This window comes from Microcaecilia unicolor, chromosome 13 (assembly GCF_901765095.1).
Source record: "Microcaecilia unicolor chromosome 13, aMicUni1.1, whole genome shotgun sequence".
NCBI lineage: Eukaryota > Metazoa > Chordata > Amphibia > Gymnophiona > Siphonopidae > Microcaecilia > Microcaecilia unicolor.
Window position 1 is genome coordinate 70,233,515 of NC_044043.1, and position 428,433 is coordinate 70,661,947.

The 428,433-nt window shown below is 44.0% G+C and overlaps 7 protein-coding genes across 12 annotated transcripts; 5 read left to right on the top strand and 2 right to left on the bottom strand.

Annotated features, from left to right (window-relative positions):
• Positions 1-888: 888 nt before the first annotated feature.
• Positions 889-51,229, top strand: SCNN1D (sodium channel epithelial 1 delta subunit). Its single transcript, XM_030222146.1, has 13 exons — positions 889-940; positions 14,415-14,743; positions 16,053-16,314; positions 22,128-22,318; positions 30,123-30,226; positions 32,677-32,840; positions 35,510-35,608; positions 36,104-36,221; positions 40,628-40,706; positions 41,466-41,523; positions 46,801-46,859; positions 49,351-49,426; positions 50,714-51,229. The coding sequence occupies exons 2-13, from the start codon at positions 14,430-14,432 to the stop codon at positions 51,227-51,229; spliced, it is 2,040 nt and encodes a 679-aa protein (XP_030078006.1). The 5' UTR covers positions 889-940; positions 14,415-14,429.
• A 22,883-nt stretch (positions 51,230-74,112) lies between these two features.
• Positions 74,113-81,380, top strand: LOC115456906 (phospholipase A2 homolog otoconin-22-like). Its single transcript, XM_030186293.1, has 4 exons — positions 74,113-74,152; positions 76,976-77,120; positions 77,478-77,584; positions 81,232-81,380. Exons 1-4 carry the CDS (start codon positions 74,113-74,115, stop codon positions 81,378-81,380), a joined length of 441 nt encoding a protein of 146 aa, XP_030042153.1.
• Positions 81,381-90,244: 8,864 nt separating this feature from the next.
• ACAP3 (ArfGAP with coiled-coil, ankyrin repeat and PH domains 3) lies at positions 90,245-258,730 on the bottom strand. Of its 3 annotated transcripts, XM_030222490.1 has the most exons (26): positions 258,406-258,730; positions 169,930-169,987; positions 162,777-162,896; positions 160,511-160,564; positions 154,845-154,903; positions 154,518-154,701; positions 147,722-147,766; positions 146,303-146,398; positions 146,067-146,141; positions 142,542-142,553; positions 126,659-126,771; positions 124,611-124,662; positions 123,420-123,520; positions 122,232-122,343; positions 121,106-121,314; positions 120,019-120,088; positions 118,141-118,235; positions 117,835-118,049; positions 117,596-117,694; positions 117,109-117,210; positions 115,128-115,220; positions 111,079-111,299; positions 108,424-108,533; positions 107,537-107,647; positions 103,833-103,894; positions 90,245-90,485 (listed from the first exon to the last, which is right to left on the bottom strand). In XM_030222490.1, exons 1-26 carry the CDS (start codon positions 258,450-258,452, stop codon positions 90,379-90,381), a joined length of 2,622 nt encoding a protein of 873 aa, XP_030078350.1. In that variant the 5' UTR covers positions 258,453-258,730; the 3' UTR covers positions 90,245-90,378. The 3 variants fall into 3 exon arrangements, with proteins under 3 accessions (XP_030078350.1, XP_030078353.1, XP_030078351.1); XM_030222493.1 differs by lacking the exon at positions 117,109-117,210; XM_030222491.1 differs by lacking the exon at positions 117,109-117,210 and having other exon boundaries at positions 115,128-115,229.
• Positions 258,731-261,110: 2,380 nt separating this feature from the next.
• PUSL1 (pseudouridine synthase like 1) lies at positions 261,111-352,704 on the top strand. 3 transcript variants are annotated; one of them, XM_030222640.1, is made up of 8 exons: positions 261,111-261,435; positions 270,075-270,132; positions 293,347-293,534; positions 313,924-314,073; positions 314,585-314,758; positions 341,060-341,114; positions 346,971-347,133; positions 352,521-352,704. In XM_030222640.1, exons 1-8 carry the CDS (start codon positions 261,377-261,379, stop codon positions 352,553-352,555), a joined length of 882 nt encoding a protein of 293 aa, XP_030078500.1. In that variant the 5' UTR covers positions 261,111-261,376; the 3' UTR covers positions 352,556-352,704. The 3 variants fall into 3 exon arrangements, with proteins under 3 accessions (XP_030078500.1, XP_030078498.1, XP_030078501.1); XM_030222638.1 differs by having other exon boundaries at positions 261,348-261,435; positions 269,896-270,132; XM_030222641.1 differs by lacking the exon at positions 313,924-314,073 and having other exon boundaries at positions 261,348-261,435; positions 269,896-270,132.
• Positions 352,705-362,857: 10,153 nt separating this feature from the next.
• Positions 362,858-372,289, top strand: LOC115456494 (lysophosphatidic acid receptor 6-like). The gene is made up of 2 exons (XM_030185612.1): positions 362,858-362,909; positions 369,055-372,289. The coding sequence occupies exon 2, from the start codon at positions 369,295-369,297 to the stop codon at positions 370,285-370,287; it is 993 nt and encodes a 330-aa protein (XP_030041472.1). The 5' UTR covers positions 362,858-362,909; positions 369,055-369,294; the 3' UTR covers positions 370,288-372,289.
• A 2,463-nt stretch (positions 372,290-374,752) lies between these two features.
• Positions 374,753-405,038, bottom strand: INTS11 (integrator complex subunit 11). The gene is made up of 18 exons (XM_030185697.1): positions 404,895-405,038; positions 403,835-404,027; positions 397,595-397,692; positions 397,254-397,327; positions 395,553-395,781; positions 395,023-395,121; positions 394,520-394,554; positions 391,110-391,248; positions 386,749-386,813; positions 385,642-385,831; positions 383,796-383,879; positions 382,334-382,423; positions 381,790-381,952; positions 380,728-380,835; positions 380,486-380,547; positions 378,927-379,069; positions 378,406-378,535; positions 374,753-376,326 (listed from the first exon to the last, which is right to left on the bottom strand). Exons 2-18 carry the CDS (start codon positions 403,860-403,862, stop codon positions 376,261-376,263), a joined length of 1,803 nt encoding a protein of 600 aa, XP_030041557.1. The 5' UTR covers positions 403,863-404,027; positions 404,895-405,038; the 3' UTR covers positions 374,753-376,260.
• Positions 405,039-405,259: 221 nt separating this feature from the next.
• Positions 405,260-411,132, top strand: CPTP (ceramide-1-phosphate transfer protein). Of its 2 annotated transcripts, none has more exons than XM_030222474.1 (3): positions 405,260-405,400; positions 407,268-407,401; positions 409,497-411,132. In XM_030222474.1, exons 2-3 carry the CDS (start codon positions 407,277-407,279, stop codon positions 410,017-410,019), a joined length of 648 nt encoding a protein of 215 aa, XP_030078334.1. In that variant the 5' UTR covers positions 405,260-405,400; positions 407,268-407,276; the 3' UTR covers positions 410,020-411,132. The 2 variants fall into 2 exon arrangements, with proteins under 2 accessions (XP_030078334.1, XP_030078333.1); XM_030222473.1 differs by having other exon boundaries at positions 407,271-407,401.
• The last annotated feature ends 17,301 nt before the right edge of the window (positions 411,133-428,433 follow it).

Consider the following 428,433-nt stretch of genomic DNA (forward strand, 5'->3'; position numbering starts at 1 on the left):
TCTACTGCCTGGATGACCTTGGAATTTGGGGGACATTTCTAAAATGGTCTACTTCCTACCTGAATGGCCTGTCCAGTCCTACCAGGTCCCCAATGGCTCTTCTCTCTCTATCTCCTATCTCCTGTGGTGTCCTACTGGGGTCCCTTCTGGCCCCTAATCTCTTTGATATTTTTCTTGCCCCTCTGGATCTACTTAAACCTGAAAGCACTCACTTATATATATATATATATATATATATATATATATATATATATATATATATATATATATATATATACACACACACACACACACACATAAACGTACATACACATACAAACTCACACACATGCATACTCACACACACACAGTCTTAGTGCTGGGAGCATATCAGCATATCATCTGGAAAGCGATCCTTCCAGCTGGGTAGTTTCCATCTGGAACCTGGTCAAATTTTTCTGAGTGTCACTGCTGTGCGTAAATGTGAGTGATAGGTTTCTGCCCTCTCAACATATCATCACCATCACAGTTATCTTTTGAACTGTTTCCAACTTCTGTTTCAATATAAAGGAAAATGTACCTTACGGTTCAGTTCTTTCCCTTCTGCAATCAGTCGCAACTCGCAAAGATGTGGCAACTGGATGCTTAGGAGTGTCACTGACTTTTCTGGTGCCTTTAGCCAAAGCAGTGCTATTACAGGTGTAAGGCAGTCTGCAGCATCCTGCCAGAGATCAAACGCCCACACCCAGATCAGAAGCTGGGGAGAGAGTGAGAAGTGCTGAATAAGAGAAATTCCAGGCTGAACAAGTGTTCAAAAAAAGCAAAGATCTGCTCCTAAGAATAGTGGAAGCAGATCATAAGGGAGGCTTTTCCAGAGGTCAGGTGCGAACAACAAGAGGGAAGAGAGCCCTGGAACTTCAGAGAAACCAAATATTGCAAAGGAACTGAAGCTTCTATCCAGGTAAGAATGTGTTCTCTGCATAAGGGTCCATGAGAAGAGCCTGAAGTGTGTCTCTTACTACGATTGTTGGGTGGAATTACGGCAAAACAGGAGTTGAATACATTCCAAACCTTTAAAAGCAAAGAGTCATGAACCTATGATGGCACTAAATTACATTTGACAAATCAAATAATTGATTTAACAAATCCATTCTTAGGTCGTATAACCTTGCAAAGTTGTGATAATGAGACTTTATAATTGGACCCAATACAGATGACGAATAGACTGGCTCGGTTCACTTATGCACCGGGTGGGGATTGAGCCCTTAGAACCTGAGATATGTACTGAGAGGGAGATGCTCAAAAGCTACTGCATGCTTGCAACATTTCATGTAGACTGATCTTAGCCAGTCTAAATGAAACATTATTGTGCAGCTAATGCACAGAGGCTTTTAGCCACTGCTTTACTGTGCACAGAAGCAATGACCAAATGTCCCACGCTAATGAGCTTGCTCATTAGCGATTCCTTGGAATGCACAGAGAAACAGCGCATGGAAAATCCCTGCCCTCTAGTGACTAAAATCTAGTGACAGCTCCGGCAGGGTGACTTTTACAGCCCTCTCTGACCAGGATTCTTGCTGGATGCTTTGTGCACCCAGTTGAGAACTAGTCTGCAAGGCAAACAGTACTCCGAAAGGTCTCATTGATTGCAGCAGTACTGGGCAGAGAGGGTCAGCACCATTTTCAAACTTACAGGCAGCTCCATAGAGCTATTGCGCACATTGTGAGCCCCTCCTCCCCTGCCACCTGTTCACTGGACATACTCGCAAGAGCTGTGCCTACCACTCAGCTTGTGGTTATGCCCGGGAACATTCCGGCCCCTTTCCAGTGCTGAAGTTCTGTGCATCTCCCCCTGATCGGTCGCTAATGAGTCTTTGTCCTTGGATGTGATGTACAAGTATAGTGCAAAGTCATGCAGCATACGGGGCACATGTGATGATACAGGCTCACACAAGAACAAGGATCTTTATAGTTTAGGTCTTTCTGTGTCTCAAAATTGTCACAAATGTGGATCCACAGAGTCAAACACTGACCCAACGTGATTAGTGCCGGTACTGAATGGTCATTGTGTCTGTGATTGAATCGGCCCCTAATGTCCCTTCAGACAAAGGAAGGAAGTGCTACATTTTAGTATCCTGTTTAGCTCCTACCAGTTGGATTCCACTGTAGTATCAAACATATAAACGGCAAGTGACCGACTCACCTGCAAATGCACAGTATAGACTTCCCTCTCTGTCCCGCCCTCGCGTCAAGACATCATGACGTCAGAGGGCGGAATAGAGAGGGAAACGGAGTCGGACTGTCAGACGCCGCCGCCGCTGCCTGGAAACGAACATCGCACGAACCAACCTCCATGGGGGGAGGGCAGGGGGGAGAGGGCATGGTTGCTGGACATGGGATGAGAGCAGGGCAGAGAGAAGGGTTGCTGGACATGGGGGGAGGGGGAGGTCAAGGGGGGGGAGGATCGGTGGACGGAGTGAGGCCAGGGGACAGAGGAGGGCTGCAATACTCGCCCGTTTTTACGGGCTTAACGGCTAATAAACTAATAAAGAGTCTGTAGGCGAGCAATTACTCTCCTATCTCACCCATATTCTGATTTTTTTAAATTTACTTTTACATATAGTTTACAGTGAACTTCTGTTTTCTTATATTCTGTTGAGCTTTTGTCAGCATTGTATGTGTATGCATATATGAGAAAATATTTGTGAGTGCATAAGTATATGTATTGTATATATGCTCCTTTATGGAGGTGTATGTGTGTTTGCATGTGCATATGGGTATATATGTTTCTGTGTATGTGTGTATGTTCAATAATAAAAAGAATGAAAGACTTGAATATGTCACTAATCCTCAAAATACTCTCCCATATAATAAGCCTAGAGTACTTTCCAAACTTCAAATACTACTCATGGAGTACAAAATAATCTCGAAAGGGAAAAGCCTCAGTACCCTCACCTCCACCCATTCCACAAGCTTATAGGGTGAAAAGGACTTTACCAGGGTAACCTCTCATCACAGGTATAAAGAACCCTTTCAAAACAATTATTAAAACTCCACTTGCATACAATTTCTGGATCAGTACTTAAACATGACAAAAAGCAAGAAAGAGTCTTAAGACATAGCTTTAAAAAAAAAACCAGAGTGTTTATCCACTTCTATAAATCACACCAACTATGGACAAAATTTCATTACAAAGCTGTCTCAAGGCATGACCAAACGTAGCATTTCTCAAGCACAACTGTTTTCCATGTCAAATATCAAACCAGACTGCAGTCATTACCAGATGAAATATAATCACAGACCACACATATGACAGTAAAGGAATTGTAAACAACAAAAAGAGAGGCTGGATTAAACAAAAAACATTATTAGAGGAAGAAAGTCAGAGACACAAGGGAGTTTCTGTAGATCCAAAGACCTGAGAAAAGAGTATTCTTTTGCTTCTTTTGGAGTAAAATGGTATGGTAGCCGTGTTAGTCCATTTTTAAAGGTCATAAATAGAAATAAATCAAAACATAGAAAAGAAAATTAGACGATACCTTTTTTACTGGACTAACAATTCATTTTTTGATTAGCTTTCAAAGGTATCCCTTCTTCTTCAGATCGGAAATAAGCAAATGCTGAGAAATATCAGAATATATAAGTGAAACACAAAAGCATTCCAATGACAGTCTCACAGGAAGAGGGAGGGGTAGGTTAGGTGAGAAACAAGGACAGCTGTATGGGTGAGACAGGGGGAGAGATGGATGGCTGATAAGCGAGTGACAAAGCAGTAGAATTTAATGGTTTATAGTGGGATAGAAAGCCCAGATCTTTGATAAGTCCTGTCTGGTGGGTGTCAAAATATTTAATCATTTTGACTTGAAAGGTCTTACGTGCCTGGGTTATCTTAAAATTTCCTTTTACTATTCTTACCATAAGATCATTGATGCAATGTTCTGGTTTTGTGAAGTGCTGTCCCACAGAGGTGGCATCCCAGTTGGCATTGTCTATGTAAATTGAGCCTGGTCTTTAGCATCTGGCTTGTTTCTCCAGTAGAGCACCCTTCTTCACACTTTTTGCATTAAATGATATATACCACATTTGAAGATGAGCATGTGAAGGACCCCCTTATGCTGAATTTTTTTCTCATGTGAGAGTGACTGTGGAATCTTGTGAGATGTGTTGGCACAGTTTGCAGTTAGGTATGTTGCAGGGACATGTGCCAGTCTCTTCTTTTTCATTTTATTTTTGTTACATTTGTACCCCACACTTTCCCACTCATTGCAGGCTCAATGTGGCTTACATGGGGCAATGGAGGGTTAAGTGACTTGCCCAGAGTCACAAGGAGCTGCCTGTGCCTGAAGTGGGAATCAAACTCAGTTCCTCAGTTCTCCAGGACCAATGTCCACCACCCTAACCACTAGGCCACTCCTCCACTGTTGCTTCTATTTGAGATTCTACATGGAATGTTGCTATTCCACTAGCAACATTCCATGTAGAAGTCAGCCCTTGCAGATCACCAATGTGGCCGCGCAGGCTTCTGCTTCTGTGAGTCTGACGTCCTGCAGGACGTCAGACTCACAGAAACAGAAGCCTGCGCTTTCCCACTCATGGCAGGCTCAATGCGGCTTACATGGGACAATGGAGGGTTAAGTGACTTGCCCAGAGTCACAAGGAGCTGCCTGTGCCTGAAGTGGGAATTGAACTCAGTTCCTCAGTTCCCCAGGACCAAAGTCCACCACCCTAACCACTAGGCCACTCCTCCACACCGTGTCGGAAGTTTGTTTTTTACTAATTTCTTTTTTTTTTTTTTTCAAATTAGGTGGCTGTTAGTAGGCCAGCATTGGTGGAGCTGGGAATATCTCTTTCAGTTATTCATCCTCCTGGAGTAGTGGCTGTAGATCTTTTACGATTCTTCTCAATTTTCTAGCTCTGGATTATATGTCACTCTCTGTGGCTTTCTTCTCTTTGTACTACAGTAGGTTTTCTCTAGTTTTTTTTAAAGAGAAGAAGCAATATTCTTGGGGGATTATTTTGGTGTTGTAGCCTTTTTGTTTGAAAGATTCAGTCAAGATTTTGAGGTGTTTATCTCTGTCTCTTGGGTCAGGGCAGATATGGTGGTATCTTTTTGGCTGTGTATAATGGATTTTTTTGTATGTGAAGGGTAGAAGCTAGAGTTATGGAGGTAGGTGCATCAGTCCGTAGGTTTCCTATATATCAATATTTGTATGTAGCCATTGCTGATGGAAACTGTGGTATCTGGGGAGTAGTCAATTTTGAATTTGAATAGTAGGATAGTATGCTTCTTTTTGAAAAAGTTAATATTTATTTATTGAGATTTTGCTCACACCTTTTTCACGAGTAGCACAAGGTGAGTTACATTCAGGTACTCTGGATATTTCTCTGTCCCAGGAGGGCTCACAATCTAAGTTTGTACCTGAGGCAATGGAGAGTTAAGTGACTTGCCTAAGATTGCAAGGAGCAGCAGTGGGATTTGAACTGACCACCTCTGGATTGCAAGACTGGTGCTCTAACCACCAGGCCACTCCTCCACACCCTAGCATGGTATCAGCAACCGAAAAGGTCTGGGAGTAGGTTTCATATACATGTGCTGTTTTGGAAAAGAAGACGTGAAATAGGTCTTTCCAGCAGCGTTCAATTAACATGATGGGAAGTGTTAAATTAGGGCATTTTGGAAATAACAGGGAACAATCTCCTTTAAGAATCTGTATACATGACTCACAACCTTGAATTTAATTCTCCAAGAAACTGGGAGCCAGTGAAGATGTCATTTGCTGAGGGTTCTCCTGTCATTCTGTCACACTTAAATAGCACCCAAATTTGGGCGTGCTACCGAGATAACGAGCTCTTAACCATCAACAATTGGACACTAACAACCAATTATTGATATTAATTGGCACTCATTTAAATTTACATTTGCATCAGGCTGTGTGCTTGTCAGAACTATATATAGAATTCCTCCCTTAGGGGTCCTTTAACTAAGCTGTGGGGAAAAGGGCCCTGCAGTAGCAATGGGGGACCATTTTTCCTGCATGCCAGGGCCCTTTTTACCGAAGCAGGTAAAAAGCTCCCCCAAAATGGCCAAATGGTATGATAACTCTTACTGTATGGCCATACAGCAGGGATCACTTACCACCACCCATTGAAGTAGCAGTAAGGGCTCCTGCAGTAACCTGACGGTAACCGGGCAGTGCGCAGCGATGTCCAATTACAGCCATGCTAGAAAAGTTTCTGAAGCATCGGAAATGGCACATGCTCAACACAGAATTACCGCTGGCAGCCCACTTTGTAAAAGACCCCCCCTCAGCACGTAACTGCAATGCGGCATACATGTGGGCGGAGCATGGGTGGTCCAAGGGTGTGTTACCGAATGTCACACGGAACTTATAGAACAGTGTTTCCCAAGCCCAGTCCTGGAGTATCCCCTTGCCAGTCAGGTTTTCCAGATACCAAAATATAGAACAGGAAAAGTTCTCTACGATGACGAATCACAGAAGGCAAAAGTAGAGACTAATAGACGATTCACCACTGGAGACGTGAGTCCAACAGTCTTTATTATATCAGAGATAACGACCCGACACAGGCCGTGTTTTGACGCTAAAAAGCGTCTGCATCAGGGGTCAATAAATACACTACAAATCAAAACATATAACATATAAATAATGCCAATAAAAACATATATACACATCCATATAGAGATATGAAAATTCAATAGACACTCATTTTCTGATCAGAGGTCAATATGCTCAAATATGCTTAATAACCATTAAAACAGCATACATATATTCAAAAGATTTAAAAAGTTTTTGGCTTCTGCTAATATAAATCAAAAAATATGAAAATATAAATATTATGTGTATTCCAGGTATATATATAATTTTGGACTTATATGCCAGCTAAAATATGATGTATAAATGGTTGTTAGAAAAAATGAAATAGGGTAATTAATATTAAATGCATGTGCACTTTTATATATTAGTATCATGCAATGACAATATACTAAAAACAAAACCTCATGCTTACCCAAGTAATGAATGCAAAACGAAGAGTCCTACTTGTATATGTGTTGTCAACTCACTGATCACGTAGCACTGCAAGCCACGAATGAGAACATGATGGGTTTAAAAACAAACATCTAATAACAAAGTATCCATGTAATACTTGAAGAGTTACAAGGGATTAATTGAACCAGCAGAGAAAGAGAAAATAAAACCAAACACTGACTGACTGTGTATCACCTAGCACTGCAAGACAGGAATGAGAACAGAATGGGTTTAAAAACAAACACCTGATAACAAAGTATCCATGTAACACTTAAAGAGTTAAGAGGGATTAATTAAACAAGCAGAGAAAGTGAAAATAAAACCAAACGCTGACTGAATGTGTATCACCTAGCACTACAAGCCAGGAATGAGAACATGATGGGTTTAAAAACAAACATCTGGTAACAAAGTATCCATGTAATACTTGAAGAGTTACAAGGGATTAATTGAACCAGCAGAGAAAGTGAAAATAAAACCAAACGCTGACTGAATGTGTATCACCTAGCACTACAAGCCCTGAATAAAGATATAATCTTAATAGGTTTAAAAACAAACCTTTGGCAACATGGTATCCATATGATACTAAAAAAGTAGATAGAACCGGCAGAGAAAGTAAAAGGGAACCAAACGTTGGCTGAAAATGTATCAACATAATGCTGGGCAGGGAGGAAAAGAGAAACTACATAAAAAAGGGGCATCTAAAAGTAAATACATAGCCAAATAAATTCAACAGTGCAAACAAAGGTTGGGACAAAAAATGCTGCCAAAACAAGCAAGTCAGAAAAATATAAATAATGAACTAAACTAAATGAGGATAATGGAGAGACATCACAATCAAGCACTGGGAGGAGAAGAAAAAAGTGCTTACCCAAACAGACAAGGTTGCCAGGTGGAAAATTTTTTTCCCACCCAATCCAGCCTAAAAACAGCCCAAAACCCGCCCAAACTCAAACCCCGCCCCTGACACCCCCACCCCCGCGTCATCACCCCCACCCCCGCGTCATCACACCCGCCCCCGCCGTCATTGGCCCCGCCTCCCCCATCATCGGCCCCGCCTCCCCCGTCATCGGCCCCGCCCAGAACGTCACTAACCCCGCCCAAAACATCACTAACCCCGCCCCCCGCGGCCGAAAAAACCGCCTGAAAACCGCCGAAAAGAAAAAAAAGAAGCCCAAAAAACCGCAACCCGCCGCGGGCAAAAATTTCCCGTGGCGGGTCGCGGAAAACCGCCCAATTGGGCGGTAAAACCGCCCACCTGGCAACACTGCAAACAGAATATGCTGGATACAAACTATCAGAGCAAATGGTGATGACGGCAAAGTAGTAAGAATATATAGCATGCTGGGAGGAAAAAGGGGGTGGTCTCATCCGACACATGCCGGAAGTATCCTATGTGGTGAAAGTCAATGTGAGCAGCTGCTGTGGTCTTAGAAAATGATGTCACAAAATGCGTTTAATGAAACAATACAGAAACAGATGGAAATACAAGGGTAAATTAAACCAGCGTAAAAAAACAAATATGACAAAAAGGAATTAAAAAAAATGAAAAGGGAGGTAAAAAAATCAATCAAGCTCCCGATTGGAACATTCCTATTTTTAAATGGAAACCAAAATAGAAGCAAAAAACTTTCATAAAAGTAATGTGAACAAATATACAGAATGGTGTGCATCTTTATACAGGTAAATAAATATATAATAATAAAAAGATTTATATGATCACAATTCTATCTCTACTCCAACATGGTCTTATAAAAAAGTAAAATGTTGTCAAATCATTAACATCTCTTTGATCTTAATTTTCTAATGTTTTGATAAAAAAAGATTAATATAAATGTGTGTTATAATAAGTTAATACAGAACATATACTTAAAAGAACTACTTGTAATTTATTTTCTCCACCTTTTGTTAAGATCGATGCACTACCTCTTTTAAAAAGGTCATTAAAACATTAGTTATAGTTTGTCCATAGATGAAATATTTTGGATATCATATAAAAAATATATATGTACCTAAAGAATAAATATCTATTTTAGATTGATTGCACACTTAAAAAAACTTATATAGACAAATATAATCAGAGGAAATGTACCCATTCTAAGGCCACATTTAGTCCATATGGACTGACTGAATTTAATTCAAAAATAGTCCTTTGTTCCTCTCTCAGTAAGTGATTATCAAAATCACCACCGCGCCATGATTTTCTTATGATTTTAAACACAAGAAATTTCAAGTCTGTAACTACATGATTTTTCTCCTTCCAATGTTGGACAAGAGGAGCGCTCATAACTTCTCTATTAATACAGCTTCTATGTTCTATAATACGTGTTTTGATTGCACGTTTAGTTTTGCCTACATATAGTAACTGGCACGGGCATACAATAATGTAAATTACTCCACTTGTGTTGCAATCTGAAGAATGGTGCAGTTTGTATTCTTTCTCATTGGTCAGATTTTGAAATATGATGGTAGTTATGGCATGTGGACATACACTGCAGCGACCACATTGTTTATGTCCAAGCGTAAGTGTGGGTAAACAATCCAAAGGATCTATAGGAAGTGCTGATGGAACTAATTTTTCTTTAATATTCCTATTTCTAGAATATGCCACCACTAGATCTTTGTTTTTGAAACACTCATGTCCTTCCAGGATATGCCAGTGTTTCCTAATTGTTCTTTGGATATCGCTCGCTAAGTGAGAGTATTTTAAAGTACAAACGACATCTGGTTTCTTTTTCACATGTTGTTTTTCCAATAAATCACTTCTTGTCTTCAGGCTCGCTTTTGTATATCCACTTTCTATATGTTTGTTCGGATACCCTCTTTTCTGGAATCTTTTTTTCATAATACTGGACTGTTCTTCATAATTATCAAATTCCGTGCATATCCTCTTTAGTCTCAAGAACTGACTGTAAGGTAAATTGCGTTTAAGGGATGCATTGTGAAAGCTAGTATACTATAAAAAGACATTTTTATCCGTGCTTTTCCTGTATAGAGTTGTTGCAAAACCATAGTCCTTTTTCTGTATTAATAAATCCAAAAAAACTAATTTGATTACTATCCATATTAATCTTGAATTTCAAATGAGAGTCTCTATTATTAAGCCAATCCAAAAAAAACGGAAGCATGTCTTGTTCACCACGCCAGAGAAGAAAAATGTCATCGATATATCTTCTATAAAAAATGACATTGTCTGAAAAAGGAAAATCCTGTAAGTAAGTATTCTCAAAATTTTCAACATAAAGATTTGCAAGATCAGGGGCCATTGCTGATCCCATTGCGGTGCCGCAAATTTGAAGGTAGAATTTCCCCCAAAAACAAAAATAATTCTTCATTAATGCAATTGTAGCTAGTGTGATAATGAGCCAATTTGGAATGCGTAAGTTCGATGTTCTTGTCTGTAGCGATTTTTCAATTACCTGTATTGCCTCGAGTTGTGGGATATTCGTATATAGAGATTCAATATCTAATGTGACTAATGTTATATTTGTTAAATCTCCATCAAAATTTTCTAATAGTTGTATCATATGACCAGAGTCCCTGACATATGATTTCATAGATGGAATGAAAGGATGCAAAAAGGAGTCCACAAAAACAGATAATGGTTCTAAGATCGAACCATTTGCCGACACGATTGGTCTGCCTGGGTGGTTAGTTAAAGATTTGTGAATTTTTGGCAAAGTATACAGTGTAGGTATAGTTGGACATTTGACAGTAAGGAAGTCTTTCTCTTTGTTAGTCAATATTCCTCTTGTAGATGCTAAAGTGATTACTTCCTCTATGTCTTTTTGAATACTGCTAGTTGGATCTGTATCTAACTGAACATAATATCTACTATCTTCTAGTTGTTTCATAATCTCTGCTATATAGTCTGTTCTATTTTGAATGACTATACCACCCCCTTTATCAGCAGGCTTGATTACGATGGTATTATTGGTGGATAATGACTGTATAGCTTCATTCTCCTTTTTAGATAAATTTAACACCCAACAGAAAGGACTTAACAAGGATCTGGGGTTCCTAGCCCATTATAAACCATAAAGCTGTATTTCTCTGTTGATCACCCTCTCCTCACCTACCCACACCCATCCTGTTAGAATATCAATGATATGCTTTGATGTCCCCATGCATACTTCCTACCCACCCCCCTCCTCCCACCCTGTCAGACTGTCATAGTAATGCTTGAATGTTTTCACTTATATACACTGTCAGCTAGCACATTTGCTTATTTCCGATCTGAGGAAGAAGGGCAACCTTCGAAAGCTAATCAAGAAATGTATTAAGTTATGTCCAATAAAAAAGGTATCATCTTATTTTCTTTTCCATGTTTTATTTTGTTTGATTTCTATAGATAAATTATAAAATCTCTGTTTCTTCTTTTTTTCAATCATAGCAACATCTCTTTTTACACAGTTCATATATGCGTGAATTAGTGGATCTGGCTGTCCCGGTGGCATCCACTTAGAGTTTCTCTTAACAATGGAAATATCTGTATTAGGTACATTGTTCTTAGAGAACATTTGAATAATTTGCAATTTTCTGGTAAATTTAAATAAATCTATCTGTGTCTGGAAAGCATTGTACTTCGCTGTTGGGACAAAAGAAAGGCCTTTCTTGAGGACCTGATACTCTACGTCTGAAATAGGATAATTGGATAAATTATAAACTGGAATATCTATCGCCAGCCGTTCTTCCGTTGTTGCGATTGGCTGTAATGTCTCATTGGGAATCTGGTCTGTGTTATTCTGGGATAGCCTCTCCCTCTCCCTCTGCCCCTGTTGAATTGTAGGTTCCAAGGAGGTGGCTGGTGACGCCATGTTGTATGCTGGTTCGATATGGTGCGGTAAGACTCCCATATTTGATCTAAAAAAGAGGGATTAGGTGCAGTCATGGTAGATGGATGCACTGGACTAGTGAAAGGTGAAGTAAAAGAATCACCCGATTCACTCCTAATTCTTTTTTTATTTCTTTCAGGTGTTTTTTGATTAGGAGGTCTTGTTTGATGTCTATCTGTAGAAATATGATTATATGGACGAATAGATCTACTAATGCTTCTCTTTCTCATGGGATAAATTCTAGCCTGACTGTACGGATAAATATTTCCTTTTTTATAATCTATTTCATCCCTCTTGTACTTACGTTCTTTAATCTCTCTTGTGTCATGTCTAAAATTATCCATACGTTTATTAGCCTCAATATTCACAGATTCATAATTAGGATCTTTATTTTTTAATATTTGTACTTTCTCTTCTAATATAGATTTCAATTCTTCACTTTTCTTTTTAGATGTTTCTGCTAATAAAATCATTAGGTCAAGTGAGCATTTGTTCAAAATGGCAGTCCACTGATCTAAAAATACTTGGTTATCTAAAAACATCGTTGGGGCTTTCTTGATTCTAAGTCCTCTTGGAATCATTTTTGCCCGACAATAATTAATTAATGCAACAAAATGTGAATCATTTTTAACAATGTCTTTCTGAGTCCGTATCACCTCAGACCATAGATTCACTATGGAATTAGTAGTATGTGTAAGAGTGTCTTCATCTTCAGGTAGTTGTGTATTAAGTAAACGTTGAAGACGTTCTGTTGGAAAACTCAACACGTTCTCCCATGGTTGAAAGGTCATGGTAAGCCTGGATACCAAAATCCAAAATATAGAACAGGAAAAGTTCTCTACGATGACAAATCACAGAAGGCAAAAGTAGAGACTAATAGACGATTCACCACTGGAGACGTGAGTCCAACAGTCTTTATTATATCAGAGATAACGACCCGACACAGGCCGTGTTTCGACACTAAAAAGCGTCTGCATCAGGGGTCAATAAATACACTACAAATCAAAACATATAACATATAAATAATGCCAATAAAAACATATATGCACATCCATATAGAGATATGAAAATTCAATAGACACTAATTTTCTGATCAGAGGTCAATATGCTCAAATATGCTTAATAACCATTAAAACAGCATACATATATTCAAAAGATTTAAAAAGTTTTTGGCTTCTGCTAATATAAATCAAAAAATATGAAAATATAAATATTATGTGTATTCCAGGTATATATATAATTTTGGACTTATATGCCAGCTAAAATATGATGTATAAATGGTTGTTAGAAAAAATGAAATAGGGTAATTAATATTAAATGCATGTGCACTTTTATATATTAGTATCATGCAATGACAATATACTAAAAACAAAACCTCATGCTTACCCAAGTAATGAATGCAAAACGAAGAGTCCTACTTGTATATGTGTTGTCAACTCACTGATCACGTAGCACTGCAAGCCACGAATGAGAACATGATGGGTTTAAAAACAAACATCTAATAACAAAGTATCCATGTAATACTTGAAGAGTTACAAGGGATTAATTGAACCAGCAGAGAAAGTGAAAATAAAACCAAACGCTGACTGAATGTGTATCACCTAGCACTACAAGCCAGGAATGAGAAAATGATGGGTTTAAAAACAAACATCTGGTAACAAAGTATCCATGCAATACTTGAATACTAGAATACTATCAGGTGCATGCATGGCACACTTCGATGCATCAGCTTACACCAACCTTTGACCTGTTGTAAGTATGCGTGCCTAAATTTTGGCATTAGTGTTCCTTAATGGTTTAGGCATGCCTAAGTGCTATTATAGAATTGGCACCAAGCCTGACCCTTTGTGGTACCTGGATCTTGCTGAAATGGCCAGTGTTGATTAGAATAAGGTCTCAGAAGTAAAACTTTTAAATGGGAAACCACTGAGGTCAGCTTGGCTTTGAGCCAGGGAGACAGGGAGAATTGGGCTGGTGGGGGAGGTGGAGAGACTGCTGGAGTTGGGGAGTGGAGAAGAGAGTTAAGGAGAGTTATTTTTTACTCATCATTTTTGATAGACAGTTCCATTAGATTTTCATAACAGTGGTGGAGAAGGGTCCTGAGAGGAGGGATTTGTCTTGAGAGCGGAGGTTACGGGTAGAAATGTAAGGGGAGATGAGGGTAGAGAGGTAAGGAGGGGCTGCAGATCGAGTGCATTTGTAGGTTAGTAGGAGAAGCTTGAACTGTATGCAGTACCTGATCGGAAGCCAGTGAAGTGACTTGAGGAGAGGGGTGATATGAGTATATCGGTCCAGGCGGAAGATAAGACGTGCAGCTGAGTTCTGAACGGACTGAAGGGGGGGATAGATGGTTAAGAGGGAGGCCAGTGAGGAGTAGGTTGCAGTAGTCAAGGCGAGAGGTAATGAGAGAGTGGACGAGAGTTCGGGTGGTGTGCTCAGAAAGGAAAGGGCGAATTTTGCTAATGTTATAGAGGAAGAAGCGACAGGTCTTGGCTATCTGCTGGATAGAGCTGCCAAACTTCACATCATAATGGGGATGTTTATTTATTCTGTGCAGCGGACGCAGTTTGAAATGACGACCAAAAATGAGCCTGATGAGAAGGAAGAAAGCCTGATTGAGTGGTATGACTCCTTCCAGGACATGTTCCAGTTCTTTTGTAACAACACTACCATCCATGGAACAATCCGTCTGGTTTGCTCCAGCAGGAACAAGATGAAAACTGTCTTCTGGGCTGTGCTCTTTCTTGTCAGCCTGGGAACATTGTATTGGCAGTTTGCATTCCTGACGGGCCAATACTGGAGCTACCCAGTTACCGTGAATATCATGGTGCAATCCAATCCCAAAATGTTCCCAGCCGTTACTGTCTGCAATATGGACCCCTACAGGTAACAGGATGTGTACAAAGCTTGCTTTAACAACATAGGTTCTACTGCTCTGTTTAGGCCCAAATCAGTTTCTCAGAAAAATCAGCTTGGTTGAATTCAGGTTTCTTTGTACCGCTTCACCATTTCTCAGTAGAAAATAAACTAAGCAGTTTCCCTCAGACATTATTCCTATTGCCCATTCCCACAAGATCCTGGAGGAGCGTGGCCTAGCAGGGGTCACCCAATCCCATTAAATTAAGTGAATTTCATTCTGAGTTCATTTTTTTTAACAGTAATTCTACTTGACTATAAATGAGCAATTGAGATATAGTGAGAAGAGTAATGCAGTTGCAAAGTGTGATATCCTAGTGTTTCTTGTTTGGGTGGAGATGAAGGGTTTGAATGACAATAGAAAGATTTAGAATAAATAAAAGAATACAAGCTATTGAACAGCCAAGCACCATTTCCTGAAAAGCAAACTGCACCCTTAGTGCTGTCACAAGTACAAGTATCAGAGCATGTCTTGTACTCCTGCAGTCCTCGACCTGTGCAGGCAGAGTGACATCACACTGACTGTAGAAGCCAATCAGATCCTTCCCTTTTGCCTGTGAGGTAATCTTATGCCTCTGTTCTGAACATGGTGGCTTCCAGGGGCAATGCAGAATAATGTGCCCAGGCATTGTGTTTACGTCTCCCTTTGTTCTCTTCTTAAATACTGTGCAGTATGAGAATGGTTAATTATGCACTGTTTTCAAAGAGATTAAGCTGAACATGGAGTTACTCAGCTAGAACCCCAGGCTGAAAACTATATCCCTTACCACACCTAAACCTAGCCACAGGAAATAGGGATGCCCCCAGGTAAAAGATCATGGATTAGATATACCGCCTTTCTGTGGTACAACCACAGTGATTTACATTTATTATATGCAGGTACTTTCTCTGTCCCTACTGTGCTCACAATCTAATTTTGTACCTGGAACAAGGGAGGATTAAGTGACTTGCTCAGAATCACAAGGAACTGCAGTGGGAATCAAACCCACTGCATTAGCCATTAAGCTATTCCTCCACTCCCTAGACTACATTAGCTGTAGAGATGGGGAAGAGAAAGGAAAATACAGTCATAGATATCATTTTCAGATCTATGTGCGCATTTTCCTGAATTTGCTTGACCACAGGGAGTTGGTAATTCTGTGCATCTATGTGTATGACCATACCATGAATGAATCTCATACAAACATAGGCAAGTGGTAATTGCTTCTTGAGGAATTCCATCCCTTTATGGGATCATATAGAATAACGTTTCCATCTCTTCTTGCTCTCCATTTGTTAGGTTTGATCTAGTGAAGGAGCACCTAAACCAACTGGACCAGCTTACACAGGAAACTCTGTCTTCCCTCTATGGATACAACTCCTCTAGCCATCTTTGGAATGGTAGTCGTATCACCCAACTGGAAGACCTGCTAGATAGTGGCCACGTGGATCTCAATGCCAGCTTCCATCTGGACACAAAGACCAAGCTAATGAGGCTGAAAGATGATAACTCAGGACCAGCCCTCCCTGGAATGAATAGCTCCAAAGTGGGCTTTCAGCTAGTAAGTAGAGGTGGGACCATATAACTATATATGAAAAGAGGGTTGTAGACTCTGTCCAGCCCACCTGAAGCTCACCTCACAGGGTGCGTGGTAACACAGACTGGAGAAGTATATCATATTGAGTCTTCTGGCCCTTTGCTGAATGCCTCTAAATATTTGGATTGTGGAGCCCTCCAGCGCCTTATCACCCATCCTGTGAGGAAGCCTTCCCTTTACTTGAAGTTAACTTTTTTCCTTAGTGTATGTTACTATGCACCACTTTATAACCCCTGCTATATATGTTGGTAGAAGAGAGGAGATACCAGGAGTTGTTTAGTCTTGGACCACTTACAGTTTTCTCTGTTAGAGTTCTGATATTTCTAACAGGATGTGATTAACCAGATGGTGAACCCCAGGCAAAAAAGCATTTGGGAGTTATCAGGAATTCTTTTGTTTTATAAGAACATAAGCGTTGCCATACTGGGACAGACAGAAGGTTCTACAAGCCCAGTAACCTGTTTCCAAAAGTGGCCAAACCAGGTCACATGTACCTGGCAAGATCCCAAAAGAGTAAAACAGATTTTATGCTGCCTATCCTAGAAGTAAGCAGTGGAATTGCCCCAAGTCCATCTTAATAATGGCTTATGGACTTTCCTTTTAGGAAATTAGCCAAAAATGTTTTGAGCCCTGCTAAGCTAACTGGAGTGGAGGAGTGGCCTAGTGGTTAGGGTGGTGGACTCCAGTCCTGGAGAACTGAGTTCAATTCCCACTTCAGGCACAGCTCATTGTGACTCTGGGCAAGTCACTTAACCCTCCATTGCCCCATGTAAACCGCATTGAGCCTGCCATGAGTGGGAAAGCACAGGGTACAAATGTAACTAAACAAAAAACTGCTTTTACCACATTCACTGGCAATGAATTCCAGAGTTGAAGTACATATTGAGGGGCTCCTTTTACAAAGTCGTGGTACTGATTTCCGATGCAGTAAATGCGATGAAACCAATTCCTATGGGCTTTGTCGCATTTGCTGAGCAGGAATCAATACCTTGACTTTGTAAAAGGAGCCCTGAGTAAAGAAATATTTTCTCTGATTTGTTCTAAATTTACTACTTAGTAGCTTCATTGCATGCCCCTTAGTCCTTGCATTTTTGGAAAGAGTAAACAAGCAATTCATACCTACCCATTCCACTCCCCTCAGTATTTTATGTTGTTGAATGGTGCCTGAAATTTAATAAAAAGCAAGTTTAAAACAGGGGCGTAGCCACGGGTGGGCCTGGATGGGCCCAGGCCCACCCACGTTTGCTACAGGCCCGCCCCGCCCGCGACAGCCCCCTGCACTGACCTGAAGCGCGTTCTCCCTCCAATCCAGCCCCGGCGATCATAGCCAGCCTTCTACCACGTCCAGCAGGAAGTTGCAGAGTAGGCGGGACGCGCCTGAGAAGAAGATCTGACGACACGCGCTGGACGTAGTAGAAGGCTGGCTATGATCGCCGGTGCTGGATTGGAGGGAGAACGCGCTTCAGGTCAGTGCAGGGGGCTGTCGTGGGTGGGGCAGTCGCGGGTGGACACAAAATGTGGTGGCGGCGGGCGGCAGTGGGCGGGGGGTGGACGGTGGAGAGGAAGGAGGTCTGTGCCCACCCAGTCCACCTCCAGGCCCACCCAAAAATTAATCGCTGGCTACGCTACTGGTTTAAAAAAAATAAAATGGCATAAATAGTGCCCCACATGATTCCCACTACAGAGAAAGAAGAGAGAAGTGCTGCTCGCTCATTCCTTCATTGGCACAGGGGACGGGGAGCTAGACCAACCTCTGGGGGGAGCAATAGCTCTAGTTCACCCTTCCCCCACTCAAGAGAGCCACTGAATTACCAGATTTGTCAGGGACCCTCCTAAATATTTGGGTCCTAGGCATGAGCCTAGCTTGCCTATGCCTTAATCCTGAGAGCCAGCAGGAACGATCTGGAGCCCACGCTGTATTTATGAAAGGATAATTACACAAAAGGTTATCTTTACCTGTGACTCTGGTCCCCTATGCCTGAGAATTTCAACATAGGTGATATTTGACTGGGCTGGCTATACTGAAACATTGCGTTTAAAGATTAGAATTTCTTAGTAACGGGATAAGCACCTTTTTTCTTACATTCCTATCAAGATGCTTTCCCTCAACCAGATACAACAGGTTCCACCTTGCTGCAGAAAGCTGTTCTACCCTCCTCTTTAACCTAAAACACCACTCCCAGGGCTTGATCATAGCAACTTGTGCAAACCTAGTCCAGAGCCAATATTTCAAGAGCAAAGTGTATCTCTTAAATATTTCTCCAATCATTAAAGTCAGTCTAGCTGCAGCAGGGTAACAAGGGGTAAACAGATGAAATCAGGCCCAGCCCTTGGCTTCTGAAGCTGCCTGCCTAGCTTTCGGGGTGAAAGGGGCTCATACAATGTGGAACTAGGGAAATTGTAAGCTCGAGGGAGCTGTGAACATGGTGCTCATTTTGGTGTTAATTGGCACAGGTCCTCCGTTTCAGAATTTGTGATTTATTCCATTATGTTTCCCTTCTGAAAAAGTGCACTCCTGCCCCTCTCCCACCCCACCTTAAGCAGTATGTCATAGTAACATAGTAGATGACGGCAGAAAAAGACCTGCACAGTCCATCCAGTCTGCCCAACAAGATAAACTCATATGTGCTACTTTTTGTGTATACCTTACCTTGATTTGTACCTGTCCTTTTCAGGGCAAAGACCGTATAAGTCTGCCCAGCACTATCCCCACCTCCCAACCACCAGCCCCGCCTCCCAACCACTGGCTCTGGCACAGACCGTATAAGTCTGTGATGGTTTGTTTTTTTCTACATGCTGCCTTCCTTTACTGAATCTGAATTCTACCTCACTACATTAGAGTGAGGAAAACTAACAGATAAAAACAAAAAATATATATAATGGGATCTCCTTTTCATTGGTTAGTGTCATACATTTCTTGGTTACCTGTCTGGAGCTAACAAACTTTTCCTTCCTCAGGTCAAAACAGCTCAAGATGTGATTACTAGAAAATATAAGTGAAGGATAAAAATCATTCCAGTGACAGCCTGAAGGGAAAAGGTGGGGGGGGGGGGGGGGGTAGGGGAGGAGAGGCGAGGTTGATGGGTGATCAGAAGGTGATACACTGTAGAATTTTATGGCTCATAATGAGTTAAAAACCCAGTCTCTGTTCAGTCTCTTCCAAAGTACTCTATTTGTTCATTTAATTTCAGTCTTATGTTTCTGGATTTCCTTTGAGTATGCAATGGTGTGGTCCTGAAAATTGCTGCCCCAAGTCCAAAAATCCGGACTGCTCAGGGATTGGGTCAATTCAGATTTTCTGGATTCTCAGGTAGTACTTTTAAAATTCAAATTTAAGGAAAAATAAAGAAGAGATGTACAGATAATGTTGATTTATTTATTAACAAATATAGAATACTTCATTTATTAAAATGGGTTTATTTACAGGAAAAACATATAAAGAACCTTAGATATTATGTCTCATGGAATTAGGGGGACTAAGAATCAAAAACCAAAGGAAGTTGGTACCCTATCAGGCTTATTTTTGAAAGACAAGGACGTCCATCTTTCGACACAAATCGGGAGATGGGCGTCCTTCTCCCAGGGTCGCCCAAATCGGCATAATCAAAAGCTGACTTTGGGCGTCCCCAACTGCTGTCTGTTGCGGGGAAGACCAAAGTTCCCGGAGGTGTGTCGGCAGCATAGCAAAGGCGGGACTTGGGCGTGCCTAAAACATGGGCGTCCTCGACTGATAATGGAAATAAAAAGGGCGTCCCTGATGAGCACTTGGGCGACTTTACTTGATCCTTTTTTTGTTACAACCAAGTCGTGAAAAGGTGCCCAAACTGACCAGATGACCACCGGAGGGAATCGGGGATGACCTCCCCTTACTCCCCCAGTGGTCACTAACCCCCTCCCACCCTCAAAAGAACTTTAAAAAATGTCATACCCAGCTCCATGACAGCAGTATGCAGGTCCCTGGAGCAGTTTTAGTGGGTACTGCAGTGCACTTCAGGCAGGCGGACCCAGGCCCATCCCCCCCTACCTGTTACACTTGTGGTGGTAAATGTGAGCCCTTCAAAACCCACCAGAAACCCACTGTACCCACATCTAGGTGCCCCCCTTCACCCATAAAGGCTATGGTAGCGGTGTACAGTTATGGGGAATGGGTTTTGGGGGGCTCAGCACACAAGGTAAGGGAGCTATGCACCTGGGAGCAATTTCTGAAGTCCACTGCAGTGCCCCCTAGGGTGCCCGGTTGGTGTCCTGGCATGTCAGGGGAACCAGTGTAGTACGAATGCTGGCTCCTCCCATGACCAAAGGGCTTACATTTGGTCATTTCTGAGATGGGCATCCTTAGTTTCCATTATCGCTGAAAATCAGAAACGACGAAGTCTAAGGACGACCATCTCTAGGGATGACCTAAATGTTAAGATTTGGGCGTCCCGATCGTATTATCAAAACGAAAGATGGACGCCCATCTTGTTTTGATAATACGCGTTTCCCCGCCCCTTCGCCGGGACGTCCTGCGAGGACGTCCTCAGGAAAACTTGGGCGCCCCTTTCGATTATGCCCCTCCACCACACAAACTTCCTGTGTCAGAGGGAGTGAAACTGGAAGATCTAAGAGTGATGCGCACAGGAAAATGGTCCCGTGCCTGCATCTTTACAGCTGTGTTTACCAGAAAAGGTTTGGGTTTCAAAGAGTCTGGTTTCTTGGGTGGTCCGGATTTCTGGCATCCGGATTTTTGGACTTGTACTCTATATCTTATAGCCTGATTCTTTATTTTTAACATCTGGCCTCTCTCACCAGTGTAACATTCTTCACGTTTTCTCAATTGAATAATATATGCTATATTATATTATTTACTGAGATTTATTAACTGCCTTTATAAAGAGGAGAAGTGTAAGTATTGTCCTCTTATGTTGAATGTTTTTCCGATGTGGATATCTATGGGGTCTTGTGATTATAGTAACACGGTAAATGATGGCAGATAAAGACCTGCACTGTCCATTCAGTTTGTCCATCAAGGCAGCCAGGTCCACGCCCGCCACTCTGTGCAGGTTGCGAGGGCAGATATGTTCTGGCACAGTTTGCAACTTGGTATGTTGCAGGGATGTGCACTGTTTTTTTTTTTTTTCTTTCTATGTGCTTCATAAGATTCATTTATATTTTGCTCATTTTGTTTTGCTCTGATGAAGCTAGTCAAGAAATGTATTAAATTCATCCAACAAAATAGTATCACCTTATATTTTTTGTTTGTGTTTTGTTAACCTTTAATTTTGTGCATTCGAATGTCCTCATATGGCAACCAAATGGCTTTACCATTGCATAAGTATCCGGATGACCGTGTTTCTCCTAAGAGGACAAAGCAAAGACCTATTTATTCTATCTTTAATCTCATTCATTCTGGAGTTTGCAGTCCTATTTTTTTTTTTTTAATTACATTTGTACCCCGCGCTTTCCCACTCATGGCAGGCTCAATGCGGCTTGCATATTTATTTATTTGCTGCATTTGTATCCCACATTTTCCCACCTATTTGCAGGCTCAATGTGGCTTACATTATGCCGCAATGGCGATCGCCAATAACGGAATGAGATTATATGCAGGTACTTATTTGTACTAAGAAAACCAAACCCATACATCCCTGAATCCAGTGAGATAGTCCTCTTCACTATGCCTTCCACATGGATGCGGTACGATCCTCTCTCCTGTGGCATCGCCCCAATGGTACAATCATGAGAAGACAACTCATTGATTTTTCTGTTCTAATGTGTTGTGCCCAATGTCCTTACAGTGCAATGCCACGGGTGCAGACTGCTTCTACAAGTCCTACTGGTTTGGGGTGGATGCCCTGAGTGATTGGTACATGTATCAATTTATGAACATTATGTCTCAGATACCTGTTATCAAGAACATCACCAACGATGAACACATGGAGAACTTTGTCTACTCTTGCAAGTACAAAGGGAAAGGCTGCCAAACGAGGTAAGCACAAACATGCTGATTAGCTGATTATAACCACAAGGCTCTGCCCTCTTCTCATCTCACCCTTGGGACCTATTGTACTTTGTACAAAGCCTTTTCCTCAGGCTTCTAAGGAGATTATGGATTGATGTGGTTAGACCTACCAAGTTTGGAGATTCCTGTCCAGGTATTTAGACTATGCTCGCGATGGACATAATGCATCGCTAAACCCCAAGCAGCAATCCCAGGCAGGTTGTGGGTAGATAGCAAGTTACAGTGCACTCTGAACACTCAAGCCACTCAGAAGGCCAGTGGCATAATGCAGGAGAGTTAGTGTAAAGTTATGTATGCGGGAGGAGAAATGATATTGACTTCTGAAACAATGTTCTCCCATACTCAGTTCAGTTTGCCCTTTTTGTAAGAGATGCAGCCAGAGGATTTCATTGTCTGCAACTTCTGGAAGAGAATGAAAGATTCCACAGCGTAACTTTCTGCAGGCAGTGGTGCCTGACATGTAATAATCAGGCAAAAGTCCTTCAGTCATGTTCTTTCAGGAGATATGACTTGATCAGTTTTTCCTGTGGAATTGTTTTCTTTCTGGAAATTACATGACAAGAACTCCTCGGCTAAAAGAAGTATAATTTCAAGGCTGTACAGTACTAGCAGAAAATCAGATTAAGGGTCCCTAAACAAAATGGGATCTGCTTCAGAAGATATGTGATCAGCCATAAGTGGGTCCCCTCCTTTCCTGGACCGCCTCTGCACCAAAGGGCTGATGGAGTAGAATTTATGCCACCGCAGTACAGACAAACTACTATTACTCCTTATTTCTACAGCACTACTAGACTGCACTGTAGGAGATTCATTTGCCTTTCAGGTAATCAGGGCCGGTCTTAGCAAGTGCGGGGTCCTGTGCAGACCAATTTGTTGGGGCCCCATCCTAGCCCCGCCCCACCCTAGCTCCGCCCCCACCCTAGCTCCACCCCATTGATAAGATTATTCCATTTTTAGACATTTTTTTTATTTATGAAATTTCAAATAAAGACAAATGAAGCTAAACTTGTACAAAAAAACTGATTGAAATAATAAGCACAATGCTATCATGATGAAACCTCCCCTCCCCAGAAATTATTCGGTTCAAGTCCACTACAATTAGTAGTTCCAACTCTCATAGCAAAGGAGAAAATAAGGAAAAATATTAAGAAAAGATCCAGCACAGTGCTACAGTGTACAAGGTATGCCAGGAATGCTTTATCTGCCTATGGTTGGAGAGAGGTTGAGTGACGATGCAGTCCCGGTCCGGGTCGGAGCGGAGGCACGAGGCAGAGTTGAGGCACGCTGAGCGGGGCTCCCTTAGGTGCGGGGCCCTATGCGGCCGCCTTGGTCGCCTCTGCCTAAGACCGGCCCTGCAGGCAATAAATAGAAGTAAAACAAAATGAAGCATGGAAAAGAAAATAAGATGATACCTTTTTTATTGGACATAATACATTTCTTGATTAGCTTTTGAAGGTTGCCCTTCTTCGTCAGATGACAGTATATATAAGTGAAACATCAAAGCATTTCAGTGACAGTCTAACAGGATGGGGGTGGATAGGTGAGAGACAGGAAGAGTCGGGTGGATGAGGGACAGGGAGATATGCATGGAGACATATATCTTCCTAATGAGATATTACACTCTCCAGTCACCCAGCTCTGAGCTACTTAGTTATTTATTTATTTATTTATTTATTTATATCATTATACCCCCACAATTTCCCACCGCTGGCAGGCTCAATGTGGCTTACAACATTTAGTTAATAAACAGGAAAGTACAATAAATTGAAAGTGATATGGGTGGCGGTAAGGTACAGGGTTAAGAGAAAGTAGTTAAGTCCACAAGATCTTTATATGAGTTGGAGTCCAGGAATCACAGAGGCAGGAGGGGATCTTTAGGGTAAGCTTGCCCAAATAAGTAGGTCTTGAGAGACTTCCTGAAAGTCAGATGATCTTGAACCGTTTTTACAGATTTAGGCAATGTATTCCACAAATGAGTGCCGATATAGGAAAAGGTGGAAGCGTATGTGGTTTTATACTTGAGTCCAGAACACGCAGGGTAGTGGAGGTTTAAGTATGAATGAGAAGATCTAAGTGAATTCCTTGGTGGCAAGTTGACAAGGGCATCCATATATGCTGGAGCTGCTCCACTTCTACCTGTTCAACTATTTTCTCACCTCTGCAGTAAAGCTGCCTCTCTTCAGATTTCTGCCTCCAACCACTGATACAGCTCTCAGAATTATGGAGTCTCTGTGCCCTGGGGCAACACTTCTGAACATCTGACTGTGAATAAATTATCTGTGTTTATTCAATAAAGGAAACTTCAGAAAATAAAGAGACTTCAGGTGTGTACTGAAGGTTATACTTCAAGATATTGAGACTTTACAGTTAACAAGTCTTAAGAGGCTTGACAGTAAAGACCTTTGAAGTCAGAATGATTAAATATTTTGACACCCACCAGACAGGACTTAACAAAGATCTGAGTTTTTTAGCCCATTATAAACCATAAAATTGTACTGCTTTGTCACCCTCCTGTCTCCATGCATATCTCCCTGTCCCTCATCCACCCGACTCTTCCTGTCTCTCACCTATCCACCCCCATCCTGTTAGACTGTCACTGAAATGCTTTGATGTTTCACTTATATATACTGTCATCTACCAACATTTGCTTATTTCCGATCTGATGAAGAAGGGCAACCTTCGAAAGCTAATCAAGAAATGTATTGTTATGTCCAATAAAAAAGGTATCATCTTATTTTCTTTTCCATGTTTTATTTTGTTTTATTTCTATTGATTACCTTTAAAAGTGGACTAACACAGCTACTTTTAAAAGTGGACTAACACGGCTACCACACCTCTCTACTCATTTCCCTTTCATAAACTGTGCAGAAGAAAATGAGCATACTTCTGCTGAAGGACACTGACTTTGTCAGGCCAGGGAAAGGAGTTTCAAGCCCTGATGCCTGAATGTTGCTTTGTTCTGCTTTAGAAGTGAAACCTGGCTTTGCTGACAGGAGAGCACCCCACTGCTAATGCACATTCCTACATACCTGCAGGTACCGATAGTACCATAGTAGATGACGGCAGATAAAGACTTCATAGTGCAGGCTTACACTACTGTTAACAACCGGCATTTATCATGCCGGCTCACAGAGGCCGATGCAGAAAGCCCTGCAGTACAGCCAACTCAGCATGCAGCTTCTACTGTCCAACAATGAAAAAATTCTGCCCTATGCAGTAAGCAATAACCATGCAAATTACTGCAATATTAAAATCGTAACAGTAATCTTCAGCTCACTGCAAAAAGTCTCATACACTGACAGGAACAGAGAACATTTTTTTAGTCTGCAAGAAAACACCCTGTCTAGCCCTCCCCTCCTCCCCAGCCTGACCTGACCCATCAATCTGACCCATCCTCTCCCCTCCTCAACAGCTTTTTGCATGGGCCCCCTGATATTTAATTCCCACCCCAAAACTCCAAAAGCTCTGGAGAAAACATCCTGTCTAGCCCTCCTCCCTCCCCCTGACCTGACCCAATACCCCATGAGAAGTAAAGTTTGCTTTCTTTCTGTTTAAACTCTGCTTTTTATGCTCCTGTGAAGAGGTGGTACTGTGAGCCTGTCTCCCAAATGGTTGTGGCAGAGGGTGATCCCAGGAACCGGTACATATGTCATTTGCTAGTGTCTATGGCTAAAATGTAAAAATCTCCTCCGCCAGTCTCTTCCCATGCATACAGGACAATGACAAAAAGTTTATGTAGGCCAGCTGTATATTCCCTGGGTGCTCCCTCGCCAAGCATGTTCAGTCCACACTGGAAAAGTAACTGAAGGACACTGATAAGCATTCATACAAAAATATCCTTTTACTGGGCCCTCCCCAGACTCACAAAAATATGCAAAAGTACAGCAAGAAAAACCCTAAAAAGCACAGAGTCCATAAAAATAAAGTAAGATGATAGCAAAAAGTATTCAACAAGCTCACAGTATTTACAGTTCGTGGGTGTGTTGTCAGTTCTGATCTCCTGCATTTTTCTGTATCCATTTTGCTTGAGGGGTTTTGCACCAACTCTAATCCTTGGTTTAGAGCCTTTCAATTGGAGAGGACATCTGGTAGTCCCTAACCACTTCCTTCTCCAATGTTCTCAGGCAGAGGCGTAGCTAGGCAGGGTGCAAAAGGAGCGTCCACTTCCCCAAACAGATTTTGAATAAAATGGCGCCTATGTGGATCAGCTCTGTTTTACAAAAGGTCTGCTCCCCCTGACCTCAAAACCTGGCTATGCTTCTGCTCTCAGGCTATCCAGATGTTAAAATGATAAGGCATGAGAAAATACCCTGGATACCTGTAACTGTTTTATCTGTCTGTATTATTTAGATTGTAAGTTCTTTTGATCAGGGACTGTCTCTTCGTATCAGGTGTTCAGCGCTGCATGCGTCTGGTAGCGCTATACAAATGCTAATAATAATAATAATAATAATCTTCACCTGTTGGGTGTCTCTACAAACTCAATCAAGGCCCTTCTTCCTTGTACTGGACTCTGCCTCGCCTTTCATTCACCACAGGCTCAGCCTCTCTGGACTAAGCAGGAAGGATTATACCTAGCACTTGGGTCCTACTTTCTATCCTGCAAATCTCTTGCACTTGCTGTTCCACAACTTCTGAACTCCAATCCTCTCTCCAATTTGGACAATAGAAATAGCAAAAGCTTTACTCTCCTCTCTTCTCCTGGAAATGGGATTTCCCCAGTGGTGTCTTATTTCTCCTTCTTAAAGGCACCTTGTATCTCAGGATTCAGCTATAGCTCAGGCTTAATTCCTCTCCTCTTCCATACATACATCTGGTTTTTTAGGAACAAGACCATTCCTGGCCCTTCTCTTTCCTTCCTCCTTTGGTCTCTGGACTAGAAGGCCAAAGTCCTGGTGGACCACTATTTGAGAGGATCCACTATCCCTCAATTACACGGCTATTGAACTTCCCAGTGGGAAGGAAGAAAGGAAGATTGTGGGCAACTCTCCACACCCAGTACTTTGCTTGCCTCTAAATAAAGGCCCACCTGCTATAGGGTTTTCCCAGAGTAGAACACCCCTCATTAGACTGACTGCTGCTACTCTCAAACTGGGATCCAGAACAGTCCTCCTATTACTACATAAAAAGGTACATTATGGTGTCCCACTACACCAGTAAGGCAATGTATAATGTTTTATGAAAGTGATTCATTCCAATCAGTTTCTATAAGTAAAGCCCATATGTCTGTTCTTATTGGAAAAGAAGTGCATTCAGCCCTCCTCTTCCCACTTTTGCCAAAATGCCTTTCACTCAGGAAAAGACTGGCCTGGCAGTCTGACCGAGGGGATCTACAATGCAGAAGATGTTCAGTGTCTGTTCTGTCCTCTGATAGCCTTGGACTGGTGTATAATGTGATCCTAAAATGTCTTTAATGCCTTTACTGTTATTCTCATTTCTCACTGCAAAGATACGTGAGCAATGCATTGTGTGTAATGTAGTTCAAAGGTAAATGCAGCCACACTTGCCTGTCTGTATAAGAACTGTTACCATTGGTTGAGCTGCTGCCTAGACCTCCTCTCTTTCTCAGCCAAGCTTGGCTCCTTTGTCTACCTGTTATCATTTCCTGGTCATTCTTACTATCTCTGTCCTGAGAGGTCAGCCAAGTATGACCTTTCCTTCCAATCAAGGGCTGTCCTCTTGGACCTCCCTTGCCACCTTATGGCAGGCTCTGTCCCATAGGCGTAGTTTGACTGTTTCATTTGGGGGGGCAAAAAAATGGGCGGAGCATATTAGCATATCATTTGCATATATACATATGCAAATGAATATGCTAATATGGAGGAAGGAAATGAAATTTACAGGCAAAATATCACAGATGCACATTTCAAAAAGCTGACACATTTCAATTAATAAATTATGAATAAAATAAACTTTTATTTACCTTTGTTGTCTGATCATGTAGTTTTTCTATTCGCTTTGATCCCAGTGTCTTCTGTTTTATGCAGTGTCTTCTTTCCAGTAGGCTTCCCTCTGCTCCCCACCCTCCCAGTCCCATCCATCTCTTGCTCCTTCCCTCTGCTCCCCACCCCTCCCAGTCCCATCCATCTTCTGTTCCTTCCCTCTGCTCACCATCCCTCCGTCCCATCCATCTCTTGCTCCTTCCCTCTGCTGTGCCTGACCTCTCCAAATCCCATCCATCTCCTGGTCCATCCCTCTGCTCCCCACCCCTCCCAGTCCCATCCATCTCTTGCTCCTTCCCTCTGCTCCCCACCCCTCCCAGTCCCAACCATCTCTTGCTCCTTCCCGCTGCTCCCCACCCCTCCCAGTCCCATCCATCTCCTGCTCCTTCCCTCTGCTCACCTCCTTTCCCAGTCCAATCCAATTCCTGGTCCTTCCCTCTGCTCCCCACCCACCCCTCCCAGTCCCATCCATCTCTTGCTCCTTCCCACCCCTCCCAGTCCCATCCATCTCCTGCTCCTTCCCACTGCTTCCCACTCTCCCAGTCCCATCCATCTCCTGCTCCTTCCCACTGCTTCCCACCCTCCCAGTCCCATCCATCTCCTGCTCCTTCCCACCCTCCCAGTCCCATCCATCTCCTGCTCCTTCCCACTGCTTCCCACCCTCCCAGTCCCATCCATCTCTTGCTCCTTCCCTCTGCTCCCCACCCCTCCCAGTACTATCCATCTTCCCTCTGCTCCCCACCCCTCCCCCCCGCGCGAGGTCCAAGATGGTGACTCCGTTTACCCCCTCTCTTCCTTCCTCCCTCCCTCCCTCCCTCCGGCGCAGGCAGCAGTCTTTTCCAGCGTTCCTGGCAGCTGTAGCGATATACACGCTGCCTTCGGTCTGCCCCGGAAGCCTTCTCTTCAAGTTCCTGTTCCCACCTATGCGGGAACAGGAACTTGAAGAGAAGGCTTCGGGGCAGAGCCAAAGGCAGCGTGTACAACGCTACTGCTGCCAGGAACGCTGGAAAAGACTGCTGCCTGCGCCGGAGGGAGGGAGGAAGAGAGAGGAGTAGACGGAGACGCTCCTCTCCGTCCGCTTGGCTTCCCTGCCCTCTCTGTCTGCGTCCCGCCGAAAGGAAATGACGTCAGAGGAAGGCGGGACGCAGATAGAGAGGGCAGGGAAGCCAATCGGACGGAGAGGAGCGCGTGCCTGCATGTTTTTTTTTTTTTTTTAACTTTTTTTTTTTTTTTAACTAATGGCGCGGCAGCGCCTCGCGTCGTTTGGGGGGGCACTGCCCCCCCTTGCCCCCCCCAGTCTACGCCTATGCTCTGTCCCAATTGGTCTTTGCCTCCTCCTCCCTGGGCTTGCGAGCCTTCTTGACCGGCCTGTCCCTCTGGCCATGAGGCATTCACCATCTTGCTTCAGACCAGCACTTGTCCTGCTTCCAACTCCCTGGAATGAACTTGGTTTTTTACCTTGAATATATCTTCTCAATGAGATATTGCACTTTCCAATCACCCAGCTCTGAGATACTTCTATCTGCTCAACTATTTCTCACCTCCAACCACTGAAACAGCTCTCAGAATTACGGAGTCTCTGTGCCCTGGGGCAGCACTTCTGAACATTTGACTGTGAGTAAATTATCTGTAATTTATTAAATAAAAGAGACTTCAGAAAAATAATAGAGACTTCAGGTGTGTCTGGTGTGCCAAGGTTATATTTTCAAGATATCAAGACTTTGTAGTCTAACAAGTCTTGAGAGGCTTCAACAGTATCATTGAAAAAGAGCTTTGCATTTCCTGAATTTTAATGAAGGAGATTTTCTCTATCTTCTTTGTGTTTCCAGTGAATATGTTCAGTTTCATCACTCAGTCTATGGAAGATGCTACACGTTTAATAGTGAGGGGAAAGGTACCTTCTGGACAGCAACAGCACCTGGGATGGAGTATGGTGAGTTCCAGAGACTGGAGCAGAAAATAGGTTAGGGTTTCTCAAATCTGTCCTGTGAATCCTACCATCAGAAAGGGTTTCAAGATATCCACAATGAATATGCTTAAGATCTATTTGTATGCACTGGACATAACAGTATACACAAATTGATCTCATACATATTCATTACCGGCTGTTGGGTCCCTAGGTCAGGTATGGGCAGCCCTGATATAGACTATAATGGCAGATAATGACCACCGCCTCCACCTACCCTCCTCTCCTCCTTCCTGTACACATTAATTGATTTGATTTGCTTACTTTATTTTTGTCTATTAGATTGTAAGCTCTTTGAGCAGGGACTGTCTTTCTTCTATGTTTGTGTAGCGCTGCGTACGCCTTGTAGCGCTATAAAAATGCTAAATAGTAGTAGTAGTAGTAGTAGTAGTAGGTCTTTCTTATCTGTCCAGTTTCCTTTCCTGTTGCAGTATAATAGACCAGGGGGTTCTCATGAATATGCATGAGATAAATTTGCATGCACTGCCTGTTTGTGTGCAAATCTATGTCTTTCATATTCTTTGTGGACATCTTGAAAACCAGACTGGTTTAGTGTGTCCCAAGGAAAAGTTTGAGAATATGGGCGTAGTTTGGAAGAGAGGGGGCATTGCCTCCCCCCCCCCCCCCCAAGTGCAGCTGGACCGGGTGCCTCCCTCATCTTCCCCTTCCCCAAGTGCCCCAGCATAAATCCTTCTTTTTCTCTCTCTCTTACCATCAGCACTATCCCTTCTGGCTCTCCCACCTCCCGCGTCCCACTTTTCTCACCCCCCCCCCCCCCCCACCCGCTTCAAACCTGCAGCTCCTTCCCACAGCGGTTCTGAGATCTAAAAGGAAAAAGAGCTGTCAGAACAGAGCCGCGTGCTGCAACACTCACAGCCAGGCTCTGCAGGAACCTCCCCCTGTGACAGCACTTCCTGCTGCTTTGGGATTTGGTCCCAGTTTTTCCCTTTAGAGGGGAAAATGTTAGATGCACTTTATAAAAAATATGCTAGGTCGTATTGTTGGTTGGACAACTGTGATGCTATCTGCTTCTTTAAAGTTTAAGCAGCAACTTGATAGTTGGATAGAACACTGTCGTACATTAGGTAAATTTTCATCTGAGTTAGGAGATATAATTATCACACTGATATTGAAGAGTACTAAGCAGGGGCGTAGCCAGACAGCAGATTTTGGGTGGGCCTAGTCAAGAAGTGGGTGGGTACCAAGTGTTCTCCTCCCCCCCCCCCCCCCCCCCAATGTGATGAGGCCAATATCAGCAGCTTAGGAAGCTTAGACTGCTGAAGTGGAGAGCAGTGTTTTTAGCACCATCAGGGGGAGGTCTTCAGCTGGCGAACTTGGGATCCCCATTAGCTAGCACTAAATATGTGCTGCTGTTGGGTGGGTCTGAGCCCTAAGTGGATGGGCCCCGGCCCACCCAAGCCCACCTGTGGCTACGCCACTGGTACTAAGGAATCGTTGGGGTTGGTATCAAATTATAGGCCAATTGCATCAATACCGTTGTTTGTGGAACTGATGGAAGGGATAGTTGCTGTTCAATTGTCTTACTTTTTGGAACAGCATAACATTCTCCACTTTTCCCAATCAGGGGTTCGATCTCATTTTAGCACTGAGACTGTAATGGGTGCTTTACCTGATACAGTTTGGCTATGCCCTGAAAATGACAAGGACAAATCAAGATCAGGTATACATATGAAGTATCACTACATATCTTATATAATGAATTTATCTTGTTGGGCAGACTGGATGGACTGTACAGGTCTTTATCTGCTGTCACCTACTATGTTACCAGATTGGGGGGAGGGGGGAGGGAAATGCTGAGTAAGGCGTCAGGAAGGGAGAAACAGTTGGGCTTTGGAAAAGGAGACAAGGTCAAGGTGGTAGTGTCAGGTTTAGGGAAGGGGGCCAGGGAAAATGTGCTCTCCCATTGTTAATTCATGTGAATGTGAAATGGAGCATAATGAGAGCTATGTCCCATTGTTGGCTAATTTTTGGTTTAAAAAAATGATCTATCTATATGTCTTCACTGTTTCAATATAGCAGCTTTCTATTCAATTTGTTTTTGTCTCTCTTTTTTTGGAATAACCATAATGAATATGTATGAGATGTATGTATGCAAATGAATATGCTAATGTGCCACACCCCACCCTTTGCCCCTCCCCCCCATGAAACAGTCAAACTACTCCCATGGTTGAGAACCCCTGCCATAGACTATCAGATCTTTGGCTTTACCCATGTATCTTTGCTGCCTAGGATCCTAATCCTCTCTGCTTATTTTAGACTTTCTTGAATTCCAGAGCTGGTTTTTTCTCTAGCACCTCCACTAGGAAGCTATTCTCTGAAGGGTTGGCTGGGTCTAGTCCTACTTTCCGTAGAGAGCAGGTGCCACTGCATATCTGAATACAGTTATTTCTTCACAGGCCTCTCCCTGATTGTGAAGGCAAAGGAGAAGAACCACTGGCCTCTGCTCCTAAGCACAGCAGGTGTCCGAGTGATGATCCACAACCGTAATCAGCCACTTTCTATGGAGCAGGAGGTGCTGGAGGTCAGGCCAGGGACACAGATGTCCATCGGTATCAGACAGGTGTGCATATGCTTAAAGAACACCTTTAGGTATCTCTCCATTTTACATGCATGCACTCTCTTTCTCTCTGTTGGGCCGATGCTCAAAACAAAACACGGGTGCAAGAGGCAATTAGTGCCGGACTAGTGCCTACATTAGTGAGCGCAGAATGCCTAGAAGCTGTAATGTGCAAATAGCACAAATAGCATACAGATGCAGCAGTGGCGTAGCTACGTGGGGCCATGGGGGCCTGGGGCCCCGTAGTTTTGGCCCTGGACTCCCCTGCCGACGACCCTCTCGACACCCCTCTCCCACCGCCAACCCGCTGTCGCCTACCTTTGCTGGCAGGGGACCCGAACCCCCACCAGACGAGGTCCTCTTCTTCCAGCGCAAGGCTTCGTTCTGTTTCTGAGTCTGACGTCAAAGCCATCCTTACCACTAAAAATAATGCCAGCGCAGAGCAGGCGTTAGGGTGTTTGAAGAAAGGATTTCTCACGATTCTTTCTTTAAAATCTGTTGGGTTTTCTTTTTAATTTTGAAGCAGAAGGAAGTCTGTGCAAGCCCCTAAGCACCAGTAGGGAGCAGGGGCATAGCTACGGGTGGGCCTGGCTGGGGGACACTGGAGAAAGAGGGGAGACTACTGGAAGGATGGGGTGAGAGAGGGGAGACTGGAAGGATGGGGAGAGAAAGAAGAGAGCTGCTGGATGGAAAAGGAGAGTAGTGAAAGACTGGAGAATAAGAGGAAGGGGCATGGGGAGAACAAGGGTGAGAAAAAGATGAAAAGCCATAAGTGGATGAAGGAAATTAAAGAATGGATAGTAAGAATGAATTAAATCAGGACAGAGAGAGAGGCAGAAAAATATTGAAGAAAGCAAAGAAAAAGGAGAGAAAAATGAGAAATGGCCAGGAAACTGTGGCAGAAGAGTTAAGCGAAAACAAAGGAAAGCAGAATCTAGAGACTGGGAGCGACACAATGAGAAAAAGTAAATGGCCATACAAGAAAGGTAAAGAAAATAATTTTATTTTTAATTTAGGATAAAGTAATATGGTACCTGTGTTAATGAAGTTTCAGAGACCAATACTTCCTTCCTTAGGTCAGGCGAGGATACCGTAACAGCATTATACTGACCTGAGGCAGGAGGTTTTGGCCTCTGAAAGCTCACTGAAAAGGGTGTTAAGGCTATTAAATAAATTTTCTGAAATCTGATGCACTGAAAAGCAGCACTTTACCCTGTGTGACAAATGCATCTGATTAGCGTGACTTAATTTTGCTGGGGGAGGGGGGTAAAGAGAAAATTTTGTGCCCACCCACTTTGGGTTCAGGCCCATCCAAAATTGGCAGTCTGGCTATGCCACTGGTAGGGAGAACCAAATAAGCACAAGTCCCAGCAAATCTGAAACTGAAAGCACACATTGGAGCCTATTTCCTGTGTTTAAATATAAGCCAAGTAAAAAAAATTCAAATGTTTATATTTAAAGGCGCAGAAAACAGATGCCAATGTGTGCTTCACTTTTCAGACTTGCCTGGTTGCAGGAGCTAAGCTTACTGTGAAACTCTTCTGTGCGTGTGCCAAGCACATTCTTCCCCTTGCTTTCACTTTACAGTGCACATATAATTTGAATACCATTTCCTTTGAGCATTGGCGAGGTAGGTTTCTGCATTTTGTCAGCTTACCGCAGGAGTTCTGAGCATCGGCCCATGAGCCTTCTGCTACCATTAAGCGGATGTATAGACATCTACAGCACACTATTTAATTCTGAGGGTCCAAAACTCAGCCCTCAGTGGTAAGCAGTTTGTAAGCCATTCACAGCCACAGGGAAGGGAAATGGGACTTGATATACCACCTTTCCGTGGTATTTTGCAATTACATTCAAAGCGGTTTACATACATACAGGTACTTATTTTGTACCTGGGGCAATGGAGGGTTAAGTGACTTGCCCAGAGTCAGAAGTGACAGAGCCCAGAGCTGCAGTGGACCCAATTCCCCAGGATCAAAGTTCGCTGCACTAACCACTAGGCTATTCAGGCTGAAGTAACCCAAGATACTCCAGGGGCGTAGCCAGAGCTCAACGGGAGAGGGGGCCAGGGCCCAAGGTGGGGGGGGGGGGGGAGCACCGCCACTTCTGCCTCCCCCAGTGGTCACTACCACTTCCCCGCTGCCACTCTCCTGCCGCCACTTCCCCCCCCCCCCCTCCCCACTGCCACTGTGAAGATACCTTGGCTGCCACGCGCTGCCCAGTTACTGCTGGGTTAATGCAGGAGCCCTTACCACCATTAGTATCATGCTAACATTGTATTATATCTCTGGTATTTGAATTCCAGTGCTGTTAGATGTGTATATTTTTGATACTGTTTCACGTAGTTCTATCATTAGGTTTCAATCTACTTTTTTCAAGTTTACCTCATCGTATTTATGTTTGTTCGTGGTTATTTTACTATTGTTATGCTGTTAACAAAATTGTAAGTTTTATGTTAAACTATACCTGCTGTGCACCGCCTTGGGTGAATCTCTTCATAAAGGTGATTAATAAATCCCAATCAATCAATCAATCAATAAATAAATGTGGCGCTATCAAAACAGCTGCAAGAACTAGAAACATTTTCAGCCCATAATACCAGACATTGTCTTTCTCATTTCGAGCCCACACATCTTGTTGGTATAGAACTAAGATTTTTCCTATTCTGTCAGGATGAAATCCACCGACTGGGAGGAGTCTATGGACAGTGTACAGCCGATGGGAATGATGTGGAAGTTAAACTCCTCTACAACACACCCTACTCCCGACAGGTGAGAACGGATCATTTTGTACAACAAGCTCCAAAACCTTTACCAGGAAAGGCCCTGAGTCTAGTGAGGGTCAGCTGGGGGATCTGTGTGTGTTTGGCAGAGCTATGCTAAGGAGGAAAGTTGCATTGACATTTCAGCAGTACTTTGGCTAAGTGTTGTCACTGTGTAGAATTACCAACAGTGTTATGGTAATTAAAGGACCCAGCAAAATACTGTAAATAAATCGTATTTTTCTCAGTTTGAAAACCCAGTTGTGAACCTGAGATGGTAGAGTATCAGCGCTGTGATTAATTGCCCAGCCAATAGTTGAGATGTCAGCTCTCTTTAGTCTGGGACAGCAACCCGTAAGTTTGTTTCCCATGGTACCTCCTCTGTGCATATTCCTGGTTGTTGGCTGGCTGATTGAATTCTAGTGCAGTAGAATGATTTACAGTTACCCAAACGTCAGGAGAAAACTAGCTGAAAATGTGACCTTTCTCTTGTTCTCTGTTCCAGGCCTGCTTACATTCCTGCTTCCAGGACAAAATGGTCCAGCAGTGTGGATGTGGCTACTATTTCTACCCTCTGCCTCCGGGTGCAGAATACTGCAATTACAACAGGCATCCCGGCTGGGGTAAGAGAGAAGAGGAACTATATAAATAGAGAGCACAGAAGAGAAATCACAGCCAATGAACCATTCCTTTATTCGTGGACTGCATTCTGCTCCTGCTGTGCAGTAATCAAGCTCAGCAGAACATCTACAAGAAAGATTTTGCTGAACAGGCTGGGGGAGGGGGCAGAGACAAGAGCAATGGGGTGGAGGCCTTAGGAAGGATGATTAGAGCAGGTCGCTGAGAACTAGGAAAGGCAGAATTCATATCCCGTTGCTGCTCCTTCTGACCTTTTGGCAAGTCACTTCACCCTCTACTGCCTCAGGTACAAAATCTTAGATTGTAAACCCTCTGAGGACAGAGGCACACCTGTCTGTACCTTACCTTGCGCTACCATAAAAAAAGCACGAGCTAAAACCAAATTTTAAAAAAAACAGGTCAATATTTAACCAGTCAGCAGTCAAAAAACATCCAGATAGTGTCCAGCGCTGAATATCCAGATAATATCAGCTTGATAGAGATATTCTTCTGCTATCTGGATAACTCAAGACAGTCTTTTTTCTGGCCTAAGCAGGCCCAGGTAACAGCAGACCAGGGTTGCCAGGTGGAAAATTTTTTTCTAGCCCAATCCAGCCCAAAAAACAGCCCAAAACCCGCCCAAACACAAACCCCGCCCCTGACACCCCCACCCCCGCGTCATCACCCCCGCCGTCACCGGCCCCGCCTCCCCCGTCATCGGCCCCGCCCCCGCCGTCACCGGCCCCGCCTCCCCCGTCACCGGCCCCGCCTCCCCGTCATCGGCCCCACCTCCCACGTCATCGGCCCCGCCTCCCACGTCATCGGCCCCGCCCAAAACGTCACTAACCCCGCCCAAAAACGTCACTAACCCCGCCCCCCGTGGCCGAAAAAGGCAAAAAGCCGCCCAAAAAACCGCCCTGAAGCCCAAAAAGCAGCCCAAAAAACCGCAACCCGCCGCGGGCAAAAATTTCCCGCGGCGGGTCGCGGAAAACCGCCCAATTGGGCGGTAAAACCGCCCACCTGGCAACACTACAGCAGACTGCAAATCTCCATTCTCCGGATAAGTTTCGGGGCTGCCCTGGCTCCACCCATGCTGCTACCCAGTCCAATCCAGATAGTGCAAAGCAATCTGTAAGGATGTGAGAGGCAGTGGATAGTGCCTTTCAGTATATGGTCAGCAGCATTTAGCATTTATCTGGATAGCAGGTGCTGCTAAATTTATTTATTATTTATTTATTTGTTGCATTTGTATCCCACATTATCCCACCTCTTTGCAGGCTCAATGTGGCTTACAATACATCATGAATAGCGGATACAAGAAGAGAGTAGACATTTGGTATCACAGAGGGTTTGGGGTTACATGATAATGATGAAGCATATTAGTAACAAAACAAGAAAACATTATAAGACAGTTTTGGATACATGTGGAGGATTTCACATGTGTTGATCTTTGTGATATGTCTTGTTGAAGAGATGCTTCAACAATGCTTCAACAATGCTTGCCTTTCAAATATTTTCTTAGAGAGCAGGCCACTGCAATGAGAAACACAGTTGAAGATGGCCACCACCTCCCTCCCAAACAGCAGGGATAGGCTATTTGCAGTGAGTGGAGGAATAGCCTAATGGATAGACAAGAGATGCCAAGTCACCCGGTTCCAGGCTGGAGATCTTGGGCAGACCTGGATTTCTGACCATCACATCCTAGTGCATTATGCGACTCACGGGACTGATTTCAATGGACAGGATCAGGTACTACAAACCTCACGCTGCTCTGGAATGTAAGTTCAAAATCAGTATTGTCCGAAAATCTCCAGCTTGGAACTGGGTATCTTGGCACCTCTGGTTAGAGCTGAGAACCGGGGAAGCCAAGTAAAATCCCACTGTGGTTCCTCATGACCTTGGGCAAGTCACTTAACCCTCTATTGCCTCAGGTGCAAAGTTAGATTGAGAGCTCTCCAGGGACAGGGAAATATGTACTATACCTGAGCTACAACTGAAAAAGACATGAGACAGATTTAAATAAATCAATGTGTTGTTCCTCAAGAACTTTGTGGCACAGATAAGGAATTCTTATTTCCCCCCACCAGAGGGCAATGCAGGATGACCAAACACTATGCAATCTCTTTTTCATAGGGAACGAATTTATGCCTAGGCAGTAACAGACCCTCACTAGCCTGGCAGTATTTTATGTTCCTGCTCTCTGTCCCCAGTTAGCTAGAAACTGAATTTCTCCATTTGTGGTTCAAGGTGCGTTCCAAAACTGAGACATTGATAACAGGCTTATAGTCCAATCCGCATGCTTGAGTTGATGGTATTGTTTTCAGAGCCATTTCATGCCACAGTACTAAAGTTGTGCTGATCCTCTTTCTGTCCTATCATGTCACATTCTAGAAACATAGAAAAATATAGGTAGATAAAGACCATATTGCCTATTCAGTCTGCCCATCCATGCCATCTATTCTCCCTACCACTCCCTTAGAGATCCTATGTGCTTGTCCCAAGCTCTTGAATTCAGATACTGTTTTTGTCTCCACCACTTCCATCGGGAGGCCATTCTATGAATTCACCACCCTTTCCAAGAAGAAGTATTTCCACAGGTTACTTCTTAGTCTATCCTGTTTCACCTTCATCGTATGCCTCCTCGTTCCAGAGCTTCCTTTCAATTGAAAGAGACTCACCCACTGTGCATTTATGCTTCATAAGTATGTACATGTCTCTATCTTATCTCACCTCTCCCACATACATGTTGAGATCTTTATGACTGTCCCCATTCTGTGCTGCTTCTGCTACTGGGGAGACACAAGCTCAGTAACTCGAGAAATTGCACAGGGATGGACGCAAGAAGATCAGCGCTGGATTATTTGATAGCGTGTCTACAACAGGAGTGAGTGGTCTAGAATCTCTTGGCGTGAAGAATGGTACATAGAGAAGTTCTTACCTCGGGGTCTGCCGGCAGCAGTAAAAGGCGAGCAGGCACGGCGCTTCAGCCTGCCTTCTGTCTCAGCTCTGCCTCTGGTCCCGCCCTCATTTCCTGTTTCCGGAAGGGCGGGACCAGAGGCAGAGCTGAGACAGAAGGGAAGGCAGGCTGAAGCGCTGTGCCTACTCGCCTTTTACTGCTACCAGCGGACCCCGAGGTAAGAACTTTTAAATTCAGGCCGGCACGCAGGAAGGCAAGGGGCAGGCGCAGGACTGGGAGAAGAGGGCGGGCAACGCAGGTCGGGCTGCCACTCGGAGGGAAGAGAGAGAGAGGGAGGGAGACACGGGGGTCTGGAACTCGGAGGAGAAGGGGGCATGGAACTCAGAGGGGAGGAGAGGGAGGGAGGGAGGGGGCGGGCCTGGAACTTGGAGGACGGGGGAGGGAGGGGGGGCGATTCTCCTGCGATTGAATCCTCATCTCCAACGTTCTGTGGCTGGCTGGTGCTGGTTTCCCTTCCCTCTCATTGATCCGCCTTCTGACGTCATCACATTCCATTGTGAGGGCGGACCAATGGGAATTGTGTTACGAACCTAGGCATCCAGACGTAGAACGTTGGCGGTGCAAATTATTATATAGGATAATTGCTACCTACATCTTATCCATGAGTATTAGAAGGTGTTTTGCTTTATCGATCTTCACCAAAATGGTGTAATCAAACTTCACCAGAACTCCTCATTGGTCCAAATGATTTCAATCCTTTTTGATATTTATTTTTAATGAAGTGAATATAAAAATTATTAATACATTAAAAATATATATCAAAAAGGATTGAAATCATTTGGACTATTGATGAGTTCTGATGACGTTTGATTACATCATTTTGGTGAAGATCATGAAGATCGATAAATCAGCATACCTTCAGATGGTCCTGGATAAGATAAGGTATCATATGTAGGTAGCAATTATTTACTATTTTATCATTGATTGCTGAGCTCCTATTTCATTGAGAAATTCTAAGACCACAGTTTGATGGCACCTAATTTATAGCAGTTGGATGCACAATTAATAGAATTCTCTAACATTGCGCCTAACTTATCGGCATGCCTCTGATTCGCCTATGCTCCCCTCATGACCACGCCCTTTGGAGTTGCACGCTATGAAATTTAGGTGCAGGTGATATAGAATAGTGCCTAGGGCAGATCCACACATAATTCCAAATTATTACCGATCAACATCAATTATTGACTGTTGACTTCTCATTAGCTAATTAATCTGCATGCGTATCTGCAATCGGTACCCAAATTTGCACATCCAACTATGGGCTACCTGTAAAGAATCTGGGAGTTAATGAGGGAGGGGGACCAAAGGTGAAGCTTGCCTAGAACACCTAATACCCTCACAAGAACCCTGAGACCAACAGGCAGCTAATGCTGGGCCCATGGCAGATCACATGCAAAAAAAAGTTGATTATATCCTGATTTACTCTTTCTTCAGGTCATTGCTACTACAGACTGCATCAGGACATGATGGATCAAAGACTCATCTGTATCCACAAGTGTCCAATGCCATGCCAGTAAGTACATCCTTACACCTGGGGCACTAGGTCTAGATGTACAGATCTGCTGTGAAATGCCCTAATCCAGTAGGATTCATTTCTGGTCCTTGAGGGCCACAAACAAATTCCATTTTCAGAATATTGCTAATGAACATGCAGGAGATAGACTTGCATGTAATAGAGGCAGTATGTATGCAAATCCTTCTCATGCACATTCATAAGGGATACCCATTTATGGCCCTCATCATTGACAACCACTGCCCTAATCACTGCAGTGCAGGTGTCACTCAGCTTCCAACAATCACAGAAATCCTGAATCACTATCTGTCAGCAGCACATCAAGGGTTCTCCTCTCTTATGTCACGGTCCCCCCTTATTATAGGATTTCAGTGCAGGTGCAATCAAGGTGTGATGTCTTTCATGTCCAAGAGGTAGTGGTTATGAGAAGAGGTTCACTGTTACTGAAGGCAGGTAAAGGAAGCTGCTCTTAAGAGTTGAGCTAAAGGGAAGCTTTTGACCAAGGATGGGCCTCACTGCACAGAGCAGCAAAAGACATCAGTGCCAGGAACAAGCCCCTCAAAGTGGCACTGTTCTTCAGAATATGTTTACTGCATGGCAGAGGACACAAACCACATGAGCTGACAGACTTCACCTTGCAGCTCTACTGCTAATGTATATTACATTACATTGCGGTGCGGTCATAGGTGGCATAAATAAAATAAATTGTTTTGCCTGAATGACTGCACTGATTGCAATAACCTTTTTTGTGTCATGCAGTGAACACTGGTGCAAGCTGTCTGTTGGGTCAACAAAATGGCCGTCCTCCAAGTCAGAGGTAAGACTTCAGAGACTGAAGCATATGGGAGAAGGTACAGCAGGGGCATCGCTTAAGGGAAAATGCAACATAAACAGAAGCCTATGTCTGCCCTTGCTCCTCCGCTGTGTATAACCATTTGCATTTATACAATATGGTGGTTATCTTAGAAGCTCTATTCATGTTTTGGATGTCTGAACACCAGCATTTAGACATCCATATTGTATGGATGTCCAAATCTTGATTTTATAAAGCCAGGTTATAGACGTCTAAAATTGCAGTATGTCCATATGGCAAGGGGGTGTGGTCTGGCCATGTTTTGGATGGGACTGGGGATGTCCCACCCAAATATGGATATCCAACTCTGATTGCAGAAGGTAAAGGGACTTCCATGTCCAAAAAGTTGAACGACCATATTTAGACCTGGTGCTTGGTATGTCCACGTTACAGAAAGGTGTACTGATTGAGCAATTCTCCATGAGATTGAGTAAGGGAAATCACATTATTTATTTATTGCTTGCTTGCTTGATTGATTCAAGGATAAATCAAACTTGGGTATACATATAAAGTATCACATACCATGTAAAATGAGTTTATCTTGTTGGGCAGCCCCGGAGACTTATCAGCCTCAATGGGATAACTTCTCTCTTTATGCTGCTATATATTTGTCCCAGAGTTGTATTCTCTTTTCCTGAACATTATCAGCTTCCTTGCACCTACTGTTACTCTATTTTCCACTCTGTATATATTCCCGGAGTTGGTACTCTCCTCTCTGGAACTTGTAAGCCACATTGAGCCTACTGCTATGCGGGAAAATGTGGGATACAAATGTAATAAATAAATAGATCATATTTAATCCCCGCTTTCAGCTAAATGAGTAATAGGAAGCATAAATATATAATCAACATAAATACAATAATATCAAACACTATATCAAAATAGCAAGCCCCTCTATCCATCTGTCTTCAAATAGATGCCAGGGCAAACAAATGCATTTTCAACCTCCTTTTAAATACAGCAAAAGATGACAGAAGGCATACATTGGCAGGCAGTTTATTCCAAGACAGCGATCTCACAATGGGCATCGCACCATTACTGGTGACCGAGTAGAGTACATGTAGCAAATGAGGTACCACTAGTTGTTTTTTTCACCAGTAGACCACAGTGGACGAGTGGGGTCCTAAAGTTGTAGAATCTGTTTGAAATAATCAAGAAACAGTCCATTCAATAGCTTGAAAGCAAGTGTCATCAATTTATATTGTGCTCTAAACTGTATCGGGAGCCAGTGTAATGTTTTCATTGAGCTAGTCACATGGTTAATTTGTGCCAGTCCCAAAATTAATCTCATGTTCTATCATCTCCAAGGCTCGCAAGCAGGAAGAGGACAATCTCATATACAAACTGTTACAGTAGTCAGAACAAGACTTTGTACAACCACACCAAAGTCAGCAGGAGGAATCATAGTTTTAATCTTTCTAAACACATGTAGTTGATCAGAAACATCCCTGTACAACTCTAGCAATGCGTGCATTAAAACTCAACAGTGAATCCCAAATCACTCCCAGACTAGTAATCTGTTCCTTGATAACAATGGTAAAATCATGAAACTGAACAGGATTCACTATTCCATCACTTTCCCGCCTCCCCCCCCCCCCCCCCCCCCCCCCCCCCCACACACACACACACACACATACACACTCCCTTTTCAACAATATCACCTCAGTCTTGGATAAATTCAAATAGAGACCATTTGTATTCAACCATTGAGGACATACCATCAAGACCATTTAACAGTTTTTCATGGTCAATAATAAAGTCATCATCAACAGGAAAAAAATTTTGCACATCATGGGGGAGATTCTATACATGTTGAAATCAATGTCGACTAAGTGTATTCTATAAACGGTGCCTAGGTTTAAGCACGGTATATAGAATACGCTTAGTTGACATCTCAGCACCTAAAACTACACGCATCCATCTACACCAATGAAAATGTGGTGTAAATCCCAGCACGTAGATTTAGGCACACCGGGCCATATTCTATAACTACGCATGTAAATTTTGGAACGCCAATTTCCCTGTCCATAACCTCGCCCCTTTGTGCCTGCGCGTGTTAGAAGTTAGGTGCACACTGCGTTACAGAATGCGTTTAGCGATTTCTGCACGTAAATTCTAATTATTGCCAATTAGTGCTCATTATTGCTTGTTAAGTGCTGTTATCAACACTGATTAGCTTGTTAAGCCAATTAAGTTACATGCATTGTTATAGAATCCTCTTGGATTTCGGCGTGGAACACTAGGCGAGCCATATAGATTCCGGGGGTATCTGCATAAATTCTAAAGTCCACATCCAACTTCCACATCACTGTACAAAGTGGCTGTGTGTACAAATTAAGTAACATTGCCGATGAGGCTGAGCCTTGGGGCACCCCTGCACTCAACCCAAAGCTGTCAGATGTATTACCAGTAGGTATTCTTGGACTCACAATTAAAAAGGAAAATATAAATACAAACAGCCACAGCAGGATTTGAACCTGCAATCTCTGGTTTTCTGCACTGCCTATTTTATTTTTATTTATTTTATTACATTTGTACCCCATGCTTTCCCACTCATGGCAGGCTCAATGTGGCTTACATATTGTATACAGGTACTTATTTGTACCTGGGGCAATGGAGGGTTAAGTGACTTGCCCAGAGTCACAAGGAGCTGCCTGTGCCTGAGGTGGGAATTGAACTCAGTTCCTCAGTTCCCCAGGACCAAAGTCCACCACCCTAACCACTAGGCCACTCCTCCACTGTTGCTACGATTTGAGATTCTACATGGATCACCAATGTGGCCGCGCAGGCTTCTGCTTCTGTGAGTCTGACGTCCTGGTGCAGACCAGTTTGGTGGAACCTCCACCCCCCTGGCCAGGACTTAGGATTTCAAACGAGATTACTATTGTAATCTTAGTGATTTTCATGCTTGGGATACCTTGAATCGAAAAGGCAATAAACTGGCACTATCCCTCTGAGAAGTTCAAAACCAAAGAGTGAGGGGGTAGGAAGAGGGAGGAGATGTAAGGGCTGGCCAATGGTGCGTTGAGTGAAGTATAGAGCATCAGTGCTGATGAGTGCGATTACCAAGGGGGAGGGAGAGAGAAGGACACAGAGAGGGAGATGGAAAAAGGAAAATAACCTTTAACTTTTGGTCAGCCACCAGTTGCAAAACTGACTTAGGTAAGCACAGGGCCCCTAGGAGTGCAGGGCCCTGTACAGCCACCCCTGTTGCCCCTGCTTAAGGCAGGCCCTGAGCCTGTAAATGCAAAGGTAGCATGCTCGTGAGCGGAGCATGGGCAGTCAATGGTCAAGGCTCTCACTTACATGTAACTTACAGAATGCTGGAAATTATGCATGTGGTGTTCCTGCCACCTTTACACAACTGCAGTTACACCAGGTCTATGGCTAGTGTAACTGTGACTCTGTAAATGCGAAGAGCACCAATATCAGATTACACCAGTATTCTACAACAAAATCTAGGTGCCAGATGCCATTATACAATAGACTTCCACCATGCACCATCGGAACAATTTGCCCCCTTTGTGCAACCATCATGCTAGGAAGTCCCGCCTTTGAAGGACATGTTTTAGGAAGTGATGTAGTAAGTGAAAGAGCATCTTCTTCCTCTCATTCCCATCTCTGTCCAGTGCTACTTGTATGAGTACTATTAAGATATTAAATTTAACTTGGTGCACATATTAGTAGGGTTACTATGGGGCTCATTTTCAAACAACTTAGACTTGCAAAGTTCCATAGGTTACTATGGAACTTTGTAAGTCTAAGTGCTTTGAAAATACACCTCCACACATCCTCTTTTAAGAGGACATGTTCTCCTTTTGGACTTCCTTCTTTTTTCTTTAATGTGCCTATGACCAACACACCTACCCACATAATGAGAGAAACCATCTCTGGCCTATTAGTCAGTCTGGACACATGGGGGTGCTAAAGAGAGAGAGAAAGGCATTGCTGATCTCCAGGGTTGCCAGATGGGCGGTTTTCCGCAACCCGCCGCAGGAAACTTTTGACCGCGGCGGGTTGCGGTTTTTTGGGCTCGTTTTCTTTTTTCTGTGCGGGTTTTGGGCGGGTTTTCGGCTGGCAGGGGGTGGGGCTAATGGCGACAGAGGCGGGGTTTGTGATGTTTTGGGCGGGGTTTGTTGACATATTGGGCGGGGCGATGATGGTGGGGGTGGGGCTGATGACGGCGGGGGTGGGGTTGATGACAGAAGGGGTGGGGTTGATGACAGCAGGGGTGGGGGTGATGACGTCGGGGGTGGGGTGTGCGGTTTTTGGGCGGGTTTTGAGCGGTTTTGTGTGGGATTTTTTTTTTTTTATATGGCAACCCTGCTGATCTCTCTGCTTCCCTGCTGGTTGAATCTGTCAAAGGAATTTTGTTCATGCAGCACAACTTTAAGCATATGTCATGCAAAGACTTTCACACATATCTCAGACGCCAGCCAAGGTTGTTGAGGGATATCCACTCTTCTGATAAATATGATTGGGCTCAGACTCAGTCAAACTCAAATCCAGAAGTTTTTGAAAAGTAGATTATTGTCTACTGCTGTACAGTGGTGTACCAAGGGGGGGGCGGTGGGGGCGGTTCGCCCCGGGTGCACGCCGCTGGGGGGTGCCGCGGCGCGTGCCTGTGGGCTCCAACTTCGTGAACTTCGCTCGTTCGCTGCAGCTCCCTCTGCCCCGGAACAGGTTACTTCCTGTTCCGGGGCAGAGGGAGCTGCAGCGAACGAGCGAAGTTCACAAAGTCGGAGCCCACAGGCGCGTGCCGCGGCACCCCCCCCCCCCCCAGCGGCGTGCACCTGGGGGGATGTCATTTCGCCGGGGAGGGGGAAGGTGACATTTCGCAGTCGGGGAGGGGGGCGCGCTGCACCCGGGGGGAGGGGGCGCATCAGCGATCCGCCCCGGGTGCCATCCACGCTAGGAACGCCACTGCTGCTGTACTATAAGTTAGTCACTGTTCAAGGTGTATTCGTTAACTAAAAAACATTTACACATTTGCTATGATTAAATATATCTTTAGCAAAAGATAGCAACTATTTTTATTTTTTTTGTGTCCACTTTTTTTGTCTCCACAACTATGGTAACCCTACTGCACCCCCAATATTGAACAAACTCTTTCACCGTGTCTAGGGAGAGGTAATTTCCATTGGGTTTAGCTCCTCCAATAATTTTGAAAAGTTGGCTCCTACTTATTAGTCCTGGGAAGGCTTTTGACAGAAAGTTTACGTTCTTTTTTTTCTGTTACAGTGGTGGGCTCGCCTGCCTCTGCTTAAGGCTGAAGGACGTAATGCAAGCAACAAAACCAGGTGAGCTGGAAGGAGGGGCAGAAACCTAAGCACACCAAGAGCTTAGAATGAAGAGTAACCCCAGGTTCGTGCAGGACACTTCGGACTTCATGAATCTGGAATTTTACTGGAGCCAGTATGTTAGATCAGTGCTTGCTGGGCCACATGTATGTGATATTTCTACATGGATACAGGGTCTGACATAGCTCATAACTCCTGGCCTAATGTCCTTGTATTTTATTTTTTATTAACCACCTTTATGAAGAGAGTCACCCAAAATGATGTACAACAAAGCATAGTGTGACATAAACAAATCACACTGTATTAACAGTGTAACAATATTAATATCTAGAACTACACACTCAGTGAATCACAACCATTAAATCATTTCGTGTCTATATATATTCTTTTTTATGAGAGGAAAAACCTCATACCAAAAAATTGTATAGTAGGCACAAAGTGAAAAAGTAATCATGGGTTAAAAAAAACAAACCCTCTCATTAATCTCTTTAGTTAATATTATGTGGTAATTCAAAATAATCAAGAAACCACTTACCACAGTGGAGAAAGTAAAAATTGAGTATACAACAAAGTTTGAGTCAATTGAAACAGATATGACAACGCTGAAAGCTGTTAATATGACTATAATAAAAGATAAAACGTTGATGATGAGGAAAATAGAGCAAATTGAAAATTATAATAAACGTTTACATTTAAGGATTTTGAATTTTCCAGTGGTAGATGGTATTGCTCCAATGGAACTATTTCGAAAATACTTAATTGATATTCTGCAATATTCCCCTTCACTTATACCTCCATTGAACAACATTTTTTATATTTCCTTGCAAAAGAAAAGTCAGGGGGAATTGAGGGAAGAAACTCAAGTTGAAGCTGGAAATAGTTTACAAGATTTAACAGCATTCTTGGAACAGTCTCTGTCAGTAATATCTCAGCGTCAAACACTTTTAATTTCTTTTGTCTTCGAGCAAGATAAGAATTCATTATTAAAACTATACTTTAAGAATTCTAAGAAGATTTTCTGTGGCTCTAGGCTTTGGATATTTCCGGATGTCACAAAGACTACACAGGATAAGAGAAAATTATTTCTATCACTGAGGGAAGAAACCAGGGCATTAGGAGCCACTTTTTTGTTGGCGTACCCATGTAAATGTTTAACCAAATATCTGAATGTTAAATACGTTTTTTTTTTAACCAGATCAGTTAAAGTTTTTCTTGGAACAGAAAAAGCTTTCCAATGTGAATCCAACATAGTTTGAACATACTGTTAACATGGGATAAGAGGGTAGAATATGAGTCAGGCCATTTTTCTTTATTATATATATCTTATGTTCTCCTGGTTAAAAGACTAACCCCCCACATGTAGTGGTCTAAGGAAGAGTAGAAATTAAGATGTATAACTGTTTGGTTTATGGAAGAGAATTCTTTATTTGAATTTTACTATCTCTGTTTTTCCTGATACAATGTGCATATTCTTGTAAATTGTTAAAATAAATAAATAAATAAATAAATAAATAAAAAGAAACCACTTATCTTAATGTAACTGTGCTTCGCTGCTCCAAGAGTGAGGTCCCGACGGACCCGTTTCGCAATCGCTTTCTCAAGGGTCCTCACACCATCTGACCTGAAACAGTAGGAAACACCATTAATACTTTAAAAGACTGAAAATGCGGTTGTGTGGTGCAAAATTTCTACCTGTGACCTGGGAGCTATAATTCCATGCAAAGCCGGACGGCAAAATGGCGTCTCTGCTTTTTGACGCTTCAGCAATCCTAAGGGGCGGGGCATGGTAGTTGTAGAACCAAGGTGCGTGAATCAGGATCTAATTTTGAAGTAACAATATTAATATGACAAAATGTAAACATAAAATACAATCAGGGGCCCTTTTACTAAGCTGCGGTAGGCTCTACATGCGTGCAGCGCGCGCCAAAATGAGACTACCGCCAGGCCAGTGGGCCCTCTTGGTGGTAAATTCAGATCCTGCATGCGTCCATAATGCCTGGATGAACTATTTATTTATTTCCTCCTATGTGCCCCGGTTCCGGCGGTAATCGGCACTTGGCGCGCACCAACCGGTCACCGTGTGTGTAGTATATGAGCCTTTACCGCTAGATCCATGAGAGGCGTTAAGGGCTCAGGCCGATTTTGGAGTGCGCTGGTTTCCTTTTTACTGCAGGCCCTTTTCCCGTCCCATTAAAAAAAGCCTTTTTCTGTAGATGCGGTGAAAACTGGGCCGGCGCACACCTAATACACACACCTACACTACCGCAGCCCACTTTTTACCGTGGTTTACTAAAATGACCCCTCAATAAGGTAAACTTGGAGACAGGCAAATTAAACCCTGATAACGGCAATGACCTGATACAGAAATATGCATATTACAACAGCACAGTAGAACACTCATTTTATGAAATGTGATACACCATAATAGACAGCATTGGAGAACATTCATAGAACAACCTCTGTCAATGCTCTGTCATTTTTCCCTTCTCAGGAAAGATATATCCAAGATCAATGTGTACTACCAGAAACTTAGCTATCAATCCATCCATGAAAGCCCTGCAATTTCAGTAAGTCCCTATACTTTTTAATGCAGAGTAATTATTACAGGTCCTGATATTCAATGGATTTATGCTCCTAACTCTGTGGCCCTTTTACTAAAATTTAGCGTGCATAAAATACCAAGAAGTCCATAGGCGTAAAATGGCCTTCTTTACATTTAGACCATGCTAAGCTTTAGTAAAAGGGCCCCTTTGAGAGTGATGCTCATAGATTGGCCTCTTTGAAAATTTACTAAGGCTGAGTGCATAAATATTTAGTCACAATTTCAGTAAACGCTTAAATTCAGGAGCATAAAAAGTGGGTGGTAACAGGGGCAGATTAAGGGCCAGGAAAAGCATTTAGGAGCTTAGCACTGATTTTCAACACTAGGGCAGGGCTGCCGAGAGACTGAGCCACCTAGGGCAGGGCTACCGAGAGACTGAGTCGCCTAGGGCAGGGCCGCCACTGCTGCTCCACCCCCCAGGATCGTCGTGCTCCCCAGAGGTTGGGCCTGAGAAATTTTGCCCCCTGTCGCCCCCTCTTGGCAGCCCTACGCTAGTGCTGAAAATCAGTGCTAAGCTCTGAGTACTAAGCGGTAAGACCGAATATTCAATGCCGGTCCATTTCTGGTGACCAGCTTTGAATATCCAGTTTATTTTTTGGCTAGTTTAAACCTAACCAACCAAGCCAATATTCAGCACTGGCCAGTTAAGTTTAAACCAGCCAAAGACAGGCCTGCTATTTCAGTGGCCCAATCTGGCCACCAAACGTGATGCACTGAATATTAGCAGATAGCTGGTTAAGCACTATTTAACCATTCAGAAGCCATTTCTGGCCAGCTAAATAGCACTGAATATCGAGGGTAAGTTCATAAATTAGGCTCATAAATCTAGGCGAACTAATGGCAGGCCTAAATTTATGAGCACAGCCTCATTGGATGGATGGATTTTCAGTTGAAAATTAAGCTTTTTTTGAATATCAGACCCTCAGTGTTTATTTGTCTTTTCTATGATACGTACTTGTAACACCAGACATCTAGGACTGCAATATAATTTGGCAGCATGTGGGTTATAAGAATGCAACAGGTTGAAGACAGTTATTAAGTATTAAGTTGTCATGTTCATTTTGCCACAGAGAGTAATGTAAGAACTTAGACTGAGGATGGCAAACTGGGGGCCTTAACTGGATGTTGCTGGTGTCCACTTATCAATCAGGTCATGCCTACGGAGTTCAGAATGCTTTCAGGTGATGTGTAAGGTATTGTGCTGCACAGACATAGATTATATTGACCAATTACTCATCTGTCCCTGATATAGGTCACTACAATGTTGTCCAATATGGGGAACAACTGGAGTTTCTGGTTTGGCTCCTCGGTGCTTTCTGTGGTTGAACTTGGGGAACTCCTCTTGGACAGCATTGCCTTGCTGCTTATCTTCCTCTACAGACGTTTCCAGGCACCAAAAGTGGACACAGAGCAGTCATACTCTCTTAGTTCAATAAGTTCAGGTCTAGAGGACTGTACAGCTGTCAGACTGAGAACCGTCCAGACTTGCATTGAGACAGTGTGTGTAAATGACCTGCCCGGGAGTAAGGTAACTTCAAGCCCTGCATCTGGCAGGATTGCGCTGGAGCCCACCCCGATGTGTCCTGAGGGAACATCATTTCACAGTGAGAGACAGAGAGAATCAACAGCTAATACAGCGCCTGCTGAGTGTCCTGGGATTGCACTTTGTCAGATTGTCTCAAGGACAGTTGAGAGACCCAGAAGCTGGAGCCAAGTGCATGAGACAAGTAGACTGAGGTGGAACCTCTGCAGTTTATCAAGTGACTAACATTGGAAGCAAGCCGCTGTCTCCTGCTTCTACCGTGATCAGTGAGAATGCTTCCTACAGTCTTCTTTCATATTAATAGCATGATGCAACCTCGGAAATATTACTGATATGAGGAGATTTGGTACTGGTACGACATTATGAGGATGAAGTTTGGGTATGGTGTTTTCTTAAGCACTAAGGGCCAGATTTAGTAAATGGTGCTGGGAAAAATTTGTACTTAGCGCTATTCTAAAAAGGGTGCGCCAGGCTGAACAGTATTTATAGAATAGCACTTATTGTGAACTCCAGCGCCCAACTTTGGGTTCGAGGACTTACACCAACTGAAACCTGGTGTAAATCCTGGTACACAACTTGGGCACGCAGCCCCCAAACTCTATAACACTGCGTGTAATTCTTTGAAATTCCCCTGACCCATGCCTCTCCCATAGCCACGTCCCTTCCTGGGTTGCACATGAGAAGATTTGGGCGCCAATCTTTATAGAATCGTATGCAGCCAGATCCACTTGCAAATCTAAATGAGAGCCAAGTAACGCCGGTAATTGATTGTTAACAGTTATGGAATGCATTGCCGCGCAATTTAAAATCAATCTACGAACTAACGAACTTTCGCAAACTACTAAAGACCCATCTCTATAACAAAGCATACCCCAAAGATCAATCAACGTAAATATACACAACTCCACATATATTCAGAACTATCCAACAATATCTACTGTCATACCACCATCATGTTTTTCATTAGCATGTTGCCCAAGATCCTTCTGTAATACTAAATATCTATTTTCTAATGTATTTCCACCATTCATGATGTATTGTAAGCCACATTCAGCCTGCAAAGAGGTGGGAAAATATGGGATACAAATGCAATAAATAAATAAATTAACAGACAATTATTGATTGTTAATGGCTCCTTAATTAATTTATTTACATGCAGATCTCAGGATCATGTGCCATTTTGGGCATCCAAATGTGGGTACCATTTATCGAATCCAGGGGAAAATGTGCCCTAACCTGTGCCAGGCCTCCTTTTACAGGAGAAGTCATAGTTCTCTTTCTGGTCCTTATTCTGCAGTTAGGCCCAGCTTTTCAGCTGCGCAAGTCCTGTGGTGAATCAGACCTCTCCAGTTCCCAGGGGTGCACAGTCATATTAGTTTGTTAAATTGCACTTAGCAGTGACAGTACTTCTTGAAGTACACCTGATACCTGACTGGACTTGATTGTTCTCCAGTGCCGCCAAAACTCTCAGGTGAACCAGAATGGGCTAGACACTGGTAGACTGGTCCATCAGCTTCTCGTGTTCTTTTACTGGAGTTAAAAAATTAACCATAACCTGATCAGAAATCCTGGGAGATACTGTATGTATGAGCAGATTTAATATCTACTAACATTGCACTATAGAGTTATGGAGGCTGGTATCTCCAAATACCAATAAAAAGACTCAGCCAGTCGTCGCACGTGCCCTGTCCTCCCAGAGTGAGCAGATGTCATGGGAACTAACCTATGGCCAGATAACCTCACGGCAAATTCTATTTTTATGGACCCTTTGAAAAGAGAATTCTCTAATCAGAGACACAACGTAGTAGACGGACTCATCCCTCAAGTTTGCTTCTGGAGATGTGGAGGGGCATAATTGAACGAAAACGCCTATCTCCATGGGCGTTTATCTCCAAGAACGGGTCCGTGAAGGGGCGGACCGAACTGTATTTTGGGAAAAAATAGACGCCCATGTTTTATTCAACAATGTGTGAGCTGGGCGTTTTTGTTTTTCAGCGATAATGGAAAATGAAAGCGACCAGCTCAAAAACGAATAAATCCAAGGCATTTGTTCGTGGGAGGGGCCAGGATTCGTAGTGCACTGGTCCCCCTCACATGCCAGGACACCAACCGGGCACCCTAGGGGGCACTTTTACAAAAACAAAAAAACAGGTAAAAGAGCTCCCAGGTGCATAGCACCCTTCCCTTGTGTGTTGAGCCCCCCAAATCCCCCTCAAAACCCACTGCCCACAAGTCTACACCATTACTATAGCCCTAAGGGGTGAAGGGGGGCACCTACATGTGGGTACAGTGGGTTTGGGGGGGTTGGACGACTAATAAGCATTAAGCAGCACAATTGTAACAGGTAGGGGGGATGGGCCTGGGTCCACCTGCCTGAAGTCCACTGCACCCCCTAACAACTCCTCCAGTGACCTGCATACTGCTGTCAGGGAGCTGGGTATGACATTTGAGGGTGAAAATAAAAAGTTGAGAAACTTCATTTTTTGTGCTGGGAGGGGGTTAGTGACCACTGGGGGAGTCAGGGGAGGTCATCCCCGATTCCCTCCAGTGGTCATCTGGTCATTTAGGGCACTTTTTGGGGCCTTATTCGTGAAAAAACAGGGTCCAGGAAAAGTGTCCTAAATTCTAGCTAAAAACGCATACTTTTTTCCCATTATCGGTGAAATGTGCCCATCTCTGTTCGGCAGATAACCACGCCCCAGTTCCGCCTTCGCCACACCTCTGACACGCCCCCATCAACTTTGTCCGCATCCGCGACGGATTGCAGTTGAAAACGTCCAAAAATTGGCTTTCGATTATACCGCTTTATTCGTTTTTGTGAGATAAACGTCCATCTCCCGATTTAGGTCGGAACTTGGGCGTTTTTCTCATTCGATTATAAGCAGGATAGTGTACGAGAAGATGTTTGATTAATCAACCCTGGCCCAAGTATCCCCTATAGAATTCAGAAGAACTTTAGTATCAATTTACTTAATAAGCACTTTATGTAATTAAACTCAGACTCTGAATTGTACTATGTGGAAGCTTTTTAAATGTCTTCTGATGTTGTCACTTTTGAATACTGTGTAATGAATACAAATAACTCTAGGTCAGAATGAGATTTTCAGTTCAGCCTGAGCTTTCTAGCTTTTTCTCCCCTCTTTACCCCTTTCCCCCAACCCACTCTTCACAATGGGTTCTGCTGTCTGTACTAGGCCATAGGATAGGATTCAGGGGGCAGTGACTGTGTGGCAAATACAAAACAGTCCAAAAATCCAAGTTCTGTGTTATCTCAGTTTGTGGTGCCAGATATGTTGGTCATATGTGAAAGGACACAGCATCTTTTCCCCCCACCCCCACCATTCCTATCCTCTCAATTTACAATTTGAAAACAAGCACTAATGTTGTAATGCAGCCCACAGTTTCATGACCGATAGGAGCATCACAGTCCTCAAAGGTTGGGCATTGAATTAGTCCAAGAAAATCTAGCTTGTTGGTCTTATTACCAAGCAGAAGAATATAACAATCTGAGATAATTTTCATATTAGAAAATGTGGAGGGGCATTTTCAAACGGGGATGCCCATATCTAAGTGTGCCCATCTCTGAGGAAATCCCTGCGAAGGGATGGGGCATCCCATATTATAGAAACAAGATGGGCGTCCATCTTTCGTTTTGATAATACTGTTGGGGACGCCCAAATCTCAACATTTAGGTTGACCTTAGAGATGGTCGACCTAAATGTTGAGATGGTCGACCTTAGAGATGGACGATCTTGGTTTTCGCCGATAATGGAAACCGAGGATGCCCATCTCAAAAACAACCAAATGCAAGCCCTTTGGTCGTGGGAGGAGCCAGCATTCATAGTGCACTGGTCCCCCTCACATACCAGGACACCAACCGGGCACCCTAGGGGGCACTGCAGTGGACTTCACAAATTGCTCCCAGGTGCATAGCTCCCTTACCTTTGGTGCTAAGCCCCCCAAACCCTCCCCCAACCCCCCCCCAAACCCACTCCCCACAACTGTTCACCACTATCATAGCCCTAAGGGGTGAAGGGGGCACCTACATTCCTCTATAATATTAGCAAAATTCGCCCATTCCTCTCTGAACAGACCACTCGAACCCTCGTCCAATCGCTCGTTACCTCTCGTCTTGACTATTGCAACCTTCTCCTCGCTGGCCTCCCGCTTAGCCACCTATCCCCCCTTCAATCTGTCCAAAACTCCGCCGCACGTCTTATCTACCGCGTGAACTGATACTCTCATATCACTCCTCTCCTCAAGTCGCTTCACTGGCTCCCGATCCGCTTCCGTATACAGTTCAAGCTTCTCCTATTGACCTTCAAGTGCACTCAATTTGCAGCCCCCCATTACCTCTCTACCCTCCTCTCCCCGTATGTTCCCACCCGTAACCTCCGCTCTCAGGACAAATCACTCTTTTCTGTACCCTTCTCCACCACCGCTAACTCCAGACTCCGCCCCTTCTGCCTCGCATCACCTTATGCCTGGAACAGACTTCCTGAGCCCATACGCCATGCGCCCTCCCTGCCCATTTTCAAGTCCTTACTCAAGGCCCACCTCTTCTCCCTTGCTTTTGGCGCCTAACCACCTTCCCATTCCTGATACCTACACTGACTACATAGTTTTTACCTTTAGATTGTAAGCTCTCTTGAGCAGGGACTGTCCTTCCCCATGTTTAAACTTGTACAGCGCTGCGTAACCCTGGCAGCGCTATAGAAATGCTAAGTAGTAGTAGTAGTAGTAGGTACAGTGGGTTTATGGTGGGTTTTGGAGGGCTCACATTTACCACCACAAGTGTAACAGGTAGGGGGGATGGGCCTGGGTCTGCCTGCCCTACATGTGGGTACAGTGGGTTTGTGGTGGGTTTTGGAGGGCTCACATTTACCACCACAAGTGTAACAGGTGGGGGGGGGATGGGCCTGGGTCTGCCTGCCTGAAGTGCACTGCACCCACTAAAAACTGCTCCAGGGACCTGCATACTGCTGTGATAGAACTGGGTATGACATTTGAGGCTGGCATAGAGGCTGGGAAAAATGTTTTTTATTTTTTTTGAGTGGGAGGGGGTTGGTGACCACTGGGGGAGTAAGGGGAGGTCATCCCCCATTCCCTCCGGTGGTCATCTGGTCAGTTCGGGCACCTTTTCGAGGCTTGGTTGTGAAAAAAAGGGACCAAGTAAAATCAGCCAAATGCTCATCGGGGACGCCCTTCTTTTTTCCATTATCGGCCAAGGACACCCATCTCTTAACCACACCCCCGTCTCGCCTTCGGTGCACTGCCGACATGCCCCAGTGAACTTTGGTCGTCCCCGCGACGGAAAGCAGTTGAGGATGCCCAAAATCGGCTTTCGATTATGCCAATTTGGGCGACCCTGAGAGAAGGACGCCCATCTCCCGATTTGTGTCAGAAGATGGGCGTCCTTCTCTTTCAATTATGCTGCTGACAGTGGGCCAGAAGTGCTGAGGAGGATTTTCTCACAGATGTGCTTAGGAGAATCTTCTGACAGATGTGCTAAGGAGGATCTTTCTTCTCACAGATATACTGAGGAGGATCCTCTCACAAATGTGCTGAGGGGAGTCAAGAGGGGGAAGTTCTATTCTGCATTTGTGGGAAGGAGCAATGTAGGTGGCCCCATGCGTAAAATGATTCTAGATAACCATTTACTGAATGTCAGTCTGAGGGGCTCTCCTTTAAGAAATTCTGAGGGTTTCTGTGCTTTCTGTCTTCCAAACCTGGGCAATCAAAATAAAGAAAAGGTATAAGTTAAAACCAGGGCTAGAACAAAAATGATCTCTCAGTGACCTGGTGCTATAGAGGGTTAGCAACCATGAGTCTTACTTCTCATCCTTTATTCATAGGAAATGTAGTCTAATGGTGAACATTTCACATGCACTGGGAATCCAGAGCAGAAGAGAGGCCATTTCTGAGAGGCAAAGTTCTTACTGAAATCTGATTGAACTAGTATTGTATTATTTTTGTACTTCATCATGCACTTCTGGAATGGTGATTATAAATGTAAAAGAAAAAATCCGCCAAATGGCGGAGAACTCAAGACACCCCATGGAAAACAACAATATATAATAAAATTGGGAGGACAACCAAGGATACCAAAGGCTGAGAAGATGTATAAAAATAGAGAAGTTTATTCTCCGAGGACAAGCAGGCTGCTTGTTCTCACGACTGGGTTGATGTCCACGGCAGCCCCCACCAACCGGAACAAAAACTTTGCGGGCGGTCCGCACGCAGGGCACGCCCACCGCGCATGTGCGGCCGTCTTCCCGCCCGTGCGTGACCGTTCCCGCTCAGTCTTTTCTTTTCCACGCTGAAGAGAGACGTGTTAACGTCTCTCTCTCTGTCAGCCCCGGAAACCGGATCGCGTTGTTCGCGAATCTTCATATTTTTTATTTCGTTGCGCGTTTTCTCTTTAGTTTTCTAAAAAAAAAAAAAAAAAAACACGCTGAACTTGTTTTCCCTCGTCTCTTAGCGGGGGCGTCGCGTTGCGGCCTTGTGGCCGCGCGGTCGATTTTTTTTTCGAGGTGTGATTTTACCGCCACCATCGACGACTTTGATTTCGCCGACGCGATTTTTCCGTCGATGTCCTCAAAGGTCCCGAGTGGATTTAAAAAGTGTGGTCGGTGCGGCCGGCCTATCTCGCAGACCAACACTCACGCTTGGTGCCTCCAGTGCCTCGGGCCGGAGCACGATACCAAGTCGTGTACTTTGTGTCTCGGTCTCCGGAAACGGACACAAGTAGCGAGGCAAGTTCTTCGGGACCGTCTTTTTGGAACTTGCGCCGGCCCCTCGATGTCGACTTCGACGGCATCGGTATCGACGGCCGGTTCTTCGGTACCGGTATCGATGTCCACGAAATCGGCACCGATGGCATCGACCCCAGGAGCACAGGTCCCGTCGGCCCGCCGGTCCTCCGGTGACGGCAGGGGTGAGAGGCCGCGTGGGCAATCGGCCCCGGTCACTCCCTCTACCCAGGGCCGTCGGGACCGAACCCTGTCGGACCCGGTCCCTCGAGGCCGAGGGGGATCGACCTCCTCCTCCTCCATTCCACCTAGCGCTGATGACGGGCATCGCAAGAAAACGAAGAAGCACCGTCATCAGTCGCCATCGTTGCATCCGGCTCCCGGCGCCGGAGAGGAGTCGACGCCGAGAAAGTGGCAGCGTCGAGAGGACAGGTCCCCCTCTGTAGTAGAGGTACCACCGCGTCAGGGTCCCAGCACTTCGGTGCAGTCTCCTGGACCCGAGCAGCTTCCAGCACCGACGCCTCTACCGGCCCCCTCGTCTTTCCCGACAGCGGGCCTTGACGAGTGCCTCCGAGCCATCCTTCCGGGGATCCTGGAAGGGCTGATGCACCAGACTGTGCCGGCGCCGGGGGTGCTTGCGCCCTCGGCGCTGTTGACTGTGGCGCCGGCGAGCTCTAGCCTGGTGCCGAGGCCTTCGACGCCGCTTGCGGCGCCGGTCTCGACCGCCACGCAGGTGGAGTCCCCGTTGATGGAGGGAGCTTCATCCCCGCCGGCGCGGGAGTCCACCGCTCGACGACACCACCGAGGCCTCGGTGCCTCGACGTCGAGCCGGGCCCGGTTGAGGACTCAGCTGCACGAGCTTATGTCCGACACCGAGGAAGAGGCCTCGTGGGGGGAGGAGGAGGACCCCAGATATTTCTCCTCAGAGGAGTCTGTGGGCCTTCCCTCCGACCCCACTCCTTCACCTGAGAGGAAGCTCTCGCCACCTGAGAGCCTCTCCTTTGCCTCCTTTGTCAGGGATATGTCTATTTGCATTCCCTTTCCCGTGGTCTCTGTGGATGAGCCGAGGGCTGAGATGCTCGAGGTTCTCGACTATCCATCACCACCTAGAGAGTCCTCCACGGTACCGTTGCACAATGTCCTCAAAGAGACACTGCTTCGGAACTGGTTGAGACCACTATCTAATCCCACCATCCCCAAGAAAGCAGAGTCCCAATACAGAATCCACTCGGACCCAGAGTTAATGCGGCCCCAATTGCCTCATGACTCGGCGGTCGTGGACTCTGCTCTCAAGAGGGCACGGAGTTCGAGGGATACCGCCTCGGCGCCCCCGGGGCGGGAGTCTCGCACTCTGGACTCGTTTGGGAGGAAGGCCTACCAATCTTCCATGCTCGTGACCCGCATTCAGTCTTACCAGCTCTACACGAGCATCCACATGCGGAATAATGTGAAGCAACTGGCGGACCTGGTTGACAAGCTCCCGCCGGAGCAGTCCAGGCCTTTTCAGGAGGTGGTCAGGCAGCTGAAGGCGTGCAGAAAGTTCCTGTCCAGGGGTATATATGACACCTGTGACGTGGCATCTCGTGCTGCGGCCCAAGGTATAGTGATGCGCAGGCTCTCATGGCTGCGTGCCTCTGACCTGGACAACCGCACCCAGCAGAGACTGGCCGACGTCCCTTGCCGGGGGGATAATATTTTTGGCGAGAAGGTCGAGCAGCTGGTGGACCAACTGCATCAGCGGGAAACCGCTCTCAACAAGCTCTCCCACCGGGCGCCTTCAGCATCCACCTCAGCAGGTGGACGTTTTTCCCGGGCCAGGCAGGCTGCGCCCTATGCTTTTATCAAGCGTAGGTACACCCAGCCGGCCCGAAGGCCTCGTCAGGCACAGGGACAGCCCCAGCGCGCTCGTTCTCGTTAACAGCGTGCGCCTAAGCAGCCCCCTGTGCCTCCACAGCAAAAGCTGGGGACGGGCTTTTGACTGGATCCATGGGAACATAGCCGCCCTCAAAGTGTCCGTACCAGACAATCTGCCGGTCGGAGGGAGGTTAAAATTTTTTCACCAAAGGTGGCCTCTCATAACCTCCGACCAGTGGGTTCTCCAAATAGTGCGGTGCGGATACGCCCTGAATTTGACCTCCCTGCCACCAAATTGTCCTCCGGGAGCTCAATCCTTCAGCTCCCATCACAAGCAGGTACTTGCAGAGGAACTCTCCGCCCTTCTCAGCGCCAATGCGGTCGAGCCCGTACCACCCGGGCAGGAAGGGCAGGGATTCTATTCCAGGTACTTCCTTGTGGAAAAGAAAACAGGGGGGATGCGTCCCATCCTAGACCTGAGAGGCCTGAACAAATTCCTGGTCAAAGAAAAGTTCAGGATGCTTTCCTTGGGCACCCTTCTGCCAATGATTCAGAAAAACGATTGGCTATGTTCCCTGGATTTAAAGGACGCATACACTCACATCCCGATACTGCCAGCTCACAGACAGTATCTCAGATTCCGTCTGGGCACACGGCACTTTCAGTATTGTGTGCTGCCCTTTGGGCTCGCCTCTGCCCCACGGGTGTTTACAAAGTGCCTCGTGGTGGTGGCGGCGTATCTACGCAAGCTGGGAGTGCACGTGTTCCCATATCTCGACGATTGGCTGGTCAAGAACACCTCGGAGGCGGGAGCTCTCCGGTCCATGCAGTGCACTATTCAACTTGAGCTGCTGGGGTTTGTGATAAATTACCCAAAGTCCCATCTCCAGCCAGCCCAGTCTCTGGAATTCATAGGAGCTCTGCTGAATACCCAGACGGCTCAGGCCTTCCTTCCCGAAGCGAGGGCCAACAACCTCCTGTCCCTGGCTTCATAGACCAGAGCGTCTCAGCAGATCACAGCTCGGCAGATGTTGAGACTTCTGGGTCATATGGCCTCTACAGTTCATGTGACTCCCATGGCTCGTCTTCACATGAGATCTGCTCAATGGACCCTAGCTTCCCAGTGGTTTCAAGCCACCGGGAATCTAGAAGATGTCATCCGCCTCTCCACCAGTTGCCGCACTTCGCTGCACTGGTGGACCATTCGGACCAATTTGACCCTGGGACGTCCATTCCAAATTCCACAGCCCACGAAGGTGCTGACGACGGATGCATCTCACCTGGGGTGGGGAGCTCATGTCGATGGGCTTCACACCCAGGGTCTGTGGTCCCTCCAGGAAAAGGATCTGCAGATCAACCTCCTGGAGCTCCGAGCGATCTGGAATGCACTGAAGGCTTTCAGAGATCGGCTGTCCTATCAAATTATTCAAATTCGGACAGACAATCAGGTTGCAATGTATTATGTCAACAAGCAGGGGGGCACTGGATCTCACCCCCTGTGTCAGGAAGCCGTCGGAATGTGGCGTTGGGCTTGCCAGTTCGGCATGCTCCTCCAAGCCACATACCTGGCAGGCGTAAACAACAGTCTGGCCGACAGACTGAGCAGAGTCATGCAACCGCACGAGTGGTCGCTCCATTCCAGAGTGGTACACAAGATCTTCCGAGAGTGAGGCACCCCCTCGGTGGACCTTTTCGCCTCTCAGACCAACCACAAGCTGCCTCTGTTCTGTTCCAGACTTCAGACACACGGCAGGCTAGCATCGGATGCCTTTCTCCTTCATTGGGGGACCGGCCTCCTGTATGCTTATCCTCCCATACCTTTGGTGGGGAAGACCTTACTGAAGCTCAAGCAAGACCGCGGCACCATGATTCTGATCGCGCCCTTTTGGCCCCGTCAGATCTGGTTCCCTCTTCTTCTGGAGTTGTCCTCCGAAGAACCGTGGAGATTGGAGTGTTTTCCGACTCTTATTTCGCAGAACGACGGAGCGTTGCTGCACCCCAACCTTCAGTCCCTGGCTCTCACGGCCTGGATGTTGAGGGCGTAGACTTCATTGCGTTGGGTCTGTCTGAGGGTGTCTCCCGTGTCTTGCTTGCCTCTAGGAAGGATTCCACTAAAAAGAGTTACTTTTTCAAGTGGAGGAGGTTTGTCGTTTGGTGTGAAAGTAAGGCCCTAGAACCTCGTTCTTGCCCTGCACAGAACCTGCTTGAATACCTTCTGCACTTATCAGAGTCTGGCCTCAAGACCAACTCAGTAAGGAATCACCTTAGTGCGATTAGTGCTTACCATTATCGTGTGGAAGGTAAAGCCATCTCTGGAGAGCCTTTGGTCGTTCGATTCATGAGAGGCTTGCTTTTGTCAAAGCCCCCTATCAAGCCTCCTGCAGTGCCATGGGATCTCAACGTCGTCCTCACCCAGCTGATGAAACCTCCTTTTGAGCCACTGAATACCTGCCATCTGAAGTACTTGACCTGGAAGGTAATTTTCTTGGTGGCAGTTACTTCAGCTCGTAGAGTCAGTGAGCTTCAAGCCCTGATAGCTCATGCTCCGTATACCAAATTTCATCACAACAGAGTAGTGCTCCGCAATCACCCAAAGTTCCTGCCGAAGGTGGTATCGGAGTTCCATCTTAACCAGTCAATTGTCTTGCCAACATTCTTTCCCAGGCCGCATACCCGCCCTGCTGAATGTCAGTTGCACACATTGGACTGCAAGAGAACATTGGCCTTCTACTTGGAGCGGACACAGCCCCACAGACAGTCCGCCCAATTGTTTGTTTCTTTCGACCCTAACAGGATAGGGGTCGCTGTCGAGAAACGCACCATCTCCAATTGGCTAGCAGATTGCATTTCCTTCACTTACGCCCAGGCTGGGCTGACTCTTGAGGGTCATGTCACGGCTCACAGTGTCAGAGCCATGGCAGCGTCGGTGGCTCACTTGAAGTCAGCCACTATTGAAGAGATTTGCAAGGCTGCGACGTGGTCTTCTGTCCACACATTCACATCACATTACTGCCTCCAGCAGGATACCCGACGCGACAGTCAGTTCGGGCAGTCGGTGCTGCAGAATCTGTTTGGGGTTTAAATCCAACTCCACCCTCCAGGACCCGAATTTATTCTGGTCAGGCTGCACTCTCAGTTAGTTGTTCTTCGTAGGTCAATTTCTGTTATACCCTCGCCGTTGCGAGGTTCAATTGACCTGGGTTCTTGTTTTGAGTGAGCCTGAGAGCTAGGGATACCCCAGTCGTGAGAACAAGCAGCCTGCTTGTCCTCGGAGAAAGTAAATGATACATACCTGTAGCAGGTGTTCTCTGAGGACAGCAGGCTGATTGTTCTCACCTACCCTCCCTCCTCCCCTTTGGAGTTGCGTTTCATAATTTTTGCTTGTCATTCAACTGAGCAGGAACGGTCACGCACGGGCGGGAAGACGGCCGCACATGCGCGGTGGGCGTGCCCTGTGTGCGGCCCGCCCGCAAAGTTTTTGTTCCGGTTGGTGGGGGCTGCCGTGGACATCAACCCAGTCGTGAGAACAATCAGCCTGCTGTCCTCGGAGAACACCTGCTACAGGTATGTATCATTTACTTTACGGTGTGAAGACTCGACACAACGTTGTTTTTCGGCCATTAGGCCTGCATCAGGAGTCTTGTTTTCAGATAACTTCTGAATGAACGACGAAGGAAAATCTTCAGGAAAAGATAGTCTTTAAAAAGACCGTTGTGAGAGCAAGCGTACTCGTTGGTCTCGTTGGACTACACGCTTACAGCGGAATGCTTCAATTGTAAAACAAACAAAAAGTAATTAATTGTGTCTGGGTACCTGCTGCTGGTAGAGACTCTGTCCTTCAAACATCTAGAGGAGGTCCAGAGAAGGGCTGTTAAAATGATGCAGAGTCTAACCAAAACAATATGAGCTGTGACTGAAGGCTCTAAAGAACTGTACCCTAGAAAAGAGAGGATTTAGAGGTGATATGATAGACACAAAGGTACAAATAACGCATAAGAGTCAAACCTTTTTCAGTGGCAAAGAAGGTCTACATGAAAAGGCTCCAAGGCCAATTATCAGAAAATATTTCTTCAAGGAAAAGACGGTGAATGCATGGAACGGGATCACAAGAGAGGTGGTGGAGACAGTAACAGTAACTGAGTTCAGGGCCTGCTTAAACATTAGACAAATAGGAGGTTACCCAAGGTGACACCTTCTGGGAAGCAGCAAAATGCAGCTGCGGTCAAGAGAAACTAGATTCTGTCAGCCACACAGAGACCTATCAGCCCGTGCTTTTAACTGTTTAATAGGGATGGGCTGCTCTTTGCAATGATATAGGACGTGTCAATGATATGTTTTGTGGCATTGCGTATCATTAACAAATGAAAATGAGTAGGAAAAAAATGCAGCATTTTATTTCATTTGCCAATATTTGTTCACACGTTTTGCAGAAAGGCCACACTATTATATAAATAGTGCACATTCCTTCCCGATAGTATGTGACATTGACTTCAAAACAAATATGAAGGTTAACCAAAACAAAAGAAAATGAGCAACGCTGCAAGCGACATAGGTAAACAAAATGAAACAAACATTGTTGGGCTGCCCATCAGTACTGCTTAGTATGGTGTAACTTAGTATATGGATCATTCTGGGAGGGATGACATTGGGGTAGTCGTGATGGTAGAGTCTAGGAGCCTGAAAGGTAATTGAGGGGACACAGGCTAGGATGCCTAATGCCCTTTCACTGACTGTGACTGAGTTCAAGGAAGCCTGGGGGAAGCATAGAGGATCCCTAGATCCAAAAAATAAAAATTAAAAAATGAAGGAAAGCCGTTGATCAACTGGGATTGAATGAAACAGGGCAGACTGGATGGTCAATACCCGCCAGATTCTGTATAGGTCACCGAAAGTTGAGTGTGCAAGTTTGGATGCAGATCCAGGTTCGGTGCATAAACTAATTAGCTAATTAGGTGATAATCAATTATTGCTGTTAATTAGCAGTAATTAGGAGTTATGTGTGGATGTACCCTGTGCCCTAATACAGTGCACAATTCCAAAGGGGTCATGGCCACAAGAGGGGCATGAACGGATGGGATGTTCTCAGAATTTAAGTGCAGTGTTATAAAATACTGACATTTATGCTCCTAACTGCCTTCAGTTGGGCACAAGTATTTACACCAGCCTTTGGCAGGCATAAGTGCTCGTACCCAGAGTTAGGCACAAACTGCCGGATTCTATATAGCGTGCCTAGAGATCCACATGGAAATCCAGACATGTTCTTTAAGTACGCGCATAGCTTAATTGGCTTAACAAGCTAATCAGCATTGATAACATCACTTAACAAGAAATAATTAGCATTAATTGGCAATAATTAGAATTTACGCACACAGCTCGCTAAGCGTATTCTGTAATGAACTGCATCTAAATTCTAATGCACGCAGTTCAAGGGGCGTAGCTATGGACAGGGAAATGGGCATTTCATGGGTGTTCCAAAATTTACACGTGTAGTTATAGAATATGTCCCAATGTGTGTAAATCTACACACAGGGATTTATGCCACATTTTCGTTGGTATAAATGGACGTGCGTAGTTTTAGGCACTGGATTATCAACTAAACATATTCTATAGGCCGTGCCTAAATCTAGGCACCGCTTATACAATACGCTTAGGCAGAAATATTTACTGTGTGGATTTTTTAGGCGCCATATGTAAAATCTTGCCCAAAATGCATGCTAAGCTACTAGTCTGCAAAGGTCCCTTTGGAGAATATGAGCTTAGCATAGATCATCCCTCAGACTAATTTTGGGCATCATTTACTGAATTCTCCCCATGGTCCTTATCTGCCATCATTTTCTCTCTTTCTACATCTCTGTCTCCTGTACATAAGTACATAAGTATTGCCATACTAGGACAGACCAAAGGTCCATCAAGCCCAGCATCCTGTTTCCAACAGTGGCCAATCCAGCTCATAAATACCTGGCAAGATCCCAAAAAAGCTCAATACATTTTATGCTGCTTATCTTAGAAATAAGCAGTGGATTTTCCCCAAGACCATTTTATTAATGGTCTATGGACTTTACTTTAGAAAGCCATCCAAACCTTTTTCAAACCCCACTAAGCTAACTGCTTTTACTACATCCTCTGACAACGAATTCCAGAGTTTATTTACACATTGAGGGAAGAAAAACTTTCTCTGATTCATTTTAAATTTACTACTTTGTAGCTTCATTGTGTGCCCCCCGAAGCCTAGTATTTTTGGAAAAGAGTAAACTAGCGATTCACATCTACCCATTCCATTCTTAGGTTGAAAGGTGTGATGTTGGAAGATAAATATTTGTTCTGGAAAATGGTTTAGTGTTTTATAGTTGTGATTTTATTTTATTTACCATTCTCCAATGCTGGCAGCACATAGTCTAAAAGCAGACGAACCAGCCACAGCAGAGGGCCTGCAGCCAATCAGATTTCTCCACTGGTTGAACATTCTGTGTCTTCTTATTTCACAAGATACTCTCCTGTAAAGGATCGATGATGCAATGACCTGGGAAGAAGTGTCTTTCCACCCAATGTTTTAAATTTTAAACAAGAAATAAAGTTAGGAGAAGGCGCTCTATCTTGAGAGAGGAAAGCTATAGGATGGGTGAAACTGAGGGAAAGCTCGTGTTTCTTAGTCACCATTACAGAAGAATAACATTTCACTTAGAATATTCTGCTAGAAAAGTAACTCAAAACTAACTAATGCACCTAAAAATGGTCAGATTTACTTCCCAAAACATTAATCTGTTACTTAAAATGGGCGATCAGATTACAGGTTCCTTGAACAACCTTGTGGGGTATGTACCAGATGAGTCCTTGGCTTGGTGAGGTGGGGGTCCAAGCATAATTTATGCACCAGGATTTAACACCTTGTTTCAGTTGGTGTAACTTCTCACACCCAAAGTTGAGCACAAATCCCGGCACTACGTGCTATCCTATAAAGGGCCCCAATCCCAGAATGCCCACAATAGAATACTGTTCAGCGCTGATTTTTTTTTTTTGGCTCCGAAGTTTGAGCACCATTTATAGAATTTTCTCCTGAATAGAGGGCAGTTTTTAGCCCTGGTAATCTAAGCAGGGAACTGCTTAGTTAACTAGACAAATTCCTGTAAAACCTGTCTCAGAGTAAAGCAACTATGGTTCTCTGCTGCTTTTTTTCATTTGCAAAGCAATACAACTCGTGTTTGTAGACACAGGCCCTGGACATCACCCTCTGAAAAATAGCACAGTCTCACTCTCTGAGATAGTCCATCGGTATTTCTACACCCAGACAGCTGCCATGTTTGTTCTTATACAGCAGTAATAGTGCACGGCCTTGACACTGCTGGGGCAGAATTGGCAGGGCTGGCTGAGGATTGCTCCTGCCTCTGAAGAGAGAGTAAAAGGTAGGAAGTGCTGGGGAGGACTGGGGGGGCAGGGGCCTAAGATGATTTTTGAGGGGTCTTGCTGTCTTTTTTTGGCAGCAGCAGATGCTCACTTTTTTCTTTTAGGGGAAAGGGGGTGGGACTTGATATACCGCCTTTCTGTGGTTACAATCAATGTGTGTGTGTGTGGGGGGGGGGGGGGTTTACATATTATATACAGGTACTTATTTTGTATCTGGGGCAATGAAGGGTTAAGTGATTGCTTTGCTTTTCACGACTTTATTTTGTTTTTGTTTTAAATAAACAAAACAAGGCAAGCAACAAATGAAACACACACAACAAATGAAAATGGCAGTGCACACCCCTATCTAATCCTGGGTGAAACTGGAGAAAATACAGCTATAGCAGAGCAACTGGTCTAGCTTGCCACCAGGTCAAAACTGCAATGTGACCTGAGACAACATAGCTAGCATTACATTTATTTATTTATTTGCTGCACTTGTATCCCACATTTTCCCACCTATTTGCAGGCTCAATGTGGCTTACAAAATGTTATAACAACATATACACATTATAGGATAAGAATTTCGAATATAGATACAAATGGGTACATAGAATATCATAGCAATCATATTAACAGGATAATAATAATAATAATAATAATAATAATAACATAAGTACATAAGTATTGCCACACTGGGACAGACCAAAGGTCCATCAAGCCCAGCATCCTATTTCCAACAGTGGCCAATCCAGGTCACAAATACCTGGCAAGATCCCAGAAAAGCTCAATACATTTTATGCTGCTTATCCCAGAAATAAGCAGTGGATTTTCCCAAGTCAGTTTAATAATGGTCTATGGACTTTTCCTTTAGGAAGCCGTCCAACTCCAGACCCTTTTTAAGCCCCGCTAAGCTTAACCGCCTTTACCACATTCTCTGGCAATGAATTCCAGAGTTTAATTGCACGTTGAGTGAAGAAACATTTTCTCTGATTTGTATTAAATCTACTACTTCGTAGCTTCATCGCATGCCCCCTAGTCCTAGTATTTTTGGAAAGAGTAAACAAACGATTCACGTCTACCCATTCCACTCCACTCATTATTTTATAGACCTGTATCATATCTCCCCTCAGCCATCTCTTATCCAAGCTGAAGAGCCCTAGATGCTTCAGCCTTTCCTCATAGGGAAGTCATCCCATCCCCTTTATCTTTTTCGTCGCCCTTCTCTGTATCTTTTCTAATTCCTCTATATCCTTTTGAGATGCGGTGACCAGAATTGAACACAATATTCAAGGTGAGGTCGCACCATGGACCCATACAAAGGCATTATAACATCCTCATCTTTGTTTTCTATTCCTTTCCTAATAATAGCTAACATTCTATTTGCTTTCTTAGCCGCCGCAACACACTGAGCAGAGCATTTCAACGTATCATCAACAACGACGCCGAGATCCCTATCAGGTTTCTCCTTGTCATTTTCTTTTTTTGTGGATTTTGTTATTTTATTTTATTGTTGCTATTATGATTCTATAGATCTTAAAGACCAAGATGGCAGATACCGTTGTACAGCATGATGCAAATAGTACGTGGAGTCCTGACAGAGTGCCTGGTGAAGCAGTACCAATATCTACTAAGGGGCCCTTTTATTAAGCTGTGCAAAAATTAGCACATGGCCATTATTGCAAAACTAGAAAAACTTGCCATTTACCAACAGTGCTAAAATTGACTTTAGCGTGCAGGAAAGACCTGTGTTGGGGCTAGTGCTGGCCACATTTTAGCATTCCTTAGTAAAGGGCCCCTAAGTGCTCCTGTGTTAACTCAGCGTTAGCCACTTAGCACGTGTGAATGCGAATGTGCTAGCTTGTTAAAGTTTCCATGCCCATTGTCTTCCCAAGTAAATAATGAACAATCTTTCAGGAGGTTCTCAATGATCCAATAAATTAGCTGCCTCCCATATATCTCTGGTATACCATAGACCTCAGTGGTGCCACTCACTGGATTTAGATGTTAAACCTGTAAGAATTATGGAACCCCCCCCCCCCCCCCTCCTCCTCATCGGTCCTTGGTGTAAATATTTTACTTTTCAATTCTTACTTGTTCAATTATTCATAGAATTTTATTGTGATGAAACTTCAAAATAATTATAAATACTCATCTCAAAGATGAATTCATTATCAGTCAGTCGGGGGTTTCATAATCCAACATATTACCCTGGAGCTGTTTCAAGGAACACCCCCGTACAATGACAAAGGTAGAGATTAATATATATCCCCACCTCATCATCATCACTACTAGTCATTATATATATACTAGTAAGAAATGCCCAGTTCGGAAACAAATGAAACGGGCGCTAGCAAGGTATTACCCCCCCACCTCCCGAGTTCCAGACCCCCCCTTCCATCCCTCCCTTCCGAGTTCCACACCCCTCTGTCCCTCTCTCCCTCACTTCTTTGCGAGTTTCAGCTGCCGTCCGCGTACCTGATGTGAAGGGGAGCGTGTGAAATGGGCGGTAGCAAGGTTTTCGTCGAGGGCGGCGGAATGGCGGGCGTATTTATGTACTCCTGCCCCTGCGAGGGTTTTGTTGAACTCGTGCCTCCCTTGTGCCTTCCCCCGGCCGCCCTCAACGTCATGGCGTTTTTGTCGCGAGGGCGGAGCTACACTGCAGGCCAGCCAAACCGGATATCTCTGGCGCCTCCAGTTTCTGGCTTGAGGCTTCATTGGAACGTTGGAGGTGCCTTTTATATAGAGAGATATGAAATTACACGAATTTATCTAGTTTAAATGGCACTGGCATTTCTCAGCCTCATACTCACACTGCTTCGAATATGGCAACACCATTTTTCGTTAACCTTTTACTTCCTCATAATGATCAGGTTGGGTGACTTGCCCAAGGCCACCAAGAGCCACTGTGGGAATTGAGCCTGGGCCTTGATGGTTCCCAGGCTACTCCTCTGCCCCTACTATTTTGGTAGAATTTTAATAATAAAGGAGAGTTAAGGACAGATTAAAGGGATTTGCTCTCCAGCTCTTGATGGGTCTAATATGGAGGGAGGTACCGAGAGCTCCTGGAGCCCAGACTTCCATTTAGTCAGATTATCTAAATAAGATTTAATTCAGGAAAAGAAGTCAAGCAAAGACATCCACTGTACCAGCATTGTTCCCAAGATGGAATGTAATTATAGGACCTCTCAAAACACTAGACGTGCAGTAATATAGACTTGTATTATATGCTGAATATTACATTTAATTAAATCTTGGTTGGCTCTTAGGTCCCTTCCTTGTATTTACTGATGAAAGTAAAAGTTCAGCTTTGACCTTGAATTCTGCCAAGACCTTTGTGGAGTAGCAACATACCATTATCCTGCAATTGCCCTTCCATGGATATTACTTTTGACAAAGATGTTTTCAAAATTTCACTGGATGAAAAAATCAAGGTAATGCACACATGGGTTCAAAAGGATGATGGCTTAGGAGCACAAGGCCCTGCTCTACCTGTGGATGACATCATGATCACATCATTGATGATGTCATAATCTGCTGCTTAAGGCATTCTCACAAATAATTCGTAAGATGAGATTCTGCGGGCTACAATAGTGATGTTGGTCACTACATAAGTAATGCCGCACTGGGAAAAGATCAAGGGTCCATCGAGCCCAGCATCCTGTCCACAACAACGGCCAATCTACGCCAAGGGCACCTGGCAAGCTTCCCAAACGTACAAACATTCTATACATGTTATTCCTGGAATTGTGGATTTTTCCCAAGTCCATTTAGTAGCGGTTTATGGACTTGTCCTTTAGGAAACCGTCTAACCCCTTTTTAAACTCTGCCAAGCTAACCGCCTTCACCACGTTCTCCGGCAACGAATTCCAGAGTTTAATTATACGTTGGGTGAAGAAAACGTTTCTCCGATTTGTTTTAACACCTTCATTGGATTAAAATAGTTCCACTAATAAAACATGAGTCTCATAGTTAATGTGACTATTCCTGGTGCCAGATCATTGTGGTATGAAAATGTAGGCTGCAGAACCACAAGTCCCAGAATGCACTGTGCTCTAAGTATGGCATGTTGCTGTTGTCCTTGTCTTTAATAAAGTCAACAGAAACAACAAGTTTCCCAGTTCCGGGCTGGAGGTTTTAGGACAGTCATGGATCTCTGACTTATGGGACTTGCACCACTGATTTCAATTGGCACAATCAGACACTAGAAATCCCACACTGCTTTGGGATTTAAGTTCAAAATCAGGACTGGTCAAAAAAATCTCCGGCCTAGAACTGGGTAACTTGTCATCTTTGAAATGTAAAAAGAAATAAAATCATATTCCCTGCTGCTCTCTGATTGGACCTCACTGCAGGGCAGAGAAGAGTTCTGCTGCCTGAGAAGGGATTAGCTCACCTGGTACAGTAACTCTCTAAAAATTTAAGGCTGCCAACTAAATCCAGATTTGCAGGACAGGTTTACCCCATTGCATGCAAGGACTTCTAGTTCTGATTTCCCCATTGCATTTCCTAAGAAAAAGCAAGACTACAGGTCCCAGCATGCACTGGGGTAAAACCAGGACTGGATCAACCCCATCCTGCAAATGTGGATTCAGTTGGCAGCCTTACCATAAATTCAGCACTTTAGTATTAACACTAAAAACAATGCCCACAGCCAGTGTCAGTGAACTAAAAGCCCGTCCGTCGAAAAGAACCATTCCATAGCTAAAGTCACTTGTAAGCATGAAGTCCACCACTGCCTCCCATCTGCTTCTTTTACTTTGGTCACTTGGACCTTCCTCTGCTGACATATCAAAGAACCAACAGAGCCGGTTCCAGGAAAGAGACTTTTTTGGTCAGTCCTGGTTTTGAACTTCCATCGCAAAGCAGTGTGGGATTTGTAGTCCCTGATCCTACCTATTGCGATTAGTGCTACAGGTCCCATAGTGCATCAGGATAGGGCTGTCAGAAATCCAGAAGAAGCCAGAAACTCCCTCCTGGAACTGGGTAACTTGGCAGTTCATCTCATTTTGCATCTGTGCAATAGTAGAAAACCCAGAGATCAAACTTTTAAAAAAGGGAGTAAACAGAAAGTGTCATGATGGTCTTTATTTATTTATTTATTACATTTGTATCCCGCGCTTTCCCACACATTGCAGGCTCAATGCGGCTTACATAGAAAATACAATTAATTACAATCACAAAGTCTTTAAGGAGAATATTGTAAGTTGAATTAAATGTGGTGAAAGAGGGGTTTTGAGGAAAGTGAGTTGAGCTAGTAGGGAAAACAAGGTAGGATAAACAAAAAGGAAAAGAGATTGGAAAGGGTAAGGAAAGGGAGGATAAAGAGGAAACAATAGAGGACATAGACTGGATAGGAAAAGGTAAGGGCATAAGCAGATTGGGAAATATCATCTGAGGTATAGTAGTCATGAGGATCAAAGATTGGGAAGAAGATTTTAAAGCTAAATAGGGTCATGTTAATCTGTCCTTGCCGTGATCGGGGCACAGACCGTAGAAGTTTGCCTTACTGGAATTGCCATCAAAGCCCCACTCCAGCTCATCCAGATCTGTCCAGCCATGTTAAGGGCACAGACTGTAGAAGCCTGCCTGGCACTGGGCTTTATTTCCCATTTACCAGAGTGGTATTTGTTGTCCCTGTGTTTACACACTGAAATCAACGCTGTTGGCCCCATAATGCATAAGGATATGGTTGCCAGACATCCAAGACGGGTCTAAAATGTCCCTAAAGGACCCGAGTAAATAGGCAGCTATCCAGTAGCATTCCTTGGCTGGAGCCCATGTACCAGGACTTCTTGTAGAGCCCTGTGATCATAGACCCTGAATCTGGTCACTAGTCCAGAAATTCTCTAAATAGCACCCAAAGTTAGGCACACAGTTTGTCATGGTGTCATAGAACTGGTTCATTGGCTTTATTGGTAATAACAATCATTAACTGGCACAAATGACTGGTCACGCATGTATCTGCTCTATGTCCCGTCCTATAACCTGCGTGCCTAATTCATCTCACGTGCAACTCCAAAGGGGGCCAAGGGAGAGGCATGGACGCGCCATGGCCATTCCTAGGATTTAAGTGCAGAGTTATAGAATACTTCCATTTCCATGCACACACAGTAGTTAGGCATGAAAATGACTTAAGATAGAATTCTATAAAGATGGTTCTGCGTGGAACTGCCTAACTCACATCATCCCGGTGCCTAACCTTGGGTGCCATTTGCTCAATCCAGGGGCATTGCCAGACATCCAATTTTGGGTGGGCCTGGGCTCAAGATGGGTGGGCAGAACTCCACCCTGTCCCACAAGTGATTCGGTTTCTCCCTCTCTCATCTGCATGCCATATGGTCTCTCAAACATGTCCCCTCCCTCACATTCCTTTTAAGCCTTCCCTCTGATGCAACTTCCTGTTTCCGCATAGGCAGGAATACATTATTATTATTATTAGCATTTGTATAGCACTACCAGACGCACGCAGTGCTGAACACCTGACACAAAGAGACAGTCCCTGCTCAAAAGAGCTTACAATCTAAATAATACGTCAAGAGAAGGCTGTGGGGCCAGTGCGAGCCATATGTATCAGTTGCTGCTCGCTGCCGGTGAAGATCTGCTATTTACAAGGTATGCAGGAGGGGCAGTTGTTGGAAGTTTTTGGCTGGTGGGGCTTGGGAATCCCTGCCAGCCACATCATAGGTGTGCTGCCACTGGGTGGGCCTGGGCCCACTTGGGCCCACCCTTGGCTACGCCACTGGTTGTATCTACCCCTAGATGTCGCCATTGTGTGGGATCGTGGCTTGGGGTGCAGGGGAGCTGAGCCTACATCCCCTCACATGGAGGTACATAGAATTGCTGAGCCACTAGACCAGCCCCCTCCTTCCCGATTATTCCTGTGTGAGTGCCGGACTGCTACCTGCCTCCTATACAATGTAAGATTAAACAACTGCCTTTTTTGTTTCTCTTTTTTAAATACTGTAATTATAGTCTTTGGCCTCAGTGTATAATTATCAAAGGTGAAGCACTGGAGCTCCCGTAAGACTGTATATAAAGAGAGGTAGAATATAGGGAGAGGGGCCACAGACATACCGAAAAGCAAGTAAACGTGCTGACTTCTCCCACTCTGCAATAAGCATGGCTAATCGCCTCTTCTTTGGGTTACTTCTAGCAGGTGGTAAGTGGTTCTCATTTTAATATTTGCCATAGCAGATTAAAATTAGAAGCTTTTGCTGGGCTAGAATCCCCAGCAAGGGAAGGAGGCAATCTGAGATTAAAAACTAAATGTGACTTTAAACAAATGGCTTTATAATAAATTTCTCCCAGAATAGGATTCACCAGACATTATAGCATTGTAACAAAATGATCTACAGTCCAAATATTATCCAGAAACGAACTGTGGACATAAGAAAGGCAGCCAAGTACATAATTAGCAAATATAACATTTCAGAATGATTGGGCACGCAAAACACAATACACATTACTCTTCCCTGGATACAAATGAAGGAGCTTGCTCGATATTGGGGGTACTACTGAGCAACCACTACACCCACAGATCTGGCTCCTATGTTTATGGAGCGGAGTAGTTTAGTAGTTAGAGCTCAGGGCTTGATATTCAGGAGTTGCCTGTTCGAATACCATTGCTGTTCCCGGTGACCTTGCCTCAAGTGTAAAACTAGATTGTGAGCCCTCAGCGACAGGGAAATAACTAGTATACCCGAATGTAACTCACCTTGAGCTACTACTGAAAAAGGTGTGAGCAAATTGCCAAATAATAATTATAGCACCCCACTATGTTCTATGACCTAATTACACACTAGAAACAGTCACACAGCATCACAGCATCACACGGCCCCTTCTGGAGTGTGTGACCTGGTAGCACATTTTAGCACCCAGAAGGATAAGGTTCGCCTTACTCTCCAGTTACAGCTGGACTTGTCTGTGAGCACAGTTGTTAGTAGGAGCAGAATTTTGAACATGTCTTTTAGCGTTCCTCTAACTAGGGGCTGGATGCACTAGATTACTCCCTGTCCTCTGGGGTTTGCTATCTCTGCTCTGAACCATGCAATAATAGAATGCGAGTGCCCCCAGAAGAAATAGTAAGGTACATGTGTATCCGCAGCATAAATGCAAGAGGATTAGGGGTCTGTGTCCAGCAGGATCATGTTCCAGCCTTCATTACAGCTGTCCAGACTTTGGGTCACATTTAGACCTGCTTAGTCAATTTCATTTCATTTATTTATGGTTTACGGTTTATTTAAAATTTTCTATACTACCCAACCTGAAAATCAGGTCAGTGTACAAATCCAAGTTAGAAAAGAACACCATATTAACTAGGGAAGGCAATCACACTAGGCCAGTCATTCAATTAAACGTAAGTATAGAAAGCCAAGTGTAGGTGGTTGGCCACAGGAATAGGAAGGAATCAGTTTTAAGTAGTGTCCAAAATTTTGTACAAGATAGCTCAGAGCGAAGAGGTAATGAAAGGTGATTCCGTAAGGAAGAACACACATTGACGGATGGTTTCATAATGTGCATTCTTTGGGCCTGGCATCATCAAACAGTGATTGTTTAATGAGCGAAGAAGATGGGGAGGTGCATAGGGAATGATTAGGTTTTGACAGAAGGTGGAGTTAAATGTGTTAATCGCCTAATAAAAAAAAGTTTAATGCAATGTATATAATAATAATACAACAGAATATAAACAATAAAACCAATCATGTATGTAAAATATGCAGTACAATCTATATATAAAACATAAGTGAAGTAACAATTATATACAATTGAAAGACAAAATCCAAAATGCAAAGAAAATCAGGGCAGTCATGTCCTAGCCCAGGCTTATACAAAAATCCAGAAAATACCAAATACAAGAATTGTTAAATTCCAGTAGGCAGGACTAAGGAAAAGCCTAAATGAGAAAAGGAGCCAATAAATCACAGTAATTGCTGTTTCTTGAGTTAAATATAGAAGGAAAGTCTGATCCTTATTTCCTTAAGGAAGGAAGGAGATAATATTTTCAACTTCAGGTAATGTCACGTTCTCAAAGCTGGAAACTGGGTTTGTGAGCCCTTGGGCCACTGCCGAGGAGCGGCAGTGGCAGGCAAAATGACCCCACGCTAGAGACAGGGCAGATCTCTGACAAACAGTTAGGCTTCACCTGCACCTGGCCACTTTTCACCAAGAGTTGAGCTCAAGGCTTCAGGTGGCCGGCAGGACTTACTGGACAGGGCAGGACTGGCTAACAGCTAGGCAGCACAGGGACAGCAAGGCAGGGAAAAGGTAGGCTAAAGGACAGGACTGCAAGCTGAAAACAGCCACTAAAACAGGGAGCAAACACAGCTAGACAGGAGACTGAACTAAAAGCTGCAAGCAGCCACTGAAGCAGGGAACAAACACAGATAAACCCAGAACTAGACAAAGACATACAAACAAGACTGGGAAACAAGCAATACAGAAAACAAGCAATACCCTAAACTAAACACAGACTAACTAGAACAGGCAAGAACTAGAGCAAGGAAACAAACTCAGGCTGAAGTGCAAAAGCACCAACATACCAGGGCCTTAGATGCAATGCAAAGGCAAAGGCAGAGAGTATCAAAATGGCTAATAAGCCCAGCAGCACCTAGAGCTCAGCTGCAACAATCACCAGGCAACTACAGGTGCTGTGTAGGTTCAATCCAAGCAAGCAAGTCTGGCAGCCCGGAAGATCCGGACCGGACTGACCTGAAATCTGGAACGGATGACGGTACACAGCAGCCACTGGTTCTGGCCACCAGAGGGTGAGGTGAGCACAGACGTAACAGGTAACTACTTACTATTTTTCCCTTTCAGTTATTTTTTCTGTCATAACTGTTCTCTTGCCTCTTTTTCATTATCTCCTGCCACTACTTCCTTTGTGTTTTACTATTCTGGCAAAACGAAGCTGAGTTGCAGGCCGACCTCCAAGAACTAAAGGTAGCCCAGTCATGGTACTCAATGGCCCTTCTTTCTGTTTCAGTGATTGCCTTTGTGGCCGGCACGACTGCACAGTTCGACGAGATGATTCGACTGACCACTTTCTCTTACAGCCTGGCTAACTTCACTAATTATGGCTGTCACTGCGGACCCAACACACAGGGCATGGTGCTGGATCCCGTAGACAGGTGCGGCTAATGAGCAACTTTTGACAGTGCTGGGGCTACGGATGAGTTGGAAGAAGGGATCCTAACAGTAGCTGGTAATATGCAGAATCTTCATGTCACTCACTAGCTAAGACTTCCACAGAGAGGGGAAGGAAGCGGTAAAGCAGCAGCAATGAACAAATCCAGGAACTGGAGAAGTGAGGCAGGCGGGAGAGAAGCAGGGACAATAAACATGAAAATGAATGTAATTTCTAATGTATGCTATCGAGGCTGCAGGATTTCCGGGTCATTATTTTACATCTCCATTAGGGGGAGCTCTCAGGCCATCTAGAGTTATCTTGTTTTCACCCCAGTTTGTGCTCTCTTCTGATTGGTCAGGTGCTGCCATGAGCATGATTGCTGCTATAATGAGGCAATAATGAGGGGCTGTAACCCCACCACCCAGATCTACCGATTCTATGCAACTGAGGAAAAGATCAAATGCAGTGAGTATCACAGTCCCAAATTATCCCCATTCCTTATCAGCTTTTGATCCCCATTTTCCTTCCCTGACTCTCATCATAACATAGTAACATAATAACATAGTAAATGATGGCACATAAAGATCCTCAACGGTCCATCCAGTCTGCCCAACAAGACAAACTCATTTTACATGGTATGTGATACTTTATATGTATACCTGAGCTTGATTTGTCCCTGCCTTTCTCAGGGCACAGATTGTAAAGGTCTGCCCAGCACTGTTCTTGTACTAAGTTCTGAAGATTCTGGAATCCTAAAGAGTTACAAGATTCTGGAATCCCAGTTAGTAGCAACATTCCATGTAGAACCCCAAAGAGTAACTTAGTAACATAGTAAATGACGTCAGATAAAGACCTGTACGGTCCATCCAGTCTGCCCAACAAGATAAACTCATTTTACATGGTATGTGATACTTTATACCCGAGTTTGATTTGTCCTTGCCTTTCTCAGGGCACAGACTGTAGAAGTCTGCCCAGCACTGTTCTTGTACAAAGTTCTGAAGATAACGTCAAAGCCCCTTAAAATTTACACTCCAGCCCATCCCTATCTATTCAGTCATGATCAGGAAGTAGACTGTAGAAGTCTGCCCAGCACTGGTTTTGCTTCCCACCTAATCTCTGCTAAGATTCCATTTTCTTACCAACCCCAGCTCCTTCCCTGTCACTCAACTCCCCCCCCCCCACACCCCAACTCCCAGCATCCAGGCCCTTTCTTCCTTCTCTTACCCTCTATCTAGCTTCCCATTCCTTTTCTTTCCCAGTCCCATTTCCATTCTCATTCCAGTGGTGTCTCTAGACAGAGATATTTTGGATGGCAACAGGGAGGCAAGCTAGGTATGGAGGGGGGCGGGGGGCAAACCAAAGCGACATTTTTGCACATCATGCTCAACGCCACATCACTCACTCCTCCCCCAACTCTCTTTTTAAAATTAGCAAAATAAGATAGCATGAACTTCCTTGCATAAAGAAACCAACTGGAAAAAATGAAATGTTCAGAAAACAAGAATACAAATTTATTTTTGATATTTAGAGAAAGATAATGCCAGCTTTGAAAATGTACATATCTTGTATTTTGTTCTGTATTGAAGGAAACACAGCTCTGTTTCTCTGGATTTCACTGCTCACAGTCAGATTTCTTTTGTTTTCATTTCCATTTTTTTGTCTACATTAAGTTTCTAGTTTGTAATCTTTTTTTTTTTTTTTTTTTTTTTGCTAAGTGATGGCCTGTGTTTTCCTTGGGTAACAGGGATGAGGGATTCAGTTGATTTTCTAGGTTCTGTATAGGAATCTGTAGTGGTCCATCTTCTCCAGCTAGACAAGAGCTCTTCACCCCCTGATCCCTGGAGGTGCACTGGTGTTCTAGAGCATTTGCCATGCTAACTTCTCGTAGGTAGGGTTTGTAACTTGGTGCTGGTATGGTATGGTTAGGTTCTGAAGGTCTATTTGCAAGATTTTGTCTTATATCACACAGTGTTTGGTAGGAGAGGGAGTTGGTGTTGCTATCACTGATCTGACACCAGAGTTTGTATGTTAAGTTGTAAAGTGAAACATTCTACTTCTGCTCTGTAGCTCTTGTTGGGAGAGTTTTATTGATTGATCTGAAAATACTCATATGAATGAATAATAATACCCATGTGAATGAACAATTACATGCAGTTGACTTCTCTGTTAGCATTTGTGCTCCTCACCCCAGGCCTCGGAGGTGCACAGCTCAGTCCGGGCGGCTGGCAGCACCAGAGGGCTCAACCCTAGAGGAATGAACTGGACATTTTTCTTTGTGTAGAGTTTGATTCCTTCATTAGGTTGGTTGACTTTGGTTTTATGTGCATATAGAGCTAGATTCTATATATGGTGCCTAAAAAATCAGCACCAAAAAAGTGCTATTCTATAAGCCGCGCCTAAAGTTCGGTGTGGTTTATGGAATAGCACATATGTTCGGGAGTTGTGCCTAACTTGTAGGCATGGCCAACTAAACCATGATGTAAATGTATGTGCCAAAGAAGCAAAAAAAAAGGAGGTAAACAAACCTCACAATGCCGTGAGATGTGGAACAAAAAAGTGAGGAGAACCAAGGAGGATACCAAAAAAACTTTATCGGGTATTTAAAAAAACGACCCGACACGGCAATACGTTATTTTAATAAGAGAGGAGACCTAAGAAGTTTTTTGATTTATCAACAAATCTTCATCAGTGTATAATATTACACTACAACATCTGAGATTGGTCAAGACCCCTGAGGCAGGCCTTAGGGACCGAAACACGGCCATGTTGGGTCATTTTTATAAATACCCAATAAAGTTTTTTTTTGTATCCTCCTTGGTTCTCCTCACTTTTTTGTTCCACATACCACACGTAAATGTATGTGTCTACATTAGGCACATGTCCCCATTATTCTATAACAATGTACATTAATTTTAGGAATGCCTCCATTATGCCCATGCCCCTCCCATTTTTGCACCCCTTTTTCAGATCACACGTAAATGCCAATTTAATTAGTGCCAATAATTGCTTGTTAAAAAGCCAATTATTGACACTAATTGGCTCATTATTCAATTAAAGTACATAAGAACATAAGAGTAGCCATACTGGGTCAGACCAATGGTCCATCTAGCCCAGTATCCTGTTTCCAACAGTGGCCAATCCAGGTCACAAGTACCTGGCAGAAACCAAAATCGTGGCAACACTCCATGCTACAAATCCCAGGGCAAGCAGTGGCTTCCCCATGTCTATCTCAATAGCAGACGATGGGCTTTTCCTCCAGGAACTTATCCAAAACTTTTGTAAACCTATCATACTCTAACCGCTGTTACCACATCTTCCAGCAATGAGTTCCAGAGCTTAACTATTCATTGAGTGAAAAAATATTTCCTCCTATTTGTTTTAAAAGTATCCATGTCATTTCCTTGAGTGTCCCTTAGTCTTTGTACTTTTGGAACAAGTAAAAAAATCAAATCACTTCTTCTCATTCTACATCACTCAGGATTTTGTAGACCTCAATCATATCTGCCCTTATCCCCCCCCCCCCCCACCCCCCACCCCCGTGCAAAGTGGCACCTCCTCTCATTTCCCTTTCAGTTTGTCATTGACAGTGTTAGCGATCACCAGCCAACCCTGGAAGCCTTGTCTCTGCCTTTTTCATCTCTATCTTTATATCAGCCTTCTCAGTTGCTCACTGCCGCGGTTGCCAGGTCTGCGGGTTTCCCGCCCAATTGGGCGGCTTTCCACGACCCGTTGCGGGCAATTTTTGCGGGCTGCGGGAAATTGGGCGGCTTTTAAAAAGCCGCGTTGCGGATTGGGCGGTTTTCTGGGGCTTCTATTGGTCCAAATTGGTCCACTAGAAGCCCCGCAGAGGCTGGGTCAACGATGTCAGGGGTGGGGTTAGTGACATCGGGGGCGGGATTAGTGACGGCGGCGGCTACGTCAGAGGCGGGGTTGATGACGTTGAGGGTACGTCGGGGGCGGGGTTGACGATGTCGAGGGTACGTCGGGGGCGGGGTTGATGATGTCGGGGGCAGGGTTTAACTTTGGGCGGGTTTTGGGCTCGTTTGGGTGGGGAAAAGTTTTTCAACCCGGCAACCCTGCTCACTGCCACTATCCTGTTTTCATCTTCACAGTTAAATCGAGGAACAGGTGTGAGAAACTGGTGTGTGAGTGTGACGAAGAGGCCGCCGACTGCTTCCGGAAGCGTATTGAGAACTACAATCTGCATTTCCTCAACTTCACAGCCACACCAGCCTGCAGGGGACCCAGGCCTTTCTGCTGAGGGGCCACATCAGCTGTTGAGCTGCTACTCATTCTAAGCACTTGCTTCTTATCAACTAGAAAAAAAAAAAGAGAAAGTCAGCTCACTCCCTAAATCTGTGTGTAATTATCTAATGCAAGTACCCCTAGAGAATGCTAATGAGATAGGACCCTCTCCCCCAGCTCTCCCTGAGAACTTGTGCTTTGGTGCATAAGTGAAACATCCCCATAAGGGGCTCTAAGAGAGAAGGACTTCCATGTTGAAAAGTGCATAAATAAACCACTCTGTCCAGCCACTTTAAGCCTTTTCTGGGTTTTTTTTTAATCACTCAAGTATTATTAAACAGGTAGCTCAAGGGACAAACTGATGAGGAGTGTGTGTAACTACATGTATGACAAAGGATTATCGTCCTGTACTGAGGGGGATCATAGAGTCACCCAAGTGCAGGGAAGTACAGGGCTGAAACTGTGTGTCTGGGGAGGGCATGATCCCCTGTGCAGGATCAAAGACAGAGCATGTCAATCAATGCCCCATCCCAACACAGCAGCAGCAGAAGACAATTTGGCTGGTGATAGGAATAGTTAGATCCAGCAGGAGATGCTGGTCATTGGCCAACACACAAAGGACCTTCTGATGAGAATCAATGGTCATCAGTGTCAGGGCAAACAGACAAGTAGGGAAGAAGGGAAGGGAGTTTCCGATTAAGCACAGACATTTTATCACATTTAGCTCAAGGTGAGTTACATTCATATTCAGTAGGTACTTCCCTACCCTTTGAGGGCTTATAATCTAAGGGGGAATCTCAGTAAAGTGGTATCTAAATGTAGATGTGACAAAGAAGCACATTTACCTCAAAAAGTCTATATATCGTGCCTTAATTTTCATGCAGAAATCATAGAGTCAGTGGCATTCCTAGATCGGCTGCCACCCGGGGCGGATCGCTTCTGTGCAACCCCCCCCCCCCCCCCCCCCCCCCGGGTGCAGTGGCATCCGTCCCCCCAGGGTGCAGCATGACACCACCCCCGGCACAATGGCACCCCCCTCCCCAGTGCATCAAGCCCCCCCCCCGGTGCAATGACACCCCCTCCAGGCGCATTAAGCCCCCCCCCCTGGTTGCATTCTTGGCTGCTGGAGGGTGCAGAGAGCAGCCGCGCGCCTGTCGGCTCCACTGGCTCCCTGCTCCCTTCTGCCCCGGAACAGGAAGTAACCTGTTCCGGGGCAGAGAGAGCAGGGAACCAGCAGAGCCGACAGGCGCGCGGCTGCTCTCTGAACCCTCCAGCAGCGTGCACCCAGGGCAGACCGCCCCCACCACCCCACCCTTGCTACGCCACTGCATAGCGTATTCTATAACAATGCACGTAACTTAATTGGTTAACTAGCTAATCAGTGCTGTTAATTGGATGCTAACAAGCAATTATCAGCACTAATTGGCATTAAGGTTTACGTGCACAACTCGCTAACTGTATTCTGTAACATGGTGCGTGTAAATTCTAAGTCGCATAGTTGAAAAGGGGACGTGGGCATGAGCGTTTATAAAATCTATGCACATTATTATAGAATACACCCGCTCTGCTCCTAATTTAGGCATCGGGATTTAGGCCAAGTAAAACATGACGTAAATGGATGCAACCAAATTCGGTCACGCAGAGAGGCACTTGGCGTATTCTATATACTGCATAGAAATTTAAGCCTACTCTATAAAATCAAGGCATACATTAGAGAATACGCCTAAGTGCCAAATATAGAATCTAGCCCTTAGTGCCAATTCTAAAGCGGCATTAAGGTGTGCCTAACCCATTATAGAATAGTAGTGCAAAGCCATGTTGGCATGCTGAAATTTAGGCATGAAAGAATACACCAGGTCAATGGCAGACATAAACTGGTGTGCTTAAGAGCGCCTTACAATGCACACATCTGGTACTCTTCTATAAGGTGCATGTGTTGCTAGACAGAATGCAGAGGACACAACCATGCCCCCGCCCACTGGCATAGCCCATTTGCTGTTCCCACCTGTCAGGTTCTCAGGTTCAGAGCCCGCGGGGCTGGGCTCTGGAGCAAACGTGAGCCCTTGGGCTGCTGACGAGGAGCGACAGCAGCAGGCAAAACCCACCAACCAACGCTGGGCAAGCACACCGACACCGGCAGGGACTGCAGGCACCGCCCAGCGAGCCGGAACACACGGACTGGAACACTGGACTGGAATTCCCCGGACTGGAGGACACAGGACTGGAACCCCCCGGACTGGAACACTGGACTGGAATCCCCCGGACTGGAGGACACAGGACTGGAACACCGGACTGGAGCACACCGGACTGGTCCACACAGCTTCACCTGCACTTAGCTACTAAGCCCCCCAGGAGTTGAGCTCCTGGGTTCGAGTAGCCGGCAGGACTTACTGGATACCGGATGACACAGGGACCAGGACTGGAAACAGAAGTGCTCCTAAACCTAAACTGATCTACATGCTCCCAAGCCCTAAACCCGCAGGAGTGTTCCTGACAGTAAACTGACAAAAGGACTTCCTAAGCCCTATACTAAACAGGAGCTCCTAAGCCCTGCTCAAGAAAGGGACTTCCTAAGCCCTAAACTAACAGAGCAGGGAACTAAACACAAAGCTAACACAGGTGCTACTAAGTACCAATCTACAAGCAGAGCTCTACACTAACAAGCTAAACACAAAACTAACAAGCTACCTAAGCACTGCTCTAGCAAGCTAGAAACAAAACTAACAAGGTGCTTCCTAAGCACTACTCTGGCAAGCAACCAGAAGAGCTCCTAGCACTAAAAGGGAAGACAGGGGAGCCACAAGGAAAAAGCAGGGAAGCTAACACATAAGCCAAAAGTGATTCTAAATCACCAAACACCAACAGCAAAGACTGCAATGCTCCCAATAGCACAAACACCAGAAGTACTTCTAACAGCAAACTCTGCAGTGTTCCTAACAACACCAAACCCTGAAGTACTTCTATCAGCAACAGAGCTTCCAAAGCCCTACACATAGCAATGCTTCCAAAACCAAGAGGGAAAAGCAGGGGAACCATAAGGGAAAAGCAGGAAAGCTAAACACACAGTCACCAGTGCACACTGCACTAACACTAACCTGGACCTTAGCAAAAGCAAGCAGGGAAACTAGACACAAAGTCAGAAGTGCACACAGCACCACCCTACCTAAAGCAAACACCACTGTTGCCAATGCTCTGAAGGAAACAACACCACCTCCTTATCAAGGCCCTCCCTGATGATGTCACACTCCCTAGACCTAGGCAAAAGCACACTGACCCAGAGAGGCCCAACCCACACCAATGCAACACCGTGAAGCACTTGAAGCCAGTACACCCAAAGAGAGGTAGAGCTAACTTAGGTCACACACACAGGTGCAGTATAGTGAAACAATTAGAGCCATGCTGGCTAGCATAGAGAGACAGAGCTAGCTCAGAAAGGACAGACACAGGAAACAGAAGCCAGCTAAGAAGCTGACCCCCAGGAAAAAGGTAAGTTTGAGAGGGGTTCTGACCCCAATCATAACAACACCATGCTATTAGTGCACCGATTTTGTAGAGCAGCGTGCTTGTTTACTCTTTGTAAAAATACTAGGACTAGAGGGCACACAATGAAGCTATAAAGTAGTAAATTTAAAATGAATCGGAGAAAATATTTCTTCACTCAGTGTGTAATTAAACACTGGAATTCGTTGCCAGAGAATGTAGTAAAAGCAGTTAGCTTAGTGGGGTTTTAAAAAGGTTTTGATATCTTCCTAAAAGAAAAGCCCATAAACTATTATTAAAACGGACTTAGGGACAATCCACTGCTTATTTCTAGGATAAGCAGCATAAAATATATTGTACTGTTTTGGGATCTTGCCAGGTACTTGTGACCTGGATTGGCCACTGTTTGAAATAGGATGCTGGGCTTGATGGGCCTTTGGTCTGTCCCAGTATAGCAATACTTATGTATTTATGTAGCACATACAAGCATACATGCCAATTTGTGATGTCAATTTTGCACATGAAGTGCACCTATTCTCTAAATTAGTGTACGCAATTGGTGACCATATTTAGGGGCCCTTCATAGCACTGCTCTTTAAGGTTGTACCTGAGGCAATATAGGGTTGAGTGGCTTTCTCAAAATCACAAGGAGTCACTCTGGGATTTAAGCCAGGCTTCCCAGTTTCTCAGTCTGTTGCTCTAACCATTAGGTTGCTCCTCTGTCAGGGTGCTGATCTCCAGTTCCTCCATTCAGACACAGGGTAATGGGCTCTCATTCCTTTAAGACAACTTGATTTTGCTGGATTCACAGCAAAGCTTCTTCTAAGATCCAGTATGCAGCTCATCCATCTGAAAGCCATTTCGTGGCACCATCATCTCTAGGACAGGGTGAGCCACGGTCTTGTGGGTTCTTGAATGAATCCTCAAAGGAATCTCCTGCTGCTGCCAGAGATATCTGTAAACTAGTATTATCTGACATCTTTCAACTCCATTGCAAAATTGTACCTTTATTTAAAATGAGTAGAGAAAGTGGCTGCTAATTTTATTTTTTTTTTATTTTATTTACTTTTTCCATAGCATACCTCACGGAAGAGGTCTGGCCAGTCAGTTTAATTCAAAAATACAATATATTCTGCCTCTGATATATTACTCAGAATGTGAATAAGATACGTATAATATCACTCAACAATACACTCTCATACACTGTGGTGACTATACCTGTATAGGCCACAAGTTAAAACCTTTATATATTTTATATTTGTGAAAGAAATTCTAATACAAAATATTTAAAAACAAAGACAAACACAGTATTGTCTTTCTTCAGCTGTACCGATGCAAAGAATTAAAAAAATACTGAAGCAACAGCCTTCAAAACAGAAGGCGGGGGTGTTGGGGGGGGGGGGGAGCAGGGCAAAGTGCCTTAATGCAGCACAAGATCTGGGATACAAGAATTCCCTGGCGCTTTAAACCAGGTCATCAATTGGTAGTAAACTTACTAAAGTAAAAAAAAAAAAAAAAAAAAATTTAAAACAAAATGTTGAAAAAGTGATGTTTGTAAATTCATGTCCATAAAAACTTTGGCCTGGCATTCCTCCTGTTAAAGGTGGCCAGGAGCGAACTGACCATTCGGGCAACCGGGCACTGTTCAAGGGCCCAGTGCAGTTGTCGAACATCTCTGTCCCCTCTGTCCCTGGGTCTGGCACTGCTCCTCTCCCCCCCCCCCCCCCCCCCCCCCCCGTTTACCTCAAAACTCCCTTTCTCTGTACAGGGCCCCAGCTGTTTGCTGCTGACCAGAACCTTCTCTCTGTCGTGAACTGCCCCTTTCTGATGTAACTTCCTGCTTCCACAAGGGTGAGCCACAGCAGAAAGGTTCCAGTCAGCGGCAGACAGCCAGGGTCCTGTATGGAGAAAGGGGCTTTTGAGGTAAACGTGGGGGGGGGGGAGATCCAGATCCAGGGACAAAGAGGAGAGAAGGAGATTTGGCCTCAGGAGGGGGGAAAGATGTTGGACCTGGAGAAGAGAGGGTGGGGGCAGAGATGGTGGAGCTGCGGAGGGGGGGGGGGGGAAGAGTGGTGCATCGAGGGGAGGGAGAAAGAATGTTGCACGGGGGGGAGAAAGATGTTGGATCTGAGGAGGGGGAAGAGATGTGGGACTCGGGGGTGGGGGGCCCAGAACCCTCTTATTGCCTGGGAGCCCAGATCCCTGTCAGTCTGCCCCTGAAGGTAGCAATTCTATAAACTGGTGCTCACTTTATATCTTTTACAAAAATTACTCCAGTCTATATATCAATAACTTTATTATGACATGTGCTTCAACATTATGCACATATCGTAATTAAAAACAACAACACAACACATTAACTTCACACTACTAATCTCTCATTCACTCATTCCCATTCTTTCAATGTACCTGTCCTCCCGTTTGTCATTATTAGTTTTGCTAATAAAGTTTATATAAACCAATACTCAAATGGTTTCTTGACTGAACTGTTAAATGTTTTTTACTCTAATACAGTTTCAAACTATCAATATTTGTTAAGATACATCTTAACCAAACACATGAGTATTTTTGTTCTTCATAACTTTACAGTATTTGCACGAAACTGTTTAAAAGCAGTCTCTAAGATAAACGTCCATGAAGGTAAAACACCCTTCAAAGTTTCCAGGTACTTGATGAACGGGGATTATCACCCACATATGATGACGCTTATCTAAGGAACAAGCTAACATCATATGTGGGTGATAATCCCCGTTCATCAAGTACCTGGAAACTTTGAAGGGTGTTTTACCTTCATGGACGTTTATCTTAGAGACTGCTTTTAAACAGTTTCGTGCACCATGCAACGAATGCAACTGGTAGTATTCTAGAAAAGTGCACATGCTGACTGACGACATGCCCATGCTATGTCCCTGTTCCACCCATGCATATGCCCCCTGACAGTTGCACACTAAGGGATCTTGGTGCACTATTTATAGAATAGCGCTTAGAACACACACGTATAACTGGCAATTATCGATACCAATCATGCTCATACGCGCTACTGCGCATTACTGGCACCTAAATTTAGGAGCCAACTTATAGAATTGACATTTAACCCCCAGATTGAATAAATGGCTATTCCAAGAGGTGCATGCACAACTAAATTGACTAACAAGCCAATTAGCACCAATAATTAGTTGCTAACAATCACTTATTGGTGTTAATTGACTATGGTTTGGATTTGAGCTCGCATCTTCCTAAGTGCTATTTTATAAAGATCCACATGGAAATTTTTTAGCGCACAATTGAAAAGGGGGCGTGGCCACAGGAGGGGCATGGGCGGGTCACGGGTGTTCACTAAAGATGCACGCGGTATTACTGAATACCGGGCATCCGTGTCTAACTTCTGTGACAGGATTTACACCGGGTTTCAATTGGCGCAAATCCGTGCTCCCAAAGTTTGGTGTGGGAATTGACTCTAAGTGCTATTCTATAAATGGCATTTGAGTATTGGTTTATATAAACTTTATTAGCAAAACTAATAATGACAAACGGGAGGACAGGTACATTGAAAGAATGGGAATGAGTGAATGAGAGATTAGTAGTGTGAAGTTAATGTGTTGTGTTGTTGTTTTTAATTACGATATGTGCATAATGTTGAAGCACATGTCATAATAAAGTTATTGATATATAGACTGGAGTAATTTTTGTAAGTGATAATCAGATAGACCCCAGCAGTTCTATTGTGTCCCTATTTGAGTAGCATTGTCGGCTCACTTTATATGCCACAAAGGGGAATGCTTACAGCCAATTCTATAATGGCTTAAAGGGGCTCCGAAGTGGTTATAGAGTACAATTGGTGCAGCATGCTAAAAGTTAGGGATGCCTACTTATGACAGGTCAATAACTGGTGCAAGTGGACAAGATTAAGTGCACCATGCAACGAATGCAACTGGTAGTATTCTAGAAAAGTGCACATGCTGACTGACGACATGCCCATGCTATGTCCCTGTTCCACCCATGCATATGCCCCCTGACAGTTGCACACTAAGGGATCTTGGTGCACTATTTATAGAATAGCGCTTAGAACACACACGTATAACTGGCAATTATCGATACCAATCATGCTCATACGCGCTACTGCGCATTACTGGCACCTAAATTTAGGAGCCAACTTATAGAATTGACATTTAACCCCCAGATTGAATAAATGGCTATTCCAAGAGGTGCATGCACAACTAAATTGACTAACAAGCCAATTAGCACCAATAATTAGTTGCTAACAATCACTTATTGGTGTTAATTGACTATGGTTTGGATTTGAGCTCGCATCTTCCTAAGTGCTATTTTATAAAGATCTACATGGAAATTTTTTAGCGCACAATTGAAAAGGGGGCGTGGCCACAGGAGGGGCATGGGCGGGTCACGGGTGTTCACTAAAGATGCACGCGGTATTACTGAATACCAGGCATCCGCGTCTAACTTCTGTGACAGGATTTACACCGGGTTTCAATTGGCGCAAATCCGCGCTCCCAAAGTTTGGTGTGGGAATTGACTCTAAGTGCTATTCTATAAATGGCATACAACTCAGGGCACCATTTATAGAATCGTGCCCCGCTTGGATTTTTTTTTGCGCCCAAATATGAATTCCACTTGCTGAATTTAGTCCTAAGTGTTTTCCATGCCGTTTAAAAGACCAGTTTTATGCACATATTGACCCGTCACAAAACAGTTCTACAGTATGAATATGGAATGTGAGATCAGCCGGAGCGCACAGATAAGGAGACCTGTACGTGTTTTGACATTTTCCATCTATTCAACATTGTAAACAAGCACAGTTGTTGGTAAAAGTCTAGCAGAGTGACTGTAAAAAAAAAAAAATTGTGAATTAGCAACCCTGGCTTTCAGCATTATACAGATATGCAGCAGAGGGAAAAGTTCAGTTCTCTCCAGCTTTCACAGAGCTTCTCCTGCTCAGAAACGTGATGCCCAGAGCCTAGATATTGGGGAGGCAAGGCACCTAGACTGGCCATGAGGAGTCAGACATGGTGAAAATTGAGCCACACAATCCCATAGTAAAGGTATTTTTGCAACAATCTCCATCATTGGGGGGGACGGGAGGATACAAAGAAATACTCTCTCTCTCTCTCTCTCTCTCTCTCTCTCTCTCTCTCTCTCTCTCTCTCTCTCTCTCTCTCTCTTTCTCTCTCTCTCTCTCCTGATGGAGCAATTCCCAGAAACAAAACTCCAGCACTGTACTTCTTTCAGAAAGTCTTAGAACATATGAATGTTCAGCAGCATTGGAGCCGACTCTGTGGGTGCTGTGGGTGCTTGAGCACCCCCAATATTGAGAAAATTCCTTTTATGTGTCCAGAGAGGGGTTATTTCCATTGGGCTTAGCACCCCAATAATTTTGAAAAGTTGGCTCCTATGTTCAGCAGGCTGCCCTTCCTCCCCCTCCCCAAGAGCCTGTCCATTCCAGTCTCACAGGACTCAAAAGCTGAATGCCAGGGAGGAGATACTGAATGTCCTGAAAGCAGCACCAGAGGTGGCTGCTACCTGCAGGGGTGGCTGAAGTGCAGGCTCCGTCTGTTCAACTTCTCTGGATTGTTGGACGCCATGTGGGAAAATTCACGGAAGATATCCAGATAGGTGGCATCACCTGCGAGACAAGGGATCAAAAGAGAGCCATGAGCTCACTTTACTCCAAGGGCATGAAGGCCTCTGAGTTGTGTTCATTCATCCTGAATGTGGCCTCTGAGCTCAGAGCTGGAGACAACGGGCATCTTATTTCTGTTTAAACCCACACTGACTGGGAGAACTAGCCTTGCTTTATCATCTCATCTGCTTTTCTTCTACCCCAAAGTTTAAATAAAGTTCTAGGTTCAAATGCCACAGGAAGAAATCAGACTGAACCCTCCTTGTTAATCTGATTCTTCTCAGTGATTGTCCTAATTTTCTTTAGAATTTATACTTGATAGTTAGCAACCTATCCAGTCTTTCCTGGGATCAGATTGCCAAGAAAAACAAATATTTTATAAAACTTGTCAGTGCTCCAAGAAAAAAAGCTATCACTTATATTACAGTTGTTTAATTAACAAGTAAATTTGATCTTCTAAGTGAACCAAGATACCAATCCTTTGCTGACAACCTGACTGAAACTCAGTGAATTGTCCACTGCAGCTCAGATCTCAGTAAGTGGAAGAAATTGTACAGTGTACAAATCCTAAAACTCTTTCCTGTACAGATGATCTCAGATTTCAATGAAATTAACACACAAAAGTGCCAGTCCTCAAGGCTTTAGCCCTGGCTACAGCCCTCACATGAGGGCAGTGAATGACATACTTACTTTTGAAAACTTCTTTTTCTTTTTTGAAGGCAATGAATTTCAATATTTATGAAGAGGAGTGTGGTAGCCTTGTTAGTCCACTCTTAAGGTTATCAATAGAAATAAAACATGGAAAGGAAAATAAGATGATACCTTTTTTATTGGACATAACTTAATACATTTCTTGATTAGCTTTCGAAGGTTGCCCTTCTTCCTCAGATCAGAAATAAGCAAATGTGCTAGCTGACAGTGTATATAAGTGAAAACATTCAAGCATTACTATGACAGTAAAATAGATACCATTGGAGATTCTACATGGAATGTTGCTACTATTGGAGATTCTACATGGAATGTTGCTATTCCACCTTTTTTATTGGACATAACTTAATACATTTCTTGATTAGCTTTCGAAGGTTGCCCTTCTTCCTCAGATCGGAAATAAGCAAATGTGCTAGCTGACAGTGTATATAAGTGAAAACATTCAAGCATTACTATGACAGTCTGACAGGGTGGGAGGATGGGGGTGGGTCAGAGGTATGCACTGTACCAGTGACTTCACAGTGAGAATCCTGAAAGGTAACTTTAAAACCATACAAGAACGTAAGACCTTTGAAGTCAGAATGATTGAATATTTTAACACCCAACAGAAAGGACTTAACAAGGATCTGGGGTTCCTAGCCCATTATAAACCATAAAGCTGTATTTCTCTGTTGATCACCCTCCCCTCACCTATCCACACCCACCCTGTTAGAATATCAATGATATGCTTTGATATCCCCATGCATACTTCCTACCACCCCCCTCCTCCCACCCTGTCAGACTGTCATAGTAATGCTTCAATGTTTTCACTTATATACACTGTCAGCTAGCACATTTGCTTATTTCCGATCTGAGGAAGAAGGGCAACCTTCGAAAGCTAATCAAGAAATGTATTAAGTTATGTCCAATAAAAAAGGTATCATCTTATTTTCTTGTCCATGTTTTATTTTGTTTGATTTCTATTGATAATATTTATGAAAGATGGGAAAATAGACAGTAACTAAGGTTTGTGTGACTACCTGTGAGAAAAACTAAGCTTAAGTATTTTCTATGAAACTAACTTTACTGGATCTTTGTAACGTGAGTTAACGTCCCCTGAGTAGAATGTTCTGAAGGTCATTTTAGAAAACATGTGTGGCATTTACACATTTAAATGACGTACACGTGTAAATATTGATTTTAGAAAGCCAAAAGTTTACAAAGTTTAGATCCTCAGTACGCACAGTTTGGAAGATGGAGTGTTGCAGATATGGTTTGGGCAGGCTAGCAAACCATGTGTGTGTTTCCACTTTTAATGATGGCAATGTACGAATGCTTTAAAAATATTCCTGAACCTCAGCAGTTAGACCTGTTCTGCTCTGAGACAGACGTATGTGTCAGTTTTACAGCCTATTTGGTGTCAAAACTACCTCAGAATTTCATTTTTTTTTAAAGAGTTCTTTTTGCTCAGTTTCTTCAGTGGTTTGTCCTGGATGTCCATTTTTATGAAATTTGTCACCTACATAGTGTAAGTGCTGGCATTAACACGTGCAGGACCCCCGTGTGATATCACTTTTTTTTTTTTATGTATTTCACTGTATATAGCTGCTCCCACTGTACATGCTGCCACACATACAAGTATCTCCCATTTGTCAAATGTGTTGCTAATTTTTAGCATCCTGATTTGACTGTCCTTTTTCCACCTAGATGCCCTATGAAAAATCAGGCTTCACATGTGGTACCTGTGGGGTCCTTTTACTAAGCCACAATAAAAAGTGGCCTGCAGTAGTGTGGCTGCGCAGGGCCGCCGAGAGACTAGGCCGGGCCTGGGGCAAGGCCGCCCCGCCTCTGCCCCCCCCCCTGCCGCTACAGTCCGCGCTCTCACCTGCCTGCCTCGACGGCTCTGGGCCCCCTTCATTCAAAGCGGCAGTCGCAGATCGCGTCTCTTCGACCTTCCCTCCCTCATGGAACAGGGAGGGAAGGCCAGAAGAGACGCGATCTGCGACTGCTGCTTTGAATGAAGGGGGCCCGGAGCTGAGGAGGCAGGCAGGTGAGACCGGGGACTGCAGCGCCGGCGGCCTCACCCCAGCGCCGGGCCCCCCTTGAAGTCCCGGGCCTGGGGAATTCCCCCCCCCTCGCCCCCCTCTCAGCGGCCCTGTGGCTGCATGGTTTTGGTGGACAGTGGGCCATTTTTTACCATGGTTGGGGAAAATGGCATTTTGCAATGAGGCAGTAAATGACCGTGTGCTAAAATCAAAAGTAGTGTGCGGCTATTTACTGCCTGAGCCCTTACCGCCACCCATTGACCTAGCAGTAAGGACTCACGTGCTACTCACGTGGTAATCATGCAGCGTGTACCAATGTGGCCGTGCTGCCAATTACCGCCGGGAACACTCCACGGTAGTGGAGGAGTGGCCTAGTGGTTAGGGTGGTGGACTTTGGACCTTGGGAACTGAGGAACTGAGTTTGATTCCCACTTCAGGCACAGGCAGCTCCTTGTGACTCTGGGCAAGTCACTTAACCCTCCATTGCCCCATGTAAGCCGCATTGAGCCTGCCATGAGTGGGAAAGCGCGGGGTACAAATGTAACAAAAAAAAAAATAGAATAATATTTTCTACCACAGGAAACAGAGTGTGCCAACTTCAAAACTACCACAGGGCGCCCACACTACCCCTGCAGTACTGCCAATTTGGCGCATACTTCCCGCGCACTAGCCCTACCGCCAGTGGCGTAGCCAAGGGTGGGCCCAGGTCCACCCACTTTGGGCTCAGGCCCACCCAGAAGCAGCACACCTATGATGTGGCTGGTAGGGATTCTTCCCAAGTCCCACTAGCCGAAAACTCCCAACAACTGTCTCTCCTGCATACCTTGTAAATAGCAGATCTTCGCCTGCAGCAAGCAGTGACTGATACATGCTGTGGGGCCAACATGAGCAGTGTGTATTAGTTGCTGCTCCATACCGGTGAAAATCTATTTAAAAGGTATGCGGGGGGGGGGGGGGGGGATCTTTGAGAGACCATATGGTATGCAGGCGAGAGAGGGAAAGACCAAATCACTTGTGGGACAAGGCAGAGTTCTTCTGCCCACCCATCTTGGGCCCAGGCCCACCCAAAATTGGGTGTCTGGCTAAGCCCCTGCCTACTGCTGCTTAGTAAAAGGACCCTTGTATGAATAGCACAGAAAGACCAGGTCAGTTTAGCACGTTTTTAAAGCACTTGCGGAGGCATTTCCTGTGTGCAGTGTGGATTCTTGGTTGGATTTGACTCACTCCTGACTCTTTAGCTGAAATTTTATTTCCATGTGCTCAAGTTGACCACTCGTTTGCCAAGGGGCCCTTTTACTATAACTTAGCACGCGTTAAATGCTAACAAGCCCATAGGTATAAAATGGGCTTTTTAGAATTTAGCGTGCATTAACAGAATTAGCATGTGGTAAGCTTTAGTAAAAAGACCCCTAAGCGAAGGACGGATCAGAGCATTATTTAAATGGATTTGTAATCCACCATCAAAATAACTGAGCAGATTATGAAATCCTTTTAAAACAAATAAAATAAATACTTCCACAACCAGCTGGGTTCCATCTCTGGGAAGGGCAGAGATGACCTTTCTCACTCCAGGGAGAAGATCGCAGAGATAGTGTCCACCATGAGGACAGGAGTTTAGATGGTACCCTCAACATCATATGGGTCCCCTAAGCTCCATGCTGGTAGGAGGCCCTATATTGGCCCACCAATGCAACTTTTAGTGTTGGGTTACGTTGTGTTACATGAAGATGGCCTTGCTAATTCTTGAAAATGGTATCGTCCAGTCAGATCTTTACACTCTACAGGCAGAGGCCTTTTGGAAGAAAGGCGGGAGAGGGGAGATATGTTCAACTACCTCTGTGGCATAAATGCACAGGAGGCGAGTCCCTTTCAACTGAAGGAAGCTCTGGAATGAGGGGGCATAAGATGAATGTAAAAGGGGACAAACTCAAGTAACCTGAGGAAATACTTCTTCATGGAAAGGGTGGTGAATTCATGGAACAGCCTCCTGATGAAGGTGGTGGAGACAAAAACTATCTGGGTTCAAGAAAGCTTGGAACAAGTACGTAAGATCTCTAGGGGAGAGGAACGGATGATAGATGGCATAGATTGGCAGACTGGATAGGCCACATGGTCTTTATCTGCCCTCATTTTCTCTGTTTCTATGGACATTCCTTTTCAATATGTTAAGACTTGATGAGTATCAGGTAGCTCTGTTCAAGGTAGAAGGCCTGATTATATGGAATGCTTTGCCTCAACAATTACGCTCAGTGCAGTCCTTACTTTCCAGAAACAGTTAAGAGCACTTTTTCCCAGCAAGCCTTTTATGCTTTTAAATATTTATATGTGATTTTGTATCTGGTGGTTTTTATGGTGTTTTATTACAGCTCTTCTGAATACTGTGTTTGGTTTTTGTAGTATCTGTTTTATTTTATTTATTTATTTAAAATATTTATAACTCTCTCTATCTTTCTATTCTAAGCAGGGTAGAAAATTTAAATGTACATAATATAAGCAACGCATTAAACAAAATCAAACAAAAACAATACATACTAAAAACAATGTAAACACATAAACAAATAAATGAGACTTGAGATATATTCACAGACTAATTTATGAAATTCGCGTACTGAGTTCTTGGATTATGTATGTTACTTTGTTAGCCACTCAGATTTGTGGATGAGCAGGATATAAGATTTTATAACTAAAAGAATTAGACTTCCAGTAGTACTGAATGTTCCTGAAAGCTCTCTTACCCAAGTACTACTCAGGCCCAACCCAGCTTAGTTTTTGAGATAGGGATAGGGCCCTCATCCTCCTCTACTCCAAGGCTACTTAGTTCCGGTCCTCAAGGTCCACAGGCAGGCCAGGATATCCACAATTAATATGCATGAGACAGATTTGCATGCACTGCCTCCTTGATATGCAAGTTTCTCTCATGCATATTTATTGTGTATACCCTGAAAACTTGGCCTGCCTGTGTGGACCCCAAGGACTGGAATTGAATAGCCCTGCTGTACTCTGTCTGACAAACTGCGTAATAATTAGGATGTAAATTTTTTTTAAAATGAGAAATACTTCTTAGCTAGACTGCAATAAACTATGTTACTCATTTAAAAGACCCAATTTTACCTGTGTTTGCATGTTAATTGTTGGTGGGGGTGCTAGTACTGGCAGGGGCGTAGCTGCTATGGGGCCACGGGGGCCTGGGCCCCCGTAGATTTGGGCCTGGACCCCCTGCTGGTGATCCTCTGAACCCCTCCTCCTGCCGCCTGCTACCTTTGCTGGCGGGGGACCAGGCCCCCATGGCGGGGGACGTACGTGCAGGACGTCAGAAACAGTCAGAAGAAACCAAACAAAGGAAGAAGACTTCAGCTGGCGGGGGTTGGGGTCCCCCGCCAGCAAAGGTAGGCAACGACAACGGTGGGTGGGGGGGGGGTCGAGAGGGTCATCGGTGGGGGGGGGGGTCAAAGTTGTTGGAGGTGTCAGCAATGGCAGGCAGGGGGGAGGTGTCAGCGCCGGGGGGGGGGCTAAAATGTGCTCCCTCACCTCGGCTCTGGACCCCCCTACCGTTGAAGTCTGACTACGCCCCTGATGAAGGGTCCGTAAACTAACAGAGTGGGAACACTCCCCACATTCCCTCCCCACCCCCATGCACACAACTGTTAATTCCGGAAACAGAAACAATCCACAACAACAGCCAAGCTGAAGAGATTAGGAGGTTTTGACAGACTTTATTACAGTATTGTAAAAGACAGACACAATGAGAGAAAGACAGAAGAAAACAAGGAGCAGATATAAAACGGCAAGAGATCATACAGAGATCCAGAAATACTGAAAATCCCATTTCAGTAAATAATACTGCATACAGAGTGTACAGACAAGAAGAGAGGACACAACCTATTGTACAGAGGCATACTGGCAAAGCAGGCAGGCAAAGAGTTAATATTTTTTAGCGTATGTACAGCAATTCAGGTGCTTAGCAAGTGGCCCTCTCCCTGCCATGGCTTTTAGGAAGTGAGATATTCCTATTCAAAGTAGCAGCTTGAAAGGACACCAGATTAGTGTCTCCCTGGGAGACACTAGTTGGTCTACTGGAAGTTCAGCTGGCCCAAAATGGCCTTCCCCTCAGGTGACACAAAGTCAATGGCAGCTATCATGTGGCCACCAGAGGTCATTGGGTTTTCAACTACATCAAATGTTAAGACTTAGCATTTAGAGAACAATGGCCCAAGAGGCAGTCATCTGGATACACAGCGATTTAGCCAGGTAAACTAGCCTGTCGGAAAAACTACCCTCCTCTGCCTGATTAAAAGTGTGCATGGACTTCCACAGCACAGTTTATTTTAGCAGGGTTAGAAGAAAGGTGTTCATAGATGGGGCAGATTATCAACATTGGGATGAAGTATGAACACTATCCTCCCTGTTTACTAAGCCGTGCTGGCGGCTGCCATGCATTAATGCCGACACAACCCATTCACTTTAAATGGGCTGTGTTGGCATTGCCGTGCGGCTTAGTAAACGGGGAGGGGGGGTGGTATATGAGCTGTATCTCCTGAGATAATAAATGCAGAGAAAATATTTCTTCACTCAACGTGTAATTACACTCTGGAATATGTTGCCAGAGAATGTGGTAAAAGTAGTTAGCTTAGCAGAGTTTTATAACGGTTTGGACAAGTTCCTAAAAGAAAAGTCCATAAACCATGAAGATGGACTTGGGAAAGTTCCCTGCTTATTCCTGGGATAAGCAGCATAACATCTGTTTTACTCTTTTGGGGTCTTGCCAGGTACTTGTGACCTGGATTGCCACTGCTGGAAACAGGATACTAGGCTTGATGGAGCTTCGGTCTGTCCCAGTATGGTGATGCTTACGTATATACTATATACAAGACTGAGATGAGAGGGAGGTGGGTGGGACAGGGTGTATGAGAGGTGCTGAGTGCTATAGGATTGGAAACCATGTAATCGTTTGGAGGGGGTTGGAAAGAATAGTTCATTGTAATGCAATGGGATGTAAGACATTTGGCGAAGCATGATAACATAGCAGGTCTAAGGGGAGGAATGGGGTGAAGGGACAGGGTGGGAGGAGCAAAGTTAAAGATGCTGCTGCGTCTCTGTTTGTAACGATTTTTGTATTGACTTTGATATTCAACCAATAAAAAAAAAACCTGAATTAGATTTTTTTTAAATGGTATTTGTGAGTGTGTTTAGATTAGGGGAGGAAAACAGCATTCAAACCCAGGATTTTTCAGATGTACATGTGCTATTTTACAGCTCTCAGCCGCCTACACAAATAACACATATGGGCAACTGGACACTTGTAGTATATGTGTGTTATGCTAACTACCTGGTATTTTCTCTCTGAAAATTATCTTGAATGTGCATGACAAAAACAAACACCGACAATAATTTGGAAACTGACTCCCACTTCCGTGATAAGTACTTCCTATGAAATCAGAACTCGAGACTTTTACTTTCCAGAATTCTTTCAACTGTTCTTCCCACTACCCCTAAAACATGTTTGTCATTGTTCAATATAATTGTAGTCATAGATGCATAAAAATTGCCGAACATGGCCATATCAACGGTGCCTCCAGCCCAGCACCCTCTATCTGAAAGTGGCAGGGAGTGGCTGCTCAGATGAAGAAACAGGACATGAAGAACGTGGTTCATCCCATGCCATACCCTTCTAGTTTTACAGCAGCCATGGTTTGGAGATCCACTAACCCTAGGGTGACATCACCCCCCCCCCCCCCCCCTCCAAATTTTCATCTTATCTTTGGCTGAAAGTAGCAAGGAGAGCGTGGGAGACAGAGGCAAGCCAGGCAAGAGTACCCTAGCAATGAGGGGTGAATTGTGAACCTCATTAAATGGTTAATTATTACAGAGGATAAAGTTGGAGAGGTCATTGCTTCCACTTGGTTCTTGTGGAAGAGGTAGGCCATTTCTTTTGCACATAATAAAAATGGATCTGAGCAGACATATCAGGCTGCCCTCACAGCTCAAGTCACTTCCCTGCTGCATTCAAGGGTCCCTCTCAGCTCGCTAACGTTTTATTTATTTTTTTGGGCTCATCCAGGCAGGGGGAGCCATCAGCAGAACAGGAAGCTTAGCCAGGACAGGGTGGGCCAGCAACAATTCATGTCTGAACACTTAACAGAAACATTTGCATATATCTAGTTAATTTTGCATATTTTGATTACACTTCGGCAGCCCATGCACACCATACATGCACACCGTATGAAGTGCACCTGCTGCACACATGTCTTTATTGAACCAGCACCTTGCACCTGCAGCAATCACTTCCTAGTGGTTCAGACAGAATAACAAAAAGAACAGTAGAAAATAAATGGTTTTATGTGCTACAGTGTTAATGCAGTGTTATTCCCGAGCACCGTCAAAGAGCAAATTGTAAGCAGCGAATGAAGAGGCACTGAATTAACACTGGACAAGGAGCTCCCCGCAGCAGCACTGGTTTGCTCCCGGAATGGCTCATAAAATGCAACAGCACCGTTAAACGAGACAGTTCCATTCATCAGACTAACGAAACTGACTGCCTCCGTATTCAGGTCACAGTACAGTATGATCCCACCCTCCCAGCAGAGCTCCAGGTGCCTAGTGGCATGTACTTCACGCCTCGTACAATGTAGAAAACACGACACGAGGGTAGATTTCTGGAGCATGTGGCCAGGCAGAAGGGCGTCCACTGATGCTTCCCAGACACAGGGAAGCATCCTACGCTCATGTGACTCTATGTTACCATCCCAAGGAAAATTTATAACCCCTTTCCCCCATTATTCAAACATAAAGGGAAAGAAAGCGCTGAAAGAAAGACCAAGAGAGAAAGAAATTTTGGTAGCAAACGTTTTAAGTAGGATTGTACAATACAGAAATACATCCAAACCTGGAAGGAAAATTACACCAATTTTATGTCTAAAACTTCCCTGGACAAAAATGTTAAGATTGTTTTGGTTTCCAGGGACAAATAAATTGATAATACATTCACCATTCAAAAATCAAAGTCCTGTACAACACGCTAAAAAGATTTGTTTTAAACAATAATCCTTTGATCCTAGAGAATACTTAGGGTTGTTTTCCCCTTCCCCCACCATGCTATTTTAAATAAGGTTCAAGGCATTGGATGCCCATCCTAGGTAGGAAAGCAAAAGGAGGCCTGAGAAGAGAAAAAGACACAGTTAAAAATTTCCTCCCCACCCCCACAATAATATAAAAAAACTCAATTCGCTGTAATGTACAGATACATTGCGAGGCAAAACAACTCATTGCACTTTCCCACGTAGCAGAGCAATAATAAATTAAATACTTAAAAACACATTCACTGTTTAAAAACAAAAGAACAGTTAAATATTCCCCAAAACATTGCATGGGAAAAGTGCTCAAAGTTACCTAAAGAGAGTACCAATACCACACACCAGACCACTTGTCCCATAAGCTGCCCAGCTTCAAGATGTATTGTTTCTGCCTTCCAATTGTAGTGTGACACAAAGTTATACAGTTAATAGGTGATGTCAGGTCCTTAGGGCCAAGCCTGGCTTCGCCCCATTGTATCCACTGACTTTTAGTTCCTGTCTTTCCATACAACTGGAACTAAAGGTCCATAGAGGCACCTAAACTACAGGTCCATAGACACAACCCCATTCAGAGATGCTCAGCTTGATGCCCTGCAGCCATCTTGTGGCCTTAAAGAGAGGTTCATGTGAAAGTCCAGTCAAAGCCTCCCATAGGCCCAGAGATTCCGGAGCACAACAAGACAGTAGATTAACAGCCCCCAGTCAAGGTGGAAGCTCCTCAAGAGACATAGACGGAAATCTTACAAACACAAAAAGAGCTAGGAATGAAATGTTTGGACCCTGCAGAAATGTCCGTGCCCAACTATCAATAGGAAATACCAATGGAGAACATTCCTCATCACAGACATGAATTGGGGATCAACCCATGCCAGGTATGTACACGAATGTATCCATGCTAACTTCTAACACATAGAGACAAGAAAAAACACATGCCAGATTTTTGTTACCATGCAGGGAAGTCTCCTAGCACCATAGGTTACCCTGGCAACTGCTCTTCTACAGTCACCCTGTTCATTAACTACTAGGCCCCAAGTTACCTGCTCTGTCCAGTCCTGTTTTACAACACAGGCCAAGCACAAAACATTATGAGACTGGGGCAGTGGGATTCCTCCCATCTAAACAAACCAATCTCCTCCCCTGCCCCCAGACTCCCTAAGTGCTAATGCTGTATGGGGCAAAAAAAAAAACCCCACAACTAGTTAGAGCATGGCCCTGAAATGGCCTAAGCCATTCTGCTGCCTATGGGGGTGGGAAGAGGGGATGGCACTCTGCTTTCTTCCTTTTAAGGCAAACAAAATACCTGCCATAGACCTCAGGGATGAAAGATGGACTGGGTTGCTATCTTCTGCTGGGAGCTAGGCATTGAGCATTCAGAGGTGACTAACTGGAAAGCTGCTGTGACACACAGTAGCGTGCGGCCCTGAAAAGAGGATGCATTTATGTGGGTTCAGATGGGTGGGAGATCTCGCCTTTTCACAGATACCCTCGCCACAAACACATGCCCCCAGATTCTATATAGCGCGCCTAGAGATCCGCACTGAAATCCAAGCAGATTCTATAACAACACGCATAACTTAACAAGCTAATGAGCGCAGATAACAGCACTTAGCAAGCAATAATGAGCACTAATTAGCATTTACGCTAAGTGTATTCTGTAATGAAGTGCGCCGAAGTTCTAACGCACGCAGGCAAAAATGGGCATGATTATGGGCGTTTCGTGGGCATTCTGAAATGTACACGTGTGGTTATAGAACATGGCCCAGTGCACGTACATCTACGCACTGGGATTTACGCCACATTTTCATTGGTGTAAATGGATGCGCGTAGTTTTAGGCGCTGAGATATCAACTAAGCGTATTCTATAAACTGCGCCTAAACCCAGGCGCCGCTTACAGAATATGCTTAGTTGGCACTGATTTCCACTCCAATTTGTTTAGGCACCATATATAGAATCTCCCCCATGGCATGATATTCAGCCACTGCGGTCAGTGGTTTCTTTTAAACACCGGCATCAGCAGTTAAATAAAATCTAGATACTCAGCGCTGGTATCCAAATTGCGGCCAGTGTCAAATATCTGGATAGAGGCGAGCGGCCACACTATCCGGATTGCAGAGCTATTTGAACCGCTTTCCGGATAACTAACCAGATAAAAGTTAGGACAGTAATTTTTCTTTCCTAATTTTATCTGAACACTTATCCAGGTCATGGTATAAACATTGCTGTTAACCAGATAACAGGACTGCCCTAGCTCCGCCCATACACCTCCCCAACACTATTCGGACAGTGCCAAGGTGACCTGTAATGATATTCAGTAGCTCTATCTGGATAGCGCCATCAAATATCCTCAGATAGCTGTGGCTAAGGGAAATATCTGGATGACTGCCACAGTTATTCTGCTATTTCCCTTTGTATACTGACTCAAAAGTACTTTAAATTCACATGACCTAGAACGCTCAACACAACTGTCTCAAAGGACACCAGAAGGGCAGCCAAGCCGAGGAGATTCCTGAAGAATGCTCCGAGTGAGTGGCATGTTAGCACCAACAGTGAAAATGAACCAGGGCAGTGAGCCAAGACTCAAAATTTGGCTGTAGCCTGGAGAAAGAGTCTGGCCTAGCCTAGGCACTGAAGGCCCAAGCCTGGCTCTAAATACAAAAAAGCAGCTGGGAGCTGCCTGGGTTGGGGAGGGGGCACAGCAGTTTTATGGCTTGGATAGGAGCTCTATAGTGGAATGCCACTGGACTAAACCAGACAACTCTGCTGCCTCATCAAGCTACGAGACCTGCCATGAAGCCAGTGACCATCTCAGACTGCTCACCAGGCCCTTCCCAGAGCATTCTGGGTAAATGGAATCCCACAGAACGAGTGCCTGCAACTGTCTGCACCACTTGGTGCACTGCAGGTTCTGCCCTCTAAGCATAGTACACTAAGACAATCTGATCACAAGTGGCATTGATTACTGGCTCCATTTTTCCCTATTGGCTGATGCAATCCTGGCTTTACACTACATTTATGAACTTGCTCTTCTAATATCCCCAAGAAAAGCTGAAACTACGTCTCCCTGCATGCAACAGGGTAAAACATTTAGGATAGGCTCAGCCTATTTTGGAAAACAAATTGGAGACATCTTCTAGTCTTAAGAGCATGCCCAGTCTCAAAGAAAGAGGGGAAGAGTGTGGGTAAGACTCCCTCAAAATCTGTTCTCTTTGGAAGGCTTCTCAGAACCCCCCCCCCTCCCCCATTCCCCAAACTTCCTCCCACACACACATTATTAACTCTGCACACAAACCAAACTGCCTGGTCCCGCTCCCGATTTCCTCTGAAGGCGGCTGGGAGAAATTACAGGAAGAGGATAAACACTGTCCCCCCCAACCCATACAAACAACACATATGCCAGCATTTGCACCAAGACACAAGGGCTGGGCTCAGCCAAACATTCTCCAGACAGCAGGAGAGGGGTTCTAGCACTCGTCTATGTTCAAGCTGATGAACTCCTGAATGCACTTCCTGTACTGCTGCTCGGTGGGGCTGGTGCTGGGATAGTGACCTGGTTGTCCCAAGGGGCCTTCGGCTTCCCTCATCTCTTCATTCATTCGGGCCAGACGCAGCCTGTAACAAGAAATTGAGATTCCATCAAGGGAGAATGACCTTCCTTCTCTCAAAGCGGGTAATGTGAGGCACGGGCAGGGCATCAGACCTTTAAGTTTAGGTTTGGGCTCAGCTTAACTAACATAGGGGCCCTTTTACAGAGCAGTGGTAAACCCAATGTGGGCTTACCGCATGCTAATCTGGCACTACCGCTGGTGCCAGCAGTAGTTCTAGCCCCGGTGTGTGCCATTTGCCGTGCTACGGAAAATAGCTTGCCATTTTCCAGCGCGGCTCTAACCCAATGGTAATTGGGCAGCGCCATGCGCTACCCAGTTACCTCTGGGTTAGCATGGGAACCCTTAACGCCACCTCAATGGCTGGCATTAAGTGCTCCCCCCGATTGGCAACGTATAAGTTTACTCGCTGTGGTAAAAAGGGCCTCAGCATGCAGCAAAAAGGGGCTATAATCTAAAGCAGAAAGCACAAAATTCAAAACAGTTTCATCTGAAAAGCTAAAAGATTAGCCAGTAGCTTGCCTTGAGCCTCTTTCTACCCTTTAAAAAGGGATAACTGACCCTCTCACTGAAACTGAAAAGACAAAATGATTAACCAGAGACAAGGGGCCTATCCCAAACACTTCCTTATAAGTCAAACAGAGAAATTTAAATAAGAATCTGGCATATATTAGAAGCAAGGGAACCTGCATATATATTGGAGAAATACTGTCAGAGTATTTTAATGAATAGATCAATCGTAAGGCCGCGTTTTCAATAGTCTGTAATTTTGTCAACAGCTGCTTGGAACAACCGAGATTAATCACAACAAACTTACAAACTTTACAGAGCTGCACGGCAATGCTGACATGGCCCATTCATTTTGAATTACCACACCAGCAGCCACTAGCGCGGCTTTGTAAAAGGGAGGGTTGGTGTCAGTGCTTGTACAATAAGACAAAATCGATTTTGTTCAAAATATTTACGTACGTTACATAGTTCATGCATGGTTTAAAAAAAAACGCTTGTTGGATTAATGTATTAATTTGTGTCTGTAATGTAAATTTAGAATCTAAATAAACTCCCAAAATTCTAACCGACATTGAAAACTGATAAGTAATATTTTTAATCACCAAACTTGTCTCAACTTAAAGTAAAAATTTTGTTTTATTGTTATTCGATTTTAATTTGAATTGTCATCCAACTTTCCAAAAAAGTAATAATCTCCTGAATTACCATAATTTCTGAAGATACAACTAAGTGAATAGGAATTAAAACTGTTATATCATCTGCATAGATATAAGTGCAAAACCCTTTTTGTTTTCCAGTTCAAAGTCGAGCGAGTGTAGATAAATATTGAAAAGTAATGGTGATAGCGGAGAGCCTTGAGGGATCCCTCATGGTTTGGTCCATTTGCCATTTTAACCTTGTAAGATGGCTGCTCCAAAAATCCCTGAAACCAGTTTAGAACATAAGTACATAAGTATTGCCATACTGGCAAAGACCAAAGGTCCATCGAGCCCAGTATCCTGTTTCCAACAGTGGCCAATCCAGGTCACAAATACTTGGCAAGATCCCAAAAATGTACAAAACATTTTATACTAAAGACCGATCTGTTCAAAAAGGCATACCTTACTGACCCAACTTAAGTGCCTGAATTCAGCAACACAACAAAACCAAAACTTGCAACGAACATCATATAACTCATTCTCTCTCATTCCTCTAATGTGTCTGTAACGCATATATCTCATTCTCTTTAAAATTACTCTGTATTTGTTTCATCACTGGAGGTGGTAATGCCTCATGGTACTATGTAAGCCACATTGAGCCTGGGAAAATGTGGGGTACAAATGCAACAAATAAATAAATACTGCTTATCCCAGAAATAGTGGATTTCCCCCAGTCCATTTAAAAACGGTCTATGGACTTTTCTAGGAAGCCGGCCAAACCTTTTTTAAACTCCGCTAAGCTAACCGCCTTTACCACATTCTCTGGCAACGAATTCCAGAGTTTAATTACACGTTGAGTGAAGAAAACTTTTCTCCAATTCGTTTTAAATTTACTACATTGTAGCTTCATCGCATGCCCCTTAGTCCTAGTATTTTTGGAAAGCGTGAACAGACGCTTCACATCCACAGATTCTGTAATACTCATATTTTCCATAATTTAGATGGCATGGTCCACTAAATCAAAGGCACTGCATAGATCAAAATGTAAAACCAGTGCCTTTTTACCAACAGATAATAGTTGTCCAAAAGGGAACTTGTTACAGTTTCTGTGCAAAATAAAGACCTAAATACAGACTGTGAGAAATGCAAAATATTATGCTTATCCAAATAACCTGATAATTGCATAGACATCAACCCCTCCATCAATGTAACAAAAAACAGGATGGAAACCACTGGTCGATAGTTAGTGACATAAACACCAATGGCTTCTTTGCAATCCTTCACAACTGAAGTAATAACAATATGCCCCAGCTCTGCTGGACAAATCCCCCTTGACAATAATGACTACAGTCAGAAAATTAATAGAGGTCCAAATTGCAAACTACCTGCTTTTAACACATAAGGGGGGGGGGGGGGGGTTAATGTCTAAAATACAAAATGAAGTTACATATTTTCTATAAAGAGAATTAACATTAGACTATTCTAATGGACCAAATTCTTTCTACTGGGATTGATAAGGAAATACTTGCCAAAGAATCCCAACTATAAACTCCATCATCAAACTCTTTTCTAATAGAATCTTTGAACTGAAATGATCAGCTAGTTGAGAAGCTGAAAGGTATTGATTCTGCCTCGCAACTGTTTGATCCTTAGTATTAGTGAAGTTAGTGAGAATTTTAAATAAGAACTTTACATCCGTCGAATTTCCCCCAATTAATTTCGAGTAATATTCCATTCTTTTACATTTTAAAGCATATTTATATTCTTTATTAGTCATCCTTCAAGCTAATTTATTATGAACTGGGATCAGTAGCATGAATCTTGCTACTATTTGTGACCTGAATTAGCCACTGCTGGAAGCAGGATACTGGGCTATTCATATGTTCTTATGTACCACCCCTGACCTGCCCACTTTCAACATGGGCAGTCAAAGATGAAATTCAGCGGCACTGCCTGGTTTAGTTCCACTGAATATTGGTGGTTGGGTGGCTCAAAGCAATTTAAGCAGGCTGGAGCCTCTCTGACTTGCTTACATTGCTCTGAATATCAGCCAAATTATTCTCCTGCTACCAAAATGAAGTCTTGTGATCGCAGCCATTTAATTCTACAGCTCTTATCACAAGACTTGACCCCAGGAGATTATGCACTTAAGTACTATTCTGGCTGCCAGGAATTAGATAATATATAATTGAATAAAGAAATGATGTCAGGAGGCAGGGTAGCAATATTGTCAAAGGTAAAAAGGCAATGGGTATTCTGGTGGGCGGACAGGCAGGCGGACATCCTATCCTCCCCTCCCCACCTTTACCTTAGTGTGGTGCCCTGGTGGTCTAGTGACCTCTTGGGGCAGGAAAGAGCTCCCTCTTTCCTGCCCGGCGCGTCTGCAGATTGTCTTTCTCCTGGCGCTGATTCAAAATGGCTAACTGGAATGTTCAGCAATGTCTAAGGTCTGAGCATAAATTGGTAGATACGTTTCTATGATTCCATGTATTACTACTTACAAAGTCACGATGTCTGCGTTGGCAGCCTGAACCGCAATGCTGAGGGGGTCCTGCCCATCCTCGTCACTTGCATGCTGATTGGCACCTCGTTTTAGAAATAAGCACACCTGGCTGTAAAGAGACAGATATACAAGTTCAGAAGTAGAAAGAGAGAAAGCCATCTTGCTCTGTGACCAAAGAATGATCCAATGACATGCAGAGCTCTCTTCTTTCCAATGATTTTTGTATGTTCATGCATGACGTCAATGAAGATAAAAAAAAATTTTCAATGATATTTCATCAGGAAAATGGTGGTATAGAAAACTCAATCGATAAATTAATAAATACAAGAGATATTCCTAGACATCCTAATCACCAGAATGATATTTCAGTGTCCACAAAGAAACCTCCCAGATCCCCTTATTACATGGCTGAGATCCCTTTCTCAACAGAAATATCTCTCAGATCTCACAATGCCAAACTGAGACCTCTGTGCCAATGAAGACACCTCACGGAATTCTTCATTGCCAAACTTTGATCTCTGCACACGTAGACACACCTCCCAGCCCCCCCCCCCCCCCCCATTATCAGGCTGAACTCCCTGACCTGTACCATGAAGACACCTCCCAGGTTTTCCTCATCAACAGGGTGAGATCCCTGGTATGTACCCATGAAGACACTTCATGGCTTCCCTCATCACTAGCCTAAGATGTTGTTCACCTCCATGGACTTCATTTGATAAGGGAATGACTCCCATTACTTCAGGCTTTGAATTTCCATTTCCCTTACTGACAGAATGGTAACCCTGCCACTTCTTGTCAACCAGTGACTCTGGAAGTGAACCTAGACCATACAATGCACACATTGTGAATGTGCATGAGGTGTATAAAGCAACCGAGCACTCTTACCCTGTATGCCCGAGATATGTAGCGTGGTAGAGAGGAGCACGACCTCGGCCATCAATCTGATTCACATCTGCACCATTCTGCAGTAAAAATTCACAAGCTATCAAGGAACCCTGAAAGGAAAACAGAGACAAAACACTCAGTGGCTGTGTTCCATCATACGGAATCCGATCTAACGTCATGTCCATCATTGGAGCCGACTCTGTGGGTGCTGTGGGTGCTTGAGCACCCCCAATATTGAGAAAATTCCTTGTATGTGTCCAGGGAGGGGTCATTTCCATTGGGCTTAGCACCCCCAATAATTTTGAAAAGTTGGCTCCTATGATGTTCATCCCATGAAAACCTAACTTTGAATGTCAGTGTTCCATCCCAGGGAGTACTGGCTGATCTCACAAATCAGATTCTATACAGCCACTCTTAGCACTGAGGTTCCCAGGAGCAGGGGAAGTCCTGGCACGAATTCTACAGAACTGAAGACCAAAACGAAGGGAGAAGGGAAGGGAGGAAGCCCTGGCTAACCATACACCTTCATTTTATTTATAAATGATCTCCTGTAAAACCCACATTTTGTGCTCCCCCTCTGCCCAGAGGACATACCAGGTGGCTGAAAGGACCTTCCCTGGCCTCAGTGCTAAAAGGATGCCTCCTCTGACATACACCCAGAGCACAGGTCATTGTCAGACAGAGGTCACTGCTGTAATGATGGTCATCATCCCTTCTTCCTGAGTCAGGAGTTCATCACTTCTACCAACTGTGACTTTTCTTAGCAGCATTTCCTTCCAGGGGAAGGACTACACTGAGGCTTGATATTCTAGGATAGTAAAACACATTCTTCTACAAGGAATGTATTTAGAGAATTTTAAAGGCTATTTACTTGGGTAAAAGTTTTTTTAAAAACCACCCACCCTTTTTGTGGAGATATTCCTGGAGCAGGACTACACTGGAAGATGTTACAACATGCACCATTTTGCATTTTTAAAACTGTGCATGTTGTTTTAATTGAAAATTATAATAAAGCAGGTGCAAAAATCAAAGAATGCTCTGACTTTCACTTTCAGGATAAATGTATCCGTGGTCTCTGCACAATAATGAGCTTATTTTGATATAGCATTTTCCGTAGGAAAAACATGTTTTATATGGGGAAAATGGCTCTAATAATATTGTACAGCCGAATACATGTTCGCAAGTATGTGTGCTGACCAGATCATAGATACCTAGATCATACTTCATGTAGGTGTACCTGGAGGCGGAGTCTGGGTAGAACTATGGCTGACTTGCAACGTACACACATACATAGGAGCCAAGTTTTCAAAATGATTGGGGGGTGCCAAACTCAATGGAAACTACCCTTCCCTGGACACAGTCAAAGAGTTTGCTCATTATTGGGGGGACTGCTGTAACCTGTTGGGTGCAAAAAAGACCTTATTCTATAACAACGCACCTAATTTCTTGGAACGCCCTGACCCACCCATGCCCCTCCCATCGCCACTCCCCCTTTTGAGTTGCATGCTATCAAATTTAGCTACGCATTTTACAGAATAGGGCGCAGGACAAATCTGTGCATAAACCCAAATGAGCGCCAATTAATGCCAAGTATTGATTATTAATGGCTCATTAACTAATGAGCTTGCGCTCGATCTGGAATCCGTGTCCAAATCTGGGCAATCTATACAGAATCCAGGGGTTAATATCCTTGCACTGGCTCTGCACATATTTCTTTACACTTTCTTTGCAGCAGGTGTAAATTTGTGTGAGAATTTGGGGGCTCTTTTACTAAGGCACAGTATGTTTTTAAACTCCGTGCTTTATCAGCGAATATTAACATACAGTAACTGCACAAGCTGTGCGGTAATTGTTGAAGACTGATGGTGAGAGTTTGGACAAGATGATAACACCAACAGCCCCTACCATTAGATCACTGTGACTGAGAAATCACAGGCTTCAGATAAAAGGAAAGGGGATGGGGATTTCATATACCGCCTTTCTATGGCTACATATTATATACAGGTACTTATTTTGTACCTGGGGCAATGGAGCTGCAGTGGGAATTGAACCCTGATTCTCAGGCAACTCCTCAAGGCACAATTTTATATGAAGGGCAATTCTCTACCAGGATGCCCACATTAATATGCCACTTCAGCATGTAAAATGTACAGAATATCAGCACTTTGACATTGAAGCGCACACATACACACAGAAGTGACAGCAGGGTAAGTGGAATAGCGCTAAAATGCAAGGGACGTTCGCATGGGCAAAGCATGAAGAGGGCATGGGTGGGGCTGCCACTTACGTGCACAACTGACATAATACTGTCAGTTACATGCACACCTTTACTCCAGGTCTATGACTGGTGTAACTGCAGACACCTAAATGTAAGGTGCACCTATACTAGGTCATGCAAGTATTGTATAACAGAATCTAGTCACCCAGGTGCCATTACAGAATGAGCTAAAGGAGATGCCCCCTCTTAAAATTACCCCCAATACGCCAAAATACAAGCAGCCAGTGTGAGGTACACAGGCTTGGAGTAATACGGAGCCTTAAGATCAAATGACCCTACATGAAAAGGAATATTTATTCGATACAGGGTCAAACAGTGTAATCCCTCCCACTCCTACCATAGCACCAGTGGGTGTGCTGTATATTGAAGGCACTCACCCCGATCACAGCCTGGATTAAAGGTGTCTTGCTTTCATCTTCCTCATTCATCCAGTTGACGTCGGCACCATGTGCCAAGGCCTGCGCCATCACGGGCAGGTTCCGTGCGCGTGAAGCCTTGTAAACCAGCAGCCCTGGGTGCAGCTCCCGCAGGTCTTCCGAATCAGAGGCCTCCTGTTCAATCTCTGCTTCTCCACTGGATTCCTCCGAGACTTCACATTCTGAAAGAGCAGTACAAATCCGGTGGAAATAAGGACGTTAGCAGGAGACGTGCCGGGCACAAAGACACTCGTGGTTCAATTTTCAAATCTGGTGGCAACTGTATTTCTTTAAACATCAGCCATGCTGTTTATAAAATCTGTAGGTTCAGCATTGCTATCGATAGAAGGCAGAGCAGAATAGAGACTGTAGAGCTTAAATGTATAAAAACATTTTCATGCGCACATGCCAGATACACACTTAAAAGGCCTTATAAAATTACCCTGCACATACAAAGTATGCATGATAACAAGAACATATGCATTTATAGGCAACTTTGGAGTAGGTGTGCTCACGGGAGGAGTTTGGATGGAACATGAGCAGCGTCACAATTCATAAGCAGACTTCATAAAATTTATGTGTTCAGGAGTACTCAGTGGCTTCATTCTAGGCCCAGTTTCTGCAGGTATTTTATTAAGACAGAGAGCAGCCTTTTTAAACAGGTGACCAATAGGTTCCGTCTTGCCCTTCACACAGAGGCAACTTTATATATATACTAGTAAAAAAGGCCCGTTTCTCTGAGCAATGAAACGGGCGCTAGCAAGGTTTACCTGTGGCAGAGTCGGGAGGGCGCAGGATGGCAGCGTCGGGAGAGTGCAGGTGGGTATTTTTTTTTTGGGAGGGCGGCAGCTTCAGGGTCCCGGCGGATCAGGTGTTCGGACGGCACTCCTCCCCATTCACAGCTCGGTGTTTGTCGCTGTGCGTCGGTGGGGGGTGGAGGCCCTGCGTAGGCCGCTGTTTCTCGCAGTGCATCGGGGGGGGGTAGCGTCGGAGGGCGGTGGAACTGGCGATTGGCTGAGTGTCATAGCCCCGCCCTCGACGTCATCACGTTGTGACGCGAGGGAGAGGCAGACACTCATGGGATCTTGCAACTACAAATTTACATTTAGAATGTTGGGATTGTGAATTATGTGTGGATGGGGCGTGGCTGAGGGCGGGTCTATGAGTGAGAGTGAGAGTGAGTGGTGCTGACAGCCTAGAAGACTACAGGGCTTCAGTGTTTCCCTGCCACACAGTGAGGTTCAGAACGTTGGAGGTCAGAACGTTGGAGGTGAGAATTATTTATATAGATATTTACCCTCATAGTACTATGGCAGTTGAGAGAGATTTTCAGCCTGAAAATTCATGGATAGGGGACTTATACACAGTGTCTGGAAAAATGATACCCCCTACATAGTTTCAAAATATCTTGCAATTGTTTAAATATTTAGTATGACCTTTGAAAATACATGAGTCCAACCTTTATTAGAAAACTCCCTTAGCAAACACTTTGTGCCGTGTGCCTTATTTTGTTGCAAAAATTAAATCACAGCTTTATCTTCTTTACTGACCTGACAAGTGCAAAGTGATGCATGTGGGTAAGAGGAACCCGAATTATAGCTACGTCTTGCAAGGTTCCGCGTTAGGAGTTACGGATCAAGAAAGGGATCTGGGTGTCGTCGTCGATGATACGCTGAAACCTTCTGCTCAGTGTGCTGCTGCGGCTAGGAAAGCGAATAGAATGTTGGGTGTTATTAGGAAGGGTATGGAGTCCAGGTGTGCGGATGTTATAATGCCGTTGTATCGCTCCATGGAGTATTGTGTTCAGTACTGGTCTCCGTATCTCAAAAAAGATATAGTAGAATTGGAAAAGGTACAGCGAAGGGCGACGAAAATGATAGTGGGGATGGGACGACTTTCCTATGAAGAGAGGCTGAGAAGGCTGGGGCTTTTCAGCTTGGAGAAGAGACGGCTGAGGGGAGATATGATAGAAGTGTATAAAATAATGAGTGGAATGGATCGGGTGGATGTGAAGCGACTGTTCACGCTATCCAAAAATACTAGGACTAGAGGGCATGAGTTGAAGCTACAGTGTGGTAAATTTAAAACGAATCGGAGAAAATTTTTCTTCACCCAACGTGTAATTAGACTCTGGAATTCGTTGCCGGAGAACGTGGTACGGGCGGTTAGCTTGACGGAGTTTAAAAAGGGGTTAGATAGATTCCTAAAGGACAAGTCCATAGACCGCTATTAAATGGACTTGGAAAAATTCCGCATTTTTAGGTATAACTTGTCTGGAATGTTTTTACGTTTGGGGAGCGTGCCAGGTGCCCTTGACCTGGATTGGCCACTGTCGGTGACAGGATGCTGGGCTAGATGGACCTTTGGTCTTTCCCAGTATGGCACTACTTATGTACTTATGTACTAAACATCATTTTGCTAAAATGGATCCTGAAGGATGTCATTTTGAAAACGGGACCATCCAGTTTTTACGGCACCTGTCAATACTAGTTGTGAGGGAGTAGATAGGATGCTACCTTTTCCCTTAAGTACACTCCCTCACAGGGCCACTCAGTGGCATTCCTAGGGGGGGGGGCGGTGGGTATGGTCCGCCCCGGGTGCACGCCGCTGGGGGGGGTGCCGCGCGCGCCTGTCCTTAGTTCGTTCCATGCTCCCTCTGCCCCGGAACAGGTTACTTCCTGTTCCGGGGCAGAGGGAGCATGGAACGAACGAAGGACAGGCATGCACGGCACCCCCCCCCCCCCCCAGTGGCGTGCACCCGGGAGGGAGGTTCTTTCGTGGGGAGAGGTGTCCTTTCGCCGGGGGGGGGGTTGCACTGCATTCGGGGGGGCACTGCACCCGGGGGGCAGGGCGCATCGGTGATCCGCCCCGGGTGTCAGTCCCCCTAGGAACGCCACTGGGGCCACTTTAAAACCCTAGTCCCGCCCAAATTATCACACAGAACTTAAAGTGCCATTTATAGAATTCGGGGGACAGTGTGTTAATGTTATCATGTGTGCCTGGAAAGAGGCATGCACTCACCTCTCTACACAGAGCTGTACGATGGTCTCAGTATTGGAATGACAGGGGGTGCCGCAGTGCAGCAATGAGGTGCTTTGGCAGGGTACATTGGTCTTCCGAAAAAGCAGCTAGATAGATTGCAACGTTTTCAGAATACAGCTGCTAAAATGACTTTCCAGTGTAGTAAATACGATAGTTACCCCGCTGATAGTGGATTGACACTGGTTACCAGTAAACGCCAGGATTATTTATAAAGTTTCCTGTCTGGTCTTTAAATCATTACATGATTTAGCTTCAGTCTTTTGTATGATTTACTTTATCGTTCTTCCTCACAGCTAATTTTAAAATTAAAGAACAACAATATTTTTCTTTTCCCTCCGATTTACCGTCTTGTATCTAAAAGAAACCATGAAAGATCTTATTCACATCAGGCTGCTTTTGATTGGAAACCTCTTCCAATTCTCTTATGCTTTATTTCATAAAAATATGTAAAACTGTTTTGTTTAATGATTATTTACTTGTTAATTTAGTTTAAAGGTTTATTGTTCGTTCAATTTATGCTTTCCTGAATTTTTTATATATATATATATTTCTATTTTCATTGTAAAGTGCTTTGGACCCTTTGAGGGAATTTAGTGGTCTAGAACTGTGTCAGATTAGATTAATTTAGCTGTGGATGCAGCTCTCAGGACTGGAATGGTGGAGGGAGGGGATGCAGAGAAGGAGTGAGGTGCTTTAGAGCTCCATGTTGGGGTGTAAGTAATGGTCAGTGCTGTGAGAGAGTTTTCAGCTTAGGCTGTTACGTCACTAACAGCAACATATGTAGGACAGTCTCTCTCTCTCTCTCTCTCTCTCTCTCTGGTTGTCCTGGAGTGAAACAGGTGGGTGACTCCCATCTCTCACACCTCTGGGCTCTCACTCTTTCCTTCATGAATCTACATACACCATAAGCCACAACTGTACCACTCACGGATCAGGCAGTCTCACACACGTATTAAAAAAACACTCACCTTCCTCTGTAACGCTGTCCACCACTGATCCGAACACCAGAATGTCCGTGCTGCCATCCGTACTCCCACCCAGCCCGCTGTCACTGCTCAAACCTGCGGGACCAAGAGCGGACAAACGAGGGGCATTTTAATACACGAGAAGCAGAGACTGGAGCTGGATAACCATTCACGACAAAGAATATTCAGCTACCCAGAGAGTGTCTTGTGCAGATAGGAAGCCTGGTTACCAGCACAGCAAAATAGGTGGCTAAAGGGGGGTATGAAGAAGGTGAGCCCCCAAACACCAGACATTTACAAGTCAATATTCAGATACAGTGATGAGCATTTTTTTTTTAAACACCGGCTATTGCACTAAATAAATATGGGATAAATATTCCACTGGATAGCTATGGATATTTAACATTTAGGAAATCTATTATGAATGAGAAATTGTACATGAAGCAAAGAGAAAGTTAATGGTAAATAGAGAAATAACCAATTCAGGTAATAATTAATTGTTGGAGATATGGTTGTTCTTTCTGAGGGTTCATTTGAATAGGAACGATTTAAGGATTTTGTGGAATCCTGAATGTTTCTTATTTTGGGTGGTAAGGAGTTCCACCATTTGGTTCCTAGGTAAGTGAAGTCTGCAGAGTGGACAGTTCTGTAGATCACTTTTTTGCAGTTTGGGAGGTGTAGTCTGAGATAGTTTCTGACCTCATATTTAGTGTTTCTTTAAGGTAAATTTATTAATGGTACCATATAGTCTGGAGCTGTGCCATTTATTTTTTAGTGCATGAGTAGCGAACGCACATCAGGATTTTACTACAGGACACCTCAGCGTGCCTTGCACTAAACCCTTTTAAGCCCCTATGCAAATTGTGCACTAAGATTATAGAATACCGCTTAACATCAAACTTACGTGCAAATACGTAACATTCACGGGTGTTAATTTCTAGTATTTTATAATCTGAGCATGCGAATGGCATATTTCTTTTTATTGGCGCAGGACAGAAGGGATCATTGCACATATCCACTACACAGGAGACTGGACTGTGGCAGAACAGCAGGAAAACGGTGTCCCCAGAAGTTTCAATGGGACCACAGCCAGCAGGAACAAGGAATTCTGGGACAGCACTCCTTAGGCTGGTGAGTTTAAAATGAGGCCTAGTAGTGCATGGTGGGCGGCTTCTGCAGGCTTTCCATCATTAATAAGTCAGACAGAGATGCCAAGGTAACCAGTTCCAGGATGCAGACACTGTGGCCTCTTCTGGTTTTGAACTTACACCCCAAAACAGTGTGGTATGTGCAATCCCCGATTCCACCAATTGACATTGCTGCTGCAGGTCCCATAATACAGAAGGATGGGGGTTTTCAGAAATTCATGATTTGCCTAAAATGTTTCTAGTGGAACTAGGTAACCTGGAGGCCCTGGACATGGCTTATTTAGCCAATGCCCTATGTATTAAGGGCAATCGCCGCACTATGGGCACGGCTTCAGGTCCTAGCATTGGCTCTAGAGTGGAAGAGAAACACCTCCATGCTGAGGACACACCTACACTGAGGACACCTCCATAACAAGGACACAAATGTCTTATTCTGGCATTTATATAAAACTGCACAGTTTTTTAAATCTTGGCTGCAGATTTATAACATAACTCTAGGCAGTGGGATAAGACAATGCACACACATTTATATATATGCACATTTATCATGCGAGAAGCATCAGCATTTTCCGGATTCTTGCACATTTTGAAACCTTGCATTAGAATACAGTAACAATTCTCCAGATACAGTCTCAGACCTAAGCTGTCCAGGTCCCCCCCCCCCTCCCCATCTGAAAAGGGGCTCATCGGTTGGTGCCATTTGCCCAAGGTTGATATGGGTTCTAGAATCCTTTATGTGGCTATTTACCACCCTCCCACCTCCCCCTCCCCCTTTGCTGTTGCCCTCATTTCCCCTCCCTTTTTCTGGCATTTCCGCTGTGGGAGGCCGACCTTACCTCCGGCCGGGAGGGACAGGAACTCGCTCCCTCCGAGGCCATTGCCACTGCCAGTCCACGGCCCCACTGGCGGGGGGCGCTGCGCCGGGCTCTGGCTGGCACCTAAGAGGAAGGTGGATGGTATGTGAGGGGCGAAAACTCGGCAGAAAAACAAGAACAAGTGTCAGCTGTCTGTCTGTCACAGCAGCTGAACCCTCGGCACAGCCAGACACTTACAAGGCCTTCCTGTGACACACAGAACAGCGAAAAGACAAAGAAATATGGAAAGCTACAGGCTGTGGAAATAGGAAAGGGACAGTCAGGCATAAAAACACCGCGAAGAATCAGGGAATGGGGTTTATGCAAACAATGCCTTCCCCCTCCCCATATGACTGCTTTTAAGCATGGCTACCCCCTAAAAGTTCAGCAGGCCGGGGACCAACATTCCTGGAAAGCAAAGAGCAGGGGTGAAGGAGCAGACACTGGAGGTTCAGCTGCTGTTACTTACTACGTGGTCCTGAGCCAGTGTCAAAATATGAGAAGAGTGAGTCCAGCTCATCCGGGCAGAAGAGGGAGTCCCTGCGAAACTTACGTTCCAGTGTGGCAGCTGTGAGTGGGATAGAGAAGTGAAATCATGAGTGGCAGAAAAGACAGTGTCCAGGTGAGCCCAGGTATTAAGTGCAGTGCGATAGCAACTGTGTGACTCCAGGTGTTATGTAGGGGTGTTTAGAATCAGGTGGCCCTTACCTGAAGATAGTGTGACTGGTGATGCACTTCCTGTTTCCTGCCTGTACTTCCTGCGAGCTGTCGGCACTTTGCTAGCACTGTTGTGTCGTTGACACTTCTTGACACTCCATCTCCGAGGTTTCCTCTCGGCCTCAGCCAGCACCTCAGCACCAGGAAGTTTCCGGAGGAATTTCTTCTCCACATACTTGGCTTTGATCCAAGACTCCTTGTCTTGCCTGGCAGAAGGTATAAAAAAGGTCACCATTTCTGGGGTTTAACTGAAGACCACCCCCTACCTTGGAGACACAGACAAGAGCAGCAGTCTACCTGGAGCTGCCAGAGGTTGGCTTCTTCACGCCAAGATCTTCATATCTTGCTTCATAAATCTGGTTCATGGTGCTGTTCCCAAGCTCGCACATTAACTGTAAGAGGCAAAATATTCAATTCTATTAGGGCTAAGAAAGAGGAACTACTCCTACAGTATAACAGTCACCCTCTTACACTTCCCATATCTCTGTCGCACCTTTTTTGAAAAGTCAAGCACCTACAAGAGGTGAGAACATCAGCAAATGAAATAAACGGCTTTTTTTGAAAGGCAAGAGACACATGTATTAATTTGTTCTACAGATCCAGCCAGTTTGATTTTCAGGGGCTCCCTAATGAATAGCCGTATTTATTTCACCTTAGTACTTGGATACAGTGGCGTTCCTAGGGGGGCTGGCACCCGGGGCGGATCGCCGATGCGCCCCGCCCCCCAGGTGCAGCGCCCCCCCATGCCAAGCGGACCCCCCCCGGCAAAAGGACACCCCCGTGAAGGAACCCCCTCCCTCCCGCCGGGTGCACGCCGCCGGGGGTGGGGGGGGGTGCCGCACGCGCCTGCCCTCCGTTGTTCGATGCTTCTTCTCTGCCCCGGAACAGGAAGTAACCGGAACAGAGAAGAATCATCGAACAACGGAGGGCAGGCGCGCGCGGCACCCCCCCCCCCCCCCCCCCCCCGGGCGGCGTGCACCCGGGGCGCACCGCCCCCACCGCCCCCCCCCTAGGAACGCCACTGCTTGGATACATGAATCAATGGATGCCTCCTCTGTACTCCCCGATATTTAAAAGCATTTAACTGGCCAGAGTCAGCACCTGGCTGGTTAAATTCCCCCTAACCGGCTATCCAGCAATATTCAGTGGGGGATAGCTGGCTATCTCTTGCTGAATATCGGCTAGCAGATAGACGGTTATATTGACTAACATAACCGGCTATCTGCTTATTTCAGCCCCATTTTAACAGCTATATTTGGCTGGTTAGAAGATAACCTGCTAAGTCTGAATATCAACATAGCCAGTTATTGTTAACCAGCCAAAAATAAACCGGTTATTCAATGCTGGTCACTGAAAACGGCCTGGCATTGAATATCTGGGTTTAGTAATGGCTGTGGAAGTTAGTTGCGCTAACTCCCACGGTCTGAATATCGGCCCCACTGTTTTTAGAGCGTTTTTTTTTTTACTTTTCAGTAGGTCCTATTTTGCATTATGCTGGATGAGATATTGTGAACCGTTTCATTGGCTTAGTCCAAAAGACGGTATATCAAGTGTCATAAATAAATTAGGTACATATGTATGCACTACATCCATTGTATGCAAATCTATCTCACGTGCATTCACTGTAGCTATCTTGAAAACCTGGCTGGCTGGGTGTGTCCCAAGGACTGGGTTGAGAACTTCTGAATTAGACAGAAAGGCATAGTAAGGCTGAGTAGTTAGGAATCCTCTCTACTCATGGACAGGATTTAGGCTAAGAGACAGAAGAGTGGAATATATGAGCCTGGGAACAGTTCCCCACCTCCCTGTGTCTCAGACCCCTCCTCTCTTGGCCAGGCTCACTCACCTTCCAGCTCCTCTCATCTCTGCCGCCTTCTCAAACCTCCCTGCTCCCATCATCTCTTCACACCTCACAGCTTCCCTCATCACTGTCACCTCCTCACACCTCCCAGCTCCCCTCAACTCTGTTACCTCTTCACATCTCCCAGCTCCTGACCTCTTCTCCCAAACAACCGCACACACTATGCATGTCCCCTCATTTCCATCAGCCCCTCAAACTTCCTGATTCCCTTCCTTTTAAGGCTCTCATCCTCTTTCCTACATAATTCATTCCTGGTTCCTGCCTTCTCCCCTGACTACTGACATCGCTCAGTTCCTTCGTGATTATTCAGGTACCTTTAGCAATTCCGGCTCCCAAGAATCCAGCGTCAGTGATCGGACTTTGGAGCACTGGACACCTAAACTCCTGAGCAAAGAGAATGAAGAAACAGAATGCTCAATGACAGCAGACAGAAACAGCACAACTGCAAATTGCACAGGTTCTGCACAGTTCTGCACTTTTCCATCTGGGATTTTCTCATGTTTTATGATTTTAATATAGTTCCTTTTTTAGAGTGATTTCATATGTTACATTGTATCAGACTAAGTGTGTAAGACTGTCTATGAATGTGTGAGCACATGAATGTGTGTGAGAGTATAGGTGTAAGTGTGTGAGTGTATAAAGGGGGGTGAACATATAAGACTGTGTGTGTGTGTGTGTGTGTGTGTGTGTGTGTGTGTGTGTGTGTGTGTGTGTGTGTGCGTGTATAGATATATAGGTATCGATACACAAGCGTACAAAAATATGTGTGTTTGAGACAAAGTGTATATGTGTGTGTATATGCATACACAAGAATTTGTGCGTGTATAAGTGTATTTGTGTGTGAATACATGCATAAGCATATAACACTTGAGAGAATCTGTATATGTGTGTCAGGAGTGTAGTCAGAAGTTGATTTGAAGGGGGCCTAGGGGTTGGACTGGGGGGGGGGGCAAGCATTTCCTCTCAGTCCCCCCAAAAGCCATGTATTGGATTCCACAGCGTTGGTGGACCTGAGCCGAAAGGTTGGGGGTGGGAGCTCAAGCCCCCGAGACCCCTCTGTGACTATGCCACTGGTGTGTGTATGTGTGTGTGTGTGTGTGTGAATACATACATAAGCATATAAGATTATGTGTTTGACAGAATCTGTATGTGTGTCAGGAGTGTAGCCAGAAGTTTATTTGAGGGGGCCTAGGGGTTGGACTGGAGGGGCAAGCATTTGCTCTCAGTCCCCCCACCAGCCATGTATTGGATGCCACAGTGTTTAAGTGGACATGAACCCAAAGGTGAGGGGGGGGGAGCTCAAGTCCCTGAGACCCCTCTGTGGCTATGCCACTGGTGTGTACATGTGTGTGTGTGTGTGCGTGCGTGTACATAAGTAAGTGTCTCTTTATATGGGATTACCTGTGAATCCCTGAGCACTCGATGCACAGGGTGATTCCCAGATTGATGCTGGCCCAGCGGGGGTCTGCCTGGCCACAGTCACAGCACTGGTCATTGCCAGCGATGCTCTGGATGCGTTGTAGAATGCTCTCCCCTTTCACACTGCGCTCCTTGGAGTCTGTGGCCGAATCAATACTGCTGGTGGAAGGAGAGGCAGTCCTGTCCAGCTTCTGCAAACAGAAAGATTTAATCTTCTCACTACCAGAATCCATCAGCAACTACCAGAATGCACTGGGATGGCCACTGTTTATCCTATGCAAGCGAAGCGGGCATTTGCTCTGGGACGGGGAGCTTTGTCTTACAATTACCCTAACTGTATTATAAGTTCAGCCACCAGAGGACAGCACAGCTCCATTCCGGCATTACAACCGTATCCTCAGCTGGTGGAGCTGCCACAGTTAGAAGGCATTCTGCAATATCTCCTGTTTTAACAAAATTCCAAAAAGCCTTCTTTAAAACATGTATTAACATTCTCATTTTTGTCTCCTTGAAAAAGACTCCACACTATCAAGTTAGTGCCTGCTAACCTGCTAAATGCCTTTCAATATCAGCCCCACTATAGCTAATAAACACCATTTAATGGTTGCTTTGTAACATTTTAAAGGGGAAGGGAAATGGGACTTGATATACCGCCTTTCTGAGGTTTTTGCAATTACATTCAAAGCGGTTTACGTATATTCAGGTACTTATTTTGTACCAGGGGCAATGGAGGGTTAAGTGAATTGCCCAGAGTCACAAGGAGCTACAGTGGGAATCAAATTCAGTTCTCCAGGATCAAAGTCCACTGCACTAACCACTAGACTACTCCTGCACTCCGAAGTGGCCATGAACCCAAAAGCAGTCAGGGTTTTATCAGGCTTGTGGGGTGCTAATGCTGGAGGGTCACTCACACTTCCTTGGTAAATTATGAGAAATCCGAGTGATATGAAATGCAGGCACTACTCATTTTAATTCAGCATCATGTTATTGGGGAATCTGTTTTTGAAACATACCGGATACAGAGATCATCTTGAAATTCCGGCAAACAGCCTGGGTTTGGGCTCAGATGCACTGGAAAGCTGCCACAGATTGAGAATTCCAGACGTACCTCTATATAATAATTGTCTGGCGTCTCTCGGTAGGCCGAGGCAATGCTTGCCTGCACAGCCTGGATCCAGGCCTGCCGCTGCTTCTCCGAGTCTGCCTGCAGCATACAGCTCCTGTGAGAGGAATGCATGGAGGACATGAGAGTAAGGAATGCAAGTAAGCCCCTCCCTTCATGTATTTACACCTCATGGATGATTAAGTGCTTTTCCATGAAAATGGTACTTTTACTAAATTCTTCTGCTGCTGGAGGCAGCATCATATGACCTGCTGCAAACCCGTGAGCAATGGCATCCTTCCTCATGAAGGCTGACCAGGCCCAGAAGTTCAATGTCCTTTGGTATCATGCTCACCTACATGGAGAATCCCTGGAAAAGTGCCAGGGAGCAAATGATCGATTTACAAAGGAACAAACTGACACACAGTAATATCACAGTTTGTCTGCAGCCAGCTGATAATGTTATCAGCCTGTGGCAGTTTCTTTTTTTTCCTGGTGAGAGGAAGGTAGAAGGGAACCCCCCCCCCTCCCCCGCTCACTCCTTCATTGCTACAGATCTCAGAGTCCTGGGGCATCTCATCAAATTTCAAAGTTGCCGTATTTTTCGGACTATAAGACGCACTTTTTCCCCCCAAATTTGGGAGGAAAATGGGGGGTGCGTCTTATAGTCCGAAGGTAGAGATTTCCCTCCCTCCCTCCCTCCGAGTTCGGGATCGCCCGCCCGCCCTCCCTCCCTCCGAGTTCGGGATCGCCCTCCCCCCGGCCCTGTCACCACTTCTCCCTACTCACGTCATGCGATCTTCCCTGGTGGTCTAGTGACGTCGGGGCAGGAAAGAGCCCCCTCTTTCCTGCCCAGCGCGCTGCTCTCCGTCCTCCTGTATGCAGCCTGACGGTCTCGGCGAGATTCAAAATGGCCGCATGATGTGAGTAGGGAGAAGTGGTGACAGGGCCGGGGGGAGGGCGATCCCAAACTCGGAGGGAGGGATTCGGACAAGACGCACCAGAGCACCTAGATTTTAGAGGAGGGAAAAAGGAAAATTTTTTTTTCCTATTTCCCTCCTCTAAAACCTAGGTGCGTCTTATGGTCCGGTGCGTCTTATAGTCCGAAAAATACGGTAGTTCTGGCAATCCTTTTTAGGATGAGTGGCAAGTTGCAGGGGGCTGTCTGCCTGGTACAGAGTCTGTGTGACTTACTTGGTGGGTGAGACAACCTCAAAGCAAAACCGTCGCTCAATATCCTCACAAGGCTTCACTGTGCACAGCCTCAGATCTTCGACCACCACAGTTAGAGCATCCTGCAACAAGGAATTGAGGCAGCTATTTAACAAGGCATTCAGAACCTCAGTATCAGTTCCAAGAGCATTTCTTTTTATCAGTTATACCCTAACCTTACCTAACCACAATTCCAAGCTCAATTCAAGCAAAATCCCTACCCTGAAATCTAGTACCACCTGTGGAGGAGTAGCCTAATAGTTAGAGCAGCAGGCTGAGAACTAGGGATGCCATAGTTCAAATCCAGCTTCTCCCACTGAAGCTTTTTGTGACTTTAGACAAAGTCACTTCTCACACCATTACCTCAGGTACACCTTAGAGCCATGGTGTTCTCTAATTTTTTAAGTCGGGGCCAAGTTGGATGCAAATGAGCTGAAAGAGAGCCACCAAAAATTGTCCCATGCGAGGCCACAACGCTGCTGAACAGTGTATGCCAATGACATCTTCCCTACTAGCCTGCCTTCAAACTTTTTATTGAGTGTATCCTCAAGAAAGTGGACATGTCCAAATGCATTTTCTTCATGTATTGAGGAATGTCTTGTCCTTCAAGCATGCGGCTCTTCTCTTCATCCACTTCCCCCTTTAGGTCATGAACGTGGGTAGAGAGACAGAGAGTAGTAGAAAAAAGGTCAGAATGATGATAAAGGCCATTCTAGAGGTCTCCAGAGGCCAACATTGGCCCCCGGGGCCTTGCACTGAAGAACACTGCCTTAGAGTATAAGCCCTCTGGAGACAGGAACTGCAACTGAGCTCCGATTTCGAAAAAGTGGTGAATAATAAATCCAAACCAAACGCCATGACCAAGCTAATCCAAAAAGTTATTAAGAGGAGCTTGCTTCTGCCTCTTTACCAAACCAAATGAGTAATAACTAAGGACATCAATATCTGACCTGCTCTACAAACTACTGCTTCACAGAGAACTTCAAACTACCCTTTGCTCTGAGCCAAAAAGCTGCAGGGATACCCCTCAACCACTGCATCAAACCAGCTACAGCCCTAGAGCTTGTCCTATCCTACCTTCCATCTATCCAGCAGAGCCTGGTCCATGCACACAGCATCCTTCCAGGTACTCCCACAGCTGTCTAAAGCAGAATCTAGCTGAAGTTCACTAACCTTTAGCTTCTTCTGGTACACCAGCTGGCTGTTCTGAATGGAGAACCACCTCCTACAGATGACAAAAAGCATTCATGTCAGCCTGACAAAATATATTCTCCACATAAAGTGACACTGTGGGGTTATGTGTTCAGGATTCCCAGGAAAGGGTGTGCTGAATGCTTCTGGGTTGGTGGAAATCATGCATCTGGTGGGGATGAAGGGCGCTGAGAAATTCTCTCTAGGGAAATCAATAGCCATGTCACAATTTCAAATGTGAAAAAAATTTATGCTCTGATCTCACCATGTGCCCTGGAAGCTTTAAGCTGTAATAAGATCCAACCAAACCCCTATATGATGCTGGAAATTGGATTAAGAAATGAACTCATGACCAAATTGGTCCACATAGAAGGTCCACATAAAAGGATACAAACCTCTGCAGGTTATATGGAACACGACAGGCAATGTAACTATTGTATATACTCAAATATAAATTGAGATCTTTTATTGGCTAAACAAAAGAATCAAAATTGAATCTTGGTTTATATTCGAGACCTACCTCCCTCCCACCCTTGTGATGTCTGGCATGCCTCCCATTCGCTCCCTCCCAACAGTGTCCCTCCTTTCCTCCTCTTCTGCTGCCCACCCAGGCAGGTAGAGCCTCTACTTACTTCCTCCCTGTGAACAGGCAGAGTTCCCAATTACATCTTCCCCATTCCCCCCAAACAAACAAACAAACCCTCCAAGACCCAAACGCAGGCCTCCAGGCCTACCATACCATCCTGGTGGTTTAGTGGCAAGTTGGGGCGGGAGCAATCCCCACTCGATCTTGCCCATAGCGTCTCCATAGTAACTTCCGTGACTTCCTGAGAGATTGCAGCAACTGTTTTGAGGTTGGGGCCAGCTAGAAATGCTGGAATATAAACCCTTGGATTATATTCTAGTTAACATTTTCCCCTAAAAAAAGGGAGGGGGAAACGTTATCTTGTTTTATATTTGAATGGGTTTATATTTGAGTATATATGGTAACAGCTTCTGGGATCATGATGTACACAGCATGACAGAACATTTAATAAGGATGTGAATTTGGATGTATTTGTTATACCACCTTTCCAGTACCAAAATCAAGGCGGTTTACAATAAAAAACGAGAAAAATTGTAAAACCAAATAAAAACAGGACAGAAGTTTTAAAAACACACTGACAGATGAAGGGTTCCCAAACTCAGTCCTCAAAAACACAACCCAGCTGGATGTTCAGGATTGCCACAATGAATATACAATGAGATATATTTGCATACGATGGAGGCGGTGTATGCAAATAGATCTTATACATATTTATTATAGAAATCCTGAAAACTCAACTACACTGCAACTCTTGAGCTCCACGTTTGGGGATATCTGACATAATGAAAGGATGACAAGTAGCACAAGAATAAGGGTTAGCGCACGCTAAATTTAGTGCATGCACTATCCAATCAATTAGCACCTAGAAAGTCAATTTTGGTGCATTAAAAAAATGTTAACATGAATGGGTGAAATGAACCCCAAAACAGTCCAGAAATCAGAGGAAAGGGTCAAATATCTGAAAGCAAATAACATTTTATCTTTGTGCACGTCCTTATTATATATATAATAATAAAGAAGGAGATAAAGGAACAGAGAACGAAGGGGAGAAAGATGAAAATACTTGTGTTATAAATAGCAATGAAATAAACAGCTCTTCCCTGGAATTCCAACCACATAGGTGTATTCATTTGTTCTATCTAAACCCAGTCCCCAGGACACACCCAGCCCATTTGATTTTCAGGAGATCCCCAATGAATAGGCACCAGGTAGATTTGCATGCACTGCCTCCACTGAATGCAAATCTATCTCACCTTCAGTGTGGATAGCCTGAAAACCTGACTGGCTGGGTGTGTCCAAAGGTTTAGAACTTCTAAATTAGACAGTAGGGCAGAATGAGACTAAATAGCTAGGAACCCTCCCTACTTATGGACAGGCTAAGAGACAGAAGAGGGGGAAGGCATAAAAAAAGAGAGCCTGTGAATAGCCCCCCCACCTCACATACCGGTTCCAAGTTTTAAAAGCATTGCTGGATCTCTTAAAGAGGTATCCTTCCATCACCACACCATTAGGAGCATCAACATTAAACTCCACCTTGGATTCATCATAGGAGAAATCCTAAAGGGGGAAACAGGGGGAATAAAATATGAAACAATGCTCAGAGCAGTTCTGTCACAGGGAATGTGAAGCATTACACGTAGTCACAGCATGTTAACATCACTAGGTGGGAGCTGGACTACGGGACACCCAAACCAGCCTTCCCTGGGACACTTAAATCTGCGTGGAGACCCTCATTAGTTGTGTCACTGAGAAGGGTCTTTGTGGTTTTCCCGAATAAGACAGAGCTTCATATAATTCAGAGTACACTGGATAAAAACATGGTCACTGTCATTGATTCAGGCCTTTGCATTTACCATCTCTGGCTCCGAATACTCTCTCTCTCTAGCACAAGTCACCAGCCACTGGACTTCCATACCCCCTCCCCCTCATCATCTCTTGCCTCCTGGGATGGGGCTATGGCACAGCACCACAGTCTCCATTTAACTTTCCCCACTAACATGTCTAAAACCAGTTGCAGCCTGTTTGACAGGAATTTCAGGATGATTCGAAGAAGCAGGTTTCACACTGATTTCAAAACTCATTTGTGAAAGAAAAGTGAAATGAAGACTGAATGAGAATTAGAGAAGTACACATCCCTGTATCAGCCCAAGTGGTGCATAAATCTCATCTCTCCATCAGCCCTCTTTCATTATGCTGCCTGGCCAACATAGACCAAAGCATCCCAGATCATGAGCTATCATTCCACTAGCACAGGGACTGGGATTTACAAAATTGAGACCATTATCCTAAGTGCCTGGAGCTGGAAGCAGAGAATGATGCAGCGTTGCTAGGCAACCTGTCTTCTTGGTGTAAATGATGGTTAGGTGTAGACATGGGGGAAAGGGTAGATGTCAACATAGCAGGGTAGCGCAGATAGTGTCATGAGACATACTCATCCCTCTGATAGGCAACACGGCACTGTTCTGGTGATGGGTTCTCCACCATCCCTATTTTTGGCCAACATAACCCCAAGAAAATCCTCACAGTAATCGGTATACTACATATACACTGTGATAGGAAATAACAGATTACCGAAAAGATGTGACAAGAACAGATGTGAAGCAGAGATGAGAATTAACACTAAGGCCTATGGATGGTTGGAGGTGCGGACACAGAACGGTGGTAAACAGACAAACCAAAAAGTTATACTGATCTTTTAAGTCAATTCCGCTGTCCACATCCTGGTGCGTCTGCTTTCAGTACCAATACCCAGCCCATCTTCCTTGGCTAAGTTATTCAGCTCTTCACCCTTGTAGGACCTTGACAGCTGTGAGAATCGGAATGAGACAGAAGCATCCAGGTTCTAACTCCCAGATGCCAGCATGGATCAACTCAATTTGGTGTGTGGTGTGAGGCATCATTTGAGATATCACTAGAGCTGAAGCCAGTCCTGTCCTGATGCATTCTGGTATCTGTAGTGCTGAGCTGCAACGGAAGCAGAACTACAAACCCCACAATGCACTGCAATAGAAGACTGCATAAAGGAGGAGCAACCAAGAGACTTTCTCCATACTGTCAGTTTGCAATTCTGCGTCTTGACCAGTATGGACCAATGAGATCCAGCATGTACCAGCTGCAATACAGTTGTCAACATGGTTGTCCTAGGAGACAACGATGAACCACAATATAAAACAATAAAGCAAATTATCATTTGCTCTGATCTGCTTGGAGTGTCACACTATGGACAAGAGGAGAGATTTTGGTAAGGGTTAGCGGCAGGAGTCTTGAGACCCCTGTTCTATTACCATACCCCTTCCTTACTCTCAGTGGCTTCAAAGCCTTATATGTGATGTCATCAGAGACTCCATGGCAACACATTTAATGCCACTGAAGCAGCAACAATGAGGTAACGAATTGCTTTGGAAACATCCATGGGAACAGAGCTAATTCACGCTGCCAGAAAAGGAAATCTATTAATGTGGAAAAAGAAAACCCCGAAATGCTTCTGAACAGATGGGTGCCTGGTTGAACAAGGAGTCCTTTAAAGCAGGCTTATGGCTGCTCTGCTCCTTTAAGGACTCTTCCTCAGCTTATTGTATCAACAAGTTTCTGTGGTGCCTTTTCGCACTGTGGAAGACAAAACTTCAGCATGGCTTCATGAAGATCCACCCAACACGGGAATCATATAATACAGCACTATCCTACCCTACAGCTTGTTCTTATAATTCAAAACTACTCCACTTCATTAACTCCATAACACTATGCTACCAGACTCCAGAAACCCATCGTGCATAAGACCATAAGAATAGTTTTACGGAGTCAGACCAATGGTCCATCTAGCCCGGTATCCTGCTTCCAATAGTGGCCAATCCAGGTCACAAGTACCTGGCAAAAACCTAACTTGTAGCAACATTCTATTTTACCAATCCCGGGGCAAGCAATGGCTTCCCCCATGTCTGTCTCGATAGCAGACTATGGACTTTTCCTCCAGGAACTTATACAAACCTTTTTTAAACCCAAATACGCTAACTGCTGTTACCACATCCTCCAGTGACTTCCAGAGCTTAACTATACTTTGAAAGAAAAAATATTCCCTCCTATTTGTATTTTCCTGTAATTTCATTGAGTGCCCCCTGGTCATTGAACCTTTTGAAAGAGTGAAAAATCAATTCACTTTTGCCCGTTCTACACCAACTCAGTGCCACTCCCAGTGCCAATCTTAATATACATTGCTACCCCCAACATTACTCCCATGATATAGTGGTATCCCCAGTTGCAACCCTATAATCCAGCTCTATAAGAAATAGCACATTTGGTTAAACCAGTGGTCCATCAAGGCCAGATCCTCTTTCCAATACTGGCCAAAACAGGCTCCTTGAAACACCTGGAAGATCCTTTCTCTGTTGTTCACTGTCAGAAGTAGAAGAGGGAGATGCCCACACTGTTCTGCATTCTACACCACCACCAAATTCATAATACTATTATCCCCCAAAGGATCCTACAATACAGCACTGTTCACCACACAGTCCCCAGAATACAGCACTACCCCACTCAGTAACAGTAAATCGCCACCTCTTACGTCAACCCTCTGAAACAACATTACACCAGTTACAGGGTGCCTACAGTACTATCCCCCACTCCAATGCTATCTCCCAATGTCAACCATATGACTCAGTACTATCTCAAGTGCCAGTCCTACAATACGGTGGTAGACACCCCACAAAATCTGTAATAAAGCACCACTCACTGTACAAACCTTACTATACAGTGTGAACACAAACTCTAAAGTAGCTAATGGTTCCCATGTGAGCCAACTCACCATCAAGTACTCTAACCCGCCAAAGATCTTCATCCTTATAGACGTCCAATGGCCGCAGCCTAGTATGGTAGGAGAATACGAAGAGCTGCTGCTTGCACTCTGTGTGCCTAAAGATCCGGTTATCTGAGGGGAGCGACTGCCACCTCTTCTCTTCTGGAGGTGGGTGCAAGCTGCTTTGACACAAGCGTTCTCCTTCTCTGTGTCTGAGAGGGACTGATGCCTTCTCTTCTCTCCCCACTCAGGTTCTATATAGACAGAAGTACACTGCAACACAGAAGCCACCTGCCCAATATCACCCCCCCCTCCCCTGCCCCTTCTCCCCCAACCACGTTCCTCCACAAGTAGTCTAAAGAAAGGGCTGATTAGCATACAGCTGGGAGAAGGCTTTCAAATCCACTGATGGAAGCAGAGACAGGGAGCCAAAGAAAGACAACACTTACTCCCAAAGGAAAAACTGTAAATATGACACCGGGTCTTAAAACACCAACACATTTCCTACTAGGAAAACAAAAAAAAAAGAAGCTTTAATGCTACAGATTCCTACACTAGAAGAATCCCTTGTGTCAGTCATATATACGGAGCACAGATCGACTGTCACCAAATTCAGAATAAAGGAGCACTAATTAGAAAAAGAAACGCGTGGACAAAAACTGAACTGGAAACCCCAAAGAGCAGGTCTTTGAATGCAATGGTATACTGGAGAACTAGAAACAAAAAAAATGCATTCCCTGCTGTGCCATGCAAAATACAAATAGAGAAAGTATGCATGAGAGAGAAAACGTATTTATATATTTATTGGGATTTATTAACTCCTTTATGAAGACATTCACCCAAGGCGGTGTACAGCAGGTACAGTTTAACATAAAACTTACAATTTTGTTAACAGCATAACAATAGCAAAATAACCAAGAATACACTAAATACAATAAGGGCCTCTTTTACTAAGGCGTGCTAGTGTTTTAAGCACGCGCTAAACGTCAGAGACCTCAATATATTCCTATGGGTGTCTCTAACATTTAGCGCATCCTAAATATTAGCACACACTAAAAACGCTAGCGTACCTTAGTAAAAGACCCCCCTAAATAAGGTAAACTATCCAGTAAATTGAAACCTGATAATAGAACTACCATGAAACGGTATCAAAAATATACACATTTAAAAGCACCGGAATTCAAATACCAAGACACATAATACAATGTTAGCATAATACTAACGATACACCTAATAGAACGTTCAACTAACACAGATATGATGCTAAAGAATTTCTACAATATCGCTTGCCATATAGCTGAGGGACCAAGAGCAGATGTATGATGGGAACAAGATGTGACTTTCCACAAATGAATGAGCAGGAAACACTTTTGGACTCATTTTCGAAAGAGAAGGACGCCCATCTTTCGACACAAATCGGAAGATGGGCATCCTTCTCACAGGGTCGTCCAAATATGTATAATCGAAAGCCAATTTTGGACATCCCCAACTGCTTTCCGTCGCAGGGACGGCCAAAGTTCAAGGGGGCGTGTCGGAGGCGTGCCTAACACATGGACGTCCTTGACCCATAATGGAAAAAAAAGGGCATCCCTGACGAGCACTTGGACAACTTTACCTGGTCGTGTTTTTCTTATGACCAAGGCACAAAAAGGTACCTGAAATGACCAGATGACCACAGGAGAGAATCGTGGATAACCTCCCCTTACTCCCCCAGTGGTCACTAACCCCCTCCCACCCTCAAAAAATATCTTTCAAAATATTTTCTGCCAGCCTCAGATGTCATACTCAGCTCCATCGCAGCAGTATACAGGTCCCTGGATCAGTTTTAATGGGTGCAGTGCACTTCAAACAGGCGGACCCAGGCCCATACCCCCCCTACCTGTTACGTTTGTGGAGGAAACAGCGAGACCTCCAAAACCCACCACACTGTACCCACATCTAGGTTCCCCCCTTCACCCGTAAGGGGCTATGGTAGTGGTGTACAGTTGTGGGTAGTGGGTTTTTTTGGGGGGTTGGGGGGCTCAGCACACAAGGTAAGGGAGCTATGTACTTGGGAGCAATTTATGAAGTCCACTGCAGTGCCCCCTATGGTGCCCGGTTGGTGTCCTAGCATGTCAGGGGGACCAGTGCACTACAAATGCTGGCTCCTCCTATGACCAAAAGGCTTGTATTTGGTCGTTTCTGAGATGGATGTCCTTGGTTTCCATTATCACCGAAAATCAGAAACGACCAAGTCTAGGGACGACCATCTCTAGGGACGACCTAAATTTCAAGATTTGGACGTCCCTGACCGTATTATCGAAACAAAACATGGATGTTCATCTTGTTTCAATAATACGGGTTTCCCCGCCCCTCCATTGGGACGTTTTGCAAGGACATCCTCTACAAAACTTGGATGTCCCTTTCGATTATGCCCCTCTTTATCTCCACAATATTTAAAAACCACAGCCAGCGCTGACTGAGGCGATTAAATTTATAGCCAGATATTCAGTATCAGGCCGAACCCAAATACCAGCACTGAATATCTGGGTATAACACCCAGAATGTATCTAGGCATTGCCAATATTCAGTGGCAGTACTGCGATAACCTTCAGAACAACTTCCGAAGCGACACAGCTGAATACTGGCAGTACCGTTTAACTTCCACCTCTGCCTCAGCTCCACCCCTGGACCGTCCTGGACCCCAAAAATCACACATTGGGCCCAGCGAGCTCTAATTATCTGGTAGCTGACAGACAGCTTTGAATATCGGACCCTATAACAGGAGAAACAGCAGCAAAATATGAGGGATCCTTACATAATCTTACCAGATACAGTCTGAACCGTGTTGCTTTATTTTATCATTACTAATATTACATATTTTTAATTTCATCTGTTCTTTAATCACTTTATTTGGCTTTGGTTTTATTGTACTGCTGATTTTTTGAATCTGCCTAAATCAGCATTAAGGGCTCTTCAATTACTACACAGTACTGTGGCCCAATTGATTACGAGATGACCATATTTTGGACAATGGGAGACAGGGCGAAGCAGACAGGTGCACATGTGGTGTCCTCATCATTCCTCCCTGTTCATGGTAAAGACCAAAACAGAGAAGCTTGCATCCTGGAGAAGAAAGTGTGGCTTCGTGGATGGTGTCATCGAGAGTTTTCAGTTTCCTGGGCCATGGGATAATTTTATGAGGCCTACTGAGCAGAGGTGGGGTCCATCTATCAAAGAGGGAACCAAGTGTCTTCCACAGCAGACTGGAAAATCTACTAAAGAGAGCCTTACTACTACTACTTATCATTTCTAAAGCGCTACTAGACATACGCAACGCTGTACACTTGAACATGAAGAGACAGTCCCTGCTCGACAGAGCTTACAATCTAATTAGGACAGACAAACAGGACAAACAAGAGATAAGGGAATATTAAAGTGAGGATGATAAAATAAGGGTTCTGAACAAGTGAATAAGGGTTAGGAGTTAAAAGCAGCATCAAAAAGGTGGGCTTTTAGCTTAGATTTGAAGACGGCCAGAGATGGAGCTTTACATACCGGCTCAGGAAGTCTATTCCAGGCATAAGGTGCAGCAAGATAAAAGGAACGGAGTCTGGAGTTAGCGGTGGAGGAGAAGGGTGCAGAAAAGAGAGATTTACCCAGTGAACGGAGTTCCCAGGGAGGAATGTAGGGAGAGATGAGAGTGGAGAGGTACTGAGGAGCTGCAGAGTGAATAAGAGGAGTTTGAACTGTATGCGTAAACAGATAGGAAGCCAGTGAAGTGACTTGAGGAGAGGGCTAATATGAGCATAACGACACTGGCGGAATATTAGTCGTGCAGCAGAATTTTGAACAGATTGAAGAGGAGAGAGATGGCTAAGTGGGAGACCTGTGAGAAGCAAGTTGCAATAGTCTAAGCGAGAGGTGATGAGAGTGTGGATGAAGGTTCTGGCAGTGCGCTCAGAAAGGGTGAATTTTGGTGATATTATAGAGAAAGAAACGACAGGTTTTAGCAGTCTGCTGAATATGTGCAAAGAAGGAGAGGGAGGAGCAGGGGCGTATCTGCGTGGGGCCTCAGGGGCCTGGGCCCCCGCAGATTTTGCCCTGGCCCCCCCTACCGCCATCAACCCTCCCCCGTGCCCGTTCTTACTTTTGCTGGCGGGGGACCCCAACCCCCGCCAGCCGAGGTCTGCTTCCACCTGCCGCTGCCTTCAAAACTTCTTCTTCAGCCGGCGGGGGACCCCAAACCCCCGCCAGCCGCCCCGCGCTGTTTAAAATTCATCTTCGGCCTCCGTGGCCGTGCTGCTGGGATAGGCGGCGCTGTTGAAATCCACTTCGGAGTCTGACGTCGTTGTACGTTGTACGTGCTGCGACGTCAGACTCCGAAGTGGATTTCAACAGCGCCGCCTATCCCAGCAGCACGGCCACGGAGGCCGAAGATGAATTTTAAACAGCGCGGGGCGGCTGGCGGGGGTTTGGGGTCCCCCGCCGGCTGAAGAAGAAGGTTTGAAGGCAGCGGCAGGTAGAAGCAGACCTCGGCTGGCGGGGGTTGGGGTCCCCCGCCAGCAAAAGTAAGAACGGCAGCGGGGGAGGGTTGGCGGCGGGAGGGGGGTGGAGAGACTAAGTCATTGGTGGCGGTGGGGGCTCGGCGGCGGGGGGGGGGGGGGGGGGGGGGGGGGGGCGCTAAAATGTGCCCCCTCCCTCTGGCTCTGGCCCCCCCTACCGCCGGAGTCCAGATACGCCCCTGGGGAGGAGTCGAAGATGACCCCAAGCCTTACACCAGAATCATTGGGGATGGGTGAGTAAAACACTCAGGTAAGTAAAAGCGAAATACTAACCACCTTTATAGAAATGGGGAAAAAAAGAGTGACATTTGGAAAGAAGTGTACACTAATGCCTGTAGTATATACCCAGTGTGCCTGAATGTAACTCACCTTGAGCTACTACTGAAAAAGGTGTGAGCCAAATCCAAATAAATAAATATAATTTTACATTAGAAGTTTTTCTGTTCTTATTTATCAAACTATTTCCTGGCCACTCGTAGTTTCTTTAATAGCACAGAAGTTTTGACAATTTTATTGACCAGCAGAGGTATCAGATTTATATTTCTCTATGTATTGTAGTGTCTGTGTAGGAATCCGCAAGTATCCAGCTTGTTCCAGTTTCCCAGTAGTGGTACTCAAGGGCTCAGTGCAATATTTATAGCACTGTCTTTTCATAGGTAGCATTGCTGCAATTTGAGTCCTGGGAGTTAGAGATATTATGGTGTGGTACATTTTCTATATAGATTCTCAACGTCTTTTTGCAGGGTTTTGTGTTATTTCAAGTTTAATCACGTTTCAGGTTTAATCAATTTTTGATATACTGCCCGTTGGAAATTCTTCTAAGCAATTTACATACATCCATAAAATAGATTAGAAAAAGGGGGAAGGAAGGCCAAAGAACAGCTGGCTTGGTTACAAAGTGAGCTGAAGGAAGATATTAGAGCTCAAAGAACATCCTTCAGAAAACGGAAGAAGGATCTGCCTGAAGATAATAGGAAACAGCATAAAGGAATGGCAAATCAAATGCAAAGCACTGATAAGGAAGGCAAAGAAAGACTTTGAAAAGAAAATTGCCTTGGAGGCAAAAACATATATTAAAAAACTATTTTAGGTATATTAGAAGCAAGAAGCCGGTAAAAGAATCAGTTGGACCGCTAGATGACCGAGGGGTAAAAAGGGCACTCAGGGAAGACAAGGCCATAGTGGAGAGATTAAATGAATTCTTTGCTTCAGTCTTCATTGAGGAAGATGTGGGGGAGGTTCCAGTGCCAGAAATGGTATTTAATGGTGATGAGTCCGAGGAACTGAAACAAATCTCTGTAAACCTGAAGATGTAATGGAGCAATTTGACAAAAAAAAAAAGAGTAGCAAATCACATGAACCGAATATAAACATCCCAGAGTACTGATAGAACTATAAAATAATGAGTGGAATGGAACAGGTAGACATGAATTGCTTGTTTACTCTTTCCAAAAATACTAGGACTAGGGGGCAAGCAATGAAACTACAAAGTAGTAAATTTAAAACAAATCAAAGAAAATATTTCTTCACTCAATGAGTAATTAAACTCTGAAATTTTTTGCCAGAGAATATGGTAAAAGCACTTAGCTTAGCAGTGTTTAAAAAAAAGGTTTGAATTGCTTCATAAAAGAAAAGTCCATAAGCCATTATTAAAATGGACTTGGGGAAAATCCACATCTTATTTCTAGGATAAGCAGCATAAAATGTATTGTACTGTTTTGGGATCTTGCTAGGTACTTGTAACCTGGATTGGTCACTGTTGGAAACAGGACGCTGGGCTTGATGGACCTTTGGTCTCTCCCAGTATGGCAACAATTATGTACTTATGTAAAAAATGAACTTGCAAAACTATTATTAGTAATATGTAATTTATCTACGGAAAGATATAAACAGGATGGAGTCGGTCCAGAGGGTGGCTACGAAATTAGTAAGCGGTTTTGAATGCAAAAATTATAGGGACAGGCTTATGAACCTCAACGTGTATACGCTGGAGGAGAGAGGAGACATGATAGAGACGTTTAACTATCTCAAGGGCATTTATGTACAGGAAGAGAGCCTTTTTCAAATGAAGGAGAGCTCTGGAATGAGGGGGCATATGACAAAGTTAAGAGGGAATAGGCTTAGGAGTAACCTAAGGAAGTATTATTTCACAGAAAGGGTGGTGCAGGCGTGGAATGGCCTCCCAGTGGAGGTGGTGGAGTCGAGGACTGTTCCAGAATTTAAAAAGGCATGAAATAAGCATGTGGGATTGCTTAGGAATAGGTAGAATTGGGGGTTACAGAGGATGGGCAGACTGGATGGGTCATGTGACCTATATCTGCCGTCATGTTTCTCTGTTTCTATCTTTAAAAGCTAGTGTGCTATTAGAGGATTGGAGGGTGGCCAACTTAACGCCAATTTTTTAAAAAGGTTTCCAGAGGTGACCTGGGACATTATATACCAGTGATCCTGACATCAGTGCTGGACAAAATGGTAGACTATTATAAAGAAATGAAATCACTGAACATATATATAAGCATTGATTAATGGGACAAAGCCAACATAGATTTAGCCAAGGGAAATCTTGCCTCACTGATCTGCTACATTTTTTTTTTTGTTACATTTGTACCCCGCGCTTTCCCACTCATGGCAGGCTCAATGCGGCTTACATGGGGCAATCGAGGGTTAAGTGACTTGCCCAGAGTCACAAGGAGCTGTCTGTGCCTGAAGTGGGAATAGAGGGCATGAGTTGAAGCTACAGTGTGGTAAATTTAAAACGAATCGGAGAAAATTTTTCTTCACCCAACGTGTAATTAGACTCTGGAATTCGTTGCCGGAGAACGTGGTACGGGCGGTTAGCTTGACGGAGTTTAAAAGGGGTTAGATAGATTCCTAAAGGACAAGTCCATAGACCGCTATTAAATGGACTTGGAAAAATTCCGCATTTTTAGGTATAACTTGTCTGGAATGTTTTTTACGTTTGGGGAGCGTGCCAGGTGCCCTTGACCTGGATTGGCCACTGTCGGTGACAGGATGCTGGGCTAGATGGACCTTTGGTCTTTCCCAGTATGGCACTACTTATGTACTTATGTACTTATGTAACTCAGTTTTTCAGTTCCCCAGGACCAAAGTCCACCAACCTAACCACTAGGCCACTCCTCCACTGTTGCTACTATTTGAGATTCTACATGGAATGTTGCTATTCCACTAGCAACATTCCATGTAGAAGTCGGCCCTTGCAGATCACCAATGTGGCTGCGCAGGCTTCTGCTTCTGTGAGTCTGTCAGACTCACAGAAACAGAAGCCTGCGCAGCCTTCTACATGGAATGTTGCTAGTGGAATAGCAACATTCCATGTAGAATCTCCAATAGTAGCAACATTCCATGTAGAATCTCCAATAGTATCTATTTTATTTTTGTTACATTTGTACCCCGCATTTTCCCACTCATGGCAGGCTCAATGCGGTTTACATGGGGCAATGGAGGGTTAAGTGACTTGCCCAGAGTCACAAGGAGCTGCCTGTGCCTGAAGTGGGAATCGAACTCAGTTCCCCAGGACCAAAGTCCACCACCCTAACCACTAGGCCACTCCTCCACTGTTGCTACTATTTGAGATTCTACATGGAATGTTGCTATTCCACTAGCAACATTCCATGTAGAAGTCGGCCCTTGCAGATCACCAATGTGGCCGCGCAGGCTTCTGCTTCTGTGAGTCTGACGTCCTGCACGTACGTGCAGGACGTCAGACTCACAGAAACAGAAGCCTGCGCAGCCTTCTACATGGAATGTTGCTAGTGGAATAGCAACATTCCCATGTAGAATCTCCAATAGTAGCAACATTCCATGTAGAATCTCCAATAGTATCTATTTTATTTTTGTTACATTTGTACCCTGCGCTTTCCCACTCTTGGCAGGCTCAATGCGGCTTACATGGGGCAATGGAGGGTTAAGTGACTTGCCCAGAGCCACAAGGAGCTGCCTGTGCCTGAAGTGGGAATTGAACTCAGTTCCTCAGTTCCCCAGGACCAAAGTCCACCACCCTAACCACTAGGCCACTCCTCCATTTCTTTGAAGGGGTGAATAAACATGTAGATAAAGGTGAGTTGGTTGATGTGGAGGGGCATTTTCGATATAACGTCTAAGTGTGATTTTGGACGTTGTATAAAAACGGCCCAAATCAGCAGGGTATAATGGAAAGATATTATGGACGTCTTTCTGTGTTCCAAAATATCAGCGATGAACGTATAAAATGGAAACTAATAACATGATCCACAAAAGACGTTTCCGGGAACAACAGACGTAGAACGTCCATCGCACAAATGTTCCCGCGCATATTAAACGTGCATGGTCTCGCTAGAAACGCCCTCTCCACGTGCTGAACCCCCATATAAGGCACCGCACGTGTAAGAACGTTCATTCAGAGAGCAAAATGGCACTCAGGAGACAGTCCGACTTCAGTGTGGCTGAGACAACTGCATCCTGTGCAACTCCACATAAGACACAAACGGTGCCTATTTAAATGGCACCACCACCTGCCCCCAAGGAATGTCTCCATAAGGGCCTGGACCCTAGTAAGAGACACCCTGGCTTTTTTGTTTTGGCGGGCTTTTCAATAGTGTCCGTTGCTACCACACTGCATTACTAAGATTTCACCCTTGGTTTTGTTCCATTCATCTTTTGCCTAGACGTGTTCTGACCCCTGAGGCAGACGGTAGAACTGTCGAAACACGGTCCCGTGTCAGGTCATATATATGTATTTGGTGCAATAAAGCTCTTCAATCAACCTGTGGCTGACGAGACGTCTCGGTCCACCCCTACCTTTTGGATTTGACTAAGGTAAGTGTTCAGCAATAGCAGCCCCCCCCCCCAGCATTGGACATGGGCTATCAGGTCCCCCTCCTGTTGCACCACATAGAAGAGCTCCCTCACCAATCCAAGAGTAATCAGGGATATGTGCACATCCACATCCATAAATATAATCAATGTCCTAGAAATGAAAGCCATTCCCACATCCCTGCAATACTGCACGTGCTGCACAGAAAGGGCACTCTGTATCCCCATGTCCACCTCAACTGCCATATCACCTGTGCCTATGTAATGTTCTCCCCCCCCCCCCCCCAATCAGTGTTATCTGTCTCTCCAATTTGGCTTCCAAAGGAATTTTGTCTGTGAAGGCAAGAAGGGCCATCTCCTGAATCCTTGTGTACAAACTTGTATCTTGCAGGCATTTTGGTATAAGAAGGGAGCTGGAATCCCTGAGGCACCGGTACCGGCGCATCCAGAGGGAAAACCCGGACATGATCCAGCGTCTGTGACAGCGCCTCACAGCTCGAGGTAAGTATTAAAAACAGAGCACCTGTATTTATTTGTTTATGTATTTATGTAATTATGACATTTTCTGGTACAATTTCACGTTCAATGTGACTATTAAGCTAAAAAGAAGTCATAACACCTCTGTCCCAGATCAAGGCCTGAGGTTACAGCTGCCCTCCCTAGAGTGTGGCTGCAAACTCCAATTAACCACCTATGACATGACATGAAAAGGGATGGGTCACGTTGCAACTGCTATGGCAGGGGACATCAAAACGTTGACCTTTTCTGGCATTACCCCTTCACAAATATCCCCAATTTTAGAGGATCAGGGTGCCTGACTTCTGTATCCCCCTTTCTGGGGTGGATAATGTTTCATGATATTCCTGCCTGAGGTCCTGCTATTAGTGGATGTGACAGCATGAATTTAAAGTAATTGAATTAAATAGTCTCCCACCCCCCCCCCCCACCCCAAAACCAAACACATCACCACAAATGGCCATACTGGAAATCCAACCATAGTCACAACCCAAATCTAAACATGCTGCTGTGTGCTCCTTGTCACACCAGCTTCCAGGGTTCCCTGTCATGTCATCTCATGCATCTCACACCACAGGCGTATACCCCAGGGATCACCACTGACCACACCTTTCCCCATCTCTGCCTCATGCCAGCTAGCTCCTGCACTATGCAAGCCATGTTGGATGTGCTGATCTCAAGGATAAACCTTTTACACACACAGGGCGGAAGGAGCAGCAGCAGGCCCTGGAGGAGGAGGAGGCCAGCACTGAAGATCGGCTTCGCAGGTTAAAGTCTGACTGGCCAATGTTAAACCACATATTCAATGCCAGTCAACGGAAACAGCCCAGCATTGAATATTGGTTCCAGCACCGACCACAGGAGTTAGCCAGTCCAACTCCTGCAGTCTGAAAATCAGCCTCACAGTGTATATCACAACCTTGCCCCTGTTCTGCCCAAATGATGCCCCTGGGAATACCTGCATGCCCTCTTCTTGGCACGAGTATTTATATGCGATTACACCTGGGCAACTTTTTAAGAGCCCTTTCCAAATGTCAAACAGACTTTATATGTAGAAAGAGCTTTTAAAAATTAACCCTTGCAAGTATAAGCAGAATGAAAATATAGTTCTGTGAAAAAAATGTGTGAACCCCCTTGGATTGTCCATATTTTAGTATGGTTTATACAGAAAACAAGAATAAATGGCAAAAGAGAGAAAGATAACCTCACTGAATAAACAAAGGGGATATAGCTTGATTTATTCAACAAAACCATTGAACAATGCGCATTCTTTTGTGGAAAAGTATGTGAACCCTTCATTCAATAACCGGTGGCAACTCCTTGACCAGCAATAACGTCTACAAAATGTTTTCTGTTAACTGTTGATCAGTTTCTCCCATTGCCTTTCAGAAATTTTGGGCCAGTCTTCCAAACACGACTGTTTCGAGTCTGTGACATTTGAGAGCTTCCTCGCATGTTCGTTTCAATAGGGTTTAGGTCAGGCCTTTCTCAGCCAGTCCAAAACACGAAATTTCTCCTTCAGCTATTCTGTGGTAGATTTACTTGAACATTTAGGGTCATTGATTTGCTGCACGACCCACTTTCAGCTTAGCTTTAGTCACAGTCTCCTCTAGAATTTTCTGATATACAGCAGAATTCATGGTTCCATCTACAATGGCGAACCATCCAGGTCCTGATGCAGCTCATCACGCTTGACAGTCAGAATGAGGATCTTACTCTGGAACGTAAAGTTTGGTTTTTGCCAAACAAAACATTTGTTATTGTGTCTGCAAAATTACATTTTTGACTCATCGGTCCACAGAACATTGTTTCAGAAATCTTGGGGGATGTACAGATACTATCTGCCAAACCTGAGTCAGGCAGAAATGTTCTTTTTAGAGAGCAGCAGTTTCTTCCTCACTATCTTCCCAGGAACGCCACTCCCGTTCAGTTTTACTTGATAGTTGTTGACACATGAACCCTCACATCAGCTGCAGCATGAGAGGCCTGCAGATCTTTAGATTTTGGTCTGGGGTTCATAGTGGTTTTGTGGATGATCCTCTGGTTTACTCTTAAGAGTGATCTTGGCTGGCCAACACTCCTAGACAAAAGTCACTGTAAATCTTCAGCTTTTCCCATTTCTAGACTCTGCCTGATGGAAGATGATGCAACTCCAAAATGTTTCGAAATGGTCTTGCAACCTTGTTCAGACAGATGAGCATCAAGGATGCTCTTCTGCAGGTTCTCTGAAATATATTTTGAAAGTGGCGTACTGGGTTCCCAATATCTTTTATGGCAAGGATCAAACTGGAAACCTTGCAACGCCTTTACATACTGTAGCACAGGATGCTCAAAAATCACTTGTGCAGATTTAGCCTGCAGAGTGGTTTACTTGATTCTCATTTATTTAAGCAGCTGATAAATTGTGCTAAAGAAACCAGGGGGTTCACCCATTATTTCACATTCTGCCTCTGAATTAGTCTTATTATTCATACTTTGTACATCTCTGTATGTCAATTACAGAATTGTTCAATTTTCACCCTTTTAATTGCACAACAAAAGGCTGGTTTCAGTTAAACAAGGGTACCATGGTAAGAACCTTTCATTCATACTATTACACTTGGGGTTCACAAATTTTTTCTAAGCAATGTAAATGAGACACAGAAAAAGACTCAGGCTGGACTTACCTGAAGTAAAGTCTGGCTCAGTGGTTAACGATGGTGTGAAGAAAACAAAAGCAAGGGGGAGGGAGAGAAAAAGAGAATTAGCAAAGTCCTATGTCAGATATAAAGAAAACTGCCCCAGCCAGTCAAATTATACCCCTGGTTACAATCCAGTCTTGATACTGAATCGCACTGTTCCTCAGGGGTTGCTAATGTCACAAACCTACGATAAATCCAGTTATTGGACAACAACAAAATTTCCAGGTGGGAGTAACAACGCATCTACAAACAACCCAACGCCCAAAACATTTGCTCCAAAAGCTACGACTCCTCAGCAGGCAACTTACTTCACATGAGCCTCAACTCGTGGCTCACCTATCCTTCTCACTGGGTCAAAATAATGCGTTTGGGTTAACTATTTATAACGTTAATTAACATTTTAATGAAAAATCAAAAAGCGCTTAGCTTTAATTGCAGACCAATCAAGTGAGTTGCCTGCTGAGGAGTCCTAGCTTTTGGATTAAATGTTTTGGGCATTGTGTTGATTATAAATGTCACAAACCTAAACACATGGTGGGGGGGGGGGGGGGGGAATTCTGTACAGGTCACCTAAAGTGTGTGTGCTAAGTGTAAATTCTATAACACAAATTAAGGGACCAATATTCAAAGCGATTTAACCAGCAAGAAATGGCTCCTACACGGTTAAGTCTCCTGTTCGTGGCTAACCACTAATTTTCAACAGCATTTAACTGGTTAATGCCACTAAAAATAACTAGTTAGCACTGAAATCAAATCCAGCTATTTTGGAGGCGCTCTGGGGACGGAGTTGGCACTTAGCTGGTTAAATGCCGATATTCAGCACTTAACTGTCCAGGTTAACCATATAAAGTCAGTCCTATCTTTATGCGGTGCCCATAGCTAATTAACTGCTGAATATCGACACTTAACCGGCTATGCGTTAACCGGCTCTGGAAACCCGGAAATTAAATGCTGGTGCTCGTACATGGCCTGGCACTGAATTTCTGGGTTTAACGCAGGTGGTGGTCAGCAAAACACTGACTGCTGCCAGGTAAATATGGACTAGATTCTATATATGGCGCCAACAAAATCGGTGTGGAAAACAATGCATTTAGCGCTATTCGATAAACATTAGGCGCAGTTTACACATATCACCCAGACCTGCGACTAAATTTAGGAGTGACCATTTATGCCAACTAAAACTTAGTGTAAATACCCGCATCTAACATAAGCACAGATTGGGCATATTCTATAACAGTGCACGCAATTTCTAGACATGCCCCGCGGCCCACCCATGCCCCCATGGCCACACCCCCTTTGAGATCCATACATTTCAAGAATATGCTTAGAAAGTTGCAGCGTAAATTCTAATTAGTGCCAATTAGTGCTGATAATTGCTTGTTATTGGCACCAATTGGTTTGTTAAACAATTAAGCTGTGCGCGCAGTTTGTCAGCACTGCCAAATTTATGTGTGCAACTTTAGTCGCCATATATAGAATCTGGAGGTATGAGCTTAATTGTCTTTATAAAATACTAGCATAAGTTCTCTCTCCTGCTCCTGTCAGGACCTGGGTGATTGTGTCAATGCGATAACCCGGTCCCGGCATATAAGAACAGGAGAGAGACAGACCCCGCCCCGGGCCCTCCTTGGAGGCCGGGGAGCAGCATACGCACTGATGCAGGAAGGTAGGAGGTTGGGGTGGTGGTGGCCCGAGTGCTGCAGTGGCAGCTGCGTCTCAAGTGGGGGGCGCAGTGGCTGTAGTGGCCCTGCCCCAGGCCTGGCTCTGTCTCTTGGCGGCCCTGGGAGGAGCTGCTTTTGCAAATCTGCACATTGAGCTGCTGTGTGCAAATTTGCAATGCATAAACTCATTAATGCACAATTTAAATAAACTGTGGCTTGTAGTGGATGATTTGCAAGTTTACTAAAAAAGATAACCCATTTGTGAAAAAAATTCTTCAAAAGAGGCTTCACGCATTAAAAACTACATAATTCCAGCAGTTTTATATTTCTGCACATTGTTAAGGTCTTTAACGTGCAAATCCTCTTTTGCAAAAAAAAAAAAATTCACACTTTTTTATCTGCCTCTATGATCCACAAATTCTCCTGAAAGAAAGTCGAGGAACATATTTAGTCCAGTGAAAAGGTTTCACCCATATATTTTGGGTTTTTTTTATTTGTTAACCTTTTATTTCTGTGCAGTCAAGTTAAGTAGGAACAGCAACTGCATGACTTTACCCCTATGAAAGAAAAAGAAGTTTAACCAAGTGGGGACAGAGGGACAAATGGCTGTGCGTCTGTCTCCTGCCTTCTGCTGTCTGAAGGAAGAGAGCAGCAGTGACCATCTGGTGCAGTGGGAGCACTGAGGCGTGTGCTTGGGAGGGAGGGAGGGAAGAGAGGCATTCAGCCAGATGTGCAAACAGCTGTAGGGCCCCTGCTGCAGAGTTGGCTGGAGTCTGAAACCTACTCGGGACCTTGGTCACCTCTCTGACTCTTGGGAGAACAAAATCATTCTTTCCTTGAACTCTTTATGTGTTACTTTGGCACTGCATGTACAAGCCGTCAGTTCAAGACAGGTTCTTGGCTCAAGAGAGAGAGAGAAAGAGAGAGCTAGAAGGTTTCCAAGGTACATGAAAAGGAGTATGAAAAAGAAGGGCAGACCTTGAGGATGATGAAAATGGAGAGAAAATTAAAGATAAAAGCAGGGAGAAGTTAGAAGAACCACAAAAGATTTGAGAGAGACAGAGATTGAAAATGCCACTTGATTCTGTGTATTCTTTTCCAGGAGGCTGACCCTGTATTTCAGTGGATTTCTCATCTCTGAAGAGTTTCCTGACGCTCCCTTGTAAAATGCTCTTCTGGATAGTCAGATGTCTCATTTCATTTTAAGAGACAGCGTCTATTAAGTCCAGCTCACTGGGAAGCAAGCTGGGCCTGAACTTAGAGTCAGTCAGCTCAGACAGAGCTGCAAAGTGCAACTAAAACTCTTCTGTTCCTGGGAACTCAGTTCGACTCCCCCCCCCCCCCCCCCACCCCCACCCCCACACACTTCCAGTAAAAAGGCAGGAATCTTATTTATTTGCACAGATATTGATATAAATGTATAATTTGCCCCCTCAGACTCATTAATTTGCCTTGCATTCAGGTTTTCCCTCACTATCAGCAGGCAGGACCTCATCTCTCTAGTCTAAGGGTTCTCCACCGAGTCCTTAAGACCCAGCCAGTCAGGTTTCCAAGATACTCACAATGAATATGCATGAAGTAAATCTGCATGCACTGCCTCCATTGTATGCAAATCTAGCGCCTGTCTACTCATTACAGGATATCCTGAAAACCTGACTGGCTAGGTGTGTCCCGAGGACTAGGTTAAGATTTATTGCTCTAGTCTAAGATCAGTTCAAGGGCCAGAAGCAACCTCTCTTCTGATGAAGCAATGACCACCAGACTGGTCTGCTACTGGGATGAAGAGACTGGATGTCATTCTTTCCCTGCCCATCCCCAAGAAGAAAATCTTAGAAAGCCTGGGACTCACCCGCTGCTGGATCACTGCATGTTTATGTTCCATCTCTCGCTTCTCCACTGCCGAGTCAATCACCAGCTGATCCAACTTTCATATGAAAACAAGAAAAAGGAACAGAGTCTAAGACATAAGCAGAGCTCACTGCCTATTCTTTCATCAGCTGGGTGCAAGGTGGCAGCTCTTGGGGTCCTTCCCCAGCTGGTACAGACACACAGCTGTATAGAGCAGTGAAAGGATCTCTGCCTTACCTCAGCTGCTAATTTCTTCATATATGGATCTAGCTCATGCAACAGGCTGTAGCCCTGCTGGAAGAAGGTGTACTGAGCGTGCATGAAGGACAGCATCTGTGGAGAGAAAACACAGGATCAGGGCAGGAGACCCGGACCTGGTTCGCTTGGACAGTACATGAGGTGTGAAGTGCTTAAGCCATTTCCATTCCATCTCTTCCACTAACGGGCAACTGTATAACAGGGATGACATGCCCTTAGGAGTCTGTTCTAGAACCTCCTTCCTTTCCTAGAGTATTAGTGAAACCAGGTATATACACACTTACTCCTGGATTATATAGTTGCGTGTGAAAATCAGCGTGCATAGCCAAGTTGTACGTGCAACTTAATTGCTTAACAAGATAATCAGCATCAGCCATTAACAAGGAATTATCGGCACTAATTATGTTTATGTCTACGTTTATTAAAACTTTACATGCACAATTTTCTGTTGTCTGTAAAGTAGTGCGCATAAATCCTAATGCATAGATTGCAAAAAGGGGTGTGGCCATGAGGAGGGCATGGTCGGGTCATGTGTGTTTCTAACAATTACATGCACTATTATAGAATACACCTGCTCTGCACCTAAATTAGGCATTTAGACCAGGTTTTAGTTGGTGTAAACAGTTGAGTCTAAATTTTAGTCACAGGGACAGGCACTTCGCATATTCTGTAAACCATGCCTAACTTTAGGTGAGGTTTATAGAATAGCACTGATTTTTTTAGGCACCATTTATAGAATCTAGTCCTTAATATCTAGGTGAGAGCCCTTACCCCAGCCACAGAGCTGGTGTAAGTTGAGTGCCTAAGCGTGGCAGATACTTGTGTAACAGCGTATTCAGTAAGTTATGCATGGAAGTGGGAGTCCCACCCATGCCCCGCCCCTGTGCACACCTTCCTCATAGTTCTTGCAAATATGTGCTATGTAAGTTAAGCAGGTATTTGCAGAACAGCACTTAGGTGACATGTTTGCAAATGTGATAGTATTCTAAACATTTATGAGCTTAATGTGCGTGTAAACGTCAGTGCCTCGTGTGCAGAATTGCTCCTTTATTGTGTAATCTGAGGGAGCCATTTCCCAACCTCATCTGCCCTCTGTGATCTTCTGCTTCTCTGTCTGCCTCCTCGTGGTGCCACAGTTGAATCAGAAATACAGTCATGACAGCTTTTCAGACTCAGTGAGCCTGAGTCTGTGATCCTAGCACAGTGCAAGGGACTGGCATCACTCATCTCTGCGCAAGGGACTGCATCGCCCATCACTTCAGCATACCACAGGGGACTGGCATCACCCATCACTCCAGCACAGTGTAATGGAACCATCCTTCACTGCGCAAGGGACCGACACCACCCAGAACAATGTAAGGAACCAACACCACCCTATCACCCCAGCACAGTGCTTACCGCGTCCAAGATTTCAAATTTCTTCTTGGCTTGTAGCACATTGATCTGGAAGAGATGCATTTAATGATTAGTTATTCAATATCACTGGAAAGCCACCTCCAAAGGGACCAGCAGGAGCAAAGGGACAGCACATCTCCTGCAGACATTAACAGAGAATCCTGGTACTCTTTGCGCCTTTTCAAGATAACATCCAGGGAATTCTATATAGGATTAAAACTGGTCTTGATTTAATGGAATCCTGGGCCTCTGAATTCAAGCTAAAATTGAATCTGGAGATGACTAAATTTTTGGTAATAACTAATCTGTTTGACCATGATCCCTGCCGCAGTTTTAGCATTGACTGTATTTCTTATCCTTTGGAGTCCAAGTTTAAAATTTTAGGGGTTGTTGTTGATCGGCACTTAACCTTTCAATCTCAGGTGTCCTTGGTGGTTACTACAATTAAGTTTCAGATTACTTGTCCAATCTCTTGTCTTGACCCAATTTGATTATTGTAATTCTATCTGTGCAGGGTGTAAAGAATGTGTCTTAAGGGAACTGCAAACTGCCCAGAATACTGCAGCTAGTCTTATCATGCATGCACTGTACTTTGAGATAGCGACTCCTTTGCTAATATAATTGCATTGGCTTCCCATTAGTGTGGGGATTGTTTTCAAACTCTGTGCTCTCAGATTTTGCATGGTGTTGCCCTTGACTATATGTTGCCCCTTGTTACTGTGCCTTCTCGTAATTCAATCTTTGGACTGCCCGCATCTTCTTTTTCCCACCTGTAAGAAAGTAGTTTATAAGTCTATCTACTCAGCTACTTTTCCACATCAAGTTACTAAGTGGTGGAATTCCTTGCAGAAAAATATAAGGTCCCAAAATGATTATTTGATTTTTTGTAAGTTTTTGAAATCTTTCCTTTTCAAAACATTTCTGTCAATCGATCTGGTGCCTAGTCTTCCCCTTCAATTCTCTCCAGTATGCTTTATTACCGAATTGTATATATTTACAGTTCATTCCTTATTGATAAGTGTGAGTTTCATAATTTTACTTCATATTTTATAATGACTTCTTTTTAACTTGGTAGCCGCACTGAACTAAATCCTTCTTATCTGTTCCCTTCTTATCTGTTCCCTTCTCCGCTACTGCCAACTCCAGACTTCGCTCCTTCTGTCTTGCTGCGCCCTATGCCTGGAATAGACTTCCTGAGCCCCTACGTCTTGCCCCATCCTTGACCATCTTTAAATCTAGATTGAAAGCCCACCTCTTTAACATTGCTTTTGACTCGTAACCACTTGTATCCATTCGCCTCCACCTACCCTCCTCTCCTCCTTCCTGTACACATTAATTGATTTGTTTGGCTTTGCTTGATAGCAAGAAAGTGCATCTTGCAAAAATGGGCCTCACAGGACAAGCCAGAATACTGGCATTGGCGAAACCAAGTACATCAGGTAATTACTTGGGAAGCACAAGAGGCTAGAGGTTCTTATAAACGTAAGCTCCGATTCCTTGGGATCTGGAACCCCTACTTGGCCAAGATAACACAACGGGGAAGAAGTCTAATCCTTAATAAATTATGATTAATATTATACTTAAGACTGGTGCACGGTGGGGAAAACATTGTATGGGTATATAGGGAGGGAGGAGGGGGTAGGGGAAGGGAGGGGGATATATGAGTTCAAATATAATACAAGTAACTTATGTTGTCAGGGTGATATACCAGCAGAATATACTGTGTATATGTGGTTTTGGTGTTAGTGGTTTTGTACTTTGCTGTTAATAGGTATATACTCTGTATCACCAGATGGCTTTTTGTTTCTTGGCGGAGTCAAGTCATCAATAACAATCGTTGAAATATAGAAAGTTAAACATAGAACACAGTTAGGGAGGGGGGGAAGGGGATAAAAGTTATAAATATTTGATGGCTGTACATAATGCAGTATTTTTGAAGTGTTGCTCCATTGAGTTCTGTTGAATTGCACTGAAGCCGCTATGTTACGGTGGATTTGTACTTTTCGATTTGTCATCAATAAAAACCATTGAAACATAATTGATTTGTTTGCTTTATTTTTTGTCTACTAGATTGTAAGCTCTTTGAGCAGGGACTGTCTTTCTTCTATGTTTGTGCAGCGCTGCGTACGGTTTGTAGCACTATAGAAATGCTAAATAGTAGTAGTAGTATCTTGAAATTGTGCAGGAAAATGTGGGGTATAAATGTCATAAATTAATAAATCTAGAGTGTTAGGAATCTACCTAGATGCAAAGTAAACTTTAGAGAACCAAATTAATGAACTAGTTAGAAAGATTTTTTTTTACCCTTCGACGCTTAATATCTATAAGATCATCATTGAACTCAACTAGTTTTAGAACAATTGCACAGGTTACTTTATTAGCTTATGTGTGGACTATTGTAATTTGCTTTATTGTTTTTTAAATATGAAGTCAAAAAAGAAGCTCCAATTGCAGGAGAACACATCAGCCAGACTGATATTTAAGCTGGGCAGATATAGTGGCCCTTTTACTATGCCGCATGGGTGCGTATGTGCATCCTACGCACATCAATTTCGAATTACCGCGAGGCCCAGGTGGTTGTTTCATTTTCTATGCGCGCCCACTATTCTGGCGCGTGGCACTAACCGTGCGGTAATCGTCATTGTATGCACACTGATGATTACCACCCGGTTAACACGTCAGACTTTACCGCTAGGTCAATGGGTGGCGGTAAGGTCTCAGGCCCAAAATGGATGCGCGCCAATTTTTATTTTGCTGTACTTCCATTTTCGGCTTTAAAAAAAGGCCTTTTTTGAGGGTGCGCTAAAAAATGGGTCCTGCGCACACCCAATACACACGTCTACACCAGCGCAGGGCATTTTTCAGCACATCTTAGTAAAAGGACCCCATAGTGAAGCTACTCTTCTGCTAAATGAGCTACATTGGCTCAAAGAAGAAAGTCGATTTTTTTTTTTTCAAACTTGCTTGCTTGATTTACAAAAGCCTTTATGGCTTATGCTCGGAGACAATAACCCAATTTTTAACATTACCTGGAAACGGATTTAATTCAAGGAGTAAGAAAAGGTTGTTTTTACATTTTCCTTCTATGAAGAATGTGAACTGTAAATTGCTCTGGGAACGTTTATTTTTCAATGCGTTAAAATTTGGAATAGTATTCCAATTTAGTTACGTCGTAATCCATCTTATATTTTATTCAGAAAAGATAATAAAACTTATCTGTGTTTTTTTTTTTGTTACATTTGTACCCCGCGCTTTCCCACTCATGGCAGGCTCAATGCGGCTTACATGGGGCGGTCGGATTAAATTTTAATGCAGAATGTAATTGTATTTTTAGTTTGTTAGATAGTGATGATATTATATTAGAAAGTGTCTAGTCTTTTGATTTGTAAATTTTCTTTTATGGGAAGCTCTTACTGATTGTAATCCTCCTAGAAGCTTCACGTTAAAGAGCAGAATATAAATCTGCTAATACAATACAATACTCTGGGATGAAAGATGCTATTAAATCAAAATTATTTTTACAGCTAACACTGATAGCAACCACTCTAGTGTACCTAGGCAGGGCGGTGGGGGTGGTCCGCCCTGGGTGCAAGCACAGAGAGGGTGCACAGAGCAGGCACATGCTGTCGGCTTTGCCGGTTCTCTGCCCAGGAACAGGAAGTTGACATCTGAGGGGGCAAGAGACCAGCAGAGCTGACAGCACGTCCTGCTTTGCACACCCCCTTGCTTGGATGAGGGGATGTGCGCTGCTGGGGGAGTACGTGTGCTCTGCCCGAGAAGGGGGAAATGCTCCTCCCTGGGTGCCATATAAGGTAGGTACACCGATGAGCAACCAGACTGATCAGACCAGGCTAGTCAATCATGGTCATGTTTCTGATGTGTTCTGAGGGAACAATTTTTAATACCTGTGTATAGTATCGCAGATCTCAAAGAGAAATGACTTCACACTGTGTTCCTTTGAAAATGAGTAGATGAAAAGTCTGCACACCTTGAAAGCATCTGAGCACTTTGCACTGTGTAGGCAGTTAAGCAGGGGTAATGCAGCACATACACTTCTGGAAATCCCATGTCCACACACTGTTTACCTCCCCCAACCTGAACACACCTACATGAATGCCTTTTCGCCACAGCTAAAATAGCAAGCCCTATGGGAGCCACAAGTATGTTTAGCCACATTTGAGGATGGTGATTTTCAGTCAGGACACTTCTCTAGGCAAATGCCTTTGAAAATCGCTCTCTACATGGTATAGCCAAGGGTTGAAACCTTGCTAATTAGTGCTGTTGATCTCTTGTTTCAAGCTTACGCTAATTCAGCCTTTTTGTGTGCGTGTTACCGCATGTTTGACACATGTGTGTTGTGTGTGCATTAGCATGTGTATGACACGTGTGTATTGTTTTCCCTGCAGGATTTTCTTTGCATAAGGGCGTCACCTTGTGGGAACAACAGGAACTGATCTTTAAAAGTTGCCTGCTGCACAACGTATCCTTCAGAGAAGATGTCTTGTGGGATGTTCCTCCTATCGTGTAGGAGTGTTACGTAGCGCAAATCTGAGAAAGTGAAGGGTCACTATGCTTGAGGATTACAGATCGTATCCGATTGCCAGATGCTGGACAATTCTCTCAGTGGAGTTATGGCCAACTTACTTTGCAATGTTCACGGCAAGTAGTACAAAGCTATGAACTATCCCCTATCCTTTTAGAGTGAAATTATTATTGGTTAAGTCCTGCATTTTATATTAGGGTTCAGTGGGTTCCACTTCTTGATAGGGGAACTGTCTCTATTCTGGCTGTATTCTTCCCTGTAACTTCACCTTTCAGAGGGAACAGATAGAGGAGGTTTTCATAAACGTTTGGTGACATCAGAAGTCATCGACTTCTGTAAACCAAAGATACCTCCCAAGGTAATGCAGACTTCTCTGTATGTCAGAGATCTCGCTCACTGGCACAGATTTCAGGCACTTAATAAGTCATAAAAACAGCAATAAAAATTCCACCCCTTTCTCTGTGAGCAGTTTTCCCAGTATGGGGGTGGGGGAGGGATTGGATATACCTTCTATCTGTGGTACAATCAACGAGGTTTACATATTATACACAGGTTCTTTTTCTGTCTCTAGTGGGCTTACAATCTAAGCTTTTTTTGCACCTGGGGCAATGGAGGGTTAAGTGACTTGCCAGGGTCACAAGTAGCTGCAGTGGGAACAATGGCGTACCGAGAGCGGGGCGGTGGGGGCAGTCTGCCCCGGATGCACGCTGGAGGAGGGGTGCAGAGAGCAGCCGCACGGCTGTCGGCTCCGCTGGTTCCCTGCTCCCTCTGCTGTTACTTCCTGTTCCGGGGCAGAGGGAGCAGGGAACCAGCGGAGCCAACAGCCGCACGGCTGCTCCCAGCACCCCAGCAGGTAAGAAGAACGCACCCGGGGAGGGGGCTTGGAGGTGATGCACCAGGGGGGGGACAGTGATGTGCTGTACCTGGGGGGGGGTGTCGTGCTGCACTTGGGGGGTGGGGGGAGCACAGCAGCGATCTGCCCCGGGTGGCAGCCGACCAAGGAACGCCACTGAGTGGGAATCAAACCCAGTTCCCCTAGTTCTCAGACCACTATTCATTCACATCTATCAGTCTAGAGCATAATCCTCTCTCCCCCAGACTGGGAAGGAGCATTAGTGAAGCAGACATTGGGTGGTTCATCTTGTGGCCTGTGGGTATGTAAGTGCGGCAGTTTTAATTGGGTGTAAGTGGAAGGAACTTGACATGGGGTTTTGGTCTCTTGGCTTCCTAACAGCATGCCACAAATCTGGGATTTCTGGAGTGACTTTCTATACACTTTCAGCTGAGCTACAATCACACAAACTAGATGTCAACAAGTTTCTAGTTACTTTCCCTGAAAGAGAGAGTCACAAGGGCTCATAAGAAAGAACAGGAGACTTCTACCAGGAACTGAATCACACACACGCCCTGCGGGGAAGAGAAAGAGAATGATTTGATTGTCTGTGTTGGCCACTGCAACTTTCTTCTGACTCCCAGTGCTGCAAGTGCAGGATGCACTGGACTCTGCCTTCAGACACCATTCACTTCTGAACCCTAAAGAAATGGCCGAGTGTATCATCGTTATATGATACACCACTAATCAAATGTATATCAAAGTGGTTTACAATATAAATCCAATACCTAATAATTTAGAGACTAGATATTATTTCAACCAACATGCAAATTCTGATATAAATGGTGCTCAGAACAGTGTAAGCCACCACAACACAATCACTGCGCCTCCTAAGGGCAATCATTTGATTAAAAATAAACATTAATTGTAAAGTTCACTTATCTGTAGTAATTATTCTGCTACTGTTTTGCTCGCACCACTTTGCATCTAATTTGGAACCTGTTTTTCTACTGTCAATTTGTAAGCCACATTGAAACTACCACTAGGTTGTAAAATGTGGGGTATAAATGCAATAAAAATAAAATTAAAAAAAATAAAAATAAGTTATCAACAGATTCGCCACTGGAGAAAAAAAAAATCCCATCACCCTTGCCGGTTTTCAATGCTTAAAATCAAGTGAGTTTGTGAGTAATGTTTTTGTCGCCAACTCCAAAAGCTTGGAGTGAAGCTTCAACTGTGTTCCGAATCTCGACATGGAGCCAACACACCACATATCTCTGTGCCTTGGCTTGTCATATGAACTTACATAATAATTAATTAAAGTGTTCAGCAATCCCTGCTTCCGAAATGTGCTGCTGTTCTCTCCACCCCTAAGGTGGCTGCATGCTTGTTGCTGGAAAATCTTAATGGCCGTTGTTGCTTACCTGTAATACATAATCCAAGGCCAAGTGCCGGAAATACTTTCTGGTGATGGTGAGGGTTCCCGATGCTTCCTCTACCTCGTGGGGTTTGTGTCGCGGGGCCTGTGCATTCTTTACCAGGGAGATCTCCATGTCTTCTCGCACCTTATCAAACTGCTTCTTGGTCTCCTTAAACTTCCGCACATCCCTGCAGTCCCCACAAGAAGAAAGATAGGGTAAGGATTTCTCGGCAACACTTAGCATCCTGTGCAGGAACCATAGCTGTTTCCCACTCATGTTCTGCTCTGTCCTTAATATTTCCACTGCCAAATATAATCCGGTGATACTTACTCTTTAACAAAAATATGCAGCTGCTGGCGGACGGATCTTTGAGCCTGGTCAAAGAGGATCTGGAAAACAATGAGACAAGGCACTGCTTAACCTATTGCTCTTCCAACCTTCCCTCCCCCAAACCCTGTCTCCCCTTCTACTTCAGCCAGATCTGAAGAAACACAACAATGAGACATGGTACTGCTTTACTTACTGCAGGGGAATAACACTCAGCTCATGCAACCTTCCATTCCCCAAACCCTGTCTCCCCTTCTACTTCAGCCAGATCTGAAGAAACACAACAATGAGACATGGTACTGCTTTACTTACTGCAGGGGAATAACACTCAGCTCATGCAACCTTCCATTCCCCAAACCCTGTCTCCCCTTCTACTTCAGCCAGATCTGAAGAAACACAACAATGAGACATGGTACTGCTTTACTTACTGCAGGGGAATAACACTCAGCTCATGCAACCTTCCATTCCCCAAACCCTATCTCCCCCTATAGTTCAGCCAGAAAACCAGCTCCCTGGATCTCCTGGTTCTATCTCTTCCTGTTCTCCATATCTCCAAATTCTCACCCCCTTCCCGACCCTAATATTCCAAAAGAGCCAGTGGTGGCCAATCTCCATCCATTTTTATCCGATTCAAACCAGGATGCAGGATTCATCAGCTCTGCTGGTGATCCCTTGGGAAGTCAGACACACTATTTAGTTTAGAGCAGTGATTCCCAAACTGAGTTCTGCAAGTTCTTTTCAGGGGTTCTCAAAAAAAGAAAGTTGGCAGGCAGTGTGCTTCAGCCACCAACACCAGCACTCCTGCATATGCTCATGCGCTCAGTTCAGTAGCATGAACTGAGCATGTGCGGGACTGCCAGTGTGGGTGTAGGTGGCTGAAGCATGCTGCTGACTTCCTCACTGCTCAGGTAGCACGGGCACTGTACCTCTTTGCCTGAACTAAAGCAAAGGTAGGCCCTTCTAAAGAAGTATGAGATAACTGGAGGGGAAGGGAAGATGCTACATCGAGGGTGCAGTGGGGAGGGGGTACATAAGTACATAAGCATCGCCATGCTGGGACAGACCAAGGGTCCATCGAGCCCAGCACCCTGTCACCGACGGCAGCCAAAAGAACAAGCAATTTGTCCCGCCCATCCTAGAAATACTATATTATTCTCTCATCCATTCAATAACATTCTATGGCTTGGGTCTGAGAGAGAAGTGGAGATGCTGAATCAAAGGTGGGTTAGTGGAAGGGAGAGAACAGAGAGAGAGAGAGACATTAGACCCAGAGGTGGAGGTGAGGACAGAGATACCAGAGATGCTAGACTAAAGGTGGAGGGAAGGAGGGAAGAGACATGGAACTCAGGGGGGGAGGGCAGGAGACGTTGGATGGGGGGGTTTCCTCGGTGTCTGAAAAAATATTTTAGGTGTTTACCATAGTAAAAATCTGAGAACCACTGAGTTAGATCATGAGAACTGAGAAAGGGATCTTCTGAGTTTCAAGCCCCACTTTATCACAAACATTCAGTGTGACTCTTGTCAAGTCACATTATCCCTCAGTGCCTTAGTTTAGCAAACTGTAGCTGAGAAACAGTAATGTAGTAATACGCTTGGTGATTCTGTTCTCTCCTGCACAATATAGCTTCACGGGCTGCTCCCTTAAATCCTGTTCCTTTTAAAAGGACTAAGTAGCACTTGATCATGATTAGCTTGGCTTAACTGTTTAAATATTTGTGTGTGTTTTTTTAAATGTTGATTATAATTATAGCAATAACACCCAACAGGTGTGTTATGTTATCCAACGATGTGAGAATGCGAGTACTAAATCCCCTGGCAATTCTCATGTGTTTTATTTATTTATTTGGATTTCTTAATCACTTTTATGAAGAGATTCACCCATGGCAGTATACAGCTTTATTGAAAGACCTTAAACAGTCTATAACATACCAGGGAAGGAAAGATAATGAACTGTGGCTCTAATCATTTCAATCCTTCTCCATAAGAACAAGGAGTAGCTTAGTGTTTAGTGAAGTGGGTTATGAACCAGGGAAGCCAATGTTCAAATCCCGCTTCTCCCATGGACACTCTCAGGCTTATTTTCAAAAGAGAAGGGCACCCATCTTCCGACTCAAATCAGGAGATGGGCGTCCTTCTCTCAGGGTCGCCCAAATCGGCATAATCGAAAGCCAATTTTGGGCGTCCTCAACTGCTTTCTGTCGTGGGGACGACCAAAGTTCACGGGGGCGTGTCAGCAGCGTAGCAAAGGCAGGACTGGGGCGTGCTTAAGAGATGGGCGTCCTCGGCCGATAATGGAAAAAAGTAGGGCGTCCCTGATGAGCACTTGGCCGACTTGGTCCATTTTTTCTTGCGACCAAGCCTCGAAAAGGTGCTCGAACTGACCAGATGACCACTGGAGGGAATCGGGGATGATCTCCCTTTACTCCCCCAGTGGTCACTAACCCCCTTCGACCTAAAACAAAAAATTAAAAAACATTTTTTTCCAGCCTCTATGCCAGCCTCAAATGTCATACCCAGCTCCATGACAGCAGTATGCAGGTCCCTGGAGCAGTTTTAGTGGGTGCAGTGCACTTCAGGCAGGTGGACCCAGGCCCATCCCCCCCTACCTGTTACACTTGTGGTGGTAAATGTGAGCCCTTCAAAACCCACCAGAAACCCACATCTAGGTGCCCTCCTTCACCCCTTAGAGCTATAGTAGTGGTGTACAGTTGTGGAGAGTGGGTTTTGTGGGGGATTTGGGGTGCTCAGCACACAAGGTAAGGGAGCTATGCACCTGGGAGCAATTTGTGAAGTCCAGTGCAGTGCCCCCTAGAGTGCCCAGTTGGTGTCCTGGCATGTGAGGGAGACCAGTGAACTACGAATGCTGGCTCCTCCCACGACCAAATGGCTTGGATTTGATAGTTTCTGTGATGGGCATCCTCGGTTTCCATTATCGCTGAAAACCGGGGACAACCATCTCTAAGGATGACCATCTCTAAGGTCAACCTAAATGCTGAGATTTGGGCATCCCCGACCGTATTATCGAAACAAAAGATGGGCGCCCATCTTGTTTCGATAATACGGGTTTCCCCGCCCCTTCACGGAGCCGTCCTGCGAGGACGGCCCCAGGAAAACTTGGGCGCCCCGTTCGATTATGCCCCTTGAGAAACTCACTTCACCCTCTATTGCCTCAAATACAGTTTAGACTGTGAGCCACTTAGGCAGGGATAATAACTCAAATACCTAAATTTAACTCACCTTGAACTCAAATTTGAAAAAGACAAATAATACATCTATAGTACAAATCTAAAGTGAAGTGCAACCAGTAGCCCTCAATGCATTTCCAGATGTCATGCTTTTGGGATGCAGAACCCCATGGCCCTGCCACTAGGCATCTGCCTAGGATAGCAGAGTTTGGAAAGGCAGCGGCACAGCTTCAGCGTGAGCACGAGCCTTTCCCCTCTTGCCCCTACCTCACCAGCCCTGAGATAAAGCAAAATGAGTGCTGAACAGGTCCTGTAAGTGCCGACGAGTCTCATCTCCCTTCAAGACAGATTTCATAGAAACAAAAACAGTAATACAATTCCAGAAAACCTGAAATTCACAGGACCCTTAGCACTGGAGAAATGAGGGTGAAACTAGAGAACAGGCAGGGTCTACAATGATGCAGTAGGAAGCAAAAAAAAATGGCCAGATCTGGATGGGCCTGCAAGTCTACAGCTTCTGTCAAATTTTTAGGTCAGATTTACATTTTGGCTAAAGCACTTATGGAATGACTGCCAGTGGGTTTGTTTTGGCCAAGGATATAATTTCCTACGACTTCAAAATGAGAAAACAAACTTCTATGGAAAAATCCTACAAGGAAAAACGCTCCACAGAAAGGATAGCGAGACTTCCAAGCGCTCGTTCCTGAAGAAGCGTATGCAGATTGCAGAATCATTTCTATGCATTTCTCTCTTCCAGAAGGTGAAGTAAATTAAGCACCTGAACAAAAATTGTATCATTTTAAAAATGCCGGCAGGCTGACTTGCAGGTTCTTGGTAATGTTTTAAAAGCTTAAATAAGTACATAAGTACATAAGCACCGCCACACTGGGAAAAGACCAAGGGTCCATCAAGCCCAGCATCCTGCCTCCAACAGCGGCCAATCCAGGCTTCAAGAACCCAGCAACCCCCCCCCACAAAAAAAAAATTAATAATGTTCAATGGATTTTTCCCTCAGGAATCTGTCCAAACCCCCTTTAAATTCCGTAAGGCTAGCTGCTGTCACTACATTCTCCGGCAACAAGTTCAGAAGTCTAACTACACACTGAGTAAAGAAAAACTTTCTCCTATTTGTTTTAAATCTACCATATTCTAGCTTCATCTTATGTCCCCTGGTTTTGTTGTTGTTTGAAAGTGTAAACAAATGCTTCACATCTGTCCGCTCTACTCCGCTCATTATCTTGTAGACTTCTATTATATCACCCCTCAGCTGCCTTTTCTCAAAGCTGAAGAGCCCTAACTTTCTCAGCCTTTCCTCATAGGGAAGTCGTTCCATTCCCTTTATCATTTTCGTCGCCCTTCTCTGCACCTTTTCTAATTCCTTTATATCTTTTTTGATAGGGCAGTACATTTCTGTGATACATTAGTTGTGCTCCAGGAAGATCTCATTAACTTCACATTTAATTATGTTTAAAAGAAGGGCTTTGGGAAATCAATAGTTTCTCCCATTTAGGGCTGCAAAGATGGTTTTCCTTGAGAGTCTAAAAGTCCATGAGTTGCAGTGAACTCTGAATTAAAAGCACTTCTGTCTTTTTTTTTTTTTGTCTCAGCTTCACCCTGGTATCTCCACCCTCGCAGCCTTTGCACCGATGTCCCTGAATGTGTCCCCATCCCACCCCAACAGAATGGTCTTGCCTTGTTTGGTGACTGCAAACCCAGACAGAGTTCTCTGAGGCCCCTTGAACTCACTGTATGTTGCACAGCAATGTAGCCTACTTCTCCCAGGGTCTGGCTGTCACCTCTACAGGACTTCCCTAGGAAAGACAGATCCAAAGCCACTTCTGAACCTGGATCTTCTACTTTAAAGCAGTCAGTCCCATCTCTGTATTATAGCTCCAGGTCACTGGGGATTAGGTCAGCATCTTTACAATAGGAGTAAAACCACGACTAGCACAGCCTGTCCCCAATGAGATGGTGGCTCCTTTTGTATTAAAGTTGACCTGAAATGAACATGGATTGGCTTATTTCCAGCTAAGTAATGAATTCTTAGCTCTTGGTGATGAGATATTGAGTGGCCAACATACTGCCAAAGCATCCATTCTCCCCCTCCCAACGAATACGTCAGAGTTTCTATAGCTGCTTTTGACCAGCAGTCCATTATGGGAAATTTCCATTCCAAACTACCAACTAATAACTTCACATTTGAATTTTCTTCATCAATGATGTCATCAATATGCGGCAGCTTGTATTGTGCCTAACAAGGAGGTTTGATAAGAAGAGACGGCATGAGTCTATCTAGCCCATTATGTGGGCTGAAGCCAGTAGGCGGAGCTTGTTGCCCTATCAGTTTAATTGTTTTGGGTGTACCAAGATGGCGGTAGATGCATTGGGTAGAATTAAAACCTCCTTGGGTGGAGTGTGTGGAGACCGGCTTCAGCCTTGTGACATCATGCCCTGTCCTGTCATCAAACTTCCATGGTGCCTTACCATGTGGTAGTTGATCATTTCTTGGAGGCTGTCACCAAATTTGTCCAGGCATTCCTGCAAAACAGAAGAGGGAAACTGAGGGTTCCTGGACACCATCTAGCCTTTAACGGAGCAGGGAGGTGATGTACTACCACTCCTAATTATGATTTCTACAGCACTACATGCCGTTAGATTTACTAATGTGCGTTAACATCTTGATATATGTTAATGTAATTTTACAAAAGCCTCATTCTTGTCAATGGGGCCTATTTACTGATAACTCTTATTAATCTCATTAATGTATATTAATGCAACGATGCCGGTTAGTAAATCTAATTCTTAGTTTGGTAAAGATGGGCTGTGACTCCTGAAATAAGGAATGCCAGAGACTAGTTTCCTTTTAGACAGTCCTATCAGCTCCTGTCACACTAGACCAATTCATCCTAAGACACCATACGGCTGTGGAGGAAAACTGTCTCCTCTGCCAGAGATCTGCAACAGACCACAGTAAATCTGTGCTAATACCACAGACTGAGCCAGAGAGGGCATAATCAGGAGAGTGTTTATTCCAGAAGTGTCATTACCAAGGGAAGCAGAATGTATGACAGACAGCACACCCCCACCCCCACTACATAAGAACATAAGTATTGCTATACTGGGACAGACCGAAGGTCCATCAAGCCCAGCATCCTGTTTCCAACAGTGGCCAATACAGGTTACAAGTACCCGGCAAGATCCCAAAACAGAACAATACATTTTATGCTGCTTATCCTAGAAATAAGCAGTGGATTTTCCCGAAGTCTATCTTAATAATGGCTTACAGACTTTTCTTTTAGGAAGTTAGCAAAACCTTTTTTAAACCCCGCTAAGCTAACTGCTTTCACCATATTCTCTGGAAACAAATTCCAGAGTTTAACTACACACTGATAATAAATCAGCACCATCCTTGCCCAGGAACTTGGACCTACCATCCCTGCTTTTTTACATGTTTTAGGACACACTGAAATAATACAAGACAGCAGTGCACAAGCTCTAATGAGCTGAAGGAATCTCCTTTATAATGTGAAAAGGACCTGACTGATCAATGACATGTTTTAGAACACATTCATGGGCCAATGCTCAGAACTCCTGCACTGTAAGGAGCAGCACACAAAAATAAAAACTTCCCAATGCTCAACAGTAATAGCATGCAAATTACATGCGTTCTACTAACATTGAGCATTGGGAAGTTAATGGGAAGGAACGTGCCTGGTGCATGCATACAAGAGCTGTGTGGCTAGCAGGGACCACATGCTCTAGGCAGGTTCCTTAAATTCATATTTTATTTATTTCCTAGAAAAATTGGCATTGCACGATACAATAGCTTGAAAGGAGGGGGAGGGAGAGGCGTCTCTGAAGTCAGGGCTAGAAAGTTGAAAGTGAACTGTGCCAGCTCCTCTCTTTCAGACCAGCCACCTCAGAGTTACGCTTGAGAGGAATATGCAAGGACACCGTAGCATGCTCCTTATTGCGGGACGGAAAAGAAAGCCCATGGCCAAACACCCTAACGCCAGCTCTGAGCTGGTGGTAAGTTTTCAGCGTTAGGGGTGCGCTGGTTCTCTGGGCATTGGGAGGTAATATCTAATGAGCTCTTTAATATACATTTGTGTATGTTTAAATTGAATTTGCGGTAATCTTTGGCAGGCAGGTTGTTTCTGGCGCTAAAGCCCTCTGAACATTGTGTGCAGTTTAAGCTAATCCATTCTAGCGCTGGGGATAGGTTCTGAGCATTGATCTGTGAAATAGCACTGCATTAGCACTTTACAAAGGAAGGGGCTGAAGGAGCCTCCCTTTAAAATGCAAAAAGGACCTGGTTTGCTCTCTGCACCAAGCAAATTATTAGGTCTCGAACTGTCTGTAGGTCCAAGGAAGGGCTCTATGCAACACTGCTTGTCTAGGAGACTTTCTGGATGAGCAGGACCCAGCAGTATTTGTCCCAGAGCAACAGACAGGAGGCTCCTCCATCCAACATCCTCTGGTACATTCTAATCTCTTTGCACACTATTTTTTATCTAGTCTGCTTCTCTTCTGATCTGGACATTGAAGGAGCCCAGTCTGGGGTGGGACGAGGGATGCATTTACTTACCTGCGGACTGCTCACCCTGTCATACAGAGAAGACTTTTTTTCTCCCTTTTTCAGGGACCTTAAACTACAAAGCCAAGACTTCACTTCCAGCTACTTTTAGCAAGATCTGTTTCACCTGCCAGAGAATCCTGCATCTCTCAACCTCCTGGAGATTCCACTTACCGAAATCATTTCATCTTTCTTACACTGCTGGGACAGGTCTCGGACGCCACTGACGAAGTGCTTGTTGGTTGTGAGGTAAGCCTTCCCAGCTTCCAGCATCCCACTGCACAGCTTTACAAGCTGCAAAGGTTGGAGAGAGAGAGAGGTACAATAAGAGAAAGAGAAAACAATGGTTACACAGTTTGAGAATGTACATAAAATCAGAGAGAAAAGAGTCAACCCGCACTGTCTAGATGACACTAACTCAGTATAGCTAGGACTAGCTTTCAGGAGATCTGCTCCCCTGCGTTCTATGTTGGCAAGCTTGAAGGATAAACAGACACTAGTGTACATGACTGTTTGAGGCCTCAGGGGTCTCTTCTGTCACCACAGCATCAGCACCCAAGCAGCAAGTATCTAAGTAAGCCAGCAGGGGGTGCTCCCCTCACCACTCCTGATGCAGATGATTTCCCTAAATACTGCTCTGACCCTCAGGAACACTTCACAGCAGATGGGCTTGTTTACCATAGGAGTCAGGTATGAAGGAGTATATTCCCCTCCTCCATTTGCATGCCTCAGGGGTAAGAGCAGGTGCAAGGCCCAGGGCTGCACAAATTTCAGTTCCTACACTTTATTTTTAGCAGCTCAGGACTCAAAGAGAGATAAATAGGGAGAGACAGGCAGATAGTGGCAGAGGGAAAGCCAGGTATAGCTAAGAGAAAGACAGGAGGAAAACAAAGCATAAGAGAAAGGATGGGAGCAGGAAAGATGGAAGAGATCACAGAGACAAGAGAGAGGAAGCAGCTGGTATCTGGTATCCACAATAAAGCAGCCATCCCTGAATACATGTTTCTGGGTTTTTTTGCATTTTATTTATTTAGATTTAGTTTTTTTACTTATTTTTTTATGTCCAAAGATTTGCTATATCACCTTTCAATTAAAGATATCAAAGCAATTTACAATATAATAATGAACAGGGTATGAAACAAACAAAAATACAGAACAAGGATCACAAATGAGGCAGGGAAGGTGAATCGCACAACAATTTAAAACCAATGAACACTGCAAAAAAAAAAAACAGAGGCACAGAAGGGAAATAAGTCATTCCTGGGAGCTCTAATTTATTTATTTTTTTAATGATTTTGATGATTGGTGTTTGTTTTAACTTTGTGTAAATTTTTACTGTAATCTGCTTTGGACCTAAGGGGAATACAAATGATTAAAATAAATAAATAAACAAGTCATATCATCAAAGGACTGTCTAAACAGCCATGTTTTTAGGGTCTTTTTGAACTTCTGTATTGAGACTTCCATTCTCAATTCCTGAAGAAAAGAGTTCCTTAATGTAGGGGTAACAGTTCTAAAAGCTGTTATGTTCAGGTACAGTAGGTATTTCCCTATCCCGGGGGGGGGGGGAGGGGGGAGTTATAATCTGTCGTGTTAAAGGATAAACTCCTCTTAGCTGATATCTGTGTATCAGTGTTGTAATGAGGAATTCTAGCTCCAAAGAAGCAGCAGAATTCATGCCTTCCAAATGTAACCATTACCATCCCCCCCCAAAAAAAAAAAACCTGGCACCCCCCCCCCCCCCCCCCCCCAATTCCATGCAACTCTCTCTTTCTCATATATATTTATGGTAGCTATAGCCTGATTGGATGTCCCACGACAGGTTTCAAAATTACTTTCTTTTTTTTAACTTTCATTTATTAGCTCAGCAGAAGTACATAACCAACAATCTGCTCAAATCAAACAAGATACAAGATACAAGAAACATATATGCAACCACAACAACATATACAAACTATTGCAGCCCTTGAAACTACTTTCTCTTGTTGTCTTCTTCTTCATCCCGCACTCTCAAGCCGATTCTCAAAACCTACCAGTTAGCACAGGAATAGTGCGCATAAAAATCTGTGCAGAGAGCTTTAGCGTAAGGAACAACGTGTCTGGCACAGATGAGCACAATTGTATTTAAATGTAGTCAAAATATGCTAATGATGTTGTTTGCTACGCCTTCCCAGTGCTCAGAGAACAGCGCACACATAAACCCTGCGCTTATCAGAGCTGGTGGGGAAAGGTTTGAAGAGAGGATTTCTTTTGATTTCCAGTTTAAAATCTGCGGGTAGGGTTTGCCTGGCACACGCGCACCAGAGCTGCGCTTACCCCCAAAGCTCTTCTGCGCGTGTGCTGAGCACGTTCTTCCCCCTGCTTTCACTTTTACAGTGTGCATGTAATCTGAATTTCATTTCCTTCGAGTATTGGAAAACTATTTTTCTGGGCTGTTTCAGAGGTACGGGATGTGCACTGTTTGCTGTACCGTAGGAGTTCTGAGAATCAGCCTGTCTGCTGTCAGCCAAGTCCCAGCCCTGGGATCCCAAAGAACTACCTCAACCTCTCCTCTCCTCTCCTTTCCTATTCCCCTCCTCCCCACCAATGAATGCTGCCTGTTGACAAAAGCGCATGCAGGAGGGGAAGGGGTGCCGCTGGCTGAAGCGCAGAAAACAATTTCTCTGCTCCTTTCTCCAGATCCTCTCCTCTTGTAGCAGTAAAGAAAAAATAGCTGGTCTCCCACCCCCACCAATAGATCCCTGTATCAGAGTTTACCCTTCCCTCTCCCCTAATGGGAGTGCAGGAGATAATCCTCAAAGCAGGAGTATTCTGCTGATTGCTAGAGACTTGGCAGGTCCTTGTAACTGACTTATTTGGCAACCAAATCTTTTGGACTATGGTCACAAATTATTTCAAACTTGTCACTGGAAAAAAAAATCATTACCCAGAGGCCGTGATCTTGGGCAAATCAGTTAACCCTCCAGTACCTCAGGTACAAACCTAGATTGTAAGCCCACCAGGCACAGAAAAATGCATACGCTACTACTACTACTATTTAGCATTTCTATAGCGCTACAAGGCGTACGCAGCGCTGCACAAACATAGACGAAAGACAGTCCCTGCTCAAAGAGCTTACAATCTAATAGACAAAAATAACGTAAACAACAACAACTCTACATGGTCTGCCTTGGCCAAACTATGATACACACAGTAATTAGTTGTTATTAAAGGAAAATTTACAAAAAAAAAAAAAAAAACCCTACTACTGTCTGCTTCGCTTGTTCCATGCTCCCTCTGCCCTGGAACAGGAAGTAACCTGTTCCGGGGCAGAGGGAGCACGGAACGAGCGGAGCAGACAGGCGCGCGGCACCCCCCCAGCTGCGTGCACCCGGGGCGGACCGCACCCACCGCCCCCTAGGAACGCCACTGGCTGGGGTGCCTCCAGGACCAGGTTTGGGAACCACTGGCATACCCACATGTAAATGTCTGTGGCACCATGTAGCTTGCACACAGGTGTAAATGGAGATTTCAAATTTATTTATTTGCTGCATTTGTATCCCACATTTTCCCACCTCAATCTGCAGCCCCTCATTACCTCTCTACCCTCATCTCCCCTTACGCTCCTACCCGTAACCTCCGCTCACAGGACAAATCCCTCCTCTCAGTACCCTCCTCCACCACCGCCAACTCCGCCCTTTCTGCCTCGCCTCACCCTATGCTTGGAATAAACTCCCTGAGCCCATACGCCAAGCCCCCTCCCTGCCCATCTTCAAATCCTTGCTCAAAGCCCACCTCTTCAATGTTGCTTTCGGCACCTAACCATTATTCATCTATTCAGGAAATCTAGACTGCCCCAATTTGATTGACTGCACTTTTTTGTCCTTTAGATTGTAAGCTCCTTCGAGCAGGGACTGTCCTCTGTGTTAAATTGTACAGCGCTGCGTAACCCTTGTAGCACTTTATAAATGTTAAGTAGTAGTAGTACTACTATTTGCAGGCTCAATGTGGCTTACATTATGTCGCAATGGCGATCGCCATTAACGGAATGATAAGTACAGAGTGATATTATAAATTAAGATATAAAAATATCAAGTAAATTAGAAGTAAGTAAATAAAATAGCAAGTGAATAGGAGTAAATAAATAGATCATTCATAACAGGTATATAAGAACAAGGTATAACATTCAATGATATCATTGCAATTAAAGTAACCAAATTAAAGGGACCAATGTCAGTTTATTCTGGTGCATTTTGATGTCAGACGTTTATGAAGGATTCTTGTTGTAAGTCTCTTTGAATAGGTTTGTCTTCAATAACTTCCGGAAGGTTATCAGATCATGCGTTATCTTTATAGCATTTGGTAATGCATTCCATAGTCATGTGTAAATATAGGCGAAGCTGGATGCATATATTGATTTGTATTTGAGACCTCTACAATTGGGGTAATGAAGATTTAAGAAAGTTCGTGATGAACTTTTTGTATTTCTTGCTGGTAGATCTATGAGGTCTGACATATATGACGGGGCTTCTCTGTGAATGACTTTATGAGCCAGGGTGCAGATCTTGAATGTAATTCAATCTTTTAATGGGAGCCAGTGTAATTTTTCTCTCAAGGGTTTGGCACTTTCATATTTCGCTTTTCCAAATATGAGTCTAGCTGCAGTGTTTTGGGCTGTCTGGAGTTTCTTAATAGTTTGTGCTTTGCATCCGGCAAAGATGGAATTACAGTAGTCCAGATGGCTTAGTACCAGTGATTGCACCAATTTGCAGCATACCAAATTGCCGATATTTACTAAGGGAGACGGCATAGAATGCACAGTTAGAGGAAGTATGTCTTGGGTGTGGTTCGGGTGGATCTAAAATGATACCTGTGCTCCCCATTTACAATGGAAATGAACCACCAGTTCTAAGAATTTCCCCATTGGCACCTACACCTCCTGTGAGGCTCACAAACAGCTCCGCAAAGTGTCTGCATCAGCTCCAGGGCTTGAAATGAGTGACAGAGGGGATAATTGCACATAATCCCCAGTTTTATTTTACCCTTTAAAATGTAACGATTTACATTTTGGAGTTTTGCTGCCTAGAGGGCTGCGCTTATACATATCAGCATTAGAATATGGCTCATATATGTGTAATTGGCACCTCTTATACATGGAAGTAGCGGAAATTGGTACTTCCACATATAATTACCAGCAATTATACATAAAAGCTGCCAAGTGACACCACTCTTTATCTGCATGTGTGGATTCTTGAAATTGCTGCTGCTACTGTACAAGCCAGCAAATACTGTACACAAGTATTTGCCGTGTCTTTATATGTATTTTATAAAAAGCTCCATGTTCAGCAGAGCTTTAAGTAAAATACTGGGACGTCCCAATTTCTGCATCAATGACCTATACAAAACGAGGCTTCACATATAAAAATTCACAGCGTAAATGCAGTGGAAATTAAGCAGAGTTTTTCTGACCCAGAGCAGATCAGAATACATGTGTTACATTATTCAGAAGTCAGTTCCATACATGAGGTGACACATGTGAAAAGTCAGTTTCATCCATCTTTCATTTTATTTATTTACAGGCATTTGATATATCGCTAATCGTAAAGAAGCATCAAAGCGATTAATAATAAAAATTGAAAGAGGACGAAAGGAATAAAAGCAGAGAGAGAGAAAAAAAAGGAATTTTTTTTTTTAATATGGAGAAAGTAGGTGTAAAGAGACAGTTTTTAAGTGACTTTTTGAAAGCGGCGAGTGTGGGTTGTGATTTGATGCTAATCAGTAAAGTATTCCATAGTTTAGGAGCAGCATATGAGAATACAGTTTCATGACTAATATCTACTTGGATTCTGGAAAGAGAGGGAAGTTGCAATAAACGGTGCTGGGAAGACCTTCGGGAAAGAGTAGGAATGTATAGAAACAGGAGATCAGAAATATAGTCAGGTGCATAGGGTAAGAGACCTTTATAAACCATGGAAAGCAGTTTGAAATGGATTCTGGCTGAGATGGGTAACCATGTTCTTGTTGAAGACAGGGCCGCTGAGAGGGAAGGGGGGGGGGGTAAGATTTCCCGGGCCCGGCCTCCAAGGGGGGCCCAGCACCGGCAAGGCTTCTGGAGGCAGGCCGAAGGTTCTGCTCCCTCAGTCTGCTCCTGTATATCAGGGCCTGGGTGATTGTGTTGACACGATAACCTGGGTACCGGCACACAGGAGCAGGAGAGTGACAGACCAAGGGAGGAGCAGACACAGGAAGGTAAGGGCGCGGGGGGCAGAAGAGGCAGCCTGAGGGGGGGGGCAGCGGCGGTGCAAGCGGCAAGGTGGCAGCTGCGGCCCAAGTGGGAGGGGTGGCAATTGCGGTGGCCCTGCCCGGCCCCAGTTCTGTCTCTCAGCGGCCCTGGTTGAAGTAGTGGTGTGACATAATTGAATTTATGAGCATTATTAAGTAACTAGTTGAACCCAGCCCGTTTCCTCAACAATGAAACGGGCCCTAGAAAGGCTCTCTTGTAAGCGATTTTTTGTCTCTCCCCTGCCCTCCCCTCCACTCCATGTCCAGCGATTCTTCCCTTCCCTCCCCTCCCCTCCCCTCCCCTCCCATCCCAGCGATTCTCCTCTTCCCTGCCCTCCCATCCGTGTCCCTTGATTCTCTTCTCTCCTGTCTTCTCCTCCCATCCCATTTATGTCCATCGGCTCTGCTCTGCCCTGCCTTCCCCTCGATGTGCCGCGAATCTCTCTTCCTTTGTACCTCATCATTTTCTGGCTGGCCTGGCTGGCTTCCCTTCCGTTGGTAACATCCTGACGTCAGCTCGCCTCCAGCGTTTCCTTCCCTCTCACAGTTCCACCCTCTGACGTCATTACGTTTTGACAAGAGGGCGGGGCAGTGAGGGGGAATGGAACGCTGGAGGTTGGCTGACGTCATGAGATGTTACGAACTCAGGCAGCCAGACAGTGATGGAACGTTGGAGGTGCAAATTATTATATAGGATTTGACTGCGGTTGATTGTATTAGCTGTAGGAGCTTGAGAGAGGAGAGGGGAAGACCCATAAAGAGAAAGTTGTAGTAATTCAGGTAAGGGATGACCAAAGAAAGTAAGAAAAGATGAATACATGATAACAGAAGGTAGGCTCTAACTGAACAAATACAGTGGCGAGCAAAAAAAAAAAGAGGCTTGAAGTACTTTATCAATATGCAGTTTGCATGAAGCAAACAGTGAACACTGAGGAACCAGAAAGCTAAACAAAGCTTTCATCAGAGGGGACAGGGGCTCACCGCATTGACTGGTTCACTATTCCCACTCCCCCACCCCATTCATATATAATGCTCATCTCAGCCCCACATGCCACTTTGCTCCTACCTTGTCAAGCTTTGCTTCGATTTCCACCACATCTGTTTCCACCTCGTCTATGGTTGCCCTGTGAGAAGAAACAAGGGTTAATGGATACTTCTACTAGAACCTCTTCTCTGAAGGACACTGCCAAGAAGAAGTACAATTATACAACAGACCATTCTTCACGTTCCCTGATTTTCAGGAGGACATTTTGGGACCATGACTGGCTCTCTGTGTAGAGGAGGCTGCTGGATCCTGTTGGGAACATGGCTGCTAGTTTAATAATGTTATTTGTTTATTTAGCCCATTGGCTGACGTTAACTCGGATACTTCAGATAAGTCTGACTGATTTTTTGGTTCTGCATTATTCAACACTTTTGAGATACCATTTTTGAGGAGAGTCTCCGTGCACATTTAATATAGAACTTACTACACCACAGTTAAACATACAACAAAGAAGCATGAAAATGTAAGAGAATATTTAAGAAAATTAAAATTTGATAGGAGGGGGTCCAGTCAATGATTATATAGGGCACCTTTAGGCAACTCCCCAACATTGGGTTGTAAAATGTTACATGGATGCCTGGGTGATGGGACCCTTTTTCCCCCTCAGATCAAATTCGAGATTCCATTGAGACACTTTTTGAGTGAACTTCTGGCTATCATTTTTCAGTTAATCGGCTGCTTATTGGAGATAGTACAGCATCGTGTTATATATATTTTGAAGATTTTTTTATTTAAGCAGAAGGTGGCAAGAAGGCACTCTAGGATGTGTCCTGAGCATAGAGGGTTTTTACAGCACGTCCTGTGTTACAGGCACAAGGTGAACACACCCAGGGTGTGTAAGTGAGACTAACTCCAAGAATTGTGCAAGTTACACAGTGCGCAGCCAGACAGTCAAGAGAGGACAAAGAACAGAAGTAGAGCCAGAGCTCAGCACCCTGTGTCCACCAGTGGCCAGTCCAGGTTACCAGTACCTGCCACATCCCATATAGCAGATGTATTTCTTACAGCTCATTTCCAGGTATAAGTGACACCCTTCCCAAGGGTACCTGACAACTAATTTTAATCGACTTTTCCTGCAGGAACTTATCCAAATCTTTATTGAACTCTACTATGTGTTTAAAACTTTATGAATCGCCAATGTTGGCCAAGGCCAAATTGAGGCGAAGTACATACTTAAAAATCAGAGACCTGAATAAGTACTCCAATAAAAACAGGATAGACACAATCATATCCAAAAGATGAAATCCATCCTGTTCACAGCAACCATGGTGACATTCATTTAAATGCTTTCGCTGCATCCCTCCCAGCGCTCCTGCATCGCTGCAGCTTCATTGTACGCTGAGTGGAAAAAAAATATTTGGGGAGCAAAACTCAGTCAGCAGCAGTCAGTGATTTTTTTTTCACGGCCAGAGGAAATATACCCAAATATTCAAGGTCGGGCCATGTCTGGGTACTGGCATTGAAAATCTGGTATGTGCAATCGTCCAGCACTTACCCAGTTAAATGCCAATATTCAGCCGTTAGCTGGATAAGTTAAACTGGACAAAGTTTGGACAGCTGTTTAATATTTTTCAATCCTATTGGTCCAGTTAACTTATCTAGTTACTAGTAGAAAAGGCCCGTTTCAGGCACAAATGAAATGGGCGCTAGCAAGGTTTTCCTTCCCCCCCCCCCCCCCAGTACCAGACCCCCCTCCCTCCATCCGAATTCCAGACCCCCCCTCTGAGTTCCAGACCCCTCCCTCCCTCCCGCTCTCTGAGTTCTAGACCCCGCCTCCCTCCGATTTGCAGAGCCCACATCCCTGCCTTCCGATTTGTAGACCCCCCTCCCTCCAATTTCCAGACCCCCTCGGAGTTCCTGACTCCTGGACCCCCCCTGTCGTGACCCTCTCGAGCCCCCCTTCCCGCCTCCAACCCTCCCACGCCACCGTCACATACCTGTGCTGGCGAGGGACCCCAACCCCCGCCAGCCGAAGTCTCTTCTTCTCGGCCACGCAGCGTGGAGGAATGACGTGATCAAGTTTGAATCCGTTTGTGCTCGTGCATCTGACGTCTGACGCACACACACAAACAGATTCCAACTTGATCACGGCCCCTGAGTTTCCTGCGTAATGCGTCCAGTGACGTCAGCTGGGGCTTCGGAACCCAAAGTTACGGACACAGGCAGCCAGGCTCAGAACGTTGGAGGTGAGTATTATTATATAGGAAGGGCTGAATATTGGCACTTTTAGGGGCCCCTTTTACTAAGGCACGCTGGTGCCTATGAGTGTCCAATGCGCACCAAATTGGAGCTACCACCTGGCTACTGGTTGCCTCGGCCAGTAATTCCATTTTTGACGCATGCCCACAACATGCTGTAGAAAATATTTTCTGCCACGTGGTGCTTATCGGGCGGTAATCATCAGTTTACGCTCGCTGGCCGCTTACCGCCCAGTTAGCGCATGAGACCTTACCGCTAAGTCAGACCTTACCACCACCCACTGACTTAGCGGTAAGGTCTCATGCGCTAACTGGGCGGTAAGCGGCCAGCGAGCGTAAACTGCTGATTACCGCCCGATAAGCACCACGTGGCAGAAAATATTTTCTACAGCATGTTGTGGGCATGCGTCAAAAATGGAATTACTGGCCGAGGCAACCAGTAGCCAGGTGGTAGCTCCAATTTGGTGCGCATTGGACACTCATAGGCACCAGCGTGCCTTAGTAAAAGGGGCCCCTAAAAGTGCCAATATTCAGCCCTTCCTATATAATAATACTCACCTCCAACGTTCTGAGCCTGGCTGCCTGTGTCCGTAACTTTGGGTTCCGAAGCCCCAGCTGACGTCACTGGACGCATTACGCAGGAAACTCAGGGGCCGTGATCAAGTTGGAATCTGTTTGTGTGTGTGCGTCAGACGTCAGATGCACGAGCACAAACGGATTCAAACTTGATCACGTCATTCCTCCACGCTGCGTGGCCGAGAAGAAGAGACTTCGGCTGGCGGGGGTTGGGGTCCCTCGCCAGCACAGGTATGTGACGGTGGCGTGGGAGGGTTGGAGGCGGGAAGGGGGCTCGAGAGGGTCACGAAAGGGGGGGTCCAGGAGTCAGGAACTCCGAGGGGTGGGTGGTGGTAAGGTCTCAGGCTGACAATGGACGCGTGCTGGTTTTAATTTTGCCGCAAGTCCATTTTCGGCCACAAAAAAAATGCCTTTCTTCCAGGCGCGCTGAAAAATGGAGCTGCATGCATCCAAAATACACGCCTACACCAGCGCAGGCTGCTTTTAGGCGTGCCTTAGTAAAATGGCCCCTTAATTGGTTAAGTGCTGACTCCGCCTCCAGACCACCTTCTGGGTAGAGAGGATATTCGACGGCACTAACCAGTAAGTGCAGCTCTATATTTCCAGATAGCCAGATAAATGCCATTTAATTAGGTAAAAGTCTCTTCTCTCTGGTTAAATGGTTTTGAATATTGGGCCCCTTATGATTTGTTTTCAATCTATTGGGCTCATGCGGTGTCCTGTTGTTTTACTTTAGTTTGCACTGTTAAACAATCATCACATATATTTAACTATTTCACCCCTTTTATGATTTTATAAACTTCTGTCGTATCCCCTGTCAGTCATCTCTTTTCCAAACCAAAGAGTCTGAACCTCTTCAGCCTTTCTTCATTAGGGAAGTGTTCCATCCCCTTTAAAATTCTGTTGCCTTTCTCTGAAACTTTCTAGTTTCTCTATAGGAGATGAGGCAACCTAGACTGCAGCTGCGTGCAGTACTCAAGATTCGATCACACCATGGCCTTAAACACAGGCACAATCATTCTCAGTTTGGCTTTTCATTTCTTTTCAAATTATCTCTAACATTATATTTGCTTTTTGGCAGCCACAGCATACTAGGATGAAAATTTCCACGACTATCCACGATTACGCTAACATCAAGACAATGAATTAAGTTACTTTTCCTGCTGTCATGTTGTTCTCCCTGAGAAATTCTTTTACTCCTTGGCAGGGACGGACTCCTGAGGGCCCACAGCAGTAGGGGACCCACTCTCCCCTAGCTTCCTTCTAGTTTAATCATTTTTGATACGTGCTTAAGGGCTCATGGCCCTTAGTACCCAGGGCCCAGATCACTGTCAGTCGGCTCCTGCCCCTTGACCATTCACAGGTCCACTTGACTCCTTCACGGCTTTCTGCATGGAATATACTTGGAAATGATTTTTTTTATTACTTTTTGCCACAACAGTAAGATGGTACATATGTTCTGTGCATTTGTGTATATATATTCTGTTCCCTTGTGTGTGTCATACAATCATAGGTGTGTGCATCACACTTCTTATACGCACATTCCTGTATTATCTATCTATATGTGTATAGAAATTCACACTACTTTCCCTGTGTATGTGGGTAATATTTACACTCTCATTCTTATTATACACACCTATGTACAGCACTTATATTTTGTAAAAGTCTGAGTGCAAGGATGTGCTTTGTGAGAGATGCGCAGCTTTGCCTCGAATCCTTCTGTGCACAAATAATCTCTCTTCAGCCCTCGCTGAGGTTTTCTGCTACTGCAGAGCTCCAGTCCCAGCCTGTGAAGCTCCAGCATCCATCAGCCAGTAGCCTGGACCGCAAACAATCCTATTGTTCCAGATATCAGAGAGTAGAGTAATGAAAGCAAGAAAGCATGGCCAGAGTGAGATCTCCCCTAAACTCCCCTTAAATGATACAGAAAACCCAGATACCAGTAGCGTTGCCAGAGTTTAATTTTTAGATGGGCCTGGAGGTGGACTGGGTGGGCACAGGCCTTGCATTTCCTCTCCATCCGCCACCCCTGCCTGCCCGCCACTGCATTCCCTCTCCACCCGCTACCCCCCCCCCTTCGCGACAGCCCCCTGCACATGGTCAGTTCTGGTCATTTTTACTGACCTGAAGCGCCGTTCTCCCTCCAGCACCAACGATTCCCATAGCCAGCCTTCTGCCAGTGAGCGTCGTCGGAGCCTCTTCTCAGGCGCGTCCCGCCTACTCTGCAACTTCCTGTTTTCCGCAAAGGTGGGACGCAGGAAGTTGCAGAGTAAGCGGGACGTGCCTGAGAAGAGGCCCCGACGATGCGCGCTGGCAGAAGGCTGGCTATGGGAATCGCCGGTGCTGGAGGGAGAACGGCGCTTCAGGGCAGTAAAAGTGAGCAGACCACGCGGACGGGGAGAGCGGGCAGAAGAGGCTGGGCAGGCCTGGAGCAAAAGTGGCTGGGCCCGGCCAGGCCCTCCCGTGGCTACGCCCCTGACAGATACTCATCGAAAAGTTCAAGAAACGGTCTTCTATAGTGTGGACAGATACAATCTATTTCAGTTGGCCTATAAGATCATTTTACATCTGCATGTCAATTTCAATAGAACATAATACCAAAGCTTCAAACAAGAAGAGACATCCTTCTGCCATTGATCTGCTTCTATTTATTTATTTGTTGCATTCGTATCCCACATTTTCCCACCTATTTGCAGGCTCAATGTGGCTTACAATTTTCCGTCATGGCTTATGCCATTTCAGAGTACAGATACAACTGGTAATATATATAGAACATGGATGATATAATGAACAATCAGGTAGAAAAGGGGAAAACAAACAATTGGTATCACATACTATTAGCTCCCAACTCAAAGAAGGTCAGGTGGGCCAAATCCCAGCATGCTTAGCTGGCAGGATTTTTTGTTTTTTTAAAGGCCTTTTTGGGATCTGTATGATCCTAGTTACACCTTCACTTCAATAGCCAAATGCTCTGAGACTCACATCTGACCTGTGGCTAAACCGAGAAGCAGGAAGGAAGGACAGAGGTTGTGAGCGTGTGGCCCGAGTGCAGATGTGGCGCCTAACCTGCTTTGTTCTACCCACTAACAGGATTTCATTAAAGCCTCATCTGACATCAGCTATTCAGCTTCCTGTTTGCTCTGGATTCAACAGACCAGTCTCTTGAAGTACACAGAAAAGAGTTGCTCCCCATGTTTTCTATGCCATGTGTTTAATGAGCAGTGGCACATACCCATACCCTGCATGGCACTAAACAAACTTTCCCAAGCCACAGTGTGTTCCAGTCAATGGATGGCGGTGTTTTGTATTCCAGGAATAATCCTCTCCAAAGCACATTTTATCCTGTTCTCAGAACAGCCTTTCATTCTCCTCCTTTAAGCCACAAGCAGCTTGAGAAATGTTACAGGAATGCTCACAGCTTCTACTTTCCCTGCTTTTCAAGGCAGTGATGGTACCGGGGCCAGCTGTTAGGGGAGTGCAAACTGGGCAACTACCCTGCTGGGCCCCAAACCAACCTAAAGCTGAACAAGACACAGCTTGCTATGGTGAACTTTGGGACCCTCTACAACAGGCCCAATATTCAGCCAGCGGTGATCAGCATCTTGCTGACTGTCACCGGTATTGTCTCCAATGCCCGGCCATTTCTGGGCTCTGGCATTGAATTTCCAGGTTTACGGAGCTGGCGAAAAAACATATCCAGTCAAGTGCGATATTCAGTTCTTAACCGGCTGTGGTGAAACGCGTAAATATAGTACTGACTTTTATGTGGTCCTATTTATGTGGTTACCAAGGCCAGTTAAGTGCTGAATATTGGCTATGTGTTGACTTTGCCCCCAGAACACCCCCAAAATAGCTGTTTTCAAGTTGGGCACTAACCAGATGTTTTCAGCAGTGCTATAATGAGTGCTTAACCTCGAGCACGTGATTTAACTGTCCAAGAGCCCTGGGCCCCAGCATATTTAACCCCAGCCCTAGATGGTACAGTAATGGTATCGTACTGTGTTACCTTTTTATCGAGTTTACCCCAAGGATGTAGCCAGAAGTTCACTTGAGGGGCCCAAAGGTGGACTGAGGGGGCCAGGTATTCTCTCCCCCTCCCCCCCCAGGCCACTGCCTTCACTGCCACATTAAGGCATACCTTTGCTGGTGGGGATGCCAAGCCCCACCAGCCAAAGAGGTCTCTTATGCAAGTCCCGCCTATGCTGCCAGAGCGGCGCTGAAGCCGGCAGTGCACGTCAGCCACCAATGTTGGTACTCCTGCACATGCTCAGTTCAGTCACTGATGGGACTCATGCAGGAGACCTCTTCGGCTGGTGGAGCTTGGCATCCCCGCTAGCCATTAAAGCAGAGGAGGCCCAGGTCCCTGAGGCCCCCGTTCCCTGTGGCTACATCACTAGTATACCCTTTCTCATGGCATATGCAGAGTGACCATCTTTGAAAGGATATTTGAGGATCACCGTGGGAAATGTGCGGTGGTGTGAAGGATATGTCAAACTGTAAACATGGATCTTATTTATCCTTGCAACACCGAGTGAAAAAGACACTTTTTTTACAATATGATCCTTCCACATACTGAACAGTTGGCTCCTATGTTATTGTGCAATAATGAGCCCTAACACATAACCACGTCTACATCACAGCATGAATTTTGAGTTATTGGAATTTCCTAAGCACTGCTCTGGACTCCTCAGCCCCCTCTCACTCCCATTAAAAAGCCCCAGTGCTATTCACTCTGACCTGTACTTTTCAACCAGATGGCTTCTTCCTTTGGACTGTCACATGCTAGCTCTTGAGTCAATAAAGTAAGTCACTGCTCCACAGGGTCCCTAACTGTTCCCTCTGCCCTCCCTCATTTCACCAGTGATGATATGGGATTAGTGGAGAAATCACACTGGTACAGTGATAATCTTAAGCAAGAAGAATCATCCAATTTTTTTTTGTTGTTGTTGTGGCTGAACCTTTGAGAGCCTTGGCGTCACACCTGAGGAAGGCACCTGTTTGTCTTCAAGCTCCGTTCTGATCAATTTATTTTAATTTATCTAGTAAAATGTGTAGAGCACCCTTCTGAACCAAAGGGCTAAAGTGGTGAACAAGAAAATGCATAAAACATAAGGACAAATAGAAAATGATACCGCATCATGAAATAAAGCCGAGAGAATAAATTCAGACCACTAGGTTCACATAATCACTCAGATCTCCAAAATGACACGACAGAAAATAAGCATCAGCAAAAGAAGAAGAACCAAACTCCACACGAGACCAAGAATATGAGAATCAAGAGGCTGGACTTCTAGTAAACATCAAATTCAACAGTTCCAATGACCTATTTATTTATTTATTTATTAGGATTTATTTACCGCCTTTTTGAGGGAATTCACTCAAGGCAGTGTACATGACCTAACATGGCCGTGTTTCAGCAAAATACTGCCTGCATCAGGGGTCCAAAAGGGTCTGAATATATACCGTAACTAATCATCATATATAAACATAAAATGGATCTTGGAGCACTATTGCGGTTTTTCTTCTCCTTAAGGCACGCGCTTCTATAGGAACTGTTCAGTCTGGATACTTCAATAAATTGGTGTTTCCTGGCTGGAACTCCAGTCTCTTGATTCTCAGGCTCCAACACTCTGATCGAAACAAGAAAGGGTTTACTCCTTTCCACAAATATGAATCCTGCCTTGTCTTCATCTTAAGAGAATTCTTATGCTGACCCACTGGAAGATTTAAGACTGCACAGAATCCAGTTTCCTAGTTGCAAGAGCCATGGCTCTTAAATGTTGGATCTGAACCCACTGGTAGATCGTCGAAAGCTTTCACAGAGGTCCCAAGAGAAACCCGCTTTGAAAGGATGTCTTGGCTCAGGTGTAATGCTCCACTGGGTTAGTCAGGGCTGAGAATTCTGTAATCTGGGTAAAGGCAGTATAAAGAACCCCTGGGGCAGGAAGAAAATCTTAGGCATTGTACAGCTGTGACATCTAGTGGCCAATGATTGCAGGTGCCTAAAGAAACCCTTGGGTATATAGTCCCTGGGATGGTCACTGCAATGATTAGAGCAAAGTAAATTGAAAGGGATAAAAGTTAGGAGGAAAATCCCCAGAGAGGTGTGAATGAAGACTCCTGCTGGCTTCAGATCCTAACCCTGGTTCTGACTAAGCAGGAAGTCCAAAAAGAGCAGAAAGAAACGGCCTGATCAAAACCAAACACAAATAACACCCATTAAGTGATGCACAAAAGAAAACAGACATTTCAATAGTCACCCAACAGGGTTGATCCAATCCTGGGCTTACCCCAGTGAATACAGGGACTTGTAGCCTGACTTTTCCTAGGGAATCCAATGGGGAAATCAGAACCATGTTCCTGCATGCAGTGGCGTAAGGCCAGGACTGGATCAACCCTGTGTTGGCAACCCTATGTTTCAAAGGTAGATTAGTAGGAAAATCAGATGTTTATTTCTCAGGACCTGGTTTTCTTCTGCTAGTTATAACACAATCCCATACGTAAACAAAATTCGGATCTGAATATAAAGGAATGCTTTTTTCCTAACAGAATTAGGGATACAGCAAAGGCTTTTTTTTGTCACAGAATCTGGTGTTTTGAAAGAACTGCCCCAGAATGGCACATTAAGGAATCAATCCCAAACGATGCTGTAAGGCGCAAAAGGAGGGTGACTGAGGCTTCCGCTGGACAGGAAATATCTGAGAATGGCAGAGGCGTCCCTGGAGCATTGCCGAGGGAGATCTGCAGGAAGCGGATATGTCAGAGCCTTCAATGCTGTCTTCTCTCCAGGAAAGGAATTTCTAAAGGTCAGCAAGAGACCCGCTACCACAGGCACGCTGCTTCCCTGTACTGCTCTTCTGTACACACTCAGGGAGCCTGGAAGAGACTCAGATACATCAGGTGGGCTTTAGAGGGCTGAAAATGCTAGAGGCAGGGCTAGCTTTTACTGTACAACTACCATGCTGGTACCTCCCCACAGGGCCTTCAGTTCCATACCATAAGAACAGAAGAGTAGCCATACTGGGTCAGACCAATAGTCCATTTAGCTCAGTATCCTGTTTTCCAAACAGTGGCCAAGCCAGGTCACAAGTACCTGGCAGAAATCCAAATCACACTACAAATCGCAGGGCAAGCAGTTGCTTCCCATGTCTGTCTCAATAGCAGACTGTGGACTTTTCCTCCAGGAATTTGTCCAAACCTTTTTGGTTTTGGGCTGGTTTGGGTGGGGAAAAAATTTTCCACCTGGCAACCCTGACCAGTAGCTGTGCTGAAGCTACCACCCCTGAAGGAGGGGGCACCAATTTCAGTTTTGACACAAGGCGTTGATTTGCCTAGAGCCAGCCCTAGTCAGAGGGCACAGCAGAATACAAGGACTGTAAGAGACCAAGGCCAGATAATGCTGCCAGTCTACATAGCATTGCTAAGACTGCTGAGTAAGCTTGGGAAGCACTTATGTAAGGTGGTTGTATGACTACTTTTAGGGGTTCACTTTGCTTTTTACCCCTACTAGTTTTTTGTACCCCTGACGCAGCCTGAGGGCGAAACGTGGCCACCTCGGGTAACTTGTAATAAACCACTTCTTCTGTTACCCTCCTGTTCCATTTTTTTTTGTCTTTTTTGATCTGCTTTTTTTCTTTTGGTTTGCTAGAGCCAACAATCCTAGTCAGAGGGTGCAGCAGAATACAAGGACTGTAAGAGGCCAAGGCCAGTTTTAGGGTGTAGAATGCAGATATATTGCCCAGCAACATCCCCTTGGCAAAGCAGAGCCTCTGGGCACGTGGCACTGGCTGGACCCATTTCTTTAGATCTGCCCTGGGCCCCAGAGTCAACGCTGCTGGGGTGAGCACCTAACACCTGACTGGAATAAATGAGGCAGTCCCGGTTTTTCAGCTCCTGTTCCAAAAACACTTCTGAGAGTTTCCAGTAAAACAAACTTTGACGCTGCTGCAGTTGAGCAACTGAGAAGGGCAGAGCTGGCGTCACATGGTCAGCCTGGCACAGGTGTCACCCAGCCTCTCTGTTTATTTTCAGCTCCGGCATAATAATGACTACTGCTGAGCTCTATAAATAAACAGCGCCACACGGGTAATTATTGTAATGCGGAGGCTGCTGGCAGCTGCACAGGTGCGAGCTGAAATAACCCTTCCCGGGTCCACCTCTCAATCCACATTTAATTAAGACTTCTGGGGGAAGGGCAGGAATTGTCATTCTGGGAAGAGAATAATACCAGAGGATCTTTCCTCATTCCCAGCTTGCAGTATCTTGGATTACGTGTCAGATTCACAGAGGACTCTCATAGTTTTGAGGCAAAGGGAGAGGCACTGGTTTAGCTACAATACATTTTCGGCAGTTGATTTGCAAGTCAGTATAGTCACAGAGTGATCAGATTTATTCATGCACGTTTCGGCACTGAAATAACCCTGTAGTGTAGCACTCCAGTGACACAACAAGCCATCTGTTTGGGAGTGTGAAGAGCTAACAAAATGCACTTTGCACTGACTTGATAACCATGATAACGAGCAAGGACTGCAGGGAAGCATGTAGGACTGCAAGCCCCAGAATGCACTAGGATGAGCGTTCGGCACATCAGAATATATGCAACTAGTAACTGTACCAAAGTATATCCTGCAATGACCTTCCTTCCTTATGCAGATCTATGGTTGGGGGGGGGGGGGGGGAGGGGGGACACTGCTTCTTTTCCAATCTACAAAACCAAAGAAAGGAAGTTGGAAATATGTTTGTGGGCTGCAGACGGCAGGGCTTCCTTAAATTAGTTCATTTATTGTAATATGATATACCACCTTTAACAATATACAGTGTATCAGTGTGAAATTATCCTGATGGACAACAGCATTCCCACAATCTGGGCCAGGTCTGGTTCAGACCGGGGAGTCTGTCAAATTTCACACATCCAGACCTACATAAGGCAAGAAGCGGGGCACTGTTCCAAACATTCCGGAGTCCCAGGACATTATCCGATATCATTCTGGCAGAGAAAGGGAAAATGGCACGCATCCATGCCCCTAATCGTTACAGGTGCCCTGTGCACACTGCCGGAAACAGCCGCACAGATGCTGTTGGCATCCTTAGATTTGTATAGCAGCTATCTTGGCAGAGGGCCCTGGCTCACACAGCCACATTCAATCCTTTCAGCCATGCTCAATGCCACATTTTTACCTGTTTTGAAGATTGTGCAGAAAATACAATTATCTCACGGTGAATGGGGAGGTGAGCATAAGTACATATAAGTACACAAATAATGCCACACTGGGATAAGACCAAGGGTCCATCGAGCCCAGCAGCCTGTCCACGACAGCGGCCAATCCAGGCCAAGGGCACCTGGCGAGCTTCCCAAACGTACAAACATTCTATACATGTTATTTCTGGAATTGTGGATTTTTCCCAAGTCCATTTAGTAGTGGTTTATGGACTTGTCCTTTAGGAAACCGTCTAACCCCTTTTTAAACTCTGCCAAGCTAACCGCCTTCACCACATTCTCTGGAAACGAATTCCAGAGTTTAATTACATCCATATAAGAAGCTTTTAATTGGGGTCAATGACTTCTTTCTTTATTCATGCTTTTAGACTTGTGTTCGGCAAAGGAAACTAATACCCCCACTTGGGAACTCTCTCAAACTCTTTCCTGCTTTTCTCTTTTTGAATGCTATTTCCCATATTTCTCTTGGCATGGTTATCATCCTCTATGGGACAGGTGACAATTATTGTGCTTCCTCAGTGCCCGCCTTTCATTGGAGACTCATTCAAAAGTGATGATGTAGAAGAGGTTTCCATTTCTGCACTGGACCCTTGTTCAGATGTCTCAACATATCTGTGAGTGTCAATACATGTATGTGTACTATGGAATGCTCTTGCATCCCCACACTGGATTCAGATGTAATTATTTGTCTTTCCAAACTTGTGCTCACCACATAATATATGGGAGTTAAGATATGATGTATACCTGGAACCTTTTTTGTGAAGTTGCCCCACTGCTCTGCTGGGATGTCTGTGTGGCCCAAGGAGATTTAATTGATAGCAGATGGCATCATGTGACAAGGCTGAAGCCGTAACCTCCATCCTGATCCACTCAAATGAAAGTAAACTATTGGTCCACGCGTTTGCTATTACTTTTGGGTGACTCAATATGGTGGCAAGCTCCGCCTACAGGCTTCAGGCCAGATAATGGGCCAAGCATGCTCCCAACATCGCCTGTTAATTAAACCTCATTGGTATGGCCAGTCTAGTAAGACAGCTGGCCCCCAGACATTCCAATAGCTTGTTTTTGTGCATTTTTCCCTTGGACGTTTTTTGTTTGAAAATAGCCCTAAAAGAAGCATGCACTAAGCACAAACACATCTAAAGTAGGGTGATTTTTGAACCAAAAAGATAGACATTTTTCTGGTTCAAAAATGACCATGTTTGGCACTGGATTTTTGGACCTTTTTTTTTGTTTTGTTTTTTGCAAAATGTCCAAAATCAGATTTGGATGTCATATCAAAACTGCCCCTCTTAGATTATAAGCCCTCTGGGGACAGAAAAATAGCTTGTGAACCTGCCTGTAATTTATTTACCTTAAACTTAAATGTGAAAAAGAAAAGAAATTAAATCTAAACCTAAATTTTGGCAAAAATTGAAATAAACGCACAATTTTGTATAACGTTAAACTTAATTTTGTGCCTTGAAAACAGTCAAGTAACTATATACAGCTTGGCTAGCACACACAATATATTTTTTTGTATAGAAAATGGATACATTTTTTACTTTGATATATCAATCTATCCAGTTTATATCCACTGCTAGAGATGGACCTGAAAGCTGTTGCAGCGTAAGTATCTGAACAACGTGCAGGACGTCAGACTCACAGAAACAGAATGAAGCCTTGTGACGGAAGAAGAGGACCTCAGCTGGCGGGGGTTGGGGTCCCCCGCCAGCAAAGGTAGCCGACGGCGACGGGAGGGGGTCAAGGTTGGTGTGGTAGCGGTGGAGGGGGGGGGCTAAAATGTGCCCCCTCTCACCTCGGGCTCTGGACCCCCCTCCCGCCGAAGTCTGGCTACGCCCCTGTTGACAACTAGATCCAGATTCACTCAACAGGGTTGATCCAGTGCTGGTCTTACCCCAATGCATGCAGGGACTTGTGATTCTGATGCCCCCATTGGATTCCCTAAGAAATGCCAGGCTACAAGTCCCTGCATGCTTGGGGGTAAGCCCAGGACTAGGTCAACCCTTTTGGGCAAATCTGGAGCTAGTTGGCTACCCTATTGCCACATGAGCCCTTACCACCTAGCTTAGGGGCCTACATTTAGGATCTAATTTTTGAATATCAGGCCTGTTATTTTGTGAGTTCTCTCTTTCTCCAGTTTAGTTTTTGCTCACACTTTTTTTTTGTTACATTTGTACCCCGCGCTTTCCCGCTCATGGCAGGCTCAATGCGGCTTACATATTGTATACAGGTACTTATTTGTACCTGGGGCAATGGAGGGTTAAGTGACTTGCCCAGAGTCAGAAGGAGCTGCCTGTGCTTGAAGTGGGAATCGAACTCAGTTCCTCAGTTCCCCAGGACCAAAGTCCACCACCCTAACCACTAGGCCACTCCTCCACATGGGTTACATTTGGGTACACTAGGTATTTCCCTGTCCCTGGAGGACTCACAAGTTTGTACCTGAGGCAATGGAAGGTTAAGTGACTTGCCCAAGATCACAAGGAGCAGCAGCAGGATTTGAACCTAGCAATCCCTCTTTCAACGTGCTCCCATTCATGTTCGCTGACCTTGTTTCTACATACTCAAGTGGATTAACAGGCACAATCATAGTACTTTGCCCAGGATTGAAATTATAATCATCTAATACTTTGTATGTCTTTCATCTCCATACTACATAGTTATTAGCAAACATTTTGAAAGACTAAGAAGCAGGTAATGCTAAGATTTTAAAACCAGGTCATGAGAAGCATTCCATGCATCACTCTAAAAGAGAAAATACTTTTCAATTTTTCCACTTCTGGCATTGCAAAAAGATGGGGGGGGGGGGGGTGATAGCTTTTTTTCTGAAATTTTCCATTTGCACTCCCCTCCATCCGTGAACTTTACACCTATACTTTTAGGTTATCTGCAACTTCTGGTTTCTACAGCTTTTAAATGGTTGAAATTCCCACCATATTGCACATGGAGAATAAGGGTGTTACGTTCAGGATGTGTTTGTTATGTCAGTAGCTGCTAGCATCCTTTGATAATGACTTGTCCACGTGGCATCAGCTCAAGGCCTTGTGCTCTTCCTTTGTCATCTTATTCTTTGTTTCTCCAGAGAAAACACATCCTGAACATCACCCTCTGTTTTCCATATGCAGTAACAAACATTGCAAATTCAGCTGATAAGAAATCACAAAGTAGCTATGCATAGGGCTCTGTTTTTCACATTAATCTTTATCACAGGATGAATGCAAAAGGAAGCCATCATCCTCTGGACTTCAGGGCTGGCCATTGTAGGGTGCTGACCAAGACTCATTTGCACTGAAAGTAGTTATAACAGACTCCAGCCCTGTATTTAAGAAAGGTTAAGAACCGTGGCTGGAGCCCAACTCTCTGTTTGGAGGTAGACAGTCCTTCTCTGGGAAGGCCTCAACAGCAGAGCCATGAAGGAGCTGTCATGCAGCCAGTTCCTCCTCTGAACTTTTGCCTGTCTGGCCTGGATTTCTTCCTTGGATCTTCTCCCAATCCCAAACTATCTTTTTCAGGAACCCAGACAGACTGGGACTGGGTCCCCCAGCCCCTCCCCGCCACCAATCTGCTCCAAATATGCAATATATTTCCTACTTCTGTGGGGTCTCAGCTTTATTCCAGATCTCTCCTGAAGGCTCTGCTGGGCATTGGTGACAGAAAGAAAGAGTAAAAGAAACCACCCTGTCCCCAACCCCTGTTAATCATCCAACCTTGGATATTTTTTCAGTGAAGCCCAATCACTCTGCAGAGGCTCCAGAAGGGTACACAAAGGGGTGTCAGCATACACTCTGCTTTCAGATCCCAGCTGCTAGTTGCTTTTATCATCACAGCCTGCCAGACAGACCCTGCTGAAAGAGAGCAGGTATTCTGCTAGGATTTATAAATATTTCTGTCAGGGCAGGATTAACCTTTTAGGGCCAGATTCTGGGGTCATTTTACTAAGGTTCACTGAAAACCGGCCTGTGGTAGTGTAGGCATGGGTTTTGGGCGCACCTAGGTCCATTTTTGGCATGCATCCATTTTGGGTCTGAGACCTTACCGCCAGCCATTGACCTAGCGATAAAGTGTTATGCGGTAACCATGTGGTAATGACCCACGCTCGTCCAAAAATAACAATTATGTTTCGGATGCGTGTATTGGACACAAGCCAAAATTGAAATTACCACAAGAGCCACGTGGTAGCCAGGTGGTAACTCCATTTTGGCACACATTGGGCACACATAGACGCTTACACGGCTTAGTAAAAGGGCCCTTCTATATTTAGTGCTGAGAAAATCAGCGAGGATGAAAAATGCACCTAAGCATATTCTATAAACCGTGCCTAAGTTAGACGTGGTTTATAGAATACACATAGCACCATCCATGTGGCTAAAATTTAGGTGTAGCTATTTACACCAATGAAAAGCTAGTGTGAATACCCATGCCTAACTTTAGGCACGGAACGCATTATTCAACAACACTGCGTGAAAATTTTAGGAATGCCCATGACCACACCTACGCCTACTAATTAAAGTACTACCAGCAAAAAAGTGAGAATCTCTGCAGGTACATTTTCTTTCCCAGGGCAATTTTCAAAGGGAAAGTATGCTTCTTGTTCCTCTTAAAGGGGAGGTACAAAGTATACAAGGAAATCACCCAGGTGTAGCTAGATGATTCTTCCTCTCCCCTTCTTTCCTGCCCTCTCTGTCTGCATCTCCTGACCCTCTTTCGTTCCCTTCACTAGCTCTCTCCCTCCTGTATTCTAATATTATTTGGCTCTCTCAGCAGTTTCCTCCTCGCCTTTCATGGGTTTCCAGCTCATTTGAAACCAGACTGGACTGGGAGCTGGCAGGTTACCACAGTTCTTCACTAACTAGGCTTGGGTTCTTCTCCTCCTATCTAGCTTGCTATTGCAGTGACCACCCTTGCCTACAAGCCACAGACCATGGCTTCCTACGGAACCTTGGCTCTGGCCACTAGATGCTGCCCTTGGGTGATGGCTGGGATTCCCTTTCCCTTTTCTCCCTCTCTGTATTCCTCACCCCCAGAATACAATTCTTAAGGTAAAATTAGTGGAGGAGTGGCCTAGTGGTTAGGGTGGTGGACTTTGGTCCTGAGGAACTGAGTTCAATTCCCACTTCAGGCACAGGCAGCTCCTTGTGACTCTGGGCAAGTCACTTAACCCTCCATTGCCCCATGTAAGCTGCATTGAGCCTGCCATGAGTGGGAAAGCACAGGGTACAAATGTAACAAAAAAAAATGATACATATCTCTAAAATTGGGTCTAAATTGAGCAGAACAAATTAGCCCAGTGTTCTTCTTACTGTCTGTGGCCCAGGCCCTGAGGAAAATGTGCCTTTTGCCACAAAGCCTTTTCTATACAAAAGTTATTTGCATCCATCAAAATAAGATTTAATTTGAAGGATGAGGAAAAACCCCAAAGAATTCTAAATATGTGTCCACATGATTATATGCTAAAAGAAGCAGCTGTCTGTCCAAAAGTGGTTTGAATTGGAGCCAGGTATTCCATAAAAATACGTTCTCATATGTTACTGTGTGAGGAAAAGTTTCATGCTATCAGTAGGACCATGTAAAGATCCAGGCCAGCCCCATTTCTGTCATTGGCCGGCTGCGTGATCTCCAACAGATTTCTGTAGGCTGCTGCTGTCATGACTCTCCAGCCTGCCATGGGAGCAACCAGAAACGGACTACGGTCTACCAAATCAAATGTAGCACTGCTATGTCCAAAGAGATTAGCAAAAGATAAAACTTAGCATCCAACTTGGTCTGAATTTCATTCAACAAAGCAATCAACAATGTTTCAGTGCTATGACCAGTAAAATAACCAATCTGATAGGAATGAAGAGTTAATAACTTATCCATGAAATTTTCGACCAATGCATAGTACGCCGACCCTATCGATTACATTGGTAACAGAAATAAGGTCATTTTTAGCTGTGGGAAAGAACATAATCCATTTACTATCTTATATTTCAGTAGCATTTGATACTGTAGATCACTTTGTTATTGAATAGATTAACCCCCTGTTTACAAAGTGAATGGGCTGTGTTGGCATTAGCGTACCGGCAGCAGTTAGCGTGGCTTACGGGGGGGGGAGGGGAATAACTGAGATGGGAATTATTGGAGTTGTTTTTAATTGGTTTGAAGCATTTTTAAAGAATAGATAGTATAATGTTATAAAAAAACGGGGAGGAATTGACTTGCTGACCTTTAATTTGCAAAGTCCCGCAGGGGTCTCTGATGTCTCCACAATGGTTTAATGTATATTTAAGCCCCTTAGGTAGATATTTGGCAGATTTGAACATTTTTTTCCCAGTCATATGTAGATGACATCTTTGTTCTTTGCCCAGAGCAAGGGACTCTTGATGAAATTTATATCAAGTGAAGCCTTATATAACTCTCGCCTTGACTACTGCAACTTACTCCTCACCGGCCTCCCACTTAGCCATCTATCCCCCCTTCAATCTGTTCAGAACTCTGCTGCACGTCTCATATTCCGCCAGAACCGATATACTCATATCACCCCTCTCCTCAAGTCACTTCACTGGCTTCCAATCAGATACCGCATTCAATTCAAGCTTCTCCTTCTTACCTACAAATGCACTCACTCTGCTGCCCCTCACTACCTTTCTACCCTCCTCTCCCCTTACGTTCCCGCCCGTAACCTCCGTTCACAGGACAAATCCCTCCTCTCTGTACCCTTCTCCACCACCGCCAACTCCAGGCGCCGCTCATTCTGCCTCGCCTCACCCTATGCTTGGAACAACCTTCCCGAGCCCTTACGCCAAGCCCCCTCCCTGCCCGTCTTCAAGTCTTTGCTTAAAACCCACCTCTTTAATGCTGCATTCGGCACCTAACTCTTACCGTTCAGTAAATCCAGACTGCCCCATTTTGACCGCCCCTATCGGACTGACCGTTCATTTGTCTCTTAGATTGTAAGCTCTTTGAGCAGGGACCGTCCCTCTATGTTAAATTGTACAGCGCTGCGTAACTCTAGTAGCGCTTTAGAAATGTTAAGTAGTAGTAGTAGTAGTATTGTAGATAACTGGGCAAAACGGTTGTGATTTGCAGATTTACAACAGGTTTCATCAATTGATGTTATTTTGTCTTTAGGAGTGTCTCTGAAATTTGAAGGAAATTCCAGAGTTCTTGGAATGATCCTAGACTCAAAATTAACCTTTGAATTTCAGATTGATAAATTTATTAAGAAGTTCTTTTTAATGTATGTCATTTAAGAGCTATAAGATCCTTCTTGAGTCCTATTAGTTTCAGAACTATAGCTCAGGCCATATTAATTCCTCATTTGGATTATTGCAACTCCTTATATTGTCCCATTACTTTACAATTAAGAAAGAAGTTGCAATTGTCGCAAAATACATCTGCAAGATTAATCTTTAAGGGGTCCTTTTACTAAGGTGTGCTAACGGATTTAGTGCTCGCTAATGATTAGCACATGCTAAATGATAAGACACCCATAGGAATATAATGGGCATCTTAGCATTTAAAACACGCTGATAGTTAGCATGTGCTAAATCCTTAGCGTGCCTTAGTAAAAGGACCCCTAAGTTAGGAAAATTTCATGAAGCTACTCCACTTTTAAACAAACTGCATTGGCTTAAAGTGGAGTCTTGTCTTCATTTTACGATAGCTTCTATAGTCTATAAAAGTTTTTATGGATTAGCATCTGAAACTATAGGGCAGTATCTAATATTTCCAGCTGATAGGCCTCATTTGAGACCAACTTTAGATTTTCCATGAAAGAGAAAATATTAGCCAAAAATCTATCTGGGAGCGATCTTTTGTTTATCAGAGTGTAAAAATAAGGAATAAAATTCCAGTTCAGATTCATCAAATTACATCATATCTTCTTTTTCATAAGGCGCTTAAAACTTACTTGTTCTTGAGTCAATGACTGTAAACTATTGCTTTGTAATGTGCTCGATAGGGTTAGATTGTTGTAAATGCCTTCAAATGTGAAGTTGCTTTTATTATGTAATCCATCTTGCATCTCTTGGGTTAAAGGCGGAATATAAATTATACAATACAATGCAATAATTTCTGCAAGACAACCTTTTACACAGTTTGAGACAAGAGGTAAACTTGAAACCAGACAATAGTGGGATAGAACTGAGGGATTGAAATGAGGTTTCTTCAAAGTAGGGTGCATCACTACTTGCTTCCTACGAGATGGAAAGAAACCAGTCAACAAACTCGTGGTGACCATTATGAGAATGTAGCAATGTAACTGCATCCTAGGATCGCTGGCATACCTTGATGGAAGGGATCGGACAAAGAGGCAGCTGGTTTCTTTGACTGAGGGGGAGATGCAGAGAACTCCAACAGTGCAGGAAAATACCAGCTGACCAATGCTCAACACTAACCGCATGCAAATTATTTGCACACTGCTAATGTTGAGCATTGGTCGGTAAAGGGGTCCCAACGTTCCTGGCACATGCCCACAAGAGTTGTGCGGTAGTCACAGCTCTTGTGCGCATATCCAATGAATGGGGGGGGGGGATCCCAATGCACTCAATTCCCTGGTGGTCCAGTGGATCCCTCCCAACTCCCCCAACCTAAAAAATTCCCTGGTGGTCTGGTGAACCCCTCCGGACTCAGAAGGGCAGCATAGCACCTCCCACAGTTTGTACCTGGAGCAGTCACCCAGCTTGTGACAGCCCTGCAGCGGGCAGATGCAGCCCAAAGGAGTCAAACAAAAACCACAGCAAGCCCTGAACTAAGTCACCTCCTGCCAAATATTTTTATGAAAAATGCAGACATGGAATCAAGGCCAGTCACCAGCTTAACAATTTGGAATTGGTTAATCCCTGTTCTAGTGAGTCATCCAAAATAATCCTGCCAATTCTTTGACTTCACTCTCTCTTTCTCTGCACATATTGAACAATTTGCAAAAACCTGGTAGGGTAGAAATTTATCTGATTAATGCCACTGAATATCACATCTCACCTTCTCCGCACTCTCCGGGTAATGCCAGGGCAGTCCGGGGCGAAGCTAAGGCAGAGCTGGAATTTATCCAGGTACTGATGACATTCAGAATCCGAACAGGTTAGGTCAGAGAAACAGCAGTCCTAACTTGCCCAGAGAGCTATCCAGGTACCAGCACAGAACAATGGCAATGCCCACATTGCTTCCCTTCCGGCAGCTGCCAAATACCTAGTTAATCAACATCAATATCTGGGTATGGCCAAGCACTGAATATCCAGGCACAGAAAATCCCACGGTGGCCAGACTTTTAAAAAAAACGCTACTTCTGCAGGTTTAATATTACCCCCATAGTTTCTTTCTCTAGAAACTAATCTATCCCTTAATCATGATCTGAACTCTGATCACTTCCCATTTGACTACTGCAAACTAGAAAGTTGTACAGGGACAGAAATTAACCCAACTTGTGGTAACATAACCCAGCTGTAAAGGAATTAAATAAAAACAGGCATACGCTACTACCTTTGCGTACAAAAGCACACAGATATGGAACGCACCACCCATGACCCTGAAAACCACGGACAACTTAACCAGCTTTCGCAAATCTATGAAGACATATCTCTTCAACAAGGCCTACAAAAATAATCCTTGATGAAACAAACTACTCCGTACACCACCCAAACGCTTTAAAACACCTCTAACACGACCTTACCTAATACCTTCTAACTAATTCCACTTCTACCTCCAGTTTATTACCGACTGTATCTAAGATTATGTAATGACTATACCATATTAACACCCTGTAAACCACATTGAGCCTGCAAAAAGGTGGGATAATGTGAGGTACAAATGCAATAAATAAAAATAAAATAAACTTAACAGTAGCCCATGTTGATAACTTCCCCTCTCAGTGCTTATGGGGATTTCAATGCTAGCGACAATATCCATTAATTTTTTTTAGTGCTATTATAATTGCTAATCTAGCTTAGAAACACAAGAAAAGGATAGGCAATGCAGTGGTGAAGTGGCCTAGTGGTTAGAGCACCGGTCTTGCAATCCAGAGGTGGCTGGTTCAAATCCCACTGCTGCTCCTTCTGATCTTGGGCAAGTCACTCAACCCTCCATTGCCTCAGGTATAAAATTAGATTGTGAGCCCTCCTGGGACAGAGAAATCCAGTGTACCTGACTGTAACTCACCTTGAGCTACTACTGAAAAAGGTGTGAGCAAAATATAAATATATGGAATGTTGCTACTATTGAAGATTCTACATGGAATGTTGCCACTTTCTGAGATTCTGGAATGTTGCCACTTCTAGATGGAATGTTGCTAGTGGAGGTGTGGCCTAGTGGTTAGAACACCAGTCTTGCAATCCAGAGGTGGCTGGTTCAAATCCCACTTCTGATCTTGGGCAAGTCACTCAACCCTCCATTGTCTCAGGTATAAAATTAGATTATGAGCCCTCCTGGGACAGAGAAATCCAGTGTACCTGACTGTAACTCACCTTGAGCTACTACTGAAAAAAGTGTGAGCAAAATCTTAAAAAAAAAATAGATGGCCTGGCAATGCACTTCCATATGCAGCTCTCTACTGCAAACTGCTTCTCACAGGTCAAAATTAAAAATTTTGCTGCATGGCTTATCTTTCTCCTCTGTCCATGCACTCACATACCCCCGCCCCCCCCCCCCCCCCCCCCCCTTCTCAGGTCATTTCTTTGGCTCCCTGTTTCCACATGAAGTTCAAACTTTTCTTACTGACCCACAAGGGCATTCATTCTGCAGTTCTTCGTGACCTCTCCTCTCTTATCTCTCCCTATACCCTTGTGCTGATCAAGTAAGTCACTTTATATCCGTGCTCTTCTCCTCCATCACAGGAACTTTTCCACACTCCGTTCCTTCCATCTTGCTGCACCGTACACCTGGAACAGACTTCCTGAATCGGTACACCATGCTCCACCTCTGGTCCTATTCAAACCCAGTGAAAAGCCCACCCTTTTGAGGCTGTTTTTTTAAAAATCATAGCCCCTTCTTTGCCTATTTAATATCCATGTTGTTTTAATGATTTCTTTAATAAACGAAACCCTCTTATTTGTCCTGTTTGTCTGTTTTGAATAGATTGTAAGACTTATCGAGTGGGCACTGTCTCTTATGTGCATGTGAAGAAAACACAGAAACCACAAAGGCAAGATTTGCAATCGTACATCTGTTTACCGGCCTGCAAGGGCTTTACAATCAGAAATATCAATGCAGGTTTCAAGTGAACAAATTATGTCTGTCTCATTTGCAGGACCTGTGTTGTGGAACGGGCTGCCTGGCTATCTGAGACTGCGTAGGAGTGTGGAGCAGTTTAGGAAAGGCTTGAAAATGCCTTTTTTTGGGGTTAAGATATGGGATTGAGCCTGTTCCTTTTAGTGATGCTGGACTGATGATGAACTGTCTTGTTTTGTAGTTTTGGGATGTGCACACAGAAGAACAAAAATCCTTTGCAGTCTTGTGATCACACAGGAAACAGCGAAGGTGTCCGTTGGTGGGTGTTTTATTGTACTCTGCTTGATTGTAAGCAGATTAGACATTTTTAAGTAAATAAATAAATAATCAAAGAAAGAACTTAAACCACCAACGACTAAAGATTTTTAAAATCCTTTATTACAAGGATAAAATTAGACACTCAACATGGCCACATTTTGCAAACATTGCATCTGGAGTGCCAACAGAAGTATTTCATTAGAAATTACGTATATGGCAGCAAAACTGTTTCCAGAACACAAATCCCAGTATCATAGCGTAATGCACTTTTGCTGCTCCAATATTGTGATTTGTGTTCTGGAACCAATTGTGCTGCCATAGGCATAATTTCTAATGAAATACTTGTGTTGACATCACAGATGAAGTGTATACAAAACATGGCCATGCCAGGAGTCTAATTTTATCCTTGTAATAATGAATTTTTAAAAATCTTTATTCATTTTTGGTTTAAGTTCTTTCTTCGATCGTTGTAATTTGTGTTCCGGAAACAACTGTGCTGACGTATGCGTAGTTTCTAATGAAATACTTCTGTTGACAACCCAGATGAAGTGTATACAAAACATGGCCACGCAGGGTGTCTAATTTTATCCTTGTAATAAAGACCTTTTTATCTTTATCCATCTTTGGTTTAAGATCTGTCTTACATGTGTGTGTACTGTGCTACAGAAATGATAAGTACACTGCTATGAATTGATGGTGCTCTTATTTCTATATTAAAAACTGTTTTTGAAAACTGTTATGTTTTAATGATTTTGCTTTGGTTTTAATGTTTTATTGTATTAACTTTATTTTGTATTATTCAATTTTGATGTACTCTGTTGAGATTGAATTTTTGTCAGATTGGGTGAAATACAAGTTTCTCATCAGTCCAGCATCACTAAAAGAAACAGGCTCCAACCCATATCTTAACCAAAAAAAAAAAATGCATTTTCAAGCCTTTCCTCAACTGCTCCACACTCCTACACAGTCTCAGATATCCAGGCAGCCTGTTCCACAACCATAGGAGCCAACTTTTTCAAAATTATTGGGAACGCTAAGCCCAGTGGAAGTAACTCTTCCTTGGACACATACAAGGGATTTTCTCAATATTGGGGGTGCTGAAACACCCACAGCGCTCACAGAGTCAGCTCCTATGTCCACAACACAGGTCCTGCAAATCAGAAAGCAATTCCACAAGTCTCTGCATACTTGACAGACATCATTTGTTCATGGCTGAATGCAACCTCAAATAAGAAAGGACTGCAAACTTTTCTTGCTCAGCTCCTCAGATGGAATGATACAGACCACCGTCCATTACATAGTAGAAAGTCACAAGACCCATGTCATCTTCTGAGGATCAAAATCATTTTTGCACAGATCTCCTGTTTCAGTTCTACTGTTCAGGCAAATAAGTTTCCATCCTTAAACTATCTCCCAGACCCCCTTCTCATCCTGCCCCCAATTTCTTTTACTTTACTTCTCTCCTCAACCTGTTTTTACCACTTCCTTATGTATCTATCCAAGTATGCTTATATTTTTGTCATATTTTGAATTTTACCCCTCTGCTGGTATTATTCCAGGCATCAGTAAAATAACATTTCCTTTTAGTGGACTCTTTTAGTGGAATCTTTCCTGGAAGTCAGCAAGACCCTGGAGACACCCCCAGAAAGCTGCAAGGAACCAAAATTCTAAGATCTCAATATCCAAGCTGTGAGGGTCAGAGATTGGAATGTAGTAGAGATCCCTCATTCTGCGTGATAAGGGTTGGAAAACAATCCAATCGCCAAGGTTCTTCGGAGGACAACTACAGAACAAGAAGGAACCAGATTTTCCTAGGCCAGTATGGCGCAATCGATCATGGTTCCTCAATCATGCTTGAGTTTCAGCAAAGTCTTCCCCACAAGTGGGATGAGATGAATACAGAAGACCAGTGAGGAAGTCATCCGCTAGTCTGTTTTTGGCCTGGAGAAGAACTGAGGGACACTGATTAAGCAGCAAAGAGATCCACCAAGGGGGTGCCCCACACTCAGATCTTACGGGCAATGCCCAGACTGAGTGGCCACTCATGTGGTTGAATGACCCTGCACAGTCTGTCATTTCCTTTTAGGCTTCCTCCCTCTAATTTCATGTTAGGACTCATTCGTTACAACATTCTACACCTATCCCGACTACCTTAAGGAGAATCACGCTGGACCCTATAAAGGTAGCTATCTTCATGCTTCAATTTCTGATTTGCCCATTTGTACAGTGAGCAAAGCTCCAGGGATGTAATCAGAGTCGGAACAAGGATTTTAGAAGCCCTAGGGAAACTTTTAATATTGTGCCTTGTGCCTGGGTCCCCGCCTCCAGACTTGACTTCTTGGTGCCCCCATCCTCTTTTTGCAATCTACCTACCAGCTCAGCCCCAGCTGCCAACTCAGCCCCTGTGCCCAGCAGAAGGAAAGGTGTTTAACAGTGTGCCAGCTTTCTCTGCCACATATAGCCAGTCTGGTGGTATGGACCATGAGGTTGTGGGATTTCATAGCTCATACCATAATATTGACCCTGCACAGAAGAGGAAACCATGCTAGTAAGTGCTGTCTTTGGGGGAGGGCCTCCAGGAGGACAGGAACCAGGAGGAAGAGAATTTAAAATACCTGCCCACTGCATTTGCTGCTCCTGGAATCTTGGCAGTCAAAGCATCTGCCCAGTTCACCTAATGGAAGCTCCAGTCCTAGAGGAAGTGATGCCCTTGAAGAACGTTGGAATACAGCAGATAAAAGTTATCATCCACTTTAACACGTGCTCTCCCAATATTCAAAGCGGTTATGCAGTTGGCAGTGGCTGACAAACACATGACTGTTTTGCTTTCAGTTGAATGGCTCAGGTAAATGTTTGGAGGATTTGTCTCATTTAGTATTTTAGGTTTTACTGCGACCTCTAAGAGTTGTAATACATTGCTTCTTGCTGTTCCATTGATTAGATCTGTTAGATTTAAAGCTGTAGTTTCTCGCTCTTTTCTGTTTCTGGCAGTTCATTTATGGAATAATCTTCCTTTAGAAATAAGTTTGGTGAAATGTTACTTTTCTTTCCGTAAAGCTTTGAAAACGTATTGATTTTTAACTTTTGTTAAGATGTGGTTAATTTTTTAGATTTTAAGTAATGCAGTTTCTATATTCATGTTGAATTTCTTTTGTTATTTCCTGGTGTTTTATATCAGTTTCTTTGTTTGCATCTTGCCTTGAATCTCAAACTGAGGGAGTTGGCAGATGATAAGTCTGCTATAACATAATTCAATTCAATTCAGGTCTTATATAACACTAATATCCCCCACTCGGAGTTCAGTGCGGTTTTCATCATAAGTGGGACTTAGGTTAGATACAGTGTTATAGGTGGGATAATTGTTGAATACAGTCTTACAAACCTGTTAGATGAAATCAATCTTGTATAAAACTATAGAGTGTGAAGGTTGTAGAGGTGTTTAGTTTGATGTTTTTGTGGCTAGTTAATGGACATATACAGAAGTGATTGTTATGTAGAAGTCTAAATGGCAGATGACGTTTAATGTGAGCAAGTGCAAGGTGATGCATGTGGGAAAAAAGAACCCGAATTATAGCTACAGTGGGGGAAATAAGTATTTGATCCCTTGCTGATTTTGTAAGTTTGCCCACTGACAAAGACATGAGCAGCCCATAATTGAAGGGTAGGTTATTGGTAACAGTGAGAGATAGCACATCACAAATTAAATCCGGAAAATCACATTGTGGAAAGTATATGAATTTATTTGCATTCTGCAGAGGGAAATAAGTATTTGATCCCCCACCAACCAGTAAGAGATCTGGCCCCTACAGACCAGGTAGATGCTCCAAATCAACTCGTTACCTGCATGACAGACAGCTGTCGGCAATGGTCACCTGTATGAAAGACACCTGTCCACAGACTCAGTGAATCAGTCAGACTCTAACCTCTACAAAATGGCCAAGAGCAAGGAGCTGTCTAAGGATGTCAGGGACAAGATCATACACCTGCACAAGGCTGGAATGGGCTACAAAACCATCAGTAAGACGCTGGGCGAGAAGGAGACAACTGTTGGTGCCATAGTAAGAAAATGGAAGAAGTACAAAATGACTGTCAATCGACAAAGATCTGGGGCTCCACGCAAAATCTCACCTCGTGGGGTATCCTTGATCATGAGGAAGGTTAGAAATCAGCCTACAACTACAAGGGGGGAACTTGTCAATGATCTCAAGGCAGCTGGGACCACTGTCACCACGAAAACCATTGGTAACACATTACGACATAACGGATTGCAATCCTGCAGTGCCCGCAAGGTCCCCCTGCTCCGGAAGGCACATGTGACGGCCCATCTGAAGTTTGCCAGTGAACACCTGGATGATGCCGAGAGTGATTGGGAGAAGGTGCTGTGGTCAGATGAGACAAAAATGAGCTCTTTGGCATGAACTCAACTCGCCGTGTTTGGAGGAAGAGAAATGCTGCCTATGACCCAAAGAACACCGTCCCCACTGTCAAGCATGGAGGTGGAAATGTTATGTTTTGGGGGTGTTTCTCTGCTAAGGGCACAGGACTACTTCACCGCATCAATGGGAGAATGGATGGGGCCATGTACCGTACAATTCTGAGTGACAACCTCCTTCCCTCCGCCAGGGCCTTAAAAATGGGTCGTGGCTGGGTCTTCCAGCACGACAATGACCCAAAACATACAGCCAAGGCAACAAAGGAGTGGCTCAGGAAGAAGCACATTAGGGTCATGGAGTGGCCTAGCCAGTCACCAGACCTTAATCCCATTGAAAACTTATGGAGGGAGCTGAAGCTGCGAGTTGCCAAGCGACAGCCCAGAACTCTTAATGATTTAGAGATGATCTGCAAAGAGGAGTGGACCAAAATTCCTCCTGACATGTGTGCAAACCTCATCATCAACTACAGAAGACGTCTGACCGCTGTGCTTGCCAACAAGGGTTTTGCCACCAAGTATTAGGTCTTGTTTGCCAGAGGGATCAAATACTTATTTCCCTCTGCAGAATGCAAATAAATTCATATACTTTCCACAATATGATTTTCCGGATTTAATTTGTGATGTGCTATCTCTCACTGTTACCAATAACCTACCCTTCAATTATGGGCTGCTCATGTCTTTGTCAGTGGGCAAACTTACAAAATCAGCAAGGGATCAAATACTTATTTCCCCCACTGTACGTCATGCAAGGTTCCAAGTTAGGAGTTACGGACCAAGAAAGGGATCTGGGTGTCGTCGTCGATAATACGCTGAAACCTTCTGCTCAGTGTGCTGCTGCGACTAGGAAAGCGAATAGAATGTTGGGTATTATTAGGAAAGGTATGGAAAACAGGTGTGAGGATGTTATAATGCCGTTGTATCGCTCCATGGTGCGACCGCACCTTGAGTATTGTGTTCAATTCTGGTCGCCGCATCTCAAGAAAGATATAGTAGAATTGGAAAAGGTGCAGCGAAGGGCGACTAAAATGATAGCGGGGATGGGACGACTTCCCTATGAAGAAAGATTAAGGAGGCTAGGGCTATTCAGCTTGGAGAAGAGACGGCTGAGGGGAGACATGATAGAGGTATATAAAATAATGAGTGGAGTGGAACAGGTGGATGTGAAGCGTCTGTTCACGCTTTCCAAAAATACTAGGACTAGGGGGCATGCGATGAAGCTACAGTGTAGTAAATTTAAAACAAATCGGAGAAAATTTTTCTTCACCCAACGTATAATTAAACTCTGGAATTCGTTGCCGGAGAAAGTGGTGAAGGCAGTTAGCTTAGCAGAGTTTAAAAAGGGGTTGGACGGTTTCCTAAAGAACAAGTCCATAAACCGCTACTAAATGGACTTGGGAAACATCCACAATTCCAGGAATAACATGTATAGAATGTTTGTACGTTTGGAAAGCTTGCCAGGTGCCCTTGGCCTGGATTGGCCGCTGTCGTGGACAGGATGCTGGGCTCGATGGACCCTTGGTCTTTTCCCAGTATGGCATTACTTATGTACTTATGTACTTATAACCTCTTTCAGAAGGTGAGGCAGTTAGTTTCAGATCTGATGGCAGGGGAGAGTTAGTTCCATAGAGAGATTCCTGATAAAGGGAAGAGTGATTTAAAGGTCTTCTGAAATTGGATTCCCCTGTAGAGCAGTGGTGCTAAGATCAATTGTTCTTTCAGTCTGCTGGAATGAACAGTATACCCCATTCAGTAGTAAGTATTGATGAGGAGGGAGTAGCACTCCCTCCTTCTTCCAGCACCGCCTCCAAAATGGCAGCGCCCTGCTCATTGCATCCTGAGATGTGCTCAGCAGGGCTTCCCTACCATATAAGGGATAGGATAAGTTGAACGACCCACATAAACCAAATTGCAAGGACAAATTATAACATATATGATGTTCTTTCTTTCAAGCTATACTTCATGGAACATAAGTCTTGCATAGTGAATCAAGTATTATCAGCTCCTATTGTTCAACATTGGCATGATTTACAGAATTCTTGGCAAGATATTCGATCGAGAGTCATTGACACAGTTCAGCTTGGATGGGAGGGTGGGAATGCTGAACAAATGCTAAACTTTAAAGAACAGTGTTGGATCTATGTTAATTTCTGTGCAGCCGCACGGTTTAAATGCAGAATTTGAATGATGGTCATTGGTTTGATATTTTCAGTGGAGGTAGGTGTGTTAACCAATCATTTTGCGTCTGTGCCAGTCATGTAGTATCATTACTTTCAGTTTTATGGTGACAGTCGGACGCTGTCGCCATTTTGGCTGCTCATGAAGAGAGTTGCTATCATGTGTCTGTGAGTACTCTATATGATTCAAAAGATATGCTGCTTGACTGTTTTAAATTGGATTTTCATTGAGTTTTTTTTTTGTTTTTCCTAGCGGACCCTAATGAAGATACCAAAACCTGGCCACTCGGGCAGCAGGTCCGGCTTCATTGCTGGCAATTTTGAGCAGCGTTTGAATAGCAGTTTGAAGATAAGTAATTGAAAGCATGATATTGCATTCATATCAGGATGTATTTTCATATAAAAACTGGGACCAGTGAAGAAGGGCGACTCTAGCACTAAGAGAGGTCAATTGTGCTTTGAGAATGCCGGCTATCTGAGGATCACAAAAGAAAACCTTTTCCCTATGAGTCTTAAGAACAGCTAAGTCGCATTTCTGATTTTCTATGAATGAGTAATACTGCTGTGTTAATTTTTGTAATTTGAATGAGTAAACCCTGCTTTTGAATTTTGTCCTTGAGCTTGTGGATTGTGCCAAAAAGCATTGACATCTGCTTCAGATACTGAAACTTGATCAAGCTGGGACGGATCCTGACAAGTGGTGCCTGCTGCATTAATTGTGAAGGCTGAATCAGGGTTTCAACAACATGTACTGAGATAGGATGGGTGGGGATGGAATGGGAAGATGCCTTTCTAATAGTACATCCAAAGCGATTTACATATTATATAAAGGCAGAATTCAGTGATGACCTTTGGAGCACTTTTTGAAGCTAAGTACTTTTGATTGCGTGAATTTTGTATATTAGATATTTTATACATAAAGAAGTTTCATAATTAGTTGCTTTTGCATAAGGAATTAGCTCTTTGATGCACTGATGATTGATGAATCAAGCTTTTAATGGGTGCAAAATAGTTCATATTTAGCTCAATGATTTTCTCTGGTAGACCATCTTGAGCATTTGGAAAGGCAGGTTGAGCGTTCAAATTTATTATCATTAATACACATCCCATTGGGAGCACTGAACAAGCCAGACTAGATAGAAATTATACATAATCAGAATACCTCATGTTAGTCACACACACACACACACACACACACACAATACAGAGGAGCCCATAGAAAATCCAGAAGTGATCACAGTGGCCTGAGAACCAGGGGAATCAAGTTCAGTTCTCTTCAGCTCCTTGTGACTCTGGACAATTCACTTAATCCTCTATTGCCCCAGGTACAAAATAAGTACCTGTATATAATATGTAAACCGCTTGGAATGTAGTTGCAAAAACCACAGAAAGGTGGTATATCAAGTCCCATTCCCTTTCTTCAAATATCTACCTATTTTATTACTCTCTTGTAATTTAATGTAACACCTGATGAAAGATCAGGCATCCCAAAATAAGGAATGGATGGCTGTACAAATAATGACATCATAGATCTGCTGGTTATTTCTGTGATGCCAAGCCCTGTGTCCTTGTAATAACCAGCTGTTGGTAATACCTTCTATTTATAAGTTGCTTAGCCTGATACAAACGTTAGACAATCAAAAAGAAAACTGCATCCCGCCCTTGTCTTTGCACCCATCAGCCACGTGAAAAGATGGCTCAGAGCTACACAGAGCAGTAGAGCTCCTTTTCATGCCATGCCAGCTGCACCCTCTGCCCTCATCCATTCCGCACAGGTGCCACTACTGCCCTCATCCATTCCAAAGGGCCTAGTGATGGACGTTTTCAGGGCTACCGACTAACAGGAGAAGGGAGAGGAAAGTGAGTTTGGGTTGGGGCAAGGTGACTGGCATCCCAGCTTCAGTCTCTCATCTATATCTGCTGACATGTATTTCATTGAACAGCACCAAAGTCCAGGGCTGCTTGGGGTTAGTTGCTTCTTGTGTATGACTTATAGGACTGTATGTGTTATATGCCTCTAATCTAGATAGATTGTTGAAGACCAGTTTTGTGTAGTTCAGTTCAATGTAGGTCAGAAAAAGGACATTAAAAATGTCCAAAGTATTTTGTAAAAGCATAGGCATTAGAATGGGCTGGGACATTGGGATCATGGACCTATCAATATTTTGTCCAACACAGTATTAGCATTTAGAGACCTTAGGGGTGGGGCCAGAGATTCGTTTGTTTGGCTCCTCCAACCAGAAAGCTGTCTTGCTGCCTCTGCAAAGGATTGCTAAACGTGAAGCCTTTTGTAACATTATGCATAAGGCAGTGGAAAAAATGTGTATTTGGCAGCACATACAGCGGAAAAAAGAGCAGCATCACTCAGGATTTTTAGCTGTAAGTAGTGACACCTACATGCATGAGGGCAGATTTTGCTATTGCGTCATGTAAGTCAATTTTGCAAAACTGCACATCCAAGTGGAGCCAATTAAGGAGCCAGGCTTCAAAACATTTTTTAATTTTTATTTTTTAGCTGTTTTTAAATACTAGAAATGTATGCTCAATTTCCCCTTTAATAACATCTCGTATGCTCAATTTCCTCTTTAATAACATCTCCAAGCTGCAGGTCTAAAAAACCAGCTGACTGACAGTCATGTGTGCATCAGAGCAGGAGTTAAATGTTGATGCTGAAATTTCCTTGAAACAAACAAACATTCCTACTGCAAACTAGGGACTATGAGTTTACTTCTAAGACCCATGCAGAACATGCCCCCTTCAAATCTGCGCATGCTACAAATATACGTGTAAATAATTATTTGGATTTCGCTCATGCCTTTTTCAGTAGGAGCAGTTTTAGTGGGTGCACTGCACTTCAGGCAGGCGGACCCAGGCCCATCCCCCCTACCTGTTACATTTATGGAGGAAACAGCGAGCCCTCCAAAACCCACCACAAACCCACTGTACCCACATCTAGGTGCCCCCTTCACCCGTAAGGGCTGTGGGTAGTGGGTTTTAGGGGGGGGGGGGGGTTTGGGAGGCTCAGCACACAAGGTAAGGGAGCTATGTACCTGGGAGCAATTTATGAAGTCCACTGCAGTGCCCCCTAGGGTGCCCGGTTGCTGTCCTGGCATGTCAGTAGACCAGTGCACTACAAATGCTGGCTCCTCCAAAGAGATGGACATCCTTGGTTTCGATTATCGCCGAAAATCAGAAACTACCAAGTCTAGGGATGACCATCTCTAAGGACGACCAAATTTCAGGATTTGGGCGTCCCTGACTATTATTGAAATGAAAGATGGACGTCCATCTTGTTTCGAAAGTACGGGGTTTCCCCGCCCCTGGATGGGGACGTTTTGCGAAGACGTCTTCATCAAAACTTGGACATCCCTTTTGATCATGCCCCTCCACGTTTTTTCCTGTCCCTGGAGGGCTCACAATCCAATTTGGAGGAGTGGAGGAGTGGCCTAGTGGTTAGGGTGGTGAACTTTGGTCCTGGGGAACTAAGGAACTGAGTTCAATTCCTGGCACAGGCAGCTCCTTGTGACTTTGGGCAAATCACTTAACCCTCCATTGCCTGCTGCATTGAGCCTACCATGAGTGGGAAAGCACGGGGTACAAATGTAACAAAAAAAAATGTTTGTACCTGATACAAGGGAGGGTTAAGTGACTTTTGAATGTCAATCTCAATGTGCTAACCACAGCCACTTCTCCTCTCCCCTTTTCTAAAATCACTTCTTTATTTTTTATTTCATATAATTTTTATTATTATAATAATCAAAACAAGAACAATGCAGCAATTCAAAAACATATCAAGCAAGTAACAGTACAAATTTATACAAATTTTATCCAAAAAAAGGCTGCAGTATACAACGCGCAATTAGTTATATATATAGGAACCAACAATAAAAAAGACAGAGAAAGAGGGAAAGCACTGACACTCCTTTTACAAAGCCATGCTAGCGGCTGTCGGTGCGGTAATGCCGACACAGCCCATTCAAAGCGAATGGGCTGTGTCGGCATTACCGTGTGGCAGCTGCTAGCACGGCGTTGTAAAAGGGTGGGGGAGTGAAAGAATTAAGAGCCAAGAAAAGAAGCACATTTTAGATGTAAAAGAAGCATATTATAAGTGGAATAATCAGGTCATCAGGAAGAGAAGCATGATCCACAACAAAAAAACCCCCATGAGGTTATATATATTGATAATGGTGAAATGCATCAAATGGGCTATTTAAAAAAAAAAACACGGAGAAGCCCAAAAAAAGAGCATGTCTCCAAGGTTTACGTTTCTGTAGCCAGACCAGTTTTTCCAGTCCAGCCACTTGCCAAGCCTTAACTAGCCAAAAGTGTTGGGAAGGCAACACCAGTTCCTCCCATTTCGGTGCAAAGCAAACCTTAGCTATCAGTATTAATTATCTGATGAAATCTAAATGCTCATGAGAAACCAAATGTTGAAGTAGCGTTCCCAGAAGAATGAAAGCCTGGTCCAGTGGAATTTCTACCAGGAGCAGATTTGTAATGTATGTGGTTACCATCTTCCAAAACAATTGGATATAGGGACATGTCTACCACATATGTGTCATCAGTGGCGTAGCCAGGGGGGGGGGGCGCCAGGGGAGCGGCCACTCCCCCAAACAGAGTTCTGCCGGCGCCTATTTTTTTCTCAATGTGTTGCTCTCACGTCGCTTTCGCTCCTCCCCGCGCTGTCAACCTAGCTCCGCTTCTGTGTGTCATATCTCCTTGGATGGAGCATCTCCTCCAACATGAGGGAGAAGACTGCGCTTGCCATTTATGTATGCAGTGCAGAGTGAGATAGGTAGAATATAGGATTCTCAGTTGGGTGTTAGTAAGTGTCAGTGACATAGAGGAATGAAAGCAATAGGACCATACCGTAATCCAGAAATCCTCAAAAAGACTGTTCCCTTATAATGTTTTTCCATAAGGTCATGTAGCAGAAACGACCGGGTTGAAGAGTCAGAAAAGTACTTTTATTTAAAAACCGCGACATAAAACTTTTAAGGGAGAGATGCTGAAAGAGGAGAACCTCTTCAAAAAAAGGCAACGACCGAGTAATCTGTTCAATAGGGACAGTAGGGGAGATGAAGTGGTGAATTTGGAAATACTGAACGAGCGAGAGTTTAATTTGGAAACAGCTCTCCAGCTAAGAAGTACAAAAGGAATAAAGGGATGTTGGCATATCATTGGAGGCCAATTGTGTGTATTAGCAAAGACATAAGTTAAAAAGATATAGGGGGAAGTAAGGGACTCCTCCAGTCAAACCTAATGTGACTGAGTAAAGGGATTTATCCAGTAATGAAGTGCTTTTAAACATGCAGACCTAAAATCGCTTCTTACAAAGGTATCCCCATTCGCTTATGTAAATCAGCTGTTACACAAGTAGATGGCACCTAAATCTTCTAGAATCACCTCCTTAAAGTATTAGTGTATTTTATTGATGTATTTGTGATTATTTTATTAACTTAAGGCCTTAATTAAAACTCACTTCTTTGGACTGGCTTTCAGGGAAGCCGACTCGCATTCAGCTTGCGGGATGTGAGCCTTGGGTTCCTTGCAGACGCCCAATTGTCAATCTCTCGTAGTATGAATGAGGTTTTTCCCTTTCTTTTAACAGAGTTCCTTTTTATGTTTGTTTTATGTCACGTGTTTCTATTGTAAATCGCGTTCATCCATTCGTTGGACAATGCGGTATAGTAAGTATAATTGAAACATTAAAACATTCTTTTGCTTGTGGCAAACCTCTTTGAGTTGACTTTTGTTCAAGGAAGATGGTCTACAAGTGTAACATAATATTCCATGTTTTCTGCTTGGGTTAATAGCTACATAATATACAGCCAGTGGTGTGCTGGAGCAGGCTCTCACAGGCTCGCAAGAGCCGGTTGTTAAGTTTTTAAGAATTTTGGGAGCCGGTTGTTAAAGTAGGGCCCTCCATGGCTACTTTAACAACTGGCTCCCAAAATGTGGGCTTGGGCCCCCTGCTGAATTCTCTTTTACTTTGCTGGTGGGGATGCTGAGCCCTGCCAGCCAAGTAAATAGACTGCTGCTGCTCCCCGCTCCTTGTTTCCAGCTCTGAGCAGCAGGCTGGGACTTCTCCAGCATGTGTGAGGTTGGGAGTGGTGGCAGTCCATTTATTGGTTGCCAGCAAAGGTATACCTAGCGTGTCCACACGAAGGGAGGGAGGAGAGAGAGACAAGTGTTGCTCCCCCCCTCCACCCGGCCACCCCTGGCCCTTCCAACTGCAGAGCTGGCTACGTCCGGAGAAAGAGCCTGTTGTTAAAAATTTACCAGCACACCCCTGTGTACAGCTCACATAATCTAGCACATCATGCAGACTGGCCCTGCCCCACATTTCCTTTGCTTACCAATAAGAGCCCCCCTCCCCACCCCGGTCACATCAACAACAACACTGGGAAGGACAGGAGTCAAGTTAGTAGGCTATCAAACGTTTTAGAGGACCAACAGGAAGAAGCTGTAGTTCAGGTGTTTTTTTCAGAATTCACAAGTCCGTTCTTCAAACGCCAAGGCATCAAACTGGAAAATTTCAAACCACCGCCATAGTAGGCCATGCGCTAGTAAACTGGGAGTCTGAATAAACATGTGCAGACTATCTGGCCTAACTGATTTATGCACTTTCTGGCTAAACTTATCATTAGCACGGACAGAGCGGTCTTACAAAGGATCTCGACAGCTGATTCCGAGATCCTCTAGGGTGAAACCTGCACCCTGCAGAGCAGGCTAACACAGATGCCTAATTTCACTGAAAAATGGATATTCCAGGAGCTGTGTGGTTAGCTGAGCTCAGGGGAGGGAAAATATATGCATACATAATTTTTAAAGTATGCCTGAACTTTCCAGTGCACGGTCTGCTCACAGATACAGCTGGTGAAAGCTAATTTTTTTGGAATAGGTGCCAACATTTCAGTATGATTGAGGGTGCCAAACACAATGCAAATTATCCTGTCTCCTCCCAACGAAAGAGCTTGTTTAATACTGGGAGTGCTCAGCCAGTGGCATAGCAAGGGCGGGGCGGTGGGGGCGGTCCGCCCCGGGTGTCAACAGGTGGGGGAGTGCATCCGTCCACCCCCCCGGCGCAGCACCTCCCCCCCCGACACGGTCCCCACCTGTCTACGAGCTTCATCCATCTGCAGCACTGCTGTAAAAATCGCTTCGTCAGCACTTCCCTCACTCACTCTGTCCCACCCTTGAGGAAATAGGAAGTTACGTCAGAGGGCGGGACACAGTGAGTGAGGGAAGGGCCGACGAAGCGATTTTTACAGCAGCGCTGCAGATGGATGGAGCTCGTAGACAGGTGGGGACCTTGTCGGGGTGGCGCTATGCCAGTGGGGGGGGGGGGGGTCCACACCGGTGGGGGTTGTCGTGTTGGTCTGCACCCGGGGGGGGGGGAGGTGATCCGCCCCGGGTGGCAGCCGCCTCCGCTACGCCACTGTGCTCAGCACCCAGTGGTACCCACAGATGCAGATCTTATTCACATGTGGGCACAAAGGTATCCACACACTTTCACATAGCATTTACTTAAGAGCAGGGGATACATAAGTATTGCCATACTGGGACAGATCAAAGGTCCATCAAGCCCAGCTTCCTGTTTCCAACCGCGGTCAATCCAGGTCACAAATACCTGGCAAGATCCCCAAAAAGTACAAAACATTCTATACTACTAATCCCAGAAATAGTGGATTTTCCCCAAGTCCATTTAATAACAGTCTATGGACTTTTCCTTTAGGACGCCGTCCAAACCTTTTTTAAACTCCGCTAAGCTAACCGCCTTTACCACATTCTCTGGCAACGAATTCCAGAGCTTAATTACACGTTGAGTGAAGAAACATTTTCTCCATTCGTTTTAAATTTACTACATTATAGCTTCATCGCATGCCCCCTAGTCCTAGTATTTTTGGAAAGCATAAACAGATGCTTCACATCTATCCGTTCAACTCCACTCATTATTTTATAGACCTCTATCATATCTCCCCTCAGCCGCCTTTTCTCCAAGCTGAAGAGCCCCAGCCGCTTTAGTCTTTCCTCATAGGGAAGTCGTCCCATCCCCTCTATCATTTTCGTTGCCCTTCTCTGCACCTAATGTGTTTTAATTCTAATGTATGTGCACAATACAACATGGAGACAGGAACTGTTATTCATTCTTTCTTTGTGGTGTAAAATTTAGATACTTTCTGGCCCCAATATGCTGGGGATCAAAACTGTAACTGCAAAGACAATCCTTTTGAATGTTGAAGTTTTATTTTTAGGAACGGTGGACAAATTGGATGACTTTTCAGGGGCAAAGAAAAAGTTAGCTCACATTGCCCTGCTCTTAATGAAAAGCAATAGCGGGCCGAGGAGGCACCATCAATTTAACCACAAGTTGTGTGCAAAGTTTAAGCATCTGTTTAGGGACAGATTGGCTATGACTTTTGAAAAAGCTTCGCATAGGTATGGATATCTAAATTTATATGACTGGTTTAGTTACCTATCTCAAGACATGCACAATTGAACTGTGTTCCTTTATGGTGACACGTCAGTAAATATATTCCTCCAGGAATTCAGTTGTAGCAGTCAACTTTACATTTAAATGTTTTTTTTCATGCCTGGCTATTCAGTGCCGGTATTTGGACAGCAACTGGCACTGATTATTTGGGTATAATTTGACTGCTGGCACATATTGGGTGCCAGCGATATTTACACCAGGTTTTTGCTGTTTTTAAGTTTATTCGAACAGTTACACAATTAGTGGAATAAATATTGCCTCTAAGCAAGTAAGTGGAGTGGCCTAGTGGTTAGAGCACTGGTCTTGACATCCAGAGGTGCCCAGTTCAAGTCTCACTGCTGCTCCTGGCCTAGTGGTTAGCGCACTGGTCTTGACATCCAGAGGTGGCCAGTTCAAATCACACTGCTGCTCCTTGTGACCTTGGGCAAGTCACTTAGCCCTCCATTGCCCCAGGTACAAAACTAAGAGGTCCTTTTACTAAGCCGTGTATGTGTGCCAAAATGGAGTTATGGCGTGGCTCTTGCGGAAATTTCATTCTTGGCATGCGTCTGAAAAATATTTTTTATTTTCAGGCGCATGTAACGGACACGCGCCAAGTGGCATTTGAGGCGCATAGGTCATTAACGCCCGGTTACCGTGTGAGTCTTTACCGCTGGGTCAATGGCTGGCAGTAAGGTCTGAGACCCAAAATGGACACATGGCAATTTTCATTTTGCTAGATTGAAAAATATAGGCGAGAGTGTATACAAGAGGAGTTTTCTCGAGGCTTTTTCCTCCATAGACACACTGGTGCCATATTGAATGTAAACCCTGTTTCCATTTTGTTTATTCAATTTTCATTTTGCCGCATGTCCATTTTCGGCAAAAATGAAGCCCCGGGACACATGACAGACTTGATCGACTTACCAGCTAGGAACACATCCGAATCAGCACGAACCTATCTAAATCTGCACTACCCAAGCTGCAAAGGTCTTAAATACAAATCAACTTACGCATCCAGTTTCTCCTACTTAAGCACACAACTGTGGAACGCACTACCAAAAGCCTTGAAAACAACGTATGACCATTTAAACTTCCGTAAAACACTAAAAACCAATCTATTTAAAAAGGCATACCCTACTGATCCAACTTAAATGCCTGATCTCCGCAACACAACAAACTAAAGAACGTAATGGACATGACACAACTCTTCCGCTGTACGATTCCCTAATGTGGCTATGCCATATGAACTTTATCGTACCACAACATCACTGTGTATTTGTTCACACCGGAGTCTGCAAACGCCTCTCCGGTACTATGTAAGCCACATTGAGCCTACAAATAGGTGGGAAAATGTGGGATACAAATGTAACAAATAAAAAGAATAATAAATAAATAAATAAGGCCTTTTTACAGGCGCGCTAAAAAATGGATCGGCGCGCACCCAAAACCCGCGCCTACACTAGCGCAAGCCAATTTTCAGTGTGCCTTTGTAAAAGGACTCCTTAGTTTGTGAGCCCCCTAGGGACAGAGAAAGTACCTGCATATAATGTGTACACTGCTGTGTACATCTAGTGGCACTATAGAAGTGATTAGTAGTAGTAAGTGGAAACTCTGCCCATGGACCCCCACAGCACTAATCATAATGACACAGTGGTCTGTCCTGCTTTTAAACAGCAGTTATTCTTGCGCTCTTACAGCTAGTAAGATCAATGTTTAAAAGGTTTTTCTGGCTAACTTTGGAAGTTGTAAATAAAAATCAGCCACCGAGGCCTACCTGTTTGATGCTGCTTTTAATTCCTAACTTGTCACCTGCTCGTACCTTATCTTGTCTTCCTCTCTTCAATAGTCCCTTTCCCCTATGTGTCCTATCTGTCTGTCCTACCCTCATCCCTTATTTGTCCTGTATGTTTGTCCTGATTTAGATTGTAAGCTCTTTTGAGCAGGGACTGTCTTTTCTTCATGTTCAATTGTGAAGCGCTGCGTATGACTGGTAGCGCTATAGAAATGATTTGTAGTAGTAGTAGTAGAGGTGGAAGAACATGGAACACTCTGAACGAAGGCACGTAGCAGGGGAGCATCAGCATTCTACGATGGAGGCAGCCTTTTGGCCATCTGACTTCTTCTTTGAGGTGCACTTCGAGTCTTTTTAAAGACTAAGCCATTTTGCTGATTTCATTTGCATACTGAAATGCTATTGGATATATCAGTGTTTTTGAATATATAATCAGCCAACCCGAACATGTATACCTTGGAGGAAAGGAGAAACAGGGGAGACATGATACAAACGTTCAAATATTTGAAAGGTATTAATCCACAGACAAACCTTTTACAGAGACAGGAAGGTGGTAGAACTAGAGGACTTGTGGAGCAGACTCAGGAGTAATGTCAGGAAGTATTTTTTCATGGAAGGAGTGGTAGATACATGGAATGCCCTCCCGTGGGAGGTAGTGGAGATGAAAACGGTAATGGAATTCAAACATGCGTGGGATAAACACAAAGGAATCCTGTTTAGAAGGAATGGATCCACGGAATCTTAGCGGAGATTGGGTGGCAACACCGGTAATTGGGAAGCTAAACCAGTGCTGGGCAGACTTCTGATATGGATGGGCTGCAGTGTAAATTTTAAGGGGCTTCGACGTTAGCTTCAGAACTTGTACAAGAACAGTGCTGGGCAGACTTCTACGGTTGGTGCCCCGAAAATGGCAAGGACAAATCAAACTTGGCTATAGATACAAAGTATTGCATACCATGTAAAATAAGTTAATCTTGTTGGGCAGACTGGATGGACCGTTGAGGTCTTTATCTGCCATCATTTACTATGTTATGATGGTATGAGGCAGGCACTTTTGCCGAAACACAGTGCTGTATCATGTCCTTGGATGAATAAACCTTGTGCTTGGTATTCATCATCCCCTTCATGTTTTTGGAAGTGTCTTGTTGGTTACAGTACTCCCCTGAAACCTAACTTTGGAAGTTAGCCAGACAAATATTTATGGATAAAATTTCTCCCCTGCTTATTGGCTAAATTTTGTGTGGATAAGTCATAGTAGTGTGTAAAAAATTACCTAAATGAAACGAGGCAGTGCTGGGAGCGGTCCTGGGCACAGGTTCATTTTGTCTGCTCTATGCAGAGACTTGGCATGTGCAAGAAAAACCTGGCTGGGTAACTCTGAACAGATAAATTGCCGTCTTAAAAATACCCAAACAACTGTATTCAGTTAAACGTATCCAGGAATATTCAGACTGTGCGGCTGTGGCCCAAATATCTGGAAAAGATAACCAGATAAATTGTCCCACTTTTTGAGTAAGTTTAAACCACATCCTGACCACTCTCTTATCGTGTCTGGACCTTCCCATATCTATCTATGCTCTTAAAATCACTCACTGCTTCCAGAGCTCAGAAGAAAACGCTAAATAGTCTCCCTTCTTAGACTCTTCACATGAACCTTTCAGTGCATTAAGTTTCTGTTATACTGAGGCTGGGGAGCTCTAATGATGTGGTTTAGCTCCTTTGGAAAACTTACAGGCAATAATGTATTATTAAGTGCTCTTAAAAGTCAGGGTCTGCCTGGGGCAGGAGTGTTTTCTTTTCCTCTCTGGCTCAACAAATGACACATTAGGAATGCTGCTGAACATTCCTCTTAGTCCCACAGGAAGCAGTAAAGCTGAATGAAATAATACCCTGCCAGCCATAGAATCTGGGGCTCTCACACTCCCTTTCTGCTCTGTGAGAATCCAAGGATTTGTCAAAGCTAACTGCAGCATCCAAAGTGAACACCCTTCATCCCTCCAGAGGAGAGACAGTGGTGTCTTTTGCCAGAATAACATATGCAGCCGAGACCCCTCTGGCACCCCCCCCCCCCCCCATTTACTGCTTTTATCACCTTTACTGAATAAAGACTTCAACACATATTATTTGTTAACTTGGCCGCAGCTTTATTTAAATACAACAACATATCTTAACCCTGGGCATACCCAAGCCGCTTCAGCCTCTGGCTCAATCCGCAATCTGCTTGCCGTGGCGACCGGAAGAGGTCGACCCGGCTTTCTGCGCGGGCTTTTAAGCCCCTCCGTGGCTCCTCCTGTTGCCCAGCGGGGAGCCTCTGGCGATGGGGCCTGACCCTTCCCTCGCCTCACTCGCCCCCGTTAGGGTTGGTGTGTATGCCCGTCGGGGCACGACGCCATGTTATTTTTGGCTCCGTGCACCCTGCGGGGCACTGCGCCTTGCATGCATTCGAGGGGCAATAGAGAGCATCAGCCAAGTATGGGGAGGGGGAAGGCAAACCGAAGTGACACTTCAGCAAATCACACCCACCCCATCTCAACCCCTCGCCTCCCCTTTATTTAAATTAAGCTATAAAAGATACCATAAAAAAGGTCTCCATAGACCTCTAAGCTTAAAGAATCCTCTAACTCCACCCACCCCCCCACCCCTGTCAAATTCATCCAATCAGTAAAACTACCATTATAATTATTTGAAAGTATCATTCAATGAATTCTTCTACACAGAAATGAAGTCTGGAGTCTATATAGGACAGAATCTCAGAATAAACTCTGTACCTCTCAGTTCTGTAACACAAACTCCACATTCTCTAACAGTGGAGTTAGGATATTTCTGCTTACAAATCACCATATAAAAATATTTACATATCAAAACTGTGGTATCATCTCTGGAACAACACACTTACATTCCATCGCCAAACACTTCCTATCTTGCACAAGACGTCAAGGGAGGAATTGAGAATTGAGATGTTCAGGCCAGGACCCTGCTGAACATGGAGCTTTTTGTAAAATACTTAGAAGGATGTGGGCAATGCAAGGGTCTTTGCCAGCATGTCCCGAGGAAGCAGTAATTTTTAAAAGCTGCAAATTGGAAAAAGAGCATCCAGCTCACCTCATATGTGCATGCATGCAGCTTTTAAGAATCACTGTTCCTGCTACAAAGAAACTCACACTGTGCCCCTCTCAATCCCGCCTAACACTGTTGATCACCCCATCATTAATCCTTCCCGAGACCCCGAGAGCACAGAAACCAGTACCGACTACCCCAGCCCCCTGAGAGCAAGGTCCCACAAGGAGGAGTGGCCTAGTGGTTAGGGTGGTGGACTTTGGTCCTGGGGAACTGAGGAACTGAGTTTGATTCCCACTTCAGGCACAGGCAGCTCCTTGTGACTCTGGGCAAGTCACTTAACCCTCCATTGCCCGCCGCATTGAGCCTGCCATGAGTGGGAAAGCACAGGGTACAAATGAAAGAAAAAAAAATCCCCCCAAAAAACATCAACCTTCCCTTCAAATCCCACTCCTGGCACCTGGGGGGGGGGGGTGGTTAATGGCGGGGGAAGGAGCAAACCCCAGATGCGCCTGTTCTATGGCACTGGTGGTTTTACACACTTACCAGGCAGGCTTTAGAAATCTTCATAGCACTGAAACTCTACTTGTATCCTTCCAGGATACATTAAGGACAGTTCTTGACCAGCATTGTTCAGTGGCGGTGGCGGTGGTTTCTTTGGATCTCTCTTCTACCTTTGATCTGTTGACTACTCTCTTCTTCTCAGTCATCTTAAAGGCTATAGGTATCTCCACTTGGTTCTATATTGGTTCCGCAGCTACCTCTGGCAGATCTTATCAGCTATGTCATGGCCATTCACGTTCCCCGACATTTCCCTCCCTTTCGGGTGTCCCTCTATTCTGGCTCCAGTCTTTAATGTCTTTCTGGCATCACTCTCATTCAATCCTACCACTGTCTCCCATTCTGCTATGCTGATGATATGCAGATTCTCTACCGTGTTTTTTTTTTTTTGTACCCCGCGCTTTCCCACTCATGGCAGGCTCAATGCGGCTTAGGTACTTATTTGTACCTGGGGCAATGGAGGGTTAAGTGACTTGCCCAGAGTCGCAAGGAGCTGCCTGTGCCTGCAGTGGGAATCGAACCCAGTTCCCCAGGACCAAAGTCCACCACTCTAACCACTAGGCCACTCCTCCACTCCACTCACTTCTGACTCCCCAAATCTTTCACAACTTAATGCTTGCCTACAGAAGGAAGGTTTCTTCCTGATTTTTTGACCACAGTCTTCATCTCAACACTAGTAAGTGTGTATCCATTTACTTCCCCAACCTATAGGGACCTAGGTCATCACCTCCCCCAGTTAATAACTATCTTCTGCCTTTCCAGGACTCAGTCAAAATCCTCGGCATTACCTTTGATTCTGCTCTCACTTTCAAACCTCACATTAACAATGTTTTCCACACCTCCTTCTTTGCCCTCCATCGTGTGTGTGCCATCAAAACATTTCTACCCCCTGCTTCCATTCGCTTTCTTCTCTTAGCACTAGTCATTACACACCTTGACTATTGCAATTCGTTCTTTCTTGGTGTTCCCCTGTAGTCCCTCAACAGACTGCAGCTTGTTCAGTCTACTGCGGTTCACCTCCTCTACAATTCTAAACTTTTTGATCACGCTTCCCCTCTTCTTCGGCAAGAACACCGGCTCCTCCTCTCAGCATGTATTCAGTTCAAAACTTTAACGCTTGATTTTAAGGGACATCATTCTCCCTCATATCCCCGACTACCTCTCTTATCTGTTTATTCCACGCACTGCTCCTCACACCCTCCATTCAATCCAATCAGGTCTTCATGTATTTCCCTCTCCCTCTATTTTTCGCCTGGATGCCATTTTGCAGGCCTCAAGCTCTGGAATTCCCTTCTATATCACCTCCAACTGGATTCCTTCTATACCACTTCAAGTCTGTCTTCAAAACCCACCTTTTCACTCTCGCCTTTTCCACTTCTTAATACTTGTTTCCTCTCCTGCATCTATTTTTCTCGCTGGCTTTTTTCTCCTTCCTTAATTTTTGTATTTTGTAAACCATATGGTACATCAAGCTGTAGTAAATAAATAAATAAATAATCTCTTAGTGTTTACTACTAGGTGGTTGTCCATCTCCACCTCCACTTATCCTCTTCAAAAAACCCATTCTTTTCTTCATACCCCTCCACAGCATCCCCATCCATTTTCATTGACGCTCATCCTTTCTCCAGTCCTTTAGGTCATTTACACCACGTCTCAACCTTTCCCCACCCTTCATCCCTTTCTTTTACCCCATCTCACTCCCTCAGTCACACTTCCAGCCCATCTAACACACTTCCACTCGTACCTCCCAATTACCAGGTCCTCACTGTCCCTCCATATTCCTACTCAGTTCCTTCCTTTCTCAATTCACTGTTCTGGCCTCCTCCCACTCATTAATCACCAAGCCCTTGTCCTTTCTTGAGTCCCGTTCCTTTTCTGCTCTCTTCCCCCTAGTTCCACCAATCTTCTGTTCCTCCCCCCCCCCCCCCCCCCCCCCCCCCCCCCCACACACACACACACACAGGTCCCCAAGTCCCATTCTTTCAGCTTTGCTGTTCCAAGTCTCCCCCCGGACCCCAATCTCTTATCCTTGAACCAAAACATTTACCTGGTCTAACTGCAGCTGCAACTCTGGTTCCGGCCACACGTGGGAACTTCTCCCTTCTTCCTGTGGCCCCTGAGCTGCCCAATTGAAACATGCTCTGTTTGAACCATGGAATTCTATATTTAAGGACATCGTTTTGAACTGTGCAGACCCCTGTGTTTGAAGTAGATAATGTTTGAACTGCACAGGGCTCTGTAGGTACAGAGCCTCACGGTCCAAAAAAAGCATATTTCAATTATGGGGCTTGGCAGCCATGGGAAGGAGACAGGAAGCACTGTGTGTGACCAGAACCAGAGCCATATTCCCAGTCAAACCAGAATACAGATGGCAGCTGGCTCTGGTTGGAGTGGCAAAATGATGGAAAGCCACTTTTTATGGATTTGAACCTTCATTTTCCAGCTTCTCAGACTGCTACTCTAACCGCGAGGCTACTCCTCCACACTGTCCTGTAACAAAATTATTGCAGGGCTTTGGACAGATGACTACCATGGATGATAAGTTTTGTTTTTATTGGTTTCTCATTGGTAAAATGATTTCCCTATGAAATATGTTCCTGTCTGTTAGCATCTGAATAGGAGGTGGGGCCTCATTCCTCTAACTGGAATATATTACTCACTCCATTCTTTCTATATACATGCAGACCACCTTTCCTCATTACTAAACAGCACAGACAACATATACAATTTCAAACGCAATAATTCAAATCCTGATTCTGTTACAGGTCCAAGTGAGCCAGGGCTTGTCACTTCACGTCCTTGGGCCTCAAATTTTCTAATTTTATTTGGTGATATTTATAAAACCATCCTTCTCCTCCCACACCTCTTTGGCAGCTTCCAAGGGACAGAAATGTATTGCCACATCTTTAAACCCAGAAATGTCAACAGTATAGCAGTTTTGGATTTTGTTCAGATGGAGAAGAGATGTTTAAAACCACATTATTATCACAATCCTCCACATTCTTACAGCAGATTTTCTAAGTTATGTATCAATCACAAGGTACACCTTCATATATCTGCATAATATTTTTTACATTATTTAAAACAAAAAGTCCTTTCCTGGCATTTCTTATGTGCCCAGTTACTTTATTTTGTCCTTTTTGGCAGGGGTTGGGGAGGGATCTTAGTAACTGGTGCTGGGAAGGGAGGATGGGGATACAGAAAAGGCCAGGAAAGAACACAGCATCATCTCAGCAGAGGGAGAGTGGACCTCAGAGGAGGAAGTTCCAGAATCAGGATAAGGAGGTACAATCTACTCACTCACACCCCTCCTTCTTATGCTGATCTCTTCTCTCATAGTCCACGTTCCTCTTCCATTTCCCTACACTTCCCTCACAACTCCTCCAAATCCTCTCACTTGCTCCCTCATCCTCTTATACCTTACAATATCTGTGATCCCCTCAATTGCTCTCCCCTTGCCCCTTCCCTATACTCACTCACTCTTCTTTACCTCTTGCTCTCCATTACCTTATCTCCACCCCCATGTTCCCTACCACTTGGTCACTCCAGGCTGTATTCTCCCCCCCCCCCCCCCCCGTGGTTCTGCCCAGACTGTCACACTTTGAACCATGTGGCTCACAATATAATAGGCTGACCGGGAGCAGAGGGAGTCATACTGCCACTGATCCCCACCCCCTCAGGAGAGAGATATGGAAGCCACCAGGATTGCACTGTTCCTCTTCCTTCCACACCCTATCCCTCAGAAACAAACAAAGCAGCCACCAGGATTATGCCACACTGCCCCTTCCTAGAGACAGGGCAGCTACTGCCGCTACCACTGCTCCTGCTCCAGCCCTCCATCTCCCACAGCAAATGGGCAGAAGCATCCCAAGCCAGACACAACCTCTAGCTCTCCAGCCCCACCCACATCATGATGAAGCAGGGGAGGCAATGGATGAGGCACGATTTTGTTGCCCCCCCCCCCTTCCCTGCACCTTGTGCAGCCACATATACCTCACTATGGCCCTAGGAATGGGGAATTCCACTGGAAAGTTCAGATTTTGCAGTCCTTCATGCAGCCTCAGGTTGGAGTCCTTATTACTCCTTTCCTGTGCAAGGGGGCACTATTTCCCCTTACTAATAGATTCTGAGCTTTCTCAGTCACTGAAGGGAGATGAGGAGGGGAGACAGACAAGGTGGTATGATACTTGCTTAGATGAGGTGTCACAGGACTGGAGTACAGCAAAGTCATTTGCCTTTTTTGATTTGGGGCTTTTCTCTCCAACCATCCTTAGCTTGTGTTGAGGTTCATGGAAAAAGCACTCGAGCATCTAGGAGGGTGCCAGGAGACCACAGTTCAGGCTCGCAGTGAGGATTAAGAACAGCACTATGATATCTTGTTAAGCTGGGAACAAGAAATCTGAATTAGAGACAAAAGTGGATCGATGACCTAGACCCAGCTGGAGGCCACATTGGAAACTCAAAGTAGTAGTCGAGTGAGTTTTGTTTTCCCTCCAAGAGAAGAAAAGGAAAGATAACCATTTAAGACAATCACCTCTTGATGCTGTACTAGAACTATGTCCGATTGTTTTGCTATTTTCCTAATACATTGTTATTTTTTCTAGAGTGGTGCAAACTTTTTTCAGGGGCTTATATGAGATTTGGTACATGGGATTCAACAAAATGTTAGGGCCCTGGAAGGTGACTTTTCCTTTGTTCCAGAAATGACCCCAAGGAAGGTGGACTGCATGATGACCCCAGGACCTTCTCCATTCTTCAGAACGATCCCATGGAAGAAAAACTGCATGATAACCCCAGGACATCCTCCCTTCTCCAGAATGACCTCCATGGAAGATGGACTGTATAATGACCCCAGGACCTCCTCCCTTCTCCAGAATGATCTCCATGGAAGATGGACTGTATAATGACCCCAGGACCTCCTCCCTTCTCCAGAAATGACTCCATGGAAGAAAAACTGCATGATGACCTCAGGACCTTCTCTCTTCTCCAGAATGACCCCTATGGAAGATGGACTACATGATGACCCCAGGGTCTCTCCTCATGCATGAGTGTTCATGAGAAAGCCAGCCCTTGGGTTACACCTCTTCAATAGGGATAAGCTGTGACACATGGAGTGCATCTGAAGATCTCCCAATATTCTGATTCTGCCCACAGCTGTGTTTAAAGATGGCTCAGATTAAAATATTACAGTCATGGTTCTTCCTTCATCAGCATGGGTCATTTCTTGTCTTGGTATTCTACAAAGTGACGGCTCTGGATCAGTCAAAGGCTAAGACTGGGACACTACAGCCCTACTGCCTGGTACCCTCATTTAAAGGGTATTTCCTGTGTATTAAGAGCATGGGGCACCCAAATACCTAATGCTTCTCCAAACCGGGATGGAACAGATGCTAAGCACATGAATGACCTGGCTGTCACTGGCATTCAGCAAGATGTGGACTGGGGACATGAGCATATTACCTCTTCTATGCTGGATAAAGCTTGAAACCAAATCCTTAATAAGATGCACGTGAGAGAACAGATTTCTTGTCTTGTTAAACAATGACAGTGAGGCACACAACTTGGGCAAAATGGTTAATGCTGTGTGACTGTGTGCGTGCATGCACGTTTCTGAGCATCAGCATGTGAATGTGTGCATTTTTTTGCCCTCTGTTCATGCATAAATTCCCTGGACAGTTTATAAAGGGCAGATGAGTCCCTGGAAAATATGTCAGCGTAATACCCTTCCATTGTACAGTTTGGCTTGGGGTTACATCCTGCCAGAGTGATGTCATTAGAATAAACACAGCTCCCTCCCCTCCTCCAGGGCTGTTCCCTAGTGAGCTACACATGTCTGAAGACAGGACACATTTTCTATACCACTGACCAAGCTGCATCTGCTGCCAGTTTGCTTTAAATCAAAAAGGAGAAACCAAATCACGCATGGCATGCTGAATCAGGACTGGGTTTTTTTCTACCCTCTCTTCTCTAAACATCATGAGATTTTTTAAACACAAATATTTTCTGGATCTGACTCATGGTTTGGAATTAGTCAGCTGTTAGTCCATTGCTCTCTCTCTGAACATGAAGTGATGGGGCATCTGTGGGCCATGAGACTCACTAGAACATAGACACCGAAAGGGAAATTCTCCTAACAGGGATAACAACTCATGGATAGATGGGAAACTCAGAGGTTTGATTAGGCACAAAAATGATGGGCATAACCTTGACAATAAACCGTCTGTTTACTGGCCCTCTTGTTCGCATGCACACTCAGCAACGCAATTCAGCCTGAGGGGTTGAAGGAGGGCTTGACTTACAGAGGCAAGATGGAGAATGAGCAGGCGGTGTCAGCAAAAGAGGATGGCCTGCAAGGTGAGAGGGGAGGGAAGAGGATATGAGGGTAGCATAGAAGTTTAGTGGTTAAGGCAGTGGACTGACCACCAGGGAAGACAGGGTTTAAATCCCACTGCCACTTCTTGTGACCTTGGGCGAGTCACCTAACTCTTCTTTGCCTCAGGTACAAAATCAGACTGTAAGCCCTTTGGGGACAGGGAAAGGTGTGAGCTAAACCTAAATAAATAAATAACCCAGCTCATCACTACTCACATGATCATATACTCATTCAAATACACACACCCTACTCACTCAGCAAAATGCACCTTTGTGCAATGCATAGAGCACTTTTCAGCTTCTCTGTTTCTGTGGACAAGCCACTACCTGCTTTGTACCGTGTAGGTTCAGAACCAGTATAGATAGGTAGTAATGGTAATAATAATGTACCAGTATTACTCATCTAAAGAGAATTTCAAGTTGCTGACATCACAAACATACATGCAGACGTCTCTGGGAGGCAGGCTCTGGACATGTGTATCTTCCTGTGTATGTGTTTCTTTCTCTGTCCTGTATTTAGATTTTGTTCACACCTTTTTCAGTAGTAGCTCAAGGTGAGTTACATTCTGGATATTTCTCTGTCCCAGGAGGGCTCATGGTTGTCTCCATCTCTCCCTCTTCATTTCTGCAGGCAGCCATCCCGATGACAAATGAAAATTCACTCTTTTATGCTATGTTCACAAACTTCTATTTATTTTCATCACCTTTTTAAATATTATTTATGCATTTATTTACTCTCTTGCCGACAAAGCACTCACTGCTTTTACAACTTACACACGTCAGACATCATTACAAACGGTTAAGACATGATATTCATAAAACCCTCAGCTTAACTAGACCGATACATACGCTACATAATAAAAAAAACATGGACCCCATCCCATTCTTAGCACACATTAAAAAGAAAATCCAGTCCCTCACTGCCTCACAGACTAGGAGAACAACTTAATGCCTCTTCCTAAATATCAGGTGATTCCTCAGTAGCCTTACCATTTGTGGGTTGCTACTCTACCACAAAGATGCCACTATTGAGAACTTCTTTTCCCCCAAACTTCTTCAGAGTTGGTGCATATACCTTCAGGGGCATTTTCAAAAGAGAAGTGCGCCCATCTTCCGACACAAATCAGGAAATGGGCGTCCTTCTCTCAGGGTTGCCTAAATCGGCATAATCAGGGCGTGTCGGAGGCGTAGCAAAGGCAGGACTGGGGCATGCTTAAGAGATGGGCGTCCTCGGCCGATAATGTAAAAAAGAAGGGCGTCCCTGATGAGCATTTGGTCAACTTTACTTGGTCCATTTTTTTCACAACCAAGCCTCAAAAAGGTGCCCAAACTGACCAGATGACCACTGAAGGGAATCGGGGATGACCTCCCCTTACTCCCCCAGTGGTCACCAACCCCTTCTCACCCTAAAAAAAAAAGTAAAAAAAATTTTTGCCAGCCTCAAATGTCATACCGATATTGGCGATCGCCTCTACTGTAGTATGTAAGCCACACTGAGCCTGCAAATAGGTGGGAAAATGTGGGATACAAATGTAACAAATAAATAAATAAAATGAGGTTTTTTTTGGCAGTTGGTCTGATGACTATTTGCTTTAACGAAGGTAGAAAAAGACTTTCAGATATGGAAGCATTCAAAGTATGGGGTCCTTTTACTAAGCTGCAGGAAAAAGGACCCTGTGGTAGCAGCAGGGGCGGTTTTCCCACACTCCAGGACCATTTCTCCTGCAGCCAAAAAATGGCCATGCGGTAAGATAACTCTTACTGCATGGCCATGCAGCAGGGAGCACTTACTGCCAAGGGCTCCAGCAGTAACTCGGCGGTAACCGGGCAGCTTGCGGTAATGACTGATTACCGCCAGGTTACCGCTAAATTTCTGGAGCACAGGAAATGGCGTACTCGACCCAGAACTACTGACGGTGGCTGCGTTGGGCCAGTGGTAGTTCAGATTTAGAATGCGATAAGCCCGCGTTGGGCTTACCGCCATTTTGTAAAAGACCCCCTGAATGACACAGGTTCAACACATAGGCATTAGGATTAACCCACTGAACACAGTAACATAGTAGAAGACAGCAGATAGTGATAGAACAACACCAAGAATAGCGTCTGTGGAAACAGGAGTAGACTGTGTCCACAACCATTCCCCCTCCCCCTCCTCCTCCTCCAAACACCAGCTAGTTCAACTACCAGCCGAATGTTGTTGAACTGGTAAATATTGCCATTTTCTGTGAAAGGTTTCCTGTTCAGCACTTTTTCCATAGATACAAAATGGGCGAAAAGTTCCAGTGGGCATCCATGGCACACATCTTTGCATATATGTACATTTGGTGACGTGTTTGCTAACTGGAAATGTCAGCTGATTCAGTTAGAAAGAGTCCATTCTCTACTCGTGAGTATCCACAGAATGTAGAGATTAGACCAGCCAAAGAACAAGGTCTTGGAAAGAAGCATTCCCAAGGATTTGCTGTGGACCACAGGGCCTCCATCCCTGCAAGCACCCCTTCCACAACACAATGAAAGGGAGCCAGGCACAGAAGCCAGCGTCTGTAGCACAGAAGTCTCTCCCATTCCACGGCACCAGCTGCCTCACTCTGTTTAGTCTATTTTCCATTTTATAATACTGGAATCTGGAATATGTCCATGAATTTTGGCATGTAAGTCATTATTTTATTTATTTATTTATTTATGCATTAGGATTTATTTATTGCCTGTTTGAAGGAATTCACTCAAGGCAGTGTACAGTAAAAATAAATCAAACATGAACAATAGACAATTACAGCTAAATATGGAATGGAGGGTCATTTTCGATATGACGTCTAAGTCCGACTTTGGAAGTTTTGCAAAAAACGTCCAAAATCTAAATAGGAAAGAAGGTAATTTTCAAAAAAGAAAAACGGCTATCTTTTTTTTCGAAAATGCTGTTTTGTGATTTGGACATTTTGTTTTTTTTGGATGGTTTGTGATTTGTACTTTTTTTTTTTTTGGTCCATTTTCAAAAAAAACCCCGGCCATGTGCAAAGTGCACAAAATTAAGCCATTGGGATGTAGGAGGAACCAGCATTTTTAGTAGACTGGTTCCCCTGACATCCCAAGACAGCAATAGGGCACCGCAGTGGAATTCATAAAAAGCTCCCAGGTACACATCTCACCACTGATCCCTTACCTTGTCTGCTGAGCCCCCCCCCCCCAAACCCACTACCCTCAACTGTACACCACTACCATACCCCTTACGGGTGAAGGGGGCACCTATATGTGGGTACAGTGGGTTTCTGGTGAATTTTGGAGGGCTCACAGTTTCCTCCACAAGTGTAACAGGTAGGGGGAGGTAGGAGCCTGGGTCCACCTGTCTGCAGTGCACTACACCACCACTAGACTACTCCAGGGACCTGCATGCTATTCTAATGGACCTGAGTATAACATCTGAGGTTGGCATAGAGGCTGGCAAGTAATGTTTTTCATCACATTTTTCGGGGGGTGGGAGGGGGTTAGTGACCACTGGGGGAACAAGGGGAGGTCACCCCTGATTCCCTCCAGTGGTCATCTGGTTATTTAGGGCACCTTTTTGTGCCTTATTCATTATAAAAACAGGTCTAGCTCAAAACGTCTTAGTTTTAGTCCTGGACGGTTTTGTTTTATTCCATTACTAGCCGTTAAGCCCATTAAAACGGGCGACATTTTTGTTGTGAAAAATGTAATGAAATAGCCAAAGCAAGAAATGAGAGTGGATGTCTAAAGTACACTTTTATATACTTCGACCCTCCTCTCTCCCCTGCCCCCCCTCCAGCCACCCATGTCCAGCGACTCTCCTCTCTCCCCTGCCCCCCAGCCACCCATGTCCAGCGACTCTTCTCTCTCCCCTGCCCCCCTCCAGCCACCCATGTCCAGCGACTCTCCTCTCTCCCCTGCCCCCCTCCAGCCACCCATGTCCAGCGACACTCCTCTCTCCACTGCCCCCCCTCCAGCCACCCAGGTTGTCCAGCAAATTCTTCGGGGCAGGCAGGAAAGATCCCCAGTCTTGCCTGCCTGCCCGCTGCCGGCGCTGACTCTCCCCCGCTGCCGGATCACTCTTCAAAATGTCTGCCGAGACTTCCAGAACATTTTAACTGAAAGTGTAAAGTATAAGCAAAATGGAACATATAGATAGGTAAGAGAGTAAGAGGAGTTAGAAAGTAAGGTGACTAATTTAAAGAAAGGTGCACATGAGGTCACAGAGATGGTTAAATATTATCTCAGCTAGGGTAGGAGTGGATAAACATGTCCTGCTGCAGTATGTGCAGCCCATGTCACTCATGTGTGTGAGTGAGACTAACAAGTTAGTTACTTCTTCCATTAAAGGCCTGGTTGAAGAGCCAAGTTTTCGCCTGCTTCCATCCTCTCCACTCTCCTCGAACTACTGTTTCTATCAGACACCCAAGGTGCACTCATAATCCTGTAGTAACCTTTCTGTTTGAAGCCTCTAAAGTCTCTTGGGTCAAGGTTACAGGATAAGGAAACCAAAACCACAGCGGTTCAGCTGAAGGGATGCTCATCTGTATGCCTCTGGCTGTTTTGTCTGACTCACAATTCTTAAGGAACAAGCTAATTCAGTGCATCTCATCATTTGTTCCAGTTTCTCCAAAAAGAGTTATGATTCTAAGCATGGGGATAAAACCAGGACTAGCTCATCCTGCCCTTTACAATGTACAATTGGTTATCAATTCCATCGTCACTGCAATTCTACCCTCGCTCTCATCAGACTTTTAAAAGGTTCTGGTGTCTTGAAATTGTAATACCTTGCCATAGAACCCCATATAACTTGGTCCACCCAGGAATACTTCTTGCTTCCTCCCACAGCTCCACCACCCCCTTCTCATGCCCCACCATGACCCCCTCCTCCTATCCTCTCCCAACCCATTCAGCTTAATTTCTTGCAAGTCCTAAGCCAACTGCCATGCTCATAAGGCTGGAACACATCCAGCTTCTTTCCCTGCGACTTTCAGAGCCAGCAATTCAGATGAAATCTCCACTAACAGGAATCCATATCAGGGTCACATCCATAGCGATAATGCTCCTCTCTCCCTCACACTCTCATTACTGCTCTCCCCACGCGAAGGCAATTCGATAACAGGGTGCTACAGCAACACACCTCTTACACACGTAAATGTAATGCATGCAAAGTGACAAACAAATGATTCAGCGCTATTCTGTAAAGCTGCGCACAAATGGCACAGTGTGTAATTGCAAAGGAAGCATTCACATGGGCGGAGCATGGGAGGGGAATACAGTAAGCTACAGGCATCCCTGTCACATTTAGGCAAAACCCCAGTTCTTTGGTACAGTGTGCTGATATCAGGTTACGCTAGTATTCTATAATGGACACTGGGCACCCAGATGGCATTATACAATAGGCTCTCACTGCATGGCATCAGGGCGCCTGCAAGGAGGCCACCACTTACAGAACTATCCTCCTAAATACCTAGTTCTGTCTTCACCTTTCAATCCTTGTGATGATAATGAAGTAGTATGGTTGAGTGTTAGCACACCTGAAAGTGTCGAAATAAAGGCTCATAAATGAAAAAAACAAAACAACAACAAAAAGAATATAAATTAATACCCTTTCATAAGACTAATTACTAGAGAGCAACCAAAACCGGGGTTTTCAGTTTCAGCTGAAACCGAATCTATGGCCAACATTCGCTGCTTAGTTTTGACCAAAAAAACTGAAGCCTAAACCATTGCTCACCCCACTCCCCCCACCGGCAGAGAGCCACCCAACCCCCAGCCACAAGCACTACCTTCCCATCACCTGCAGGCCCTTCTCAGGTCTGCCTTGGAAGCCCTGGTATAGTGGCCTCGTTGGGTAGGAGCTATCCCCAGTTGCTCCTGCCCATTCCAGCTCCACAGTCAAAATGGCTGCTGCTACATCCCATGGCAATGCCGCGGGAAGTCATGGCAGCCATTTTGAGATTGGAACTAACATGGACAGGAGCACTACCCAGTCTCTCCAGCCCATGCTGTCTCCCATCTCAAAATGCCTGCAGTCTGGACGTCATGGCAGCCATTTTGACTGCAGAGCCAGCATGGGCAGGAATGACTGGGGATTGCTCCTGCTTGAAGAGGCCACTAGACCACCAGGGCTTCTAAGTTAGGCCCCGGGGAGGGCCTACGGGTGGTGGGAGGGTGGCGCTTGTGGTCACAAAAGGAGGGCAGAGAGTGGTCGTGCTGGTGGTTGGGGAGAGTTTTGGTTTCAGCCAAAACCGAAGCATGGACAAATCTGGATTTTGGGCCTATTTCAGCACTGAAGCCAAAAACAAAACCGCAATTAGCATCTACTTAATACAATTTTTGACTAGCTTTCAGGAGCTCAGGTCAGGATAGAATGTGCAAAAGAGGGCAATACTAGAAACTGTAAGTGAAGGGGGAAAGGGTCTAAGGATGGTTGATGAAATGGTGACAAAGCCGTAGAATGTTATGGTTTAAAATGTGTTAGCACCTCACAAAAGAAGGAAGGATTCCTTATGGATAAACTACTATTCAGAGGAGTAGAGAAGGGACATAGGACAACCAATTCAAATGGGACTCTAGAGATAGATAGGTAAAAATATTTATTACCAAAGACCAGATACAATGGACTCAACACAGTCCTGTCTTTCCGCAGTAATATGCCTGCTTCAGGAGTCAGAGTATCTGTATAAACAGTAAGACGTGTTCCACAGCCATCAATACTGAAGTCTATTCAAGCAAACGCAACAGCGGCAAACTTACACTCAAACTGCGCAGGAAGCCCAAGGAGCTATTAAAAAATATTCAGTGAATTAGATGCCATATGAAACTAGAAGGGTGACAGGTAATCTCTCTGGAATATTCCTTGCTGGATCTTGATGTTAGGAATGACAAACTGACCATCTCTGTATGCCAAATGGAGCATGGTTTACATCATTCTCACGATGAACTTGATGTGCTCAATCAATACAGGGTTTATTTTATACCTTTCAAAATGAAGTTTATTATCCAGAAATGTGGTGTGCTGTCTATGCTACACTGAGATTCTGCTTTTCTTACCAACAGCTATGATGTCTTTATTTAGCACTAGTAAACGAAGGCCTGTTTCTGAGCGCAATGAAACGGGCGCTAGCAAGGGTTTCATGGCTGCATGGCTCGTCGCTGTTTTACCTGGTTCGTGGCGTGCACCGCTGCTGTTTCCATTGTAGCTCTGTGTGGGTGGCGGTTTTCGTGCCCCGCCCTCGACGTCGTCGCGTTTTGACGCGAGGGCGGAGCAGAGCTACAGTGTGGAAATCCGGAGTTTGTGGCCTGACTACATCGTTGGAGGTGAGAATCTGCTCCGCCCTCAACGTCATAACGTTTGACGCAAGGGCGGGGCCCAGAGACTGTGATTTTCGTGGCTTCAGAGCTTCGAACATACGAACCTTGGCTTCAGTGACGTCAGCAGACAATAGAACGTTGAGGGTGAGTTTTATATATATAGATTAACTGATTTTTCTAGTTCCCCAGGTCTTGGTAGGGAGATGTTAACTGTTTGTGCCAAAACTTGGGCACTCCATCTAGGCCAGGGCTCATCCAAGTGAGACTCTTTTTAACTTCGTGTTCATGTAGGAGAAGGTGGTATCATGCTATATTATATTTATTGCATTTGTATCCCACATTTTCCCACCTATTTGCAGGCTCAAAGTGGCTTACATAATTTTGTTAAGTACAGTTATTCCTGGATGTCAGGTACAATTATTGTTGTGCAGAGATTAATTAAGGGAACAAGTAGAGAGAAGAAGGAAAGAACTTGCTTTCCAACTCTTTTTGTTGTTACTTCAGGTCATTCCACAGCTTTGGTGATTGCATTTTCCAAATTCCCCCACATGCTGGGTATCCGTGTTGCTTTACGATTGTGTTCGACAGAGTCCTCTTTTTCTCCAGAAGGTTTCTGATTCAGTCTTAGTTGATGGTTCTTTCACCATACTAATGCTCTTGCCCAGTTCCCTGTAGAACTGTTTTGGGTTCGCACTAACTAGTCTATTTTCCTATCTCTCTTTTCTGTTTTCTTCATATCTCCAGCTTCATGATCCTATTACAATTTTCAATTTATTATTGGTTTGGTGAGAGTCCGCCGAGGTGGGGGGGAACACTGAGATCCCACGAAGAAACGGCAACAAAAACAGAGAAGTGGGGAAATAATTGTTCATAATCGACTGAAGTCTCCTCGTTTGTCTCTGGATTGCCTGGTCTATTTCTCACTTCTCTGTTTTTTGCAATTTATTATTGGAGCATATGAATTTAAGGTCTTCTTCTGCTCATACAGCATATTTCAGTTTGATGTTCTGGATCTTTTTTCATTTTTGGTTATCTCAATTCTTTGAGATATCCATTTACCTCTGCATGCAATGATTTATGTTTCCTTCAATTATTTTTTTTTTCCCCACGGAGGAGTTGTCTCTCATTGTTTCTGGCCCGTATCCTCATAGGCAGGATTCTCTCAGTAATATTTTTTTTGCTTCACAGTATTGGAGCTGATTTATTTCTGTAACATCAAAAGATTGTTTCTCTATGTGGCTTGTAGCCTTGTTGACTTTGCTTATCATAGTTTTTACCTTTGGTATGAGGTTTAACTTAGATAGTTTTCCCTTTGTTTGAACCCCCAGCTTTTCATTTGATATTTTTATTTTTGTTACATTTGTACCCCGCACTTTCCCACTCATGGCAGGCTCAATGCAGCTTACATGGGGCAATGGAGGGTTAAGTGACTTGCCCAGAGTCACAAGGAGCTGCCTGTGCCTGAAGTGGGAATCAAACTCAGTTCCTCAGGACCAAAGTCCACCACCCTAACCACTAGGCCACTCCTCCACTGTTGCTACTATTGGAGATTCTACATGGAATGTTGCTATTCCACTAGCAACATTCCATGTAGAAGTCGGCCCTTGCACATCACCAATGTGGCCGCACAGGCTTCTGCGAGTCTGACGTCCTGCACGTACGTACGTGCAGGACGTCAGACTCACAGAAACAGAAGCCTGCGCAGCCTTCTACATGGAATGTTGCTAGTGGAATAGCAACATTCCATGTAGAACCTCCAATAGTAGCAACATTCCATGTAGAATCTCCAATAGTATCTATTTTATTTTTGTTACATTTGTACCCCGCGCTTTCCCACTCATGGCAGGCTCAATGCAGCTTACATGGGGCAATGGAGGGTTAAGTGACTTGCCCAGAGTCACAAGGAGCTGCCTGTGCCTGAAGTGGGAATCGAACTCAGTTCCTCAGTTCCCCAGGACCAAAGTCCACCACCCTAACCACTAGGCCACTCCATTTTGCTTGTTTCTTCCATTTGTTGAGAGCTCTCTTTGGGTATCTTGTAGCAAAACAGTAGCAGCACATTATCTCCATTTTTACCTTCAAAAATCCACCTCACAGTTTTTCATCCTCTTAACTTTTTCATTAATTTCTGTGGCTTATCTCCTGCTGCAGTAGATCCATGAACAAGTTCACCATGGCCTATTACAGTACCAGGGACGTTTATCTCCTCCTGAAGGACTTGCACCATCTTTTGCCCTGGTGCAAAACGTACAGGTGGACACCTTTTCATTCTGACAATATGCAGCCGGTATGTATCTTGTTTGCTTCTTACCATACTTCTACTGTAATGCTGCCTTGCTCTGTGGCGTTTAGAATGATGTATGTGTGAATTCATTCTTGGTTTTTTTTTTTTTTTTAAATTGTGGCCTATTAATTCTTGTTTTTTAAAATGTGACCTATTTCCCTAATGTAACATCCTTCTTCACATTTTCTGCCCTGAGCAATACACACTACATTAGAAGAAGCGCATTAGTAGTTATTATGATGACTCAGCCTGTACAGCAAGCCAGCACCTGAGCCCATACCTAACCTCAAGGGAATATATCTTATGGAAGAAGCTGTAAATGTCCCCTCCTTTAGCGAACAGCCAATTTTCCCTCAGATAAGGGTGTCTAACATATGGCCTGTCGGCCAAATGCAACCCGCCTGAACTTGGGATGTGGCCCACTTGGGAATTTAGGAAAATATGTTTTAGCTAATTAGCTAGCACATGTGATTCAGAGGATGTGAAGTCACAATTTCATGAGTTGCACAGATTTTGATGAGTATAAATCAGGCTGTTACTCATACAGCCCAAGATTTTTAAAAATTTTTGGATGCCACTGACCTCAGATCTTCCTCTTCCTGCTGGAAATCCAGGATGTACCTCCAGCATTACAATGACTATTAACCAATAATAGATACATGTTAAAGAAAGCATGAGAGTCCATGTGTGTGTAGATGTACGAATATGAGTGTTGGTGCAGATTCTTGATGGTGGGAATGGAACACACTAGGCTGCTTCTAAATTGCCCCAAGCCAGTCCTCCCAGGAAAGATCTCAGGAACCAGGACAATCAGACTATTGGGTGTTAAGTCATAGGACAGGAAATATGGATTAACTCCTGCCTAAGAAGTAAAATACAAACTTGGGCAATGAATGAAGTCTGTCTGTATCCTGGGAGAGGACTTGGGAAGGAGGCCTCAAGGGTGGCAGCACAGACAAAGCCATTATTCTGCAGTTTGGGCCTTGCAATGGGAAACTGTATTTCAAGCTTAAGTACCAAAGGTCACCAACACAAGACTCAACCCTGCCAGGGGTTAAGTGACATTAATATCCCAGTCTCCTGCAAGATCCTTCACAGATTTCATGCCCCGTCGATGCCTTGCAGCCCATATGGACTCCGTTGTGATTTCTGTTTAATCCTTCCCTGCCAAAGCGTTACAGCACCACAGATTTTTTGAATGGCTATTTATTCATCCATACACATTGTACCGGATAATTCAGCTGTAAGGGCCCCGACTCAAGTGTGAGAAGAAGGTTAAATGACTCCCTTGAGGTCACACAGTACATACAATGTATAGCAAATTAAGGGGTCCTTTTACTAAGCCGCAGTAAAAAGTAGCCTGCGGTAGCGTAGGTGCGGGTTTTGGGCGCGCGCAGCATTATTTTTCAGTGCACCTACAAAAAATGCCTTTTTAAATTTTTGCTGAAAATGGACAAGTGGCAAAATCAAAATCGCCGCGCATCCATTTTGGGTCTGAGACCTTACCGCCAGCCACAGACCTAGTGGTAAAGAATTTGTGCAGTAATGACCTACACGCGTCAGATGCCACTTGTCGCGCGTCCGCTATGCACGTCCGAAAATAAAAAATATTTCAGATGCATGCCAAAAATGAAATTACCGCAAGAGGCACGCGGTAGTCGGGCGGTAAGTCCATTCTGGCATGCGTAGAGCCTTACGTGGCTTAATAAAAGGGGCCCTAATTTTTCAAAGATTAAATCGTTTCTAAGAATATCTAGCTGTGACCACTTACAGGGCACCAACCCACAGAAATACCAGCCCTTTGCACTAATGCAGAAATCTTTTCATTTCGTGATCCCTCCTTTTATATGCCAGTCTCGGAGCCCTGCACCCTGCTGACGCTGGACATCGTCTGGTACCAATACAAAGAGTGGGAGCAGAGAGGATGCTGTCACCATCTCCAAGGCCCCTTTCATACATCCTCTGGCCTCAGCAGTGCTATTTACTCATCTGTCCCTGCTTCCTGCCAAAGGGGGTTTAAGACAAAGAGGAGTTATGTTACTCAGCAGAACACACTACGGGGAAGAAGAGAGGATGAAAAAGGAAGGGAGAAAGTCAGAGATAGAGACTGAGCACAGCTCAAAGGTGTTTCTGCTGCTTATCATAGACATGAACTGGTCTCCAGAGGCTCTTGCTCTATGATAAGGGTAGAAACTAGACTTGGGGGGGGGGGGGAGGGGCTCCTGCTGTGTAATAAGGGCAGGAACCAGGCGGGCAAGGATTCAGCTTGCACTGTAAAAGAGTGGGGACTCAGCATCTACAATATAATAAAGGTAGGGACTGGACTCCCAGGGGCCTCTGCTGTATAGGAAGGGCAGACACTTGGCTCCTGGGGGTTCCTACTGTAAAAATAAGAGCATGGACTGCAAGTTTTTGCTGTACAATAGGCACATCCTATATAATAATTCTCACCTCCAACAGGATGTGCTTGGGACCGTGCCTGCCGGAAGTGGTCTGCTAGGCAGGCACGCACTGACCTCAGTGACATCAGTGACAGACAATTTGGCAAAGCAAAACAATCTGAGTGCTGGCCATTAGGACACAGGGTTGATAGGAGAGTTTTAAAAGACTGAAGGAACCCAAAGTGTTAAATGGGGGGGAGGGGGGGCGTTCTGAACAACTGAAAGACATGAACATTTGGGAAAGGAAAACAATCTGATTGCTGGCCATTAGGACACAGGGTAGATAGGAGAGTTTTAAAAGACTGAAGGAACCAAAACTGTTCAGGGGGGGGCAAGTTCTGAATGAATGAAAGAAATGAAAATTTACGAGAGGAACACAATCTGATTGCCGGGCATTTGTACACAGGGTAGATAGGACACTTTTTTTTAAAAATGAAGGACGTGAAAGTATTACATCTTGGGGGAGGGGTGAGGAGGAAAGCGGTGGGGTATCCGGATACTGGGCGTTAGGGCCATGGGGGTACATAGACTTTTGAAAGCCTTAAGGAACCCAAAGTGTGGGGAGGAGGAGGAAAAGGAGGGGAGGGAATGGGGTGAGGGGCATTAGGAACAGGGGAGGGGGCCCTGTCACACACTCTCATTCTCACACACACTCTGTCACACACCCGCACATTCACTCTGGCTCTCTCTCTCAAACATACACACTCCCAGGAAAACCTTGCTAGCGCCCGTTTCATTCGTTCCAGAACGGGCCTTTTTTACTAGTAACTTAACTCAGTGCTGTCAAGTTACCCAGTTCCAAGAGGGAGACTTTTTGACCAGTCCTGGTTTTAAACTTAAATCACAAAGCAGTGTGGGCGTTATTTGTAGCTCCTGATTGAAATTAGTGCTTCAGATCCCATAATGCATCAGGATGAGGTTGTCAGAAATCCAGGACTGGCCTACAATTTCTCTCCTGGAACTGGGTAACTTGGAAGCTCTGGTAACTGGGTGAACGCCAAGCACCTCACACATCTGAATTTTATTTACCCTACGTGAGCAACGAGATTAATACCAAGTGGTTCCTTTTCAGAATCAGTTTATGACCCAATTAGATTACCGTAACTGAAAGCACTCTCCCTCAGAGCAGCTAGAGGTACATGTGGGCTTTCACACTGGTTAGGCCAGGTTAATAGAGGGAGAACAGTGTACAAACATTTTCATTTTCAATGGTATGTATGTTACTCTACACCTCGCAGTGGGTTTTCAATAGAAATCTGCCCGAGTGTTTTATTTATTTATTTTATTTGGTACATTTGTATCCCACATTTTCCCACCTATTTGCAGGCTCAATGTGGCTTACATAGTACCGTAGAGGTAGGGTTACCATATGGCTCCAGAAAAAGGAGGACGGATTGAGCCAGCCGGGTTTTACTTCCATTGCTTTCAATGGAAGTAATTGAGCCAGCCGGGTTTTACTTCCATTGCTTTCAAAGCAATGGAAGTAAAACCCGGCTGGCTCAATCCGTCCTCCTTTTTCTGGAGCCATATGGTAACCCTACGTAGAGGCGATCGCCAATACCGGTTATAACAAATACAAAGTGAGGTTGTGGTAAAGTAAATTTCATGTGTGACAGACACATTGAGGAATCGTAAGAAGAAGAGTTAGGTTATGTCCAGTATGAGCTTTGGTTTTGTTGTGTTGCTGGGTTAAGGCATTTAAGTTGGATCATTAGGGTATGCCTTTTTGAACAAGTTAGTTTGTAGTAATTTCCGGAATTTCAGGTGGTTATATGTTGTTTTCACGGCTTTTGGTAATGCGTTCCATATTTGTGTGCTTATATAGGAGAAGCTGGATGCATAGGTTGATTTGTATTTGAGTCCTTTGCAGCTTGGGTGATGGAGATTTAGGTATGTTCGTGTTGATGTTGATGTGTTTCTGGTTGGTAGGTCTATGAGGTCTGTCATGTATCCCGGGGCTTCTCCGTAAATGATTTTGTGAACCAGGGTGCAGATTTTGAACGTGATGCGTTCTTTGATTGGGAGCCAGTGTAGTTTTTCTCGTAGGGGTTTTCCCTTAGGAAACTCAGTATGAAGCTGTGGAAACAAGTGGCCTGGGCTGGCATCGATACATGTTTCTGACACGCACCAAGGCCCCCTTTTACCACAGCGGATAAAAGGCAGGTCTTTCTTTTTTTCAGGAAATGACTGTGCGGCAACTGAAGCACTTACTGCGTGGCCATTTTTGGGGGGGGGGGAGCACTTACCGCCACCCACTGAGGTAGTGGTAAGGGCTCCTGCGTTAACCGGGCTGCATACGGTACTGCCCAATTCTTGCCTGGTACACACCAGCGCTACATAAATAAAAATATTTTTGTAGCGCCGGATATGGTGCGCGCTGGGGGGTGGGAACTACCACTGGGCTGCTACGGTAGCCCGGCGATACTTCCCTTTTAGCGAGCATTGGGCTTACCGCTTCTTTGTAAAAGGGGCTCTCACTGCACGATTCATCACTCCCAGACCTTCCACCTAGCTGGAACACTCCGTTGCCCCTATATTAACAGTATTATGGCCAGACTGGTGCAGCTCATTAAGAGATACACAGAGACTTTGGTAGAATAGTTTGTTCTTGGTGACTCTGTGCATCTGGCAGAACAGAACATGCTGGTGTCAGAAATATTTCACACTTCACAGGTGCCAGACAGTAATATAAATATATGGCTGCCTCTAGCTGAAACATCTGTAACAGCTGTAAGCAGGTCAACAACACTACAACTTGAAAATTGCTAATGGCTTCCACAGTATCACCTCCTCCTCTGTCAGTTACTACCTGGTGGGGTCTGATCAGAGGGTTACAGGACTAAGCCACAAAATAGAAAAACATCCTTGGATTCAAGTGAAAATCCCAGCTTGCCACCAACTCCCTCTGTCACATTGCTGCAGTTTACTTACCTCTGACTTACAGTTTTTCCAGTTCGAAAACTGGAAGCTGTTCAGAACAGGTGCCAGAAATGTGCTACCATGACACTCGCTTTCGAGGTGGCTGCAAGGGGCATTCTGAAGTGGCTGCAAAATGTGTTTGGTATTGTGTTTATGTAAAAGATGCTACAATTTCCCAGAGAAAATGTTTATATTAAAGATGTATATTTGCTAGCATATCTTAATGCATGCAAAATTAATTTAACTCATTAACTTATGAATTAACTCGTATGGAATCAATTTGCATACATTTTTTATTATAACAAAGATGTGCAAAAATGTGGGGGGGGGGGGGGGGGACAGAAAAACTGGGAAGAAAGCCACATAAACCAAAACCAATCCTAATATTTTTCCATGTGCACATTCCTAAACCCATTTTTAAATCCTGAGGTCCATTTCAAAGTTTTCATTCTGGTAATTAATAATCTCAAGGAGGCATTAGCTGCTTAAATCATCAAATAATGCAGCCACTATAGGGTTAAATAAAAGATGAGATTTTTCTAAGCTATGAAGTGGGAGTCACCTACCCCTGCTAGGCCTCCCACTTAAGTCCCTCTCCTCTCTTGCTTCATTCCAGTTCCCAGCACTCTCTCTCATCCTCAGGCTAGAATTTATCCAAGATAAATGATAATCGCTCTGGTATCACGTATCTATGACAAAAAGCCTGAGCTTGCAGACAAACATAACTGTCCAAGAAGGGTCACCTCTAACAAGCTCACAGGCCAACCTGGGGTCTTGGAGGCCAGCAAATTACCAACATGGGGAAAAGAAAGAACAGATATAAAAATAAACTGATTATAGCTTCATAGTTGCAGTGCTGTCAAACAGCATTAGAAAGCTAAAACTCAGAGTCCCTTGGCAACTGAGCTTGGCAAAAGGAGCACCAGTGTCAGTGATCAGGATGTGAATCCCATATATTCCTCATGACAGGCCAGGGATAAGAGAGAGCCAGGCTATAGCAGATAAGGAAACAGAGTCCTGGATCAGGAGCCAGAGGGTTACATGTCCCCACCCAAGAGAGAGAGTCAGTGATACCTGGGGCTGGTCATGGACTGACAGAATGACAGAAGCACTGCTGCAGGGAATGGGAGACTGCCATGGGGCAATGAGGAGGTAATGAATTCTAGTTCTAGCGTCTGCCAAATGAGTCCATAATTTATGGGTTTTCATGAATTTAAAAGAGAGCAAGAGAGGATGGAAAAAGGAAGACCATATGAATTTCAGGAAGAACACTACAAGGCATGACCCAGTCCTGTGTCACTGGCTGAGTTCATAATTAAAAACAGCCCAAAGCTCTTAGGGTGAACTGAGGAAGAGGTTTTAATCTCAGAAAGTTAATAAAAAAAACGAATTGTTCGTCCAGTTAAAAGGTCTGTAAATCACTTTGCTCTGCTTGGTCAGCTAAGGCGGTATCTCAATACATAAATATACATCACCTTATATTCTTTTTGTTTGGTTGGGTTTTTTTCATTTATTTTATTTTATTTTATTTATTTATTGCATTTGTATCCCACATTATCCCACCTCTTTGCAGGCTCAATGTGGCTTACAATAATCGATCTTGGTGGTGATAGATTAGAACGTAATCACTTATTGTTACATAAAGATGTTGAATAACGTATTAGAGTTTAAAGCAAGCAGATATTATAAGAATAGATCTGAGTAAAGATGTAGGAGATGTATACATTTGTAATTGTTATTCTGTATGGTATGCCTTTTTAAAAAGATGGGTCTTCAGTGATGTTCGAAAGTTTGTTAATTCGTAGATCTCTCTTAGGTTTTGCGGCAGTGCGTTCCATAGCTTGGCACTCAAGTTTATGAACCTTAAATGAACTAACATGGCATCCATACAACTTTATCCATACATACATGTGGTAATTCTGTAAGGTCACCCACCTCAAGCCCTGCCCCCCCCCCCCCCCCCCCCCGAGAAGACATGTGAACTATGAAAATTCCTGTGTATTCTGCTAGCATGGGACAAGAATCACTGGGCTTTCCTTCTGTGAACATGCAGCGAAAGAGCTATTACACTCAGGGCCAGTCTTAGGCAGAGGTGACCAAGGCGGCCGCATAGGGCCCCGCGCCTAAGGGGGCCCCGCTCTGCCTCCGCTCCGACCTCCGCTCGCCTCGGACGACCGTCCGCATCATTCATGATGATCCCGCGGCTCGGCCACTCCACTTCTGGGGAGGGGAGGTTTCATGATAGCATTGTGCTTATTATTTCAATCAGTTTTTTTGTACAAGTTTAGCTTCATTTGTCTTTATTTGATATTTCATAAATAAAAACAATTTCTAAAAATGGAATAATCTTATCAAAGGGGTGGAGCTAGGGTGGGGGCGGAGCTAGGGCAGGGCTAGGATGGGGCCCCACCAAATTGGTCTGCACAGGGCCCCGCACTTGCTAAGACCGGCCCTGATTACACTGTTTCCTGGAAGTGCTCAGCTGCTCCCCGGTCCAAGGCCCTCAGCTTCACTTCAGAGGAAGCTCTTCCTGGCACAGACTGCCACTTTTCAAGTGACTGATGCTAAATGCTGAGACATCCACAGGACACATTCAAACCTCCTGAAAATAGTATACTTATTGCAAAAATTTAACTAATGTAAAAATAACCAAGGCAAATAAGTAAGGAATTAAAAGAAAATATGATAATCAGGCATGAGCCTGTGCAGCACTAGGTGCTTATTGAAACTGGGGTAAACTGGATTTTCCAGGTCACGGTGATGCTTCTGTATTGCATGCCTCTACAAGGCAAAGAATTGAGAAACCGCAACGACAGACATAATTCACACACAGCCAGCCACACATTGACTAGGGCTAAGTGCTTGTCTACCTAGAGAAAAATAATGTTCCAGTGCAATATATGACCACAAGAGCTAAACAGGATCTGAAAGCATTTTAGATCAAAACACCTCAAACGCATCTGCAATCATCTCTAAGCAAAGGAGGCCCTTTTACTCTCTCACTAATGATCATGTTGCATTTTCCTTAACTTAGCCCTTTAACTAAGAACAGAAGAAGTATGTTTAGGTTTATCGTGGGATTAGTATTCAAAAGCACTTTTCAGAGGCACTGTCTGGTGGTGCCTCTGCTCCATCCCTTTAATCTGTAATCTTGTGCACAGCAGGTAAAAGTGTGTGTAGGTTATAGAATGATGGCAGTTATTTTAGCTTTTGCTCACACCTTTTTCAGTAGTAGCTCAAAGTGAGTTACATTCAGGTACTCTGGATATTTCTCTGTCCCAGGAGGGCTCACAATCTAAGTTTGTACCTGAGGCAATGGAGGGTTAAGTGACTTCCTCAAGATCACAAGGAGCAGCGGTGGGATTTGAACTGGCCACCTCTGGATTGCAAGACCAGTGCTCTAACCACTAGGCTACTCCTCCACTAGCAACATTCCATGTAGAAGCCTGCCCTTGCAGATCACCAATACGGCCACGCAGGCTTCTGTTTCTGTGAGTCTGATGTATGTGCAGGACGTCAGATTCACAGAAACAGAAGCCTGCACGGCCGTGTTGCTGATCTGCAAAGGGCAGGCTTCTACATGGAATGTTGCTAATGGAATAGCAACATTCATTCCATGTAGAATCTCAACTAGTAGCAACATTCCATGTAGAATCTGAAATATTTATTTAGATTTTGCTCACACCTTTTTCAGTAGTAGCTCAAGGTGAGTTACATTCAGGTACTCTGGATATTTCTCTGTCCCAGGAGGGCTCACAATCTAAGTTTGTACCTGAGGCAATGGAGGGTTAAGTGACTTCCTCAAGATCACAAGGAGCAGCGGTGGGATTTGAACTGGCCACCTCTGGATTGCAAGACCAGTGCTCTAACCACTAGGCTACTCCTCCACTAGCAACATTCCATGTAGAAGCCTGCCCTTGTGGATCAGCAATGCGGCCGCGCAGGCTTCTGTTTCTGTGAGTCTGACGTCCTGCACGTATGTGCAGGACGTCAGACTCACAGAAACAGAAGCCTGCGCGGCCGCGTTGCTGATCTGCAAGGACAGGCTTCTACATGGAATGTTGCCAGTGGAATAGCAACATTCATTCCATGTAGAATCTCAACTAGTAGCAACATTCCAGAATCTCCAATAGTAACAACAGCAACATTCCATGTAGAATCTCAAATAGTAGGAACAGAATCTCAACTAGTACCAACATTCCATGTAGAATCTGAAATATTTATTTAGATTTTGCTCACACCTTTTTCAGTAGTAGCTCAAAGTGAGTTACATTCAGGTACTCTGGATATTTCTCTGTCCCAGGAGGGCTCACAATCTAAGTTTGTACCTGAGGCAATGGAGGGTTAAGTGACTTCCTCAAGATCACAAGGAGCAGCGGTGGGATTTGAACTGGCCACCTCTGGATTGCAAGACCAGTGCTCTAACCACTAGGCTACTCCTCCACTAGCAACATTCCATGTAGAAGCCTGCCCTTGCAGATCACCAATGCGGCCACGCAGGCTTCTGTTTCTGTGAGTCTGATGTATGTGCAGGACGTCAGATTCACAGAAACAGAAGCCTGCACGGCCGTGTTGCTGATCTGCAAAGGGCAGGCTTCTACATGGAATGTTGCTAATGGAATAGCAACATTCATTCCATGTAGAATCTCAACTAGTAGCAACATTCCATGTAGGATCTGAAATATTTATTTAGATTTTGCTCACACCTTTTTCAGTAGTAGCTCAAGGTGAGTTACATTCAGGTACTCTGGATATTTCTCTGTCCCAGGAGGGCTCACAATCTAAGTTTGTACCTGAGGCAATGGAGGGTTACGTGACTTGCCCAAGATCACAAGGAGCAGCAGTGGGATTTGAATTGGCCACCTCTGGATTGCAAGACTGATGTTCTAACCACTAGGCCAGTCCTCCACTCTACTTGTTATGCGCACAATTGATTAATAAGCCATGTACTGGCACTAATTTGCACTACCCTCGGAACAGCACTTAAGCGATATTCTAGAATGTTAGCGCCCATTGTGCATTTCTGTTGGGGAGGGACAAAAACCTAAACTCCCATTAGAAAGCCTATATGGTCATTGGAGGATTGGAGGTTTGGGATTGCCCAATATGAGATTATATAACCTGGCATGCCTGTTAAGGGATTTAGCGGATTGGGTGTTAGGTACAGATCATTTTACGAATTGGTTATTAGAAAAGGAGTTATTCCTCCCATCTCATCCTCATTACCTTTTGCATGCCCCGCAGCCAAGCTTGCCCTCCTTTCTGAAAGGACATGTTCTTTTGCATTCTATGCGCTCTGCGTGGAATTTTTTATTGCGGGCTTTACAGCAGGATCCCGATGCACGGATTTTTTGCCACTAGTGGGGAATTTGGATTTTGGACCGTGTCAAAGTAAAGGTATATTTCATAAGTGGGCAGAGCAGGGGATATTTTATGTAGCCGATTTGCTGCAGGCGGATGGCACACTACAAATATATGAGGAAGTGATGAGGAGTCTCCGTCCACACCCTTCAAACTTTTTTGCGTATATACAGGCCGCTCACTATTGTCAGACTCTTTGGCGGCGATGTTCGAAGGGGGTTTTTGTACGGTTGGACAACTTTTTTCAACCGTTGACTCACTCTTGTATTTCGGTAGCAAGTCTCCATAAGAGTATTCTCTTGCTTCTTCCTGGCAAAGATTTTGCTTGGTTGGCGACTCGGTGGCGTGGGGATCTGGGCTGTATTACACAGGAGGAAGAAGTTCTACACTTATTACAACAGATTCCAAAAAATGTCTATAGTGCTAATTAAAGAGAATGTCAATTTTGGATTCTTACTAGGTCATATTTTTCTCCCCGACAAGCATATCATGCAGGCTGTCGAGAGACATGAAATTGTGCCAAACGCGGAGATTCAGGGGCCACATTGGTTCATGCTTTGTGGAGCTGTCCAGCTATACAACATTATTGGATTGCCTTGATTAGATAGTGGGAGTGTATAATGCATAAAAATTTGGATGTTACACCTGCGCAACTTATTCTTGGGCTGGGAAGGTGGGGGGGGGGGTGCCTCTTTGGCACAGAGTGGGGACTTATATATAAGGCTGCTGTGGTGGGCAAGAAGTGTATCCCTTCAATGTTAGACTCAAGAGACTGCCCCTAATTTTTGGTCTTGGAAAAGTGCATTTTATACTCTGCTAGGTATGAAAGCATGGGATGCGCGACTGACCCCGAAGCGTAGGAAAAGGTTCTGGTCTATTTGGGAGCCATATTTGTTGGAGCTATCCCCTAGAGTACGCAGTCTTCTCATGAATCAGTCCGATTTGTAGTGTTCCCACTGGTTGGTTTTTGGGGTTTGCAGGAAGGGGGGGAATGGGTGTATTAGGAAGTGAATGGGGGACGGTTTGGGGGGGCAGATTGATTGATGGAGTGCATGAGTCCTTTGGTATAACTAGGATTGCTCTTACTTTTAGGGGGGGCTATCAGAATCCAAGCCCCACATTGTGGTTAATCTTGCACCTACTGACTGTTATTCCTTGCTGATTCCCTTGGATAATCTTTGGTTAATTTGGGCTGTGGGGAGGAGGAGGGGGAGCTAAGTGGGGGTGGGGGGTAAACTTTTTTTTTTGGGGGGGGGGGGGAGAATGTAGGTTTAGTGACAGTTTGTTTTAGCTGTTTCATTATGATGGAACTACACAGCATTTTCTTGTCCTTTGTCTTCAATAAAAATGACTTCAACATAGAATGTTAGTGCCCATAACTGTGAGAGGGGTGTGGACGTAGAGAAGGGGCAGGGTTATGCCAAGCACTTACCTGCTAACCTTTTAGAATACTGTCAGTGCTGCATGTAAAAGGGAGGATTGGCCTAGTGGTTAGGGTGGTGGACTTTGGTCCTGAGGAACTGAGTTTGATTCCCACTTCAGGCACAGGCAGCTCCTTGTGACTCTGGGCAAGTCACTTAACCCTCCATTGCCCCATGTAAGCCGCATTGAGCCTGCCATGAGTGGGAAAGCGCAGGGTACAAATGTAACAAAAATAAAATAGATACTATTGGAGATTCTACATGGAATGTTGCTACTATTGGAGATTCTACATGGAATGTTGCTATTCCACTAGCAACATTCCATGTAGAAGCCTGCGCGGCCACATTGGTGTGACTCTGGGCAAGTCACTTAACCCTCCATTGCCCCATGTAAGCCGCATTGAGCCTGCCATGAGTGGGAAAGCGCGGGGTACAAATGTAACAAAAATAAAAAAAACCGACAACATTTACGTGTGACTATTTAACCAGCCTTTGTAAGTGGTCGCACTTAAAGTTAAGGGGGGTCTTTTACTAAGCGGCGGTATGCTCAATGCGGGCTTACCACTCGCTAAATGGGAATTACCACCAGGCTACCGCAGCAGCCTGGTAGTAGTTGCCTCCCCCAGCACGCACCACTACAAAAATATTTTTATTTTTGTAGCGCCAGTGATTACCCGGCGGTAATTGCGCAGTGCCCGGTTACTGCAATGGGCTCGTTAATCAATTAGGTTGCCAGCGCATCCCAGAATTGTGTTCAAATTTGGGGGCCCACACCTGAGCAACCTTTATAGAATCTGGGAGATAGCTCTAGGGTGGAGCAGGACAGTCCCAGAACTTATCCAGATAGTGGCGATACTCATGGGCTGATGCTGAAAACATAATGCCGGCGCTAGAAGCGATTAGAACTAGCGCCAGTGTTAGTGAGCACAGAATGCTCAGAGGGCTCTAGCATAGCAGACTATGGGTGCGCCAAAGATTAGCGCAAATAGCATGCAAATGTAGTTAAACAGATGTTAATGAGATCATTTCCTAGTCCCTCCCGATGCTCAGGAAACAGCGCTCAAAACAAAGCCACACATACTGCTGAAAACGTAACGCCAGCTTGGAGCAGGCATTAGGGTGTTTGAACAGAGGATTTCTCATGATTTTTTATTTAAAATCTGCTGGGTTTTATTTAATTTGGAAACAGAAGGAAGCCTGTGCAAGCCCTTAAGCGCTTGTAGTAAGAGATGAAAATGTGCGAGTCAGAGCAAACCTGAAAGTGAAAGCATATATTAGCATCTGTTTCCAGTGCTTAAATATAAACCTTCCAAGTAAAAAAAAAAATTTTGAAAAGCTTATATTTAAAGGCACAGAAACAGGTGCTAATGTGCTTCACTTTCGGGTTTGCCTGGCACATCATGCACACAAGAGCAGAGCTTACCGTGAAACTTCTACGCATGCACCAAGCATGTTCCCCCTTGTTTTCGCTTTTACAGCTAGTTTTCTGCGCTGTTCCAGCAGTATGGGTTCTACGCTGTTGGCTATACCATGGGAGTTCTGAGTATCGGCCCATCAGTATCAACTTATTTGCACCTGAGGCAATGGAGGGTTAAATGACTTGCCCAGAGTCACACGGAGCTGCAGTGGGAATCAAACCTAGAAATAAGCGTTAGGTTACTCTCCACTTCTTATAAGGAAACCTTACAAGGAAACGTGACCCCTAGTAGTAATTGTGCAAGACTACTGCTAGAGGGCGCCAGACTAGGAAGGCGCGAGTGGGCCTTGTTCCTGCCTAAAGACCACTCCCCCGGACCACTACTGATTTTAAAGGTAGCCCCTATGGGGAGTGGGGGGCAGTACTAGTCTTGATGCTTGGTGGCATCTGGCGGGGGTGTCTTGATGCTTGGGAGGGGAGGCTTGAGCTAGCAAGAACCTTATTATTTATTTATTTAGATTTATCAACCGCCTTTATGAAGAGATTCACCCAAGGCTGTACACAGTAGGTACAGTTTAGCATCAAACTTACAATTTTGTTAACAGCATAACAATAATAAAGAGAACCCTTTTTTGGGTCTCAAAATATTGTTATTTCCTGATGTCTCCAAGGAGACACGTCGACGGAGGAAACAATTTTTACTCCTTAAGCCAGAAATTCTGAACTTGGGGGGTGCCTTCTTTTTAAGGTACCCCTGCAAGTGCATAGTAAGGCTAGGGGGGAAGAAATATGTATTTACTGAACCTGAACATCTGTCAGCATTAGTAGCCTCAGTTAAAATGGAGAAGCTTTAAAGAATAATGTATAATTTCTTAGCAGAGAAGGATTTACCTAGCAACTTTTTTCCTTTACTATAATTCTCCCCTTAGATTACCTGAAATCTTGGATCTCCCATTATGGACTTGAGTGTCTTATAAATTTGAAAGTGTATAGATTTATATGCTTGTTTTTGAGAGTATTTTCCTTTTATAACAGTTCCTAGTTATATGACACTTTCCTAAGCAAGATGTTTCTTGTAAATATTGTTTAAATGAATAAATAATAAATTAGAAAAAAATATATAAATATAAATTGAAACCTATTAATAGGACTACCATGAAACAGGATCAAAAATATACACATTTAACATATACAAATAACAGAGATATAACACAATGTAAACATAATAGTGATGGAATATTTAATAAGCACACAATTAGAACATTCAGATAACATTGCTATGATACTAATGCTTTACTACAGTAACAGCTTACCATATAGCTAAGGAGCCAAGTGCAGATGTATAGATGGGGACAAGATGCATGGTACAGAGTCAGTTGGGATAAATTGATGGGTGGCTAAACTAAAGGCAAGTTCTTTGAATAGTTTGGCAAGAGATAAGGAACTGATCTAAGTTACAGTGTAAGTAACAAGCTGATCCAGGTGCAGAATGGGTGTATAGTCAGTCATACTATGTATTAAAGGCTTGGGAAAAGAGCCAGGCTTTCACCTGCTTCCTGAAATAGAGGTAGTCTCGAGTTATACGTAGCCCCTCTGGGAGTAAATTCCAGAGCGTGGGCACAACTTCTGAGAAGGCCCGCTGGTGGGTATCACATCGTACAATTCCTTTTGATGAGGGGAGATATAGTGATGATCCTTTGGAGGATCTTAGAAGTCTCAAAGGTGTGCAGAGGGCTTACTTTACCATGTTTTTTGGGCAATGTTTGACTGCAAATCATGTTAGGTATTTTCATAGTAATTTGTATCTCAGTACTGCCTAATCTATGGCAACTTAAATATTGCCACGATATTTTAAGTAAAGTGGCGTTAGGGCCATTTAAGTCAAGTTAAGGGCCAAATAATACCACTTAAGGCCCTTATGCCGCTTGATGAAATTCCCCCTTAAAATCATGATCCTTACAAATTAGATTTTTCATTCAGGTCGACCTCCTTTCCCCTCTAGATCTCTGCTCCCATATGTTCCATTACGTACTCTCTGCTCTTTGCAACAGCACCTACCGCTGGATTCTGTGTAGGCTGCACAAAGTTGGGTGTACAATTTTGGGCACAGATCATAGAGCCGCATGAAAACTAATTAGCCAATTAGGAAATAACAACTAATAGCATTAAAAGCACTTAATTTTAGTGTTGCGGATCTTGCCCTAAAACTCCATGCACAGGATGACCAAAGTTTAGTCTTCAAAAAATTGCTGATAGAACAACCCAACATGGGCCATGTTTCGACAAACACAGTCTTCGTCAGGGGAATCTGTCAAATCAGCAAACAGTATGCTGTCATATCGGAACTCAAAATAGGGTAGGTAATCCACCTCGGTGGATGAACAACAAATGCCACGGAGAGAAAACACACAAAAGAAGTGGGAAGTGGACCAATGACTCCAGAAACTTGGGCAACTGTGTCTCCATTAAAGTTTGTTTATTTTTCAACACAGTTGTCCCAGTTTCTGGAGTCATTGGTCCACTTCCCACTTCTTCTGTGTGTCATATCGGAACTGCCATAACAGCATTCTCTGCACCTGAGATGTACTAAGGGCCACCTATAGAATTCAGCATTCTGTTCAAAGTTTTATGTTTACTACTAAATGGAATTGGACCCCCTATATTTGAAGAATAAGTTGAAAATAAGTTGCCTGGAATAGACTTCCTGAACTGGTACATCAAGCTCCATCTCTGGCCGTCTTCAAATCTAAGCTAAAAGCCCACCTTTTTGATGCTGCTTTTAACTCCTAACCCTTATTCACTTGTTCAGAACCCTTATTTTATCATCCTTAACTCTTGTTTGTCCTGTTTGTCTGTCCTAATTAGATTGTAAGCTGTGTCAAGCAGGGACTGTCTCTTCATGTTCAAGTGTACAGCGCTGCGTTTGTCTAGTAGCACTATAGAAATGATAAGTAGTTGTAGAAAATCTGTATTTCTTCTAGAGAGATACATTCTCAATATATTTATAATTTAGATTTTCCTTCAGTTAAGGAATTTACTCCCATTCCCCTTGTACAAAGCCACGCTAGCAGCTGCCGGTGCAGTAAGGTCGACACATCCATTCGAAGTGAATGGGCCGTGTCAGCTTTGTAAAAGGGGGGAGGGATTAGACTGAATAACATACAGGCTCAGGGGGTGTTTTACAAAGGTGCGCTAGCATTTTTAGCTCATACTAACCATGTAGACACCCATAATATTCCTATGGACATCTATAGGGTTAGCGCACGCTCATTTTTAGGGTGTGCTAAAAATGCTAGCGCACCTTTGTAAAAGGGGCCCTCAAAGTTTTCACGGTCTGGTTCCTGTTCTTTAGAATAAACTTCCAGGGACATCGAAGAGCTTAACTGATTATGGGGGTCTTTCAAAAGCAGTTGAAAACATCAATTTTTTAGAGTTTGTTACTGTGCATTGTATTGTAATGGGGGAGGGGAAGGGTAAAATTTGTATACTTCTATTTATTTTAATTTGATTGTAATCCATCAGGTTGAAAGTGTCAGGCTATAAAAGCTTGTATTACATTAAATTAAATGTGATTAATAAAACCCAATAAATAAGTAAGGGGTCCTTTTTCTATGGTGTGCTAACAATTAGCACACACTGAATGATAAGACGCCCATAGAAATCTAATTGGCATCTTATCATTTAGCATATGCTAATCATTAGCTTACCTTAGTAAAAGGACCCATAAATAAATATCAAATAAAGTTTAAATGTGAAGTGTGATGTAAAAAACAAAAAGGAGAAACAACCCCCCCCCCCCAGCTTATTCCCCCACAGTTCCCCCAGATGACCAGCGCCCTCATTCAGCAAATACTGTGTTAAAGGAATACTCCATCAAATCCAGCATCCTGTCTCCATCAGTGACCAATCCAAATTGGACTGGCAGTTCTTAATAGGAAGATCCCTTCCCTGTTGCTCACTCTCTTATTCTTTATTTTTATCAATGGTATTGTAACAATGTATTTATTGTTAATGGAAAGCATTTGGAATAGCTTTGTAAGACATACTGTATCACATTGTATCACTACTGATAGAGCAGCAATCCACCAATCTCAGGGACACAGTAACACAGAACAGTTCCAGCCGTAACCCATGAGTATAACTGGGGGCACCGGGACAGCTAAGAGCTTCTTCCCTGTTGAAATGTGACATTCCTTGTGAAATATTTGGTGGCACAAGTTGCTATGCATCTGTGATCCTAAATATTTCCTTATGCTACACCTTTGTTTTCTCTTCACCATCCCATGGAATTAGGAGATACACCCTTCAGGCTTACGCCAACCTATTTCCCAGACTTTAACCATAGAATTCCACCAGGTGACAGCCTTTTCTGCCTCTTCCTAATTCCCTTTTTTGTCTCTCTGCAGCCCACCGACTGTGTCCAACCATTTGAGAGAAAATATTTCGAACATCACTGCTGACTGACTCAGGCTGAGACGCTAGTGTAACTGTTAGAGTTAGACACTATGGACTCAATTTTGTAAATGGTGCCAACATAAATTCACGCAAAACGCTATTCTATAAACGGCACTTAGAGTTGGGTGCCGTCTATAGAATCACGGTCTGTGCCCTGAAAATGGCAGATACAAATCAAGGTAAGGTATACACAAAAAGTAGCACATATAAGTTTATCTTGTTGGGCAGACTGGATGGACTGTGCAGGTTTTTCTCTGCCGTCATCTACTATGTTACTATTTAAAGAACAGCGTTTGGTGCCAGGATCTGTGCCCAATTTTGGGCATGAGGATTTACACCAAGTAAAACCTAGAGTAAATTCTCACACTTAAATTAGGAACAGATCTCTCTTATTCTATGAAACAGCACACAAAATTCCACGAACTTCCCTGATCCACGCATGCCCCTCCTAAGGCTGTGCCCCCTTCTCAGATCCACATGTAAACTTTATGTGCAGATCCTGGCACCTAAAGATGCATGCGTAAATTTAAATTAATGGCAATTAGCGCTGATAATTGTTTATTGGCGCACAGTTACTGACACTAACTGGCTTGTTTGTCAATTAAATTGTGTGTGCAAATTGGGTGCATGCCTAGCACCGTATATAGAATTAGGGTATATGTTTTTACTGTATAGGGTTTAAAAAATAAAACACCCAGTGTACCTGAATGTAACTCACCTTGAGCTACTATGGAAAAAGTTGTGAGCAAATTCCAAATAAAAGTAAATTGATACCATTTATATATTTAAAAAGGAAAACAAATCATAATATTAAAACATAAAAACCTAAACATAACAGATCCCAAGTGCCCTGCCACTCCGCAAGAAGCCATTGAACTGGATGAATGCCTACTTACCTGTAGCAGCCAACCTCCAGAGCCTGATGGCACACAAACATCAGCTGGTTTGGCCATTGACTAATTTTTGCAATTCAGAGAAAAAGAAAAACAAATGTAACATACCAAGGGAATAAGACTTGTCCACAAGGGCTATTTCATGACAATTATATTAAATACACCCTCTATTTAAGGATGTTTTCACAGAACGAGTGTCATGATTTTATAAATGATGTGGAATATTTCAGAGGGCCACTGCTATAAACTGTTTAGTTGGAGTGGGTGCTTAGTAGATTTATATTTGAGAAGCTGTCCTATGTTTTTGTCTTGTATTGTTTCATTTATTATGCTTTTTGTTGTGTTTGCTTGTTTGTTTTTTTTAAATCACTCAGAATGTTTTGATGGGCAGTATGAAAAAGTTTTAAACATTAAGGGCCCCTTTTACAAAATGGCAGTAAGCCCAATGCGGGCTTACCGCTTACTAAAAAGGAACTACCGCTGGGCTAACGCAGCAGCCCGGCGGTAGTTCTCCTGGCGCACTGTCATATCCTGCGCTACGAAAATATTTTTATAGCACTGGAGTGTACTCGGCAATAATCTGGCAGTTCCATACGCTTAACGCAGGAACCCTTACCGCCACCTCAATGGATAGCGATAAGGGCTCCTTTAGGCCAGTCCTGGGTTTCTGTCAATTTCATCCTGATGCATTATGGGTCCTGCGGCACTGATTTCAAGTTATAATCAGGGACTAGAAATCCCACACTGTTTTTGCATACAGGTTTAAAGCCAAGACCGGTCGAAAGGTCTTCTTCCTGAAAATGGAGAACTCGGGCAGTTCTGCAGAAAAGATCATTTCTGTTACTGTATCTTCAGCAGTTCATCTGGCCTCAATGTCACCAGGTCAGTTTGAAAGATTTAGAATAGCAAAGACTCCTCTTACTTTCAGATAGGGGGGTGGACACTGGTAAGGGAAGAAAAGAGAGGGAATGCTTTAAGAACCCATTCTGAAATCAGATGCTTCAAAGAAAGCTTGGCTTATCCTTTGAGCAAAACCAGAGGTGCTGGACCATCACATCCCAATGACTTGGCACGCCTGGCAGCTCAAAGTCTTCTTCTTGTCTCATACTATCCTCGTATCACCCCAAGAAATTCACTCCGGTGAAAGGGATAGAAAATCAGGGGTCTCCAAGCACAGTCCATTTTTTTTGGGCCTCGAATAAGTACCTGTATATACTATGTAAACCGCTTTGAATGTAGTTACAAAAACCACAGAAAGGCGGTATGTCAAGCCCCATTCCCTTTCCCCTTTCCTTTCTGCAGCTACATCTGTCCCATGGAGGAAGTTTAACTTTTTTATGCACAGCACTGACAGAAAGGTTGGCAGGAGAAGAGCCTCGTACCAATGCCAACAGAGCTGCTAGCAGGGAGGCCAGGCCCCACCAACAGAAGAGCCAGCCAGGGCCATGGTAATGAAAAGAGTCACTGAGTTGGGGGGGGGGGGAGGCCAGGCCCAATCAGCAAGAGAAGAACTCACCAGTGGAAATTTACAGAAGTGGATGAGATGGAAGGGAAATAAGGAGAAGGGTGAATGAAGTGAAAGGATGGGGAAAGATAAAAGAAAGAGAGAGAGGGGAGTGATGAGAGAGAAGGGCAAGAAGGTGGACTGAGAGGAAAAAGAGAAGGAAGAGAGCAATTGTTGGCAGGTGGGTGGAGGGGGAAAAGAGAGGAGAAGCTACTCATGGCAAGGGGAGGGGGGGTGGATGTGGGCAGATGCAACTGGGGAGGAAAAAAAAAAGAGAGATAAGGAGATGCTGAAAATGCAGTCTGCATTCATTATGTTTGTCAGATATCCAGGTTACAGGTATAAATCCCTATTTACCTTTGGAGAAGTCAAGCAAAAGACATAATGAGGGAGTCCTAATTAGATTGTAAACTCTGTCGAGCAGGGACTGTCTCTTCATGTTCAAGTGTACAGCGCTGCGTACATCTAGTAGCACTATAGAAATGATAAGTAGTAGTAGTCTTGGGATTCCAGAATCTTGCTACTTTTGGGGATTCTGCACAGAATCTTGCTACTATGATATTCCGGAATCTTGCTACTCTTTGTCCTTATCCCTTATTTGTTCTGTTTGTCTGTCCTAAATAGATTGTAAGCTCTGTCGAGCAGGGACTGTCTCTTCATGTTCAAGTGTACAGTGCTGCGTACGTCTAGTAGCGCTATAGAAATGATAAGTAGTAGTAGTAAAGCTGGTATGAGAATTTAATTATACTCTATAATATAATCTATACTCAACTAGACAGACTGGATAGGCCAACTGGTTTTTATCTGCTGTGTTTTATTTGTTACCAGGACTGTCTTACTTGTGCTGACTGGAAAGGGGTAAGGGGTCTTTTCTTCCAGCATGAGGCTCCCACATTGTGAAGAAAACTATCATGAAATTTAAACAGAATCTAAAGTTCGTTCTATGGGAACGTTTTATTTTAATTTGTGTTTACTGTCTCAGGGCCTGACTTTCAATCTGTCTCTATGGAAATGAAGCCCTGTGACTCATGCCTTCAGGGGCCGATCAGAAAGCCGGCGCAAATGGTAATGCACGGTTAAAAAGATATCTGTGTACGAGTTTCTGGGTGTACGCTGCAGAAAATGGTTTTGCGCAGAAGTTAACCCTGCAGAAAACCTTGTATGAGACACCAGTGCATAGCTCCTAAAAATGAATGGTAATGAGGCGTTTAGCTATTCAGCCCCCATGCAGAGAAGTAAAGAGAATACTTTAAGGTGAGCACAATGCAGGAGCTTTAACGCAGGGTCTCAGGATTTAATGCCAGGTTTTTCTTTTTGCTGCAAGGATAACAGTATCTTCTACTACTACTACTACTATAAATCATTTCTATAGCGCTACCAGTCGTAGGCAGCACTTTACAATTTAACAAGAAGAAAGACAGTCCCTGCTCAAAAGAGCTTACAATCTAAATCAGGACAGACAGACAGACAGGACAAATAAGGGATAAGGGTAGGACAGACAAATAGGACATAAGGGAAAGGGATCTGCAATTTTCAAGACAGCACAAGACATGACGGTTCTGTGCACAGGACCAAACACCAAAAATCTGTTCTAGAATATTGTTCTGCGTATAAATATTGGCATCATGAACATTTTATAGCAACATAGAAAAATAAAAGCAGATAAAAACCATGGGGCTCATTTTTCAAAGCACGTAGGGGGTCTTTTACTAAATCTTGCTCGAGGTATCTGCAGCAGGGCCCATTTCATTCCTTTGGGCCCTGCTGCTGATAACTGGAGCTAAGCTTTAGCCTTACAAAGTTACGTAGCAACCTATGGAACTTTGTCAGTCTAAGTGCTTGGAAAATACGCCTCTATATCACCTATCCAGTTTGCCCGTCCATGCCATCTGCCATCCCTTCCTCCCTCTTAGAGATCCTACGTACTTGTCCCAAGCTCTCTTGAATTCAAATATAGTTTTCATCTCCACCACCTCCACGGAGAGGTCGTTCCACAAACTCATTACCCTTTCCTTGAAGAAGTATTTCCTCAGGTTACTTCTGGGTCTGTCTCCTTTCACCTTCATTCCAGAGCTTCCTTTCAATTGAAAGAGACTCACCTCCGGTACATTTATGCCATGGAGGTATTTAAACATCTCTATCATATCTCCTCTCTCCCACCTTTCTTCAGAAGTATATATATTGAGTTAAGTCAGAAATTTTTGTGATACTGATATTTATCCACAGAATTATATTCTTGTATATGCACAGATGGGTGCTGACATTTTCATTTTGCTTGGACATGCTCACAGTACTAAATGCCCTCAGTGCATCTGATTAGGGTACAAGTTCTGGTTGCTTCAAATTAGCATATTATTAGTTTCCTGCATTGGCAAGCAAAACGTAAGCATCACATTAATGTTAGAAGCCATGTGCATTGGCAAGCAAAACATAAGCATTGCATTAATGTTAGAAGCCATGTGCTCAGCCATCAGTGCATGGCTTTCTGAATCTGCTCCTCATGCTGCTGCTACTACAAGTCCCTGGGTGTTTCTTCCGTTCTTGTTGGTCTTACTTATACTGCTTGTTAAGTGTTTGCTTGTAGTAGTTCAAGGCAGTTACACTCAGGTATGGTAGTGGCTTGAGGTACAGGAGTGGATTGTGAAACTGAGGAATTGGGTTCAATTCCCACTGCAGCTCCTTGTGACCCTGGGCAAGTCACCCATTGCCCCAGGTGCAAAACTTAGATTGTCAGCCCAGTAGAGACACAAAAATTACCTGCATATAAAATATGTAAACTGCTTTGATTGCCCCACAGAAAAGTGGCATATCAAATCCCTTCCTCCCTTATTAGTCCTTATACATCTTCATGTACTCTCCATTCACTTGACTCTCATCGTCTGGTTTACCTTCACCAAAACAGGCTCGCTATGAATCTACTTCTCACTCTGCATTCTACTTTCTGGCACCAAAATTATGGAATGACCTCCCTCCTGTCCTTCACTCTGAATTGTCTTTTCAAAACTTATTTTTTTTCTCTCTCTCTCGCGTTTGGTTTTTCACCTCCAGCATGTTAGACCTGGGCGTTGGCATTGGTTACCTGCTCAGTTGGACTGTCAAATTTGTATATATGTTTGTTTGCTCTTGTATTAATGAATCTGGCCTATAAAATTATGGAGTTCCTTTCTGTTTTAATAATATTTTTACTGTGAACCGCTGCAATCTTTTTCTAGAAACGGCAGTATATTAACAATTTTAATAAACATAAATATAAACAAGAGTCTTTGTAATTGATAAGACTATCCTGCATTTTCAGGAGGTGCAGAAAATAATATGAAAAGTAACATAGTAGATGGCAGATAAAGACCTGCACAGGCCATCCAGTCTGCCCATCAGTCACACTCATTATCAATTCATGATTAAACCAACAATTCAACAGTATTACTAACTAACAAGATTTTACTTGCTAAATTCAACTTAAAGATGTCTTCCCCTCCCCCACTGAGATACACAATACCCGTATTCATAGCATATGATAGGAATGTGGTATAAAATACATATACTTGACCCTGATCTATCTTTTCTATTTTGGGAACACAGAGCATAGAAGTCCGCACAACGCTGACCCTACTTCCCAAAAGTGGGCACTAATGACAAAGTCAGTAGAATTCAGAGGATTAAACAGTAGAGCTGGTCTGATAAAATCAATAGCAAAAAGGGTTAGGGAAAAAGACCCTGTCACTTCTCACATCCATAACTCACTATTACACACACACCCTTATCCGTAAAAAGTGAGTGTGCATGAATAAGCCATATGATATCCAACAAAAAAAAGGAAACACCTAAAATTTTCATAGTAGATATTCTTTTTTCTTTGCTAACCTATTCTTTGTATAACAGGCCCAGCTCACTGTGGGGATAAAGCCTATATAAAGAAAGTCACCACTGTTTTTGGCTCCTAGCCACTACTCAATTGCCCTCCCCTTGTTCCTTCTCACCCAATACTTCCTTCAACCTTAATTGTCTTGTCTGTCTGTATTTTTAGATTGTAAGCTCGATTGAGCAGGGACTGTCTCTCTGTGTCAGGTGTTCAGCGCTGCGTGCGTCTGGTAGCGCTATACAAATGTTAATAAAATAGTACAACTCATTCACTGTTAACTAGGTAAACACTATAATAGATTAGTTAAAAAAAAAAACAGGGATCACAACCCTATCTCTGGAGACTGAATAAGTTATGATTGCCTGGATGTTCTTATTCCAGCTTATCAAGGGCTCCTTCTTAAAAGGTGCCCTAATGGATTTAGCGCTTGCTAAATGCTAAGAAGCCCACAGGAATAAAATGGGCTTTGTAGTATTTAGTGCACACTAATCTTTAGTGCACCTTAGGAAAAGGAGCCCAAAATAGTTGATGTAAGAAAAACAGAAATTGTGCTAAAGAAGAAAACCATAACAGATTTGCGACTAGAAATGTCAATGTTGAGGGTCTATTCTGTACAACATATAAAGAAGACCCTGATGTGTAATCAGACACCAAGAAAATGTGCAGAAATAGTTTATTAAAGGCCACTGGCTTGATAACAAGCAATTTCCTAATGCACCCTGATAAATTGGTTGCCTACAAGTTACATTCAGAAGGCAGTTCTGTTGGACACAATGCAAGCACTATCAGGATATTACACGTAGAAGCCCCCACCTACATGAATCACCTTATCGACCTCCCAACCAGGAACAGTTTGACGTCTTCCCGTACTTACCTTAATCTACACCTCCCCAACTGCAAAGGTATTTCCTTCTACGCATCCAATTTTTCCTTTTTAGGTAGCCAGCTTTGGAATACTCTACCAAGACCTATCTGTACCATTAACGGCCTTTTGCCCTTCAGAAAAGCGCTGAAGACCCATCTCTTCAAGACAGCCTACCCTAATCATTCAACCTAACCAAAACTTGCCCACATGACAATAGTTATACATTGACCATGTTTCCCATTATCCTTTTTGCTACCCCATATCCATTCCTTTTCATCTTTCTACGCCTACTTCCCAACGCTCATTTCCTTCTGAACCCAATTCCTCCTATGTTCAACTTACTTATCTGTTAACCCCATTAATTTTGCATTTACCACAAACTGTATAGTCTTCTTACGACTTTGTAATTCTTTATATTGTTACTATGTAAGCCGCATTGAGCCTGCCATGTGTGGGAAAGCGCAGGGTACAAATGTAATAAATAAATAAACTGGAGAGACTGAGAGGGTCTCCAGCATACCCTGGCATAGGAGTGTGGTTCATTCCCATCATGATATGCACAAAACCTAACCTATTTGAAGACACTGCTCCACAGATAGTATCAGCACCCCATTTAACTTTCACAGAAAGCTCCAGACTGTTCATTACTGTAGTCACTCTCTAGATAGATAGATAGATAGATTTTTTCCTTGAGACTATTTTAGATCATGTGATCACATGCCCTAGGAAATCAGTAACATAGTAGATGACGACAGAAAAAGACCTGCACAGTCCATCCAGTCTGCCCAACAAGATAACTCATATGTGCTACTTTTTGTGTATACCGTACCTTGATTTGTATCTGTCTTTTTCAGGGCACAGACCGTATAAGTCTGCCCAGCACTAATCAGTAAGGTGCTCCACCACCATAAATATGGCAGCACCCTGTACTTCCCACAAATCCCCTCCCAATAGTGTTTAAACAATATGAGATCACTTCTTACATGCTGAAAAAGGTTCCTTTCATTCAGACCTGTCTCCCCGTCTTGATTTACATTGTTCTGGTCTTAGATAAATTGTACCCTGGACCTTATCAGTCAGGAGAAAATCTCACCTGGCTTGAACTTGTTTCCTTTGTTTAGAGGAAAGGTCAAATGTTAACACTTTTAGCCCAGAACCATCAGCAAAATTGCCCAAACCTCAGCAGTGTAATGTGGCAGCACACATCTTTATAATGAAAGCAAAGCCCTAGTACACCAAATTCCAGAAACATGTATAAACTTTAAAATAAATCCACATGAAAAAGGGTTTTAATTGGGTCCAGACTGTAGCCAAAGAGTCTTTTTTTTCATGACAGGTTGGCGAGGTGGAGAGGGTTGCAATAACTATTTGATGACTCATACCCTACTACATGGCAATTTATATATTTAATATTGAGTTTTATTAACCACCTTTACGAAGAGGTTCAGTCAAAGTGGTGTCCAGCAGGTACAGTTTGACATAAAACTTACACTTTGGTTAACAGCATAACGACAGTAAAAATACCAAAAATGAGCATAAATCCAATGGTAAACTTAGAGATAGCAAACTGAATCCTAGCAATAGGACTAAAATATCAAGTATATAAACATTTAACAGTACTGCAAAAGAATCGTACAACAGAAATATGATTTTGAGCCATTCCATCTTTCAACCAGGCATTTCATTGGACAGGTTTTGCTACTGTATCTGTAGCAAAACTGTTACCAGTCTTTGGCTAATTCAAAAACATCAGAGCTCATTACACTCTCAGTCAAAATGGATTAAGGAAAACCTTATTCTTTTCCACGAAGCTGAACCTTATCCAGAGAGTGGAGCTGACTAACAACAGCTGAGGGTGTGGCAAGGGTACCAGAGGGCAAAGCATCCAGTCATAGAAAGAGGATGACATATTGTTCCATCTCTGTATCACTCCAGAAGCAGCTAAATGTATTTCCTACAACTGCAGCACTAATACCTTGTCGTGAACTATTAATACATTTATTCACCAGCTAAATTAAAAGTCAGCCATGTTCTCCATTAATATTGCTTTTTTGATAGTGTCCCTCTGAGACCTTGCATTCTGTTTTCCCCATAATATTTACTACCAAAGCTAGTCTAAATTATATTTTCTTTCCCTTTCTGGGGAGGTCATAAATGTCGAGAGGATTCTAGAAAAGGAAATTAACTCATAAAAAGGACAAAGCTACACTGCCTTTCCTGCAACCCCCCTTGTCTTTGCTCCTGCACACGGTGCCATGCAAGACGCTTCAGTCGAATATTCTGCAATCAGCCTGTTCTCGAGGAGGCAGAAGGCTGGACTCCGACTACCGCACGAATGAATGAGCCACACGCTCTAGAATCAGGGCTCTCTCATCCCCCGAGATCCCGAGTATTTTGCAGTGGTCGGAGAAATGGAGAAATTGTCTTGTTTTGGCTGCAAGCCTGGACTGAGTTTATTTATAGTTTTGAATTCTGCTTGCTCTTCCCTTCAGTAAGCCAGTCAAGTCCGTGACTTCACTGCACCCTCCCTCTCTAACAAAGCCCAGCGCTGGCTCCCATCTATTGTGCTATTTGCTAAAATCAGAAGCTGTGCTCCGATTAGAGACCATCACTTAGAAGCCCGGTTTTTTAATTTCTGAAGATCTCTTTGGAAAAAAAAATGAACGTCCCCTTACGTCATGCAAAACTGATGTAATAATGCCTTTACAAAAAATATCACAGATATTATATAGATAGGTATGGAAATACGAGTGCCACGATTTTAGCATTTTCCAGCGGGCTACCCTTTTGTACTTTTGCATTCCAACGCCTGCTTTAATCGTAACGCTAACGATTAGCGCGGAATAGATACAGGCTATAAACCGAACAGCGCTAGCGGAGGATTTATCGCATCTCCCCTTTGCGCTAATCGCTCAGCTGCACGTCCGCTTTCATCCCCAGCACAGAAAGATTTGCTGCGAAACGCAACTAATTCAAGGCACAGGCTCATCCAAGAGGGCGGGCGGGGGTCCCCGGTGCACCCCTTCCCCCACCGGCGCTCGCTCTCTTTCATTCATTCAGCTCTCGACTGGGGTTCATCCCCATTACGCTAATCGCCTCCCTATATTCCGCAGCGTTAGGCGTGAAACAGCCCCCGCTTGGATGGATCTTTTTTCCTATCCCCAACTTGATAACGCGATTGACAAATAAGAGTTACATTTCCCCGCTCCAGCCTCGTTCTCTGTAGGACTCATCAACCTTTTGTTAGGAAGCTACCCTATAAACATATTTTTCCTACATACTTGAGTGCAACAGCCGACTATACTAGAGAACAGATCATGGGCGTGTAAATGGCATTCAATTATCCAAAATGCACGCGTTTTCCGCACGGCTAGACTGGAAAGGCTTGCTTGCACCCTGTCACCCACCCACCTCCTTCACTAGCCCCCGACGGCCATCAAGACTACCCGCCGCCTTCTTACCGGAATCGGGGCGAATCCTTGATGCATTCTTCGAAATCCACGGTCATGATTACAGATCTGCCCGTCCTTAGCCAGTGTTAATTGCAGCAGCTCATCGCCTGCGCCTGCACAAGGATGAATAAATGCCAGGGCACCAGGTGCCACCCTAGCCTCCACGCACGGCTCACTCGGGGTTACCAGAAGGAGCAGAACCCGTGCACGGAGCGCGGATAGTGGCAACAATTCACTTGCTACCTCCAGCTGCCGGGATGCAAAGAGGGAATGAGATCAGCAAAGGCAAAGCTGCCAACCCCCGTCTAGAACAGCAGAAATCCAGACTGTCAGACTCAGGGAGCATCCCCAAATTGCCTGTCTCCGTCTAGAATAGTAGAAGCCCGATCTGTCAGGTTCAGGGATCATCCCCAAACTGCCTGCCCACGTCTGGAACTGCAGAAATCTAGCCTGGTCAGGCTCAGGGAGCATCCACAAATTGCCAGCCACAGGCTACAAGAGAAGAAAAAAAAGCAGCAAGTCGTGCTCAAGAAGCATCCACAAGCCTTCAGCGCCTATCCTTACACATTATAATAGTGGAATTAGAAAAAGTACAGAGAAGGGCAAAGAAAATGATAAAGGGGTTAAGACGACTTCCCTATGAGGAAAGGCTAAAGCGGCTAGGGCTCTCCAGCTTGGAGAAGAGACAGGTGAGGGAAGATATGGTAGAGGTCTATAAAATAATGAGTGGAATGGAACAGGTAGAAGTGAATGCTTATTTACTCTTTCCAAAAATACCTGGACTAGGGGGCACGCAATAAAGCAATTAAGTAGTAAATTTAAAACAAAGTGGAGAAAATGTTTCTTCACTCACTTATAATTCAACTCTGGAATTCATTGCCAGAGAATGTGGTAAAAGCAGTTATCTTAGCAGAGTTTTAAAAAGGTTTGGATACCTTCCTAAAAGAAAAGTCCATACGCCATTATTAAGTTGGACTAGGGAAAAACCTGCTGCTTATTTTTAAGATAAGCAGCATAAAATCTATTTTACTGTTCTGGGATCTTACCAGGTACTTGGGACCTGAATTGTCCACTGTTGGAAACAGGATGATGGGTATGATGGACCTTCAGTCTGTCCCAGTATGGCAACACTCATGTTCGTAATTCTATTGCCATCCAGTAGGTATCCAGCACTGTACATTTCTAATAATAGTAACAGGGCTGGCCGAAGAGTATCGGGTGCCCTAGAAGAACCTTTAGGCATGCACCCCTGCCCCCAGGGGCAGCTCAAAACCATTCCTACCCTCCCCCTCCATTAATCCAGCAAATCCCCCTTCCTCCCACTCAAGACAGCCAGCATCCTCCCTTCACCTTCCTACCTGTGTCTTTGGAGCAACTCAGGAAGAGCTAGGGCAAGAGCGGCAAGGTGGGGGTAGATGTTAGACACGGGCCTAGAGGAGGGAAATGGATGTGGGATGCTGGACCCGGGGGAGGGCATAAGAAATGACGCTGGGACCTGATGGAGGTAGGAAAGGAACAGGAGACACTGAACTCCGGCACAGGGTTTTCCAGTAGTGGCCCAGCGCTGCCACATCTCACCCTCCCCTTTATGTATTTCATGTTAGGGGGGAAGGAAAGGACTCAGCAGTGAGCGAGACCTGCGTTGCCACTGAGTACCAATTGGTAGGGCGATGGGGGCAGCAGTGGAAAGGAAAAAAGGGGTAACATTTGCTTCAGGACCAAAGTAAAGAAGGGGAGGTGAAAGGATGCTCTTCTGCCACACCACAGCCCCTAAATGCTGCTACTACCCTAGGTGGATGCTAGGCGGATGCCTAGTCCACCTAGCAGCAGAGCTGGCCTTGAGTAATAGGAGGTATTTCTCCCCCCACCCCCTTATATATTGGCTAAATGCTGTAAATTTAATAGCACTCGCTTTTCATAACCTGGGCAAATATTTTCTTTTTCTGTTGGTCTTTGGCACTGGGGTATTTCACCCTATTGCTACAACTGTTACTTTATAGTGTTAGTAGAGTAACTTGAAATACATAGCACTGTGCAAATATGCACATAAAAGACAAGCCTTGCTCTATGAGGCTTACAACCTAATCATGAACAAACATAAGAAACTTTGGGAATTTCATTTAAGAAAATGGTTAAAAACCAATATGTTCAGGAGAACCAGTGATTAAATTTTAAACCAGCATAAAAAAAAATAGATGGATTGTGGCCTTAAGCGATATGAATCCTGGAGGGAAATTTTAGACCAGCTTCACCCTCTCCACCTCAACCTACTGTAGTACTTTTACTGCTGATTACACAGTATAACAAAAAAAAAAGACTACAAATCCCACAATGCAATAGGACTCATGATTTTTGTATGGTGCATACGTGAAGTACGAAAGTATATAATGAACAGTCCCTACTCGTTAGCGCCTAAAATCTAGGGGTCACAAACAAGGCATATAACGCAAAACAAATACAAGACTACCTCTTTTTTTTTTTTTTTTAAGACTATCTCTTTAGGGCTTTTTAACGCTTTGCATGAAAACAATACTTACCAGCACTCCCTCAGTAGGCATCCCAAGGTCCGCCCCCTGAACCTCAAACCGCGACGCCCACCAAGTGAGGACCCAGGCCAGGGCACTATCTCCTGTCTATTGTAGTGCCTGAAACGTTTGAATGAACTTTCCCTTCAGCCACAGTAGCCTTTTAGCATAGAACGGGCTCAGGAAGATTATTTCATTTGGCCGCGACTGGAAGGAAAAAGAGGGAAAGGAGCCAGTAGATAGCAATGCTGAGTTCAGGGCAAGGAGGTTAGGAAGGCGGAACTTTAGGATACCGGCGGCGAGGGTCTTTTGTTGTGTGCGTCTACTATACTGCAAAAATCTTGTGTAGCCACCACTTACTCTGTGTGCGTTTTGCCTTTGCCTCTTGGCAGTTCCGTGGTGACTTTGCTCGTTCTCTACCACCTTATTTAAAAAAAAAAAATAATAATAAAAAAATGAACCTTGCCCGAGTTCGATACTTAATATTTTTTCAGTATTGTGGAACGAAATATAGGTAGGTGTTTCATGATTTCTCTGTATCACCTAAGACAAATTAAGTTTCTACATTGCTTTTGGCACGACAGTCAGGTAAAATGTAAGTCTTTTGAACGCACATCCCGATACGTGATAGTACTTGTAGTTTCTGATTCTACCCGCTGAAAACTCGGCTGTTACTAAAATGTAGTGGTTGAGTAGTAGGACTGGTTTAAAATCGCCTTCTTGGCAGCTTTGACTTGTTTACTGCCTTTCTGCCCCAAATATCACAAGAATCGGTGCAATATACCTGACCCTTGTTCTTAACGTGGCCTGAAGTGTGCAGAACATCAAGTGAGTGTGGGACAGTTAAGGCAAAGGCAGGGAGAGGCGCAGAGAGAGCAGTTGCAACGCCGTTCTTTCTTTTACTGATTTGGCATTATATGGTGTCCAACGCCTGGTCTGCTGATAGTGTTTGGAATTCTGGAATACTGTTTGGATAGTGCTGCCACTTTTGTTGGGCGAACACTTTTTGAAGATGCAAGTCTTTGCTTACCAAAAGGACTTTAGTAGTTCCAGTGTAATGAGAAGGCTATCTGTGTACAGACTCTTCTTAAAAATAAAATCTGTGGTGGTATTTTGCTTCCTGAAAGGTAATGTTCAAATCATACAACCGTTTGTGAAATTGTCAGGATTACAAAGAGTGCAAAGATTCTGCCTTTTAACAGCAGAGCTACACTGGATTAACAAGTGTCAAAACATAAACATCTCAAGGGACTGCATTAATTAAGACCAATTATAAATCGGAAATCTTCATTCTGAATAGCATTTCCTGAGAAAGATAAGTGGGTATGAGTGCAATTCCCTATCTTACAATAACATTTGATGGCGATATTTCTGGCATAAATGTAACTAAATTTGTACTTTGGTTTGTTCTAACTAAAGTGTGAGGAGTCATCCTCTTTGAGGCATTACCTTTCTTCCGCTTTCTTAAAACAGGTATTTTCTGTTATGTTTTAGAAGTACAAACTGTTTATAGAATGCAGATAAATGTTTACAGTGAAATAAGACGTTAGGATAAATCAGACCGAATTAGAGTACCAGCAGTAAATCTGTGAATGTTAGGATATAATGGAAAAAACATAATTCAGTAACCCAGACTACTTGAAATTTAAGGGGTTTAATCATAATGATCCCATGCCTTTTTAGGTTTTTTTTTCTCCTGACAATTGTAGGTTTATTTGGGAAATATCACTACACAGATGTGTTAGCTCGCAGATTTGTCAGGAAATGACCTCACATTCATGTAATACATGTCTGCTAGGAGAATGAATAGGTGACCTGCAAATAGAAATGTAAAATATTTTCATATTTATGTTTGTGAAAAGCAGAAGGAACACTAGGGGAGATATGACAGAGAAATTTAAAATATTTTCAAGGTATAAATGCACAGGAAATAGATTTCTTTCAGTGGATAGGAAGCTCTGAGATGTGGATAGGAAGCTCTGAGATGAGGCAGAGCTCATAGGATGAGGGTGAAAGAAGATTAGTCCTGAAACTATTTCTTTACAGAAATGGCAGTGGATGCATGAAACAGCATCCCTTACACTTCCTTCCGCACTCTGCATTCTCTTGATTCTAATTGCCTTGTGCTTCCCTCCCCTAAGCACAAGCAGGCCCTCTATGTGTCCACCTGGAGTTCTGCCTTTTATTTCTTAGGCCCCGCCCACTGGAACAGTTTACCCACAGATATCAGGATGAAGCTCTCTTTGGTCAATTTTAAGAAACGACTGAAAGCCTACTACTTGAACGTAGGAATAGCCGTACTGGATCAGACCAGTGGTCCATCTGGGCCAGTGTCCTGCTTCCAGCGGTGGCCAGTCCTGGTCACAGGTGCCTGACAAAATCCCAAAGAGTAGCAACATTCCATGCTACCAATCCCAGGGCCAGCAGTGGCTTCCCCTGGACTTTTCCTCCAGGAATTTGTCCAAGCCTTTTTTTTTAAAAACCCAGTTATGCTAACTGCTGTTACCCCATCCTCCAGAAATGAGTTCCAGAGCTTAACTATTCATTGAGTGAAAAAAATATTTCTTCCTATTTGTTTGAAAAGTATTTCCATGTAACATCATTTGAGTGTTCCCTAGTCTTTGTACTTTTTGAAGGGGTAAAAATCGATTCACTTCTACCCCGAGTAGCCTTAAATTTTAAGAAGTGTGAGCAGGAGGAACTGGATATCCGATCTATATAAGTTGGTGTTTGAATTAACTGTGGGTTTTCATCTGTGCTTCCTCAGTTGTGAGTGCAGAAAAGTTCCAGTTGGTTTTAAGTTGCTTCATGGTGTGGAAGTCTGATGCCTTACTTGCCCGGCCCTCCAGCCTTAAGGTTGGTCCTGGCCCTTGTCCCACCAAATCAATTCATGTGTCCTTCTCCTACCATACTAGGCAGCTGCCTAGCTCACCTATACAATAAGAGGACTTACACACACAATGCATGTGATTTGATATCTTCTAACAATTATCCCAGGATGATGCTGAATGTTCCTGACCATTCTGGACCTTTCTTCAGATGTCATTTTGTCACACTTTTCATTACAAACATGTGTCATCCGCTATTACAAACGTATCATTGGTTGCCGATCCATTATCGCATACTTACATTCAAGGCCCACAGGCTTGGTCTCCCTCACTGTCTCGCTTCTCTCACAATCCCATACTCACCAGCTCGACTCCTCCGCTCAATAAACAACAATCACAGCTTAGTCTTACCTGGCCCTAAACTAACTCAAGTGGAATCTACTTGTCGCCTTGCCTTTTCTTTGCTGCCCCCTCCAACTGGACTCCCCCTCCCTCTAGACGTCTGTTCAGAAACTTCATTTTAAAAATGTCAAATCTAGATTAAAGTCCTGGCTGTTTCCCAAGGCTTTGACTGCTGCTGTCCACTTCCCTATCCCCCTATTTAATCCATTTCCACCTTCTCTTCTTTTCCTTCTTTGCACTGACTTTCCCTCCCCCCCCCCCCCCCCCCCCCCCTCACACTTTTCCTCTCATCCCTGTGGATGCTTGATCTATCCACTTTCCTATGAATTTTGTAGTTCCTTTTCTTTTCTAATGTTTGGATTATTGTAAACCGCTGAGATTTGCTGGTACGTCAAGCTCCATCTCTGGCCGTCTTCAAATCTAGTCTAAAAGCCCACCTTTTTGATGCTGCTTTTAACTCCTAACCCTTACTCACTTGTTCCGTACCCTTATTTTATCATCCCCACCTTAGTAATTCTCTTCTCTTATTTGTCCTGTTTGTCTGTACTGATTAGATTGAAAGCTCTGTCAAGCAGGGACTGTCTCTTTGTGTCCAGTGTACAGCGCTGCTGCGTATGTCTAGTGGCGCTGCAGAAATGATAAGTAGTAGTAGTAGTAGTCTTTGGGATTCTGGAATCTTGCTACTCTTTGTCCTTATCCCTTATTTGCCCTGTTTGTCTGTCCTGATTAGATTGAAAGCTCTGTCGAACAGGGACTATCTCTTTATGTCCAGTGTACTACGCTGCGTCCATCTAGAAGCACTATAGAAATAAGTAGTAGTGGTAATAATAGTCTTTGGGATTCCGCACAAAATCTTGCTACTCTTTGGGATTCCGGAATCTTGCTACTCTTTGTCCTTATCCCTTATTTGTCCTGTTTGTCCTAATTAGACTGTAAGCTCTGTCGAGCAGGGACTGTCTCTTCATGTCCAGTGTACAGCGCTGCGTATGTCTAGTAGCGCTACAGAAATAATTAGTAGTAGTAGTACTTCCAGATGACTTTTCACCCTACTCTTAGTTAGCTAGCTCCTGTTGGTATTGCACTTGGAATACCCCCCTTTTTTCCCCCCTTTTTCTGTCTATTCCTTCACTCCCTTTTCTCCAGATTCATATTCTTTTGTGCCCTAGATGTATGGTTGTGTTCTTTACTATCAAAATTGGCATTCTTTTCTTGAAGATTTTATGTTTTTAGACTTTATTGTTAACTGCTTTGATTTTTTTTACTTAGTAAAAGCAGTATATGAAGTTGGAAAATAAACATAAATAGAAAATCAGAGTTGTTATGACATGCTGAGGCCTGTTTTTACCGCAGCATAGTGAAAGGACCCCTTAATGATGTGGTTTACAAGTACTGCTGGTGGGAAGGGGACAGGTTTTTTTTTGTTTAAAACTTTTTATTTATAGCAGGGTAGTCAACCTTGGTCAGTGAGGGCCACAGCCCAGTCAGGTTTTCAGGATTTCCCCAACAAATATTGTAGGGGTCTTTGGCTAGCAATTCAGGTTTATGCATTGGTAAGGTTCCAGTTCTCCACCAAGAAAAGGAAGTTCTCCTTCAGGATGGGTCTGCAATTCTGGATAGCCCAAGAGGAGTTAGTGTATCTATTATATACTGCTGATTGCTCCCAAGGTCCCAATTCTGGGCCACTGTCCCACTCAGGGTGAACAAACAAGTTTATCATCTAATCATCAGCAAGACTCTGTATACTTTGATTAGTTTGTGAAGTCCACAAGATAAGCTCCAAACCCTGGATTCCTTCCGTAGCAACTTATAATCCAGGGATATTAATTGTCCATAAGTCTATGCAAATCAGGTTTGGAAAAATCCAGTACTTTCTTAGTCTCTTCTCTTGTTTGGACTCTCCCAGCTTTATAAGTTCTAGGGACCCCTGACAGCTCCTCCCCTCAGGGTGGTTTTCTTACATAACATGCACTACCAACTGCCCCATAGCTGTTAACCAGAAAGTTGTAAGTTGTGAGTAGGAAAAGGGAATTCCTAAATACCTGCTACATTTCTGTACTTTGGGGTTCTACTCCATTGGCTGCGTTGGAGCAGTCCATAAACTCTGCTTCTGACATTTGATCCTCCCCTTGTATTTCAGGTCCCTCCATTTCCATTGGAGTCATTTCCTCCAGCCTTTCAGGTACTGTTAGAAATTCCACCCCCTTGGAGCTATTATATACTGTCTGCAGATCCAGGGGGGCTCATCTTCTTCAAGGCTTCTCCCTTCACTAACCCTATCCCTGCAATGTCTCCTGGGCATCTGTGACTTCCTTCTGCTTCCCTCCCCTCCAGTCTGAGAATTCCTTGTCTACTGGTGACTTGGTGTTTTAGGAACCCCTGCTCTTCCTGGGAAAGGGATGTTGGTGTCAGATTCATGGGCTAGGGCATGGGCATCCTCCTGAATATGATATTATGCATGAGATCTATTCGCATACAATGGAGGCAGTAGATCTCATGCATATCCATTGGCGAAATCCTGAAAACCCTACTGGGTTGTGGCCCTCGACTGAGGTTGCTTACCCTTGATTTACAGCAATTTTAAAATTAACATCCAAAAGAAAAACTTTGAATGATAAATACAATAAATCAAAGAAAAAATCACAATCAATCTTTCACCCACGATATTTAGAGAGCCCTGGAGAGAAAAAAATATTACAAAGAAAATAACTATGAGAAGGAGCCAGAGAAGTACTACGTCATCTGGTTAAGGACACTCATGGGATTTAACAAACGACTACTGTTAACTCTCTCACTAACAAAAATTCCACTGGCCCTTTAGGGTCACAGAATCATGAATGATTCCCCACCTAGCATTATAAACCACCTACAGGGGAATTTCAAAATAAATGAAGCCCCCGGCACAAGAACCCAGAATTTAAAGCGAAGAAGGCCCTGCGTCTGGCTTGAGGTCAATCTAGACTTATTGGGAAATCTCAAATATGCAGTCCCAAAAACTGCTCAGCCATGTGTCTAACATATGGTCTTAGAACAGCATTTCGGTCCACTTTGAAAGCAGAAGTGGCGAGAAGGGTAGTTCTCCCTGTCAATGGTTCTGTCAAAGACTTCAAAAAATCAGTGAAATTCAAGGAATCTCCTTGTTCACCTGGTTGCTGACCCACTGTACCAGAACTTCCAAGGAAGGAGATTTTAGACTGTTCCTGAATTTGTGTCAACCTCATCCCAATGCATTATGGGATCTGGAGCTTTGATTTCAGTGGGTAGAATCAGGGATTACAAAGTACCACGCTGCTTTGGGATGTGAGTTTGAAACCAGGACGGGCCAGAGTGTGACCCTCCTGGAACTGTATAATGTGGCAGTTCTTTTGCACCCAAACTCCCCACTTCAGATTCAGTCAAATATGCAGCTTGGAAAATTGGAGGGAGATTTAAGAGAAATTTTGGCTGTGAGAGCTGATAAATACCTTTGCAGCATATCCACAGTAGGGTTTCCAACTAGATCCAGATTCGCTCGACATGATCGATCCAGTCTTTGGCTTACCCCATTACATGCAGGAACTTATGATTCTGATTTCCCCATTAGATTCCCTAAGAAAAGCAAGGTTACAAGTCCCTACATGAATTAGGGTAAGCCCAAGACTGGATCAACCCAGTCTGGTGAATCTGAATTCAGTTGAGAACCCTAATCCACAGGAGAGAGCAAGGGGGATTTGGGAAAATTCAAAAATCTTAAATTATTCTTTCTATCCTACTTGATTGTAAGTTCACTGTCTGAGAATTGGCCTCCCTTGAAGTTGCCAAAAGTAGTTAGTCCCTACAGAAATCAGTGTTTCCAGGGATGGTTTTAGGTCCAGAAAGGAACATGCACATAGATTGCATTTTCAAATCTATGCATGTTATGTTTTATGAAAAATATACCCGCAGAAGTACATTTCCAAAGTGAAAGAGCACATGTGTACCTTTACTTTGAAAATTGGGACAAGTACCCATGGAGTTTATCCCAAAACAAAGAGTTAGAAAAATGCCCCCGAAGTGACATCTGATGCAGGTACTCTCTACATGGTCTCATTTTCGGGATGTTCACAATGAATAATCATTAGATGCATTTCCCTATGTATAGCCTAAGAACAAGGCCAATTTGGGTCTGGTTGTCAAGGTAACCAAACTAATCATTTGCTGCTTTTGAGGGTCAGAGCACAGACCCTACTGGACTAGTGGCTGGAGGAAAAGCAACATTAACAATAACTATAGTTTGCTTTCTTGGCTGCAGTTGACCAGTCATACTCTGCTTTTGGGGTAAATGGAAAGAGCTGTGGGAGAAAATAGGGAAAGTGTAGAAGCAACACTTGGTGTCTTTCTAATTTGAATGCATTGAGGACTCATTGTATTGATTCCTGTACACTGGGTGGGAAAGAAACGAGCAGAATTGCTAAGCATGTTCACTTCACAAAAACTGAATGCAACGAAATAAGGAGAGCAGTTAGCATGATGGCTCCCTGATGAGAGCTGAGTGGGAAGAAGGAAACAGAGAGATCAGACGGGGTAGAATGAAAAATGGAACATAGACACCCCATAGGTGTTTCAACTCTGATTCTCATCTCAGGCCCAGAGGATATGAGGATGTTGCTTTAGCAAATCCTTCCTAGAAGCTTAGAGAAACTTTTGGTGTACAACTTGTGCTTCTTGGATCTGTTTTATTTGAATGTGAAAAGACTTTAGATAAGATTGCAGAAGTGAAATGAATTTTGCTATCTACATGCTGCAAGAACCACATTTTGGGATCAAATCCCGCCCTTTCTTTCACAAATTTCTTAACCAGAAAAGCTTAGACATAAACAGAAGTCTTCCCTCACCTCCAGGTAAATCTTGACAAGTGTATGCTGTTGAAACCCTACTGAAGTCAGCATTCATAAACCTTTGGCTCCCAGCTCAGTTATGGTGAAGGGAGACCGAATGTTTGATGCTTATATCAATGAAAATGTTGGCTGCAGCATTTTGATTGTCCTTGTGTTGTGATTTTTACAGTAGTCTGCCCTGAGGACCCTCTAGACTAGAAATTACTTTGAGGTTTGAGATGCACAGAATCCGTGAGTTCAGTGGGTCTAATTTAAATTAAAATTTGCTAATTTGCATATGTCAGTTATCCCAACAACTGAATTCATTTGTGGTCCTCAAGGGCCAGTGTTAGCTGCCCTTGCAAGTCTGTAGGACATTTCTCTTTTGGTGTTGCGTAACGTTTAGTGGCTAAGTCATACTTCCCGGAAGTGTCCTAGTGACTCTGCATAAGTGAAATAGGAGAGAGGCAATGTCCATCTACAGTAACGGATACAAGCAAAAGAGCAGCAGGAAAGCCAGTTGGCTCAACCCAACTTTTATTGAAAGTAAGCATAAAAAGGTGGTTTACAGGTACATATATGTCCAGACTTCTTTCAACAATTTTTCATTCAGCCTGTCATGTTTTTGATGTGAAACTGTCTGCGTCAGGGCAATTGAAGCTTTCTTGTTAAGTTGCACACCATATATACTAGGAGTGGACAGCCACAGCTCAGTTGGGTTTTCAAGATTTCCTATTTGCATACAACGGAAGCAGTGCATGCGATTGTGGAAATCTTAAAATCCGACTAGGACCATGATTGCCCACTCCTGATATATGCACATCTACATTATGAACAATACCACCGCAATAAAAATTAGTGTGGAGACCCTCACTGGTAATATTTCAATGCAGCTTCTCAATTTCATTTCAGTGTGCCTGTGTACAGTTGGTGTTTTTTATTGTGGATATCCTGCAAACCCATCTGGCTATGGAATTCCCCAGGACACAACTGGGAAGCCCTGACCTGAGCCTTATGCTGCATCTCCTTAATGACTTGCCACCTTCTACAATAAACCTGGAATGTCATTGTTTTCCTCTCTTGGTTTTCAGTGGTGTTATGGAGACACGTGCTGACCAGCCATGTCTTGGGGTTCAGAATTACTTAGAGGTAAGCATTAGCAACTCATAGAAGGGCTTCATTGTCTTCTGATTTCTCGTTACATAAAAGTAAGGGCCCGGTGATGTTGATTCTCCCTGCTGGTTGGCATAGTTGGGGACCTCATTAATGGCTATAAGGTGTACTGTGGACTGTAATGTGTCAGCCTCCTGTTTATGGAAAAGCATTGGAAAATCCTAGTGATAAAAAATAAAGATTTGAATCGATGGAATGAGGATTTTATCATTTTTCTGTTAAAGTGACGACTGTAGTAACTTTCCTTCAAACAGTTCATAGATTACCTAGACAGAAGACTTATTTAAGATCCTGGTTTGTGTCTATGATAGCTGGAAGCTAATCTTGAGCTGGGCCAAACTCCAACCCTTTGTTGCTGCAGCCACTCAGAGAATTATAACCCTCTTTACATATGTTTCATAGTCATTATTTTATTTTGCAAATATGCACTGTGCATTTTCTACATTAATGGTTTCAGGCATTGTGATAAAATGTTAGAAACAAAAAAAAAACTTCCAAACATCTAGTTCGTCATAACATTGACCAGAAGATGTAGACTGAAATTAAAGCAAAAACAGGGATTTTCTATAATATGAACTTTTTAATTTGGTACAACCATGTATGCTGCATGCACGTATCCAAGCCAAATGTACTCAGCAAATCAAAATGCCTCCTCAGTCCTACCAAAGTTGGAATTCCTTCATTGCGTTGTCCCTCCCTCCCGTTTCTGAGGATTAGCAGAGATAATGTATCAGATGCATTGGTAGAAATCGGTGACAGAGCTGCTACAGACGCCCTTAAGAATATGCGGGTGTCTCTAGCGTTTAGCACACGTTACAAATGCTAGCGTGCCTTTGTAAAAGATCCCCTCTATTACTTGCCTGGTGCTTCTGGCTTGTATGAGGCGCCACCAGCGCATCTGATACATTATGTATTTATGTAACCCCAGGGTGAAATGTGCAGCAAGGTTCTTCCCAGTGGCAGGGAACAGAAGAGAATTCTATAAATAGCACTCAAAAATGGTGCCGGAAAAGATTGGCACCAAGCGTTATTCTCTAAAGTGCATGTACCCATTATTGAATACCTCTTGATGTTGGTTTCCACGCTCAGCTCTGAGCGCTAGACTTAAGCCTTCTGGGCCCAGCGTGCAACTTATTGTAATGCCCTGACCTACCCATGCCCCTCCCATGTCCATACCCCCTTTTAGGTTGCATGCAATAGGATGTACCCAGTGTTATAGAATAGCTTGCAGCGAGATGCATGTGTAAATCCTAATTGGATGCATGTGTAAATCCTAATTGGTGCCTATTAATGTCAGTAATTGGTTAACATCCAGTTATTGCTTGTTAATGGCTCGTTAGCCAATTAAGTTTTATTTATTTGCTGCATTTGTGTCCCACATTTTCCCACTTCTATGCAGGCTCAATGTGGCTTACATTATGCCGCAATGACAATCGTCATTAACGGTGTGAGAAGAGCAAAGTATTAATACAATTAAGGTACATTAGATATTAAGAAAATTAGAAACAAAGAAATAATTAATACATCTCAGATATGCAAAATATAAGGTAGAGTATGGTGTTAAATAACAATATGATTAAAGTAGTCAAATTAGGAGTTCAATGTTGATTAGTTTTGATACAGATGTGATAGAGGGTCTTTATGAAGGTTTCTTATTGTAGGTCTCGTTGAATAATTTAGTTTTCAGAGATCTCCGGAAGACTGTCAGATCGTGTGTTGTTTTTAAGGGATTCGGTAGTGCATATCTCGAAAGTGCACCCAGTCTTGGGCGCCATATATAGAATCCAGGGGATAATATCTACCTAGCATAAAGTTATCGCCATAAATTGGGTGGTCTTTCTTCAGTCCACAGCAGAGGTTCTCAACCCAGACCTCAGGACACATCCAGCCAGCCAGACTCTCAGGATATCCATAATGAATATGCATGAGATAAATTTGCATGCCCTGTCTCCATTGTATGCAGATCTCTCTCATGCATATTCATTGTGGATATCCTGAAAATCAGACTGGCTGGGTGTGTCCCATGGACTGGGTTGAGAACCCCTGGTCCATATCAAAAGATTCCCGCCATGACGCCCACATGTTGTATCTGATTAAGAGACATCTCGTTCTGTGTTCGTGTCTTCTTCCACTCTGGAAACATCCCTACTGCAAAGAATTTTAGACATTAACTGAGTGATTTGTTTAACCAGAAATAAAACAGAGAAATGCAATAAATAGGATGTTAAGACTAGAAAGCAGATTTATAAACTTGATCAGAATGTAGCTGGCGACTGCTGTTTACATCATGGCGGATTAGTGCTTGGGATTTTTTTTTTTTAGGCAATTTTCCAATAACAATTCTATGCATTTTTCTTTGGTTTGATTTCCGGCAGATTTTTCTCTGGCCTGAAAAATGCAGCAGTTAAATCTCCTAGTATCCTACAGCAGATGGGGCTGCATGGCCTGACTACTTCTTAAAGAGGAGCAGCTGTGGATCAGCCCCTCATCAGGGCACGCTGCTTCTCTGCTGCAGAGCTGCCAGCTTATTAGGAACTAAAAGAGTCACATCAAGGTCCTGTTCTCACTTTGGACATGCATAAACCAGCATTTAGACAGGTCTATTGCATACAAATCATCTAAATCCCCATTTTAGAAAGCCTGGGTGTATACGTCTAAAACTCAAGTACATGCATATGGCAGAGGGGTGTGGTTTGAGTTGGACAAAAAGTTACGCATGCATTCCCCATTTCAGAAAGGGAATACACATTTATGTCTGCTGATGTCAACATCAGGATTTGCACCTGCTCATGGGGATGTCTAGGTTAGGGAAAGTTTCTCATTTTGTGCAGTGCTCCACTGGATGTATTAGGGGTGGTCACCCCCCAATCCCCTGGTGTTTTTTGCACCCCCTTCCCCTCAGAAAACACAGATGTATATGTTATTAAAATGGCTGATCAACACTTGTATCTGCTGGAACATAGACGTATATATTGCCGTATTGAATGATACTTGTAAAATGGATTTCTACGAGGACAAGCAGGCCTATTTATTCTCACAAGTGGGTAACATGGTGCTGCATTGCACAGTCCGGAGATTCTAAGAAGCTCAAAACAGAGCTTTGTGGAGGACGAGACACGCTTCACCACGCATGCGCTATTGCCTTCCCGCCAGCCGCAAAGGTGCGTCTCCCCGCAGTTCTTTTTTTTTTTTACCGTGGTGAAGAGAGGCAGTGTATTTTCTAGTGTCTCCACATACCTGGTCAAAAGCTTTTTTAGTGGCTTTCAGCTGTTTTCGGGAAGATTTTTTTTTCTTCTACCCATTTTCGAGTCCCTCTTCCCTTACTATTTTTTAGTAATTTTGCTTTTTTTAAGTTTCCTTTATTTTTCAGTCAGTAGGCCACGTTTTCTTCCGGTCGGGTTTTTTCTATTTTTTAAATTTATTTATTTGTTATATTTGTATCCCACATTTTCCCACCTATTTGTAGGCTCAATGTGGCTTACATTGTGCCGTAGAGGCTTTCGCCAACTCCAGTAGAGAAACAAATACAAAGAGTTATTGTGGTCTAATAAGATTCATGTGGTAAAAACATAATGGGGAGTCGTGAAGAGAAGATTTATGCAGAGTCGATTACGAGCTTTGGTTTCGTTGTATTGCAAGGTTTAGGCATTTAAGTTGGGTCGATAGGGTATGCCTTTTTTCTTGGTGCCTTGCTCCTTTTTCTGGCACCATCGAGCTGTTTGATTTCGCTGCGGAAGTTTTTTCAGCCGTGTCATCTAAAGTTCCCAGTGTCTTTAAGCGCTGTATCCAGTGCAGTTGGACCACCTCTAGCGCAGACACCCATTCTTGGTGTCTTCAGTGCTTAGGGTGGAGTGGAGGAGTAACCTAGTGGTTAGTGCAGTGCCCGGAGAACCCGGGGAACTGGGTTCAATTCCCACTGCAGCTCCTTATGACTTTGGGCAAGTCCATTAACCCAGGTACAAAAACATAGATTGTGAGCCCTCTATGGACAGAGAAAGTCCCTGCATTTAAAGTGTATATCTAGTAGTGCTATACAAATGATTAGTAACATAGTAAATGACGGCAGATAAAGACCTGTACGGTCCATCCAGTCTGCCCAATATTAGTAGTTAGGGCCCAACCATAGCCCTGCACAAGAGTACACAGGTGTCCAGAGAGGCTCAACAGGAAAAGGTTTTGGAGCCAGGTCCAAGTCCTCAACACTTGCATCGACATCGGGGTTGGCGTCGTCGACATCAGTGTCGAAGATTGCATCAGCATCGGAAGCATCGGTCCCAGGCATGGCTGCTTCGAGACCTATGGACACAGGGAGCAGTACTGCATCAAGTGGGTCTTCACCTGTCTCAACACTGGCTGCTGGACAGGGCCCCCAGGACCAGCCAGTGTCTGACCTGACCACGAGACGCCATGAGGATTTGATGTCATTCTTGTCGGTACCAAGGTGCATTGCTCCTCTTACTGTACATAGTATCTTCTGTGGAAGGACAGCAAAAAATGTTAGTGTCATTTTTTTCCCTTTCTGGAGTTGAATGTTAGCAAAGAGGGTGCACTCGATAGTACACACATACATGAACCATTACACATTCAGTGCACTATTATTAGAGAATGATAATCTGTCGCAAACAACAGCCCATCCCAAGTGTCTTCTAGACTAGAGGTTCTCAGCCCAGTCCTCAGGACACACCCAGCTAGTCATGTTTTTGGGATACCCACAGTGAATGTGCATGAGATAGATCTACATACAGTGGAAGCAGTATTTTCAAATTTATCTCATGCATATTCATTGTGGATATCTTGAAAATCAGACTGGATTGGTCTGTCCCAAGGACTGGGTTGAACCCTTGTTCTAGACCCATAGTCCCAAAAAGTCTTCCCCCTAGCTCAGATGAGGTTGCCCTGCAGTTGAGATGGCCTCAGCCTTCTGTCAGTGAAACCAAAAGTGGGGCAATAAAGAAATATTTCAGTATATATGAACAACTGAAGGATCTGGTCCAATTTATATTTTTGATACTTTCATTTTGTGCCTTCACTCTATCACATTGGCCTACCGGAGAATCTGGAGAGGGTATAATACGGTAGGTGCTTGGGTTTTAAGTTTACAGCTTCCATAGGCAGAGGACTGGATCTCAACTGAATATAACTTGCCTTGAGCTGCAACTGAAAAGGACATGAGCCAAATCCCCCAAACTCCTCTGGAAATCAGAGAGCAGTGGAGGAGGGTGCTGGAGGGAGTCCCAGTTTTTGGATTCCTACAGAATTTGACACACTCATCACATGCTGATGTTGCCTGTGCGTAAAATCTGGTCTTGATATGATACTGTGCATCCCACAGGCATTATGGCTACAGATGAAATGTTACAGATGAAATGTTTAACCAGTAAAACCTCATTTGAATAATGGACTAAGAAATCAAGAAAAGTGATGAGACTGACAGTTAAATGAAAATGCGGCTCATTAATCTTTGTTGTCTTCATACTGTTTAGCTGAATTATTGGGGGACCATACGTCACCCTTTAACTTTCACTTTGCTATCACATACTGTTCCCTTGGTTTGCAATTATAATAAGTTGGATCTGCAAACATATATGTTTAGGTGCCTGAGAAAGGGCCTCTTAGCAGACCTGAAAGTTGGATCGTTAAGCATTTTGTCTTAACTAACTACTCTTAGTGTGATTTTTAGTTCATTTATATTTGATTCTGCCTGTTATTTTGTAAGGGTCATTCTGTGTAGTTTGAGCAACAGAACTGCAAAGTGAAGCGGAGGTGTTTCTGATTGATTGGTAATCATGTTGGTCGTCATGCATGTGGCAGGGATCTTTAGAAAGGATGTCCAGCTCAGTATATGAAACACAGAAGAGAGGGAATCCAAAAGCACATGAGCGAATGCAAACAACCAAAAAAAGCACAAGGAGCCTTCAAGATGGCGTCTCAACTGTATTTTATTAATCAGATCCAACACAGTCTGTGTTTCGGCTAGAAACGCCTGTGTCAAGGGTCTGACGGTGGTATCAGTTTCCAAGGAAAACAGTCGTCTAATGGGGGATAAAAACCTTGGACGAAAGACGTCAAGTTTTGTTTATTTCCCACGTCTCTTGTTTTTGGTTTCTTTTGCCCAAGTTTCCAATAGATTTGTCTTTTTAAAGACAAAAGGTGTTTATCCCCACTGGACGACTGTTTTCCTTGAATACTGATATCACCATTACACTCTTGATGCAGGCGATTCTAGCCGAAACATGGACCGTGTTGGGTCTGATTAATAAAGTACAGTTGAGACACCCCATATCTTGAAGGCTCCTTGTGCTTCTTTTGGTTGTTTGCAACTCCATATACGGACATCCACATCAGAACGTCACAAATAGACGTCCATCTCACATGTATTTTAGAACAGGATACAGTCTGTTTAATAAAATACATGCGAGATAGACGTCCATGTACTGGAACCGTCGAGCATGAACATCCATTTTCCAAACTGAAACATCTAACTTCTGAAGGGGGGGAGGGGGGGAAGCGGTGAGACAATGGACATAGACGTAATTTTATAAGGTGGACGTTCCAGCTGCCACACAGATGTCCATACAGAGCAGAGGGATAGCCTGGTGGTTAGAGCAGTGGGGACCCAGATTCAAATCCCACTTCAGCAGTTTGTGATTTTATTTATTTATTTATTTTTTAATTGTGAGCCCTTCAGGAACAGAAAAATACCTACTGCACCTGAACGTACACCACTGCAGTAGCCTTCAGGCCTGCAGGTGTCTTATATATTCAGGTACATTAGGTATATTTCTGTCGCTGGAGGGCTCACAATTAAAAAAAAAAAAAAGAGCTGAAGTAGGATTTGAAACTGGTTCTCTCTGTTTTCAGTCCGCTGCCCTATTCGTGTATGCCTAGGTCTACGTTTTCTAGAGCGACCAGAGTACCTCTTGCCCTGACATTAGCATTGTCATGGTATTGTTTGGGGAGGGGGGGGAAGGCCTCAGAACATTCTTTTCACAAGTCAATGGAGAATGTTTTAAAAACCGTTAAATAAGCATATTAGTTGCCATCCTTTTGTGGTGTTCAGTTTTGATCAATCACAGATGTATGGCTGGATGACTGTTGAAAGTATGCAGCACTTTGATGTGGTGGGATTGAAGCGAGGCAGCACTGAGCTGGACACCGTTGATTAAAGCCACATTCTGCAGCTCACTAATAGAAAACGTTTGGGGCTTGGAAGAACTGGGATCCTTTCTTATACCTTTTTGTCATATCAAACGCTTGGATGTAAGGCGCGTGGCACCCTGTGCCCTTGGTTACATAATGGTAGGAGGCACTGTAAGACTGTGGCATGTGATGAGATGCCAAGCGATACTACGAGACTTTCCAACTCCCACACAGAACCGGAGGCAGCTCCCTTCTGTCGGTGGTTAGTCAGCACTGGAGTGATGAATCTTAAAAGGGACTTTCTGTGAGAAGCAGAGTTGGGAATCGTTCCACAAAATCCACATTAATTTATTGTGTATGGAGTAGAATTCTGTGCTGGAATTCTTTTTGTGTGTCTAATAACCGGGGAAAGAGATAAGACACAGCTGCATCCGAGGGGACCAGCAGTGTGTGGCTCAGTGAGCCCCAGTGACACAGTTGGAAATGTGCTTTCAGATAATTTTGCCGATTTTCACCGTTGGTTGACTCAACTAATTGAAGACACGTTCACCTTGATTTGAAGGGGAAAGCAAAAATAGTATAGCAAGAATTTTTGAGGTATTGAGTATATTTTTTGTAGTGTAATAGCACCACATTGGAGGTGGGAAAGAAGGGGGGGGTGGACTGAAGCTGCCAACAAGGCTATTCTTGCAGGGTTGGGGAGGAGGCTGAATCGGATGGCGAGGCTCTTCTGCACGGGCGATGAGGCTGAAGCGGGCAGCGGGGCTCTTCCCGCAGGGCCAGTGAGGAGACAAGCGGGCAGCGAGATTTCACATCAGCATCACCCTCACTTGAGCCTATCTGGTGATCAGCAGCAACACTGCTCACAAGCCGCTTGTTTATTCCTCCCTTTGCTGGTCTTATTTTCAGCTCTGCTGTCTATATTTTTGTCCTGATATTTATTTTTGTTTAAACCCTGCTGAGTATTGTGTTCTGCTCCTGCTCCCTGCTTTTATTAAATTGTTTCTTCATAGGTTACTTCAGCATGGGTGGGGGAGAGCAAGCAGCTGCGAGGTTCTCAGGATAATCAAAGATGCATCTCCCCACTTTACTTGGACCCAGCAATTTCCTCCTGCTCCATTTTCTTTTTCCAGCAAATGACTCTTTGTTCATAACTAGGGATTTCCCCCTCCCCCCTTATTTAATAACCCTGCTCCACCTTAGCGCCATCATCACAGTGACAGTTCTCAATTGGAGGACATGCGTCAGGGTTCTAAACTGAATTCTGCAGTCATGGGCTCCGAGTCCATCCACTAGGCATCCCTGCTCCTGGATGCCCGGGATGTTTCCCCCTCTCCCATTTCTAGGGGCTGTAAGTGCTGTATCTGCAGCATCTACTAGTCCCGGCTCACCCAGGGAGAGGAAGTCTAGGGGTGGGAATTAAACCCAAATCCTTCACTTGACAGTGTGTAACTTTCAAATGCTTTACAGAAGTAAAATTAAAAAGAAAAAAACAAAACACTACATTGGCTGTTTAACTGTTTTGTTGTTGAGCTGCCAAATTCAATCCAGATAAGTTTAACAATGCTGATTTAAGAACATTACTGGCTCATTGTCTAAAAGGAAGGTTACTATCCTCCATCCTTGCGGCACGCTCATTGAAAGAGGGCCCATTAACAGGAGGGTTGTGTAGCTCAGCAATTTTCTGCTGACTCCAGAAATCATTTCCCATGCACTGAGTGTAGCAGAAACATCAGATCACATGGTTTCCCAAGCAGTAAACTCCAGATGCATTCGTGAAGGGGGCTGGCATGTAGTCCTGTTTGGTTTGGAACACAATAGACTTCCAGTGGCCGAGTAGACTGGGCAGTGTCTTAGATTTTTCTTTTTTATTCTCAAAGAGGAAACAATACTACAGTATTTTCCATTATGTAGCTTCCCACTATTCCAGAACCTGTGGGATAGTTGTGTCCATCAACCAGCAGGTGAAGATAGAGAATTGAAAGCTGAGTTGAAACGTATCTCTCTTGGCATCCAGTCCAGCTACTCTGTATATTCTATGTCCAGCAGGTGGATGGACACACTCTTCAGCCTCTGGCTGTGATGGGCCGATGACCAAATTCTCCACACTGTTCCAAACAGTGCTGTAAAATTTGCACTGGAACAGGGCGGGGAAATAAAGCCCTGATGATCAAAGCTAATAGCATGCTGTGGTGAAATGATGAATTTTTCAACATATGAATGCTGTAATTGTCTATTGCTTATTTTTTTTCTTATTCTTGCTGTACACCGCCTTGAGTGAATTTGTTCAAAAAGGTGGTAAATAAATCCTAATAAATAAAATTAAAAGAATATTTCATGTAGTGTATTTCTCTAGTTTGGCCAACAGGTGGTGCATGTTTATGTTTAAAGCTGTTACAGAGAAATGACTGTTCTTTCTTTAATACAGAGAAGAAGTTAACTTGCACTTGCAGTGATGTGGCCAGCTACTTTTAAAATTTGTTGTTCTGGGCTCTTATTGGTCCAGGAGCTCAAATTTAGCCAGGATGTACAAGCTTTTTCTCCACACTTAGCCAGGGAGAAGAGAGAGAAAGATCTCTTTGCTGTGGCCCTGTGAAGTTACATTTGATAACCTGTGAGCAGCTACAGTGGGGGAAATAAGTATTTGATCCCTTGCTGATTTTGTAAGTTTGCCCACTGACAAAGACATGAGCAGCCCATAATTGAAGGGTAGGTTATTGGTAACAGTGAGAGATAGCACATCACAAATTAAATCCGGAAAATCACATTGTGGAAAGTATATGAATTTATTTGCATTCTGCAGAGGGAAATAAGTATTTAATCCCTCTGGCAAACAAGACCTAATACTTGGTGGCAAAACCCTTGTTGGCAAGCACAGCGGTCAGACGTCTTCTGTAGTTGATGATGAGGTTTGCACACATGTCAGGAGGAATTTTGGTCCACTCCTCTTTGCAGATCATCTCTAAATCATTAAGAGTTCTGGGCTGTCGCTTGGCAACTCGCAGCTTCAGCTCCCTCCATAAGTTTTCAATGGGATTAAGGTCTGGTGACTGGCTAGGCCACTCCATGACCCTAATGTGCTTCTTCCTGAGCCACTCCTTTGTTGCCTTGGCTGTATGTTTTGGGTCATTGTCGTGCTGGAAGACCCAGCCACGACCCATTTTTAAGGCCCTGGCGGAGGGAAGGAGGTTGTCACTCAGAATTGTACGGTACATGGCCCCATCCATTCTCCCATTGATGCGGTGAAGTAGTCCTGTGCCCTTAGCAGAGAAACACCCCCAAAACATAACATTTCCACCTCCATGCTTGACAGTGGGGACGGTGTTCTTTGGGTCATAGGCAGCATTTCTCTTCCTCCAAACACGGCGAGTTGAGTTCATGCCAAAGAGCTCAATTTTTGTCTCATCTGACCACAGCACCTTCTCCCAATCACTCTCGGCATCATCCAGGTGTTCACTGGCAAACTTCAGACGGGCCGTCACATGTGCCTTCCGGAGCAGGGGGACCTTGCGGGCACTGCAGGATTGCAATCCGTTATGTCGTAATGTGTTACCAATGGTTTTCGTGGTGACAGTGGTCCCAGCTGCCTTGAGATCATTGACAAGTTCCCCCCTTGTAGTTGTAGGCTGATTTCTAACCTTCCTCATGATCAAGGATACCCCACGAGGTGAGATTTTGCGTGGAGCCCCAGATCTTTGTCGATTGACAGTCATTTTGTACTTCTTCCATTTTCTTACTATGGCACCAACAGTTGTCTCCTTCTCGCCCAGCGTCTTACTGATGGTTTTGTAGCCCATTCCAGCCTTGTGCAGGTGTATGATCTTGTCCCTGACATCCTTAGACAGCTCCTTGCTCTTGGCCATTTTGTAGAGGTTAGAGTCTGACTGATTCACTGAGTCTGTGGACAGGTGTCTTTCATACAGGTGACCATTGCCGACAGCTGTCTGTCATGCAGGTAACGAGTTGATTTGGAGCATCTACCTGGTCTGTAGGGGCCAGATCTCTTACTGGTTGGTGGGGGATCAAATACTTATTTCCCTCTGCAGAATGCAAATAAATTCATATACTTTCCACAATGTGATTTTCCGGATTTAATTTGTGATGTGCTATCTCTCACTGTTACCAATAACCTACCCTTCAATTATGGGCTGCTCATGTCTTTGTCAGTGGGCAAACTTACAAAATCAGCAAGGGATCAAATACTTATTTCCCCCACTGTATATGTCCTGAATTCCCCAGGTACTATTTAAGGCACCCCGACATAATAGCCCTGACAAAAGAGCCTTGGAACAAAATAGCCCTTGACAAATCAGCCCCTAACAAAATAGCCCTTGACAAAATGGTGCCTCCCACAAAATAGCCCCCTTAACAAAATAGCCCCCTAGAAAAAAAAATAACACATCACAAAAAAGGATGATAAACTACAAGTGAAATCTTCACTGATAAAGGCTCCTACCAGCATTGCATTGTGTAAAGCTTATATAAATAACCAAAATTCTATAGCTACTAACTGGTATTCATGATCTGTTCTGCGGGCTGTGCTTCGGTGATCAACAGCACCTGTCTCAGGGGTCAAGATAAATATTCCTTAAAATTTTAAATCTGATTGTACCAAATGCTTCCAAGATCTGTGATGAGGTTCTAAAGAACTGTTTTGGAATCTTAGGTAAAATGTACTGGACGCTTCTGGAAAGCCGCAGTGAGGTTCTGAAAAGCTGCCAAAAAAAAACAATATTGTCATCATTTATTTATTTATTTATTTATTTTCATAGTCTTACCAACCTTATCCTGTTTGACAAGGTAAGATTATTAGGAAAAAAAATGCAGTGTCATATTCTAGGCAGCCTGATCGGGCCCTTTTGTCGGGGGGCTAATTTGTGAAGGGCTATATTGTGGGCAGGCCATTTTGACAATGGCTGTTATGTCAGGGGCTATTATGTTGGGAGCTATTTTGTTGGGGCTATTTTGACCAGGTTACCACTATTTAGATAGTAAACAAATGTTTAGATGATGTTATAATTGATCCATATTTCAGTTACCTGTTATTGTTTTGCTGATTGCACCTTTTCTGTTCATTGTTCTAATTTTTCATGACAATAAACATATTTAATTTTTTGCCTCTGCTTGTCTGGAGGAGAAAGATAAATTGCAGCATCCCAGGGTGGACTCCTTGGTTATGGCAGTGACTAAGAAAACTACCTTGCCGGTGGAAAGGAATCAGTTCATCTGTATCTTGACGACTGGCTCATTCATGCATCATCCTGTTTGGACAGCATGGTGGCAACGGACAAAGTTGTCTGTCTTCTGCAGTCATTGGGTTGGGTGATCAGTTTCGAGAAGAACAGACTAACTCCATCGCTGACGCTGGAGTATCTGGGTGTTCTATTTGACACAGCATGGAGAGGAGTGCAGGAGGTCATAGCTAGTTTAACAGAGTTGTCTTCTCCTCAGTCATGGCAGGTATGTCCAGGTTCTGGGACCAATGATGGCTCCGATGGAAGTGGTACCATGAGCAAGGGCTTATATGCGGCAATTGCAGGAACCTCAGCCACTGGTTTCTGGTGTCACAGAAATACAACCTTCATCTTTCTTGAACGCTGGTCGCAAGATAGAGTATGCAATGGTGGGTGTCACCCAGGAATTTGACCGGCGGAGCTCTTTATCTGGGTACTGGATGGAATATTGCCAGCGCCTGGATAAATACCAGCGCCTGTTTCTACGGGGATTTTCAGCACCAGTATCTGGGCACAGCAGGGCGCTGAAAATCCAAGTATAATATAGCCCGTGGTGGCTGGCCTTTAAAAATATGCTGGCTGCTGTGGGCTATTTATCCTTGACTTCCTGTTAACCTATTACATACACAGGAATGGGAGAGAGCTGACTAACGATTCATCAGAGTACGCCTTCCCAACTGAAGAACTGAAGGAAAGCTGTGAAATAGCCAGCATAAAAAATATGTTCTCTCACCCTCAGTCACCCTGTAAACTAGCGCACCTCCAGCATCTTCAATCCACATTCTGCAGTAAAGAACAGGCCAACGGCTACCATGCAGCAGACACTATACTCGGCAAGGGCTAGCAAGAGTTCGGGTCTCTCTGGTCTGTGTGTTGCTATCAGGGAGAAATTAGATCTTGCCTAATAATTTTCTTTCAATTAGTCCTTCCCACTATTCCAGAACCTGTGGGATAGTTGTGCCCATCAACCAGTAGGTGGAGATAGAGAACTGAAAACTGAGCTGAGACATATCCCTCTTGGCATCCAATCCAGATCCTCAGTATTTGCATAGGCAAGCAGTAAGGAGAAACTCAGAATGAACACAACAATCTTAAACAACTTGCTAGTCTATCTCTAACCAGGCAAGCAAACGTGGACCTCTCTCATCTTTGAACAACTTGTAGAGAACAAGAGATATGTGGGAAGCACTATGCAATGTGACAGTTGTTATTTGACCCATTACTTTGCACCGACTACACATCTCGGAAACCTCAGGCGGGCCTCTGGAATAGTGGAAAGGAATATTGGAAAGAAAATTATCAGGTAAGACCTTATTTCTCCTTCTATTATATAACTTCCCACTATTTCAGAACCTGTGGAATGTTCAAAAGCAATCACTAGAGTGGGTGGGATCCTAGCACCGCCGCCCTGAGGACCAAAGCTCCAAAACTGGCTTCCGAGCACGCTGCAAAGTTCACCCTGTACTGCTTGGCAAAGGTATGCAGCATTGACCATGTCGCTGCCTTGCAAATATCTGCCGGAAACAGTAAGGTAGTCTCCCTCGTGGTTGTCTGGATCAGAGCCTCACAGGCTTTGAGCTCCTTCATTGACAGTTGCTTCTCTTCCAGGGTCATGAAGACTTCCTTCAGTCGGTCCTCCAACATACAAGTCTGTTCCTCTTGGATGACTTTCCTTTGAGAGGCCTTCTTAGGCCATGTTACCACTGGTTCCAGCTCTTTTGAAGCCTCATCCCTGGATACTTCCACTTGGGTCAGTGGAGCTCTGTGCCAGGGGTCTTGCAGGACCCCTATCATATTATCCAACACTACTACTACCCTCTGATGCTCCTGCACACTTCCATACTCAAGATACCAGCACAGAGTATGGAAGTGTGCAGGAGCATCAAAGGGAAGTAGTCATGCTGGACAAAATGATAGGGTCTCATTATGTCTCCAACTAATTCTAGTCAATTGCCCTTGCAACTCTGTATATTTCCACAGGGGTACTGAGGCTGCTAGTGCCTGCTGCATCTGCTTGACTTCCAGGCTTGCAGCTTCCACTTGAGCCTGATAGAACTGGGTCTGGGCTGTCAGCAGGCAAATCTGGTCCATAAGCCCCTTTAATTCCTGTTGCTGTGGGGTCTCTGGAGTCAGTTGTGTTTCTCCATGCTCCCAAACTCCCATTGTGGTGCTTGTCTTCCCTCAGCCTTAAGGGTACCTGCACTAGCTTCCCACCAGTATATGATGGAGTCCAATACTCCACTCCAGGTTTTCCAGTGGCCTCAGTTGCCGCTTCCTTGGCAACAGTTCCATTTTCACTGCTTATCTATGTGCACAGCCCCTGCTCTGCAATTTTCAAAAGCCAACTTATGAACAGCAATTAGTTGCTCCGGTTCCATTCCACTGTGTAGTCTGGACCGGCTTTCCAAGCTGGTTCAACACAAGTGGCAGTTCTAGTTTTACTTTCCCCAGGAGTTCAGTTTTCCAAGCTCTAATCAATTAATTTTTTATATTCTCTACTATTCCAACTCTCATGGCTCTTTATGGCTTGCAGCACTGCCGAAACACTGTCTGCTGTTTGTTCTGATTCCTCCAGGCTAGGTTTCCTTTGTTGCAGCACATCACTTTCAGCGTAGCAATCTTTAAACCCCACAAAAGCAACCCTGCTTTTCCAGTGCTTAATAAACTGCTTATATATTTTCTCCTAGCTAAGGCAGAGCTAATCTCGTTAGCCTTTATACAGACCCCCCCAGAGACACACACAGACACACAAAAATCCCCAAGCTTCCACAATATGTGATAACGTGAGCGAGGTTGAAGCAGAAGACCTTTATAAAATACAGACAAACAAGGATAAAAAGTGAAACAGAACCTAAGGCCTCTTTAGTTTCAGAGGCCTCAAACCCATAGTACATGCAGCTACTTGCAAGGCTGCACAAACACTAGATCTGGTTCCAGCCAGACCTCAAGAACAGGATTCTTGTAAAGCTAGAGTTAAAGCTTGGCCAAGTTCTGGTAGCTTACACTGCAGGGTGCCTTCTCTCCTCCCAGGGCCTCCCTGTTCTGTTCTGCCAGAGGGCTTTTACTTCCTGCTCACTGTTGAGCCCCTCCCTCCTGGCCAGACAGCCTAACATCCGTATGCTTACATTGGCTCTGCTTCGGCCTCTGATATGTCAGGTTTAGTGCCACCTGCCTTAGGGTGGCTAACCTGCAATCTCAGTGAGGGACTGTTCTTAGGGACACCTGCCCCTATACCACGTACTCCTTTACAGAGTGCAAAACTACATAGCAGACAAGCTCAACAAAGCTCTTCAACCCCACAGTGCTTCTTAATTACATTTTCCAAGAACAGGGAACACCTCTGTTCAGTCCTGCTGTCCCTAGGACACCTAGCCCAAGATGCATTGTCAGTTCTAGGATCTGGGCCTTCCTAAATGCATGCTCTTAATCCCTGTCATAAAGACCCTTTACGTGTTCTGACAGTAGTCAAGCATAATGATTCTCATGGTAACCTACTGGCCTTCGTGGAACTGATTTCCACTTTATTTCCAGTATTTCTACCAAATAATGCCCATCAAGGCAGTTTGCATTAAAAGTAAAGCCCTAATTAAATATATTAACAAAAGCTAATGACAACACCCCACTCCTTAAAACAAACAATGCCCATTAAGGTGATGTACATTAATCATAAAAACCTAATCAAACAGTTGGCTGTTCTGCCACAACTTCAGCATTGGTAATTTAGCAATGGGTGCCTACTTCATCCAGACTTGAAATCTCTGGCCCTCATGACCTAGAAATTGAGCAGTCACTAGTTTCTCACCTTAGGTTACTCAACCTATTCATGACATAGCTGCCAAGAGATGCCTACTAGATGTATGTACTCTTTCAAGTGCAAACTTTACTATCTGGTATTTAATTAATGGACACAATCCCACAACATATCCACAGACTACATTCTTGCAGTATTTGCATCATCTTTATCGACAAGGTCTCCAAACATCCTCCATAAGTGTACACCTTAATGTTTTCTTAGCTTAGCAGGCCCCAGTGGGTAACCTTCCAGCTGTCCACTGTACTGGTGTCTCATGTTTCATGAGGGGACTTTTCCATGTCAAGCTTTCACTGCAAGAAGAAATTAACCTCATGCTAACTTCATTAATGAAACTGCTTTTTGAACCATTGGAGACTTCTTCTGTGAAGTTCCCTATATGGTGGGTGCTTTTTCTCGTTGCAGTAATGTTTGCAGAAGGATGAGTGAGCTTCAAGCTTTGGTAACAAGAACCATACACTCAGACTCATCATAACAACATTGAACCCATCCTAAATTCTTGCCTTTCCATATCAATAGCTCTTCCTACCCTTTTCCCAAAATCACATAGAAACCAACATGAGAAGGCCCTTACCTTCTCTTGCATGCTACCTTAAAAGAACTGAGTCAATCAGAAAGTCCACACAGTTCATTACCTTTTGATGCCAACAGGACTGGTGCACTAGTCACAAAAAGTACACTTTCTAAAACCAATTCTGTTATGAACAAGTGTATACTCCCTCACCTCCAAAGTAAAACCACATCAGATTTGCATCACTAGTTACTCTCCGTAAGGCAGTGATGTGGTCCTCACTCCATACCTTTACTTGGACCAAGCTTTGGTAGTGGACAGTATCTTTGGCCAAGCTGTTCTGGCCAAGGTGACCCTTTGAACTAGCAACTCTCATATTCTGCCCATGTGGGGTGCCATTGCAGTTTGAATACTACAAAGAGTTTGAGCGGTCCTAAGTTTGGGAGTCACCCACTTGTATGCCTGGCTCAATCCTGCTTGTTGACAGAAAAAGCAATGTTGCTCACCTGTAACGTATTTTCTGTATGCTTTGCAACCCCCGTCTGTGCGTGCATGTGTTGAGACAGTTGTAGGGAGTACCTTTTAAAGATGGGGCAATTTGCAGGATTGTGGGGCAGGTGTGTCAAGATAGTGTTTGGCATATGGAATGGTAGAACAGTTGCTGGGGGAGTCTGTTATTGGAGGTGGGATAGTTTGGGAGGTGGTAGGCCTGTTGCGAGATTAAAGAACATGGAGAGGCAGTTTGAAATGTTGACAGCAGGATTAATCAGGCACAGAGCCCCTCCCACCTCCCTGAGAACTTCCTAATACCTTAAGGTTTTGCACTGTGGAGCTGAGGGAAAAAGCTGCATGTGCTCAGAACTCTGAATGGGAGTTCTGAACTGTGGGAGAGCAGTCCATTCATGCGCTATCAGGTGACATCCACTTGTGTGCCTGGTCAAGCCTGCTGTCTGTTACAGGTTTGCAGCATTGCTTTTTACATAAGAAAAAGGCATTTTATAACATTTTATGTCTGTACCCACTAAGGTGGCGTGTTATACATGTGCTGCATAGAGGCATTCCCAAGGGTATATTTTGCATGGAGCTGAGCAGAGTTGCAATGTATGCATGCATTTTTATTCTTTCCAACCCAATGGAAGTTGGAGAAAATTGTTCAGTTGGGGTTGAGAAATGTCTGTCTCTGTCTGTGGGCAAAATAACTCTCCAAAAATGTAACGGAATGAGATGGAACTTGGCATGTGGGAAAAAATGGTAAAAAGACATTTTTCCCGGATTCTATATATGGCGCCCAATTTGTCTGCACTCCCAAATGGAATAGTGAGCTGTGAACCATCAATAATTGGCTGTTAACCAATTATTGAGATTAATTGGCACTCATTAAAATTTGCACATGCATCTAGCTACCAACTATTCTATAAGGCAGGGTTCCTAACTCCTGTAGTGCATATCTGAAAAGGGGGCAGGGGCGTGTCAGGGATGTTCCAAAAATTTGTATGCGTACTTACAGAATATGGGAGCGGCATGCCCAGCTTGGACTTGAGCATTTACACCAGGTTTCAGCAGACGCAAGTCTGGCACCCAAAATTTGAGCATGGGAATTGGCCTCTAAGCACGATTCTATAAAGGGCACACACTTTTTAAATCACATTTAGCACCAATCTTGCCCATTTTTGAGTGCAATTTAAAGAATTTCCCCCATAGTCTTCAAAAATGGGCCAAATTAGACTGGGAATTCCAGAGAAATAAGCCCCCCCAGAAAAAAAATTGTGCAAATACATTTCTATAGGAGGGGTTTCAGCCTCTGTAGCTTAGAAACTTACATACAGTGAAACATAGTAGTTAGGGAAGTCCTTGTTGAAAACTGCCTCTCCCTGCTCTCAGCTCGCCCAAAATTTATCCCACCCCCACATAACTGGCCCATCTTATCCCAAACTGTCCCACCTCCAATAATAGCTTCCTCTACCCACACCTGCCTCAGGCCCTCATGATCAAACCTCGACGCTATTTTAGATAGCGCTCTAGAAATAGCGCTGTTCCAACGCCGTAGTAACAGGGTGCAACTTTATGGCATGATCAGAACTTAATACATGCAAAAATATGCAGCGGTGTAGCGGCGCAAATCTCTGTTGGCGTAGTCAAATGAGGGTAAGTTGCCGTGACGCATGCGCACTAATGTAACGTGCTAATCAGATGCGCTAGTCAACGAACAGCACGTATGCACGTTGGGGTGGTTGTCGTTTTGTCGTAAAGTGTGTTAAACCGTAAAACGTTTCTCGCGGAGGGTATGTATTTTTAAAGGGGCTGCTTTTTATGTATTTTGTCAACCCCATCCGTCGCTGGTGGGTCTCCATGCTAGACTACTACACGCGTTTCTGCAAGAATGCGATAGCAGGCAAGCACTACCGATATACCACCATCACATGTCTCAAAAAAGAAAATATAAAAAAAGCAGTACAAACAATTTCCCCACCAACACATAACAATACGTGCTCTGATGTTTACACCTTGCACTTCCGGCCCACATGGAGAAAGGAAGAGGAAATGACCTTTTTCGGGGGGAGGGGGGGTTCTGATGGGGCCTGCCTCACAGGAACGCCAGCTAGGACCTGGCATTATTCTGCGGCGCTGTTTCACAGCATAGCGCCGTTCGACAACTCTGTTCATGAGGCGCTAGTCTTTGATCATCAGAGAGGACTAGAAAAGGACCTCATTACCATGAGATTGATTACATTAAAATGTAATTTGCGCTAGTGCCTGGCGCGCTTGCAGTTTACGGCGTTAATCACGTTGATCATCACACGTTGTTAAAAGTGTGCGCAAAAACAGCGATAATGGGCTGCGCATAAGCGTTGACTTTTGATCATGAAGCGTTGACTTTTGATCATGAGGGCCTCAGAATCATGCAAAATGCCCCCAGATACAAAAAACTACTCCCACAACTGCCTCAACACACATAGGGATTGGAAAGAATTCCATGAGCCATGCTGCACATGCTTTGCTCACTTGTACTGTATAAGATACACAGGTACACACACACACACGCGTTTACACCTTCGGAATGGATGTGAATGTGTGTGTCAGCATTTGCACGTTATTGGAGCTGCTTCTGGGAACCTATTTTATAAAGGCACATAGAGGGTTTTGTTGAATGCTATCATAATATTTAAGCGTCTCTCGTTCTGGTGGACTCTTAGAAGATGATTAGTTCACTGAAACAGTTTTATCAACGATGAACACACATCAAAAGTTGTCATCGGTCTTCCATGAATATTCATAACTTATTCATAACTTAATGCATGTTTTGACAAAATCATTCCAATTCCAGAAAGCACACCTATCTTTATAACTCTTTCACATTATTAGATGTTAGGTAATCAGCAGGTGGCATGAAACACTTTTTGGGTATTCCTATGGTTTATTCCTGGTCTTTTGATTAGTATGTACAAAACTGAATTACATTTACACTCATTTGGTTTTGATACCCATTGATGATGTGGCCTTTAAAAAAGAACTTCAGTGCTTTCGAGAACCAAAATGTGCATATTTGCATTGGTGAACTGGAGGAGCATGATGTACTAGTAATAGCATTTTTCGAAAGTCCTTTTCTTGAGCTCTGAACGTCTTTTACAGGGGGTTGATAGGCACTGTAGTGGGGGAAGAAGTTGAGTTCCACATATGTATCCCTAGTATGGCATATCTCTCAGTAGTGGTTGCGATAAAAACACCTCATGTTGTGAGCAATACCACAATTTGGTTTTTACAGGGGAAAAGCAATGATTCTTTTAGTCACGTTGCACATTCCCCCCACCCCCACCACATTCAAGCCACATCTGTAGCTTGGCCCCTGCCAGCCCCGCAGTGTGTTGAACATCCCTTCGCTGCCAAGAAGTGAATGTGGGAACAGAGCTCTTTCCAAGCTGAGGCAGCCTGCCAAGCATTAGCAGTGCAGGGGACTCCATTAGACATGGAAACCGTTTTTGAAGAGCCAGTGAAGTTCTCATTGCATCCAGGCCATTCTGAGGAAAAGAAGCATGCTCTGGCTTTTGACAGCTTTCCTGGGTGGAAGGGGTGTGCCAGATGTGGAAGTGCTGGACATGTTTTTCATATCCAGTGAAAGCTAATAGACCACCTGGTTAGTGCTCTGGCAAGTCAGAAGCGCAGAAATGATCAGGGCTTACTGACATGTTTGCCTTAAAGTGCGTCACATTGGGATCCTAGGAACAATTAAAGCAGCGGCTCACTGCTCAGCATTAGATAAATCATAAGATTACACACTGTCCTGGAGAGTTTTTATAGTCCATGCTTGAACTCGGGTACTAAACGTAATTGAGTCACACAGTGGACTGGAGAGTAGATGGAGAATCAGGTCATAGAACCAAGTGAGCCAGCCCTAGTTTTTCAACTCCCATCTTAAAATGTTGTGGGATATTTTCAATAGGAAGATGAACTTTGCAATGGCAGCTGAGTATCAGGTCCTATGACCTGGAACCAGGTGGTCACTTTACTCTTCTCTCACCCCACCAGCAAGTAACATAGTAGATGACGGCAGAAAAAGACCTGCACAGTCCATCCAGTCTGGCCAACAAGACAACTCATATGTGCTACTTTTTGTGTATACCCTGCTTTGATTTGTACCTGTCCTCTTCAGGGCACAGACCATATAAGTCTGCCCAGCACTATCCCTGCCTCCCAACCACCAGCCCCGCCTCCCACCACCGGCTCAGACCGTATAAGTCTGCCCAGCACTATCCCTGCCTCCCAACCACCAGTCCCGCCTCCTACCACCGGCTCTGGCACAGACCGTATAAGTCTGCCTAGCACTATCCCCGCCTCCCAACCACCAGCCCCGCTTCCCGATCTCGACTAAGCTCCTGAGGATCCATTCCTTCTGCAGAGGATTCCTTTATGCTTATCCCGTTTTCATTTCCATCACCTCCTGCTGATCGATGTGTACTCTGTGATGTCCTGTTTTCTTATATGCTTGTCACCATTTTCAAATCACGTTACAGACTGAACCATTGCACCTGTAATAAAGTCAGGACTGGCTGTATCTGTCTCTCCTGACCTGGAGCTTATTGCCAGCTCTGTTTACTGGCAAGAACCCTTTACTAAATCTTTGGTCACACAAATGAATAGGGATGATATCATATAGGCCAGCATCCGTAGATTGCATAATCAAATCTCCACACATAAGGGTCAGCATCCACTTTTCACCTGTTTTGGCACAAGTAAAGTACATGTGTACCTATGTTATAAGTATCGGTGAGATTTTCAAAGGGAAATCATTGTTCAAAATGAGCTTGCATTCTGTGGGGAGGCTTACTGTTGCCATCCCTTTGACTAAATATGTGGCTATCATGTAACCACGTGTTTGGTAGGGGAGAGGAGGAATTTTCATTCCCGTCGGCTCCTCGGCAGCTTGAAACAGGCCTTTAATAGAAGAATTAGGAGGAAGCAATAGGGTCTGGTGGTTTCTGACCTGATTCCCAGGCGTTCCACGTCAGATCAGTTTTCTTTAATATGCCTTTTTTTTTTTTGCCTGTAACATGACTTTTGTAAGAGCTCAGAATTGTGTCTCAGATAAACTAGCAGGAATCTGGGAGCGATTTCCACAACAGCTGCTGCAAGCTTTGTTGACATTGGTTGCCAAACCAAAATTTAATAGAGATTCTTGCTGGATCCCTTTAAAGGACAACATCTCTGCTTAATAAAAAAAATAAATTATCTTTTTTACACTACGCTGAATCAGTGTTTTGTTTTCAGTTTGCGCTGACATTGTACCTCCATGTCCTCATGAAATTTAGTTTTTACTATGCCTTGTTCCCTCTTGTGATAATTAAAACTTTATTGTAATGGGAGTCAGAAATCCAGGGCCAGATCAGAATTTTATGATGACGGGGAGTGCATTTGGCAACATTAGTACAAAGCAATCAAAGAACTGAAATGAAATACTCATTTACAATGCCTGGATTGACTTGGACTGAGATGGCAGAGCCAAGCGACCTCATTGTTTGCGGCAGTCGGACAGGCTCTTGGCTCAGCCATTCTGTCCAGCTGATCCATTTCCTGTGCTCTGTAGTGGGCAGTGTCTTGCTCCCAAAGAGGCCTGCAGTGCTATGTGATATCATTCAGACAACTTGGGATAGTATACCAGGGGACCTTTTACATTTTGATTAGTTCAGTCAGGCCATTGATCTCTTTTAAGGTCCAATCAAGTCAGAACCTGCCCTATGCTTTGGACTCTACTAAGTTGAGGGATAGGAGCCAGAAACTAAGAGGCCATAAACCCTCATTGGAGCTCTCTGATGTTCAGCCACTGAGCTGCAGGCCAGGAGATGTGGACTGTCAGTGCTCAGCTCCCAGGGATTTTGTGACATGTAGATCTCACTGCCCAATGAGAGTATTTGAATGTTGAGGCTCTCACAGCTCTCATATACAGGGACTTGATCTGATGTACCTCTTATACAAGTCCTTACTTTGTCTGACTACTGCAGCAAGCGGCACAGAAGCTGAAAGCAGTCACCCCTATCAAGTTCTTCATCTCCAGCCGAACAGACAGCGGTGTGCATGCACTCTGCAATTCTGCCCATGCCGACATCCAGAGGGCAGAGGGGAAGCTTCCATTCACAGAGGAAGTCCTAGTCCGTGCTCTCAACTATAACTTGAAGCCTGAACCCATCAGGTGAGTTTTGCAGTGGGAACAGAAATCCTGCTGTCACTGAGCCAGTGCTTTAGTGGAGGTTGACGAGTCATGCTGAACCCTCTCATGAGTGTGGGGTGATGAAGTGACTTGCTCAGAGATTCACAGCAACCAGTGAATGGGGAATCAAACTCAGATCTCCAGAAAGTATGGAAGGGAAGGGATGTTGGGTTTAGCTCACACCATAGTAGCTTAAGATACAGGTATTTCCTGTCCCTGGAGGGATGACAATCTGTTTGTACCTGGAGGCAATGAAGGATTGAGTGACTGGGGGATTTGAACCTTGACATCTTTGGTTCTCAGCCGATTGCTGTACTGAACAGTCACCTGTCACCCCCCACCCCCAAACCTCCAGCACTGCTTTGCCCAAAGAGGTTCTGGTTGGGGACAGGTTATAGAACTGCTTGGTTGACATTCCTCAGCCGGTTTCCTTCAATTTATGCCACATGAAGCTTTCCAGTGTTTTTGGTGCATTTTCCAGGCAGTGTTTAGCGGGAATGGGAATACAGTACTGCCATTTTTAACTGCCTGTTCTGGGAGCTCAAAAGTGTTGTGCTTAGCAAAAGAAGAGGTAGCCAAAAGCATGCAACAAAATCTGATTCCCATAGCCGCCGAGAGGGGGGGGGGGGGGGGGGGCAAAATTCTCTGGGCCCAGGCCTCCAGGGGGGACTCTGTGCAGGGGTCTCTCTCTCTCTCTCCTGTTCCTGATGGGACCCGGGTGATCGCGTCCCAACAGGAGCAGGAGAGAGAGAACTCCGGGGCCGGGCCCTCCTTACATTACCTGCCTAGCAGCTGCTTGGCCCTCAGGCCGCGCTTGATCAGTTTTGAGACTGAGCATATGCGACCTGTGGAGAGCAGCCGCAGGGGCAGACAATGCTGGGCAGAGGAAGGAGCCTCGCTGCCTGCAGCTGTCAGGGCCAGCCAAGGTACTTTGGGCGGGCGGTGGTGGCGATGACGACAATTCTGCCCTGGGCCCGGCGGCGGTGGTCCTGCTCCCGGCCCAGCTCAGTCTCTTGGCGGCCCTGCTGATTCCTGTCCATACAGTTCTGTCATTTGTGTGCAGTGTGCTGGAACGTGCACCTATAACTGTGTTCTTATTGCAGTGTTGCTCTTTTTCCTCCTGAATTTTATTTGTCTCTTATTTGTGTTCAAGAGGAATGAATCATGTTTGTGATTATTGAGCAGCTCAGATGAGAGGCAGAATGTGCTGGTGATATCGCAGAGTTGCTTGGTTGATGTACATTGCACCTAGCAGTTGGTTTGATGATAATTGATGCATCTTTAGTGGTATTGGGCAGCAGTCTAGTTACTTCTGGAGTAATTCCGTACAAAACAAAAATAAGAACTCTGTGTACAAAATTTGAAGTTTATTGGAGAGGAGTGAAGGAGTAGCCTAGTGATTAAAAGCAGTGGGCTGAGGATCAGTAAAGCTGGGATTCAGATCCCTCTGATGCTCCTTGTGACCTTGAGCAAGTCGCTTCACCCTCCATTGTCTTAGGCACAAACTTAGATTGTGCCCCTCTAGGGCTGGGGACGTATTGTACTGAATGTAACTTTCAAGCTACCTCTGAGAGGTGCAGAGCCAATGTGTGAGGCCTTCCCCGTGCTGGAAAGCAGAGATGAAGCTTGCATGGCAGGATTACAGCTGAGAGTAACCCCCCGCCCCCTCCACCCCCAAATAGTAGGAAATGTGGTTTGGCACTCGGTCATTGTCTAGTCACCAATTTGGTTCTTTTACCACGTGCATCAGCCATTGGTGACAGGGAGACCTTTATAGTCATGTTGCTGGAGGATCTTCTCCTCTGGAAAGAATTACAGCCAGAGATCTCAGTCAGTGCACAGGTGTCACTACTTGTCCCCAGCCTCTCGTCTCCCCCAGTGCTACCCAGCTTAAAATGCAGGAGCCAGAGATGGACGGTCCTAACCCCTGGGCTATGCAGAAGCTAAAGCAGGGCTATAATTAAATAAAATAAATAATCCACCAATTCATCTGCTTTGTGTTAATAGAGAGTGCTGATCAGTGACTCCCCCACTGTAGGTGAAAGCAAACCGAGCAGCCATTGTCTCCCCAAGAAAAATATTTCTCAGCACAGGCAGAATTCCTTTTATGTTTGCTAGAGAAGAAAGGCACTTTCATGTATAAATAATACAATTCTGCAGACATGGTCAGAAATGTCATTTAGAGGCCGACTGAGTCTCTGTTTTGGATATGATGCCGTAACTGGCCCCAAATCCCTTTTCTGCCCAGTTTTGGTTTCAGCCATGTGTTTTTGGTAGAAGCCGAAAATTTGTGCTTTGTCCGATTTGCCTCCTTCCTTGCCTCTCCGTCCCCTACCCATCTGAACAGGAGTTGCCTCTCTCCCCTGGCCACTTGTAGGGGCCTCCCTCAGACCCGCCTTACAATCCCTGGCTGTCTAGGGGTGTACTCAGGGCAGGATTGATCCCCAGTTGCTGGAGAGAAAAAGCTGCAGGGGTAGAAGTGAAGGAGAGAAAAATAGTGAGGAGAGAGGAGTCCCTGAAAATAGAGTTCAGAGCACAAACAGAGGAACAGAAACAGAGACATGGAATAAGATGATTAGAAAAATAAAATCACTGGACAACAAAGGTAACTGAAGTGTCAGTTTTGAGAATTTGCATCTGCAGTCTATATTTGCACTATACAGGTGAAAATGTGAGGAGTACACTATATGAGGTTAATCGCGCATTTAAAAGTTTTAAATGATGTACAGCCCCAGTTCTGATCAATATGGCGGCAAGCTCCGCCTACTGCATTCAGCCCAGATTATGGGCCAGATAGGCTCATGCCATCTTCTGTCATTAAACCTCCTTGGCTGACACCATGAATCTCTTCTTGTCTTCTTCCCCACTGGTATTATAACATTTCTGTTGCCAGCCAAATTCTGTGTGCTAAAGTAGTGTGCCCGTGGGGAATAGTGCTTGGCACAACTGTACAGGATACCCTCGGGAGTATCCAATATGTTTCGAGTAGCTGTGTGTAATATTTCAGAGGTCAGTTTGGCCAGTAGTTCTATCCATAGTAACATAGTAGATGATGGTAGAAAAAGACCTGCACGGTCCATCTAGTCTGCCCAACAAGATAAACTCATATGTGCTACTTCTTGTGAATACCTTACCTTGATTTGTATCTGCCATTTTCAGGACACAGACCGTAGAAATCTTGCCCAGAACTAGCCCCACCACCCAAACACCAGCCCCGCCTCCCAATCTCGGCTGAGCTTCTGAGGATCCATTCCTTCTGCACAGGATTCCTTTATATTTATCCCACGCATGCTTGAATTCCGCTACCGTTTTCATCTCCACCACCTCCCGCGGGAGGGCATTCCAAGTATCTACCACTCTCTCCGTGAAAAAAGAGTGGTAGATACTTGGAATGCCAAGCTGTATCAGTTGTAAAATGTGGTGTTACCTCCCTATTGAGGTTGATATCAAAACAAAACTTAAATGACCTTATAGAAACATGAGGGCAGACAAAGGCCATATGACCCATCCAGTCTGCCCATCCTCTGTAACCCCTAATTCTTCCTGTTCCTAAGTGATCCCACATGCTTATCCCATGCCTTTTTAAATTCTGGAACAGTCCTTGACTCCACCACCTCCACCGGGAGGCCTTTCTACGCCTCCACCACCCTTTCTGTGAAATAATACTTCCTTAGGTTACACCTAAGCCTATTCCCTCTTAACTTTGTCATATGCCCTTTCATTTCAGAGCTCTCCTTCATTTGAAAAAGGCTCTCTTTCTGTACATAAATGCCCTTGAAATATTTAAACGTTTCTATCAAGTCTCTTCTCTCCCTCCTCTGTTCCAGCGTATACATGTTGAGGTACCTAAGCCTGTCCCTGTAATTTTTGCATTCAAGACCGCTTACTAATTTCGTAGCCGCCCTCTGGACCGACTCCATCCTGTTTATATCTTTCAGCTGCACGCAGTACTCCAAATGAGGCCTCACCAGAGACTTATACAACGGCACTATCACTTCCTTTTTCCTGCTGGTCATGCCTCTCTTTATGCACCCAAGCATCCTTCTGGCTTTGGCCGTTGCTTTTTCTATCTGTTTGAAAGCTTTAAGGTCATCAGACACAATCACCCCCAAGTCCCGCTCTTCCTTCGCACACTGAAGCACTACACCCCCTATACTGTACCGTTCCCTTGGATTTTTGCGACCCATGTGCATGACCCTGCATTTTTTGGGATTAAACCTTAGTTGCCAAATATCGGTCCATTCCTCTAGCTTCGATAGGTCCTTCTTCATGTCATTCACACCCTCCAGGATGTCCACCCTGTTGCAGAGTTTAGTATCATCCGCAAAGAGACAAACCTTACCAGACAGCCCTTCCGCAATATCGCTCACAAAGACGTTAAAAAGAGCCGGCCCTAGGACCGATCTCTGCGGTACTCCACTGACGACATCCTTTTCTTCAGAGCAAGCTCCATTTACCACCACCCTTTGTCTCCTACCATACAACCAGTTTTTTTACCCAATCAGTTACTCTAGGTGCCACACCGAGGGCTCTCAATTTATTTATCAGTTGCCTGTGCAGAACCGTGTCAAAGGCTTTGCTGAAATCTAAGTATACCACATCAAGCACCCCTCCCACATCCAACTGTTTGGTCACCCAGTCGAAGAAGACAGATTCGTCTGACACAACCTGCCACTAGTGAAGCCATGCTGCCTCGGGTCCCGCATTCCATGTAGTTCAAGAAATGTCACAATCCTCCTCTCTATAAGCGTTTCCATTAGTTTACTCACCACCGAGTTCAGACTGACAGGTCTGTAATTCCCAACCTCCTCCTTACTTCCACTCTTGTGCAAAGGAACCACATCCGCCCTTCTCCAGTCCACCAGGACCACTTCAGTTTCTAAGGAAGCATTGAAGAGGTCCGTCAGCGGAGCCGACAGAACTTCTCCGAGTTCCTTAAGCACCCTCGGGTGTATCCCATCAGGCCCCATCACTCTGTCTACTTGTAGTTTGGCAAGCTCCTCACAAACACAGTCCTCCGTAAACGGATCTTGGTCTACCATAAATCCATCCCCTTTAGCCTTTGTTTTCTGCAGCCCTACCCCCGGTCCTTCATTCGTGAACCCAGAGCTAAAATAATTGTTAAGCAGTTTAGCTTTATCCTTATCATCTTCCACATATTTCTCTCCCTCAGCTTTGAGCCTCGCAGTGCTATTTTGGCACTTCCTCTTGTCACTTACATATCTGAAAAAGGTCTTGTCCCCCAATTTTACCATATTAGCTATCTTTTCCTCCATTTGCCACTTCGCTTACCTGATAGCTTTTCCAGCTTCTCTTCGCTTATTTATCTTCATCTTTCTGAGTCATCTTATAACGTGCAAAGGCTAGCCTCCTTTCCCTTATCTTTTCAGCTACTACATTCGAGTACCAGAGAGGCCTTTTACTTTTATGTAATTTTCTAACATAAAGGTTAGTCGCCTCTAATATAGCTCCTTTCAGTCTTGTCCATTGCTGTTTTACATCCTTCAGCTGTTCCCATCCCGCTAACTGTTCCTTGAGAAATTCCCCCATCTTGGCAAAGTTAGTTCCTTTGAAATCCAGGACCTTCAATCTCGAATGAGCCCTCTCTTCTGTTTTAATATTGAACCATACCATACGATGATCACTAGATGCCAAATGGTACTCTCCATTCGTAAGCATCAGGTCCAGAACAGCTCCATCCCGCGTCGGTTCCGTTACCCACTGCTGGAACAATTCTTCCTGTAGGGAATCTAAGATCTCTTTGCTTCTACATGACCCCGCAGCCGGGACACCCCAATCAACATCCGGCATATTGAAGTCACCTATCAGTAGTACTTCCCCTTTCCTAGCTATGTTGTGGATGTCTTCAATTAAGTCCCTGTCCAGTTCCTCCGACTGAGAGGGAGGTCTGTATATCACTCCGATATAGATACATTTTCTCATCTCTCTTTCCAGTTTAACCCACAGCGCTTCTACCATACCCCACATGTCCTGCAGTTCTGTCACTTGGATATCATTCTTAGCATATAATGCCACACCTCCACCCTTTTTTCCTACTTTGTCCTTCCTGAATAGATTATAGCCAGGTATAGCAACATCCCAGTCATGGTTCTCCATGAACCACATCTCCGTGACCGCCACTAAATCCAAGTCTGCTTCCATCATTGTAGCCTCAAGATCTGGAAGTTTGTTTCCCATACTACGGGCATTGGTATACAAGGCTTTCCAGATTTTACTCTTTTTAATCAGTTCTATAGAGGCATTAGATGTCCTTCCTTCCTTTGGTTAATTATGGCTTTGTGGCCTTTCATACCCATCCCCATCAATTTTAGTTTAAACCCTCTTTAGTGCTTTAGCCAGCCTGTTGCTGAAGACACTCCTTCCCTTCCTTTACAGCTGGACACCATCACCTCTTGGAAAATCATCCCATGGTCTACGAAACCAAAGCACTCTCGTCGGCACCAACCACGCAGCCACGCATTTATCTCCAAGATGCAAACTTCTCTCATTTGACCTTTGCCTTCGACAGGGAGGATCAATGAGAACACCGCCTGGGCACCTAGATGCTTCACCCTCTGACCCAAAGCCACGAAGTCTCGTATGATATGTTCAGTAGGAAACTTAGCTCTATCATTTCTGCCAACATGGGTGAGTAGCAAAGGAGCATGGTCTGTAGGCTTGATAAGTCTAGGAAATCTTTCCACAATATTGCGAATCTTGGCACCCTGCAGACAGCACACCTCTCTGGACAACATATCTGGCCAGCAGATGGGCGCTTTGGTACCCCTGAGAAGTGAATCTCCAACCACCACCACCTTGATGGCATTTTTGGTCATTGTTTCCTCCTGTTCTTTAGATGTTTCTAGCTCTTCTACCTCCAGGGCTGTGAACCGATTCTTTAGCTGAATAGAAGGTGGAGTTGGAGGATTGATCTTGTGGGACTTGGTGACCTGCTTCCAGCTGTGCTCTGTCTGCCCAAGATCTTCTCTCCCTTTGCTGGCAATCCTCAATGTTTTGACCTGCGTCTCTGGGTCAAATTTCTGGTTGTCCCAGATGTTTCTTAGTCTTACCACTTCTTCTCTTAGTTTTTGTACTTTATTTCACAAGGGACTCAATGTATGTACATTTATCACATGAAACCAGAATCTTGACTTGGTCCAAGGGTTTGGTCTTGACAGTGGTAGAAGCTGTACTGAAAGCAGTAGCTTTAGGGGTTCTTTGTTTCTTTACCATAGTTCCAAATGTAGGGGCTGTTGTACTTGTGATAATAAAATATGTAGCTAATGATAGGCAGGAGTGGTGCTTATGAGGCAACTCCAGTAATTGGGAAGTAGGGCAAAGACTTCTATGGTCTGTGTCCCGAAAACAGCAAAGACACAGCACCCGCACTCATGGCATATGATATGAATGTGGTACTAATCCTGATCTGAGTGCGGGTGCTGTGTTTCTCAGTGGGGGAGGGGAAGACACCTTAAAGTTCAATTTAGTGAGTAAAATATTGTTAGTAATACTGTTGGAGTTTCAGTTTTAATCATGAATTGATAATGAATATGACTGTTGGGCAGACTGGATGGACCATGTAGGTCTTTATCTGCCATCATCTGCTATGCGTGTCTTCAATGCACAAGTTTTCATCTAGCATGAGAGCATCACTGATGGAAGTACGAGGTCATGGAATGTCTCAACAGTTTTCACTGGATCTGTTCCATTCATGAAATCATCTACCTGACGTGTTTCAAATACAGAGAAACTTCTTATTTTACTATTCATCTTGCATGGCAAAAGAAATTGCCTTGCATTGCAATCATAAATATGGGCTGTGCATTTATAACAAAAAGCAGAGATCAGATAAAGTTAGAAACAGCCCTTTAGAGCTGTCATCTGGACTGCAAACATCAATTGAATTATTAGCATTCCCTTGGTTTTGCAAGAGTAAGTCTAAGTGGCAAGAGCTGTGGTTAGTGTGTAGAGCCAATGTGTGAGGCCTTCCCCGTGCTGGAAAGCAGAGATGGAGCTTGCATGGCAGGATTATAGCTGAGAGTATTTCCCCCCCCCCACCCCCAAATAGCAGGAAATGTGGTTTGGCACTCGATCATTGTCTAGTCACCAATTTGGTTCTTTTACCACGTGCATCAGCCATTGGTGACAGGGAGACCTTTATAGTCATGTTGCTGGAGGATCTTCTCCTCTGGAAAGAATTACAGCCAGAGATCTCAGTCAGTGCACAGGTGTCACTACTTGTCCCCAGCCTCTCGTCTCCCCCAGTGCTACCCAGCTTAAAATGCAGGAGCCAGAGATGGACGGTCCTAACCCCTGGGCTGTGCAGAAGCTAAAGCAGGGCTAAAATTAAATAAAATAAATAGCCCACCAATTCATCTGCTTTGTGTTAATAGAGAGTGCTGATCAGTGACTCCCCCACTGTAGGTGAAAGCAAACCGAGAAGCCATTGTCTCCCCAAGAAAAATATTTCACAGCACAGGCTAAATTCCTTTTATGTTTGCTAGAGAAGAAATGCACTTTCATGTGGTTGAGGCTTTATAAGAAGGGACAGCAGTCAACAGAGTTTGGAAGCAAAACAAAATCTGAGGCACTCGGTCTGGTGTCCATATATATATATATCTTCATACTGTTAACATCTGCATTATCAGCCTTGGCGCTCTCCCCCACCCCCCTTTGTTTTGCACTATCTGAGGTCACCAGCAGTTGGGTCCCTCTTGCGAGTATGGAGTACAAATGTTGATATTCTTCAAGGACATCTATTCAGTACCAGTCTCATTGTGGCTCATTAATGCAGGAGAATAAGGATAGTAACTAGTTTCTTCCCTTTATTGAGTACAACTGAGAAGGTGGGGGCTCAAGACAGCTGGGATGTATACCAGTGTGACTGTAATTCTTTTTTTTTTTTTGTTACATTTGTACCCCGCGCTTTCCCACTCATGGCAGGCTCAATGCGGCAGAGTCACAAGGAGCTGCCTGTGCTGGGAATCGAACTCAGCTCCTCAGTTCCCCAGGACCAAAGTCCACCACCCTAACCACTAGGCCACTCCTCCACTACCTATCCCACCCCTGTTTAGGCCTCCACTTCCACCTTTCCTGCCTCTCAGCTCTCAGCACTGTCCTTCAGTCTCCCCCCTCAGTCCTTTTTCTATTCCCCCCCTCTCCCCACTCTTGCTGCTGCACTCTTCTTCATGACACCTTCTGGATCTCAGCTGGAGCCAAAAGTACTTTACCATTACCACCGTCACCTCTTGGGGCCCTGATCAAAGCTGAAGACACTTTACCAAAGTCTCCTCCTGGGCCCCAAGCTGCTGCCACCTCTTGTTTCCAGGACCATCTTAGCAAGCTACAAAATAATTCTCAAAAATAGGAAACCAGCTCCTGTATTACACACTTTCAGCACCAATTCTTCCCCCAAACATTCTGTCATTATTAAAGGGCTTTATGTCAACTTTCTCTCTTCTTCTTTTTTTTTTTTTTGGGGGGGGGGGGGAGGATATATATGTTTTCCTCTTATCACACAGGCTAGCGTAGTTTCCTTCCTGAAATGTGGCGCTAACATCACATTCCAGCAGTATACTCCACTCCACCTCTCCTGAGGCAGGCCACAGTAGTGGGGATTTAGCTGATTGGCTGCAGGAAAGAGCAAGAAATAGGAAATGGTCAGGAAGGAACTAGGTCTGACTCCGCTCTGTGTCCCCCACCCCTTCCAGCAAGACCGCACGTTGGAGGGCTGAGCAGATTGGCTGCAGGCAACCAGGAAGTAAAACAGAAGGCAGCCAAGTCACAACTTGTGTAGAATCGCAAGCTCTTTGTAGCAGGATTGAAGTCCTATACATAACTGTGCACCTGTTCAGTATAGAGGCAACACTGAATGGCTGCTTATCCTGTAACTAACACAGAAGACCTGATGTACTAAGCTGGTTTCCCATACATTCAAAATGAGAAAAATGTCCTTAGTACAGAAGGTCCCCCAAAGAGAGAAGCGTTACCTTAGCAACTGGTATTCCATTGACTCAGAACTACAAAACATCTTTACAAGGACAAAAACATGGCATAGTTAAATATAAATATATTTGAACATGCTTTTGTTAGAGTTTAAACCTGGTGCTTTACACACGTACCACCTTTCCCTTGGTAACATAGAAATGACGGCAGATAAAGAGCTGAACAGTCCATCCAGTCTCCCCAACAAGATAAACTCATTTTACATGGTATGTGATACTTTATATGTATACCCAAGTTTGATATGTCCCTGCCTTTCTCAGGGCACAGACCGTAAAAGTCTGCCCAGCACTGTTCCTGTATTAAAGGTTTTGAAGCTAACGTCGAAGCCCCTTAAAATTTACACTGCAGCCCATCCATACCTATTCAGCCATGATCAGGGCGCAGACCGTAGAAGTCTGCCCAGCACTGGTTTTTCTCTCCAATTACCGGCATCGCCACCCAGTCTCCGCTAGTTCTAAGCAGGATTCCTTTGTGTTTATCCCATGCATGTTTGAATTCCATTACTGTTTTCATCTCCACCACTTCCCGCGGGAAGGCATTCCATGTATCCACCACCCTTTCCTTGAAAAAATACTTCCTGACATTACTCCTGAGTCTGTCCCCCTTTAACCTCAATCCTCAATTCATGTCCTCTAGTTCTACCACCTTCCCAACTCCGGGAAAGGTTCATTTGCGGATTAATACCTTTCAAATATTTGAACGTCGGTATCATGTCACCCCTGTTTTTCCTTTCCTCCAAGGTATACATGTTCAGGTCGGCAAGTCTCTCCTCGTACGGTTTGCAACGCAAGTCCCATGGAAAGTAGTTGGGTTGCATCACACATGTATGGGATTTGGTCACTTGTATACTAAGAGGGGGGAGGAGTGGAGGTGTAAGAGGAGTGGGTATCCAGCCCAAGGGGGCGGGTTCTGGAATAATTTGCATTTGAACAGTGCTGCAAATTGATAGTTGGGGAGGAGTTAGCGTTGATAAAAGGGATTACAGTGGGGAACACAGGGTCTTTGGTTGCCTAAACCCTCACCAGGGCCCTTGGAGGAGGGGGGAGGGGTCCTAGAAAGCAGAATAAACTCAGACTGAGTAAAGGAGTAGTTGCTGCCCTAAACGTGGCAACTGCGAAGGAGTGTGGCGCTCTGGGTGGGTAAGGGGAACCCAGCCCGAGAGCAGGAACCAGAGCAGGGGAAGTCTGTTCAAGGCCAGGGCGCAGCTCAAGAAGTGCATCTCTGGAAGCAGGCCAGCCAAGAGGGGTCTGTGCCTGAGGGAGTTGGAGGAGGAGCAGCCTTGGATTAGTTACTGGCCCAAAGAGATGGGTAAAGGACAGGAGGTAGTGTAAATGTGAAAACTGCAAAGACAATCAAGTTGGAAAGCAGTTGGGGTTGTATCACACAATCTTGAATGGACAGGAGGATTTCTACTGTACAGATGGGAGTTATAATAGTTGCAGTGCCTGTGACAGAATAGTTCAGTAAAGTTAAATTTGCATTAAATAACCTTGCTGGAGTGCAGTGTGGTTCTTTGGAATGGGTGTGAGGATGCTTGCTCCCCCAGACTGGTAAAGTCCACTGAAAAACAGCCCTTCTTCATTTCTCAATACCCCAGATCTCTATTCCTGACCTTGTCCCACTTCCAAGCTCAACTAAGTACCTGCATGTAATGTGTACTATGCTGTGTACATCTAGTAGCGCTATAGAAATGAGTATTAGTAGAGTTGATGACTGCGTGTGTGGGGAGGAGAAAACAAATGGAAGACCACTGTGGCCTGGGTCTTTGAGCTGGGGTTGAGGATTGATTTCTGGCCCCGGGGAACTGAGCTAGTGTCTGGGTGGCGAGACCCAGGTTACAACTGGGCAAACTCAGAAGTAACCTGAGGAAATACTTCTTCACAGAAAGGGTGATGAATTCATGGAACGGCCTCCCAGTGGAAGTGGTGGAGATGAAAACTGTGTCTGAATTCAAGAGCGCTTGAGACAAGTACATAGAAATGTCTAATGAAATGATAGGGAGAGTAGATGGCATGGATGGGCAGACTGGATAGGGCACATGGTCTTTATCTGCCGACATGTTTCTGTGTTTCCCTCTGTCAGGTTACATTGCAGAAAACGAAAAGGCTGATTCTCTCATTAGCAAAACATGGGAAGGCAGTGCCTTAGGCTCTCACATCTGTCAGGCTCATCCTCTAAATTGTGGAATGGTTATTTTGCAGTTAGTGAACATGTGAAAGCAAAAAGCTTTTTATGTGAACTGCTATGAGAGGAGAGCAGCCTCATGCAGATGGTATGAAGATCCCATTTTTACATGGTGTCCTTTAGAATCCCATCGGCAAGTCATCAGACACGTCTTGCATTTTAGGCAAGAGCAAAAGACAAAATGACCCATCCTTAAAAGCTCTGCATTCTGCAAAAGTATACAGTTAACCACTGAGCAATTTACTGGATATTTTAAACATACAAAAACAATTACAGAAAACAGGTCATTAGACTGTGCCAATATCACATAAATTTTGGAAAAGAGCCTACTTGAAACAAAGCAAGGAGACACAGGAGGAGATGGGCTGAAAATGTAAAAAAATTAACTAGCTGCTATGAAAATGAAATAGTTACATAACAGATTGTGTGTATAGTTAATTAAATTAAAAAAAAGACATAAAATAGCTTTGTATGTCCTTCCTCTGTTTTCCTTGTCCTTCAGAACTTCACACACAGAATTTGATATCGGGCATCTGCTGGAGACAATCTTGGTGAAGTCATGACACACAGGATGGACATCTCAGGAAACCTGGTCTGTTTCCTGCTGCTGGAAATTCATGAACAGTTCTGTGTCAACAGCTGGCATGGAGTTTACCCCCAGGGAATCCGGGCGTGCAGGGAATGAAGTCTGGGGGAATTGCAAGAATGGTTTTCCGTGCATTCCTCTTTCTTGACATTTTATCCACAAGCAGCCTTTTCTGTAGTGTCTTTGTTTTAGAGCTGCTACTACTACTTATCATTTCTATAGCGCTACTAGACATACGCAGCGCTGTACACTTGAACATGAAGAGACAGTCCCTGCCCGACAGAGCTTACAATCTAATTAGGACAGACAAACAGGACAAACAAGAGATAAGGGAATATTAAAGTGAGGATGATAAAATAAGGGTTCTGAACAAGTGAATAGGGGTTAGGAGTTAAAAGCAGCATCAAAAAGGTGGGCTTTTAGCTTAGATTTGAAGACGGCCAGATAGGGAGCTTGACGTACCGGCTCAGGAAGTCTATTCCAGGCATATGGTGCAGCAAGATAAAAGGAACAGAGTCTGGAGTTAGCGGTGGAGGAGAAGGGTGCAGAAAAGAGAGATTTACCCAGTGAACAGAGTTCCCGGGGAGGAATGTAGGGAGAATGGAGAGGTAGTGAGTAGCTGCAGAGTGAATGCACTTATAAGTCAATAAGAGGAGTTTGAACTGTATGCGGAAGCGGATAAGAAGCCAGTGAAGTGACTTGAGGAGAGGGCTAATATGAGCATAACGACACTGGCGGAATATTAGTCGTGCAGCAGAATTTTGAACAGATTGAAGAGGAGAGAGATGGCTATGTGGGAGACCTGTGAGAAGCAAGTTGCAATAGTCTAAGCGAGAGGTGATAAGAGTGTGGATGAGGGTTCTAGTAGTGTGCTCAGAAAGGAAAGGGCGAATTTTGCTGATATTATAGAGAAATGACAGGTTTTAGCTGTTGAATATGTGCAGAGAATGAGAGCTGCTTGGTAAAAGTACTAGGAACCCCTGCCGTGAGAGAGGGGAGCATCAGCTCTCCAGATGAGCTCCTCGAGACCCATCTAAGCATTCAAACAGCCAAAGAACATAGCAGAAGGGAAATGTTATTACAGTGTTAATAGCACAACTCGGATGCCAGGAAATACTTGATGGTAGCTCGCCTAAAATTATAGATCCTTCCAAAATTAGGGATCCTTTTACTAAGCTGCTGGAAAAAGTACCCTTTTACAGAGCAGCGGTAAGCCCAACGTGGGTTTGCTCTTCCGGGACTACTGCCGGCCCAATGTGACCACCGGCGGTAGTCCCGCCCCAAGCACGCGCCATTTCCGAGGGAAAACCCTGGAAATGGATTGTGCGGCGGTAACCCGGCAGTAATCGGGCATCGCCACGTACTGCCCGGTTACCACCGGGTTAATACAGGAGCCCTTATCGCCACCTCAGTGGTTGGCGGTAAGGGCTCCCCATCGCATAGCCACCGCATGTGCGCCTGGGGTCCTTTTACCCGCTGCGGTAAAAAGAGCCCTAGTTCACGGGAAAAACAGCCCCGCCACTAGCGCAGGGCCCTTTTTCCCACAGCTTGGTAAAAGGACCCCCTGGTGACCTCTTTGAGGAAGAGGAAGGTGCTGACAGTGATTATACGGTCTCACGAGGTGCACAAAATTTATAATGTGGCTATACCTTTTCTCTTTGTCTTTGGAGTTTAATAACTGCCTATGTCCTGTCTTATGTCATATTGCCTGGATTACAGTAACAGAGTACAAAATAATATGCTTATAGAGCAGGGTGGGCAACCATGATCCTCGAGGGACACAATGAACATGCATGAGATTGATGTACATGTACTGCTTCCATTACGTAGCTTCCCACTATTCCAGAACATGTCATATAGTTGTGTCCATGAACCAGCAGGTAGAGATAGAGAACTGAAAATTGAGCTGACTACTACTACTATTACTATTTAGCATTTCTATAGCACTACAAGGCGTACGCAGAGCTGCACAAACATAGAAGAAAGACAGTCCCTGCTCAAAGAGCTTACAATCTAATAGACAAGAAATAAAGTAAGCAAATCAAATCAATTATTGTGTACAGGAAGGAGGAGGGTAGGTGGAGGCAGGTGGTTACAAGTGGTTACAAGTCAAAAGCAATGTTAAAGAGGTGGGCTTTCAGTCTAGATTTAAAGGTGGCCAAGGAAGGGGCAAGACGTAGGGGCTCAGGAAGTTTATTCCAGGCGTAGGGTGCAGCGAGACAGAAGGCGCGAAGTCTGGAGTTGGCAGTAGTGGAGAAGGGAACAGATAAGAAGGATTTATCCATGGAGCGGAGTGCACGGGAAGGGGTGTAGGGAAGGACGAGTGTGGAGAGATACTGGGGAGCAGCAGAGTGAGTACATTTATAGGTTAGTAGAAGAAGTTTGAACAGGATGCGAAAACGGATAGGGAGCCAGTGAAGCGACTTGAGGAGAGGGGTAGTATGAGTAAAGCGACCCTGCGGAAGACGAGACGGGCAGCAGAGTTTTGAACCAATTGGAGAGGGGAGAGGTGACTAAGTGGGAGGCCAGCAAGAAGCAGATTGCAGTCTAAACGAGAGGTGACAAGGGTGTGGATGAGGGTTTTGGTAGAGTGCTCGGAAAGAAAGGGGCGGATTTTACGGATGTTGTAAAGAAAGAAACGACAGGTCTTGGCGGTCTGCTGGATGTAAGCAGAGAAGGAGAGAGAAGAGTCAAAGATGACCCCAAGGTTTCGAGCCGAGGAGACAGGGAGAATGAGAGAGCCATCAACAGAAATAGAAAACGGGGGGAGTGGGGAGGTGGGTTTGGGGGGAAAAATGAGAAGTTCAGTTTTGGTCATGTTTAATTTCAGGTGGCGTTGAGACATCCAGATAGCAATGTCAGACAAGCACGCTGAAACTTTGGTTTGAATGCAAGGTGAGATATCAGGGGTAGAAAGGTAGATTTGGGAGTCATCAGCATAGAGATAGTAGGAAAAGCCATGGGATGAGATTAATGAACCAAGGGAAGAAGTGTAGATAGAAAAGAGGAGGGGACCAAGAACAGAACCCTGAGGTACGCCGACAGGCAGAGGGATAGAAGTAGAAGAGGATCCACCAGAGTGAACACTAAAGGTGCGGAGGGAGAGGTAGGAAGAGAACCAGGAAAGGACAGAGCCCTGGAATCCAAGTGAGGACAGGATATCAAGGAGTATGCTGTGATCGACAGTGTCAAAAGCAGCGGAAAGATCAAGAAGAATGAGGATGGAATAGAGACCTCTGGATTTAGCCAGTAATAGGTCATTGGAGACTTTAGTAAGAGCAGTTTCGGTTGAGTGGAGAGGGCGAAAACCAGATTGTAGTGGGTCAAGAATAGACCAGACATATCTCTGTTGTCATCCAGTCCAGCTCCTCAGTATTTTCTATCTGGTGGATGGACACACTTTTTAGCCTCTAGTTCTGAGTGATTAGCTCCTAGGTCAGCTGGTCCCTAGTTGAGCTTTGCGGGTGGCTTCAATCTCCAGAGTCATATCTGGAGGTCTTCAGATCCTGTCTTTCCCTCCTGTCACCTCTCCCCTTTTCCAGCACAATAGCCTAAAAAAAAAAAAAAGAAGAAGAAAGAAAGAAATTTGCTGGAGAGTGTGAGACAGAGTATTAGTCCGGAGCCTTTCTCATCTGTGTTAAGACTTGTGGAGACTGTGAGCTTGGAGGGAGCAGCCATCAGTGGTAAGTCCGACTAAAGTTTGACTCGGAATCTCTTGGAGGGCTGCAAGTACTACTTGGTGCAGGGGACTGCATTGTTCTCATGTAAAATTATAGATCCTGCTTGTTCCAGTTGGGGAGAATGGTGACTGCCGCGGAGGCAGTTAAGCAGTTTTCCTACTGTGGGACCCATCAGCCGATGTTGGGGTGTTGCAGTGCTTGCAAGCCAGGATTCCTGTGGGACGTGGAGGGAAACAGTCGGTGGCAGCATGTATTTGGATTTGGCACTGCATCTGAATATACTGGGAACTTTGGGCTTTCTGACAGGGCTGGTGTGCAGTTTGATTTCTCTACTAGGAGGTGTAGTTTCAAAGCACTTAGATTTCCAAAGTAACCTATGGAACTTTGTAAGTCTAAATGCTTTGAAAATGAGCCTCTCTGCCTCTTTACTGAAGCAGGGACAGCCAGAGTTGCTGCAAGGTGCTTCAGTTTCTTGCTCCGCTGCCCCTCCTGCTCCTAAAAGATCTCATTTAGCCTCATCTGTCCACTCCTGGAGGTCTATGTTTGCTTCTCCCTCCTTATCTGATGTGGCCTCAGTCTATTCAGAGGAGCCGCCTTTGAAGGAGCCATTAGAGGAGGGAGAGATCGCTCCTGAGGAGGGGGATGACCCAAAAGTACTGAGGTTGTTTCATAAAAAGGAGCTCAGTACTCTTATTTCTGAGGCATTTGCAGTGCTTTCCATTGAGGAGCCTTTTGCTTCAGCATCAGGAGTTCCATCTTTGTCGATTAAGAGCTTAGATGTCCTTCTAAAGCCTTCCCAATGCATCCAGACATTTAAGACCTGATTACAGGGTTTCACCAGACGCGGGGCAGAGAGTGGGAAGAGCCTGGCTTGCTGTTGGTTCCGGAGAAGAAAAATAAATTCCAGCTTCCCAGCGTGGACTACCTTGTTACAGTGGTGACTAAGAAGACTGCCTTCCATTGGAAGGGGACATTGCCCTAATTGAGCTACAGGATAGGAAGCTAGAAAGGTTGATAAAACAAGGGACAGTGTGCAGCTTGTTCATGGCTAGAGTATGCCTGAAGTGGCATCAGCAGTCTGCAACACCAGACGGGCGCCATAACACCCAGCTAGAAGCGGGGTTGGCCTACTTGGTGGATGCTATTAATAAATGCTACAGGCTACAGCCCCCAGTACGTCTTTGGCTGTCACTTATCTTGCGACATTGGGCAGTGGATGCAGCGTCAAAGTCACATCTAGTTAAACTGTCCTTCTGGGGCAAGTGGCTGTTTGTAGAAGATCTCAGTAACCTGGTTAAAGAACTGGGGGAAACTAAGCCACAGCGGTTGCCAGAGAATAAACTGATAGCCTCTGGTCATCCATCTTCAGGGGCTCTTGATCTGATTTTAAGACAGCAGATGATACTGGCCTGGTTGACAGCAGTATGATCAGAAGTCCCGCTTTCAGGCATGCCAATCTTCCTTTTGTGCGGACAGGAACTCCTCCTGTCAGCTAGAGTGCCCAATGCCTCCCAAGCTTCGTAATGATGCAAGATTGGTCCACTCCTCTCCTCCGGTGGAAGAACGTTTTCAGGAGTTTTGGGAGGTGTGGGTCAAAATCACATCCAACCAGTGGGTTCTGGATATTCTTAAAGAAGGTTACAAGTTGGAGTTGCTCCTCTGTTCTTGAAGCCTCCTTTTCAAATGGAACCATGGTGGTCAAGGTTCAGGCCACTGTAGATTCCTTGCTGTTGCTCTGGGCCATTGCTCCAGTTCCCCAGGCCAAACAGGGACAAGGCAGATAGTCTGTCTACTTCATTGTCTCAAACAAGGGAAGGTACCTTTTGTCTTGTCTTAGATCTAAACGGTCTAAACCACTGCCTCCAAATGTCCTACTTTCACATGGAAACACTAGGAGCAGTCATAGCCTTGGTTCAAGTGGGAGAATTTCTCACCACCCTCAATCTCAAGGAGGCATACTTGAATATACCAATATGGCTGCTGCATCAAAGGTTTCTACATTTTGTGTTGCTGGGCCATCACTTCCATTTCAGGGCTTTGCCCCCTGTCTCGCCACAGTGCCAAGAACATTTACCAAGGTTATAGTGGTGGTGACGGCCTTTCTTTGGTGCCAGGGAATCGGAGTCATCCATATCTCAACTACTGGCTCATTTGTGCATCGTCCTGTTCAGGCAGCATGGCAGCGATGGACAAAGTTGTCCATCTTCTGCAGTCAGGTTGGATGATCAATTTCGAGAAGAGCAGACTAACTCCATCGCAGATTCTGGAGTATCTGGGCATTCTATTCAACACAGCAAGGAAAAGGATCTTTCTCACTGAACACAGGTGGTTCAACAGATTTCGTTTTCTCTTTAGTCAAGGCAGACCCAGGGTCTGAGACATAGCAATGGCAGTGGCGATAGAAGTGGTGCCATGGGTAAGGGCTCATATGTGGCCATTACAGGTGTCTCTTCTCAGCTGCTGATCCCTTTCTGATCACACAATTGGAGGTGGTGACAACGGATGCTGTCGGATTGGGGAGCTCATTAAAAGTTCCATCTGGCACAGGGCACTTGGACGGAACAGGAGTCTCAGTGGTCGATAAATTGCTTGGAGCTTAGAGCAGTGGGGAATGCCTCATACGATTTCGCTCCCTTTCATGTGGGGACCACAGTTAGTTTTCTCCGACAATGCGAAGAAAATTATGAGGTAAGACCTAATTTCTCCTTATGTATATTCATTGTGGAAATCTTGAAAAACCAGCATTTGTGTCTCTCAAGGACTGTGGTCGCTCACCCCTGTTATAGAAGGTCCCTTTTTATCAGGGCCATTATGCTTGTGAATGGGGATGGAAAGGGAGAGGCAACCATTTTATGCCAGTATAGCGCTGACTGGAGGCGCTGGTGGGACCAAGAGTGGAAGGCATGTGGCTTGTTACACTGTGACTTATGAACTTCCATGTGAGACACCTGAGTATGATTAATGAGCTTAGCTGGTTCTCATTGGTTTTGCTAGGGATGAGGGGTGCTGTGGAGATAATGTTCACAGCTCTCAGGGTGAGGGAGGCCTAGCCACTATTGTACTATTCACGGTACTCAGGGTTTCTAAAGGAGCCACGGTCTGCAGAGTTTGGCAAGAGGGGAATACTTAAAACTGGGGGTATTTGTAAGCAGAGATACATAGTGCTGTAAGACCAAGTTGGGGCAGATTCTGAGTAAGTTATAAAGCCAAAAGTATAGAAAGGGAAATGGGACTTGATATACCACCTTTCTGAGGTTTTTGCAACTACATTCAAAGCGGTTTACATATATTCAGGTACTTATTTTGTACCAGGGGCAATGGAGGGTTAAGTGACTTGCCCAGAGTCACAAGGAGCTGCAGTGGGAATCGAACTCAGTTCCCCAGGATCAAAGTCCATTGCACTAACCACTAGGCTACTCCTCACTCCAGCTACTGGCATGACCTCTGGCATTTCTGCCTGTAATATGATTGAAAATCGCCTTATTCCTGCCCTGCCAGTTCCATGTCTGGTCTATATAGTGCTAGCATTGGTAGAGGAAAAAAAATAAAAATGTGCAGATGGAGATGCTTGATAATAGAAATCATTGCCTTTTTTTTGCTTTGTTATACAAGCTCATAAAACGTGCTATGGAAATATAAACCAGACTGCCTGATTCTGCATTTGTGCACCTTTGTAACAATAATTTTAGTACAAGGCATCTGTCTCTGTCCTTGTATTAGGGATAACGTAAAACAATAATGACATAGAATATACTTTTAATCATTAAGCACTTACCTGCAATCTTGACATCTAAGTTTTCTTATTGTTCAAAATGTTGTCAGCAGACTGGGGGGGGGGGGGGGGGTTCTCTGCCTGTTCTCTTCATTAGATCTCAAAAAAGAGCAGTTTCAAACCTGTTGTCTTCTTCATCGACAGTGTGCTGAAGGCCTTCCGTGTCCCAGACAACTTCCATGCCCAATATCAGGCCCGATCCAGAACCTATGTGTATCGTGTGGTGACAGGGTGCTCTCACCTCTCACAGCTGCCCATTTTTGATAGAAATCTGTGCTGGCTAGTAGGAGAAGGGTAAGGATGCTCATGACAATCTGAACTTCTGTCCCTTAACCATTTCCCCTTTCTTTCTGCCTCTCTTTTCCTACAGCAGTCAAAGGTTCACAGCTCAGCCTGGGGGAACCCCACTGGGTGCTCCCCAGCCAGAGAGAGAGTATATTAGAAGAACCATAAGCCTCTACTGGAGATCAGGGCCGTCGAGACACAGAGCCGGGCCCAGGACAGGGCTGCCACTGCTTTGAATGATATATACTGTATTTATAGGAAGCATGATATCAAGTATGTATAGATAAATAAGTGTGATGTAGGTCAGTGTTTCCCAAGTCCAGTCCTGGAGTAGCCCTTGCCAGTCAGGATTTCAGGATAACCACTGCCTCCGTAGCATGCAATTCTATCTCATGAATATTCATTGTGGATATCCTGAAAACCTGACAGGCTGGGTTGCCTCCAGGATCAGGTTTGGGAACCACTGTATTAATGGCTTGAAGTTGGCAGAGTCCCTGATCATCTTTGCATTCTGCCGCAGGCCTCTGAACATATCTGCCATGCAAGAGGCAGCGCAGTACTTGCTGGGGACCCATGACTTCAGCGCCTACCGATCTGCAAGCTCTGAAAATATCTTTAAATCTCCAATCAAAACACTCGCCCAGCTTGATATAACTCCTGCTTCTGGACACATGTCCCACCATATGCCATGCAGGTAGGAAGTTAAACACCTTTCTGTTCCAGTATAGATGCTTAGGTTAGAAGGCAGATTTTATTTTTTAAGCCTCAGATATTGTGGAGGCAGCGTTGACTTTAAGGTCCTATTATGGTGCTTGATTATTTTTAAAACTGTAGGCTCATTTTTGCATTACTGATTTTCTTCCTCCAAGGGCAAATTTTGTCTCAGCTGTCAGTACTTGTGTTATGAAATCAATTCTTGATTATGTGTCGGCTCCCAAAGGACAAACTATGGATCTTGAGGAAGGCGTAATAAACCAATCAAATGCTTTCATAGCTTGTGCACAAGATCCATTTACTGATGAAAGAGGGTCTTGCACCCATTACTACCTTCAGGATTGAACACTGGTGGAGAAGACAACAAAATGTGTGGCTTCGTACTGTCCGATTAGTAAAATGTCAGTGGGGTTTAGAGAGATCAGGTTACCATAAATGTGTCAAAATCATTTTGGTGACAACTTTCAAGCAATTCTCGTATGTACTTTTTTCAACCCAGCAAAATGTTGGAAAAAAAATGATATATATGGGATTCAGAATGTCTGTTTGTCTTGGGGCAAAATAACTTTCTGAAAATTGAATGAAATGGGAACAAACTTGGCATGAGTGAAAAAAAAATGGTTAAAATACATACCAGGTTCAAAACTAGGCCAGTTTGTACCAGAGTTTCCAGAAAAATAAAGTCCACAGAAAAATGCCCAGTACAATTTCTATGGAGAAGCAGTTTCAGCTTCTGCAGCACAGAAACATTGATATACTGGAATTCAGTGATTATAAAACTGCTTCTTTCAAATTGCTTCTACTCTGTTCTGTATTCTCCCAGTCACAGAGGGATTAGAAATTATTTCACGAAGCATGGTCCACATGCTTTTCCCACCAACTACTATCCCTCACCGCCCCCCCCCCCCCTCCCCCAACTGCTGCTAAATCCCAAATCCCTTCTGGGCTGGGTCTTAGTGTTTCAGATGTCAGTTTTGATTTTCTCTGTTGCAAATTTTACTGTAAAACCTTATGACCTTATAGCTTTCTTATGTGGTTGCTATTAGGGCTATGCAGGATATTCGTATTCGATTTGTTTCGGCCCTGAATAGCGCCCCAAATACATTATTCATATTTGGTCAAATAGTGACTTGAATTCAAATACTAATAATCTGGGGCTGTACTGTGATGGTCCTATTTTCTTTATCATTGTCCAGAAATAGTGGGTTATGTCTGCCAGCCAACAGATGGAGACAGAGAACAATTTCTTGTGCGCCCTGCCTCTGCTCACCAGTATTCTCTGTCTCCAGCAGATGATGATGGACATACCATGCACCTGATTCAGAACTGTTCTGGTGGGGGCTCAGTTTCTCCTCTCAGATCCATTTCATAAATGGTAAAACAGGGAAATGTAGAAGCTGAAAATTATTTTGCTTCAGATAAGTGTGGAGTTTATATATTTAGAACAAAATTAGTGACAGTTGATACTATGGACTTATTCTACGGAAATAGGTCCATTCTATACCCTGGATAATGGAGAACTATATTCCCTCTATATGATGGTCCAGCTAAATTATACTACATTTTATTGAGAGTTTTTTTTAATGTGTATATATATGTATGTTTCTAGTCTCATGAGGTTTTTATTTTGCAATTTTTTGATGGTTTTTATAAAATAGGTACCTTTATGGTAATTTTTAGGTGCCATGTAATAAATTAGCTTCCACAAGGCACAGGCAGTCTGCATAGCCACAGGCTTTACTGTTCTGGTTGTCTCCTCACTGTAAATCTAACTGGACCTAACTGTGGCTTCCCTGCTTCAGTGCTTTACTGAATAATCTTCCCTTTGATGGCTCTCAGGGAGGGCAATTTGTAGAGGACAAAGATGTGAAATCTATCAGATGTTGCTGTGTTCAGCAGTTCACTTAGGAAAGCCGTTTTATGCCTGCAGAATCACCATCAGTGTTATTAATGGGCTGTGCCCTTGGGAGTGGGCTGAGCTAGGGAAAAATATGCCTAAAGGGGGCTGCAGGAATAAACCTTACTCTCCAGGTCTGTGAGGAAACAGTTAAAGGACCGAGTCCTCCAGAGCCGAAGTGATGTTTAGATATCTGCTTTTAATTTGCATATCCAGGAAAGAAAAAAAGCCACCAGTATACATTTGAAGATGCTAACACCTTGCCTTCACAGATATGTGAAGCATTCAGTGCTACTGAGGATTCACATGTCATACCACCTCTCTCCCAAAACATGCCTTACTAACAATTTATCCAAAATTCAATACTGAATATGAGGTGGGGCGGGGTTTTAATTTGCATCCAGCATTTCACTCGTACTAGTAAAAGAGTGGACTGCTGAAATATAATTTCATCCCTTTACTAAATACTGCTTATTACTTCTGTACTGCTATTTGGTGTATGCAGTTCTGTACAATTACACAAAAAAAGACGGTCCTTGCTCCATAAAGCTTTCAGTCTAATCAAGACAATCATACAGGACACGTGAGATGTTGTCAATTAATTTATTAAAAAATGGTTCAAACAAAAGGATTGTGAGTTTTTTCCTTTTATGTTGGTCATGTCCCTAGGCTCAGATTTTTTAGGAGCAGTTAGGGGGGTTAATAAGGGAAGTTCTGGGTAGGGTAGTGGACATCACCCCAGAGGTCTGTCTGTTGAATATGGGGTGTGGGGGGGGCAGCTTTGCTATGTGAAAGAGGACGGACTGCTTACCTTATGTCTGTTAGCGGTTAAAAGTTGTTTTTCCAAAAGAAGTAGAAAAAATTTGGATTTCTCCAGCAGGGACGAGGTGCTGCTGAAATTGTTCAAGATCTATAGAACGCAATATATAATGGCCCTCCAGCCTTGCAAGACTTGCTTGACCTCAGACTCTCCCAAAATTTCCTTGATCCTCTCTACTCCCTCCCCCCCACATCCCCCCAACAACCACTGCATCCATTGTGAGGCTACCTACTGATGCCTGAAACAATTATTACTTTTCTTTCATCCCTAGAGATATCTGCTTGCCCCGCTCTATGATTTGCTTAGGTTGGTTTGGCACTATAGGATATAAAGACTTAAAATAGATACACCTTTTTTTCACTCCCTCTACTCCTTTCCTTCTGTAAACTATAGTGAAAGCATGAGAGAAATCCATTTTCTTCTTAAGTGGCTTTATAAAAAGATCTCGAGAGTCTGCCTTTCATACTGTTCACTTCTGTCTTTCCTCTGCAACAGAAGTAACCTTCTGGAAGAGTAAATCTTCACTCTCCAGGCAAGAAAAACTCTGGCTACTAAATAACTATTAGACATAATAAATGTGTATTCAAATTTCAAAGAAGCCAATCAGTAATTATTGAAATAGTAACGAATAAACTCCCAATACAGTATAATATGTAGCAAATAAAAACAGAGTTTTCCCTGGGAGCTGTCAATATGTCCACCTGCTAGTGTAGGCACATTGAGGCTCGTCATCCTTAGTTCTGTTTCCTGTTATATACTTAGTTATTCCTTCCTTCATTATCTTAATTATAATTACCCTTCCTACCTGTTGAATATTCATCTTTCCAGAATATTCTGTTTCCTGTTATGAATCAAATTCTATCATTTATTCTCTTAATATATTGGCAGTTAGGGCCTATCATGCATATAAGCATAAGTTTTTATTTGATATGAGTTGACCTAATGTCCTTGGTATGTCCAGTCATCCTATTACCCCCCCCCCCCCCCCTCTGGTTTAACCTACACCCCTTACTTCTCCCTCTGATTGTTTATCTGGATACAGCAGGTGGCCTTAGTCATAGGAGTCTCTGGCTCTTGGAAGCTTCTGACCAGCAACTTATCACAAGTCAACACAGGCCAAAATGTCAAACCACAAATTTCTACAGCCTCAGAAAGGTATTTACCAGAAAAAGCAGATTTATAATTCTCTTGTAACTCTTAAGTCTGCTTTCAGCTCAAGGAGAGCAAAACAGCTTATAATAAAACTAGAAATATGTATGGCTTGCACATTTTCATGGCCCTTATGCTATACAATAGTGTGTACGAAATAATTCAGCTTTTCCTTTCCTTAATGTCCTTTCCATTACTCACCATCATCTGAGCTGGGTTTCTGTCTCAAATCGACCGTTGTCTTTTAAAAGGGTAGGCCACCACATCTGCGCCCTTCATCAGGCCTTCTGTTGCTAAGCAACAGTGAAGGTGCCATCAGAGTCCAATCTGTCCACAGGACTCCTGGCCTGTAAGCCAGCAGGCTAAGGCCACATCCTGTTCCCCATAATTTATTCATCAGAAGGGCTGTTTCTTCACCTGCTCCCCTGAAGCAGTGTTATTAATTCACTTGACAATAAGTCACTGCCATGTTACCGCTTCCTTTGCCATTCAGCTTCTCTTTTTTTGTATTTGGGTAATAAAAGGCAGTTAACACATTGATCTAAGACCCTTGTTAAAGACCAGAGATAAGGGTCAGAGTAGGTTGGAGGAAAATCAGGACTGGGTTGTCTGAAATGAATGGATTTGTTTGACGTCCACAGGGAAATCAGAATTCAGGCACAGCAAGGAGGCTAATGTGAGAGCTGGTGGCTTAGTGGATTACCATGGAGACGAAGGAATTCAGAGCTTTCCACTTTTGGAGTGTGGTTATTTATTTATTTATTTATGTGTTATCATTTGTATCCCACACTTTCCCACCTATTTGAAGGCTCAATGTGGCTTACAAAGTACTGTAAGGCGATCGCCAAAACCGGTATGAACAAATACAGAGTGATGTTGTGGAAGAATAAAGATCATGTGTTACATACACAGTAGGGAATCGTAAGGAGGAAGAGTTAAATTATGTCCATTACAAGCTTTGGATCCGTTGTGTTGCAGGGTTCGGGCATTTAAGTTGGGTCAGTAGGATATGCCTTTTTGAGCAGGTAAGTTTTTAGTGATTTCCGGAAGTTTAGGTGGTCAAACGTTGTTTTCACTGCGTTTGGTAATGCGTTCCAGAGTTATTGGACTGACTGTTCACTTGTCCTTTAGATTGTAAGCTCTTTGAGCAGGGACTGTCCTTCTATGTTAAATTGTACAGCGCTGCGTAACCCTAGTAGCGCTTTAGAAATGTTAAGTAGTAGTAGTAGTAGAGTTGAGTGCCTATATAGGAAAAGTTGGATGCATAAGTTGATTTATATTTGAGTCCTTTGCAGCTTGGGTAGTGGAGGTTTAGATATGTTCGTGTTGAACCTGTTGTGTTTCTGGCTGGCAGGTCTATGAGGTCTGTCATGTATCCCGGGACTTCGCCGTAGATAATACTTATGAATCAGGGTGCAGATTTTGAACGCGATACGTTCTTTGTTAAAACCGGCCCAATTTGGTAGTAACCAAAAATTGTTATGAACTCATGGCACTCAGGTTGCTTCTATAAAGGATTGGCAGATTTTTAAAAAAATTCTTTCCAGCTCGATAGATGTTGAAAAGGAATTATTTAAATCCTTTTTGATTGATCGCAAATTTCAAATGATTCAAAATTCCTCTAGATCAGAGGAGCTTTCTGTGAAATCAGGTCTACCACAAGGTTCTTCTTTTTCTGCTCTTTTGTTCAGTTTATTCATGTTCCCTGGCTAGTTTGAGTGTTGGTTATCGTTTATATGCAGATGATCTTCAGTTTTATTTTTCCGTACCATCTCAAACTGAAGAAGGAACTAAACCAGTGGCTTAGCCACAGGTGGGCCTGGGTGGGCCAGGGCCCATCCACTTAAGGCTCAGGCCCACCCAACAGCAGCACATATTTAGTGCTAGCTAGTGGGGATCCCAAGCTCCGCCAGCTGAAGACCTCCCCCTGATGGTGCTAAAAACACTGCTCTCCACTTCAGCAGTCTAAGCTTTCTAAGCTGCTGATACTGCACTCATTGCATTGTGTGTGTGTGTGGGGGGGGGGGGGGGGGGAGAGAGGAGAACACTTGGTGCCCATCCACTTCTTGACTAGGCCCACCCAAAATCTGCTGTCTGGCTACGCCCCTGAACTAAACTGATTGAATTGTGTCTTAGAACAGTACAAGCCTGGATGACTGCTAATTGTCTTTCTTTGAATATTGAAAAAAAAATATTATAGCTGTCTCATTCAGGAAACAAAATGTCCATGATCAAGTTTTCAGTTTGAAATGCATCTCTTCCTATTTTGAATTCAGTGAAAAGTTTAGAGGTTATTGTGGATTCTGCTTTATCATTTAAGCAACAAACTGCTGCTGTTATTAAGACTGCATTTTTTTTTTAAAGTACGATTAGTTACAAGACTTAAAAGTTTAGTTTCTGCAGACAATTTTTGTTCTGTGGTGCAGAGTTTTGTTTTCCCTCATTTGGACTACAGAAATGCCCTCTTTTGTGGTCTTCCACAAATGTCTTTGAGGGCTTTACAGGTGGCCCAAAATTCTGCCGTTCGGGTGATTGGAGGTATGGGTAGGGTCGATCATGAAACCCACAACTTATTAAGCTTCATTGGCTTCCCATGGTTTGGCATATTAAGTTTAAAATGTTGATGATAGTTTATAAGGCCTTACATAATAATTCCCCTTTGGTCATTGCGCAAAGTTTGAAAGTTTATTGCCCTTCAGAAGATTTAAGATTACAAGGCCCGTGTTTTTTGGAGGTTCCCTCTTTTTGGCAAGTCCGTCTGGAGGAAGATCGTTCCCGTATATTCTTTAGTTGAGCCAACTATGTGGAACACTATTCCTCTGGAAACGCGTCAAATTACAATACCTCATTATTAATGTTTAAAAAAACACTTAAAAATCTGTTCTGTGAGGCATTTCATTGAATTTGAAGTCGGTTATTTAAAGGATTCTGCTTTCTTTCTCAATTTTATGAGTTGCTCTGTGTCATATGTATTTTTTGTTATGTTTGTTTTATTTTTGAGTAATGTTTTACTTTTTATGAATGTAAGTTGTAACCTGCTTAGATGTATTGGATAAGCGGGATATCAATTTGATAAATAAATAAAATTATACATAAGGGGTTGAGATTTGTCTATGTCTGGGGCAAATAACTAAAAGAATATGGCCAAATTCAGTTTAGGGGAAAAACCCTATGAAAATACATATTAAATTTAAAAATAGGTCACATCATATTGGGGCTTCCAAAGAAATAAGCCATGGGAGAAGCAGTTCCAACTTCTACAGCATAAAAAAATTTGATGTACTGAAACACAGCAATTTGGAACTTGCTTCTTTCCAACTGCCTTTCCCTTCTGCTCTACTTTCTCGGATACAGACGCACAACACAGACAGACACACACACACACTCAGAAGGATGGCAAATAATTCTGTGAAACATGTCCTACATGCTTTCCCCACTTTGCACCTCCTGCCAGTGCTACCACAACCCTATCCCTGTGTATTTAATTTTCTTTGTTGTAAATTCTACTGTGAAATATAATGACTGAATGATGCAGCTTTTTTAGTTGTCCACTATCCACTAATAACGTTTGTCATGGGACTTTGACATCCTGTTATTAAATTGTAAAACCTGTCCTTCGAAACCTGTTGCCACTGATGATGTTTAATGGTTTGATATATTACATAAAAACATAAGAATAGGTCCATCTAGCCCAGTATCCTGCTTCCAACAGTAGCCAATCCAAGTCACAAGTATCTGTCTGGCAGAAACCCGATTATATTTTGTTATTTTGTTATTTTTGTTACATTTGTACCCTGTGCTTTCCCACTCTTGGCAGGCTCAATGTGGCTTACATATACAGGTACTTATTTGATTAGTAGACCAGAGAAAAAGGAGGATAGAAAACACACATCCTCCCCTTTATCAAAATCGAGACTAGGAATAGGGATAAATTCTCTTGACATTATTGCTGATATTTTATAGATTTTGTTATTAAATAAAAAAACAAGCCCAAGGCAAACGATTGATGTTATAGTATAAGCTTTGACCTGAAATAGCTGGGTGCTGTAAGAGGTCTTATACCTTTTTTTCTGATGCCATTTTGTCCTTTTCCAAAAATGAGAAGTAATAAGTAAAAAATATAAATTGTATATCATGAAGGTTTTTTTAGAATCTGCCACATAGTACATTTCTCCCTGTTCCTATTCTAGAAACCCAATTAGTAGCAACATTCCATGCTACCAATCCCGGGGCAAGCAGTGGCTTCCCCATGCCTGTCTCAATAGCAGACTATGGACGTTTCCTCCAGGAACTTGTCCAAACCTTTTTTAAATCCAGATATACTAACCGTTGTTACCACATCCTCCGGCAACGAGTTATAGAGCTTAACTACTTATTGAGTGAAAAAAATATTTCCTCCTATTTGTTTTAAAAGTATTTCCATGTAACTTCCTTGAGTGTCCCCTAGTCTTTGTATTTTTGGAATGAGTAAAAAATCGATTAACTTCTACTCATTCTACACCACTCAGGATTTTATAGACCTCAGTCATAGCTCCCCTCAGCCGTCTCTTTTCCAAGCTGAAGAGCCCTAACCTGAGAGCACTTCCATCCCCTTTATCATTTTGGTTGCTCTTCTTTGAACCTTTTCACACTAGGTTTCATTTTATTATTTTCAAACCCACAGAACACTTGGTTGCCATTGCTTTCAAACCATAGCATCACCTCTCTCTTCCAGATCAAAAACACACACAGAGAAAACATAGATCCACACATACACACATTCCATGAGCTATGCTATGCCTACTTTCACTGCTTGTTTTATTATAACATCATCTAGAGTAGGTCACTGAATAACTGAGTAACATACAGTTTTATTAGAGTGATTAGGGTGGTGGGTGGAGGAACATGGAAGTCAGGGTTCACACCTTGCTTCTTCCACCGATGCTTCCTGTGTCTTTGGGCAACTCATTGCACACTGAAGTTCTCCATTTAGAGTTGATAGGTCTACATTCCACCTTCACAACACTTTAACAACCTTATGGTTGGGCTCAACAGAAGAAAAAAAATCAACTTCATATAAGACAGTTGTGTATATTTGAAGCTTACTATACCATTCTCAGAACATTTACTAGTCAGATAAGCATGTGTGTACTTTGAAATCTGTAATGAAGTATTTCTGGCTTTGTCATACATACTCCATTGTTATTGTGTGATCAGGAATGGCATTACTCCTTTTGAACTGGAACTCTTTAACGCTAAAGGGATACTGGCAGGGCTGGAGAAATGGGGATTTGGAAATGTCTAAAAGATGGATCTAGTCTTTGGAGAACTACTTGGTTTCACTTGTTTAGTTTTGCATTGCTTTCCTTTAAATTGTCCAGTGAATGTGAAAGCCACAGCAGCAGGAAAATACATAGGGAAGTAGCAGAGACTGCCCCCAACTCACCAGGAACTGGCTCAGCTGTATGGGCTCCGCTCTCAAGACAAATCCCTCCTTTCAGTACCCTTCACCACCACCGCCAACTCCAGGCTCCGCCCTTTCTGCCTCGCCTCACCCCATGCTTGGAACAAACTCCCTGAGCCCATACGCCAGGCCCCCTCCCTGCCCATCTTCAAATCATTTCTCAAAGCCCACCTCTTCAATGTCGCCTTCGGCACATAACCACTACACCTCTACTCAGGAAAGCTAGACTACCCCAACTTGACATTTCGTCTTTTAGATTGTAAGCTCCTTTGAGCAGGGACCGTCCTTCTTTGTTAATTTGTACAGCGCTGCGTAACCCTAGTAGCGCTCTAGAAATGTTAAGTAGTAGTAGTACTAGTATGGGCCAGTCCTGTTGCTTTGGTTTACATCTGACGCAAAAGCCAGCCATGTTCAAATTCCCGTTTATCCAGCCCTGAAGGTGACCCATTTATCCATGTAAACACATCTGGACCAGCCTCATTGTCTGTTTTGCCCAGCTTCAATCTCTGTAGATTGGAGGGTGCTCCGGAAGATATGTAGTGTGTGGAATGCATTGTGCATAAAGGTGTCTTTGTTCTCTAGAAGAGCCTTGTCATTCCCCCACTCCCACCCCCTTCACCTCCTAGTGTGTATTTCATTACTCTGCATACTGCTGTGGAGATTCAGGTCAGGCTGTATGAACTCAGGAGTACAGTAATGTCCATATGTCTTCATCCTCTCTCAGTTGCCAATAGTGGGTTTTTCCCTTGATTGGGCCACCTACTGAAGCATGCACGCAGCTGTTGAGTTATAAGCTTTTCCTGCTTTGCACTTTCTTTAACATAATCCAAATGTTTGTAATTTATAACTGTAGAAGCTTCTCTGACTGTATTTTGGATCTCAGCTCGGGAGAAGGGGGGGGCTGTTAACCAAAACATCTGGATTATATATTTAATTATTGGATGACTCTGAAAGCAGGCAAAGGATGGCTGAACCCATAAGTCACCACCCCGTAAAACTGTGAGCCAGCAGGCTTTTGCACACTTCATTCATGGTGCATTTTGGTACTTGCAGGGGCAAATTCAAATGGAAGAAGCAGGACTACACATCCCACAAAGCACCGGGGTTGTGTTCAAAACTCAAAGCTGACCATCATGACAGCCCAAGTGAAAGGTGTTGCCCAGCCATCATTACTGCTGCTGGGGCCTGGGCATAGTGCAGTCCGTGAGGGCCATATTAGGAGTGATATAGAAGTTGTATTTGGTTTAGGGCCCCCTCCCCTTCAATTCATGTTCCTTACCTTCTGTAGCTTGAAACCATGAATTGCTTTTGTGTATTTACAAAAAGTATGATCAAAAGTTTTTTTTTTTAAGTACCATAATGCATATGATAAGGGGTTCTAAACCCAATAGAAATTTCCCATTTCTGGACACAGTCAGGGAGTTTGCTCAAGTACCCACAGGACCCACAGAGCTGGCTCCTGTACCATAACGGTTCAGTATGAGCTGTAATGTAATCTGTTTCCACATGCCTTTCTCCAGCAAAGCCCACACTCAATGTGTTATAATACAAAAACATAAATACCAAGCGGTCGATATTCAAACAGCCGCTAACTGGTTAAATCACTTGTTCAAGGCTATCTGCTCATTTTCAGCAGCACTTAAGCGGTTATCGCAGCTGGAAATTAGCAGTTAGTGCCTAAGTGAAAGCCAGCTGTTTTGGGGGTGGAGTTGGCACTTGGGACGGTTAAGTGCCGATGCTCAGCACTTAACCAATCAGGGTAACGGTGTAAAACACAGTCCTATTTTTATGCAGCAACCCATGGCTGGTTAAGTTCTGAATATTAATTTACTCAGCTATGTGTTAGCCGGCACCGCATAAACTGGATACTCGGTGCCAAAGCACAGACATAGCCTGGCATTGAATATCCAGGAATAACACCAGCAGCGACCAGCAAAATGCTCACCGCCACCAGCTAAATATTTACCCCTGAGAATATAAGTAATCAATTAGAGAATAATAAAGTATAAATACAACATAATAAAAAACCCCTCCCAGTCTAGTCCTTCCTCTGATCTCGCTAGGGAGCTGGACCAGACTGTGCAACAAAACTAAAACAAGGACCTCGAAATTGTACTCCCTCTGGAAATCCACATATTAATAATACAAAGCAGCGTTTCATTTCCGAAACTTCAGTATTGGAACTAGAGATGCATCTTTTCAGGCCTGGTTTACGGTGCCCAGCCTGAAGATAGACAAGGCAGAACTACAAATCCCAAGATGAACCATGAAATATTGGGTCTGGTCTCACTCGTGTGAAGGTTCTGCTATTATCCACATTACCAAGGATTATCTTAGAACAATTGTCAGAAAGCTATTCAGTGTGACATCAGAAAAAAACAGAATTAGCAGTCTTGTGCGACTGAGCTGTAGAAAATTCATCTTTCATGGCAGCAGTGAGTGGGAAGAAGGGCTGATTTCACACTTGACATTTTTATGGGGATATTTTCCATCAGCTAAGCAAGCAGTTCTTTCTGTTTCCCAGATGATGTTTGCCAGCCACTTACATGACCAGGTGATCAACAGGAGTTTAGTATCAGTCCCTTGGAATTCTCTCCTTTTCCTCAAGAAACAATCCACACCCCCCCCCCCCCCAAAAAAAAAAACAAAAAAAAACCTTATTTCTTTTTTGATGGCAGTTCCCAGAATGTGCAATTCTCAGTGAAGTTCCTGCTGTTCCTTTTCATAAGGCTTCAAATGCAAACCAGATGCTTCATGTGCTGTATTCCTATATCAGTTTCAGTAGCATGAGGTAGGCAGCAGTAGAGGCAGAGAAGCAGCGAAAATGAAAGGCACCAGCTATGTAGAAGGTATCTGCCTCCCCCATGGAAGGAACTAAAGTGCACTCCTGAACAGAAAGCTGCAGCACATTGTTCACGATTCCTCACCTCCCAGCATTAGTATTCTATCTTAGGAATGAGGGGTGGCTTAAAAGGGGAAAACATAGTAACATAGTAGATGACAGCAGAAAAAGACCTGCACGGTCCATCTAGTCTGCCCACGATAAACTCATATGTGTATACCTTACCTCGATTTGTACCTGTCTTTTTCAGGGCACAGACCGTATAAGTCTGTCCAGCAGTATTTCCCGCCTCACATCACCGGCTCTGGCACAGACCCCGTATAAGTCTGCCCTCCCCTATCCTAGCCTCTCAACCACCAACCCCTCTTCCCCCCGCTACCCAATTTCAGCTAAGCTTCTGTGGATCCATTCCTTCTGCACAGGATTCCTTTATGCCTATCCCACGCATGTTTGAATTCCGTTACCGTTTTCATGTCCACCACCTCCCGCGGGAGGGCATTCCAAGCGTTCACCACCCTCTCCGTGAAGAAATACTTCCTGACATCTTTCCTGAGTCTGCCCCCCTTCAATCTCATTTCATGTCCTCTCGTTCTACCGCCTTCCCATCTCCGGAAAAGATTCGTTTGCGGATTAATACCTTTCAAATATTTGAACGTCTGTATCATATCCACCCCTGTTCCTCCTTTCCTCCAGAGTATACATGTTCAGGTCGGGATGGGATGTGATATACCATCGTGCTTTGGTTACAATCAAATTAGTTAATATATTATATTCAGGTACTTATTTTGTACCTGGGGTGATGGAGGGTTAAGTGACTTGCCCAGAGTCACAAGGAGCTGCAGTGGGAATTGAACCCGGCTCCCCTGCTTCTCAGGCTGCTGCACTAACCATTAGGCCATTCACAATCATTCTTTAAGAAAGACCCTGGGCCATATCATTTATTTTTTGTATTTATTGATTTAATGGTATTTATATCCTACATTATCCAAAATAAGATTATTAGTTCAATGTGGCTAACATACAATTAAAGTATTACAATGAAAAGAATATTAATGAATATGTGGAAGTTATAGGAGCACTCATTATATGTAAATAGAATTAGTTATCTTGTAATAGAAACTTTTTAAAAAGGAAATTTTCAGGAATTTGTGGAAGACCAGATCATTATTGATGAGTCTTATTTCCTTTGGGATGGAGCCCTGCTATTTAGAACCAAGATGAGAAAAGCAATGACTTGTATTTTATTTATTTAATACATTTATACCCCACATTTTCCCACTAGTTGTAGGCTCAATGTAGCTTACATGTAACCGTAGGGTAGGCTACAGTTCAGAAAGTATAAGTGAACAATGAAATAGTAGGTTATTAAGCGTATAGGTATCATATAAAACAACAGAGATAACAAAAGATATTACAGGGTAACACAAGATAATAAGGTCCATGGATTTTGCTGAAAACTGGAAAAATTCAGATTAGGTTGATTAAGATTCATTTTTGAAGGTTGTAAAGTGGAGGTTGAGATATCCGGCGTTCACAGCTCCTCTTTGCCACTGATACTGTGAGAACTTGGATAAGTCACTGTGGAGATAATAAGGACATTAAAATGATAAGCTCTGAGCTAGTATTGTATAAGCTTCTGAGCGCCTAGATTCTGTTACAGAATACTAGGATAAACTGGCAGCAATGCACCTACATTTAGGCATGAGCACGTATACCATCTCTGTAGCGCCATCAAAAAGTAAAAAGACCAGGGGACACTCCAGGAAGTTACATGGAAATCCTTTAAAGACAAATTAGAGGAAATATTTTTTCACTCAAAGAATAGTTAAGCTCTGGAACTCGCTGCCGGAGGAAGTGGTAACAACGGTTAGCGCATCTGGGTTTAAAAAGGTTTGGACAAGTTTCTGGAGGAAAAGTCCATAGTCTGTTATTGAGATGGACATGGAGGAAGCCACTGCTTGCCTCAGGATTGGTAGCGTGGAATGTTGCTACTCCTTGGGATTCCGGAATCTCGCTACTCTTTGGGGTTCTGGAATGTTGCTACTAATTGGGTTTCTGCCAGGTACTTGTGACCTGGATTGGCCACGGTTGGAAGCAGGATACTGGGCTAGATGGGACCATTGGTCTGACCCAGTATGGCTGTTCTTACATTTTTAATTAAGTTACGTGCCAGAACAGCCAATTGTGCGTCTAACTGCATCCACTCTCTATAGAATGAGGAGCGTGTGACAGAGGATGAAAACAAAGCTTTGGATGCTTCATCTCAAAAGGGCAGTGAAAGAAACACAGAGCCTTGCAATTTGTAAATTAGCATGTAATTCCAAAACTTTGTACACAGTAATTTTTTGGACCATTGGGGGAGTGGTCCGATATGCAAAGAAGAGAAGATATGAATATCGGACCACTCCCCTGATGCAGATCATAGACCATGTCAGCAGTTCATCTGAATATACAAACTACTGTTTCAATGAACATTAATGTAGAGAGAGTGCATATTCTCTATTGGGATATTATTAAAGTGTTAAGTAAAGTAAAAAGATCAAGAAAACTATCCAAAATTACATATAAAAAATGGACCAATGACAAAAATGGTTGAGTGGTAAGTTTACAATCAATTTATGACTCGCCTGAAATAAGTCACCTCCATTGGTCCAAAAAATGATTGTGTACAAAGCTTTGGAATTACATGCTAATTTACAAATTGCTGGGATTGGTTGATTGTTTATAGTTCCCCATGATCAAGTTTTGAACCCGCCAAAAGGATTGAAGAAGCACAGAGCAGCAGTGGAAACCCTAACCACCTTTCTGGGCAGACTAGATGGGCCATGTTGGTTTGTATCTGCTGCCCTTCACTATGTTACTATGGGGGTAAATTTTTAACTGGGTCTCACAAGTTAGGTATCTAGGTACAGTGCGCTGAGCGCTAATTCTGAAACAGCCTCTGGGCACCAAGATTCCATCCCCTTATTTTCTAACTCCTCTTACTCTCTTACCTATCTATATGTTCCATCTTTGCTTTTACCCTAAGCTGTCTGTTAAAATGTTCTATTATGTATTGTGTTGACATTGCATGTAGTATACTATGCCGTACTTTGTACTGTTATTTTAATACTTTTACTGCTGTAATTGTCTACTGCTTATGGTTGATTTATTCTTACTGTACACCGCCTTGAGTAAGCAGTAAATAAATCCTAATAAATAAAAATACAAAACTTATAGAACACTGACATTGCATTTACACACCTATGTTTAAGCGCAACCAATTATGCCATGTAACAGGCGCAAATGAATGTGCCTAAATGTGGCACTTTATTTATTTATTTATTTACAGCACTTGATATATCGCAGCGGAGCCATCCTTGGTGACTATGCGGTTAACAACTCAAACAACAACAAAACAAAATAGCTAGAAACTGAAACAGGGGTGTGGAAAAGGTAGAAGGGAATTAGGAGATAGAGAGGCCAAAAGCCTCAGAGAAAAGAAAAGTTTTGAGAAAAACCTTGATGGTTAGTAAGGAAGTCTTGAGAGAGAGAGGGAGGGAGTTCCAAAGTTTGGGGCCAAGGTAACTGAAGGCAGTTTCACGGGAAATGGTAAGGTGTAAGGAAGAAAGTTGTGGAAGGGCATAGGAAGTTGTCAGAAGATCAAAGGGAGCAGGAGGGTATAGGAATGAGTAACTTATATAATATAGGCTGGAGCAGGAGAGGTGTGACCTTTAAACACAATGACCAAAAGCTTGAATTTAATACGAAAGGAAATAGGAAGCCAGTGCTCGGTGTCACGTGTATAAATGTTGGCTCCTCCCCTGTGAATGTCCCCATGGATTTACACGTTAAGCGAGTTGCACATATCATAGAATAGCATTGAGCGTGTACCTCAGGCTTAAGTGTGCATTTGTAACTTACCTGTATCGGTGCTAGTATTCTATAAGATAAGTGCACACATGCCCCTGGATTCTGTAAAAGTCGCCCAAGATTGGGCACAGATCCCAGATCAACACCCAAAATAATTAGTTAATGGGCTCCAATGATTTAATTATTGGAGCTAATGAGCACTTAATTGGCATTAATTATGATTTGGGCACCAATCTGGCTACACGCTATTCTGTAACAATGGGTCTCTAAATTGCTTTATGTACAACTCTAAAGGGGCATGGCCATGGGAGGGGTCATAGGTGGGTCAGGGATGTTCACAAAAGATTGTGCAGTGCATAGGCGTAGTTTGACTGTTTCATTTGGGGGGGCAAAGAATGGGTGGAGCATATTAGCATATCATTTGCATATATATATATGCAAATGAATATGCTAATATGGAGGAAGGAAATGGAATTTACAGGCAAAATATCACAGATGCACATTTCAAAAAGCTGACATTTCAATTAATAAATTATGAATAAAATACTTTTATTTACCTTTGTTGTCTGATCATTTAGTTTTTCTATTCGCTTTGATCCCAGTGTCTTCTGTTTTATGCAGTGTCTTCTTTCCAGTAGGCTTCCCTCTGCTCCCCACCCTCCCAGTCCCATCCATCGCTTGCTCCTTCCCTCTGCTTCCCACCCCTCCCAGTCCCATCCATCTTCTGTTCCTTCCCTCTGCTCCCCACCCCTCCCAGTCCCATCCATCTTCTGTTCCTTCCCTCTGCTGTGCCTGACCTCTCCCAATCCCATCCATCTCCTGGTCCATCCCTCTGCTCCCCACCCCTCCCAGTCCCATCCATCTCTTGCTCCTTCCCTCTGCTCCCCACCCCTCCCAGTCCCATCCATCTCTTGCTCCTTCCCTCTGCTCCCCACCCCTCCCAGTCCCAACCATCTCTTGCTCCTTCCTTCCCTCTGCTCCCCACCCCTCCCAGTCCCAACCATCTCTTGCTCCTTCCCTCTTCTCCCCACCCCTTCCAGTCCCATCCATCTCTTGCTCCTTCCCTCTGCTCCCCACCCATCTCTTGCTCCTTCCCTCTGCTCCCCACCCCTCCCAGTCCCATCCATCTTCTGTTCCTTCCCTCTGCTCCCCACCCCTCCCAGTCCCATCCATCTCCTGCTCCTTCCCTCTGCTTCCCACCCCTCCCAGTCCCATCCATCTTCCATCTTCCCTCTGCTCCCCCCCCCCCCCCCCCCGCGAGGTCCAAGATGGTGACTCCGTTTACCCCCTCTCTTCCTCCGTCCGGTGCAGGCAACAGTCTTCAGCTTTTTCAGCGTTCCTGGCAGCGGTAGCGATGTACACGCTGCCTTCGGTCTGCCCCGGAAGCCTTCTCTTCAAGTTCCTGTTCCCACCTATGCGGGAACAGGAATTTAAAGAGAAGGTTTCGGGGCAGAGCCAAAGGCAGCGTGTAAAACGCTACCGCTGCCAGGAACACTGGAAAAGACTGCTGCCTGCGCCGCGGAGGAAGGGAGGAAGAGAGAGGGGTAGACGGACATGCTCCTCTCCGTCCACTTGGCTTCCCTGCCCTCGCTGTCTGCGTCCCGCCCGAAAGGAAATGACGTCAGAGGAAGGCGGGACGCAGACAGAGAGGGCAGGGAAGCCAAGCGCACGGAGAGGAGCGCGTGCCTGCATGTGTTTGTTTTTTTTTTTTAACTAATGGCGCGACGGCGCCTCGCGTCGTTTGGGGGGGCATTGCCCCCCCTCGCCCCCCCCAGTCTACGCCTATGGTGCAGTGTTACAGAATAGCAGGGATTCACGCTAAATTTGTATGCCACAATTTACACCAAGTTTTAACTTGAACGAGTTTGGTGCTCAGTGCTATTCTAGAAAGAGTGGTAATCCTGAAATGCCCTTTATATTTTATTTATTTATTTAATAAAACTTGATATACTGCCATGGCCTAACCAAATAGGCATAAAGCAGTTAACTGAAAATCTAAAAACAATAACAGTATACATCAAATATATGCAATAAAAAAACAAAGTCTTAAACAAAACAAATTGCATCGTGAAGTAGAAGGGAAGGTTAAAGTGAATAGATGGATCTTCATGGGCTCGTTTAAAGGTCTGTAGAGAGGGTTGATTATGGATACTTGATGGAAGATTGTTCCAGAGTTTGGGACCAAGATAACTGAAAGTTGTTAGCCAGAGTTGTGTGGGAGAGGGAAGGGAAGGGTAAGAAGGTTGTGGTCTGATCAAAGAAAACGCAGTGGTGTGTAGGGAAAAAGAAGATTAAAGAGATAAGAAGGAATAGAGAAAAGCCTTGCCTTGAAAACTAGAGCGAGTATTTTGAATTGTATTCATGCAGATAATGGAAGCCAGTGTTCAGTAACAAGAAAGAGGGGTAATGTGATCAAACCTGTGAACATTGTAAAGACGTTTGACAGCTGTTGATTGGACTAACTGTAAACGCTTACGGGAATGTAGGGGAAGACCAGACTAGAGAGTTACAGTAGTCCGAATGAGAATTTACCTTCTATACTCACCCACCTTACTCTCTTCTATACCCTCACTTAATCTTAATACATCACTAATGATATCTAATATCCTGTAATGTTAATGTCATAACAAGACTATGTAAGCCACATTGAGCCTGCAAATAGGTGGGAAAATGTGGGATACAAATGCAATAAATAAATAAAATAAATAAAAATGACTAGTGCAAAAATCAGAGGACGAAGGGAAGTAGCTGGAATAAATGGACGAACTGCACGGATTCGACAAAGAGCAAAATGAAGAAGAGCGAAGAAATACATCTATTTGGGGCTTGAAAGAGAACTCAGTCGAAAATACCCAGAATTTTGATAGTGTTTTTAAAAGAGGAGAGATGTGTAGATCATGTGAATATGGAAAACGAATAGACTCACATTTTGTTTCATTCAAGAACAGGCCTTAAGCCATAAAGACACCTGAGACAGACAAATATTAAGATGTGTGATTGAAGCTGGGCTGGAGATTCTGCAGAGCACTTGAATGTCGTCTGCATAACAAAAAGGTCTACATCTGTTATCTCAAATTATGGTGCGTAAGGGTGCAAGGAAGATATTAAAAAGAGCTGGTGAAAGAATAGAACCTTGGGGAACTCCTGAAGATGAGGAAATGAAGTTGTGGAAGTGTGATTGAAGGAAAGCTGGTAAGTACAATTAAAAAGATAACTAGTGAACCATGTGAGAACTGTCCCTGGGATCCCAATTGAAACCAGATCAAAAGCAGATGACAGATCAAGTAAAACTATAATGACTGAGCAACGTTGATCATGAGACGAACGGATGAAATCATGTAATGCTACTAACAAGGTTTCTGTACTGTGATGATGACGAAAACCAGATTGAAATGGATGTAGGATATTACTGTTTTCAAAATGTTGACGTAATTGGTCATGAACTAGCGCTGAGTGCCAAATTCTATTGGTGCCATTTTTAGAATCTAGCCCCTGGCGTTTAAGTTTAGGTGCCAAATTATAGAATGAGGAGGAATGTGTCTGTTCTGCCTTGAGAACCAGCTGAAAACAGAGAACAAAGAATTTACACTCTCAGTCCTAGATTAGGCCATGAGAGCGGATCAGATAACCTACAGGCACAGGTTCCATGCTGGCAGCATGCAATGGAATTAACAACAGGCACTCAGGGGTGGCCTGAGGGGGATCCTGAGGAATATGCAGGACCATATGCCGAGGCTCATTATGCAGCTTCATTTGCATAAGTCAGTAGGGCTGAGAAGCTGATCCAGGTGTGAAAAACATAGCTGCCAAATGACAGGGCAGACCTTGCAGGCACTCAGAAACCGCAGGCTGCAAAAGGAATGGGAGAGCTATTAAAAAGGCACTGTGTTTCATGCTGATGCTGCTTGTGCTGGCTGCAGAGAGCACGTGCTAATTCCCTGCAGTGCATGTACAGAATAACCACTGGAGTGACTCGCTGGCACCATTTTCAGTGTCATGGGCTGTGGAGTAGGGACAGCTGGGCATCCCTGCTGCCCTTGAAAACTTAGGATGAGCAGAATGAAAGCTGGTGATATGTAGGTCAGCGGAATTATGAACGTTCTGTAGTGGGGGGGGGGGGGGGGGGGGGGGAGGGGGAGCAGAAAGTTGTTTTCTTGGGAGGGTGGAGGTTTTGTTGAGACTGTGGGTGGGGGCCCAGTAGAAGGGCGGCAACTGTACCTCCTCATTTATGACAGATTTTTATACTGGCATGCGTATTTATATATCTAAAAGTATTTAATATATGTATAAATAATGGGATATATATAGTTATATTTAAATCTTTTTATTAATAGTAACAGAGCTGATACAGAGTATGCTATGAAAAGAGACCATTACAAATTATCAATGTCATAACTCCAGTCACTATACAAATTTTCCATTTTATCCCCCCCTCCTCCCTCCCTCCCCCCCCCTAATTACGTTTCAACAAATGTTATTGATGATGTAACAAAGAATGCTTCCCCCAAGTTCAATATACAATGGATCGAAAACCTTAAACAAAGCAGACTAAGCAAAAGCTGACATTAACCACATTGATAAACTTTGTGACGTGCATGAACAGTCCCTCCCCCCTCCCCCTCCCAATACTTTAATAGCTCAAGGAGCACACAGATTATGATTCTATAACCAAATTCTCCTGGCCTTATACACTATAAGACCGCATACCCCTATCGCAAAGGACTGGTAGAGGAATGGGATATATAGTTAAAGAGCCATCCCCAGATTTTCAGTGGCACTTAACACAAGGTGTCACTGAAAATGCCCTCTGACTGCCTCGACACTCTGCAGTCCAAGGGGCAAGTCAGGGAGCCACTGGTAGTTTGCAGGCGCTGGTGATATTCAGTGCTGATGCCACATAGCTAACTGGGCAAGTAGGATCCCACAAAAGGCAGCCCTGACCTTGCCCAGTTAACTATGCAAGTGCCAGCACTGCATATTGGCCAGTATCTGCGTACCTTCCAGCCCAGATATTCAATGCCAGTGCCTGTACACGGCCTGGCATTGAATATCCAGGTTAGATTCAGACTCAATGACTTTATTTCAACAATTTTTATTGATAAACCAGCATGTTGAACAAATCCATCTACATCCATATAGCGTACATTGAATCTCAGGAACATGCTATATAAGAGCAAAAAGCCATTGGCACAGAAATAATTTTCTCCCCTCCCCATCCATCTCTCCCCCCCCCCTTCCCATCCCTAGGAGAAATAAACACATCCTTAAACCATAACCAAGAATGTATTTATTTATTTATTTATTTATTTGTTGCATTTGTATCCCACATTTTCCCACCTCTTTGCAGGCTCTATGTGGCTTACAATACATCATGATTAGTGGAAGAATGCTAGAAAATAGACATTTAGTATTACAGAAGGATCTTGGTCAACATGATGATAATAAGACATAGTAATAGTATACAAGCAGATATTATAATACAGTTCTGAATATAAATGGGCGATTTGTGCATATTCACATTGGTTGATCTTTGTGGTACGCTTTATTAAAGAGATGGGTCTTCAGTAGTATGCGGAAATTCGTTCTTTCGAGATCGATTTCAAGCTGCGCGGCAACGCGTTCCATAATTGTGTGCTCAGGTAGGTAAAGTTTGACGCATGCATTAGTTTGTATTTCATACCTTTGCAGTTGGAGAAGTGCAAATCAAGGAATGTGCGGGATGATCTTTTGGCATTCCTAGGTTGTAGGTCTATCAGGTCTGACATGTAAGCTGGTGTGTCACCATGGATAATTTTGTGAACTAGTGAGCATATTTTGAACGTGATGCATTCCTTAAGTGGGAGCCAGTGTAATTTTTCTCGTAGGGGTTTAGCACTTTCATATTTTGTTTTCCCGAATATGAGTCGAGCTGCAGTGTTCTGGGCTGTTTGAAGTTTCTTGATTATTTGTTCTTTGCAGCCGGCATATAGTGCGTTACAATAGTCTAGATGACTGAGCACTATTGATTGTACCAGGTTACGGAAAACAGTCCTTGGGAAGAAAGGTCTTATTCTTTTTAACTTCCACATTGAGTGGAACATCTTCTTGGTTGTGTTTTTCGCGTGATTCTCTAGTGTTAGGTGTCGATCAATGGTGACTCCAAGAATTTGTAGGGTGTCTGAAATACGAAGGTTTAGAGTTGGTGTGTAAGCCAGACAAACTGACCACTGACTCAATGAGGCAGTAACAATAAAATCTTATGAACCTTGATCCAACCCAGTCGAGCATTCCTCCCGCCTTCCCTCTCCCCGCTTATCCCTACAGGACTCCCCCCCCTCACCCATGCCCCAAGAGGTCTGGACTCTTATAACCCCCCAGAGCAGTGGACGGAAAGCAATTTACCCTACTCTTAATCCCACCCCAGCCTCCCCCCTACAGTCTCGCTGACAGCTCAACAGGTTCAAAATAAGACTTCTTCCTCTTGATGACAAAGAAGCCAAGTAGATTCCGAATTTTCAAAAAAAGAGATTTACGTTTAAAGGAGCCTTTTACTTCCCTTGCCTCCCAAGATACTAACAGAAATACCATATTACGCCAATGCCAAAACTGAGGCGGGGAGTCAGAGGTCCAGGTCTGCAAAATACACTTCCTCGCCAGGAAACACAGTTTACAAAACATCAGTCTATTCTCTGCTGCAGGGCCTCAAAAGTCCCCTGGGCAATCCAGCACTAACTGGAGTGGGGAGCCGGCGATCCTACAAGAAAAAATTGACGCCAAATAGTCAATAATCAGGTGCCAAAATCGACTTATCTCCACACATCCCCAAAACGCATGGAAAAAAGTGTTGTTCGCTAATTTACACTTTAAAGGAGTTGGCGATGGAATACCTTCCGCCCCAAAAAGCTGAAACTGGGATAAATAAGCTCTATAATAGACACGAAAAGAGCACTCCCTATAATTAGCACTGCTAGTAAGGCGTGGTATACTCTTAATAGAAGCCAAAAAGTCCCACGAGTCCAACTTCTCCCCCACGTCCTGTTCCCATTTAAGTTCGATTTCATCTACCCCTTTGATTTTCCAGATCTCCCATAAGGCCTTATGCAACTCGGATATCGTGGGGGCACCCTTAGCAACTGTCTCAAAAAAGTCTCGAAGCTTGCCCTCACTCCAGAACCCCAGAGCCCCCAACGGCAGGGACCGAATGTAATGTTTGACCTGACAATATGCAAAAGTGTCTCCCCATCTAATACAGTCCTGGCGTTTTAATTGATTCAAAGACTTCAACCCTCCCACCACATCTAGGATATGTTCCAAGGTTTTCAATCCCGACCGCTCCCACTGAATGAAGGTCGGATTGCCTAATCCTGGGGGAAAAGCAGGGTTTCCTCTTATAGGTATCAGTTCAGTGACTTGTGGGTCCCCTCCTAACCCTTTCACCAAAAACCTCAATACTTCCCTGAGAGGGCCTAAGAGCACACTATTCCTAAAATATCTAGGAATCAAAGATCTCTCCACGTGCAGTACAGATAAGTTATATGGCGCAAGAGGTGTAAAGTAACTAGAGGAGTAGAGCCAATCTCGAACATGACGCAGGAGACATACAATATTGTAAAGTCTCATATTGGGAAGGCTCAACCCATCTTGAGACCAGTTACCCATCAAATGAGTAGAGAGGTGTGGTAGCCGTGTTAGTCCACTTTTAAAGGTAATCAATAGAAATAAAACAAAATAAAACATGGAAAAGAAAATAAGATGATACCTTTTTTATTGGACATAACTTAATACATTTCTTGATTAGCTTTCGAAGGTTGCCCTTCTTCAACAGATCGGAAATAAGCAAATGTTGGTAGGTGATAGTATATATATGTGAAACATCAAAGCATTTCAGTGACAGTCTAACAGGATGGGGGTGGATAGGTGAAAGACAGGAATAGGTGGATGAGGGACAGGGAGATATGCATGGAGATAGGAGGGTGACAAAGCAGTAGAATTTTATGGTTTATAATGAGCTAGAAAACCCAGATCTTTGTTAAGTCCTGTCTGGTGGGTGTCAAAATATTTAATCATTCTGACTTCAAAGGTCTTACATTACATTACAAAGGTCTTGTATTGTTTTAAAGTTCCCTTTCAGGATTCTTACCATGAAATCTCTGGTACAGTGTACTGGTTTTGTAAAGTGCTGCCCCACAGGGGTACTAGCATTTTGGTACTAGCATTTTTCATATGGTGTCTATGTAAATTAAATCTCTTCTTTAGTATCTGACTTGTTTCTCCAATGTAGCAGCCTTCGTTGCATTTTTTTTACACTGAATGATATATAGAAGATACACACATCCTTGAGTGGAGGAGTGGCCTAGTGGTTAGGGTGGTGGACTTTGGTCCTGAGGAACTGAGTTGGATTCCCACTTCAGGCACAGGCAGCTCCTTGTGACTCTGGGCAAGTCACTTAACCCTCCATTGCCCCATGTAAGCCGCATTGAGCCTGCCATGAGTGGGAAAGCGCGGGGTACAAATGTAACAAAAAAAAAAAAATATATATATATATATCCAGCTGCAAATTATGCCAAAACATTTCACAGGACCCCACGGTCATTCACAAAGGAAAAATATTCAACATTAAGGAATCTTTCACGTGCTCATCTTCAAATGTGGTATATATCATTCAGTGTAAAAAATGCAACAAAGGTTGCTACATTGGAGAAACAAGTCAGATGCTAAAGAAGAGATTTAGTTTACATGACAGCAGTATGCAGGTCCCAGGAGCAGTTTTAGGGGGTACTGCAGTGCACTTCAGGCAGGTGGACCCAGGCCCATCCCACCCCCCCCCCCCACCTGTTACACTTGTGGTGGTAAATGTGAGCCCTCCAAAACCCACCACAAACCCACTGTACCCACATCTAGGTGCCCCCCTTCATCCCTAAGAGCTATGGTAGTGGTGTACAGTTGTGGGGAGTGGGTTTGGGGGGGGGGGGGTTAGGGGGCACAGCACACAAGGTAAGGGAGCTATGCACCTGGGAGATTTATCTGAAGTCCACTGCAGTGCCCCCTAGAGTGTCCGGTTGGTGTCCTGGCATGTGAGGGGGACCAGTACACTACGAATGCTGGCTCCTCATAAGTACATAAGTACATAAGTAGTGCCATACTGGGAAAGACCAAAGGTCCATCTAGCCCAGCATCCTGTCACCGACAGTGGCCAATCCAGGTCAAGGGCACCTGGCACGCTCCCCAAACGTAAAAACATTCCAGACAAGTTATACCTAAAAATGCGGAATTTTTCCAAGTCCATTTAATAGCGGTCTACGGACTTGTCCTTTAGGAATCTATCTAACCCCTTTTTAAACTCCGTCAAGCTAACCGCCCGTACCACGTTCTCCGGCAATGAATTCCAGAGTCTAATTACACGTTGGGTGAAGAAAAATTTTCTCCGATTCGTTTTAAATTTACCACACTGTAGCTTCAACTCATGCCCTCTAGTCCTAGTATTTTTGGATAGCGTGAACAGTCGCTTCACATCCACCCGATCCATTCCACTCATTATTTTATACACTTCTATCATATCTCCCCTCAGCCGTCTCTTCTCCAAGCTGAAAAGCCCTAGCCTTCTCAGCCTCTCTTCATAGGAAAGTCGTCCCATCCCCACTATCATTTTCGTCGCCCTTCGCTGTACCTTTTCCAATTCTACTATATCTTTTTTGAGATACGGAGACCAGTACTGAACACAATACTCCAGGTGCGGTCGCACCATGGAGCGATACAACGGCATTATAACATCCGCACACCTGGACTCCATACCCTTCCTAATAACACCCAACATTCTATTCGCTTTCCTAGCCGCAGCAGCACACTGAGCAGAAGGTTTCAGCGTATCATCGACGACGACACCCAGATCCCTTTCTTGATCCGTAACTCCTAACGCGGAACCTTGCAAGACGTAGCTATAATTCGGGTTCCTCTTACCCACATGCATCACCATGACCAAATGACTTGGATTTGGTCGTTTCTGAGATGGGCATCCTCGGTTTCCATTATCGCCCAAAATCGGGGACGACCATCTCTAAGATTGACCTAAATGTTGAGATTTGGGCGTCCCCGACCGTATTATCGAAACAAAAGATGGACGCCCATCTTGTTTCGATAATACGGGTTTCCCTGCCCCTTCGCGGGGACGTCCTTGCAGGAAAACATGGGCGGCCCATTCGATTATGCCCCTCCATAGGATTCATCCTGTCCTGAGTGAGTGTAGTATGCCTACTTTGCCGTACTCCTAACCAGCTCTCATCTCCTTTTTTTTCCCCCAAGAGATCTGCAGTTCTGGGAGCTGATGTTCAGCAGCAGGTCCTTTCTCTACAAGCAGGTACTGATAGTTTTCAAATTTATTCTTATGACTTCACTACCATGTTCTAGTGGGAGAATGAAGCTCACACCAGGGTTGAAAACGCTTTACAACTGCAGAGCTGCCAAGTTAGACGGTTCCAGGAGAGAGAATTTTTGGCCAGTCCTGGTTTTAAACTTACAACCCAAAGCTGTGTGGTATTTGTAGTCCTGAGATCCTGTTCAAGGCTTATGAACAGTTAAGTTACTGAACTCCCCAGGTGCTACCCAGGAGTTCTACCCCGATTGTTTTACTTACCCTTTGTGCAATAGTCCGCAAGTTGACCAATAGGACTTTATTGACCCCTGATGCAGGCGGTTGTACGCCGAAACACGGCCCGTGTCGGGTCTTTGTCATTTTAAAGGACTACATTTTTCTCAATCCTGAAGGCCCAGTGTTTGCTTTTTTTTGTTTGCTTGGTTGTATTTGTATGCTGTTTCCCCTCTCTTTTGTGACTGGTACTAGTCCTGATTCTAACCATTCAAATCAGTGGTTACAGGCCACATAATGCATCAGGATGAGGGTGGCAAAAATCTCCCTCCTGGAACTGGGGTGGTCTGGAAGCTCTGGTTCAACTGCAGTACATGTAAACCAAACAGTAATAGTCAGAATGCTAGGGATCATCCCGAGTGCTATTGCTCACTTTTATTTTTACAATAAAAAGTCACTTCTGATGGACCGCAAGGACTTACTGTATTTTTCGGACCATAAGACGCACCTAGGTTTTAGAGGAGGGAAATAGGAAAAATTTTTTTTTCCTTTTTCCCTCCTCTAAAACCTAGGTGCTCCGGTGCGTCTTGTCCAAATCCCTCCCTCCGAGTTCGGGATCGCCCTCCCCCCGGCCCTGTCACCACTTCTCCCTACTCACGCGATCTTCCCTGGTGGTCTAGTGACGTCGGGGCAGGAAAGAGCCCCCTCTTTCCTGCCCAGCGCGCTGCTCTCCATCCTCCTGTATGCATTGCTGCCTGACGGTCTCAGCGAGATTCAAAATGGCCGCCGAGAATTGAAGTCTCGGCGGCCATTTTGAATCTCGCCGAGACCGTCAGGCTGCATACAGGAGGATGGAGAGCAGCGCGCTGGGCAGGAAAGAGGTGGCTCTTTCTTGCCCCGACGTCACTAGACCACCAGGGAAGATCGCATGAGTAGGGAGAAGTGGTGACAGGGCCGGGGGGGGGGGGGGGAGGAGGTAACCCTGACGGCGATCCGGAACTCGGAGGGCGGGCGGCCAGCCAGCCAGCCAAATCTACCTTCGGACTATAAGACGCACCCCCCATTTTCCTCCCAAATTTTGGGGGAAAAAAGTGCGTCTTATAGTCCGAAAAATACGGTAAATAATAAAATGTGCAGTAATACAATATAAGTCCACACTCTTCACAGTGCCCCCAATATCTTTAAAGAAAACTGATTACGGAGGAAAGACCTCAGTGGCCGCATATATCCAATAGAGCCAAAAATACTCAAAGGAATATGGCAAGCCTCTCAATAGCTCCACTATCATCAGTCAAGAAAACCTCCTTATGTCTATCAATATCATTCAATATCTATCGCTTTTAACAACAAATAATTAAATATACTGCATCGCTGTAAATAGCCGCACATATTTTTATTTATATATTTTTTTTTTTGTTACATTTGTACCCCGCGCTTTCCCACTCATGGCAGGCTCAATGCGGCTTACATGGGGCAATGGAGGGTTAAGTGACTTGCCCAGAGTCACAAGGAGCTGCCTGTGCCTGAAGTGGGAATTGAACTCAGTTCCTCAGGACCAAAGTCCACCACCCTAACCACTAGGCCACTCCTCCACTGTTGCTACTATTTGAGATTCTACATGGAATGTTGCTACTATTGGAGATTCTACATGGATTGTTGCTATTCCACTAGCAACATTCCATGTAGAAGTCGGCCCTTGCAGATCACCAATGTGGCCGCGCAGGCTTCTGCTTCTGTGAGTCTGACGTCCTGCACGTACGTGCAGGACGTCAGACTCACAGAAACAGGAGCCTGCACAGCCTTCTACATGGAATGTTACTAGTGGAATAGCAACATTCCATGTAGAATCTCCAATAATATCTATTTTATTTTTCTTACATTTGTACCCTGCGCTTTCCCACTCATGGCAGGCTCAATGCAGCTTACATGGGGCAATGGAGGGTTAAGTGACTTGCCCAGAGTCACAAGGAGCTGCCTGTGCCTGAAGTGGGAATTGAACTCAGTTCCCCAGGACCAAAGTCCACCACCCTAACCACTAGGCCACTCCTCCACTGTTGCTACTATTTGAGATTCTACATGGAATGTTGCTATTCCACTAGCAACATTCTATGTAGAAGTCGGCCCTTGCAGATCACCAATGTGGCCGCGCAGGCTTCTGCTTCTGTGAGTCTGACGCAGGACGTCAGACTCACAGAAACAGAAGCCTGCGCAGCCTTCTACATGGAATGTTGCTAGTGGAATAGCAACATTCCATGTAGAATCTCCAATAGTAGCAACAGTGCCTGCAGCGCTTCCACACAGAGATGAGAGGCGCTGTCAGGTCAATGCAGGGGGCCCGGCACGGAGGAGGGTGGGAGCGACGGCGAGGATGGGGAGGGAGGGTGGAGGTTGGTGCGCGCGATGTTCGTTTCCAGGCGGCAGCGTCCAACAGTGACTCCGACTCCGTTTCCCTCTCTGTTCCGCCCTCTGACGTCATCACGTCTTGACGCGAGGGCGGGACAGAGAGGGAAGTCTCTACTGCGCATTTGCAGGTGAGTTGGTCACTTGCCGTTTATATGTTTGATAAGCCTTTAATGGAAGAAGTAACTAACTTGTTAGTCTCACTCACACACACAAGGATTGACTCGGGCTGCACATACTGCAGCGGGACATATTTATCCACTCCTACCCTAGCTGAGATAATATTTAACCATCTCTCTAACCTCACGTGCAACTTTCTTCAAATCAGTCACCTTACTTTCAAATTCTTCCTACTTTCTTACTCATCTATATGTTACAACTTTGCCTTACCCTTCACTACCAATTATAATGTTCTATTACGTATTGTGTTGTCATTACAAGTAGTATACCATGCCATATTTTGTATTGTTACTTGAATATTTTTACTGCTGTAATTGCCTGTTGCTCATGTTTGATCTATTCTTACTGTACACCGCCTTGAGTGAATTCCTTCAAAAAGGCGGTAAATAAATCCTATCTATATATCTATATCTATCTATCTATCTATCTATCTATCTATCCATCTATATATATATATATATATATATATATATATAGTTAGATGGTGACATCTCAAAGGCTGTATGGAGCCGTCCATTTCGCCTGAATAGGCTTCTTCAGGAGCGCAGCCATTAACATTACAATAATATTGCAGTGCTAAAGCGCAAAAACTGTGAAGAGTGAACATTAATATACATCCAAAACCTAGTGTACCGACTGCTCCTCTTAATACAATAATCGTACCTACTAACGGGTGCCTGTTCTTACACCCCAACTGCATGAAAATGCAAAATGGTGCAGAAGAATATAAAAGATGCCAATAATTCAGAAAACCCCACAGTGTTCTTTAAAGATATTGTGGGTACTGTGAATAGTGTGGACTTATTCTTACGCTATACAGCAGCGTTACACATTTCAGCCATCTTCCTGGTATTTTTCAAAGCTGTCCAGAAAGATAGGCAACAGTGACCTCTGGTGGCCAATAGGTATAGTTTTTGAATTACATTGCCCATCTACTCTGCTTTGTTGGTCTGATTGAATATTTGAAGATCATTAGAGTTCCACTTTTCAGCTGAAAAGCGTGCAGCGCAAGGCAGTGGGGCTGTAGTTTACATGACATGTTTGCATCCATGCTTGCTTTACCTCTGGTCAAATAAATGTCCTGATTGCTGGAAATGTTTTCTGGTTTATTGCTATTTCTGGTTTCTATTTGGACAGGCTTTTAAATGCCAGGGTAAAAGGTTAGGTTCATGCTGGTCTTCCCATCTGTGAAACCTACTTTATAAAGGTTTTCTCCCATTTTCTGTTTATGAGAAGAATGCTCGGTAAATAAGGATATAACTGTTATGACACCAACTCCCTCAGTCCATTCCAAAATAACAAAATGTCCAGAGGTCCTCCCTAAATACTTACATAGTAACATAGTAGATGATGGCAGAAAAAGACCTGCATGGTCCATCCAGTCTGCCCAACAAGTTAAATTCATATGTGTATACCTTACCTTGATTTGTACCTGTGTTTTTCAGGGCACAGACCGTATAAGTCAGCCCAGCAGGATTCCCCGCCTCCCAACCACCAGTTCCGCCTCCCATCACCAGCTCTGCCACAGACCGTATAAGTCTGCCCAGCACTATCCCCTCCTCCCAACCACCAGCCTGACATTTGTTCCTCAACACTTTACGACTTTAATTCTATAGAGCCTCTCTGATGCTTTGCTCAGGGTCAGCATGTTGCTACCTTCAGGAGAATGTGTATATGGAGCCGCTTGTAAAGGGAGTGAAGGGAAAGCAGCACTGAGTAGGGGGGAGTCCGTGAGAAGGATGCATGGGGCAGCTGTAGCATCAGGCCTGAGGAGCCCCTTAATCCTTCCTTCACCTAAGCAGAGATAGGGCCAGCCCTGAGCAAAAGGGAGAGGCTATAGCTTGCCAAGGTCTCCTGTGGGATAGAGTCCATGCAAGATAAACTGACAGCTTCATGCTGTGATAACCTCAGCTGGGATGCTTGTTCCGACCTGAAGCGGAGCTGTGGCGAGGAGGGGGGGGGGGGGGGGGAAGAAGCTACATCTTAAAGTTCGGAGTTCAATGGAAAACAAATATAAGCAGATGCTGCAGTGTGGCAGGAGGTGTACGCAGTCGGTGAGGGAGGTGGGGAGAGAGAAGGGCAGCAGTAATAAGTGATGCATCTGCCGTATTTCATCTGAGCCTTGAATAGCTTTGTGGAGGAGTTGCCGCAGTGCTAGAACAGAAGAACTTGTCACACTGATTATAAGTTGCCAGAGGAACAAATGCTGAATATCTCTTACTTTTTAAGGAGAGTGTTAAGAGTTCAATTGAAATCATCAAGTTTCTTTTAAGGTGTCTTCAAAATCAGTTTATTAAACCCAGTTGCTAAGCAGTACAGAGTCACTCCAAAGGAAATCTTACATCATTCCCCTTGCGGCTGAAAAGCATCACTTCATCTCCCACACCCCAATATGAATTCACTGACCACAGTCTAAAGTCATGTGGTTGCTATGTTAGGCCACTTAACGTACAGAAATAAGGGTCATCCAGTGAGAGCGTCCACTGGACCAACCTACATCATGGGTTTAGCGGTCAGTGATGTTGTGGTTCTCTCCTGATGCTGAAAGTGCAGTTCCCAAGCTTCCAGGCCACACAGGTTCCCCTTCTTTCTCCAGAGTCAGTATTGCAGCTAAAACTCTGTCCTATGGTGTATTCTGAAACAACTCTGATCCTCGAGCTTCGCAAGCTTTTCAGGAAATTCACGATAAATATGTATGAGATGCATTTGCATACGCTATGCAAAATGTATCTCGTGCATATTCATTGTGAATATCTTGAAAACCCAACCTGCTTGTGGCACCCAGGGACTTGAGTAGCCTAGATCTGTTTTTAAATGTAATTGGTCTCCCTGCAATAAATTGGAAGAAAATGGGATTTTTAACATACCTGCCAAATTTGGATGTTGCAAACCAAGAAATCTGAATTGAAACTCCCCAAATGCTGGCTGCCATTTGGTAGAACATAGAGCTTGGTAGTACCCTTGCCAGAGCCCACACAGTGAACGGGAGGTGGTTGGAAATAGGGAGGGAGAAGCTTAGATAACAGCTTGTCTTGCTCATCACTGCAGGTTCGCAGAATGACTGGTGCTCTGGTGGCTGTTGGCCAGGGAAGGTTAGCAGCACACCAGGTCAAGGAAATTCTGGAGACAAGAGATCCGCAGGCGTTTCCAAATAATACCATCGCACCACCAGACGGACTTTTCCTCAAACATGTGGCATATGATGAAACTGGTAAGTAACATAGAGGGGGCATAATCGAACGGCGGTGGCCATCTCCGGAGCCAGCGCCAAAAGTGGGCGGAGCCAACTGTATTTTCGAAAAAGATGGCCAGCCATCTTTTTCTTCGCTAATACGGTTGGGCCCGGCCAAATGTCAGAGATCGCTGTGTTTGAGATGGCCGGCATCGGTTTTCGGCCATAATGGAAAATAATGCCGGCGATCTCAAACCCGGCCAAATCCAAGGCATTTGGTCGTGGGAGGAGCCAGCATTTGTAGTGTACTGGCCCCCCTGACATGCCGGGACACCAACCGGGCACCCTGGGGGGGCACTTCTAAAAATTAAAAAATAAATAAAAAATAGCTCCCAGGTACATAGCTCCCTTCCCTTGGTTGTTTAGCCCCCCAAATCCCCCCCCCCAACCCACTGCCCACAACTGTACACCATTACTATAGCCCTAAGGGGGTGAAGGGGGGCACCTACATGTGGGTACAGTGGGTTTTGGGTGGGTTTTGGAGGGCTCCCATTTACCACCACAAGTGTGACAGGTAGGGGGAGGATGAGCCTGGGTCCACCTGTCTGAAGTACACTGCACCCACGAAAAACTGTTCCAGGGACCTGCATACTGTTCTAGGGAGTTGGGTATGACATTTGAGGCTGGCATAGAGGCTGGCAAAAAAATTTGGGGTTTTTTTTGGGTGAGAGGGGGTTGGTGACCACTGGGGGAGTAAGGGGAGGTCATCCCCGATTCCCTCCGGTACTCAGTTGGGGCTCTTTTTTGAAGCTCGGTTGTGAAAAAAAAGGGACCAAGTAAAGCCGGCGAAATGCTCGTCAAGCCTGGCTTTTTTTTCCATTATCATGCGAAGCCGGCCATCTCGTGACCATGCCCCCATCCCGCCCCCATCCCGCCTTCACTACCCTACCGACACGCCCCCTTGATGTTTCGCCGGCTCCGCAACGGAAAGCAGTTGAACCTGGCCAAAATCGGCTTTTGATTATACCTAAGTGCATCACGTTGCATTTCTTCGCATTGAATTTTAATTGCCAAACCTTAGACCATTCTTCTAGCTTCCGTAGATCCTTTTTCATGTTTTCCACTCCCTCCCAGGTGTCCACTCTGTTACAAATCTTAGTATCATCCGCAAAAAGGCAAACTTTACTTTCTAACCCTTCGGCAATGTCACTCACAAACATATTGAACAGAATCGGCCCCAGCACCGATCCCTGAGGCACTCCACTACTCACCTTTCCCTCATCTGAGCAAATTCCATTAACCACCACCCTCTGGCGTCTGTCCGTCAACCAGTTCCTAATCCAGTTCACCATGTGGGGTCCTATCTTCAGCCCGTCAAGTTTATTCAAGAGCCTCCTGTGGGGAACCGTGTCAAAAGCTTTGCTGAAATCTAAGTAGATTACATCTGTAGCACATCACTGATTCAATTCTCCAGTCACCAAGTCAAAGAATTCAATGAGATTCGTTTGGCACGATTTACCTTTGGTAAAACCATGTTGTCTCGGATCCTGCAACTTATTGGCTTCCAGGAAATTCACTATCCTTTCCTTCAGCATCGCTTCCATTACTTTTCCAATAACCGAAGTGAGGCTTACCGGCCTGTAGTTTCCAACTTCTTCCCTATCAGCACTTTTGTGAAGAGGGACCACATCCGTCGTTCTCCAGTCCCACGGAACCTCTCCCGTCTCCAAGGATTTATTAAACAAATCTTTAAGAGGGCCCGCCAGAACCTCTCTGAGCTCCTTCAATATCCTGGGGTGGAACCTCTCTCTTCTTTTCCAACTTTTGAATGTCTGCGATCAGATCTTTATCTAGTTCCTCTATTTGTGTCGGGGGGTCTGTAGACAACACCCACGTGGACAGAGGTTCTATCCTCTCTTTTTAAGGTGATCCATATCGCTTCTTCCTTTCCCCAGGTCCCTGTCATTTCAGTCACCTCAATATCATTTCTCACATACAGAGCTACTCCTCCACCTTTACGACCATCTCTATCCTTCCTAAATAGATTACAGCCTGGTATGTTTGCATCCCATTCATGGAAACCATTGAGCCACGTCTCTGTGATTGCAACAATGTCTAAGTCTGCCTCCAACATCAGGGCTTGAAGGTCATGAACTTTATTGCTTAGACTGCGAGCATTTGTGGTCATCGCTTTCCATCTACATTTCCTGGTATGTGTTTCAACATTAGTGATTTGGGGGTGTCTTTTCTCTTTGGGTACCTTCATATTTTTTTGTTCCACTTTCATTGCTTTTTCTTCTGCCTCAGTTCTGTTTTCAGGAGCATCATAGTGCTGTAATGGAGCAAAAGAATTCTGTAGGGGCAACACTTGTGAGGGCGGATGCTTCTGTGTCACATAACGAAGTCTGCCTGAGCCTACCGTGAACCATCTATTTTTAGGTGGTTTTATCCTTTGAGGCAGGGGTGTGAATTTGGCTTGATTCTGTGCAGTATGATTTTGTGCAGTCTTAGAAGTTGCTTTAAGTGCATCTAATTCCTGCTTTACTGAGCTCCTGTTTTAAACTAGCGAGCTGATGACAGATAGGACAAGCCTTAAGTCTCCAGATGATTGGCCTTGAAACTAAAGCACCACAATTATTACAGAGGATAAGAGTCATCCTGATCTGTTGGAATGGGTATGAACAGGTATGCTATGATGGGGTTAACAGTGTGCAAGATTAACTTTACTCCTCAGCCACACACAGATTTGACCCAGAACCGAACCCAGATTCTCCGGGCACCAGACTGATCCTTTCTAAGCGATATGTTTAAAGCAGATAAATGGCCAGAATAAAAAACCCCTGGTACCTTCCGTGAAAGCAAACATTGCCTAATCCTTAGCAGTACTAGAGTCACTGCTGATGCAGTGTGGTCACCCAGTAATGATTCCAAGCTGTATCGCATTAACACATCATCAGTGGCTGCCCTTCACTTCAACGTGTTTTAGAATTTGGGAAAAAAAAGATATGCCAGGTGGTACAATCACAGTAAGCAGAGCAGCAAGACTCCCTGACAGCATTTCTGTATTAGAGAGAACTCCACGAAGCCTTTGCCTACCTGAAACAACAACTATTACTAATCATTTCTATAGCACTAGTAGATGTACACATTATATGTAGGTACTTTCTGTGTCCCTAGAGGGCTCACAAACTAAGTTTTTTTTTTGTTTTTGTTTTTTTTACCTGGGGCAATGGAAGGTTAAGGAGCTGCAGTGGGAATTGAACCCAAGTTGCCGGGATCAAAGCCCGCTGCGCCAGTGGCGTTCCCAAGGGGGCGGACAACCGGGGCGGCGCCCTGCCCCCCCCCCCCCCGGGTGCAGCACCCCTCCCCCAATGCATCGCGGACCCCCCCCCCCCCCCGGGTGCAGCACCCCCCCCCACGATGCAGCGCGGACCCCCCCCTGGGTGCACGCCACTGGGGGGGGTGCCGCAGCGCGCCTGCTCAGAGTTCCCTGACTTTGCGTGTTCGCTGCAGCTCCCTCTGACCCGGAACAGGAAGTAACCTGTTCCAGAGCAGAGCAGAGGGAGCTGCAGCGAACGCGCGAAGTCAGCGAACTCAGAGCAGGCGCGCGCTGCGGCACCCCCCCAGCGGCGTGCACCCGGGGCGGACCGCCCCCCCCTTGGTACGCCACTGCGCTGCGCTAACCATTAGGCCACTCCTCCCTTACAAGAAGAAACGATGTTTTTCTGCATGTGTCCTGGAGCTGGTGGAGTTGGCCTCCCAAGAAAAGGCTGTTATAAAAAGTAGACCAATACACATATATAAAAACAAAGAAATAATTTATTCAAACCAAGATAAAAGCAGTACCCGATGTGGCTGTTAACAAGCACAGCTTTTTTTGAAGGGGTATGTTTCTCACCCCTGATTTTTAGTTTTACCCCTGACGCAGCCTGAGGGTGAAACGTGGCCACGTCGGGCACTGTTTTTATCTTGGTTTGAATAAATTATTTCTTTGTTTTTATATATGTGTATCGGTCTACTTTTTATAACAGACTTTTATGTAGCAAGTAGACTGTTGCCTTTTTTGTTTTTCTTTTTATCTCCCAAGAAAAGGGAAACAAGTTGCCTTGCTGAGCAGGAAGATACCTAGATCTTCTTACATGTGTGATACAACTGCCTGAATTAGAGAAACTTACATGCATGCTTTTCTGAATGCAAACTCCGCCGGATTATCAAAGCAAAAGTACGCAGGAATTCTGACTGGGGGAATTACTCCAGGAAGGCTGGGTGCACATTTCCATCTGTTACATAGTAACATAGTAGATGACGGCAGAAAAAGACCTGCACGGTCCATCCAGTCTGCCCAACAAGACAACTCATGTGTGCTACTTTTTGTGTATACCCTACTTTGATTTGTACCTATGCTCTTCAGGGCACAGACCGTATAAGTCTGCCCAGCACTATCCCCGCCTCCCAACCACCGGCTCTGGCACAGACCGTATAAGTCTGCCCGGTGGTTGGGAGGCGGGGCTGGTGGTTGGGAGGCGGGGATAGTTCTGGGCAGACTTATATGGTCTGTGCCCTGAAGAGCATAGGTACAAATCAAAGTAGGGTATACACAAAAAGTAGCACACATGAGTTGTCTTGTTGGGCAGACTGGATGGACCGTGCAGGTCTTTTTCTGCCGTCATCTACTATGTTACTATATGTTATTTGGTTCACAATTTTTCTGATGTAAAATATAGGTGTGCTTTAAAAAATCCAGGAATATGTGCCCAGCTGTAAAGCCCGGTTCACATCTTTCAGTTAGTTTTGTGCCTTGTGAACCATTCTGGCATGGAATGTGTGTTGTAAGTAAGAAATTTCACAAATATATATAAACTAGCAGGGAAAAGGTAGCTGACGGGCACCTTTTCAACACAATTTGTTGGTCCCTGAAGCAGACTGGCGAAACACTGGCCACGGACAGCATACTGATGCATGGCACAGTCTTCAGTTACGTTTTTGAAACATTTCTTCACGTGTTTTACATTTAGAATTCACTTATGAAGGAGGTTTTTTTGCCTATGATTGTTTTATGTACTAGAGGTGCAGTGTGCACCAAAGCGTTCTGAGGCTTTTCCCCCCCTTGATTTTCGCTAGTTTGTACATGTTTGTAAAGTTTTTTGGTTATTGATACACTTCACATTCTCCACTGGTTTTGAATAGGTAAGTAAGAAATGCAGTATAACATAAACAATAAATACACATCCAGGCTATCCATGCGCAACTTTACCTGCACTTAGGTTGGACAATTTATACAAGCCTGTCTCTGAAAGCCATCCTCTCAAACGTTCGTATCGCATGGGTCTTCTCTCACACCACCAACTGGATAAAACCCATAAAATACAGGAAAGCAAGAAGGAAAGAAAAAGGATTTAACCTGTTTTTGTTTTTCTTCTTTACAGATTTGAAGACTGATGAGAACATAACAGTTAGCTAAAAGGTGGCTATTTGTGGGCTTGGTATTTTTTAATAAATAGACTGTGTAGATAATTATGTCTCCCGAGTGCTGAAAAATGTGTCATTTCACTGCTAGAAATTGACTTGTAAATGGTTTTATAAGAATAATTTGACTACCTGATAGTAGAGTACATTGTAAATAAACATGCTATGTTTACTGTTACATGGTGTGGTGTGTATGACCTTCTCGTGTCTCGTATAATAACTTAAATTTCAGTGGTACTTTACATCTATAAAGAATCCCGATCACCCTCATTATCTGCTTTCAGCCACACAGGTTGCACTTGAGATCCCGTCACCCTATAAACCCACATTGCTGGATATGGTACTTTAGGGCAGTGTTGCCCAAGTCCGGTCCTGGAGAACTCCTCGCCAGTCAGGTTTTCAGGATATCCACAATGAATATGCATGAACTTGATTTGCATACACTGCCTCTATTATATACTAATTAGCTGATGTTCTGCACACATTTCACTGTCTTGGTTTATGGAAGGACCTCCATTACGGAGTGAAAGATTCAGACAAATCAAAGATATATGCTACTTTCTTGAAAGCAGAAGATGGCGAAATTGCCTGTCATGGCAGGAAGACTTTAGTTTTATGGAGAAGAGATATTTAAATTATGAAGTGAATTGTTCAAAGTGGATCATGTAAAATATATATTACATTCACGGACTGGCTAATTAAATAATAAAAACAAAAATCTCCACCAAAGCAAAGAACTTTACAGGAGAAGGAGGATAACAGAATAGGAGCAAGATAACAGCTAAGTTCTGAGCAGATAGTCTCAGACAGAGAGATTATTACTAATTTAACTGTAGCGTTCTGTGCACAAGTCCAGCATTGAATCAGTGAGGGCCAAATATTCAAACTCCTAAATGTATGCGCCTAAGCTAAGCGTCTAATTTTGTGCCTAAGTTTTTCGACTGACAATTCATCTTAATTTAGGGCCTTAAAAGTTATGTTTATAAATGTAGACCTGCTATTAGATTTATGAGCCGCACTGAAAATCAGTGCCAAGCGCCTACCTTTTTTTTCCTCTCCTAAATCCGCGCCTGTTGCCTCTGTTTATGCTCTTAAATTTAAGAATTGAGTAAAATGTTTAGTATAAATTTAGGCACTCGATCCTTGTAACGTTTTTCAAATAGGCCAATTTAGCAGCAATTACTTCATTTTACTCAATTATTCACTGGCTCCTGGTCGAAGCCCGTATTATGTTTAAGCTCGGTGGCTTATTGTTTAAGATATTACACGGTGATATCCCTGGTTATACGTCATCACTGATATGTAGGCCTACTTTTACAAGGTCTCATATGTCAGTTTAATATGTTAACATTTCGCAGCCCTAAGGGTGTGCGCTATTGGAAAATATTTCAGACAGTATTCTCTTATCAAGCAGTTGTCCTTTGGTCGTCATTTCTGGATACAATTAGATCTCCATTTAGTTTTGAACTTTTCAAGAAATCAGTGAAAACTTATTTATTTCAAAAGTATGTATTGAGTATTGTTAATAACAAACACATTCAGGCATGATCCTAGATGTATGATCTAGCACTCTTTATGTAATCTGCTTAGAACTAAGGGGCCCTTTTTCTTAAAGGGTTGCCGTGCTGTAACCCGGAAACTACCACCGGCCCAATGCAGCCGCCCGTGGTAGTTCCACCTCGAGCACACGCCAAATCCGGTGCTACGGAAAATAAGTCTGTAATTTCTAGCGTGGCGCTAACCCGGTAGTAATCGCTGCCCGGTTACTGTGGGAGCTAGTGCATCCCCCCCCCCGCCACACACACACACATGGTCACTTGGTAAGAATAATCTTACCGCATGGTCATGTCTTTTTTAGGGGCTTTTTATCCGCTGTGGTAAAAGGGGCCCCCGCCATTACCGCAAAACCCTTTTTACCACAGCTTGGTTAATGGACCCCTAAATTTGGTAACAGTGGAATATAAGAACAGTAACTGAAACTATAGCTTTCAAAGGAGCTCTTTCACTACAGCTTAGCGAGGATTAATGGACATTAGCGTGTGCTAAGTGCCATGTGGCCTATAGGTATAAAATAGGATTAACAGCATTTAGTACTCACTAACGGACATTAGCACAAGCTAAACCTTTTCCGTAGATGGGAAGGCGGTAGAACTAGAGGACATGAAATGAGGTTGAAGGGGGGCAGACTCAAGAAAAATGTCAGGAAGTATTTTTTCACGGAGAGAGTGGTGGGTACTTGGAATGCCCTCCCACGGGAGGTGGTGGAGATGAAAACGGTAAGGGAATTCAAAAATGCGTGGGATAAACATAAAGGAATCCTGTTCAGAAGGAATGGTTCCTCAGAAGCTTAGCCAAGATTGGGAGGCGGGCCTGGTGTTTGGGAGGCGGGGCTAGTGCTGGGCAAGACTTCTACGGTCTGTGCCCTGAGGATGGCGGATACAAATCAAGGTCAGGTATACACATAAAGTAGCACATATGAGTTTATCTTGTTGGGCAGACTGGATGGACCGTAAAGGTCTTTCTCTGCCATCATCTACTATGTTACTATGTAGTAAAAGGGCCCTAAAGTTAGGATTCTTTGAATATCAGACCCTAAATACCTTGAGATCAGTATTCAGCAGCGCAGCCTGCATTTAACTTTTAAATGTATAACATGCTATTTAAAGCTTTCCCAGTTTTCAGCAGCAGATTTACTAAGTGTTGCTTTGAAAATCCACCTATAACTTTAAATGACCAATTGCACTACATGATGCAGAGTTTCACACTAGGAATCGCCGCCCAGGAAAATGATATAGGCGTAATTAATTTTTATTTGATATACCGCTAATCGTCGTATGTTGATGATATGTTGCTCAGTGTGCAGCGGCAGTTAAGAAAGCAAAGAGAATGTTAGAATTATTAGGAAAGGAATGGAAAACAAAAATGAGAATGTTATAATGCCTTTGTATCGCTCCATGGTGCGACCGCACCTCGAATACTGTGTTCAATTCTGGTCACCGTATATCAAGAAAGATATAGCGGAACTAGAAAAGGTACAGAGAAGGGCGACAAAAATGATAAAGGGGATGGAACTCCTCGTATAAGGAAAGGCTAAAGAGGTTAGGGCTCTTCAGCTTGAAGAAGAGATAGCTGAGAGGAGATATGATAAGAGGTTTACAAAATCCTGAGTGATGTAGAATGGCTAAAACGGAATCAATTTTTTTACTCTTTCAAAAAGTACAAAAACTAGGGGATACTCAATGAAGTTACATGGAAATACTTTTAAAAGAAATAGGAGGAAATATTTTTTCATTGAACAAATAGTTAAGCTTTGGAACTCATTGCCGGAGGATGTGGTAACAGTGGTTACCATATCTGGGTTTTAAAAATGTTTGGGCAAGTTCCTGGAAGAGTAGTCCATAGTCTGCTATTGAGACATTTATTTATTTATTTATTTATTGCACTTGTATCCCACATATTCCCACCTATTTGCAGGCTCAATGTGGCTTACAAAGATCTGTTATGGCATCGCCATAACAGGGTCAATAATACAATTGGTGTTACAAAAAAATTACAGAGAGCAAGAGGATCTGGTCAAGGAGTTGTAGAGTAAGACAATCTGAATAGAAGGTGTTTAGGTGGTGTGTTGTAGTTAGTTATGGGTTCTCGTGGTAGGCTTTGTTAAAGAGATAAGTTTTCAGGGCTTTGCAGAAGCTATTTAGTTCGTTTAATCGTTTTTAAGTGAGTTGGTAGTGCATTCCACATCTGCGTGCTCATGTAAGTAAAGCTGGTCGCGTGTGTTAGGTTAAAGAGGGTGGGTGAGAGGGGGGATCCTTGAGGAACTCTGCATTCTGGTAACCATGGGGCTGATATCGCCGCGTTAGTCATTACTTGGTATGATCTTGTTGTCAGGAATCCTTTAAACCAGTTGAGTACGTTGCCTCCAACTCCAAAGTAATTCAGGATGTGTAGTAGTATTCCATGGTTGACCATGTCGTAGGCACTGGACATGTCAAATTGTAAGAGAAGTATGTTATTGCCAGTTGCAATTGTTTGTTTAAATTTATTCATTAGAGTTACTAGTACTGTTTCTGTGCTATAGTTCGATCGAAATCCTGATTGAGATTCGTGCAGGATTGAGTATTTATTTAGGAAATTAGTGAGTTGTTTCGCAACTATGCCTTCTATAAGTTTGGTTGTTAGCGGGATAGATGCGACTGGGCGATAGTTGGTTAAGTCACTTGTGCTTTTCTTTGCATCTTTAGGTAACGGAGGAAGTAGAATATTTCCTTTGTCCTTTGGGAAGAGCCCATTTTGTAACATGTAATTTAGGTAGTTAGTGAGGTCTGTTATGAATTGTTGAGGGGCAGTTCTTATCAGATTACTAGGACAGATGTCTAATTTGCATTGCGACTTGGCGTATCTTTTGAGTGATTGGGAGATATTTTCGCTTGATAGTAATTCAAAGTTGGTCCATGATCGGTATGCTGGATATTCCCCATGTATTGGGTCTAGACACTCGAGGAGGTTTGTATAATCAATTGTGTTGCTGGGTATCACAGTTCGTAGCTTTATAATTTTCTCTTTGAAGTAGTTCGCAAAGTTGTCTGCTGATGGGGTATCTATGTTATTAGACGTAACTGGCGTGGTATTTAGTAGATTGTTTACGAGTTGGAAGAGTTTATGTGTATCCTTGTAGCCTGGCCCGATTTTAGATTTATAATAAGATCTTTTGGTCTGTCTGATAGAGTATTTGTATTTTCTTTGTAGTTGCTTCCAGTCGTTGAGTGTAAAGTCGTCTTTTTTCTTATTCCATGCACGTTCCAGTCTTCTGACATGTGTTTTTAGTTCTTTCAGTTCTTCACTAAACAATGGTGTTGAGTTTTTTCTATGTGAGGTTCTGGTTTGGAGTGGTGCTATGTTGTCTAGTATAATTCTGCACCTGTTGTCCCAATCATGGAGAAATTGGGGGTGAGTCTGTTGGTGTAGTCCATTTGTTGTCATAGAATTGTTGCCAGAATATTAGTGGGTCTATTTTGCCTCTCATGGTGTAGGTTGATTGTTCTTGTTTGGGTTGAGAATGTTTTGTTCGCCATTGAAGAGAGAGGTTCGCTTTATAGTGATTGGACCATGGTATGGCTGTCCATTTTGTATCTTTTATTATGATATTTAGTTTGTGTGAGAATTTGTATGTAATTATGTCTAGTGTGTGTCCCTTAATATGGGTGGGGTTTATGTTTGGCCATTGAAGTTCCCATAGTTGAAGGAAGTCTTTGCATTCACACACGTTTGTTAAGTTAGTATCCTCAAGGTGGAGGTTGATGTCACCTGCTATAGGGAGGTTTTGGGTAGAAACACAAGTGTTTGATATGAAATCCATAAAGTGTGTTTGGCATTCTTGCCAATTGCCTGGTGGTCTTTAGAACAGGATAAGGTTTAGGTGGTCTTGTAGGGTTGTGTGGTTAATTCTGACTGAAGCAATTTCAAGTTACGGAAGTATGGATTCAGCTGTTGTTGTGACAGTGAATTCGGATCTATAGATTATAGCTATGCCTCCTCCTCTTTTTCCGTTCCTTGTCCAATGGGTGATCTTGTACCCTGGCGGGCATAGTTCTAAAATTATTGGGTCTTTGAGGTAATGAATCCAGGTTTCACTTATAAGTAAAAAATCGAGATTATCTGTTGTGATCCAGTCGGTTATTGTCATGGTTTTGTTAACTGCAGATCTGGCATTTATATAACCCATTTGTATTATTCGGTGGGGTTCAATTGGGTTCGGGGATGTGATGATTTTTATTAGTTGTCTGTTTTCTTGGTCTTTGAGTTTGTTATGTCCCTTCTTTCCTTTCTGTTGGTTGTTTCGGTAGGTGATAGTTTGTCCATTCCATTTTTTAATCTTTTGGTTAGGTGTATTGTATTTGAGTTGTGTGCATGGTTTGTGTGTTGAGGGTAGATTATTATCTGCTAGAGGAGTTGTTAGTGCGTGGTGAATTAGGTAGAGACAGTAGATGATTAGGAGTAGTTTGTTAGTGTTCATGTTGATGTTAGTGTCTTTGGTGTTCCACCTTGTAAAGCAGAGGTGGTAAGTTGGATTCACAGTCAGTATTGTGGTTCAGTATGCGTGTGTATAGTCCGTAGTAATATTCGATGTGATTCAAGATGGAGTTAGGGAAGTTGTTGGGTAATTCAGTATAATGCTATGTGATGTATAAGAAGCATTTGAGAGCATTTAGAGTTTGAAGGCATTAAATAAGGTAATAATACAGCATAGCAATACTTCCAATGTCCACGTTTGCAGTAGGTCCTGCTGCAGCTCCGTGTCTTGCTATAAAATGTCTTGAGATCATGGGTCAACCAACATGACAGTATTGTGGTATAATGCTATAAGGTGCGAAATAAGCATGTGTTAGCATGTACTACAGTAAGTTTTAATAATGTCAGACTATTGTTGTGCGCTGCTTGGAGGACATATATTTAACCTACAGGCAGTGAGTACTGCTACAGTTTGGTATAATGCTATCAAGCGCATGAGAATCTTAGAGTTAATCACTAAGACAGAGATTCCTAACGCAATTAAGTAACTTCTTATCAGATATATGGCCAGCATGAAGTCAGCCAGCAAATAAAATGCTATTCTGTACATTTAAAAAAAAATTTTGTCAGCGCTAAGACAGTGAGTGCTGCTACAGTTTGGTATAATGCTATCCTATGCATGGGAAGCTTAGAGTTTGCAACTCAGACAGTAATTCTTATTGCAGTTAAATGACATATTATCAGATACATGGAAAGCGTGAGACATAATATCAGATATATGGAAAGCGTGAGGTCAGGCAGCAGATATAAAGCTATCATGTGCATGAAAAAAGCTTAGAGTCAGCAGCCAAGACAGTGAGTTCTATTGTAATTAGGTAGCTTACTGTCAGATGTATGGATAGCGTGGTGGTAAGCAAGCAAGCGAGGCAGTGGTCCAGACAAAAGTTAGTCGATTCTGGCTAGGCGTCCCTGTTTGGCTCAATTCGATCTGGTTGGTTGTCTGGCGGTTGGGGAAGCCACTGCTTGTCCTGGGATTTGTAGCATGGAATCTTGCTATTATTTGGGTTTCTGCCAGGTACTTGAGACCTGGATTGGCCACTATTGGAAACAGGATACTGGGCTAGATGGACCATTGGTCTGTCCCAATATGGCAATGCTTATATACTTATACATATAAAACTTGTACCTGCTATTTAATTGTTGGCACTTAGACTTATAGGGGTAAATTAGAGGCTGACCGAAACCAGGCTTTTCGGTTTCATCTGAAACTACACCTGTGGCTCAGTTTCACCAAGACCCAAGCAGAAACAGAAACCGTTCAGGTCCCCTCCCCCCCCCCCCCCCCCCTCAAACAGCACCCACTTCCCCTGTGCCACTGCCACCACCAAACAGAGCATCCCTTCTCTCCCCACCACCGCTGCTGTCACCAAACAGAGCCTCCATTCCGCCCCACCCCTGTAACCATTCCCCCCCCCCCCCCCAGACTCACCCATCAGCCACCTCTAGTGGTCTAACCAGGACATGAGTGATCGCCAGTCACACCTGTCCCTGCCATCTCCACCATCAAAATGGCTGTCAAAACCTTCAGCAGCAGTCTCGTGAGACTGATGCTAAAGGTTGCAGCAGCTGTTTTGAGATTGGAGCCGGCAAAGACAGGTGTGACTGGCGATCACTGTTCTTCAATAGTGCACCTATTAATAACAAGTGTGCATTTTTGAGCAATAGTGCATATAGCTGTGTGATGGGGTGCACTATTGACAACACAGGAAAAAACATTTAATGTGGATATTTTTTATGTCATTTCAAAGAATGCATATCCCTAGTTCACAGCATCTAAGAGTTCATTAAGCTGTGCTGCAGGCTGCATGCTACATGCAGGGCTTGTCAGTCTATTATTTCTGCAACTAAATCTTTACTTTTATGTTTCCTTCCAAGGAATGGGGAAGAATAAAGCTGTTTAATTATTGCTCAGGGGACAGTGACCGGTCTGATATCTTATGCCAGTTGGTATCAGAGCTGGAGGCCAACAGGCTTATTTTCGAAAGTGGTCGCCGGCCATTTCCCGACATAAATCGGGAGATGGCCAGCAATCTCTCAAAAGCGGCGAAATCGGTATAATTGAAAGCAGCGTTTTTGACAGCATCGCCACTTTCCCGTCGCCTCGCCGGCGAAAGTTCAAGGGGGCGTGTTGGCGGCTTAGCGAAGGCAGGCATGGGCATGGCTACCAGATGGCTGGCTTTTGCGGATAATGGAAAAAAAAAAGCGGCGTTAAGCAGTATTTTTCCGGGTTTACTTGGTCCTTTTATTTTCACGACCAAGCCTCAAAAAGGTGCCCCAACTGACCAGATGACCACTGGAGGGAATGGGGGATGACCTCCCCGTAGTCTCCCAGTGGTCACCAACCCCCTCCCACACTAAAACAATAAAAATAAAAACCTTTTTTGCCAGCCTCAAATGTCATATCCAGCTCCCTGACAGCAGAATGCAAGTCCATGGAGCAGTTTTTAATGGGTGCAGTGCACTTCAGGCAGGCAGACCCAGGCTCATTCCCCCCCCCCCCCTACCTGTTACACTTGTGGTGCTAAGTGTTGAGCCCTCCAACCCCCCCAAACCCACTGTACCCACATGTAGGTGCCCCCCTTCACCCATAAGGGCTATGGTAGTGGTGTAGAGTTGTGGGGAGTGGGTTTTGGGGGGTATTTGGGGGGCTCAGCACCCAAGGTAAGGGAGCTATGCACCTGGGAGGTATTTGTATATTTGTTTTAAATTTTTAGAAGTGCCCCCTAGGGTGCCCGGTTGGTGTCCTGGCATGTCAGGGGGACCAGTGGACTACAAATGCTGGCTCTTCCCACGACCAAATGCCTTGGATTTCGCCGGGTTTGAGATGGCCGGCATTTTTTTTCCATTATCGCTGAAAAACAAAACCGGCGATCTCAAACCCTGTGAACCCGGCATTTGGCCGGGCTAAACCGTATTATCGAAAGAAAAGATGGCCGGCCATCTTTTTCGATAATACGGTTCCGGCCAGCTGTAGCGCTGCCGCCAAAATAGATCGCCGGCGAACTATTTCGACAGCGACGTTCGATTATGCCCCTCCAAGTGAACTAGTAGGGCAACCAGGCTATTTTATCATATGACCACATGACTTGCCCAGTGTGCTGGGGGGTGAATGCAGTGGGTTAAGGATGAGAAAAGATGACATGATTTGGTTTGGCCTTTGTATGCAAGGTACAAATATTTAGATTGTGAACCCACTAGGGACAGAGAAAGAACTGTACCTGCATATAATAAATGGAAACTGCTTTGGGTTGTACTACAGAAAGGCAATATATCAAATCCATGACCCTTAACTTATTTAAGCCATGGCAGGGCTGTACACCGTTTGTGTAGCTGTTTAGATAAAATGCGCAGCTTGGATTATGTCTCAGAATGGAACCATTCAGTCATGCCTTCCATCCACGCTTTCACTAGTCACGTTCAGCTTTGCTTTTTAAAAAAACAACCCAAAATCTCCACCATAACACCATGTCTAAATGTCATCTGTGGGTCAACCATATGTAAAGAGAAAGCTTATTGCCACCAGCAGCTCAACCTCTTCTCATAAGTCAGGTTGGACATAATAAAGAGTCCCTAAATAAACACTAAATATCAGGGGGGGGGTTAACAGTATTTTTTTGTTTTTCTGTCCCTACCCAAATCAAGGATAATGTCTGCTAGATTTAGGGCCTACAGACCTTTGCCTACCATCCTCCTCCAAAATGTAACATTACAGCACTGCTGGAGACCGTTTCTTCCCCCTCCCCAGCAATGTGAGCTGTGCAAATCCAAGCCGGCCATTAAAATGCATGCATTTCTCCATCTGGACATCTCAGAAATCCATAGGTTTAATTTGCCTGCTTACTTTGAGAGGGCAAAGGGTAAGGACACCCTACTGGCAGCAGGGGGAATCAGCCAATTCAGCATTTGCACCTACATTTGCAAGGGAACTGACCCCTTTCCCCTAAATTATGCCTGTGCAGAAATCCCAAATAACTGTTATATGCTAGAACCAGGTCATATCAATAACTCCCTGGGCAAAGCCTACACAGAAATTTATCTCCCTGCAAGAACGTTGGTCTGAGTGGAAGAAACTGCACTAGTTTTCTGTGGGGGGGGGGGGGGGGGGGGGTTCTGAGTGCTGCAAAGAGCAGAGCGAGCGAGGGGGTGGCAGTAGTGATGGTGCTGCTTTTATACACATTGAACTGCAGAGTACAGGAAGTAAGCCCTGCACATAGCGAAACACTGTCTTCAGAGCCCCAGTTCAGAGGCGAAGGCTGCAGTGTGCAGGAAGGGATTTGGTAAGTCTTTTCCAATAGCATACGTAAGGATTTTCAGAATGATATTGTTATTTTGAATTGTCAGTGGAGGGTGTTGCTGCTTGTGTGTGGTACTACACCTGTTGTGTAGTATAAGGAAATATCCCAATATTTGTTCTGTCGATTTGGTGCCCTGTTACCAAACCAGTACCTGTCATTACCACTAATTATCAAGGGAAAGGGGCCGTGTTATTCATTAGGCAGAAAAGATTTATTTATGGCATTTATATCTCACATTATTCCCACACACGGGTAGGCTCAATGCGATCTAGGGGCAGTCTAAGCAAAACAAGAACCAGATAGTCACAGAAACCCAATTAACCATCAATGCAGGTAGACTGGAGAATTTTCAAATAGCCCAATTACCTGGATAAGTGTTTTTTTGGAAATTGTACTCAATATGTATTTATAATATTTAAAAGTATGATGTCAAGTTCTTAGAGGGATAATGATGAAGTGATCGTGATTGTTGAGTGTAAGTATCTAAATGATGGGTGTCCTAGGGGTCTGAAGGTTACTTGGAGGGGGGGGGAGCCTGAAAGTTCTCAACACTGTCCTGGGGGCTATGAGCCAGTTGGGTTTTCAGTATATCCCTAATGAATATGCAGCCCATAAAAGGGACTACAACCGCTATTTTCTTATTCAACTTTATTAGAAAAAAATCATGATTGAAAAAATCCTCCAAAGCTTAAATCTAATCAGCTTCCCCGGGCTGCTTCTATCAAATTGCATTCATACACATTCAACCTAATCATTCACATTCTACTAATGCGAAAATAAAATCACACTCATTCTTCTTAAGGAATAATAAGTACACATATAAGCTGCATTCTATATTAACAAATATTTTTCTTACAGCTTCACACCTTATCCCTTAATATATTGACACATTAAATGCAAATGAAAGAGGACCAACTTATCCAGATATCACAATCATTATGACATATACATCCTTCAAGAGATGCATCTCACAGATACAACTAAACGTAACATGTCCATCAGTGAATCCAATAATCCTTATTTCCTTCAGTGGTCGAGTGGTGAACTTATATCCATCCACTGGCGTAGCCACAGGTGGGCCTGGGTGGGCCAGGGCCCACCCACTTAGGGTTCAGGCCCGCCCAACAGTAGCATACATTTAGTGGTAGCTGGTGGGGATCCCAAGCTCTGGCAGCTGAAGGCTTCCCCCTGATGGTAACAAAAACACTACTCTCCACGATACCGGCACCTGTACATGCTCAGTTTTCAGCGCATGCCTGCTGCAGACTGCCAAGGTGGAAAGAAGCATTTTCTCATCAGCTGAGATATTTTTTGGTGGGGGGGGGGGGGGACACTTGGAGCTCACCCAGTTCTTGCCTAGGCCCACCCAAAATCTGTTTTCTGGCTACGCCCCTGTATCCATCAACTTGAATCCTTTGCTGTGCTTATACAACCTAGCAGTCTCTTCTCAGGGTCGCCAAATGGTTCCAGATTTGTCCAAAAAGGTTGATCTAGTCCAGGTTTTACTCCATTGTATGTATAAATACACATTGATTTCCAAACTAGATTCCCTACGAAAAGCAAAACTACAAGTCCCTGCATGCAATGGGGTAAACCCAAGACAGGGTCAACCCTGTCAGGCAAATCTGAAGGCAGTTGGCAAGCTTAAATACCATCCCTGGGCAATTGCCTTGCTCCTCTTCCTCCCATACCCCCACTGACAGTGAAGATACAGGAAAACATCTCTTATTGGTAATAAATACACCATTCATCAATTAACTGCTTACAGGAAATTTAAGAGAAAGTCACTGGATATGTTCATCTCTTCCTCATCTTCCACAGGAGCTTTAAGAGAGCCTAAGCAATGATCAGTACGTGGGTTGTGTGGCAGGGCATTAACCTCTTCTCTCCCTCCCCCATATTGTATAGGTTCTTACACTCGCCAAAAGACCACCAGATGGTCCTCAGCTCATTCACAGATCCCTCACTCTGATCAGCCAAAATGAAGAGAAATTTTATTTCTGCAGTGCCTCTGCCACAGATAACAGGGGTAAAACTGTTTGCAGCCTATATACATACACACGCACTTCTACCAATGGCAAGCATAGGTTTTTCTGGGGTGCAGTGAGGGTAAGATTTAAGATTTACATTTATATCTTTTTGCCTTCCTTTCTGCTACTGTTGTAATTACTTTTCATAAATCACTTATGCCGATGAGCATGGTTTAAATAGAAGTGCACAGATTTTCCTGGATAATTTTCAAAGTAGGTTCCTACTCTCACAATGAACATTCAGCAAAGACCACATAGAGTGAAGTGCATATGTTCCTTTTACCTGTGCATACAGTTATAAAGTAGCTTCCCCAAGAAAGGCCAAGAAGAATACTCCAGTTATTGGATCTGAATTTGAAGATACGAAGCATGCTCTCATCTGTGTAACTGAAATGGGTCTGAATTTTCCATTGTCTGACCACTTTAGTGTCTGCTGAGCTGAGGAAGGGGATAGTAACCCTTACAAGATGGTCAAGTAACCTATTAAGTTAGTCCAGTAAAAAGGCATCACTTTATATTGCTGCTTTTATTTATTGGTTGTATTTTTGTGCAGCAATGGACTATCAGGAAAACAGCACTATTTGGAAATAAATGTGAAAACAATTGTTTGAGCAGGTTGCTCTCTTTTTTGTTTGAAAAACCAAGAGGAATTTTGCATCCCAAAAGAAGAAGTAAAAGCAAAACTCGAGAAGTTTTCATCGTAGCTTGCACAGTGGCAAAGAAAAAGGAATTAGTTAAAATTAGCCACACACAGCTATGTAGTTATGAAACCTTTCTAAGGGGGAAAGAATGTTACAAGAACATAAGAAATGCTATCCTGCGGGCAGATCCTGAAAAGGTCTAGTTTTCAAAGCTAATTTGTAGGGAGTAAGTGAAGATTTTCCCATCTACCTAGCTTATAATTTTGTATGGATCTTCCTCCAGGATCTTGTCCAAGTTTCTTTTGAGCCCTGCTATGTTAGTTAAATTGGTCATATCCTCTGGCAACAGATTTCACAGCTTATGTTCAAGACAATATAATTATTTATTTTTCTGTCTTGCTGCTGTTAGTTTTATGGGGTGCCCAGTTGTTATTTGAAAGCTCAAACAATCATTCCCTATTTAGCTATTCCATCCACTCATATAATTTTGTAAACTTCTATCATTTCCCTCAGTTACTTTTTCTCCAAGGTGAAGAGCCCCAATCGATTTAGCCTTTCTTCACAAGGGTGACATTCCATCCCCTTTATCATTTTTGGATGATGGGGTACAAATATCTTGCTATTCTTGGGTGAATTTCTTCAAAGGCAGTAAAGAAATCCTAATAGTTAATTAACTAAGAAAGTAAATAGATCCTAAACTTAGGTTCTGCCATATCTTTTTTGAGATGGAGCAACCAGAACTGCTAATGATACTCGAGGCGCAGTTGCACCAGGAACCTATACAGAGGCATAATGATTTTTTTTCAGTTTAATTCTCCATTTCTCTTTGACTAATCCCTAACAATATTTGCTTATCTGGCAAAAAACAGGTTTGGATCATTTGCTAAATGAAAAGTTCATAAGCCATTATTAAGATGGGAAAACCCACTACTTATCTGTAGGATAAGCAACATAAAATCTGTTTTACTCTTTTGAGATCTTGCCAGGTACTTGTGACCTGGATTGGCCATGGCTGGAAACAGGATACTGGGCTTGATGGACATTTGGTCTGTTCCAGTATGGCAATGCTTATAGCAGCACAATGTACTGAAAATGTCAACATATTGTCCATAACGCCACAAAGACCTTTTTCTTAGGTGGCAACTCCTAATACAGAACCCAGAATTTTGTAGCTGGGATTCTTTTTCCCCATGTGCATGGCTTTGCACTGGACCACATTAAATTTCATCTGCCATTTTGATGCCCAGTCTCCTAGTCTCACAAGATGCTTCTGCAAATCCATACATTTCTCTGCCGTTTCAATGGCTTTGAATAATTTTGTGTCATCTGCAAATTTTGTTACTACTACTACTTATCACTTCTATAGCGCTACAAGGCATATGCAGCGCTGTACACCGAACAAGAAAAAGACAGTCCCTGCTCAAAGAGCTTACAATCTAAATAGGACAGACAAAACAGACATAACAATTACCACAGTTGTTGCTTCTTTCTCCAGTTCATTTATGAAAATCTAAACAACACGGAAATACAAATCCTGGAGACAATATCATAAAAACTTCTTTATTGAAGAAAAGACTCGACACAACTGTTGTGTTTCGGTCTACAGGCCTGCATCAGGAGTCTACCGCTATGACGTAGCGTATATGAATCTGAAATGCCTGCTACGGACAAGCTTACCACAAAAGGTCTTTTTCAAGACCACTTTTGTAATATAGCCAATCACTTTACGTTTGGTTCGTCACACGGACCAAATCGTGTTTCAGGCATTTCAGATTCATATACGCTATGTCATAGCGGTAGACTCCTGATGCAGGCCTGTAGGCCGAAACACAACAGTTGTGTCGAGTCTTTTCTTCAATAAAGAAGTTTTTATGATATTGTCTCCAGGATTTGTATTTCCGTGGTCAAACATCCCACTTTTTACCCATATCTGTGTTTTCCCGTGGGGCGTTCGAGTTCTCCTCTTGATTGCGGATTTTTTTGAACATATACTTCTGAGAGGTTTACCCAATCAACGTTGAGAGTATTTGAAGTCTCCCATTATTATTGTGTTGCCAAATTTGTAAGCCTTTCTAATTTCTGTTAGCATTTCACTATCTCTTCATCCTGCCCAGATGGACAATGGTATACCCCTACCACGTTACTCTTCCCTATGTAAGATTTGTATCCTACTTGACTCTACGCCATCTTCAATATGTTGTGTCAGCCCTCCACCAATTTTTCCCATGCTATCTTTTTTTTCATTATTTAAGTGTTAAATTGTAAAGCAATAACTAGCATTGTAAATAAGAAATGTCATATCACTTTCATCAATAAACCATTGAACAGAAAAGAGAAAGTCATTATCTGTTATCTTTCTTTGATAGTATATTTATTAACTTTCCCTTCTTCACCACAATAATGTCCCCAATCTCCCCCATACTCTACAATGGCCATCCTTTAACACATCTAGAACGTATCATTTCCTCCACCTACCCTAACAGTGACAGCCAGTAGCTGTAGCTTCCCCAAATGGTCCCCCTACCCCCATTCCTGCCCCCTCCTTCCACAGCAATCACAAAAATGATGTGAGGTTTTTATTGATCAATGAAAAAAAATGAGAGTCAAACAAGACAACACTATTTAACAGCCATAAAGTAATAAATCTGTCTACCTTAGGCTACTTTTCCTTCCCCCTCAAATCAAATATTTACATAGGAAAAATGTAAAGCTATTTACATTGAACAGATACAACTAAAATGTGAGTCAAGCTAAACCTTCAGCTCTCTGTATACTGTCATGGACATTGGTGATTAGTTGAAGAAATTGCCCTGTTTGAGTAATTTTAACATCTTTATTCAAAGCCATACATTCTAGCTCTCCAATTTTATTTTTTAGCCTTCTAACATTCAGATAGTTTTTTTTTTAATTTGTGTTCGTAACGTGTATTGCAGTTGATGGGGGAAAAAATCCTTTGTGTGGACGGGCCTAGTAGTATGTTTTGGTCCATCATCTGATATGTTACTGGGGTGTCTCCCTCACCCCTCATAAATGGGTTGCTAAATTTTTGTGGACCTTGTGAAGGGGAGCCATAAGACCCTCAATATAGCCTGAAAACCTAGAATCCCCATTCTAACTCAACTGAATCCTACTGTAATTCATTTCACTTTGAACTGCTTTAACAGTAAATAAACAACAGACAAGATTTACAAAGCTATAAACAAAATATCCAATGTAGGCCATTAAAACTTATTTTGCTGTAAAGCTAGACAATTTCACTGCTCACAGGAGGTAGTAGAACTGAGATTTTTATACTTAAGGAAACAGTTGGGGGAGGGGTGAATACTGCTCAAAGCTCATACTATGTACTTAGTAAGTACTTCCTGTGGTTTCTATTCATCAAATTGAAACTTTTAGGGGAAATTTGCTACCTTATAGAAACTTGCAAATATACTTTTTAATTTTCTTGTTCCATAGGGTTGCTGGCTACCAAACCTCAAAGCAGGTACTAAATCCAAACCCACGCAACACTTTTTATCACAGCAACACTGACCTTACTTCACTGGCTGTGCATGCTGCCTCCTGGAGAGTTTGGTATAAGTGACATAGTCTCCTGTGATCAAGCTTATTGGTGTTTCCAGCCCATAAGCATCTGTTCTACAGCCACCTAACTAAAGCAGCACAGTCCTGGCTTCTCTCCCCTCCTCTGATGAGACAATGATGAATACCAGCTCAAACTGCAGCTTGCAGGCAAATTTCCAGTATCATTTCTTCTCTACCATCTACAGTCTTGTCTTCATCCTAGGTATGACAGAGAATGCCCTTGCTCTCTATGTGTTGACTTGTAAGGTGAAAAATACTACCCAGTCCTATGTGTACTTTATCAACCTAGCAATAGTGGATACCATGTTTGTCTGCATGCTGCCTTTTAGAATCCACTACCATATCAATGAGAACAACTGGATCTTTGGGGACATCACCTGCAGAATCACCGGGACCCTGTACTTCACCAACATCTACCTGAGCATCGGCTTCTTCACGTGTATATGCGTTGATCGTTATGTTGCTGTGGTGCATCCTGTGACATACCTACGGATTAAGATCAGCTACTACAGCATAATGATAACTGTGCTACTCTGGGCCATCGCTGCAGCAATAATGGTTCCTCTGATCTTGGGAGGGCGTCTGGACAATTTCATTGAGCACAATAACAAGACGGCTTGTTTTGAAAACTTCTCTCTGCGCAGCTGGACAACACGTATGGTGCCTTACAATACCTGTGCCTTGGTATTTGGCTTTGTTATACCTTTTAGCATCATCATGATAAGCTATCCTTTGATTGCTAAACGCATCTCAAAGATCCAAACTAGCATTCATAAAAAAAAGGCATTGAGAACTATCTACATGATCCTAGCCATCTCCATCCTGTGCTTCCTGCCCTACCACATCACACACCTTCTGCACTTCATGATGCGCATCAAACTCTTTGACCACTGTGCCTTTGCCAGTTTCATCTACAAACTACGCCGTGTCACCCTGGCCTTGGTTAGCATCAACTGCTGCCTGAACCCCATCATGTACTATTTAACCTCCACCAGCTACAGTGGCCTGATCACACTGAAGCTCAGACGACTCAGAGCCAAAAAGGTTTATACCATCTATGATCGAGATGTGACCAAATTCAACTGCACTTACAGAAATAAGCTATGAATGGTCAAAACAATTTGTTGACCTGGCAGGCTTTGGTCTTCTAGTTCAAATAAAACCAGGCTGAGATCCTAGCACCTTGAGTTCATGCACAACAGCTTGGGAATTTTCTTTCTTGTTATATTCTTCCACCTGCCCCTGTTCTTAGTCTGGGCACTGCAGCAGCAAGGCTTTGGCTCACTCTCTTTGCAAACCCACAGTCATAGGCCTTAGGGCTTGAATCTACCATACCCTCTAAGGTTGTTCTGGTCATCCTACTAATTAAAAGGCAGCTCATTTAGTCAGGCAAGGTTTGTCCTCTTTTGCCATTCTGTGCCTTGCAGTGACAGCACGGCACTGAGACAGTCATTATTTGTACCTGGGGCAATGGAGGGTTAAGTGAGTTGCCCAGAGTCACAAGGAGCTGCAGTGGGAATCAAACCCAGTTCCCCAGGAAGTTGAGTATGGGACTTTAGACATATAGCATCAATTTTACTCCTCACTTTGTGACAAAGACTTACAGCTAGCTTATTGCTCCATGTTAAAGCAACAAATGTACCTGTTGCTTTTTTTTGCCATCAGCATACCCAGAATTCTTGAACACAATTTTAGATTAGTAATGTAAGAAACAGGCTTGTCGGTGATACATGAAAACAAGACTCCTCCAACGCAGAGGTTCCATCCCAGCTACTGTGCCATTAAAAAAAAAGTAGGCAGTAGTCTTCCTTTCTCTTCCTTGCCCTAACCCTGGCGACATGTGTCAAATTTCAGAAAGAAGCCAGCAGAAGTGTGAACACCAGCAGGTAAGGAGCACTGCATGCTCACTCCCTTTGCTGGCAAGAGTCCATCCAAGAGACAGGAAGGAAGAGAGCAGATAACAATGCTGGTGCCAGGATGGTGAGAAGGGAAAGAAAGATGGTAATAATGGGGTAGAGTGAGGGAAAAAAGGATGGTGTTGATGCCAGGATGGAGGGAAGGGAGGGTGGTGGTGGTGATGCCAGGGTAAGAGGAGGGAAATGAAAATGGTGCTGGTGGGGTGGAAGAAGGGAAGGGAGGGTGGTGGTGAGCTATGCCAGGGTAGAAGGAAGGGAGGGTGGTGATGCTGGGATGGGAGGAGGGAAGGGAGGATGATACCAATTTCCAGAGAGATTGGAGAAGACAAAAGATAAGGTAGTAATGGCATTACAAGGGAAGAACAAAGGGAAATGATGAATCAAGTGGGGAGGAAAGGAGGTCATGATGCCTGGGAGTAAATGGAGGGGAGGGGGAAGGAAAAATGGTGTTGATGTTCAGCAAATGGGAGTGAAGGGGAGATGGTACTGATGCCAGGAAAATGGGAAGGTAAAACAGTGGTGCCAGGGATAAAAGTCAGGAGGTGAAGGAGGGTAGATGTAGCTATGGCATGTACCAAAAATGCCAGGACCAAAATAAAGTTTGGGATCACTCCTTCAAAGCCTACGAAAAGAAAAAAAAAAAGGCACCATGTACAGTAGCAGCCTGACAGGGTCTGTGTCCGATCTACCATTTCTCCTTCTGCTGTGACCACATAAAGGAAATACTGATGCCATTAATCCTAAACCATTAGTCACTTTTTGTCATGCTAGTCCTGCAGCAGTTACAGCCTATTTTAATTATCTATGGTTTATAGGCTGATGTAATTCTCCACAATTAATGTTTCTTATTGAGCTCAGTTGTACAACATACTGTTCTCATCTATCCTGCAGAACAGGTGAAACCTCATTTTGCTTGCTTGTTGGCCAGGGTGGCAGCAGGGTAGGAATTGGGAATTCAGGTACAGCAGCTACTTCTGTGTCCCTAGAGGACTTAAAGTTTGCCCCCGAGAGGCAGCCTGGAATAGCAATTTCTTTCGTTTGAATGGGCAGCCTTTTTTTTATCAAGAGCAGCACAGATCACCAAAAGAAGTAACTTTCACTGACATGGATGCTTTTTCCTTTTTAAAGTTTTCTTTCTTTTCTAGTATAATTTTTACCAGCAACACTGAATATCATAATGTAACAAGTTTTCACAAACCACTATCCTGTCCCAACCCCCCTCCCCTTTTAATGCTTTTCATTGATCATTCCAAAACAGCCCTGGCCATAAAAGTAACATAAGAGAATACAGAAAGGAATAAAAGGTTTAAATAAACTAAACACAACAGAGAAGGTGCAAAATAATTTCTCTATAATGAACAGTATGAAAATAATTAGACCAATGAAGAAAAAAAAAACAGACAGACCACATAATGTCATCAATAAATGAAAGTCCATGAGGACTTTGTTAAAAGCTCTCTGAAAATCTAGATACACTACAACTGAATAACCTTTATCCACGTTTATTCACACCTTCAAAAAAAATGTAGCAGACTGAATAAGCAAGACTGCCCTTGGCTAAATCCATGTTGTCTCTGTCCCATTAAACCATGTTTGTCTGTGTGTTCAGTATGTTTTTCTTTATAAAAGTTTCCATCATTTTGCCCAACACTGATGTCAAGCTTACCAGTCTGTAGTTTTCTGGATCACCCTGGAACTCTTAAAAACTGGCATTACACATTGGCCACTTTCCAATCTTGGGTACTATAGATGATTTTAACATGATGTTACAAATGACAAGGGCTGCATATTTAGGGCATTAAAATTCTAACTTGTGTTAATAAATGTAATGCAATTAACGAACTAGGCTCCTTGTTCCTTGTTCCTTTTCCTGGCATATCCCTCTCTCCCTTCTCTTGTCTGGCATGTCTAATTCTGCTTCCTCCTGGCATTTTCCCACACTCCTCCAGTCCCCTCCCCTCGCAGTCAGTGTCTTTCACTCTGCATCCATCTCTGCTTACCTCTCCCTACATGTTCCACCTTCTCTGAATTTTCTAAACCCCCCCCCCCCTCCCCATGGCCCTCTAGACTTGCCTTTAACACTTCAGCACTGAAAGCATGCTGCTGCTCACCCGCCAAAAGCCTCCCTGTAGCATCCCGCCTCTGCTGATAGAACTTCCTGTTCCCTAGGTGGGATGCTACAGAGAGGCTTCAGGCAGGTGAGAACCGGCATGCTTCCAGTGTGGCAGTGTTAAAAAAACAAGTTCAAAGGGCTGTGGGGGGATGAGTAGGACAGTGAAACAAAGATGAAGGAAGATGAAGTGCATGTGTGTGTGTGGGGGGGGGGGGGGGGGAAGAAGGGTTTGAGAAGGCCAAAAATAAAGAAGGGAGATGGGGAGAGGGTGCCTTTGAAGGAAAGAGAAGAGAGACGGGAGAAGGTGGTGTCTATGGAGAGGAAGGGAAAGACGGGAGGATATGGTACCCATGGAGTGGAAGGGAGGGGAAAGAGAAGGGAAGGGAAGAGATGGAAACTAAACATTTGAGGAGGAAGAAAATGGAAGCAAGTTGAATGTAGGGCAGGAAGTGAAGGAGGAGAAAAAAAGAAATAGTGAATAGTCAGGAGGCTCTGGAAACATAGTTCAAAGCATAAAATGATGGTGAGAGTACAAGGAAGCAGAATAAGAGACAGGGAATGAGATGAATAGAAAAATAAAAATCACCAGGCAACAACGGTAAGAAAAGTAATTATTTTCAGTTTAGTAATTGAAATATGTCAGTTTTGAGATTTTACATCTGCCATCTGTATTTTGCCCTGTTAATGCAATATATCTGGTGAAATGCCAAGATAACAAGAAAATCTTTCAAGTTTTTACCTACGCTGTATGCTAGCTAGTAAGATGTCTTTGGCAACAAAGCAATCAATATTTTTTATCATAGGCCAGTGCTTTCTTAGAATTTTCATATCATCATTCATATCAAATAACTTTGTTAATGTAGTCTTCTGGAAGCTTTGAGACAGGAAAAGGACCACAAAAATACAGAGGCCGATATTCAGTGGAAGATAATTGGGTATCTCCCGTTCACTGGGTGATCCCCAGATTTTTAGTGGCACATAACTAGATAGTGCTGCTGAAAACCCAATATGGCACTATCGAATACCCAGGTCAAATTCAGCCTGTAGCAGTCAACACCTTAAAAATCGCCAATCGCCACAGGATGGATATCAGGCCCATAGCTTTTCCCTCAATATGTAATGTGAAGGAGGCCTTGAGTGAGAAATTCTTACCCTGTCATCTTAATTTGTTGCTGTAGGAAGTGTTTTTTTACGTTGATGGCTTTTTGGTGGGTTGAACTGGGGTGAAGTGGGTTTTATCAGCTCTTTCATGTCTCTTGTTGCCATATGGCAACTGAAATAAGTTGGAAAACTTTGTTGCTTAAATAAATGAAGTATTAATTTGAAACTGTGTTGTGTTTGCTCAGGTTCCCTTTGTCTAATACTATCTTTAGTTTAATGATCAGAAACCATTCAGGGCGACATATATACAACAGGGGAAATTGGTGGGAGGAAGGGACTTTTTCACATCACTATTATCATGAATGACTAATGCCTGCAGTTATGGCTTTCATGAAGTACCAAGTCAAAGGCTGTGAAGACTACTGCAACCAACAACTCTTTTTTATTATTATTATTATTGTTGTTGTTGTTGATGTTTCTATAGTTGGGTGATCTCATGGACAAATGGGCTAACCCTCAATTTTGCTAATCTTTTCTCTAATTCAAAACGCAGACACTGTGGTCATGTGGGTTATTAATATAACTTAACTAATGTAAGTCATCACGCAAATCGTTTCAAAACTCCAACAGTTTTGGAAAATTAAGAAGAAAACACCTGATATATCAATAGATGTGAAAAATGTGTTGGTCCATTTGCCAATATGACCACCCAGTTGTTCTTTAACATTGAAAGTATCCAGGATGCGCTGTACAGACCCCATTGAAACAAACTTTAATGCATTGTGACCTGTATTTTGTTAAACAGCGGAATTGTCAATGAAGGTACAGTATTTGCTTTCCAAAACCTGGCATTAAAAGCCAAAATGTTGCCATTTTCGTAGAACCAGTTATTATCGTTGCTACATTCTGCCCACCTTAGGCAGGCTCTACTAGCTCCCGTCACCATAGTAACCCCCAGGAGATTCTCACATCCCCATGCTGCAGTACAGCCATCTCCCAGGGGGTTACATTATGCAGCAGGGTGGGGTTTGGATAGGATAAAAGCATCTACATTAGTGAAAAGTTTTACCTTTAGATTTTATGTTGACTTTTAAAAATGAATACTGTTCTATCTTGCCTCAAGCTTTGCGGATATGATGTGTAATGTGAACAAATTTGAATCGGATGGTAACAGAGACACTTTAAAAAAAAACCAAAATACATTTTTTTATTAAAAAGAGAAATCACAAAAAGTCCATCATAAAATGGTGAGTGTGGAAGTGGGGGTGGGGTCCAAGGATCCCAAGGACCTGCAGGAGGAGGAATGGGAAGATATGGCATGGCGGGGGTTGATATTATTGGGCAGCAACTTAAGAACCTAGGTTCTTTGACCCTGGTGAAGCTGCACACCATGAAAGCTCAAATTCCATACACATATTGGAGAGAGTGTGGGGAGTGGGTGCACAATCACATGTGTATTGGTGTCCTAGAACAAGGGAATTGTGGAAGCAGGCCCAACAGCATATACAGGAGATAGTGGGTACTGAGATGTGGGATGACCAAGATCTATACCTTTGCATAGGCACCAGAGGAGCTAGGGAGCCCAGAACAAGCAAAGTTAGGAAAGAAAAGCTGATTCTGGCAGGACATGGAGCTCTGCTGTGGTACTGCAGACAAAAGGAGTGGATAGATGGAATAAGGTTGTATAATGGAAATGATGAGTGCTGAGGGGAGGAGGTGAAGAGGCTGGATAAGATTTTGGACCTGGCGAGAGAATATCTGAAACCAACTAAAAGATGTGACTGGAGCAGGAGGGAGGGTGCAGATCATAAGGCATACTTTGTTACAGGTCAATCCAGGGCCAGATGTGTTGGTGACGACTAAATACGATTTGAAATGTAATAAAAAAAGGTTCATCATAATCTCTGTATTTACATCGTGAGTGAAGGTCTCAGTTGTCCTCCGTGGAGCTCAGCTGGTAGTCTGGGGCAATCCCTTTTTCAGCAGTGCCGTTAAATAGCTTCCCAAATCTTCATCCTGAGAACGCATCATTGCAAGAGCAAAGTTTTACCAAACATTTCATTATAACCTTTCTAGCTTTTCAGTCTTTAAGCCTTGCAAATGTTAAGAGGACTTCTCTATGAAGAAAACACTGTACCCAGTGTCTCCCGCAGGCAGGCCCTGCAGAGTATGTGGCAAGCAGAGCACTTTATTTGCTTGGATTTTAGTTCACACTTTTGCCTTGGTAGCTCAGTGGAAGTTACATCCAGGTGCAGTAGGAATTCAGCGCAGTGCAGCTCCTCTAGGCTGTATGGAAGTGGCTTGTGGAGGAATATTGCAGTGGGCCCGAAATGGTTATATATATATGTATCGCTTCAAAAAATTATTTTGAAGGACATGAGGTACTCTACACAATTAACTTCAACAGAATAAATCCTCACACAAATCCAATAGCTGGAAGAAATCTACTGCATTTTAATATATCACAGGGAGGAAAAAAGACTCACAAACCAGGACTTTCTAAAACAGTCACTTCTAGGCTTTGTTCCAATCACAGGCATAAAAAAAGCCTCCCTTGTGTCACGAAATACTAAACATTTATCACTTTTTATACTTTTTATATTATTTTCTTTGAAAAACACTTGACATACTTGAATGCCCATTTTCCAAGCAATGTTTTTATAACAAACCCTCTGCCTCCGACGATGGCCAGCGTTTCGACAAACTGCATCAGGGATCGGCAGAGCCACTTGTGCTGCGAGCGCCACTGCTTTACTAGTATAAAAAGTGATAAATGTTTAGCATTTCATGACATAGGCAAGGTTTTTTTATGCCTACGATTTCAACAAAGCCTAGAAGTGACTTGCTGAAGCTTTTTCTTCCCTGTGATACATTATTAACATGCAGTAGATTTCTTCCAGTGATTGGATGTGTGTGAGGATTGTTACACGGAAGTTAATTCTATGCAGGTATCATCAGGGTCTGCACATATAAGAGGGAAGACCATAATGCAGGACAGCGCGAGTACAATAAGGACTCGGTAGCAGAACTCAAGATAACAGTCCCAAAGCAGCCATTATACTTTTAGTGACCTTAAGGATGTCTTTAAAGTGAGCTCATTGGTAAGACGTAACGGTAAAGCAAAGCTGTGTTACAAGGCAATTCTATAAAATACCCACTGGTGTACACTTTAATAGCTTCTTGGCTATTAAATAAGGAAAAGAAAAAAAAAAAACAAAAAGAACACACCTCCTTTTAGGCACTCCTGAGAGCCTAATCTATAAAAGCCTCTGGGCACCCAGATACCATTACACATAGAGGCCGACTGAATTTTGGTTTCAGATTCAGTACCAAAACCAGCATGAAATCCGGGTTCAGGTTTCAACTGAAAATGCCAGAGCATTTTCGGCCAAAGCCAAAAAAGTCTAACCCCCCCCCCCCCATAGGCCCTGGTGGTCTAGTGGCCTTTTGGGGGGGGGAAGGAACGAACCCCACTGGTTCCTGACCAGTGATGCTGTTCAGTCGAAATGGCTACCGCCTTGGGAAGTCCCAGAAGCCATTTCGACCTGGAACCAGTTGTGCATAGGAGCGAGAGGGGACAATCCTATGCCCACTACCCACAAAATGACAAGGTGGGCCCAGGAGGGGAGGGCTGTTTCGGTTTCTGCCGAAACTGAGTGGCCAATTTCAGTTAAAGATTCGGTTTCAGCAGAAAGCGAAGATCCTGTTTCAGCTGGGCTCTAAACTACAGAATATTAGTGTAACCCGGTATCGCCACACCTTACATGTAGGTGAAGTTAGACCAGCTGTAGACCTGGTGTAATTACAGGTGCTCAAATGCAACAAGGGTACTCATTGCTTACAGTATTCTGTAACCTATGTGTGTTAACTGGGAGCCTGCCCACATCCCACCCATGCACACCCTTTTCACGTCATAGAATAGCGCTTACGTACATGTGCTACTTTCTCTTTATTTAAGCGTACAAAGGGACGCATAATCTCTGATCATCTGGTTATAGAACTGTCCTCATATGTACAAGGCTGGGACAGGAAGGAGGATTCACTTATTACACAGGCACCCCAAGAAAGGCCGTAAAAAGCGAAATCCCAGCTCACCTGATAGGTCCAGGAGACCAGCAGAACTTTGGTTCCCGGATCCTCAGAATGTGCTGTGGCTTGGATCAAGATAGATTCCACCATTACAGAGCCATCAGGGAGGTGCTGAACGGAACGATCCTTAAGCAGACTGGAGAAAAAAGTATTACAAAGATCTTAAAATCGCACCTTCATGAAGGGAGACTTAGCATTAAGATCGTATGAAGTATTTTTAATGTTTTATTTTTCATTAGGTAAATTGTAATTTGAACAATAATAAAAGAGAAGGACTGAAGGAGATTTTGTAATAATCTAACAGAACATTACAAATGAAAATTAATAAACTAGTGCTGACAAGGTACAGAACCGTGCAAGAGACAGGAAGTGTCTGACTTTTTCCCTCCACCTATGCACAATGCTTACTGCACCCATGAAAGAGCAGGTGTTAAGAGGTAGGACTTGGATAATTTTAAGCTTAGCGTGGGCAACCTGGGCTTCCTCTCACAAGTCTTCTGGGCATGACAGAGGCTCTGTTTGCATACCTTTTGAGGTGGTTATAAATTCTCAGCACAGTCTCCTGCTCCTTGTGGCTATTCTGAATGTGGACACGGCAGGTGAATCGTAGCTGGTGTTCTCCAAGTCCCATCTCCTTCAACGCCTGCTCAGGTGAGACCAACCGGAAGTTCTGCCAAGGAGCAAGAGGCAGAAAATTAAGTATGCAGACACCTTCCTGTCTTATTAAGACTTCGGGGAGCAGCCAAGCACAGTTAAGATAACATCCTATATCCTTCCTATATAATAACTAGACTTTGAGCCCGTAAAAACGGGCTATTATAGGAAGGGGGAGTTGAAAGGCCCGCCCCCACCGCCGAGTTCGCCGCTGCCCCTCCCCCTCCGAGTTCGCGCCCCCCCACCGAGCCGTCACCACCCACCTTCCACCCGGCCGGGCCCTCGCTCCGCTATTGAAACAGCGAGGGTCCGGGAACGCAGCACTGAGCTCTGCTGAGCTGCCGACGTCGGCCTTCGTTCTTCTTCTCTGCCTGTCCCGCCCTCGTGTGACGTAACGTCGTCGAGGGCGGGACAGAGGCAGAGAAGAAGAAGGAAGGGCGATGTCGGCAGCTCAGCACAGCTCAGTGCTGCGTTCCCGGACCCTCGCTGTTTCAATAGTAGAGCGAGGGCCCGACTGGGTAGAAGGTGGGTGGCGGCAGCGACTCGGGTGGGGGGAGCGTTAGACGGCGGTGTCCCTCCCTCAGCAATGCGCAGTACAGACCCTCTGTGCTCCGCCCCCCGTCATCACGTATTGACGTGGGGGCGGGGCAGAGAAGGTCTCTACTGCGCATTTGCGAGTGAGTACGGTCACTCGCCGTTTATATGTTTGATTCTCAACCTCCAACATTCTGAGGCTACCTGGAACTGTGGATCATGTTGGAGTAGATAATAGTGATGTCACACAACCCACACCAGATTGGCCAGTAGAAGGGAGAGGGGCGGAGCCACGATACAGGGAGCAGCGAACCAGCACAACACGGGGAATGCACAGCAGAAGGAACAGAAGCCTCTCTCACACAGTCACTCTCTCAAACATACACACTCAGAGGAAAACCTTGCTAGCGCCCGTTTCCTTTCAAATGGAAACGGGCCTTTTTTACTAGTGTATTATATATGGAAGCTCAGACAGAAAAAAAAAAGTACATGGCATGAAAATCTTAATTCCACATACTACTCATCCAGCCTGCTGCTCAAGTCCAGACAGGCCAAGTTACCCAGTTCCAGGCTGGCGACTTATTGGCCAGTCCTGGTTTGAACTTACATCCAAAAACAATATTGGATTTGTAGTGCCTGATTCTGCCCATTAAATCAGTGCTGCAAGTCCTATAATGCACTAGGATGGGATGGCCAGAAATCCAGGACTGTCCCAAATTCTATAGCCTAGAACTGGGTAACTTGGCATCTCTGCAATTCCTCTCCTCAGATGTCTCTGCAAGTCTGCGTTACAGGAGTCCTTCTGTCTACAGCTTGCCACAGGTAGCATCTCACTGGTACTGGACACATGCAGTAAAGGTGCTAAGGCTATTAGGGCGGGGCACGACTTGGAACTTACGTTGTCTTTCATGATAAGGGTGCCATGCATCAGTTTTGGCTTCTTGCTGTCTGACAAGAGCCCTGTCATGGGAGGAAGACATGAAGACCAAGGTGAGTACGCTGAACAGTAGAGAAAAAAAACCTGCTTCCAACCCACTGCAAGGCTTTGTCTGCAGAGAAAGCAATGCCACTCTGGGTGAAGAAAGAAACCAGCTCATTCTCTTTTGTGAATCCCTTTTGCCTTAATTCCCCAGACTTTACCTAGGGTAGTCTCTCTTTTCAGCAGTCCAAGGGAAATGTCCACAGGGATATTAGGAGTGGTGACCAAGGTTACGGTCTCTCCATTGGCAGGCATGGAACAGCTAATATCTGCCAGAGATGAAACAAGACATCATTTGTGGTAAACTTTCAATAAAAAAAAAAAAAAAAAAAAAAAGACAGATTTACATATACAATTAGCTGAAAGAGTTTCTGGACCAACACAGACTATAGTGGACTGGCCAGGTGGAATATGGTAGGTCCCCAGTTCAATCTCCAAATCGGATCTTCAGTTCTTAAAGTTGATTGGGGCTGGAGATACTGCAGAGGCAGTGTGTACTGCCCCTGTTTGGGGGGGGGGGGGGGGGGGGGGGGAGGGACAGAAAGCCATGGTCACTGCTCAAAGGTGACACCTAGTGGTGGTAATTCAAAGTTCATGACTGCAGGGTTGTGGAGGGAACCTGATGCTGGACATCTGTCACTGAAATGTCTAAACTAGATACACTGTGGAGGAGCAACAATACAGGGAGAAAATCTCTGGGAATTTATGGTGCTCAACTCCAGCCCCAATTCTGACTGTAATGGAAGCTCAAAAGGAACAGCAAGAAACTGCTGGATCCCAAATAAAATTCCTTTATAACATTTACTAGTCTCAACTAGGAACAGAAATGATGGTAAGACGGTTCAAGTCAAGTCCCACTCTGTTCCCCCCCGCCCCCGCCAAGCATAGATGCAGCTGTTAAGTACTGACAACAGCTTTGGTTACAGTAACAGGAAACAAGATTTTTAGTTTCATGCATCTGCTAAGCCAGGAAATGCAAAGCAGCAGCAAATAACGCACTGTATGAATGTAATTTCCTCTCCATAAATTAAGTATTCTGTCTCTCCTGTGGTGATGGTTTCCATGTTTCCTTACGTGTTTAAAGATTTGTACTAGACAGGGTGCAGAGGGAGAATGACAATTGTAAATTCAGCAATCAGTTAAGTCCAGCTATGGATTAGAGAACTGACATGTCACCAATCCCTCCCCTCCTGTCCCAATACAATGAGACCCAGGACACGTACGGAACTCTTGCTCAATTTTCTGCTTCAGGAACTCCATCTTCTTGGCTTCCCCATGCACCAGCAGCACGCTGTGTGGCTCTGCCTGACGGATTAGCTGCATGATTCCCTTGGCATCAGCATGGGCGCTGAAGGACATGTACTCCACCTGCATCTTCACCTCCAGCTGAGCCAGAGAGAGAGGGGAGGAACAGAAATAGAACATCTATTACATGTGTGTGTGTGTGTATTTGCATCATGATTACTATAATTTATTTTTGGAATTATACCTTGTCCTGGACTCTTTGAGGGTAATTTTATAACTGTGGTCTCCTTTCAATTACCCAATAGTGGTAATTTGAAGCCCACTACTGACTGGCACCGAAAACATATGCGCCATCCAAAAGCTGTTGATGGGAATTGGTCAATCTAAATCCACTTCTGAGGAAATAGGTGCCTGAAAACGCTATTACGCTACCCGATTTCCTCCTTCCCACACGCTCCGTTTCAGAGTCACAGGGAAACAATCAGGAAGCAGAATTTCTGATACGCAGTAGGTCATTCTTACCGTTTGTCTTCCTTCCATTTCCAGCTTGCGCTGGCCGCTCAAGATTTTATGGCCCACGGTTCCTTGCACACAGTAACCAGGCATAATAACCTGTCAGGGATACACAGAGGGTCCATTTTATAAGCGCCTATGTGGAACGGCGCTTAGCATGCAAACTTGCAAGCACAAGTTATAGAACAGTGCCAGTTACGTGCAGAACTTAATTGTTAAATTAACTGCTAATTGGCACTAAAATAATTGTCTATAACTGGCATTCATTTATATTAGATACAAATTGAGCACACAAAATCCATAGCCTTCAACTGCAAAGGGGGGGGGGGGGGGTGAACCTGAGAGGGACAAGGGCAGATCAGGGGCGTGTGTACTACTACTACTACTTAACATTTCTAAAGCGCTACTAGGGTTACGCAGCGCTGTACAATTTAACATGGAAGGACAGTCCCTGCTCAAAGAGCTTACAATCTAAAAGACAAATGTACAGATAATCTGAAAGGTCGGACAGATTGGGGCAACCTATATGTTCGAAAGGTTAGGTTCCGAATGCAGCATTGAAGAGGTGAGCTTTAAGCAAGGATTTGAAGATGGGTAGGGAGGGGGCTTGGCGTAGGGATTCAGGAAAATTGTTCCAAGCATAGGGTGAGGCAAGGCAAAATGAGCGGAGCCAGCACTTATGCCCACAGGCTACAGAACACTGTTAGGCACAAGCATTTGCGCCAGTCACTGAGCTAGTGTAAGTGGTCATACCTAAAGTTATGCACATAACTGTGGACATAAGCTAGTATATTATAACAAGTACATGCATAACTGCTGATATACAATTTGCACAGTGTGAACCACCCTAGCACCTAACTTCAAGCAAGCCAGGGCCGCCGAGAGGGGCCCGGTGCCGGGGTCTCTCTCCTTCTCCTAGTCCCAGCCCTCCGGTGCTGCAGTCCCCGGTCTCCACCTGCCTGCCCTCAGCTCCGTTGGCGGCCCCCTTCTGTCTGCCACCGGGCCCTCTGCATTTGGAAAAGGGAGAGTCTAGTTGGCAGCGCAGCGCCTCACGTCTGTTTGAGAGCGGCGGATCGCCTCGGGCTTTCCCTGTGTCCCACCCTCGTCTGATGTAATTTCCTGTTTTTGCGAGGGCGGGGCACAGTGAGGGAGGACCCAAAGGGAGGCTATCTGCCACTTTCACAAGGAGGTGAGGTGCTGCTCGCTGGCGCTGCCGATTTGAATGCAGGGGGCCCGGTGGCGGACTGAGGGGGGTTGTTGACAGGGCTGGGGACTGCAGCGCCGGCGGCCTGGCAGCAGGAGAGGGAGGCGGCGGTGCCCCGGGCCAAGCTCAGTCTCTCGGCGGCCCTGAAGCAAGTTGTAGCTAATTACCCCCACAGTACATGGTAATAAAAGCAGGATATGTATGATCTCTGTAAAGAGACAGTGGTCATCTGTTAAGACAGTCAGTTCTTCGCCTGGCATTCCCTACCATGTTTTTCTCATTCCCAGCCCACTTCCTGAAGATCTGGAGGGACTGCCCAGCGTGCAGCATACCAGGTGTGGCAAACACAACCTGTGAGAAAGAATGCAAAGATCAGTACTGTAGTAAACCACTACTCTCTATCCCTGAACATCCCCCCGAGGCTCCTGCAACCTCCACCCGTACTCTGAGGGAGCAGGCAAGGCATGATCAACACTCCCTTCCCACCCTACCTCCCACCAAAAGGTGGTTGCATATGTCTCACATGGTCATCCTATCGCATGTAGTTTCTAGCGCTAAAACCCAACGGGCCTGATATTCAGCCAGAAGTGGACAGCGCTTTGACTGCCCGCTGCCGGCGGTCAGTCCAGATATTCAATGCCAGGCCATTTCCAGCGACTAGCACTGAATATCAAAAAACTTTTTTGGCCACTAAACACCCGGTTATACAGATATTCATCAGCTGACCGATTAAGTTATAGCGGTTAAAGACAGGACTGCTATTTATGTGGTCCGATTTAATCGCTAATCTTATCTGGTCTGGCACTGAATATTCATACCTAACTAAATAAGTTGTGCGATAGGCACTAACTGCACATTCAGCAGGAGACAAACGGTTATCTCCAGCTGAATATATGCAGTTAGTTGCTAAAATGCTATTTAACCAATCAGTGGTTGTTTCCGACTGGTTAAATAGCACTGAATATCGGGAGGGGGTGGGGATGTTTATGTCCCCTTCTGTTTTCCTGGGCACTCTAGCAGGCTGATTTTCAAAAAAGGTCATCACAGAAAAAGAGAAGAAATGCATTTCTTACAGTCAATTCTGGAATGTGTATGACCCTTCTGAGACAGAGAAGACGACTTACAGTTATGCGATACCACCTCTAGCATGGACTTAAAAGCAGCTTATCTTGCATTTCTTCTTTTATCTGTGGCAACTGGGAATTTGCATAATCAATGTATACCCCTCATGCAGGCATTACCAAACCGTGCAGTGCTCAGTAATGCTGTAGTGCCCTTTAAACCAATTGTTTTCTGGATTAGGTATACAGCCGCCTTACATCACCGCACTCGCCCTTCCTACCATCCTTATCTCACATTCATGATTCTCTAGCTGCAGTGCTAGCGAGTGCGGTGATGTAAAGCGGCTGTATACCTAATCCAGAAAACAATTGGTTTAAAGGGCACTACAGCATTACTGAGCACTGCAAATTAAAAAATATATAATAACAGGAAGTAATTGGGGATTAATAGTCTGGTGTAATTGACAGAGAATAATTACCAACACCAGTTTTAGTTTATTTGAACCCATACAATTTCACTGGGCCTTTTTTTTTAATCAAGTGAATATGCACCAATCAAATAAAGAAGACCACTTGTATTCTGTTGATATCCAACTCTATGTTCTGTCTAAAACAAAAAAGGGGCAAAGCCATATAATGAAGACAGTACTGATTTCCAGCGTTGGGCACCTATAATTAGGTAAATCAATAGCAAGTTGAAAATTAGTCAGATGCTGAGTGTCCCTTGAATATCAGTATAATTAATTCACCTCTGAAGAAAACAGGATTCCCTCCCTTTTCATACACTCCAGCCACCATCACACAGAACAAATCTCACTCCTGCTATCTGCTTAGGTGCCTTGTTTCACACAGAGACAGAATGGTTTTAACACCATTACATCATTGGTTAGGCTGAAAGAAGACCCAAGGTCCAGCAAGTCTAAAGCTTCCAGCTCAGATTAGGAGCCAAACCATAACTACCAATGCACTAGACAGGCATCTGACTACAGCCTTTTCCCTTTTACATGTTTCCCACACCGGGAGTTGGATATCCAGCACACACTCTGCCATACCATAGGTCCAGGATTATCAGCAAAAGCTCTGTCAAATGCCTTGATGTGCTTGAACTCAAACATATTTCTCTGCACAAATGTCTTCCGGATCTTCTGATTGGTCCATGTGATGAACAGCTTGTAGTAGTGATTGGCTTTCTCAGTCAGTCCCATGGAAAAGTAAATGGGAGCCTTTAGGTTCATTCTCTCCCTTTAGGTAAAAGCAAGATAAGATACCAATTTCTGTTTCATATCTTAAGTTCAGCTTTAGAGAGCTGGATGGGAATGGGGGATCAGGAGAATCCTGTGGAACCCACGGGAATCCTGAGGGTATGGCTTCTGGGGCTGTGGGAATCCTCAAAATCTCTAGCTATGCTAGAGTGAGGCTTGTGTCATACAGAGAAGCTACTAAGAATGCCAGAATCAAGCTTGGAATAGCCAAAGAAGCAGCCAGAACAAGTTAAGAAATAAATGTTTTCCCATTAATGTTTATACACAATAGAATATGAAGGAAAGTTTGGATGGGGGTACTGAAGGAATTACCTGTGGGAATGGGTGGGGATGGAGGAGATTAATTGTGGGGACAGACAGCAGGGATCTTAGTGGGTACTGGAGGATATGGGCTAGATTCCAGTGGGAACAGGCAGGGATGGGTGAAACTTAGTTGCATGGGGACAAACTCTATTCAGCTCTCTGTTGCTCTGCAGCTGTTAAAACTTCCACTCACATTCCAGGAACTACTGCAAGCACATTACAAACTATAATACAACTCAATTTAACACTGGATCGCTTACAACATGGGCTAGGGTTGGATCCCATTTTTAAATACACATATTACACTGTAGAGTCCATACAATACAGATTCATTTACAACATGGTCAATATCTTGGACCCCAATGTTGATGTTATATAGGGCCTACGGTCTATATCCACAGTGAGACTATAGAAAAGTCACATGGTTAACATTTACTATCAATTCTAAAGTTGAATTTTATCTTTCCATATTTTTTTTACAACTGGGGTCTACATCAGGATGGACCTTTTGAGTCCTTATCTGCGTCAGATTCTATGTTTCCGGGATACTAAACAAATATAAAATGTGTTCTGGAACTGCGAAAGTTTCTTTACCAAAATGTTTCCAGGAGAATGCAAAGCTCTTGAGCCCGTCCTAGAGCAAAGACTGGAATTAAAACCTGCCAAAGAGCAAAAACAAGAAAAAAAAGGTATGATTACAGACTACCAGAGGAAAAATAAGATTTACAGCCTAGCACAGTGTAGAAAAAACACAAAATCAAGATATGTAATGGAAGACACATGGAAAAGGATCACTGAATCAGTTACCTACTCCTGAAATCCTGCTCCCTTAGACCGCTTTCAGGGTTGGGGAGGCATCAACTCAAATTGGGAGAATGTCCTTAATTATCAGGAAATTTGAGTTGATGCCCCCCAATCCTGAAGGTTTCTTGTGCTTTTGTTCTGTGCTCCCATCACATGACCTGAAAGAATCCATTTCCAGAAGGCTCTGAATTGCCAGTGCTGTCTGCTTTGCCCCGTCAGTTTCTTCAACTAGGCCTAGTCTAGTTATATTGATTTTATTATTCTATTTAGCCTTCAGGTCAATTTTCAAAAGGATGTGTGCACTTGCTGGCAGCCACATAAATCCTGTAGTTATATCTATAGTACGGGCTGAATATTTGCTGACTGGTCCTATGCCATAGTTTGGAGCAGAGGGAGGGTGGGACTAAAAAAATTATCCACATATTGATATTCAACCATCATATGGACAGAAGGTCTAACAAATACATAGGTCATCCATATCGCAGCCAAATATCACGGTTATCGGATTGATATTCAGTGCTGTGGGTATAAGAGTCTTCTAGCCAGTTAACTAGTGGGCTGCTGTGACACTAATCAAGTTAGTGTGGAGTCTGGAGTTACTCAGGCAGCACCAATATTCAGCAGTGGTGCCTGGATAACTAATTATCTGGTTACCTTTGGACAGCAAAAAGGCTAACCAGATAATTACCTTGGTATTGCCTTTACATATCAGTAACACCTGGGTAACTCCAGACAGGCTGCTGAGTACCTGGCTATTCAATGGGCCAGCAAGGAATATCCAGTTTTAATTGACCTAGTGGCTGCCAGTGTTTAAAGAAATGCTGACCGTTGTCAGCTGAATACTAAATGGTATATGGATAATTTTAGTACCACCGTCCTTCTACCCCAAATTATGGTATAGGGCCAGTCAGACAAATATTCAGCTTATACTATTGGTATAACCTTTTGAAAACACAGATGATTTATGCAGGCCTAAGGTAATAGAGACTGTCAGAGTGGTGTTGAATGAATATATATATATATATTTTTTTTTAACAGTGCAGCTGGTGTTTAAAGGGAAAAAAGAAACCCACACTGACCACCTGCTTTGAAAATAGATTCATTTGGTCTATGTATTCTATTATACTGACTTTTCCGCTCCTTGTACTGAAGTATTTATATTTAATTTTTTTTGCTTTATGTAATCTTACTTTATACCCTGCCAAGAGCCAGCAGTTACAGGAAACCGGCCAAAGAGTCGGTTGGGCCGCTGGACGAAAATGGTGTTAAAGGGGCGATCAAGGAGGACAAAGCCGTAGCGGAGAAATTAAATGAATTCTTTGCTTCGGTCTTCACCGAGGAGGATTTGGGGGGGACACCGGTGCCGGAAAGAATATTTGAAGCGGGGGAGTCGGAGAAACTAAACAAATTCTCTGTAACCTTGGAGGATGTAATGGGTCAGTTCAGCAAGCTGAAGAGTAGTAAATCACCGGGACCTGATGGTATTCATCCCAGAGTATTAATAGAACTAAAAAATGAACTTGCGGAGCTACTGTTAGAAATATGCAATCTGTCCCTAAAATCGAGTGTAGTACCGGAAGACTGGAGGGTAGCCAATGTTACTCCGATTTTTAAGAAGGGTTCCAGAGGAGATCCGGGAAATTATAGACCGGTGAGTCTGACGTCGGTGCCGGGCAAGATGGTGGAGGCTATTATTAAGAATAAAATTGCAGAGCATATACAAAAACATGGACTGATGAGACAAAGTCAGCACGGATTTAGTGAAGGGAAGTCTTGCCTCACCAATCTAATGCATTTTTTTTGAGGGGGTAAGCAAACATGTGGACAATGGGGAGCCGGTTGATATTGTATATCTGGATTTTCAGAAGGCGTTTGACAAAGTGCCGCACGAAAGACTCCTGAAGAAATTGCTGAGTCATGGAATCGGAGGTAGGGTATTATTATGGATTAAGAACTGGTTGAAAGATAGGAAGCAGAGAGTAGGATTGCGTGGCCAGTATTCTCAGTGGAGGAGGGTAGTTAGTGGGGTCCCGCAGGGGTCTGTGCTGGGTCCGTTGCTTTTTAATGTATTTATAAATGACCTAGAGATGGGAATAACTAGTGAGGTAATTAAATTCGCCGATGACACAAAATTATTCAGGGTCGTTAAGTCGCAGGAGGAATGTGAACGATTACAGGAGGACCTTGCGAGACTGGGAGAATGGGCGTGCAAGTGGCAGATGAAGTTCAATGTTGACAAGTGCAAAGTGATGCATGTGGGTAAGAGGAACCCGAATTATAGCTACGTCTTGCAAGGTTCCGCGTTAGGAGTTACGGATCAAGAAAGGGATCTGGGTGTCGTCGTCGATGATACGCTGAAACCTTCTGCTCAGTGTGCTGCTGCGGCTAGGAAAGCGAATAGAATGTTGGGTGTTATTAGGAAGGGTATGGAGTCCAGGTGTGCGGATGTTATAATGCCGTTGTATCGCTCCATGGTGCGACCGCACCTGGAGTATTGTGTTCAGTACTGGTCTCCGTATCTCAAAAAAGATATAGTAGAATTGGAAAAGGTACAGCGAAGGGCGACGAAAATGATAGTGGGGATGGGACGACTTTCCTATGAAGAGAGGCTGAGAAGGCTAGGGCTTTTCAGCTTGGAGAAGAGACGGCTGAGGGGAGATATGATAGAAGTGTATAAAATGAGTGGAATGGATCGGGTGGATGTGAAGCGACTGTTCACGCTATCCAAAAATACTAGGACTAGAGGGCATGAGTTGAAGCTACAGTGTGGTAAATTTAAAACGAATCGGAGAAAATTTTTCTTCACCCAACGTGTAATTAGACTCTGGAATTCGTTGCCGGAGAACGTGGTACGGGCGGTTAGCTTGACGGAGTTTAAAAAGGGGTTAGATAGATTCCTAAAGGACAAGTCCATAGACCGCTATTAAATGGACTTGGAAAAATTCCGCATTTTTAGGTATAACTTGTCTGGAATGTTTTTACGTTTGGGGAGCGTGCCAGGTGCCCTTGACCTGGATTGGCCACTGTCGGTGACAGGATGCTGGGCTAGATGGACCTTTGGTCTTTCCCAGTATGGCACTACTTATGTACTTATGTACTTATGCTTTTCACTTTGCAAGTTAAAGATGTCTGGACATGGTAAAGGTGGGAAGGGTTTGGGGAAAGGGGGCGCTAAGCAGCATAGGAAGGTGTTACATGATAACATCTAGGGGATTACAAAGCCCGCTAGCTGACGCCTGGCTCACCAAGGCAGAGCCAAGCGTATTTCCAGCCTCATCTATGAAGAGACTCGTCACCTACACAGCGCACGCCAAGAGAATTTTTTTCAACAGGCCTATAGAACATGACCAGGTTGGTTTCTGCAGCGGGAGACAGGGGCTTCTAAATGTTTGCTATGAATGTTTTATCTTGGTTTGAATTCTGGCTAGTTTGTCTGTCATAGCTAGGTCTTTCCCATCTACTTATTAGCGTTCCATTCTGATCTTCTGTTTTATTTTTTTTTATGTAAACCACTTTAATTTGCGTGCAAGAAAAGAAGTATATTACATTTTTAATAAGCGATATTAAATGAATGAAATGAATACAATTATCTACCAAATAATTGAGATACAGAACCCACACTGATTCTCAAAACCAAACTGGGAGCTACAGGGCAACAGGCACTCAACTTCCCCATGTCAAAGCTCTTTCATTTGTTAATTATTCATTTAGGGCTCCTTTTACTGGCACATGCTTACCGCAGATTAAATGGTCTTACAGTGGAACGCGCTGTATACTTTTTCAGAATTTTTCTCAGAGGGGGTGTGTCTGAGGGGTGGAGAGAAGCATGACAGCCCAAATCAATTAGCGCAGCTACACTGCTGTGAGCTGATTAGCGTGATATTACAAAATAGGTGGTGGTAAAGGGTCACACATTAATGGCAACATTAGCGGGTGGCCATTTTCCAGCAGCGGTAAAAATGGCCTTAGCGTGCATCAAAGACCCGTCCGTGTAAAGGAATGCTAAGGCCACTTTTTACTGCAGCTTTGTAAAAACCACTAGAGAATCCATAGAAAGTGGCAGTGTTCAGATTATGTCTCTTTCATTCTACATAATGGACTTTAACATGGTATCCCATAACTAAATGTGGCCTGGTCAGTATGAACCGCACCTTTCCACCCCTCTCCACGGTTTCATGGACTTTCCTCAGGAAATCTCGCTCCCTGCAGCGCTTGGAATCTCGGATTGTAGTGGCATACGTGGACTCGCTGATCAGCAGATCTGGACGACATTTATCAACCCATGCAGCTCTGCATTAAAAAAAAAAAACCCACAAGTAATACATACAGTAGTAATAAAGAAGTAATTCAGTTTATTCAATCCACAGAACAGGGAGCGATTTCACAACTTTGTAAAGGCTATCATGTCACTGGAAGACTGCAGATGTTCTCACATATTAAACTTTTGTGTGTCTGACCTCAAGCAAGTTGTTGTGAGGTGTATTTTCAAACCACTTAGACCTACAAAGTTACATAGAGGCATATTTTCAAAGCACTTTGGGAGGCTAAGTTCCATAGGTTTCTATGGAACTTTGGGAGGCTAAGTGCTTTGAAAATGAGCCTCCTAGTAATCTATGGAACTTTGTAAGTCTAAGCACTTTGAAAATGAGCCCCTGTATCTCCTTGTGCCTCTGTTTATTTTTTTTAATGTACATTTTCTTTATTTATTGGAACCAGCATATGAATATCAAATATGAATCATCAGATCTCCATCTAGTTCATGCAGAAACATTCAACCAAGAGGAAAAGTCCCAAGTATTTACCCCACTTCCCTTCCCCTCTCAACCCCCTTTTCCCCTCTTCACCACCCTATTTTGCACCACTGCTCAAAGGCCCTCCAAATCTTGCTAAATTGGCCTAATCTCATATGCCTTAGAGTTCTGATCTTGCTTATACTGTAGATGTCCCACAGCACCTTCTATAACCTGGAGGTAATTCTGTAACCCTTCTGTTTATGCAGCCTAATAAACTGGGTACTGAGCCTGTTCTATAAGGACACCTGGGCATTTCAGTGTCCTTATAGAATACTATGCCCTGCCCATACTCCTCCCCTGGAAATACCCTCTTAAACCCAATGCCATCTCAGCACACTCCATAGCAATGTTTAGGCCCTAAGAAGTCATTTATGCAGGTAATTATACATTTATCCACATGGAGGTAGTATTCCACAAATGTATGTGCACAATCAGTGCATAATTTACAAAACCTATTACAGAATGGGGGAGCATTTGTCTTGATGGTAAATTTAGGTTGTTTTCAAAATGCTGTGATTATACACCTGGCTGCCACAAGATTTAAAACAAAAAAAACCCCAGCCATGAACTTCTCTACTGGGCATTTAATAGGTAACATTTGGGGTTTGGAACCACCTCCTTCAAAATGAGAGCCTACTTCCTTCCCAAACTTTTTTAGCTCCTGATACTCCCACCACATATGACAAAAGTCTCCCCTTTGCCCACAAATAACCATTGCCAATTTTGCATTGCTTTAATATATGGTCAGGAGGTCATAATCTCTGTATAAAACTACACTCATTTTCTTAAAAAAAAAACCAAAAACAGCTTGTATTGATAATTTAGCCATGGCCTCACAACAGAGTGAGGCACTACAACTGCAAATGTCAGTTTAGTCTAAGAAGCAGCAAAAAGACCAAAACGTTGGTTGAGTGAAACAAAGCCGTTATTCTATTAATAACTCAAGAGATAAGTCCAGTATTCTGTAGTTCAGCAAGGCACATCTGCATCAAGGCAATTTTGAGTTTCTATTATATTAAAACAAGCTTTGTTTTTTAGTCCCCGAAGACGTTAGAAAGCTTGTTTTTGAATATGTGTGACGCTGGGACAGTTTACTTTTATCAGTATACTCTGTAAGATGGTCTTACTCTCTTTATTCTCAAGATAATATGACCAGGCTGCCCCCCAATGAAGGAATCGCTCACTAAAACAGAAATGGGTTGCTGAACTATAGTATCACTGCAACTTGTGAGTTTTATACCACCTTTGTTTCACTCACACATGGTCTTGGTCTGTTGAATGCTCCTTTGGAAACTAGACTGAAAGATAACCAGGTCACTCTTCTGTCTCCTTGCTAGAGGCTAGATCTTTCTCCCAGGCTCAGGCCTCTTTCAACTGAAAGGAAACTCTGGAATGAAGGGGGTGGACTCAAAAGTAATTAAGGAAATACTTCTTTACAGAAAGGGTGGTGTATGCGTCAAATGACCTCCCGGTGGAGGTAATGGCGACGAGGACTGTATCTGAATTCAAGAAAGCATGGGATAGGCATGTTGGATCTCTTAGGAGGAATAGACGATATGAACGAGCAGACTGGATAAACCACATGGCCTTTATCTGCCATTATTTTCTATATCTTTATGAGCAGGAGCCCCCCTGAATGAAGCCAGCAAGGCCTTGTGTATTTTGGGCAATAATCCCCTCCCCTAGTGGGTTTACAGAACAATTCCTTAAACTGCATCATCACAGTTCCCATTTTTCCCAGAACCTAGTGTTCATGTTTAGTTATCTAAACCAGTGTCTCACAGGCACACACACGAGAGGCCAAATTCCTCCCTCATTTAACTGAAATTAACAACTTTCCCTCCTACCTTTTGGTTTTGAGCCCATCTAGTTCAATAGGCTGTTCACCCCAGGGATGGAATATGAGGTGGAGGGAGAAAGGGTTATACAGGCTAGGTCAGTTCACGAACTGGCCTAGCCTGTATAACCCTTTCTCCCTCCACCTCATATTCCATCCCTGGGGTGAACAGCCTATTGAACCAAATGGGCTCAAAACCAAAGGGTGCACCCGAGCACCACCCTAGACCTTCACTGTTAACTCCACATAGAGAAGGGGAAGAAAAGGAAGGTGTTTTGGATCTTGCTTATGCTCAGCTCACTATTCTAACCATCAGGATACTCCCTCCACTGGGTTTCCCAACTCTCACTGCAGAGGGACCTCCCTCACCCGAGATTGTTTAGTGTTAACCCATTGCTCAACTTTACCTTCATTCTCCCTCTCAAAGGCCTGCGGTTGTGCTGCCTTACAGTAGATTATAATGTTTGGGACCCCCTCTCCTAGACCCCCCCCCCTTTTTGGCTTTGATCGATATAAAACCTCACGTACCTCTGTTTTTCCATCAAACTGCAAATACAAATTCAAAGTATCCAATGTTATCTATTTTACAGCAAAAACTCCTTTCCCCCCTCTTTTCCTCCTCCTCTCCTGCTCCCTGTGCATCTATTATAATCTCAGCTTTACCCCTTTGAGTGTAAATTTATGCAAATCATTTTGTTCCCATATGTCAAAGTTTGCTCAGTTGTTATTGAGTAATGACAAGAAGATAATCCTCTCTAGATTAAAGAGCCACCAAATTATTACTATTGTTATTTATTTATTATAGTGGTATTACGAATTAACACAGATAAAAACAAATGCTGATCTCTAAACGCAAACAGGCAGTCGGATTCTCTTCAGGAATCCCAAGATTAACCTCTTACAGCCTACATCAGTATTCTCTTTCACTCACCCTAGATGTCTGTCTGGGGTCATGTTATAGTCACCCTGGTGAAAAGAAAATGCAATTGTTTTTAGACAGTCAGAATGTATGAGATTCTAAGCATGGCAGTCCCTTCCTTCCAAAGAATTCTGCACCGAGGTCACAGTCAGGGCTTGGGAAAGCTGGCACAATGTTAGACTGCTCCTAAAGCACAGAAAACACCACAAAATATGAAAAATCATGATTTCCATAAGAAGAAATGCCAGAGCAATGGTTCATCAAGCCCAGCATCCCATCCCAGTAACAGCAGTCACTTACAGTTTCCTTCATTCATTATTTATCAAAAGGGCATGGAACAGCCCCCACAAAGGGGGTTGCTGGGATAATCAGAGAACACAAGCACGAGTCAAGCCAGCCAACACCGCTGGTCTGCAGTGTTTTGGCAGTAAGTGAACGGGCTGGAAAGTCTTCACTACTGACACAGACCAAATTTCTACATTCTAAGAGAGAGGTAACCTTTGTAAGATACGCACAGTATATAGCACAGATTCTGACCCGACTCGGATTAGGAACATGGCAGCTCCCAGCACATGCCCAGCATAGTATGCTTTGATTTCCAACTCATCATCCACCTGCAAAACAAAACAGTGACGCCAACACAGATTATCATCCATCCAATGCACAGGAAGCAGGAGGAGCACAAAACGCCCAGCTGCCACACCACAGATCAAGTATTTAATCTCGGCTTCAAGGTCCTGGATATTCTGTACAAACTACACATGTTCCAGCCCTACAGGATTAACTGTTTTGAGAGTGGGACAAATCTTTTTCTTTGCTAGCTCTGTATTAGTAGTATGTTATGATCAACTTTGAATAAAATCTCCTATTATTGTTTATAATGGAGGAATGCAGCTGCCCCCTCCGTTGCGCTAACAGGGAATGGAATTTGGGAGAATGCAGCTGCCCCTTCTGTTGTGCTATTTGGGCATGGAGAGGGAGAACTGGACGCCCTCCTCTTTGCACTGTCAAGAGATGGAGTTGGAGGGCACAGTGACCCCTTTACCTGCACTGTCTGATGGAGATTTACAGCCACAACCTTCTTCATACAATCCTTAATCATTTGGGAAGTGAAAAAGTTGGTCTCTCCCTTTTTGTCCACAGTGATTTTGCGGTAATCCTCCAGCAGGATGGGACAGATGGCCTTGGTGGGGTGCGTCATGTAGATTGGCCCATCATAGCCAACCATCTCGCTCATGTACGGCAAGGCACCACAGTGGTCCAAATGGAAATGGCTAAAGAAAAATAAGGGATGTGTAGCAAGGTGCATCGCATTGGTTTTCAAAGGCATTTCATTTAATGCATCGTGCTTCACTATCAAAGCAATACAACAGACGTGACAATAGCAGACACCAGCAGTCCGTGAACCTCAGGATTGCACTGGCTAGTGACAGATTCCCATTTAGCAAGGATATTTAAAAGCAGTGGTCTCTAGAGAACAAATTTTCAATTGCAAAATAAAAGCAAGCAATAAAAAAAACCCAGATGTACAATGGGACCTTAGGTGGGTCCCCATGTAGAGTCTGTATGACAGCTTACAGAAAAGTCAAGGCAAACATGCTACTTAATAAATGACTCTAGCCTTTCAGACCCAACAGTCATGGTTTGTTTGTTTTTTTCCTTCCTGCACAATAATTTTATGCTAGAGCGCTTGCTGGTAGTCCAACTTCATAAACTCAATCAGGCTGATATTCATACAGTCACTGACTGCCAGTAAATGTATGACTTTACTATCCATATAATTTCAAATCTTACACAGATAATATAGGGCCAAAAATCTGTCAAACAGTCCAATACTATTTATATAAAACAGAGCTGGTTCTGGGGAGGAATGAGAGCACCTTTAAAAATATCCAGATAGCGGCAATACTCAATCACTATCTTGATCGCTTATATATTTAGTTTAGCAGGCCTAAACTAAATGGTAATGCCAGCAAGGTGATCCCACACTCTGTAGATTCAACATCATTATCTAAAGGGATAGAGGCACCCGTCTACCGGCACATATGGAGATGGCTAGAGCCTGAGGGTTTGTCTGGAGGGCACCCTTTTTATGGAATCAGCTTTATTTACAGTTAAAAAAGGAGACATTTTTTTTTTGTTTTGTTATATTTGTACCCCGCGCTTTCCCACTCATGGCAGGCTCAATGCGGCTTACATGGGGCAATGGAGGGTTAAGTGACTTGCCCAGAGTCACAAGGAGCTGCCTGTGCCTGAAGTGGAAATCAAAGTCCACCACCCTAACCACTAGGCCACTCCTCCACTGGGAAATTAAAAGCGTCTTTTTTTTTTTTTTTTTTTTCAAAAAGCATTTTTGTAGCTTTATTAGGGCTCTGGTAAATGACTGCAGCTGGGTTAATCACACAGATCTTTTATTGAAGTGCATGTATGTGAGGTCTTATTGTAAGTGTACTTTTCACTTTATGGCTCTCTTTTCTTTATTTATTATATTTTGTATTGTAAACCACCTTGATCGTCATGAAAGGTGATATATTAAGTTGTTTAAGCTATTAAACTGTTGAATATATGGATTCATTTAAGTGCTGGCATTTAGATTAATACAGTTGCCAAATCGGCTCAAAATCTAGCCCAAAATTTGTTATCCTAGCTAGACTGGCCAAAGTATTAGAAGTTAGGAAAAAAGAACAAACATTCGGGGGACTTCACTGGTCATATTTTCTTTGCAAACACACAGATCCTCTCTTACCTGATGATGACACAATCCAGGAATTCTGTCAACCTCCCGTTCTGGGTAATGTAGGAAAAATCAGGGAAGCGTCGCTGAAGAAAAATACAAATTGTAAACTGCTGTCAGGTGTTAACATGACTACAGCTCACTACAGTGATGTAACATTCATGTACAAGAACAAACTCTACTTGGAGGCAGGGGAACATTTCACCCTAGAAGTAATTCCAATGTCTGTAGATTCTGCTTTCAGGGACACAGCAAGAGGCCATCTAAGCAAAAGTTCAAATAGCTTTCTGAGAGAAAATGGTCTTCATGGCAAAATCTAGTACACTGGAATGGGGTTTAATGCAGTTACTTACGTCATCATTGTAGCCCATGTGCATACCACAATCCAACATGACATTCTTCCCACCAATAGAAACCAGGATGCAGCTGCGGCCAACATCCTGACCAGCACCTGGAGGACAAGACAAAAAATGAAATGCATTATTTACCGATCATTCTTCCGGCAGTCGCTATTCCAATGGAATTTCAGCTGTCACCTCGTCTGATCCATGGGAGCTCTTGCTGGATGGTATATCTTGTGTTGACAGTCTCAAGAGATTCATCAGATCAGAATAGAGAAGAGGGACCTGCCCGAGTCATATCACAGTTAGTGGAATCCTTTCTCCCATCCATTGCCAAATATAGTGTTTATGCCTTGCCCCATCTCACTAGCACAGCAGAGATGGCTCCCAGGTAAGTCCAAGGGATTCTCAAGGGGTTTTGGTGTGTGTGTGTGGGGGGGGGGGGGGGAGGTGGTAGAGGGAGAGGATGGGGAGGGCTGTCTTGGGGAACTGTGGACAGGGCTTTGGGGATCAGATTGGAAGAGTGCGGAGATCAGATATGAGGATTGGTGGGGGTGGGGAGGAGGAATCAACGGTTTTTTTATGTTAGGGCTGTGATTGCACTACTAGACTGTTAAAGTGTTACAGTGCAGCCGTGCTATTGGCAGTAGCGAGTATTTGCCCATTGGGAAATCGTGTTCAAACTTGGGGAAAAAGTAGCCAGGGTTCAATACATAATCCCTGCTTAGAGTTTAATACAAAAGCAGTTAATAAAGTCTACATTTTTAGTTTGATAAAATAAATGTTTCATGGAGCAGCTGGTTCAGGAACTGTCAAGAGGGGGAAGCAAATCTAGATCTAGTCCTTGGTGGAATACAGGATTTGGAGCAAGAAGCTATGGTGGTAGAGCCACTTAGGATCAGTGATCATAACATAATCAAATCTGATTTAATAGCTAACTAGAATGAGCACACATAGAAAATCTATTATGTTAGTATTTAAATTTCAAAAAGGAGACGACAATAAAATGAAGAAAATGATCAAAAAAAGCTAAAAGAAGCAGTTGTAATGGTTAAAAGTTTATATCAGACATGGATTTTATTCAACAATACCATCTTGGAAGTCCAGCTCAAATGTATTCCACATATTTAAAAAAGTGGAAAGCAGGTTAAATGACAACCAGCATAGTTAAAAAGTGAGGTGAAGGAGGCTATTATAGCTAAAAGAACATATTCAGAAAACAGAAAAAGGATTCAAATGAAGATAATAGAAAACAGCATAAGGAATGGCAAGTTAGATGCAAAGCACCGGTAAGGAAGGCAAAGGGAGAATTTGAAAAGAAGCTTGCTTTAAGAGTAGAAGTTCTCAACTGGTGTGTTGTGGGGCCGGTCAACAGAAACAGGAGTGGCCTAGTGGTTAGGATGGTGGACTCTCGTCCTGGGGAACTGAGTTCAATTCCCACTTCAGGCACAGGCAGCTCCTTGTGACTCTGGGCAAGTCACTTAACCCTCCATTGCCCCAGATACAAATAAGTACCTGTATATAATATGTAAGCCGCATTGAGCCTGCCATGAGTGGGAAAGCGCAGGGTACAAATGTAACAAAAAACAAACAAACAGTGGCTGGGAGAGGAAAGTGCAGGCAACAGGAAACAGCCCAACAGAGGAGACGCAACTACATTAACCCTAATGCCACGCAGGCAACAAACACACATACAGGCTTTCACTTCTGCTGGAACTGAAAACCCTGCTAAGCACGGTTTGCTGCCTGCACAGCCCGGGATAGAGCACAGCACAGCATTAGGGTTAGTGTAGCTGTCTCCTCAGCTTGAAACCTTGGGGTCATCTTTGACTCTTCTCTCTCCTTCTCTGCTCATATCCAGCAGATTGCCAAGACCTGTCGTTTCTTTCTTTACAACAGCCGTAAAATCCGCCCCTTTCTTTCCGAGCACTCTACCAAAACCCTCATCCACACCCTTGTCACCTCTCGTTTAGACTACTGCAATCTGCTTCTTGCTGGCCTCCCACTTAGTTACCTCTCCCCTCTCCAGTTGGTTCAAAACTCTGCTGCCCGTCTCGTCTTCCGCCAGGGTCGCTTTACTCATACTACCCCTCTCCTCAAGACCCTTCACTGGCTCCCTATCCGTTTTCGCATCCTGTTCAAACTTCTTCTACTAACCTATAAATGTACTCACTCTGCTGCTCCCCAGTATCTCTCCACACTCGTCCTTCCCTACACCCCTTCCTGTGCACTCCGCTCCACGGATAAATCCTTCTTATCTGTCCCCTTCTCCACTACTGCCAACTCCAGACTTCGCGCCTTCTGTCTCGCTGCACCCTACACCTGGAATAAACTTCCTGAGCCCCTACGTCTTGCCCCATCCTTGGCCACCTTTAAATCTAGACTGAAAGCCCACCTCTTTAACATTGCTTTTGACTCGTAACCACTCGCCTCCACCTACCCTCCTCTCTTCCTTCCCGTTCACATTAATTGATTCGATTTGCTTACTTTATTTATTTTTGTCTATTAGATTGTAAGCTCTTTGAGCAGGGACTGTCTTTCTTCTATGTTTGTGCAGCGCTGCATACGCCTTGTAGCGCTATAGAAATGCTAAATAGTAGTAGTAGTAGTACTATGAGGCATATTTTCAAAGCACTTAGCTTTCCAAAGTTGAATAGACTTGACGCGATACTATTAGTTTACCCGGTGGATTAATAAGTGTTTTGTGTATTTTTGGTGCAAAATATATAATAGGAGTTTAATCAAATGGCATGAGACAGGGGCAATACAGTTTTTGTGGATGCAGAGTATGTTTATGATTAACTAAAAAAAAATTGTTTACTGTGTTGGACCAAACATCCATGAGGGTCCTATATGTGGTGTATTACATATGTGAGCATAATCTGTCAGGTGTGTCTCGACTTGAAAAACAGTTAAGGACCACTGCTTTAGAGATATAAAAGCTTTTTTTTTTTTTAGATATGGGAGCACTCAGGGAGGACAAGGCCATAGTGCAAAGACTAAGGAGTCCTTTTTTACTTAGGTTTTAACCGCTACCGCAGGGAGTGCTCGTACATCTCGCAGTACTTTTTAGATCAGCACGTGCTTCCCATGTGTGCTTTTTATTCTTTAGCACTGGGGGCGTGTTTGGAGGGCGGAGAGTAGGTGTGCCCAGCGCTAATCAGTTAGCGCAGCTACATTGCCACAAGCTAACCAATTAGCACACGGTTAGCACGGGAGCCCTTACTGCCTAGAAAATAGGTGTCTGTAGCCATTAATTTGAGGAAATAGGAAATGCAGCCATTATACAGCCACGCTAAAAGCAGCCTCAGTGAGTGTGAAACCCACACTCTAAGCATAGTACAGGCCACTTTTTAGCACAGCTTAGTAAAAGAGCCCTAAGTGAATTCTTTGCTTCAGTCTTCACAAAAAACGATGTGGGGGAGAGATATCCATGCCACAAATAGTATTTAATGCTGATGAGTCAGAGAAACTGAAACAAATCTTTGTTAACCTGAAAGACATAATGAGACAAATCACCTGGCCTAGATGGTTATATACCTCAGAGTACCGACAGAACTACAAAATGAAATTATAGATTTACTATTAGTAATTTTCAACCTATTTTTGAAAATTGGAGGTGGCCAATGTAACACCAATTTTTTAAAAAGGGTTCCAAAAGTGACATGGGAAACTATAGAATGGTGAGCCTAACATCAGTGCCAGGCAAAATGGTAGAGACAATTATAAAATAACAAAATTACTGGGGGAGGAGTCAAGATGGTGGCAGCAGAGTAGCACAACTCTCCTCGATCCTTTCGCTATGGTCAAGAAAGGAAAAGTGAAGGTTTTTCCCTCTGAACCCTCATCTCAATCTTCTTCCATTTCTGCTGGTCCTATGGATGATTTTGTGGTTCGCAGGACTCCATACTCTCCGACATTAGGGGAAGTTTTATCAGCTGCCCTTACACCAGGAGGGTCGGTGTCGGGCTTTGGTTCCGAGATTTCTCTTACCCCAAACCTACGATCTCCCCCACCAAAGCCGGGTCATCTGAGCCTTGGAGACATCTCAGTAGATTTCCTCCGTGCCTCAGTGGTAGCTCTTGCTGAGAAAGGAATTGTTTCCTAAACCAGCGCACAGGTGCCTTGTTCACCTCCAGGTTAACCTTCCCTGGAAGGTGCATCTGGATACTGCTCTGCAGCAGAGTCTGGACTGGCTCAGGTTGCTTTGGAGGGCGGTTTGTTTTCAGCAGAATCTGTGATTCAGATCCAGAAGCCTTCAGTTTTCATGCTGGAAACAATTTGGAATGAAGTAACAGATTTGGGTAAGGCCCTTTCTGGGTAGTTTGCTTTAATGAATGTTAATATCCAGCATAATTCTGCCAACAGTGAATCTTTGCACAAAGACTTATCTCAGATTATACAGATCGTGGTAGTATGTAGTGAACAGTTAAAGAACTCTCAAGTACTAACAACTACTTTAATTAAAGAAAATTCTATGTTGAAAAGAAGAATGGAGTTTTTAGAAAATTCAGCGAAGTTTTCAAACCTGTGCTTGATAAAAACTTTCCTAAGCTTCCGGCTAAGGATATGTTTCAACGCTATTTAAAAGAAGTTCTTTTGATTCCTCAACAATCCATGCCTCCGTTAATCCGCCTATATTATCTCCCTATAGCTAAAAGGGACACTGAGCAAATGGGTCCCGTTTTGGGCTTGCTCCCGGATTGGTAATGGGAAAGCGCAGGGTACAAATGTAACAAAAAAAAAAATATATATTGGTGTTGATGTTTTAAATGTTTCAGAATTACTGGTGACCTCAGATACTGAATCTGTTACCTTGGCTACACTTATTGTTTCACTGGCTCTTCCATTGGATCAAGAATGGTTGTTGAAAATCTTCTTTAAAAAAAAAAAAAAAAAAGAGGTGTTCCCTTCCTGGACTGCAAGTTAAAAGTTTCCCAGATTTAACCAAAAAAAAAAAAAAAACTCAGAAAAGGAGGAACAATTTTCTCCTTCTTAAGCCTGCAGTGCTCCAGCTAGGAACTCTCTTCTTTTTGAAGTATCCCTGCAAATGCATTATCAAGTGGAAATCAGTGAAAAAATTTGTTTTAAACTGTCGATGGAAAAAAAAGTGGAGTCAAACAGATGTAGGAACCAGGTGATTCTTTAATTGCCAGCATCAATAATAAGAACAGAACCCAACAAATAAAAAATGCCTGCATCAGGGGTAAACAGAATACCTTATCGTCAGATGACAGTAGAAACAATAAATAAACCAGTTCTGAATATTTATCACACTCCTGGGAGAGTAATCTAAAGGAAGCAATACAAATCAAGGTGCCTAATGCACCACTCAAACAGTACACCTCACTCAAAACTATGCAAGACAGGTTTGGGAACCACTGATATTAAAAAAAAAAAAAAAAAGTCAGTTGATTTGGAGGTGTATTCTCAAAGCACTTAGACTTACAAAGTAATACAGTAACCTATAGAACTTTGTAAGACTCTTTAAAAATGAGCCCCATAGTGCATCTAAATTTTCAGAAAGCACCAAGAGAAACTCACGAGGAAATTAACATGTAATGAAAAACATGGATTAGGGTTAAATGGGCAATATTCTCAATGAAGAAGGGTGAATTTTATTTTTTCCATTTGTATCCCACATTTTCCCACCTCTTTGCAGGCTCAATGGGGCTCCCCAAAGAACTATGTTGGGACCACTGCTTTTTAACATATTTATAAATGACCTAGAAACAGGAATAAAAAGTGAGGTGATCATATTATACAAAGTTATTCAAAGTTGGTAAATAACAAGATGATTTTGAGAACAGCTTATGACACTGGGAGACTGAGCATTCAAATGGCAGATGAAATTTAATGTGAGCAAGTGCAAAGGAATGCATGTAGGTAAGATCAACCTTAAGTATAACTACACGATGCAGGGTTCCACATTAGGAGTCACCACCCAGGAAAATAATCTAGGTGTCATTGTTGATGATATGTTGAAATCATGTGCTCTGTGTGCAGTGATGGCCAAAAAAGCAATCAGAATGCTAGGCATTGTATGAAAAGAATGGAGAACATTTTCTTGGGATGAGAGTCTTCCTTCTTACACTCTGTAGTAATCTGATGCATTTCTGAGCTGCATTTTTTTTTTTTAATCAGAGTTAGCTAGCACTTAGGTTACCTGTCCTGTAACACCATTTCTGAGATGTTCCTTAAAGTTACTTTCCGTTTTGTGTTTAGTCTTTAGAATAAAATGTAAAAACTCACCTAAGGGAGTTACTTTGATCTCAGGCATCTCTTGAAGTGCTCTAGATCTCTGCTATATGCTTCTCTAAACCAGTAACTCCATAGCTGGTGCAATGGATACCAGGAAAAAATTCAGTTTCCGTAGAGTCTTTGGAAGTCCATTCTTTCTTCTTTAATATTCCTGAAGCATACCCCACTAAGACTAGGTGTTTTCCTACCAATGGCCAAATAAGAGAAAATAACTTGCGGGAAACAATCAGCCAGTCCTTGCTGTTAAGCTTATCTCAAATTTCCCTCCAAATTCCAACCCAGCAAATCCTCTTTTTTTCTTGTATCTCCCTTTGACTTACATAGTAACATAGTAGATGACGGCAGAAAAAGACCTGCACGGTCCATCCAGTCTGCCCAATAAGACAAACATATGTGTAAACTTTACCTTGATTTGTACCTGCCTTATTCAGGGCACAGACCGTACAAGTCTGCGCAGCAGTACTTCCCACCTCCCAACCACCAGTCCCACCTCCCATCACCGGCTTTGGCACAGACCGTATAAGTCTGCCCTCCACAAGCCTCGCCTCCCAACTACCAACCCCTCTTCCCCCCACCTGCTTCTTCGTATCCTTTGCCTGTGATGCTTCTGGGTCGCCTCATACCCCTACCAATTTGCTTTTTACAACATATTGCCTGCGTGTTTGTCAAGCAAGTCGTACTCTAGCATGTCTCACTTGCAAGAAACCCAGAACGAATATACATGGCATACGTTTACATGCACTCTCTCTACTATACGCAAATGTATCCCATGCATTAATTTACTGCGCATATCCTGACTTAGGAGGGCTGAACGGTACTTCAGGGTTGCACTGAACAACGCTACCCTGAGGTTTCTGATGACTCCTCCTGCCTAACCCTTTTTAGCACAATAGAACAGTATTCTGGAGCTCTGGGGAAACAGTAGGCAGTCAGATATCATGCAGAGGCATGTTTAGGTCAACACAGTAACAATAATACTCGTAGTACAAAAGAGAAAAACCTACACCGCTGTAAAAGTGAAATGGCAATAAAACTACTTAAACCGTGTTACCTAGCTTAACATTCTCTCTATTATAATATAACGCTGTGCAGTGCACCCGGTATCAGCACAGCACCCTTCCAAGTTCCGGCTTCCGGCCTCTAACATTGCGCAGCCTCAGCTACGACAAAAGGGACGGAAGCACTGAAGAAGGAAAAAAAAAAAGGACTTGCGATTGGGTCCACCTTTGCCGGCACTGAGAAGCGGATAGGGGTAGGTGGAAACGTTTTATCCAAGCAGCTCTGATTGATGATCAAACCTCCTTGGAGAAGGCGGTCAGGCTCTTCGTACTGGAACACGATTGGCTGCTGACTTCGTGGTGAGCGATGTAATTGGGCGATTGTTGTTGCTTTTGTAACCCGGAACTACAGGGCAGAGTAAAACTTGAGCACTTGAATGAATGTGGGTTAAAGTACCAACTCTCCAATAGCTGGATATTACGTCGGCAGCGAAGCAGCCACGACAATTGTTTCCCGGAGCCGGTCTTTATATTGGGAGCCGAGTGCTGTGGATACGGGGTATGTGCTGGGGCTAGTGAAAAGGGCTGTGGAGGAGTAGCCTAATGGTTAGAGCAGAGGGCTGAGAACCAGGGATTTAGAATCTGCTGATACCCTAACCACCCCTCTGGGCAGACTAGATGGGGCATAATGGGCTTCATCTGCCCCAATTATTATGTTGCTGTGACACTTCATTGCCTTAGTTTAAGTTGTAAGCTTGTACCAGGTATAAAGGAAATACCTGAATGTAACTTACTTTGAGCTGCCAATGACAAAGAGAGAGTTAAAAAAAAACACACCAATAGCAAGATTACAGGAAATGACAGTCCTTTATTTATTTATTTGATACTTGTATCCCGCATTATCCGAATTCAGGTCTGTCTGGCTTACATAAGTAAACAGTACAAGTTAATGTATAATACATGTTATGAAAACTGTAAGAATTAAAGGAACATTCTTGAAAAAGTAGCAGTGAGGAGAAAGATCTTGGCTATAACTGATTTCAACATCTGGTGAAGGAATTTATTAAAAAGAAAAGCCTTCAAGAATTTGCCAAAGGTCAGATAGTTAGAGTTGTCTTATTTTCCTTGGGATAGAATTCCACCATTTAGTACCTAAATGAGAGAAATCTTGAGTTAGAATGAATTTGTATTTGATATTTTTGTAATTAGGGATGTGTAGAATGAGATAATCCCTTACAGTTAAACTTGAGTTTCGAGTTGGGAGATCTGTCATGCCACATATGTAGTCTGGAGCCATCCCGTAAATGATTTTGTAAATAAAAGTACATGTTGTGAAAATGATTCTAGCTTTAATAGGAGTGATGGGAAGTAGGGATTGGCTGGAGGGCTTGTGGGAGCTCAGGGGCTTTAGTAAAGAGAAAATAAATAAAAATAAATGTGAAAAGTTATGCGGGTGCCGGTCCGATGTTCAGAGCCTGCACCCACAGAGCTAAGCAACCTTATTTAGGACAGCTCCTTCCCAGTGCTGCCCCTGACCTGCCCATTTTGTGTTTGGGCGGTCTCAGAGGATTTTCTGCGGCACTGTTCGGTTAAGTGCTGCTGAATATCCCCAGTTAGGCACCGGGAAGCTATTTAAGCTAGCAGGAGAGGCTCCTGCTCTCTTAAATCGCTTTGAATATCAGCCTCAAAATATTTTCAGCAGCAAAAAATTTGCAGATGATAGTCCACTTCTCTGTATTGTCCCACACTTTGGTTCCAATTGAGCCGTGAGTTATCCCTGAATGTGGTCCAGGGCTTACTCTTGAAATTGTATAGTTTATATATAAACTATTGCCAAAACTTTGTATCTGGAATTTTCTTAGAGGTTTGAAGAGTACATAACCAACTTTATATGTTCTTCTAGAGGCAGTTAACAGACCATCTACTTCTATGCTTTAAGAAAGTAAAAGCTGCAGCCCTAAAATCCCATTTATGTCCAGGAACCAGCTGTCATTGCCTGTTCTGGTTGAACTTCATACCTCTTACAGATGTGGTACAATATGTGGACAGACTAGCTAATTAAGTGATGTAGCCCGAAAGGATTCTCTGAGTACTACTACTAATCATTTCTCTACTGCTACTAGATGTACGCAGTGCTGCACACATTATATGCAAGTACTTTCTCTGTCCCTAATGAGCTCACAATCAAGTTTTTGTACCTGGGACAATGGAGATTTAAATGACTTGTCCAGGGTCACGAGGAACTGCAGTGGGAATTGAACTCAGTCCCCCAGGATCTCTCAGTCCATTGCACTAACCATTAGGCTACTCTTCCACTCCAGTGTAGGTACTGTGGTACTTACCTTGCTCCTGCCTGATGAGCCACAGCTGTAAGATTTTCTCTGAACTTAAAGTTAAACGTAACAAGAGTTTTTGTTCTTGGGTTGCAGTTCAGTATGACGGCTGTAGAAGAAAAGTTCTCCCTGACAGAAGTCCTGTCCAGCTTCAAGGCCTGCCTGGAGAAAGAGAATCAGGATGTGCTTGTGGATCATTACATCAGTGGCTGGAATGGGCTTATCAGGTGTGGTGTGATTATTTTGCTTACCTCTACTAGCTGCTGCTACTATTACTTATTTCTATAGTTCTACTAGACACTTGCAGTACTGTACACAAACATGAGACAGTCCCTGCTCAACAGAGCTTACAAGCTATTCAAAGGGTTAGGGAATTATTTATTGTGGGCGTGATTAAAACAAACAAGGATACTGAACAAGTGAATAAGGGGTTAAGAGTTAAAAGCAGCTTCAAGAAGGTGGACTTTTAGCCTGAATTTGAATAGGATTAGAGCCCAGCATTGCTTCTAAAGCACTACTAGGCATGCTGAGCGCTGCACTGACACATGTAACAAGAGATACTTCTGGCTGTATGGTGCTTACAGTTTAATCAAGACAAATGTACATGACAAACAAGAGGTCCTAAGAGAATGTATAATACCCAGTGTAGCTAAATGTAATTCACCTTGAGCTACTACTGAAAAAGGTGTGAGCAAAATCCAAATAAATAATAGAGAAGTGGCCAAGAAATAAAAGCAGCTTCAAAAAGGCGAGTCTTTAAGCTGGATTTGAGTATGGCCAGAGAGGGAGCATGACACATTGACTTAGGAAATCTGTTCTAGACAAATGGTGCCGGTAAGGTTGAAAGAGTGCAGATGGGAGTTCACAGTGAAGGAAAAATGGATAAATAAGAGTGACTTACGAGGTAAATGACCTTCACAAAGAGTGTAGAAATTTAGAAGATGAGTAATGAGGAGCTACAGAATGAATATATTTGTAGGTGTGCAATAGCTGTTTGGCCTATAGGCAGAAATGGAGAGGATGCCAATCTAATGACTTGAGGGGAGGAATTACTTGGTTGTAACAGTGCTGAAGGAAGATAAATTGTGCAGCTGCATTTTGAACAGATTGCACTGGGGAGAGATGATTCTTCAGGAAATCCATGAGGAGTAGGCTTTGGCAATCTCAGTGGTGTAATTCCCGTTGCCTAATTTGGGCGCACATCCTTGGTATTCTGTAACACTGTGTCAAATGTTAGGAACGCCCACCTGCCCAGGCACCTCCTGTGGCCACTCCCCTTTTGGGTTGTACACTGTGGGATGTGGGCACACATTGTTATGGAACAGCATGTAGCAAGATGTGCATGCAAATTGAAATTGATGCAGATTAGTGCCAATTAGCACTCAAGTATTGGCCCTCTAGCTCATTAGAGTGGAGGAGTGGCCTAGTGGTCCTGGGGAACTGAGGAACTGAGTTTGATTCCCAATTCAGGCACAGGCAGCTCCTTGTGACTCTGGGCAAGTCACTTAACCCTCCGTTGCCCCATGTAAGCTGCATTGAGGCTGCCATGAGTGGGAAAGCGCTGGGTACAAATGTAACAAAAAAAACCCAACTTAGTTGGGTGCACATCTTGGATCGGCGCCGTATATAGAATCTGGGGGCTAGTGGGCAGCAAGCCCTGTTTTATTTGTATCTGTGGTTCTCAGTTTCTGAACAGCAGGGGGTGCTGCAGGGCAGCTATAAGCTTCATTAGCTGCTCTCTTTCTGCAGGAACACTAAAGGATATAGTCAGGAAAGAAGGCCAAAATGTAGACACCAGGATGACACATTCTAAGTGTGAATTCCGTGCAGAATTTCCCAGTTTCACACCTAACTTTAGGCACAAGCACTTATGCTATGTCAAAGGCTGGTGTAAGTACACATGCCTAACTCCTACCATTCTATAATCTGCACACCTAACTTCTTGGCATGACCCTGACCCACCCATGCTCCTCCCACATCCACACCCCCTAGAAGTTATGCATGATTAAATTGTCACTTCTAAAATAGCGACTAGGGGCAGTTGCACGCACAAATGCTAAGTGGTGACAATTAGCTTCAACTAATACCAATTTAAGCCAATAACTCCCATTATCAGCCAATAATAGTAAGTTGTGCGGGTTAGGGTTCTGCGTGCAAATTGCACATTAGGTATAAAGTTGGACGTGCAAGTTTGTGGAATCCAGGGCTCAGTGTCTGCCTGCAGATTTCTCATTCCAAGTTTTCCTTACTGATGTCATACTGGGTTTGGTGGTTTCTCTTCTTGCGATAACATATTTTTAAGGTTGCCTTTTATTGTTCCAGGTTCATGAACAGCCTGGGCACAATCTTTTCCTTTGTATCAAAGGATGCTATAAACAAAATTCAAATCATGGAAGCTTTCCGTAAGAGCAGCAGCAGGGACCAGTACAGGAGCCTTCAGTCCATGGTGGCGTATGAGCTGGGAGCCAACTTGGTGGACCTAAATAGAAGGGCGGAGCACCCAAATTCAGGTTGCCGGACCATTCTGCGACTGCACCGTGCTCTACGCTGGCTGCAGCTATTCCTGGAAAAGCTGAGGACCAGTACAGAGGACAGTAAGACCTCGGTCTTGTGCACCGATGCCTATAATGATTCGTTAGCCAATTACCACCCTTGGATCATTCGCAAGGCAGCCACGGTATCTTTCTACGCCCTTCCAGCTCGGAATACCTTCTTTGAAGTGATGAATGTGGGCTCTATAGAGGATGTCGTGGCCATGCTTGGAGAAGCAATGCCTTATGTTAGCCAAGTCTATGACATCACACAACAGTTGTACGCTCGGCACAATTTGCTTGATTTACCTTGACACATTTATCTAATGCTGGTGGGGCTGTGTGGGATCCAGGTGCCAGGGCTGTGTCTCCTACTTCAAATTCCTTTCTGATCTCTACTTGTGCTCATGACGTCAGTAAACAGTGGCCAATTGTTAACTGATGATGTCATCACTGCCACACAACAGCTGGAGTCTTGTGATTCATTCTTCTTGTAGAAACTCTTAAGACAAACCAAAGATAAAGAGGATGCCTTGGAAGTCCCAAGGTTTATCTTGCATTCATTTTGTTTTCGCAAACTGTCTTTTAGCTGTTTAAAGACATTTTAATAATTCAAGATTTCTGGGGCCTAAGGAAATACGGTTGATACCTAGGTCAGTTCTTGCACTTCCTGGGTGGCCGGTGTTTTGGATGCTGCCATAGCGGGGTGGGCTGGGGGTACAGGATTGTGCAGTGGTGTCACCTAGGGGGTAATTCTGTAAACAAGAGGTTACCATCTAGATTATTGGCATATACATGCAGAAATCTGCTTATATACTAGTCTATAAATACATATCTTACAAGTGGGCATACACATGGGCAGAGTGTGGATGGGACTTGCATGTAACAGAGAATACTATACGTTATGTACGGGTCCACATTTAGCTGTGAGTATTTAAATCAAGAGTGTGGGTTGGACTTGCACTTGTCACATGCAACCTAAGGCAATGCTGTGGGGCCCTTTTACTAAAGCTTAGCTGTGCTAATTTTGTTAGCATGCACTAAATGCTAAGAAGCCCATGGGTATAAAATTGTCATCTTAGGATGTTGCGCAGCTAACAAAATTAGTGCGTGCTAAGCTTTAGTATAAGGGCCCCATAAGTTACATGCCTGTCTCTGGCAATGTAGTGTGTACGTTTACATCAGCCCAATGTTCATACTTAACCACATATATGCTTATATAGCTGGTTATGCTAGTATTCCTTAAAGGAAAGTAGGACATCCTTATATAGAATAGGCTTCCTCTAGAACTATCCTCCACATGATTCTGGTAGGATCACTAATGGTCGAGTTCCAGAATGATCCTTCTGCATAGCCCCTGGGTGAGAACGTTGGGTGCAATGACTGGACTGAAATTGGGATGGGTTCGGAAATAAGCAAATGTGCTAGCTGACAGTGTATATAAGTGAAAACCACTTATATACACTGTCAGCTAGCACATTTGCTTATTTCCGATCTGACGAAGAAGGGCAACCTTCGAAAGCTAATCAAGAAATGTATTAAGTTATGTCCAATAAAAAAGGTATCATCTTATTTTCTTTTCCATGTTTTATTTTGTTTGATTTCTATTGATAACCTTAAGAGTGGACTAACACGGCTACCACACTCATCTTCCTCCAGAATTCCATTGTGTGGTTAGAGTGGAGGAGTGGCCTAGTGGTTAGAGCACCAGTCTTGACATCCAGAGGTGGCCACTTCAAATCCCACTGGCTGCCCCTTGTGATCTTGGACAAGTCACTTAACCCTTCATTGCTTCAGGTACAAAATTAGATTGTGTGCCCTCCAGGGACAGAGAAATACCCAGTATACCTGAACGTAACTTCATCTTGAGCTACTGTGAGCAAAATCCAAAAAAATAAATGTGTCATTTGAGGTTTCCTGAGCTGCAGGCTCTTCCTACACAACTGCCTGCAGGGTTGGGGTTTGCAGTGACAGGGAGCAGCTAAGGCACAGACCTAAGAGAAGGCTCCATCTCTTCCTTTGAAAGCCCTTTTACTTGAGGCAACATAATCACAGGCTAAATTCTTACTGCCAATGTTCCAGAAGCGTTCTTTAACATAATGCAACTGAGGGCAAATGCTGTATACCCTGGCTTAGGAGTGAGGTTCATTACTGGCATGGTATGAGCAAAAATAACCCATTTGGAGTCATTGCCCCCCCCCCCCCCCCCCCCCCAAAAAAAAAAAAAAAGGTTTTCCAGCAGCCTCTGACTGAACCTTTTTTGATGGTTAGGGAGCAGAAGAACGAGAGGTTGTGTTGTCCATTGTAACATTTGAAATCATGCTGATTACCTTTCAACATTTGTTGCTACGTATTTTTATTTTAGTTACATTTGTACCCCGCGCTTTCCCACTCATGGCAGGCTCAATGCGGCTTACATGGGGCAATGGAGGGTTAAGTGACTTGCCCAGAGTCACAAGGAGCTGCCTGTGCATGAAGTGGGAATCAAACTCAGTTCCTCAGGACCAAAGTCCACCACCCTAACCACTAGGCCACTCCTCCACTGTTGGTGCTATTTGAAATTCTACATGGAATGTTGCTATTCCACTAGCAACATTCCATGTAGAAGTCGGCCCTTGCAGATCACCAATGTGGCCGCGCAGGCTTCTGCTTCTGCGAGTCTGACGTCCTGCACGTACGTGCAGGACGTCAGACTCACAGAAACAGAAGCCTGCGCAGCCTTCTACATGGAATGTTGCTAGCAACATTCCATGTAGAATCTCCAGTAGTAGCAACATTCCATGTAGATTCTCCAATAGTATCTATTTTATTTTTGTTACTTTTGTACCCCGCGCTTTCCCACTTATGGCAGGCTCAATGCGGCTTACATGGGGCAATGGAGGGTTAAGTGACTTGCCCAGAGTCACGAGGAGCTGCCTGTGCCTGAAGTGGGAATCGAACTCAGTTCCTGAGGACTAAAGTCCACCACACTAACCACTAGGCCACTCCATGTATTGAGGCTCTACTTAAATAAGATGCAAAAGCTAGCATGTAGGTTACAAAAGTGATCAGGTAAACATGATATATTACTCTATTCGTATCAGAGCCAGGATGCTGAAAATGATTTCCTGTTCACTACCTGTGTGTGTGTGTGTGTGTGGGGGGGGGGGGGGTTCTTTGGCATATCAGGTTCTTATGTGTCATTTAGGTTTGAATTGAGTTCTTGAATGAAAACTCTCAGGGGTAGTAAACACTTCCATCTTGTGCACTGTACCTAAATGACCAGATCCTTTTTTAAAGTCTGTCGTGCAACTTTATCCAAATTATCAGCACAATACAAAATATGATACCAAGAATTACTAGCCTTAGCAAATGCCCCTATCTTTTAAATATTTTTTTTTCAAAAACTTATAGTGGGAAAAAAGCATCTAAAGGTCTGATTGGTGATCCCCATATATTGCTCAGGGCTATGTTTTGTCTCCTGAAATTAATGTTTTATGTTCAAGTTCATGTTTTGCCAATCAGTTTATGATGTTTAAGATTACTTTGCACCCATGGTGGAATTGGTTACACACACACACACACTCTCGCTCTCTTTTGAATATATCTCATCCTGCTTACTCTCCAGGATCACTCTCCAATTCTGTATGCTTTATATTCCTCTTATTTTCTGTAGCCTTTATTCTTTGCTATCATGTAATTTTGTTGTCATGTTTAGTCCTGTGGGACCTGTTAACTGATCCATTTCTCATTAGTATGCAAAGCAGTAAATGAGGAAGTATGGACCACAGACCCAAAATGGTTTTCTCTCCAGTGCTTTGGAAACTTCAAAATTAACTACTACTGAGGGAAATGATCTGCTTTCATAAACAGCTCAATGTCCGAGAGGAATACCACAGGGCTTCCAGCCTCCTAATTTGAAGAAAAAAAAGCCTGCAGTCCTGGGATGCTAAGTACTATGGTGGATTAATAGGTCCTGGTAGGTGGGAGCAGAAGAGACTTGGGAAGAGCAGTGATTCTAGGAGACACTGGGAATTGGCTGGATGTGAAACCCTTGAGGAGACCAATGTCACCACAAGTGGACTCTGGGCAGTTGTTTACTTCCCCTTCTGCTCTTTTCTGAAGGTATTCCTACGCCATGTGACATAAATCAGCCTGAGGAAATAAGGGTCCCTTTAAAACACTTTAGAAAACAGGTTTAGTGCATTTTAATGCAGGACTTCCACGCATGCTGAGACCATTTTTAATGCTGCCCTAAACTAGAGCTTCTTTCTTCTTTTTTTCAGGTCCTGTGCTAATTTTTTTCATTAGTGTGCGAGACCTGCAAAAAAAAAACAAATTACATAGGAGCACTTACTGCCTCCTATTTAGGAGATGCTAAGTGAGCCCATAGTAACTCTGTGTTTACCAGTGTGCGGTAATCGGAATGCACTAGCTAGTTAATGCAGACACATCAATTCTCCTTCCATGGCATGTCCCCTTCTAAAATTATATTTTTTAAATTCATTAATGTGCACTTAGTGAAAAATGCAAAATTACCACAAGATGCATTTTGCGGTGAGCATTTCCCATGTGCTATGTACATGTTAGGACTTAATGCCCTTTATTATAAGAACCCCTAAGATTGTCAAGAGGGACCTGATGTTGCTGGGTAAGTGTGTGCGCCTGCTGTGGTTTTAAAGAAGTATTAAGCCAATATCAATGTGGGTCCCACAGGTTTTAACAAAATTTCTTTGTAAGAACATACATCGATGCTGCTCTGTCTCCTGTACTTACTTAAATGGAATAGAATTGTATATACTATCTTTAAGGATCTGTGTGGGGAAGGGGATTATATCAATATAATTTCCCTCATTCTTTCCCATATGGCTTATTCTGTTACATTTGTGACATTAAAATATCTCAGCCCTCAAGATCAGCCAGACACATTCAGGCTGCACAAATTATGGAATTCTGAAGAGGGATGCTTTAAGGAAGGGTGAAAAAAAAGCAGGGTTGATTTTTTGTTTTAACCACAAAAGTACCTTTCCTCTTGAGGGAAGAAGCAATTTTCAAACCTAGGCAGGTAGTTGCTAAATCAATAGCTCAGGACAGTACAGGTGCACCTTTCCTTTGAAAATTGCTTAGGAGAAAGTGCTCACATAGTTTTGCACCTGCTTGTTCTGTGGACAGTGTTTCTCTGAAACATCTGTGTGTGTAAAGTTCAAAATGCAAAAGGATGTGCAATGATGCCTTCCCTGTCCTAACCCCTTCTCAGTCCATCTACTTTTACCATGGGTAGATATGCTCAGTGTTGATCATCATGCCTACTTTTACCCACCTATGGGATGAACAGTTTTCAAACAGCCTTTTCAAAATGACCCTTTTAAGGAAGGAAGAATTGGCAGTTTTGCAGTTCATCTGGGAGAACAGATAGACTATTTTGCTCTGCATTGTTTTCCTTCCTTTGAAGAAGTCTCCTGTTTCCAGGAGCACAGGCAATTGTAGAAGTTCAAATTACAAGCCCCAAAGCAGTAATTTTGGAAAGGGCTCCACAGTGGGGCAAGTCCACTTTAGAAGATCTGGGAGCAGCTGCAAGTGGGGTCTCTTCTTTCTTGGAGCCCCCTTGCATTGTAGGGACAACAGGCAAATTTTATACTATTGACCACAGATGTTCTCATGTCTTTTGATCATAGCTGTTTTTTTTCCTACAATACAGTAAAATGAGAAGTCCTGGTGGTAATGCAACTGCTCATGTAGCCGGGTCTGTCTCCCAGACTATGCGGGGAACCTAGGTGGTCAGAAGTTTGGGAACTGGCTAGGTTAATATTGCTGGTTCTTTACAGCATTACACAGCTCGCTGGTAGACATGGAGGGTGGGGACAGCTGGGTGTGAACTAGGTGGGTGATTTCTACACTGAGTTGAATATGACCTACTTGTATTAGAAAAAGAATTTTAGGACCACAGTGGAGAATTCACTCCATAAATTCATATATTCTCCAAAGCATGCACACTTATAGATAGGTAGAAAATCAACCACTTTACTTAAAGCGTCGACTCCGGAGGTTTACGGTCTGATATGAGTTATGGTTCGCCCACTGGCTGTATCAAGGATCAACCCCCTTATGCAAAGAAACCATTCTCAGTTACTCAATTCAAAATTAATGATATCATTCCCGCTTTATTAATAAAAGGCTTCGCACCAATTTTTTTCACCAAACCGTTCATGCCTACTAACTCTTCAACTAGTGGCATGTTTCTAAAGCCTATTTGTGAAAACAGCTGATTCAGGAATCCACCAATCAGGGTCATGGAATCAAATTAGTGTGAGCCAAGTTCTGCATTCAGTCCCTTCGGAATTACTGTTTGAAGAGTATAAATCCAAAACTGTTCTTTATAATTTAACCTTTGTTCTAAATGCTCTACTGAGGTTCCGAAAAAAATCTTTTCTAATATATAAGTAGGAGTGTATATATAAGCTCACTAGTCATATTCAACTCTGATAGCTTATTTTGAGCTTATGAAATATTTTATGTGAAACAGAGCCTAGATATTTGTCTATTGAGTTGAAAAGAGTGACATGAGGCAGACAATAACGTGTCTAAATAAGGACAGATACCTTACAAGCTGTATCATTCTATGGCTGGTAGTTGGGATGTCCTAAATAAGAAGAGATGGCTTACAGGTTGTCATGCTCTATGACTTGTTAGCCGGGGTGTCCTGGATAAGGAGGTTTATGGTTATGGTTTATTCAATTTGATATACCACCCTTCCTGAAAACATAGTAGAGCGACATAGATGTTAAAACCAAGGAAAACCAGAAAAAGAATGCCAAAATCAAATAACAGGACAGAGATAAATGAGAGCCAACAAGATCATTCATACTGAGAGAATCATGTATACAGGAAGGATTAAATTCTATACATGGTGCCAAAAAACCAGTGCAGAAAAATGTATACGCTGAGCACTATTCTATAAACGATCCTCCACCATTGTGCACCATGGTTTATTAGAGATTGCTGTACTGCTCTAGCTGCCAAGGCAGAACAGAATGTTGTACAATCTAAAAAATTTCTGAAAGGAAAGGAATGCCATTAAAACAAACAGGAAAGGCACACATTCAAACTGAGAAAGTGAGAGACTAGAAGAGCAAAACACAGCAGCGGCAGATTTAGCAGCCCCAACTATTTATTTATTTGTTGCATTTGTATCCCACATTTTCCCACCTATTTGCAGGCTCAATGTGGCTTACATAGTACCGTGATGGCGATCGCCAATTCCGGTAAGAGAAATACAGAGTGGTCTAGTGTTAATGTTCATAGATGACAGAGTATATTAAGTATTCAAGGCGAGAGAGTTAAGTTTTGTCCAGTTCTGGTAAGAGTTTCGATTGTGTTGCAGGGTTCAGGTGTTTAGGTTGGATCATTCTGGTATGCCTTTGTGAACAGGTTGGTTTTTAACGATTTCCTGAAGTTTGTTAGGTCGTGCATTGTTTTCATGACGTTTGAAAGTGCATTCCATAGTTGCGTGCTTATATAAGAAAAGCTGGATGCATATCACTTGCCAGGAAAATTAATGGGGTTCAGTCTCTGAAAGCTTGCATGAAAAGCCAAGTCTTCAAATTGGCTTTAAAAGACTTAAGCGAAGAGTCATTATGAAGAGAGGGGTAGAGTGTTCCAAATGTGAGGGGAAAGAAAAAAGAGAGCACAGTGTGTAGTCATTTCTAAGTGAGTGAGTTGGGGGCTAGATAGCACCAGGCAATGGTCATTGATTGGAGAACTTTGGCCAGTAGTGAGATGAGAAAGGTAGTGAGGAATGCCAGTTCTAAAAACTTTGAGTCAGAAGTGCTATTTTGTAAGTGATCCGGTATTCAACAGGAAACCAGTGTTGACTTTTCAGCTGGGGAGTGATGTGATCAGTTCGACAAGCATGATAGAGAAGTCTGATTGCAAAGTTTTGCAAAGTCTAATCTTTTTAATGTGGCACATGATAGACCTGCATAAATGATATTACAATAGTCTAGATGAGAAGAGCAAGAGAATGAGTGTATGAAAGTTGTCGTGGTCAAAGAAGCAACGAATGGTCCATAGTTGACGAAAAGTAAAGAAGCAGAGTTTTGATAAATGTGAAAGCTGAGGTAAGAATGAAAGGGAAGAATCCAAAATAATCCCTAAATAGCAAAAAGATGGAACTAGTAGAATCAGAGACCCAAGAAGAGTGATGGGGAAGACAGGGGAGCTGTGGATCCAAAGAACAAGCAAGCAACTATTTTATCCTTATTAAGAACTAGTTAATGTTCAAGGAGCCAGTTTGACACTGAGTCAAGACAGACCTGTAGCAGGGTAACAACTTATGTAGCTGGTCATACCTTAGACCTACTTCTTATCCTTCAAGACTCAGTCTATCTCCCAATTGATGAAGAGAAAGATTGGACAGATCTAGAAAGTGTTTTGCTGTATGGTTCCGTGGATCATCTACATGAACACTGAAATGTCCCAAGATAATTAGATTGGGAAAGAGAATAGTAGCTTCTGAAAAAGCTTGACGACAGGAATCCCATAGGTCCACTGATAAGGAAGGAGGGCAGTAAATCAAAAGAATATTGAAAGGGTGGGCATACCCCACCGGACTAGAAGTTCAGGATAGGAAAAAGGGGAGGGGACCTCAGTCACCTGCAAGTTAGTGGAGTAAATAACAGCCATTCCACTGCCAATTCTACAGGAGCAGGAGATAGAAAGGATGACAATTGGTGGGGGGGGGGGGGGGGGGGGGGGACAGGCATAGAAAAGAACTTCCTCGCCCATTTTGGTCCAAGTTTCAGTGAGAGAAAGCAGAGAGCAGATATTTTGCTTAATGAAGTCACAGACAAGAAAAGATTTCTTGCGAACTGATCTACAGTTAAGAAGCCCGATAGGGGTCCTGGCAGGAGTGACAGGCAATTGCAGCACTGTCTGAGATGGAAGTTGTTAAACAAGTGGGGGAGATCTTTGTCTAAAATTAAAGGGAGTGGGATGGTTTCCCTATATTACAGGAATAAGGATGGCAGGAGGGATCAAGGGATCTTCTCAACTCCACTATTTTTTGTTCTTACTTATCGAATATCATGATACACTTATGTGCGCTTTTGTGCATATAAGTGCATGTGCCCAGTGATGGAACTGCCATTCACATGTAAACTGATGCTGAATATATGTTTATTTTTAAAAAGATATAGCTAGTGTTTTAAAAAAAAAACCATTGGCTCCCACAACTAAATACTGGCCAACTACCTATAAGTATAGGTCACAATATTTGTCCACTATCACTACAGATTATATATTTTACTGTGTCACCCAAACAAACAAACAAAATAATATATATAACTTGAATGGAACGGCACAATGTAGAATCTCTTCATTTTGTAGCCAATATTTGGCACTTATATTCAGTGATACTAGCTAAATGTATAGCACCACTAAATACAGGTGTAAATTTGAAATGCCTGTATCAGACATTTCCTATTATAGGCAGGATATCCTGCTCAAAATTGAACTCAAAAAGTTTTTTATACCAGGCATATTTTACAAAATAAACATTAGCAACTGAGACAGTTACTGAGCAACTAAAGGAATTAGAAATGATGGTAATTTAGTGTCATTTTAACTTTCTTTTTTACAAATTTGTCAGTGTTTTCATGTTTTTAGAAATTAAAATAGTAGTACAGTGCAATCCGCTTAAGTGCAAGGGTCTGGGACCAAAGAAATACATGTAGTTAACCTGAGCGTGCACTTAACCGTTGTGACCCAAAAAAGCTTGACATCTGATAAACATATGTACAGTACTGTTTATTATACGTACAGTATACAGTCTCCGTTAACTGACGTTAGACTTACTTGAAGTAATCAGTCATAGTCCTCTGTACACTATTGTGTCTGTGAGTTCCATAGACTACATCTGCCAGATGGTAAAAACTGTCATAGCACTGACCTCCAGTGGCCTCCAGATAGGCCCGCACAGTGTTGAGCCTCTCCAGCACTCTTACAAAAGTGACAGGAAGTGGTTGAATTTCGCCAGCATGTGCCTCGCTGCTCATTTCATCATGTTTCATCATCAGCCATTGCCTGCATGTATGCCCATATCTCGACATCAGTGCTGTCGTCAGCTGTTTGTAGATTATAATCAACAGCTACGTAGTGATGAAACTCCTCTTCAGTAATACCGGCTGAGACGTCAATAGACTGTTCATCTGATGCGTTTGCAACAGCTGCATCTGTTTCGTCCCTCTCCACATCCTTAACAAAGCTTGCCCACTTGTAGCAGTTCACAATGGTTGCCTGTGTAACATGATTCCAGGCTTCTTTCTGCATATGTAGGGAATCCAACAGTGATAGATTATGAGCTAGTTCAACAGTACGTTTATCCTTGCCAGTCTGGTCATCCATAACGCTCATCAGACAACGTAGCACAAGCGCCCGATGTTTTTTGAGATTGGCTATTATGCCTTTATCCATAGGTTGGATCAGAGAGGTAGTGTTTGGTGGCAGGAAGACCACCTTGACGTTAGACAGCCTGACATCATCACTGTGTGCAGCACAATTTTCACAAAGCAACAAAATCTGATGCTTTTGTGCCCGCATTCTATTGTCTAACTTCTTTAGCCACTGCTTCCAAATTTCCCCCGTCATCCATGAATTTGCGTTAGCCTCGTATGACACGGGGTTGTTTGCTCTTTCCAGTTACAAGTGGTTCCAACTTCTCACTCCAATCCATATTGCAGCAAAGGAGGATCGTCAATCGGTCCTTCGACGTTTTACTTCCTGTAGTTTCGGCTTGTTAGAATGCAAGTGTTCCATCAGGAATCACTCGCCAGAGAGACCTCTTTCGTCAGCATTGAAAATGTCATCAGCGTCTTGTTTTTCACCATGCTGTTTCTTGAATTTTATGTTGTTCCTCTCCTTCCATCTTTCCAACCATCCAACAGTGGCTTTGAATTCAGACTTTCAGCTAGCTGATTAGCTTTCTCTATAAGCAGTGGACCACTGACAGGAAACTGTCTGCTCCTGACTTGAGAAAACCACAGAAGAAGAGCATCTTCTACATCCTCAGCTTTTCCCACCCGTTTTCGTTTCATGGATTTGTATTGTTTTGCCAGTCTTCCAGAAGCTGATCTTTCTGCTTCAAGATACGTGAAATTTGACTGGGATTGACACCATATTCTTTAGCAATAGATGCTTGACTTTGTTTGTTTTCTAATTTTTTAAGAACTTCTATTCGTTCAGCCAGTGTTAAGGTCTTACAGTTGCGCGATGACGACTCCAGTGTACACTCTAACAACTTTCTTTTGCTTATTCTGCCTGTGGCAGTTAACCAACGAGATCTCAAATTTACCGCCCCTTTGTCATAAGTACATAAGTACATAAGTAGTGCCATACTGGGAAAGACCAAAGGTCCATCTAGCCCAGCATCCTGTCACCGACAGTGGCCAATCCAGGTCAAGGGCACCTGGCACGCTCCCCAAACGTAAAAACATTCCAGACAAGTTATACCTAAAAATGCGGAATTTTTCCAAGTCCACTTAATAGCGGTCTATGGACTTGTCCTTTAGGAATCTATCTAACCCCTTTTTAAACTCCGTCAAGCTAACCGCCCGTACCACGTTCTCCGGCAACGAATTCCAGAGTCTAATTACACGTTGGGTGAAGAAAAATTTTCTCCGATTCATTTTAAATTTACCACACTGTAGCTTCAACTCATGCCCTCTAGTCCTAGTATTTTTGGATAGCGTGAACAGTCGCTTCACATCCACCCGATCCATTCCACTCATTATTTTATACACTTCTATCGTATCTCCCCTCAGCCGTCTCTTCTCCAAGCTGAAAAGCCCTAGCCTTCTCAGCCTCTCTTCGTAGGAAAGTCGTCCCATCCCCACTATCATTTTCGTCGCCCTTCGCTGTACCTTTTCCAATTCTACTATATCTTTTTTGAGATACGGAGACCAGTACTGAACACAATACTCCAGGTGCGGTCGCACCATGGAGCGATACAACGGCATTATAACATCCGCACACCTGGACTCCATACCCTTCCTAATAACACCCAACATTCTATTCGCTTTCCTAGCCGCAGCAGCACACTGAGCAGAAGGTTTCAGCGTATCATCGACGACGACACCCAGATCCCTTTCTTGATCCGTAACTCCTAACGCGGAACCTTGCAAGACGTAGCTATAATTCGGGTTCCTCTTACCCACATGCATCACTTTGCACTTGTCAACATTGAACTTCATCTGCCACTTGCACGCCCATTCTCCCAGTCTCGCAAGGTCCTCCTGTAATCGTTCACATTCCTCCTGCGACTTGACGACCCTGAATAATTTTGTGTCATCGGCGAATTTAATTACCTCACTAGTTATTCCCATCTCTAGGTCATTTATAAATACATTAAAAAGCAACGGACCCAGCACAGACCCCTGCGGGACCCCACTAACTACCCTCCTCCACTGAGAATACTGGCCACGCAATCCTACTCTCTGCTTCCTATCTTTCAACCAGTTCTTAATCCATAATAATACCCTACCTCCGATTCCATGACTCTGCAATTTCTTCAGGAGTCTTTCGTGCGGCACTTTGTCAAACGCCTTCTGAAAATCCAGATATACAATATCAACCGGCTCCCCATTGTCCACATGTTTGCTTACCCCCTCAAAAAAATGCATTAGATTGGTCAAGTGCCAATCAGCTTCCATATTCTATGCGAGCACTTATGCGGAGTCTTTCCTGCAGAGGAGTGGTCTTAAACCATGCATATAAGAGAATCTTTCACTTATCAGTGGTGCACTAAACCGAAGTTTGTCCCCATAGAAATTGATGGTGCCAAAAATGGGACCGAAGTACAGCATGCAGTTAAACAGAGCATGCGCTTATCCAACATGCACTTAAATGGAGTGCACTGTAGTACTAATTCTAAGGAAAAAGGAAATTGATACCTTCAACTTCTCTTCTCTTTTGAAGGCTGTAAAATCATGAAGTAAAATACTTCCAATAATGTGAGCTCAGGACCAGAAGTACCCACCTCTTACACTGTAACTGGACTGCAAATTTTAATTTTTCAGATCCTTTTAAGTGCACACCCTGCCCCACCCATCAGTGGTCTAAAGAGAAAAGCACAGAATGTAAAGAAAGAATCACTGAGTGCATGAACTGGCTGCATGCTCCTGCTCTTCTATCAGCAGTCCTGACCATTCTGGGACTCAAGCTGATTGCTGCAGTCTCCATTACTTTTATCAAGCACCAGCACACACCAGCTATCCAAACTACAGGACTCTTCTCCTGCCACCTCATGCTGTTCACCTTGGCTGGCCTTTGCAGCAGTGTCTGCCTCTTTGTGGGAAAACCCAGCTGGCTCCACTATCAAATCCGTCAGCCCATCTTCTCCAACAACTTGTTTGCTTATTAGTCTACTGGGCAAATCTCTTCATATGTCTGTCCTGTGTGTCTGGCCAGGCACATCACCTTCTGTGTGTTGACCTTCATCATTGCCTGAATCTTTTTTATACCCACCTACCTCACATCCAAGGAAAAAGCATTCCTATGTTCCAGGTCCTCTCTGGATTCAGGCCTTTTTCATTCCCTTGTGCTACATCATGCTATTCAAACCAGAGCATTGCACAAGAGGGAAAGGGAAATGGGACTTGATATACTGCCGTTCTGAGGTTTTTGCAACTACATTCAAAGTGGTTTACATATATTCAGGTACTTATTTTGTACCAGGGGCAATGGAGGGTTAAGTGACTTGCCCAGAGTCACAAGGAGCTGCAGTGGGAATCAAACTCAGTTCCCCAGGATCAAAGTCCACTGCACTAACCAGTAGGCTACTCATCCACTCCAAGAGGTGCTAGGGGAACAGAAAGACACCACCAAAATACAAAACAAAGAAATCTTAAAACATACAGACTGAGATGTCAAAGATGTCAGTCTTTAGCACTCCCTTTGCACACAACTATGTATCTAAAGAGTTTAGATGTATCAAGCACACCATTTCCCGTTCATGAACATTACACTGTGAGGGAAATCAACATTCACTGTTAATTCAGTACATCCCCATATGCCATCCTTAATTTACCAATTTAACCAACACTGAACAAAGTTTTGTTACTTCCGAATGAGCATTTAAAATAGTTACTTGCAAGGGTGTGTATCGCACCACTAGTAGCAAAAAAGACGATGGTTTAGTAGGTTACCTGAAATGGAAAGCTAAAAATGACAAAGAATGGTCAGTACAATTAAAATAAAAAAGCAGCTCAGAAACATACTTTGGGACATAATCTGAAGAAGAGAAACATGGTCCTGTTTCAACCTGCATACTGCAAACAAATTGATCAGCACCCAAAGTTCCAATCGGAGAGCTGCACAGGAACGGGGTTTGCGGGAATCCTGCAGAACCCATGGGATTCCCACAGGGATGGAAGCAGTTCTGCGGGGTTCCCGTGGAAGTGTAAGCCGCAACTGCACCAGCCTCTCATCTACCGAGTACCAAGTTCTTTGAGTGCTGTCTCCTTCCCCTCCTCTTCTTCTTCCTTGCTTTAACAGCACAAATGTGGAAAGTCTTCTATTAAGGAGGTGGTAGAGACACAAATGATGATGGAATTCAAAAAGGGACAAACACAGAGGATCTCTAATTAGAAAATGGAAGTTATAAAAAACCTAACCTTAAATGGCTGCGTGTGTGTGGATGTTTCAAGTGACGCTTAGATGGCGACTGGCTGTGATGAACTAGGGCTGATACCGGGCAGACTTGTATGGTCTGTCTCATACATGGCAATCTGGTTTAGGATGGGCTGGAAAGGGCTTAGACAGCAACTTCAGTGGCTGGAACATAAGGACAGTGCTGGACAGATTTTTACAGTCTGTGTCCCACAAATGAGAAGACGAATAACCTGGAGTGGGCTTCAATGGCAACTCCAGTAGTTGGAAGATAAGGATAGGGCCAGATAGACTTCTATGGTCTATGTTTCAGAAACACGAAAGACTATAATCAAGTATATAATATCACACTCGTTGATTTAATCATGAATTGATAATGAGTGTGACTACTGGGCAGACTGGATGGACCATTCAGGTCTTTATTTGCTGTCACTTACTATGTTACAAATTAATCCTCTTTGCTCCCGGGCTGATGCGCAGACCTCAGCTCTGACACTGGCATAAGCATCGGATGTCACCTGACCTACTGGCGCATGCATGTGGTGACCTCTCAGCACACAATGCCAGTAAATCAGAGACAAATCTTAGATGTGCATACCAGAGTGTTCCAAGTTTCAACTTCCATTCCTTCCTTGTCTACAGTGCTGTGGCTCAAATCCAGAGAGACACTGAGGGAGCTGACCGAAATTTTCTTTTATGTACCATTGAATTCTTACGGGATGGGTTAAATTCTTGCAGGGACGGGTGGGGACGAGTTGGGATGGGTTAACATTTTGCGGGGATGGGTAAGATTCCAGTGGAGATAGGTGGGGACAGGTAAGATTCCAGCGGGGATGGGTCAGATTTCTGTGCCCATGCAACTCTCTAGTTCCAATGCCCGTTTCTGGCTCTTCAGCTTCTTTTCATCCTGTTAAAAACAAAACTGGACCACAAATCCTGGCTAATGCTGAGCAACAGGAGTAGCCCCAAGATCCTTAATGCCTCTGTTAGAATTTCTGCTTGCTACCTTTTTTCTTGACAAAGCAGGTTTTTTTCCCCCTATGTGAAATCTGGTTTTCTTTTGGTGGGGGGAGGGGGATTTTATATTTAAAAATCAACAGAAAAGTTGTAGCAATCTTTGATTTTTGCAAAGTCACTTAATTGTGAAATTGTCTGTTTTTGTTCTTGAAAATATATCAATTTAAACAACATTGTTTGAAAATAGGAAAAGCAATTATTTTTCCTGTATCGATTGTTTACCGCTAAAACACATTTTTCATATCTTCAGAAATGACAAAACACATTTTTTCATTGATGAGATGAAGTGAGAGAAGCCTAAAAGAATAAACTTTTCTGTAAGATTACTACAGGTCTAAAAGTCTGCTACATGAATGTGCTAGTTTGGTTTTCAGTCTTCTATCCTATTTACCTCTGGTACCCCTTGTAAATCTGAGTTCAGTATACTTACAGCCAGAGCTAGACAGTGCCAGACATGGAGAGGCCCAGGGCAGAAACTGGGAAGAGGGCTCCAAAGCCTACCTTCAGGCTATTCCTCTTTCAGACTGAGGCAAATTTGGAACTCCCTGGAGCATGGGGGCCCAGGGTAATTACCCTGGTTGCCACCCCTTAAGCCAGCCTTGCTTACAGCTAGCAGAGGTGAGGTTAGCTCAAGTTCCTCTGCTCACTAAAACAACAAGGAGAATACAGAACTTATGGTACTGCCATAGGAAAACCACCCTCCCTTCTCTTATTTTGACCAGAATAAAAAAATTCACCCCAAATCCTCTTAATTTCTGCTAAAACTATCCACATTCTATAGCATGATGCAGCACCTAAAATTTCAATTTATCAGACACTTGTCTATCTGAATGTGTATGTACAAATTTGTCCAATGGGTTCTCCTTGATTCTGTGGACATCTATTGAAACTGGATTTAGCCCTAATTGGGGCTATGACACGATGAGTCTTCCTCGCTCACTGTCTTGGAGGGGGGAGGGGAAGGTTCTGTGCCTTTAAGCTCCCTCTTGCCACAGCTTGATAATCACAAGGAACCATAGAATGCAACTCCCTCTGGAACCCAATACAATTACAACCTGAGCCTCAGCCACAGGTATCACTGATGAGCAATGCCAGTGACTTCTCTGTTCCCCCCAGTTATGAGCAGACTGAGTCTGTGAATCAAAGCTAGATTTTTTTTTACCCAGAAGTGCACAGTATTACCACTGGGACATCATTCCAGTCCCAAAACATATACACTCAGGGGTAAAGGTAAGGGAAAACGCATGAAACAAAACACAATAGGGAAGAGAACAAACTTGTAAGCAAGAGGTCTTGATTTCTCAAGCAGACCCCAAAACTAAAATTACTTAATGAAACCAAATAAAAGAGATGCAATATTTATCACATAAAATTAAACGCCTTTTGCTTTAGTGTTTAAAATAGCATTTACACATAAGCAGCTATATATTAACTATACAAACACTTGAGTATTAATACAATATCTACAAAATAAAATATTCAGTGTATGCAATAAACATTTAACAAGAACAGTGCAGTCCCGGTTCAGAGAGTTCCACCTCTTCAGCAGAACCTGACCAGAACAAGTGATAGTCTGGGCTTTAATCATTTTTCTTATCATAATTTTTTTCTTTTTCCTGTACATAAATTCTTTACAGTTATTTCTAATCGTTGATTAGAAGTCATATGTATCCAAATGTCACCCCAAATCATACTCCAGTTAGAACCCCAAATACAGATACAGAGAACATGACATTTCTCCCTGTAAATGCTTAATTTTAACACTAACGAAAGCCTTGAGTGAACATATATTGTGCATGGCTGCAGAGTGGTTATACCTCTGAAGCATGTGTTTTTAAAGAAATATGTCAATCTAATTGGCTCAATGAATTAACTAGAGAAACAAAATCACTCTCTCTGTAATAGATTACTGTAGAGGAGAAACAGCTTTTAGAATAGAAGTTATTCTCTCTCTGTAATTTGGGAGTTGCTCCTGACCTTTAAGCCCTCCCACATCCCTCCATGCCGCCATTTAGCAGGTTGATGTACCAGGATCAGCCTCTCTTTGGAGGAGAGAGGGTCAGACTGCAGGATAGGGAACAAGAGTTCTCTTTGTCAGCAGTGGCTTCCACACCATGAAGAATGTAGCTTTTAATGTAACAGAAATTTTACTCCTTTTGGAGGTACTTAATGCTATATGAACTGTGCTATATGAGCTATGGCTCTCCAGAGCCCCCTCTTGGCGCAGTGCCCCAGACTTACTCAATGGTTATGTCCTATTGTAGAGGAATGAGAGCTGTGATTTAGAGCAAGGCTTAACAAGTACACTGCAGGTATATCCAGACATTGTTATCTGTCCAATAAAGATATGCTAAAAAGATATGCCATAGTAACATCTGTGTATCACTATTTTACCACTCATAACAAAGAAACTACATTTTCTCAGCTGTTTGCTATCCTGGCAATTCATGAAGCAGGTCCTAGCAAAGTTCTGTAGGCAAAATGGTCAAATATGACAACAGAGCACAAAGCATATTGTTTTCCAATATGGCACCTCCTGGGAGAACAATGGAGCACCTGAAGCATGGAGAGGTAGTAGTTTCTGCAGGGTGAGGAACACAAGAGAACAACTGAAGTTGTACTTAATACAGAATTGTACTTTCCGCTAAAGGAAAGATATCAGCTACCATGTGATTCAATAGCCAAAGGCAGTTTCTGCTTCCCTCCTCTACTTAAATACTGTAAGTCCCCCATGTTAAGGCATTTCACTCAATTCTATGTCTGTATAGATAACTCTACAAAACAAGCCACTTCCAGTCTAGGAAGCGTTACATTGGAAGAAAATAAAATATTGTATTTCTGACACAAAGATACATAATGCCAAAAGAGAAGAATGGATGAGATGAGCCAGAGGTGGTGAATTCTTGGTACCCTTGCCCAATCTGGCACTTGACAAGACCCAATCTACTGGTATTCTAGTGACAACCAAATTGACTCACTGGTGCTGTCACAAACTCTGGCATCATCTCATCTGGAGGTTTAAACAAGATCTCTTAGGAGCCAGAGGGGCAGCAGGGCAAGAAACTGAAGCA

What these genes read in the sequence shown, in the direction of transcription:
- LOC115456906 (XM_030186293.1), top strand. Translation starts at nt 74,113, where the DNA reads ATGGCTAATCGCCTCTTCTTTGGGTTACTTCTAGCAGGTG. An exon ending in TGGGTTACTTCTAGCAGGTG is followed by an intron (nt 74,153 to 76,975) that starts GTAAGTGGTTCT and finishes TTTCTGTTTCAG; the next exon opens with TGATTGCCTTTGTGGCCGGC. An exon ending in GTGCTGGATCCCGTAGACAG is followed by an intron (nt 77,121 to 77,477) that starts GTGCGGCTAATG and finishes CTGATTGGTCAG; the next exon opens with GTGCTGCCATGAGCATGATT.
- ACAP3 (XM_030222490.1), bottom strand. Translation starts at nt 258,452, where the DNA reads ATGACCGTGGATTTCGAAGAATGCATCAAGGATTCGCCCCGATTCCG. An exon ending in TGAAGAAATTAGCAGCTGAG is followed by an intron (nt 146,142 to 146,302) that starts GTAAGGCAGAGA and finishes TTCATATGAAAG; the next exon opens with TTGGATCAGCTGGTGATTGA. An exon ending in ACATATCTCGGGCATACAGG is followed by an intron (nt 107,648 to 108,423) that starts GTAAGAGTGCTC and finishes GTCTCTTTACAG; the next exon opens with CCAGGTGTGCTTATTTCTAA.
- INTS11 (XM_030185697.1), bottom strand. Translation starts at nt 403,862, where the DNA reads ATGCCTGAGATCAAAGTAACTCCCTTAG. An exon ending in ACCCCAGACAGACATCTAGG is followed by an intron (nt 391,249 to 394,519) that starts GTGAGTGAAAGA and finishes TTTTTAATGCAG; the next exon opens with AGCTGCATGGGTTGATAAAT. An exon ending in CCCTTATCATGAAAGACAAC is followed by an intron (nt 379,070 to 380,485) that starts GTAAGTTCCAAG and finishes GCTCCTTGGCAG; the next exon opens with AACTTCCGGTTGGTCTCACC.
- CPTP (XM_030222474.1), top strand. Translation starts at nt 407,277, where the DNA reads ATGACGGCTGTAGAAGAAAAGTTCTCCCTGACAGAAGTCCTGTCCAGC. An exon ending in GGCTGGAATGGGCTTATCAG is followed by an intron (nt 407,402 to 409,496) that starts GTGTGGTGTGAT and finishes TTATTGTTCCAG; the next exon opens with GTTCATGAACAGCCTGGGCA.
- LOC115456494 (XM_030185612.1), top strand. Translation starts at nt 369,295, where the DNA reads ATGATGAATACCAGCTCAAACTGCAGCTTGCAGGCAAATTTCCAGTAT.
- PUSL1 (XM_030222638.1), top strand. Translation starts at nt 269,953, where the DNA reads ATGGAATTCCCCAGGACACAACTGGGAAGCCCTGACCTGAGCCTTATG. An exon ending in GGGTTCAGAATTACTTAGAG is followed by an intron (nt 270,133 to 293,346) that starts GTAAGCATTAGC and finishes TGACTACTGCAG; the next exon opens with CAAGCGGCACAGAAGCTGAA. An exon ending in TGCTGGCTAGTAGGAGAAGG is followed by an intron (nt 314,074 to 314,584) that starts GTAAGGATGCTC and finishes ATTCTGCCGCAG; the next exon opens with GCCTCTGAACATATCTGCCA.
- SCNN1D (XM_030222146.1), top strand. Translation starts at nt 14,430, where the DNA reads ATGACGACCAAAAATGAGCCTGATGAGAAGGAAGAAAGCCTGATTGAG. An exon ending in TGTCCATCGGTATCAGACAG is followed by an intron (nt 32,841 to 35,509) that starts GTGTGCATATGC and finishes CTATTCTGTCAG; the next exon opens with GATGAAATCCACCGACTGGG. An exon ending in AAGTGTCCAATGCCATGCCA is followed by an intron (nt 40,707 to 41,465) that starts GTAAGTACATCC and finishes TGTGTCATGCAG; the next exon opens with TGAACACTGGTGCAAGCTGT.